The sequence below is a fragment of the Sciurus vulgaris genome (assembly GCF_902686455.1).
Source record: "Sciurus vulgaris genome assembly, chromosome: 3".
In the NCBI taxonomy this organism is placed as follows: domain Eukaryota; kingdom Metazoa; phylum Chordata; class Mammalia; order Rodentia; family Sciuridae; genus Sciurus; species Sciurus vulgaris.
Window position 1 is genome coordinate 61446519 of NC_136463.1, and position 576716 is coordinate 62023234.

At 41.4% G+C, this 576716-nt stretch overlaps 4 protein-coding genes, 2 long non-coding RNA genes and 9 pseudogenes across 15 annotated transcripts; 5 read left to right on the top strand and 10 right to left on the bottom strand.

Moving 5' to 3' along the window:
* Positions 1–2646: 2646 nt before the first annotated feature.
* LOC306656057 (olfactory receptor 1D2-like) lies at positions 2647–385531 on the bottom strand. Its single transcript, XM_079130929.1, is given in 4 exon segments — positions 2647–3557; positions 3560–3577; positions 3580–3682; positions 385423–385531. Coding segments are annotated over 4 exon segments (1044 nt in total). The 5' UTR covers positions 385456–385531; the 3' UTR covers positions 2647–2667.
* Positions 13662–14614, bottom strand: LOC306656062 (olfactory receptor 1P1-like; annotated as a pseudogene). Its single transcript has one exon. The product of its transcript is annotated as an olfactory receptor 1P1-like (transcript).
* Positions 40414–41343, top strand: LOC306656075 (olfactory receptor 1A1-like; annotated as a pseudogene). Its single transcript has one exon. The product of its transcript is annotated as an olfactory receptor 1A1-like (transcript).
* Positions 48468–49088, bottom strand: LOC306656096 (CCR4-NOT transcription complex subunit 7-like; annotated as a pseudogene). Its single transcript has one exon. The product of its transcript is annotated as a CCR4-NOT transcription complex subunit 7-like (transcript).
* LOC306656130 lies at positions 87336–92062 on the top strand. Its single transcript, XR_013762419.1, has 3 exons — positions 87336–87976; positions 88993–89087; positions 91848–92062. It is a non-coding gene; the product is annotated as an uncharacterized lncRNA (long non-coding RNA).
* On the top strand, positions 102054–102992 carry LOC306656072 (olfactory receptor 1468-like; the record flags this gene model as incomplete). Its single annotated transcript, XM_079130949.1, has 1 exon — positions 102054–102992. The coding sequence occupies one exon, from the start codon at positions 102054–102056 to the stop codon at positions 102990–102992; it is 939 nt and encodes a 312-aa protein (XP_078987075.1).
* LOC306657792 (olfactory receptor 1468-like) lies at positions 113593–118562 on the bottom strand (annotated as a pseudogene). Its single transcript has 2 exons — positions 118466–118562; positions 113593–114419 (listed from the first exon to the last, which is right to left on the bottom strand). The product of its transcript is annotated as an olfactory receptor 1468-like (transcript).
* Positions 167886–169231, bottom strand: LOC306656061 (activating signal cointegrator 1 complex subunit 1-like; annotated as a pseudogene). Its single transcript has one exon. The product of its transcript is annotated as an activating signal cointegrator 1 complex subunit 1-like (transcript).
* LOC306657912 (olfactory receptor 1L4-like) lies at positions 170330–182959 on the bottom strand (annotated as a pseudogene). The gene is made up of 2 exons: positions 182025–182959; positions 170330–170437 (listed from the first exon to the last, which is right to left on the bottom strand). The product of its transcript is annotated as an olfactory receptor 1L4-like (transcript).
* Positions 220559–226266, bottom strand: LOC306657956 (olfactory receptor 3A10-like; annotated as a pseudogene). The gene is made up of 2 exons: positions 225484–226266; positions 220559–221527 (listed from the first exon to the last, which is right to left on the bottom strand). The product of its transcript is annotated as an olfactory receptor 3A10-like (transcript).
* LOC306656066 (olfactory receptor 3A2-like) lies at positions 237458–238405 on the top strand (the record flags this gene model as incomplete). Its single annotated transcript, XM_079130943.1, is given in 2 exon segments — positions 237458–237886; positions 237890–238405. Coding segments are annotated over 2 exon segments (945 nt in total).
* LOC306656068 (olfactory receptor 3A2-like) lies at positions 262465–263411 on the top strand (annotated as a pseudogene). Its single transcript has one exon. The product of its transcript is annotated as an olfactory receptor 3A2-like (transcript).
* A 17418-nt stretch (positions 385532–402949) lies between the features above and the next one.
* On the bottom strand, positions 402950–409840 carry LOC306656132. Its single transcript, XR_013762422.1, has 3 exons — positions 409770–409840; positions 406994–407103; positions 402950–403242 (listed from the first exon to the last, which is right to left on the bottom strand). It is a non-coding gene; the product is annotated as an uncharacterized lncRNA (long non-coding RNA).
* Positions 409841–437898: 28058 nt separating this feature from the next.
* Positions 437899–455805, bottom strand: LOC306657960 (myomesin-2-like; the record flags this gene model as incomplete). Its single annotated transcript, XM_079134528.1, has 5 exons — positions 455656–455805; positions 450098–450255; positions 449092–449184; positions 439316–439390; positions 437899–438040 (listed from the first exon to the last, which is right to left on the bottom strand). Exons 2-5 carry the CDS (start codon positions 450208–450210, stop codon positions 437899–437901), a joined length of 423 nt encoding a protein of 140 aa, XP_078990654.1. The 5' UTR covers positions 450211–450255; positions 455656–455805.
* Positions 455806–514551: 58746 nt separating this feature from the next.
* Positions 514552–519767, bottom strand: LOC306657965 (olfactory receptor 1E16-like; annotated as a pseudogene). The gene is made up of 2 exons: positions 519461–519767; positions 514552–515429 (listed from the first exon to the last, which is right to left on the bottom strand). The product of its transcript is annotated as an olfactory receptor 1E16-like (transcript).
* Positions 519768–576716: the final 56949 nt, after the last annotated feature.

Sequence of the window (576716 nt, forward strand, 5' to 3'; positions counted from 1 at the left end):
GGTGAATTTCCAAGTAGAAATGTTTTATTTGGGAATAACATAAAATTAGGATTGCAATCTGGGACATGCACACATAGACAAGGACAGTCTTCAGTGCATCAAATGACAAAGGAAATCTAGGGGTTTCATTAGGAAAGAAGAAAACTATATGCTTTTTTGAGAGAAAGTTTATTGGCAATTGGAGTATTTTGCAGAAGCTGGTTGGCTGCAATTGGCAAGTGGGGGCAGCTACTAAGTAAAACAAGTTTTAAAATCATAGCAGGAAGTTTCATCTTAAGTTACTAGTAAAACTAGTCAAAGTCATAGCTGGTTGTTTCTTGGGAATGGCCTTGTGGAGTAGTTCTTAGAATTGGTGCTGGCAATCTGAATGTTTTCCCCAATGGTCTCTTATCTCTATTGTTGGGTATGACTAATAACTGTATTTGTATAATCAATTTTTATATTTTCTTTTTTAATTAATTCCTTCCGTTCTGAAAGCATCACTGATCAACCATCCTGTAGATTTTGATTATCCCTCAGTGCTGGGGATGGACCTGTTCTGGTTATTGATCTGTTCCTATGTGGAGTTAGAGGGGTCAATGTCAGGGACTCAGGCCACATGTGAAGAACAAAGTGGCCAGAAGGAAATTTTCTCAGGGCAAGTCTATCTGGAGTTCAGTGCTGAGTTCCACTTTATTGGTCCTCTGTTATCAATCATCTCAAAGACTTAGGCTAACATTATCCTGTGAGAAGAGCTAAATTTACTAAGATTTTACAGAACACAAAAATAGAGTTTAAATATCATAATGCAAAGTAAAATCAGCAACAATAGAGCAAACCCAGTATGAACACTAGTTCTGAACCTAGTCTTTAAGGCATACATGCTACTGGAAATTGAATATATAGAGTTAACAAAACGTGCACAATAACAATTGAGAAAAAAAATTTCAAATCACTGATACCAGGAATAATTCAACATTACTACATCAGATAAATTCTAGTGAGAATAATAATAGAATAGAATTTGTACCCATAGAATAAATAAAACTGTTAAAATGACAACGTATAGTGTTACTTAGGGCGTGGGGAAGTGGTTACTACGCCAGACATGGAAAACCCAGCAGACTTTCTTTGTCTCTACCCGCCTTCCCCATGTCAGCTTCAGACAGAGATCCTCTTCTATAAACTACTAGAGCACGCTGGAGAGGGAGGTATGATGACAGGATGCACACTGGTCACTTGCTTTCAACTGACCTGCAGTCAATTGTGGGCTTTTATTCCCTAGGACCAAAGTTGAGCCCTCAGAAATTTTAACTAGCTTATGGAGGAAATGTCTAAATGCACTGTAGCCACAAGAGATTATCACAATCTGCCACAGCTGAAAAGGTCAGACATAGCACTATTAACGCTAAGAATTTTAAAGAAAAGATGTATTTATTGGAGTGCAAAAGACAAAAAAGAACTCACGGGCATCAGCTGCTACGAAGCCTGGTTCCTTTGGGACCCCACATTCCACCAGGAAGTGAGCGGCATTCCTTCAGCAACCCCCTAGCCTCGGTCAAGTCCCACCCAACACAAGCAAGTTCTTCCTCCTTCCCCTGATGTGATCATTGACGGGAGATATTTCTCACTTGCACAGCTAGCCCCAGGTTATGGATTAGAAGCTGAACCATGCTTTTCATTGGTTGTCTGCTTAATAATTTAGAAATAACAGAAACCAGTAACACAAAGCCCCACCCACTTTTTAGCATAATGTTAACTAGCACAGTGTGGCCAGCGGAGCACAACAAGGTTACTTTAGCTTTTGCTTGCAATGCATAGAAGTTCCCAAAGCTTCCTCTACTTCTCATGTATCAAAAGGCAAGGAAACACAAAAGAAAACAAACGTTCCTATTCACACTTGGAGAAAGTGTAGACTGGTACAAACTTTGTGGAGGCCAATTGGGGAACTGTATCAAAGGCCAGAAAATTAATAACAGAAAAAAAAATACAGAAAAAAAAAAGAAATTTTGACCCAAATACCCCACTTCTCCAATATCTCCTAAGGAAATCAGAGATAAGTGAACGAAGATGGACCACAGAACCATTTATTGTTATGTTGCAAACAATAAGAAAAACTGAGTTATTACATATGGAATAATAGGAAGTATGTTTAATGAATTATTACATATTCATTAAATTGAACATTGATATACTGTGCAGGCATTAAGTAATAATATAACTGAATATTTACTATCATAGGAAATTTCAAAATAATTTGAATTCATTCTAGGGAAAAAGTGTATTTAGCAAAGGCCAAAGTTGAGAATTTATACCAAAGGAAAGCAAGAGTTGTCTTTGGATGGTAAAAATACAAATTATTTTTGACTCATTTTTATTTCTAATATTTCTAAACTAGAGTCAATTTTTTATTTAAAAAACAAAATGTTTTCTGCTTGCTGCTTTTGCCCAGCTGCCCCTAATTAAAAGCAACAGTGATCATTATGAGCCAAGCACCCTGCTAGGCACTTCTGTACATTATCTTATTTAATCCTCACTGATGTGCATGGATCTCAATTTACAGGATTAGCCTGACCATATTTATTGCTGAGGCTGGTGCAGGGGAGGACATCAGGTTACATAGAGAGGGCCTGTCTTCACCATAAACTGATAAACAAATCCTGAGCAGGGTCTATGTTCTAGTTACTTCTATATCCCTCTACAAGTCTTATATAGGGTAGAGGATGCTCCCAGTTTCCACTTCAGGTTACCCTCGTGTTGACCTCTGAAGGCTTTCTCTAGGAGGATTCTTCCCAGAGACCCATGCGTGTCCTTGTTCCTCAGGCTGTAGATGAAAGGGTTCATCATGGGGGTCACCACAGCATACATCACTGTGGCTACTGCATCCTTCATGGAGTAGGTATGCAGAGGCTGCAGATACACCATACAAAGTGTCCCACAGAAGAGAGAGACAACAGCCAAATGGGAGGCACAGGTGGAGAAGGCTTTGTACTTTCCAGTGACTAAGGGCATTCTGAGGATGGCTCTTACAATGTGGATGTTTGACATGATCATGACCCCTACTGGGGTGAGGAAGATGAAGCAGCCTGTGGTGATCAGCACGGTGTAATTGATCTGGGTGTTGGAACACGGGAGCCTCAGCAGGACATAAAGCTCACAGAAGATGTAATGGATTTTCCTGGATCCATGGAAAGTCACCCTGGTCATGAGGAGAGTGTGGATGAGGCCATAGAGGATAGATAGGGCCCAACACAAGATTAGTAGCAAGATACAAAGCTTAGAGTTCATGGCTATGACATAGTGGAGAGGGTGGCAGATGGCCACATAACAGTCATATGCCATCACTGCCAGGATGAGATTGTCCAGGGCCACCAAGGAGACCAGGAAGAAGAGCTGTGTCAGACACCCTGTGTAGGAGATGGCTTTGTTCTGGGACTGAAGGTTCACCAGCATCTTGGGAATCGTGTTGGTGACAAAGAAGAGGTCAGTGAGGGAGAGGTTGGCCAGGAAGAAGTACATGGGGGTGTGCAGGTGGGAGTCAGAGCCAATGGCCAGAATGATGAGCACATTTCCCACACAGTGACCAGGCACATGGACAGAAAGTCCAGAACAGGATCTGCTGCTGCTCGGGAATCTCTGAGATCCCCATGAGCAGGAACTCAGAGTCCCCACTCTGGTTGCCTCCATCCATTCTCCCAACTTGCTGCAACATGAGCACAAACAAATGCTTACCAAATGACCTCAGATGGATACAGGCACAAACATAAACAAAACCCAATGTTTCCTCAGCATTAACAATTTTGTGATATTTTTAGATTGGCAGCAAATTAATAATAGACACAAATGGGAAAATCTTTATGGGACATAATCATTCCTAATCTGTCACACATGATATTCTAGAACTAATATGTACTTCTTATTTTAATTCTTATCCTACAATACGATACCCTTAAAGTGTTTAAAGATTAGTATGCTATGTTATGATATTGAATTGTCTTTCAAGTTATATTTAAAAATCAATGTATGCATTACAAGCAATGGATATTGTATAAATGGACAAAGGAGAAAGAAGAAAAATATAGGAAAAGGAAATATTATCATTGTTTGCTGATATGATGATCTCTCTGAGAAAGTTAAGACTATCAACTGAAATGTCATTAGAAATAAAGAAGGATGTCAGTGAAGTGACCAGTCGCAAGAGGAATAGACTCAAAACTAATGGTGCTCCCAGGAAGTCCTGTACCACAGTGACCGTGCTGACAGAATGCTGGAATTCAAGTCTCAGCACTGCTGCTGACTAGCTGTGGAGCCTCAGGCAGGTTGCTTGAGCACTTTAAGTCTCACTCAGTTCCTTCAAACCAGCTGAGGTGTCTGTCAACAAGTGAATCAGAAAAATGGCTTATACACACAATTGCATTTTGTTCAGCCATGAAGCAGAATGAAATTAAGTCATTTGTAGGAAAGTAGAACTGGAGAGCATTATGTTAAGAGAAATAAGGCAAACTCAGAAAGACAAGGATCATATGCTTTCCCTTATATGTGGAAGCTAGAGAGAAAAGGCAGAGGGGGGATGGGAGTCCCATGAAAACAGAAGAAAGACCAACAAGACATTGCGGGGGTCAGGGAAGGAAAGATAGGAGAGCAAGGCGAGGCACTGAGGAGTGAAACTGATCAAATTCTGTTACAGGCATGTACAACTCTGCCACAGTGAAATACCCTACTCTGTATAATTAATATGCACCAATAAAAAAGAATAATTAAAAAAACTCAATTCATTTAAGTGCAAACTGTACTATAGCAAAAAAAATGTATTGTAGCAATGATGAAATTAAATAACAAAATATTTGGCATGCAGCAAGCACTTAATAAATATTGCCTATTATATGTGTGTATAAGATTATGTATATTGGATATGTATGACATACACGCACACAATAGGTTACAGTACAATGTAAAGCAACCCCATCCACAATATCAGCAAAATAACATATTATGATGCTCATGAGGATTAGGCAGTACCTTTAAATTCTCCAGAAATACCTAAAACAATAATTTTAAAATGGAATAGTTAATAGAGAGATTCTAGAAATGAGTAGTTTCTTAAGGTCTATGATTCTAGTTAACAGGATGAAATGTGTTCATATTCAAAGGTTTATATTTATTTGAATTAATCTAAAACTTCACTGATTTGAAGTCAAAATCAAAATAGAATCTTTGAAAAATAAAATTCAATTTTGTCTAGAAGCAAGCATGAAAAGCAACTTAGGCCCTCAGCAACTTAGCAAGACCTGTCTCCAAATGAAAAACCTCTAAATGCAAAGCTGTGCTGGGGATGCTGCTTGGGTTCAATCCCCAGAACCAACGCAAGAAAGAAACCAGTCTTAGTTTTTTGAGATTGGCTTATCTCACTTAGCATGATATCCTCCAATTTCATTCATTTGCCTGCAAATGATATAATTTTATCATTCTTCATGGTGGAGTAATATTCCATTGTATATATATATATATGCCAGTTTCTTTATCCATTCATCAATTGAAGGACATCTAGGTTGGTTCCACAATCTGGCTATGGTGAATTGAGCAGCAATGAACATTGATGTGGCTGTATCTCTGTGGTATGTTGATTTTAAGTCCTTTGGGTATAGGCCAAGGAGTGGGATAGCTGGGGCAAATGGTGGTTCCATTCCAATCTTTCTGAGGAATCTCCACACTGCTTTCCAGAGTGGCTGCACTAATTTGTAACCCTACCAGCAATGTATGAGTGTACTTTTCCCCACATCCTCGCCAACACCTATTGTTGCTTGTGTTCTTGATAATCGCCATTCTAATTGGGGTGAGATGGAATCTTAGTGTAGTTTTGATTTGCATTTCTCTTATTACTAGAGATGTTGAACATTTTTCCATATATCTGTTGATTGCCTGTACATCTTCTTCTGTGAAGTGTCTGTTCATTTCCTTAGCCCATTTGTTGATTGGATTATTTGTATTATTGGTGTAGAGTTTTTTGAGTTCTTTATAGATTCTGGAAATTAGCACTCTATCTGAAGTATGAGTGGTCTGTGAGTACTTTTTACATTTCTAGATATAATCAAAGGGAAGCATGGGAAATGTCAGTCTCTTTTATCATTGCCAATTTGATTAGCAACATAAATAATAAGTAGTTTTAAAATGAACTCATTGAGATGATTAATTTGTTTCACCAAAGTAATCATGTTACTACCCATATGTATCATATGGCATCATGTTGTAAAAAACAAATACAATAAAACTTATTGTAAAAAAAAAGATGGATGCAAAAACTTTAATGTCAAAATTATAATGCTGCAAAGAAATTAGAAAATAAAATTTGGGAGCTAAATCAAAATTATTGGGGCAGGCACCTCTCAAAGAATCCAGGAGAGTAGTCGCTGCTACACTTGACAATAATGGAAGATACTTGAGATCCATTAACTTCTTGCTTTTAGGCAAAAAGTTATGAGAGCTGGACACTGAAGCAAATGTCAGACTGCTTATTCTTGGTCCTTCGGTTTTTAGAAAGTTTAATTTTATTTCTTGAAGATCAAGAAATATGCTAAAAAATCCACTTACAAACACACTGTTATCCTTGAAAAATATTTTCTCCAACATCAATTATTGAGTATTTTTCCACACATACAAAAAAGGAGAAAAATGTACACTCAGTAATGTCATTCTGTGACTTTGGAAACAAACAATAAAAGACATGTTTTTGATCAAGCCTATTCTAGTTTCAGATTTATTCAAGATTTATCATAATGTGACCAGACAAAATGTAAGAGATGAATATATTTGATGATTATCAGAGACTTGTGAATAACACTACACATGTAGAAATATCTTAAAATTTAACACAACTGATCTGGTTTAAAGGATTACAAAAGAAGCATGTTCACAGAGACAGAAAGTGGACTAATGTCTGCCAGCACCTGAGGGGAGGGAGAAGAGGGGAGTGACTGCTAATGGGAGGAGAGTTTCTTTTGGGAAGGAAGAAAATGTTCAAAAATGAGACTCTGGATGATAACTGCAAAATGACATGATACATTAATTACAATCTTTACCTGAGTAAAGTGAAGTTTACATTATTACTTATATCTCTATAGGACTGTTTCAGCATTACATAATCCATTAACTCAATGAAACACTCTGGAACTATCAAAAATGTTGATGTTAACTTTTTCATTTGTGTAAGGAAATGTGTTCACAATAACTGTTATGTTAGAACTCCAGGTTACTCTCACACACACACACATGAACACACACACACACACACACACACACACACACACACACATATACACCCACACACACAATAGAAAACATGCAGCTTGCCCTTGTTTGAAGCTGATGAAACCTGCCATGTGTCACTGTGAACATGAAAGCAAGACACACAAGGCGCTCGTCATTCATGCCACACCTGATGTGTTTGCAAATAACAAATCTGTCATGTATCTGCCATGGTAGCCAAGTTCTCCATTTCCTCCAGGAGACCGCTGGTTACTGGGCAGGTGGTCAAGGGTCAAGGGTGGTCAAGAGCAGAAACAGCATCATTCTCATGACTGTCTCCTCAGGCCCCCACACAGGGACAGGACAGCATCAGGATCAATGAGTGAGGGCTGAACTGGGCTGCATAGAATATTAGGCATTCCCTGCATGTGGGGAGGACTCAAGAGCCCAAGAGCCTAAATCAATTAATGACCAGACAGATAAAAATACAGGCACAGTGTCAGGAAAGTGTGTTGCTGCTCTGCAAATTCCATCTGAATATCACTCATCTAAAGTAACAGAATAAGCAAATGTAGATGTGGGAACTGCAAGCTACCTTTGATCCTGAACTGGTTTGGAACTTCAGTTTGGGAGACAGGATGCGGAAAGACCCAATATTAGACAAATGAATAGATTTATTACTTCATTTACTGAGTTGAATTCCTAGATACAAGCATCAATGGAAGGAGATTCTGAGTCAGAACACTGGATCCCAACTTTAGCTTAACATATGTAACTATTTTTAGAGCAAACCACTATCCTTTACTGAACATATCACTGCACAATGTGTTAAATACTTTACACATATTAAGATCTTACATTGATAGAAACACTGTCTGGTTCTGTTGTCCTATTTTATAGATGATGGACTGAGACTTAGAAGGTTCATGAGTTTCCTAAAGTCATTAAACTAGTAAGTGATAGAGCCCAAAATTGTTTCCCATATTGTGCTGCCAAATCCACTCCCCAACTAGTACAGTGCCTTGAATTTGGGGCCCTCGAGAACCACTACCTGAAATGAGGAGGTTAGGATGTGGGAGGGTGAGGAAAAGTCAGGGAATTTCCAAAGGAATCCTGCTTCCTGGATTACAAAGCAAGGCAAGCACCCCCCCACACACACACACTTTAATGTGCATCAGAATCATCAGTGGGTTCCCTTCCTTGAGACATGGTCAGTACATCTCTTCTCAAATCCAAGTGCTTGTTACCAAGTACCTGGTGCTTCTGATCTTACGCTTTGGGAAATGTGCTCTCAGTTTTTAAGAGTTAGTTGACCTAAACACTGGGGTGATCATATGGCCTGGGATACACAAACCCCTCTTCTATGGATGAGGGGAGAAAAGAGGGGAGACAATGTTGGAGTGATACAAAAAAGGGCTCCAAGCTTGGTGTCAGAAAACCGGACTTTGTTCTTTCTCTGTTGCTCCGTAGCTGTGTGACCTTGAAGAAATATACAACCTCTCTGAGCTGCCTCCCTGCACCCATTATGCTTTATGGGTGGGGTTGAGAACCACAAGCAACAGGGTACATGACTGCACTATGGAAACTGTAGAATGTTAAAATGATCAGAGATCAATATATGACCTCTGAACACCAATGTATCAGATTATAAGGAGATGTTTTAAAGTATGTGAGTAGTTTGTGGAAGACCAGAGACAAAAGAAGATAAAAAGGGGAAGAGAGAGTGGACACCTGAGACCCCCGGGCCTTACCTGTGGCACTGCGCTGCCCTCAGATAGATCCCCCTGGTTCTAATGTCTACATTTTCCTCCTCCATTGAGTGAAGGTCACAGTCAGCACATAGAAAACCGGAAGCAGTTCTGGGGGACTCAGGGCTTCCTAGGGTGAAGGTGAAAAGAAGGGACACTGGCACCTGGACATTTGGTCCCCATATAGGAGGAGAAACAAGGCAGACTGTGGGTGTCCCTGCAGGGCCAGGGACCTGAGAGCTGAGGCTTGAGCTCTGGTTCAGAATGGAAGGGGCTGAGTCAGGGCTGTGCCAGGCCTATTTATCACTTTTGAAGAGGCCTCAGGGAAGCAAGCAATCCCAAGACTTCTTCTTCAAATGAATGTAATTTCCTCAGTGTTAATTTCTGGGAGAAAGGGCCTTGGGAAATGAACCTTGTTTATAAGGAGTCATCAGATTCTCTCTCCTCCTCATTCTTTGTAACCTTCCCTTCCCTTTTTCTGGTAGAAAGTTTGGGCTTAAATCTCCCACACCATAGAGCCCTCAGCCCACCCTATCTCTGCCCTAACCACTGCCTCAGAGTTGAAAGGATTCTAGATTCAAACCATGCACCCCATACCCTCACCATAGAGGAACTGGCCTCAGCATTACTGTCCAGACAATGCCTGTCATCTGTTCTTTCTATCTCCTCATTGATGGGAGTCACTACCTTCAAGCAGATCTCAAGCAAAGAGCCTCCAGTCTCATATGTGGTAGCTGTCAAGCAACATCTCAGTTGCTTCATGCTGCAGGGGAGGGTGAATGGTCTCAGGCTGGTCCTAGGTCCACTAGTAGATGGGCCATGATTATTGCTAAAGATCTGGGTTTCTCCCACTTTTCAGTGCTAGCAATAACAAACCTTCTGCTGGCCAAATTATGAGATGGGCAGAGTTGTCATTGGTGCCACCACCCAGACATCCTACAGAGTTGTTTGCATACAGTAGTCACCCCTCACCCACAGGGGATAGGTTGCAAGACCTCCAGCGAGTGCCTGAAACTGCAGGAGTTCCAACCTATGCATGCTGTGCTTTTTCCTATACATGCATGCTTATGATAAAAATTAAAAATGTAAGTCATTTAAAACTTATGAATTGTTTATTTCTGGAATTTTCCATTTAATATTTTTGGACCCTAGTTGGCTATGGCTTACAAGCACAGAAGGCAAGGCTGTGGCCAAGTGGATGTCACAGCACTTGGCCTCCCTCCTGCTCCTGAGGTTCTTGGATTTGGTCTTCACCACAAGCACCCCCTTTCTGGGGGTACCCCTGACTCCAAACACATCTCACCAAAATGGTCTCAGTTCTACTCTTGCCTGAGAGTCTCCTCCATCCTGATTTATTTGTATATTGTTTGTTGATGACAGATGTGGGACTAAGCACTGGAGATACCACCATGAAGATGATGGACATGGTGCCTCCCCTCATGGAGCTTGCAGACCAGTATGAGAGAGGCCTTCTGAAAGCAAACAGATGAGAAACTAAAATACTTACAAATTGACGAGGGCCCCAAGGAAAAAGTAACCTGGGATACAGAGCAATGGGGGACAGGAGCATGCAAGTCCTTGGGTTGATGCATCAAAAAGGCTCTCTGAGAGGGGCTGGGGGTGGCTCAATGGTGGTTTAGCATGCCAGAGCCCTGGGTTCACTCCCAGCACCAAACAAACAAATACAGAGATCTCTGAGAAAGAGACATTTAATCTGGGAGAAGATCCATCTAGGGAGGGGAAATAACATTTGTAAAGTCACTAAAGTGGGAAATGAACTTAGTGTGTGGAGGGCTGGTGGGAAGGCAGCCTGGTTTTTGTAGGCGAAGCTGTGAGTGATGCAAAGTAGAGAAAGATGAAGCCAGGGGAGTGGCTCTGTTTTTATTCAATTACAATGTGAAGTCACTGAAGTACTTTAAGTTGAGAAGTGGACTGTGTATTCAGAGATCAGGCAAAGTCTAAAAATTTTGGCAGGAAACTCCATCAGGAGCAGTGGATGTGGATTTTCAACTGCTCTGTATTGAAGCTTTTCTGGTGGGATTCAATTATTCTTTGCATTTTGTGTTCTTTGCCTTCTTTTACCTTTGTTACTAATCATCATTTTTATTATTATTTTTCCTTCAATAAGAAAAATGAATGATAGAATATCACCATTAGGCTATCTCCAGTGAATGAATGAACCCAGACAGTGGGCAATGGTACTGCAAACATCACAAAAGGAGAGCTGATCAGATATCATTTTCCTCATGTTAGAAGAAAACACACCCTCCCACAGTCTCACAGATGGGTTGGAACTGGAGGTTGAGCAAGCCTCTGGCCAGGAGGTCTGCAGCAGCCACCATCTGGGAACCCTTAACTCTAGCCATTGTCCTCCAGGACAAATCACCCCCACAGTGAAGAGGAAGTACTGAGAATAGACCCTGAATAGAGTAAACAGGAGTAAAAAGACAAGCAAAGACACTCTCCAGGTGAAACTGAGAGAAAACACGAGGAGAGATCAGAAAATGTGTCCGCATATTTGAACACTCCATCAAAATAACAGGGAACTCTTAGATGGCAAAGTTAGGGGAACTATCACTAATATGTGCCTTCTGAGAAGTCAGGAAAAATAGCTGCTCTTGAAGCTGAATTATACAAGAGATTGAGTTCTCGAAAGAAGGTAGAAAAATGGGCACTCATCAATTCTAGAGAAAATTACTATTGGTATAAGCTTATTAGCAAATTAACACATCTATAAAAATTTAAATATTCATTCTGTTAAGGAGAAATACACTACCAGAAATACTCTATCACAAGTATAAAGAGTAAAAGGATGTATTAATAAATGTATGACAATATTGATTATAACTATAAAAACTTGCCATTAATCAAATATTCAATAGATGATTGAATAAAATAAATTATTGTACATGCATACAACAAATTCTATGTCATTGTAAAAACATGGAATGAGGTATATTGTAAGACAGTGATGTGAAAATTTTTTCCATGATGAAGTTCCAAATAAAAATATACAAATTTGTGTGAACTTATTTGTAAAATTAATATATGTGCATTTGTATATTATTAGAAAAACCTGCAATTGTATCTATCAAACCACCAAAATTTTAAACTAATTTTATTATTTAAAACCTAAGATATTAAAAATCATATTATGTTTATAATTTGACTATCATTTATAATTCTAGGGCAGATAATGTAATAAATAATCCAGAATTTAATTAGGTTTATAACTGAAGGTGTCTATCACAGAATTATTTGCAATTTTTTTGTTAATGAAGTGACCAAATGCTCACCAATGGGGAAATGCTTGAGCCTCTAGATGGTACCTACAACAGGTGAGATGCACGTTTGGGCATAGGAAATTTCTTATGAGATGTTGACAAGAAGCAAAACTTTCTTCAGGGATAGGAAAATTTTGAAAGTAAATATGCCAAAATATTGCATGCAATGATCTCTGTTGTAGGGATTAGACATTATTTTTATTTATGTCTGTTTCCCACTGAACCAAGATCTGGAAATTCTCTTGGGAAAGACCCTTTCATTTCTTCCAATGTCCCCAGGGCTCAGCCCAGGACTTGGGACCCTGCAGACATTAGTCTATGTATTGAGAGATACATTGGTTAAGATTCCAGCAAGGGTTTCCTCCTCTATGCTGCTCAGCTCCAAAGTTAATCAAAAAGAAACTACATGCAGTCCAAGGAATTTTGCTCAATAAGTATATTTGGGTTCTGGAGATTCTTGAAGAGTGTCTGAGAAGAGACCCTAAAGGCCCTCAGAGCTGCATGTCGTTGAATAGAGCTGACATGCTCTCCCCGCCATACGAGCATCCCAGTTACCAGGACTCTAAAGGCTAGACAGAGAAACAAAAGAACCAACATAAGTTACAAAATAACAAATACATTTGACAAATACATTTGAGGACTAAGTCATATGCTTCTGTGGACACTTAAAAGAGAAAGTCAGGGAAATCTCACAGTCCTTGTCCTCAACAAGCACTGAAGCAATTGCTTTTAATCCACAGACTTTTACTGACACCTCACAGAGGTTTATCCTTGCTTTGTGGGTTGGAAGCACAGAGCTTTAATCAGACATGGTAGAAACTTGGTTTCCAGGTCTAATGGGACTGGGACATAAACTTGAGCAAGACATCTCAGGACCGGGTTCCATGGAATCATCCAGGGAAAGAAAAAATTGGGCTGAGATGTTGCATTGGGAATATCCACCACCACCAGTCATCAGCCTGCCTCGGTGCTCCTATCTGTTTCTTCCATAATGAGGCTCCAGGGAGGTTCTGCTTCCTTCAGGTTCCTTGAATCAGATGCTGAATTATTCCCTAGGGAAAGTCTCTCCAATCCTGTAAATCCCACTTAGTGACTAAAAGTCTGGATGATTTTAAAAGTCTTGTAACCTTATGGGGACAATGTCATGCATGCAGCCTATTATTGACTGACAAATCATTCTGTGGTGCATGACTATAAAATAAATGAGCAAATGAGCAAGTCATAAAAGATTAACATTAAAGTACAAATCCAAATCTTGATTTTCCACAATACCAAACTCATCGTGGGGAATCAGGGAGGGGAACAGCAACATCCATGAGGGACTCAGTAATGAGGCCCCTGAGGTAGAAACCTCTGGAGGGCTCTCCATGGAGGGTGTAGAGGAACACCTTCAGTTTCCTTGAAGAAATCACTGGCCCCTCAGGAAGGAGACTTTGACCCTGAGAAGTCTGACCAGTGCTGCCTCCATGTTCTTGTTCCTCAGGCTATAACTGAAGGGGTTCAGCATGGAAGTCACTACTGTGTATGTGACCGCAGCTGCTGTGTCCTCCACCAGGGGGTTAGTGGAAGAGGATGAGGGGCACACATAAGCCCTGATCACTGTCCCAAAGAGCAGGGCAACCACAGAGAGGTATGAACCACAGGCAGAGAAAGCCTTGAGCCTTCCCTGGGCAGAGGAAAATCTAAGGATACTGACACAATCTGGATATAAGAGACAGGATGAGCAAGAAGGGGATTAAAATAACTGCAACCCCCACAAGAAGAGAAGTACAAGTTTATTGACCTAAGTATCAGAGCAAGTGATCTTTATCAAGTGTCCTAGGTCATGGAAGAAATCAGGAATAGTCTTCTTAGAGCAGAAGGAAAGCCAGAATATAAGGAAGGTGTGGGTCATAGCCACAAAATTAGTGAAGGTCCAGCAGGCAATCACCATGAACATGTAGTACTAGAAGTTCATGATCACTGCATAGGGGAGAGTGTAGAAAATAGCCATGAAGTGGCCATAGGCCACTATGGCCAGGAGAAAGATGTCCATGTTCCCCAAAACTAAGAAGAAGTAGAGCTGGGTTAGGCATCCTGCATAGGATATGGACTTCCTCTTGGTGTGGATGTTCACCAGGGCCTTGGACACAGTGATGGAGATGAACAGGATGTCTGCACATGAGAGGCTGGCAAGGAAGAAGTACATAGGGGTGTGGATTTGTGTGTCAGCACCAATGGCCAAGACAATGAGCAGGTTCCCAGTCACAGTGATCATGTACAGCCACAGGAAAATCAGGAAGAGATGTGCTGGTGCTCTGGCCACTCTGAGAGTCCCCAGAGGAGGAACTCAGAGCTGTTGGTTTGATTTCCTCCTGCCATGATCCCATAGGTCAGAGAAAAAGATCTTCAATAAACTGTATTAAAATTCTGTAAAAATATTTCACTTTAGATGATTACTGAGCATGCCATCCTCTGAACTCTAGAGAAGAAGGAAAAATAACAACATATTTGACAATGTATTAACCACCTACTATGCATGCAGTAAAATTTTATTAAAGCCTACTAAATACTCTGTGCTAGAAAGTATGGGGAACACAATTTAAGATACTTGAAATAGATTTCTTCTTTGATTTCTCTGCATTCTTATCTGTTCCAATTATATTTGGGTGTACTTTCTCTTTAGTGGTACTCTCAGAAGGGTCAAAAAACTGTTCATGCATTCATTCATTCATTCCACAGATACAGAGTACCAACTATGAATGTGACATAGTGTCAGATAAATAACATAGTGACAATCCTTTACCTCAGAGGACTTTTTATTCTAATGGGAAGGACATTACACTCACAAATTCTCAAAGAAATTAAAGCAAAATCTAACAGAACATTTAAAAAATACTACATCTTCACCACAGAGGGGATGATTCCAGGAATGCTGAGCTGGTTAAATATAGAAAAAATAATATTCTTTCTTTGGGAATGTTGAAAAGACATTTAGCACCATTCAACACCCATTTATGTCTTGGAGGACAGGGGGAGTCTAAATGTTGCTTTTATTATTAGGGTTTCAAGCAGGCTTCAGTCACTTCCCTTTTTAAATTTTTTATTTTTAATTTTTAATATTTTTATTAGTGCATTATTGTTATATATAATATTGGATTATTTTGACATAATCCTACATGCATGAAATATAATTTGCTCCACTTTGATCCCTCAAACTTCCCCTTTCCTGCGCTACCCTTCCTCCCCCTCAACACTTTCCTCTACTTTATTGATCTTCCTTCTATTTATTTATTTATTTTTAATTCATTCATTATAGTTATACATAAAAATGGAATGCATTGTGTACAAAGTTATCGAACTATGTATGTGCACATATGAATATATCACAATGCAACCCACTTAATGTTTTTTATAAATCAGTGAATATTTCCTTAACATGATAAAAATATGCCTATCCTTGTTAAAAAGTCAACTTCATTTATTTTTAAAAGTTTTTTAATATTTAACATTTTTTGAGTATCCTACATTTTTGAGAGTATTTAAAATACTTCATATATACTAATTCACTTAATCTTTTTAAAAATTCTTGGTGAAAAAGTCAAATTCTCAGTGGTGAAACAAAGGAGATATTTATAGTAAAGTCAAGAATAAGATGATAAAACTAAATTAAAATTCCTATTTCACTTCCGATTGGAGGACTTACAACAATCAGAGATGAAAAATCAATTAAAATGACAAAAATGGAAAGGAGGAGACAGGCACATGCCTTTAATCCCAGTGACTGGACAGAATGAGACAAGAGGATTGCAAATTTGAAGACAGCCTATGCAGCTTAGCAAGGGTAAGCTGTCTCAAAATAAAAAGGGTTGTAGCTCAGTGGTAAAGAGCCCCTGGGTTCAATCCCTAGTACTGAAAAATAAAAATTTTTAAAAAGGAAAGGAAGAGGTACAATTACCGGTATTTACAGATGAAAAGATTTTCTAGATAACACAGAAAAGCTAAATAACAATAAGAATATTGAGAACAGTAACAAGTTATAGAATTGACATATAGAAATCAATCATCTTCCTATATATGAACATCACCCAAATAGAAGATGTGATGAAATAGAAGAACTCATTTCAAATAAGAACCAAAAGGGAGAGGGGGCAAAATACCTAGGTGGAATATCTGCAAAACCGCTATTCAAGACCTATGAGAGAAAACTTTCAAATTCCTATTAAAGCATCAGTTCAAGAAAGATAAATAGGATTATAAAATGATGCTAACTGTACTCAGTGAATGACTGATGGAGATGCAGTGATTTGTAGGATACCAAACTAACATCACACTGAGTACCACCTGGTCACTGAGGGGAAACAGAGAGTTTATTCCCGAAATCCAGTAGGAGTTCTTAGCTTTGGTCAATCAGGGCACACAACATCGTATGATGTACTTTAGCCAAAAGTGTTTAACTTAAATGTAATCAGACTGCTAGCAATAAAGTCCTGGTTACAAGAATACAGTATCCCAAGGAGCAAACTATTTCCACTAGGAGGAAATGATCAGAAGGATCCAAGGTGGAGCAGTACATCTCACCATAGGCACAGGGGTCAATATGGCTTTGTGTTGAGTGGTCTGGGCTGGGACCTGAAAATTTGAGGAAACAAGTTCCAGATGATACTGAAGCTGTAGTCAGTGAACTTGACTGGGAGAAAGAGGAGACAGGGTCCATCACTTCATGCAGTCACTGCTGTGAAAAATGAATTGTCACAGACTCAAAAATCTACAAGGTGAATCTTAACAACCAGTTCCAATGCATGGTCCTGGATAGGATTCCTATTTTGACAAATCAACTGGAAAGGACAGTTTGGGGGAAAACTGGAGAAAGTGAATATGGACCAGTGATAGACAATAGTAAAGAGTTATTAATTGAATTGGAGTAAAAATATTATTTGGAATATAAAAAGTTTGAAAGTTTTTTTCTAGTTTTTTGAAGATGCAGGATAAATGTTTAGGGAACTAACACCACAATAAATATTATTTATTTTAAAATATTTTAGCATAACAATGTGAATTTTGCTATCTGTAAGGACACTCCAGAAAGGACCATCTATTTTGTAAAAAGAAATGGAAGTCTCCTCCCAAAAATTCAGATGAAGGAGACAAAGAAATTAAAATAACAAACCATAGTTAAAGGGATTAGAAATCCAAGATCCAATCTGAGACTTTGAGAAACCCCAAAGGAAGAATGAAGAAAAATATTAGAGCTCGAAGCACTTTTTACTAAAATGGAAGAATCACACATTGTAAACCTAAATGGTTATATAAAATATGCACATACTTTTTGAAGTATAAAAAGATTCATACATTTACACATCCTGGGATTTTTTGATTTCAAAGATAAACAGTCATCAAACCCTGTTAAATACTCTGAAGATTTTTTTTTAAGCCACCACATTGTTTTCCGAGGTGCTGGGAAACTCTATTAAATACTAATCAGCATGTATTGAGAGCTTAATGTCAGGATGCTTCCCAAAGTGCTCTACCTATCTTATCTTGTTTAACCTTCATTTTGTATCAGGAAAAAAATAGGATTTGAATCTTGATGTTACTACTAAAAAGCTCTGTGAATTATGCAAGATCTTTGAACATCAATTTCCTCACCTGTAAATGGAGACAATAAATGATTATAAATTATTTCATCTTGATACAAAATGAAGCTTAAACAAGGTAAGACAGGTAGAGCACTTTGGGAAACATCACGTCACAACATAGACATCCCAAAGGAGGCTTGTGGACCCTCTGCACCTTGCTGGGTATTCTGACATAACTCTTTACTGCCTCCATTTTTAACACCACTATAATTTACAATACCACCACTATAATTGATAAGTCCAGCTTTGCCATCAGATGCAAGCTTCTATAAGTCATGCCCCTGTGTGTCTCATTGACCCAGTATCTAAGGCAATGACTGGCACAAATGAGATCATCAAGATACATGTGATGCCCCGAATAATGGAATGCATGAACACTGGACATGCACCACGGAGCTCCTCCATTATGCCTTCAGATGGAGGCACATGGAAGTGAAAGGAAAGCTGGTTTCCCTGAGTTTGTGTGGAGGGTGTCAGGGAAGGTGCTGCACACTACCCCTATGTTCCAAGAAGTATAAAATTCTGTGCTATCTGCAATCAGGTATGATGAATCAATGATAGGATTACCTTAATGCAGAGCAAGAGATTAAAAGACATTCTCTGCTCCCTCTCACACCTATAGAATATGATCAGTCCCATAGAAGGAGCTTCTCAGCCAAAACACAGGTCCCCTTTCCTGGAAGTGCCCACTTTTCTGAGTGCTCCATCTGGGATGACAGTAGGAAATCCAAAGACTTCACCACTTGGTCCTCCAGCACATGGGGCTGGCTTGTTTGAGAAGCCTTCCCAGGATACACCAGCCTGCAGGGATCCTCCTCCATCTGCTCTCTCCCTCATCTGTTTTCTGTACCCCCTCACCCAAAAATCTGCTGACTCCATAGACTGCCTCTTTGGGCTGGAAGACTTTCAAGCTTACATCAACTTTCCTCCCAAACAGTGCAAATGTCAAGATTTCACTGCACTTTTGTTATCAAATGATGAGATCTTGTCTTCTCTGTTTGACTTGGACTCATTAGAGATGAAGAGCAAGCCTTATTTACATATTCCTCAGAGGACCTAGGACACACTAGCTTGACGGTAGTGAACAGGGGCTCTCTGGTGTCACACCCTCATTGTGAGCCTCACTACACTGCCTGTGGGCATCTCAGTCACCATCACAATGACCTGGTGCCTTTTCTTCAGTCTTCTAAGTCATTGGGACTTAACATGAAAAAGCTGTCAGCACTCTGAGACTGTCTCTTTCTGGAGCAAAGAGTATGATAACAAGCTTGCTTGCCTCCTCTGGTGCAACAGGGCTAGGCTGCAGGTGGGAGAGGTCCTTTCATTAACATCAGTACCTCTGGAATAGCCTGAGTGTCAGCCCGGGTCTATGAGAGGATTTATCAACCTATTTACATACCAGATAGTATCAGTGCAAGTTCTCAAGTGTCCTCTGGCAGGCTGGAGCTTCATGATTGTCCCATGCCCCACATAGTCCCTGAAGAGTGATTTCTTTAGAATTTCCAGTGGAGTTGGGTTTCCTTAAATTAAAAACTACAAAAAACAGACAGAAGTATATCTCTTGTACAGAACTAAAGAGCCAATTCCATCTATTAAAAAGAAAAAAATCTCCTTCGGTCCACAACATTTGAAATTATTTTCTTTAAATGAATTCAGAAATGTGCTCTCTTAAAAGTATTTCATTGTGTGGAATTCTTGTACAAAGGGAAAAACTACCTAAGATATTGAAAATTTTATGAAGTAATTTTTATTCTCTTTTCAGCATGGATATTTTCTCACAGTCTTTATAAAAGGTCATCCTATCATGGTTGGGTATTGGGGAGGGGACCAAGAGTGAGACACAAGGATTGATGTAAACTTGCCAAGACACAGAGAAGCCAACTTGAAGGGCTCTTGTCGGCCATGTTTTGGAAAATAAAGTAACAAAATAAATGACTAATGAATTATGATCAAAATAATAAAATAGATTTTATCGTACTGACATAAATAGATAAATGAATGGATGGATGGATGAATGAATGAATAAATAAACAAACATATAAGCAAAGCAATAAGAAAGAAACATTCTTCCTTGGGATAGAATTTCAGCTCATAAATTTTGAAGGTAGGATGGCATTACGAAAAAAAGCAGTATTGGGCAAAAATCACAGTAATAGTTGTTGCAAGATATTTATTCATAACTAAGGAAAATTAGTGTCTGTTCAGCACACAATCCTGTCTATATCACCTGTTTTAAGAGATCAGAGTCAACATTCCCATACTGGAACAAATCATGGGCCTTTGGATAGAATGCATTGAGGACAAAATATCACTTCTGTGGTATTCCAGGCAAAACGCACAAGAAAATTGCAGACAAAATCTCTACAAGCCTTACTGGAGCTATGTCAGCTAAATGGCAGTCTAGGAGGTCCCAGCCCTGTTTCCCAACAAAAACAAGGATGTAACAACAACTCACTAATGAAAATAGTTCCAAAACCTGTTCCCACTGAAATAAATTGAACACCCACTGCCTCCCCACCTGAGTGTGTTGAAAACCAACACAATGGACCAGATGTAATGAGGAATGGCAGAACTGGATTGTGATGAGATTCACTATTGGCCTGGGAGCACTTGACACTGGTGCTGTCACTGGAATACTTTTCTTCAGAGAAGATTGATTCTTTCCAACTGTGAGAATCAGATTCCCTCAGATAGCCAGGAAGTGTCAAGGGAATTGAGGAAATGCAGGGGTTACACAGTCCTCAGCACTGAACGCCAGTGCCCACACACCCCACTCCTCACTGCAGAGTCCCTCTTCCTTCCTGTCAGTGCCCTTACCTGAGCATGGCTTCTGGCAGGATTGAGCACTGGAAGGCAGCTGCAACTTTAAATCCTCACCATCAGAACCTGGATTTTTCCCCTCAAAGAAAAGGCACTATTAACAAAAGTCAAATTGTAAATTAAAATATTGGCTTTTGTAGTTACAGAGGGAAGACACATTTCTGAGCTGGGAATCAGCTTTGAGATGTGGTTCAGTGGATCCACTGGAATCAAATGTTAATCTCAGAAAAGAAATAAAATAGTCCCCTCTCTAGGATAAAGACTTAAGAGACAGTTTTCAGCTGTAAGCATCCTGTTCATGTGTCTGATAATCATCTTCTTGGGGGAAAAAAGTGTCTTCACAATACTTGGATTTCAAAGATTACATTTATGTCCTATGGAATGTAACTTATTTTATTTGCTAGCTTTGTTTTTAACTGATACATAGTCATTGTGTATATTTATGGGGAAATGTGTGATGTATTGATATCAGCATACATTTTGTAATGATCAAACCAGGGTATATGGTATAATCTTTCATCTCAGGTGAAAATGAAAGAAAAATTAAGGTGAACACAGCATCTTAAACAACATTCTTTCTCTAAGTGGACAGAACTAATGCAGGGCTCAAGCTGCTGCCAGGAACGTGAACTTTGGTCCTCTTCACCCTTCCACTGCAGGCATCTGGAATGACAGGTTACATCACAGTGCATATCAAGAGGTTTTTGGACCATTCTTTTATGAACCTTTTCATTCTGTTAATACATTCTTCTCATTATCTTCTCTTAGTCATTCATCTTTCAATAGAAGTTTCAAGTCCTCCCAGTCTTCAAATGCATGGTCTTTGTTAAATTATTGAGATGTAAAATATACATTATTTAAAGATATATCAAGAAAATACTATTAAGAACATTTTCACTTAATTTTGCAAACTTATGTGCAAAAGAAGTAATCTGGTTGGGTATAGAATGTTGAGTTGTGAAATTTTCTTCTGGTATTGGTGTTTTTGGAAAGAATCTGAAGCCAGTTTGAACTCTTTTCTTCTTAAATAATATATTATTCTTTGGCATTGATATTTTTCTGGGGAAAAAGTCATTCCTATCACTAAAATACAAAAGTATTTGTTGTGCATGGTGGCACCTGTAACCCCAGCAACCCAGGAGTCTGAGGAAGGAGGATAAAAACTCTGAGGCCAGCCTAGGCAACTTAGCAAAACCACGTCTCAACATAAAACGATCTGAGGATGTAGCTCAGTCATACAGCATTCCAGGCTTCAATTCCCAATACGTCATAACAAGGACAATGGCTTTTAATTCATCTTTTAAGTCACCCTATTTAATATAAGCTCTACCTGACAATTTACATCTTGTAAGGATATTTTTGTTTTTGCTTTTGTCAAGTGTTGAAATTCTGAAGAAAATCACCATTGAATGACAGATACTAATTACTGGACTCAACTATTTCAGGAAAAAGATGTAAATATTGGTTCCAAGATCACCTCATCAGTAATATTCCTTTAGTTTTTCAGAGTCTGGGACAATTGATGGTCTTCACATAATAAGAGTATGAGGCAAGGACTTTCTAATTCTGTACTATTATTATAAGTGGAATACTATTTAACATGCAAGGATTAATGTGTCTATCCAAAGAAATTCTAGAGATGGCTTATGAGATGAAAGTTAATTGTTATCCTGGGGGTATTCTGGAAGAAGATAAAAGAAACACAGCCCCTGGATGACAAAGATTCCTGTACATAGTCCCACTCACCTCCCTTCCTCCCTATGAATGTTCTTTCAAGTACCTGAGTTTCAAGTACCTGAGGGTGTTTGAGGATGATAGCATCCTCCATCTTCGCAGGAATGGTCCTTGAATGAAACTGATTTCCTGCAATTTAACTTACATATCCTGAGTATTGGTTTTTTAGAAGTGAGCAAAAAGACTAAAGGCTTGTAAGAGTTTTAACATCTACCATGTTAAAAGTATATATACTTTATATAATTTTTTCTCTCACTTATCTGTTTCCCTTGATTCTCTTTCTTTCTTTCACTCTGTGAACAGCCAATGTCTATGTTCTCTTTTTTACTGTTCCTTTAATTTTTTAGATTTATCTTCTCTATTCCTCCCTCATAATCATCACATTCTACATCACTTTTGTTCTCTCCCTATTCATCATTTGAACTTATAAACCCTTCTGTAAACATTGTTTTTATTGTATGCAATAGCTAATCATATCATTTCTGTTTATTGCAATAATTAACACTGTAAATGTCATAGCAGGAACTATTTGGTTTAATGCTATATATTGCTTGCATTGGTTGTTATTTGTCTTCCCCTAAACTGTGAGGTACTGGAAAACTTCAGGGACACTATAAGTTCACAGGATAGAAACTCTACTGTCTCAGATCCATACTGTTAAATGAGAAGACACACAAACAACATGAAAAAGCAAGAGAACAAATTGCTCCAAACAAACCAATAGAATCCATCAACACCACAGAGAAAGAAATGTCAGAGATTTCAGAATGTACATAATTAAACTGATCTGAAAAGAAAAGGACAATGTAAGGAGTGAAATCAGAGAAAAAATAAAGAAAGGGAAAGACCACCTCAATAAATAGAGATTCTGAAAAGAAATGAAGGCAAAATTCTTGAAATGAAGAAATCAATACACCAAATAAAAATTCAATGGACAGCATCACAACACACTAGTCCACTTGGAAGACAAAGTTCCAGGTAATGAAGACAAAATATACAGTATTGAAAATAAAGTTGACCGCGGAAAAAAGATTTTAAGAGACCATGAACCGAATTTCCAGGAAATATGGGATAAAATGAAAAATCCAAATTTAAAATTTATTGGGATAGACGAAGAGTCAGAGATAGAAAACAAAGGAATGCACAATATTTTTGATGAAATAATATCTGAAAATTTCCCAAACCTAAATAATGAAATGGAGAATCAAATACAGGCGGCTTATAGGATCCCAAATATGCAAAATTACAACAGACCCACACCAAAGCACATTACTATGAAAATTATTTATATACAAAATAAGGATAAAATGTTAAAGGCTGCCAAAGAAAATGACGGGTCATATTTAGAGGGGAACTAATCCAAATCCCAGTCAATTTCTTAACCCATATTCTCAAAGAAAGGAGGTCTTAGAATAATAGATACCAAGCTCTGAAAGAAAATGGATATCAGTCAAGAATACTATACTCAAGAAATTAAGCTTCATAAATCATGATGAAACAAAAACTTTGAATGATTAACACAAGTTAAAAAAGAATTCACAACTAGAAAACCTGCACTACCAAACATACTCAATAAAAACTTTCATGAACAAGAAATGAAAAATAAAAGTGAAGACCAGCAAGGAGAAAAACTATACTAGAAGAAAGCCAATCAGAGAAGAAACTATTTCCAATTAAAAAACAAAAATAAATCAAAATGACAGGGAATAAAAATCATTTCTCAATAATAACATTGAATGTAAATGGCCAAAACTCATCAATTAGAGGACATGGACTGGCAGATTGGATTAAAAACAATACTCAACAATGTCTCCATGAGACTCACCTCATAGGCAAATACAACCATAGACTGAGGTAAAAAGAATAGGGAAAAAAACATAGCATTCGCATGGATCCTGAAAATAAGCTGGAGCTTCTATACACATATCAGATAAACTGGACTTCAATCCAAAGTTAATCAGAAGTGACAAAGACAGATATTTCATACTGCTTACAGGAATTATACATCAACATGACAATTATAAATATTTATGCCACAGACAATGTAGTATCTGTGTACATCAAACAAATCCTTCTCAATTTCAAGAATCAAATAGATCACAACACAATAATACAGGGTGATTTTAACACAACACAACTCTCTCATCATTCAATAGATCTTCCAAACAAAACTAAATAAAGAAGCTATTGAACTAAAAAAAAAAAAATACAATTAATTTAGGCTTAACAGACACATATCGAATATTTCTTCCATCGATGACTGAATCCACTTTCTTCTCAGCAGCACATAGATCCTTCTCTAAGATAGATATTAGACCACAAAGCAAATTGGCAAATTTTTAAAAGTACAGATAATACCTTGCATTCTATCAGACCATAATGGAAGGAAATTAGAAATCAATGATAAAATAAAAAATAGAAGATACTCTAATACCTAGAGACTAAATGATATATTATTAAATGATCACTCACTAGCAGAAGAAATCAAGGATAAACTTTTTTAAAAATTTAGAGTTAAATGAGAATAGTGATACAACATATCAAAATATTTAGGAAACTATGAAGGCAGTTCTAGGAGGAAATTTTATTGTATTGAGCTCCTTTATTAAAAGAACAGAAAATCACCTAATAAATAACCTCACATTATATCTCAATGTCCTAGCAATTGATAAACACTTAGCCAAAAAAGAGAGAGAGAAAACCCAAATTACTAAAATTCATGATGAAAAAGAAAATATCATGTTGGACATTACTGCAATACAGATGATACTCAGAACCTATTTTGAAAATTTACAATCTAATAAAATAGAAAATTTTGAAGATATCAACACATTTATAGAGACACATGACCTTCTCAAATTAAATTAGAAAGACACAGAAATTTTAAGTAGATCAATTTTTCAAACAATGAAATTGAAGATGCCATCAAAAGCCTAACAACAAAAAAAGTCAAAGTAAAGACAGATTCTCAGCCAAGGTCTACCAAACCTTCAAAGAAAAACACTAATAATCCTCAAATTATTCCATGAAATATAAAAGGAGGGAAACTTTCAAAATTCATTCTATAAAGCTACTATCACTCTGATACCAAAATCAGACAGACACATCAAGGGAAAAAAAACTTCATACCGGTATCCCTGATGAACATAGATGCAAAAATTCTTAATAAAACACTGTCAAATTACATACAAAAACATTTAAAAGATAGTGCACCATGATCAAGTGGGGTTCATCCCAGGGATGCAAGTTTGGTTCAACATATAGAAATCAAAATGTAATTCATCACATCAAAAGACTTAAAGACACGAATCACATGATTATCTCAATAGATGCAGAAAAAGCATTTGGAAAAATATAGCATCCATTCATAGTCAAAACACTAGAAAATTTAGGGATACTGGGAATATACCTCAAATTGAGAAAGCTCTATATGCTGAACCCAAGGCCAAAATCATTCTAAATGGAGAAAAATTAAAACCCTCACAAAACATTCCCTCTAAAAACTGGAACAGGACAAGAATGATCTCTTCCACCACTTCTATTCAACATATTCCTTGAAACTCTAGCAAGAGCAATTAGACAGAACAAAGAAATTAGAGGGATATGAATAGGAAAAGAAGAACTCAAACTATTACTATTTGCAGATGACATGATTTTATACTTAGAAGATCCAAAAAGACCTACCAGAAAACTTGTAGAACTCAAATTAATTCAGCAAAGTAGCAGGATATAAAATCAACATATATAAATCAATTGTGTTCCTATGTATCAGGGATGAATCAATTCAAAAAGAAATTAAGAAAACTATCCCATTCACAATAGCCTAAAAAATAAAAAATTTCGGTATCAATCTTACAAAAGGGATGGAAGACCTCTATAATAAAAACTACAGAACACTAAAGACAGAAATTGAAGAAGACCTTAGAAGATGGAAAGGGCTCTCTCATGTTCTTGGATAGGGAGAATTCATATTGTCAAAATGGCCACACTACTAAAAGCACTATTAGGATTTAATACAATTTCCATTAAAATTCCAATTAGGTTCTTCATAGAAATAGAAAAAGCAGTCATGAAATTTATTTGGAAAACTAAAAGGCCCAGAATACCGAAAGCAATCCTCAGTGAGAAAAGAGAAGTAGAAGTAATCACAATACCAGACCTTAAACTACTCTAAAGAGCTAGAGTGACAAAAATGGCATGGTATTGGCACAAAAGAGATCTAAAAACCAGTGGGACAGAATAGAAGGCATAGAGACAAACCTATATAAAAACAGTTATCTCATACTAGACAAGGCACCATAAACATACATTGGAGAAAAGACAACCTCTTCAACAAATGGTGCTGGGAAAACTGGAAATTGATATGTAGCAAAATGAAATTAAACCTCTCACAAAACTCAAGGTGGATCAAGGGTCTAAGAATAGACCAGAGACCCTGCACCTACTAGAAGAAAAAGAATGCCCAACTCTCATCATGTTGGCTTAGGAACCAAATTCCTCAACAAGCCTACTAAAGCACAAGAAGTGAAATCAAGAATCAATAAGTGGTATGGTATCAAACTAAAAACTTCTTCACAACAGCAACAAAAAACCAAGAACATAAAGACAGAGCCTACAGAATGGGAGAAAATCTTTGTTACCTGGACCTTAAATAGAGCATTAAGCTCCAGGATATATAAAGAATTCAAAAAAATAACACTGAAAAAAACCAAATAGGCCAACCCGCCAACCCCCACGCGGAGGTTGGATGCCATTGCTGAGCCTGCCTGCCCCCTCTACTGCTAAGGGACACTGCACTTGCCTCTGTGCTGACACAATGCACCCTAGCTGGGGCTCCCCAGCTTCTTTGGAGGCTGGTGCAGGCATTTTGAATTATTCCTGAGGGCATGGCCATCATCATCGGAAGGGCAGCTCCCTTCTTGAGACACCTACAGGAGACTGGAGGCCCTTTGACAGGACTCAGGATTCAAGAAGAGGAGGTATTAAAAGACTCAGGACCAACTCAGAGCAGTAGGGTGAGTCTCTCCCACTGGGATGGCTCCCTGGATGGGTCAGGAGTCCTGGAATGCAGGGAACTTCATGGAATAGATTGGCCCAGTGAGACTCCCACACTGGAGCCATGAACCCAGTCAACCAGGAGCATTGTAGAGGAGGGATGGACAGCTAGATGGTTTGATGCAGAGTGAGGGTCCCAGGCCTGGGCAGTAGGTCCAGTCCCCAGGGAACATTGAAGAGGAGGGCCACTCAAAGAGAGAGTGCCTCACAGGGCCAGGCCCCCCGAAACCAGGTGGTAGTTCCGGGCACCAGGGAACATCACAGAGGAGGGCTGCCCAGAAAGAGTCTCAATCACAGGGTGAGGCTCCCTGGCCCAGGAGGTAAGTCCAGACCCCTGGGAATTTTGCAGAGGAGAACTGCCCACCCAGGTGGTAGTTCTGGACTGAAGGGAATTTCTCTGAGGAGAGCTGCCCAGTGAGATGTCCCACCTGGGTGAGTCTTCCCTGCTGGGTGAGGCTTTACCTCCAGGGTAGTAGAATCAGAGACACGGGCCCAGACCAGCCAGGCCCTAGCCCACAAACTAGTCCCCCTTTTGACTGACCATCAGTCAAGAAGTGGAGGCACCTCTTCGCACCAGCAAGAAATATACCCCACCTGAAGGCCACTACCCCTAGAGAGGCAGCTTCCTTGTTTATCACTGCATTATCAAGTTCCTCAAAGACTTCAGATTACTGAAGGCGAGGAGGCAAGTTATTGGACATCTACAGGGACACTATAAGTCAATAGAATTTCACTACTAGAGGGGTAGATACCTGAACAATATGAGAAAACAAGGGAAGAAAATGTCCCAAACAAACCTAGATGCTACATCGAATAAATCCAATGACAGCATGGCAGAAGAAATGATGAAAGGGAGTTCAGAATGTACATAATTAAAATGATCAGAGAAAAAAATGATAAGATGAAAGAGCAAATGCAGGCTTTGAATGATCACATCACTCAACAGTTAAAAAACCAAATGCAGGAAGCAAAAGATCATTTCAATAAAGAGTTAGAGATACGGAAAAAAAAAAAAAACAGACAGAAATCCTTGAAATGAAGGAAACAATAAACCAAGAACTCCATAGAAACCATAACCAATGGGATAGAACACCTTTAAGACAGAACCTCAGACATTAAAGACAAAATATTTCATCTTGAAAACAAAATTGACCAAACAGAGAAGATGGTAAGAAATCATGAACAGAATCTACAAGAAATATGGGATATCATGAAAAGGCCAAATTTAAGAATTATTGGGATTGAGGAAGGCTTGGAGAAACAAACCAAAGGAATGAACAATCTATTCAATGAAATAATATCAGATTATTTCCCACATCTGAAGAATGAAATGGAAAATCAAGTACAAGAGTCTTATAGGACTCCAAATATACGAAATTACAATAGACCCACACCAAGGCACATTATTATGAAAAAACCTAACATACAAAATAAAGACAGAATTTTAAAAGCTGTGAGAGAAAAGAATCAAATTACATTCAGGGGGAAATCAATACGGATATCAGCAGATTTTTCGATCCAGACACTAAAACCTAGAAGGGCCTGGAACAACATTTCTCAAGCTGTGAAAGAAAATGGATGCCAACCAAGAATCTTATACCCATCAACTTCATATTTGATGATGAAATAAAATCCTTCCATGATAAACAAAAGCTAAAAGAATTTACAAATAGAAAGCTGGCACTACATAACATTCAGGGCAAAATATTCAATGAGGAAGAGATGAAATACAATGATGTAAGTCAGCAAAGGGAGGAATTACCCTAAAGGAATAGACAAATAAAGGAGAAACCAAGTCGTGTCAAAAAACAAAAATGAGCCAAATGACTGGGAATACAAATCATATCTCAAAAACCCTGAATCTTAATGGCCTGAACTCATCAATCAAAAGACACAGACTGTCAGATTAGATTTAAAAAAAGATCCAACGATATGCTGCCTGCAAGAGATTCATCTCATAGAAAGAGATACCCACAGACTAAAGGTGAAAGGATGGGAAAAAACATACCATGCACATGGACTCAGCAAAAACACGGGAGTATCCATCCTCACATCAGATAATGTGGACTTCAAGCCAAAGTTAGTCAGAAGGGATAAAGAAGGACATTTCATTCTGCTTAATGGAAGCATAAATCAGCAAGACATAACACTCATAAATATCTATGCCCCAAACAGTGGCTCATCCATGTATGTCAAACAAATCCTTCTCAATTTCAGAAGCCAAATAGACCACAACACAATAATACTGGTGATTTTAACACGCCTCTCTCACCACTGGACAGATCTTCAAAACAAAAATTGAACAAAGAATCCATAGATCTCAATAACACAATCAATAATTTAGACTTAACAGACATTTATAGAATATACCATCCAACCAAGAGTGAATACATTTTCTTCTCAGCAGCACATGGATCCTTCTCTAAAACAGACCATATTCCATGCCACAAAGCTAATGTTAGCAAATACAAGAAGATAGAGATACTACCTTGTATTCTATCAGATCACAATAGATTGAAATTAGAAATAAATGACAGAATAAAAAACAGAATCTACTCCAACACTTGGGATTAGATAATATGCTATCATATGATGAATGGATAACAGAAGACATCAGGATAGAAATAAAAAAATTCTTAGAAATAAATGAGAACAAAATATATGATATCAAAATCTCTGGGACACTACAAAAGCAGTACTTAGAGAATAATTTATTTCATGGAGTGCATTCAATAAAAGAAGAAACAATCAACAAATAAATGACCTAACACTACAGATCAAAATCCTAGAAAAAGAAGAATGAAGCAACACCAAAATTAGTAGAAGATAGGAAATAGTTAAAATCAGAGCTGAAATCAATGACATTGAAACAAAAGAAACAATTGAAAAATTAACAAAATAAATAGTTGGTTCATTGAAAAAATAAACAAAATTGATAAACCCTTAGCCACACTACAAAGAGAAGGAGAGAGAAAACTCAAATTACTAAAATTCAGAATGAATAAGGAAATATCACAACATACACGAGTGAAATACAAAACATAATTAGAAACTATTTTGAAAATCTAAACTCCAACAAAATAGAAAATCTTGACGATATCAACAGGTTTCTAGAGACATATGAATTACTTAAACTGAACCAGAAGGACATACACAATTTAAATAACATCATTTTCAAGTAATGAAATAGAAGATGTCATCAAAAGCCTACCAACAAAGAAAAGTCTGGGACCAGATGGGTTCTCAGCCGAGTTCTACAAAACCTTTAAATAAGAGCTAATTCCAATACTCCTCAAAGTATTCCATGAAATAGAAGAGGCGGGAACCCTCCCAAACTCATTCTATGAAGCCAATATCACCTAATACTGAAACCAGACAGAGACACACTGAGGAAAGAAAATTTAAGACTAATATCCTTAATGAACATTGATGCAAAAATTCTCAACAAAATTTTAGCAAATCACATACAAAAATGTATTAAAAAGATAGTGCACCATGATCAAGTGGGTTTTATTCCAGGGATGTAAAGTTGGTTCAACATCTGGAAGTCAATAAATGTAATTCACCCTATCAATAGACTGAAAGTCAAGAATCACATGATTATTTCAATAGATGGAGAAAAAGCATTTGATAAAATACAGCATCCCTTCATGCTCAAAATACCAGAAAAATTAGGGATAATGGGAACATTCCTTAACATTGTAAAGGCCACCTATGCTAAGCCCATGGCCAGTATCATCCTAAATGGTGAAAAACTGAAAGCATTCCCCATAAATACTGGAAAAAGTTAGGGATGCCCCCTTTCACCACTTCTATTCAACATTGTCCTTGCAACTCTAGCCAGAGTAATTAGACATACCAAAGAAATTAAAGGGATACAAATAGGAAAAGAAGAACTCAATTTTCCCTATTTGCTAAAGACATGATTATATATTAAGAGGAACCAGAAAATTCCACCAGAAAACTCTTAGAACTCATAAGTGAATTCAGTAAAGTAGCAGGTTACAAGATCAATGCTCATAAATCCAATGCATTTTTATACATAAGTGATGAATCTTCAGAAAGAGAAATTAGGAAAACTAGCCCATTCACAATAGCATCGAAAAAAAGTACTTGGGAATCAATCTCACAAAAGAGGTGAAAGACCTCTACAATGAGAACTACAGAACACTAAAGAAAGAAATTAAAGAAAACCTTAGAAGATGGAAAAATCTCCCATGTTCTTGGATAGTCAGAATTAATATCATCAAAATGGCCATACTACCAAATGTGCTATACAGATTCAATGCAATTCCAATTAAAATCCCAATGATGTACCTTACAAAAATAGAGCAAGCAATTATGAAATTCATCTGGAAGAATAAGGAACTCAGAATAGCTAAAGCAATCCTCAGTAGAAAGAGCGAAGCAGGGGGTATCACAATACGAGATCTTCAACTCTATTACAAAGCAACAGTAACAAAAACAGCATGGTATTGGTACCAAAATAGACAGGTAGATCAATGGTACAGAATAGAGGACATGGAAACATACCCAAATAAATACAATTTTCTTATACTAGACAAAGGTGCCAAAAATATGCAATGGAGAAAAGAGCCTCTTCAACAAATGGTGCTGGAAAAACTGGAAAACCATATGCAAACAGAATGAAATTAAACCCCTATCTCTCACCCTGCACAAAACTCAACTCAAAATGGATCAAGGACCTCAGAATCAGACCAGTGACCCTGCATCTTATAGAAGAAAATGTAGGTCCAAATCTTCAACTTGTTGGCTTAGGATCAGACTTCCTTAACATGACTCCCAGGGCACAAGAAATAAAAGGAAGAATCAACAACTGGGATAGATTCAAACTAAAAAGCTTTCTCTCAGCAAAGGAAACTATCAGTAATGTCAAGAGAGAGCCTACAGAGTGGTAGAATACAGATAGAGCACTAATTTCCAGAATATATAAAGAACTCAAAAAACTCTACACCAAGAATACAAATAATCCAATCAACAAATGGCCTAAGGAAATGAACAGATACTTCCCAGAAGAAGATCTGCAAGCAATCAACAGATATATGAAAAAATGTTCAATATCTCTAGTAATAAGACAAATGCAAATCAAAAATACCTTAAGATTTCATCTCACCCCAATTAGAATGGTGATTATCAAGAATACAAGCAACAATAGGTGTTGTTGAGGATGTGGGGAAAAAGGTACACTCATACATTGCTGGTGGGGTTGAAAATTAGTGCAGCCACTCTGGAAAGCAGTATGGAGTTTCCTCAGAAAGCTTGGAATGGAACCACCATTTGACCCAGCTATCCCACTCCTTGGCCAATACTCAAAGGACTTAAAATCAGCATTTTATAGAGATACAGCCACATCAATGTTCATACCTGCTCTGTTCACAATAGCCAGATTGTGGAACCAACCTAGATGTCCTTCAGTTGATGAATGGATAAAGAAAAGAAAAAAAAAAGAACTAAAAATCAGCACAACCACATCAATATTTATAGCAACTCAATTCACAATAGCTAAACTATGGAACCAACCTAGGTGCCCTACAATAGATGAATGGATAAAGAAAATGTTGTATCTATACACAATGGAATATTGCTTGGCCATAAAGATGGATGAAATTATAGCATTTGGCAGTAAATCGATGGAACTGGAGATTATCATGCTAAGTAAAATAATTCAATCCCAAAAAACATAGACTGAATGTTCTCTCTGATATGTGGATGTTAAAACACAATGAAGTGGTGGGGATAGAAGTTCATTGGATTAAACAAAGATGAATCAAGGGAAGGGAGGAAGATGGGCATAGGAAAGGCGGTAGAATGAATCAGACATAAACATTCTTATGTTCATATATGAATACACAACCAGTATAACTTCACATTGTATACAACCACAAGATGGGAAGTTATTCTCTATGAATATATAATATATCAAAATATATTCTAGTGTTATGTATATCTAAAAAGAAGAAATTAAAAAAAAGAAACTGACAGAAGTTTCAGCTTAATGGTGAAGTTGTGAATTAGATAATTGTACAAGGTTTCTTGTAACTAGAACATTCTAAGAACAAATACTAAGACTCATTATTCTCAAGATTTATGGTCTTTGGCTTTTCAACAATTTTACTCATCTGAAATATGTGCCTATATTGTATATATTGGATAACTTCATATTCTAAATACAAAACTTTTTTAAAATCTAGGAAAAAAATTTCCAGCTACTAATTCATTCAGTCTTTATTACTTTATGAGAATGTTGTTCTTACTATCATTATTATTTCCATTTTAGTAGTGTGTAAGTAAGTTAAATAATAGTTTGAGGTCAGTTATATTCAGTATGTGACAGAGTCAGTAATTGATCAAGCAGTCAGGGCTCATGGTCTTTGCCATTATCCTCTACAGTAGTTATTGGCTCACTGCCACAGGAGGTGCTAAATCATGGGACAATGACCATTATTCAGACTATTTTAAAGGTGACACATACATACAATGGACTAGATAACATCTAGGTCCTTTCCTTCTCTAAGAATCTAGGAAATGTGGAGACCAACTATCAGCCTGCCATATTAAAGAGATCACACATTGCCCCCTAAAACGTTCCATGTCAAATTCAATGGAAAAGATGAGGTACAAGTATTTTCCTTTGTTACACATAACAAAATAAGAGGGCAGAAACACCAGCAGCTCAACTGAACCATAGCCCTTGTGACTCCCAAGAAGTAGCTTCAAGTTTAAGCTGAACAGCAAAGGAGAGAAGACCACAATGAAGTTGGAATAGGTTAGCCCACAGTCAAACCCTGGAGACAGACAGTCTCCAAGAAATCTTCTCCATCCTGCCTTCTGGAGAAGATTACTATCGGGAGCCACTATATCCCTTCAGGGCCCCACTGGCGAAGCATCAATGAGTCCCAACAATTACTCTGACTTTGATCTGAATGAAGACACAAGAGAGTCGTGTTTCAGGAGATTTATAACCTGGTGACTGATTTCCAACCATCTTTATGCTAAGGCCTACCCAGCTTCCTTGAAATGGAAACCAGATTTCTCATTCTCAGGCTCCATCTTGAACAGTTCTTTTCATCACTTCTATTCCTTAGATCAACTAAGAGTGCCGCTTTCCAAACCATCCTGGACCTGTCTTCTCCACCTCACTCACAGAGGACCAGGCTTGCTTGAACTCCATAAGGAATGATAGCAGATACTAGACCAGCTGCCTACACACTTCCCACTTGGAAGGGTAGTGAAGGTCACCTGGCCAGGACACTTCTTGACAATATCTGAGCTGACAGCAGAGGTGAGGGCTATGCACAATGTAGATGGTTTATAGTACCATCATCAAGCAAGAGATCACCAGCATCCACACCACATGAATTCCTTTCCTTGAACCTCACAAAGATCCCACAAGGTAAGTAGAATTATTATGCCATTTTACAAAATATCATTTATCAGGTGAAATAAATGGCCAAAAGTCACACTGAGGGGTAGTGGTTAAAGCAGGACACAAACGTCAATCTGACTCCAGAACTCAAGTTCCTAAGATGTGATATACATAAGAGATGGTATCCTTCCCATTGACCTCACCTCACCAGGCCTCCTGTCCATGAACACAGGATTAGGATGGGGTAGTTAAGACTGGTTTTCTCAGTCATAGGTCCTATCTATTTCCTGAAATCATACTCTGTGTGTGGCTTGGGCTGTGCATATGCACACTCACACACTCCATGGCCTTATAGAGGAGACACCGTCTACGCCATCCTCAGTGGCACCTGGGAATCAGCCCTTCACAAGATGGCGGTGTCTCCTTGTCAAAGTACTGCTGAGGATATAAAGCATTTGAAGGGTGCCTCCTCGGCTATGGCTGTTGTCCCCCAAAGATGAGGGGAAGCATTTGGCCTCCTCTGTCCATGAAAAATTGTTCACAGCACAATCACACTCATGTGACTGATTTCTCAGAACACAACCATGTCCCAGATAGTGGATATTGGTGGTCGGCAGTGTTTGAGACTCTGATTTCCCTCCAGTGAACTCAAGGCTCTGATTTTGCCTCTAGTATTCATGTGGATGCACCTCCCGCTCCTCTTTCTGGTAGCAAGAAGGTCTTTTCACCTCTTTCTCCTGGTTTCCACAGAAATCCTCTCTCCCTGTAACCACACTCTAATATCATACCCTTCAGTTCTCCATCCCGAAGACCATCCCTGTGCTCAGATCCTCTGGTTCCTGTTGCTTTAGTTCCTGCATTGACTGTACCAACCATTTCTCCTACTCTGGTGCCTCTCATTATTAACACACACACACACACACACACACACACACACACACACATTTTCTTCTCTCTTTTAGGTTGTCCTTACACTGGATTGTCAGTCAAAATATTTTCAACTCATTGATCAATTAATATATACATTTACACACATGTGTTTACACTGAACAAACAAAAAATGGTTAGTGGAAACCTCAACCACTCTATCAATTCTCAGTACCTATTGAATAAATCATAAAGACCTTGCATGAGATGAAAATCCTCCACAAAACAAAATCACAACTTGTATTCCTGGCTGACTTCTTCCATTCCCTGTCCTGGCCTGTTCTCTATGTTTTGATAAAGACATACAACACATTTTTTTTCCTGGAGTCATCCTCTACTGTCTGAATTTTTGGTACTTGTGGTTATTTCCATGATAAGGAGTTTGGATTTCATCCATGTATTGGTGCACAGAAATGTGATGTTAAAGAAATGGACACAATCATATCTGCATATTATATTTTTCATTCCAACAGACAGACATCTCTGTAGGCAAGACCAATTCAGAAAGGAAGAACAGAGATAAGAAAAGGAGTGATAGGTAGAGTTACAGGATTGTGAACAATTCATTGAATGACTAAAGGGGCTACAATATGTTTGCCAGTTAATGGGAAAGAGCTGGTATTAAGGAAGATTCTGAAAATACTGCTGAGTTTTCTCCCTCACACAGCTTGATATATGGCCCCCAGATCTGTCTCCCAGTGTAGCCCCCTTTTGTTCTCAGCTTACTCACAGGGAAACTTCTCTCCATCTCCTGCCTTCAGTGAATCATGGGCTTAAACCAGGCATGGTAGCAATCCCAGTGACTCTGGAGACTGAGGCCAGAGATTGCAAGTTTCAGTCTGAACTTAGCAAATGAATGAGACCCTATCTCAAAATTTTAAAACATTAAAAGGGCTGGGAATGTAGCTCAGTGGGTGACTGACCCTTGGTTCAATCTCTAGTACTGGGAAAAAAAAATGGACTTGATCCACTAGAACCACGGCCACAACCTGAACCAAGTATATTATGATATTGCTGCTAAAAAAAAAAAAAAAAAAAAACCAAGTAGCACAGAGAATAACATAACAGAAACTTATGTAGAATTAATAAAGAGAACATTTCATTTTTCATATTTACTTCAATTTTTTAAATAAATATTACAGATATACTTGAAATGTCCTTGTTCCCACCCAATATCTTCTTTCTGATTCCCACTCCAGAGATAACCACTCTTCTCTTGTTGGTAAGTTGCTTCCATGCAGGACTTACACTTCTGCTACATTTCAGGTCTATATTACTGTAGGTTAAAATTTACATGTACTTTCTGATGTCCCATATATCTTCCAGCAACTTGCTTTTTCTCACCACATTATTTGTGTCTAACTTAACTATGCAAATTCATTTTTGAAACCATTGAAAAGATGGGCTGGGGTTGTGGATTAGTAGCAAAGTGCTTGCCTAGCAGGTGTGAGGCACTGGGTTCAAGTCTCAGCACCACATATAAATAAGCAAAATAAAGGTTCACTGGCAACTTAAAAAATGAAAGAACAAAAAACATTGAAAGGAATTCATTGATCAGAATGTAGCACAATTTCCTTATTCATTCCTCACTGTGTGGGCCATTTCTAACTTTCCTATATGACAATACACATCCCTTGCATGTCTTCTTGAGGTCATATGCTGGGGTTTCTCTGGAGCTAGTTAGGAGGAGGAATTGCTGGGTTGAAGGTATATGGATTTTAGCTTCCCTACATATGAGCTCATTTTTTTTTGCCAATTCCTTCTTGCTTATAGTCCTTTCACAAATTTAGTTTGGATCAGTTTGCTAAATTTTATGTTTTAAAAGGGTCCTGTGGTATTTGGATTGGGATTTCAATGAATTCAGAGATTAATTGGAAAAGAACTGAGGTTTCTGTAGTGAAATTTTCCATGAACATTCTCTATACTCTCCACTTTCCTTTATTTTTTTGTCCTTCACTAAAGTTTATTTAAACTTATTGATATTGGAAAACCGTTTTGTATCTCTTTAGTTAAAATTATTTCTAGATGCCTCAAAATTTCCTCCAACTATTTTTAATGAGGATTCTTTTTGAAATTATATTTTCTAATTTATTTAAATATAGCATCAATCTTTCTACATAATGGTTTATAACTAACAAAATGTTTTAAATCTCACTGTTCATCCAGAGATTCCATGGATTTATTTGTAGATGATCACATTTTCCATGAATAATGTCTTTTGTTTATAATCATTACTTAGCAAATTCTTTCTAGTGCTCTTTCACAAAGAGGCTAATACTTCAAGCACTTTACAGACTACTGATCTCCATGCTTTATGTGACTCTGTGGCCACATCTACTCTACCAAATGGCACAGACACCCCAAGCCCCAGCCCTGAGGACCTAATTCCTGATACAAACCCCAAGGGGCCACCAAAGCATTGACTATGGCTTATATTTCTTGTTCTGAGTTTGTTTTTGCTCCTCCGTCAGGTATATCCATCTGTTTCTTTTAAGTTTGGCTGTTTTCGGTGGGGGGGTTATGTTTACATTTTTCTAAACTTTCTATGTATTTTATTAAAAATGGGACTTGTCAACATCAGCTTCATGTGCCATGTTTCTTAGAGCCCAACCTCTGAAACCCTACATTTCTATATCATATGAGATCAACATAGTTTCCAAGCCTCCAGGTTTAGAGAACCCTTTGAAATCAGAGGTGTAGAAATTCTAACTGAAGATAAGAAAAGACATCTTAACAGACAAACTCAAACTGCTTTAGATGTAGAGATGAGAATGCACATCCTGATTAGATATGACCCCATCCTCCTGCCTAACATATAATTCACATATTACTATAGAAAACACTGAGAATCAGTGATTGAATTCCTTACAGATTTAGTTTTTAAGTAGAAGCCTCTTCAGAAAAATTGGTAAGTTATTTATGAAAACTCAGATTACTGCAACTACTCAATCACACCATATAAAACAGGCTTTAAGAAAATAATAGGTTACATGTTACATAAGTAACAGTCCATGTGGGTATTCTTGATGGTGGGTGTCTCTACTGGATGTGGAGAATTTGGGATAGAATCTCATCAATCCCCTTGTGATTCCATCATCCCATTCAGCACTTGAATACATTTGGCAAAAGACAGTAGAGGAAGTCCGGCACTGGATCATATAAGTCAATTGGATAGAACTCACTCATACAACCAAACCTCAACACAAGGGAGCCTGGGAAGTGTAGTCTAGTTGAATGTCCAAGAAGAAGAGAATAGCATGGATTTGGACAAGCAGCTAGTAGTCTGTCATATTTAATATGTCTTGCATTGCAAAATGGGTAAAAGAGGAACATACAGTGGAGCAGTCAAGGAGAATTAATGAGATTTCAGTTAGAAGAGTAAAATGGTGTGAACAAAAGCACTGAGATATGAAGTATAAGGTGGATGTGTATATATTAAAATAAGAATCAGAATAACCAAGGCATTGATGAGAAATAAAATGGGAGATTTTTCTTGTGAGCATCCTATACTTAGGTAATGCCATGAACCAGGATTTCACACAAGCAATATTGAGGGAAAGCATGTTGATGTGTGCAATGAAGAACACTTCACCATTATTAATCTGGAGAAGCTAAAAATAAACAATGTATGATATTCCACTTCCAAAAGTCTCACAGTCTTCTTAGGCTACATATATGCTGAGTGGGGTTGGCCAGAAATATTGACCAGAGGACTCGATGTGGAAATATGGGAAGGTCTGCCAAAATAGACCTGAGAGTTTATGGAATGGTAGTTGTAGATACTGTGGAGTTCCATGAGTTACAACATGAAATAACCAAGGACAGAAAGAAGACTGGAGAGAAAAGCATGGTGATTATGTATACTTGAGGACCTGTCAGATATAAAAACCTCTTAAAGAAGGTAGTAAAAGTCTACTTTCAAAATGGGACAGTAGGGGAGAAAATTCACTGGGTTTATTTTGGTGGAACCTAAACCCAGTGACCCTTGTGACTTACAATCTCCCAATACCAGTGTACCCATTCAATATCTTATGGGTCTTGTGACCATTCTTTGGTCAATGGAACAATTCCACACTTCCAGGTTAATCTTTCCACTAACAAATCCTTTGCCCTTTAGAACTTAGTCAAAAGCCCCAAAATTCTCTCTATTCCTTATCATCTATAATAAAATTAGTCTGTGATGCTGGCTTCTCCATTAAATTATCAGGCACTTGAGAGCAGTGACTATGCCTTAAATGGTGAACAAATGAATGAATAAACTGTATTAGTCATGTATTTATGATTTTTCCTAAGGTCTAACAAAGACTCTAGACCATGGAATATGAGATTTAATTATGAAATGCCTGAGTCCTGGGTGTTTATGGTGTGCTGATAGGGAAGATGAGCACTTCTGATTCACACATTGCTCACTTCTCACACATGAGTGTCTGACTGAGTGTTAGTTAGTTCCAGAGACCAACAGGAATATTTCCCCAAACTTTGAGCATATCTGGGTTTTATAAAGGAAGGCATTAAGAAAGCTGATCACTTGAGTCACAAGTGTTGCATAGGGAAGATCATAATGCACCATAATGGCACTAATAATTCTGGACTCTTCTATCTTTCATGTTGAAGGAGTCATGAGACAAGAAAACCAGTCTTCTACCAGGGAGTTCATCCTCTTGGGAGTCATGGGTCAGCAGGAGCAGGAGGATTTCTTCTTCATCCTCTTCCTGTTCATTTACCCCATCACTGTGATGGGAAACTTACTCATCATCCTTGCCATTCTCTCTGACAGTTGCCTCCACAATCCCATGTATTTCCTCCTTGCCAATCTCTCCCCTGTTGACATCTTCTTCTCCTCTGTAACCATCCCTAAGATGCTGGCCAACCATCTCCTGGGCAGCAAAGTCATCTCCTTTGTGGGATGCCTGACACAGATGTATTTCATGATAGCCTTGGCCAACACGGACAGCTACATGCTGGCAGCAATGACATATGATTGAGCCATAGCCATCAGCCGCCCTCTTCATTATACAACCATCATGAGCCTGTGGTCTTACATCCTGCTGGTGGTTGCATCGTGGGTGATTAGAAATGCCAATGCCCTTCCTCACACTCTGCTCACAGCTAGTCTGTCCTTCTGTGGCAGCAAGGAAGTGGCCAACTTCTACTGTGACATTTTCCCCTTGCTCAAGCTGTCCTGTTCTGACATACACTTGAACGTGAAGATGATGTACCTAGTGGTTGGTGTTTTCTCAGTGCCATTACTATGCATCATTGTCTCCTATGTTCATGTCTTTTCCACAGTCCTCCACATTCCATCCACTAAGGGTGTACACAAAGCCTTCTCCACCTGTGGCTCTCACCTCACAGTTGTTTCTCTGTACTATGGGACAGTTATGGGCATGTATTTCCGACCTCTGACCAGTTACAGCCTAAAGGATGCTGTGATTGGTGTGATGTACATGGCAGTGACCCCAACGTTAAATCCCTTCATCTACAGTCTGAGAAACTGAGACATGAAGGCTGCTCTGAAGAAACTCTTCTACAGTAGAAGTTCTTCATAAGCAATGTGAGGTCATACACTAGATACTGTGCTCACCACTGGGAGGAACTTGGAATTCCAGCTCCACTGTCCTACCCTACAAGAAGCTGCCTCTGAGCTTTACAGCCCCAAATTCCTAGTCTCCAAAATCTTATAACCATTTAGTGAAAAAATTTATGGAATTTATTGCTTGGCAACATTACTGTTCCTGTTGGCAGATCAACAAGACAAGGTATAGGGTTCATGTACTCACTAGCAGAGTAAAGTTGGGAAAATATTTGAACCTTGGCTTCTACATCTACATTTTGAAACAATAATATCTGCCTTGAAGGCATCACAAAGTGTGTTCAGAATAGCTCATTCTTTGAAGACTGGAAGTCAGCATTTTTATTTGACAGTTATGCTTCATCCTGCCTACTAGGCTTTCTAAACTCTGAGGGCAGGAGCTGTGTTCACACGTGACTATCCTCACAATATTGGTCATATAAAGTACATCCAGTAAACCCTGGCAGAGGTGGAATAGGTGAATGACAATAATGTCTCCAATATGCAATCTGATAATGATTAGAGATAACCAGAGTAGACATGATTTATCCATCCTTAAAATATTTAAGAAATCTAGGAATATATTTTTTTGCTTCCTTCATATTGATTAAAATAGACTGTCTCTTAAGATCATTGGACTCTCTAAAATTTTACTAAAATGACAGTAATGTAGGTTTTTGATGGTTTAAAGTAATAATGATTCTGACTTAATAAACAAAATCAAACACTAATACAATTTATTCTGACATGAAATAAAGTTACAATGATCAATATCTTAGGTACTATATAATAAATGAAGGAAAAGAGCACTGTCAATAATGACATGACTGGTTTTCTCCTGAGTGGCCCAGGGAAGGTGAGGCCATGATTCTGGCCACTAAGTCTGATTATATTTATAGCTCCAAAACAGATAAACCAGCACATCACTAAGTACGCACTAAGGAACCTCACAGTCTATGACTTGTTTTACTTATGAGAAAATCATAAAACTTTCTCAAATCATTAATGACTTATAAATGATTCTTACTGCCAGGTAAAACATAAAATTATTATCTTCTATAGATTATTCATATTGTCAAGAATTTGTCCATGAATGTTCAAAGATGATGGTATTCACATTTTAGTGTCTCCAGTGACCCTAAAACACCAAGATGGGAACTATCACAATTATCTTCTTTGAAACCAAAAAGGATTTGATTATGACTTAATATAAAGTTGTGTGAATGAATGATGACAGGATGCAGTAAATAAAGGTATTTTATTTAGGGTATTTTCAAGGTGAAGCAATAAATATGTCACATAAACATATTGTCTATCTCTCCCTGCCTAAATGTGGAGGTTTGGGGTCTGTCTTGTTCCTTGCTCTTTAATGACTTAGAACGGATGTCTTTAATGACTTAGAACAGTGTGACACATGGTAACTTCTTAATAAAAATGTGCTAAATGAATGAGTGAATCATTCACTATTACGTTTAAATAATGAACATAAGGTTAATTTTTCTGCCATAGGTATAACTCATTAAGGTCAAATGGAATATCTCAAATATTTAACATAGAGAAATACTAAGTTCCCAAAGAACACTACAAAAGAAAAGCTGAGAAAATGTATATTCTTAGAAGTCCAAACACCTAACTGCTGAAATCAAATTCACATTATTCCTGTCTTAAGTTAGATGAGGGAACTGACCTTCCCTACTTTATTTCCTACAATAATCCTAAGAATCTATGTGTATATTTATACCTTTAATTGCAAATAAAATCTATTGTCCTACTCTGTCAAGTTATTGTCCTAGCCATCTCCCTTCAATTCTGTCAAGAATGCTGTCCTGAAGTAATATTGACACAGTAATTTAAATTACTTCATGTAAACCCAAGGATTGACTAAGTTTGGAAAAGACTCTATAGCTGATATGTGCATGAAGCTTACTTAGGATGGTTCAGGAAATAGAAATCACAACTGGTGTATTTAAATCAAGAACACTGAATACAAAGAATCCAATAAAAACGTGTATTCTGAAAGAGACTAACGGAAGGAAAAAGAATGCTGAGCTCGCCCAGCGATTATTGAGTGTGGAAGAAGTTGCTTCCTCTAGGACCAGGGGAATGAAAGGGGAAAGGTGGTGGTGGTCATCAGAACCTAGGGACATGGAGGAGGGATGACCACATATCTGACACTCTAACTCTGAGAGCTACTCAGCTGCCCCGCAGTCTTCACATGGACAGGTGATTTAGAGTTTTCAGGGATCTAAACCCTCAACAGCACTTTTTTAGGGCAAGAGGAGCTGATAGAGTTGCTACTAATTTCATCTGTTGGGCATGGAAATACTAAGAGGCATCCCACAGATAGTTCCAGGCAGTCCTCATTGTACTCCATCATATGACAGCAATGTGATGTCCTTGGTCATTGGAGTCAATCACCCTCATCAACAAATAAATCTCTTTTTTTTTTCTGAGTGGTCAACAGAGACATAATACAATTTGGTTGAATCTTGGCAACAAAATATTAAATTTTAAAACTGCAAATTCCCAAGGATTATTGTTGATACCCTTTTATAAGTCTGTAAGCAATGAAAACAACCAAAAATGTATTCTTTTCAAGAGTATACATATATGACATAAAAGTGCATTAAAAACAAATGTCCACAGAGCACAGCTGAGAGGCAGTTCGAGAGAGTCAGGGAAATGAAACTTGGGGTACCATATGGTTAGATGAAGGATACGACCACAGTCCTAATTTTCAGGTTTGGTGGTGAGTTCCAGAGTATTTATCCAATTATGATAGATAGAAAGATGACAGAGAGATAAAAGCTCTGCATGAAACAATGATACTTGTCTTACATCAAGGATTGGGTGAGACAGAAAAGTAAGGGAAGATGGAGAAGTGATGAGAGAGGAGTTTAATTGGACATCTCTAAAAGCATTCTGCAGGATTTCAAAGTAGTTCTGTGGAATAAATGAAATAACTCTCCTTTACAGATAAGAGTCATATCTTTGAAATATGAAATGAATTAGTCCACGTCTTTCAATAAAAAAGATGGAGGATGTAGAATTGACCATGCCATTTGGTCATACACAGAATGACATCTTGTCATTTTCAAGAGCATGGATGCACCTAAAGAACATTTTGGGAAGTGAAATAAATCAGGCACAAAAAGACAAACACCACATGATCTCACACATATATGGAAGGAAAATATAAACCAATGATCTAGATGCAGAGATAATGTGGAAATAGAAACAATTGAATGTAGTCATTTTTGTGATAGCAGCAAGTACACCAGTGTTCAGGGATTTGAGGTTGAGCCACTGACAGGAAATGGGTGTCTTTAATGACAATAGTAAACAAGACAGGAATTTAAGACATATTAGTTCCATCTGGGGTGTGTTTTAAGAATTCCTGTGACTCTTGTGGAGCTGTTGCATTAAATAGAAAGAACAGTTGAAGATTTGGAGCAAAAATTTAAAAAGCATGAATTAGAGTGGAGTTGACAAATTATAGAAATATATGCGGGATGGAGAGAGGCTGGTTAATGGGGACTAAGCTGCAGTTAGATGGAGCAAGAACTCTGGGTGAGCTATTGCACATGAGGGTGATAGAGATCACAATTATTACTGTACATTTCAAAAAGCTAGTAGAATTTTGAACTTTTATGATAAAGAAATGATAAACATCTACAACTTTACTAAGTGTATTTGTTTGTCACTGCTCTTTGCGGTACAAAATCCTTGGATATTTGTCACCGCTTGCAGCAACAACTTGCACGGGTCTTATGGGTGGTGGACTGGAAACTGAGCTACTTCTATATTTCTCTTTAGTGCACTGCTTTCTTGCTTGTTTGTTTATAGAGGATAGAGGAAATGAGGTTTACTTGCTTTGAGGGAGAGAGAGACTTTGCTTAAGAGAGACTTTGAGAGAAGGACAGGCTTTGCTTAGAGCTTAGAGGAAGAGAGATTTACTACGCCTCACTTAAAGTCTGCTGCTTCTTACTGGTGCGTCCTGCATCCTGTGAACTAAGGGTAGTCTACCTAAGGTGCTTTAGTGATGCATCTCAGTTCTCCGTTCTGCAATCTGCCTTCCGCCACTGCCCCTACTCGCTGCTTCTATTGGCTAGCCACTTCCTTTCTTCTGGCTGCTGCCGCGCGTGTTTTCTAGCTGCTGCCACTTTTCCCTACTAGCTTCTGCCATGCATGTTGCGCTGTCTTGCTCCACCTACGCTTATATCACCTCCAGGAGGAGGAGAGCAGGGCCACGCCTCTTACGCAGATTAGGCCAGATGCTGGGAGCAGGCACGATTAGGAGTGCTCAAGAACACATGCGTATACACTGTGTGCGTGGACGATAAATCACCTGAGTGTGCTTATGTCAATTAACCTCCTCGCTGCCGATGTGATCAACATGGCACAGCCCCCAACATTTGTTGGTTCCAAGAGTTTTTTGGTGGAATCTTCAGATTATGTCATCTGCAAATAGGGACAATTTAACTTCTTTTCCTGTTTGGATGGTCTTAACTCCTTTCTCTTGCCTAACTCTGGCCAAGGATTTCAGTACTATGTTCAATGAGAGTAGTGAAAGAGGACCTCTTGTCTCTATTTCAGACTTAGAAGATACTCTTTCAGCATCTCCACATTAAGCACAATGTTCTACAAACCTTTATTGTGATAAGGCATTTCCCTTCTATACCTAATTTGTTGAGAGTTTAAATCCTGACAGGATGTTGAATTTTATCAAATTTATCAATCTATTAGAGTGTAGTTTTCTTTCTATTACTATAATCATTAGCACATTTAATTGTTCAAGATAATGGGTTTCGTTGTGTTTTCATACATATATATAATGTGCTTGTAACATCCTCTGATCATATCCAGTCCCCCTTCTACTTTGTTTTCAATTTTTTATTTGTTCTTTTTACATATACATGACAGTAAGTATACTTTGACATATTATACATACATGGATTATAACTTATTCTAACTAGGATCCCATTCTCATGGTGGTTATACATGATGTGGAGTTACACTGGTCATGTATTCATATATGAACATAGGAAGGTTATGTTCTGTTCATTCTACTGTCTTTCCTATTCCCATCCACCCTCCCTTCCCTTCATTCCCCTTTCTCTAATCCAATGAACTTCTATTCTCCCCCCCACACACCTTATTGTGTGTCAGGATCCACATATCTGAGAGAATATTCAGCCTTTGATTTGAAGGATTGGCTTATTTCTCTAAGCATGATAGTCTCCAGTTACATCCATTTACTGGCAAATGTGATAATTTTATTCTTCGTTATGGTTAATTTCCATTGTGTATATACACCAAATTTCCTTATTCATTCATCTGTTGTAACCCCTTCTACTTTCCCATGGCCTTTTTCTCCTCTAGATTCCACATATGACCAAAAATATGCAATATTTATCTTAGTCTAGTTTGTTTAACATGATGATCTCAGTTCCAATTGTTTTCCTGCAAATGACATGATTTAGTTTTTCTTTATGACTGAATAATTGTCTGTTGTGTATATATGCCATATTTCCTTTATTCAGTCATCCACTGAAGGACACCTGGGCAGATACCATGGCTTGGTTTGTGTGTGTAGTGCCATGATAAACACGGGTAGGGATCCTACTGGATGCTGACTGACTCCTTTTTTTTTTTTTTTTTAACATTTCTGAAGCCTTTATTTACAAAAGTTTTTTAAAAAAAATACCCTCTGTTTTGCAAATAATGTTTTGTTTAAAAAAGACTACCCAGTTATAGCACTGTAATATCATGAATAAAGAATGTACAAGGGAAACGAATTAATGTTTCTAACATTTGGAAATTTGCTAATATTACTGATCAAAGTGTAGATAACACAGTATAACTTTAGGGTAGAGTTAATGATTACCAAAAGATCTTCCTAGCATGCTTTGGTCTGGTCACATATTCTGCATGGCTAAATATTTCACAGTCTCTTCTGTCATTGTATTAAAATAGGCTGCAAAGATATACAAACAAAATAAGCATTATACTCCTCACATAATTTTATTAGCAATATATATGTTTGTGTGTGTGTATATATATATATTTTGTATTTTGTTGTTTTGCACCACATCTCTCCAGTATTTCTTTGTAGCAACTATGAAAGCACAATTTTTGTCTTTCAATTTGATATAAAATATACCTAAAGACTTGTTATCTTTGAAATGTAATGAAATTGATTTGTATAATCAACAAATCAAGAGCATCATCAAGTATGGCTATAAAATAAAAATGGTTAACAGTAATGGAATAAAAAGCAGATCAAGGGAAGTGTGCTACAATAAAACAAGTGTAGCTTCAATCTCTTGAATGCCAATTTCCTGGCAGATACTAAATATCCAATCATAAGTGGTTCCCCCCACCCGAAGGGTATAAAGCTGGTTTGAAAATTCTTCAGTCACAAAGACTACATATGCCAGTTAGAAACTGCCAGACACTAGATATGCTTGGAAGATTAAATACTACATACAGAAACAGTAGTTATTAAGCTCCTCAGTAGTTTGTTGTTATTAATCTTCCTGAATCAACAATTTGCACAACACCTGTGCAATTATATTCTGTAGGTCAAAAAAATACTATAGAAAGTTTGCAGATGGACATTTTTCTAGCTAAGAGCAAGAAAAATCACAAGTTCTGATAAAATAGGATTGCAATCACTCTCTAAAGTACACAATTAATGGTGATGGTTCACGATCTCATATAGTTAAAACTCCTGCAGAATGGAAGGGAGAGACATGAAACAGGGAAATAAATTACAGTCAGTGCTAGTTAATTTAGGAAAGGGGCTGGGGGGACAAGCTCAAGCAGGTAAAATTCATCAAATCATTCAATGTGATGTAGGCTTCCCCACTGTGTCATACATGCTAAAATATATTTCAAATTAAGATCAAATTTAACCTGAATATACTTGTATTTATTAAGATCTGAGATAGGAATGGTCATACTTAGTACCGAAAGGCAAAAAACAAATGTACTACAAAAGGGGGGAAAAGGTACTGTCTACTGTTCAAAGGATTCAACCAGAGATAAAACCTGTATACAAGCATGTGTGCAGGTCAAATAAAAAAAAAGACTATTTCATGTCATGATTGCTTGTTGGCTTCCTCTTCATAAGCATTCCCTGCGCCATTCTGTACATAGGATGAATCAGAAACAAGGCCGTACAAATGACCATAATATTTGACATCATCAATATGATCTTCAAAGAACATTTCTCTCATTTTGAAAAAGGTCATTCCTGTAAGCAATTCATCAGATTCTGCCTGATGTTTTGGTCCTATCTGTTCCAGCTCTAATTATTCAGCAACTTCCTGTAATCCACCTTGAGGATTTTTGCAGCTTTTCATGAGGCACTTCACATCATAAGTGACAGGAAAGAACAATCAAAAGATCTCAGAGAAGTCAAGTTTTTCCTTGGGCAAATTACAATTGGCAGGATTTTGATTAAATAGCCAAAGTCACAACCACTGTAAAGTGATAACCATTTAGCTCCTTCACAGAGGAACACTCCTGAAATCATAAGAAGTTCTTCAAAGCACTAGATCTCAAGTCCTTCCTCCTCATGTTTTTTTTTTTTTTAATTGGATACCAGATTGTTCATAGCTTTATAGATTCCTGGGCAAATATTTTTTCCATCAAATTAAATTTAAAATTAAACTGCCAGGTCGAAGTTCCTGGAGGGTGTTCTCCTTGTTCCTTCATAAACGTCAGTCCTAGCTGAATTGTCTTCAAAAAATCTATATTACATCTCAATTGTCAGCATTGCTCCGGAATTCTCCAATGAGTCTCAAAACCACACCTGGAAATTCGGTGTCCTTAGCAACGTAATTATATTTCCCAATAACTTGAATTTTCTTCATCTCTTCATCCAGGTTACAAGCCCAAACTTCAAAAATTCTTTGGTTCTTATCTACAGTTGCTGCTGGATAAGAGAGGGCACAAGGGACTCTAGATGCCAAGCATCAAAATGTTATATTGGATTGAAGATCTGTTTCATAGAATATTTTGTCCTTTATTTTGTGTATTTGTGTCTTTGAACTCACGCTCCTCCTCCTCGTTCTCCCCTCGCCACAGAAGCAGCACCAGGCGGCGGCGGTGGTGGTGGCTGGTATCCATGCCAGCAGCAGGTGCCTCACAGACACCGCTCGCCCAGGAAGTGGGAATGGGGAACTGAAGCTGCGTGGCACTGTGCTGCTCCCTAGCTCCTCCCATGTCCTAGAGGGGACCCTGCCTGAGTCCTTCTGGTATGTACTCAGGAGTAGGATAGCTGGGTCACGTGGTAGTTCTATTTTTAGCTTTTAGAAGCACCTCCATACTGTTTTCCAGACTACTCATACCCATCTACATTCCTACCACCAGTGTATAAGTGTTCTTTTTTTCCCTGAATCATCACTAGCATTTCTTATTATTTTATTTATTATAAAAAGTCATTCTGACAGGTGGGATAGAATCTCAGTGTAGTTTTAATGGTCATTTCCCTGGTGGCTAAAGGTGCTGAGCATTTTTTAATGTGTCTATTTGACATCATACACTTCTTCTTTTGAGAAGTGTCTTCTTAACTCATCTGCCCATTCATTGACTGGATTACTTGTTCCCTGGTATTTCATTATCTGAGTTTTTTGTATATTCTGGATATTTGTCCTCTGACAGATGCATAGCTGGCAAAGATCTCCCATTCTGTAGGCTGCCTATTTAATTGTTAATTGTTTTCCTGTGCTGTGCAGAATTTTATCCATTTCTTCTAGGTTTTCCAAGTTGTTCTCATATAATTGTTCTTAATATTTCTAATGATCCTTTTTATTTTTATGGTATGAGTACAAGCTATAATGTTTCCTTATTTATTTCTTATTTAATTTCTACTTTTCCCCTGGGTAGCCTGGGTAGAGCTTTGTCAATTTCATCTTTAAAAACAAAAACAAAGACAAAAAACAAAAACAAAAAAAACTCTCATTGATATTTTGTATTATTTAATTCTCCATTTTCTCCATTTTGTTTCTTTAAACTCTTATTTTTTTATTTCTTTCCTTCTCTTAACAGGGGGTTTGATTTGTTATTTTCTAATTCTTCAGCAATGAATTATTTTTATCTGTGTAGAGCAGTTATGAATGTGAACCATATTGGTGATATGAACAGTGTTATATTTTTAGGAGAGATAATAGCTAGTGATTATTTCCTTAAGAAATGTATAAATATATACCTGTTTCCTTAAGAATTTCTATTTTTATAGATACATACAGGAATTTACCAATGAAACAATATGATATACAGAATTTGCTTCAAAATAATCTAAAGGGATACAGGATGAGGAAGAAACTGTAGGTAAAACAAGCAAGTCTGGACATGAGACAGTGACTGTTAAGAGTTGACAGATACTTAAACTGACTTTTTATTGGTTCACATTTTTTTTATTTAGCTAAAAATAATCATGAAATCATGGGTTTTATGTGCTAGTTTGGAGGATGTGTTTCAAATATATAAACTTCAAAATAAAATGTAATGCATACATTATAAAATATAACAGACATAAAATATAACAATTGTTAAAGAATAGAATATGTATGCAATATCAAATTAATAAGAACAGATATTACATGACAATGAAACATCACTTCATACCTATTGGAATAACCATTATCAAAGAAATAAAAGACAAAAGTGTTGGTGAGAACAAAAGAAGCAATTCAAAAAATTGACAAAACAAAAAGTTGGTTCTTTGAAAGAGTAAACAAACAGATAAACCCTTAGCCACACTAACAAAGAGAAGGAGAGAGAAACTCAAATTACTAAAATTTGTGATGGAAAGGAAATATTATGACAAACACCACTGAGATACATAACATAGTGAGAAGCTACTTTGAAAATGTGTATTCCAACAAAATAGAAACTACCAAAGACATTGACAAAATTCTAGAGACATATGCTCCTCCCAAGCTGAAGGAGGACATACACAATTTAAACAGATCAATATCAATCAACCAAATAAAAGAAGACATTAGAAACCTATAATCCAAGAAAAGCCCAGGACCAGATGGATTCTCAGCCAAGTTCCACAAGACCTTCAAAGAAGAACTCATTCCAATACTTCTCAAAGTATTCCAGGAAATAGAAAAGGAGGGTACCCTACAGAACACATTCTATGAAGCTAGTATCACCCTCATACCCAAACCAGGCAAAGACACATCAAGGAAAGAAAACTTTAGAACAATATCCTTCATAAATATAGATGCAAAGATCCTTAAGAAAATACTGGCAAACCATATCCAAAAACATATTAAGAAAATTGTGCACCATGATCAAGTGGGGTTCATCCCTGGAATGCAAGGATGGTTTAACATCCATAAATCCATAACCATAAACCATCAAGTCAATAGACTTAAGGATAAGAATCATATGGTTATTTCAATTGACAAACAAAAACCGTTTGACAAAATACAACACCCCTTCATGCTCAAAACACTAGAAAAAATAGGGATAGTAGGAACATACCTGAACATTGTAAATGCTATTTATGGAAGCCAATGGCCAACATCATTCCTAATGGAGAAAATCTGAAAGCATTCCCTTTAAAAATGGGAACAAGACAGGGAGTCCTCTTTCACCACTTCTATTCAACATTGTCCTTGAAACTCTAGCCAGAGCAATTAGGCAGACTAAAGAAATTGAAGGGATATGAAAAGGAAAAGAGGAACTTAAGCTGTCACTATTACCTGATGACATGATTCTATATTTAGAGGATCCAAAAACTCCTCCAGAAAATTTCTAGACCTCATCAATGAATTCAGCAAAACAGCAGGCTATAAAATCAATATGCATAAATCTAAAGCATTCTTATACACAAGCAATGAAACATCTGAAAGGGAAAGGAGGAAAACAACTACTTTTGCAATAGTCTCAAAAAAAGAAAATACTTGGTAATCAATCTAACCAAAGAGGCAAAAGATCTCTACAATGAAAACTACAAAACACTGAAGAAAGAAATTGAGGAAGACCTTAGAAGATGGAAAGACCTCCCATGTTCTTGGATAGGCAGAATTAATATCGTCAAAATGGCCATACTACCAAAAGTGCTATACAGATTCAATGCAATTCCAATTAAAATACCAATGATGTACCTTACAGAAGTAGAGAAAGCAATCATGAAATTCATCTGGAAGAATAAGAAACCCAGGATAGCTAAAGAAATCCTTAGCAGGAAGAGTGAAAAAGGAGGTATCATAATACCAGACTTCAACTATAATACAAAGCAATAATAACAAAAATGGCATGGTATTGGTACCAAAATAGACAGGTACATCAATGATACAGAATAGAGGACATGGACACAAACCCAAATAAATACAATTTTCTCATACTAGACAAAGGTGCCAAAAAATACAATGGAGAAAAGATAGCCTCTTGAACAAATGGGACTGGGGAAACTGGAAATCCATATGCAACAAAATGAAACTAAAACCCTATCTCTCACCCTGCACAAAAATCAACTCAAAATTGATCAAGGACCTCAGAATCAGACCAGAGACCCTGCATCTTATAGAAGAAAAAGTATGTCCAAATCTTCAACATGTCAGCTTAGGATGAGACTTACTTAACAGGATTCCCATAGCACAAGAAATAAAAGCAATAATCAATAACTTGGATAGATTCAAACTAAAAAGCTTTCTCTCAGCAAAGGAAACTATCAGCAATGCAAAAAGAGAACATACAGAGTGGGAGAAAATCTTTGCCACTCATACTTCAGATAGAGCACTAATATCCGGAATATATAAAGAACTCAAAAAACTCTACACCAAGAATACAAATAACCCAATCAACAAATGGGCTAAGGAAATGAACAGACACTTCACAGAAGAAGATCTACAAGCAATCAACAGATATATGAAAACATGTTCAACATCTCTAGTAATAAGAGAAATGCAAATCAAAACTACTCTAAGATTCCATCTCACTCCAATTAGATTGGTGATTATCAAGAACACAAGAAACAATAGGTGTTGCTGAGGATGTGGGGAAAAACGCACACTCATACATTGCTTGTGGGGTTACAAATTAGTGCAGACACTCTGGAAAGCAGTGGAGATTCCTCTGAAGTTTGGAATGGAACCACCATTTGACCTAGCTATCTCACTCCTTGGTTTATACCCAAAGGACTTAAAATCAGTACGCTACAGAGATATAGTCACATCAATATTCATAGCAGCTCAATTCGCAGATTGTGGAACCAATCTATATGTCCTTCAATTGGTGAATGGATAAAGAAACTGTGGTATACATATACAATGGAGTATTACTCAGCTATAAAGAATATTAAAATTATGGCATTTGCAGGCAAATGGATGAAATTGGAGAATATCATGTTAAGTGAGATAAGCCAATCTCAAAAAACCAAAGGATGAATGATCTCGCTGATAAGTGGATGATGACTCATAATGGGGGGTGGGAGGGGAGCAAGAATGGAGGAAGGAGGGACTGTATAGAAGGATAAGAAGAGTGGGAGGGGTGGAGGGAAGGAAAAAATAACAGAATGAATCAAACCCCATTACCCTATGTAGATGTATGATTACACAAATGGTATGCCTTTACTTCATGTACAAACAGAGACAACATGGATCACTTTTGTTTATAATAAAAATTTAAAAAATAAATAGAAGTGTTGGTGAGGATAGCAAGGGGGTGATGTGAATGGATATGAAGCTACCCTTGCAGAAACAGTGACTAGAGGAAATGCAGATTAACTTCTAGAATGCAAACAGTGTGTCCTTCTTCCAAGCAGCCATGACTGTATGGATTTTTAAAATTCCTCCTTCACTTTCAAGCTTCATTTTATTACTTAAAACATAAGCATCATTGTTGTTCACTCTGTCTGATAATTACAATATCTGGAGTCCCTACATGCGTTCCATTTTTTGGTTCTTGCTTTTGGAAGCTTATTTTCTCATATGTCTACTTATCCTTGTTTATGTGTTGGACATTATGATTAATAACATTGAAAGAAATGATTTGAGGTCTAAGGGACATTGTTTACCTCCAAACACAATTTTTTTCAGTTGTTTTTACTTAATATTTGAAATCCATCTTGAACCAAGATGAGTGCCTGGGACTTTCCAGATCTCTTCTAATGACTTAAAGATGGTTTCAGAATGTTGGATTCTTCTTTATTTTTCATTTACCCTTATTCCTAGGGCAACTTTCAGGACTGCTGCACAGTAATGATTTGTTTACTTCTTGTAAACAAGACTCATTTCCCAAGGTCTTTGCCCCTTGATATCAACATTGGGGCAATTACCCTTGTTCATCTCAAGAAAGTCCCTTGGGATTGCCTCCCCAAAGCCTCTCCAATACTGGTAAAGGGCCTTGTTCAGCCTCTTCTTCATCAAACTGTTATCCAAGCATCAGTTCTCAGATACCCCAGACCAATTAGGGCATGAAGAGTCTTAAATTCTGTCTCCCTTTTCATAGGGACCAAAGACCCAGGGAACAAGTTCCTACTCTTCATCTAGATTCAAAATCACAAGTCATTATGCCCTATTCAGGAAATTATGCATTATAGTCACTTATACTCTGACTTTTAATCCTTTATAAGAGACAAGTGGAGGCAACTGAACCAGAGAATACCGAGAACCTCACAGAGCAGTGGGTAAGGTCAGTGCATAAGTTCTCAGGTTTGAGTTCTCCCTCTACTTCTCCCTCTCCCTCTCCCTCTCCCTCTCCTTTTCTTTTCCTCTCCCTCTCCATCTCCTCTTCCTCTCCCTCCCTTCTCTTTCTCTCCCTCTCACCTCTATTTGTCTTTCACACATTGTATAATCCAACGTCTTGGTGTTTCAAGGTAATATAACAATCCTTTAAATCTTTTAAGTGCTCTATGGTTTTCAAATCACCACCTGCCCTGCTGCCTGTGATTACGACTGCCTGCGGGAACGGTTCCGCAGGTGAGGTGAGGGAGTTCAGGAGGCTGTGTTCCAGTAAAGGTCACGCAGCTAGAGAGTGGAGGCGCGCCAGCGCCTGCTGCAAGCTTTGAGCCCTTTTCCATATCGCCCCTGCAATCTCTCCCCTCACACCTGAGCCACATAATAGAGGGGTTTGTGCCTCCAAGGACCATCTGAACACACCAAGTTGTAGTAGTTGGCTGAGTCCCTTTTATACACCAAGGCCTGCTCTTGGATTGGGGCTCAGAGGTAAATAACATGGTGGATGTTCCTGCTCTCAGGAGGTTCATATTTTAGTGCAGAGAAATGGATAATAAACAAGTAAACAAACCACTAAGATTCCAGGGAGTTATAAATGGCAAGAATGAAATTTAATAAGTAGTGACTGGGATGGGCAGTGGCATGGCATTTTCAAGGACCACCTTTCTATGGAGGTGACATTGTGACATTTAAGTGGAGATTTGAACAAGGCAGAAGGGTCAGTCCAGCAACCCATTGAGAGGTGAATGTGAGAATGCAACCAAATGTAGGTTTGTTTGTTTGTTTGTTTGTTTTTCACACACAAAAAAAGCCCTGCTTTTGATGATGGAAGAGTATGAATCATGTGCCCAATTTCTTTCTAAAGTCCCTTGCACTTAAAGTCATATGATCCAGTTCTAAGTAGTACAATGTACACGGAAGTGGATTTCTGTGAAAGTGTTTCTTCCTTATTACAGATCTGACCTCTTTTTTCTTTGCCCTTCCCTATCTGTAACCCAGACCCAAGGACTGGAGATGGAGCAGCCACCTACTAACAATGTGGGGGACCAACAGGGTGACAAAGAGTGCATGCTTATCAGTGATCATTCATCCTTTGTTTTTTGAGATTGGCTTATCTCACTTAGCATGATATTCTCCAATTTCATCCATTTGCCTGCAAATGCCATAATTTTATCATTCTTTATGGCAGAGTAATATTTCATTATATATATATATATATATAAAATCACAGTTTCTTTATCCATTCACAAATGGAACGCCTCTACTCCATGTATAAACAGAGAAACAACATTTATCCCATTTGTTTAAAATTAAAAAAAACAAGTGCATGCTAAGGACAGTGAGGTGGGGAAATGAAGAGAGCCTGGTTCACTGGTGGCATCACTGTGCTCCTGGACTGCACTACCTCCAGGCTTCACATGTGTGCAAAAATAATGTAGAAAGAAGGTAAAATTATGACTTTTTTTACAAATAAAAGTTAGCATGTATTAAAGGTTTTATTTAATGCAAAATGAGGAAACTGCCAGGGTATTATCATCCAAAGAATGGATACACTTATTAATAAAATATTTAAATTAATGTATAAACAGAGGCTAACTGTGTAACAGTGAGGGAGAGCTGACTGTCCTGCTACATAATTCGCTTGCATATGAATAGACTAGAAATATTTTGCATCACAGTTATCTAAAACTTATTATTAAAAATAAATAAATAAGCTCCCATATAATCAGAATCAGACAACCCAGAAAGGTGGGCTCCAGACAATGCAATTTACCAATGAAGAACAAATTCTTACCTGTATTTGGCTTGAAACAAATATTCTCCTCTCTGTTAAAAAGTCATCATGTGCTGTTTTTTGTTTTCTGTAGCTGAACATCTTCCTTGCTGATGCAACTGATAGATTTGGCTCTAACATTTTTTTAAAACTTTATAAGAATTAAAAAATGCAAGACTTCAACAAACCAAAGGAACAGTCTCAACATGACAAAAAGATAATTCCCTTAATAGTACATATCAAACCAGTTAAGAAGACTAAGAACACAATAGAAAATGACAAAGAGCATTATTGATTCCACAGGAAAAGAAATGCAAATGCCCTTTAAACACAGAGAAGGTGTTCAACCATCCCAATGAGTTTTGAAAAGTGAAATTATGTTTCACCGGTTAGACAAGAATTTTAAAGTTCATTGAGGGTAAAGACTCTCACACATTGTTCAGAGGGATAAATTAATACAACTAGTTTGAAGGACAAGTTGACAAAAACCTTAAAATATTCAAAGGACACAGTCCTCTGTCACAGTAGTACCACTTCTAGGCATTTTTCTTATGGATATACTTGCCCAAGGGAACAAAGACATTATGTAGGGGAATGTTGTTTGTAGAACTGCTTGCCATTACAAAAGACTGGATGAAACTGGTTAAATAACCTCTCATGCATCCATGCAACTATGGAACAAAATGGAGCAACTGGGCACAGTGTTACGTGCCTGTAATCCCAGTGACTCAGTGTGTGGCAGGAAAATCACAAGTTCAAGGCCAGCCTGGGCAACTTAGCAAGACCTTGTCTCTAAATTTTAAAAAATGTTAAAAAGTGTGTGTGGGGGGGAGGCATGGAATATAGTTCAGTGGTAGAGTGGCCCTGCATTTAATCTCTGCTACTGAAAAATAAAAAAGGAAAAAGAAAGTCATTAGGAAAGACAGTAATCAGTAGGAGGCTTTACCATGAGTATTACTTCAGCACCACTACTAATGTTTCCATATTCATTAAACAGTCAGGTAATTTTACATTATATACATAAATTGGTTTCCTATATGCCCTTTTATATTTAATGAAAATGATTCTGTAGTAGACACCTCCTGAGATCCCGCTTCAATGACCTTTTAGCTGCCCCATCACCCACCAGGTTATTTCTAGCAGCCACATGTCCCAATGGTCTGGGCACAGTTAACCTTCTTGGGTCAAATTCCCATGTACTGGACTCTGGAATAGAACCAAGTGCTGGTCCTGGATGGAGTCTTCAAAGTGGAAGATGTGGACTTGTATGTTTCAAAGAGACTTCTTACCAGAGACACTGAGAAAACTGGACTGTCTTTGTGGCCATTCAGAAGAGAGAAACCATACTATAACTTGAACAGAAGTTTTAATATAAAGAATTATTAAAAGGGGGATAAAGTAGCAAGGTGTTTTAGTCAGTTTTTTCGCTACTGTGACTGAAAGGCCTGACAAGAACAATCTTAGGGGAGAAAAAGTTTATTTGAGGGCTCAGGGTTTCAGAGACCTGTCTAAGGACAACTTCAATCCTCAGGACTCAAGGTGAGGCAGGGCATCAAGGCAGAAGAGTTCGGTGGTGGGAAGCAACTCACATGATGATCAGGAAGCAGACAGAGATTTCACTTGCCAGATTCAAAATATATACCCTAAAATCACGCCACTCCTCCAGCCACACCCTGCCCACCTTCAGTTACCACTCAGTTAATCCCACCAGCGGATTAATTCACTGATTGGGCTAAGGCTCTAATACCCCAATCATTTCTCCTCTAAACCTTCTTATGTGTCTCACACTTGAGTTTTTGGGGGACAACTCACATCCAAACCATAACACAAGGGATTGGCTACTAATAAGTGAAGAGAACACTAAAGAATAGAGGAATAGCAAAAAAAAAAGAAATAGCCACTACCTCTAGGGCTGTGATACAGTACCCACAGAAGAGCTGCCCCCAACCCAAGACTAAGATCCAGCCCTGATGGGCCTCAGTCCACTGGAGGGGATGTCACTGTGGCAACACACCAGTGGAATTATCTGGAAATCCACCTTCTATTCATAGGTAGATGTCTCACTGGAGGCATGCCACTATAAGACCACCTGGGAATTGACAGGGTGGGGGCAAGGAAGTGCTATTGGCAGGAGGAATCATTGGCCTTTCAGTGCTGCTGGCTTCTGTGTGCAGCAGGACTGCATGCAGGAGGAACTGTGCACACTGTCAGAACATGGTACTGGAGAAGGTGCCCAAGAGGCAGGAGCCAGACCTTAGATGCAGCATGCACTGCAGGAGCCTGCCAATGGAGCATAAAGAGCATGCCAAGCAAGCACAAAAGAACCAGGGAAGCAAGCCTTTCCCTCCTGCAGGGCCTCTCTTGTACCCTATTGACAAAGTTTAATATCCTGCTGCCTGGCTAAGGGAACACACTGAAAGGCAGTGAAGGGAAAATTTAGGGAAGAGAATAAACCTAAACAAAAAGCCATCAGGAATCCATAAAAGACCAGCAACCCAATAGAAAGAAAAAAAAAAAAGGGGGGGAGATGCACAGAGAAAAACTGAAAACAGAGACAGGAGATAAGAAAGAGGGGTTGGGATGTGGATCAGTTGGTAGAGCACATGCCCAGAATGTGCAAGGCCCTGGATCAATCCCTAGTACTACCAAAAGCAAACAAAAAGACACACAGAGAGACTGGCAAGAGAGCTGACAGCTTGTGCTGTCCTTTGTGTGTTCTTTGACTCTGAAATACAGACCCCTGTAGCTTTTTAATAAATGCCCCCTTTTTTGGCTTAAACTAGTTTTATCTGGTTTCATGCCCTATAGCAAAACCACACCTCTCAGTACTGACTGGCAATAACAAAGTTCTTGAGTTAAAATGTAGGATAATAATTTTATCATTGCTGGATCCTTGTAATAAGTTATTGCTGTTTATATCTGCTGGAGTTTTGACCTTTCCAGGTTTTGTAAACACTTTTCCTTAGTGTAAAATACTACTATTCAGAAAGTTAAAAATATATTTCCATTATATTACACTATTACAAAGTGGCACAGGTGGGTTTCACCTGGTCCCCCACTGTCCATTTTCCCTGAACTGTTTCCTCAGATTCCTTATTAGTGATAAATTCTTGTAAAACTAAGCAATCGGTATTTTCAAACAAGATCATAAAGACTCCTTTGATAGTCTTATTTTTTTTTCCCTAATGTAATGTCTTCCAGGGGTACTCAGTAAAATTCCCTCAATCCAATCATTGGAACATGCTTTCTAGACCATCTTTCTTTTTTTTTTTTTATTTGACTAACGTTATACGTTTATTAAAAAGCATTACTTCTACATTTGGTTCTTTTGGAAATCACTCTTGTTAATTTTTAAAGCTGAGTTGAGATAACTGGTCACTCCTTTGTTACAAATGCTTTTTTTTTTCCTTTTTTTTTTTTTTACCATCTTTCTAATGAATCACCTGTGATTTTCCTAAGATGGTCTCAATTGTGTCTGTCTGCTCAGCAGGTGTGACTGGTGTACTCCTCAGCAGAGCAAGCTCATGGCTTCACCTGCAATCTCTCAGCATAGGAAAAGCTGAGGATTTCTTGGCATTGGCCTGATACTTCCCCTCAGAAAGTCATCAGCGGGCTAAGCCGCCACACTGACCTGGTTCCTTCCTGCTGGTGGTGCTGAATAAGCAAGCAGTTCAAGCTACACTGCATTCATTGCCTTTCATTGGTGAGATACCTTGCCAGAGGCATTGGGAAGAAAGAGAGGCATGTTTAATGTCAGCCTCATGGAACAGCCAAACTTTGGAAGGGTCTAACATGGCAGCCTTGCCAACTCTCAAGGTCTAGGGACGTTCGGAGGTGAGGTAGGTCCCCAGTGTTGAGCTGTTCTCCAACAAAGGAGCCCTCCCTCAAACATGACTCAAGGACTGCCATGTGGAGAAAACAGCATACTGACTGTGCCTCAGGGCACCCATGCCTGGGCTGCAGCCCTGCTCACATGGAAAACCCTGGGCCCAGGTAAGGCCTGCTGATAAGGATGGCTACACCTGGAGTGACTGTGTCTCCCCAGTAGGGTACCCTGTGCTTCTCAGGAGCCTGCAGAGGGCAATGGGGCGGTGCAGGGGAGGCCACGGGCTGATGCTGAGGAAGGGAACAGAGGAAGGGAACAATCACTTCTGAGTTCAGAGCACATGGCTTCACAAAGGGAACTCATTCTCTGGCTCCAACATGATCAGAGCTGGTCACCATGCCTTGAGCCTTGGTGTCTTCACTTGCAAAAGGAGGAATGTCATGTGTCATACATGCATGTTAAGCATATGTTGATACACGTTATGTATTACCGGTTACCTGTTAGGTGCAATTGCATGTTGAGTCTGTCACACGTCATGTTATAGATGTGTGTGTGATACCTACATTGTGTGTGTGCCTACATTGTGCCTGGTACATCCTGATTTTTGGTTTTCTTTCCACAAATGGATTCAGTGCCCTGACCCTGAGCCAGGGTGTGAGTTAGATGCACGAGGACACTGCCTGACCCAGAGCTTCAGGAATTCCTGGTCACTGTGCCAGGATCATCCTAAATATTAGTGCAGCTGCAGCTGGGGTCATGGAAACAGCAGTGCTGTCCTCTTACGGCCTCTGTGGGCTGGCGGAGAGGCAGGGGCCTGATGGGCCTCCCCAGGCTTTACATGCTTCTCTCTCCTCTAATCTAACTCTGAGGGTCCCTTCACACTCTGGTGATGGCAGGGGTCAGGGAGGCCATGCCTGTTTGTTCTGACTCATCTGGCCTCCTCATCTCTGGGCGGTGCTTGCCTTGTCTGGGGGAGGTCTGTGAGGACAATGGCCATCCTCCACCCTCCTGCAGCCTGCTGGTCCCTTCCTCACTGTGGGGCCTCCTACTGCAGGCTCAGGCTGTGAGCCAGCATACCTCTGACAAACAGGAAGGCGATGTGGTCACTGACTTCACCCAGGGACACAATTTTCAGGGTTTACAGGAACTCATTGTCCTTGTTCAGGTGGTTGAAGGACAGTGAGGCCTGGCCTTCTCCAAAGAATATCTTGGTCCACTTTGACCCTTTCATCAGCACATCTGAAAGAGCATCCAAGTTGGGGTTTGCTCAGAAATCATCCAACAACTCACAGAAACAGCAAGTGGTTGGTGGAGACATCTCCCAGAGACAGGAGAGTCCAGGCAGCAAGGAACAAAGCCATCACATGCAAAGCACAGGCACAGAGCAAGGCCAGCCGGTGAGATATGCGGAAAGGGCAGAGGCTCTGCTGTGGTGGAGTGCTCTCTGCCTCCAGGCCCACTCACAGTGGGTCCCTGCTTCTCAGCACACAGCCTGATCCAGCTGCATTCTCTGCTACCTGCAAGGATTCCAGGAACACCTGCCAGATGGTGCTCTGAGGAGCACATGCCCACCCAGGGCAGGTCCTCACCATTGTGGCCATGAAAGGACAAAATGCCAATCAATCCACTCATCAAAAGGCAATGATAGGGGCTAGGCTGTGGCTCAGGGGTGGAGCACTTGCCTGGCATAGGTGAGGCACTGGGTTCAATTCTCAGCAACACATATAAATCAATAAAATAAAGGTCCATCCACATCTAAAAACATTTTTAAAAAAGCAATGACATGAAAAGGCTGTTTTCTCTGATATACAGATGCTAGTTCACAATAAGGGTGGAGACACAGGGAGGAATAGAGTTGCTTTAGATAAGGTAGAGGGGAGTGAAGGGAGGGGAGGGGTATGGGGTAGGAAGGACAGTAGAGTGGAACAGACATTGTTACTTCACGTACATGTATGACTGCATGACCCATGTGATCCTGCAACATGTACCATCATAAAAAGGAAAAATTGTACCCCATTTATATCTCATATACCAAAGTAGATAAATGCATTCTACGGTCATGTGTACTAATTAGAAGAAATAAAAAATTTTAAAGGCAGAGTGCCAAAGAAGAATGCAGATGACATAAGCTTGTGGGGAAATGGGCAATGCTTGAAATCAGGGAGACAAAATAAAATGAGAAATTGCTCCACACCCACAGAATTTGGCCACCACAAGAGCAACATCTGCCCTTGAAAAGAGCAAACAGGTGCCTTTCTCTCACAGTGGGAACAAGGAAGCATTTGTCAAAAACCCTAACATGGGTGCAGTTTTCAACACCAAACACAGACCTCAGGGTTTGTCCAAGGAGTGTGTGGTAAGAGTGGCAAGATTTTATCCTGCAAAGACTTACAGCAGAAAACCACAACCCAGCTCAGACGTTCAGAGGGGCGAGCAGGTAAGCAGTTATGATGCGCCCAGTCACCCAGTCAATGACAAAAAGGACCCCTCAGGGAGAGCTCTCCCTGAGCAATGGTCTCCTCAATGAGTCCACGTGGGCAGGACACACATCACACATAACACTGATCAGAGTCAGATTGTAGGTGGAGAAATTATAATTTGGGGGATGATTTTTTACAACAAATTTGTATTGCATTTTTGCAAGAAAAAAGTTTTATATATTTTTCAATTTTCAAAAACTGGATGTATAAACCTTGAGTGGAGAGCTCAGGATACCTGATCCATGGGGAACAGAGTCTAGCTTTTGCTTCATGGTATTTAAGAGGCCAACGCCTCTGAATCACAAGGGCAAATGTGTAATAAAAATGAACATGCTAGTTGCATTATCCATTTTTATTTTCCTGTGTGGCTAATGCTGTCAAAGAATAATTTTTGTGGTGCTAATTAGGAATCGGACCAACAGCTGACATACCGTCCATAGGGTAACCATGCATAGGGACTATGGAAACAGCCTAACATGCAGGAAAGTAACACGTGACGAAGAGATGCCCCTGCACCCTGCTCCCATCACAGAGTGGCTGGGCATTGAGCTCCTCAGCAGACACCTGCCCATGCAACCAGGTGAGGGCAGCCACAAAGACAAAGCACTGCTGCTCAGAAGGTGTTCCTGGGGCACTAATGACATGTACCACATGGCCAAGGGTCAGGTTCCCAGAGCACCTGGCTGGAGCCCTGAGAGCACATCACCCTCAACAGGGACGGACAGGAAAGAGGCTTGCAGGACTAATGCAGCAGTTCCCATCTTGTTATGATTAGCACAGGCCTTCCTGTGGTGATGTCACCGCCAGCATCAGACCCTCCTTCCTGCGGGCTCTATCTTGGCCTTGACGGGATGGTGCACTTTCATTGGCATCTTGTATGAACATCCTCACAGGGTCCAACCTGAGCCATGCAAAAATCTTCTCAGTCCCCCACATCTGCACAGTCTGGGGAGCCTTATCCTGTCCTGCCCGGGCATACTTTCTATGGCAGTGACCCCACACACAACCCTTGATCTCCCCAAGCATCATCTGGTATCTCCCGTGCCCAAACCTCTCCTGGGGACCCACTGGGCAACTCTGCATCAACCTGCCTGTCACTGAGCTCCAGCTGCCCTAACTTCACAGTGGAGCAGTCCCCAGTCTCCCCGACCTCCAGTAGGGACCCAAGTCCACAGCCCTCTCCTCTCCCACCCCCATGCATCAGCAAGCCTGCAGGTCAGCACAGATCCTGATCCCCACACCCCACTACCCCACACCAAGCCTCCACAGCTGCAGTCGCCTCCTGGAGCCCCTGCTCCCAGCACAACTCACCTCTCCACTCAGCAGCCAGGGACCCCTCTTCACAGGATGTCGAGTTACCCAGCTGTAACAATCTCCTGTCCACCTTCGCCTGGGGTCTTCTAACTCCAGGACTCTGTGTCCCTCTTCCTCCTCACAGGCTGCCCCAGCACACCTCTCTCAGATCCAGGAGAATGGAGACCGTGTCTTCCCAGGCTGCTCCCTGCCTGGAGAGCTCTCCTGAATCTTTACAGTGGCACCCTGGCTTCAATAGATGTCCTCCCTGGCCAACCCTCTCCTCCCTGACCAGCTCCTTCTCTTTGCAGCCTGTTATGAACTCAGTACCACATCAGGGTTCCTCTCTGGTCTGCCCTTTGCCTTTCTCCACACCACATGTAAGAGCCATGAGCCAGGCCTTGGTGCTTTCCATTTGCTACTACAGACAGGGGCGCAGTGCAGAGCTGGCTGCCTAGAAGACACTTATAGAGTCAGAGGGGAGGATGGGGGTATGTGAGCCTGGCAGAAGGCTAACTCCAGCCTGGTGTGCACGGCTTCAGAACACCCTTGGCCCACCTTACATCCACCTCACCTTGCCTGGGCAGACCTGGGGGCTGCAGGAGGCTGACTGGCATGGCCTCACAGTCACCAGGGAGTGTCCACCAAACTGCTAGACATAGCAGGAAGGGGTGCCAATGTCTGAGAGAACCCAGGCCGCCTGGCCAGTGGCCCAGGAGGGCCCTACTAAACCTACAATTCCATTGTTCAAGTGGTGATTCCTTCTAAGGCCATGAGCAGTGGCCATGTGTCTCCAATGGAGGATAGGCCAGAAAACACCATCGAGAAACCAGTTTTGCAGAGACTTGTTTGGGAAGCCCTAGGATGGCGGCTGGCATTGGGCCAAGAGGTGGCACATAATTAGTGTTAACATGGCGTGACCTACTTTTGCCTGATTAGTTAATGTCTCCTTTGTGCTAGTGATCAACAGATGTTCGTCATTCTTAATTGGTACCATGTTGCATGCTCCAAACATGCTACTAAATCCTAAGCTGATTGGCTGCCTTAGGTATATAAGACACACACCTATAGGAAGCACCTCTGATAGATCGCAAGATGGAGGACTAAAGCCACACCTCTAGGTCGCAGGTTGCAGACAGCAGATCGCACCACTAAGAAGCACCTCTGATGGAAAGCACCTCTGATAGTATGCACCTCTAGCACACACCTTTAGGACACAGGATGTAGGAAGCACCTCTAAGAAGAAGCAGCAGACCTCTAAGAAATAGCTCCTCTAAAACTTCCTCTAAAATTAAGCAAAGTCTCTCTTCCTCTATAAACTAGCAAACAAGCAAGTAAGCAAAGAGTAGCCCAGATAAAGACAATAGAACTAGTTCAGTTCCAGTCCACCTCCGATAAATTATCGCGGGATTGTTGCTGCAGGTGGTGACACAGTTTTGACATGAATTTCTGAAATAAGACTGGGTTTAGGGCATCAATGTTTGTAGTAACTCAATTGACAATAGGTACGCTATGGAACCAATCTAGGTGTCCTTCAACTGATGAATGGATAAAGAAATTGTGTACATATATACAATAGAATATTACTCAGCCATAAAGAAGAATGAACTTTTGGCATTTGCTGGTAAATGGATGGTACTGGAGACTATCAGGCTAAATGAAATGAGCCAATCCCAAAAAACCAAAAGCCAAATTGGGGGTTGGGGATGAAGGCTCAACAGAATGGACAGAAGATAATGGGAGATGTGAATGGGAAAGACAGTAGAATGAATTAGACATAACCTTCCATGTTCATATATGAATAGATGACCAGTGAAACTCCACATCATGTACAGGCACAAGAATGGAAAGTTATAGTCCATGTTTGTACATGTCAAAAGACATTCTACTGTCATGTGTAGATAAAAGGAACAAATAAAAAATAATTTTTTAAAAGACTGGGTTTAGGGAACAACTATGTCCTCCCAAAGTAGTGGTGTTAGGAGCTGACCTTTGGGTGATTACATTGGGTGAGGCCATTTGGTGGGATCTGTGACAGAGTCCCCAAGATAAGAGCCAAAGCACCCATGAGGGCTCAGAGAGAAGGCACCATCTAGTCAGGGCAAGGGACAGCCAGACAGAAACTACGCAGGTGGGGTCCTGACACCAGCCTCCCAGACGGCCTGAAAGGACTCCAAGAGCTGACAGATCCTTGACAGCACCCAGTGGGCTCCTATCCTGAGGGTCTCCTAAAACCTGCTTCTCCTCTGGGGAGTTCTCACATACTGAGGAAAGCCTGGCTTCGTCACCAAGCACGCCCCAACTTTGAGCACCTGAGCAGGCCCTCGGCAGACCTGGCTGGAACACGGTACATGAGTGAGGCTGTTCCACCTTGGTTCACTGGTGTCTCTGTGGATCGCCACAGTAGCCAGGCAAGTCACACCAGATGGTCTTGGGTGTCTCACCAGCAAGGAAGCTGGACTCAGCACTGCAGCCTGAGGTTCTGATCCACTCAACCTGTGTCTGTTCCTCACTCCTGCCACCCCCACCAGGCTGGGCCAGCTACTTATGTCCACTGCCCTGCTGCCTCTTCCCAGCCTGGGCCACCTACTCTGTCCTCCACCTGCCTCTTAGGGCCCTGCTGCCTCCATTTGCCCGGGGCTGGTCAGCCTCCCAGTGCTTGCAGCTCATCAACTTTAAAGAACAATATAATTTCCTTCACTAAAATAAGCCAGAGAGGGATGTGCCTGGTTTCCTCCTGAATAACGAAGCCCACAGGATGACCTGGCTGCTCACCTGGAGCTCCATTAGCTACTACAGCCCAGCCAATGTCACAGGGGTGACCCAAACACAGACTAGTCACCATGTCTCTGAGACATCACATGCACCCTGGTCAAGAAGAGGAATCCCAGTGCCAGAATCAAACACCATAAAATGTCTGAAGTTGACATCAGCATGCTTTGGGGACACCATGAGGACGTTGCCCAAATCAATGTCATTCCTTGTCAGAAAGAGCAAGGTAGAAAACCACTCTGACAACACAGAGGGTTGTTCTGTAACTGTGTCTCCCTGTCTGTTCTCTCCCCATCTCGCTTTCTCTTCTTCTATATACCCATCTCTCCCTCTCTCTGCCCTCCCTCCCTCCTCCTCTCTGCCCCTGTCTCTCCCCATCCTGTGAAGGTCTGCTCCACACTCCCAGCCCTGTCTCACACAGGAGGACAGGACCTGTGGCCAGCACTGCATCTGGCCATGTGTCACACTGGTCTGCAGTGGCTCCTGTACTTTAAACTGGTGCCACTTTGAACATCTCACATCCCCAACTAGGACACAGTCATCCAGCCCAGGATGGGCTCCTGCCTCCTCCTGAGTTTAGGCATTCCCTGAGGCCTCAGCAGCAGAAGCACACACAGTGGGATCCCCCAAAGCAGAGCCCAGAGGAGGCTGCATCACCAGGAAAGTGCAGACCTGGGAAGAGGACCACAGTCACAGTGGGGGACGATGCCAGAGCCAGTCAGTGGTCAGATCCTGACTCCCCCATACCCCTGAGAGCCAGAGCAGGGCCAGGGTCACCACAGCACCTCCTCTGCAACAGAGCCACCTGGCAGTCCCTCTTCTGTGTCATAGGAAAGTGACCACTCAGAACCACAGCTCACAGTACCACAGCTGGGACAGGGTATGTGCTGAACAGCTCCTCTCTGTTCAGTGTAGGAGCCCTTGCAGGGGCTGTGGACACCACAGGTGACATTCCTGGATTCAGGAATCTCCTGCCATCCTCTCAGGATTTAAGATCAGTGTTAGCCCCAGTCCCTGTTGGCTTTGCCACCGCCCCAAGCACAGCAGCAGAGGAGAGCGTCAGTGCTTGCAAACACAAGGATGGTCCCTGCCCATAGGCTCTGAGCTGCATGCGGCACTCACCATCCTGGTACCACTTGGCACAGGGCTGGACCATCTTCAAGTCTGGCATCACCAGTATCATGCACTTGAGTGTGAGTGTCTCACCTTCTCTTCTGAAGGTGACTCCAAGTTTCTCCAAGAACTGAACATCAAAGTGTGTATAGGGGATCATGGAGGACAGGGGCACTGCAGGACATGAGGACAGTTAGTGCCCTGGTGTGCAGCTTCAGCAGAGCGGTGCCCTGCCCCAGCAGAGTGATCCACCTTGCCTGCACCCCTCTGGAGCTCTGCTGGCCCAACACATATCCGCCAAATTCACACGCTGCAGCCCCAGCACCTGGGGTTAGCAGGCAGGGCCTTTGGAGGTGAGCAGGGCTGAGTGAGTCGTGAGAACCCGTCCCCACCAGGCGTGGCCAGAGAAGGAGGTGGCCCCCAGAAGAACCCACCCTGCCAGCGCCCTGGCCTTGGGCTTGCCACCTCCAGAACCCTCAGAAATTAACATCCCTTGTTTAGTTTCAGAAACCGCAGGATTCTTTACAGCAGCCAGAGCTGACACAGCCATGCTGAGGAGGCAGACAAGCATCCCCAGAGTCAGAGCTGGTCACTGAAGGGCGCAGCCTAGACCTGAGCCTTGTGCTTAAGCAAAGGGCCTACTCCCTACCTCAGCCCAAACTGAGGCTGCAGAAGTGGCAGGGACTGTGAGGTCATGGCTCCTTGGTTTCAAATTGAAGGTTGTGTGTTCATCAGTAGTGCCATTTGTAGTGCACCAAAGGGATTAGTGGCCCAGCAGGGTCAGCAGATCAAATCTCAAATGTATAATGCTTTGGGAAGGGCAAAGGGGGCAGTTCAGAAGAAAATCAACAGTATTTAAATATTTATGTGTGTGTGTGCACGCGTGCACATGTGTGTGATCTACAAATATCTGCATATGGTATAAGTTTAAAAAAAAAACATTTAAAAAGTTCATCAGGCTTCAAACGATAATGGTGACTTCCCTCTGGAGGAAAGTGTGGGTGGAACATGTCTGGAACATCCCTAGCTCTGTAACAGCCCTCCATCCTTAAGAATGACCAGAGCACCCCTGAAGTGTGCAGTTTAAGGGGTGGTCCTGGGACTTTGAAATTATTTAAAGAGAAAAGTGAAGGGACAAAGGGCAGAACATTTACATTTGCTCCAAATGAGTGAGCACAGGAGCAGAACCTAAAGTGTCCTGAAGCATGCTGCCACCATTGCAAAGACTTCAGGTTCGTATTTACAAAGACAGAATTCCAAAGACCAGGAGCAGCCTGGGGGACAAGGCAGGAGAGCAGGAAGAGGCAGTCAACAGTGCATGTGGTTTCTGAGCCTCCTGCCCTCAGACTCCACAGTGCACAGCATATGCCAGAGGCCTCTAATCTCCATGCCCACCTGGACCCTGCCCAGGTGCCTATGACAAGCCTTAGATGCCTATACAGTGCTAAATGGAGCCCCTCCAATAAAATTCACATAGAAATGGCCACAAGTAAACATAGCCATAATATTCAATGGAAGAACAGACACAGGCATTTGCCAACCCTTCAATTTATTCTGGAAAAGTCTCTTCAATTCTTGTCCTATCTTTCTTCTTCTAGAGTATTCATGGCTCCTGTGAACTCCACCTCCAGCAGAATCACTAGGGCAGGGACAATAAAGGGGCAAGCCTGGGGGACGTGCACCGGCTCTGTTGAGAGCAAGGACTCATCACAGGGAAAGCCAGGTCCCAGGTCAGCACAGCCCAAGGCCACCTGCCTGGAAGGCATGCAGAAGAGGCTCCGGGGTGGCCTAGGAACCTGCACAGGGAGCCTGCTCCAGGTTGTCCTGATGATCCCAACCATGACAGACGGAGCCTGCACCTGGCATTGTCCCCTAACATCTCTAGGACAACAGCCTCGTGTAGGTGGTTAAGAACTCACAGAGGCCCAGACAGGCACCAGAGCTTGCATCTGGTACACTTGAGGGGGTGCCAACGTGTGTGCAGAGACCCACTAACATCCCAAGTGAGATAAACCTGCTAGAGGGCAAAACAGATTCCGCAGCCCAACCTAAATACTCACCAGGATTTCTAGATCACAGGTTATGCCCAGGACCTCCAACAATATGACAACCCAAATGCAAATCCCTCCATTAGGACATGAAAAACCTGGGCTGCACCCCACCCGGGACATGGATACATGTCCATCCTTGGGAAGCCCATGACCCAAAAACCACAGAGAACCCAATGCCTTGTGGCACAGCACTTCCATACCATCCCATCCATCCTGCAGAAGCCGAGCTCACTCCTGCTGAGACTGTCCCCATCCACATGCCCAGAAGATCAGCAAGGGGGATGTGAGTAAGCAGTTGCTGGTCCTGACTGGGGTTTTCCAGTGTCAGGCTCTCTGCTAGTGACCTCACAGTGACTATCCATGTTACACTCTCAAGGACCCTGGAAAACAGGTGTTCCTCTTCCCTTCTTGTGTGATAACATCAACACTTTTGAGGGATTTGTGAAATCGGGTCTGTAAGGTATAAAGCTGCCCATCTCTCCTGTTACAGGAATTTCCTGCCTCCCAACCATTTGTCAACCTGCGCTCCCCCCGCCTCTTCCATTACAGGAATTTCTGGCCTTCCTACCACCTGTCAATCTGCGCTCTGCCTGCCTCTTATGTTACAGGAATTTCCTGATTACACTGCCACCATCTTCCTGCCTCCGATGTTAAGTCCTAACATGCTATTGGTCGATCAGTCAGCCTGCAAGAATTCTCCTCTGTGATAGGTTCCTCCCAGCTCGTGAGATTCCAATATCTGGGAAAAGCCATACGCGATTTTTTTCTCTTTTTTTTCTTTTTTTCCACCCTGAGCGGACACCTTAGCCATCTGCATAAATAAAGTCTTTTGCATGAGATCTCGTGTCTGTGGAGCATTTTTTCTGGGAGCTGTCAGCGGACCACAACCAAGCCAGTGACCCCTAACAGGGTCCACAGACCCCAAACATTGCATTCTTGGAGCAGGAATCCTCCCAGAAGTGGACCCATGAGTAAGGTCTTAATCTAGGAAAGAAACAACCCTCCAAAAGTTTCACTGTTGAAAAAAGAAAAAGTTTACCAGGGTCTTATATTAAAGCACATTAAGAAGCCAATGCCCTCATGACAAACTGATCTGTGGAATCATTAGTAATATCATTTTCTTTTCTCTTCCTCTAGAAGCTAGAACTGTTTTCTTTGAGCAGAAAATATCCCCTCTCCAATGAAGGGGAGGAGAAGTTTCAGAGACCTGACCACCTTCCAGTATTCCTTCCCTTCCTCCGAAGCTCTGTTTCAGTCTGCCCGCACCATCTAGCACCTTTAAGCCCCATTGCTCAAGGGAGAGATGGAGATTTGCAGAGATATGCAGATTGAGTGCATCATCTCTGGCTCACCTTGTGGGAACATGCAGCTGCAGAGCTGGTCACAACCAAGGTTCAGGTGTGAGCTGGTCAGGAACCGCTCTGCCCACCCACCTCCAAACATGCTTCAGGTGCATCTGTCTGCCCAGCATATGGCAAGTCCCATCATAGGGATGCCTTCCCCACATCCTGGCTGGCTGTACCTGGGCAGTACACACACACACATGCACACACACACACACATTCCCATGCGGATCCCCAAGCACACCTGGGCAGGGTGGGAGTCACCACTCTCTTTGTTCTTACTCATTCACTGATGTGTCACTTCTTTCAAATGACACCATTGTGATTTCCTAAGTGCATTCTCCAAATAGAAACACACACTTCTGTGATAAGCCCTAAACCTTTCTCCAATCCTGGCCCTGCTAGCAACAACGTGACAGATGAGAGAAATAAGCACAGAGCCGCCCACAAGCCTGGCTGGCAGTGTTGGGGGTCAGAGCACCAGGAGAAGAGGCAAAGCCTCCTGCACCAATGGCCCAGGCAAAACCTCCTGACCTGGATCCCATGTGGGGATCACACAGGGACAGACCAAGTGCAATGCATCTGCCTAACACACAGCACAGCTAAAGGAACAGCCCTGTATGTGCCCAGGAATGGCTGGCCAACAGGATGAACGCTGGTTCTTGAGTGCTGAGTGAGGAGAGGTGTTGTAAGGACTACCACGCATCCTCAGGGAGCACAGGCAAATGATGACTTTGATGAATCAGTCGCCAGAAATCTCACCAGCCTCTAACTGTCAACACACTTGGGTAATATTCAGTATGGTGGTTTCCAAATTGTGCTCCAGAGTTTTCAAAGTGAATCTTGTTCTGAAAATGTTCTGTTCATTATGTATTTTAGTAACTTTTAACCCTGCAGTAAAAGCATGTGCTCAGTAAAAGCATATTCTCGTACACATCAAAGAGCAATCCTGCAAATTTTGAATAGTAGCCAAATTTGATGTGCTCAGGCCTTGGGCGAAGCTTCCACTACCTGCATTCAGTGGAATCATGTCCTGAGATTTCCAGGAGAACCTTGCTTCCCTTGGCCACTCCCCATCCTTGTGAGTCAGATTTTTTTCAATATTGGGCAATCAGAACTCACTGGAAGGTAGAGGGTAAGATTTGAGGACTGCAGCCATCAGCCACGAGTTCTGTGCTTCCATCACACTGACTGATGATTGTCATCTGTCGACTTTATAATGAAAAATTGTGTATATTTTAAAATCTTAAAATGTATTTATCACGTACTTATACTTCACTAGGGTAACTCTGATGAATAAACAAAATAATGTCTTTGGAAAACATCTTGTGATTTTGTAATACAATACTGCCTTCTATATTATCAATTAAAATGTATTAGCTGAGTGGGCTGGGAATGTAGCTCACCTGGTAGAGGACTTACCGAGCATGCACAAGGTCCTGGGTTCAAACCCCAACACCACCAAAATATAAATATATATATATATACACATATATACATATATATATGTGTATATATATATATATTTTAGCTGAACTCCAGGACCAAAAGTTTAGAGAAGACTCCCTGTGCTCTAATCTCCACAGGGCCCCTCCTGATCCTCATGTCCTACAGAACAGCCCAGCTTTTCCATGTTCTGAGACTGGCTGATAGCGGTCCCCAGTTCCTGAGCAGGAAAGAGATGGAGGAACAGGAAGGAACCGAGTGTGTCATAGGATGCACAATCCAATGCTGGGCCTGTGGGAAGGAGGGAAGCAGCAGGGTGAGTCCAAGAAGCCAAGGTGGGCATCCTCTCTCTGGGCTCCCAGCTTGTCCTCCAAGAGACTAGAGGCATGAGGTGGTCAGAGCCACCTACCACATTAGCACCAATTAGCTGTCAAATAACCCTTTAGCACTTCATGCTCAGACCCAGGGCAGGACACAGGAAGCAAAGAGAGCCCTATGCCGGGACCTTCCACCTTTCAGACTGGGGCACTTCCACGCATTCAGGAGTGGATCCATGGACTTCCATTTGATTTTTAGGGGAGCCTGTGACCTGTAAAGTTTCTAAGACCTACTTTCGTATGGCAGTAGCCCCCAGAGTTGGGGACTCCCAGCTGACCTGTGGGAAGGGCTGGGGGATAGGTTGTGTCTCTCACTCTTTCTACACCTCTCTCATGAACATTCACAATGTAGAGAACATACTAAGGTAGGAGTATACATATCACTGACAAGCACATGCATGTTCTAGGAGAGGGCAAAAAAGGGTCTGTCCACAGCTGGATGATGGGAGGCCTCGAAGGGACACTGCCAGCTAGATTTTGCATCTAAGTTGAACAGGCAAGAACTGACCCCCACCCATCATCTCAGTCCTGTAGGACCTGCCTTCTGTTCCTTCTCAAGGCCACACCAGAGAAAGTCCTCCGCCAGCCTAGGGTCTAATTCCAGCCTCTACTTTATAATGTAAGAACTTGCAAGGGTTTTATTTTCTATTTGGACAGAGTCCCAGAATAGAGTTTTCTTTGGTCTTAACTTTTAGAAACTTCCACAGGGCATCTTGCCCCTCCAGGTCTCAGTGCAAGTGTCCCCAAGACAACAACATGCAAGAAACTACAGCTACTTCATGTTTCCTAAACTAAATGCCAAAGTCTAAAAATCAAGTACAAGAAAAATTTGGGACCTAAAAGTGTTCTGCAAGGAGTGGACAAAACTGGTATTACTAATGGAAATGCAGGTTCTCCTAAACGCCCCATCAAAATATGAGAACCACATATGCCCCTGTGAAGGAATGGGAGCCTGGTGTTGGTCTTAGAGAAAACCCACAAGCAAATAAAATAGTGTCACTTACAAGTTTAGATCCGAATAGTACCAACGGGTGAGCTTGTTTTTCGGTGTTTTAAAAATACAGTCACAGTAGCCAAAGAATATTCATAGGAGCAAATGTGACCCTCTGCAGATGGGGAGCTCAGTGTCCAGCCCAGGAGGGGTAGGGAACATGTCAACACCCTGGAGTCACTCAGATCAGATGGTGTGCACTCAGCACTTTGGTTGAACAACTGAGATGAGCTATCATTTGTGGGCTTCCCTGTTGCTCTTTTCCTAAAGAACATTAGTATTTCATCCACTAAAACACCCCAATAGAGATAAGAAAAATGAGAGACAAGTCAGTCTTAGAAATTCCCTTTTCCCAAATTTCCCAAATATTTGCAGGCTTGTTCAATATGCAGGGCTGTGGAGGAGGCCGGGGCTTGTGGATCACTGAGCTGTGGTCTCCGAGTCCCATTGGCCAGCTTTGTCTGAGCTCTACATCCACTCTGTTCAAAGTGCAAGCTATTCCCAGAGTCAAGTATGAATGATGCAAAAACCCTGTGTGACTTTCCTCCTGCCCAAGAAGGGAAATCACTTTTCTGGTCAAATATTAAAATACAGCTTGGTAACAAGTAGAGTTTTCACATTGAGCTCTCTGCCCGCACTTGTCACAGACCACCCAGACCACCAGAACCCCTAAAAGTCAGTGCTCCCCAGAAAAAGGCACATGTTCTCTTCCTAGACATTAGCCTGCACCTATTAACGTTTCCAGAGAGTTTGGAGATGGAAGAAAACCTGCTGTCTGAAGAGTAGCAAGGGCCACGGGACTCTGCTGACTTTCCCAGCCCACCAGGGAAAATACCCTGCACTAGAACTTGTGCCTGAGCCTTACCCACAGAGCGGCTCTCAGCTGGGGCCTACAACTCTGGGGATAGCTGCCCCGTGAGTCCTACAGCTCTGCCTGCAACCCTTCTGGGGCACTTTGGCCAGCCCCATGCTCCCTATCTGCTCCACTCCCCTTCCTTTTTCTCAAAACTTCAGGAAGCCCTCCTCACTGGTCCACCTCTGGTCCCAATCTATCAGTAATGTGAGGGACCCTTTTGAGATGAAAGCCAGATGTCACCCTCCCTTCTCAGAGTCTGAAGCCCCCTTCCCTCCAGCAAAACCAACATCCTTGCCATGGCACAGGGACCAGTCAGGGTGACATGCCCACCCTCCAGCCCCAGTAGCCTCATGCGCCCATGGGAATTTCCTCACCTGAAGGCTCCCACCCACTCCACACTCCTCTCTAGCACCTCCCTGGACTTCCGACTCACTCAGACAACCTTCCTGGGAACACCAGCCCTCCCCTGAGTTCCTGCCACAACAGTGCATCCCAGGCCCAGCCCCAGGCCTCCTCCCCTCTCTGACTGTGGGAATCCCTTGTGTGCTGTGCTCAGGCACCTTCTCAGGCTGGAGGATGGGGAGCTCAGCTTTGGTGGCCAGCCTACTCCAGCATCTAGAAGAGCACAGGGCACACAGTAGGTTCCCAATGAACAGCAGAATCAGTAATACAAGCTGTGAGGCTTTTCTAGAGAATCAAAGCATGACCCTCACACATTTCAACCTGAGCCAACTCTCTCTGCAGGGGAGCCCTATGCTAGGAGCAGGAGGCAGGAAGGTTGCCCCAGTGGGCAAGAGAAACCCAGCTCCCACAGCCAGGGCCTGCAGAGTCCCAACTGAGCCCTGCAGTGGCCTCAGGGTGGGCAGCACTATGGAATGCCAACCTTGGACCACCAGGAGCCTAGGGAAGGAGCTGGTCCCAGCCTGTGTGAGAAGGCAGGAGTTAGCAGAGACAGGAAGCAAGAAGAGCTGGTGAGAGGGAGGCAAGGGGGTGCTGCACAGAAGAAAACTACCTGACTGGCCTCTGCAGCATAGAGAAGGACTGTCAGAAAAGCTCCTAAACTCAGCTCCAGTCAGACTCCTCCAGTTTCAGCCTCCAACAGGTCCCCAAGAACAAGACCTGACATCATGCTTAGCTCTGGCATCTACCTCCATACCTGGTCTCCCTCTATCCCTGATACCCTCATTCCTGATCACCTCATTCCTCATCTCATTCCATACCTGATCTCCTCAATCTCTGATTCCCCCATGCCCTATCCGCTCCATATCTGTCCTTCCTTCATACCTGGTCTGGCTCCTCACTGCTCACCCCCAAGTGGAACCTAGTCTCACTGGCATGCCTCAGCAAGAGCCCTGCTAGGTAGCTCAGTCAGGGTCCCCTCACCTAATCTCTCCTGAGCCTTCCTTACTCCTGCTTGGTTTCTACCCCATCCTGTTTCCCACCTGCCTGGCTCTGCACTGTCCTGGCAGTGCTTGCACTGAGCCCACCCTCTCCCTCGGCAGGCTCTGCTGGGCTAGTATCTTGAGTTATTTTCACACAGTTTTAACAAGTGTCACAACAACTGACTCCAACAGAACCCAATATATGCACTTTTTCATTAAAAGCAGTCGAAAATACTTTGGCTATAAGCATGCATCTAGGCAAGGACACACGAAGCTGTGTGCCCTCTGTGATTCTTCCCAGGCCTCTGGGCATCATAGAGGAAGTCTCATCACGATGCTGCTGACAGTTCAGTCATAGTCTCAACACCACCTTGTATTCTGAAGTCTCACTCATGCTTTCCACTGTTAAGACCACTCTCCTCTCTCCCCACATGGATTAGGCATAAATCACTAAGCACACAATCACATACACTCCAGAGATCATGCACGTGTGTGAACTCTCTTACACATGGAACGTGGGACCTCGAACCTGATTCCCTCAGTCACTGCTGGGCAGATGGGGAAGTTCAAAGCTTTGCTACCTCCTGGCAATCATTTTCAGAAGAGAATGGTGCCCAGGAAGGTTAAGGACTCATCCAAGTCACAGGGAACCTGAGGTCTTTCACCTCCAGGCAAGTGTGCACTATTACTGCAATAATGAAGCACTCACATTTGTTTAGAGTGACAGTTGTGCCACCAGCAGGTGTCCTGGGGGGCTGTGGGTGTAAGAGGAGGCACATAGTCTCTGATGCTGTGTGAAAGGTCAAGCCCGTCATGCAGAGGCAGGACAGCACGAGCTCACCACTGGAACAACAAAGCTGTCACCAGCTTCTGTGTGCACATGCAGGTGCGTGGCTGTGTGTGTGTCTGTGTGTGTCACATGAGAAAAGACACAGCCAGATGCACAGCAAATCACTGACACTGAATGCTGGCCATGTGCACAGTTGTAACATAACCATCTACATCTTCTACAGTTGTTCAGTTTATTACAAGAGAAAGTGACCAAGGCCAGTCCTCTCTGCAGGCTCTGAGCTGAGATCATGGCTCAGGCCCAGCAGTGAGGCAGTTTGCTGAAGAGGTATCCTCAGGATGGCCTTGCAGATTGGTACAGCTAGGATTCTAGGTTCTGCTGGTTTTCCATAAGCTACTTCCCATCTTTGCTCCCTGGATCTGTGTCCTCGGGCCTGGCACCAGACGAGGGTGAAGCCCTACCTTCTTTTGAGTTTGAACAGCAGTTCCAGGATGCAGTCCCAGCGCACACTTCCCAACGGTCCTTACCTGTTCATCTCCAGCGCGTGCACGCCGTATTTGCTCTCCATCGGGTACTTTCCTGGCTCACTGGCCTGGTAGATCACACTGCCATCTTTGTACCTGGTCAAGGAAACCTCTATTTTAGTTTAAAGCAGACCTGTAGGCAACCTTGACCCAACTCCACACTGCACTCTAACACCTCCTCTGCCAATGCCTGGCCCCTTTCTCAGCACCACACAGGGGATCCCATAGGCATTAAATCTGTTTTGAGTTTGTTTTCCAGATTTTTTTCATATTTTTAGTTTTTTGCACTATTGGAGTTGAACCCAGGTGTACTCTACCACTGAGTTACCCCAGAACTTTTTATTCTTAACTTTGAGACAGCGTCTCACTATGTTGCACAGCCTATCCTCAAACTTAACAATCCTCCTGCCTCAGCCTCTCAAGTAGCTGGAACACAGGCGTGTACAACTGAGACCGGCTGTTTTGGTTTTCTTACAGGCTGTGTTATTAGGGTTATCCAGACAACCTTTGGCCTACAGTAGGCCACCTCCAAACATCTGCTTGAAACTTGTCAGGAATTATAATTGTCCTGAAGGGCAGGACTCCCACAGCTGTGTTGAGGGTGGGAGCCTGGCCCCCTGCCTGCTTCCTGACAGCATGGATCCACAAGGGAACGTATACACAGATATTGATTTTGCAGCAGATGCTGAAGCAAGCAGGGCCCACGGGGTGTGAAGATCTACTTCTTCAGCTCCCACACTGCTTCCCAAAGTGAGTCCTACCACAACTAAAGACTTGGTGCACAGAACCAGCAGTGGTGCTGAGGCCGCTGGGTGAGACTGAGCATGCACACACAGGTTGCTGCAGGGACCTGCCCTCCAATGCTCTGGAAGATCAGCTGAATCAACATTACTATTACTAAATGGACATTTTGTGAGTTCCTATTAGCCTATCTCCACCTGGTGTTCCTCCAGGAATCCTTGTTAGGAGGCAGTGGGACCTTGTCCCCGCAAAGCAGAGTCACTTACCATTGTACCACAGGCGTCGGGAACCCCTGCATGATGAAGCAGAGTTTCATGGACATCCTCTCCCAGGCAGTGTGGGACCTCAGGTGCACCAGGAACACAGGGGCCCTGCTCATGCACTCCTCAAATACATGTCTCTCCCATGCCAGCTTGTCCTCCACCTGCCCCAGAGGAGCAAGAGTGGTTGGGTGTGGTGACGCATGGGTGGCAGCCAGGCACTCAGGCACCTGCAAGGGGACCAACTGTGTCCACTACTGGCCCCCCACTGGGCAGCGCAGACCCAGACGCCTCCTACCATCTCCTATAGGGCATTTTGTCTAGTTTGTCACGTGCCTAAGACAGTGCCAGGTGCAAGTTCTCCTCCAGCTGGGCCAGCTCATTGAAGAACCACTCCCACTTGGGCTCTCCATAGGAAGCCACCAGGGACTGGTTCCTATAGGGCCAAGGGGCTGTGCTACATCAGGGTGTAGACGAGCTGGTGGGCTGACAGGCCATGACCCTCTTGCACATCCCTGAGCAGGTGCAAGAGGGCAAGAAGATGTGAGAGATGCCACCTCCACTTATTTTACCTTTATTTTTAGACTATATTTTAGGAAAGATATTGTGAAGAAGAGCATGTGTATGATTTGTGAACAGAGCAAGGTAGGAGGTGGAAGCTCAGGTGTGCTCACTCCTCTTGGGCATCGACAGGCTCCACTGCAACAGTTGACCATCATTCAGAGCCAGGGAGTGGCCATGGGCAAACGCCCCACTCGCACCAGCCACCTGCGGCACTCTAGGGGAGCCTGGGTGTGTGAGGCTGGAGACACGCATAGAACAAGCACCACTGCACAGCCAGAAGGTTGGTGTGACTTTACTGAAGTGCAGAGCGAGCTCCTTGCTCCTCATGTACATGCAACTCATGCGCAGAGACTCATGCAACTCATGCGCAGTTGGGATCACAGGTGTAAGCCACCACCCAGGCAAGTTGCCCTGATTCACCTTTGTTCAGGTTGGTGGAATATTACCTGCATGCAGGTAAGGAATCTTAATAAAGATGGTGCCACTGGAGAGAGGCAGAGCAGGGAGCACGTGCTTTCCAGGTGTAGTGAGCCCCTAATGACAGTGACAGAGCAGAAGGTCTTGTGTCTGCTTCCCACAGTCAAAACAGCTGGGGCCAGGTGCGGGGTGAGCCCTTGCCACCTGCTCTCGAGACCTAAACCTCAGAGCCCAGGCTTGTTCTTCTTCGAGGGCACCACCCTGACACTCTATGGTTCAGAATGAACATTGATCTGGAGCTTCCTTCCCTCTGCCCATGATCAGCATGTAGGGAAATGTCTCTACCCCTCTGCCACCAGCTGAGGAGGACTCTGGGCTGTGGGAAGAATTAGTAGGAGGTTGCCTGTGTGTTCACTCTAGACGGTGAGCCCCAGGACAGCCAGAATTCAGGGCAGCCATCCTTCATTAGCATGGAATTGAGAGTGTCAGAGGGCACTTCTGATCCACTGCATCCTCCAGGACCACTTGAGCTCCACAGTGCACAATGCCCCTTCAACATCTGGTTTGGTTTGGTTGTATTTGGGAGAACCCAGGGACTCACACCCACTAGGCTGGTACCCTACCACTGGGCTACTTCCCCAATCCTTTTCTAATTTTTATGACAGCATTTTGCTAAGTCTCTGAGGCTGGCCTCAAAATTAGGATCTTCCTGCCTCAGTTGGGATCACAGGTGTAAGCCACCACCCAGGCAAGTTGCCCTGATTCACCTTTGTTCAGGTTGGTGGAATATTACCTGCATGCAGGTAAGGAATCCAGTGACGTGATAACACTTGGGGCTGGTGTGCAAGGTGAAGCGTGAAGACAGGGCACAATGTACTTCACCTCTCAGCCTCCTCACAAGGGAGCACAGCAGTCTCCCAGGAGAAACTCACAGGTCCTGGAAGCTCATCAAACCCCAATCGGCACTTATCTCCAAGGAGGGAAGATCACTCTCCAGGTGCCTCTGAGAGTGGCAGGCTGTAAGGCAAGGAAGGACCCAACTCCACAGCAGGGCGGGAGTCAACACTGGCCAGCTCCACCATGTCCACATGGTTGGTATCCATGGCCACACGCTCACCAATGGCATTTATGGTGTTAAGCCACAGCTGGGAATGCAATCAGCCACTGGCAGCTCACATCTGGTCTTCAGCCAGACCAACTACCAAGCCCCAGTGTTTCAGGAAGATGTGCAACATCCAGGACCATCAAAAAAGCCATTTTTGCTGAAAGTGACCACAGTGACCAGCTCCCAGTTTCTTTGCATTAAAGACCTTTACTCTCCCCTGCCTACCAGTGGGGACACTGAGGGACAGGAGCTCATGCACTATATCCAAGATACACTGATGTGCAACTGATAAAAATAACATGGTACAGCTCGAGTCTTCTCTGTCCAGTTCCCAGAACTTAAATACAGAGAAAAGAACCCTTTTAAAAAACAACCCAACAAATTTTAAGTTTTAAAGACTTAAAAGAGCAGATTGTTTTAGTGTCTACATTTTGAAGTGATTCTTTAGCAAAAGAAATTTTCATTGAGCAATAAAATCAATATATGTGGCAAAATTTGCTGAAGGCACTTGAAAGGTAATTCAGAGTTAGTCTTATCAGCTATACATTGGATTGATTAAACAGGTTACTCCATTATAAAACAATTCTCAAAAAGAGCCACATTTGTAGCTCAGTGACACACCACTTGCCTAGCATGTGTGAGGCAACAGGTTTGAGCCTCAGCACCACATACAAATGATTAAAATAAAAGTGTGTCCACCCACAAATAAAAGTATTTAAAAAAGAAAGAGCCACATTATCCCAAGTCTCATTTTTCCTTCAGGTTTAGCCCACTGTCTACAGATGTAGAGAAAATTTTTAGAAACAGTAGGAGAGCTGGAGAGAAATATAAAGTATCAATCTGTTCATTTTTTTCTTTAAAATAAAGAAAGCGATACCACCAGCTGTTTTCCCACCACCTGGGAATAATTTTAGGACTGACATTGCTACTCTCACTCCTATGACACTTTGCCCTCTGAGTCATCTCCACTGAATGCAAAGTATGACGATTTATGGAGCCCCTCATGGCCCTTCAGTTTCCACTGGGACAACTGCTTAAGCCCTGGCTCCCTCTTTGGAAGATGACTTTGCTGGGATCAACAGCCCTCTGCCACTGTTCCTTAATAGCCAAAGAGGCTGTAAGTGCAAATCCAAACTCCATCTCTGGTGGTGGCTTGGATGCCCTCAAGTGTGCAGAAAAGTCCTGAAGAGGTTGGGAGCCAGGGCCCCCCCAACCCCAAGTGAGCTGCAGCCCCCAGGTGGCAGAACATGAGACTCACTCCAAATGTCCCTGCTGGGATTCACTGGGTTCACACAGTGAAGGCTCAGTATGTGCAGAGAAAGGGCAGGGTCCTTGCCCCTCCCAGGCCAACCTGCAGCTGCGCCCTCTCTAGGATCTGAGTAATTACACTAGACCATCCAAGACCTGGAGGCAGTCCCAACCCCACTCCCCACACCAGCCTCACTGCTTTGTTCATTTAGATATCTGTCTTCCCATAAAATAGGGCTGGAAGGGACGGGGAGGAGGCACTGGCTAGCCAGAGTGGGATTCCTGAATAAACACTCTCCCGGGAGGCCCAGGGGTCAGAAGGCTTCCTGCAACCTGTTGGGCTTCAGAGTGGACAAGTCAGACGTCCCGAGGTTCTTATTTAAAAGCTTCTGAGAGGGCCTTCCAGCCACACACACAAGAGGCTGGACCACACTCAGGGCTGGACCCTGGCCTGAACCCATTTTCAATCCCTCTGTTGATTTCATGAAAACAAGAGGAACTCCGGAGGACTGCTGAGAACTGGTGAGAAGACCTCACCAGGGCCTGGTCAAATGGGCTGGTAAAATGGGACTCCACGCCCACCTGCCCTGTTGTGCACACGACGCTGGGGACTTCCTCCACCCAGTAGTCCCCAGCTACTGGGGGCTACCAGCTTGTGCCCTAGGTGGGCTGGTTGCCAGTCCTACTTACCAATGGCATCCTGTGCCTGGACAGGGGCGTTATTTCCAACGGATAGCTCAGGTCATGCTTATTGGCTGACAAAACGCAGAACACACACACTTCCGATCTAAACGTCAAAGATGGCATATCGAGGGGCATCTGGGCATTAACACGCTGCCAGCTGCCACTCCCAACCATGGACTGTAGAGGAAAGGGTGGGATCAAACCAGAGACCCCAAGAGGACAAGGAAGACAGCGTCCACACCATGGCCCTCTGCACGAGGACACCAAGACACCCTGTCTTCCACAGAGGACAACAGGATCCTGTGTCCTGCATGGAGGATAGCAAGTCACCCTTGTACTGCACAGAGGATGTCTGGATCCTGGGTCCTCCATGGGGGACAGTAAGACACCCCTGTCCTGCTCAGAGTACAACAGGATTGCTTTGCTGAATTATATAAAAGTGATTCCAATTTGGAGAAGTGAGTAAGAAATTGCCCAGCATTGGAAATTTTACTAATAAATTTTTTTCTGTTAAAGTGAAGGAACTTTAGGAGCATGAAGGAATCAATACACAGATTGTGACTTTCAGAATATGGAAAGGACTGTAAATAATTAAAGTTAAAGTAGGAGAATATCTACAGAAATCTGTTGCCACTTGGTGGCTCACACTGCAGATAAAATTCTCACTATGATGCAGTTAAGTAGAGAGTGATGTGAGGGCTATGTGTGCAGAGCTGAGGGACACCATGAGGTGTCTGTATATCACAGTGCCTGTGGCGACCTGCATGGTGCTGTGAAGATCTCTAAACGATGACATGGTCGAGTCACCTTGCTAACCACAGCACAAGATGCACACGGGTAATGTGTCACAGGAGAGACCTGTGAGGTAGGCTGCAAACACGACCCTCGTGTTGACCCCTATTCCATCTGTTGGAATCATGGGTGAGGTGGAATTCATGCCCAGAGCTTCCCTGGTCTCCACATTTTCTATACTGCATAGCTCATGTGTCCTTCATGATCTCTACTAAATGTTTCTCAGTTTTCCCCTCCAGGTAAGCTGCGTGTCTGAAGGCATGTTGTACAGGGGACGTGGGTGCATGTGGGCCTGCTGAAGTCTGCAGGAAGACTGGCATGTGTGGGGTTGCAGGCGCAGCTCTAGGGAGGAGATTCAGGTGTAAACAGGAAACTGTCTCATTTTGGCAGAAGTTAGTACTGAGGATATGACCCAGGGATGCTCTACCACTCAGCTCTACCTGCAGTCCTTTTTTATTTTGAGACAGGGTCTTACTAAATTGACCAGGCTGGCCTTGAACCTGCAATCTTCCTGCCTCAGCCTTTAAGTCACTGGGATTACAGGTGTGACTGATACACCTGGCAAAAAGTTACTTTTTAGGAAGTTTGTGTGGAACCAGCTGCTTGAGAAAGGGCCCATAGGTGTCCAGGACTGTTCCCCTGGAGGCTCCACCTTAATAATGGTGGAGGGAGCCACGGAGGATGCTTGCCTGGGCATTTCCTGTGAGAGGAGGTGACACTGAGGGAGTAGCCAGTGGGGAGCTTCCCTGCCTCTGCCAGCAAGTACTGAGGCCCAACTCCCTGGACCCTCCTCCTAACGTGTGTCCACAAGTACTTGGTACCTCAGTGCGCAGGGGAGCAGGGAGGTGAGGGAGGAGGCACCTCTGCCCAGGGACAGGCCGCAGTTGCCACACATGCGTCTGTGGTGCCAACAACACGTGCTCCTGCAGAGTAGTCCACACCACCCCCATGACTGGGGTGGTGGTGAGTGGGGGCCTGGATGCCAGGCACTGATCTGAAACATCTCTATCTCCACTCCGCCTCCTCACAGAGCCACACGGTGCCCCAGGAGCAACTGGGAGTCATGCTATTCTGATCCCAACAGTCAGATGTGACTCAGAAATGCATCCAGACCAACAACACACTTAAGCTTTGGTTTTGTGGCCTTGGGAGTCGTTCCCTTCTAGACACAGACAAGATTGCCACCAGATCTTGCAAACTGAAGTCTAGAATCTTAAGAGATGACCAGGGGGTGCGGAAAGAAGGAGCCCCAATTCTCCCATGCAGTTGGGGCAGAGGGTGACTGGATTGAACATGACTCTGCCTCTCCAGTGATCAGAACAGGCTCCTTCCCTGTCTGGGGCAAAGTGCTGAAAAAGTAGGTAGGGCCATCCCCTTACAGTGTGAAAATACAAAGAGGCAATTTAACGCCTACCTTCCAGTAGTCCTCAGAGGCAAGAATGCCAGACGCCCCGCACCATTGCACAGGCTGCCAGGTCAAGCGCGCCTGCGTGGATCCTTTGCGCCTGCGCAGAGTCCACTTCCTGTGCTTTTCAGAGGCTTGACTGTTGCCAGAAGCTGACAGGAGTTTCTCGAAGGCGGTTGACCAAAGCTAGGGAACTGGAGGGTTCAAGGTGTGTGTCCTGTTGTGATGGGGGTGGCGGGGGGGGGGGGGGGGGGGGGGGGGGGAGTCCCTGTGTTGACCCTAGTTACAAATTGCCGGCTGTTCCCTGGGTGAGTCAGGAAGGGTTTTTTGGAACATAAATAAGGACGTAAACACTAATAGGAACCTCGCCTCCTCCCCCGGGATGAGAGGCCCAAATGGGCCCTTCCGGCTTCCACCGAGGCAACGTGCCTGGGGGACGGGACGTGTTTACAAGTTGAACAAAATTTTTACACTCCTGTACCACACAACCACGTCACTAAGCCACTCTGGTCCGACTGGAAGTAGTATTTGGTTGACGTAGGGGTCCAGGGGAGGGTTTTTCACTTTAAAAATTGGTCTCTCTGGATTGTGGGTAGCCAAAGATGTAATGGCCCTCGTAAGCACCCGTATATTTAAGGTTTACGTTGCACTGGTATTTGTGTGTTGAGAAAAAATGGTATAACCTCTGTTTTGGTTCTAAAATAGAACCAGGAATATTTTCAAAAGGGCCTATTATATCTAGTTTCAAATCAAGATAAACAACAGAGGCAGTCCCTCACCCCATGTTTCTCTGGTGCAGTTTTTTTAGTGATTTGGAAGTTGATGTTTACCTAAGTCTGATTTGCATCATTTCTTACTTGTGTTTATGTGTGTATTTTGGGGTAGGCAATTTGGAGCAGAAATGATCTTAATTAAGCTTCTATCTTTTCCTTTTCACACATGCACTGGGCGAGTATGCTGAATTGAAATTGAAATATATTATGAGGCTTTAGGTGTTGAAATCACTACAGCCAATATTTGTAAAAGAAAAAAAAATGGAAAAGCCTTTATTTTACTTGTTGTTATTGTGAAAACTTAATAGAAATTTATCATTGTATTTGTTTTGAATATTAAATGAGAACTTAGTCTTTGGTAGTCTCAAATTAATGGCCAAAACAGGTCGTTTGTATAGTGTCATGAAGTGGGCATAGACCATGTCTCTTATGGCTGGCCAGTGTTTGTATTTCCTACCTATGAGTTTACCAGTGCTGTAGTCCATTTCCCTCTCAATAGTTCTGATTGAGTATTCTCATGGTGCAAATAAAGGGGTTTGTGTTCTCCTGCATGTATTAGGAAGCAAGTTTATAGTCAGCCCAGTCATAACTTCTTTTGAACAGAGATGGAAAAATAAGTTTTATTGTAAATAGTGTCTCAGAAGCAAAGGACTCCTTACAATGTATACATTATCAGATTTCAGTGTAGTTTTCGAACATAATTTCTGTAGCGTGCTGCGAGTTCATTTTGTTGTTGATAACAATATGAGTTACAAGGCTCTTTGCAGGTTTGGTCAAACAGCTTCATTTTGTGACTTTAGAGTACAGTAGAAAAATTAATTGATAAAGAAGAAAATGAAGAGAAATTTAAATGAAAATTCAAGTTGAAATATAGCAGGTATTGAACAACTTTATTTTTTTCTTTATTTAATATATGCCATATAAAGCTTGTATATTTTGTAGGTGAACCATTTTGGAAGGAACTTTAAGAAAGATGAAACAGTGAGTCTTGCTTCTCCTTTTAAGTCCAAGGAGGTAAAATAAAACATAACCAAAATTATTTAGTGGCAAAGGTGGGAGTGAAAAAACCTTAGATTCACTCTGGTGTTCTTCTGCAGGATCCTGTGTGCTTGAATTTTTCTATGCCTTTAAGATGAAAACAAATTAATAGATCTATTTTAATTGTATTTGTGATTGATTTGTTAAAAAATATTTCCAGAAATACATGTTTCCTAAGAGCTATCTTTCCTGTTTTCCTAACTTATTAGGTAATATAAAGATAGGGCAAGAATGATGAGAACCAGGGGATGAGTATGATACACAATAAAGATAATAATAACTATTATTATGTGAACATTTTTAGACAATTAATGAGGTATTAACTCATTTAATTCTCCACCAGCACTCTTAAGATCGGTTATTCTTATTGTCCCTGTTTTTCCTGTAAGAAACCAAGACACAAAGTGGTAAACAAGAAATCTATTAAGTGATAGAAGGAGAATGTAAAACTAGGAATCTGACTCTAGAGTTCATATTCTTAATAATTACATTATTCTGCCTCTCATTTTGTGTCATATTGGCACAAAGAGTTTAAGGAAATAGCCCATGTTCATATCTGAAGTTGTAATGGAAATACATAATTTTTAGCCAAGTAGTCTGATTCAAGAGTTCACGTAACTTACTATTTTATCAGAAAATTTGTAGAGTCAGTGCTCTCCTGTAGTGCAGTGATGGCAGATCAGATAGTGGTATACTGGTCTGATATCTAAACTAAAATTTAGGAAGCTTGGGTCCCCAGTGACTTTCTTTGAAGACATAAACAAACATTTTAGATTTCTTTTCCTCTGAGTTTCCTTATAGGTTTAATTTCTATACATTGTGACTTTTGGCCTGACTTGAGAGCGTAGTTCTGCCATCTGGAGTAAGTAGAGGTAGTTTTTTTTCTTTCTTATTTGGATTAGATATTGTCTCTCTCTAGGGCATTTTTTAAAATTACCCATAAAATATCATTACAACACTGGGGATGCTTGTTGAAATTGCAGAGTTTGGGTTGCAGACCAAATCTATTGAAATAAAATTTTCTAAGAATGGGTTTATGGTCTTAGAACTTACATGTTAAGCACAATTCTAGATTAAATCTAAGTCAAACTAAATTTGAAGAACCATGACCCTAAAAGATGTGCTGGTATTATTCAGAGTGTGGTGGGGGTTTTGGAAAGCATGGTTCAAATTTTGATTTTTCCTCACCTCTGTTGTGCACCATAGAGTCTCTACAGTTGAAACTGTAATAGGTAAGCATAAGAGAGAAATAAGAAACACAAAATGGGGGATGAGAGAAGAAATGGAAATGAATTCCAAACAGGAGGAGTTAAAGAAATGTTAAGGTAGAACAAAAAGTACTCTTTAGAGAGGTACATCATAAGTGTCTGTTACAGGTTATGATTTATTTCTTGCTATAGAGTAGCATAAAAAAATTGGGATAGACTGCATTTATGTTACAAAGTATAAGATACAATATTAGAATTTTTATGTTACAATGTATAAGATTCTGTATTAGAATTTATTATCTTTGCTTAAAATACAAAGGGCAAGAAACAGCTGTGAAAATAGGGCAGGCTATGGCAAATTCAATGGTAAAGTGCTATTAAAGATGATTCCTTTATCTGCAAGGTTTTACACTTCCCAAGTTAAATAAATTTTAAACAGTTTTTAGAATAGTGTCATGTATTTTCCTTTTGTGTATGTTCATATTCTTTTGAGATGGAGCTTGGGAAGATATGAATCCAAAGGTGGGTGTTTTAATGGAAACAATGAACACAGGGTATGTGGAAAAAATATAAGCCAATAAATGTGTGTCTGGTGCCATTTTTTTGTGTATATTTCATGTTTATTGATTTGAAAACAAATTATATTAAACAGGAAATATTTTCTTGAAAGGGTAATACAGCTTTACTTTCTCATCCCTGGAGAAGTGAAGATTCTGTCTCTCAATCAATTCAGTCAAATAATGCAAGAAGGCAAAGTGGGTGGAGGTGAGTCCACTTAAAATTTGTCTGTTCTTGAATTTTCCCTCTCTGCCACTTTGCCTATCCCCCTCCTTTATCTTTTCCTCCTGTTTTTAGATAGAATTGCATTTAGGAAATTCCTCTACTAATAACTATGATATTTGCATATAACCTAAGGACATTCTCATACTTTTAAATCATCACTAGATTATGTACAATTGCTAATACAATATAAATTCTGTGTAAATAGTTGTCATTTTATATTGTTTAAGAAAAAATGACAAGGAAAAAGTCTGTATTTGTTCAGTACAGACACTATTTTTTTCCAAATATTTTTGACCTGTGGTTGGTTGAATGTGTCGATGTGGAAACCTATGAATACAGATGGCTGACTGTTCTGTTTTAAGCTTTATATTTACCTTTGCCAATGAGTTTCATATGTATAATATCATGTTACTCTTTATCATCTTCCTGTTTCAACTTAAGAACTCTAGCATTTCTTATAATATATACCTTGTTGAGATCTTTAAGTTTCTTAGCAATTGCTGGTAGTTTAACCTTAGCTTAAATATTTGTGAACCAGATGTCTCCATGTCCTTACAGGCATTTTGTGAAGGGAGAACAGAATTTCTTTCTCTTAAAATTAACATGTTGTCTTTTCCTTCATATCTCTCTGCTTCTCCCCTGCAATTGCTCTCCTTCCTTTAGATGATTTTGACTTTGAACCTAAGTTCTAATTTCTCTCTGAAGTGTTTCTAGTCTCACTTCTCCAATAATTATGTCCAACAATTTCCAGGGACACCATGATTTTTAAATGTTAGACAGTTTCTTTCTTTCTTATTTATTTATTTTTTTGTGGTGCTAGGGATTGAACCCAGGGCCTTGTGCATGTGAGGTAAGCACTCTACCAACTGAGCTTTTTCCCCAGCCTTAGACATGTTCTCTTAAAGAGTATTAATCCCAACAGCTCTGGATGTTGAGGCAGGAATATCAGCATTTCAAAGCCAGCCTCAACAATTTAGTGAGGCCCTTAGCAACTCAGGGAGACCCTGTCTCTAAATAAAATATAAAAACTGGCTTGGGATGTGGCTCAGTTAAATGCCTCTGGGTTCAATTCCCAGCACATACAAAAAGGAATGTTAGAACAATATATATTATAAAATTTACAGTATAAGTTTTAGAAAATGTTGAAATAATATGTATGAATTTTTAATTGATTTTCATGATGTTTTATGGCAGTTTAAGGAGCTTTTATTTCTTTTCCTGCTGCTGTGAACTGTGAGTGAGTCAGTATAACTAAGTAGGTTATTCAGAACATAGAGGTTTATTTAGAATAGCAGTCTTCAAAAACATGAATAATAATAAATGCTGGCAAGAATATAGGGGAAAAGAGACACTTATACAGTATTGGGAGGATTGTAAATTAGTATAGATCACAATGGAAATCAGTATGGAATCTCCAGAGAAGACTGGGAATGAACCATCATATTACCCAACTCTAGCACTCCTCAGTATTTATCCAAAAGAACTAGATTCAGCATGGTGTAGTGTTACATGCATACCTACATTGATAGCAGTGCAAGTTATGGAACTAGCCTAGGTCTCTGTCAGCAGATGAATGAATAAAGAAAATGTGGGATATGTACACAGTGGAGTTTTCCTCAACCATAAAGAATAAAATTATATCAGTTACAAGAAAATGGATTGAACTTGGGATATGAAACCCTGAACTATATATTGGAAAGGGAATATCCCGAGCAGCTTCAGTCAATCACAGGTCACTGCTCTATCTTGGGGTGTATGCATAGCTCATCCAAATCCAAGAATGAATAGGTTTGGTTTCCAGTAGAGGTTGTCTAAAGGAAAATCTTGATCTTATTAGGGTAAGTGTAAGTAGACCTCTAAATATCAAATGCCCACTACCAGTACTCAGCAAATGGTTATTGAAGCAATATATAATGTAATTTAATTAAAATTTCTGAAGCTAAGTATGGATTAAGAGTTGCGTTTTATAGATAAACAACTTTGTAAAGAGGCTGAACAGTTTGTTCAAGGGGAAGGAAATAGGGAGAGATAGGTAAAAGGGTACAAACTTTCAGTGTTGTGGGATGAATAAGCCTAGAGATCTAATTAATGTATTGTTGGAGAACTGTAGTTAATGTATTGTGTGTTGAAAAATTACATAGAATAGATCTTAGGTGCTCTTACTACATTCAAAAGAGTAAATATGGAAGGTGATGGATATATTAATTTGCTTATCTGTACTAATTATTTCACATATTTAATACCATAATATGTATGTCTTGTTTATACTCAAAATACACACAAAAGAAATAAATATAAAAACCAATTTTCTTGAAGTTACAAAATATTAATATGTCAACAAACTTGGACTAGAATGCATGATTATTTATTATAATTCAAAGTTTTTATAATAAATTGTCATGTTTGTTATAATAATATACTTATTATTATAGTGCAGTAGAGTGGTCTGGGCATTTAACCACTGTAGAGAATATAGCCTATGGAAAAAATTTCAGATGGCCCACCATTGTCAATTGTATGAACTTGACATATAATCTGTTTCTAAGTAAGAAAGGGCTCAAATTTTTTCTTTAGTATAAAGTTGTTTCAGAAATATAATTCCTTTTAAAAATGTCTTCTCTATTACTGTATGTAGAACTATAAGACGTTAATGTGGAATGTTATTTAAGTATCAACCTCTTTGTTAACATTTTATTTGCATATCTAACATTGATTTTTTCCCCTTATTTCAATGTGGGTTAGCTGTCCTTGATTCTGCTGTTACACCTGGTCCATTAAAGCCAAAGGATTTTCTTAGGAGTGATGGGAAAAATACTCTGCCTTGCGTATTTTATGAAATCGTGAGTATTTTTTAGCATATTCTTCACAAAGTCTATACCAGCAAAACAAAAATACAGCCTATAATTTCATTGCAATGGGAATCCAAGTGTTTAGTACTTTAAACATTTTGTTTGCTTTTAGTTCAGATAGTAAATTTGTTCATTTGTTTAACTAACCTGGAGAACCTCCTGTGTGCCAAGCACAGCACTGGGTGCAAGGGATATAATGGGAAATGTAAGTGGTAAATGGCTCCTTCTCTCAAAGAATTTGTAATCTCACATAGAAAGATGGGTACACAAATGTTACACTGTGGTATGATAGAAGTATAAGCAGGGTGCTTCACATGTAGACAAGAAGGGTGGGCCAGATCAGACATAGACTTTCGAAGGAAATCATCACCTACATTATCTTAGATATTTAAGAATCCAAAAGAGCCAACTAAGGCCAAATATTGGTAGGGTAAGAGGTAGCAAAGATGCATTTTAAGGTGAGGGGGCAGTATATACAAAGACATGAAGCTAAGAGAAAGTCAGACTTGTTCAAGGAGCTGCAAGTGTGTATAATTACCACAGTGGGGAGTTAATAAGTGAAGAAGTTGGGGGCAGGGATTCTAAAGTTAAGTCAGGAGTGGCCTGGGATAGCAAGAAGCTTGGTGACAAAGAATGCTGGAGATACCAAAGGAGACCTTATGAGACCTACATGTTTTATAAAAGGATTTGATGTTAATTCTGAAATTGGCCTCAATTCTGAAATCACACTTGGATTCCTATATTTAGTACATTTCACCATTTACCAGCCTTATGACATAAGTAGGCTACTCAAACTATTTGAGCTTCAGGTTTTTAAAAATCTGCAAGTGGGGAGATGACTTCCTACTTTGAAATGTTGTGGAGATAAAATGATAAATGCACAGTGCCTAACACACAGTAGGTGGTCAAGAAATAGTAATTGTCATGTTAATAATTTTAAGATCTTGAATGTTTATTTTTTCCAGTTTGTTTTCTAAAGCCTTGTTATTGAAGTATAACAGGCACAAAAGTACACAAATCCTAACTCTAGTTCTATGAAGCATCAAAGTGAACACTTCCTCTGTTATGTAAAATGTCATCACATCTGAAGCCCCATTGTACTGCTTCCTACCTAAAAGTAATTACTATCCTGACTTTTCATGGCATAAATTAATTATGTCTTCTTTTGAACGTCATATGCATAGTATGTGGTATATCTTTTTATAAATGTATGGTTGTTATCATGCAACACAATGTAGTATCCATCTGTTATTGCATGTAGCTATAGTTATTCATTTATTTGGCTATGTAAATATCCCACAGTTTAGAATTTCATTTTATTGTTGATGAGTGTTTGGCTAGTTGAAGAGTTTTTGCCTTTATGAATAATAAGCATAATGAATATAAACATTCTTGTGAATATTTCTTGTGCATATGCATGCATTTCTGTTTGGTGTATCTGTAGATGTAAAATTACCACATTATAGAGCTAAGATAGTGGTTAGTGCCAAAAAATATTCCATGGATTATACGAGATCACACATCAACAAGGAATGTAGGAGAGTCGTGGTTTCTCTGCACTCTTATCAACACTTAGTATTGTCTTTTTATTGTAGCCTTCCTTGGTAAGTTTAGCATTATCTCATTTCTCTGCCTGGCAGCCATTGTTGTTAAGCACCATTTTCATATGTTTCTTGGCCACTTAGATATCTTCTTTTGTAAAGTCTGTTTAGGTGTCTTGCTGTTTTTCCTACTCAGTTATTGGTCTTTTTCTTATTGATTTGTGGGAATTTTTTGACAAAACTCTATATGTACAAGTTCTTTCTTAACATTTACTGCAAATATTCTCCTATTCCATGCTTTGCTTTTTCACTTTTTTTTTTTTTTTTTTTTTTTTTTTTTTTTTTTTTTTTTTTTGCAGTACCGTGGATTTGAACCCTGGGCCTTGTGCTTGCGAGACAAGCACAAAATCAACTGAGCTATATCCCCAGCCCGCTTTTTCACTTTTAATGGATTTTGATGAAGGGAAATTCATTTTATTGTAGTCCTTGTTTAAAATCATCAGTCTTTCTCTTTCTTTTATGTTCTTTTTTTAACTTTTTAGTGAACGCAATTTCAGAATACTTCAGTTTTATTCATGATTGAGGGGATTTGAAGATTTCTGGTCTTTTATTATGATTAACTAGTCCCTATAAACATGTAGCTTTGTTTTGGTTCCAACCCTTAACCTGGGGTAGGGTGACTTGAGTGATTGGTAGAATCTCTTTCCTGGAGGTCATCAGACTCCATTGTTTTGTTTTCCCAGCTCCAAGACTGTTAAAATCTCTTCTCAGTTCTTAGATTGTAATTTTCCTCTCTTAATTGACAGACACCTTAAGGGAGAAGACACCCCCAAATCAGGCTTCATCCTGAACTTCATACTCTCCCAGATGAGGTTTATGTAACTCCTCACTGCTTTGAAACATCTCTGATGCCTTATGCAAGGGATTCTAATTCTTTTTTAAAATCCAGCTATTCTGCTTCTCAGCTGGGAGTTAGTTGATCTGAACTACCTATTCTGCCATGTACTGAAAGTGGAACTCTGGCACTCTGACAGAAGATTGAATAATTTGTGTGCCCTTACATTAGGAATTAAGTCTTTTAAGAAGCAGCATCTTGCTATCGTGTAAGAAACCCTATCCAATTAGGATCTTTGCTCTGTGACAGGGTATCCATACATGACTAACCGTTATAGTCTTTGTCAGCAGTGGGGCCCTGACTCAGGTGAGGAAATTTATAGCATTATCATGATTCCTATTGAGCTGTTACATTATTTGTTAAAAATTAAAATTTAGGTGAAGTAATGTTTTAGAAATATTTGTATTTTGAAAAACAAGATTGTGAACTTCTAAGACTGAACTTCCAGTACATAGTTTCCATAAGTGTATTAGAAATTATGACTAGAATAAGTATGTTTTCAAATGTGTTCATGTCAGACCAGCATCTGTTTCTGAACAAAACACTTTCCAGACGTTTGTTAAAATTGTAGGAGCTGAGATGAGTTATTATACTAAAGAAATGAATAAAATTTAAATAGTATAAATTAAAGCATTTTCTCCTATTTATCATTTGTGTAGTTATGAAACTACTGTTTTTCTGTATTTCAGTTACTGAATTAAAATATTTAAATCCTTTTAAATATATGAAAATAATTTTTGAAAAATGGGCACCTGCTAAAATTCAGTGACCATATCAGATAAGAAAGCTCATTGTAATAGAAATAAATGATTCTTTAACATGGGACAATAATATATCTGAGAGAATCCAAAAGCCAGTGTCTCACTTAAGGTGGAATCACTAAAGGCATTCTCACTATCAGTACCATTCCTCTTCAGTAGTATTATTAAGCATTGTTTTGGGACTACTGGTGTGCATAGTTCATCTAATTACTGCATCATTTTTTTTAATTTCAAGAACAGCTTTTTATTCTATTCCTGTGGTATATAAGATACTAGGAAAAAGATAAATCAAGAATTTAAAATATGCTTAATATAGTTTTTTTAAAATTGTAAACAAATGGGGTACAACTTGTTTCTCTGGGTGTACATCAAATAGAGGCATTCCATTTCTGTAATCATACATTTACATAGGGTAATGGATGCTTGATTCATTCTGTTATTTTTCCTTCTCCCTATGACTCTCACCCCTCTTTTCCGTCTATACAGTCCCTCCTTCTTCCATTCTTGCCTACCTCCCATCCCCCATTATGTATCATTATCCGTTAATCAGTGAGATCATTCATCCTTTGTTTTTTGGGGATTGACTTATCTCACGTACCATGATATTCTCCAATTTCATCCATTTGCATACAAATGCCATAATTGTATTCTTCATTATGATCAAGTAATATTCCATTGTGTATATATATATATATACATATATACACATATATATATGGGGGTGTGTGTATATATATATACACAACAGTATCTTTATCCATTCATCCATTGAAGGACATCTAGGTTGGTTCCACAATCTGGCTATTATGAATTGAGGAGCTATGAACATTGATGTGTCTGTATCTCTGTAGTATGCTGATTTTAAGTCCTTTGGGTATAGGCCAAGGAGTGGGAGAGCTGGATCAAATGGTGGTTCCATTCCAAGATTTCTGAGGAATCTCCACACTGCTTTCCAGAGTGGCTGCACTAATTTGCAACCCACCAGCAATGTATGAGTGTACCTTTTTCCCCACAGCCTCCCCAACAATTATTGTTGCTTGTGTTCTTGATAATCGCCATTCTAATTGGGGCGAGATGGAATCTTAGGGTACTTTTGATTTGCATTTCTCTTATTACTAGAGATGTTGAACGTTTTTTCATATATCTGTTGATTGCTTGTACATCTTCTTCTGTGAAGTATCTGTTCATATCCTTAGACCATTTGTTGATTGTATTATTTGTATTCTTGGTGTAGAGATTTTTTAGTTCTTTATATATTCCAGAGATTAGTGCTCTATCTGAAATATGAGTGGCAAAGATATACTCCCACTCTGTAGGGTCTCTCTTCACATTGCTGAAAGTTTCCATTGCTGAGAGGAAGCTTTTTAGTTTGAATCTATCCCAGTTATTGATTCTTGATTTTATTTCTTGTGCTATGGGAGTCCTGTTAAGGAAGTCTCATCCTAGGCTGCCATGTTGAAGATTTGGACCTACTTTTTCTTCTATAAGATGAAGGGTCTCTGGTCTGATTCCAGGGTCCTTGATCTATTTTGAGTTGAGTTTTGTGCAGGGAGAGAGAGAGGGGTGTAGTTTCATTGGGCTGCATATGGATTTCCAGTTTTCCCAGCACCATTTGTTGAAGAGGTTATTTTTTTCTCCATTGCATATTTTTGGCACATTTGTCTACTCTGAGAATGTTGTGTCCTCTATTATGTACCATTTATCTACTGTCTGTTTTGGTACCAATACTATGCCATTTTTGTTACTATTGCGTTGTATTATTGTTGAAGATCTGGTATTGCAATATGCCCTGCTTCACTCTTCCTGCTAAGGATTGCTTTAGCTATTCTGGGTTTCTTATTCTTCCAGATCAATTTCATAATTGCTTGCTCTATTTCTGTAAGGTACATCATTGGGATTTTAATTGGAATTGCACTGAATCTGTATATAGTACGTTATGGAGCGACAAGGAATGCAGCCTCCCTCTACTCCGCCATCTTGGATCTCCATTTCTCATTCTTAAAAGCTTCTTCATTTCTTTCTAAAACCACAGACCTATTTTTTATATTTTAATGGCATGGTTGTTTCTTAAGAAAACTGTGCAATACTTCATGCATTTGTGTTTTATCCTGGTGCAGAGGCTGTGTTCATCTTCTCAGTATCATTTGGGTTTTAGTACATTTACCAGAGAGAAAGCACTCCTTCAAATATTTAGGGAGAATGTACTCTATGTCAATCATTTTTTTGAAGTGCTGAAAACAAAGTACTAAATGGAATAACAAAAATTACGAGTTCCAGAAAAGTCACTGTTGTGTCTTATAGAATATGACATCCACTTTGAACCAGAAACCTATTTTAGTGCTGTTTTTCCCACAGACACAAATCACAAATTTAGGACACAAAGGATGGTAGCAGAGTGTGTCTCATTATTAATCCACGTAACCCACAGAATTTTTGTTTCTGACCTCTACAATTTTGGGCTTGCTGGTTTAGAGATTAGACATCTTACATTCTGTCATAACCCGTGATAAAAACAAAAGCAGAGGCTGAGAAGAAATCTTATTTGCAAGTAGTTAGAGAATTGTATCTCATTGTGAGAAGTGAGGAATAGAGAGATATTAAATAGGGATGAAGGTATACCCAATACTAGGGTATCGACTTAATGACTTTACTTTCTTAGGAGTGACTACGGCATAGGTTCATCAGCATTCAGCACTTGTAAGAATTGACTCATTGCCATTAACTCCCTTGCACTTACCAGTTCTGCATGTGTGAGTGTTGAGCTGGTTTTCCATGATATTCCCTCCATGGAATCAGAGAGACCCAATGACAGGACACAAGGAACATGTAGAACTGTCTGAGGAAACACTGTCATTTTAACTACATGAGACTGGTAGTTGAAGTGTATAAAACTGCTTACTGCAGCCATGTCTGAAGTAAAAGATGATGGCTGAGAGAATTTGAAGTGGCACACAAGAAGTGTCTCATTTGATTCCCAAGAAAGGAATGCTTCCACCAAGAATGCTTCAGTGGTTTCTTTCTTCCAGTGGCAATTTAAGGTTCTTTATGTCACTGAACAACAGCCAAACAAGGTGGTTGCTATATTACCTGAGGCAAGTCAATTCCAGTTAATAGTGGAAAATTGCCTTTCTCTACAAAATGAGGAAGAGACCCATTCTGATATCTAGGAGATTTAGGTGGGGTGTCATAAGATGGGAAATCATTACAGTAACCCAGTAAAGAGAAAAATACTGAGGATTCAGATTGCTTAGGAATTAAGGGTTAATCTAGCTTAAGTAATGAAGAAGGAAACATGGAAGAGGTGTCGAAAGAATTATAAATATCAATTAGAGATCCATGGTGAATTGAGGGGTAAGGAAAAGCTGGCTGCAATGTAATCTGACATAGAGACTAGTTAGAAGGATGGTGGTGATTGGTGCTATTAAACTTTTCCTAAAGAGGTAAGGAGCTAGAATTAACTTGCTGGGATATAAATATGGATGTTCTTTTCTATTTTGGCCTGAGGAAAAAATGGAACATGACTTGGCAGAGTTCAACTTTTATCCCTGAACTTCTATATATCTGCATATCTTTGGATTGTTGAATTCTGATCCCTGTAAATATGGAAGGCTTATTTCTCTCATGGAATATGTTTATGAGGAGTTCAATTGTAGTTAGAGATTCTTCCACTCTTGGAAAATTTCCAAAATATGTATCTTTCATGGTGGTACTGAACTCAGAGATTACTGATAGCTTCTAGTCCACAAGGTAAAGCATAACTCTTCTACTCTTGAGATAGTCACATTCTGGTTTTTGCTTAATTTATCGATTCTCCAAATACTGTTTTTCACCTCCCAAAATGTAGGCTCTAGTTACACAGGACTATTCCATTCCATAGGCAGTTAGTAAGCATGCATCACGAAGTTTTTCTCCATCCCCGTCTTTCCCAAGAGTGTAGTCAGGAGAGATCAGTGGCTATAATCAGTCAAAATAACAGGACTCTGAGAGAAATTGTCCTAGGAGATACTGGGTAATTATTTTGTTTTTAAGGAGCTCCTCCAGGATGTGGACTCCTCTGGGACACAGATCCCCTTAGACCCAGGGATGAGTAGAATGAGGAATGTGAGCAGGGGTTGTACAGAGGTGGCTGCTGACTATAGAGGCTGTGACTTCATAGCCCATAATGAATAAAGGGGACTAGGATCTTGGATATGGGCCCTAGAGTCACCCTCAGACACTGGGTAAGTAGTCAGGAGGGGGAATGACTGGTGTCTTTTTGTCTATCTGTCTGAGGATCTTGATTCCACAAATTGTATGATCATCTTCAGGATACTTTCTTTTGTTAAGCATCAAAGAAGTTGGTTTATTTGGGGGAGGGTGTGTAGCAGGGTCTCCACCCTCACTCTCTGCAGCTCCCTTCAATCTTTCCTAGTTGTGTATACACAATGAGATTACAACAACCAGGGCCCAGAATTTTTTTTTTATTTGATTTAGAACAAGTGTGCACTTGTACTTTCAAACTAAGACCCTTGAAGTCAGATACATACCACTCATTTCTCAGGAAAGCAGCATTCTGAGGAATTGCATGTATACAAATTAATCCCTTTCCTATCTGCAATACCAGTGTATTGTGGTAGATGTAAAAACCATTAATGTGACTATATTAGACATCATCAGCAGGGTGAAAAGTTCAGCAATTGGATTCAGTTTTCTGTTTAGGGGAGGAACTATCCATGGGCCTTAATGTCCCCCTTCATTTTCCTTGGTTCTGAGGCACTCTTGAGTGTGGATATCTGAAAAAAAATGGAGTGAGATCTCAAAGGTACAAAATATCTTTATTAGTTTAATTCTCTGTAAATTACTAAATCTGTCTATTGGATCAACATTTTTCCTGAATTTTAACTCTCCCTAAACTACTAAACTTTGCTCTTGGATTAACATTTTTCATACTGATATCAAAAAGTCATGTGAATATCAACACAAGAACCAAAATATCACTGTAGTCACATATACCAGAATATGTAGTTGTCTGTTTAGGATAAATCTAGTGTGTTTGAGTTATCTAATAATCTCCATTGATTTGAAGCCATGTATTCTGTAATCAAGGGTCAAAATCTAGTGTACACAGTTCAAGCTAGTGGGTTCCTCTGGGAAGATTTAGTAGGAGTAGTGATTCTAACTTCAAAGGGAATATGCTGCCTTCGAAATTTTTTCTGATTTTATTATTTATTTTAAACCTACAATCAAAGTCATATTTTAATGGTTTTTTTATAGTTATATTAGGATTTATTTTTGACACAATCACAAAAGCATGGATTTTACTTTGCTGTAATTCAGTTCCCAGTACTTCCCTTTTCCCTCCCCACTCCCTTCCCTCTGATCGAATGATTTTTGTTTTTACCTATAATTAGTGCCTTCTGGATATACAAAATGGGTAATTCATAGTATATTCACATATATACATAGGAAAGTAAGGTCAGATTCATTCCAGAGCTTCTGTCTCTGAATTTTGCTGCATGTATACCTCAACCTGAAGGATAGCCAATAGATATTCAAGAAACACTGGCCATATTCTGGTACCATGCCTGGTACTGGCTCTGTTGCAGTCATAAAGGGTGACATGGCCTTTCCAGCATGGAATTTATATTCTCGTGGAAAGTCAGCTACAAATAAGAAACCAACTCAATTGAGTGCCGTGTGATGAGTGTAAGACGCAGGTAGTCTAAGGAAGTAGGCAAGGTATATCTAAGCAAGTCACAAATAAAGATCTTGAAAAATAAGTGGGGTATGCCAAGTGAAGTAGAAAGAGGGAAGACAAGGCTAGGCAAGAGGAACAGCAACTCTGAAAGGCTGGAATCAAGAAATTAAGACCTTTAAGTACACAATGTTGTAAGAGAAGGGATGTAAGACTCATTGTGGGGTCATTCTGAACTGTGGAGGTAGGTGAGGGCCACAATGTGAAATACCTTTTTCTTCTGTGTCTTTAAAAGGATTTTGATCCTAAAAATAATGATCGTCCATGAAATTTTCATCACAATGATGATTGGATTTTAATGTCAGATGCCAGAGTGGGATGAATTTGAAGGAGAGAGAGCATGGAAGCAGGGAGATGAAGCAATAGGCTGTTCTAAAGTCCAGACAAGGTATGTTGTCAGCCTGGTCCATATTGTGGCAGTTGGGATAAAGAGTGGAAGAAGTAGAGAATGAAGTGGCAGAATCTAGAGGGCTTGCTAGGTGAGCTGTTAATGTGAGGAAAATGAACAGATGAAATGCAGCTCTCAGGTTGCTGACTTCAGCCTGGAGTCCTTTTACTGAGGTAAAAGAGAATGGAGGAGTGAATTTGGAGAGGGTAGAGTGAGACATGGGTTTTTTTTGGGATCTGTTGAGCTGCACATGGTTGTAGTATACCAATGAGGAGCTTATGAGTGATTCAGAACTGAAAGTGGTAGAGCTATTTATCACAGGTTTAGATCACTTATCAATGCCATTGGATTAGGTGATCACTTACAAACCTATAGAATTGTAGGGGAAATGTTCAGGGAAAAACTCAGGAAAGAGTGACATGTATGACACTATCAGAGAAGTAAGCAATCATAATTATTGATAATAAATGTCCATGGAAGTATCAAAGAACCAGTGTGATAACACAGAATCTAGAAGATAAGAGTATTTCAGAAGGGAGAAAAGAGTCAGCATAGTTACATTCAGTGATAAGTGAGGAAACTAACTTGGAGAGATGGCTTGGATTGAGTGATATGTCACAATCTCATTGTAGATGAGATTTTGAATGCTGAGTGTGAGATCAATGTGGTCAATTATTGAAGAGCTCCTAAGGGACAGCACATCATACAAATGTGTTTGGCTTTTTAATTTATGTTTTTAAAAATCCTATTATCTTCTCTTAAAGACACTGGAGATAGAGCATGACAGGAAGAAACCAATCTACCATCTCAGAGTTCCTCCTCCTGGGCCTTCCCATCCAGCCAGAACACCACAACCTGTTCTATGCTTTATTCCTGACCACGTATCTTACTACTGTCCTGGGGAACCTCATCATCATTGTCCTCATTCACCTGGACTCCCATCTCCACACTCCCATGTATTTGTTTCTCAGCAATTTGTCCTTCTCTGACCTCTGCTTTTCCTCTGTGACCATTCCTAAATTGCTGCAAACCATGCAGAGCCAAATTCCAACCATCCCCTATGCAGGTTGCCTGACCCAAATGTACTTCTTCCTGTTTTTTGGAGACCTGGAGAGCTTCCTTCTAGTGGCCATGGCCTATGACCGCTATGTGGCCATCTGCTTCCCCCTGCACTACCCCACCATCATGAGCCCCAAACTCTGTCTCTCCCTGGTGGTGCTGTCCTGGGTGTTGACCGTGTTCCATGCCATGCTCCACACCCTACTTATGGCCAGATTGTGTTTCTGTGCAGAGAACGTGATCCCCCACTTTTTCTGTGATATGTCTGCTCTTCTGAAGCTGTCCTGCTCCGACACTCATGTCAATGAATTGGTGATATTCATCACAGCAGGCCTCATTCTTGTCATTCCCTTTGTCCTCATTGTTGTTTCCTATGGGCACATCGTGTCCTCCATTCTCAAGGTCCCTTCTGTTCAAGGTATCCGTAAGGCCTTCTCCACCTGTGGCTCCCACCTCTCTGTTGTGTCACTCTTCTATGGGACAGTCATTGGACTCTACTTATGTCCATCAGCTAATAATTCTACTGTGAAAGATACTGTCATGGCTCTGATGTACACGGTGGTCACTCCCATGCTGAACCCCTTCATCTATAGCTTGAGGAACAGAGACATGAAGGAAGCAATAGGAAGAATCCTTAAGAAAATTCCCTTTAGCCTGTGATGGTAATGCTTGAGAACATTGCATCACTTTCTGCTGCAAATGATGGTATTGATATGTTGATATTAATATTTGAATGCTATTCTCTAGTCCTTTCTTCCTATCATAGAAATTACTATTCAAATGATACATAATTATCCATTAAATAATAGAACTATAATCAATATGTGTGTTTGATATAAAAGGTGTTCTCAGTAATCTTCTATTAAGACTTCCCTGTTTGTTAAATCCACTCAAGGGTGAGGAGACATGAGATAAAATATTTCAATTGAAATTTTTGTCTGTAGTTGTTGAGTCACTGATTCAACTTGTGTTGTTTTTATAATCAGTGTCTTAAAAGGCCATATTGTGTTATAAGGCATATTTGCTTCAAATGATATTCTTTCCTTTCATGCTAATACTAAATCCCAATCTGTGTACTGTTCCTTATTCTAAACTTGACTTTCATTATTGAATAAAATTTTTTTCTTTCTTAGAAGTGTTCACATCCTTCTGTCTCTTAACCTATTTGTTAAAGCTACTTACTTCCATGCCTTCATTCTGTTTTTTAACCGGCCTTAACCTCAAGTGAACTTTCAGTTTGCTGTGTTATACTAGTTTTGTTTGAATTTATCTGAGAACTCAGTCATGTCTGGGACCCTGAATGTCATTCCTTCAAGCTTGGTTATGGAAGTCAGAGTTTGTTTATCAACCTCACTCTTTAATGATCTCTTTTTCCTCCTTGGTATTTTAAAATCTATCAGTAAACTTTGCATCTGTAATGTTATTTTAATCCTGTGAAGATTTAATTTAAACATGGAGAGGAAATTTTAGTACCCTGTTGAAGACTGAAAAATGTGGAATTTGAACTTGCCAAGATTCCAGCATGGCAATGAATTATTATCCAGTTTTAATTTATTTTTTAATGCTAAGATTACTGACTTATTTTAACATTCTCCATGTGTTTCTAATGGTACACTAGTTTCTATAATGCATAGGCTCTCAGAATGCAGTTAGCACTGGGGTGTGGGAGGTACACGTTTCATGCTATGCAGCTGATGAAGTCACTGTCTTTTTTAGCTTGCGGTTTCCAGAGTCACCTCAAGTTCTGCTATCCAGTTGGAGAAAAGATAATGGGTAGAAGATTCCATAAATGAGTTTTATAGGCCAGGCCTGGAAGTGGAATATATCAATCTGATCTACATTTATCTCTCCAGAATTCAGCCCTTTTCCTCAATGGAGATTCGATTTGGGGAGGTAGTGAGAAAATTTTTTTTCACCCAAATTCTATACAGAGATGCAGAAATTTTTATGGTCCATGTTTTTCCATTGAAAGATAATAATTATACAGAATAGTGTGATTCTCTGTGAAACATTTGTACAAGCACATAACAAAATTTGATCAGTTTCATTTCCCAGTACAGCCTCTACACTTCCCTTTTTCCCTCTCTTTGATCTTTTCCTCTACCCTAGTGATGCCCCTTCTATTTTCATGTTATCCCTTCTCTTTTCATGATGTCGTCCTTTTCCCCCTTTTACTCTATCTTCTGCATATGAGAGAAAACATATGATCCTTGACTCTTTGAGTCTGACTTAATTCACTTAACATGCTTTCATTCTCCTGCCACTGTAGGACCATGAACTTTTGCTCTATACATAGCTGTCTTTATATATTAATTCAGGAAAGTTATATGAAATAACTGTAAAATCCAGAAAGGGAGACTAGGAGTCACAAAACTATGTACATCTGGCTAATGATACCATAAGATTTATTGTCAAGATCCACATATTTCTAAAATTTTTATATCATAGAATCACAGTTTTAAGATAAAACCCCAAAAGTTTATTTGTACCTCCCCTAGATTCCTCTCATGGTATAATTTTATATACTAGAATACCCTATCAAAACAAATTGTTGGTGCAAGGTAATTAACTGGAGCACAGAATGTACTTGGATTCCATCAGTATTTCCGCGCATCATTTTACTATGTGCCTTCGGTGCAGTTTATATTTATCTCATGCATGGATTCATGTAACTCTTATCACAACCAGAAGCTTGGGATATGACAGTTGATCATTATATAAATGGACATGAGGGTAAATTCGTTACTGATATTACATGTCAGAATAAGGAACTTGAGGATAGTGGGCACAAAATAAAAAGGCATATTTAAGTTTGGTATAGATTTATTAGAATTCTTAAAATGAAATGTTTTAAAATTGTGTATGTTTAGCTTAAATGTTTAACTGATACCTTAAAGCATAAAAATTGTATATATTAGCCTGGTGTGGTGATGCATGCTTGTCATCCCAGCTGCTTGGGAGCCTGAGGAAGAAGGAGCACAAATTAGAAGCCAGGCTTAGAAATTTAGTAAGACTGTGTCAAAATTAAAAAACAAAAACAAAAAACAAAAAAAAAACAAGAAGTGTCTGGGGATGTACCTCAGTGGTTAAATGCCCCTGGTTCAAACAGCTGTGCCAAAAAGAAAGTCCATATTTATGGTGTATCATGTGATGTTTGGGTACATATATTTATTGTGTAATATTTAAATAATGTCATGCTGAATCTTCATTCATCATTTTTTATGGTGAAAATGTTCAGAATTATTTTTCTGTTGTTGGTTTTCTTTTTCTTTTTTCTTTTTTTTTTTTTTTGAAATTTCCACCACATTATTGTTATCTGTAGTCACCCAAACATCTTACTTATAACTATAATTTGGTACCTATTGATCAATCTCCTCATCTATCACTATCTATTCCTGTCACTAACTTCTATTGATAAATAATTTTATATGTCATGGGTTACAGCGTGAAGCTTAGAAACACAGTCATGCTGCATATGATGACATTTCAGTCAATGATGGACTACATGTACGAGTTGGTCCCATAAGACTATTATTGCGTGGCATCATAGCTGTATTAGTATAAGTATACTCAATGATGTTTGCATGATAAAACAAATTCCTAAGAACACAGTACAAAGAGCCAAACCCAGCAAACCTGTGTTTAAGAATTCAGAATTTATGGGAAAATGACAAACTTTACTTAGTAAACAAACACTAGACCTGCCCTATAGGAAATACTAAGGAAAATTCACTAAATGGAAACAAAAGTCTTCCAGTTACTAGAATAAAACTTACAAGAGGTTTAAACCCAATGGGATAATTAATACTGTGCAGTATTCAGAATACTCTGAGATTGTAAGACAGTTGAGTAATTTTATACCTAGTACAAAGGGCAAATAACAAGTTATAAGTTGGAACGATCATTGAAATAAACTATCAACAGATATATATTACAAAATGATGTGAATTTGGACATTAAAAACTCAAAATGTAAGAGTTTCAGTGTAAAGTTGTTATTTTCAGTTCAAATGAAGTTACTATCCATTTGGAATCAACTATTACAAATTTAAGATCTTCTGTATACCTCCGAGGGAAACAATAAGGGAAAAATCTGAATGAGACACATAAAAGAAAAATAAAAATCATTCAAAACACACGACTACAGAAAACCACCAGATCACTAAGGAAGACAACAAGAGTGGAAAAACCATATCTACAAAAGAACTAAGCACAAAGCAAAACAGTAGTAGTGAGTCCATACCCATCAATAATAACATTGAATGAAGAAAATAGATTAAATTCTTCAATAAGAATGTACAAAACATTGAGTGAATGTACAAAACATGCAAGAAATCAAGCCCACCTCTAAGCTGCCTACATTTCACTTTTGAAAACACACTGAGGTTGAAAGTGAAAGGATAAAAATGAATTTAAAAAAAGAAAGTGAAAGGATAGAAAAAGATATTCTATACAAATAGAATATTCTATGCAAAAAAAGAGTAGAGGGAGCAATATGTTTTTCTGGCAAAATAGATATTAAATAAAAATTATCAAAAAAGGAATTTATATACTAATGAAATGATCAACTAGTGAAAAAGATATAAAAATGTTAAATATATATGGAATCAACAATGGGACAATTAATAATATGAAACAAATATGAAAGAACTCAGCACAGCCCTTTCAGTATTGGACAGATCATGCATAGAATCAATAATGAACACTGGACTTCAGCAACATTTTAGACAAAATGGAGCTACCAGGCATATAGAAAGCATTTCATTCAACACCAGCAAAAGGGATGTTCTTTGCAAATGCACATGGGGAACAGTGTCCATATCATATGTTAGGCCAAGACACATCTTAGCAAATTTAAGATTGAAATCCTACCAAATGCCTCTTTTGAATACAATGGTATGAAACTGGAACTTAATTATGAGCAATTTCAGAAAATACACAAATACACAGAAATTAAGCAACATGATCCTGTGCAACTATTGGGTCAGTGAAGAAATTAAAAGGGAAATTTAAAAATATCTGTAGCAAATGAAAACAGAAACAAATCCTACAAAAAATTATGGGATGCAGCAAGGGCAGCTGTAAGACAATAGTTTATTGCAAGAAACACCTATATCCGAGAAGGAAAATAAACAGCTTCACCTTATACTTCAGGAAAATAGGAAAAGAACAACAAACCTTAGTTTGTTAGCAAAGGAAAAGATATCATAAATATCAGATCAAAATCGATGAATACAAGCCAGGAAAACAATATGATTGAAATAATATCTATGAAGCAAAGAGTTTGGTTTTTGAAAAAATAAAATTAACAGACCAATAGCAGTCTAAACTGATGGAGAGAAAAAAGAAAGAAATCAAATAAAATCAGCAATGAAAAAGGAAACATTACAACTGCCTCCACAGAACTACAAAGTGTTGTGAGACAGTTGTGAACAATTATATGCCCCAAATTGGATACTCCAGAGGAAGTAGACAAATTGCTAGACACAAAGAAACTACTAAGATCAATTCACAAAGAAACAAAAAATCTGAAAGGACAAATAATTGAGAGAGGAGATAGAGTTGGTTTAAAAAATGAAAGAAAAACTGTTTCCCATCAAAGGCAGGCCCAGGACCTCAGGGTCCCACAGTTGAATTCTATAAGACATTTTAAGACTTAATATAAATTATTCACAACTCTTCAGAAAATTGGAAGAGCAAGGAATATTTCCAAATTCTTTTTACAAGACCAGAGTTACCATGAAATTATATATAGCCTGACAAGGACTTCCTGACAGAAGAAAACTACAGGCTCATGTGCTCGATGAACAGGGATGCAAAATACTCAAGTGATTTCCACAGCACATTAAAAGGATCGTTCCTCATGATAACTTTGCATTTGTTCCTGAGATGCAAGGATGGCTCAACATTTGCAAATCAATAAAATTAATATACTTCATTGATAAAACAAAGGACAAAAATCATGTGATCATCTCATTAGATGTAGGGAAAACATGAGAAAAATTCAACATCTTTTCATGATAAAAATCACAACTAATTAGGTATAGGAGGAATGTACCTCAGCACAATAAAGGTACAATATGAGAAATCCATAGTGAGCATCACATTGAATAAGGAAAAGTTCAGAGTGTTTCTCCTAAGATCTAGAATAAGACAAAGATGTCCACTTTTACCACTCTTGCTCAAGAGAGTACTGGACCATGCAAATGATAGGAGAAGGAAGAGGCATCCATATTGGGAAGGAGGAAGTAAAATTATCCCCATTTGAATATGATATGGTCTTTTGCATTATATGCTAAGTATATAGGAAAATGGGTTTCAATTTAGAATATCTGTATATGCGTATAACACTTGATTTTTTCTGTTGCTCTCCCTTCATTCCCCTGATCCCTTCCTCTTTTCTAATAGTCTCTCTTATCCTTTCATGCCATAATTTTTTCTTTTTCTAGATTCCACATATGAGAGAAAGCATGTGATACTTACCCTTTCTTAGTCTGGATTATTTTGCTTAATCTGATGCTCTCCAGTTCCACTACTTTCCTGCAAATAATGTGATTTCATTTCTCTTTATGGCTGAATAATACTCCATTGTATATGTTTACTACATTTTCTTTACCGCTTCATCCTAGAGTAGGCACCTAGACTTATTCCAAAACTTGGCTATTGTGAATTGTATTACAATACCCATGGTTATGTGTGTATCCCTCAAGTTCTGACTTTTAACTCTTTTGATAAATGCTAAGGAGTGGTATAGCTGAATCAGATAGTATGTTTCCTTTGCTGTGTGTTTTAATTTGATGCTGTCCCATTTATTAACTCTTGGCATTATTTCCTGAGCTCTTAGGGGTTTTCTTGAGGAAGTCATTGCTTGTGCTTAAAAGCCTGAGTGTTGACCCTGTGTTTTCTTCTAGGAGTTGCATAGTTTGTGGTCTAAGTCCTACATCTTTGGTCCATTTTGAGTTGATTTTTGTACCAGATGAGAGATAAGGGTCTCATTTTCTTCTGTTATGTATGCATAATTACTTGTTTAAAAAGCTGTCTTTTCTCCAGTGTGTATTTTTGGCACCTTTGTCAAGGATCAAATGGACTGTATCTGTGTGGGTTTGTCTCTGTGCCTTCTATTCTGCACCACAGGTCCATATGTCTATTTTTAGGCCAGTACCATGCAGTTTTTGTTTACTATAGCTTTGTATTCTAATATGAGATCAGGTATGTGATGCCTCCAGCATTGATTTTTTTTGTCTGAAAATTGCTTTGACTATTCTGGGTATTTTTTTCTTCCAAATGAACTGTAGGACTATTGTTTTCTATTTTTGTGAAGAATGTCGTTGGTATTTTTATGCATGTTGCGTTGAATCTGTAAATTGCTTTTGGGTATGTGGCCATTTTAACAATATTAATTCTCCTTATCCAAGAAAATGGGAGATCTTCCCGTCATTCGAGGTCTTCTTCAATGTCTTTCTTCACTGTTTTGTAGTTTTCATTGTATGGGTCTTTCACCTTCTCCATTAGATTCATTCCTAAGTGTCTTATTCTATTTTTTAGGCTATTATGAATGGAATTAGAGAAACATTCTGTTGATGATGAGCCTGGAGATATTGGTTCACTGTGTAGTGTTGACTTTAACTCCAAATGAACTTTATAGTGTCTTTTTCCTATGCCTCCCTTGGCTGAGATTCATGCAATTGATGCTGGGTATACTGTGTTGGAACCTAAGGGTTCTGATTTCTCTGTAGGTTTTGCAATAGTGGGATCCTTCTGGTAGTTTAGGCAGGTATATTGTAGAATGTGCACTCTGAAAAGATGTGGGAGTGACCTGTGATGAGGTTCCTCATAGGTGCTATGTTCTTAACTGCTATGTTACTTCTTTCTGCCATTGCTAATGACATGAATGTCCAGGAGTGGAACTTCATGCCTCTCTAGTTTTGCCCACTTGGAACTGGGCCATCAGTGGGAGTTATCTCCTCTACTCTTTAAGTTGAATTATCCACCAAGGTTCAGTTAGGGTTAGGTTTGGCTGGAATAAGCCACATTTTCTCTCAACTGAGCTCAGAGAGAAAGCAAACAACCACACAATATGCTTGAAATCCTGGGATTTATCCCCTGTAGCACTCAAAAAAAAAAAAAAAAAAAAGCAACAGTAGCAACAACATAAAAACAAATACTATAAAAGCCAATGAATAGCAACAATAAGTACACCACAAATAACTGCAGAAATGAAAGGGGCAAAAATAATCCAGAACATAATCACTAAGTACTAAGGAATTGCAAATCAAAACCACAATAAGACATTGAAATAAAGTAAATTATGTTATATGCATTCATGAGTATGTCAAAATGAATCTCACAGTTATCTAAAACTATACTGCACCAATAACAACATAAAAATAATCTCACCTCATCCAAGGAAGAATGAATACCATCAAAAAAGTTGAAATATTACAAGTGTTGACAAAGATGTGGAGAAAGGGATACATTTGCACACTGTTGGTGGGACTATAACTTAGTTCAGCCATATGGAAAACAGTATGGAGGTTCCTCAAAACATTAAAAATTGAATGACCAAGTAATATAGCAATCCCACTACTGAGTAAATTTCCACAGGAAATAAATTCAATATGTTGAAGGTACATCCTTATCCCCATGTTCATTTGAGCATTATAGTAGCCAAGAAATGGAATTCAACTGATGAATAAAGAAAGAAAATACTGTACAGATATACATGGAAATAAAATCCTGTGATTTATGAGAATGTAGATAAAACAGGAGTTTGTTATGGAAAGTAAGATGGCCAGGCAGAGAGAGAGAGAGTGTGTTACATGAGCTTACTCTTACGTTGAATCTAAAGAGATCAATTTCATAGAAACTGAGAGTAGAATGGACCAGAGGCTGGTAAGAGCCAGGAATGAAGGAAGGGTGAGGTAGGGTTGATCTGTGGGCACTAAGACACAGTTACACAGGATCAAGGAATTCTAGTGTGCTATTGTATATTAGGGTAATAGATTACAATATGCACAGTACATTTCAAGAAGATAGAAGAAAGACTTTTGAATGTTTTCATCGAAAGAAATAGGTGTTTGAGGAGATGTTGTGTTTAACCTGATTTAAGCATTATACAAGGTGCACATGTATCAAAACATTAATTGGTACCCTAGTTACATGTATAATATTTATACTTTTGTTTCAGTTTAAAATGAATAAAAACTTTAAAAAATGTTAAGAGACATGGCTTATGGGGTCATTTTTACATTCTTAATACTGTACTGTTTTTGATATCTCTCAGTGGAAGTTGATTTCCTTCCTTCAGTTCCTGAATCTCATTTTCACTCCTATTTATCACAGAATATATTCTTCATGCCCTTTTTATTACATTTTTGTTTTCAAATAGTATAATTAAAATATTAATCATCTATCTTGTCACTGATAATTCTGTCTTATGAGATGTCAGAGTTTAAGATAAAAACTGGTATTACCTTAACAGCAACATGGAAAATGACAAAATATTTCAGAATAATATTCAATGGAAAAAGCATAATGCAAATAATGTAGGAAGCATAATCTACTTTTATGAATATACATATGCACATAGAAAAGGTAACTAAGTGGGAGGTTGTGTTGTAATTTTAGATATGACAAAATGGATGAAGAGAGAGTTGAAGGAAACCTAGAGTTCTAGGTTCTTCACACTGAGATAATTGAACTGTCCACAGATTCTTAAATGGAAATTTCCACTGGGCAAATGAAAATAACCTTCATGTCCTTCAACAGATAAATAGATAAAGAAAATGAGATTTACACATGATGGTATATAATTTGGTTACAAAAGAGTAAGACATTTGCCAGTAAATGAATGGATATGGATTGCTAAGTAAAATAAGCCAATCCTGAAAAACCAGAAATCAAATGTTCTTTCTGATATGTGGATGCTAACACACAAAAATGGGGCAGGGGAGAAAAGAAGCTCAGTGGATTAGAAAAAGTAGAATGAAGGGAAGGGAGAAGGAATAGAAATAGGAAAGACAGAGGAATCAATTGGACATAACTTTCCCATGTTCACCACCAGTGAAACTCCACGGTCATATAAAACCACAAGAAAGGGATCCAAATTAGAATAAGGTATACTCCATGTATTTATACTATGTCAAAGTACACTCTACTGTAATGTATACCTAAAAAGAATAAATTTAAAAAATAAAATATAAATATAGAATTAAAGCTTAAAAAAGGAGAGCTGAGTGCTCTGGACAAAGATCTGGCATTCAGATAAAGAATTGAGATCAGGAGACTATATGAAAGAAATGGGTTTGAATATCATCACTTAGAGGGGACAACTAAGGAAATGAATGGACCAAGGCAAGAAACCATGCATGCCATGGGGGTGCTACACTTTTAAAAAAGGATGGTTGCTAACCTTCATTTGGAAGTGGGAAAAAATTAAAAGAATCTTCAGTCTCTGATCTTGCACAGCCTTAACAACTGACCCATTGGGTGGCATGGAAAGTTGCTGATAGATTTTGGTCTTCAAATAAATCATAATGTCTTCTCTACTTCCTTTGAATTTTCATGGGGTATAATAAAATACAGGAGAAGCTTCAGCAAAATCAAAATAAAAGAAGAAGAGCAACCTATAAAACTAAAATTTTCCTGTAGCCTCTAACTTTTCGACCCAATCTGGGTCAGTAAATTCTAGAGATTGTGGATTAGTTAATTACAGGTAAACACAAAATTGTTTACTAACAGGATTGTAAAGGAGTTAGAAAAATGTTGATAGGACAGGAAATAAAAGCCAATGTAAACATGAAAATAAGGTGTATAGGAAAGTTAGGAGAGAGAATGATGACAATTTGTGTAGGAATATTATGTAGGAGACTCTTGGTGTTTGCTGGGAGATTGATATACTGGGAGGTTATTGAGTATCAATCTGAGATTTTGGAGCACTATCTTAAAAAGATATCATAGTCAAAACATATTTGAGAAAATATTGAAAGGCCTGAGAATAATTAAATAATGTAAGAACTGGAGAACACATAAAATGTAGCTTTCACATCGGCTTCTCCAGCATAACCTAGGAAAGACAAAGTGGAGGGCAAAGAGAGGTCCCCAAGACCATTTTTCCTAGTTCACTACTCAGCCAAACCTCATTTCTTTTGCCTGTTGAACAATTATGTAGTATGCTACTTCAACCGAAGTTCCCATCATGAGGGAAAAGTGTGGGCAAATATTCCAATATTAATATCACTAATAATAATGTGAAAATTATGTTAAAAGCCCTTCTCACACAAGGGAATTTTGTTCCTACAAAGGTCCCTTCCTAGGGATCCTGCTATATGTCTGTATCTCAGGCTGTAGATGAAGAAGTTGAACATGGGAGCCATGACTGTGTACTTCAGAGACACAACAATATCATTCACAGTTGAATCATTAGCTTATGGACATAAGTACCGACCATTGACTGTACCATAGAACAGCACCACCACACAGAGGTGAGAACCACAGGTGGAGAAGACCTTACAGATACCTCAAGCAGAAGGGACCTTGAGAATGGAGGATACAGTCCTTGTGTAGGACACAAGAATGAGTAAGAATGGGATGACAACAATCCTCCTATAATAAATATCATCAACACATTAACATGAGAGTCAGAGCAGGCAAGCTTCACAAGGGCAGATATTTCACAGAAAAAGTGTGGGATCACATTGTCTGCCCAGAAGGACTATCTGGGAACAGCAGAGTGTGCAACAAGGAAAAGAATGTGGTCAGCACCCAGGACAGCGCCACCAGAGAGAGACAGAGGTTGGGACATATGATGGTGGAGGAGTGCAGAGGAAAGCAGATGGCTCATATTGATCATAGGCCCTGACCATGAGGTTGAAGTTCCCAAGGCCTCCAAAAAATAGAAAGAAGTGAATTTGGGTCAGACAACCTGCATAGGGGATGGATGGAAGTTGATTCTGCATGTTCTGTAGCAATTTGGGCATTGTGAAAGAGGAGAACCAGAGATCAGAGAAAGACAAAGATGTTGAGAAACAAATACATGGGTTTGTGGAGATGGGAGCCAGATGAATGAGGATGATGATGAAGAGTTCCCCTCATGATGTGGCAAGCTACATGGCAGGAATAAAGCATAGAACAGGTTTTAGTGTTCTGACTGGATGGTCAGGCCCAGGAGGAAGAATTATGAGATGAAAATTTGGATTTATCCCATTATTATCTGTCTCAAATGACAAGAAAAGAAGAATAAATATAGTACAATCATATTTAGGGACACAGGGAAGAAGAGAGATAGATGTCTAAGACAATTTTATTACAGTATGTTGTTTTAATAGTTCTGTTTTATGATTAGATATTGTTGCTAGTCTTTTCCTATGCCTAATTTACTATTGGTTTAATGTTGACTAACCCCCTCACCGACAAGGTCCATATGTAAAGGCCTAGACTCAGGATTGCTGTATTCAGAGTTGCTGTAGTTTAGTGGCAGGACCTTGTGGAAGTCTGCAGGTCATCGTGGATGACATTGAAAAGGGTCATGGAACTCTCCATTCCAGTTGGAGATGCACTCCTTCCTCTCCATGTGCTTTGCCATCCCTGTCCTCCCACATGAGGGGATATTACAAAGGCTGACCTGGCCATGGCAGCCATTTGGCATCTGAACCCCTCACTGTTAGCTTAAATGAACCGGTTTATAATTTGACTGTACTAGATATTTCATTGTATTGGTAGAAAGCTAGTATAATCATCTCTTTAATAAATGGTGATGGAAAATTGGACTTCCATATTCAAATTTTGTAATTTTAATCCACACTTCCATTCTGTACGAAAGTTCAGAGAAAATGGATCCCCAATCTTAATGTTTGTATGAGTGATGAGGAGATTACCTGTGACATCCTACTCTGTGGAGGCTGAGATGTCCCAAAACAAAAGCCAAGGTGCAGATGGAGCAGATATGCAGTGCTTTCAAGTTGTAGCCACTTAAGTCGGTTGTGATCATTGCAACATGGATTGAAATAAGAGGCTGAGAAAACTAGAATAGTACACCAGAAGTGTGTAATTCTTAAGAGCATGCTCTTCTGCCAAGGGACATAAAAATCCTTTAGACTATTATTTGATCACTTTCTGATTCATGTGCAAGCTAATGTGCAAACAGCAGAGTTGCTCATGTGCATGGGGTAGTTGCTATTGATCAGCAAGGGGAAACTTTGTTACTCTGCACAACTGGAATAGAGAAGGTGACATCTGAAATCCTTGGAACAGTTTGGGTGGCACTTTGTATTTTTGAGTCCATTAACAAACATTAATGAAAACTACAAAACCCAATAGAGGCAACACCAATAAGGATGCAGGTACCAAGGAAGCAAATTTGCAATGTGCCATTATGTGAAGATCCTCCAGCTCATGATGGCCAATGAGGAGTGGATATTGAGAAAGTGAATTATATGTGCCAAATTTGGCTTCCCAATCAAATGCCAAGAAACAAATATCTTGGCTTTAGGAAGTGGCATGACATAGATGGAGGAAGGGATAAAGATTGTGCTGGATGCTCTTAAGGAGTTCCATAGAAAATGAGCCAAATGTAGTGTAAAGTCAAATAATTTTTCAACCCTATGTGAGGAAGGATTTATTGGACTTGGTCTCAGAAGTTTATTTTTTCTTATTTTTCTGATTTCTTCATATCTGCATCTGTTTTAATCGTAGGAGTCTGATGCTTGTTGAATTCATTTCTTTCTCTCTTAGAAACTGTGGACAGCAAGATAGGAAGTAATAATAGGTTCTTCCATCCTTGCAATGTTCCTGAAACAAGAGTTACATGGTGGCATTCTACTGAAATTCACTGGTGGTTCCCTGTGTTCCAAAGGATAAAGCCTAAACTCTTAAATTCCTGAGACATTTTGGGACATTCACAGTGTCATCCTGATTATCTTGCTGTCTCTGAAGCCATCCTCCTTCATCCTTCCTCCTGAAATGTAGGTTGCAGCCACACAGGTCTCCTGCTTCTTCCCTACACAGGGAATAAGAAAGCATCTGTCCTGAACAGCTCATCATCTTCACCTTCCCGCAAAGGATGGGGGAACAGGTATGAACAGAGGCTGTCATAAGTCACCACTACAGGACTCTGGGATAATTTGCCTTTGAGAGGTCCTGACGAATGATTTTGTCTCTGATTAATTCCTCCAGCATCCTCTGGGATGCAGAGCCCCTTGGGCTCTTTTGAGTTGAAGGGGAAGAATGAGAAGGGATGGTGCAGTTAGGTGAAGACTACAGAGGCCATTACTTCCTCTAATAATAAACAAGATCCAGGATCAGTGTCCTGGAGTCATAATCAACCACCCTGGGTGAGTTAGTAGGGGAGTGAATGAGTTCTTGTCGTCATTTGAATGTGATTGTCTTGAATTCCCAGGTTCTACAATGTTCTGCAGAATAATTCAAGTTTGTTAAGTTTCCTCTTTTCCATCTTCTTTCCTTCCAAGATTTTTCTCACATGCTTAACTAATTCAATATTTTCATGCTTTATTAATAATAATGTTCATTACTCTAACATTGTGCAGTGTACTTGCAATGATTGTATCATGTACACATAAAAATAGTCTTATGAATAAGGGTTCAGTGCTATAATGATTCATGAAAATTCTTTAGTTTACATTCATCTATGGAGTTTTGAAAAGCTTTACATAGTCCTCCTGTCACAGATTATGATTAAATTTATCTGAAGGGACTCACTAACCTGTATCTTTAATAACAATGAGTGTGTTTGCTACTCAAGTGCAGTTCAGTGACAACAGTACTGACATCACCTTGGTGTTCATTTAAAATTCTGAAGTTGAGCTACAGAACAAGATTAGGTGTTCAACAGAATCCCCAGGTGACTTGCATGTATATTAAATTTTAGAAGCAATACTTCCCTAGGTGATTCTTATGTACAAATCAGTTTGAGAACTATAGATTTAACAGCTAGGTCTTCAGTGACAACATCAGCAGGTGATTCTGGGCTTTGTGCTCCCTGAATGTACTGCTTATACATGAGAGCATTCCACTCACTCACCAGGGAATTCAAAATTGTGACACCAGGTGCATGATCTACGTTTCTTTCTACTGTAATACTAACACCTAATATTCAAGGACACATATTGTTAATGTGGCAGTGTTGGACACCATCAGCAGGGTGAAGTTACCATCAGTTGTACTCATTCATTTCATCTTAACAAAATGAGCATCCCACATCTGTTAAAGCTCCTCCTCTGCTTTCTTTTATCATCTATTTGATATACTGGAGTTTATTAGGGCCAACTAGAATTATGATCTGTGTGTGTATGATCGTGTGTGCAAATTTATTTAAGAACCTAGTTCATATGATGTTGAATATTTCTAAGTTCACAATCTGCAGTGAAACACAGCAGACTGTAGACCAGGAAAGAATGGATTAACCTTTTGAATGCAGAGCATTCTTCTTCAGGGGAGGAGTGTTCTTTGGGGACCAAGTTTTTTTTTTTTTCAGGAACCTGGTATTTGTTATCAAAGTCATATTCTATGTCAACAAGATGTCACAACTACAAAAAAAAAAAGTGTGCACATTGCAATCTCAATTCAGTCAATGGAACCCCAGTCATTAAAAAAGTAATTCACATTACCCCAAAACCAATTGAATTTTTTAAAGATCTTTATATATGCAGCCAACAAGTTAAAATGGTTACCGAGAAAAAATACAAATCCAGAGGTCTAGTTTTGATGTTTTAAAAAGGCAACTGCTTAAGCATTTCTATGGATTTGAACATCAGTCTCTCAACCACTGAGCTTCACACCATTCATCATCCAGCAGGCTCTTTTGGCAAACTCGGGTGACTCCAGTTTAACCACACTTGGACATCTTGTTTTCCATTTGATATTGTCATAGGGCACAGGGCCACATTGGTTGAATTTGTCCATTTTTTCTTTTTTTTTTTTTTTGGTTTTTTTTTTTTTTTTTTTTTTTTTTTGGAGTGCTGGGGATAGACAGGGTCTTATGCTTGAGAGGCAAGCACTCTACCAACTGATGTATATCCCCAGCCTTGAATTTGTCCTTCAGCATATTCCATGTAAAATCAAATGGGAGATTTCTCACAAGTATCTGGCAGGCCTTTTTGGCCACCCCAGGAGCATGACCTCCAGCTCTGCTGGAGGTCAAAGGAATCTGTGAAACTTCCTCCAAAGTTGCCATGTTCCATCTAAATGGTGTGGCCAAAGCTGGCACCACCGCCATCCCCCATGAGTAGATCCATGCACTCAATGCCAGCACTCAGGGCTTGGCCCATGGTTTGGCCCATGTGCCCCAGGATATTTTTGCCCATTCTTTCCAGGCCCATGTGCTCAAGACTCTTGGCTCCCATGCACTCCAGGCCCATACACTCTAGGTTGTTGACTCCCATTCACTGCAGGCTGGTGGCCATGCAATACATCACAAGGCCCATGCCCTCCAGACGGGCCCCCATGCCAACAGACATCATGCACTCCATGCTCAGGCCCGTGTGCTCAGTTGTTTGGCCCATATGGTCAGGGGGCTCAGCCATGCACTGCAGGCCAAAACACATGTTGGCACCTGTGTGCTCAACACCAGAGCCAGCACACTCCATGATCTGTCCCATTGCTCGATGCTGGGTGCCAAGTGGTCAATGCCCACTGGGCCCATATACTCGATGCTGGAACCCATTCATTCTATGGAGCCCATACAGTACATGACCAGGCCCATGCACTCGATCTCAGAGCCCTCTCAATCCATGCCATGGCCCAGGCCTATGCCCATGAGCTACATGCCAGCACCCTCAATGCCGTCAGTGTTCCTTTTCATCCTAGGGATGCTGCCTCCACCTCCCCCTCCTCCCTGCTTTCCAGTGATTCCCTCCTGTCTTCAGTGTATTATTTAGGATTTCACTTATTGGGCCCATGTTCATCCCAGATCCAAATAGCCTCATGTTTTCCATACAGCCACCAAGGGGCCCTCAATGCCTGCAGGCCCTGTTTCCCATTCCAAGGCCTTTGTTCAGGTGATTGGCATGAATAGGCTGCCCTCCTGTTCCTAACCCTATGCCAGTACCAACAAGTCCATGGGGAAGTTGCTGTGGGTGTTCAGGAGGGAAAAAGTCTCCCTTTGGTAAGGCCCTCTCATCCATTTTGATGTGCATTGGTCTATCAAATAGTGATTGGCCTTTAAACATAGATATCGCTTGCACAGGGATGAATTCTTGATCAGGAGAATAAAGTCTGTCTTTCCTCTGAGGTTTTTGAACTGGTGATACAAGGCTCATCACAAATAGAGGGTAATCTGCCTTTGTTAAAGTCTACTGATTTAAATGTTAATCACATTACAAAATATCTTCATGGCAATGTAAAAGTCATATTTAATGAAAACGTGGCCTCAGGACCTAGCAAAATTGACACATAAAATTAGCTCTTACATATGATATAGGTATCTGAGGAGGACTCGAGAGAGAGCTTTAAAAACTGTTTCTGTCCTCTTTTACAGTAATTTGCATAATGTTCTCATTTATTTTAATCACATTGAGTTGATGGAATCCTGTGTATTAAAGCATAAGAATGTTCCATTGGCGTCAGTATTGCTGAAAAGGGCAGGACATCTGAGGTACCCTAATATTTTCCATGAGTAAAAAGGCTACATCTGAGAAGTTGGTAATGCAGTTACAAAATGTGCTATGTGGTAATGTCTAAAGAGTTTGTATTCTGGGAGGATGAAAGTAGCAGTTATTCTACTTAAGGGGAATTGATTTCTTTAAAGTCGAAGGGATATGTCTCATTCTGAAGGATGAGCCAACAAATATTGATGAAACATTGGCCACATCTGGTACCATTTACCAGGTCCTGCCCTGCTGTAGATGTGATGTTGATATGACCTTTCCTGCTTGAAGTTCACAACCTATTGAGGAGTCAGCTATCAATCTCTAGTCTGGACATGAGTGGTATTACATGAGAATAGATACTGTAGAAACTTCTGAGGACTCACCTAGTATGTGGACACAGGAAGTTTTAGCTTAGCAAGTGTCATTTAATGCCTGAAAGTAAGTGTAGGTAAGCTAGGTGAAGAGGGAGCAGATGGACAAAGTGATAGGAGGAACAGCGAGTATGCAATTCTATTAAGTTCAGCATTGTTGCAGAGTGGATTACAAGAGTCACTGTGGAGACAGGTGAGAAAGTGGAGGTAGATGCAGGTCAGATAATAAAGCAACATTTGTGCTCTCAAAAGGAATGTTATCTTAAGAGCAATGCCAGTCCTCTGAAGCACTAATCAGGAGAGGGTTGATCAGATTTATACTTAGAATGCTACTACATATATGAAGCATATTGAAGGTAAATGGTATTGAGGCATATAAACAGGGACATGACTTGAGAGATTGATTCAATAGTTCAGGTGAGATAAGATGCCATCTTGGACTAGAAATGTGTGGTCTTGTGATAAGGAGTGGATGAAGTAGCAAGAGAACCAAGTGTAGAATATACATGACGTGGTACATTGGACTTGATGGCAAGAGAAAACAATGAATGAAACAATTCACAGACTTCAAAATGATGCATTTTGAAAGAAGTTCTCTGTTTAACAAGAAGAAGTTTGAGGCTGGGCACAGTGGTCCACACCTATAATCCCAGCTACTCAGGAGGCTGAGGCAGGAGGATCAAGTTTGAAGCCACCCTGGGCAACTTAAACCATGTCTCAAAATAAAAATCAAAGGGGTCTGGGGTGTAGCTCAGTAGTAGAACACCCTTGGGTCTGAACTCCATTGCCCCTCCCCACCCTGACAAAGGAGATAGGCAGAAGGGGAGAGGGACTCAGGGCAGGGTCCAAAGCAGGGTGGACCAGGGCTGAGGGGAGCTCCCAAGCTAGGCTCTGAGGCTGTCCCTGTGATGTGAGCACACCATTATATTTGTCCCTTGACGGTTTGGGGTTTGGAAACACTGCCCTTTAATCATTGCCAGAACATCTGAGGGAGAAAGAAGAGCAAAGTGGAGGAGGAGAAAACACTTTGGCCATTCAGCGCCCAGGTACCCCCCAGATAGTGCTGCTGTCTTGCAGCCAAACCACTGTCATTTTCTGTCCCCATGGAGCCCAGACATCTCAGACCTTTCCTAAAACCACAGCCCCTGGTGCAGTCTGTGGTGGGAGGAAGTTGGTAATAAGGACATGCCCCACCTCTATAGCACTGGGGACACTGAGGCAAGCCTGTGGGGGAGGGGCAGGCCTGCCTAGTCATAAGTACCACTGGCTGAGGAGCCCTGGGTCTTCGACAGATTCTGGGCCTGTGGTGGGACTTCCTTCCCACCTTCAGAGAGCACCACACAGGAGCCTGTGGAACTCCTGTCAGGGTCAGAAGAAAAGGTACAGCATGATTGGGTGGGGTTCCCACAAGGGCCAGACACCAAGTGGTCTGCACATGCCTGGTAAGGGCTGGAGAAATGGAGGAAGGAAAAGGGAGACCCATGGGTCCCAGGGTTAAGCACAGAGAAAACAAGGTTTACACACCAGGCCTGGGGTCCCTATTGAGAAAGCAGGGGCTATATGGGAAACTGAGGCTCTCATCTTCAAACTTCATAGTCATATTGTGACCTTAAATCCCTGAGGCCCAGGACAGCACTCCCAGGGAATTTTTCATAGAACACAAGGGACAAGAGAGTCAGAAACAGAATCTAACCAAGGCTCTTCAGGTCTCTGACTCAAAACAGTGGAGGTAGACGTCATTGGGTCCAAGGAAAGGTTAGACTGGGGACAAGTCAATCATGAAGGCACTAACACCCTCTCCAAGCAGCTGTGCCTTCCCCTCCCCCAGCCCATTATGACATCACAAACTTCCTGGATACAAAGAGGAGGGTGGGCAGAGCCCCAGCCCACTACCTGGAGAAACTCTTCCCAGTCTGCCATGGGAAGAAACACAGGGACAGGACACAATGCACCATTTGATGAACACTGAAGAACACATGAGACCTACAGATCAGCAAAATTATCACATCAGAACTTGAGACATCTCCGAGGAGTGAATACTACATTTATGTGAGTACTATAGACATTAAATGTCCTACAAAGTAGGGACACTCACCCAGCAGAGCTCATGATGCTCAGTATGTTTCAGATGCATGTCACATTCCCACGAGTGTCCAGTTTCCTCAAGGTCCTACATGTGAGAGGTCCCTAATCCATTCCTGTTCATTCTACACTGGGGCCTGATGGTGAGAACATCTCTCTCACCAATGCTCACTTTTTCTGGTCCTACAGAAAAGCATAAATCTCACCAATTGATCAGTCTTCTGTGCATCCTAAGAGAAAACCCACCTGAAACACCATTCCAGAGTGCTCTAGGACCTACAGGAGATGCCCACTAACCACCAATATTCATCTTCCAAAGTTTCCTGTGCATGGCATCTGAACCCACCAGTATTCCTGTCCTTGGGATCCTGTCAGTAGGAGCCTCATGAAAAAGTTCTCAGTCTCCTCAGGGTCCCAAAGTGTTCGGCCACTTTAGAAGATGTGGGAGGGGCAACTCATTCAACAATGGACCAAATGGGCAAGGTTACCTCAAGAATGATTTCCCAAAATAATGGTTCCTGTGGGTAAGCACAATTTGCTCAACGGGCCACTCCCCACAATTCCTATGAGTGAGCATCCTTCACCCAATCTCAATCGGTACACTCTAGTTATTGCAGGTGAGTGTTCCTCACCCACAAACACACAGATAACCCTTAATGTTGACACTGAGGACCCCCAGATATGTCCCCCTTCACTTTACCCTTTGATGTGAGTGAGTGACCCAACACTGGTACGTAGGAATCTCCCCAAATTCCTAGGAATGGGAGAACATCACCGTCCATTTCCCACTATCCTCTGTGTCCTGCAGGTGAGCAGCACTCATACAAAACTGAACAGGGTTCTGTGGTTCATGTGTGTGAACAACCCTAGACCAGCAGTGCCCAGGGTCCAGTGATTGCTGTGGGTGAGCACCCCTCCCACTTGAGAGTTCTATCTCCATTGTTGCTCTGGGTGAGCACCTTTCATTCCCCAACAGGTCAGAATTCACTGGGTCCTGTGGGTGAGTGCCCCTCTCTCACCAGTGTTGTCTTTCCCTGGTTCCTGTGGCAGAGCAACCTTCCTCCCCCAGTGGTCAGTCCTCTATGGGTTCTATGGGTGAGCGCCCCTCGCCAACAAGGGCCCAGTGCAGGCAGATCCTGTGGGTGAGTGCCCCTGGCCTTCTCTTGATCAGTGTCCTTCATGGCCTGCAGGTGAGCACCCTCAACCAGTAGTCCTCAGGGTCCTTGGGGGGAGGCTCCCGAGGGTGTGTGTCTCTGGCTCTCCGGTGTTCCCTGCCTTCTGGGTCCTCTTGGTGAGCGCCCCTCACCCAGCAGTGCTCAGTCTCCTTGGAGGTCTACGGGTGGTGCCCCTCCCTGAGAAGTGCTCAGTCTCATCTGGACCCTGTGGATGAGCGCCCCTCACGCAGCAGTACTCAGTGTCATTGGGTATGTGCCCCACTCCACTACTCTTGGCTTTCCTCAAGGTCCTGTTTCTGAGGGGGCCCTGGCCCACTATTCCTCCTTCTGCACTGGGGCCTGCTAGTGAGTGCCTCTCGCCCAGCAGTGCCCAGTGTCCTCAGGGACCTGTGGGTGGCATCAGTGGCCCATCAGCATTCAATCTGTTCTGGGTCCTATGGGTGAGCACCCCTCGCCCAGCAGTGCCCAGGGTCCAGTGGTACCTGTGGGTGAGCGCCCCTGGCCTTCTCTTGATCAGTGTCCTTCGGGGCCTGTGGGCGATTGCCACTCTCCGAGCACTTTTCAGGGTCCTCTGGGGGTGGCTACCAAGGGTGTGCGCCCCTGGCTCTCCAGTGTTCCCTGTCTTCTGGGTCCTCTGGGTGAGCGTCCCTCACCCACCAGTGCTCAGTCTCCTCTGGGGTCTGCGGGTAGTGCCCCTCCATGAGCAGACTTCAGTCTCCTCTGGGCCCTGTGAGTGAGCGCACCTCGCCCAACAGTGCTCAGTCTCCTCTGGGTCCTCTCGCTCAGCACCCCTGGCCCACCACTGATCTGAAATCTCTGAGGCCTGTGGGTGAACGCCCCTTAGCCCCAGGCCTCAGAGTCTCTGGGTTTGGTGGGTGAGCTTCCCCTGGCCCTCCCGATCATCCTCTGAGTCATAGGTCACCTATCTTCTGTAATGACCTGAGAGGGTGGTGAGGGCCTCTCCATCCAAGGCAAGGACACCTTCTTGAAACTCATAAGACTGTCCCAGTCAACTCTGGAGGAATGTTGGGGAGCCCTGGATTTTCCTCCTCCTTCCAGGAACCTTGCTTGCCCTTTGGTGCAGCTACTGGGACAGGCTTCTCCTCAGAGCCTGCGACCACCAGACCAGTGTTACTGGATCTCAACTCAAAGGGCACCGAGGACCTGCGCCCATCACTCCTTCACCACCATTGCACACCATTGGGCTCCTTGGACTGTGCCCCTAGGGATGCTTGAAACACGTCCAGTGTAGCTAAGGTCCCTGGGACCAGTGGATGAAGGCCAGATTTCCAACTCTTGTCACCATATTCTGTGACTTGCCCCTGACCACTGCCTCTGCCCCAGGCGAAAACCCTCTGGGGTCCTGGAATTAGGAAACACTCCCACATGGACAGGACAGTGGGACATCAGGCCCAGGACAGTTTTGCCCCATCGGGGCGAACTAGCTAACCCCTGTGAACAAGCACCACTCGGCACCTCACAGGCAGGGTACTAAGATCTTGGGCTAAGGGAGCCTGTCCTCGAGGTACCAGGAGTCTGGGTCCTGGGGGTGAGCGCCCCTCTCCCACCAGTGCTCTATCTCCCTGGTTCCTGAGGGTGAGCACCCTTCCTCCCCCAGTGATCAGTCTTCTCTGAGCCCTGTGGATGAGAGCCCCTCACCCACCAGTGCTCAGACACCCCTGAGTTTTGTGGGTAAGCACCCCCCTCCCTTCTTTGCTCTGTTGTTTCCAGTTGCTGTGAGTGAGTGCCCCTCCCCCAGCAGTGTGAGTCCAGTCTTGCCACCCACCCTGGTTCCTGGGGGTGGGCGCCCCTCACTCTCCATTCCCCAGTGTCCTCTGGGTCCTGTGTGTGAGTGCCCCTCACCCAGCAGTACTCAGTGTCATTGTCCCTGGGGTACGTGCCCCACTCCACTACTCTTGGCTTTTCTCAAGATCCTGTTTGTCAGGGGGCCCTGGCCCACTATTCCTCCTTCTGCACTGGGGCCTGCTACTGAGTGCCTCATGCCCAGCAGTGCCCAGTGTCCTCAGGGTCCTGTGGGTGGCATCAGTGGCCCACCAGCATTCAGTCTGTTCTGGGTCCTATGGGTGAGCACCCCTCGCCCAGCAGTGCCCAGGGTCCAGTGGTTCCCGTGGGTGAGCACCCCGGCCTTCTTTTGATCAATGTCCTTTGGGGCCTGTGGGTGATTGCCCCTCTCCCAGCACTATTCAGGGTCCTCTGGGGGTAGCTGCCAAGGGTGTGCGCCCCTGGCTCTCCGGTGTTCCCTGTCTTCTGGGTCCTCTGTGTGAGCGCCCCTCACCCAGCAGTGCTCAGTCTCCTCTGGGGTCTGTGGGTATTGCCCATCCCCGAGCAGTGTTCAGTACCTCTGGGCACTGTGGGTGAGTGCCCATCGCCGAACAGTGCTCAGTCTCCTCTGAGTCCTCTCGCTCAGAACCCCTGGCCCACCACTGCTCTGAAATCTCTGAGGCCTGTGGGTGAGCACCCCTCAGCTCCAGTCCTCAGAGTCTCTGGGTTCGGTGGGTGAGCTTCCCCTGGCCCTCCCAAGCATCCTGTCCTCAGAGTCATGGGCTGCCTGGCTTCTGTAATGACCTGAGGGGGTGGTGAGGGCCTCTCCATCCAGGGCAAGGACACCTTTGTGGGCCTCACAAGACTGTCCCAGTCAACTGTGGAGGAATCTTGGGGAGTCCTGGATTCCTCCTCCTTTCAGGAACATTGCTTGCCCTTTGGTGCAGCCATCGGACAGGCTTCTCCTCAGAGCCTGCCAACACCAGACCAGTGTTACTGGGTCTCAACTCAAAGAGCACCGAGGACCCCCACCCATCATCCTTAGCCACCATCTGCAGACCATTCGGCTCCTTGGACTGTGCCCCTAGGGATGCTTGAAACATGCCCAGAGTAGCTAAAGTCCCTGGGACCAGTGGATGAAGGCCAGTTTTCCAACTCTTGTCAGCATCTTCTGTGGCCACTGTCTCTGCCCCAGGCGAAAACCCTCTGGGATCCTGGAATAAGGAACCACTCCCACATGGACAGTGCAGTGGGACATCAGGCCCAGGACAGTTTTGCCCCCATCGGGGAGGACTAGCTAAGACCTGTGAACAAGCACCACTCCATCTCCCTCACAGGGAGGGATCTGAGACTTTGGGTTGAGGGATCCTGTCCTCCAGGCTGCCAGGAGTCTGGGTCCTGTGGGTGAGCGCCCCTCTCCCACCAGTGCTCTGTCTCCTTGGTTTCTGAGGGTGAGCACCCTTCCTCCCCCAGTGGTCAGTCTTCTCTGGGCCCTGTGGATGTGCGCCCCTCACCCACCAGTGTTCAGACACCCCTGAGTGTTGAGGGTAGCACCCCCCACCCTTTTTTGCTCTGTCTTTCCCAGTTTAGTCACTCACTGTTGCTGCGAGTGAGCGCCCCTCACCCAGCAGTCCTCAGGGTCCTAGGGGGCATTTCCAAGGTTGTGCAACCCTGTCTCTCGGGTGTTCCCTGTCTTCTGGATCCTTTGGGTGAGCACCCCTCACCCAGCAGTGCTCAGTCTCCTCTGGGGTCTGTGGGTGTGCCCCTCCCTGAGCAGTGCTCAGTCTCTGGGCCCTGTGGGTGTGTACCCCACACCTACCAGTGCTCAGTCTCCTCTGGATCCTCTGCTCATCACCCCTTTCCCACCACTGCTCTGAAATCTCTGTGGCCTCTTGGTGAGCATCCCTCATTCTCAGTCCTCAGAATCTCTGGGTCCAGTGGGTGAGCTTCCCCTAGCCCTCCCAAGCTGCTTCGCATCCTCTGAGCAATAGGTTGCCTGCTCCTGTGATGACATGAGGGAGGTGGTGAGGACCTTTCACTCCAAGGCAAGGACACCTTCTTGGGCCTCACAAGACTGTCCCAGTCAACACTGCAGAGGAATCTTGGGGAGCCCTGGATTCCTCCTCCTTCCAGGAACCTTTCTTGCCCTTTGGTGCAGCCACTCGGACAGGCTTCTCCTCAGAGCCTGCCACCACGAGACCAGTGTTACTGGGTCTCAACTCAAAGGGCACCGAGGACCTCACCCATCACTCCTTTGCCTCCATCTGCACACCACTTAGCTCCTGGGGCTGTGCCCCTAGGGATGCTTGAAACACACCCAGTGTGGATGAGGTCCCTGGGACCAGTGGATGAAGGCCAGATTTTCAACTCTTGTCAGCATCTTCTGTGACTTGCCCCTGGCCACTGCCTCTGCCCCAGGCGAAAACCCTCTGGGATCCTGGGATCCTGGAATAAGGAACCACTCCCACATGGATAAGACTGTGGGACATCAGGCCCAGGACAGTTTCACCCCCATCAGGGAGGACTAGCTAAGCATTGTGAACAAGCACCACTCTGTCACCCTGGTATGGAGGTTACTGATTCCTTGTACTCAGGGATCCTGTCATTCAGATTGGCAGAAATCTGTGTCCTGTGGGTAAGCATACCTCGTTTTTATTGTTCTGTCTCTCATGATTCCTGTCTTTTTTCTCCTCTCCTTTCACTCCTAGGTAGTGTGCAGTAGAACTTGCATTGTTTGTAGCTGCAGGGCCTGCTTTTTTTTTTTTTTTTTTTTTTTTTTTTTAAGCCCAACTGCAGGTGTTTTTCACCCCTCACTGGGTCCCTTGCTCCTCTGCAGTCTCCAGGTCTGCTCTTCCTCCTGGCACTCCCCTCTACATTGTTTTACCCTGGAGCCTCCCTCTCTGCATGCCTCTTGAGGATCTCAAACCTATGTTCAGAGTTGGACTTAGGCTCTGCACAGCTCCTCTGAGCCTGAAGTCATAGTTTAAGGACATCATACTTACCTTCATGCAGAACATTCAACAGGGACTTTCAGGAGATAAGGAACCCACCAAACTGAGGTTGGACAAAAGCATCCACCTTGTGAGGGTTTATGTCCTGGCACTCAGAAACATAAATAAAAGCCATGCTGGAAGGTCAGATCTCTCTTTCCTGATTGGCAAAGAACTTTCATAAAATGAAAATATCTAGTGCCATTGAGGACGAGTTAAATGGACATTTCCAAATATACTCTAAGTCCAGCAAACTGGTAGGAAGTATTTGAGAAGCTAGATGGTAACTGGACAAGCATAAAACCACCTCAAGGTTGAATCCCTTGGGTTCAATAAAGCAGATGGAGCAATCACTTGCCCACTTCCAGAAATTGTAAAACATTTGAACTTGGGAGAGGAGAGTGTTTATCCACTCAGGCAAGATGTGCCCATGAGATGTTGGGTGCAATGTGACATGGGAGTTTTTTATCAGATGAATGGAAGAAACTCTTGTTCGATGGAGTGAATGCAAAGAAGTGGAGAAGCTGGATTGTCACTGTCTAGCGGGACATAAAGACAGGTACACCTCAGATTGTCATGAAGGAGCTTTTTCTTTATTCGGATCCCAACAACAACAACCCCCAAAAAACAGTCTCACCCTCAATATATATAAGCAGTCTCATGCATAAGCAATTTCGATCAGATATGTCCACCCAATCCTGTTAAAGGTCAAGCATTCACAAGCTCAAGCATACAAGTTGCCAATTGTAATAGCTTCCTGTTTTTCTCCAGGCATATCACGCACGCCCTTTGGCTCCCTGCCAGCCCACACTGGATAAAGTGTGCAGGGCTGCAGTGCAGCTGCAGCAAAGGTCACAGGGAGCTGGACCAGACCTGCTCATTGGATGGACTCAAGCCAAGGCACCCCAGCTTCAGCACCTTTCTGGTTTTGAAGTTTCGACCATGGAGTTGTGTGCATTTGTTCACAGGTACTTGCTCATGGAACACTATGTGCACTCATTAGCTGGATTTTAGGGGAACCTCTGTCTGCTAGATGCTAGAGAGTGGTCCTTCCCACAGGGGTCTTTGCTCTAGCCCTTGACCTCTGCCTGGAGAGCCTTGCACTGCTGCCTGCCACTCTCCCAGCACTCTCCCATCAGCTGTGTAGCATTCTTCTGTAAAGCAACATCCTTCTGCAATGCCCTGACCAGGCCTGTGTGCCAACCTCAAGCAGGGCATGGCCACAGAGCTGGCATCAACAACTCCTGGCCAGGATGGGCCCTCCCTGAGCTGCCATATTGGCCTCTGCCCCAGCACCTAGCCCAAGGATTGGGACTAAACCTCCTTTTGGGGGTTCTGCAGGGTACAGGGGAAGCCAGGCAATGGATATTTTAGTAGGGGAGAGAAAATGTGAGCAAAGAGCAAGTGAGGGGTGTGGGGGCATGAACTGTGGGGTGCTAAGAGAGGAGACTCCCAATGTGAGAGGGCAGGAGGGGCTCCAGGCTCCATCCTGATGTTACGGCCAGGGAGGGCAGAGCTTTCATTTGTTGAGGGCACATTCCCTGCCCTGAAGCTGGCAGTATGGAAGACACACCAGATGTCATGGACCATCAGCCTCAAGAGTGTAAGGGAACAGTGATCACCTCAGTTTCCAAATGGCACAGGATGCTCAGGGGGTTGATACAACTCTGCCAGTGGTACCCAAACTACCAGTGGCAGAGCAGGTACAAGAACCCAGGTCCATCTGTCCCAGGGACCATACTTTTTGTTGTACTACCAGCACCCTCCAGGTTAGAATGCTGGCAGGAACAGGTCAAGGAGGAGCCAGGTCCTGTCCTGTTGCCTGCAAGGCTATTCTGTCTGCATGTTCCAGTGAAATGACAGGCACCATCTACCAAGCAGTTGTCCATGAGGGAGCCCCATGTGTTGGTGGGCTCATTCAGAGACTCGGACATACCTAGATTTAAGTTAAATCTAGGAGCACACAAAAACCTGTGTGTATACAGCAGGATAGGACACAAGGCCTAGGATCTATTGAAGACTAAAACCAAAGACCACACCAAGTCTAGGGCTGAGGTGAGCCAAGATAAGACAAGGTCAAATGCCAAGATAAAGACCAGGGCAACCCTGTCCTAGACACACTGGTACCAAGCTTAGTTGATAGATGTGACAGGCAGCAGGGCCAGGTCTGCTGAGGCAGGACCAGGCATAGTGGTACTGGGTACTTGCTTTCTCCACAGGCAGGTCTGAGATCATCTTCAGCCCTGATGCTGACTGCACATCAGTGTATGGATGTTTAAAAAGCATACATGTATCTGTTGATTTGTGGTACTGGGTATGGAACCCAGGGGTGCTCTTCCAGACTTTGTTTGTTTCAACACAGGATCTCACTAAGTCAAATGGGGTGGCTTCAAATGTATGATCCTCTTGCCTCGGCTTCCCATTTGTGGGCATTACAATGTGGCCATTGCACCAGGCTCTATGGATGTTTTAACTCAGTGATCACCCTCAGTGGAAGACTCATGCACACTGTGGGGTAAGTTCCAAGATCTCTTCTGGAGTGACCTTCTGGCAGCTTCTGGGAGTCTCCTGAGCCTTTAGAGGACAGTGCAGTCTGGGGAAGTTTTTGTCTTTAACTGGGAATGTGGATGCAGATTGTGGTCCTGACCAGGCCAGACATGATGTGTCTAGTCCTTCAATGAAAGGGACCGAATGATGGGGACCATCACTAGAAAAGAGGATCTGACCCATATGGTTTAGGGAATGACACTGACCTGAGAGGCACTTCTGCCCCTGCAGGGAAGAAGTGGTTGTAGTGAAAGGTAAATAAAAATATATGTCATCCTCCAGATGCAAAGGCAGCATTGGCTCTTTTGGAGAATCCAGACTACAGATGTCCCCAGCCCTCCATAATGATGGTCTTGCTCAGTTGGTAGAGTAGTTGAGAGGGGTCAAGTGGCATGTCCAGCCCTGGTCAGATGTGGAGTGCAGGCATCTACCAAGAGCCTTCTAGGTTGACTTTGGCAGCAGAATGCACAAGGTTTCGCTGCTTCTGCTGACTTTCCTTTCCCTGCTTCCAGATCCCAGATCCCAGAGAATCAGGCTCCAGATTGCTTTGTGCTCAGTCCCTGGCATTTCCTGTCAGTGTACCAGCTACCAGTAGGCAACTGTCCCATGCTCAGAATGGAAACTTTGACCAGGCCAAAGCCAGTGCCAGGAAGGAATGCAAAGTTGGAGGATATTGGGCTCCCTAACATCCCCCTCACTTTACATATCTTTGTCTCCCAGATTCCTTCCTGTGGATGGCAGTACATCTGTGGGACAGCAGAAACAACTCAGCTTCTCTGTCCTATCTCGTGGCTTCATCACTGTAGATTGCAGTGCTTCTGTGGGACAGGCTGGGGCAGATCAGCTGCTTCTTCCATTTTGGTCAAATTGCGATTAAATTCATTTTACTTTTTATATTATCTTCTCTTTTTTCTGATACTGGAGAACTCTCTAATCCTCGCAGAAGTGACTCCAAGAGTCTTGGGCCCTAGGAGTACATAAGGTCCTCACCCATGCCTGCTTCCCTACTGGGACTCCCAATGGTCCCCAAGCTGTTGACCCTGGGTCCCTCACTGAGCCACTATCCATGTTCCCTGCACAGCCTTTGGCCATAAGCAGCCTGGGCCATGCATGTCCCAGCTCCCAGGGTCTCCTCAGTCCCCTTCTGGACTCCCCACTTTTCCTCCCTATCTCACTGTGTCTGAACCCCCACAGCAAGTCCCCGTAAGGGCATGGGATACCCACCTGCCCAGACCACCCCAAGCTAATCCTGGGCTTCAAGAGTAGGTCTCTGGGGCACAGTCATGACTGGATGGAGAGTCCAGAGAGGAGGGGCTTTGAGCCCCACTCTGGAGGCCCACCCCATGGTTAATATCCCCCTCTCCAGTTCTGCATTCTGGGAGGAAACAGCTGGAGTCCAGCCCACTGAAGTAATGTGAAGGACTTGGGGCAATTCCTTGGGCAGGAAGCCCCTGGCATCTGGACCAGCAGATGAAAGGGCCTCATGGGTGAGTGGTGGAGGGAGCCCTCAGTTCTAGGAGTGGGGACTATTGGATAGAGGAAAGGAAAAAACCCCAAGAGCTTGTGGCCTGTGAAAGCCATACATTGATATCTTTCCTCTCAAGATAAATCCACTTCAGATGCTGGCCACTGGTTGGGAGAAAGTGTGTCATCAAACCTAGAATGATAGTCTCTAGGAAACACTAATCACTTCCAAGGTAACTCCTCTCCAGGTGCTGGCCACTGACCCCCAACCCAACTCAGTTTCCTGAGTGCCCATTCTGACAGGCTCACTAAATCAACTCTCAGTATAAACCTATATAAACCTCATCCCATTCTTTGTTCAGTGGCTCATTTTCCACCAGGAAAGTGGGTCCATCAGAACCATGACTCCATTCCTGAATAAGAGAGCTGAGCTGATTTGCAAAATTTTTCTTGGATCCCCTTTTTTTCTGCTAACAGGAACGCTGAGTTGTGTGGTGTGGTTGGTGTTCTGTGGGTGCCCAGATGTGTCCTGGGCTGATGGGCAGCAGGAAGGGTGGGGGGTCTGAAGAGCTCTTTAGTTTGGGCAGGAGTTGTGGTGTGGGCTGTGCAGTTGCAGCTTCAGGGCCTTCGGTAGTCTGGTGGCTGCTCTCACCTTATGCCTCATCCACAGGGAGAGGGGGGATTTCCCCTAGCCACATGGATAAACCCACTGTCTGATGTTTCCTGGACAGACACGGCTGTCCTGATCTCCAATGGCATTGCCAGGGTCCAGAGTCCTCTGGATGTGTGCTCACAGTGGGGGTGGGAAAAATTGCCAGAAGCCAGAGAAACAGGGAAGATACCTGGGGGCTGCTAACCTGGAGTTCTTACTCTGGAGCTATGAAAAGGCCATGACTCTTTGGACCTTTGGAGTGACTTGGAGGACCAAGGCTGTTCCTGGTCATCACAACCATGGAAACTTTGATGCTGCTTGGCATGCAGGTGGTCAGACTGTAGTGTAGCATGCTGCAGGCATTCCCCCACACCACTGTAGAGGACAGTGCTGGGCCTGGAGCCTCAGGTGGGCCAGTCCAGAGTCTGTGTTTATCACAGTGCTCTATTCCAGGTGTCAGAGCCACAGGAGAGCATCTGGCCTATACAGCCTGGACATTAGGAAGTCCAGGAAGCCCCTCCCACCCCTATTAAGAGGGTCTATTGGCAGCCAACAGACAAAACTTGGGAGGTGAGTATGGTGTGAACTGTGTTGGAACTATAGACATTTTCTAGGGAGCACCAGGGCACAGTTATACCTTAAGAGGATTTGTGCGTATCACTCCTACTCCCCCAAATCTTAGGAAGTAGGTACGGTCATGGGACCCAATTCATATATAAGTCAAATGACATAAAGATACATTAATTAACTAACCTGAGTTCACACAGGTAGTAAGTGGCATAGCAGAGCTGGGTTAGAACCAGGCACACTGGATTTGGGTTTCCATCGTTTCATCATGACCAAAGAATGACCTCAAAGCACACAGAATGAAAGGGGTTGATCCCATGCCCTGGAATGGGGCAGAGGGAGGCTCTGAGCCAGCATGGCTTAGGGCATATGTCTGCAGTAGAGAAGTGTGTGGTGGCACAGAGACAGAAGCAGGAGGGGTCACCCTGCCAGGCAAGAGCCACTGTAAGGCAAACCTGGCAGCAACAGTGTAGAGATGTGATTCTGGGTGGGAAGAAATTTGGGACCAATTAGATATAGGGAGAGGGAGGCACAAGAATGTCTAGCATGTGTGGGCTTTCCTGTCTTCTCATGGTATGTGTACATAGGTTTGGGAGGACAGTCTTGGTCAAGAACAGCCGCTAAGTGGTCATATATGCAAGGTGTGGAGGGGTCTTTAGAAAGAGTGGGCAAAGGTGAGCATATTGGATGGAACATTTCTGATCTTCACCATCTTTTGGGGCAGAGTGTATTAACCTGTGGCAATCTGCACTGGGTTCCCTGAAGTCACACAGAAGGCAGGGATCAGAGTTACATAAAGCTGCCTCTACTCTGTGACACAAGAGAGTTTATTTATTTGTTTATGAAATAAATTTTATTTGAAAGTGTAGGTGATTGAACCCAGTGCTTTGCACATTCAAAGCAATTGTTTTACATTTGGGCTCACCCCCAGCCCAAGAAAGTGTATTTACAGGGCAAATGGAGGGTTGGTTATGGTGAGGTCACCAGAGCTGAACAGAGTCAGAAATAAATGAAAATCTGGAGACATTAGAGTCAGTAGGACTGGCAGTCTTGGATAGTGTTGTAAACGCATAATCTTGGGGAAGGCATTCATGCCATTCCTGGGTTAAGTTCATTGTACTTATTTCATTTACCCTCCAGTCACCTTAGGTGGGTCCCATGACCCCACCCCACTGAGTAAGTAAGTGAGACAGACTGAGATGACTAACATGGTTATGAGCATCCTAAGAATAAGAGTTGGATCTAGGGTTCACGTTCAAGTGTTAAGGATCTTGAAGATTGGGCTTTAACCACTACCTAGCATTGACTCATGCCAACTGCTGCTGAAACCATAACATGCTCCTGTACCTCCTTCATCACCCCACCACTGCTGTTAGTAAAATCACCATGACTGCCTTTGTCCCCACCATGCTCATCATCCACATCATCCCCACTATCTCCACCACCGTTAATATCATACCACTACTACTACCTCCAACACCATAATCATCACCTTTATTAATAATACCAGCACTACAACCTTCACTACCATCACCATCACATCAACTACCATCACCAACACCATCACTATCACCACCTCCATCTCCATCAGCAACACCAACTGCACTACTGTCACCATCATCACCATCATCTCCTTAATACAATTACCATTAGAACAAACTCTGTCATTATTACCATCACCATCACTATCATCATCACCATTAACACCATTGGCACCATCACCACCAACATCATTACCACCGCCACCTCCACCTCAAAAGAATCTGTTCTACCACCATCACCACCAACACCATTACCATTCTCTGGCAGAGAGCAACACTCACCACTTCACAGTGTTGTTATCAACAACTGGATAAGGTACTATATCTAAGGTCCTTAGATACAGTTTGCTCGAGAGGGGGCATGATGGGTCTGGCTATACTAATTCTGGCCTCTAATAACAACAACTCAGAGTAGCCCAACTCTATTTTATTTGTAGATAGGTAAAGGGGTCAAGATTCTTCGGTGATGGACTGGATAGGGTAGAGTTAGGGGAGCCATTCTGTCAGAGAAACTAGACAGGAAACTGCCTGATTCTGCTAGGTTAGGATGACTTCCCACATCTCCCCATTTTTAATATTATTTAAAATGCAAATTATGAGCAGTTATTTTCAGGTTCTGGATCTTGGTTTTGAGAGCTTCTTCATGGTCCTGACTCTTGATTCTGAGGGTATGGAAACCTGGGAGCTCAACAGAGCTAACATGGCTACAAACATTGAGATTGGAGATTTAAATTCTAGTTGTTCGGTCACATTTTTAGCCTGTCAAATCAGATTCCTCATTTATCCCCACAAAGGTACATGGAGTGTTTGGTTCACTTGATTCTTCTTTCTCCTTCTTCTCATTGAATTCTGGCTCTCCTGGAAGAACAGGGATGATGTCTCTGGCTAGATCTTCAACCACTTAAAACTTGGCTCCAAGTCCTCCATGCTTGATGGCATGTTTATGTACCCAAATAGGGCAGAGTGCTCCTTCTGAAAAGACACAAGCATAACCTCCACTCCACATTATTACTGGATATGGTCCTTTCCACTATTCTCTTTGTAAATCTTTCCACCAAACTAGACCCAATGGACCTGTCATGGCAGAAGACATGTCTCTTGGCTGCTGTGTGACTTTCTGAATCACAATTTTAAAAGTTAAAACAAACAATATATGATTAAGCTTTTTTGTGGGGTCTTATCTACCCCTTTTTGTTTTTATAATTGTATCTTACTAGATAAATGAGCTCATTCTACAATGGCTTGGCCTTGAGTTTATAAGGAATACCAGTTCCATGTGCATTATAAAATTGGGGGCAAAACTGTTGAAAAGAACTAGTAAAAGTTGGAGAATTATCAGTTTTGATCTGTAAATGGACAGTCTAATACTGCAAAAGCAGCTAGACAATGAGAAGTAACATGTTGAGTATGCTTTTTTTGGTAGCCTCCAGTCTTTACTTATTCTAGGGGGCTAACACAAGTGTACGTCTTAAGTTACATTTAACTATTGTTTCTTTTTCAAATGCCGAAGAATGGCTATGTTTTGGTTTTAACTGTTTTGCTAGGTGGTTAAGACCAAGCTGGTCGAATTGAACTATTCCTGTTTCTTAAGAGTCAGCTGAGTTCCCACAGGAGTCATTTGTGGGGAACTTGAGAGCAGCTTCTTAGCTCCTTTAATGCCATTCACGAGGTAGGGTCTCCTTGAAGAGGTGGCATCCCTTGGAAGCATCGGGATATCTCCCTTTTCCATTGACCCTCCTCTGCAACAGGTGCACCAATTGGATTTTCTTCATCTAGTGGTCTCAACAATCTCCCTGATGGGGAGGTCATGTGGTCAAGAATTGCAAAGCTCCTTGAAGAAGTTCTCTTGTTCCCCAAATTCAAGCTGACTCTGAGGGCAAGAGCAAATATTGGTGTTCTTGGCCCCTTTATTTTAGTCTTGATATCTAATCTGGATCTTAAACATCCAGCAAGCTAGTCTTACCAGTCATAAAGTCAGAGTACTGGGCTTTAACTTCAATGTCTATAACTTTACAGTTATTTACCCCCTTTTATTTTATAGGGGTCTATATTATCTTCTCTATCCTATAGGTGATGCCTTATTATCTCAACTTAATTTAGGTGACTTGTTCATGAAGTTGTACTTTGCAGAACATTAATCAGGCAACAGGCATAGAGCGTACAAGGAAAATACAAAATGGAACTAACAACAGTAAAATCATATTTAATTTGTGCAATAGCTATCTTGAGTTTTGTCTCCCCTGTTTGAGATCACAGTAACTTTACAAAAACAACAATAAGATGAAAAAAAATAAAACAGTCTTTTGAATGTAACTTTAAATGAGCTAAAGTTGAGCTTATTTTGGAGTCATTCTAACATGCAATAACATGGGAGGCAGAGCCATATTTCAGGTAATGTGGGGCTCTTCACAAATCCTAAGCACTGTTCTGAAGTTGATCATTGCCTCCTCTTTAAACATCATTTTACAAAGGTTACATACAATCTTTCTCGAGTCTACATGAACATCAGTCAACATAGTGTAACATTACATTTAAAACATGAATCATGGAGAGAATGAGAGAGCTTTTAACTTTCATTTTGTGTAGCATAGTGGCAAATGCTTTCATGTTTCACAATATTAACATTTAAACAAATCAGGCTCTCACTTATAGAAATACATTTACATATTTATCCCAGTATAGAAGGTAACATAAAATTTTACATATATCCTTTTGATAGCAGGTCCTGTTACCAACATTAAATGATATAGATAAATCCCCAATAAAATGTAATATTCTTATAAGTTTAAAGTTACCATACAGACAAGTTTAATTTGGAGAGCAGCAGCTTGATAAATTTTCTGCTTATAAGACTTGTATACATGGAAGATGTGAACATATTTAATATACAAAGAAGAGTAACCACTCCAAATTTCCTTGATATATTTATATTAATATAGTTTATTTTTTAAACAAATTTAAACTCTGTAATATGGTATAATATTCTAAATATTATTGTTTAACCACAATTGTACAAACCAAAATTCTTAAGACTAATAATTCTAAAGAATAAAACTGAACAGACACAATGCTGAGAATAAATTAGTGTTTTAAAGAAATTACTGTCATTTTAGCATATGGAATCTTTGGTTTATATTAGTACATTAATATTTGACATTAGGAAAAACCTTAAATAGCTTTAACTGATTATATCACATATATATAACCAACTTAGTTACACACAAACTTGTTAAAATTTGCCCTTTATTTACACACAGCATTTCTTAGCACTTACTTAAACCCTCATGTATTTCATCACAGAAGGACATTCCTACCCAGAAACATTTTTTCCTTCTACTAAATATATTTCCACACCTAGAACATTTCATTTTTCTCTTTTATGTCTGTTGACCCCTATTTTGTTCACATTTTGGAACAACTCTTATGAAATTTCTGAATTTAGATAAATTTCTCCATTTTAATAAGATAAAATAATTTATGGTATTTATAGTACTCTAACTGAAACACAGTTGAAACTTTTGGATCCTTTAGTATATAGAATTGTACCTGTTAGGCCTTAACTCTTAGTAACCTTGTTTTTAGTGATGACATAAAGAAATTTTAAAATCTTTTTATTTGCCCATCTATGAAAACACCAATAATTATGAAGTATGTTACCCCCAGGAATTTAAGGAGTTGAGAATATTTGGTGTTATTAAACAGTTAACATTTTAACTTTTGTAAATTAATCAACTGTCCCTAACAAAAACATTTGAGTAATCCCATACATGTCAAATCTAATATACTAATTTTACTGTAAAAAACAAGATATCAGACAAATGTATAGAACAGGGTTTGTCATCAATTTCCTGTTGAAGAAAAGTTCTAGAAACAATTAATATTAGACAATTTATGGACAGCAACATTTTATTAGTTTGACCATGAAGAGACTTTCATGTTAAGTAATTTTAAAGACATTTTACTTTCATTTGTTCACCCAATTTAAATTGAACATTTTAAAATCATGTGAATTAAAGCTATTTGGATCCATTTTTTTAAATTTTATTCATGGATACTCATTATTTATGTCGATTTTGAAATCATGTACATGATATTTAGTCATACACACATAAACATCAAGATATATACATAACACAAAAGCAAAGGCCTTGCAGCTTTTCATAGGTGAATCTCCATTGCAATGTAACAGATGTTCAAAAACCCTAGTTGAATAAAAACAGGACTGATTGAGAAAAATCAGAGCTCAAAAAATAAAGAATGTAAGGGAAAAAAGATGCATCCTGGAGAAATGACATAGCCATTAATTATTTTAATAAAACACCATACAATTTATTTTTTAGTTTAGATTAGTTGGAGTTCAGGTAAAAGACACTCTTTCCTTTTTTTATTTTTTTCTTAGGTTTGAGACTGGCCTCCTACTGAGCCTGCAGACTTCTCCATTTACATTTCAATGTAAGCCTTCACAGAGATCTGTAAAGAGCTAAGACAGAGAGATTAGTGGTTCCAGCAAAAACTTGATGTCAAAGGCATTTTAACCATTTCATATTTTAGGACAGGTTTGGATGTCAAAGAAAATTATGACAACTTATTTTCCATTACATTTCAGAGTGACGCTACTATGCTAAGCTCCTTACTGAGATATGCCATTGTCTATTGACCTGGTTTGTCCATGGCTGCCTATCCAGCAGTTTGGGGTGAATATTTATAGGGTTACTTTCCTCTCAGTGACAAACAGGTTAAATCTTGTTTCTTAGGTAAGCTGAGAATAGGACCTTGAAGTAAGACCCCTTTTTGATATTTTAAAAGTCTTTAGTTTGTTTTGGTTCCCACATCAGGGCAGTTGTCCCTTGGTGTAAAGTATTTCAAGGAGGATTAGATAGTTCCCTATACCCAGGTATCCAAATCCTGCAGTATCCAGTTATCCCTAGGAGGCCACTGTAATGGCTTTGATATTTCTCTTATGTGGTAGCACACAAAAGATGTCATCTATGTAATGTTTTATCTCTAAATTTTGTTAAGTCCGTAACTTGGGTTTGTCCAAACATGTGAGGGCTATCTTCAAATCCTTGAGGCAACACTGTCCACGGGGTGAGTCTCCCCGACCTGGTGAAGCTTGGCCTGGGTTACAGGCCCGGATTCGGGAGGCTTATTAGAATAGGGCAGTGGCTCCACTCACACGGCCAGCTTCTCGGAGCAGGCTCCCCAGTGACAGCCTTTCCACACAGAGCCAGCTCCAAGCCCTGGAAACAGTAGTGGGCTAGGGTCAGCTTTCTTTGGAAGCACTGCATTATCAAGTTACTCCAAGATTTCAGGGTACTGAACGCTGGGAGATGATACACTGGAAATCTACAGGGACACTATGAGACAATAGAGGAAATCTGCAATATCACAGAGTCCCACTGACATCTGACCAACATGAGAAAACAAGGGAAGAAAATGTCCCAAACAAACCTAGATACTATATCAATAAAACCCAATGACAGCACAGAAGAAGAAATGTCAGAAAGGAAGTTCAGAATGTACATAATTAAAACAATTAGGGAAGCAAACGAGGAGATGAAAGAGCAAATGCAGGCACTGAAGGAAGAGATGAAAGAGCAAATGCAGGCATTAAATGATTGCACCAATCAACAGTTAAAAGAGCAAATACAGGAAGCTAGAGTTAGAGATACTGAAAGAAACCAAACAGAAATCCTTGAAATGAAGGAAACAATAAACCAAGTTAAAAACTCCATAGAAAGCATAACCCATAGGATGGAATACCTGGAAGACAGAACCTCAGATATTGAAGACAAAATATTTAATCTTGAAAACAAAGTTGAACAAACAGAAAAGATGTTAAGAAATCATGAACAGAATCTACAAGAATTATGGGATATCATGAAAAGGCCAAATTTAGGAATTACTGGGATTGAGGAAGGATTAGAGAAACAAACCTAAGGAATGAAAAATATATTCAATGAAATAATATCAGAAAATTTCCCAAATCTGAAGAATGAAATGGAAAACCACGTACAAGAGGCTTATAGGACTCCAAATATACAAGATTACAACAGACCCACACCAAGGCACATTATTATGAAAATAACTAACACACAAAATAAAGACAGAATTTTAAAGGCCGCAAGACAAAAGAATCAAATTACATTCAGGGGGAAACCAATAAGAATATCAGCAGATTTTTCAATCCAGACCCTAAAAGCTAGAAGGGCCTGGAACAACATTTACCAAGCCCTGAAAGAAAATGGATGCCAACCAAGAATCTTATACCCTTAAGGAACTACTTTCAGAATTGACGATGAAATAAGAGCCTTCCATGATAAACAAAAGCTGAAGGAAATTAAAAAAAGAAAGCCAGCAATACAGAACATTTTCAACAAAATATTCCATGAGGAAGAGATGAAAAACAACAATGCAAATCAGCAACTGGAAGAACTAGCCTAAAGGAATAGCCAAATAAAGGAAAAACCAAATGATGTAAAAAAAAAAAAAAAAAATGAGTGAAAAGACTGGCAGTACAAATCATATCAAAATAATAACCCTGAATGTTAATGGCCTGAACTCATCAATCAAAAGACATAGACTGGCAGATTGGATTAAAAAGAAAAATCGAACAATGTGCTGCCTGCAAGAGACTCATCTCATAGAAGGAGATACCCATAGACTAAAGGTGAAAGGATGGGAAAAAACATACCATGTACACAGACACAGCAAAAAAGCTGAGGTATCCAACCTCATTTCAGATAATGTGGACTTCAATACAAAATTAGTCAGAAGGGATAAAGAAGGACATTACATACTGCTTAAGGGAAGAATAAATCAGCAAGACATAACAATCATAAATATCTATGCTCCGAACATTGGCTCATCCATGTACGTCTAACAAATCCTTGTCAATTCCAGAAATCAAATAGACCACAACACAATAATACTAGGCAATTTTAACACACCTCTCTCACCGCTGGATAGATCTTCCAAAAAAAATTGAATAAAGAAACCATAGATCTCAATAACACAATCAACACTTTAGACTTAACTGACTTATATAGAATATACCATCCAACAAAGAATGAATACACTTTCTTCTCAGCAGCACATGGATCCTTCTCTAAAATAGACCATATATTATGCCACAAAGCTACTGTTAGCAAATACAAGAAGATAGAGATACTACTTTGTACTCTACCAGATCATAATGGACTGAAATTAGAAATAAATGACAGAATAAAAAACAGAAACTTCTCCAATACCTGGAGATTAAATAATACACTATTTTATGATGAATGGATAACAGAAGACATCAGGAAGGAAATAAAAAAAAATCTTAGAAGTAAACGAAAACAAAGACACATCATATCAAAATCTCTGGGACAGTATGAAAGCAGTACTTAAAGGAAGATTTATTTCATGGGGTACATTCAACAAATGAGTAGAAATCAACAAATAAACAACACTACAGCTTAAAGCCCTAGAAAAAGAAGAGGAGACCAACACAATAAATAGTAGAAGACAGGAAATAGTTAAAATCAGAGCTGAAACCAATGAAATTGAAACAAAAGAAGCAATCAGAAAAATTAACAAAATAATTGGTTCTTTGAAAAAATAAACAAAATTGATAAACCCTTAGCCACACTAACAAAGACAAAGAGGGAGAAAACTCAAATTACTAAAATTCGGAATGAACAAGGAAATATCACAACAGACATGAGTGAAATACAAAACATAATTAGAAGCTATTTTGAAAATCTATACTGCAACAAAACAGAAAACCTCAAAGACATCAACAAGTGTCTAGAGACAAATGAATTACCTAAACTGAACGAAGAGGACATACACAACTTAAATAAATCAATGTCAAGCAATGAAATATAAGAGCTCATCAAAGGCCTACCAACAAAGAAAAGTACCGGACCAGATGGGTTCTCAGCCGAGTTCTACAAAACCTTTAAAGAAGAGCTCATTCCAATTCTTCTCAAAGTATTCCATAAAACAGAAGAGGAGGGAACCCTCCCAAACTCATTCTATGAAGCCAATATCACCCTGATACCTAAACCAGACATAGACACATCGAGGAAAGAAAATTTCAGACCAATATTCTTAATGAACATTGACGCAAAAATTCTCAACAAAATTTTAGCAAATCACATACAAAAATATATTAAAAAGATAGTGCACCACGATCAAGTGGGTTTTATTTCAAGGATTCAAGGTTGGTTCAACATCCGGAAATCAACAAATGTCATTCACCATATCAACAGACTAAAAGTTAAGAATCACAGGATTATTTCAATAGATGCAGTAAAAGCATTTGATAAAATACAGCATCCCTTCATGCTCAAAACACTAGAAAAAATAGGGATAGTGGGAACATTCCTTAACATTGTAAAGGCCATCTACGCTAAGCCCATGGCCAGTATCATTCTAAAAGGTGAAAAACTGAAATCATTCCCCCTAAAAACTGGAACAAGGCAGGGATACCCTCTTTCCCCACTTCTATTCAACATCTTTCTTGAGATTCAAGCCAGAGCAATTAGACAAATCAAAGAAATTAAAGGGATATGAATTGGAAAAGAAGAACTCAAACTATCCCTGTTCTCTGGTGACATGATTATATATTGAGAGGAACCTGGAAATTCCACCAAAAAACTCTTAGAACTCATAAGTGAATTCAGTAAAGTAGCAGGTTACAAGATCAATGCTCATAAATCCAATGGATTTTTTTTATTTTTTTATTTTTATTGTAAATAAATGGGATACATGTTGTTTCTGTTTTTACATGGAGTAACAGCATACCATTTGCATATTCATACATTTAAATAGAGTAATGATGTTTGATTCATTCTATTATTTTTTTCTTCTCCCCCACCTCTCCCGCCCCATTTTCCTCTATAACATTCCTCCTTCCTCCATTCTTGGCCCCCTTACACCCCTCATTATGTGTGATCATCCGCTTATCAGTGAGATCATTCGTCTTTTTGATTTTTGAGATTGGCTTCTCTCAATTAGCATGATATTGTCCATTTTCATCCAATTGCCTGCAAATGCCATAAGTTTATTATTCTTTATGGCTGAGTAATATTCCATTCTATATATATACCACAGTTTCTTTATCCATTCATCAGTTGAAGGGCATCTTGGTTGGTTTCATAGTCTGGCTATTGTGAATTGAGCAGCTATGAACATTGATGTGGCTGTATCTCCTTAATATGCTGATTTTAAGACCTTTGGGTATAGGCCAAGGAGTGGGATAGCTGGGTCAAATGGTAGGTCCATTCCAAGTTTTCTCTAAGGAATCTCTACACTGCTTTCCAGAGTGGCTGCACTAATTTGCAACCCCACCAGCAATATATGAGTGTACCTTTTCCCCTCATCCTTGTCAACACATATTGTTGCTTGTGTTCTTGATAATCGCCATTCTAATTGGGGTGAGATGGAATCTTAGTGTAGTTTTTATTTGCATTTCTTTTATTACTAAAGATGGTGAACATTTTTTTTATATGTTTGTTGATTGCTTCTAGATCTTCTTCGGTGAACTGTCCATTTCCTTAGCCCATTTGTTGATTGGATTATTTGTATTCTTAGTGTAGAGTTTTTTGAGTTCTATATAGAAATAGCACTCTAACTGAAGTATGAGTGGCAAAGATATTCTCCCACTCTGTAGGCTCTCTCTTCGCATTGCTGATAGTTTCCCTTGCTGAAACAAAGCTATTTAGTTTGAATCTATCCCAGTTATTGATTCTTGTTTTTATTTCTTGTGCTATGAGAGTCCTGTTAAGGAAGTCTCATCCTAAGCCAACAAGGTGAAGATTTGGATCTATTTCTTCTTCTATAAGATGCAGGGTCTCTGGTCTGATTCCGAGGTCCTTGATCCATTGTGAGTTGAGTTTTCTGCAGGATGAGAGATAGGGGTTTAATTTCATTCTGTTGCATATGGTTTTCCAGTTTTCCCAGCACCATTTGTTGAAGAGGCTATCTTTTCTCCATTGCATATTTTTGACACCTTTGTCTAGTATTAGAAAATTGTATTTATTTGGGTTTGTGTCCATGTCCTATATTCTGTACCAATGATCTACCTGTCTATTTTGGTACCAATACCATGCTGTTTTTGTTACTATTTCTTTGTAGTATAGTTGAAGTTCTGGTATTGCGTTACCTCCTGTTTCATTCTTCCTGCTAAGGATTGCTTTATCTATTCTGGGTTTCTTATTCTTCCAGAAGAATTTCATGATTGCTTGATCTATTTCTGAAAGGTATGTCATTGGGATTTTAATTGGAATTGCATTGCATTTGTATAGCACTTTTGATAGTATGGCCATTTTGACAATATTAATTCTGCCTGTCCAGGAACATGGGAGATCTTTCCATCTTCTAAGGTCTTCCATAATTTCTTTCTTCAATGTTTTGTAGTTTTCATCGTAGAGATCTTTTACCTCTTTGGTTAGATGGATGCCCAAGTATTTTATTTTTTTTGAGGCTATTGCAAATGGAGTTGTTTTCCTCATTTCTCTTTCAGCTGTTTTGTCGCCTGCATATAAAAATGCTTTAGATTTATGCGTGTTGATTTTATACCCTGCTATTTTGCTGAATTCATTGATGAGGTCTAGAAGTTTTCTGGAGGAGGTTTTTGGACCCTCTAAATATAGAATCATGTCATCCGCAAATAGTGACAGCTTAAGTTCCTCTTTTCCTATTCGTATCCCTTTAATTTCTTTAGTCTGCCTAATTGCTCTGGCTAGAGTTTCGAGGACAGTGTTGAATAGAAGTGGTGAAAGAGGACATCCCTGCCTTGTTCCCATTTTTAAAGGGAATAGTTTCAGTTTTTCTCCATTAAGAATGATGTTGGTCATGGACTTAGCATAAATATCCTTTACAATGTTCAGGTATGTTCCTACTATTCCTATTTTTTCTAGCATTTTTAGCATGAAAATGTGGTGTATTTTGTCGAACGCTTTTTCTGTGTCAATTGAAATAACCATATGATTCTTATCCTTAAGTCTATTGACATGATGGATTACGTTTATTGATTTACGAATGTTGAACCATCATTGCATTCCAGGGATGAACACCACTTGATCGTGGTGCACAATTTTCTTAATATGTTTTTGGATACGGTTTGCCAATATTTTGTTAAGGATCTTTGCATCTATATTCATCAATGATATTCGTCTAAATTTTCTTTCCTTGATGTGTCTTTTCCTGGTTTGGGTATGAGGGTGATATTAGCTTCATAGAATGAGTTTGGTAGGGTACACCCCTTTTGTATTTCCTGGAAGACTTTGAGAAGTATTGGAATGAGTTCTTCTTTGAAGGTCTTGTAGAACTTGGCTGAGAATCCATCTGGTCCTGGGATTTTCTTGAATGGTTGATTTTTAATTGCTTCTTTTATTTCATTGTTTGTTATTGATCTGTTTATATCATGAATGTCCTCCTGGTTCAGTTTGAGAGGAGCATACGCCTCTAGAAATTTGTCAATGTCTTCAGTACTTTCTATTTTGTTTGAATACAGATTTTCAAAGTAGCTTCTCATTATTGTCTGTATCTCAGTGGTGTCTGTCGTGACATTTCCTTTTTCATCCCAAAGATTAGTAATTTGTGTCTTCTCTCTCCTTCTCTTTGTTGTGTGGATACGGGTTTGTCTATTTTGTTTACTTTCTCAAAGAACAAACTTTTTTTTGTCAATTTTTTGAATAGTTTCTTTTGTTTTAATTTCATTGATTTCAGCTCTGATTTTAATTATTTCCTGTCTTCTACTACTTTTGCTGTTATACTGTTCTTCTTTTCCTAGGGCTTTGAGCTGTAATGTTAGGTCATTTTGTTGTTGACTTTCATTCTTTTCTGGAATGCGCTCCATGCAATGAATATTCCTCTTAGTACCACTTTCATAGTGTCCCAGAGATGTTGTATCATCATTCTCATTGACCTCTAAGAATTTTTTAATCTCCTCCCTAATGTTTTTTGTTATCCATGTTTCATTCAATAGCATATTACTTAGTCTCCAAGTGTTGGAGTAATTTCCCTTTTTTATTTTTGTCATTGATTTCTACTCTCAGTCCATTATAATCTGATAGAACACAAGGCAGTATCTCTATTTTTTTGCATTTCCTAAGGGCTGCTTTGTGGCATAACATATGGTATATTTTTGAGAAGGTTCCATGTGCTGCTGAGGAGAAAGTGAATCCACTCATTGATGGATAGAATATTTGATATACATCTATTAAGTCTAGGTTATTGTGTTATTGAGTTCTATGGTTTCTTTGGTTGGATTTTGTTGGGAAGATCTATCTAGTGATGAGAGTGTTGCATTAATGTCACCCAGAATTATTGTGTTGTGGTCTATGTGATTCTTGAAATTGAGAAAGATTTGTTTGATGTACAGGGATGCACCATTGTTTGGGGCATAAATATTTACTTTCGTTATGTCTTCCTGATTTATGGTTCCCTTAAGCAGTATGAAATGTCCTTCTTTATCCCTTCTGACTAAATTTGGCTTGAAGTCCACTTTATCTGATATAAGGATGGAAACCTTTGCTTTTTTACTGAGTCCATGTGCATGGTAGGTTTTTTCCCATCCTTTCCCCTTTAGTCTGTGGATGTCTTTTTCTATGAGATGAGTCTCTCTTGCAGGCAGCACATTGTTGGGTCTTTCTTTTTAATCCATTCTGTCGGTCTATGTCTTTTGATTGATGAGTTTACGCCATTAATGTTCAGGTTTATTATTGAGAAATAATTTGTATTCCCAGTCAGTTGGCTTATTTTTGGTTTTTAAGTTGGCTTGGTTTCTCCTTTGAGTGCTTTTTCTCTAATTTAGTTCCTCCCTTTGCTGAACTCCATTGTTGTTTTTCATTTGCTCCTCATGGAATATTTTGTTGAGAACATTCTGTAGTGCAGGCTTTCTATATGTAATTTTTTAAATTTTGTTTATCATGGAAGGATTTTATTTCATCTTCACATCTGAAGGTTAGTTTTGCTGGGTATAAGAATCTTGGTTGGCAACCATGTTCTTTCAGAGCTTGAAATATGTTGTTCCAGGCCATTCTAGCTTTTAGAGTCTGGGTTGAGAAGTCTGCTGCTCTCCATAGTGGTCTCCCCCTATATGTAATCTCATGCTTTTCTCTCACAGCCTTCAGAATCCTATCTTTATTTAGAATGTTAGGCATTTTCATTATACTGTGTCTTGGTGTAGATCTGTTGTGATTCTGTGCATTTGGTGTTCTGTAAGCCTCTTGTATTTGATTTTCCATTTCATTCTTCAGGTTTGGGAAATTTTCTGATATTATTTCATTGAATAGGTTGTTCATTCCTTTGGTTTTTATCTCTGTACCTTTCTCAATCCTAATAATTCTTAAATTTGGTCTTTTCATGATGTCCCATAGTTCTTGGAGATTCTGTTCCTGATTTCTTACTATCTTTTCTGTTTGGGCATCTTTATTTTCAAGATTAAATATTTTGTCTTCATTGTCTGAGGTTCTGTCTTCCAAGTGGTCTAGTCTGTCGGTGATGATTTCCATTGGGTTTTTTATTGGGTTTATTGTCTCCTTCATTTCAAGGATTTCCATTTGTTTTTTTTTTTTTTTTTTTTTTTTTTTTTTTAATCTCTAACTCTTTGTTGAAATGATCTGTTGCTTCCTGGAAGTGCTCTTTCAGCTTATTGGTATTATCATTCATTGCCTGCATTTGCTCTCTTATGTCATCCTTTGCTTCATAAATCATCTTAATCATGTATAATCTGAAGTCCTTTTCTGACATTTCTTCTAACATACTGACATTGGATTCTATTACTATAGAATCTAGATTTGTTTGGATGATTTTCTTCCCTTGTTTTATCATGTTGTTCATGTATCTTCCCATCTAGCAGTGCAGATCTGGGGTATTGTAGATTTCCCCCTATAGGCTTATAGTGGCCCTATAGGTTTCCAAAACCCTTTCTTTAAGGGGAGATCAATATTAGCATTGCCCAAATCAGACACTATGCAATCCTACACCAAATACCCCCTATGGGGACAATAACAAAATAGTCACAAAAAACAATGTGAGTTTAAATATTATCTTTTAAAACAAACAGGTTTGTAATAAGGTCTGCAGTTTCTAATGGAGGACAAAGTGGGATGTAGAATGTGGCTGTTAATGGGATCAGAAAGGTATATACAGAAGTTCTAGAAAATAGAAAGGGTGAAAGTGTAATCAAAAGAAATCGGATGTTAGCATGCAAAAAAAGGAGAAAGAGACTCTGAGGGAACAGGTAAACAAAAGGAAAAGAGAGCAAAAAAAGTAAAGAAATAAAAACAACTTTTTTAAAAAAGGAGAAAAAAGAAAATCTGTATAGCAGTCATATACTAATTAAACCTCCCAGTGTTCAGTAGCCTGATACATGAGAAGTACCTGACAATGAGCTTCAAGCCTCCAGCAGGTGTGTCAAGATGGGATTTGCCCCACTTAAAGATCTAGCTACGGCTTCCAGGATTATCCAAGATGGCTGCTCTGGCTTCCAAATGTGTTGGAAAATGGGGAGCTGCAGCTCAGGGGTGGACGTGGTGAGCTGGAGGTCCTGAAGACGGGATGCAGTTGGTCCAGCAGGGTTCCTGGAGGTCGGGTGTGTTTGGTGTGGTTGTGGGATCCTGGAGGCCGGGTGCAATCAGTCGGTTTGGGGTCCCGGTGATAGGGCGCAGTCCATTGGCCCCAGAGGCAGGGAGTGATTGGTCAGGCTGAGAGATCCTGGAGATGGGGCTTCGTCTATCCATCCAGGGGTCCTACAGGGTCTGGCTGTTGTCTCAAAATCGCAGCAGCCACATGTAATCAAACCTGCAGGTACTATGACTGTGAACTTCCAGGCAGCAGCAAGCAGCTGATGCTCCACTGTCGGTTGGCGATCAGTTTGCTGACTGTTGTCGGATAAGTGGGAGGTGAACCTTGAGCGTTGGGTGATGGATAGAGTAAGGCAGGCGATGGACAGGCAAAAGGCAGGCAAATGGTGGATGATAGATGTCTGACAGTGAGCAATCTGCTCTCAAAAAAGGCGTCGATATGCTGGCAGACTGCAGGTCATCACAGCAGACAAATGGGTAAACACCAGGGACCAATAAGCAGCAAAAACTGCCTCACTGAGAAAGACATATCCTCTGCTTAAATCCGGTGATATGGAGCGACAAGGAATGCAGCCTCCCTCTTGTCCGCCATCTTGGATCTCCCCCCAATGCATTTTTATACATAAGTGATGAATCTTCACAAAGAGAAATTAGGAAAACTACCCCATTCACAATAGCATCAAAAAATAAAATAAAATACTTGGGACTCAATCTCACAAAAGAGGTGAAAGACCTCTACAATGAGAACCACAGAACACTAAAGAAAGAAGTTAAAGAAAACCTTAGAAGATGGAAAGATCTCCCATGTGCTTGTATAGGCAGAATTAATATTGTCAAAATGACCATACTACCAAAAGTACTATACAGATTCAATGCAATTCCAATTAAAATCCCAATGACGTACCTTACAGAAGTAGAGCAAGCAATTATGAAATTCATCTGGAAGAATAAAAAACCCAGAATAGCTAAAGCAATCCTCAGTAGAAAGAGTGAGGCAGGGGGTATTGCAATACCAGATCTTCAACTTTATTACAAAGCAATAGTAACAAAAATGGCATGGTATTGGTACCAAAATAGACAGGTAGATCAATGGTACAGAATAGAGGACATGGACACAAACTCAAGTAAATACAATTTTCTCATACTAGACAAAGGTGCCAAAAATATGCAATGGAGAAAAGATAGCCTCTTCAACAAATGGTGCTGGGAAAACTGGAAAACCATATGCAACAGAATGAAATTAAACCCCTATCTCTCACCCTGCACAAAACTCAAATCAAAATAGATCAAGGAACTCAGAATCAGGCCAGAGACCCTGCATCTTATAGAAGAAAAAGTAGGTCCAAACCTTCAACTTGTTGGCTTGGGATAGGACTTCCTTAACAGGACTCCCATAGCCCAAGAAATAAAAGCAAGAATCAACAACTGGGATACATTCAAACTAAAAAGCTTTCTCTCAGCAAAGGAAACTATCAGTAATGTGAAGAGAGAGCCTATAGTGTGGGAGAATATCTTTGCCACTGATACTTCAGATAGAGTGCTAATTTCCAGAATCTATAAAGAACTCAAAAAACTCTACACCAAGAATACAAATAATCCAATCAACAAATGGGCTAAAGAAATGAACAGACACTCCACAGAAGATGTGCAAGCAATCAACAGATATATGAATAAATGTTCAACATCTCTAGTAATAAGATAAATGCAAATCAAAACTACCCTAAGATTTCATCTCACTCCAATTAGAATGGCGATTATCAAGAACACAAACAACAATAGGTGTTGACGAGAATGTGGGGAAAAAGGTACACTCATAATTGCCGGTGGGGTTGCAAATTAGTGCAGCCGCTCTGGAAAGCAGTGTGGAGATTCCTCAGAAAGCTTGGAATGGAGCCACCATTTGACCCAGCTATCCCACTCCTTGGCCTATACCCAAAGGACTTAAAATCAGCATACTACAGAGATACAAGCACATCAATGTTCATAGCTGCTCAATTCACCATAGCCAGATTGTGGAACCAACCTAGATGTCCTTCAGTTGATGACTGGATAAAGAAACTGTGGCATATATATACAATGGAATGTTACTCTGTCATGAAGAATGATAAAATTATGGTATTTGCAGGCAAATGGATGAAATTGGAGAATGTCATGCTAAGTGAGATATGCCAATCTCAAAAAACTAAAGGACAAATGATCTCGCTGACAGCAGATGAGGACATATAATCTGGGGTAGGAGGGGTTAGCATTATGGTTAGGGTTAGTTTTAGGGTTAGGGATAAGGAGGGTGGTAAGAATGGAGGAAGGAAGGACTGTATAGTGGAAAAAGAGTGGTGGGAGGGGTGGGGGGAAGGGAAAATATAATAGAATGAAACAAACAACATTGCCCTATGTATATTTATGATTTTTAATTAAAAAAAGAACTACAGGGTGGAGGGGAATTGCATTATTAATTATTACAATGTTTTGGAATAGGCAGTTGACTTTTGAACTCCTAAAATGGTAAATTTCATTGGCTATTGCAAGGCATTAAAAGTTTCTTTTATTTGTAAGCTTTATTAACATTTAGAAAAGCCAATAATCTAACGTCTCAAAGGTACTTGAAAAATTTTTCTCTTGCCCCTGCCAACCTAAGTTGGGGTCTAGAGCTTTGTCTCCTTGGGGAGGTAACTCTCTTCATGCTGTTTGTGCACGTGCACTTCCTTGAGCATAAGTTTTCTAATAATAAGTCAATTTTTGTCATAAATCAGCAATCTGTTCTGAGCTGGTAAACATAGCCAAGGTAATCTGTACTCCATTAAATTTATTAATTTCTGCCTGATCTGAACAAGAACAATGCTTTATCCAACTGGATTTTCATGTTAAATTGTCACCTTCAGAAAGGTAGGAGATAGCTAGCAGAAGTCAATCATTTGGTGGTAGGACCTCATTTCTTATAGATTGTAAGAGGCTTAGTACGTATGGCATGTTTCCTCCATACAGAAATTATGCAGATTTTAACTTCCTTAGTGTTGTAAAAGGATTAGACACATGAGTTCTTTTTTGGTCCCTCAGAACTTTGAGAATCATTTTGCTCAAAATTAGAATATAACCAGAATTTTGTTAATTCCTACTCTGCCACATTAACAGAGGTAGGAATTCTTGGTCTTGTGACTTTAAGTTCTTTCCTAGGAGCAATGTGAGGCACTGGAGCAAGACCTTTCAAATGTAAATAACAGAGATCCCATGCTAGCTCATCTTCCTCTACATCTGAATGCCTTCCAGTCTTCTGAATAGTAACTTGCACCCTCCTTTCAGTATCTCTTTGTCCATAGGAAATTGCTTAAGGCTAATTACTAAAACCTTTTAAAACATGTTTGCAGAAGACAAAGAGGTCCTGGAGGATGAATATTTCTGACTCTTACTTTTAAAGTTCTTAATAGCATGATTAAATCTGCTGATTAAATCTTCCAAAGTCCATAAGTCAACATCTTGGTCTAATAAAAGCAAATTTCTATTACAGTCCAAACTAAATTTCCATAGCCTGCCATTGTGCTTCCAATTCTCATGTTATTTCTTCTCTCATACAGAGGCTTGACCCTCAGGGGCTCGGCCTGAGCAGGGAGTAGCCATGTCTGGGCAGGGAGCAGCCATGTTTTTAGTAGGCCTTTCCAGTCTGTTCTTTCCCATCCTCCCCACCCGGTCACAGAAACCATGCTGTTTCTGGAGGGTTGGAAATCATGGCAGGAACACACATATTTAAACAAGGAAACTCAGATTAATTTCCCCCTCTTAAGTTAGAGATTTCCCCTAAATTCCTGATTAGAATATTTTTTTCCCTCAGGATCATATACTTTTGCACCTATCTAATGCAAATTAGGTCTCAGTCTCATGCAGGTTACATAGAAGCAGGCAGTCCTGCCTGATGGAGTCTGCAGTATTTAAAGCAATCATTTCTCCATATACATTTCAAGAACTGTAGGAGTTGTGTTCTCTTCACTGAATTTTTACTCTGGCTAAGTATTGAATATAGCTGAATAAATTTTATTTCTCTCTTTGTAGAGAGCAAATTCCCCAGTTTTGCCATCACACAATTAAATTTCCTTTCCTTTCTTTTTTTTTTTTTAACTTGGAAAGTGCATTTATTCACAAATGACCTGGGCAATCCCAGTGATAAATCCTTCATGGTGGTTAGATGCAGTCCTCACAATGTAACTACCCTGACACACAGGGTTGAGAAGCAGGCTCAAAGAACAGAATATAAGAATCAAGATAATATTAAGGAATGAAGGAAGCAGTAAGGTGAGGACATGGAGGGACAAAGAATGTGATGAGGGAGGAGCGATACCGCCATTTAATGGTGACGAGTTCTGCTCCCTTTATTGTTGAAGATTGAACACTAGAGAAGCACACCAAAGCAAGCATATTAAGCAGGTTTTATTTAAAGGTAATAATACAGACTTCTCCCGGCAGGAAGAAGGGGGCCATGGCTGATGTTCTAAAGTCCCAAGAAGTGAGCACACCCTACATCTTTTATAGGTTAAAGTCTCTTTTGCTCTCCAGTTTTCTCCCCCCTTATTTCTCCATCCTGCCTACGTGACTAGGCCTGGTTTTTCATTAAGTGAGAAACCATGGGCAGGGGGAGAGCCAGGGTGATTCAGGCAGATAAAGGCCCAGGGGGCACCAATTAGCAGCCCCTTGTTTGCAGTCCTTGATAAAGGCAAGTAAATTTGGTAATCAATGGCCTCGGGACATCCTTGATATTCCATTCTTCCAGGGGCAGTCTCCAACTTCCAGAGGCAGGTGGCTTTATGGCCTCCATTTCCTCGATTTGACCAGATCCCCTATTTCTACACTAACTTCCTGTTCTTAATTCTGGCTTAATCCCCCCCCCTTTTGCTTTAGGAACCCCTAACTGCTGTAAGGCAAAAAAAGGGGGCGCCGATCGTTCTGGCTGCTTTGAAGCTGAAAGGGGGCAGTGAGGGGCAAGCAGTTTAGAGTTCCTTTTTTAAAAAATCAGGTCAATTGAGGGGTCCAAGGTAGAAGTCTGGTTGGGGAAGAGCAGGTTGTAAAATCATCTGGGGGTGGGTGCTTCTATGATACAAAAACAAAAAGACATAAGTACTGAAATGAGATTAGTACAAAGTAAATGTTGCAGCATCTGAAACATGCCACTGAATATCATGAAAATGACAGAAGTCAATCTCTCACCAGGAGGTGGAAGAACTGAGAAATTGTTCCCATAACACGACCTAACAAAGGCTGGAGAGGACAAGGTCTTTATTCAGGGACTTTAACATTGTCCAGGTTATCAGGAATGTAAACACAACATTTAACTCTTAATGTCATAGATGTCCCCAGAAAATATTAATAAACTACTTAATGTCATCTGATTGTTGCAAAATATCCCTTTATTGATATAACCTGTGTTTAGTAGAGATCTCTATACTTCTGTTACTTAGGGCTAGATAATCATACTAGCAAACAGAGATTAAGTCTACCTGTGTCGCTTAGGAAGGTCTGCAGGCCTTAAACTGACTAAAAAACTGCTGACTCTGGCAATTTCTCTTGAGGGTTATCAGGCACATTTTCCAAAGACTCTTTCATTTGTAGCTTCTAGTCTTTATTCTAATGGACTAACACAAATGTATATCTTAAGTTACATTTAACTGATTACATTTACATTATTTCTTTTAAATGCCCAAGACTGGCTATATTTCGGTTTTAACTATTTTGCATTGTTTCTAAGATCAAGCTGGTCAAATTTACCTTGTTCCTGTCTTGTTAAAGAGTCAGCTGAGTTCCCACAGGGGTCACTCAAAGAGAACATAAGAGCAGCTTCTTAGCTCAACCAGTGCAATTGGTTAGGTAGGGTCTCCTTGATGAGGTGGTTTCCCTTGGAAGCATCAAGGGATGGCTCCCTTTTTCCATGACCCTCCTCTGCAGCAGATGCACTGAGTGATTTTTCATCCTCTAGTCTCAACAATCTCCTTGATCAGGAGGCTGTGTGATTCAGAGTTGCAAAGCTCCTTAGAGAAGTTCTGTTGTTCCCTGGGTTCAGGCTGACTTTGAGGGCAAGATACGGTATTTTTCTTGGAATCTATATTTAATTCCAATTTCTAAGTTTGATCTTAATCATCCAGCAAGCCAGTCTCACCAGTCATAAAGTAAGAGTACTGGACTTTAACTTCAATGTCCATAACTTTACAGTTATTTACCCTTTTATCTAACTGGAGTCTGTATTAGTACTGGAAGTTACCACTATCTGTTCTATAGGTGATGGCTTATTATCACAAGTTACCTAGGTTGTGTGTTCTTGAAGCAGCTAATTCTGCAAAACATTAACAGGTAACAGTTTTACAAAATGAAATTAGCAAGATTAAAAATATATTCAGCTTGTATAATAGCTATCTTGAATTTTGACTAAGAACCACATTATATCCCCTATTTGAGATCACAGTACTTTTACAAGAACCAATCTTTTGACTATAACTTTAAATAAGCTGAAGTCTGACTTATTTTGGAGTCACTCTAACATGCAGTAAGGTGGGAGGCAAAGCCTTATCTCAGGTAAGGCACGGGTCTTTACAGATCTTAAGTGTTCTAATTCTGATGTTGATCTTTGCTTCTTTCTTAAATATCATTTTAAGAAGTTTACATATATTGATTCCTGGGTCTATATGAACATTAGTTAACACAATTTAACATTATATCTAAAACATGATTTAATGAAAGGCTGAGAGAGCTTTTTACTTTCCTTGTGTGACAAAGTGGCAAAATGCTTTTTTATGTTTCACAATATTAATTTTTAAACAAATCAGACTCTAACTTTTAGAAATACATTTACATTTAAAATTCTTTATCTCAGTGTAAAAAGTAACAAATTTTACACATACCCCATTGATAACAGGTCCTATAATAGAACATTAAATGATAGAAATTAATCCCCAATAAAATTTACTCTTTATAAGTTTAAAATTACCATTACAGACACGTTTAATCTGTAGAATAGCAGGTTGATAAATTCCCTGCTTTAAAAACTTGCATACCTGGAAAATATGAACACCTTAAATATACAAAGAGTGATCATTTCACAATTACCTTGACACTTTTATATTACCAAATTTAGCTTTTAAAGAAAAATGTAGTCTCTGTAACATAGTACATTACTCTAACAGTTGTTTAACCATAATTGTATACACCCCAATTTTTAAGACTAATTGTTCTAAAGAATAAAACTTAATAGACACAAAGTTAAGAATAAATTAGTGTTTCAAATCCTTCTCATTTTACCACATCATCTTACCATATAGATTAAACTTTGGTTTATATCAGAACATTAGTATTTCACCTTAGGAAAAACCTTAACTAGCTTTAGCTGTCTCACATACATACAACCAACTTAGTCTCATGCAAACTTGTTGAAACTTGCCCTTTACTTACACACAGACTTTCTTAGCACTTACTTAGACCCTCATGTATTTCATCACACAAGCACTTTCTTACCCAGAAACATTTCCTTTTCCCTTTTACTAAATATATTTCCATATCCAGAACCTTTTATTTTCTCTTTCCTATTTGTTGACCCCTTTTTGTTCACATTCTGAAAAAACTCTTATGAAATTTCTGAATTTAGATAAATTACTCTATTTTAAAAATAAATATTTTGTTGTTTATAGTACTCTAATTGAAACACAGTTGAAATTTTGGGACCCTTTGTATATAGAATTGCACTTGTTAGGACATAACTCTTATTAACCTTGTTTTTATTTTAGTGATGACACAAAGAAAGTTTAAACCCTTTTATTTACTAACCTATGAAAACACTAATAATGTTTAAGTATGATACCCCATGGAATTTAAGGATTTAAAAGTACTTGATGTTATTTAACAATTAGCATTTTAACTTTGTAAATTAATCAGATGTCTCTACAAACACACTTGAGTAATCCCATACATGTTAACTCTAATTCACTTATTCTGTAAAAGCTAAGATATCAGACAAGTGTCCTGAACAGTATTTGCTATCTCTTTCCTGTTGAAGAAAAGTCCTAGAAAGAATTGATATTAGACATTTTATTAACATCAATATTTTATTAGCTTGACCAGCTAGAGACTTGCGAGTTATTTTCAAAGACACTTTACTTTTATTGGTTTACCCAATTTGAATTGAACCTTTAAATCACGTGAATTAAAAGTATCTGGATCCATTTTTAAATTTTAATTTTAGGAGCTCTCAGTTTTGATACAGACAAAACATGACATCAGACAGCACGACATACAAATAACACAAAAGCAAAGGCCTTGTAACTTTATAGGTGAATCTCCATTGCAATGTAACAGATGTTCAAAAACTCTAGTTGAATAAAAAATAGAACTGCTCAAAAAAATCATGAGCTCGAAAAAATATAGAATTAAAAAAAAAAACAAGAGTCCTGGAAAAATGATATGGCTGTTAATTACTTCAGTAAAGCACCATATAATTTACTTTTGCTGGAGTTTAGGTAAGGCTCTTTTTTACCTTTTTTTTCCTTGGGTTTGAGACCGGTCTACTGAGCCTTTAGGCTTCTTTTATTTATATTTCAATGTAAGCTGTGACTGAGATCTGGAAGGATCTAACAGGTTTTAACAGAAACTTTGTGCCTACGGCATTTTAGCCATCTCATCAGGACAGGTTGGATGTTAAAGAAAATTATGAGACCTTATTTTCCATTACTTTTGAGAATAAAGCTACTTTGCTAAGTTCCTCACTGAGATATCCCATTGGTTATTGAGCTGCCTATGGCTGCTTATCCAGGATTTATTTTCCCCTTTGTGACAAACAGGTTAAATCTTGTTTCATACGTAAGCTGAGGACAGGAGCTTGAAGTAAGGCCCCTTCTTGATATTCCTGGGGCAGAATATTGTCCTATAGTGGCTATTTTCTGTAGTATTGAACCTGTTGATGACATAATTAAGCTTTATCTTTTGAGATATTTTAATTCTTATTAGCTAAGGAGTTTAGGAGTTCTGCAATGGCCTTTTGATATTCCTCCTGGGTGGTGGCACATAAAAGATATACTTTACTTACTGGAGAACAATCACAGATGTTTTATCTCTGTATTTCATTAAGTCCTTAGCTAAGATTTGTCTGGAACAAGTGAGGGCCATCTAAATCCTGAGGCAATGTAAGACCCCCAAAAAGGAGACCCTAACTCTGTCCCACAGAATGATGGCAACCCCAATCAACTGCAGGAGGCATTACTTGATGCAAACCACAAGAGGCTTTTATTCCTGCATGCTGGGACCCAACTCGTGACTCACACAGGAGTTGAGGATTTGAGTCCCTAGCAGAAAATCTTACAAGTTTATAAAGGCAGAAACCACACACCGGGAGGGGTCACACATGGAAGGGGAAAAGGGGAACAAAGCCACCAGGAAATTCCAAAGGGGGTCTGGGTTTGCTGATAACATACAACATGTTTCACAATGTTTTACAACAGGGTGTAGATTCTGGTCAACAGTTTCTGGTAATCTTATATCCTGGAACAGCTTTAAGGGCTTTGTTTCCATCACTGGGAGGGAGACCTTAGGGAGTTGAGATAAAACAGACAGCTTAAAAAAAAAAAAAAAAAAAAAAAGTCCATTCTTTCATTCCCCCATTTGCTTTTTGGTAAGTTCTAATCATGGAATTTCTGTCTCTATATACTCTTCTCCGAAGCTATTTCCTTGGCAGAGGGACTGGTATTGTTGCCTGAGCATTAGTACTTGTACAGCACTTATTAGGTCCCCAGGCTTGTAGGCCTAGGCCAACCGATTCCACACCTCTCTCTGCACAGTCTCAAGGGCTTTTAATCTGGTGTACAGAGATTGAGAGGGGTAAGATTCTGGGGAAGGAAGGTGTTGTATGGTAATGAGTGGAGGGTGAGTCCCATAAAGGATTTCAAAAGGAGTTAGCTTGAGGGAGCCAGGGTTATTGTGCACCCGAAACAAAGCAGTCTCTAAGGATAATTTAGTCATGACCTCTTTTAAAGTTCTATTCATTCTTTCTACCTGTCCTGAGCTTTGGGGCCTATAAGCACAATGTAATTTCCAATTAAGCCCCAGGATTTTGGCCAGTCCCTGACCTACCTGGGCTACAAACGCAGGGCCGTTGTTTGACCTGATTACCTTGGGCTCTCTGAACCTTGGGAAGATGTCTTCTAGTATTGTTTTGGCCACCACCTGAGCAGTCTCCTTCTTGGTAGGAAAGGCTTCAACCCATCCTGAAAATGTATCTATGAATACTAATAAGTATCTTTATCCATACCTGGCTGGTTTTACCTCAGTAAAGTCCACTTCCCAGTAACTCCCAGGACAGTCTCCTTGGAGCCGTTTGCTGTGAGGTAGCTTGCTGGGCTGGGCATTCACCACCTGGCAAGACTTGCATTCTTTTACAGTTGTATCTGCAAGCTCCCTGAGCTTCATGATGTAATACAGTGAAGACTGGACAAGAGTTTTCAAATGTTTTGGGCCCAGATGAGTTAACTTGTGAAGGTGTCTGAGAAAAATGATCGCCTGTTTTTCAGGGAGAATTCTTTTTCCTTCTGAGGTTTCCCGGATCCCCTCTGGAGTCTCCAGGCAAAATCCTAATCTGTCCATTTCCTCAAGGTCTAGTTCTGAATATTCAAAGTTCCTAATTGAGCGGTATACCACTTCCTTAGGGTGAGACCTCGGTTTTTCCCCCCCGACAAGGATAGGAGCCACTCGCTTGGCTTCCCTGTCAGCCCTTTGGTTCCCTCTGGCAACTTTTGACCCCCCTTTTTGGTGTCCGGGGCAGTGAATAATTGCTACTTTCTTAGGAGGGTGAACGGCCTCTAACAGGCTTAGAATTTCTTCTTTATTTTTGACTTCCTTCCCTGCCGAGGTCAGCAGCCCCCGCTGCTGGTAGGTGGCCCCGTGGACATGGCCAGTATCAAAGGCATACCTGCTCTCAGTGTAGATGTTAATTTTTTTTCCTTCTGCCAACTGCAGAGCCTGAGTCAGAGCTAGTAACTCGGCCTTCTGAGCCTATGTCCCCTCGGGTAGGCTGCTTGCCCAGATAATTTGTTCATCATCCACTACCACTGCCCAGGCTACCCTTTTACCTTCTATTATGTAGCTGCTTCCATCAGTGAACCAGGTCAGCTGAGCGTCTGGTAAGGAATGGTCTTGGAGGTCCCTTCGGGTCCCCGTTTCTTCTGCTAGTATCTCTTGACAGGTATGCAGCACACTTTCCTGGGTGGACGTGTCAGGTAGTAGGGTAGCTGGGTTGAGGATGGCAGGTGCCCGAACTGGATCCTGTCTCCATTCAGTAGGAGACTCTGGTAATGTGTCATATGGGCATTGGACAGCCACTGGTCAGGGGGCTGTCTGATGATGCTCTCCAAGGAGTGAGGGGCAATGACCGTTAGCTTTTGTCCCATAGTTAATTTGTCAGTATCTTTCACAAATACTGCCACTGCTTCCACGGACCTCAGACAGGCAGGCCAGCCACTAGCAACAGGGTCTAGCTTCTTGGAGAGGTAGACTACCGGCCTCTTCCATGGCCCTACAGGCTGGGTCAGTACCCCTTGGGCTACTCCCTTCCTCTCATCCACAAATAGGACGAAGGGCTTTGCTATGTCCGGCAATGCCAGGGCTCGGGCAGACAGTAATGCCTTCTTTATGTCATCAAAGGCCTGATGCTGGTCATTACCCCACTCAAATGAGGCACCCTCTCTAGTCAGAGGATAGAGGGGAACTGCCAGGGTAGTGAACCCGAGGATCCACAGGTGGCAAAAGTCCACAGTCCCTAAAAATTCTCGCACCTCCATTTGGCAGATCTGGGCCTTCTTGGTGGAGGCCTGATATCCTAAGTGGGCAAGTTCTTCTAGCAGTAGTCCCGTGCCCCGTTGGCATTCCTCCTCTGTGGCCCCGGCCAGTAGTAAGTCATCTACATATTGCGGAAGTGTTACCTGGGCATGGCTGGCATGGAAGTGGGTTAAATCTTGGTGGAGAGCTTCATCAAAGAGGGTCGGGGAATTCTTGAACCCCTGGGGTAATTGGGTCCAAGTCAATTGTCCTGTTGTCCCAGAGTCAGAGTCCCTCCACTCGAATGCAAAGATGTTTTGGCTGGAAGGGTGTAGTCGCAGGCAGAGGAAAGCATCCTTTAAGTCCAAGACAGTATACCAAATATGATCCGGGGGAAGAGAGCTCAGCAAGTTGTAAGGGTTAGGTACAGTGGAATGGATGTCCTGTACTCGCTTATTTACTTCTCTTAAGTGCTGTACCGGGTGATAGTCTCCTGTGCCAGGCTTTTTAACAGGTAACAGGGGAGTGTTCCATGGTGACTGACACTTCACTAGGATACCTTGCTGAAGGAGGCGCTGGATATGGGGCCTAATTCCTTCCCAGGCCTCTTTAGTCATAGGGTATTGACGTACAGCCACAGGAGTAGATGTGGCCTTAAGCTCTAAAACTATGGGTGGTCTTTCTGTGGCTAGTCCTGTTCCAGCCATTTTGGCCCATGCCCCTGGATACCTGTTCAACCATTTATTTATGTGACATATTTTTGCTCCCTGTCTCTCAAAAAGTCTATGTTCATCATCCAGGCACATAGTCATGGCAGTAGTTTTTCACTTGCTTTGGGTCACCTCTGGGCTATCAGGGGTGAAGGTAATCTGAGCTCCCATTTTGGTTAGGAGATCTCTCCCACGTAGAGGCACAGGGCACTCGGGGATGACTAGAAATGAGTGGATTACCCATCCTGTTCCTAAGTCTACCATTCTTTGGGTAGTCCATGAGTACTGCTGGTGCCCTGTAGCTCCTATGACCCATGATTTCTTGTGGGAGATGGGCCCAGATGGCTCGAGTAGGACCGAGTGTTGAGCCCCAGTATCTACTAAGAACTCAACTGGCTTCCCCTCCACCTCTAGTGTTACCCTAGGCTCAGGGAGGGGTTCCGAGCCCCATCCCCACTAATCTTCTTCTTCTTCTAGGGCTAATACTTTCTTGGAGGGCCCAGTCTTCTTAGGACACTCTCTAGCCCAGTGATCTCTCTCCTTGCAGTAGGCACACTGATCCTTGTCTAATGGAGTGTGGTTGCCCAGGTTACCTGACCCTTTTTTTTAGCCCTGCCTTGTGTTTGTTCCTGGCCTTTCTCACCTACTACTGTGGCCAAAATCCGTGTTAGGTTCTTCTCCTGCTTATGATCCCTTCTGTTTTCTCTTTCCTCTCTCTCCTTTTCTTTCCTTTGCTCCTTCTCTTCCTCAGTTTCCCTCTTATGATACACTTTCTCTGCCTCCTTAACTAAATCCTGTAGGGTATAATCTTGTAACCCTTCTATTCTCTGCAACTTTCTCTTAATATCTATTGCTGACTGCCCTATAAAAGCCATGGTCATGGAAACCCTTTGTCCCTCAGAGGTAGGGTCAAATGGGGTGTAGCGCCAGAAAGCTTCCATTAAGCACTTGAGAAATACTGACGGGGGTTCCGTGGCCCCCTGGATAACCTCTCTTACCTTAGCCAAATTAGTGTGGCATCTCACTGCCCCGCGGAGGCCGGCCACTAGAGTCTGGCGATAGACTGTCAGTCTCTTCCTACCTTCTGCCGTGTTGAAATCCCAGTCAGGCTTGGAGAGGGGGAAGGCAGTCTCAATGATGTTGGGGAGCTGGGTGGGTCGTCCATCTGCTCCTGGTACATTCTTCCTTGCCTCCAATAAAATCCTCTCCCTCTCCTCAGTAGTGAAAAGGGTCTGCAGTAGCTGCTGGCAATCATCCCATGTGGGCTGATGAGAGAACATTAAAGACTCCACCAGCCCGGTTAAGCACTGGGGGTCCTCTGAAAAGAGAGGATGATTAGTTTTCCAGTTATACAAGTCTGCGGAGGAGAAAGGCCAGTACTGGAGGGGCTGAAGAGGAGCCGGTCCACCATCCATTGCCACCGGTGGGGGACCATAAGCCCTTAGGGGAAGGGCAACGGTTGTGTCAGGAGTTATTCTGTGTCAGCTCCTGGTACCCCATGCAGGCCCCATGGTGCCCTGCGTGGGCCCCGGCAGAAACTCATTAGGGGAATCAGAGGGGGCAACTGCAGGGGCCAGTGGTTCTCCTGGCTCTTCCTGACTCCCTACAGGGACCGAGGCGGGAGGGTATGTGGTAGGTGAGTCAAGGAGAAGGTGGTCAGCCTGGGTTTCAGGATAAATCTTCTTGGGGGGGTCTGAGTGACTGGATTTTCCCCCAGAACTGGGAGATTAGGAGGCTAGGATTTCTGCAGCTGGCCGGGGCTTGGGTTTTGCAACCCAAGGTCGAATCCAGGGGGTGGATTTTGCACCAGATCCTGCCAGACCACGATGTAGGGTTGCTGATTTGGATGGGCTCCAGGTTCCTTCTGAAAAACAATCACTTTAACAGCAAGAATGATAGATAGATTAAAGGTCCCTTCTGCTGGCCATCTTACATTAAAAGCAGGCCATTCTGAGAAGCAGAAGGTCCGCCATGGGCCTTTCTTCATCTCAACTGATAGGTCATGACCTCTTCCCTTAACTTCAGCCCAATGATCTAATGTCAGACTAACAGGGGTTGTCACAGTCTGTCCCATCGTCAGTTCATACGGCGTTGGAAACACAAACAACAAAAATGCTACAGACACGAGGACCCACTTACCCCACCTTGTCCACCACAAACATGCAACAGACTCAGACGGGTGCGATCTTGACAATCTCTGACCCAACAATTGAACCCAATCAGCGCCCTTACCGTAGGAGACTACCAGGTGTCCCTGGCTCTCCTCCATCCTTGGGGCGTCCCCCAGGGCTGCAACCTGTGGCCCTCCAGGAACATCTACTGACCACTGTTCAGCCACTCTCACAAGTCACTGAACAGCTGCGAAACTGAAAGCACACTCACAGGACCAGACCAACTAACAAAACACAAGACAAAGACAGACAACCTCGGGGTACCCCTTCTTACCTCCAAGGTCAACTCTGCAGATGGGGGGGCATCAGATCCCGGACGAGCCCCCAAATGTAAGATCCCCAAAGAGGAGACCCTAACTCTGTCCCATGGATCGACGGCAACCCCAATCAACCGCAGGAGGCATTACTTGATGCAAACCGCAAGAGGCTTTTATTCCAGCGCGCTGGGACCCAATTCGTGACTCATGCAGGAGTCAAGGAGTTGAGTCCCTAGCAGAAAATTTTACAAGTTTATACAGGCAGAAACCACACACCGGGAGGGGTCACACATGGAAGGGGAAAAGGGTAACAAAGCCGCCAGGAAATTCCAAAGGGGGTCTGGGTTTTCTGATAACATACAACATGTTTCACAATGTTTTACAACAGGGCATAGATTCTGGTCAACAGTTTCTGGTAATCTTATATCCTGGAACAGCTTTAAGGGCTTTGTTCCCATCAATGGGAGGAGACCTTAGGGAGTTGAGATAAAACAGACAGCTTAAAAAAATGTCCATTCTTTCAGCAACACTGTCTAGGTTAGTTGAGATACAGTATCTGGTTCCTCAAAGGCAAACAGAAATTGCCATTCAGAGTCTAGCATAGACAGGAAAAGTCATCTTTTAAATCTAACTTAGTAAACCAAGCAGCAGTTGGGATTCAAGATAAAAGTGAATGGATTAAGAACTACAGGGTGGGGGAAATTACTGCTTCATTATTCTAAGGTTTTTGGACTAGGCAGTTTGCTTTTTAACTCCTAAAATGGGTGAGTTGCAAGGCATTAAAAGTTTCTATCAGTTTGAATGATCTTTAATAAGTCCTTTTTCTTGCCTATATGTTCCCCCTTTTCTTTCTTTTCAGTGTCTATTAAAAAATGGAAGATGCAAGCTGGAGAAGATCATCTGAGGATTGATCAGGGCCACGTGCCAATTTTTGTAATTTCCTCTAAATATTTGGGGCTGACTAAATGATAAATTTATACTTTAAAAGTAGGTGGCCCTTTATGGATTCAGGATTCAGAGTGGTGCGTTTTCTTATTGCTTTCCTAAGTCTCTCCATGAACATAGCCGGACTTTCCTGAAGGCTGCATAATAATGTCACCTGGAAAACCAAGAGGTGAACACAAAAGACAGCCACTCTTGTCCCTGGAGCTTCTCTGATAGTTTGGCTTTGCAGTGGCTTGCTTGTGACTTCTTGGTGAATCATGGTAGGATTTGGGGCTGAATTGATGTGAGCCTCTATTGGTAGCATTCAGGAGCATCATGGGGGATATACAACCTACTCTCCCAATACCATTGTTTTTTTAGGCATCCTACTCATTATTCGAATCCCAGTTAGGATGGTTTCTGTGAACTGCCTGTTCTCTAGATGGTTAATAGCATAATTTTCCAGGTGAACTCATACCTGGCATAAGTTTTGAAACGTCTCAATATTTATTAGGATCCTCCAAAAGCCTCCTTAAATTTATTTTTGTCTGTCTTAAGTTAGGAGCGTTCCTCCCTTAGTAGGCGATTCCTGAAGTCTTTCACCTCTCATGGTAGAGATTATTGATGTCAAGCATGGTAACATATGAAAGGCACTTTTCATTTGCAATTTAGCAGTATGCAGGCTAGTGGTGAACCTCGCAATACTGTTGAGAGAGAAGCTCCCTTTTGAGTTAGAAGTATTAGGGATTTCTCCCTAACTTTGAGCTTCCTTATGGTCCAGAAAAACCGATCTCTCACTACCTGGCTTTGCCAAAGTTATTTCTGGCCTTCTTCAGAAAAGTGCTAGGGTCCTAGTTTGCCCTGTGCTAGAGACCCTGGGAGGATTCAGACTTAAGGGCATTACTGCTTTCCTCCTGCCACTATAAACTCCTAATTATGAAAAATGATGACATAAGTAAAAAGTGTGCCTTTTGCCTATCTTCTTGCCCTGTAGACTAAAGGAATATCTGGAGGGTGAGGGGACATCTATTAGTTGTTAGCATATATCGAACGCCCTTTGCTTGGAGGGTCTCACAGGAGGGGTTTTTAAATGTGTCCCTCTTGCAGCTTAAAGAGAACACTGTGAGCACATTTAAGCACAGGAACAGTAATGGGGAGACTCTAGTGTCTAGACTAGTGAAGGCTAACTATGTGAACAAAGGGAACCTGGGCATTTTCATACTAATCATCCCAGGCCTTAATCCTACAGCTTGAATTCCTAATGTCTGACCAGCAAGGAACGGGGAGCATCCCGGAGGTGCAGGAGTGTTGTGCACTGTATGGCCCATACGGAGGCAAAGGTAATTGACACTTTCCCTCAGTGCCACTCATCTACCGATCACTCTGGATACCCCTCAGGGCTGTCAGGAGGGGGAGTCCAGAGAAGGAACCTTTGGGGTCCACCCGAGAGTAGCCCGGGCCAAGAACCCTGTAGTTGTTCCAACCCTTCCCCCACCTCCACACATCCTGGGCAGATCAGGACTAGGGACACTGCGTACTGGCGGCAATTGTGCTCCGGGTCTGGACAGAAAAGTAGGAAACAGCTTCAGCACAGTCTAACATACCCACAGAGCAGGTGATTGGAAACTTGCCTGGGCCGGAAAACCTTTCACCGGAGTCTTAAGAATGGTGGCTGCACTAACTGCATTTAAGTAGCCAACGGGTGCCCATTTTGCCCTCCAAAAATAAAGAGACAGAAAGATGCACCTCAAACAGATGTGGGGTGCATGGAGAGAGAAGCTTACATACCTTGGCGTAAATCTCAGGGTGACCTCCAAATCTGATACCGCCGTTTAATGGTGATGAGTTCTGCTCCTTCTAATGTTGAAAATTGAACACTAGAGAAGCACGCCAAGACAAGCATATTAAGCAGGTTTTATTTAAAGGTAATAATACAGACTTCTCCCGGCAGGAAGAAGGGGGTCATGGCTGATGTTCTAAAGTCCCAAGAAGTGTGCTCACCCTACATCTTTTATAGGTTAAAGTCTCTTTTGTTCTCCAGTTTTCTCCCCCCTTATTTCTCCATCCTGCCTACATGACTAGGCCTGGTTTTTCATTAAGTGAGAAACCATGGGCAGGGGGAGAGCCAGGGTGATTCAGGCAGATAAGGGCCCAGGGGGCACCAATTAGCAGCGCCTTCCTTGCAGTCCTTGATAAAGGCAGGTAAATTTGGTAATCAATGGCCTCCAGAGATCCTTGATATTCCATTCTTCCAGGGGCAGTCTCCAACTTCCAGAGGCAGATGGCTTTATGGCCTTCATTTCCTCAATTTGACCTGATCCCCTATTTCTACACTAACTACCTGTTCTTAATTCTTTCTTCAGGAGGACTGGAGCTCCCCAGCAGAGCACCTGGGAGGACTGAAGGGACAGCTGGCAAAGCCATGCTGGTAGCACTCCTCCCTCTGTTGCTCTGCCTTGGGCAGACATTCTTCACGCATACTGTGCAGTGTGCTGATATTGCTGTTTTCTTGCTTTTGCCCTCATGAGATGTTCAGTTTCCACAGCTTTCCATGGTCCACCTCAGGAGAAGTCAATTTGTCCACAGGAGGCAATTTCCAAAGCCATCTACTGTAACCCTCTGAGAGATGTGAATGGAACTGAGCTTTAGGGAACCAAAGTAGAAGTTCTCAAACAACTTTAAAATGTTTCAGCCATAAAATGAATCTTTTTCCTTGAAGATATATTTGCCATCTGCTGTGAAGAGATTGTAACCTGCCTTCAGCTTTGGGGTCTTTCCTGAATAGTGTATTCATGACTGTAGCATGCAGTTTCACACTATTCCACTCTTTCACTATTATTCCAGATGCCTGAAAGCATTCCAGCACTCTATCAACCAATTCCTGCAGCCTGTTCTAGTCCTCTTTCATATGAACTTTAGCATAAAGAACATCCACTATACCAGGATCATCATTCATGTACTCTATTCCTGCCAACTCTACTTCCAAGGGTTTGCCCTCAGAAATGTCAGTACTAAACTCCTCTTTACAGCATTGTACCATCTCACATGCCTGCTGGATCTCTTGCTCACTCAAAAGCACCAACATCCCAATAGTTAGGTGAGGTTTTTTTGGAATTCTGGAAAATGGAGCTATCAACCTGATTCATGGAGGACTTTTCCAGCACTTCTTCCTGGAAATTCATAAATTCTTCTTGAACTTTAGTTTCATTGAGGAAAAAGGCAATAAAGTGAGTGAAGGGTTGTTTTCTTCTAAAAGTGTCCAAGAGAACATCAATCTGAGTTTGGGCTAGAATTACACCATTCCGATGCTGACCAGTGATCACAATTTCCCCATCTTGTCCAGGTTTAGAAATGCTAATAGAAGTTTTGGTCTCCATTTCTACTTTCTTCCTATTGTCTCCTCTCTTTCCAACTATATTCTTGTAGAGCAGGTTGGGAGCACTCACAGTAGATGGGAATCCTTGCAGGGTCTTCTCCACCTCATAGGCATCACAGGGCTCATCAGCATACTTCATTGAGTCTTGATAGACATCCCCATTGTCTTCCTCATGTTGGTAAGTCTTCTCTTGGATAGTGTTCTTTCTGTAATTTTTTCCATCAATTGTTATATGCTGTGGGCACAGAACTTCCATGACACCTTCTCCAAATAATATTTTATTGAAATCCTGCATGGACTAGAAAAATGGAGGAGACAGGAGACTGCCACAGCAAGCATGGAAAAACTCCCTTTCCTTTCTTACTACTAAACTTATTCACATGCAAATACTTCCCATGGAAAAGGGGCCAACTCAAATTCGAATGGCATTTGAGTTTTTATTATGTTCACAGAATTAAAAACTTCATGGGTTAAAGGGTCTTTCCAACTTGCAACACCATGGAAAATAAAATATTAGTGCCAAGCTTAGTCTTCTGCCAATATTCACCCCTCTTCTAACCAAGAGCTGGTGGGTTTTCTGGTCTTAAGGGCAAATCAGTGGGACATATCAGGTGTCCAACACTCACTGTCACATGAGTTAAGTGTGTGTGCATGGGCAGTGGAAACAGAAAGCATCCCCTAGCATAGCTGTCCTGTAAATACCAGTTACTGGAAGTTCAGGTCCCTGACTTCAGCCTCCAGGGCCCAGTTTGATGGTGGGGAGGTGTGGGTTCACCTCTGTGCAGGGAGTCTTCTGAACTCACCTCCAAAGAACCAGGGCTCCTCAGCCAGTTGACAGCAGATTCCTCCAGGATGGCTTCCCATTGCACCCAGCAAGGGACACAGTCCCCCCAATTGTCTAGCTCCTGCAGGGAGGCAGAAGCTGTCCCTAGTCTCTGACACAGCCCATAGTGGCAACATCCTTGGCTCTGAGTCTGGAGTGGCCCTTGTTGAGCCTCTTTCCATGCTGCAGAGTCCCTGCAGCCTGTGCCCCAGCACCTAGCTCTGTGCAGGAGTCAGCAAGCAAAGGAGAGTGGTATGGGCTCATTTATTGGAAGTAGGTTGGCACATAGGGAGGGTTCAGGGCTTGTGAGGACAAGCAGTGGAGTCATGATCTCACCTTAGATCAGCTTATATCTCTCTAGGGGACTGAAACTGACACTGTCGCAGGATTTCTGCACACCGTTCTTCAGGGAGTTTAGTTTTGGGGTAAATACAGGAGCTGGACAAGGAGAATCTGGCACTGATCCTGCTTTAGACCAGATGGTCTGGCTGCAAGGTCAGGGGATGTGACCTTCTCAAAAGCACACTGCCTGCTGAGAAGGTTCTACCTTGTCCAGTCTAACCGAGAAGCCTCAGGGCCATGTTTGCTGGATACAGGCAGCTGGAGCCAAAGTCAGGCATTGCCCTGGAGGTCTGGTGGCCCTGGCACTTTTCCCAGTTCCAGGTAGCCTGCAGCAGCCCCAATCAGGTCCACAGTGCCTAGAGACTTGGTTACCATCCACTGGACAAACAGTGATAAAAATCATCTCACTCATCCTGTGTTTACACAAAAACTTAATGATGTGCTACAACAGATTGTGAGGTGGGGCCTGGGGGCTGTCCTAAACCCTGTGTCCCCTTCTCACTCCCCCCACCCCTCACAGAGGTGTAATTGTCGAAAGCAATTACAAGAGGAGCATCAACTTCAAAACCTTTTGTTTGAGTGTGGTACTGGAGACTGGATCTAGGAGTGTTCTACCACTGAGTCACACTCCAGCCTTTATTTTGAAACAGAGTCTCAGTAACTTGCTAAGATTATAGGCGGGTGCCATCACACTTGATTTCAGTGCCCTTTAATACTTTCTTGAGACTGACTGGTTGAGAGGTCTGGTCCACTCACTATAATCCAGGACTGCTGGCACATGATACTAGAGTTCACTACAGGAGTGACTGCATCTACCCTAAGAGAGCATGGTGGACTCTACACAACACCTGGCCTCTGTTTGTTGCAAAAGAAATGCTGGAAAGCATCACACATTTTTTTTAAAAACAGGGAGAAATATGTCTAAGAGGTGAAAATCCATGCTAAGGTCCTCTCCTCTGCTAAAGGTGGTGGCTGAGACTCTTACTCATGAAGGACCAGACAGAGCTGGGGACCAACTCCAAACCATTCCTTCCATGTGCATCACACATGTTCTTCCACCCATGCATCTTTAGTCATTGGAGCTCAGGGGGTAGCTTTGGGTTTAGAAGCTAAAGTGATTTTTAGATTCTCATGTTGACAACTATAGATATAGCAAATTTCTTTACATTTCAGGAGCCCCACTGTAAGCAGTCCCTTTGATGGCAACCTTTCAGATACTTCTGATTTTCTGTAATCCCAGCTTGTTCATCTCCTATGCAGGTCTTTGTGCTCAAATTAGATTATTTCTGTTGAATACATTCCTAAAAGTAGAATTCCGAAAAATAAATGTTGCACATTTAAAATATTGGATATTCCTGCTAAACTGCCCTTCTAGAAGGTTGCACCATGCTAGCCGATGGTCTGGCCTTGGTGGAGGCTAGAAGAATACTGAGGTTCACAGCTATGGTTTTCATGGTTCTGATGGGCAACCTCTAGCAGCTGGACTTTCCCCCCATGCTTTGCTGACATATTGTCAGAGCATGGAACTTATGCCAAGACTTGGCATTCATAGAGTGCCCTCATTCCATTCTGAGTATTTCCTATGTGATTCCTATAAAATGGCACCTAATCTCAGTCTAGTTGCAAAGTTACCAAATTAGTTTCATAACCTCCCTTCTCTACATGGGATGCAGATGCAGGTGGGCCTAAGTGACCTGTGAGAGATCAACTCACTGGAGAATAGGAAAGGCCTGCCTCTGACCCTGGGCCCACCTCTGGCTCATCTGTCCCACCAGGCACCAAACTCCTGTACCAGATAATAACCTTAGACCCTCAGGATATTGGGACAAGGAAGGCTGTCACTGAAGTCAGTCATGAGATTAGGTGAGTAGGTAAGTAAGGGCAGCAGAATGAGCTGGCATTTTTCAGATGAGTAGGAGGGTTGAGGGAGCCTGGAGCCTGGTCCATTGCTGTGCTTGTGTCTTTGTTGTTGTGAGGCATGATACCTGTAGAATGGACATGAGCTCACTGTTGGACAGTAAAGTTTGGAGCTGAAGCTTGGACTGCAGGCTCCTCTATGTGGTCTCGGCACAGGGATACTGAATTCCAGTGGAGGCGGGGCATCCAGAATAGTGTCAGGAGCTGGGTGTGGGTGCCTAAGTCTTTCAACAATGGAAAAAGAGCCCAGGACATCATCTCTGACAAGGTCATCTTCTGGGGCACATGCACAGAAACCTTTCCAGAGAATGGCAGCCACTCCCAGGCCTCTGCTTATAGTGTTGATTGAAACAAAGTCCATCAGGGTTTTGGGAATCCCACACATATGTGGAAGACACTGGCCCACTCAAAGAGCCTTGCTAGAGGGCTTTCTGTAGAAGAACCTGGTACCAGGTCCAATTTTCTAAAACACCCTCTTTCTGGTTTCCCATACCTGCCTGGTCTGCTGAGCTCTCTAAGGAGGGTACTGGGAACACTGTTGCTCAGGTCTGTGCAGTTGGACAGGGCCTTAATACCCATGACAAATCAGTTTGACCATCTCAGAGTCACTCTGCCTGGACTGAATACAATCACTGACTTTCATCTCAGGTGTTGTGCACTGGAAGCCTGTGCCCTGAGCCAGCATCAGAAAGGCAGGTGCTAGCTGGAGCATGTAGGCAGAGGCTGCTGACACAATTATCCTGTGGGACTTCCTAGGAGGTTTGCTACTGTAGGTTCCAAAATCCTGAGAGATCCTTTTGTCTGCTGTCCCCAGTGTGGCTCTCAGGGTCTGGGGATGTTCACTCAAGTCCATTGCTCTCCACTTAGGGAACCAGGATGTCTCCACATTAGAGCTAAACTTCATGGCTTTCTGAAGCAAGCAAAGACTCAGAATGCCTGCTGGAAGTTAAAGAGGGTGGGCCCTACTTTCCAGCTCTCTCAGCTCAAGGTCACCTTCTCAGAGATGCATTGGCCAACCATTTTGATGAGTCAGCTGCTCTTCTGAATATTTTGTTTCATCTTTGTCTTCCCCGCATGAATTCTGATAATCTGGGTACCTCACAGACACACCTGCTAGCACATGTGTTCAGCAAGAACTCTACTGAATGACTGTCTTCTCAACCACCCGCTCATATACCCTGCCCATTCTCTCAGCACCCTTACAATGAATTCATCATCTACATTAGCTTTCTTTTATTCCCTCCTTGTGTAGAAGCACCATTCAGATCTTGTTGAGGACAGAGATGTAGAATTTTCTCTACAGTGTGGGGTCCCTAGTTGAGCTGGATCTTCCTACTGCAACCTGGGAAGTTCCCTAGTCTCCTTTCTGAGAAAAGGAGATAAATGACCTGCCTGTCTCTCAAGGGCCTGGGATGATCAGTCAGTGCCTGCAAAGTGCTCACAGAATGAGCTGCCTACCTATTAATTCAGGAACTAAATAGAAAGCAATTTTTCACCTAGGGAAGACAGTCTCCATGCAAATACCCAGTGTGGAGACTGGGAGATAATAGGAGAAAGAGGAAGACCACATTTCCAGTTGCTCTGTGGCTCAGGGCTCAAGCAGTGGGTGTACCATTCCTCAGAAAGGTGGATGAAAGAGGGATTTCACTAAAATTCAACATTGGACAGTTGGAGTGTCTTAGAGACTCAGAAATTATGGTTCACTGAACAAAGAAGAAAGAGTATATTGGAACCAAGTCAGTTGCATCAGCCATGCTGGTTCACCCAGTGGAGAGGGAGAACAGAGACAGAAACGCAATGGACAAATTTGGCATAGAAAATTCGGGGGCTCAGAAAGGCATCCAAATTTAGCTAATCCAGAACCTGCTCAGCCATCTGGTGTTGGAAAAGTGCACTGTTTTTCAACTGGTCATGGACAGCTGAGGCGGAAGCCATCTCAAGGAGGCCACACTTCAGCTTGTTGCTGTGGAGCTGGGAGACCATAGCAAACACTGTTCTGGCAAGTGCCCAATGTGTGACCCAGGGTTTACCTAGCAGAACGTTAGTGAAACAGGCACATAGGAGGTTGTACCTAGAGGGTTTCAAATAATGGATACAGAAGGGAGCTCATTTTGCTTTCCCTTTGTGTCTGATGGCTAATGTGACCAGCACAAGTGGGTTGGAAATTTGAAGAGGTGGTTGTTAGTGCACACAGGGACTCATCCCAGGAAGGCTGTGTTTCAGGGCAGCAGAGTATGTGGAGTATTTCCCACCATCACCACCACCACACCCTCAAACCCCGAACCCTGTTAGCAGAATTCCTCAGAGACTCCTAAGACCCAGACTCCCAGCAGAGATTGGCAGCTGCCAGGTGCTTGGGGTGAAACCATCCATTCTTGTTAATTATTATTTTGACCACCTCAGTGGAGACCGTTTCTTCATTGTTCACTAAAAATGTTTTTTCCTGTGTGTGTGTGTGTGTGTGTGTGTGTGTGTGTGTGTGCGTGTGTGTGCTATTGCTGTGCTGCTTGGTTTGTGGACATATATACATACTCATATTTCTTTCTTATTTCACTTTTAGCATTTTTAAATGTCATTATTTTTTCTTGCCTTGTCTTTTGAGGGTTAAGCATTTTGTTTTATTTTGTTTTTTTTTTTCTTTCTCTCCTTTCTTCTCCCACTAACAGGAAATTCTCTTGTTCTTTATCCCTTTACCTTGTTTTTCCTCCTCATTTCTTATAATCATAACCTTCTACATCCCTTTTGCAATCTCTCTGTTCACATTGTAAACATTGTAAACTCTCTTCTATCTTCCTATTAAATTTTCTTTTCTCTTCATGAACTGTATTCTGACCACCTTTTAGATCTAGTTCATTTATAAAACTTCTGACCTCACCATTCAAGTTGCAATTATTGCTTCTGTGGATGACACAATTGACACCCTGCTGTTTGCCTTAATGCCAGATCTAGCTCACAGTTGATTTTGCTCTTGGCAATTTCTGACTTCCCCCGAATCTTCCAGGGTGACTAGGTGAGCTGTAGTCACATCACTGTGGCAAGGTTCAAGTCATTATCCTGCATCTCATTAGGTGTTTCCTGTATCATCTCAAAGATATATTTTTTTTGTACTTATGAATATGTTTTATTAGAATGGAAGTATATAAACCAAGAGCATCATGAAAAGATATGTATCAGGGGGAATCCAGAGAAGCTGAGCACAGGTTTTTTACCATTTCTCTATCTAGGGCCATACAGGACTTGCTTTCTCTTTAACAGTAAACCATTTGGACATGTGCAAAATGTCTCTGCACAGAAAAAATTGTTCAAATTTTGGTGTACGAGGCTTTTACTGAGAGTCAGTCACATATAAATGTCATGCTATATGACAGTCACAGTGGCTGAAACTTAGGATCCCAGTCAGGAAATCAAATGCATATCAAGTATGGTGATGTATATGCAAAGCACTCCTGACAGGCTGAAATGACATGGTTCATCGCCCCAGGTATACAAAACATATTTATCAACCATTAACATAAGACCATTCTGAGGGCCACTTTCCCAGGGGTTGGCCAAAGGTCAGACATGGTTCTAGGTTTCCTTGAAGATATGTAAGGACATAACAGCAAGACCTACCCAGGAAACACTTTCCTCACACTCCACATGCCCTACTCAAAACTCAACATTGCCCCATTATATTGGTGAAATGTATGTGTAAACTGACATATAACAAGATCACATCTAGTCATTGGTTGAACTGAGATTGGAAGCTATGTTTCAAAGAGCTATGGTTCACTTAGGCTGTGCCTTCTTGCTACCAGCTGCTAGTGTGCTGAGTATTTATAGATCACCCAATCCACTGGGATGAGCAAAATCCCTACTTACTATAAATTAGTCTGAGCCATCTTCCCTCTCTGCTTGGGGCACACAAAGATGTCTTATGCTCATTCATATCTGACCTCCCCAGGGATTCTGTCTTTGTACAGGATGTCTCCCCAGGTGTGTATCTATAAGGTCATCATAATTTATAGGTGGTACAATGTTGCTGCTTATGCGTAATTGTCCTAAGAGATAGTATATGCATTCAAAAGTTGGGAAGCATTGTGTGCCAAGCATGGTAGCATACACCTCTGAAACAAGCTACTCAGAAGGCTGAAGAATGAGAATCACAAATTTGAGGCCAGTCTAGGCCACTTTGTGAGACCCTGTTTCAAATTAAAAAATATTCTGAGTAGCAGTCACTGGGAGAGGCTTGCCAAGGTTTTGCAAGCCCGTGGGTTCCATCCCGCATCCCCAAAAAAGCATTGTGGGAGCTATAGTCTTGAATTTCCTACTGATATTACCTATTTTAAAAAGAAAATGGAAAAGGAATAAGTTGCAAATTATTTGGGTTAGAAAAGATCAATCTTTAAAAAATGCACAAATAAAAGCAAAAGTTGTCATAAAATTTTAAATTATCATGACAAAATTTTAAATATGCAAATGTAGGGCAAGTAATACACTGAACTCCCACATAATCATTACTCAGATTAAACAATTATCAGTACATGGCCAATCTTGTTTCAATTAGACTTATCCATTATCCATTTGTATCCTAAAGGATAATAACTTTTTAAAGTGAACAAACACTCCAGGGGCAGTGGTGCATGCCTGTAATGACAGCTCCTTGGAAGGCTGAGGCAGGAGAATCCCAAGTTCAAAGCCAGTCTCAGCAAGAAGAAAAAAAAAAAAAAAAGCAAGGCACTAAGCAAATCAGTGAGACCCTGTCTCTAAATAAAATACAAAATAGGGCTAGGGATGTGACTCAGTGGTCAAGTGCCCCTGCATTCAATCCCTGCATTCAATCCCTGCTACCAACCCCCAAAATGCACAAACACTACCATTATTTCATTTGCAAAATAATGATAATACCTTATGTTTTACTTAGATTTTCATCAATGTCACTAGAAGATCTGACAGGGACACCTTATAGGAATAAAAGTTTATTTTGATTCATGTTTGCAGAGGTTAGTTCTCTAACCAGTTGACTTCATTGCTCTGGGCCCACAGTGAGGCAGAACATCATGGCAGAAGGGTGAGGCAGAGGAAAGCAGCTCTAACATAGCAATCAGAAGAGAGGGGGCTCCTTTCAAAAGAGAAAAAGTATGAACCTCAAATCCATTCCCCCAGGGACCTACATCATCCAGGGAATCCTACCTGCCTCCAGTTACTGCCCAGTTAATCCATATAAGTGGACTGATTCACTGATTGGATCACAACTCTCACCATCTGATCACTTAATCTCTGAAAATGCTTGCATTGTCTTATACTAATGCTTTTAGGGGACATCTCATATCTAAACCACAACATTCTGCCCTCGTCTTCAAAAGCTCATGCTAAAATCACAATACGAAAGATATTCAGTCCATTTCCAAGAATTCCCACAGTCTAAATAGTTCCAGCATTGCCCAAAATTCCAAGTCCTACACCTCTTTTGAGATTCAAGGCAAAACTTTTCCCTCCAAATATGTACATCTTTCAGAAGCATATCTCTAAAGTGGATGCATCAGGGCATTTATCAACAGCCCTGCACTTTAGGGAACCCCCCTTGCTGGTGGACAAAGAAGTAACCTCCAAGAGGCATACTGATGAACACTACGGTGACCATGCTGTCAGCTGACACACCAGAAGAGGTGGTATTATGTGGCACAGGTTCTGACAATTGAAGCAGGAGGAAGTTAGTGTTTACAGCTATTTATGGAGTTGGCCCAATGAAAGTGCCAGCCAGTGGTCTGTGAATCATAGCCATCTCCATGAGCTTTCTACAATACCTAGGATATCTTTGGAAACTGTGAAGAGGTCCTTGGTAGTTAAGAAGTGGGTAGCTTTCACAAGTAATCCCCCTGCTTGGGCCATATCCCTGGGGTCTACACAGTACCCAGCCAGTGTCTTCTGGCCCTCAGAGCAGTGACTGTAGGCTCCCCAGCTCAAGTGCAGGATACCCAGAAGGGCCTGTGGCCATAAGCTGGGGCCAGGAGAGGGAGCCTGAGAGTCTCAGCAGAGACAGGGGAGCAATGGTGGGTGGAGACAAGGCAAAGGGAAGTGTGGGAAGCCTTAAGAGATTTCCCTGTGTCCTGAGAGGAGCATCTGCAGAATCCAGCTCCATATATGGTTTCTTATGGAAAGTGGATAAAACTTAATTTTAGTCATTAAAGGAAGCCTTGCTGGGAGGAGGCAATAGGGCTGTGGTTGGGGAACCCAGCTCAGAGACCCTGTCTGCCTTGCTTGGCAGCTGCATCAGGTTTGAAAATTGGCAGCATCCTTGGAAAGGACTCCTCAGAGAGGGTGTCATAAAGACATGTGCCACAGTCACCCTTATTCTGCCAGAAAGATACTGCATCTTACCATTATATTGGCTGAAACCTGCATGTGGGGTAAGCTTGGCCCTCTCCGAGGTTGGTGGCCCATAATGGTGTCCACCTTTGGGCAAGCAGTAGTCCTGTTAGTGACTTCCCATTTGCTAAGCTCTCAGAGGCCTGCATACCTCTCCTGTCAGCCACTCTGCAGTGTCCACATATGGTGACAGAACTGAATGGCACTGCCATTCTAACTTGAGCTTCATCCCAGGCTCTGTTCATTAGTAGTTTCTTGCTGAGGCCTGTGCAGCTTTGCCAAGGCATGCTGCAGGTTTTCTCCTGTGAGTGCACAGGACCTGCCCCCCTTAAGCCCAACCACGTGACTCGACCTTGACCAACTCAGGTCTGAAAGGTGGAGGACTCCTCAGACTCCTGGGCCAAAGGGGGTTGCAAGCCAGTGGCCACAAGGAAGCCAGTGAGTTCCAGAATGCATCCTAACCACTGTTCACTTGTGGACACTCTGCAGGGCTGGTGCTCAGCACACTGACACATATCCTAATAGTATGGCAGTGACCATCCCCCCACCAGGAGTTTGGGATGAGGGCAGAGAGGAGGGCTCTGAGCCCCATGGCACCACTTCTTAGCTCTGTATCCTTGGGCAATAGTCCTCATTTCTCTAGGCCTCCACTTGCTTATTAATAAAATGGGAAAGACAGTGGTTCTATCACATGATTGTTCTTCCACAGTCATGTGTCTTATTGGCATATGATTTATCTTTCAAATATTTATTTATTTTTGGTACTGGGGATTGAGCCCAGGGAACTCTACCACTGAGCTACACTTCCTGCCCTTTTGATTATATTTTGAGACAGTCTCTCTAAGTGCTGAGGTTGGCCTAGAACTTGCATCCATCCAATTCAACCTCCTGGATTACAAGCACCCAGCAAGCTGACACAGTTTTCACAAAGTGAGACTTGACTTTGTCAATGATGAAGTTGCTACAAACATTCAAAGCAACCTGTCCACCAAGACAGTCATGGAGACTCTGCTTCAGAAGCTCCAGCAAGTGTATCAGATTCTAGCAAAACTGTGAAAGTTGCAATCCTGAAAATCCCTGTGCTTCTAGCAATTAACCATATGCAACTGCATCTCTGGGCTGACCACAAGGACAGGACATCTCCAGGATCCAGGAAGGAGGGAACTGGTTGAGGGATGGGTGGGCTCAGAAGCCAACACTGCAGCCTTGGGCATGCCTGCCACTTGGAAGACCCTGGCAGCCTGAGTTTTACAGGGCAGAGAACATGAACTAATAAGATATATAAGATTGGAAGCATCCATGGAATCTGAATTTCCAAGACTGTAACTTCAATGAGAATGTTCTCCTAACACTGCCTACCTAGCAGCAAGAGATGAGAAGAAAGCTTCCCTGTTTGGAATGAAGGGGAAGGAAATACTTTCTCCTGAGAATCAGGGTGGATGACATCACGTTGGTTCAGGATTTATGGTATCTACACCTTAGAGGCATTCCAAGACAAGTAGTTATATAGAAAATAAAACTACTAGTCCAGTAGAATCAGCAGGACCAGTGAGATCCAAGATGGCTTTCAGCTCCATCCCCAAAAGAATAGCCCTGGATTGTTGATGCTAACAGATGTCAGGTTCCAAAAACAGTGGGCATCAGTAGAGACACCCCTTTCCTAAAATCAAGATGATACATAAACCTCAAGAATCTAGAAAAAGTACCACAACTGAAGAAAATAAGAGGAAGGGATAAGTGTGAAAATCCAAAGAATCAATGGTGCTGAAAACCAAAACACAATAGAATTAGCATCAGTTAAGCTAAATATTCTGTTTGGAAAGATGAACCTACCAGGTAAAACAAGACAAAGCAGAGAAAAGGCATGAATAAAGAACACTAAAAATAGAAAAGGAACCAAGTGAAGAGCAAATGAGGGAGTTTAATAATTAAGAGTGGGAAGCGAGTGGACTCGGTGCATACTGTATGCATGCATTGAAACATCACACTAAACCCCATGAATATGTAATGTTAATGCATGCTGCTCAAAACTTTTAAAGAGAAAAAAAATAAACAGGAACAATTAAAATGAATAAAATGAAATTAAAAGAAAAAAAATAGGTGGCCATAATTACACTTCAAGAATTTATATATTATTAAAAGTTTCTCAATGTGATGTAAAAGATCAAATAGACTAGAAATCATTGTAGGAGATGAATAACTCAGACTTACAAATTTGGGATAGTTACTTGGTTTCTCTCAGTCTGTTTTCACTCTTGTACTATGGGGAAAAAAGTGTGTCTTCCTCTTGGACAGAAATATATGCACAAAACACTTAGGACTGTGTTTGTCACAATCAGTTCCTCACTAACTGTTGACTTTTATTTATGCTTTTGCAAGAACAGCCATTACATCCTTACAATACTGAAAAATTAGGAAAACATTTTAAAATATTTACTAAAATACTTAATAATAAAGAATGATTAAATAAGCCTTAGAAGATCTATAGGATCTAGGAGTCTGTACCTAAAATTAAAATGAAATGCATTCTATTTGTAGCAACAGGATCTCCTAGACCCCTTAATTTAGGCATGAAAAAGGGAAATTGCACAATAGTATATAGTGGATGACGTTATTTATGTTTCAAAATAAGAAAGAGGGAGAGAGATTGAAGGGACAACTGGGATGGAAGTAGAGGTTGATTTGGGTGGGTAACTTTTGAATTTTACTTTTCAATTTTCACAATGAAAATGGTTGGCATACTATATATGGGGTAAAATTTAAAAATTTTTAAACCACTCTAAAAATAACTAGATCTTTACTGAATTTTCCTGGGGAGGAGTCTGCAGGGCTGTAGAGGTCATTACAGCACATGCAACAAAACCTCCTTAAAACCCTTCACAGAGAAAATTCACTGTAGCCAAACTATGGAACCAGCCTAGATGACCATCAACAGATAAAAGGGTAAAGAAAATGGGGTATATACACACAATGGAGTTTTATCCAGCGATAAAGAAAAATTAAATTATTATGCGCAGGAAAATGAATGTAACTAGAGACCATCATGTTAAGAGAAATAAGACAAACTCAGAAGGTCAAGGGCCATATGTTTTCTCTCATTTCTGGGAAGTTAGAAAAAAATCAAGAGAAATTAGGATGGGGTGGGAACCTCATGAACATCAAAGTGAGATCAATAAAGGAAAGGGACTAGGTCTGGGAGGTGAGGAGGGAGGGGAGAAGTGCTGGGGAGTGATAGTGGCCAGATCACGCTGTTCCATTGTGTGCATGTATGACTATGTAACAGCAAATCCCATCATTATGCACAGCTCTAATGCACCAGTAAAAAATGTGGAAAAACTCCTCCTCAGACCTCCCCTGCTTCTCCAGGCTCCTCCTTCTCCACCCCCCCTTTGCTAGGAGTCACACTGTTCTTGCCCTTTTCCAGAAACAGGCAAAACTTCCTTGCCTTACCTTCATTTGTTCCCCCCAATTTTTTAAAGTAGGTTCTAATTCAAGCACCCAGACAACACTGACTGGATCTAACTTTCAGCTATGTACCCACCACAATAATCAACACATCCTTTTTGCTTTGTCTAATTTTTTATCTAACAAAAAATAAGATGTCATAGAGTCAAAACTGAAAAAAATGAGAAAGTTAAAAGAAATGTTTGTGTAATTGTAATTATTACTAAAATGCTAGTGAACACAGACCTGTCCTTACCTCTTGGGGTGCAGCTCTCCATCTGAGCCCCTGTGTTAGAGTGCCTTTGACCTCTTTGTTGAGAAGGCTGTAGATGAAGGGGTTCAAGGTCAGTGTGACCACCGCACATGCCACGCTAGCCAGGCGGTCGTATTGCGCTCAGTAAGCAGATGATGGCCAGAAATATACTGGGAGGACAGAGCCGAAGAAAAGTGACACCACCACCATGTGGGCCCCGCAGGTGGGGAAGGTGTGTCGTGGCCTCCTTTGGACTGCACTCTAAGCATCACAAAAAGGATGTGCCCATAGGAGAGGGACACAAGAAGCAGCGGGGTCAGCACCACCTCCAGGACTTCGGAGATGATAGGAGTCTGCAGAGGATATGTCCCACCAACATTGCCAAGCTCAACATCACCACCACATCACAAAAAAGTGGTGCACAGGACTGAAGCACGTGTAGGAGAGTGCAGAGATGAACAGCTTGTGGAGCAGCGAGTGCAGGTGGGTCACAGCCCAGGACTCACACAACACAGCCGCACTGTGCCAGGGTGTCATGATCTCAGTGTAGTGCAGTGGTCAGCAGACTGAGACCATGTGGTCTTAGAACATGGCAGCCAGGAGGTAGCTCTCTGTGATGCCCAGAGCCATGAAGAAGTACACCTGACAAAGCGTGCTTAGAAGGCTGTGGTCTGGCCAGGGTGGGGCAGGCTGGCCAGCAGTCAGGGACAGTGACCATGGTAAAGCAGGCATCCACAAGGTTCAGGTGACCCAAGAAGTAATACATAGGGGAGTTCAGAGCCCCATCAGACCTCACCAGTACCACATGCCAGGTTGCCCAGGGCATTGAGCAGATAGATGCTGAGAAAGAGCAGGAACAACATCGTGTGAGTGACGGTGTCATTCATCAGGCCAAGGAGGAGGAACACTGGGCCCCACGTGAGGTTGACCAGAGCCATTGAGGACCCAGTCAATCAGGAATGCTGAGGAGTGAAGAAGGCAGCAGGTCTAAGTTCTGAGGAATTCCAGGTGGACTTCCTGCATGTTGAGGTTCCATGCGTAAATTTTGAAACACATCCCACATATACAATATTTACAAAAATTTTGATAATACAGATTTCTGTTTCCTAAAACAGGTTGAAAACCAGATTGCTCATTGAATGGTTCTAATCTTATGAAGAAACTGCTTTTCACAGGGATGTTCTAAGGTAATGGTTAAGTCTCTAGTCTTGTTGTAAGTCACACCTAATTTTGAGGTAGTATGTCCTCTCTGAATCCAGTTTCTTCTTTTTTAATGAGGAAAATACTAGTTTCTATCCTTGGACTTGGTTTTGAGGATAAAGTGAGTAATAAAGTTTAAATTGTTAGCACAGTGCCTGACACATAATAAGTCTTATAAGTTTTATCTGTCTACTCATCATTAGTCTATCATTATCATCATCATCCTCCTCATCATCATCATATAGTCAATGAGTTAGGACCCAGGCCTTCTAACTACCAGTCTAAATCTCTTCACAAAACACCTCACTGCATTTGCTATTCATTTTTACCACTCATTGTGCGCTAATTCAAAACTCATTAAACCTTCTCTGTAAAGGATCCTATAGTAAATATTTTAGGTTTGAGGGTCATACCATTTCTCTTGCAGCCACACCACTCTGCCTTCATAGTGCAAAAGCAGTGGCCACAAGAAGTAAATGAGTGACCATGTCCATGTTGCAATAAAATTTTACTTACAAAACAGGTGGATGACTGGATTTTCCCTGTGGGACATGATTTGTTGACCCCTGTATAGGATACTGGGGGAGACAGGGAGATGAAATAACCTTAGCTTCAATCCTCAAACAGTTTGATCTGTAGCAACATGAAGAGGGTCTTCATAGGTTTCTAATTTTATGAACAATGTGGAAATAAATTATTCTTCTTGGAGGAGTTTGGAAAGAATTCAAAAAAGGTGTGGAAATTGAATCAGGCCTTGAAGAATGAATTGGAGTTCACCAAATAGATGTACTCTGGTGTAGGAGGAGAGGGTATTCCTGACAGTGGGAAGAGATTGTGTGGGGTTGTTGGTAAATGAGGCATGGATTGAAAAAGGCTATGCATCCACAAGGCCCTGGGCAAAGCTTATTCTTCCTCTTATTTCAGTGAATAAAATCAGTTGTACCAAAAACTCTTACATTTCTCAGTTAGCCATGACTTCAATGATTTCAGAAATAATGCCCTCATTTTGTCTCCCATTCTGTCTCTTCCTTAAAAGAACACACTCTTCTCCTGTTGCTCCAAAGTCTCTACAAGTATTCTGCTACTAAGCTAATCTGTCAAACCTTTGCCAGGAACACTGTTCAGGCTTTGATGAGATCCCAGAGAATGGACCAAGTTAGTTCCTACCAAGGACAACCTTGCAGGAAGAAGCTGCATCTCCCTGCCTTGTCTGGTGAACTGTATAATATAAATTTATACAAAAATACCTATTAAATGAAGCTTTTTTTGAAAAGCAATGAGTGAAAAACAAATGACAAAGGGTGAAGAAGAGAGAATGATGGGAAAAGTCCAATAGCCATACCTGACCTGTCAACTTCCAGGACAAGTCCCAGATGTATCCTGCTTTCATTTTTCTGCTTCTCTGTCATTGTCACCCATTAACTGTACCAGAGAAATCACCTCCTTAGTTCCTGCAAACCCCACTCCTTAGCCCATCATAGAAGAGGAGCATGTGAGAACTGGACCTCGGCACCCCTCAAAGCCATCCTTGTCTTTTTCAGTGCACTATTCTCCTTTACAGAGCCCTTGACCTTCACTTCCCAACCTCTCCTTAGACAGCTGCATGATGCAGCAGAAAGAGCAATAGCTGTCAATTCACAGCCATGTGGGCTTTCATCCTAACAACTATGCAAACACTTAATCCCAGTCACCTTATCTATAAAATGAGGATATTGATTCCTGCTTTGCATGTCTGATGTCAAGATTAAGTGAGGTAATATATGTGCAAGGAGTAGCACAGAACGGATACGGATAGATCTTGGTTCCCTTTTCCCCATATATAAATCCACTGGCTTTTTTCTATGGTTTCTTGAAATTGTTCATTCCAGTACTGGATGGCTGCAGTTATTTAGTTGTTTTTCTTAATCTCAATTAAAACCTATGTTTCTGCAACAAATGTCACCAATTTTGCCCTCTAGGGGCAACACATGCCAACTCTACTTTCTCTGTGCTTTTGAGGTTTTTTGTTTGTTTTTAAGTAGGAATCAAAGAAATCTGTTCTAGGTGTACAGATGTTTTCTTCAACCTGAAGATCACTGGAGCATTAGATCCTTTCTCACAGAACCTAATTTCCAGGTCCTTTTCATTCATTCTTTGCTTTGTCAATGTTTTCTTAATAGGAATTGGGCACAGTGTTCAAGCTGGGGTTGGTCTGTGTGGAGTTCCCTGGGGCAATAAGATGGCTAAAGCTAACCATTCATGCCTGATTATTGAGTGCTTGCTGGGGGAAGGCATTGTGGGCTCTGGGGCTGCAGAGGTAAGGCAGCCATTGTCCTTGACCTCCAGCTATGCACTGTGTAATAAACACTACACTAACTGTATGAACAAAGTGAGGGTGATTTCCTCTCCTGGCTGATATGGGGAAGATTCCAAAGAAGAGGTGAGGCTCAAATTAAGTTGGGAAGAATGAGTAGAAGATCATTTTGGAATGGGAAGGGCAGGACTTGGGGAAAGAGAATGTGAAAGCAAAAGATTTTTTGTGTGTGTGGGGAGAAAGTTGGCACTAAAATGTGGCTTCCTCCTCCTTAATACTTAATGCAGAGTGGATGGAGATGGGGTGGGGAAGAAGACAGGACACAAAGTAAGACGATAGTTGAGAAATGTTGGATTCTCTCACCTGAAGGGCAGCATTCCAGACCTCAGCCCATTCTGCAGAGTCTGTGGGCTGGTATCTCTCCTGGTCAGAGGTCCCTAGTCTTGGGGCAGATGTATGATCCTCCTCCTCAGCCCAGGGGCTTCAGGATGTTTCCTGTGGACTGGGACAACAGTACTATTAGAGAGAGGCAGACAGACAGAATTGCAAGGGCCCTGGGAATTCCTAGCTATGCTCTTCCCACTCATCTTACTGCCCAGCCAGTCTCCATGCTGCCTGTTGGATACAGAGCAGACTGCTCAGCCTGGTGTCCAAGTCTTTCCAACATGGCTCCCAGCATTCTCTTTATCCTTCCCTGCAGGTGTTTCCATAGGCTTCTGCTTCCCCTGACCCCAACCAGGCTGCCATTTCACTGCATCATACAACTTTCTCACCCGCCCCAGCCCTTCCCTCTTGATCCCACCTGGAATGCTTTTTCTAGCCTATCCCAATATCCAACATTGGTTCCAGTTCCTACAGGAAGCCCTGTGCCCTTTCTAAACTCTGCAGCCCCCACATTTGCCTCTCTCCTCTATTTCTTGTAACTCTCATTTGGAACTTAGTCCTCATGTGCTGACACAAAAGTGATTTCTCCTGTGCTGCTCATCTTCCCCACTAGAGGATGAGGTGTCTGAGGACACATATCTAGTTATCTCTTTCCATCTGACACTTGAGCTTGCACAGGGCTTTGCCCTAACCCACTTGACAAGGAAGGCTCCAGAGAAGAAGTGGCTTTTGAGCAGGGCCAGCTTGAAGGTGTTCACTGGACAGACAAGAGTGGAAGATGATTTTAGAGTGAAGGAATAGCACATACAAAGGAAATTACAAGGGAAGATTTAGGGAAGTTACTTAATATCTTTGAGCTGCATTTTTCCTCTAAAAATGGATCATTTTACCCTCCTCATGGTATAATATTTAAAGCAAAACCCAGGAAATAGTATGTGCTTTGTAAATGTCAACCCTCCACTTACTAACTACTTTCAGTGATGGGAAGATAGGTTCACTGGATTTGTGTCACATTCCCCTGAGATGTTTGGCACCTGACAGTATTTCTTGGCTACTGAACTGCTGCTGTTGATGCAGGGTCCTTTCCTGAGGCCCAGATATTAGGAAGGACTCACTTTAAATAGAAAAATGAAGCAGGTATGTATCAGACCAGTACTGTATCTCCCACAGTAGTTGTTGCCCTAAACTCTTCTGCAGACAATGTCACTCAGATAAACCAAAATACAGAAGTACACAGGGCACACACCTGCACAATGACACAGGCATATCTTCATACATCCAGACACATTGGCATGTCAAACATGCACTCACACTCACTAGGACAGGAACAGCACTGTCCATGTAGCACACATGGACAGTCATAGTCACTAACAAATAGACAACAGAAACATGCATGATCCATGCACTACAGAAAACATAGCACACATGCCACTTGCAAATAAAGACTTACACACAGACCCCCACACACAAATGACAGAGACATAGAGACCTCAGTGTGTTATCCCAGACACATTGGGACTCCACACAGGTTCACACATAAATGCCTGTTCACTGCTGCCTCCACTATCATTCTCTTGCTCAGGTCTGTCTGCCTTAATAGAGGGGTAGTTGGCAATGGTACACAGGAAAAACCATCACTGAACCCTGCACTCTCAGTCCTGGGGCCTCCATCTAATACCATGTATCCAGTCTCTTCCTACAATCTAGATTCTTCTCTTAATGGATGCAAAATAGCTTTCTCTTTGATGACAGTTTTAATCCAAAATGGGCACTTTCTATTCAAAAGATCTCCTTCCCTCCTCTTCTTCTCTCTGCTAACATCTAACTGATTTTTCTTCAATAATCTATTCAACAATCTTACCTGTTTTGTCTACTCCATGTCAGGCAGGGAAGGCATTCAGAGATGAGCAAGACATATTCAAGGGGTTCTTCTTACTGTCTTGATATCAGGCAACTGGTAATGATTCTCAGATAGAATCTCACCCAACACCATATCACAAGCAGGGGAAGCAACACTAGGAGAACACTGTACTTGACATCATTCAGCAATCAGGGGATGAGCCGGGATTGCAATTCCAGGATCTGGATCCCACCTGTCATTCAGCCACTTCACAGACTCAGGGTCTGGTCTGCTTGCAGCAGGGGGAGAGTTATGGCAGATGTACCCTGGAGAGAAAGACTTGCCTCCACAGTCAAAGGCAGGAGGGGTGACATGCAGGCCAGAGCAGAGGGGGTCACCCACTAATTAATTAATCAGGAAACTCCATGGGGAGCTACAGAAGTCTCTAAATCCCTGGTCCCATAAGGACCTCTCAGCCCTCAGCCAGCCTGGCTTTTCCTTGCCTACCCTGCTAAAAAGATTGAGTGGGAGAGTAGAAAAGTAGGTGTCTGGGATGCTGGAACTGAGATAGATAGTCTGCAGGATGGTGGCTGGCTGTGCTGACCCACAGGCTCAGAGTATAAAACTGTCAATCCTCAGCTTCCTACTCAGGGAAATGAACTGAGAGGGATGGTTAAAGACAAATGGTCAGGAGACCCTGTCCTCTTCTCCCTGGCTTTCTCCATTCAGAACTTTGACCATAAGGCCTATTGTTGCAACATCAGCATGACTTCTCCTCCTAATCCCCATATGAAAAGAGCATTGTTCGGAGCTGGGACCTGGAAGACCATCTCCCAGCGTGTACCCAGCAGCCATTCCCTGAGTCTCAGGCCCACCTTGACCTAGAAATCCAGCCTAACCCAGATATCAAGGGAGAGGAAGAGGAGCCACAGGTACTGGCACTCACTCCAGGACAGCAGGACTGAGATTGGGGCAGCTGAAAGTCATGTCCCAGGTGAAACTGCTCTTAATGGACTTGTGAAGTACTGTCTTCACTTGGTGGCCAGATTGGTGATGGCAGTTCTCTGTTCTGTCCACCTTGTTCCAGAACAAGATGATTTCTGCTCTTCATTTCAAAGCCTCTGAACTGTCCTGACTTCCTCACTGACTTCAGCAGAGCATCCTCCTGAATCTAGAGGTGTACACTCAATTTCCCAGGCTGAACCAATTTCTCCCAAGCTCACTGTCTCTGTCTCTGTCTGGCTGCCTTGTAATGTTTATGGAGCTGACAGTTCCATCTCATGGGATGAATTTCTCCAGTTTGACCATTCATTTAGCAACATTTATTCTCTACCTTTGGGGTGCCCAGTCCTGTTGATCTCCCAGGAATGTCAGAGAAGTCTTGGTGTGAGTGAGACACCCATGTTCTGACTGCAGATAGACTCTGGGCAAGTTACTTCTTCCCTCTGGATCTGTTTCATCTTTGGCAAATCAAGAAGGATGAAGGAATAGCATGCAATAATCCCTTCATTTTTGAGGATGTAAAGTAGTGGAGATGTGCCCTCGATAGTAAGCATTCAGTTTGGGGAGAGAGGACATGGGCACCAATAGTTGCTTTGCTGAGCAGTAACCCTAGGTAATACTGAGCATCCATCTCTCTCTCTCTCTCTGTCTCTGTCTCTGTCTCTCTCTGTCTCTGTCTCTGTCTCTCTCTCTCTCTGTCTCTCTCTCTCTCTCTCTCTCTCTCTCTCTCTCTCTCTCTCTCTCTCTCCCTCCCCCCCCGACCCCACAGTGCTGGGAATTTCTCCCAGTGCCTTGTGCTTGACAGGCCTCTAAGAACAAGCTATATCCCCAGACCTCTCTTTTCATTAGTGACCACAGACCTTAACTTAAAAAAAATAGTGACAAGATGGCATTCACATAATGATTACGACATTCCATGAGGTGGATATACCACAAGTTATTTAATCATTATTGTAATGTTGAACAAAATGCTAAAAAAGGTGTGTCAACTGAGGCCTATTTTTTCTTTGAAGTTTTCCTAAGACTCCAGAGAAAAAAGCCAGCATCAAATAGATGACCACTTCTATGACACCTGACAGATGTGGAGGAGTTCATCAAGCAAACTTTTTACTAATAGCACTGCTAGCAGCAATGGGTCTAATTATCTCCTTGACACTGTGAAATATTTGTATTATTACTTAATATTAATTATCTTTGGTCCTATGGAAAATCTTGTTTTAATTTCCTTGGATCATGAAGTGCATCTCCCTACAACAACATGAAGTGTACCTGTACTCCCCTGTCTTTACCTGCCTGTTCTCTGAACTGTACAGCCATCTCTTAGCCAGGGGCTGATCATGTCTTGTTTACTTTAAAGTAAACCATTTTAAATAAATTCTATTTTATATCAACCTAGTAATAATTCTCAGGAAAATGAATAAATAAATAAATATATTCAAGTTTCACATGGCTTGAACTGACTTGTGGAGTAATTTCCGAAGATGTTCTATATCGTGACACCCCTGTAACCCAAGTGCCATGGGAGGCTGAGGCAGGAGGATTGCAAGTTCAAGGTCAGCCTCAACAACCTTGCCAGGCCCTGTCTCAAAATAAAAAATGAAATGAAAGAGCTGTGGCTGTGACTCAGTGTTTTAGTGTCCCTTGGTTGAGTCCCCTGTACAAAATATAAATAAATAAATAAACACATAAATAAGATAACAGCATACCACTCCACTTTTCCCTCTATATAGTCCCTCCTTCCTCCAATCTAGACCCCCTCCAATCCCCCATTATGTGTCATCATCTGCGTATTCAATGAGATCATTCATCCTTTGGTTTTTTGAGATTGGCTTATCTCACTTAGCATGATATTCTCCAATTTCATCCATTTGCCTGCAAATGCCACACTGTTTATTCTTTATAGCTGAGTAATATTCCATTGTTTATATATACCACAGTTTCTTTATCCATTCATCAATTGAAGGACATCTAGGTTGGTTCCACTATCTGGCTATGGTGAAATGAGCAGCTATGAACATTGATGTGGCTGTATCTCTGTAGTATGCTGATTTTAAGTCCTTTGGGTATAGGCCAAGGAGTGGGATAGCTGGGTCAAATAGTGGTTCCATTCCAAGCTTTCTGAGGAATCTGCATACTGCTTTCCAGAGTGGCTGCAGTAATTTGCAACCCCACCAGTAATGTATGAGTGTATGTTTTTGCCCACATCGTTGCAAACACCTATTGTTGCTTGTGTTCTTGATAATCCCCATTCTAATTGGGGTGAGATGGAATCTTAGGATAGTTTTGATTTGCATTTCTCTTATTACTAGAGATGTTGAACATTTTTTCATATATCTGCTGATTGCTTGTAGATCTTCTTCTGTGAAGTGTCTGTTCATTTCCATAGCCCATTTGTTGATTGGATTATTTGCATTCTTGGTGTAGAGTTTTTTGAGTTCTTTATACATTCTGGAAATTAGCACTCTATCTGCAGTATGAGTGACAAAGATTTTCTCCCACTCTGTAGTCTCTCTCTTCACATTAATGATAGTTTCCTTTGCTGAGAGAAAGCTTTTTAGTTCAAATCAATCCCAGTTATTGATTCTTGCTTTTATTTCTTATGCTATGGGTGTCCTGTAAAGGAAGTCTGATCCTAAGCCGACATGTTGAAGATTTGGACCTACTTTTTCTTCTATAAGATGCAGGGTCTCTGGTCTGATTTCAAGGTCCTTGATCCATTCTGTGTTGAGTTTTGTGAAGGGTCAGAGATAGGGGTTCAATTTCAATCTGTTGCATATGGATTTCCAGTTTTCCCAGCACCATTTGTTGAAGAGGCTATCTTTTCTCCATTGCATATTTTGGCACCTTTGTCTAGTATTAGAAAATTTTATTTATTTGAGTTTGTGTCTGTGTCCTCGATTCTGTACCATTGATCTACCTGTCTGTTTTGGTACCAATACCATGCCGTTTTTGTTACTAGTGCTTTGTGGTACACTTGAATTTCTGGTATTGCGATACCCCCTGTTTCTTTCTTCCTGCTAAGTATTGCTTTAGCTATTCTGGGTTTCTTATTCTTCCAGAAGAATTTCATGATTGCTTGATCTATTTCTGTAAGGTATGTCATTGGGATTTTAATTGGAATTGCATTGCATTTGTATAGCACTTTTGGTAGTATGGCCACTTAGACAATATTAATTCTGCCTATCCCAGAACATGGGCGATCTTTCCGTCTTCTAAGGTCTTCCTCAATTTCTTTCTTCAATGATTTGTAGTTTGGATGGTAGAGATATTTTACCTCTTTAGTTAGATTGATTATCAAGTATTTTTTTTTTGAGGATATTGCAAATGGAGTTGTTTTTCTCATTTCCCTTTCAGCTGTTTTATCGCTTGCAGAGAAAAATGCTTTAGATTTATGTGTGTTGATTTTATACCCTGCTATTTTGCTGAATTCATTGATGAGGTCTAGAAGTTTTCTGGAGGAGGTTTTTGGACCCTCTAAATATAGAATCATGTCATCCGCAAATAGTGACAGCTTAAGTTCCTCTTTTCCTATTCGTATCCCTTTAAAGCCTTTGGTCTGCCTAATTGCTCTGGCTAGAGTTTCGAGGACAATGTTGAATAGAAGTGGTGAAAGAGGACATCCCTGACTTGTTCCAGTTTTTAAGGGGAATGGTTTCAGTTTTTCTCCATTAAGAATGATGTTGGCCATGGACTTACCATAAATAGCCTTTACAATGTTGAGGTATGCTCCTACTATCCCTTTTTTTCTGGTGTTTTGAGTATGAAGGTGTGTTTTATTTTGTTGAACACTTTTTCTGCATCAATTGAAATAACCATATGATTCTTATCCTTAAGTCTATTGACATGATGGATTACATTTATTGATTTATGGATGTTAAAACATCCTTGCTTTCCAGGGATGAACCGCACTTGATTGTGTTGCACCATTTTCTTAATATGTTTTTGAATATGATTTGCCTTATTTTGTTAAGGATTTTTGCATCTATATTCATCAAGGATATTGGTCTAAAAATTTCTTTCATTGATGTGTCTCTGCCTGGTTTGGGTATGAGGGTGATATTAACTTCATAGAATAAGTTTGGTAGGGTACCCTCCTTTTCTATTTTCTGGAATATTTTGAGAAGTATTGGAATGAGTTCTTCTTTGAAGGTTTTGAAGAACTCGGCTGAGAATCTGTTTGTTCCTGGGCTTTTCTTGGATGGTAGGTTTTTAATGGCTTCTTTTATTTCATTGCTTGATATTGATCTGTTTAAATTGTGTATGTCCTCCTGGTTCAGTTTGGGAGGAGCACACGTCTCTAGAAATTTGTCAAAGTCTTTGGAAGTTTCTCTTTTGTTCTAATATATGTTTTAGAAGTAGCTTCTCATTATGTTCTGTATCTCAGTGGTGTCTGTCATGATATTTCCTTTTTCATCACGAATTTTAGTAATTTGAGTTTTCTCTCTCCTTCTGTTTGTTAGCGTGGCTAAGGGTTTGTCTATTTTGTTTAGTTTTTCAAAGAACCAACTTTTTGCTTTGTCAATTTTTTGAATTTTTTCTTTTGTTTCAATTTCATTGATTTCAGCTCTGATTTTAATTATTTCCTGTCCTCTGCTACTTTTGCTGTTATTTTGTTCTTCTTTTCCTAGGGCTTTGCGCTGTAATGTTAGGTCATTTAGTTGTTGACTTTTCATTCTTTTCTGGAATGTGCTCCATGCAATGAATTTTCCTCTTAGTAGTGCTTTCATAGTGTCCCAGAGATTTTGATATGCTCTATCATTGTTCTCATTGACCTCTAAGAATTTTTTAATCTCCTCCCAGATGTTTTCTGTTATCCATGTATCGTTCAATAGCATATTATTTAGTCTCCAGGTGTTGGAGTAATTTCCGTTTTTTATTTTGTCATTGATTTCTACTCTCAGTCCATTATGATCTGATAGAACAGACGGCAGTATCTCTATTTTTTTTTTGTATTTCCTAAGGGCTGCTTTGTGGCATAACATATGGTCTATTTTCAAGAAGGTTCCATGTGCTGCTGAGAAGAAAGTGAATCCGCTCATTGATGGATGGAATATTCTATGTATGTCTATTAAGTCTAGGTTATTGATTGTGTTATTTTGTTCTATGGTTTCTTTGTTTGGATTTTGTTTGGAAGATCTATCTAGTGGTGACAGCGGTGTGTTATAGTCACCCAGAATTTTTGTGTTTTGGGCTATGTGATTCCTGAAATTGAGAAGGATTTGTTTGATATACAGGGATGCACCATTGTTGGGGGCATAAATATTTACTATCTTTATGTCTTCCTGATTTATGGTTCCCTTAAGCAGTATGAAATGTCCTTCTTTATCCCTTCTGAGTACCTTTGGCTTGAAATCCACTTTATCTGATATAAGGATAGAAACCTCCATATTTTACTGAGTCCATGTGCGTGGTAGGTTTTTTCCCATCCTTTCACTTTTAGACTGTGGATGTCTTTTTCTATGAGATGAGTCTCTTGCAGGCAGCATATTGTTGGGTCTTTCTTTTTAATCCATTCTGCCAGTCTATGTCTTTTGATTGATGAATTTAGGCCATTAACATTCAGGGATATTAATGAGATATGATTTCTATTCCCAGTCATTTGGCGTATTTTTGGTTTATAACTCAGTTTGGTTTCTCCTTTGAGTGGATGTTTCTCTAAGGAAGTGCTTCCCTTTGCTGACCTCCATTGTCATTTTTCATTTCCTCCACATGGAATATTTTGTTGAGAACATTCTTTAGTGCAGGCTTTCTCTTTGTAAATTCTTTTAACTTTTGTTTATCATGGAAGGCTTTTATTTCATCTTCAAATCTGATGGTTAGTTTTGCTGGGTATAGGATTCTTGGTTGGCAACCATGTTCTTGCAGAGCTTGAAATATGTTGGTCCAGACCCTTCTAGTTTTTAGAGTCTGGGTTGAGAAGTCTGCTGCTGTCTGTATTGGTTTCCCCCTATATGTAATCTGATGCTTTTCTCTCGTGACCTTCAACATCCTATCTTTATTTTGAATGTTAGGCATTTTTATTATAATGTGCCTTGGTGTGGATCTGTTGTGATTCTGTGCATTTGGTGTTGTGTAAGCCTCTTGTATTTGATTTTCCATTTCATTCTTCTGTTTTGGGAAATTTTGTGCTATTATTTCATTGAATAGATTGTTCATTCCTTTGGTTTGTATCTCTGTGCCTTCCTCAATCACAATAATTCTTAAATTTGGTCTTTCTATGATGTCCCACAGTTCTTGGAGATTCTGTTCATGATTTCTTACCATCTTCTCTGTTTGGGCTAGTTTATTTTCAAGATTATATATTTTGTCTTCATTGTCTGAGGTTCTGTCTCCGAGGTTGTCTAGTCTTTTTTTTATGCTTTCCATTGAGTTTTTTTATTTGGTTTATTGACTCCTTCATTTCAAGGATTTCTGGATTTCCATTTGTTTTTTTTTTGTTTTTTTTTTTTTTTTTTTTTTTTTTTTTTTTTTTTAGAATCTGTCTCTTTGTTGAAATGATCTTTTGCTTCCTGCAGTTGCTCTTTCAGCTTATCGATATTGAGCTTCATTGCCTGTATTTGGTCTCTTATCCCATTCTTTGCTTCCTGAATCATCTTAATCATGTATAATCTGATGTCAATTTCTGACATTTCTTCTAACATACTGTCATTGGATTCTATTAATATAGAATCTAGATTTGTTTGGATCATTTTCTTCTCATGCTTTTTCATGTTGTTCATGTATCTTCCCCTTTAGCAGTGCAGATATGGGATATTGGAGATTTCCCCCTATAAGCTTATAGTGGCCCTATAGGATTCCAAAACCTTTTATTTAAGGGGAGATCAATATTAGCAGTGCCCAATTCAAACACTATGCAATCCTAGACCAAATAACCGCCATGATGACATTAACAATATTGTCAGAATAAACAGAATGAGTTAAAATATTATCTTCAGTAACACAGATTTGCAATAAGGTCTGCAGTTTCAAATGGAGGAGAAAGAGGATGCAGAGGGATGTAGAATGTACCTGTTAGTGGGATAAGAAAAGAATATACAGAAGTTCTAGATAATAAAAAGTTTGAGAGTATAATCAAAAGAAATTGGAAACTGGATGTTAGTGTGCAAATCAGGGAGAAAGAGACTCTGAGGGAACAGGTAAACAAAAGGAAAAGAGAGCAAGAAAAGTAAAGAAATAAAATCTTAAAATTTTTCAATAAGGAGAAAAAAGAAAATCTACAGTATAACAGTCATATATTAATGAAACCTCCCAGTCTTCAGTAGCCTGATGCATGAGAGGTACTTGACAATGAGCTTCAAGTCTCCAGCAGGTGTCTCAGGATGTGGTTTGCCCCACTTAAAGATCGAGCTACGGCTTCCAGGATTATCCAAGATGGCTGCTCTGGCTTCCAAATGTGTTGGCAAATGGGGAGCTGCAGCTCAGCATGTGGATGTGGTTAGCTGGAGTTCCTGGAGTTGAGGTGCTGTGGTGTGGTCAGGCAGGGGTCCTGGAGTTCGGGTGTGTTTGGTGTGGTTGCGGGATCCTGGAGGCCGGGTGTAATCAGTCAGTCTGGGGTCCCAGTGATAGGGCACAGTCAGTTGGTCTGGGGGTCCTGGCAGCAGGGAGCAGTCAGTCAATGTGAGGGCCCCAGAGGCCACAGAGGCAGGGAGTGATTGGTAGTGCTGAGGGATCCTGGAGACGGGGCTCAGTCAGTCTGGCTAGGGGTCCTCTGGGGTCTGGCTGTTGTTGCAAAATGGTGGCAGCCACGTGTACTCAAATCTCCAGGTAATTTAACAGTGAACTTCCAGGCAACAGGAGGCACCTGGTGTTCCACTGGTGGTCAGCGATCAGTTTGCTGACTGTTGTCAGATGATAGGGAAGTGAACCTCATGTGTTGGTTGATGGATAGGTGTAAGGCAGGTGATGGACAGGTAAGAGGGAGGCAAATGGTGGATGATAGGCACTTGACAGTGAGCAATCTGCACTCAAAAAAGGTGTTGATATGCTGGGAGACTGCAGGTGATCACAGCAGACAAATGGGGTAAACAGCAGGGGATCGATAAGCAGCCAAAACTACCTCACCAAGAAACAGATATCCTCTGCTTTAAACTGGGGTTACAGAGTGACAAGGAACACAGCCTACCTCTAGTTTGCCAACTTGGATCTCTCTACTCTATTTCTTTCTGATATATATTTGTTAGCATCACTATTTGGTAAAAAGCTTATCACGTGAGTTTTAATAAATTCTTTTTAGGTATCTTCTACTGCAGAAGATGTTTAATCAATTAAAGGCAATATTTTAAATTATGTAGGTGTGCTTTCTAAACTGCAATCTTCAATAAAAATTGTATAAGAGTCACCGGTGATCATATAGTAAGAAACACACATAAGTATCTCTGAAATTCACAGCATAAGGCATACCATTAAATGTAGAAAACATTGGAATATAGAAATCAAGACTTCTCAGTAAATAATCTACAATGAAATATCAATTTGTCAAAAAATTGTGAGAGTGTTTTTAATGGGAATAAATTTTGGGGTTTTTGTTGCTAGTAAAGATAATTACAAATATAATCTCAGAAGAAAAGAAGTAAAGTGAGGGTCTTCTTGAAGAGACATAGGAAGAAAGAGTACAGCTGATAGAGTCAGACTTGGTATTAAGAACTCATATCAGCTAAAATTCAAAGATGATGAAATATGCAAACTAGAATAAAATAAAATCTTGTATGTGAACAATGTCAGGTTCTCATAAACATGCTTAGAATCAGGGAATCTTCCACATAACATACAATATGCAGCTCAGAGAGAAGTGCATGTTTGAAACAAGTACTGAATGTGTAAAGTGGAGAGAGAAAACTTGCTCTTCAGGAAGAAAGAAGATATCTAAAAGAAATTGGAATTCAACCCAAAGAATTTGACAAGATGCAGATGTGAAGCATATATAGGGATGTAAGTAGATGAGTACAAAGACAAAGTTTATGAGATGATTGCAGACATCTGAAGGAGGAGAAGTTGGGCTGAATTCTGTCTCTAGGCATTGTTTGGGAAGTCAGTCCAATTTGATCGGCTATATCACTATTTTATTCAATCAACCGAAAACACTGCCTTTCTGTGGATGGACATGGTCACTGTGGCTATGGACATTGCTCACTGTCCTGCCATTAGTGCCAACCCATGTCTTTACACCTGAATATACTTCTTTCTCTACATAAGGTTCCATGTATACATACTTTTCACCTCCACCACCATGCATGAAGCCTTGTTGGACTTAGACCTAGAGCAGATCCAGGACAACTCAGGATACTCAGCTCAGTTCTACTTCTTCCAGATCTTTGGGCACATGGATATCTTTCTCCTGATCGTAGGAGCCTGCAACCTCTATGTGACTATCTGCTCATGAGGGATTAATTATGTTAACACTTTTCTTATTTTTCTTTCCTTAGATATAACTAACATACAGTAAATTGCACAGATTAGTAAGTTCAGTTCAATAAAGTTTGACAAATGTACACACCTGTATTATCATCAGTCAAGTCAAAATATAGGACATATCTATTATCTTAGAAAGTTCCTCATGCCATTTTAGAGTCATTCCCCACCCTGAGACAACCACTGATATGATGTCTCTTATCACCAACATGTTCATAAACTTCATCTGAATGAAATAAGACAGAGTATACTCTTTGGGGTTTGAATTCTTGTCTCTATCTGCATTTTCTCAGCTGTCTTGAGTCATCTTTTCCCAAGAGAAGCACCTATGATCCTCACTTTGCTATTGTCTCCCAGGTCTATGACCCAGTATTCACTGTGCAGTTCACTGTAGTAATGCCAAGGATCAACCCTTTCACTTAAAGTCCCAGGAAAAAGGTATAAAGTATGAAGAATTTGGGATGGTTGGGGTGCTGTGGATTGAACCCAGGGGTGCTTAACCACTGAGATACCTCCCTAGGCCTTTTTTATTTTGAAGCAGATTTTTGCCAAGTTGCTGAGGGCCTCACTAAGTTGCTGAGGCTTACATTGAACTTGCAATCCTCCTGCCTCAGCCTCCTGAGACACTCAGATTCCAGGTGTATACCACCATGACTGACATGAAGGATTCTCTTCAGAAACATTTCAGAGCCCAAATCTCTTTATGGTCTCAGTGAGTCAGGAAAAAAAATGGGCTTAGGAGGAAAACACAGGGAGAATAAACTAATTACTTGAATAACAATGATAATAGTAGCAGCTACACATTATTATTAGGTATTATATTTCTCATAAATATATTATCATTTAAAACTTCTAAGAATTACATGATGTAGAGCATTATTATATTCATTTTTTAGATGATTAAACTAAGGCTGAGCTGTGAGTTCCTAAAAGTTATGTAACATGTAGATGCAAAAGCCAGGAGTCATACCAGGTACACAGGTGTGGCCCTCAGAGGCCATTATTTCCTGAAGACCCTCTTTGAGGAGCAGAAATATTGGTATTAAAATTTTCTAGAGCCTTAACAACTTGCTGAGTTGTGAAAGAACCAGATGAAATGGCTGGAGAAGAATATCTTTCCTGAGGATTATGTTAGTTTAAGAAGAACCAGCGAGCTTTTGAAAGAGCCAAATATTCAACCAAACAGAATGGAATACAAATTACTAAACTTAGCTGGGAACCCACTGCATGGCAGGTTCTATGTTGGGTGCTGGGATGTAAACTCAGCCTGACCTGTTCCTACCTGAACAGTGTGCTGTTTTCTGGAGAGAAAGGATCAAATTAGAGAATGACCAGTGCTTAGAACCACAGTTCTCAGACTGTGGTTCCCAGACCAGCAGCAGCGGTGTCACCCGGGAAATTACTAGAAATGCAAATTCTTAGTCCTGTTCTAGACCCAGTGAATCAGAAGAAGCATTTGAGCAAATGCTGCAATAACTTTTAAATGTGATTATGTGCTCAGCAGGTGAGATAATTGTGGGAGTTAAGGACACAACATTATAACTGCCTATTAGTGTATGGGGAGGTAGTGAGGAGGAGATAGCCAGGCACTGAAAGCAAGTTTGGAGGACAGGAAACATGGGGGAGCCTGGGGGATGGTTTAAGAACATTCAAAGTCACTCTTCATGGCCCACCAATGACTGTTTCTCTCCTCAGCTCTCTTGTTTTCTCACTAATGGAACCACACTTTATTAGACTGCAGGTGGAGATACTTTGATCTCAGGGAGAGGGATTCCCCATACTCACGACAGGGACTTATGTGTCCACGTCAGACTCAGAGTAACTTCATTCCTTGGAATGTGATTTGTCTCACTCTTCTTGGCATAAGGCTTGTCCTGGATAATGAGATGACAAAGAACATTGCCTGGGAAAGTCTGCTCTCCCAATCAAAGCACAAGACTGTATGCCTCTAGAGGGATGAACTGGAGAGGGGACAGTTTGCAATATTCAGCTGAGCTGGTTGTTCTCTTTGACCTGGAATCTCCCTCTGTACATTATGGAGTACAGAACTCAGAACAGTGACCAGATTTTCTTTACTCACAGATTTAATACCTACCAAGACTGTTTTAGAGCTTGTATGTATATGCACACACATGCAAAAACTTAGACAATGTGAAATAGGTAGAAATTTGTTAATCCTCATAATGAAGTTAAGGTAGAGTGTTATAATTCTTGGGGGTGGTTAATAGTACTTCCTTTTCTCTTGTACTATTTTCTGAGGAAGCTTTTCACAGAAACTGTAACAATTTTTAAATCTTTCTTTTTGCTCTTTCCAAGCTCTTGTTGCATGAGGGAAGTGTAATGTGATAAACTATAATCTGAGTTTTCTGAAATATATTCTGACTGTGAGAAACATCTCATTTTAAAATCTCAACTAAATATTTCCTACTTCCCTATTATTCTTTCCTGAAACTAAAGGACAGGTCCCTGTAACAATTTCCCTGAAATTCTGGGCTTAGCTAAATTAAAACCACAAAGATCAAGATGAAGATGAGAATATCAACATCACGACCAGTCTACATCCATTCTCCATTTCTAATCATTCTGCTTTTTGCTTTGTGGAAACTACTTCCTTTACCTGGTTCACATGATGGGGGTTCAGGACAATAAAACTGTGTGCCTTGCCTTTGCAGGATATTAAATTGAAGGGATTGTTGAAGGATCGATCTTTCCATCACATCTTTTCTGTATATATTTAGTCCCTGGGATTTTGACCCTTGAATGGAAATACACAGGACTAACAAAGGACTAGAGGCCATTTATTTCAGGGGTGCTGCTCAAGACAGTTACTCAAGGACTTCCTATTCTCCAGAACCTCTGAGTTTTCCCACCTTCTCTCCATTCAAAGCTGGCTCTTCTGTCTTCTATTTGATGCTTTGATCTCCTTTATATTTTTACAATTTTTTGTCTGTTAAGAACCTAGTTGATTATTGTTGCTTACAATTAAAGAAACTATGGAAGAGACACTTGCATCTCTCAGCCTTTCCTGCACAGACATTTGAGCCATAAGCTTGAGTGATCTATGGTCAGATTCAGTCATTTCTCTCCACAGCAGTGACCTTAGAGTGTTGGAATCTAGTCCAAGGTGGGAGATTATCTGTCAATTTTCTGTTATTACAGTCCTAGACTAGGTGGAGCACAGTACTCTTGCCAGATAGAGATATAGCATAATTGAGAAATGAACTTTGTTGAGTTCATCTACTAAGATTTTGAAGTTAATTGTTACCTCAGCATACCCAACAGAGCTGTAACTGAAACACTAATTGATAGGGACAAAATGTGACAAATTCAGTGGTGTGGCTTCTTACATACTACACACCTGAGATCTTTTGTCTTTGTCTCACTTTCTCTCATCCAGTTTAAAAACAAAACAAAACAAAACAAAACAAAAAAAAAATATATATATATATATATAGCTTTCCCTAGGAAGACATGGATCCTAATCCAGATTATGTTTTCTTAGTTTAAACCTGTGAGTTGTTCCAGTCTATTGCAATAATTGCACAGGAAAGCATTTCATCAATTTTTTTTCTTTCTTTTTTATTGGATTATTTAGTTATAAGTGACAAAAGAATTTACCATTACATAATTGTAAAAGCATGAGATATCATTTGTTCTAAGATACCCCTACATAGCTAACCTACAATTTGAAACAATAAAGTTTTATAGGATAAACTTTCACTTTCCAGATTTCTAAAGGACTCTTAACACTTTCCTTTAATGACGTGGTGAATGGTAGTGACACCAGCTAGAGTTTGTCATAACTGAAGGAGCACTTGTCTCCATGACAGAGATTATAAAACCCAGGGAAGATACTTATTTAGTTATCATTTTTGCTGCAACTTTAAAAAGTTGACTTTCTAGATGTTGGGGGATAGTAGTTCAGTGGTAGAATGCTGGCCTCGAATGCACATGGCCCTAGATTCTATTCCTTGAACATGCACCTGCACACACACACATGAGCACAAATAGTCTAGGAATGATAGTGCACTGTAATATTGCCAGGCTCATGAGCCTGGTTGAGGAAGTCAGGTCCTAAGCTGACATTATGAAGATTTGGGCCTGTTTTATCTTCTATTAGGCGCAGTGTCTCTGGTCTAATTCCTAGGTCGATCCACTTTGAGATGAGTTTTGTGCAGGGTGAGAGATAGGGATTTAATTTCATTTTGCTGCATATAAATTTCCAGTACCATTTGTTGAAGAGGCTATCTTTTCTCCAATGTATGTTTTTGGCATCTTTGTCTAATATGGGATAACTGTATTTATAGGGGTTTGTCCCTTTGTCTTCTATTCTGTACCATTGGTCTACCTGTCTATTTTGGTGCCAATATCATGCTGTTTTTGTTGCTATAGCTGTGTAGTATAATTTAAGTTCTGCTATTGTAATGCCTCCCACTTCACTCTTCTTGCTAAGTATTGTTTTAGTTATTCTGAGTCTCTTATTTTTTTCAAATGAATTTCATAATTGCTTTCTCTATTTCCCTGAGGAAAGACATTTTAATTGAAATTGCATTAACTCTGTAGAACACTTGTGGTAGTATGGCCATTTTGACAATCTTAATTCTGTCTCTCCAAGAGCATGGGAGATCTTTCCACCTTCTAAAGTGTTCTTTAATTTCTTTCTTTATTGTTTTGTAACTTTTATTAAAAAGGTCTTTCACTTCTTTTGTTAGATTGATTCCCAAGTATTTTATTTTTTTGAGACTATTGTAAATCAGGTAGTTTTCCTAATTTCTCTTTCAGAGGATTCATCACTGATGTATAGAAATGCATTAGATTTATAGGTGTTGATTTTATATCCTGCTACTTTTCTGAATTCATTTATTAGTTGTAGAAGTTTTCTGGTGCAGTTTTTTGGATCCTCTAAATATAGAATTATGTTGTCAGCAAATACTGATAGTTTGAGTTCTTCTTTTCCTAGTTTTAACCCTTTAATTTCTTTCATCTGTCTAATTGCTTTGGTTAGACATTCAAGGACTATGTTGAGTAGAAGTGAAGAAAGAGGGCATCCCTGTCTTGTTCTAGTTTTCAGAGGGGAAGATTTCAATTTTTCTCCATTTAGAATTATGTTGGTCTTGGGCTTAGCATTGATAGCTTTTACAATGTGGAGGTATGTTCGTAGTAGCCCCATTTTTCTAGTGTTTTGAACATGAAGGGTACTGTATTCCATCTAATGCTTTTTCTGATCTATCGAGATGATTATATGATTCTTATATTTAAGTCTATTGATGCGATGTATTACACTTATTGATTTCTGTATGTTGAACCAAGCTTGCATCCCTGGGATGAACCCCACTTGATCATGGTGTACTGTTTTTGATAAGTGTTTGTATGTGATTTGCCAGAATTTTATCAAGAATTTTTACATCAATGTTCATCAGAGATATTGATCTAAAGATTTCTTTCCTTGATGTGCCTTTGTCTGGTTTTGGCATCAGAGTGATACTAATTTCATAGAATGAGTTTGGAAGGGTTCCCTCCTTTTCTATTTCATGGAATACTTTGAGGAGAATTGGTATTAGTCCTTTTTTGAAGATCTTGTAGAATTCAGCCGAGAATCCATCTGGTCCTGGGCTTTTCTTGGGTGATAGTCTTTTGATGACATAGTCTATTTCATTGCTTGAAATAAACCTGTTTAAATTGTGTTTATCCTCCTGATTCAGGTTGGGTAGCTCATAAGTCTCTAGAAATTTTTTGATGTCTTTGAGATTTTCTATTTTGTTGGAGTACAAAATTTTCAAATAGATGCTAATTATCTTCTGTATTTCAATAGTGTCTTTTGTGACACTATTTCTTTTCATCCTAAATTTTAGTAAATTGAGTTTTCTCTCTCCTTCTCTTCATTAGTATGGTTAGGGGATTATTAATTTTATTTATTTTTCAAAGAACCAACTTTTTATTTTGTCAATATTTGTAATTGTTTCTTTTCCTTTAATTTTACTAATTTCAATCCTTATTTTAATTATTTCCTGTCTTCTACTACTGCTTTTGGTGTTGATATGCTCTTCTTTTTCTAGGGCTTTGAGATATAATGTTAAGTAATTTATTTGTTGACTTTTCATTCTTTTTATGAATGAGTTCAATGCAATGAATTTTGCTCTTAGCACTGGCTTCATGGCATCTCAGAGATTTTGATAAGTTGTATCAGTATTCTCATTTACCTGTAAGAATATTTTAATCTACCCCCATTGTCTTCTGTTATCCTTGGGTTATTCAGTAGTGTGTTATTTAGTCTCCAGGTATTGGGGTAGCTTCTAATTTTTATTTTATCATTGATTTCTAGTTTCATTCCATTATGATCTGATATAATTCAGGGTATTATCTCTATTTTTTGTATTTGCTAAGAGTTGCTTTGTGGTAGAACACGTGGTGTATTTCAGAGAAGGATCCAGGTGCTGCTGAGAAAAAAGTGTATTTTCTCATTGTTGGATGGAATATTATACATATATAATATATATATATATTATATATATATATAAAATCTGTTAAGTCTAAGTTATTGATTGTATTATTGAGTTCTATAGTCCTTTTTTTACTTTTTGTTTGCTAGATCTATCCAATGGTGAGAGAGTTGTGTTAAAGTCACCCAGTATTATTGTGCTGTGGTCTCTTTAGTTCCTAAAATCAAGAAAGTTCATATTTTTTAATTTTATTTTTACAAACTCTTTGCTAGAATCTTTCCTTTCTTAGTCTCTTGTTCTTCTTTTATGGATTCAACATCATCTTTGTTTTCTAAGGATGCTTGTTATACTTTTGTTTTTCTTCTTTCTGTTTTTTCTTGTTTTGTTCTCTTGCTCTCTTTCCCTTCCGGCCTGTCTCTTGATCTTGCACTTCCTTCCTCTTATGATCTGGGCACCCATCATTATTTAAGACTTAGGTTTAAAGATATGCCTGGAAGTTTTGTGGAGGGGGGAGGCTGTGGGCCCGTAGACATGACTGGATTGTTTAATTGGCTGGCCTTGAACTATTTAGTATATGGATGACTTTTCTCTTGTCCTTGGTAGCTTCCTGAGGGGTAACCTTCTCTGACTTGCCTATGCTTGCATTAATTATCTCCTATGGAATACAGAATAAAATCTAAAGTGTGAAGTAACTGACTTTTCTGAGAAGATGACTTGGGAGGTTAGGTTAAGGCTAAGAAGGGATGAAGCATTTGTTCATTCAGAAAATATTTAGTGATAGATACCACATGTGCTGAGTTCTAGGGACATGTCAAGAAATAATACAGAAGTTCTTTTTTCAAACTCAGGATCTCTCACATGCTGGGTAAGTACTCTCTACTGAACTACAACCCCAGCCCCTAGAGAAATTCTTGATATCATGAAAAACTGTTTAGTTTAAAAGGGGAAGTATGAAGAACACAACTCAGGTTTAGGCACTGCTAACCTGAGGTGTCTGGAATGCCTAATATTTGGATACATCTTCCAAATTATATGATTCTTACATTTTTTCAAATATTATTTATGGTGGTATATCAAATAGATTTTAAATTAATAATAACTGTAGAGCTCCCTCTGGTGTGTGCTATTAATGAATTTAACACTTGTATAGAACATACCATTTCAACTTATTTAAAATTTTCATTAATTTTACTTTCCCCACTATTTGTGTTTCTGGACATCACTAATTATGCTACGAAGGGACAGAAAACATTTATGTGAATATAGTTTTAAAGTTTTGTCCAAATATATGTTAAGATTATTGTTTTCCTGACTTTTATACCAGCAAATGGGATTATATTTGTTCTCTCTTCAGTTTTCTTTTCCGAATCTCCAAACCAGATAGGTTTTTAAGATATAGATTAAAGTGTTTAAAATTGAGGCAATAGAAGAATATGAATTATTATCTCTAAAAATGACTATACTATATATAAGTTGTTTAGTTTTAGAATTTTAGCCTATATCACCTGCTGTATTGAAGTGACACATAACCTGGTTGAAGTCAGGAATAGTGACTTTTTTTTTTAACATCCACCACAATATGTTGAATGAATATAAGTCATTCTCCCAGTGTTGGTCAGTAGAATTCTTAATTTTCCCACTGGATTGCTCTGTGCATTTGGTCAGGAATGGACAGAGGGGTTATATTTTTGAGGCATAAAATAAATTACACAAAGAAATCCACATCATGCTTTGAGTCCTTGGGTGCTTAAAATAAATTTGGGGGACGGAGAGACACTGAATAGTTTACCTTCAAACAAATTGCAAAACAATAAAGACAACGTTAGACTGTGTCCTCTTGTCAGAATTTCCCATTCCCCAATCCAAAGCTGTTTTTATCTCTAAGTAAAACTTGTAACATTTGTCAAATAGAAGTTTGGTTACAAGGATTAAATGAGATGGTATGTATAAAGTTTAGTTTTTAGCTGATGATATGAAAGGAAATTAATGAGAGTGGTTGTTGTTACTGTGCAACAATAAAGCCATACTGATTTAGGAATAGACAATTGATAGAATGGAAGTCAGACTATACACATACTTCTGGAGTTATAATAATTTAATATGTGAATAAATTAAACATCACAAATTAGTTGGGAGTGAAGTAAGGAGTGAAATATGCAGTAAGTTGTGTCAAGGGAATTGACTGTTTTCTTGGGGAAAAATTCTGTTACATACATATGTTATAAAATGTGTCAAAATAAATGCAGGTTGGATTAACATTATAGGTACATATCAACAGAAAGCACATAGGGAAAAGATCAAGAAATCTGACTACATAAACACCTAAAAACATTTTTTAAAGCTATGGAAAATCATCCAAGTTAAAAGGCAAACAATAAACTTAGGGAAATATTTGTAGAAAATATGAAAATGTTTATTTACCCTATAAAGATCTAATAGAATTACAAAGAAAATACAGATCTTGGAAGATAAATATGTTAAGAATAAACCAGGTGTGGGCCTTTCCAGGCTACCTTCTTGGAGCAGACCACTCAGTGAGAGCCTTTCTACACAGAGCCAGCCACAAGTCCCCAAGCCAGTGGTGACCTCCAGCACACAAGCAGCCTCTGGGACCAGGGCAAGGCAGCAAGAGGCCTCTCCAGGTGGACCTGCCTCCCGGCCACCCTGACCACAGGCTTTTTCCATGGAGCGATCCAAGATGGTGGACTAGAGGGTGACTGCATCTCCAGTCGCTCCAGAATCCAGGATTCAAGAAGGGGAGGCATTGAGAGACTCGGACTAAAATAGAGCCACGGGGTGAGTCTCCCCCACCCGGTGAAGCCTGCCCGGGTGGCAAGCCTGGATTCGGGTGACTTATTAGAGTAGGGCAGGGCAGCTAGAGTCTTCCCCAGGCAGCTCTGCGCACTCCAGTGGTGGGCTCCTCCCACAGGGTCAGATTCTCCAGATTCTCGGAGCAGGCCCCCCGGTGAGAGCCTCTCTGCACAGAACCAAGCTTCAAGTCCCTGAACCAGGGCGGCGAGTTCCTGCCCGCAGATTGCTTAGGGAACAGGACAGGGCAGCCAGGGACTTCCCCAAGCAACCCGCAGCCCAGCCCCCTCTGGCAGGAAGCACCTTTCCAGGCTAGGTTCTCAGAGCAGGCCCCCCAGTGAGAGCCTTTCCACACAGAGCCAGCCATAAGTCCCCAAGCCAGCAGAGACCTCTGGCCCACAAGCAGCCTCTGGGACCAGGACAAGGCAGCCAGAAACCTCTCCAGACGGACCTTCCCCCCCGCCCCCCTGGCCGCAGGTTTTTTCCATGGGGTGATCCAAGATGGCGGACTAGAGGGTGACTGCATCTCCAGTTGCTCCAGAACCCAGGATACAAGAAGGGGAGGCATTGAGAGACTCGGACTAAAATAGAGCCACAGGGTGAGTCTCCCCCACCCGGCAAAGCGCTGCCCGGCAGCAGGCCCGGATTTGGATGGCTTATTAGAGTAAGGTAGGGCAGCTAGAGTCTTTCCCAGACAGCTCTGTGCACTCTGGAGGTGGACCCCTCCCACAGGGCCAGATTCTCCAGCATCTCGGAGCAGGCCCCGTAATGAGAGCCATTCTACACAGAACCAAGCTTCAAGTCCCTGAACCAGGGTGGCGAGTTCCTGCCCGAGGTTGCTTCAGGGACCAGGACAGGGCAGCCAGGGACTTTTCCAAGCAACCCACAACCTGGCCCCCTCTGGCAGGAAGCACCTTTCCAGGCTAGCTTCTCGGAGCAGGCCCCCCAGTGAGAGCCTTTCTACACAGAGCCAGCAGAAATTCCTGGAACCAGTAGTGGCTAGGGGCAGCTTTCCTTGGAAACACTGCATTATCAAGATACTCCAAGACATTAGGCTACTGAAGGCAGGAAGGTGATACACTGGAAAACTACAGGGACACTATAAGTCAATAGAAGAATTCTGCAATATCACAAAGTCCCACTGACATTTAACTAATAAGAGGAAACAAAGGAAGAAAAGGTCCCAAACAAACCTAGATACTATATCAATAAAACCCAATGACAGCACATCAGAAGAAATGTCAGAAAGGAGTTCAGAATGTACATAATTAAAACAATCAGGGAAGCAAATGAGGAGATGAAAGAGCAAATGCAGACATTAAATGATTGCACAAATCAATAGTTAAAGGAGCAAATATGGGAAGCAAGAGATCATTTCAATGAAGAGTTAGAGATATTGAAAAAAAAAAAAACAAACAAACAGAAAACCTTGAAATGAAGGAAACAATAAACCAAGTTAAAAACTCCATAGAAAGCATAACCAATAGGATAGAATACCTGGAAGAAAGAACCTCAGATATTGAAGACAAAATATTTAATCTTGAAAACAAAGTTGACAAAACAGAAAAGATGGTAAGAAATCATGAACGGAATCTACAAGAATTATGGGATATCATGAAAGGGCCAAATTTAAGAATTATTGGGATTGAGGAAGGCTTAGAGAAACAATCCAAAGGAATGAACAATCTATTCAATGAACTAATATCAGAAAATTTCCTAAATCTGAAGAATGAAATGGAAAACCACGTACAAGAGTCTTATAGGATTCCAAATATACAAAATTACAACAGACCCACACCAAGGCACATTACTATGAAAACACCTAACATACAAAATAAAGACAGAATTTTAAAGGCCACAAGAGAAAAGAATCAAATCACATGCAGGGGGAAACCAATAAGAATATCAGCAGATTTTTCAATCCAGACCCTAAAAGCTAGAAGGGCATGGAACAACATTTACCAAGCCCTTAAAGAAAATGGATGACAACCAAGAATCTTATACCCAGCAAAACTTACATTCAGATTTGATGATGAAATAAGATCCTTTCATGATAAACAAAAGCTAAAGAAAGTTTAAAAAAGAAAGCCAGCATTGTAGAGCATTCCCAGCAAAATATTCCATGAGGAAGAGATGAAAACCAACGATGCAAACCAGAAACGGGAGGAACTAGCCTAAAGGAATAGACAAATAAAGGGGAAACCAAACCATGTCAAAAAACAAAAATGAGTCAAATGACTGGGAATACAAATCATATCACAATAATAACCCTGAATTTTAATGGCCTGAACTCATCAATCAAAAGACATAGACTGGCAGAATGGATTAAAAAGAAAAATCCAACCATTTGCTGCCTGCAAGAGACTCATCTCATAGAAAGAGATACCCATAGACTAAAGGTGAAAGGATGGGAAAAAACATACCATGCACACGGATACAGCAAAAAAGCTGAAGTATCCATCCTCATTTCAGATAATGTGGACTTCAAGTCAAAACTAGTCAGAAGGGATAAAGTAGGACATTACATACTGCTTAAGGGAAGCATAAATCAGAAAGACATAACAATCATAAATATCTATGCCCCAAACATTGGCTTATCCATGTATGTCAAACAAATCCTTCTCAATTGCAGAAATGAAATAGATCACAACACAATAATACTAGGTGATTTTAACACACCTCTCTCACCACTGGATAGATCATCCAAACAAAAATTGAATAAAGAAACCATAGATCTCAATAACACAATCAACAATTTAGACTTAACTGACTTATATAGAATATACCATCCAACAAAGAACGAATGCACTTTCTTCTCAGCAGCTCATGGATCCTTCTCTAAAATAGATCATGTCTTATGCCACAAAGCTACTGTTAGCAAATACAAGAAGACAGAGACACTCCTTGTACTATATCAGATCATAATGGATTGAAATTAGATATAAATGACAGAATAAAAAACAGAAACTTCTCCAATACCTAGAGATTAAATAATACACTATTTTATGATGAATGGATAACAGAACTCATTAGGAGGGATATAAAAAAAATTCTTAGACGTAAACGAGAACAAAGACACATCATATCAAAATCTCTGGGACACTATGAAAGCAGTACTTAGAGGAAGATTTATTTCATGGGGTGCATTCAACAAAAGAAGTAGAAATCAACAAATAAACGACTTAACACTACAGCTCAAAGCCCTCAAAAAAGAAGAGCAGACCAACACCAAAAGGAATAGAAGACAGGAAATAGTTAAAATCAGAGCCGAAATCAACCAAATTGAAACAAAAGAAACAATTGGAAAAATTAACAAAATAAACAGTTGGTTCTTTGAAAAAATAAACAAAATTGATAAACCCTTAGCCACACTAACAAAGAGAAAGAGGGAGAAAACCCAAATTACTAAAATTTGGAATGAACAAGGAAATATCACAACAGATACGAGTTAAATAAAAAACATAATTAGAAGCTATTTTGAAAATCTATACTCCAACAAAACAGAAAACCTCGAAGACATCAACAAGTTTCTAGAGACATATGAATTACCTAAACTGAACCAGGAGGACATACACAATGTAAATAAATCAATTTCAAGCAATGAAACAGAAGAGGTCATCAAAAGCCTACCAACAAACAAAAGTCCGGGACCAACTCGATGGGTTCTCAGCCAAGTTCTACAAAACCTTTAAAGAAGAGCTCATTCCAATACTTCTCACAGTATTCCATAAAAGAGAAGAGGAGGGAACCCTCACAAACTCATTCTATGAAGCCAATATCACCCTGATACCTAAACCAGACAAAGACACATTAAAGAAAGAAAATTTCAGACCAATATTCTTAATGACCATCGATGCAAAAATTCTCAACAAAATTTTACCAAATTGCATAAAAAATATATTAAAAAGATAGTGCACCACAATCAGGTGGGTTTTATCCAAGGGATGCAAGGTTGATTCAACATCCGGAAATCAATAAATGTCATTTACCATATCAACAGACGAAAAGTTAAGATTCACAGGATTATTTCAATAGATGCAGAAAAAGCATTTGATAAAATAGAGCATCGCTTCATGCTCAAAACACTAGAGAAAATTGGGGTAGTGCGAACGTTAATTAACATTGTAAAGGCCATCTACGCTAAGCCCATGGCCAATATCATTCTAAATGGTGAAAAACTGGAAGCATTCCCCCTAAAAACTGGAACAAGGCAGGAAAGCCCTCTTTCACCACTTCTATTCAACATCATTCTTGAGACTCTAACCAGAGCAATTAGACAAACCAAAGAAATTAAAGGGATATGAATTGGAAAAGAGGAACTCAAACTATCCCGGTTCGCTGATGACATGATTATATATTTAAACGGACCTGGAAATTCCACCAGAAACCTCTTAGAACTCATAAGTGAATTCAGTAAAGTATCAGGTTACAAGATCAATGCTCATAAATCCAATGCATTCTTATGCATAAGTGATCAATCTTCAGAAAGAGAAGTTAGGAAAACTACCCCATTCGCAATAGCATCGAAAAAAATAAAATACTTGGCAATCAGTCTCACAAAAGAGGTGAAAGACCTCTACAATGAGAACTACAGAACACTAAAGAAAGAAATTAAAGAAAACCTTAGAAGATGGAAAGATCTCCCATGTTCTAGGATAGGCAGAATTAATATTGTCAAAATGGCCATACTACCAAAAGTGCTATACAGATTCAATGCAATTCCAATTAAAATCCCAATGATGTACCTTACAGAAATAGAGCAAGCAATTATGAAATTCATCTGGAAGAGTAAAAAACCCAGAATAGCTACAGCGATCCTCAGTAGAAAGAGTGAAGCAAGGGGTATCGCAATACCAGATCCTCAACTCTATTACAAAGCAATAATAACAAAAACGGCATTGTGTTGGTACCAAAATAGACAGGTAGATCAATGGTACAGAATAGAGGACATGGACACAAACTCAGATAAATACAATTTTCTCATACTAGACAAAGGTGACAAAAATATGCAATGGAGAAAAGATAGCCTCTTCAACAAATTGTGCTGGGAAAACTGGAAATCCATATGCAACAGAATGAAGCTAAATCCCTATCTCTCACCCTGCACAAAACTCAACTCAAAATGGATCAAGGATCTCATAATCAGACCAGACACACTGCATCTTATAGAAGAAAAAGTAGGTCCAAACCTTCAACTTGTTGGCTTGGGATAGGACTTCCTTAACAGGACTCCCATAGCACAAGAAATAAAAGCAAGAATTAACCACTGGGATAGAGTCAAACTAAAACGCTTTCTCTCAGCAAAGGAAACTATCAGTAATGTCAAGAGAGAGCCTACAGAGTGGGAGAATATCTTTGCCACTGATACTTCAGATAGAGTGCTAATTTCCAGAATCTATAAAGAACTAAAAAAACTCTACACCAAGAATACAAATAATCCAATCAACAAATGGGCTAAAGAAATGAACAGACACTCCACAGAAGATGTGCAAGCAATCAACAGATATATGAAAAAATGTGCAACATCTCTAGTAATAAGAGAAATGCAAATCAAACCCCCCTAAGATTTCATCTCACCCCAATTAGAATGGCGATTTTCAAGCACAGAAGCAACAATAGGTGTTGGCGAGCATGTGGGGAAAAACATACACTCATACATTGAGTACACTCATACATTGTACTCATACATTGTTGTTGGGGTTGCAAATTAGTGCAGCCACTCTGGAAAGCAGTATGAAGATTCCTCAGAAAGCTTGGAATGGAACCAACATTTGACCCAGCTATCCAACTCCTTGGCCTATACCCAAAGGACTTAAAATCAGCATATTACAGAGATACAGCCACATTAATGTTCATAGGAGCTCAATTCACTCTAGCCAGATAGTGGAACCAACCTAGATGCCCTTCAGTTGAAGAATGGATAAAGAAACTGTGGCATATATATACAATGGAATATTACTCCGCCATGAAGAATGATAAAATTATGGCATTTGCAGGCGAATGAATGAAAATGGAGGATATCATGCTAAGTGAGATAAGCCAATCTCAAAAAACTAAAGGATGAATGATGTCACTGATAAGCGGATGAGGACATATAAGGGGGAGTATGAGGGGTTAGTGTTAGGGTTAGGGTTAGGTTTAGGGTTAGGGATAAGGAGGGTCTTAAGAATGGAGTAAGGAAGGACTGTATAGAGGGAAAAGTGGGTGGGAGGGGTGGGGGGGAAGGGAAAAAATAAGAGAAAGAATCCAACAATATTGCCCTATGTAAATTTATGATTTTTAATTAAAATAAATAAATAAATAATTAAAAACAGAATAAGCCAGGTGTGGCAATGCACACCTGTAATCCCAGTGACTTGGGAGTCTGAGGCAGGAGGATTGCAAGTTCAGCCTGAGAAACTTAGTGAGGCCTACCCTAAGCAACTTAGCAAGACTCTGTCTCAAAATCAAAACTAAAAAGTACTGAGGATATGACTCAGCGGTTAAGTGCTCCTGAGTTCAATTCTGTACAAAAATAAATAAATGCATAAATAAATATATGTAAAAATGAGCCAAGATCATAATGGCAAGTTATAAGGGGCAAAAATGCAAACAAGGTAAACAGGAAAAAACACTCAGCTTCAGCAATAAGCAGAAAAAGCAAAGCAAAATTGTCATGTTTTGCCTCTCAAATTAGCATATGATTTAACATAATAAATACTTGAGGTGGTATGTTGAAATGGACACTGATTGTTTCCAAATGGAGACAAAGATGTCAACTTTCTGATGATGATAGATAAAATTAGCAAAATCCTAAAATATTCATATCTAAAGGTAACATGTTCACTTCACAATTAGTAAAAAACGTTACGTATTGAGAAATAAACTTTATAAAAAGGGAAAATCTCTGGGTTTTAGAAGTCTACAAAACTCTTCTCTAGAAATAATACTTACTACACATTCCTATCAGGAAAGATTCAATATTGTGAAGCTATCAGTTCTCCCCAGATCAAATTATAAGTTTAACATAGAACTAAGTAATATCTCCATGGGAGAAAATCCCACTTGGCAAAATGCTGCTATCTTTATTTGAACTGGAAGAGAAAACATGTGTGACTAATCAAGAAGGTTTGAGAGTAGAATCAGAGCTCCTTCCCAGAAAACCAAGCAAATCCAACTTTAAGAAGCTGAGGCTGCAGTGCTGGCAACACCATAGCACCAACACAGAATGGTGGAACAGAATATAAAAATGTGAGAATATGAGACACTGAGTAACGTTTGTGTTATGGTTTGGATCTGGAATGTCTCCAAAGGCTCTTGTGTTGAAGGCTTGGTTCCCCCAAGAAACAGTGTTCAGAGGTGAGGCTTTGGGGAAGTGATTGAATCATGAGGGTTCTGACCCCATTAGTGGATTAATCCACTGAAGGCTGAATGGACTACTGTAAGGAGAATCCTAGCTGGAGGAAGTACGTAACTGGGTTATGCCCTTGGGGACTATATCTTGTCCCTGTCCCCCCTTCCTGGATGCCATGAGATGAGCAAGTTTAATCAGTCACACCCTTCCACCATCATGTTCTGCTTCACATAAGGCTCAAAACAATGGAATCAACTGACCATGGAATAAAACTTCTGAAACTGTGAACCAAAATAAATCTACAAATCATTCTTCCTTTAAGTCTTTCCTATATTTTAGTCACAGCAACAAAAATCTGACTACACAGTGTCTATGAGTGTGGTGTATGTGTGTGTTTGTGTATAATTTGTTAAAAGGTAACAGTTCAAATTATTGAGAACAATTTTGGGACACAAGCTATAGAGTTAAAAGATATATAAAGGTGTATTCCTATATCACATCATGTATTAAAATGAATTTGGAGAGAAAAATTATAAAATATGAAGTATATAAAATAAAGTCATAAGAGAAGTAGGAGAAAATAAGTGATCATTTTTATAAACTTAAAAATAAGGAAAATAATTTCAAAGGTGACAGGAAAAACAGAAGTCATAAAGTAAATATTTATATATCCTACTACATAAACTATCAAAACACCATTAGCAATAAAGAGATAAAACTATCATAGGAAACATTTGGTGCATTTATGACAAATATCAATATTTGCATTAATATCAGAGAGAAATCTCAGCCTCATTCACAAAGAAGTGCAAACTAAAATAGTAAGGGAAATAGTGATTCAAGTATCACATTAAAAAGATTTTTGAATGATAATATGTAGGGTTGGTTAGGATTACGGAAGTGGCCTTCTCACACTGAGTTGGTAGGAAAGTCAAATGATGCAATCTGTCTAGTTGAAGTCAAATTTATAAAAGTGTTGAAAATTCCAGGAAATTGTGCAAAGGCCTATCAAAGAATGGCTCTTGATAATGGAAAACTGGAAACCACCTAAAGGATTAAGATAGGGTTTTGATCAAAGAAATCAGGATGTGGTTATAAAAGGACAGTCATTGCAAACTATGAAGCAGATGTATTTATTAATATGGAATCAAAAAAACAAAGAGCTTGTGATAGAAAGAAAAGCTGGAGAATAGGAAAGCTGTGGGGCATGCAGAGAGAACAAGAATGAAAATACCAACAACCAGAGAGAAAAAGAAGGAATAGTTGACTCCTGTTTGCAGGAGGATGGCTCAACCCCAGGTCTTCTCTTTTTGAACACCTTTTCCTTCCCCTCCTGACATGGCTATAAGCCTTGATAATGACACTACTGATACCACCCACTGTTAATTGGCCTCCTCCACTCTCCAAGGTCCCAGTTCCTTTCAGCCTAAGTACCAAAAGGAAAGTAACCCTTTCCTAGGGCCTCCCCCAGGTCTTATTAGCAGAAAACAATCTGTAAATCCATGGGCTTCCCTCAGCCCTTAGGTTGCTTTATTCTAAACTCTCATTTGGGAGCTAATTAGAGGATTCTGTTTATGGAACTCACAAGAACTTCAGTCTCCAGTCCTGGTCTTGGCTGTCTCAATGGAAATAGTTGCTGGAGGAGAGCCTCCTGAGGCCCTGTGGAGCTGGGGAAGTTAAAAAGTTTATTAATTAGTTTCTTCTTGTCTGATACACCAAAATATACTGAAGAGTCTGGGGACTCAAGATTAATCCCAGTGTGTGGGGGAGTTTCTACAGGTCTAAGCCCGTCACTAGTTCTTTCATGAAAGTGCAGTCAAGTATGGTACAAGGCCCATAGCACTGGCCAGAGGATTGGAGTGGTTATTATTTAGTGGACTTGGGTGGGTGAATCCATGCTCTGCCCCTTATTTGAGAGAGAGTGAGCACAGGTTCTAGGAATATGTTAACTCCTTCAACTAAAAATCCAACGGAATTTCAAAAGCTACACTATACCTAACATCAATTCAATAATTCTGAAGCTCAAGTCACTTAATCCTCAGAATATTTATTTCATAGATAAAAAAACAGGATCTGGCAGAGCCAACTGGCCTGATGTCACATGGTGATGTTATCCTGGGACCCAACACTAACTACTCGTCACCCAGTGATGTCTTCACTGGGTGACTTGATGCAGCAAAGGTCTCAGCCTCCCATCTTGCTCTCTGCCATACAGAAGATGTGGGAATCATATTTGCCCTTCATGATATTCTGGCCTGGACAAACACTCTTAACTACCAAATAAATGTCTGAGCCCTGTTAGGGCCCTGCTTTCTTTATTTCTCCAGATTCCACAAACACAAACTCTAACAACAAAGTTAAATATTTTCTGGCTCATATTCCCAAGCTCCTTCTCAAGCTCACTTCCTTCCATTTTCATATATTGCTGCCTCTCAGGTCTTCATATCTCTTCTTGGCCCACTGCCACCACATCCAGTTTAGGCATCTGTTCAGTTGCTGATGCCCAAGAAGCAGGTCTATCCATCAGAGATGTATGGTGGTGATTTGTTGATGGGTTTATGTACCTGTTCTCAATTTTGTTGGTGAGAACTATCCACTTACTTGCACATAGTCACTTATTTCTCTTTATCCCTTGGCATCCTGTGTGAGTCTGAGCATTTACCATGTAGTAGGTGAATTGAAAAAAAATAAGTCTGAAATTCATGGAAGAGACTAATTTTACAGATAGAGCAATTGAGTCTTCAAGAACTCACATAGGCTAAGGTGCTTTAGACCTGCATTAGAACTGGTGTCTCCATGTGTCCTGTTTATGACTTTCTTCATTCAGCTTTACTAACTTTTGTCTATCTGAAACTAGTTCCACCAAGAATTATATTACTCTGTGAATCTTGTTATTCAGTTATTTTCTAAAGACAGGGAGAAGGTAAAAACACTGGTGTAGAAGCCACAACTTGGAGTTTGCTCTACTTTCTAACTTCACACACTCTAGCAAATTAACTAGCCTGTCTGCATCTTTTTATCTGTGAAATGAGGATTTTTTTTAAAAAACTGACTTTATGACTCTCTAATCCTGGTCCTGGTTGATGTTGTGGATGACATTCAACTGTGCTGTTGCAAAATACAAATGGGAATGTAGATTTTAAAGTGCTTTGTTAACAACTGTTATGTGCTATTAGAATAGTAATAGTAAATGTCCTAGTGCTAGGGTTCTCCTGAGTCCCAGAAGTGCTTTTCTCTCTGCTGGACACAAGGTAAGGCTCTGGGTATAGGCTGGAAGGCGGATGTAGGATGTTGGAGGTAGAATGGTTGTGATGCGTGGACACATCTCCAGGTAGACATATGTGAATGCTTAATTTCACAGGGGGGTCACAGGTGTGTTGAGGAATTATAAGAGATGGAATGTATTCCTCTGGATAGGAATCATCTGAAGTTAGGGCTGGTGTACTAAAACACTGTTTTTAGTTTCAGCAATCTGTGAACATATGTTTACAAAGGGCACAAATGCATCTCAACCAAGGTTGGTCACTATCTTCAACTGGACTTATAGATAAAGACTCAAAACACGGCAGTAGGGCAGGGGTGCTAGAATGAATAGATGTTGAGGATGGTGCCAGATGAGGTTTGGTGTGGTGTGGAGCATGAGATTTCAGTTTTTAGGGCCAGGACATAGGGAGAGGCCAGAAGGTCCACTTGGTGTATTCTCTTAAGGTCAGGGACAGTGGTTTAGCTCTTAATTCAGAAGTGGAGAGATGGACAAAATAACTACTTTATGTCTTTTCCAGACCACTGAATTTTGGGAAACTAGACAAAATTGCCTTGTAAAGGATGGAGAGGCCAATGTACTAGTTTTCTCAAAAGTGAGGATGACAGCAGACACTTCGAAGACTAGAAAAAACACCACCTGTCAACTCACTCTACTCCTTCCCACACCTTGACCATTCGCAACTTATATGTGTGTGTGTGTGTGTGTGTGTGTGTGTGTGTGTGTGTGTGTGTTTTAGTTGTAGGTGGACACAATACCTTTTATTTTATTTTACTGTGGTGCTGAGAATCAAACCCAGGGCCTCACACATGCTAGGCGAGCCCTCTACCACTGAGTCACAACCCCAGCCCCACCATTAACACTTCTAAAAATTTAACTTCTTTTTTTAAATTATAGAATTTTGTGAAAAACTTCAAATAATATCAGAGTAAATGGGATAAAATTTAATAGTCCTTCTCCATTTCCCAGTGCCTTCCAGATCTATTTCCCTCCATAGAAGGAACCACCACCAGCAAATGGATGCAATTCACCAGGATGTTCTTCTCCACATTCAGATGCCACATCATCATCATTTCCTAAATTTATCAATATCTGCTATGTATCTTTTCAGGTCAATAATGAAGTTCTTCTTTTTTAAACAAAATTATGCTTTTTATTTCAATTTATTTCATGAAACACAAATTACTCATATATGCATAGCAGAGTTAGACACCATTCACTTTAGAACAAGAATTAAAGAAAAATAAATACTTTTGCTTAGCTTATGATCACTTATTTATTATCACTATCCCACTTCTGTAATATATTCCCCCAGACTTTGGATGCAATAAGATGCTCTGTGCTCAGATTTTGCCAACTAAGTGCTGTTTTTCTGTTGTTTGCAAGGAGATATTTTTCAGCTTTAGCTTCAGGCAGTTTTTCTTAATTTTAAGAACTGATAATGAAGTTTATGCAGTCAGAAAAACTACCTATTATTCCAAATACAATGATTGTTTTGCTGCATCACAAGAAAACTTGTTTTTTTAAAAAATTTTCCTTTATATCTTTATATTGTCTCAGTATTGGGTCTTTTAGGGTGTTGTGAAAACATCTAGAAGTTTCACTGACCTCTAACAGATGATAAGTTTCTTCTTATAGGTCATGTTTCCTACTATCAGTTAATCCACACGACTGCTGGAATATGGACTATCTATCTACTTGACTCTCTGTTGGGTGTTTGGGGGACATGGTATAATATAAGACATGGAATCTGCCCTGAAGGAGATTGTGATCCAGATGAGGAGAGCAAAAGAAGCTGCAAGAAATACAGAAATTATTTTGACATTGTCCTGCTGTGTGAGTCACAGAGAAGATTAAGAGCAGTGACTCCAATCAAAGGGTCACATGAGTCACCTGAAAGAGGCTGTGGTTGGGAGATGAAAATTGAGTTGGAGGTCCAGGAAAGAAAGATGGAGGGCCTTACACACCTGACATAATGAAACGTTCTCTTGCTTTTGGAGGAGGGTCTTGAGAATCAGTTCATACACTGGCATTTAAGTGTGTTCTGACTACTGATGAGTTAGGAAGGGACACCTGGTTTTGGAAATAGGAGTCTGATGATCCTGTCCTGAAGGTATTGGCAGGATGCTTGTACAGGTACCAACACTCTGCTCCTAGAGAATAGGTCAAACCCCAATTTAACATCACAATCCTAGAGTTATTTCTTAACAACAGATCTTTTAAATAGACCAAATAATATTTATAAAAAATGGGGGCAAGCATTTTTATTTTTATTAACATTTTAATATGTCAGTTGAGCAGGCATTTAATTTTTTTAAAAAAACACACACAAATAGTTCATCTTCCATTTCCTAGCCCACATGATAATTTTCTCTCATTAGTCCATTTTCTATCTGAAACTTAGATACTCCTTTACCTAAGCTCTTTAGCCTTTATCCTCAACCCAAGTCAACGCTGACCCATTAGACTCAATGCTGAAGATTTCCCCTGCCCACACCCAGGTCTTCAGTATACACAAGTTAGGTGGGTGCTCAAGGAGGGAGGGATATTCTGATATCCTTGTCTGCTCATGCCTGGGGCCTGTTCTCCACCAGCACAGTCTTCAGGGTGCCCTGCATTTCAGTGTTCAGGAGGCTCTCGATGACCAGGTTCAACATGGGACTGAGAATAGTATTGAGGATGCAAATCCCCTTGTCCTTATCTGAGGCTGAGATGGAACCCAGGTGTGTGTAACTGAAGAAGCCAGTTCAGTAAATGATACAGACCATAGTGAGGTGGGTCCACACATGAAGAATGCCTTCCTTCTCCCCTCAGCTGAGCAGATCCAAAGTGCTGCAGCAGCAATGTGGGCATAGTATACTGAGATAAGGAACATGAGTATCACCCCCATAAAGGTGGCTCCCACAAATAGTAGCTCCTCATTGTGGTAGATGCTGAAGAAGGCAAACTTTAAAGGGAATGGAGGTGACAGTAGAAGTGGTTGACCACATTAGGACCAAAGAAATCAAGCACAGGCAAAACCACTGTTGAGGGAGCATAGATGAAGGGGACTGTACAGCAAATGCCCACTAGAGCACCCTGGACTTCACAGCTCATGCAGGTGCTGTAGGTGAGGGGACAGCAGATGGCCAGGTGGTGGTCATAGACCATGGCTGTCAAGAGGTGACAGTCCACACCAGCCAGAAGGTGGAAAAAGAAGAGTTGTGAAATGCAGGCACTAGGGAGCTATAAGACACACCAGCATTGCAGGAAGAGTGACAGTGACGCACCCAATGTCCAGGAGAGACAGATTCCCCAGGAAGTAGTACATGGGGGTGTGCATTTGGGCTCCACAAGCATGGCAGCCAGGATGCTAAAGTTACCCCCAAATGTGACTACATGGGCAAAGGTAAAACATGACAAAAAGCATGGGCTGCAGTTCTCTATTTTCTTTTCGTCCAAGAAGGATGAACGCAGTGACAGCACTCCTGTTCCCCCAGGCACCACACTCCCTAGTCCACTGCTGAGAGTTGTACTGAGGAGGAGACTCAGACCTGCTAAGGGTGGAGAATGGCACAACCTAGGCATATGTTCTATGCATATTAGATGGTGGAGTGCTGTGGCTAGAACATCTAATATCAGAATGGATACCAACTTAGACAGTGACCAGGTTCCCAAAGGCCCCACTCTGCCAGACTTTTGCCCTTTAGTTACTGGTTCAGGGAGAGATCTAGGGATTCCCATGGAAGGTCCTGGGGTAAAGGGAACCATTCCAGGGAGCCAAGACTGTGGCCATTTACCAACGCATTATGGTAAAGTTTCAGTATTTGAACAGCTATTGAGACCACATCAGTGTCTGGTGACTGAATGTCACCTATGATGAGAGAAAAAAAATAATAAATAAATGAGGTTATAGAAAGCACATACCTTAGGGAGAATAGCAACATAAAGTAGAATGGAAGGAGGACAGGACCCAATGAAATCAAGAGACATGAAAAAGATTAAGGAAAAAGAGAAGAGGGAACAGGGGGATTTAGGAAAATATTAACATTTTTAGGTGTATACACTGAGTATAAACACTTCATTTTTAAAATTCTCATAAAACTTTATAGAGTAACTACTAAGATTTCTATGTAACTAGGACACTGAGATTTAGAGAGGTTTAATAAGGATGCTAAAGTCATCAAACTAGAGAACTGTTTCTCAAACCTGGCACTATCTGACTCCTAGCCTATACTTCAATGATATATCGCTCAAATGTTGTTATTGAGGGTTTATTAATGACATTGCGTATCTTAAAGAAAATAATGGAACTTCTGAAGTTTTAGGTATAAGGATGTGTACAATATTCACAGAGGTCAAGACCCTACTCTTTCATCCTTTCATTTGATACTTATTTGTTCAATATCATAGTATTCTGGGTATATTTTGATGATAAACCTAAAAACTGGGCATGAGGTGTGAGAGGAAGAGAAGGTACAAAAATTATTTCAAAGTTCTTGGGCTGAGAAACTGGAAAGATGTATTGCTAATAAATGTCACCAGGAATACAGATGATTTTGTGCATGCATGTTAGGGAGGAGGAATCAGGAACTTCTCCAAGGGAATAGAGAAGAACTGAAGTCCCAGAGAGTATTGGGGTGGTTTCCACTCCATCACATGTGTCTGGGCACCTGAATTGTTGAGGAGTGATCCCAGGTATGACTGGGGAAGTGTCTTCGAGGCCTCCTTCTTTTGGATTCTTGCATATGCTGGGCCACCCTTGCTCCATTGCTAGTTTTTTGTTTTGTTTTGTTTTGTTTTTGTTTTTTTCAAGAACAGTGATCCCCTCCATACATCAAAATTTCAACTCTTGATTCTCAACCCCATCTCATCATGCCAACTTCTCAATGTGGTTTTCCTTATGCAGTCCAATCTTTACTGGAGCTTGCCCTCCTGTTACACCATAGATAATAGTAACCTGAATCATTCCAGTATTTTCATATATGGAAAGGAACAAGAAACATTAAGATGAGTAGTTTGTCCTGAATCATGAGAGAGCCATTCAGAATCAGTAGCACAAAACACAGAGCATAGATTATGCTAATAGGTTACCATTGGAGAGCCTCTGCACTCCCAACACATCCATCTGTCCTTTTCTACAAAAACTATTGGCTATCTATTGCCAGATGGATGAGAAAAGTCAAGTTCAAAAAATTAATTTGACTATGGTCACATATGTCAAAGTTTGTTCTGGAAAGAGGGCTTATTCTTCTTCAGCCAATTCCTGCTGTGTGCCAGGGCCCTTGCCATGTTATGAATATGTAGTTTAGGTATATACTTTCATTTTCTCTTCCCTTTCAGTGACTCAGAGTGAAAATCTCATCATTATAGCTCAATACCAACTCTGGAATTTGATATCACTCAGTCATTTATTCTTCTATAGGCCGGGAAGAGGTCACATGCTGCTGGAATGGCCTCCCTATCAACTTGGCAAATACCCAACCCATGGTTTCATCTTCATCTCCTCATTCCTTAGTTACGAGCACTTGCCATTTTATTTTTTAAAAAATTAGAAATATAGACATATAACATCTTTATATGATTTTTCTCCTAGAATTTCACTATATAGACACACACATTTAACTGAGCACTGAGATATAATATTTGCCATATCATATTGACAAGGACAGAAGTAATCAGTCATTGGAAATGTCAATTTTTCAACCTCTTCTGAATGCCAATCTGGCCAAATATTGTCATGTGCCTTGGAGAACTGGAAACTCCACTCAAAGATTTCATCCTTAGCCATTAGAAGAGTTTACCCAGGTAAATGTACAGGAACACTTGTTTCAGCATTCCAGATTATTTTTACCAACCCAGGTTCACTAATACAAGGTAATTAAATCCATTTTACTCCATCCATTCAAAGGAATACTAAAAACCACAGAAAAAGATGAAGAAGGCCTATATTTAATGTCAAGTATTCAACTACATTATTATTTACAGTTTTAGATGTAGATCAATTTTTCTTTGTAAATATATATTATGAATTAAAAATTTTAACACATGTATGCTAAATATTCATAATGATTATTTATGAATGGTCAACCTGTGGGTAAATTTTATTTTGTTCTTTGGGTGTATGGTTTTGTTGGTGCTAGTGGTGGTCATACTGGGGATTTAACCCAGGGGTGCTTTGCCACTGAACCACAGCTCCAGTCCTTTTTGTGGTTTTTTTGTTTGTTTTGTTTTTCTTTATTTTGATACATGATCTCATTAAATTGCTTAAGGCCTTGCCTGCTAAGTTGCTGAGGTTGGTTTTGTGATCCTCCTTTGTGATCTGAGGGACTGGATTTACAGGCACATGCAACCACACTCAGCTCTTTTTGTATTTTCTAACTTTTCAATAAGTACACATTTTTATGCATTATGAAAACAGTTGTTTAAAACTACAAAATCAATAAATAAAGTCTTCCTCCTCATAGCAATGTGCAGAGAGGGGCTGGTTTCAAGTTTAAGTCAGGGGTAACAAAGATCTCCATTCAGTCAAGGAGATTTTTCCATGTTAGCCAAATGCCTTTCTCTAATGAACTGTATCAGATTTACTTTTTGTTGTCAATGGTCCAGTATGAAGATATTTGACCTCCTCCTTGTGGTTTTCCTAAACAGTGTCTGTTCTTTCAGAATTGGGTTTTTAATTTTCTTTCTTCTTATAGGTTTATTTCTTAAAACTGATAATCTATAATTTCTCAACCTGAACCAGTTGCTTTGGAACAAATCAAATTTTTTAAGGAAATAAAAACTTCCTAATCACATTTTCAGGGTTCTTTTCATAATTTTTTACTCTATAGTGTCCATCCAACCTCTTCACTTTAAGATACCCTTTCTCCTACAAATAGTTTATTACTTTTTTATTGTTTATTATATTTAGTTAGACATGGCAGCGGAATGCATTTTGATTCATTGTACACAAATGGAGTACAACTTTTTATTTCTCTTGTTGGACACAATGTTGACAGGCGATAATTACAGGGGTAGCTCACACCTGGGCTCAAATCCGAGCTATGACATTCATTAGCTTTGTAACTTTTAGCAAATTATTCAAACCTACTGAGATTCAGTTTTATAATACACAATTTGTACATTTTTATCTAACTCAAAAGGTTATGGGAACTGAATGCGCTAACAGAGGCCACTCCCTTGGAACAGTGGCAGGCACGTGGCAGTTGAGGTGTAAGTGACGACTCATCATTTTTACTGCACCTTCCTCCTGAGCTGGTCTCTGACCCCATTCCATCATACCCACACTCTACTTCCAGTAATCACAAAGCTTCTCAGAAGCTTAAGTAGAGCCATGACATTTGGTAAGTCCAGAGGCAGGTGATGTCACTTGGGGAGCAATATCCCTGTGAGTACCCTCTGCAGGGCACCCTTCACATCAGGGTTCCTGAAGCTGTAGATGAGTCAGTTGAGTCTGGGACTGACAATAGTGTTGAGGATGCCAATGCCCTTGTCTTTGTCTGAAGCCTACAAAAAACCAAGTCTCATGTAGCTGAAGACACCTGTTCCATAAAAGATGCCCACTACAGTGAGGTGGGAGCCACATGTGGAAGAGGCTTCCTGCCCTCAGCAATGCAGATTCATAGCACTGTAGCCACCTTGTGGGCATAGGACACCATGATGAGGACCAAGGGGGCCACACCCATGAAGGCTGCTGCTGTAAAAGGCAACTGCCCATTGTTGGGTGCTGGAGCAGGAGAGTTGGAAGACCTGGAGGAGGTCACAGAAGAAGTGATTGATCACGTTGGGGCCACAGAATTTAAGAGTAGACAAGGCAACAGTTTGCATCAGTGCATTGGTGAAGGAAAAGACACATAAAGGTGGTGCCTGCCTCCTTTCTACATTCCCAACCCATATGGGTGTTGTAGGTCAGAGGTTGGCAAATGGCCAGATAGTAGTCATAGGCTGTGACAGTCAGCAGAAAGCAGTCCATCCCAGGGAGGAGATGGAAGAAGAGTTGTGAAAGGCATGCTCTACAATGAATGGTTTTTTTATGGGACACAAAATGCCTCAATGTGGCAGGGACAGTGACATTGATGCTCCTGACATCTATGAAGAAAGATGAGTTTCCCAGGAATGCATTTGAAGTCTGGGTTCCATAAAGATGATGGCAAGGATATAAAATTACCATGAATAGTAGCTACATAAGGAAGAAGGAAGATGCAAAGAGGAGCTGTGGAGCTGGAGTCTCTGTTAAGCCCAGCAGGACAAACTTGGTCACAAGTGAATCATTTCCTGAGGCTCCCAGATCCATGACTCTTCCACCTGCAGTAGTTGGAGCAAAGTTGGAGGGTGCCAATGGTGGTAAAAGGAGAATGAGATCTTTATCACCAAGTGTGGCAATGTCCAGGAGAGTAAGGACACACAGTTTAAGGAGGAGAAAGTTAAAGACTGAGAAGTAATAAGAAAAGTCTTCATAAATCTGACTCTCAATGGGCAAGAACAGAGGCATTGAACCTACACAAACAGAGACAGATGAACTGATCAAAAGAGGAACAAAGGTGACATTTGAAATTTAGAGGAAGAGACAATTTTCCTGAGACCAAAGTTCCAGTAAAGAAACCACAAGTCTGAAGGTGGTGGCATGATATTAGTTGGGGGTGCACAAGAGCCCAGAGGATGAAAGGGAAGCTTTGGGAGAAGGGGGTAGAGATGTTCCCCATAACCTGCATCCCCACAAACTCCACATATGCATGTCATCATATAGTCATCCGATGGTAACCTCAAGAGTTGGTTCCAGGACTCCAAAACTGGCAGATGATGCTCAAGACCCATAGATAAAGTAGGATAGTTTTGCATGTAATCTATGCACATTCTCCCACATACTTAAATCATCTCTAGATTTTATATATATATATATGTGTGTGTGTGTGTGTGCATGTGTGTGTGTGTGTGTTATATATAACCTAATACAGTGTAAAAGTTATGTAAATAATTATAATACTGTATCATTTAGATAATAACTAGGAAACAATTTTGTACATGTTGAGCACAGATGCAATTTTTTTCCAAATTATTTTCCATGAGTTGACTCCATGGATATGGAACTTGTGGAGACAGAGGACTGACTGTGAGTGATGGCAGTAGTGAGACAATTACTGTGGCCCAGACTATTAAAAGAGTAACTTGTGAAACCTTGAGACTTCACCTGAACTTGTCAGAAAAAGGTAAAAATGCAATGACAATCAGTCAAACTGCATGAAGACACATCATTGAAGATATTTCCCGCTCCAAATTGAAGCCTTTTAGATTTCCGAAGTTGTAAGATTGTTTTGTATTTCTTCATATAGAACCTAGGAAATTTGGGGTCCAAAGTAGTGACATTTTACTAAATATGAAGACAATAAAATAAGCTTTAAGAAGACTGAGAGTTCTGAGGTTTAAGTCCCTAGGTGGCTGAGTGGATGCACAGTAGTACAGTTACCTCAATGGATATCTAGCTGATATCTCCCAGACGGAGTCTTGAGTAAGCAGAGAACTAGACCCCGAATTCCACTCTGCTTCCAGTTCTACCACCGCTTGGCTTCTTGCTCTTCTTTCTGTTGGATCTAATTACTTATCATGTAACCCATGTAGTATCATGGGCCTGATGACTAGAAAAATCAGTTGCAGAGTCATGAATGATAATCATGTGTGGGGGCCACTGCTTAGCCCCAAAGTGGTCACCCCAACAAAATACATGGTGATCCATCTTGACCTCTGCCAGAGTGGTAGATATTTAATTAACTCACATGGAACCTAATTCACATAGAAAATGGGTTGAGTCAAAGATTCCCCCAGGGAAAAAGGGAATCGTCTCTAGATTATATATATATGTGTGTGTGTGTGTGTGTGTGTGTGTGTGTGTGTGTGTGTGTTATATATAACCTAAAACAATGTAAAAGTTATGTAAATAGTTATAATACTGTATCATTTAGATAATAACTAGAAAACAATTTTGTATGTGTTGAGCACAGATGCGATTTTTTTCCAAATATTTTTCCATGATGAGTTGACTCCATGGATATGGAACTTGCAGAGACAGAGGACTGACTGTGAGAGATGAATAGTGCCCTGATGAATAGTGCCCTCTGGTCCATAAAGGGTCAACTGCCATCTATGGGTCTGGCCTTTCTGCATGGACATGTTCTTACCATTACCTCTGATTCAGACTCTACAAAGTTAACTGTCCTCTTTCCACTCCATCTGCTCTTCATTGAGCTATTTTGGTTAAAGCTTGCCATCCTCCCAGTTAGTGTGGCTCAAAAACATAGTCTTCCCTAACTCTGCCTCTCTCTGCTCCCTCAAAACTACCCAAGTCCCTCTGTAGCTCTTTTAAGGGAAGGAAAAGCCATTCCAGAGTCCAGAGAACTTTGCTTTCATAGCAATCTAGTTGTGAGTGTGCAGCTAGGGGTCTGGGAAGGCACTCACCTTGTTAAGAAGAATTTAACAGGCCCATCATGGGCAAAGAAGAGAAACAGTCATGCTAGCCCAGTGGACTCCACAGAAGCAGAACTTGTCAGAAACAAAGGACTTATGGACATAGGGACAAACAACTTTGCTCACATCATTTCCACATTGGTATTTTTCTCCTCCACATTGTTACCCCTTGGGAGGCTTCAGAAATTAGTGCCTTCTAGGGGGACCCAGAGTCAGGTAAACAACTGCCTTTTCCAAACAGATAATGATCTCCAGTACCTTTAAGTTGTTTTGAACTTTCTCATTGTTTCCAGTTACAACCTTCATGAATACAGAAAAAATTATTCATTTATTTTACATATGGGTTTTAGAACACTTATTAAGAATCAGCAATCTTATTCTCAGCATTTTATAGAGTTAAAATTATTCTTAAAACTCTTACAGTCTAGGAAGTCATGCAGTGTTGGAAACAGAGATGAGATTTAGGGTTTCTGGTTTAGTCCAGGCTGGCATTTTAAAAGAGGAAGTGACTTGAGACCCTTTAGCATTGCCTACAACAGGGGAAGAAGAGGAAGGTGGAGTCTTGGGTGAGATATGCTCCTAGTTCATCCTTGGAGTAGTGTCCTTGCCAACATCTCTCAAGGTCACCTCACATCACATTACCATCCTCAAATCCAGCTTCTGTTCTTATCTCAAACAAATGTCTTCCCTTTTTCTCTGCTCTCATGGTACAATGTGAACCATGGTACAACTGTACCATCTGGTTCTAGATGTTTTCCAGCCTCATGCCTCCAACATCATAAAGGTTTAGAGCATCTTCTAGACCAGGTCCACCGTACTTTTACTAAATCCTGAAAGTGAGTTTAGGCAGCAAAATAAATTTTAACAACTCCTTGTTCATTAATAAATATTTCCCACTGGCTTAAAGCTGTCACAGGCCAAGAGGGGTTGGTAGAGAATTAGGATGAGTTGAGATTCCTGTTGACAGCTGTCTGTGGAAGTACCTCTAGGTTACAGGAACCAAACAGAACCCGTCATATGTATTTCCTTCCAATGGCTTAACAAAGGCTTGTTTTCTTCCTAGAGGTTTCCATTTGTCACAAACTGGTAACCTGGGAAGCTCAATCTGGGAAGACCAATTTCAGGTCTTATGTTTTCTTGGAAATCCTCCATAAGCTCTGGGGTCTGGGACAGGTGACCTTCCTTTATACTCTCACAGCAATCGGAAGGAAAATGCATGCTGGTGACCCTCAATTATCTCCATCCCAGACACTGTTGGCTCTCATTCCTGTGTTTGCATATTTCTATGTGAAGAACCCACAGGAATCTCAAGAAGTACAAGTGTATTGTGTCCCCCTTTTATACAAAACTGTATGTGTGTTCATGTGCACACACACAAACTAACAGAACCACATGACTTATGGTGGAAACATTTACAAATCAAAGGTAACAGAAAACAGTGATCCCCTGTACCTCCCTGTCCCACACAGAATGAAGTCCAGGGTGAGCCTCACTAGACTGGACACACAATGGCAAGCTTTTCAGTAGAGAGGCACTCCACCCCCACAAACACTGTTCATATTTATAAGAACTGGGAGTGGGAGTGGGAGTGGGAGCAGTAGGCATGTGGCATAACAGCTGGTGCTTCCTGGATGAGGGTATAACTGTTTAAACAGGACAGGCTCCAGTGAAGCTCAGCCACCATTAGTCCATTCTTCCACTGAGCTGCTGAGTCAACTTCTTAGCTACTAAGAAAGGAGATGCTACTCCTCACTCTCTAATGGAGATGGGAATGTGCCATTCAGTTATTGAGCAACCATTAATTCAGTCAGGCAATGTGATAGTCAAGACATGACCCAAAACAGACATGGTCCCTGCACACATGGAGTTTACTGCCCCATGAAGAAGTCAGTGTGTTAACCAATTATCCCCTGATCACTGTGTCTCTGGATGCCATGACTGTTTGCAAATGTACACACATTCACACACATGCATTTTAATATTTTATTTTTTCCATGAAAATACAAGGGTTTGAGTAAAATTTTATTTTCAGCTTTCTTAATAACCAATCTTTATATTGAGCATCATTTAATATGACATTCTTCAAAATGTTATGATTTTCTGATCTGCTATAATTTGCATGTGTTAAAATTCACTTAAGCAATGGACATTTAATTCCCAATATTTCACTATTATCAATAATGCAACCATCTCTTTGCATCTCTGATTATTGTCCTACATCCTGAGAAGTTTTTACCCTCTAATTTGTGTCTCATCCATTAATAGTCCACATTCACAAGATTAGATTCCTGTTATCTCATGACAAAACAAAATGACTGAATTACTTATATTTTATATAAGAGAAAGAGAAACACATAGTCTTCATATCTCCTACATGATTTTCTGTATCTTTGTTGTAAGGGAGTTCTGACTAGCAACTTGATTTTTTATTATTTTATTGTTTCTTTGTAATTATACATGAGTATAGAATTCATTTTAATATAATTATACAAGCATGGAATATATCTTATTCTTATTAGAAATCTATTCTTTTGTATGTACACTGTTGTGGAATTCACTATGATGTAGTCATATAAGAACATAGGTAAATCATTTCTGGTTCATTCCACTGACTTTCTTTTTCCTATTCCCTCTCCCATCCCTTCATTCCCTTTTATCTAATCTACTGAACTTTTATTCTCCCTCTCATCCCCCTTATTGTGCATTAGGTTCCATACATCAGCAAAAATATTCAACCTTTGGTTTTAGGGGACTGGCTTTTTCACTTAGCATGATAGTCTCTAGATTCATTCATTTACTTGCAAAAGTTATAAAGTCATTCTTTATGGTTGAGTAATGTTCCATTTGGTATAAAATACCACATTTTCTGTTTGAAGGACACCTGACTTTGTTCCAAAGCTTACTATTGTGAACTTGGTTTCTATAAACATTAATTTGACTGCACCACTGTCACAATATCCTTTGGATACTATTTTTGGAAGCTTTTTCACTGCTGTGACTAAATGATCTGACCAGCACAATTATAGAGGAGGAAGGTTTAATTTGTTTTAGAGAACTTAGTTCATAGAAGCCTGGTTCCATTCCTTGGGGCTTGAGGTAAGGCAGAAGATCATGGTGGAAGAGCATAGCAAGGAAAAACATCTTGCATCATCAGGAAGCAGAGAGAGAGAGAGACACTTCATTCTCCAGATACAAAATATATACCCCACAGTCATGCCTCAATTCCCACCTCTTCCAGTCACACACTACCACTTCAATTAATCCCATATGGGATTAATTCATTGATTGGGTTAAGACCCTTACTACCCAATCATTTCGCCTCTGAACCTTCCTGTATTGTCTCTCATGTGAGCTTTTGGGGGACACCTCAAACCATAACATCCAAACCATAACAATTATATACCAAGAAGGATTACTGGGTCAAATGGTGGTTCCTTTCCTATTTTTCTGAGGAATCTCCATACTGCTCTCCAGAGTGGTTGCACCAATTTGCAGTCCCACCAGCAATGGATGAGTGTGCCTTTTTCCCCATATTCTTGCCAACATTTATTATTACTTGTATTCTTAATAATTGCCATTCTGACTCAAAAAACTTAGTACAAACCCAAAAAAACCTAATCAATGAATTACCAAAAACTGACCAGATAATTCTCAGAGGAAGAAATATAAATAGTCCAAAATATATGAAAAATGTTCAGCATCTCTACCAATTAGAGAAGTGCAAATTCAAACTACTCTGAGGTTTTAAATCACTCCAGTCAGAGTGGCAGTTCTCAAGAATACAAGTGACAATAAATGGTGGTTTGTTTGTCAACAGAGGTATTTAATGTAGTTAACTATGAAAGAAAAGGAAAAAGGCATTTATTTGGTAAACATGGCAAGTTCAGAGACCTCATGTAATAAAGATCATGTGGTGAAGGGAAGCAAATTTCTTTGTATTTTTAGACAATTTAATCCATATCAGTACTTTTGAGGATGATAAGGATAACAATGATGATGATGATGATGATGATGATGATGATGATGGTGATGATGGTGATGATGGTGATATTTACATATAGTTGATAGGGATGTGGATTTTATTCAAGAGCATGAGGTTGCAACAATCCCCACACTTTAGGTCCCCATAGTGCTAAAAGATTCTATGTCTGTTTTTCTGATTATTTTTCTATTTGACTAATAATACTTTGCCCATGCATTTTATTTAATTCATTTCATAAACACAACATTAATAGAGGTATAATACATTACACATGCAGTGGTGCTCTTAGCTTTAGAATCAGAATTACTTTATCTTGGAATTCAGACAAACCTGTCAGCACTGTATCCCACCAGAGTCAATATGCATGGGGATGATAGAGCTTCTTGGGAGAGGGCAGACCAAGCTTTTATGCCCGTGTTCAGTGACAATGGGTAGAACATTAGAAAAATCTTGTTTTCTAGTGCCATTCCTCTTTGGCCCACCTCCCAATATGCTAGATTCAAGGAAAAGAGCTTCGGTAACAAATTCTGTATAAAAGGTATGTATAAGAGGGATAAGCCACTAGTCATTTGCTTTTGGAGTGCTTATTTCACTCAGTATTTTTTGTGTGGTTCTCTACGCCAGTTCCTATAGCTGTTATTCATTTATATCCATGGCTGCATTGTGTTGTAAGGCATCAGTGTTCCATGATGTATCATTTCTTTTCTGTTTGATGACATTCTGCTTCTGTAAATACTCTTGCACACTTTCCTGATGCACACATTCAAGAATTTCTCTAAGGTCTCTAAGTAGGAATGGAATTAATGCAACTCAGATTTAAAGAAAATAAATTATTTTCTAATGTGCCTCTCACATATGTTGAACTTCCTGGGACCCTCCCAGTGCCACCACGTTTATCTGAGTTCCAAGGGAAAGTAATTTAATTCTCAAGTTGAGAGTACTACTGCCTATGCAATATTGTTACACCTGTATTAGTTTTTATTTATAAAATGCAATAAAAATGAATGGGAAAAAGTATATTCAATCAAACAAAAATAATCAGATAGAGAGACATCAGCGTACAATTTGATGGTATCAACTGCAGTGTGTAAGAGTTTTTCTTGTTCTTTGTTCTTATTAAAACTTGATATTATATCATTTCTTCATTCAGTTCAACATAGTAAGTATAAAATGGTATTTACTTTGTGATTTTACCCTGCATTTGCTAGATTACCAATAATTCTGTATTTTTTTTGTATGTTCATTGACCATTGTTGTTTCCTCTTCTGTGAGATTTCTGTTTATATGCTTTGCCTGTTTTCTCTTGAGTCTTTGTCTTTTTCTTATTGGTTACAAAAGTTTTCAATATGTTTAGACATTTCAGAATAGCTATATGTTACAAAATAATTTTAATACATGACTTGTGGTTTTACTTATTAAATAGTTTGAAATTTTAGTTAAAGCTAATTTCTTAGTTTTTTAAAAATGATATTAGTGCTTTGGGGGCTTCATAAGAAGTATTTACCTCCTAAAAATTTAAGAATACTCCATAGAATATATTTAAGAACATATTATATTTTAGAATTTAATATGTTAGAATATATTTAAGATTTTACATTGTTACTCTGCAATGTAAGCATCTCATCTACCTGAAACTGGACTTTGTGCTCTGAGCATGCAATGAGAAAGAGAGTATCATCTTTTCCTCCATGGATCCTCGATTGTCCCAGGGCTATTTACCAAGGCACCTGTTTCCTACTGCTCTGCAGTCTACCCATGCCATGTGTCAAATTTCCACATTTTATTGATAGGCCCTCTATTGTGTTGTTTTGGTTCATTACTCTAATTTTGCTCAAACATGGCCTGTCTTGATTACCATGCCTTTAACATATGCTATAATGGGCAGGAGCTGCTTAGTAAACAGAAAGTTACACCATGGGTGATGGCAGTTTTTAACTGGGCTTGGGATCCAGAGCTGAGGTCTGGGCTTGCCAGAGTGAGCATGCCTCGAATGTGGCCCCAGGCTGGTTCATGCCTAATAGGTACCAGGCAATTTGACAAGTCTAATGGCAAGCATCTGAAGGTGGCCACTAACTCTTTCCCAACTGAACAGCATCCTGTATGTGAAGATGTCCAGGACTACATCATGAAGGAGCTGCAGAGGGTGACACCACCCTCAGAGTTTTGAGGACAGAGACAGAACCCCAGTGGTGGGATGATGTTCCTCAATTGCTTTTGAAGCATTTGAAAGAAGAGGGAAGGGAAAATCTTGTGGAAAAGTTGTTGAAATCATGTTTTGGGGTTTGAGTTCCAGCTCTGCCACTTCCTGGCTGTATAATATCAAGTAAGTTAATAACTGTCTTGAGTCCCAGTTTCCTCTGTTGTAAAGTATAGCAAATAATCAAGCTTCATCAAAAACTTGTCAGGAAGATTAGGTGAGAATATGCACAAAAATAAAGTAACTATTAGTGATAGGCTATTTGATCATTACTATTAATATTTATAAGTACATTACATATGTTATTTTTTATAATTCTCAGAACAATGCAGGTGGTTGGAAATATTATTCTGTTTTCACAGATGAAGAAACTGATGACCAAGAAGTTCAGCAGCTGGTCCTAAGTAAGCTAAGTCATGATTAACAAATGGAAAAAACTAGTTTGACTATAGACCAACCGCACCAGTGTACTTCATATTGCCCCAGGCTGCCCTGGGTAAATATCAAGAGCTGGGGTCCTATAGCAAGGGAAATGCAAACTCTCCATCTGGAGAGAAATTAGGGTTTAAATGGATCAGGACACTGAAGAAGAGTCAACCTTTCTACAATATCTGCCCATTAATCTCATTACCGGGACCCTCAACTTCTAATTAGACCTAGAAAATCATAGTATGCAGCAACATCCCTGGGGATCCTAGAACCCACTAAACTCAATTCAGCTCTTCTACTATCACCTCCAAATTCATTATGGGATTCCCCCCTCAAGATGCAATTCCAGCAGCCCCCACTAACAAGGTGGAAACAATTTCATTCCTGAGGACTCATTATGAAACCACATTTGGAGAAAGCATCTCCCTTTTGTCTCTTTCTTCCACCTCCTTCTCACCTCCAGGTCAAGGCAAACCTAGGGGTTGGCTAAGAGCTTTCGCTCTGGCCAGAAATAAACCATTTGGTCTGGGGATGCTGGTCTGGCTTTTGCACTACCATTAACTCCATGGGTGACTTTGGAAACATGCATAAACTCTCTGGGCTTCCTTATCCTTGTTTGAAAAATGAGATGAATAACCCTTTATTTACTCCATAGAACCAAGATTAGGGGTGAAGTAGGGAATTGTGTAAAATCTTTTTAAGAAATATCAAAAGTGTCACAAAGCCACAAAGCACCATTACTGGATTCATTAGACACTTAGATTGTTTATAGGTTTGAGGCTCCCCAGACTCCCTCTACTCCCTGGGAGAGCTAATTTCTGAGGTCCCCATGGCATAACATTGCAGTGGATGGAGCTCCAGGACAGGATGATCTCATCTACCTTTCATTTTCTTATATATTGTCCTTCCTTGTTCTCTGGGACTAGGGCCTGAACAGTGCCTCAAATTCTTTCTTTCCCTTCTACAGAAACCATGCTGGTTATTTTACCTGCAACAAGGTGAGTAGTCTCCAGCAACTTGAGGCACCAAGTTGTTACTGAGTGAATCAAATCGTTCATTTCACAGGGGTTTCTGTAGGGAGAGTCTTGCTCAGGGAAACACATCGGAAGAGAGAAAAGGCTAGAACTCTTCTATCTCAGGGCACTATATCAGGCAGTCACATCAGATGGTAAAGGGTTTAGCTGGAATGTCAAAGCAGGGGGCCATGAATGCTCTATAACGGTGGCCTGAAGCTCATGCTGGACACCTAGAAATTTTAATCTAAGAGAACCTCTTCACTCAAGGTCATCATCATAATCTTAGGTGCATAGATGGTGCTTGTTCCTAGAATCTTGGTAAAGACAAATTCACCTCTACAGAGTAAGGGTTATAGAGCTGCTTTCTGATGTGTGATTTTCTTGCCTATTCTTTTTTATTCATAGAGCCTACCCTTTCTGTTTGCCAAATGTTTGGGACTGCTTTGTGAAAAGGAAAATATGAATGGATAAATTTAACTGTTCCCAAATGATTCTTTAGATATTCCCCCCATCTAGACAAAGAGGGCTGAATTTCCTACAGCTGTACATCTATGCCTGAGCACATACAATTCTCTTACCATCATGCATAAACTCCAGCTTATTCAGAAAAACTTTTCCAATTTCTAAAGCCCTCAATCTAATGCCCTCTTTCACTGATCTTGTTAATCTTATGGTCTTAGTTTCAAAGTTCACTCACTCATTTATTTCAGAAATACCCAATTTCTACTGTATATAACCTACTATGGCAGGCATTGAGAATGCAAAGCCAAATCACACATAAATTCCTCTGCAACCCAGAGTGGAGGGAAGGTGTGTTCCATAGAGAAATGACAATGCAAGAGGTTAACAGAGATGAGAGCTGTGATGTGTACAATTCAAGAGTGATGGGAATTTAGTAAAAGGAGTTTGGAATGGGGAAGAACCATAATAATTTTATTTATCTTTGGGTTTTTTCTTCCTTAGATTTGCTAAAGATTTATTTTATTTTATTTCTAACAGATCTATAATGATTTATGATCTATTTTTGTGTTCTGTTCTTTTTTTATTTTTAGCATTATTTTTTTCCCAGATCTCAAATAGTTCCTTGCGGGTGGGACTTCATTTGTTGACCTCAGGGAACAAAGTGAGAAAGGACCTAAATACATTTTGAGGAGAAGGAAGTCCAAGGCAGTGGTGGCTTCCAGCAATGCACATAGGAGTCAGGTAAGGTTACTGAGGTGAAGGCAGGAACAGAACCAATAAGTGAGGTGTGGCCTGAGGAATGACAGAAAAAACCCACTAAAGAACTTGGGGATATGCCATGGAGCAGCAAATGAAAATAGGTCAACATATTTTTTTTATTGAATAATTAAATAATCAAGGCTGATCCCTTCCACTCTGGAATGTCTTATTATAGAAACTCATGGAGCCAGAGCCTGGGGCCAACAGAACTGCAGTTACTGAGTTTATTCTATTGGGCTTGGTGGAGACACCTGAGCTGCGAACAGTTGTCTTTGTATTCTTCCTCTTTGCCTACCTGGTCACAGTTGGGGGCAACTTCAGCATCCTGGCAGCCATCTTGGTGGAGCCCAAACTCCACACACCAATGTACTTCTTCCTGGGGAACCTATCAGTGCTGGACATTGGGTGCATCACCGTCACTATTCCTTCAATGTTGGATCGTCTCTTGTCCCACAAGCAAACAGTTCCATATGCAGCCTGCCTCACACAGCTCTTCTTCTTCCATCTGTTGGCGGGAGTGGACTGCTTCCTATTGACAGCCATGGCCTATGACCGATTCCTGGCCATCTGCCAGCCCCTCACCTACAGTACCCGCATGAGGCAGACTGTCTAGGTACTACTGTTGGCTGCATCCTGGGCTTGTGCCTTTACCAATGCACTGACTCATACTGTGGCCATGTCCACACTCAACTTCTGTGGCCCCAGTGAGATCAATCACTTCTACTGTGACCTCCCCCACCTTTTCCAGCTCTCCTGTTCCAGCACCCAGCTCAATGAGCTGCTACTATTTGGACTGGGCATTCTTCTGGCAGGTGCACCTGTGATTCTCATTGTCACCTCCTACATCCATGTGGCAGCTGCAGTCCTGCAAATCCACTCTGCTGAGGGCAGGAAGAAGGCCTTCTCCACATGTGGCTCCCACCTTATTGTGGTAGGCCTCTTCTATGGGACAGGCATCTTCAGCTACATGAGGCTGGGTTCAGTGGAGGCTTCAGACGAGGACAAGGGTATTGGCATCCTCAACACTGTTGTCAGCCCCATGCTGAACCCACTCATCTACAGTCTCAGGAACCCAGATGTGCAGGGTGCTCTATGGAGGGTGGTCACTGGAAAGCAAGCACTGACATGAAGGGGTCTCAAGAAGGTAGAGACCATGACAGTAGTCCTCCCTAAAGCCTTGAACATGACCACTTTTGTTAGGAAGTAACAATCTTGTTTCCCAAGGATGCTTTACCTGATAATAGTATACAGTCCTGGACCAGAACCCTGGGTACTTGCCATTTGGGCCTCTAAACCCTTCCCAGTCCAGATGAAAGTGGAACCCAAGATGTTTTGTATCCTGGAGGTTCTTGGTCCTGCAGAAAGGACCTTCTGTTTACTTACTTAACCAGCGTCCCCAAAAGCACCAGTGAAGAGTCTCTCCAAAGTATAATGTAGCAAGTCACAACCTAGTGCCAGAATTTAGCATACCCTTCTCTCAAGCTTCCCCTAAAGCAGCTCCCACCACCTGTTTTCACACAAGATCCCACACAGTGACCCAGCTCTAGTACAGAAAATTTGAGAAATTAATTTCCAGTGTCCTCTTGACATTGCAAGATTCTGGGCTACTTAACTGTGAAGAGCATATATTTCCTTTGGGATTTCTCCTTCATTTTTCCAAAATGGAAATGTTCATTTATTTAAAAATTTTTCTTTAGGAATTGTACTTATGAAATTGAAAATAAAACAAAATTTTAAGAGTAGAAAATTAAAATCAAAACCTTTGCTTTCTCTGCCTCCGCTCTTCATGATTCTTATGAAATAACTACTGTTAAAAATTTGGTGCTGTTTCTTTTAATTTTTAAATATATATATATATATATAAACATGTTTATGTATCTTTATATCAATAGAAATATGTTCTGTATATTTCATATCAATAGGGGAATGTTATGTCATGGTTGCTATTCACATGGTATGTGGTAGGTAGCTTCTCTTACCTATCCAGTATCTACAAATTTACCTTTTCCATTTTAATGATTGACAAGCAGTATTTTATGAGTGAACAATAATTTACATAGCAATATGCCTTTTGATAGATTTTTACATTGTTTATAGATTTTCTGCATTTACAATTGATAACATATAGAATATTCTTTAGAAGGGTGTTTTCATTTATTTTTTTTATTTTTACTTTTGGTAGCAAGGGTTGAACTCAGGGGCACTGAGCCATATCCCCAGTCTTCTTTTTTTTTTTTTTTTGACTTTTTATTTTAATACAGGGTCTCATTAATTTGCTTAGAGACTCACTAAGTTGCTGAGACTGGCCTCCAACTTGAGATCCTCCTGCCTTAGCCTTCCAAACCACCAGGGTGTTCTAACTATTTGTGAACATTTCTGTAAGTTCTGTTGTGCAAAATTCCTGAGTTCAATGAAATAAAGTTTTAGATTTCTATATATAGCTTCCTCTTATCCTACAAAACTTTCACACTACTTTATTATTCCAATGATGAATGAAAATGATTGTTCTCCAAACTTTTGATAACTGTGACTGTTATAAATAAATTCTCCTAATTTTTGATAATACAATGATTGAAAATTTCTATTTATTATTTGATATGTATTTTTGATGTTCATATAAGGATAAAAGTATTTCCAAATATTAATTGTTCATGGGTAAGGACTGAATTGTGTTTCTCTCAAATTTTGCATGTAGAAGCACTGAGCCCAGTGTGATTTATTGGGAGATACAATCTTTAGAAAGTAATTATGGTTGAATGAGGTTATAAGGGTGGGGCCCTAATAGAATAGAGCTATGGCCTCATAAGAAGAAGACAGCTCTCTCTCCCCCCCCCCCCCCCTTTCCTTGTCATGTGAGGATGTAGTAAAAAGGGCTGTCTACAAGGCAGGAGGACAATCTTCATCTGAATCTGACCATGCTGACACACTGTACTTGGACTTCCAGCTTCCAGAATTGTGAGAAAATACATTTCTGTTATTTAAGCTATCCAATCTTTTTCATATTTTGTTAAGGCAACATGAGTGGACTAATATAATCCATTTCTATGTCTTCATTGGTAATTGTCTTTTCATGTCCTTTATCTCTTTTTTTAATGGATCATTAACTTTTTTATTAATTTGCAGGAACTCTATATAGTGTAAATATTAATCCTCTGCAACATATTTTGCAAATAATTCCACATAGTCTTTCAGTTGGCTAACTTTCTTTCATCTTTGTTTTTAAAAATCTTCCAACAATTAGAAGTTTTATGTTTTTGATGTCAGCTTCTCACACAACCAGTTATAGTTTCTTTCCTTGAGAGTAAGTAGCAGATATAATGGAAGAGCAAAAGAGTTACATTGGTGGTATCTGTTATTCAGATTTAGTGCTATAGATGGCTGTTATGAATGGAGCACATGTTGTTATTACTGAAATAGAGATGTCCTAGTTTCATCCTGGAACATATCCCATGGTTTATTTGGCAGCAGTGGTCGCCACAATCAGAAGTAAAGTTACAGTGGTCAAAAGGAGCTAATGGAAGGATGTAGACAGTAGGTCACTTGGAATCAAGAAAATGCTAGCTTGAAACACTACTCCTCAAATTCCTATGTGTCCTCAAGCAAATTACTGAATCAGTTTGAACTTCAATTTATTTATTTGTAAGATGGAAATAATAAAGGCACCCACTTTGTGGAATTGTTGAAATGTTTGATTGAGATTTAACATAATTAAAGCTCATGGTATAGTGCCATGTGCATAAAAGCATGTGATAAATTCTTCCAGGTGTTATGCTAATAACATTATTGGTGGTTCTGTACTGGGGATGTTGTGTGTGTTACTTTATTTAATTCTCCTACCAACCCTACCAACCCTAAGAGGGGATATTAAGTACATTTCACAGGTAAGAAAACTGAGGCTTCAAAGTGGTCAGCAGTTGCTAGTAAATGGAAGACAGATTTATCCATCTGCAAAGCCCACTAGTTATCCAAGAGGCCATGTTACCTCCTGGGGTTGGGTGGATTAATAGGTGTTTGAGGAGGGACTGAGAGTCTACCGCAATTTCTTCTGTTTCATCATCTTTACCATTAGACCCTAAATTTCCAAGGACCTGGCCTGGAAAATCATAGTAGGGGACACCTTCACATCCATCCCCTCCCCCCACCCCCTGCCACCAGCTTCTCCTAGCATAGCACAATGCTTCCACCAGCTCTCCCAGGATCATTGTGGCTCCCAAGACACAGTCCCTAATAGGGACTCACAAATAGGCCCTGGGTGGGAATGCACTTTGTTCCTGGGGATTTCTTAAGAGTTTGAATTTGGAAAGGACCTATCCCACTTTTCTCTTTTTTCTTGGATTTTCCCCTTATTCCCAGATTCTTATGAAGGCTATAACTTAATAATAATCAATTATTCTTTTAAATATACTGATTTTTAAATTCCCTGTGATTACCATTTTGTTTCTGCAGTCCTGACTAGCATTGTTCTCTAATATTTTTCTTCATAAGATTTTTAATTTTTATTGTCAGATGTATGCTAACCTCATAAAAATATTTGTATTATTAAATCTTCTCCTGTACTACAAGGTTTATATGGCATAAGAATATTATATTAATTAATTTTTTTAAATTTTATTTTTACACACTGCATTTTCATTCATTGTACACAAATGAGGTACAACTTTTCATTTCTATAGTTGGACATGACGTAGATTCACACCATTCGTGTAATAATACATGTACGTAGGGTAATGACGTCTGTCCCATTCCACTTTCCTTCCCCCACCCCCTTGCCTCCTCATTTCCTGCTACACAATTCAAAGTTCCTCCATTCTTCTCTTACCCCTGATCTGCTATTATGTATCATAGTTATCAACATCTTCATGAGCATAAAGATTGCTACTAGAATATTTATTTCTTTATTTTATTTTTAATTGCCAAATAATAATTATATATACTTTAAGATATAAAATGTGATATTTTGGATATGTTTGCACTCTAAAATAATTAAATTCATTTTGAGTTGAATTTTGTACAAGGTGAGAGATAGGGGTTTAGTTTCATTCTGCTGCATATGGATTTCCAGTTTTCCCAGGATCATTTGTTGAAGAGGCTATCTTTTCTCCATTATATATTTTTGGAACCTTTGTCTAGTATGAGAAAACTGTATTTATTTGGGTTTGTCTGTATCCTAAACTTGGTGCCATTGGTCTACCTGTCTATTTTGGTGCTAATACCAAGCCATTTTTGTTACTGTTCCTCTGTAGTATAGTTGAAGGTCTGGTATTGTGATACCACCTGCTTCACTCTTTCTGCTAAGGATTGCTTTAGGTATTCTGGGTCTATTATTCTTCCAGATGAATTTCATGATTACTTGCTTTAATTCTATGAGATACATCATTGGGATTTTAATTGAAATTGCATTGAATCTGTATAGCACTTTTGGTAGTATGGCCATTTTGACAATATTAATTCTGTCTATCAAGGAACATGGGAGATCTTTCCATCTTCTAAGATTTTCTTTAATTTATTTCTTTAGTGTTCTATAGTTTTCAGTGTAGAAGTCACACTTCAGATAGAACACTACTCTCCAAAATCTACAAAGAACTCAAAAAACTTTACACCAAGAATACAAATAACCCAATAAATAAATGAGCTAAGAAAATGAACAGATACTTCACAGAAGAATATTTACAAGCAATCAACAGATATATGAAAAAAATATTCAACATTTCTAGTAATAAGAGAAATACAAATCAAAACTACCCTAAGATTTCATCTCACCCCAGTTAGAATGTCTATTATCAACAATACAAGCAACAATAGGTGTTTACAAGGATGTGGAGAAAAAAGTCCACTCATACAATGCTGGTGGGATTGCAAATTGGTGCAGCCACTCTGAAAAGCAGTAAGGAGATTCCTTAGAAAACTTGGAATGGAACCACCATTTGACCCACCTAAATCACTCTTGACCTATACCCAAAGGACTTAAAATCAGCGTACTACAATGGCACAGCTACATCAGTGTTTATAGCAGTTCAATTCACAATAACTAGATTGTGGAACCAACCTAGATGCCCTTCAATAGATGAATGAATAAAGACACTATGGTATATATACACAATGGAATATTATTCAGCCACAAAGAAGAATAAAATTATGGCATTTTCAGTTGGAGAATATCATGCTAAGTGAAATAAGCCAATACCAAAAAAAAAAAGGCCAAATGATTTTGCTGATAAGTGAATGATGACACATACCGGGGAGGGGGGAGGAGGTAAGGGAAGAATGAAGGAAGGATGGATTGTGTAGAGGGAAATGAGGGGTGGGGAGGGGGTGGGGGAAGGAAAGATAATAGAATGAGGCAAACATCATTACCCTATGTACATGTATGATTATGCAAATGGTATGACTCTACTTCATGTACCACCATGAATAGTTGTTTTCCATTTGTATACAATGAATCAAAATTTTAAAAAGAAAAAAAATAGTAAAATAAAATAATTAAATCAATCTAATTGGCAAATTCATTACTTCAAGTACTTTTTACAGTGAAAACAAAATCTATCCTTTCAATAATTTTGAAATATACAATGCATTATTATTTATTGTCATCACTGTTTGGTGCAATAGATCACTGACATTTATTCCTCCTGTATAATTGGATCATATCCTGTTTGAGCAGCATCTTCCCCTTCCCCCAACTTCTGGTATCCACCATCTTATTCTCTATTCTTGGAGTTCAATGTTTTTAGATTGCCAGTGAGATGATAACCAAGAGTACATTTCTCTCTGTGCCCAGATTCTTTCACTTAGCATAATATCCTCTAGATTTACCTAGTTTGCCAAAAATGACAGAATTATGTGCTTTTTAAGTCTGAATAATATTTCATTATTTATATGCAACTCCTCTTTGTCCATTTATCTGGTGTTGGACACCTAAGTTGGTTTCATATCTTAGTTTTTATGAATAATGCTTCAGTGAACATAGGAGTGAAGATATCTCTTCAACATTGTGATTTTTAATAAATTGTAGAAGATTGCTAGATAATATGGTATTTATATTTTGGGTTTTTGAAACCATGTTCATTTTCATAATAGCTGTACTAATTTCTATTTTCACCAACAGTGTACTGAGTTATCTTTTCTTTATAATCTCACCAATGCTTGGTATCTTTGATCTTTTTTATAATAACCATTATACACTTGCAAATAAATACTTCAGAGTGGTTTTAATTTGCATTTCCATGACTGTTACTGATAATGAGCATTTTTCATATATCTATTGGACATTTATATGTCTTCTTTTATGAAATGTCTATTGAGGTCTATGTTAGTCTGTTTTCCATCACTATAACAAAATATCTGAGATAATCAACTTATAATTTTGTTTCACTGTCTTTGAGGTTCCAATTGATAATCAGTTGACCCTATTGCTTCGGTCTGTGGTAAGGCAGCACACATGGCAGGAGATCATGGTGGAGCACAATTACTTAGCTCATCAAGGGACAAAGAGCAAAAGAGAAAGAAAAATGTTGCAACAAATAACCTTCCAATATGTCATCTCTTATATGTGACCATATAACTATTGGATAAATTCCAAAAGATAAAAAAAATATATAGGTAAAAGGTAAAAATTTCATAATTTTAAAAAAGATTACCAGATTGCCCTTTTTCCTTTGAACTTATGCCCATTTATATTCTATTGATCACTACTGAGAGACTACTGAGAGGGCCTGTTTTCTCACATCTTTTCAAACAAATCAGGGAGAGTAGATGGATAATATAAACACCAGACCTGCTGGGACAACATTTATTGGGAAAAAATTCATAGAAATAGAAACATTATCAGGAACTCAGATCCCCCACACCCATCGTGTTCTGGGATACCAACTCGCTTTCCTAGGCTACTTTAGTGGGAAATCTCCAGCCCTTCCCTGGCATAACCAGGAGGCTGAGGTTCAAACCTGGCAGCTGCAGCTCTAGGATATAGCAGAACCTGTGACATGAGCTCTACTTCAACCCTGAATCAGGACCAACCTTGTTTATGGATGATTTCTGCAGAAGGCCAGTCTCTAGGGAACTATTCTTAGATAAATTAGCTTATGATTTTAGCCTTTTCCAATCTGACAAGAGAAAATTTTTATTGTAGTTTAAATTTGCATTCCTCTAATTAAAAGCAAACTCAATCTATTTTCCTGTTTTAAGAGATTTTTGTACATTTTATCTATGGAATGTTAATATTATTTGTCCATTTTTCTATGGAGTTATTTGTCTGTATATATATATAAGATGTAGCTCTTTATCTATTAGGGAAGTTGCCCACTGTGTCTGCTGTCAGTTACAAATTTTTCCAAGTTTTTTGCCTTTTGATTATGTCTATATCGATTCAGTCATCAATCCATAAAGCAGAAGCACTAGGAATATTTGGAACAGTGCTGAGAATGTAATCCAGAGCTTCAAGCATACTAGGCAAGCACATGACCACTGAGCTACGTCCCATACTGAGGTTTTTTGATAGTCTCAATTCATTCTGCCGACTTAATTCTGTATGGATTGCAGGCCACTGAAATATACTCACTGTTATCCTGTTTCTGGCTTTTTTTCCTTGAACTTCCTTTATGTATCAGTACTACCCATTTGATTTGCAGCATTGATTTTTATAGCTATTATATCTTTTTTCACCATTTATTTCAAAGTGCTCTTCTGTTTTCCCATTTATGGCCTCTTTTCAAATTCAAATTTATCTTATGTTAACATCATGATCCCTCCTTTATTTTTTATTTCAATCAACTGGTATTCCTTTAACTTCAACATCTTTAGTTAGCTTTGCTTTGGAAAGATACTTTGGCATCAGCCTCAACTTGCATGTTTTTAGATGCAATCTGAAATCCACTTCTTTCACTAGATGAGTTTAGTCCATTCAGCTTTATGGGTTTTGGGAGGGTGGTTTGGTACCAGGAGTTGAACATAGTGTTACTTGACCACTGAGCCACATCCCAGTCCTGTTTATTTTTTATTTTTGAGACAGGGCCTCACTAAGTTGCTAAGGCTGATTTAGAAATTGCAATTCTCCAGCCTCAGCCTCCCAAGTCGCTGGAATTACAGGTGTGTGCCATTGCACTCAGCTCAGCTTTACTGTTTAAGTATGTATAATCCTAATTCTGTTCTGTTTTTTCAAGTCACCCTGTTTGCTTTTATAGTGTTTTGAAAATCCTTTCACTGTAAGGGCTTTGTTTGTTTTACTTTGCTTTCTAGGAATGTTTCTTCCCATAATTTGGAAGATTTGTTTTAGGGTTACCTTTATAAATTTAAGTGTAGTTCTAAAATTCCAGGTAATATCCACTAGTTTCCTAGCATATGCAATGATCGAATTAATATATTGTCTTTTATTCCTCCTTTTCTCTTTCTGCAGTTACCATGTGATTTATTTGATTATATTATTAACCTGTTCCAATATTTTTTTTTTATTGCAAACAACTGGGATACATGTTGTTTCTCTGTTTATACATGGCGTAAAGGCATACCATTTGTGTAATCATAAATTTACATAGAGTAATATTGTTTGATTCATTCTGTTATTTTTTTCCCTTCCCCCCACCCCTCCCACCCCTCTTTACCCTCTATACAGTACTTCCTTCCTCCATACTTGCTCCCCTTCCTAACCCTAACACTAACCCTTCCCTCCCCCCCATTATGTGTCATCCTCCACTTATTAACGATATCATTCGTCCTTTGGCTTTTTGAGATTGGCTTATCTCACTTAGCATGATATTCTCCAATTTCATCCATTTGCCTGCAAATGCCATAATTTTATCATTCTTTATGGCTGAGTAATATTCCATTGTATATATATACCACAGTTTCTTTATCCACTTATCAATTGAAGGGCATCTAGGTTGGTTCCACAGTCTGGCTATTGTGAATTGAGCAGCTATGAACATTGATGTGGCTGTATCTCTGTAGTATGCTGATTTTAAGTCCTTTGGGTATAGGCCAAGGAGTGGGATAGCTGGGTCAAATGGAGGGTCCATTCCAAGATTTTCTAAGGAATCTCCACACTGCTTTCCAGAGTGGCTGCACTAATTTGCAGCCCCACCAGCAATGTATGAGTGTACCTTTCTCCCCACATCCTCGCCAACACCTGTTGTTGCTCGTATTCTTGATAATCGCCATTCTAATTGGGGTGAGATGGAATCTTAGGGTGGTTTTGATTTGCATTTCTCTTATTACTAGAGATGTTGAACATTTTTCCATATGTTTGTTGATTGCTTGTAGATCTTCTTCTGTGAAGTGTCTATTCATTTCCTTAGCCCATTTGTCGACTGGATTATTTGAATTCTTGGAGTAGAGTTTTTTGAGTTCTTTATAGATTCTGGAGATTAGTGCTCTATCTGAAGTATGATTGGCAAAGATATTCTCCCACTCTGTAGGCTCTTTCTTCGCATTGCTGATAGTTTCCTTTGCTGAGAGAAAGCTTTTTAGTTTGAATCTATCCCAGTGGTTGATTCTAGCTTTTATTTCTTGTGCTATGGGAGTCCTGTTAAGGAAGTCTGATCCTAGACCAACAAGGTGAAGATTTGGACCTACTTTTTCTTCTATAATCTGCAGGGATCTCTGGTCTGATTCCAAGGTCCTTAATCCATTTTGAGTTTAGTTTCGTGCATGGTGAGAGATATGGGTTTAGTTTCATTCTGTTGCATATGGATTTCCAATTCTCCCAGCACCATTTGTTGAAGAGGCTATCTTTTCTCCATTGCATATTTTTGGCCCCTTTGTCTAGTATGAGAAAATTGTATTTATTTGGTTTGTGTCCGTGTCCTCTATTCTGTACCATTGATCTACCTTTCTATTTTGATACCAATACCATGCCGTTTTTGTTACTATTGCTTTGTAGTAGAGTTGAAGATCTGGTATTGCAATACCCCCTGTTTCACTCTTCCTGCTAAGGATTGCTTTAGCTATTCTGGGTTTCTTATTCTTCCAGATGAATTTCATAATTGCTTGCTCTATTTCTGTAAGGTACGTCATTGGGATTTTAATTGGAATTGCATTGAATTTGTATAGCACTTTAGGTAGTATGGCCATTTTGACAATATTAATTCTTCCTATCCAAGAACATGGAAGATCTTTCCATCTTCTAAGGTGTTCTTTAATTTCTTTCTTTAGTGTTGTATAGTTCTCATTGTAGAGGTCTTTCACCTCTTTTGTGAGATTGATTCCCAAGTATTTTATTTTTTTCGAGGCTATTGTGAATGGGGTAGTTTTCCTAATTTCTCTTTCTGAAGATTCATCACTTATGTATAAAATGCGTTGGATTTATGGGCATTGATCTTGTAACCTGCTACTTTACTGAATTCACTTATGAGTTCTAAGAGTTTTCTGGTGGAATTTCCAGGTTCCTCTAAATATATAATCATGTCATCAGCGAACAGGGATAGTTTGAGTTCTTCTTTTCCAATTCGTATCCCTTTAATTTCTTTGGTTTGTCTAATTGCTCTGGCCAGAGTCTCAAGAACGATGTTGAATAGAAGTGGATAAAGAGGGCATCCCTGCCTTGTTCCCGTTTTTAGGGGGAATGCTTTCAGTTTTTCACCATTTAGAATGATATTAGCCATGGGCTTAGCATAAATGGCCTTTACAATGTTAAGGAATGTTCCCACTATCCCTATTTTTTCTAGTGTTTTGAGCATGAAGGGGTGCTGTATTTTATCAAATGCTTTTTCTGCATCTATTGAAATAATCATGTGATTCTTGACTTTAAGTCTATTAATATGGTGAATTACGTTTATTGATTTCCTGATGTTGAACCAACCTTGCATTTCGTGGGATGAAACACACTTGATCAGGGTGCACTATCTTTTTAATATGTTTTTGTATGCGATTTGCTAAAATTTTGTTGAGAATTTTTGCGTCGATGTTCATTAAGGATATTGGTCTGATATTTTCTTTCCTTGATGAGTCTCTGTCTGGTTTAGGTATCAGTGTGATATTGGCTTCATAGAATGAGTTTGGCAGGGTTCCCTCCTCTTCTATTTTATGGAATACTTTGAGAATATTGGAATGAGCTCTTCTTTAAAGGTTTTGTAGAACTCGGCTGAGAACCCATCTGGTCCCGGACTTTTCTTTGTTGGTAGGCTTTTGATGACTTCGTTCTATTTCAGTACTTGAAATTGGTCTATTTAAATTGTGTATGTCCTCCTCGTTCAGTTTAGGCAATTCATATGTCTCTAGAAACCTGTTGATGTCCTTCGAAATTTTCTATTTTGTTGGAGTATAGATTTTCAAAATAGCTTCTAATTATGTTTTGTATTTCAATCCTGTCTGTTGTGATATTTCCTTGTTCATTCCGAATTTTAGTGATTTGGGTTTTCTCTCGTCTTCTCTTTGTTAGTGTGGCTAAAGGTTTATCAATTTTGTTTATTTTTTCGAAGAACCAACTATTTATTTTGTCAATTTTTTGTATTGTTTCTTTTGTTTCATTTCATTGATTTCAGCTCTGAGTTTAACTATTTCCTGTCTTCTACTACTTTTGGTGCTGGTCTGTTCTTCTTTTTCTAGGGCTTTGAGCTGTAGTGTTAGGTCGTTTATTTGTTGAGTTTTACTTCTTTTATTAAATGCGCTCCATGAAATAAATTTCCCTCTAAGTACTGCTTTCATAGTGTCCCAGAGATTTTGATATGATGTTTCTTTGTTCTCATTTACCTCTAAGAATTATTTAATTTCCTTCCTAATATCTTCTGTTATCCATTCATCATATAATAGCATATTGTTTAATCTCCAGGTGTTGGAATAGTTTCTGTGTTTTACTCTTTCATTTATTTCTAACTTCAATCCATTATGATCTGATAGAATACATGCTAGTGTCTCTATCTTCTTGTATTTGCTAACATTAGCTTTGTGGCATAATATATGGTCTATTTTAGAGAAGGATCCATGTGCTGCTGAGAAGAAAGTGTATTCACTCTTGGTTGGATGGTATATTCTATAAATGTCCTTTAAGTCTAAATTATTGATCATGTTATTGAGATCCATGGTTTCTTTGTTCAATTTTTGTCTGGAAGATCTGTCCAGTGGTGAGAGAGGCGTGTTAACATCACCTAGTATTATTGTGTTATGGTCTATTCGGTTTCTGAAATTGAGAAGGATTTGTTTGACATACATGGATGAGCCACTGTTTGGGGCATAGATGTTTATGATTGTTATATCTTGCTGATTTATGCTTCCCTTAAGAAGTATGAAATGTCCTTCTTTATCCCTTCTGACTAACTTTGGCTTGAAGTCCACATTATCGGAAATGAGGATGGATACTCCAGCTTTTTTGCTGAGTCAATGTGCATGGTATGTTTTTCCCCATCCTTTCACCGTTAGTCTATGGGTATCTTTTTCTATGAGGTGAGTCTCTTGCAGGTAACATATTGTTGGATCTTTCTTTTTAATCCAGTCTGCTAGTCTATGTCTTTTGATTGATGAATTCAGGCCATTAACATTCAGGCTTATTATAGAGAAATGACTTGGTTTCTTGGTCATTTGGTTCATGTTTTAAATTTTGTTTATTTCTTTGTTTGACACAACTTGTTTCCTCCTTTATTTGACAATTCCTTTAGGATAATTCCTCCCTTTGCTGATTTGCTTCTTTGTTTTTCATCTCTTCCTCATGGAATATTTTGCTGAGAATGTTCTGTAATGCTGGCTTTCTTTTTGTAAATTCTTTAGCTTTTGATTTATCATGGAAGGATTTTATTTCATCGTCAAATTTGAAGGTAAGTTTTGCTGGGTATAAGATTCTTGGTTGGCATCCATTTTCTTTCAGGGCTTGAAAAATGTTGTTCCAGGCCCTTCTAGCTTTTAGGGTCTGGATTGAAAAATCTGCTGATATCCGTATTGGTTTCCCCCTGAATGTAATTTGGTTCTTTTCTCTCACAGCCTTTAAAATTCTGTCTTTATTTTGTATGTTAGGTATTTTCATTATAATGTGCCTTGGTGTGGGTCTGTTGTAATTTTGTGTATTTGGAGTCCTATAAGCCTCTTGAACTTGATTTTCCATTTCATTCTTCAGATTTGGGAAATTTTCTGATATTATTTCATTGAATAAATTGTTCATTCCTTTGGCTTGTTTCTCTAGGACCTTCCTCAATCCCAATAATTCTTAAATTTGGCCTTTTCATGATATCCCATAGTTCTTGTAGATTCTGTTCATGATTTCTTACCATCTTCTCTGTTTGTTCAACTTTGTTTTCAAGGTTCAATATTTTGTCTTCAATGTCTGAGGTTCTGTCTTCCAGGTGTTCTATCCTATTGGATATGCTTTCTATGGAGTTCTTAATTTGGTTTATTGTTTCCTTCATGTCAAGGATTTCTGTTTGGTTTTTTTTCAATATCTCTAACTCTTATTGAAATGATCTTTTGCTTTCCTGTATTTGCTCTTTTAACTGTCGATTGGTGCAATCATTCAATGCTGCATTTGCTCTTTCATCTCATCGTTTGCTTCTCTGATCATTTTAATTATGTACATTCTGAACTCCTTTTCTGTCATTTCTTCTGCCATGCTGTCATTGGGTTTTATTGTTGTAACATCTAGATTTGTTTGCAGCATTTTCTTTCCTTGTTTTCTCATATTGTTCAGGTATCAGTGGACCGCTGAGATATTGCAGATTTCCTCTATTGACTTACAATGTCCCTGAAGATTTCTATATATATCCCCCCTTAGCCTTCAGTAGGCTGAAGTCTTGGAGGAAGTTGATAATGCAGTGCTCCACAAGGAAGCTGCCTCTCTAGGAGTGGTGTCCTTCAGGTGGGGTATAATCCCTGCTAGTGGGCAGAGGTGCTCCTACTTGTTGACCAATGGTCATCCAAAGGGTACCTAGGCTGCGGGCTGAGGCAAGGCCTGTTTGGGCCTGAGTCTCTGGTTTTACCGTCCTTGTGGGCAAACCTCACCCAGCAGGGAAGACTCACCCGGTGGGGTGGTCTCGCTGGTCAGTTCCCTCCTAGAGGTTCCCCTCAATTTACAGCTACCACCTGGGCTGGGCTGCCTTCCTCTGCAAAGTTCCAGGGGCCCGGCCCTGCCTCCTGGGCCTGGGAGCCTCACCCTTCGCAGATGAATCTCCTTAGGCTGCCCCTCCTCAGAGAATCTGCCCGCAGGCCTGGAACCTTCGCTCCGCCCTAAGCCTGTCTCTGTGCGGCTCTTCCACCCAGAAGCCTCCTAGATCCTGGGACCCTGCTCTGCACCTAATCGCCTGGCTATGCGGCCCCTCCTCTGAGCAGCCACCTGGGGCCCCGAACAATCGCTCTGAGTCCCAGAGACCCGCCACAGGCCTCTTCCTCCAGACAGCCGCCCAGTATTCTGGTGTGGTCACTAGGAGTCCAAGAAACTCACTTCGTGCCTCCTCCTCCCACCAACCACCCGTAGCCCTGGGCAATCAATCACTCCGAGTCGAAGTGACCCTCCCCGTTCCTCCTCCTTCTCCAGATAACCCCCCGGGTGTTCAGGAGCGGTCACTCTGAGTGGCTCTGAATCCACGTGACCGCTGCACGGGTCCTCTGGGCAACCGCCCGGAGCTCTGCGGCCACTCAAGACCAAGCAACCCACCACGCTTATCCTCCAGGCAGCCCCCCTGTGTTCAGGCGCTGTCACTTTAAGTCCAAACAACTCACCACTCACCTTCTCTTCTGAGCAGCAGCCTGGAGTGCTAATGCAGTCACTGAGAGTCCAAACGACCCGCCGCGCTCCTCCTCCTCCTCCTCCTACTTCTCCGGGCAGGCCCCGGGGTTCAGAAGTGGTCTGAGTTCAAACAGCTCGCCACGCAGCCCCTTCTCTGGCTACCGCCTGTAGCTCTGGTGTAGTCACCCCGAATCCAAGCGGCCGCTCTCCTCTTCCTCCTCCTCGTCCTCAGGGCAGGCCCCGGTGTTCAGAAGCGGTCGCTTAGAGTCCAAACAGCTCGCCGCGCAGCTTCTCCTCTGGCAACCACCTGTAGCTCTGGTGCAGTCACTCCGAATCCAAGTGGCCACGTTCCTCCTCCTCCTCCTCAGGGCAGGCCCCGGTGTTCTGAGTCCACATCTCCCCTGGGCTCTCCTCGCCACTCCTCCCCTGGGCAGCCGCCGGAGCCCCAGTGGTTGCTCCGAGTCCCAGCGCTGTGCCCAACCTGTTCCATTATGATGATTTGTGTACTTTTACCTCTGTTTTGTGACCTATCAGATTTCAGGAATACCTTTAAGGATTCAAGTATAGAAGAGGGAAATCAGTACATTTGACTGCCTGCCATCTCCTCTCTCCCTTCCTGTTATTTATAACCACATTACCATTTCAGTTTTTAAATCCATTTACATTTTATTCCATACTTGCAATTTCTACAAATGTTTTCAACTTAGTCCCATAAAGAAATCTAAAACTAATCGCCAGTTCATATGCTATAGATTTTTTATTTTTCTCTGGTGACCAAAGTTTGTTCTTTCAAAGTTTTTGGTTTGAAATCTCTAATGTCTGCCTTTTTTGACAAAACAGGGATCCTAACTAAGAATATATATACTCCTTATTTGTATAAATATGTCAAAATATACTCTACTGTCATGTAAAACAAAAAAGAACAAATTTAATAAAAAAAGCAGAATAAACTTTAAAAAATGCCTAATGTAATAGTTCTGTATGCAAAATTAACTGATGTTTGAATGATAAATGATAGCTAAATGGTGTGATACTTTTATCACTTTTGTTTTCCTTTTTGGAAAAATGCATTGTAAGCATTTTTTTCCATTATATTTTGTTTTGAATGCTATTTTGGAGCAATGAGAAATTACCTTAATTTTTTTTTCCTTATAAATTGTTCTGAGACTTTTTGGTTTTGGGTTTTTTTTTTTTTTTTTTTTTTTGCGGGGAGGGGGTACCAGGGATTGAATTTAGGGACACTGAACCATGGAGCCACATGCCCGGCCCTATTTTGTATTTTTATAGAAACACGGGTCTCACTAAGTTGCTTAGCACCTGTTTTTTCTGAGGCTGGCTTTGAACTTGTGATCTTCCTACCAAGTTGCTGGAATTACGGCATGCACCAGGCAACTAGCAGCAAAATAAATTTAACAACTCCTTGTTCTAAATATTTCCCACTGGCTTAAAGCTGTCACAGGCCAAGAGGGGTTGGTAGAGAATTAGGATGAGTTGAGATTCCTGTTGACAGCTGTCTGTGGAAGTACCTCTAGGTTACAGGAACCAAACAGAACCCGTCATATGTATTTCCTTCCAATGGCTTAACAAAGGCTTGTTTCTTCCTAGAGGTTTCCATTTGTCACAAACTGGTAACCTGGGAAGCTCAATCTGGGAAGACCAATTTCAGGTCTTATGTTTTCTTTGAAATCCTCCATAAGCTCTGGGGTCTGGGACAGGTGACCTTCCTTTATACTCTCACAGCAATCGGAAGGAAAATGCATGCTGGTGACCCTCAATTATCTCCATCCCAGACACTGTTGGCTCTCATTCCTGTGTTTGCATATTTCTATGTGAAGAACCCACAGGAATCTCAAGAAGTACAAGTGTATTGTGTCCCCCTTTTATACAAAACTGTATGTGTGTTCATGTGCACACACACAAACTAATAGAACCACATGACTTATGGTGGAAACATTTACAAATCAAAGGTAACAGAAAACAGTGATCCCCTGCACCTCCCTGTCCCACACAGAATGAAGTCCAGGGTGAGCCTCACTAGACTGGACACACAATGGCAAGCTTTTCAGTAGAGAGGCACTCCACCCCCACAAACACTGTTCATATTTATAAGAACTGGGAGTGGGAGTGGGAGTGGGAGCAGTAGGCATGTGGCATAACAGCTGGTGCTTCCTGGATGAGGGTATAACTGTTTAAACAGGACAGGCTCCAGTGAAGCTCAGCCACCATTAGTCCATTCTTCCACTGAGCTGCTGAGTCAACTTCTTAGCTACTAAGAAAGGAGATGCTACTCCTCACTCTAATGGAGATGGGAATGTGCCATTCAGTTATTGAGCAACCATTAATTCAGTCAGGCAATGTGATAGTCAAGACATGACCCAAAACAGACATGGTCCCTGCACACATGGAGTTTACTGCCCCATGAAGAAGTCAGTGTGTTAACCAATTATCCCCTGATCACTGTGTCTCTGGATGCCATGACTGTTTGCAAATGTACACACATTCACACACATGCATTTTAATATTTTTTTTTCCATGAAAATACAAGGGATTGAGTAAAATTTTATTTTCAGCTTTCTTAACAACCAATCTTTATATTGAGCATCATTTAATATAACATTCTTCAAAATGTTATGATTTTCTGATCTGCTATAATTTGCATGTGTTAAAATTCACTTAAGCAATGGACATTTAATTCCCAATATTTCACTATTATCAATAATGCAACCATCTCTTTGCATCTCTGATTATTGTCCTACATCCTGAGAAGTTTTTACCCTCTAATTTGTGTCTCATCCATTAATAGTCCACATTCACAAGATTAGATTCCTGTTATCTCATGACAAAACAAAATGACTGAATTACTTATATTTTATATAAGAGAAAGAGAAACACATAGTCTTCATATCTCCTACATGATTTTCTGTATCTTGTTGTAAGGGAGTTCTGACTAGCAACTTGATTTTTTATTATTATTGTTTCTTTGTAATTATACATGAGTATAGAATTCATTTTAATATAATTATACAAGCATGGAATATATCTTATTCTATTAGAAATCTATTCTTTTGTATGTACACTGTTGTGGAATTCACTATGATGTAGTCATATAAGAACATAGGTAAATCATTTCTGGTTCATTCCACTGATTCTTTTTCCTATTCCCTCTCCCATCCCTTCATTCCCTTTTATCTAATCTACTGAACTTTTATTCTCCCTCTCATCCCCCTTATTGTGCATTAGGTTCCATACATCAGCAAAAATATTCAACCTTTGGTTTTAGGGGACTGGCTTTTTCACTTAGCATGATAGTCTCTAGATTCATTCATTTACTTGCAAAAGTTATAAAGTCATTCTTTATGGTTGAGTAATGTTCCATTTGGTATAAAATACCACATTTTCTGTTTGAAGGACACCTGACTTTGTTCCAAAGCTTACTATTGTGAACTTGGTTTCTATAAACATTAATTTGACTGCACCACTGTCACAATATCCTTTGGATACTATTTTTGGAAGCTTTTTCACTGCTGTGACTAAGTGATCTGACCAGCACAATTATAGAGGAGGAAGGTTTAATTTGTTTTAGAGAACTTAGTTCATAGAAGCCTGGTTCCATTCCTTGGGGCTTGAGGTAAGGCAGAAGATCATGGTGGAAGAGCATAGCAAGAAAAAACATCTTGCATCATCAGGAAGCAGAGAGAGAGAGAGACACTTCATTCTCCAGATACAAAATATATACCCCACAGTCATGCCTCAATTCCCACCTCTTCCAGTCACACACTACCACTTCAATTAATCCCATATGGGATTAATTCATTGATTGGGTTAAGACCCTTACTACCCAATCATTTCTCCTCTGAACCTTCCTGTATTGTCTCTCATGTGAGCTTTTGGGGGACACCTCAAACCATAACATCCAAACATAACAATTATATACCAAGAAGGATTACTGGGTCAATGGTGGTTCCATTCCTTATTTTTCTGAGGAATCTCCATACTGCTCTCCAGAGTGGTTGCACCAATTTGCAGTCCCACCAGCAATGGATGAGTGTGCCTTTTTCCCCATATTCTTGCCAACATTTATTATTACTTGTATTCTTAATAATTGCCATTCTGACTCAAAAAACTTAGCACAAACCCAAAAAAACCTAATCAATGAATTACCAAAAACTGACCAGATAATTCTCAGAGGAAGAAATATAAATAGTCCAAAATATATGAAAATGTTCAGCATCTCTACCAATTAGAGAAGTGCAAATTCAAACTACTCTGAGGTTTTTAAATCACTCCAGTCAGAGTGGCAGTTCTCAAGAATACAAGTGACAATAAATGGTGGTTTGTTTGTCAACAGAGGTATTTAATGTAGTTAACTATGAAAGAAAAGGAAAAAGGCATTATTTGGTAAACATGGCAAGTTCAGAGACCTCATGTAATAAAGATCATGTGGTGAAGGGAAGCAAATTTATTTGTATTTTTAGGACAATTTAATCCATATCAGTACTTTTGAGGATGATAAGGATAACAATGATGATGATGATGATGATGATGATGATGGTGATGATGGTGATGATGGGTGATATTTACATATAGTTGATAGGGATGTGGATTTTATTCAAGAGCATGAGGTTGCAACAATCCCCACACTTTAGGTCCCCATAGTGCTAAAGTTCTATGTCTGTTTTTCTGATTTATTTTCTATTTGACTAATAATACTTTGCCCATGCATTTTATTTAATTCATTTCATAAACACAACATTAATAGAGGTATAGTATATACATTACACATGCAGTGGTGCTCTTAGCTTTAGAATCAGAATTACTTATCTTGGAATTCAGACAAACCTGTCAGCACTGTATCCCACCAGAGTCAATATGCATGGGGATGATAGAGCTTCTTGGAGAGGGCAGACCAAGCTTTTATGCCCGTGTTCAGTGACAATGGGTAGAACATTAGAAAAATCTTGTTTTCTGGTGCCATTTCCTCTTTGGCCCACCTCCCAATATGCTAGATTCAGGAAAAGAGCTTTGGTAACAAATTCTGTATAAAAGGGTATGTATAAGAGGGATAAGCCACTAGTCATTTGCTTTGGAGTGCTTATTTCACTCAGTATTTTTTGTGTGGTTCTCTACGCCAGTTCCTATAGCTGTTATTCATTTATATCCATGGCTGCATTGTGTTGTAAGGCATCAGTGTTCCATGATGTATCATTTCTTTTCTGTTTGATGACATTCTGCTTCTGTAAATACTCTTGCACACTTTCCTGATGCACACATTCAAGAATTTCTCTAAGGTCTCTAAGTAGGAATGGAATTAATGCAACTCAGACTTAAAGAAAAGAAATTATTTTCTAATGTGCCTCTCACATATGTTGAACTTCCTGGGACCCTCCCAGTGCCACCACGTTTATCTGAGTTCCAAGGGAAAGTAATTTAATTCTCAAGTTGAGAGTACCACTGCCTATGCAATATTGTTACACCTGTATTAGTTTTTATTTATAAAATGCAATAAAAATGAATGGGAAAAAGTATATTCAATCAAACAAAAATAATCAGATAGAGAGACATCAGCGTACAATTTGATGGTATCAACTGCAGTGTGTAAGAGTTTTTCTTGTTCTTTGTTCTTATTAAAACTTGATATTATATCATTTCTTCATTCAGTTCAACATAGTAAGTATAAAATGGTATTTACTTTGTGATTTTACCCTGCATTGCTAAGATTACCAATAATTCTGTATTTTTTTTGTATGTTCATTGACCATTGTTGTTTCCTCTTCTGTGAGATTTCTGTTTATATGCTTTGCCTGTTTTCTCTTGAGTCTTTGTCTTTTTCTTATTGGTTACAAAAGTTTTCAATATGTTTAGACATTTCAGAATAGCTATATGTTACAAAATAATTTTTAATACATGACTTGTGGTTTTACTTATTAAATAGTTTGAAATTTTAGTTAAAGCTAATTTCTTAGTTTTTTAAAATGATATTAGTGCTTTGGGGGCTTCATAAGAAGTATTTACCTCCTAAAAATTTAAGAATACTCCATAGAATATATTTAAGAACATATTATATTTTAGAATTTAATATGTTAGAATATATTTAAGATTTTACATTGTTACTCTGCAATGTAAGCATCTCATCTACCTGAAACTGGACTTTGTGCTCTGAGCATGCAATGAGAAAGAGAGTATCATCTTTTCCTCCATGGATCCTCGATTGTCCCAGGGCTATTTACCAAGGCACCTGTTTCCTACTGCTCTGCAGTCTACCCATGCCATGTGTCAAATTTCCACATTTTATTGATAGGCCCTCTATTGTGTTGTTTTGGTTCATTACTCTAATTTTGCTCAAACATGGCCTGTCTTGATTACCATGCCTTTAACATATGCTATAATGGGCAGGAGCTGCTTAGTAAACAGAAAGTTACACCATGGGTGATGGCAGTTTTTAACTGGGCTTGGGATCCAGAGCTGAGGTCTGGGCTTGCCAGAGTGAGCATGCCTCGAATGTGGCCCCAGGCTGGTTCATGCCTAATAGGTACCAGGCAATTTGACAAGTCTAATGGCAAGCATCTGAAGGTGGCCACTAACTCTTTCCCAACTGAACAGCATCCTGTATGTGAAGATGTCCAGGACTACATCATGAAGGAGCTGCAGAGGGTGACACCACCCTCAGAGTTTTGAGGACAGAGACAGAACCCCAGTGGTGGGATGATGTTCCTCAATTGCTTTTGAAGCATTTGAAAGAAGAGGGAAGGGAAAATCTTGTGGAAAAGTTGTTGAAATCATGTTTTGGGGTTTGGGTTCCAGCTCTGCCACTTCCTGGCTGTATAATATCAAGTAAGTTAATAACTGTCTTGAGTCCCAGTTTCCTCTGTTGTAAAGTATAGCAAATAATCAAGCTTCATCAAAAACTTGTCAGGAAGATTAGGTGAGAATATGCACAAAAATAAAGTAACTATTAGTGATAGGCTATTTGATCATTACTATTAATATTTATAAGTACATTACATATGTTATTTTTTATAATTCTCAGAACAATGCAGGTGGTTGGAAATATTATTCTGTTTCACAGATGAAGAAACTGATGACCAAGAAGTTCAGCAGCTGGTCCTAAGTAAGCTAAGTCATGATTAACAAATGGAAAAAACTAGTTTGACTATAGACCAACCGCACCAGTGTACTTCATATTGCCCCAGGCTGCCCTGGGTAAATATCAAGAGCTGGGGTCCTATAGCAAGGGAAATGCAAACTCTCCATCTGGAGAGAAATTAGGGTTTAAATGGATCAGGACACTGAAGAAGAGTCAACCTTTCTACAATATCTGCCCATTAATCTCATTACCGGGACCCTCAACTTCTAATTAGACCTAGAAAATCATAGTATGCAGCAACATCCCTGGGGATCCTAGAACCCACTAAACTCAATTCAGCTCTTCTACTATCACCTCCAAATTCATTATGGGATTCCCCCCTCAAGATGCAATTCCAGCAGCCCCCACTAACAAGGTGGAAACAATTTCATTCCTGAGGACTCATTATGAAACCACATTTGGAGAAAGCATCTCCCTTTTGTCTCTTTCTTCCACCTCCTTCTCACCTCCAGGTCAAGGCAAACCTAGGGGTTGGCTAAGAGCTTTCGCTCTGGCCAGAAATAAACCATTTGGTCTGGGGATGCTGGTCTGGCTTTTGCACTACCATTAACTCCATGGGTGACTTTGGAAACATGCATAAACTCTCTGGGCTTCCTTATCCTTGTTTGAAAAATGAGATGAATAACCCTTTATTTACTCCATAGAACCAAGATTAGGGGTGAAGTAGGGAATTGTGTAAAATCTTTTTAAGAAATATCAAAAGTGTCACAAAGCCACAAAGCACCATTACTGGATTCATTAGACACTTAGATTGTTTATAGGTTTGAGGCTCCCCAGACTCCCTCTACTCCCTGGGAGAGCTAATTTCTGAGGTCCCCATGGCATAACATTGCAGTGGATGGAGCTCCAGGACAGGATGATCTCATCTACCTTTCATTTTCTTATATATTGTCCTTCCTTGTTCTCTGGGACTAGGGCCTGAACAGTGCCTCAAATTCTTTCTTTCCCTTCTACAGAAACCATGCTGGTTATTTTACCTGCAACAAGGTGAGTAGTCTCCAGCAACTTGAGGCACCAAGTTGTTACTGAGTGAATCAAATCGTTCATTTCACAGGGGTTTCTGTAGGGAGAGTCTTGCTCAGGGAAACACATCAGAAGAGAGAAAAGGCTAGAACTCTTCTATCTCAGGGCACTATATCAGGCAGTCACATCAGATGGTAAAGGGTTTAGCTGGAATGTCAAAGCAGGGGGCCATGAATGCTCTATAACGGTGGCCTGAAGCTCATGCTGGACACCTAGAAATTTTAATCTAAGAGAACCTCTTCACTCAAGGTCATCATCATAATCTTAGGTGCATAGATGGTGCTTGTTCCTAGAATCTTGGTAAAGACAAATTCACCTCTACAGAGTAAGGGTTATAGAGCTGCTTTCTGATGTGTGATTTTCTTGCCTATTCTTTTTTATTCATAGAGCCTACCCTTTCTGTTTGCCAAATGTTTGGGACTGCTTTGTGAAAAGGAAAATATGAATGGATAAATTTAACTGTTCCCAAATGATTCTTTAGATATTCCCCCCATCTAGACAAAGAGGGCTGAATTTCTTACAGCTGTACATCTATGCCTGAGCACATACAATTCTCTTACCATCATGCATAAACTCCAGCTTATTCAGAAAAACTTTTCCAATTTCTAAAGCCCTCAATCTAATGCCCTCTTTCACTGATCTTGTTAATCTTATGGTCTTAGTTTCAAAGTTCACTCACTCATTTATTTCAGAAATACCCAATTTCTACTGTATATAACCTACTATGGCAGGCATTGAGAATGCAAAGCCAAATCACACATAAATTCCTCTGCAACCCAGAGTGGAGGGAAGGTGTGTTCCATAGAGAAATGACAATGCAAGAGGTTAACAGAGATGAGAGCTGTGATGTGTACAATTCAAGAGTGATGGGAATTTAGTAAAAGGAGTTTGGAATGGGGAAGAACCATAATAATTTTATTTATCTTTGGGTTTTTTCTTCCTTAGATTTGCTAAAGATTTATTTTATTTTATTTCTAACAGATCTATAATGATTTATGATCTATTTTTGTGTTCTGTTCTTTTTTTATTTTTAGCATTATTTTTTTCCCAGATCTCAAATAGTTCCTTGCGGGTGGGACTTCATTTGTTGACCTCAGGGAACAAAGTGAGAAAGGACCTAAATACATTTTGAGGAGAAGGAAGTCCAAGGCAGTGGTGGCTTCCAGCAATGCACATAGGAGTCAGGTAAGGTTACTGAGGTGAAGGCAGGAACAGAACCAATAAGTGAGGTGTGGCCTGAGGAATGACAGAAAAAACCCACTAAAGAACTTGGGGATATGCCATGGAGCAGCAAATGAAAATAGGTCAACATATTTTTTTTATTGAATAATTAAATAATCAAGGCTGATCCCTTCCACTCTGGAATGTCTTATTATAGAAACTCATGGAGCCAGAGCCTGGGGCCAACAGAACTGCAGTTACTGAGTTTATTCTATTGGGCTTGGTGGAGACACCTGAGCTGCGAACAGTTGTCTTTGTATTCTTCTTCTTTGCCTACCTGGTCACAGTTGGGGGCAACTTCAGCATCCTGGCAGCCATCTTGGTGGAGCCCAAACTCCACACACCAATGTACTTCTTCCTGGGGAACCTATCAGTGCTGGACATTGGGTGCATCACCGTCACTATTCCTTCAATGTTGGATCGTCTCTTGTCCCACAAGCAAACAGTTCCATATGCAGCCTGCCTCACACAGCTCTTCTTCTTCCATCTGTTGGCGGGAGTGGACTGCTTCCTATTGACAGCCATGGCCTATGACCGATTCCTGGCCATCTGCCAGCCCCTCACCTACAGTACCCGCATGAGGCAGACTGTCTAGGTACTACTGTTGGCTGCATCCTGGGCTTGTGCCTTTACCAATGCACTGACTCATACTGTGGCCATGTCCACACTCAACTTCTGTTGCCCCAGTGAGATCAATCACTTCTACTGTGACCTCCCCCACCTTTTCCAGCTCTCCTGTTCCAGCACCCAGCTCAATGAGCTGCTACTATTTGGACTGGGCATTCTTCTGGCAGGTGCACCTGTGATTCTCATTGTCACCTCCTACATCCATGTGGCAGCTGCAGTCCTGCAAATCCACTCTGCGAGGGCAGGAAGAAGGCCTTCTCCACATGTGGCTCCCACCTTATTGTGGTAGGCCTCTTCTATGGGACAGGCATCTTCAGCTACATGAGGCTGGGTTCAGTGGAGGCTTCAGACAAGGACAAGGGTATTGGCATCCTCAACACTGTTGTCAGCCCCATGCTGAACCCACTCATCTACAGTCTCAGGAACCCAGATGTGCAGGGTGCTCTATGGAGGGTGGTCACTGGAAAGCAAGCACTGACATGAAGGGGTCTCAAGAAGGTAGAGACCATGGCAGTAGTCCTCCCTAAAGCCTTGAACATGACCACTTTTGTTAGGAAGTAACAATCTTGTTTCCCAAGGATGCTTTACCTGATAATAGTATACAGTCCTGGACCAGAACCCTGGGTACTTGCCATTTGGGCCTCTAAACCCTTCCCAGTCCAGATGAAAGTGGAACCCAAGATGTTTTGTATCCTGGAGGTTCTTGGTCCTGCAGAAAGGACCTTCTGTTTACTTACTTAACCAGCGTCCCCAAAAGCACCAGTAAAGAGTCTCTCCAAAGTATAATGTAGCAAGTCACAACCTAGTGCCAGAATTTAGCATACCCTTCTCTCAAGCTCCCCCTAAAGCAGCTCCCACCACCTGTTTTCACACAAGATCCCACACAGTGACCCAGCTCTAGTACAGAAAATTTGAGAAATTAATTTCCAGTGTCCTCTTGACATTGCAAGATTCTGGGCTACTTAACTGTGAAGAGCATATATTTCCTTTGGGATTTCTCCTTCATTTTTCCAAAATGGAAATGTTCATTTATTTAAAAATTTTTCTTTAGGAATTGTACTTATGAAAATGAAAATAAAACAAAATTTTAAGAGTAGAAAATTAAAATCAAAACCTTTGCTTTCTCTGCCTCCGCTCTTCATGATTCTTATGAAATAACTACTGTTAAAAATTTGGTGCTGTTTCTTTTAATTTTTAAATATATATATATATAAACATGTTTATGTATCTTTATATCAATAGAAATATGTTCTGTATATTTCATATCAATAGGGGAATGTTATGTCATGGTTGCTATTCACATGGTATGTGGTAGGTAGCTTCTCTTACCTATCCAGTATCTACAAATTTACCTTTTCCATTTTAATGATTGACAAGCATTATTTTATGAGTAAACAATAATTTACATAGCGATATGCCTTTTGATAGATTTTTACATTGTTTATAGATTTTCTGCATTTACAATTGATAACATATAGAATATTCTTTAGAAGGGTGTTTTCATTTATTTTTTTTATTTTTACTTTTGGTAGCAAGGGTTGAACTCAGGGGCACTGAGCCATACCCCAGTCTTCTTTTTTTTTTTTTTTTTTGACTTTTTATTTTACTACAGGGTCTCATTAATTTGCTTAGAGACTCACTAAGTTGCTGAGACTGGCCTCCAACTTGAGATCCTCCTGCCTTAGCCTTCCAAACCACCAGGGTGTTTTTACTATTTGTGAACATTTCTGTAAGTTCTGTTGTGTAAAATTCCTGAGTTCAATGAAATAAAGTTTTAGATTTCTATATATAGCTTCCTCTTATCCTACAAAACTTTCACACTACTTTATTATTCCAATGAAGAATGAAAATGATTGTTCTCCAAACTTTTGATAACTGTGACTGTTATAAATAAATTCTCCTAATTTTTGATAATACAATGATTGAAAATTTCTATTTATTATTTGATATGTATTTTTGATGTTCATATAAGGATAAAAGTATTTCCAAATATTAATTGTTCATGGGTAAGGACTGAATTGTGTTTCTCTCAAATTTTGCATGTAGAAGCACTGAGCCCAGTGTGATTTATTGGGAGATACAATCTTTAGAAAGTAATTATGGTTGAATGAGGTTATAAGGGTGGGGCCTTAATAGAATAGAGCTATGGCCTCATAAGAAGAAGACAGCGCTCTCTCTCCCCCCCCCCCCCTTTCCTTGTCATGTGAGGATGTAGTAAAAAGGGCTGTCTACAAGGCAGGAGGACAATCTTCATCTGAATCTGACCATGCTGACACACTGTACTTGGACTTCCAGCTTCCAGAATTGTGAGAAAATACATTTCTGTTATTTAAGCTATCCAATCTTTTTCATATTTTGTTAAGGCAACATGAGTGGACTAATATAATCCATTTCTATGTCTTCATTGGTAATTGTCTTTTCATGTCCTTTATCTCTTTTTTTAATGGATCATTAACTTTTTTATTAATTTGCAGGAACTCTATATAGTGTAAATATTAATCCTCTGCAACATATTTTGCAAATAATTCCACATAGTCTTTCAGTTGGCTAACTTTCTTTCATCTTTGTTTTTAAAAATCTTCCAACAATTAGAAGTTTTATGTTTTTGATGTCAGCTTCTCACACAACCAGTTATAGTTTCTTTCCTTGAGAGTAAGTAGCAGATATAATGGAAGAGCAAAAGAGTTACATTGGTGGTATCTGTTATTCAGATTTAGAGCTATAGATGGCTGTTATGAATGGAGCACATGTTGTTATTACTGAAATAGAGATGTCCTAGTTTCATCCTGGAACATATCCCATGGTTTATTTGGCAGCAGTGGTCGCCACAATCAGAAGTAAAGTTACAGTGGTCAAAAGGAGCTAATGGAAGGATGTAGACAGTAGGTCACTTGGAATCAAGAAAATGCTAGCTTGAAACACTACTCCTCAAATTCCTATGTGTCCTCAAGCAAATTACTGAATCAGTTTGAACTTCAATTTATTTATTTGTAAGATGGAAATAATAAAGGCACCCACTTTGTGGAATTGTTGAAATGTTTGATTGAGATTTAACATAATTAAAGCTCATGGTATAGTGCCATGTGCATAAAAGCATGTGATAAATTCTTCCAGGTGTTATGCTAATAACATTATTGGTGGTTCTGTACTGGGGATGTTGTGTGTGTTACTTTATTTAATTCTCCTACCAACCCTACCAACCCTAAGAGGGGATATTAAGTACATTTCACAGGTAAGAAAACTGAGGCTTCAAAGTGGTCAGCAGTTGCTAGTAAATGGAAGACAGATTTATCCATCTGCAAAGCCCACTAGTTATCCAAGAGGCCATGTTACCTCCTGGGGTTGGGTGGATTAATAGGTGTTTGAGGAGGGACTGAGAGTCTACCGCAATTTCTTCTGTTTCATCATCTTTACCATTAGACCCTAAATTTCCAAGGACCTGGCCTGGAAAATCATAGTAGGGGACACCTTCACATCCATCCCCTCCCCCCACCCCCTGCCACCAGCTTCTCCTAGCATAGCACAATGCTTCCACCAGCTCTCCCAGGATCATTGTGGCTCCCAAGACACAGTCCCTAATAGGGACTCACAAATAGGCCCTGGGTGGGAATGCACTTTGTTCCTGGGGATTTCTTAAGAGTTTGAATTTGGAAAGGACCTATCCCACTTTTCTCTTTTTTCTTGGATTTTCCCCTTATTCCCAGATTCTTATGAAGGCTATAACTTAATAATAATCAATTATTCTTTTAAATATACTGATTTTTAAATTCCCTGTGATTACCATTTTGTTTCTGCAGTCCTGACTAGCATTGTTCTCTAATATTTTTCTTCATAAGATTTTTAATTTTTATTGTCAGATGTATGCTAACCTCATAAAAATATTTGTATTATTAAATCTTCTCCTGTACTACAAGGTTTATATGGCATAAGAATATTATATTAATTAATTTTTTTAAATTTTATTTTTACAAACTGCATTTTCATTCATTGTACACAAATGAGGTACAACTTTTCATTTCTATAGTTGGACATGACGTAGATTCACACCATTCGTGTAATAATACATGTACGTAGGGTAATGACGTCTGTCCCATTCCACTTTCCTTCCCCCACCCCCTTGCCTCCTCATTTCCTGCTATACAATTCAAAGTTCCTCCATTCTTCTCTTACCCCTGATCTGCTATTATGTATCATAGTTATCAACATCTTCATGAGCATAAAGATTGCTACTAGAATATTTATTTCTTTATTTTATTTTTAATTGCCAAATAATAATTATATATACTTTAAGATATAAAATGTGATATTTTGGATATGTTTGCACTCTAAAATAATTAAATTCATTTTGAGTTGAATTTTGTACAAGGTGAGAGATAGGGGTTTAGTTTCATTCTGCTGCATATGGATTTCCAGTTTTCCCAGGATCATTTGTTGAAGAGGCTATCTTTTCTCCATTATATATTTTTGGAACCTTTGTCTAGTATGAGAAAACTGTATTTATTTGGGTTTGTCTGTATCCTAAACTTGGTGCCATTGGTCTACCTGTCTATTTTGGTGCTAATACCAAGCCATTTTTGTTACTGTTCCTCTGTAGTATAGTTGAAGGTCTGGTATTGTGATACCACCTGCTTCACTCTTTCTGCTAAGGATTGCTTTAGGTATTCTGGGTCTATTATTCTTCCAGATGAATTTCATGATTACTTGCTTTAATTCTATGAGATACATCATTGGGATTTTAATTGGAATTGCATTGAATCTGTATAGCACTTTTGGTAGTATGGCCATTTTGACAATATTAATTCTGTCTATCAAGGAACATGGGAGATCTTTCCATCTTCTAAGATTTTCTTTAATTTATTTCTTTAGTGTTCTATAGTTTTCAGTGTAGAAGTCACACTTCAGATAGAACACTACTCTCCAAAATCTACAAAGAACTCAAAAAACTTTACACCAAGAATACAAATAACCCAATAAATAAATGAGCTAAGAAAATGAACAGATACTTCACAGAAGAATATTTACAAGCAATCAACAGATATATGAAAAAAATATTCAACATTTCTAGTAATAAGAGAAATACAAATCAAAACTACCCTAAGATTTCATCTCACCCCAGTTAGAATGTCTATTATCAACAATACAAGCAACAATAGGTGTTTACAAGGATGTGGAGAAAAAAGTCCACTCATACAATGCTGGTGGGATTGCAAATTGGTGCAGCCACTCTGAAAAGCAGTAAGGAGATTCCTTAGAAAACTTGGAATGGAACCACCATTTGACCCACCTAAATCACTCTTGACCTATACCCAAAGGACTTAAAATCAGCGTACTACAATGGCACAGCTACATCAGTGTTTATAGCAGTTCAATTCACAATAACTAGATTGTGGAACCAACCTAGATGCCCTTCAATAGATGAATGAATAAAGACACTATGGTATATATACACAATGGAATATTATTCAGCCACAAAGAAGAATAAAATTATGGCATTTTCAGTTGGAGAATATCATGCTAAGTGAAATAAGCCAATACCAAAAAACCAAAGGCCAAATGATTTTGCTGATAAGTGAATGATGACACATACCGGGGAGGGGGGAGGAGGTAAGGGAAGAATGAAGGAAGGATGGATTGTGTAGAGGGAAATGAGGGGTGGGGAGGGGGTGGGGGAAGGAAAGATAATAGAATGAGGCAAACATCATTACCCTATGTACATGTATGATTATGCAAATGGTATGACTCTACTTCATGTACCACCATGAATAGTTGTTTTCCATTTGTATACAATGAATCAAAATTTTAAAAAGAAAAAAAATAGTAAAATAAAATAATTAAATCAATCTAATTGGCAAATTCATTACTTCAAGTACTTTTTACAGTGAAAACAAAATCTATCCTTTCAATAATTTTGAAATATACAATGCATTATTATTTATTGTCATCACTATTTGGTGCAATAGATCACTGACATTTATTCCTCCTGTATAATTGGATCATATCCTGTTTGAGCAGCATCTTCCCCTTCCCCCAACTTCTGGTATCCACCATCTTATTCTCTATTCTTGGAGTTCAATGTTTTTAGATTGCCAGTGAGATGATAACCAAGAGTACATTTCTCTCTGTGCCCAGATTCTTTCACTTAGCATAATATCCTCTAGATTTACCTAGTTTGCCAAAAATGACAGAATTATGTGCTTTTTAAGTCTGAATAATATTTCATTATTTATATGCAACTCCTCTTTGTCCATTTATCTGGTGTTGGACACCTAAGTTGGTTTCATATCTTAGTTTTTATGAATAATGCTTCAGTGAACATAGGAGTGAAGATATCTCTTCAACATTGTGATTTTTAATAAATTGTAGAAGATTGCTAGATAATATGGTATTTATATTTTGGGTTTTTGAAACCATGTTCATTTTCATAATAGCTGTACTAATTTCTATTTTCACCAACAGTGTACTGAGTTATCTTTTCTTTATAATCTCACCAATGCTTGGTATCTTTGATCTTTTTTATAATAACCATTATACACTTGCAAATAAATACTTCAGAGTGGTTTTAATTTGCATTTCCATGACTGTTACTGATAATGAGCATTTTTCATATATCTATTGGACATTTATATGTCTTCTTTTATGAAATGTCTATTGAGGTCTATGTTAGTCTGTTTTCCATCACTATAACAAAATATCTGAGATAATCAACTTATAATTTTGTTTCACTGTCTTTGAGGTTCCAATTGATAATCAGTTGACCCTATTGCTTCGGTCTGTGGTAAGGCAGCACACATGGCAGGAGATCATGGTGGAGCACAATTACTTAGCTCATCAAGGGACAAAGAGCAAAAGAGAAAGAAAAATGTTGCAACAAATAACCTTCCAATATGTCATCTCTTATATGTGACCATATAGCTATTGGATAAATTCCAAAAGATAAAAAAAAATATATAGGTAAAAGGTAAAAATTTCATAATTTTAAAAAAGATTACCAGATTGCCCTTTTTCCTTTGAACTTATGCCCATTTATATTCTATTGATCACTACTGAGAGACTACTGAGAGGGCCTGTTTTCTCACATCTTTTCAAACAAATCAGGGAGAGTAGATGGATAATATAAACACCAGACCTGCTGGGACAACATTTATTGGGAAAAAATTCATAGAAATAGAAACATTATCAGGAACTCAGATCCCCCACACCCATCGTGTTCTGGGATACCAACTCGCTTTCCTAGGCTACTTTAGTGGGAAATCTCCAGCCCTTCCCTGGCATAACCAGGAGGCTGAGGTTCAAACCTGGCAGCTGCAGCTCTAGGATATAGCAGAACCTGTGACATGAGCTCTACTTCAACCCTGAATCAGGACCAACCTTGTTTATGGATGATTTCTGCAGAAGGCCAGTCTCTAGGGAACTATTCTTAGATAAATTAGCTTATGATTTTAGCCTTTTCCAATCTGACAAGAGAAAATTTTTATTGTAGTTTAAATTTGCATTTCTCTAATTAAAAGCAAACTCAATCTATTTTCCTGTTTTAAGAGATTTTTGTACATTTTATCTATGGAATGTTAATATTATTTGTCCATTTTTCTATGGAGTTATTTGTCTGTATATATATATATAAGATGTAGCTCTTTATCTATTAGGGAAGTTGCCCACTGTGTCTGCTGTCAGTTACAAATTTTTCCAAGTTTTTTGCCTTTTGATTATGTCTATATCGATTCAGTCATCAATCCATAAAGCAGAAGCACTAGGAATATTTGGAACAGTGCTGAGAATGTAATCCAGAGCTTCAAGCATACTAGGCAAGCACATGACCACTGAGCTACAGTCCCATACTGAGGTTTTTTGATAGTCTCAATTCATTCTGCCGACTTAATTCTGTATGGATTGCAGGCCACTGAAATATACTCACTGTTATCCTGTTTCTGGCTTTTTTTCCTTGAACTTCCTTTATGTATCAGTACTACCCATTTGATTTGCAGCATTGATTTTTATAGCTATTATATCTTTTTTCACCATTTATTTCAAAGTGCTCTTCTGTTTTCCCATTTATGGCCTCTTTTCAAATTCAAATTTATCTTATGTTAACATCATGATCCCTCCTTTATTTTTTATTTCAATCAACTGGTATTCCTTTAACTTCAACATCTTTAGTTAGCTTTGCTTTGGAAAGATACTTTGGCATCAGCCTCAACTTGCATGTTTTTAGATGCAATCTGAAATCCACTTCTTTCACTAGATGAGTTTAGTCCATTCAGCTTTATGGGTTTTGGGAGGGTGGTTTGGTACCAGGAGTTGAACATAGTGTTACTTGACCACTGAGCCACATCCCAGTCCTGTTTATTTTTTATTTTTGAGACAGGGCCTCACTAAGTTGCTAAGGCTGATTTAGAAATTGCAATTCTCCAGCCTCAGCCTCCCAAGTCGCTGGAATTACAGGTGTGTGCCATTGCACTCAGCTCAGCTTTACTGTTTAAGTATGTATAATCCTAATTCTGTTCTGTTTTTTCAAGTCACCCTGTTTGCTTTTATAGTGTTTTGAAAATCCTTTCACTGTAAGGGCTTTGTTTGTTTTACTTTGCTTTCTAGGAATGTTTCTTCCCATAATTTGGAAGATTTGTTTTAGGGTTACCTTTATAAATTTAAGTGTAGTTCTAAAATTCCAGGTAATATCCACTAGTTTCCTAGCATATGCAATGATCGAATTAATATATTGTCTTTTATTCCTCCTTTTCTCTTTCTGCAGTTACCATGTGATTTATTTGATTATATTATTAACCTGTTCCAATATTTTTTTTTTTATTGCAAACAACTGGGATACATGTTGTTTCTCTGTTTATACATGGCATAAAGGCATACCATTTGTGTAATCATAAATTTACATAGAGTAATATTGTTTGATTCATTCTGTTATTTTTTTCCCTTCCCCCCACCCCTCCCACCCCTCTTTACCCTCTATACAGTACTTCCTTCCTCCATACTTGCCCCCCTTCCTAACCCTAACTCTAACCCTAACACTAACCCTTCCCTCCCCCCCATTATGTGTCATCCTCCACTTATTAACGATATCATTCGTCCTTTGGCTTTTTGAGATTGGCTTATCTCACTTAGCATGATATTCTCCAATTTCATCCATTTGCCTGCAAATGCCATAATTTTATCATTCTTTATGGCTGAGTAATATTCCATTGTATATATATACCACAGTTTCTTTATCCACTTATCAATTGAAGGGCATCTAGGTTGGTTCCACAGTCTGGCTATTGTGAATTGAGCAGCTATGAACATTGATGTGGCTGTATCTCTGTAGTATGCTGATTTTAAGTCCTTTGGGTATAGGCCAAGGAGTGGGATAGCTGGGTCAAATGGTAGGGTCCATTCCAAGATTTCTAAGGAATCTCCACACTGCTTTCCAGAGTGGCTGCACTAATTTGCAGCCCCACCAGCAATGTATGAGTGTACCTTTCTCCCCACATCCTCGCCAACACCTGTTGTTGCTCGTATTCTTGATAATCGCCATTCTAATTGGGGTGAGATGGAATCTTAGGGTGGTTTTGATTTGCATTTCTCTTATTACTAGAGATGTTGAGCATTTTTCCATATGTTTGTTGATTGCTTGTAGATCTTCTTCTGTGAAGTGTCTCTTCATTTCCTTAACCCATTTATCAAATGGATTATTTGAATTCTTGGAGTAGAGTTTTTTGATTTCTTTATAGATTCTGGAGATTAGTGCTCTATCTGAAGAATGATTGGCAAAGATATTCTCCCACTCTGTAGGCTCTTTCTTCGCATTGCTGATAGTTTCCTTTGCTGAGAGAAAGCTTTTTAGTTTGAATCTATCCCAGTGGTTGATTCTAGCTTTTATTTCTTGTGCTATGGGAGTCCTGTTAAGGAAGTCTGATCCTAGACCAACAAGGGGAAGATTTGGACCTACTTTTTCTTCTATAATCTGCAGGATCTCTGGTCTGATTCCAAGGTCCTTAATCCATTTTGAGTTTAGTTTCGTGCATGGTGAGAGATATGGGTTTAGTTTCATTCTGTTGCATATGGATTTCCAATTCTCCCAGCACCATTTGTTGAAGAGGCTATCTTTTCTCCATTGCATATTTTTGGCCCCTTTGTCTAGTATGAGAAAATTGTACTTATTTATGTTTGTGTCCGTGTCATCTATTCTGTACCATTGATCTACCTTTCTATTTTGATACCAATACCATGCCGTTTTTGTTACTATTGCTTTGTAGTAGAGTTGAAGATCTGGTATTGCAATACCCCCTGTTTCACTCTTCCTGCTAAGGATTGCTTTACGTATTCTGGGTTTCTTATTCTTCCAGATGAATTTCATAATTGCTTGCTCTATTTCTGTAAGGTACGTCATTGGGATTTTAATTGGAATTGTATTGAATTTGTATGGCACTTTAGGTAGTATGGCCATTTTGACAATATTAATTCTTCCTATCCAAGAACATGGAAGATCTTTCCATCTTCTAAGGTGTTCTTTAATTTCTTTCTTTAGTGTTGTATAGTTCTCATTGTAGAGGTCTTTCACCTCTTTTGTGAGATTGATTCCCAAGTATTTTATTTTTTTCGAGGCTATTGTGAATGGGGTAGTTTTCCTAATTTCTCTTTCTGAAGATTCATCACTTATGTATCAAAATCCGTTGGATTTATGGGCATTGATCTTGTAACCTGCTACTTTACTGAATTCACTTATGAGTTCTAAGAGTTTTCTGGTGGAATTTCCAGGTTCCTCAAAATATATAATCATGTCATCAGCGAACAGGGATAGTTTGAGTTCTTCTTTTCCAATTCGTATCCCTTTAATTTCTTTGGTTTGTCTAATTGCTCTGGCCAAAGTCTCAAGAACGATGTTGAATAGAAGTGGAGAAAGAGGGCATCCCTGCCTTGTTCCCGTTTTTAGGGGGAATGCTTTCAGTTTTTCACCATTTAGAATGATATTAGCCATGGGCTTAACATAAATGGCCTTTACAATGTTAAGGAATGTTCCCACTATCCCTATTTTTTCTAGTGTTTTGAGCATGAAGGGGTGCTGTATTTTATCAAATGCTTTTTCTGCCTCTATTGAAATAATCATGTGATTCTTGACTTTAAGTCTATTAATATGGTGAATTACGTTTATTGATTTCCTGATGTTGAACCAACCTTGCATTTCTGGGATGAAACACACTTGATCAGGGTGCACTATCTTTTTAATACGTTTTTGTATGCGATTTGCTAAAATTTTGTTGAGAATTTTTGCGTCGATGTTCATTAAGGATATTGGTCTGATATTTTCTTTCCTTGATGAGTCTCTGTCTGGTTTAGGTATCAGTGTGATATTGGCTTCATAGAATGAGTTTGGCAGGGTTCCCTCCTCTTCTATTTTATGGAATAATTTGAGAAATATTGGAATGAGCTCTTCTTTAAAGGTTTTGTAGAACTCGGCTGAGAACCCATCTGGTCCCGGACTTTTCTTTGTTGGTAGGCTTTTGATGACTTCGTCTATTTCAGTACTTGAAATTGGTCTATTTAAATTGTGTATGTCCTCCTCGTTCAGTTAAGGCAATTCATATGTCTCTAGAAACCTGTTGATGTCTGCGAAACTTTCTATTTTGTTGGAGTATAGATTTTCAAAATAGCTTCTAATTATGTTTTGTATTTCAATCCTGTCTGTTGTGATATTTCCTTGTTCATTCCGAATATTAGTGATTTGGGTTTTCTCTCGTCTTCTCTTTGTTAGTGTGGCTAAAGGTTTATCAATTTTGTTTATTTTTTCGAAGAACCAACTATTTATTTTGTCAATTTTTTGTATTGTTTCTTTTGTTTCAGTTTCATTGATTTCAGCTCTGAGTTTAACTATTTCCTGTCTTCTACTACTTTTGGTGCTGGTCTGTTCTTCTTTTTCTAGGGCTTTGAGCTGTAGTGTTAGGTGGTTTATTTGTTGAGTTTTACTTCTTTTGTTAAATGCGCTCCATGAAATAAATTTCCCTCTAAGTACTGCTTTCATAGTGTCCCAGAGATTTTGATATGATGTTTCTTTGTTCTCATTTACCTCTAAGAATTATTTAATTTCCTTCCTAGTATCTTCTGTTATCCATTCATCATATAATAGCATATTGTTTAATCTCCAGGTGTTGGAATAGTTTCTGTGTTTTACTCTTTCATTTATTTCTAACTTCAATCCATTATGATCTGATAGAATACATGCTAGTGTCTCTATCTTCTTGTATTTGCTAACATTAGCTTTGTGGCATAATATATGATCTATTTTAGAGAAGGATCCATGTGCTGCTGAGAAGAAAGTGTATTCGCTCTTGGTTGGATGGTATATTCTATAAATGTCCTTTAAGTCTAAATTATTGATCATGTTATTGAGATCCATGGTTTCTTTGTTCAATTTTTGTCTGGAAGATCTGTCCAGTGGTGAGAGAGGCGTGTTAACATCACCTAGTATTATTGTGTTATGGTCTATTTGGTTTCTGAAATTGAGAAGGATTTGTTTGACATACATGGATGAGCCACTGTTTGGGGCATAGATGTTTATGATTGTTATATCTTGCTGATTTATGCTTCCCTTAAGAAGTATGAAATGTCCTTCTTTATCCCTTCTGACTAACTTTGGCTTGAAGTCCACATTATCGGAAATGAGGATGGATACTCCAGCTTTTTTGCTGAGTCAATGTGCATGGTATGTTTTTCCCCATCCTTTCACCGTTAGTCTATGGGTATCTTTTTCTATGAGGTGAGTCTCTTGCAGGCAACATATAGTTGGATCTTTCTTTTTAATCCAGTCTGCCAGTCTATGTCTTTTGATTGTTGAATTCAGGCCATTAACATTAAGGGTTATTATAGAGAAATGACTTGTTTCCCGGTCATTTGGTTCATTTTTTAAATTTTGTTTATTTATTTGTTTGACACAACTTGTTTCCTCCTTTGACAATTCCTTTAGGATAATTCCTCCCTTTGCTGATTTGCTTCTTTGTTTTTCATCTCTTCCTCATGGAATATTTTGTTGAGAATGTTCTGTAATGCTGGCTTTCTTTTTGTAAATTCTTTTAGATTTTATTTATCAGGGAAGGATTTTATTTATTTCATCGTCAAATTTGAAGGTAAGTTTTGCTGGGTATAAGATTCTTTGTTGGCATCCATTTTCTTTCAGGGCTTGAAAAATGTTGTTCCAGGCCCTTCTAGCTTTTAGGGTCTGGATTGAAAAATCTGCTGATATCCGTATTGGTTTCCCCCTGGATGTAATTTGGTTCTTTTCTCTCACAGCCTTTAAAATTCTGTCTTTATTTTGTATGTTAGGCATTTTCATTATAATGTGCCTTGGTGTGGGTCTGTTGTAATTTTGTGTATTTGGAGTCCTATAAGCCTCTTGAACTTGATTTTCCATTTCATTCTTCAGATTTGGGAAATTTTCTGATATTACTTCATTGAATAAATTGTTCATTCCTTTGGCTTGTTTCTCTAGACCTTCCTCAATCCCGATAATTCTTAAATTTGGCCTTTTCATGATATCCTATAGTTCTTGTAGATTCTGTTCATGATTTCTTACCATCTTCTCTGTTTGTTCAACTTTGTTTTCAAGGTTCAATATTTTGTCTTCAATGTCTGAGGTTCTGTCTTCCAGGTGTTCTATCCTATTGGATATGCTTTCTATGGAGTTCTTAATTTGGTTTATTGTTTCCTTCATGTCAAGGATTTCTGTTTGGTTTTTTTTTCAATATCTCTAACTCTTTATTGAAATGATCTTTTGTTTCCTGTATTTGCTCTTTTAACTATCGATTGGTGCGATCATTCAATGCTTGCATTTGCTCTTTCATCTCATCGTTTGCTTCTCTGATCATTTTAATTATGTACATTCTGAAATCCTTTTCTGTCATTTCTTCTGCCATGCTGTCATTGGGTTTTATTGTTGTAACATCTAGATTTGTTTGCAGCATTTTCTTTCCTTGTTTTCTCATATTGTTCAGGTATCAGTGGACCGCTGAGATATTGCAGATTTCCTCTATTGACTTCAATGTCCCTGAAGATTTCTATATATATCCCCCCTTAGCCTTCAGTAGGCTGAAGTCTTGGAGGAAGTTGATAATGCAGTGCTCCACAAGGAAGCTGCCTCTCTAGGAGTGGTGTCCTTCAGGTGGGGTATAATCCCTGCTAGTGGGCAGAGGTATCTCCACTTGTTGACCAATGGTCATCCAAAGGGTAACTAGGCTGCGGGCTGAGGCAAGGCCTGTTTGGGCCTGAGTCTCTGGTTTTACCGTCCTTGTGGGCAAACCTCACCCAGCAGGGAAGACTCACCCGGTGGGGTGGTCTCGCTGGTCAGTTCCCTCCTAGAGGTTCCCCTCAATTTACAGCTACCACCTGGGCTGGGCTGCCTTCCTCTGCAAAGTTTCCAGGGGCCCGGCCCTGCCTCCTGGGCCTGGGAGCCTCACCCTTCGCAGATGAATCTCCTTAGGCTGCCCCTCCTCAGAGAATCTGCCCGCAGGCCTGGAACCTTCGCTCTACCCTAAGCCTGTCTCTGTGCGGCTCTTCCACCCAGAAGCCTCCTAGATCCTGGGACCCTGCTCTGCACCTAATCGCCTGGCTATGCGGCCCCTCCTCCGAGCAGCCACCTGGGGCCCCGAACAATCGCTCTGAGTCCCAGAGACCCGCCATAGGCCTCTTCCTCCAGACAGCCGCCCAGTATTCTGGTGTGGTCACTAGGAGTCCAAGAAACTCACTTCGTGCCTCCTCCTCCCACCAACCACCCGTAGCCTTGGGCAATCACTCACTCCAAGTCGAAGTGACCCTCCCCGTTCCTCCTCCTTCTCCAGATAACCCCCCGGGTGTTCAGGAGCGGTCACTGTGAGTAGCTCTCTATCCATGTGACCCGCTGCACGGGTCCTCTGGGCAACCGCCCGGAGCTCTGCGGCCACTCAAGACCAAGCAACCCACCACGCTTATCCTCCAGGCAGCCCCCCTGTGTTCAGGCGCTGTCACTTTAAGTCCAAACAACTCACCACTCACCTTCTCCTCTGAGCAGCAGCCTGGAGTGCTAATGCAGTCACTGCGAGTCCAAATGACGCGCCGCGCTCCTCCTCCTCCTCCTCTTCCTCCTCCGGGCAGGCCCCGGGGTTCAGAAGTGGTCTGAGTTCAAACAGCTCGCCATGCAGCCCCTTCTCTGGCTACCGCCTGTAGCTCTGGTGTAGTCACCCCGAATCCAAGCGGCCGCTCTCCTCTTCCTCCTCCTCGTCCTCAGGGCAGGCCCCGGTGTTCAGAAGCGGTCGCTTAGAGTCCAAACAGCTCGCCGCGCAGCTTCTCCTCTGGCAACCACCTGTAGCTCTGGTGCAGTCACTCCAAATCCAAGTGACCACGTTCCTCCTCCTCCTTCTCAGGGCAGGCCCCGGTGTTCTGAGTCCACACCTCCCCTGGGCTCTCCTCGCCACTCCTCCCCTGGGCAGCCGCCGGAGCCCCAGTGGTTGCTCCGAGTCCCAGCGCTGTGCCCAACCTGTTCCATTATGATGATTTGTGTACTTTTACCTCTTTTACCTCTGTTTTGTGACCTATCAGATTTCAGGAATACCTTTAAGGATTCAAGTATAGAAGAGGGAAATCAGTACATTTGACTGCCTGCCATCTCCTCTCTCCCTTCCTGTTATTTATAACCACATTACCATTTCAGTTTTTAAATCCATTTACATTTTATTCCATACTTGCAATTTCTACAAATGTTTTCAACTTAGTCCCATAAAGAAATCTAAAACTAATCGCCAGTTCATATGCTATAGATTTTTTATTTTTCTCTGGTGACCAAAGTTTGTTCTTTCAAAGTTTTTAGTTTGAAATCTCTAATGTCTGCCTTTTTTGACAAAACAGGGATCCTAACTAAGAAAATATATACTCCTTATTTGTATAAATATGTCAAAATATACTCTACTGTCATGTAAAACAAAAAAGAACAAATTTAATAAAAAAAGCAGAATAAACTTTAAAAAATGCCTAATGTTAATAGTTCTTGTATGGCAAAATTAACTTGATGTTTGAATGATAAATGATAGCTAAATGGTTGTGATACTTTTATCACTTTTGTTTTCCTTTTTGGAAAAATGCATTGTAAGCATTTTTTTCCATTATATTTTGTTTTGAATGCTATTTTGGAGCAATGAGAAATTACCTTAATTTTTTTTTTCCTTTATAATTGTTCTGAGATTTTTGGTTTGGGTTTTTTTTTTTTTTTTTTTTTTTGCGGGGAGGGGTACCAGGGATTGAATTAGGGACACTGAACCATGGAGCCACATGCCCGGCCCTATTTTGTATTTTTATTAGAAACAGGGTCTCACTAAGTTGCTTAGCACCTTGTTTTTTCTGAGGTTGGCTTTGAACTTGTGATCTTCCTACCAAGTTGCTGGAATTACAGGCATGCACCAAGGCAACTAGCTGTTTTTTCATTTTGGCTACATTTTTTTTCTTAGATATTATACTCATATAGCTCTTGATGGCCATGGATTCCCTCTCTCTGTGCTTCTTGTTACTCTCCTATTTGATCTCCACTATTCTCAAAGCCTTCCATTCTGTTTTATGGATAGGAGTTTCAGATATTTAATTGTTTCTCTGAAGACAAAATCTATATGCTTGGTTTGGTAAGGGATGAGGACTCAGAAGAGAAAGTGCTGAATTTAATCTGTTGCATTCAAATCAGATGTATACTTTTTGCTCATTTGTTTTTCCCAATGGTTTTGTCCCTCATAGTCCTAGAAGTAGATTATTACAGGTGGTGGAGGGAAGGAATTCCAAAGTGGTAATGTCACTTGCTCTGGTAATTCAGAATAAGTAAAGGTATTGGAGTAAATGAGGTAGGGGAGTTAGGTATAGTACATCCTGGGGAATAGAAAGGTCTTTTCTTGTACAGAAGGAATTTAGCAGAGGCCTGGACATGCAAAAAGCTTATTTTGGTTAGGTAAGCCAATTGACAGAACTGATTTTTTTTCCTCCTTAGGTGTTTCCCTGCAGGAAGTCATGCAACTATAATCTGGGGCCAATGGAACACCAGTTACCAAATTCATCCTGTTGGGTTTGGTGGAGACACCAGAGCTATGGCCAGTGGTCTTTTTACTTTTTCCCCTTGTTTAGATGGTCACAGTGGGGAGCAACATCAGCATCCTGACAGCCATCTTGGTAGAGCGCAAACTCTACACCCCAATATACTCCTTCTTGGGGAATCTTAAGAAGATCATGGATAATGATGGGCATTGGGTGCATCACTGTCACTATTTCCTCAATGTTTGGTTGTCTGTGTCCCACAAGCACACAGTTCGATATGGAGCCTGCCTCACACAGCTCTTCTTCTATCTGCTGGTTGGGGTGGACTGCTTCCTCTTGATAGCCATGGTCTATGACCTATTGCTGGCCATTGGCCAACCTTTCACCTACAGCATCCAAATGAGCCAGGCAGTCCAGAGGATACTGGTGGTTGTATCCTGGGCTGTGCCTTCACCAATGCACTGACCCATACTGTGTCCTTAACTATCCTCAACTTTTGGGGATCCAAGTGAATCACTTCTACTGTGACCTCACCCAGCTCTTTCAGCTCTTCTGCTCCAGCACCCAACTCAATGAACTGCTGCTCTTTGCTGTGGATTTAATAATGTCAGGTACCCTTGTAGTTCTCATCATCAGCTTCTACATCTATGTGGTACTGCAGTCCTGTGAATCCACTCTGCTGAGGGAAGGAAGAAGGCCTTCTCCATGTGCAGCTCTCCCCTCAGTGTGGTTGTCATATTCTGTGGTTCTGGTGTTTTTAACTATATGTGACTATGTTCAGCCAAACTGTCAGATAAGGATAAAGCTGTTGGAATTTTTAATAGTCATCAACCCCGAGCTGAACCCAATAATCTACAGCCTCAGGAACCCTGATGTGCAGGCTGCCCTCTGAAGGGTACTCCCCAGGGGAAGTGGTCATTGGTTTGAGAAAGTCTCAAGTGTAACTTCCTCCCTGTGTCTTTTGGACTAAAGTGAAAAATCCCCTAGAGCCAACAACTAGCACAAATAGTCCACACAACTTCTATCTCCCTTAACTTGAGGACCATTTGTAGGGAATAATTAATACTTCCCAAAGAAGCCCTTCCCACTCACAGGGTGAAGGGTTTGTAGATTGCACGAGGCCAGCCCCTTTCACAAATTATAACTTCAGTTACTGTGACTTCCCTTTACTGATTAAAGGTGAAATGTAAGATTATGCAAATGCTTATAGATTAATGTCCCAAGAGGAATGAGTAAATTCAGTTATAGCTTCAGTTCCCAGAGCACCTCAGAAAATTTCCCCCACCCAGAGATCATCTTTTCCCCTCAGGTTCAGGTATGCCTGTGCATTTATGAAATATACCTAGAGAGAAAAGCATAACAGAAAAATGTAGCTTTTTCCTGTGACACAAAGATCCCATAAGATACAGGAGGGCAAAAGGAAAGCTATGCAGCTATATATTGTGCAATAATTCTGAATAACATGAAGCTTGGTGCAGCCACAGACACATTTCCAATTCCTTATCCATCCTTCCCCATATGCTTCAAATCTTTGGAAGAGAATTTATAATCTAAACATTTTTTAAAATATTTCAACAATCCCAGACTACTCAATATGAATTTTTCCCTAAATTCTCACACTTAGTCACCACCCCTACCAGCTGATACAATCTATAACTGTAAATGCAAGTCACATGGTTATTCTTTTCCCTAAATTTCCCATTATCTGCAGGGGAGTATGACTCTGATCTAGAACATTGTCTCATCCTGCTCTCTGTTTACCAGCCATTAGTGGTACACAGAACTGTATCTTCCTTCTAGCATCCTTTTAAGGACTGATTGTCCCTTCCTGGATACTCTTGTATACTATTGGTATTTCTTTATTCACTTCTTGAAATATTTTCTTTGATTTGCACCTGCGATTTGGTTTCTCCATGATATTCAATATAGGTGAAGGGATTTGAAGATGAAAAAGAGAGGAAGGGAAAAGATATGAAAGAGGAAAGAAAAACAAGATTAGAGGTAGAGAGATTTTGATAAAATAAAATATAAAATGTGGAATAGGGAGAAACAGGATAGAGTTGTAAGCAAAGGAGGCTGAGAAGAAAATAAGTGTTGGAGAAGAACAATGCAGTAGAGATAGAGAGGGAGATGAGAAAGAATTGGGAACTGGATAAGATGACTTGAGACTGTTAAAATATCAAAGGAGATGGAAAATTAGTGGGTCAGAAATGAATGGAAGATGTGGGTTTCCCACACTGCATTAACTAACAATAACTAGTTCTGGCAGTCTTGAATTCATCATTGTAGTCCATGTTTTTACTACAAAGAAAATAAAAATTTCTGTTTTGCCAAATGTGCTAAAGAATGCACAGGGGCATATTCACTTCTCTAGATAGAGATGCTCCCAGAAAGTCAGGAAGATTTATAAGATGAGAAAAGAGAATTTCCTCCTGAGTATTTTACCCAACTTTATATCTAAAATATCCAAGTTTGTGACTACCTGACCAACTTACATTCCCTGCCTGCCAACAGTGTCAAAAGACAGGGAAAACATGGTATGCCTGTGCTGTTTGATTCTGAGTCATCAGATAAACTTCAAGGATACAAAAGTGTGAGCTTCCTTCAATGGTCAAGAAGAGTGCTGGACCAGACCTATGACATGACATGGTTCCCACATCATCACCTCTATCATCGCCAATGTCCATGTCCTCAAGTAAGTTCTTTCCCTTCTCTGGGCCTGTATCTGTTAAAAGGCACAAGGTTCTCTGGTTTACTGATGTCCTCGTTTCCACTATCTTGAATGAACAGAAAGGCTGACACAGTCTGTTAACACTGAGAGTTGCCACATCTTCCACCATCACCTCTGCACACCAGTATTTGGCACTGCAGGGAAAGGGAATATATTCTCTGCCTCCAAGACCCTCGTGCCTCTGGCATTTCTTTCATCTGGCCATTCATATCAGGCCTCAAGGGATGACTTTCTCCACCATCATCATTGAAGCCTAGTGGAGTAACTGGGTTCATCATTACAAAGAAGAACCCAAGAATTAGATTCCAGCAATCTGTTCACCTTCCAGGATCACAGGGTTTCTTTAACAATTTAGGAGTTTTTATTTTCCTCTGTAATTTTGTCTTGTTTTTAAATTCCAAAGTAGAAATATCTCAAGACTTAAGTTTTTCATTAAATACGAAATACATCATGGTGGAAAAACTCAAATGGTGCAGTTTGTCATCACCACCTTCCTACATATAGCCACAACAAAAAAGTAACTACTGCTAAAATTTCATTTTAAATTTTCCAGAACTCGCACATGCACAAATGTGCACACACACACACACACGCACACATATAAAGTAGCTATTATAACTCCCCTAATTAAGCCAATCTCAAAAAACTAAAGGACAAATGATCTCACTGATAAGCGGATGAGGACATATAAGGGGGGGTAGGAGGAGTTAGTGTTAGGGTTAGGGTTAGGTTTAGGGTTAGGGATAAGGAGGGTGGTAAGAATGGAGGAAGGACTGTATAGAGGGAAAAGAGGGGTGGGAGGGGTGGGGGGGAAGGGAAAAATAACAGAATGAATCAAACAACATTGCCCTATGTAAATTTATGATTTTTAATTAAAATAAAAGAAAAAAAAAACAACATTGCCCTATGTAAATTTATGATTTTAATTAAAATAAAAAAACATTGCTCTATGTAAATTTATGATTTTTAATAAATTTAAAAAGATGAAAAAAAATTTTTTTTAAACTTTTGTCAATGAACACAAATCTCAACATAAAAATAGATATAATAAAATGGAAATTCTAAAGCTGAAAAATATAGTTTCCAAAATAAAAACTTACTGAACAATTTAGCAGCCAAATGGATATGACAGAAAAGAGAGTAAGTCAACTAACTGGAAGTTCAAGTTATCCAAGGTGAAGAACAGGGAGAAAGTTTTGTTAAGGGACAGATAAGATAATATTTTTAAAGTTCAGCATATGAGGAATTAGAATACCAGGAGAGGAGAGAGAAAATGAGGCAGAAAAACTATTTGAGAAAATAATGGCCAGCAACTTTCCAAACTTGATGAAAGATATTTGTGTTATGAGAAACTAAACAAATACAAAACAAAACAAACACAAAGAAGTGCTCACTAACATTGAACATATAACTCAGTACTAGAGCTCTTGCCTAGCAGGTGCAAGGCCCTGGCTTCAATCCCCAGTGCTGCAAAAGCAAAAAGTTAACAAAAAATCAAAACAAAGAAGTCCACACTAAGCCACATTATTGTCAAATGGTTGAAATACTAACATAAAGATAAAGTGTTCAAAACCTAATAAAGACATATTGCATACTAGAGAACAATTACCTAATTCACAGCTCACTGCTCATGAAAAATCATGGGATAGAGAAGAGTGATGTATTATCTTCAAAATGCTTAATAGAAAACACTGCTGGTCATGGTGGCACACACCTGTAATTCCAGCAACTCAGTAGGCTGAAGCAGGAGAATCGCTGGTTCAAAACCAGCTTCAGCAACTTAGCGAGGCCCAAGTACAAAGGAAGATATACAATGACCAGTAAGTATGCAAAAGAAGATCAACATCTTTAGTAAACAGAGAAATGCAAATTAAACTGTAAGACATCTAAAACTGAGCTTCTCAGAGTCTCTTTTCACCGCACCAGTGCATTTTTCCATGCCTTCCCTGGGAACTTAATCAGGCAGTAGTTCCTCTGATCCTATATAAGGTCCCTACTCCCCTGAGCCTTCTAGTTCCCTCCTTAGTCTTCTTCAAAGACAATGCTGACATTTGCACCATCATCTTTCCAAGCTTCAGGGAGACTTCTCAGCAGTTTATTAGGACCATTCCCTGGCATTCTTACCAGGTGGTTAAATCTTGAGCCATGAAACATGTTCCTATGTCAATCAGTTCTCCTTATGTATCTTTACATTCAACCCCACTCCCTTGGTCCTCGTGATCTACTCTTACAATTGCTCCTTCATAAATGAGAGAACTTGTGGCAGGATGCATTGGTCAGTGAATTATCTCCCTACTGCTGCTATAACAAATCATCACCAACTTAATAGCTTAAAACAACAGGAACTTTTCTTTCATGATTCTGGAAGCCAAAAGTCTGAAGTGACTCCTATAAAGCTCATTTAAAGTGTTAGCAAGACCAACTCTTCCTGGAGTCTTCAGGGAGAATCTATTTCTTGCCTCCTTCAGTTTCTAGTGGCTGCTGACATTCATTGACTTGTGGCCACATCACTCCAATTTCTACTTCTAACACCACATTGCCTTCTCCTCATCTGTGGTCAAATACCACTGCTTCTTTCTTCTGAGAAAACATGTGATTACCCAGGTACTACCTGGCTAATCCAGATAATATCTCCATCTCAAGATCTCTAACTGAAAAATCTCCCTCTTAACTCTTATCAAGTAGAGTCCAGGGATTAGGTTGGATATCATTTTGGTCCATTATCCAGCCTACCACAGCAAGGGAGGGAATTCTTTGCAGACAGTAAATTGTTTTCTCTTGATTTATCGAATGGAATTTCCTATCTCAGAGTATGCTGGGACCAGATCCAAATTATTTTGGAGGCAGAGGGAAGTGGATGAAATTCTTGAGGAAGACAAGTATAACCTTGTGAGAGATCTTCTCCATAGAAGACATTTACCTGGTCTTCAGAGAAAAGGAACTTGCTCTCCTCTAGCAAGGGGGAAGGTGCTTTGACTTCAGGAAGTGAGTTTGGGGAGTCTGAGAATGCTAAATTCTCATGATTATTCACTCAGAATGCCTATCCCAGGACTCAGAGTCTCTCTTCTTCACTACCAGGGCATAGGAGATCAGCCTAAGCTATACACTCAACCTCCCTTGTAACACTGTTGTCTTATAACTAAATCCTAGTCCTGAATTTCAGCATCATGTGCATATGGCTGCAGAACAGTCATATCTCACCAAATGTTACATTGGAAGGTTTCTGGATTTTAGTACATACAGTTGATGTTAACTAGCCTCTTCCAATTATTCCATTTCTTCCCATCTTCCGTCCCTATTCTTAAAGTTCCACAGTTTTGATTTTTGCTGTGGTTAATACACTAGAGCTTATATTACAGCATTTCACCATCCACCTGTACCTCTCCTCTACCTGACACCAGTGAGTCTTGGTGATTATGATGTTACCTATTGCATGCTGAGGATTGTCACCAACTCCACCTACTCCAAGCCATGGTGAATATGTTCTGGAATTCCATCTCAAGGATACACTTTCTAGGGTTACTCCCAGTACTCCCTTAATTGGCTTCCTGCCACAGCAGAACTTACAACAAGATTGTCAAGAGAGAGTGTGTGTATGTGTGTGTGTGTGTGTGTGCGTGTGTGCATGCGTGCATGTGTGTGTGTGTGTTTTACTCAGGACATCACCTCAGGGAGTAAGGCTGGGGTTCCAGAGTATAAGACTGAATTATGAAGACAAGAAGACAGAGAAAGAAGACCAATGCCTTACTGAGGGACACATTCCAAAATTCCTGCTATGTTCAGCAGGGACTTAATTGTGCAAGAACATACCGCTTGTCTCCTGGAATTGTGTGAGTAAGTAAGCAGAATTTATCTTTCTCTCCCTTGTCCCACTGTCAAGTTGACTCTGCATTTCTGAGCCCATGTGCTCAGGTGGAATAAACTCCTCCATTGTTCATGACATCGGAGGATCCCAGGGAAGAGGGTAACTGTGGGCTTGCAATGACCAGAAGCTCACAGGGAAGTGTCCATCCATCATGGCTGAAATAAGAAGACAGGCTAAGCATATGTCACCCAATGTGACATATACATCATAAAATTTTGAGGATTGAAAGAGATGTCAGAACTGCAAAGTTCTTAGTTATGTAACCATGTACATAACAGGTTCTAATTCATATTATCAATTCATGGTCGCTGCATTGTCAAATCTCTACTAGCAGCTTAATAAATCTTACTTCATTTAGTGCTCACAGCAATGCTCCAAGCAGAGATAAGTCCATGTCATAGATAAGAAACTGAGGCCCAAATGTTCACCAGCTTACCCCAAATCAAACTAATAATTACCAGAAGAGCCTGTCTGTCTATAATATTGTCCATGCTACACCACACTTCCCTGGTGGAAGAGAGAATACTCTCTCAGAGAATGGGGGAGGGATAAGTAATTTTTATGGCAATAGGAGCTGCAGGAACACCCTTCAACCTTCCCACATCTTCAGTTCATTGTGACCTTCACCGGGGCTCTCAATTTCTAAGGACCTGACTTAGAGAATTATATTGGTAGACAGAATCCCAGGGGTCCTAACTTGAGATAGCTTCTAAGCTACCTCCTCCAGAGTCATTATAGTATTCTCAAGCCATAGGCCCAGGGGCCCCTGCTAACAAGGACCTCAGAGAAAGAGTTTAAGTACCACATTCCTAAGGGCTCCTTAGGAAGCTGGGTTTGAAGAAGCTTCTACTCCTTCCTACCTTTTTTCTGGGGCCTCCTCCTCCTCCCCAAGTCCAAGGAAGCTCTGGAAATTGGTTTGTCTCTGTTCAAAAACCCTGGCCTGACGCCTGGGGAAGGAAACTCTCCTTTAGGAAACTCATGTCTAGTCCCAGCCACACCTCTCACTTCTTGGGGGGGGGGGGCTGTGAGGATGTGGACAAGGCCTTCAGGCCTTAGTGATGGTACCATTACACAGAGCTGCATCATCTGCCCTCACTCCCTGCCCACAAAGCCAGAGCTAGAGGTAACCTAAATTCTAGAAAGTGTGAGATGTTTCCATCTGTATGAGGGACTTGAAATAATCCCTTTGTTGTCTCTCACTCCCCATCCTTGTCCTCTTTCCTGGGAGGGCTACTGACTGTCTCCTGTGCTAAAGAGAGTCCTGCAACAGAGGCGACATCTGTTGCTCTTCCCTCAGCTGCACTCCTGACATGGAGCCCCTCGCTTTCTTCTGGGTGGGTAACTGGGTCTGCAGTTCTTTTCTGGAAGAAACCTTGCTGGCTTCTATTCCTGTTCCAAGTGAGTGTTCTCACAAGTCCTTCCTCTGCTCTTACAAAACACAGAAGGGGCTTCTGTTGCCATCAACTCAAACCTGATATTATCCAAGGTGCAATGATGCCCCAGAAATGGAAAAAAAGAAGTAGGGGAAGAGTGAGGACAATGGTCCAGAGATCCAGGTTCCTTATCCGTTCACCTTTGCCCAGAACTCCCTCTCTTAAGTGTGCTCTCTGTTACTTTTAGGAGTGAGTATGAGAGGATTTTCTGAGTCCAGTTCACTGTCTAGGGTCTTCTGCATCAAGAATCCTAGGAACTTCCTTCCATTGAATATCTGGTTGAACTTTTCACCACTGGGAGCATGTAGGGATGGCTGGAGTTCCAGAGCAAGGACTATTGCTGCTCAGTGAAGAGAGCAGCCAGTGTGGTCATGCAGGAGAGCTTCTCAATGGGCCACACGTGAGCTTCTCAGACTCTCTGGTTAACCTGAGGCATCATAATCCCATGGGTACTAAGCAAGTTCATGTCAGGTAACCTGAGGGTTGGCACCAGCTGTCTCTGGCTCTTCTCTCAGGCTCTGATTCATCTCTCTATAAGGTGGAACCCTCAAAATAATAAGGACCTTATTTGGGGGAAGATCATGTGAGGAGGAATGTGTCAGCAGGTGAAATGCTGCAGGACCAGTTTACCGCATCAACACAAAGGCAGGCCTGCAACTACCTTGCACCCTGCCCTCACCTTTCACCTCCCTTAAGTCATACTAATCCATGAAAGTCTAGCCTAATTCCAGTGTGTCCACACAGTCTTCCATGGCAACTCCAGATCATACTGATGCACTTTTTTGTTAGAATCATATGGACACTTGAATCATCCACTTGTTTATTTAAGACACATTGGATACCTACTATGATAAAATCTTGTGATGAGTCTTTCTATTGAAAGAGTGAATTAGACATCTGTTCTCTCTTCTAGTCACAGAGGAAGACAGATGTGCAGTCTTGACAAATGATTCTGTCAAACGGTAAACAGAAATAAGTTCCAAGAAATCGTGTGTACTGGGAGTTTAGAAGACAGGTGGGAGGAGATATAATTCCCGGTTAGGAAAGTTCCAAGGAAAGATGAATTCAGTAGCCAGCATTTGAATCTAGTCTTGAAAAACATGGGCTTGTGCAGTTGAGGGAAAGTCATTGCAGGTGGGAAAAACAACATGAGAAAGAAGGTAAAAATCACAGAGAAATAATCAGCTGCTTAAAATGAATCCAAGAGAGAAAACAGGAAGCAGTTAACCATTCTTTAGTGCATATATAAAAAATCTGTTATCATTCCTTCATTTGTCCATTTCTAAAGTTTTATCAGTTACCAATTTCATCAATGATAATCAGGCCTGAGAATGATTTCCACCTTCCCCAAATCATGTGATCTTAGAATTTTAAGGACCTCTTGGAGATGCCACATCACATTCTCATTCTTGTGGTATCCCTACCACATGTCCTGAACACACAGGATGGAGACTTCACTGGGAAGACTGGTCACTAAAATACCCTCACACTGGAGTTGGCTTATTCCTATAATAAAGTGTCAAATGAGATGGAATTGAAAAATATATCAGAGGGATCCAAGATGGCGGTCTAGAGGGAGGCTGCGTTCCTTGTCAGTACTCAACAGCAGATTTAAGCAGAGGATATCTGTTTCTCGGTGAGGCAGTTTTTGCTGCTTAACGATCCCCTGCTCTTTACCCCATTTCTTTGCTGTGATGACTTGCAGTCTGCCAGCATTTCGACACCTTTTTTGAGAGCAGATTGCTCACTGTCAGGCGTCCATCATCCACCATTTGCCTGCCTCTCACCTGTCCATCGCTTGCCTTAACCCTATCCATCACCCAACGCTCAAGGTTCACCTCCCGATCATCCGACAGCTGCCAGCAGATTGACCGCAGACTGCCAGTGGAGAACCAGCTGCCTGCTGCTGCCTGGAAGTTCACTGTCACAGTACCTGCAGGTTTGATTACACGTGGCTGTCGCCATTTTGAGACAACAGCCAGGCCTTGTAGGACCCCTGGCCGGACTGACCGAGTCCCGTCTCCAGGATCCCTCAGCCCGACCAATCACTCCCTGCCTCTGGGGCCCTCACATCAACTGAATGTTCCCTGCTGCCAGGACCCCCAGACTGTGCCCTATCACCGGGACCCCAGACCGACTGATTGCACCCGGCCTCCAGGATCCCACAACCACACCAAACACACCGGACCTCCAGGACCCCTGACGGACCAACTGCATCCTGTCTCCAGGACCTCCAGATGACCACGTCCACCCCTGAGCTGCAGCTCCCCATTTGCCAACACATTTGGAAGCAAGAGCAGCCATCTTGGATAATCCTGGAAGCCATAGCTCTGATCTTTAGGTGGGGCAAATCCCATTCTGCGACGCCTGCTGGAGGCTTGAAGCTCATTCTCAGGTACCTCTCATACATCGGGCTACTGAACACTGGGAGGTTTCATTACAATATGACTATTATACAGTAGATTTTCTTTTTTCTCCTTTTTTAAAAAAATATTTAAGTTTTTATTTCTTCATGTTTCTTGCTTTCTTTTCCTTCTGTTTACCTGTTGCCTCAGAGTCGCTTTCTCCCTTATTTACATGATGTTATTGTCCCCATAGGGGCTATTTGGTCTAGGGTTGCATAGTGTCTGAATTGGGCACTGCTAATATTGATCTCCCCTTAAAGAAAGGGTTTTGGAAACCTATAGGGCCACTATAAGCCTATAGGGGGAAATCTGCAATACCGCAGATCTGCAGCACTAGAGGGGAAGATACATGAACAACATGAAAAAACAAGGGAAGAAAATGATCCAAACAAATCTAGATTCAATAGTAATAGAATCCAATGACAGTACGTTAGAAGAAATGTCAGAAAAGGACTTCAGATTATACATGATTAAGATGATTCACGAAGCAAAGGATGAGATAAGAGAGCAAATGCAGGCAATGAATGATAATACCAATAAGCTGAAAGAGCACCTGTAGAAAGCAAAAGATCACTTCAACAAAGAGATAGAAATTCTCAAAAAAAAAACAAAAAACAAAAAAAAAAACAAACGGAAGTCCTTGAAATTAAGGAGACAATAAACCAAATAAAAAATTCAATGGAAACCATCACCAACAGACTAGACCACTTGGAAGACAGAACCTCAGACAATGAAGACAAAATATTTAATCTTGAAAATAAAGTCACCCAAACAGAGAAGATGGTAAGAAATCATGAACAGAATCTCCAAGAACTATGGGATATCATGAAAAGACCAAATTTAAGAATTATTGGGATTGAGGAAGGCACAGAGATACAAACCAAAGGAATGAACAACCTATTCAATGAAATAATATCAGAAAATTTCCCAAAACAGAAGAATGAAATGGAAAATCAAATACAAGAGGCTTACAGAACACCAAATGCACAGAATCACAACAGATCCACACCAAGGCACATTATAATGAAAATGCCTAACATTCAAAATAAAGATAGGATTTTGAAGGCCACGAGAGAAAAGCATCATATTACATATAGGGGGAGACCACTACGGAGAGCAGCAGACTTCTCAATCCAGACTCTAAAAGCTAGAATGGCCTGGAACAACATATTTCAAGCTCTGAAAGAACATGGTTGCCAACCAAGAATCCTATACCCAGCAAAACTAACCTTCAGATGTGAAGATGAAATAAAATCCTTCCATGATAAACAAAAGTTAAAAGAATTTACAAAGAGAGCCTGTGCTATAGAATGTTCTCAACAAAATATTCCATGAGGAGGAAATGAAAAATGACAATGGAGGTCAGCAAAGGGAGGAACTACCTTAGAGAAAAAGCACTCAAAGGAGAAACCAAGCCAAGTTATAAACCAAAAATAAGCCAAATGACTGGGAATACAAATTATATCTCAATAATAACCCTAAATGTTAATGGCCTAAACTCATCAATCAAAAGACATAGACTGGCAGAATGGATTACAAAGAAAGACCCAACAATATGCTGCCTGCAAGAGACTCATCTCATAGAAAGAGACATCCACAGACTAAAGGTGAAAGGATGAGAAAAAAACTACCACACACATGGACCCAGTAAAAAAGCGGGGGTTTCCATCCTTATATCAGATAAAGTGGACTTCAAGCCAAAGTTAGTCAGAAGGGATAAAGAAGGACATTTCTTACTGCTTAAGGGAACCATAAATCAGGAAGACATAACGATAGTAAATATTTATGCCCCAAACAATGGTGCATCCCTGTACATCAAACAAATCCTTCTCAATTTCAAGAATCACATAGACCACAACACAATAATTCTGGGTGACTTTAATGCACCACTGTCACCACTAGATAGATCTTCCAAACAAAATCCAAACAAAGAAACCACAGAACTCAATAACACAATCAACAATCTAGACTTACTAGACATACATAGAATATTTCATCCATCAACGAGCAAATTCACTTTTTTCTCAGCAGGACATTCTTGAAAATAGACCATATGTTATGCCACAAAGAAGCCCTTAGGAAATGCAAAAAAATAGATATACTGCCTTGTGTTCTATCAGATCATAATGGACTGAGAGTAGAAATCAATGACAAAGTAAAAAAAGGAAATTACTCCAACACTTGGAGACTAAATAATATGCTATTGAATGAAACATGGATAACAAAAAACATCAGGGAGGAGATTAAAAAATTCTTAGAGGTCAATGAGAATGATGATACAACATATCAAAATCTGTGGGACACTATGAAAGCGGTACTAAGAGGAAAATTCATTGCATGGAGCGCATTCCAGAAAAGAATGAAAAGTCAACAATTAAATGACCTAACATTACAGCTCAAAGCCCTAGAAAAAGAAGAATAGAATAACAGCAAAAGTAGTAGAAGACAGGAAATAATTAAAATCAGAGCTGAAATCAATGAAATGGAAACAAAAGAAACTATTCAAAAAATTGACATAACAAAAAGGTGGTTCTTTGAGAAAGTAAACAAAATAGATAAACCCTTAGCCACACTAACAAAGAGAAGGAGAGAGAAGACTCAAATTACTAAAATACATGATGCAAAAGGAAATATCACAACAGACACCATTGAGATACAGAACATAATGAGAAGCTACTTTGAAAATCTGCACTCCAAAAAAATAGAAAGTACCGAAGATATTGACAAATTTCTAGAGACATATGCTCCTCCCAAACTGAACCACGAGGACATACACAATTTAAACAGATCAATATCAAGCAATGAAATAGAAGAAGCCATTAAAAATCTACCATCCAAGAAAAGCCCAGGACCAGATAGATTCTCAGCGGAGTTCTACAAGACCGTCAAAGAAGAACTCATTCCAATACTTCTCAAAGTATTCCAGGATATAGAAAAGGAGGATACCGTACTGAACTCGTTCTATGAAGCTAATATCACCCTTATACCCAAACCAGGAAAAGACACATCAACAAAAGAAAATTTTAGACCAATATCCTTGATGAATATAGATGCAAAAATCCTTAACAAAATATTGGCACACCGTATCCAAAAACATATTAAGAAAATTTTGCACCATGATCAAGTGGGGTTCATTCCTGGAATGCAAGGATGGTTTAACATCCGGAACTCAATAAAGGTAATCCGACATGTCAATAGACTTAAGGATAAGAATCATATGGTTATTTCAATTGAAGCAGAAAAAGCATTTGACAATATACAAAACCCCTTCATGCTGAAAACACTAGAAAAAATAGGGATAGTAAGAACATACCTGAACATTGTAAAGGCTATTTATGCTAAGCCCATGGCCAACATCATTCTAAATGGAGAAAAACTGAAACCATTCCCTTTAAAAATGGGAACAAGAAAGGGATGTTCTCTTTCACCACTTCTATTCAACATTGTCTTCAAAACTCTAGCCAGAGCAATTAGGCAGACTAAAGAAATTAAAGGGATATGAATAGGAAAAGAGGAACTTAAGCTGTCACTATTTGTGGATGACATGATTCTATATTTAGAGGATCCAAAAACCTCCTCCAGAAAACTCTGAGACCTCATCAATGATTTCAGCAAAATAGCAGGCTATAAAATCAACATGCATAAATCTACAGCATTTTTATATGCAAGCGATGAAACAGCTGAAAGGGAAATGAGGAAAACAACTCCATTTGCAATAGCCTCAAAAAAAAAAATACATGGGTATCAATCTAACCAAGGAGGTAAAAGATCTCTACAATGAAAACTACAAAACACTGAAGAAGGAAATTAAGGAAGACCTTAGAAGATGGAAAGATCTCCCATGTTCTTGGATAGGCAGAATTAATATTGTCAAAATGGCCATACTACCAAAAGTGCTATACAGATCCAATGCAATTTCAATTAAAATCCCAATGTTGTACCTTAGAGAAATAGATCAAGCAATCCTGAAATTCATCTGGAAGAATAAGAAACCCAGAATAGCTAAAGCAATCCTTAGCAGGAAGAATGAAACAGGGTGTATCACAATACCAGAACTTCAACTATAATACAAAGCAATAGTAACAAAAACAGCATGGTATTGGCACCAAAATAGACAGGTAGATCAATGGTACAGAATCGAGGACATGGACACGAACCCAAATAAATACAATTTTCTCATACTAGACAAAGGTGCCAAAAATATGCAATGGAGAAAAGATAGCATCTTCAACAAATGGTGCTGGGAAAACTGGAAATCCATATGCAACAGAATGAAACTAAACCCCTATCTCTCACCATGCACAAAAATCAACTCACAATGGATCAAGGACCTTGAAATCAGACCAGAGACCCTGCATCTTATAGAAGAAAAAGTAGGTCCAAATCTTCACCTTGTTGGCTTAGGATCAGACTTCCTTAACAGGACTCCCATACCACAAGAAATAAAAGCAAGAATCAATAACTGGGATAGATTCAAACTAAATAGCTTTCTCTCAGCAAAGGAAACTATCAGCAAAGCGAAGAGAGAGCCTACAGAGTGGGAGAATATCTTTGCCACTCATACTTCAGATAGAGCACTAATTTCCAGAATATGTAAAGAACTCAAAAAACTCTACACCAAGAATACAAGTAACCCAATCAACAAATGGGCTAAGGAAATGAACAGACACTTCACCGAAGAAGATGTACAAGCAATCAACAGATATATGAAAAAATGTTCAACATCTTTAGTAATAAGAGAAATGCAAATCAAAACTACACTAAGATTCCATCTCACCCCAATTAGAATGGTGATTATCAAGAATACGAGCAACAACAGGTGTTGGCGAGGATGTGGGGAGAAAGGTACACTCATACATTGCTGGTGGGACTGCAAATTAGTGCAGCCACTCTGGAAAGCAGTGTGGAGATTCCTTAGAAAACTTGGAATGGACCTACCATTTGACCCAGCTATCCCACTCCTCAGCCTATACCCAAAGGACTTAAAATCAGCACACTACAGAGATACAGCCACATCAATGTTCATAGCTGCTCAATTCACAATAGCCAGATTGTGGAATCAACCTAGATGTCCTTCAATTGATGAATGGATAAAGAAACTGTGGTATATATAGACAATGGATTATTACTCAGCTATAAAGAAGAATAAAATTATGGCATTTGCAGGCAAATGGATGAAATTGGAGAATATCATGTTAAGTGAGATAAGCCAGTCTCAAAAATCCAAAAGAGGAATGTTCTCACTGATAAGCGGATGATGACACTTAATGGAGGGTGGGAGTGGGACAAGAATGGAGGAAGGAGGGACTGCATAGAGGGAAAAGAGAGGTGGGAGGGGTGGGGGGGAAGGAAAAAATAACGGAATGAATCAAACATCATTACTCTATGTAAATTTGTGAATATGCAAATGGTATGTTGTTACTCCATGTACAAACAGAAACAACATGTATCCCATTTGTTTACAATAACAATAAATTTAAAAAAAAAGAAAAATATATCAACCTCTAGTTCACTGCAAGCCTAGGTGCAGTGTTCTTTGCAGAATGTGTATATAACCTGGAAGAGCTATTGGCTTTCCATACCCTATAAAGAGAGAAGCAAGGAAGGTGGGAGCAAGTCACACATCCCATACTGCAAATATATCAGAGGTTCTCTATCCTGGCGGGGCACTTGAACCACCTGAGACACACATGTACCCATACTACATGCTATGGCTCTAATACAGTGACACACAAATCCTCAGGCCACCAAATGACATGATGTTGGTGCCATCCTCATGGGCAAGTGGAAGGTCCTTTGCAGAAGAAGGTGGTCTATATAGCCTGGAAGGGCTGGTGGCCCCAGTCATTTGCTGACCCCTCACCATCAAACCCTGTGAGAGCCAGAATGTCCACAGGATATTGGTGGCTGCATGCTGGGCTTGTATCTTCACCAATGCATTGCCACCACTTAACTTATTAGATTGAAATTCCAGGTGAATGGCCTGGGAATCAGTAGTTTCTTCTTAAAAAATTCCAAATAATTCCAATAATCATGGGGACTGGGAATTACATCTAACAGAGAGTTAGGAATCCTAGCTGGAAATATTGATCATCAAAACTTTGTAATTTCTGTAACTTTTCTGTGTGTAAGGTTTTAAACTATTGTTTCTTCCTTCAGGACTATCAAAGTAAAATAAGACAGGACTATGTGCTTAAACTTAAGAAAATGGCAAGAAAGAACTGCTGATTGGAAATACTCATTTAGTGGAATTCCAAGACAGCTATGATCAGAAGTGAGCTTTGAGAGATGCTAATGCCCTTGTCTCACCTTCAGAGATTTTGATTTAAGCACCCTGGATGTGGAGCCTGGATATTAAGGTTTTTTTTAAAGTTCCCACATAACTCTAATGCACAGCCAAGCTTACAACTCCTACAAATGCTTCATTCATGATTGCTTATGTGTATGTCTTATCTTTACTTTTCTATGGTCAATGCTGATAGGCAGCCATGCAACTGATGACCATGCAGTCTTTTTGTATTTCCAGTCTCCCTTGAAGACTGTACAGTCAGTCTCCTGGGAGGGCTTTTCATTCATTCCTGCCTCCTATGCATCTCAAATCTAAACCAAGACCAGTGAAGTCCATGCCATCAACCTGTGTGTTCATTTGTCATTTTTATGAACAAGAGTGTTTAAGAACCTTTCCTGGGACCATATATGCAGACAGTCATATCAGTCATCAATTATAGCATCTCTATTTCTGAGATGTCCTTAACCACTCCTGCCCTGAATTTCACTGCCTCCCTGATTACCCATTCCCTTCTCTGAGTTACCAGACTCCAGATGCTTCCCAGCCTCTGATTTTGCTCTATTCTGTGCAAGGGAATGGCAATACATTTTTTCTCATTATTTTATTGGTGCATCAGAATTGTACATCATATTGAATAGGAGTCTTTGTTACTAATACATGAACACAATTTAACTATATAATTTGGTCAATATCACTCCCTAGTACTTTCCCCCTCACTGCCTCCCACCCCTATTCCCTTTTGCTTCTTGATCTCCCTTTGATTTTTAGGAGATCCACCCCCACCTCTCTTTCCCTTTTCCTCTCTGCCTTCTGCATAATGACATTACTTTTCATGAAACTGTGGTTTTGCTTATTACATGGGCATTAAAGACAATTGTATTTTTGATCCAGAGTTTGATGTATGTAAAAGAAAATTCAATATGACTTTCTGTGAACTTTTCTGCTTCACTGGAGTATATCCCCTTATACTGATATCTCATTGGTCAATCTACCATGCCTGACTAGGATCAGAACAAGAGGAAAGCAATTCACTATGCAACACAAAATCCTAACTGTATCAAGAAGCAATCAACATTTGGGACCTGCTTACAGCTTTGATTTTGGAGGGGATTAGCTGACCATATTAACAGAATAAATAACCTTAAATTAAGCTGCCCTCCAAAGCCAACATAAGGGTTAAGTAATAACAAGAACACTAGAAGTTCATTGAACTAGAGATTTTGAACACTTCAGAGTATGGCCCCTGACTTTGGGGAAATGTACTCCAAGGGTCTGACATTCACAATCACAGGCATCATCTGAATCATGCTATATTTTCACTTGTCTTTTTTAAAAAAGTGGTTTTTGATAAGGAAAAAATTCTTGTGAACAAAATCTGGTCATCCCCACCCACCCTTTCTTCTGTGGTCCTGGCAAGTTTCTGATCATGCTTGTCTCATTTCCTCTTGTACAAGGGAGTAGAACAAGACTGTCTATTCACAGTTTTCACATGTAGTAACAGCTGGTTATAATCATCTGACTGAACTGTTCCCCAGACTGTACACATAAAAAAAAAAAAAAAAAACATTTTGAGGGCATTACCCAGCACCCTTTACATCATTCTTTGCACTCCAGTAGCCTTTAACACAGCCCCTGCAAATCTTACTTATGATCCCAAAAGATCCCCAGGTCTCAGCAGTGGCTACTTCTGAAAGGTCACTCCTTGCCCATCTCCTGCCCATCCTCCAATACCAAAGGGTTTCCTGACAAGTACAGGAGTTCTATTTCCTTTGAGATTTTTCTTTTGATGTGCCCAAATGTAAATATACTTATTTTAAGATTATTCAGAAATGTTATATCTGATTGTGGAAACATTCACTTGATAGCATTTGTCAATTAGAAAATAAAAATCAGTAGAATAGAAGAAAGTAACTGGGGGTTGGGGGAGGGGAGGGATGGGAGAGAGCCTGGGAGTGGTATTGGTCATATTATATTGTTATATTGTGTACATGTACAATATGTAATAACAAATTCCATTACTATGTACAACTCTAATGGAAAATTAAAAGGTGTGTGAAGGGAATCACACAAAAAAGAAAGCACCAATAAAAATAAATAAAGATTGAAAGGAACCAGGTGTGGTGGTACACCCTGTAATCGCAGTGGCTTGGAAGGCTGAGACAGGAGGATAATGAGTTTAAAGCCACATTCAGCAAAATCAAAGTGCTAAGCAACTCAATGAGACCCTCTCTCTAAATAAAATATAAGATAGGACTGAGTATGTAATCAGTGGTTTAGTACTCCTGAGTTCCATCCCTGGTACCACCCCCAAAAAGAAGATCAGTAGATTAGAGGAAGAAGAAAAGGGGGAGGAAAAAGGGGAGGGATAGGAGAAGAAACAGAGGCTGAAATGCAGTAAATCAAATTCCATGCATATATGATTTCGTCAAAATAAACTTAACTACTATTCATAATTATAATGCTCTAACAAAAACATTTCACAAAAAAAGTGTTCCTTCACTGTGCCAAAAATCTATTCAGAGTTAACTCTTCTTAAGAAGTTTGTATTTATTTCTCCAGAGACTTTATTCATAAGAATTGTGTATGTATTGAAAGCACCCAGAAACCTCTCCAGATGTGAAAATTCATGCAAGAGATTTTATTAAGCAAACAGGCAGGGAAAGAGAGAGAAAATGAGAGGAAAAGAGAGAGAGAGAGCAAGCATGTGCACATGAGAGAGAGAGTGAAAGTCAGGAGGAGAGAGCATGAAAGTGAGAAGAGAGACAATGGCAGGGGAGCTATTCTTAAGTAGTTCACAGGCTAAAAACAGACCAATGACTGATGAGAATGTTCACAGGCTGATGAGTGGACCAATAACTGGCTGGGATGTTCATAGACTGACAATCTGGGTTGTAAAATGGTGTGGGGGAGGGAGAATAATAGCAGATCTGATGCCAACATATATGATATATGAATTTCACATCAATAGAATTAGACATTTCTGTGATTTTTCATTTTCTCATATATTATGCAATGAAATATTTTATATAACAAAAACTAAAATCCTGCTATGCCTGTGCTAATGATGGCACAGGATACCATTAAACCCATAAAGCAAAATTTACTTAATCAAATTTTTGGTATTTGGATTGTTTCTGCTTGTCTTGCAATAACAAATAATGTTCTGATGAATATAGTTACAGAGCTGTCTTTCTAAATTTTTGTAATATTTATCCAGTATTAATTCATATTTATACTTTTATTGGATTAAAGGAAGTGCACACACACACACACACCTCTTGATTTCAAAAATATTTGTACGAATTATAATGTAATAGAGTCTGAGTTATAATAGAGTATGTTTACCCAAAAACCTTCACCATTTTTATTGATTTTTTTCTAATATTATGCAGATATAACAGATGAATAAAAATAAAATCAATTTATAGCATATGGTGTGATGTTTTGATGAATGCATACAATATGAAATGATAACCACAATCAAGCTAATTAACATATCCATCACCTCATATAGTTTTCTTGTGGGAGGGGGAGTATTCCAGTTCTGCCCTTTTAGCAGTTTTTAAGTACATAATACACCATCACTAACTTCAGTGACCAAGCTGTACAATAGCATTCTACAACTGATTCCTCCTATCTGAAACTTTGTCCCCTCAGATGAACATTTTCCTTATCCTTTTTCCTCTGTAGATGAGATCTTTTCTCCTCTAGCTTCTTTCAAGATCTTCTCTTTGTTTTTCATTTTCTGCAGTTCTCTGTGAAGATTGTTTGGTATTTTTCCTGTTCAGGGTTCTCTGACTTTCCTAGATCTGTGGTTTCGTGTCTATCATTAATTCTGTAAAACACTCAGCCACTATTACTTCATACAGTTCCTCTCTTTCTTTCTCTCTTTCTTCTTCTTGATATTGCCATTGTGATATGTGACATATTTTGTACTTATGCCATAATTCTTGTATATTCTGTTCCACATTTCCCATTCTTTTTTTTCCTCTTTGTTTTTCAATTTGAGAAGATCCTATTGATGCATCTTTAAGTCATGCTTTTTTCTCTCATCTTCATTCAATCTACTGATGATCCTATTAGCCTTAGTCCATCCTGGCTGCTATAAAAGAATACCATAAACTGGTGACTAGAAAACCCAAAATCAAGGTATCAGTAGATTTGGTGTCTAGTGAGAACCCACTTCTGATTTCAGAGATGACTGTCTTTCAACTGCATCCTCAAATAGAACAAAGGATGACAGAGCTCTTGGGGTCCCGTTTATAAGAACACTAATCTCATTGATGAGGGCTGTACTCTGTTATTTTCTCTGTTACTGCCTTTGGGAATCTAAGAGACATCAAAGAGCTATGAAATATCATTTTATGGGCCAAAACCAGGACAGAAAGGAATCCCAAATGGATGCCATTAGCAATTAGATTGCTTTCCCTTGAACAGAAATTGCCAACATAGGATTGAGAGTACAGAAGGAAGAACTGAGAGCAAAAGAAGTGAATAGAGGTTTCAGCAGGATTATGGATCTAGAGACACAAAACTCAGAGTTAGGAGCTGGAAAAATTAAAAAATACAGTACCACCACTCTAGACTGTCATTCAAGATTTTTAACATGCTGTATCTTAGAAATAAGTCATAACAGGAACTAGTCCAATCCTCACCTAGACTTAATAGACATCTATAGAGTAATCCATTCATTAACAAGCAGATTCACTTTCTTCTCAGCAGCACATGGAACCTTCTTGAAAATAGACCATACATTATGCCACAAAGCAGCCCTTAGGAAATGCAAAAAAAATAGAGATACTGCCATGTGTTCTATCAGATCATAATGGACTGATAGTAGAAATCAATGACAAAATAAAAAACAGAAATTACTCCGATACCTGGAGACTAAATAATATCCTATTGAATGAAACATAGATAACAGAAAACATCAGGGAGGAGACAAAAAACTTCTTAGAGGTAAATGAGAATGACGATACAACATATCAAAATCTCTGGGGCACTATGAAAGAGGTACTAAGAGGAAAATTCGTTGCACGCAGTGCATTCCAGAAATGAATGAAAAGTCAACAACTAAATGACCTAATATTACAGCTCTAAGCCCTAGAAAAAGAAGAACAGAATAACAGCAAAAGTAGTAGAAGGCAGGAAATAATTAAAATCAGAGCTCAAATCAATGAAATTGAGACAAAAGAAACAATTCAAAGAATTGACAAAACAAAAAGGTGATTCTTTGAGAAAGTAGACAAAATAGACAAACCCTTGGCCACACTAACAAAGAGAAGGAGAAACAATACTCAAATTACTAAACTTCATGATGAAAAAGGAAATAGCACGACAGACACCACTGAGATACATAACATAATTAGAAGCTACTTTGAAAATCTGTATTCTGACAAAATAGAATCTACTGAAAACATTGACAAATTGCTAGAGACATGCTTCTCCCAATCTTATCCAGGAGAACATACACAATATAAACATATCAATATCAAGCAATGAAATAGAAGAAGCCATTAAAAATCTACCATCCAAGAAAAGTCAAGGACCAGACAAATTCTCAGCCAAGTTCTACCAGACCTTCAAAGAAGATCTCATTCCAATACTTCTCAAAGTATTCCAGGAAATAGAAAAAGAGGGTACACTACAAACTCATTCTATGAAGCTAATATCACCCTTATACCCAAACCAGGAAAAGACACATCAAGGAAAGAAAATTTTAGGCCAATATCCTTGGTGAATATAGAAGCAAGGATCCTTAACAAAATATTGGCAAACCATATCCAAAAGAATATTAAGAAAATCATGCACCACGATCAAGTAGGGTTCATCCCTGGATGATTACCACTTGTGTAATCATACATTTACATAGGGTAATGGTGTTTGATTCATTCTGTTATGCTTTCCTTTCCCCAACCCATCCCACCCCTCTTTTCCCTCTATACATTCCCTCCTTCCTCCATTCTTGCCCCACCCCCATTATGTGTCATCATCCGCTTCTCAGTGAGATCATTCATCCTTTGGTTTTTTTAAGATTGGTTTATCTCACTTAGCATGATATTCTCCAATTTTATCCATTTGCCTGCAAATGCCATAATTTTACTATTCTTTATGGCTGAGTAATATTCCATTGTATATATATATATACCACAGTTTCTTTATTCATTCAATTCAAGGACATCTAGATTGATTCCACAATCTAACTACTGTGAATTGAGCAGCTATGAACATTGATGTGACTATATCTCTGTAGTATACTGATTTTAAATCCTTTGGGTATAGGCCAAGGAGTGGGATACCTGGGTCAAATGGTGGGTCCATTTCAAGCTTTCTGAGGAATCTCCATACTGCTTTCCAGAGTGGCTGCACTAATTTGCAACTCCACCAGCAATGTATCAGTGTACCCTTTTCCCGACATCCTCACCAACACCTATTGTTGCTTGTATTATTGATAATTGCCATTCTAATTGGGGTGAGATGGAATCTTAGGGTACTTTTGATTTGCAATTCTCTTATTACTAGAGATGTTGAACATTTTTTCATATATCTGTTGATTGCTTGTAGATCTTCTTCTGTGAAGTGTTCGTTCATATCCTTAACCCATTTGTTGATTGGGTTATTTGTATTCTTTGTGTAGAGTTTTTTGAGTTCTTTATAGATTCTGGAAATAAGTGTTCTATCTGAAGTACGAGTGGCAAAGATTTTCTTCCACTCTGTAGGCTCTAGCTTCACATTGCTTATAGTTTCCTTTGCAGAGAGAAAGTTTTTTAGTTTGAATCTATCCCAGTTATTGATTCTTGCTTTTATTTCTTGTGCTATGGGAGTCTTGTTAAGGAAGTATGATCCTAGGCCACCATGCTGAAGTTTTGGACCTACTTTTTCTTCTATAAGATGCAGGGTCTCTGGTCTGATTCCGAGGTCCTTGATCCATTTTGAGTTGAGTTTTGTGCAGGGTGACAGATAGGGGTTTAGTTTCATTCTGTTGCATATGGATTTCCAGTATTCCCAGCACCATTTGTTGAAGAGGCTATCTTTCCTCCATTGCATATTTTTGATACCTTTATCTAGTATGAGAAAATTGTATTTATTTGGGTTTGTGTCCATGTCCTCTATTCTGTACCATTGATCTACCTGTCTATTTTGGTACCAATACCATGCCGTTTTTTTTTTTTTTTTTTTTTGAAGTGTAATAAATATTAAAGAGACAGCTTTGTCATTATAACACAAAAAGATCAGTATAACTAACAACTCAGACCTATGTGAATGAAGACCAAAGACATTATGCCAGATCTGCCAAACTGACAGCCTAAGTAAGGGAAATTTAGAATGGGCAGTGGGAGTGGAGAAGATGACTTTCAATTATATCCTTGGGACAATCTACAGTATTGGAGGCTGTATCTTGTTTCACTACATTTCTACTCAAATATGTTCAACTCATAACTGGTCACCACCTTGAGGGAATTCTTAATTATGGGATGTATGCACACCCTATATGGAAAGGACTGAGGCTGAATTCATTTTAACAACAATAATAACAAATATAGGCCCCATATTATAGTAGGAAAGCTGGATAAAATTGGAAACTACAATCTGAACGTCAGAATGCATGGATTGTATTGACAGAATGCATTGAATTGCAACTTTGCGCACCTCCCCAGATAGTCTCCTTCTTTCTGAAGGCATCACCTGACCCCTGAACCATGACACTACCACTGATTGCCTCACCCCTATTGGTGGTAGCAGGAGTTGCTACTTAGCATAGAGAAGAACAAATGTGTGTGTGCTACATGAACATCTGTGCCAAATTTCCTGAGATGGCTGGAATCCCAATTGAAGTCTCAGACATGCTTGGACTATAATCAGACAAACTCATATAACATTCATAATCAGTCATGATGTAGTAGAGAATGACTACATGTCAATTCCCCAAATAGTGAAAGTAATTTTATTGTATCTTCTCATAAATATTTTTACTAAAATGTGCATAGATCACTTCTGTTATTGTTGCAAGCTTTGCATTGATAGCTGCAATTTTTTGATGGTTCATAACCTTGAGGCAATATTTTTATAATTTCATATTTTGTAGGAAAAAATACATTCATTCACTTAAAGTTTAAACACTTTGCCATCTGCTATTGACCTTACTTGTTAATGGTTTTATCACTGTCTATCACCTTTTTATGATAAAACTTTGATGAATTAGCATGAAAGGCTGCACAGACGTTTAGAATTACATATTCATAATTTCATCTTCCTTCTGAAAAGTAACTAATACGTACAGCCATTCATGTCTTAATGACAGGGACACATTTCAAGGAATATATACTTAGGTAACTTCATCATTGTGTGAACAAATCTAGGTGGTGCAGCTCAATCAATCAACATGGTTTTTTTTGTTGTTGTACTAGGAAATTTTTGTTGCTGGTACCACTGAGCAACATCACACTCCTTTTATACATTTAATTTGAGACAGGGTCATGCTAAATTGCAGAGGTTGGCCTAAACTTGGGATCCTCCTGCTTCAGTTCCTGATTACTGAAATTACAGGCATGTGCCACCACACCCAACTTCAACATGGCCCCTTAATGAGAAATTCAGTAAGCAAGACAAGCAAGGCTGCTGCCAGCACAACACTGCATATGGTTTTATAGTAAACTTTATTTTATAAGTAGAAAAAATTACAAAACTATAATAAATACATTAACAGTGGCCTAGTCTTTCATTGTCACTATTAAGTTGTTACACTCTTATATGTCTGCAGTGCACTAGGAATGCACTGTGTTCTGACGTTAGGACACAAGGACACTAGGCAAAGGGAATTTTTCAGCTCTCTTGTAACCTTATGGGTCCAATGTCATGCATGCAGCCTATTATTGACTGACAAATCATTCTGTGGTGCATGACCATAAAATAAATGAGCAAATGAGCAAGTCATAAAGATTAACTTTAAAGTACAAATCCAAATCTTGATTTTCCACAATACCAAACTCATAGTGGGGAATCAGGGAGGGGAACAGTTAGGTCCATGAGGGCCTCAGTATGAGACCCCTGAGGTAGAAACTTCTGGAGGGCACTCCATGGAGGGTGTAGAGGAACACCTTCAGGTTCCCCACAGAAGTCACTGGCCCCTGAAGAAGGAGACTTTGACCCTGAGAAGTCTGACCAGTGCTGCCTCCATGTTCTTGTTCCTCAGGCTATAACTGAAGGGGTTCAGCATGGAAGTCACTACTCTGTATGTGACCGCAGCTGCTGTGTCCTCCACCAGGGGGTTAGAGGAAGAGGATGAGGGGCTCAGATAAGCCCTGATCACTCTCCCAAAGAGCAGGGCAACCACAGAGAGGTGTGAGTCACAGGCAGAGAAAGCCTTGAGCCTTCCCTGGGCAGAGGGAAATCTAAGGATACTGACACAATCTGGATATAAGAGACCTGGATGAGCAAGAAAGGGATTAAAATAACTGCAAAACCCCACAAGAAGAGAAGTACAAGTTTATTGACCTGAGTATCAGAGCAAGAGATCTTTATCAAGTGTCCTAGGTCATGGAAGAAATCAGGAATAGTCTTCTTAGAGCAGAAGGAAAGCCAGAATATGAGGAAGGTGTGGGCCATAGCCACATAACTAGTGAAGGTCCAGCAGGCAATCACCATGAACATGCAGTGCTGGAAGTTCATGATCACTGCATAGGGGAGAGGATGGCAAATAACAATGAAGTGGCCATAGACCACTGTGGCCAGGAGAAAGATGTCCATGTCCCCCAAAACTAAGAAGAAGTAGAGCTGGGCCAGGCATCCTGCATAGGAGATGGACTTCCTCTTGGTGTGGATGTTCACCAGGGCCTTGGACACAGTGATGGAGATGAACAGGATGTCTACACATGAGAGGCTGGCAAAGAAGAAGTACACAGGGGTGTGTATTTGTGTGTCAGCACCAATGGCCAAGACAACAAGCAGGTTCCCAGCCACAGAGATCATGTACAGTCACAGGAAAATCAGGAAGAGGATGTGCTTCTGCTCTGGCCACTCTGAGAGTCCCCAGAGGAAGAACTTAGAGCTGTAGGTTTATTTCCCTCCTGCCATGATTCCATAGTTCAGAGAAAAAGATCTTCAATAAACTGTATTAAAATTCTATAAAAATATTTCACTTTAGATAATCACTTAGGAAGCCATCCTCTGAAATCTAGAGAAGAAGGAAAAATAACAATGTATTTGACAATGTATTGACAACCTACTATGCATGCAGTGATGTTTTACTAAAGCCTACTAAATGCTCTATGCTAGAAAGTATGGGGAACACAATTTAAGATACTTAAAATAGATTTCTTCTTTGATTTTTCTGCATTCTTTTCTGTTCCAATTATATTTGGATGTACTTTCTCTTTAGTGGTACTCTCAGAAGGTTCAAAAAACTGTTCATGCATTCATTCATTCATTCCACAGATATAGTGTCAGATAAATACCATAGTGACAATCCTTTACCTCAGAGGACTTTTTACTCTAATGGATGGATATAACTACCTATATTAATGTCTTATAAAATTTTGATTCAGAATCCCCTAACCATTCAAACAGCTCTTGGACCACAGATTGGAACTGTTCTGCCTCTAGCATGTCCAAAGTCAATATTCTGAAGACAAATTTCCTATTCTTTCAGAAAAAAATTCTATTCTTCCAGAAACCAGCATTCAACAATCAAACTGTTCAGTAAAGACACTAAATACTCCAAGGTGTCAGTGAAACAGTAAAGAAGAAATCAGAATCTCTCTTCTCCAGGATCTTAAATCTGTTTGGTTACACATGCATGCAAACTCACACAATTTGTGATACAAAAGACCAAGGCAGAATCAGGAGACTTCTGGGACAAAATGTAGTTGAGAGTTTTACAAGAATGTCGTGGACAGCATAGTGAAACAAACCCTTGAACAAAGGCCAGGAGGAAGGAAGCACTGAACAGGCCCAGCACAGGAAGCAGGTGATTTGAGCATGAGTTGGAGAGATAACTGAACAGGTAAAGTGGGAAGAGATCATCTTTGGAAAAGCTCTGAACTGAAAGCAAAGAATATGGAATCTTAGAGGTTATAAAAAAAGTCCCTTAAATTATTTGAGCAGATAAAGACATCAGGGCTAATGCAGGAAAATTCTGTTCCCCTCCCATGTATGGAACTGACAGAGATATGGAGTTGAACAATCAGACTGAGACAAAAAAAATTCCTTTGTTACTAAAAAAGAGTGGGTTGGGGAATGTGTCTTAGTTGTGAAAGCTTTAGTACTCGCTGAAAACAAATGTATTTTCTCTTTCATGAGATCAACAAGTTGCTAAAATAAAGTAGTTTTCAATAGCACAGGAGGCCAATATAAACTAAAGAACATGATCCCTATATTGAGCATGGCAGAACTCAGGACAAAAAGGATTAAACAGTATGAAGGCTGCCTCGTAAAAGTGAAACGTACATTCACAATTACTAAAAATACAATATCTAGGATATCTGAGCACCAAATAAAACAGCAAAATTTTCTTGAAATAGAAACTACAGAGATGCAGGAAAACATGTAAACATATCAATATAAAGAGACTTAAGCAAACATTTGTCATTTAAAGTCAGAATAATGATTAAAAAGTAAGGATAAAGAATACTAAGCAAAATAATAAAATATGTGTATGAATGTGTGTGAGGGTATACATATCACTGATCCAAAAATAGTAGTGAACACACTTCACTTTGAAGTTCCTGTTGAACATGTAGAAAAAGGACAGATATAAGGTCACAGAGAAAAACTCAAATAACTTCCAAAAAGTAGCAATAATTAAACTAATGCTCTCTGATGAAATTGCAATGAAAATTAGATATAGTAATTAATAACAGAATAAAATAATAAAAATGACCTTTTAACCTGAAAAAGTGTTTAAATACCTTTATTAAATAACTCTTGGATTCAAAGGAAATAGATATTTTAAAAATCTAAATTACATAAATATATAACTGGTTGTTGCCAACTACAGTCACCGGAACTCATTCCTCCTATTTGACCGTATTTTGGCTCCTGTTATCCAACCTACCTTCACTCACATCACCCCTACACAGCCAATCTCTGGTTATCACAATTCTACATGTGTTGAAATATCACATGGCACCCAGTAAATTCATACATTTATGTGCCAATGAAAAATAAAATAATATTTAAAGATATAAATGGCAGAAATTTTAGAAAATAATGACAATAATAATGGCAAATATCAGAGGCTATGGTATATTATTAACATGGTAATTGTGATGGGCTGACAGATCTGACTCCATGAGAATGTTATAGGCCAGACTCTAAGGGAAATGACAAAACAGACTCCATTTTGCTCTGAGACTCCATGTTATGTAGGAAATGAGCTTCTCCCATGGGAACACCCTGCCTCTGTACCCATCATCAGTTACTTAGTGTGACATGTTTAACAATACAGAATGATAATTCCTATGTAAAGAAAAATTGCTCTCTTTTGATTCCTATTGCTCCTAAACAATGTACCATGTGAGCAGTTATCATGTGGATCTTAGTAACCATTCTTTAGTTTGTACCTAGGTAAGGTCATTTTGACCCACTTCTCCCTCTGTTGATGATCTCCTGATGTTAGTTTGTAATTTTGAATCATAGCAACAGACGCTTATGATTGATGTGATTTTTAGTATAAGAACCCCTACAACCCTATGTTTGGGGCTGTTCTCCCAATAGCCATTTTTGGGGGCATTATGTGAGACAGTCAGTCGGCCAGCTTAATAAAGTCTCTCAAATTTGGACTTCTCAGTGGTGATTAGTCTTTTCTTAAATTTCACCCCATAACAATAATCAAATGAAAACTCACTTCCTTAAATATTTACATGAGTAAATGTAAAGAATAATCTACATGAATTAAGCATCTAATGCAAAAAAGGGACAACAAAAATAAACTGAAAGAAAGCAAGGAGAAAAAAATTTTAAGTCAAAATTGTATTAGAAATCAGAAAATAAAGTAACAAAATTAACTTTTAGGTCTTTTCAACAAATGGTCTTAGAAGACAACTAAGTTCACCCCTAGACCACCATTGCAACCAAACAACAAATGGTTTTGGGATAAGAGAATATCCAGTTTCAAAAGAACAGATTTGAAGTCCTACCTCAGATCACATACAAAATTAATTAAAAATGGATCAAAGTCCTAGGTGTAAGGACTGAAACTGTGAAAGTAATAGGAGAAAGTACGAGCATAGATCTTCATGACCTCAAATAAGGCAATGGTATCTTAGCTATGACACGAAAACACACACCACAAAATAAAAAGTAGCTAAATTTCACATCATCAATTTTAAAATACTTGTGCTTCAATGGACACTCTCAAGAAGGGGGAAAAAACAGCTCATAGAATGTGGGAGAAAATATAGGCCAATCATCTATCTGATGAGGAATTTTAATCTAGGCCACACAAACAGCTATTGCAATTCAATAATAAATAGGCAACATGTATAGTCAGAAGGATAATTAGGTTGGATAACAGGAGCCAAAATATAGTCAAATAGGAAGAATGAGATCCAGTGTTTGATGGCACAGTAGGTGAACATAGTTGGCATAGATTTATGAAATTTAGATTTTTAAAATATCTAATTCCTTTGAATCTGAGTTATTTATAAAGGTATTTAAACATTTTTCCAGGTTGAAAGATCATCAGAAAAGTGACATTACAGTCCATTTATGATCTATCAAAATGTATAAATTCATTCTACTGCCAAGTAAAACTAATTAGGACAAAAATACTTTAAAAATAATTTAAAAAGAAAAAAGCAACTAACAATGATATACATAAGAAACTGGTCCACATACAAGTTCTTCCAAGCAAACTCTCTGATCCCATATAATGGGGTGCATTTTTCTTTAAGTGAACCTATACAATCATCTTCTATGTGTACCTGAACTAATGTTTTAGTATGAAGAAAATAGTGTCTGTGGTTTTGAAGACAACTATGAAGTATAATGGTTTCACGTGCAAACAAAAAAGAAAGAAGGGAAAAAAGCCAGACATATCCATAGTGGGATACCAGTCCACACTCTCTAGGATGACTAGAGTCAAATAAAAAGTTTTACCAAGGGTGTGGAGAAAACGGAACCCTCATACACTGCTGGTAGGACTATGAAACAGCTCAATCTCTTTGAAAAATAGTTTGGCAGTTCCTCAAAAGGCTATGTGTAGAGTTACCCTGTGACCCATCAATTCTATCTGACAGTGTATTCAAGAGGCACGAAATGTACATTCACACAAAAACTTGCCATAAATGTTATTAACCCCATTATTCATAATAGACAAAACTGAAGACAACCAAACATTTATAAACTGTTGAATGGATGAAAAAATGTGTCATAATCACCAGTGGAATAATATTTGGTAACAGAAAGGAATGATACATGTTACAACATGTGTGGACCTTGAAAACATTATGCTATGTGAAAGAAGCCAGTCACAAAGGGCCATACTGTATGACTGCATTTACATGAGTGTTCAGAACATGTAAATCTACAGACAGAAAGTAGAATAGTGATTGCCAGGGGCTGGGAAAGTAGGCAAGTGAGGAAAATGGCCAAAGAGTGAGGGATTTCTTTAGGGTGATGAACACTCTTTGCATCCAGTTGTATTGGTTGCTCTGCTACTCTATGAATACACTAAAAGCCATTAGCTATATACATGGAAAGGGGGAATTTTATGATATGGGGATTACATCTCAATAAAACTTTTAAATTTTTCATCAATTTTTTAGTTTCATTTCATTTTAAGAGATAAATAATAATTGTATATATTTAAGGGGTGCAATGTGACGTTTCCATACATGCATACATCACAAAACAAAAGTCAAAGGTAGAAGGAATAAAGTCTGGAGATCTATTGCACAGCAAGAAAATATAGTTAATAATGCACTGTACATTTTATAATAGCTGAAAAAAGGGATTTGGTAAATGGGGAGGGAGGAAGGGCATGAAAAGAGAGGAACTGTGGAATGAAATTGACCAAATAATGCTACGTGCATGTACAAATATAACATGGTGAATTTCACCTATGATATCTGTAATGTACCAATTAAAAAATAATAGGTTTACAGCTGGAAGACCAGTAGAGTAGAGGAAGGATAACCAGGGAGGTAGGAGGGGAGAGAAGAGGAAGGACTGGGGATTGAGGGAGAGCAAATTAAATTTCATACATATATGATTATGTCAAAATGAACACCACTGTTATGTATAACTGAAATGCACTAATAAAAACATTTTTAAAGAGAGGATTTTTAAATGTTCTTACCACAGAGAAATGATAAATATTTGCAGTGATGGATATGCTAATTTTACTGAAAATTTTTATCTGAAAATATTTTCTTTGAAGAAAATCAATAAAAGAGAGAAGCTACTTGTTAAAGGAAGAGAGAAAGAGAGAGAACACAAGAAGGCACAATAAGAAATGACCGGGGGGTTGTCTGTTTCTCCCTCTGAAGATGGTCCACATTCTCTCTTGAATGTCCCTCTACTTTGCTAAATAAACTTGTATGGGTCTCTTAAAAACAGAAGAAAAAAAGAAAGGGCAGGGAGATATAAATGTATTTGCTTAAGTCTATGAAAATAAATGTATAATACCAGATGAAATAAACAATCTATGAAAAAGGCAGTACATCAAAAATAACCCTGCAAGGGTTGGAAAGTCTCAGCTAACTACATTTCACAATAGAAAACAAGTGATTGTATTAATCATTTTTCTCTTATTAAAACTGTGATAGAAAACACCCAAAATCTCAGGAGCTTAAAAAGAGAAAGATTTGTTTGCTCACTTACATTACATATGAGCTCAAGTTGTGTGTATCTTGTTTCATGTGCCCACTTCATTCAGGGATCCAAGCTGAAGAATCAGCCCTTCTTTGGGACAAGCCTTTCTTAGGTAAAAGAAGAACAGAGCAAGAGAACTTAATAGAAACACAGTAAGTCTTGATGCTTTTGCCTGGAAAGGGCACACATCACGTTCAGGCCAAGAATGGGAAGGCATAATCCTCTTTCAGGAGAGCAAGAAAAAACTAATGACAAAAATACAGTCTGGCCATTCATGATGGCACACAACAGTAACCCCAGCAGCTCAGGAGGCTGAGGCAGGAAGATCACAAGTTTGAGGCCAGCCTCAGTAACTTAGCAAGGCCCTAAGTAACTTAGTAAGACCCTGTCTCAAAATTAAAAATAGAAAGGAGTGGCGATGTGGCTCAGTAATTAAATGCCCTTGGGTTCATTTTCCAGCACCTCCCCAAAAATTAATAAAGAAAGCATGATATCTATAATAATTATAACAAAAAAATACTACAGAAGAATCTTACTTTTGAGTATACAAACACACACTCACAAACTACCCCCCCCCAAAAAAAGCAAAATCCAACAGAACATTTAAAAACTACTACATCTGCACCACAGAGGGGGAAATTCCAAAAATGCTGAACTGGTTAAACATAGAAAAAATAATATTCTTTCCTTAGGAATGCTGAAAAGACATTTAACACCTTTTAACACCCATTTATGCCTTGAAGGACAGGGGGAGTCTAAAAGTTGCTTTTATTATTAGGGTTTCAGGCAGGCTTCAGTCACTTCCCTTTTTAAGTTTTTTCATTTTTAATTATATATATATATATATATAATTTTTTTTTTTTTTTTTTTTTGTGGTACTGAGGATTGAACTCAGGGCCTTGTGCTTGCAAGGCAAGCACCCTACCAGCTGAGCTATCTCCCCAGCCCTATTTTTTATTGTAATCAAATGGGATACATGTTGTTTCTCTGTTTGTACATGGAGTAAAGGCATACCATTTGTGTAATCATAAATTTACATAGGGTAATGTTGTTTGATTCATTCTGTTATTTTTTCCCTTCCCCCCACACCTCCCACCCCTCTTTTCCCTCTATATAGTCCTTCCTTCCTCCATTCTTGCCACCCACCCTAACCCTAACCCTAAATCTAACCCTAACCCTAAACCTAACCCTAACACTAACACTAACTCCTCCCGCCCCCCATTATGTGTCATCATCCGCTTATCAGCGAGATCATTCATTCTTTGGTTTTTTGAGATGGCTTATCTCACTTAGCATGATATTCTCCAGTTTCATCCATTTGCCTGAAAATGCCATAATTTTATCATTCTTTATGGCTGAGTAATATTCCATTGTGTGTGTGTGTGTGTGTGTGTGTGTGTATATATATATATATATATATATCACAGTTTCTTTATCCATTCATCAATTGAAGGACATCTAGGTTGATTCCACAATCTGGCTATGGTGAATTGAGCAGCAATGAACAATGATGTGGCTGTATCTCTGTAGTAGGCTGATATTAAGTCCTTTGGGTATAGGCCAAGGAGTGGGATACCTGGGTCAAATGGTGGGTCTATTCCAAGTTTTCTGAGGAATCTCCATACTGCTTTCCAGAGTGGCTGCACTAATTTTCAACCTCACCAGCAAAGTATGAGTGTTCCTTTTTCCCCACATCCTCGCCAACACTTATTGTTGCTTGTGTTCTTGATAATTGCCATTCTAATTGGGGTGAGATGGAATCTTAGTGTAGTTTTGATTTGCATTTCTCTTATTACTAGAGATGTTGAACATTTTTTCATATATCTGTTGATTGCTTGTAGATCTTCTGTGAAGTGTCTGTTCATATCCTTAGCCCATTTGTTGATTGGATTATTTGTATTCTTGGTGTAGAGTTTTTTAGTTCTTTATATATTCTGAAAATTAGTGCTCTATCTGAAGTATGAGTGGCAAAGATTTTCTCCCACTCTGTAGGCTCTCTTCACGTTGCTGATAGTTTCCTTTGCTGAGAGAAAGCTTTTTAGTTTGAATCTATCCCAGTTGTAGATTTTTAATTTTTAATATTTTTATTAGTGCATTATAGTTATATATAATATTGGGAATTATTTTGACATAATCCTACATGCATGGAATATAATTCTGTCCACTTGGGTTCCCCAATCTTCCCCTTCCCTGTGCTAAACTTCCTCCCCTTCAACACTTTCCTCTACTTTATTGATCTTCCTTCTATTTATTTAGTTATTTATTTTTTATTCATGCATTATAGTTATACATAAAAGTGGAATGCATTGTATATGAAGTTGATCAAACTATTCTATGTGCATATATGAATATATCACAATGCAACCCACTTTCTATTTTTTATAAATCAGTGAATATTTCCGTAACATGATAAAAATATGCCCATCCTTGTTAAAAAGTCTACTTCTTTTATTTTTAATATTCACCAATTATTGAGTATGCTACATTTTTGAGACCATTTAAAATACTTCATATATACTAGTTCATTTCATTTTTTAAAATAATTCTTGGTGAGAAATCAAGCTCTCAGTGGTGAAACAAAGGAGATATTTATAGTAAAGTCAAGTATAAGATGATAAAATTAAGTTAAAATTTCTATTTCTCATCCCATTGAAGGACTTATAACACAATCAGACAGGAAAAATCAATTAAAATGATAAAAATGGAAAGGAAGAGATAGGCAATGCCTTTAATCCCAGTGACTGGACAGAATGAGACAAGAGGATCACAAATTTGAAGCCAGCCTATGCAGCTTAGCAAGGCCCTGTCTCAAAATAAAAAGGGACACGTGATTATGAAGAATCAGGGAGTAGTGACAACTACAAAAGAAACTAATATTCAATAATGAACCCTAAAGAAATAAAGATCTACAAAATAACTGACAGTGAATTCAGAATAATTCTCTAACAGAAGTTTAATAAATTATGAAAACATATGGATAGAATATTAAATGAAATTTAGAAAACAGTGCATAAACAAAATGAGAAAGGGTTTCTCCAGTAGGAGAAACTGGTGTTCTCCAGTAAGAACACAGAAGTGAAAAATACAATAAACTGAGAAATGCAATAGAAGGTTTCAACAGCTGGCTCAACTGATAAGAAAGAGTCAGTAAGCTCCAAAACAGAACACTTGAAATTATCCAGTTAAAGTGTCAAAAGACAAAAAGAATGAAAAAATAAATAAAAAGAAAGCCTCCAAGAATTATGGTACACCATCAAGAGACCTTCAGGAGTCCCTTGAGGAGAATTTCAGGAGAAAAAAAGAAGAAAAGAGCCACATGTATATTTAAAGAAATAAGGGAGTTGAGGGTGAATGGATAAAGAAAATGTGGTACATATACATAATGGAATATTACACAGTCTTAAAGAAGAATGAAATTATGGCATTTGCAGGTAAATGGATGGAACTGGAGAGTATCATGCTATTTGAAATAAGCCAATACCAAAAATCCAAAGGTCAAATATTTTCTCTGATAAGCAGATGCTGATCCATGGTGGGGGGTGAGTAGGAAAGAGGAAAGGAACTTTGGATTGTACAGAGGGGAGTGAGGGGAGTGGTGGGGTGGGTTGGGGGGGTTAGATTTTAGATTGTGATACAGACATTATTACCCTATATACATGTATGGAAAAGCAATATATTTAAAAGATTTTTTAACTTTTTTTTCATTTTTATAGATTGCATTTTGATTCATTGTACACAAATGGGGCACATCTTTTCATTTCTATGGTTTTGTACAATGTAGATTCATATCATTCGTGTAATCATACATGCACCTAGAGTAATGATGTCTATCTCATTCCACCATTTTTCATACTCACCTCATTTCCTCTATGTAATTTAAAGTTCCTCCATTCTTCTCTCATCCCCCACCCCATCAACTCCATTATATATCATCATTAACTTATTAGGGAAAACATTCAGCCTTCGGTTTGGGGGGATTGGCTTATTTCACTTAGCATGATATTCTCCAATTCCATCCATTTACATGCAAATGCCATATTATTCTTCTTTATGGCTGAATAATATTCCATTGTGTATATATACCAGTTTCTTTACCCATTCATCTGTTAAGGGACATTTTGATTGGTTCCACAATCTAGCTATTGTGAATTGAGCTGCTGTAAACATTGATGTGGCTGTGTTACTGTACTATGCTAATTTTAAGTCTTTGGGGTATTAACTGAGGAGTGGGATAACTGGGTCAAGGTGGGTCCATTCTAAGTTTTCTGAGGAATCACCACACTGCTTTTCATAGTGACTGCACCAATTTGCAACTCCACCAGAAATGTAAAATTGTGTCTTCTTCCCCATATCCATGCCAACATAAATTATTGTTTCATTCTTGATAACAGTCATTCTAATTGGCATAAGATGAAATCTTATAGTTGTTTTAATTTGCATTTATCTAATTATTAGAGATGTTGAACACTTAAAAAATATTTATCACTGTCAAAAAATCTTAATGTAAATAAAGTTAAAAAAAGAAATAATGGGGTTGAGTGTAGTATTTTGATATATGTACATGATTTGTAGCAATCAAATCAGGGTAATTATCATGTATACTCTTTATCATTACTTTGTGTTTGGAACTTTTGGGCTCCTTCCTTCTAATTTTTCATGAAAATGTTAACTACCCTGATTTGATCATTACATACTCCATACATGTATCTAATTATCACAGCATACCCCATAATTTTGTGTAACTAAAATAATACATTCTAAAATTAAAAGTAATGGATAAAAATCTCCTAAATCTAGGGAGATGCCAATCCAGGGACAGGAAACCCAGAGATCTCCAATCAAATTCACACCACAGAGGAGTTCACCAAGACATACCCTCAAATTGTCAAAAATCAAAGACAAAGAATACTGAAAGCAACAAGAGAAACAAGACATATCACATTCAAGGGAGCTCCAAGTATGGTTTCCAACAGATTTCTCAGCAAAACCCTGCAGGCCAGGGGAGATTGTGCTAAAGAAAAAAAGCCTGCTAACCAGGAATATTTTACCCAGCAAAGCTGTCATTCAGAAATGAGGAAGAAATAAAAACTTCCCCAAACAAAAGCTAAGGGGGTTCATCACCCCTAGGCCTGCCTTACAGGAATTGCCAAAGGGAATTCTTTAAGCTGAAACAAAGGCTGTTAATTAATAACAAATACATGAAACTGAAAACCTCAATGGATTGAGTAATACATACTCATTCTTCCCTAATACTAAAGAGCTACAACTACTTATTAAGAGATATGAATTATGAAAACATACATAAATTTTGACATCAAAAGATATAGAGTAGCTAAATAGATAAGAGGGTTGTAGAGCCAACCATATTCTTTATACAAGAAACTCACTTTAATGTTAGGGAGATACACAGACTGAAAGCAAAGGGATTTAAGAAAAAGATATTACAGGCCGATGAAAACTGAAAGAGAACAAGGGTATATGTTAGACAAAACAGGCCTTAAGTCAAAAACTATAAAAACAGACTTTATATAATGATAAAAGGATTAATTCACCAATTATAAATGTCTGTGTACCAAACATCATCATTAATTGATCTTCGAGGATAGATTTCAATGTTATGACATTATGGGGCCTCAGTGCCTCCCTTTCAACAATGAACAGGTCAGCTAGACATAATGTTAATGTAAGCACTGACTTGAGTTACACTTTAGACAAAATGGACTTAACAGACATGTACAGAACATAATCTCAGGTACAATTGCAGGCAAGCATAAAAAAGCCTCGGCCAACTTTCTTAGCCCATTTTGTGCTGCTATCACAGATTTCCCGAGACTGGGTAATTTATTACAAATAGAATTTTATTTCTCACTCTTTTGGAGACTGGGAAGTCCAAAAGGAAGGATCATCTCAGAAGGACTGGATTTGGGTTTCCAGCATAGTGCCTTACTGCTGCATCTTTCAGGAGGAAATGCTGCGCCCCCACCTGGCAAAAAGTGGAAGGGCAAAGGAGATGAAAGAACCTGAAGCCTCATTTATAAGGGCCTTAATTCCAATCACAAATGAGAAACCTCAAGGCCTAATCACCTCTTAAAAACCCTACTCTTAATATTATCACATTAGCCATTAAGTTTCAACACACGAATTTTGGAAGGAATACATTCAAACCATGGCAGCAACCCAACAGGAAGGTTTGGAGTGAATACTGACCATAAGAGTTAGACCAAAATGGACAGTCTTTACACCCCTGCCTCGCTCAGTCAGCATTTATGGGCTACTTTGGGAAAAGTGTGGCCTTGGGACAGGAGGCTTTCTGAAGCTAAGGCACATCCTGACAAAGCTGATGGCTAGGCCATTGCTGACCACACTCCCTGCAACTGAATGGAAAGTCTGTTGTTGAAGGGAGAACTGTCCTTAAATTTCATCTTCATGTTTCAAGGCCGCATGTCACTGAAGTTCTGTGTATACAAAAACTAGTAAGGTAGTTTGTCCATAGCAACTGAAGTCTTTTAGAGAGTCACCAACCAAAAATGTTTACTCTGGAGTGTAGCTGCCTTTAAATCTGCTTGATCTTTTAAAATATCTTATTGTTTAATATAATGATATATGGCACACTCCTGTAAGCCCAGCAGCTCAGAAGGCTGAGGCAGGAGGATTGTGAGTTCAAAGCCAGTCTCAGCAACTTAGCGAGGCACTTAACAACTCAGAGAGACCCTGTCTCTAATAATTTTTAAAGGGCAGGGGATGTGGCTCAGGGGTTGAGCACCCCTGTGTTCAACCCCAGTAACCAAAAAATACAGATAGATGACAGATAGATAAATATCACTATGAATAGCAGAGCTTGATCTATCCTATCCCCGCCCCCACCGCCGCACTTTTCTGTCTTCCACCGATGAGAAAAAGCATAGGATCATTGTCAGAGTTGTTTATTCCGCATAACATGATGTCCTCCAGTTCCATCCGTGTTTGGATTAGGTCTCCAACAGTGAGCTCCTAAGAGGCCTCTGCTCTGGCTGGGGCTGACTCCCGCCGGCCTCGTCTGGGACATAAGGCACTGAACTGTCCACAGTGGCCTTCTCCCTCCCCATCCGGGACTCTACCCCAGCCTCCTGCTTGGTCAGCCTCACAGCATCTTAGAGTCCTTTTGCAACCCCTTCTCCATCTGTGTTCCACAGGAGGCGGTGTGCTCACTCCCCCTGCCCGGTCCAGTTCCAGCGATCTCCCTGGGACGTTCTCAACCTCGTCCAGTCCTGTTTGCCGCAGGTCTGAAGCAAACAGCCAGCGGTGGAGAAGATGAGTCTTCAGCAGTGAACCTGAGCCACAAAAACCGGCTCAAGAGCTACTGAGAACCCGGGCGGCAGGTGAACGCGGACCTCTGGGTCCACTACAAGACCCTTTGCAAGTTCCCTGGGGGACGGACCAAAGAGGCCCACCCACCCTAGGCGGATAGCCAATGAGGAGATGGGAGGGCGGACCTGCTGAAGGACCTGCTAATGAAATCCGGGAGAGGTAGGCGCTCAAATTACCCTTCAGCCCCGCCGCGCGCCTGGGTCCTCTAGTTCCGCAGGTTGCGCGCGCCATCCAGTGGCTGTGGGTCGGGATCAAGAATCTTAGAAGCAAAACAGACCCTGCAATGTCTAATAGCGCTCCCCTGTTTCAGAAGAAAACAGGACCCTGTCTGCCCGCCCACTAGGGAGAGAAAGTCCTGGACCTCGGCCCTTCCTGAAAATTAAGTCGTTCTTTCCCATGAATGATCACCAGGCGCCCGCGCCCCGTCCTCTGCACCCTCGGCTCTCATCTATAAAAGCGTTTTGGCAGAAAGATTCTAAATAAAATAATAGGAGCTGAATTCCAGGAGTACGTTACAAGAACAATACATAACGTCAATGGTCTATCGGTCGTTAGAGGACCTGTCATTTGATAAAATGCAACATTGTTACTGATTTTAAAAACGAAAATGAATTTTTCAGTGAATTAGAAATTAAAATAGGAAAGACTCAGAAACCGTGTCGAATCTCGAACTATACGCGAGAACCATTCCTCTTCAAGTCAAGACAGGAACAAATAACCCCTGTGCTCACGGGTTTTATTTGATGTTTTGGAGAGCGTGGGCAAGATACAAGACCGTAAAGAGGTGGAGCAGTTAAAAAGGGGGAGTTAGCGGGGTTGGGGGGGACGACAAAATCCATTGCAAGGGTAATGATTTATACTTGGAAATCAAGACGGCTTAAAACCTAGAGACTTCAGTAAGTTATCTGGAAAAAATATTTATATCTGAAACGTGTAAGTATACAGAAAGAGAAAAGGAAAGTAGGCTATAGCTTTCATATATGCTAACATCAAAGACAAACGATTTTGGAAGAAAAGATCCTAGTCACTGGAGGAAGGCAGGCAATTTTTTTTTTTATATGTAGATGATATGATTGTATTATTTGAAGCATAGAGTCAATTGAAAATTATAACAGAAGTAGAATAATTTGACTAAGTGCAAAATCAATATACTAAAGTTAATAGCATATATGTACACAAAGAACCAGGTAGAAAATAAAACTAGGGTGAAAAAGGATCTCATGTTTAACAGCAGAAAAAAAAAACTAGGAATAAATCTACAAAACCTTTTTCATCTATTGGCTACTGGAGTATTTTTTTAACTTCAAGTAATGTAAAAATATACCCAGTGTGTAGATAGGAAGGCTCAATATCATTAAAATATCCACTTTCCTTAAATTAAAACTTTAATTTGACCTTCATAAAAATTCCAAAAAAGGCTTTGGGGAATTAGAAAAGCAGTTCTTAAGTTTATATAAAAGTATAAATTTACAGTAAAATCAAAGAAATGACAATTTTTCCCTAACCTAGAAGTAAAAAAAAATGGCAAGATTCAAAACAATGAAACCATTTTTTATTTCACACCAAAACATACCATTAAGAAATTTCAGATCAACTGTGTAATCAGATCCTAACTACTTCCAGAAGAGAAACATGATCAACTACAAAATTCAAGAATCCAAATGGTTATTCCATATGATAGAACAGTGGAGCAATACTTTCATAATTTTGTGGAAATAAATATTTTCACCAAGAATTTTCAGCCAAATTAGCAATCTAGAGTAAAAGCCAAATAGACACATTTTCAGATGTGAAAGAACTTAAAGTGACTTTCTTAAGAAGCCATTGGCAGATCAGCTCTGGAGAAACACAAGAAGTCAAGAACAAGGAGTTCCTGGGATTCCCCCAGTGGGCTCAGTGCCAGGAAAACGGAACCTCAGACTGAGATTATGTAAATGGGAGGTTGGCCAGGTAAAATGAGGTGATTATTCACTCTGAGGAAAACAAAACGCAGTACACGAAAGAAAATGGAATTCTACTTAACTTCATAGGGAACAATATGTCCTCATAATGACTGGTATACCTTCATTGCCCTAATAACTAAAAAATACTGTATTTAGGGTAGATGACGGGAGGGAGGAGGGTTAAAAGAACTAATTCCATGTCTTCCAAGGAGGAAGAAAAAAATATGACTAAAATTGACCAACCAAGTAGTAGCAGTATAAACACATTTTCAAACAATACTGCAATCATAAATAGGGCCGGGAGGTATCCCTGGGGAGCAAAACAGAATGGGAAAGAGTGAACCCAGGTGACTAATTTTTATTCTAAACCTACTGATATCTAAATTATTCAACTATGAATAATTTATTTTAATAGTCATATGGAGAATAACCAGGGGGAAATCTGGATAATCAAAGAACTAGAGAGGAGGGGAGTTCAGCCCTACAAGAGATTTTTAAAATCTTATCAAGTTACAGTAAATTAAATAACTGGTACTAATACAGAATAAGGCAAGTGAGTGCAGATAGGTATGCAAGACAAGGATGGCATTTCTAGTCAATGGGAAAACATTGCGACATTCAGTAAACAGTGCTGGGAAAACTGAATAGCCATCTAGGAAAAAGAGGAATCTTCACTTCTTCCTGTATACCTAATTCCAAATGAAACAAAGATTTAATTTGTTTAATGAAGCCATGAAAGTTTAAGAAAAATACATGAGGGGGAAGAAAAGAAGATTTTACAGTCTTAAGGACAAATTAGATTAGCCATTAAATCATGGAACCATTAAAAACAATTGATTTGATGCACACTGCTTGTTCCCTCCCTTATCCATTTTCCTCTTTCCTTACTAAAAAGCCCTGTTTTTTTATATATGTATATATATTACTTTATATTATATGTATTATATATAATTTATATACATATAAACCATATCCATATTAAACACGAAGTCATTGAACATACAGTAGTTGACTGAGTCCCTTTTGTGTGTGAAGCCCTGCTCTTGGATTGAGGCTCAGAGGTAAATAAGATGGTGGATGTTCCTGCTCTCAGGAGGTTCATATTTTAGTGCAAAGAAATGGATAATAAACAAGTAAACAAATCACTAAAGTTTCAGGTAGTTATAAATGCCAAGAATGAAATTTAGTAGGTAGTGACTGGGATGGGCAGTGGCATGGCATTTTCAAGGACCACCTTTCTATGGAGGTGACATTGTCACATTAAGTGGAGATTTGAACAAGGCAGAAGGGTCAGTCCAGCAACCCATTGAGAGGTGAATGTGAGAATGCAACCAAATGTAGGTTTGTTTGTTTGTTAAAAAAAAAAAAAAAAGTCCTGCTTTTGATGGTGGAAGAATGTGAATCATGTGCCCAATTTCTTTCAAAAGTCCCTTGCACTCGGGGGGTAGACACTTTATCCAGTTCCAAGTAGTAAGATGTACACAGAAGTGGATTTCTGTGAAAGTTTTTCTTCCCTATTACATATCCAACCTCTTTATTCTTTGCCCTTTCCTACCTGGAACCCAAACCCAAGAACTGGAGGTGCAGCAGCCACCTACTAACCACATGGGGGGCCAACAGAGTAACAAAGAATGCATGTTAAGGACACTGAAGTGGGGAAGTGAAGAGAGTCTGGTTCGCTAGTGGCCTCACTGTGCCCCTGGACAGCCTTACCTCCAGGTTCACATTTGTGCAAAAATAATGTAGAAAGAAGGTAAAATTATGACTTTATTACAAATAAAAGTGAACGCATATTAACGTTTTCATTTAATGCAAAATGAAGAAACTGCCAGGGTGTTATAATCCAAAGAAGGGATACACTTACTAATAGAAGTATTTAAATGAATGTATAAACAGAGGCTAACTGTGTAACAGTGAGGGAGAGCTGTCTGTCCTGTTACACAATTCACTTGCATATTAATAGACTAGAACTAGTTTGTGTTGCTATCAGTTATCTAAAACTTATTTAAAAAAAAAAAAAAAAGCTCCCACATAATCAGAATCAGATAACCCAGAAAGGTGTGCTCCGGACAATGCAGTTTTCCAAAGAAAAAATTCTTACCTGAATGTGTTTTGGAACTAATATTCTCCCCTCTGTTAAAAAGACATCATGAAATGTTTTTCTTTCTTTCTTTTTTATATATTTCCTGTAGCTGAACATCTTCCTTGCTGATGCAACTGATAGATTTGGCTATATACATTATTTAAACTTTATAAGAATTTAAAAATCCAAAAAAATTCAACAAACCACAGGAATAGTCTCAATATAAATGACAAAAAGATAATTCCCTTAATATTACAAATCAAACCAGTTAAGACTAACAACCCAATAGAAAATGACAAAAAGCATTATCGATTCCACAGGAAAAGAAATGTAAATATCCTTTAAACACAGAGAAGATATTTAACCATCCCCATGAGTTTTGAAAAGTGAAATTATAAATTATAAAGTTCATTGATGGTAAATAAATAAGGACTTTCACACATTGTTTAGAGTGATAAACTAATACAACTAGTTTGAAGGACAAGTTGAAAAAACTGAAAATATTCAAAGGACACAAGTCCTCTGTCACAGTAGTACCACTTCTAGGCATTTTTCTTATGGAAATACTTGCCCAAGTGAACAAAGACATTATGAATGGGAATGTTCTTTGTAGCACTGCTTGCCATTACAAAAGACTGGATGAAACTGGTCAAATAACCTCGTATACATCCATACAACTATGGAACATAATGGGGCAACTGGGAAGAGTGTTGCATACCTGTAATCCCATTGACTCAGTGTGCAGCAGGAAAATCACAAGTTAAAGGCCAGCCTGGGCAATTTAGCAAGATCCTGTCTCTAAATTTTAAAAAATGTAAAAAAGGAGGGGAGGCGTAGAATATAGTTCAGTGGTAGAGTGCCCCTGCATTTAATCTCCACTACTGAAAAAAAAAAAAAAGTAAAAAAAACTCATTAGGAAAAACAGTAATTGGTAGGAGGCTTTACCATCAGTATTTACTTCATCACCATTACTAATGTTTCCATATTCATTAAACAGTTAGGTATTTTTACATTATATACATAAATTGGTTTCCTATATGCCCTTTTATATTTAATGAAAAGGATTCTGTAGTAGACACCTCCTGAGATCCTGCTTCGATGACCCTTTAGCTACGCCATTGCCCACCAGGTTATTTATAGCAGTCACATGTCCCAATGGCCTGGCACAGTTAACCTTCTTGGGTCAAATTTCCATCTATTGGACTCTGGAATAGAACTAAATGCTGGTCCTGGATGGATTCTTCAAAGTGGAAGATGTGGACTTGTATGTTTCAAAGAGACTTCTTACCAGAGACACTGAGAAACCTGGATTGTCTTTGTGGCAAATCAGAAGAGAGAAACCATACTATAACTTAAATAGAAGTTTTAATATAAAGAATTATTAACAGGGAAATAGTGTAACAGTTTTAGTCAGCTTTTTCACTATTGTTACTGAAAGGCCTGACAAGAACAATCTTAGGGGAGAAAAAGTTTATTTGAGGGCTCAGGTTTTCAGAGCTCTGTCTAAGGACAACTTCAATCCTCAGGGCTCAAGGTGAGACAGGGCATCAAGGCAGAAGGGTGTGGTGGAGGGAAGTGACTCACATGATGATCAGGAAGCAGACAGAGATTTCACTTGCCAGATAAAATATATACCCTAATGGCATGCACCCAATGCCCACCTCCTCCAACCATACCCTGCCCACCTTCAGTTACCACTCAGTTAATCCCACCAGGAGATTAATTCACTGATTGGGCTAAGGCTGTAGTAACCAAATCATTTCTCCTCTAAACCTTCTTATGTTGTCTCACACTTAAGTTTTTGGGGGACAACTCACATCTAAACCATAACACAAGGAATTGGCTACTAATAAGTGAAGAGAACATTAAAGAATAGAGGAATAGCAAAAATAAGGAATAGCCACTACCCCTAGGGCCGTGATACAGTACCCACAGAAGAGCTGCCCCAACCCAAGATTAAGACACAACCCTGATGGGCCTCAGTCCACTGGATGGGGAAGTCACTGTGGCAACACACCAGTGGAATTGTCTGGAAATCCACCCTCTATTCATAGGTAGAGGTCTCTCTGCAGGCATGCCACTATAAGACCACCTGGGCACTGAGAGGGTGGGGACAAGGAAGGGCTGTTAGCAGGACGAATCACTGGCCTTTCAGTGCTGCTGGCTTCTGTGTGCAGCAGGACTGCATGCAGGAGGAGCTGTGCACACTGTCAGAACCTGGTGCTGGGGAAGGTGCCCAAGAGGCAGGAGCCAAACCTTGAGATGCAGCATGCACTGCAGGAGCCTGACAAGGGAGCATAAAGAACTTGCCAAGCAAGTACAAAACAACCAGAGAAGCAAGTCTTTCCCTCCTGCAGGGCCTCTCTTGCACCCTCTACTGACAAAGCTTAACATCCTGCCTACTGGCTAAGGGAACATACTGAAAGGGCCCAGATCCATTTTCACAGTCTGGGCAGTGATGGGAAAATTTATGGAAGAAAATAAAGCTAAACAAAAAGCCATCTGGAATCTATAAAGAAAAAGACCCAATAGAAAGAAAAGAAAGAGAGATGCACAGAGAAAAACTGAAAGAAGAGGCAGGAGATAAGAGAGGGGTTGGGATGTGGATCAGTTGGTAGAGCACTTGCCTAGAATGTGCAAGGCCCTGGCTCAATCCCTAGTACTACCAAAAACAAACAAAAAGACACAGAGAGACCAGCAAGAGAGATGACAGTTTGTGCAGTCCTTTGTGTGTTCTTTGACTCTAAAATAGACACCCCTGTAGCTTTTTAACAAATGTCCCCTTTTTTTTCTTAAACTACTTTGGTCTGGTTTCAAGCCCTTCAGCAAAACCATACCTCTTAGTACTGACTGGCAATAACAAAGTTCTTGAGTTAAAATCTAAGATAATAATTTTATCACTGCTGGGTCCTTGTAATAAGTTATTGCTGTTTGTATCTGCTAGAGTTTTGACCATTCCAGGTTTTGTGAACACTTTTCCTTAGTGTAAAATACTTCAATTGAAAAATTTAAAAATATTTTCCACCATATTACACTATTACACAGGTGGCACAGGTGGGTTTCACCTGGACCCCCACTGTCCATTTTCCCTGGACTGTTTCCTCAGATTCCTTATTAACAATAAAATTCTTATAAAACCAAGCAATCAGTATTTTAGAACAAGGTCATAAAGATTCCTTTGATAGTCTTGTTTTTTTTTTTTTCCCCTAATGTAATGTCTTCCAGGGGTCTCCATAAAATTCCCTCAATCCAATCATTGGAGCATGCTTTCTAGACCATCTTTCTAATGAAGCACCTGTGATTTTCCTAAGATGGTCTCACTTGTGTCTGTCTAATCGTTTGTATGTTTTCATGTGAAACTGAAAACATACAAATGTATGCAGTTTGTTTATATTAGTTCTTCCAAATGGGTTGTTTGGTGTTATTATTCCACTGGAAGGAGTCAATTTGTCAATGCACTCTTTAGTCTATACTGGAGTTACTAGTTTATTCTGCCTTTAACATCATTAGCAGTAGGGAACATTTCACCCATAGGTGGGAGCATCAGCTCCTTCCAGCAGCTTTTTTGTTCCAAGGTTGCTGATAGGATTCCACAATCTCATATCACACTTTTCACCTGATAGTTTGTTTTGGTTTAAAGAAAGCTGCTGTAGTTATATTTTAATTTTAATTTAATTTTATTCTTTAAGTATCTGGTTTTCTTTCTAACCAGATTCCTTCTGTTTCCCGGGTGATGCTGATCTTTACTCTGGATGTTCCTTATTATGAGATGCTCCTGTTGTTCATGCAGACATCATCCACTTTATTTCAAGCTACTTCTTTCAAGCTTCTTGTTTTATGTATACTTGTCTATTCTGTTCCCTCTACTGATTCCCTTTCATTTTCCTGTAAGATCCTGTGTCTTTCTGGGGCAGATATTTTTCCCACATCTATGATAATGGTGATAAGGATCCCCTTTGGTAGAGGGACAGACATCTCTCTATCCCCAGGACCCTCACTGAGCCCCACCCCTCTCTCACTGGCCCTGAGTCTCTTATGATAGGAGATACTTAAATAGACACTGTGACCTGGGTCAGTGAAAGATTGCAGCAGAATCCCCCACATGCTTGTTTAAAATACAGATTCCTGAGTCCCACCCAGACAAGGTGAATTATAAACTCTAGAGCAGTGCCTGAAATCTGCATTTGTAATGATATCTCTGGGTAATATTTATGCACCCCACAGATGAACTGCTAGAGAAGAAGGCTTCCTGCATGGTGCTCATGCAGGGAACAGTTTCAGTTCTGAGAATGGCTCAGCACTGGGTCTGGTCTAAAACTTAAGACAGTCTTCTACAAATTTCTCCAGACCCTGATGCTCCGAGGAGGCTTCATCTCTACTGAAAGTCCCTTTCTCTGGGTCATTGCTCTTAGTTTCTATCATTGTCTTGTATTTTCTCTCTGGAACTTAACTCTGGTTCCCATAAACAGTGTCTGTCAAGGTCCACCATTAAAATATTGAGGGGAGATATAAAACCACAACAATGACCAACCAAATTCACATTCTAAATTCAGAGAAACATCAGAGTCTCTGTAACCAGACACAGAGCCCAGCAGATGTGCAGAGAGACACCTCTGCATCAGAACCAGCAACAAAGCCAACACTCCCACCTCATCCTCCATGCAATACAGAGGAGGACAGGCTCCATGAAGGAGGGGTTTCAGCTGCCTTGTGTGATGGTTAGTTTTATGTGCCAACTTAACTGAGTTAAGGAGTGCCAAAGGTGTTGGATAAGCATTATTTCTGAGTGAGGGTGCTTCCATGAGAGACTAGCATTTGAATCAATGAGTAATAACCACCCTCACCAATGCAAGTGGACATCGGCAATCTCTTGAGGGCCTGAAAGGAAAAAAAGGGAGAGAAAGGGAATTTGCTGACACTTCAAGATGCATAGATGCCCATCTTCTCTTGCTCTCAAATGGAACTCCTGGTTCTCAGGGTTTCAGACTCAAACCATGACTTACACCATTAGCCTTCCAGTTCTTGGGCCTTGGGTTTGGACTGGAACCCCACCAAAGTCAGGCTTCCTCTGTCCCCACCCAATGACTGAGTGTGGCAGGGATAATAGTTTTAGGTTCCTTTGAGAAATATTTGGGAATCCTCAGGTGGAAAATCCTAGGGGACTCCACAGTGACCTTGCTCATCTTAGAACTCAACACGACTAAGCACACACTTCCATCCTCCATCTCTCCTTTGCTGGAGGTCAGACCTGCCTCACAGGTGATAGATTTCCATCTTCCTCAGCTTCTTCCTCACTCTCTCACAAATCTTTCCCCTAATAAATGTGTCACTCCTGTCTTGTGGCTTCTCAGAGTACTCAGACAAACCTTGCCTTTTTCAGGGGAAGTCCCAAAATAAGGGGTCTCTTTGCCCCTCTCCTCTCTAGTGTGGAAGTGCAGAAGAGTCAGAGGGCATCGGCAGGAGGGCAGACCAGCTGCTTAGCAAAGGAATGTTGCACCAAAGTTAAACAGACAAGGAAGACTTTATTCAAAACTACTGAGATAGCGGTGAAAGATTAAACCCAAACTTGAACAGGACAGGGACAAGTGAGGATTTATAATCAATGAACTGGGTAATTTTCTAAGGTGGAAAATTATCAAGAGGAACTTGGTTAGGTATCAGGAGTGAAGGATGGGCATCTGGTTTGGATATCTAGGCTAGGGAATTCTCAAACTGGTTTAGCAGGAGTCTTAGCTAAAACTGGGCTTAAGGGAAGACAGAGCCAAAAATAGGAGTCAAAGGAGCCCGAGTAAATTTCAGTCTACAAGGGAGTCCCATAGCAAAAGACTGGTCTTACTGGACCAGCTTACCCCAAGGGATTGGTGGGAACAATTCTGAATTGAATGTGATGTTTAAAACAAACAAGACTTTATCCATCATCTATTGAAAGGCATATAGTTTCATTCTGCAGTTTGGCAATTGTGAACTGAACTGCTATAAACCTGGATATGGCTGCATCACTGGAATATGCTGATTTTAAGTTCTTTGGATATAGAATGAAGAGTGGTATAGCTGGTATATATACACAATGGAATATTACTCAGTCTTAAATAAAGATGAAATTATGACTCTGCAGATATTAATGGAATTGCAGAATACCATGCTAAGGGAAATAAGACAACTCCAGAAAACCAAAGACCAAATGCTTTCTATGATATGTGGATGCTGATTCATAAAGTGGTCGGGGGTCAAGGGAAGAATGGAGGAACTTTAGATTGGACAGAGGGAAGTGAGGGTAGAGGACAGGATGTGATGAATGAAAAGATGGTGGAATTAGACAGACATTTTTACCTTATGTACACATAAGATTACATGAATGGTGTGAGTCTGTATTGTGTTTAACCAGGGAAATGAAAAATTGTGTTCCATTGTGTACAATGAGTTGAAAGGCATTCTGCTATCATGTACCACTAATTGGAACAGATCAAAATTAAAAACAAAAAGCAAACAAGACTGAGCCTGAATTAAATGGGATTGTTTTAATGACTGATAATGCAACATTATAGAATTAGACTGTGATGTCATTATTGGACCCAAAAGAAAGGCAGATAAGTGCACCTCTGGTCAGTAGAATTATTGGACAGTAGGCACTCAAAAATTAAGACTCAGGGGAAACCTGAGCCCAGCCTGACCATACTCCTCAGCAAAGCTTTCCCCTGTGTAGTAGGCAGGAAAATTGCCCCTCCACCCACACACACCAACACACACAAGTTGTACAATGACTACTGCAAGCTATTGGATCCTGAGGTCAGTGAACAGATTCCTAGCATCCTCAACCTGAGCCCTCAACCTGGAGAAGTGCCCACCTGATGAGAGAAAAACATCTAAACACAGATACCTAGACTAGCAGGTGAGCTATCAGAGCACTAGCAGGGTCTGAAGGTGTGGAGGTACAGTCATTGGCCCAGATAAATAGCATCCATGCCCCTACAGAACTTTCCCAGACAGACAGGAAGTGTTCAGCCCCACAAGCTTCCAGCCATAAGTGACAACTCAGTTTGTGGAAAGAAAGGCTGAATCCAGGAAGCAACCAAACCCAAGAGGTACTAGTTAACATGGGTGTTTTTTAAAAGATGTAGCTTCACTTGCCACCATGGAAACAGAACAGAAGAAATCTAAAATGCTGAGAAATAGGAAGACTTAAACCACAGGCTCAGAGGAGGTGCTTTTTAACATGAGTGAGATGGCCCCAGCCTGGTATGCTGCAGACATGTGCTCCAGGACAGGGATTGCCAACTGGTCAGGGAAATGAAAGAAATCTGGGATGCAGTTTTTTTTTTTTTTTTTTTTTCAAATTATCGCAAGTTTTTTTTTTTCTTTTCTCAGTGTTTCATAATTTTTAGCATATAAATTCTATACATATTTTGATAGCCATGTAGATTAATACTTTATTTGTGGCACTATGGCAAGTAGCATGGTTTTTTTTTTAATTGTAAACAAATGGGATACATGTTGTTTCTCTGTTTGTACATGGCATAAAGGCATACCATTTGTGTAATCATAAATTTACATAGAGTAATGTTGTTTGATTCATTCTGTTATTTTTTCCCTTCCCCCCACCCCTCCCACCCCTCTTTTCCTTCTATACAGAGCTTCCTTCCTCCATACTTGCCCCCCTCCCTAACCCTAACTCTAACCCTAACACTAACCCTTCCCTCCCCCCATTATGTGTCATCATCCACTTATTAGCGATATCATTCGTCCTTTGGCTTTTTGAGATTGGCGTATAGGCCAAGGAGTGGGATAGCTGGGTCAAATGGAGGGTCCATTTCAAGTTTTCTAAAGAATCTCCACACTGCTTTCCAGAGTGGCTGCACTAATTTGCAGTCCAACCAGCAATGTATGGAGTGTACCTTTCTCCCCACATCCTTGCCAACACCAGTTGTTGCTCATATTCTTGATAATTGCCATTCTAATTGGGGTGAGATGGAATCTTGGGGTGGTTTTGATTTGCATTTCTTTTATTACTAGAGATGTTGAGCATTTTTCCATATGTTTGTTGATTGCTTGTAGATCTTCTTCTGTGAAGTGTCTATTCATTTCCTTAGCCCATTTGTCGACTGGATTATTTGAATTCTTGGAGTCGAGTTTTTTGAGTTCTTTATAGATTCCGAAGATTTGTGCTCTATCTGAAGTATGATTGGCAAAGATATTCTCCCACCCTGTAGGCTCTTTCTTCCCATTGCTGGTAGTTTCCTTTGCTGAGAGAACGCTTTTTAGTTTGAATCTATCCCAGTTATTGATTCTTGCTTTTATTTCTTGTGCTATGGGAGTCCTGTTAAGGAAGTCTGGTCCTAAGCCGACATGTTGAAGATCTGGACCTACTTTTTATTCTATAATCTGCAGGGTCTCTGGTCTGATTCCGAGGTCCTTAATCCATTTTGAGTTTAGTTTCGTGCATGATGAGAGATATGGGTTTAGTTTCATTCTGTTGCATATGGATTTCCAATTCTCCCAGCACCATTTGTTGAAGAGGCTATCTTTTCTCCATTGCATATTCTTGGCCCCTTTGTCTAGTATGAGAAAATTGTATTTATTTGGGTTTGTGTCCGTGTCCTCTATTCTGTACCATTGATCTACCTTTCTATTTTGATACCAATACCATGCTGTTTTTGTTACTATTGCTTTGTAGTAGAGTTGAAGATCTGGTATTGCAATACCCCCTGTTTCACTCTTCCTGCTAAGGATTGCTTTAGCTATTCTGGGTTTCTTATTCTTCCAGATGAATTTCATAATTGTTTGCTCTATTTGTGTAAGATACGTCATTGGGATTTTAATTGGAATTGCATTGAATTTGTATGGCACTTTAGGTAGTATGGCCATTTTGACAATATTAATTCTTCCTATCCAAGAACATGGGAGATCTTTCCATCTTCTAAGGTGTTCTTTAATTTCTTTCTTTAGTGTTCTGTAGTTCTCATTGTAGAGGTCTTTCACCTCTTTTGTGAGATTGATTCCCAAGTATTTTATTTTTTTTGAGGCTATTGTGAACGGGGAAGTTTTACTAATTTCTATTTCTGAAGATTTATCACTTACGTATAAAAATGCATTGGATTTATGAGCATTGATCTTGTAACCTGCTACTTTACTGAATTCACTTATGAGTTCTAAGAGTTTTCTGGTGGAATTTCCAGGTTCCTCTAAATATATAATCATGTCATCAGCGAACAGGGACAGTTTGAGTTCTTCTTTTCCAATTCGTATCCCTTTAATTTCTTTGCTTTGTCTAATTGCTCTGGCTAGAGTCTCAAGAATGATGTTGAATAGAAGTGGTGAAAGAGGGCATCCCTGCCTTGTTCCCGTTTTTAAGGGGAATGCTTTCAGTTTTTCACCATTTAGAATGATATTAGCCATGGGCTTAGCATAAATGGCCTTTACAATGTTAAGCAATGTTCCCACTATCCCTATTTTTTCTAGTGTTTTGAGCATGAAGGGGTGCTGTATTTTATCAAATGCTTTTTCTGCATCTATCAAAAAAATCATGTGATTCTTGACTTTAAGTCTATTGATATGGTGAATGACATTTATTGATTTCCTGATGTTGAACCAACCTTGCATCCCTGGGATGAAACCCACTTGATCATGGTGCACTATCTTTTTAATATGTTTTTGTATGCGATTTGCTAAAATTTTGTTGAGAATTTTTGCATCAATGTTCATTAAGGATATTGGTCTGAAATTTTCTTTCCTTGATGAGTCTCTGTCTTGTTTAGGTATCAGTGTGATACTGCCTTTGTAGAATGAGTTTGGGAGGATTCCCTCCTCTTCTATTTTATGGAATACTTTGAGAAGTATTGGAATGAGCTCTTCTTTAAAGGTTTTGTAGAACTTGGCTGAGAACCCATCTGGTCCCGGACTTTTCTTTGTTGGTAGGCTTTTGATGACTTCTTCTATTCCAGTACTTGAAATTGGTCTATTTACATTGTGTATGTCCTCCTCATTCAGTTTAGGCAATTCATATGTCTCTAGAAACCTGTTGATGCCTTCAAAATTTTCTATTTTGTTGGAGTATAGATTTTCAAAATAGCTTCTAATTATGTTTTGTATTTCAATCCTGTCTGTTGTGATATTTCCTTGTTCATTCCGAATTTTAGTGATTTGGGTTTTCTCTCGTCTTCTCTTTGTTAGTGTGGCTAAAGGTTTATCAATTTTGTTTATTTTTTCGAAGAACCAGCTATTTATTTTGTCAATTTTTTGTATTGTTTCTTTTGTTTCAATTTCATTGATTTCAGCTCTGAGTTTAACTATTCCCTGTCTTCTACTACTTTTGGTGCTGGTCTGTTCTTCTTTTTCTAGGGCTTTGAGCAGTAGTGTTAGGTCGTTTATTTGTTGAGTTTTACTTCTTTTATTAAATGCGCTCCATGAAATAAATTTCCCTCTAAGTACTGCTTTCATAGTGTCCCAGAGATTTTGATATGATGTTTCTTTGTTCTCATTTACCTCTAAGAATTTTTTAATCTCCCTCCTAATATCTTCTGTTACCCATTCATCATATAATAGTATATTGTTTAATCTCCAGATGTTGAAATATTTTCTGTGTTTTACTCTTTCATTTATTTCTAACTTGAATCCATTATGATCTGATAGAATACATGCTAGTGTCTCTATCTTCTTCTATTTGCTAACATTAGCTTTGTGTCATAATATATGGTCTATTTTAGAGAAGGATCCATGTGCTGCTGAGAAGAAAGTGCATTCACTCTTGGTTGGATGGTATATTCTATAAATGTCCATTAAGTCTAAATTGTTGACTGTGTTATGGAGATCGATGGTTTCTTTGTTCAATTTTTGTCTGGAAGATCTGTCCAGTGGTGAGAGAGGCGTGTTAAAATCACCTAATATTATTGTGTTATGGTCTATTTGGTTTCTGAAATTGAGAAGGATTTGTTTGACATACATGGATGAGCCACTGTTTGGGGCATAGATGTTTATGATTGTTATATCTTGCTGATTTATGCTTCCCTTAAGCAGTATGAAATGACCTTCTTTATCCCTTCTCACTAACTTTGGCTTGAAGTCCACATTATCGGAAATGAGGATGGATACTCCAGCTTTTTTGCTGAGTCCATGTGCATGGTATGCTTTTCCCCATCCTTTCACCTTTAGTCTATGGGTATCTTTTTCTATGAGGTGAGTCTCTTGCAGGCAACATATTGTTGGATCTTTTTTTTTAATCCAATCTGCCAGTCTATGAATTTTGTTTGATGAATTCAGGCCATTAACATTCAGGGTTATTATTGAGATATGATTTGGTTTCCCAGTCATTTGGTTCACTTTTTAAATTTTATTTATTCATTTATTTATTTATTTATTTGACATGAATTGGCTTCTCCTTTATTTGACAATTCCTTTAGGATAATTCCTCCCTTTGCTGATTTCCTTCTTTGTTTTTCATCTCTTCCTCATGGAATATTTTGCTGACAATGTTCTGTAATGCTGGCTTTCTTTTTGTAAATTCTTTTAGCTTTTGTTTATCATGGAAGGATTTTATTTCATCATCAAATTTGAAGGTAAGTTTTGCTGGGTATAAGATTCTTGGTTGGCATCCATTTTCTTTCAGGGCTTGAAAAATGTTGTTCCAGGCCCTTCTAGCTTTTAGGGTCTGGATTGAAAAATCTGCTGATATCCGTATTGGTTTCCCCCTGAATGTAATTTGGTTCTTTTCTCTCACAGCCTTTAAAATTCTGTCTTTATTTTGTATGTTAGGTATTTTCATTATAATGTGCCTTGGTTTGGGTCTGTTGTAATTTTGTGTATTTGGTGTCCTATAAGCCTCTCGAACTTGATTTTCCATTTCATTCTTCAGATTTGGGAAATTTTCTGATATTATTTCATTGAATAGATTGTTCATTCCTTTGGTTTGTCTCTCTAAGCCTTCCTCAATCCCAATAATTCTTAAATTTGGCCTTTTCATGATATCCCGTAGTTCTTGTAGATTCTGTTCATGATTTCTTACCATCTTCTCTGTTTGTTCAACTTTGTTCTCAAGGTTAAATATTTTGTCTTCAATGTCTGAGGTTCTGTCTTCCAGGTGTTCTATCCTACTGGATATGCTTTCTATGGAATTGTTAATTTGGTTTATTGTTTCCTTCATGTCAAGGATTTCTGTTTGTTTTTTTTTCAATATCTCTAACTCTTTATTGAAATGGTCTTTTGCTTCCTGTATTTGCTCTTTTAACTGTCGATTGGTGCGATCATTCAATGCCTGCATTTGCTCTTTCATCTCATCGTTTGCTCCCCTGATCATTTTAATTATGTACAATCTGAACTCCTTTCTGTCATTTCTTCTGCCATGCTGTCATTGGGTTTTATTGTTGTAACATATAGATTTGTTTGCAGCATTTTCTTTCCTTGTTTTCTCATATTGTTCAGGTATCAGTGGACCGCTGAGATATTGCAGATTTCCTCTATTGACTTACAATGTCCCTGAAGATTTATATCCCCTCTTAGCCTTCAGTAGGCTGAAGTCTTGGAGGAAGTTGATAATGCGGTGCTCCGCAAGGAATCTGCCTCTCTAGGAGTGGTGGCCTTCAGGTGGGGTATATTCCCTGCTAGTGGGAGAGGTGCCTCCACTTGTTGACCAATGGTCATCCAAAGGGGATCTAGGCTGTGGGCTGAGGCAAGGCCTGTTTGGGCCTGTGTCTCTGGTTTTACCGTCCTCGTGGGGAAACCTCACCCATCAGGGAAGACTCACCCAGTGGGGAGGTCTCGCTGGTCAGTTCCCTCCTAGAGGTTCCCCTCAATTTACAGCTACCGCCTGGGCTGGGCTGCCTTACTCTGCAGATTTCCCAGGGCCCGGCCCTACCTCCTGTGCCTGGGAGCCTCACCCTTCGCAGATGAATCTCCTTAGGCTGTCCCTCCTCAGAGAATCTGCCCGCAGTCCTGGAACCTTCGCTCCGCCCTAAGCCTGTCTCTGTGCGGCTCTTCCACCAAGAAGCCTCCTTGATCCTGGGACCCTGCTCTGCACCTAATCGCCTGGCTATGTGGCCCCTCCTCTGAGCAGCCACCTGGGGCCCTGTACAATCGCTCTGAGTCCCAGAGACCCGCCACACGCCTCTTCCTCCAGACAGCCGCCCAGTATACCAGTGCAGTCACTAGGAGTCCAAGCAACTCACTGCGTGCCTCCTCCTCCCACCGACCACCCGTAGCCCGGGGCAATCAATCACTCCAAGTCAAAATGACCCTCCCTGTTCTTCCTCCTCCTCCAGGTAACCCTCCGGGTGTTCAGGAGCTGTCACTCTGAGTGGCTCTGAATCCACGTGAACTGCTGCACGCGTCCTCTTGGCAGCCGCCCGGAGCTGTGGTGCGGCCACTGGAGACCAAGCGACCCACCGTGCTTCTCCTCCAGGCAGCCCCCCCTGTGTTCAGGAGTGGTCGCTTTAAGTCCAAACAACTCACCACTCGCCTTCTCCTCTGAGCAGCTGCCTGGAGATCCAATGCAGTCACTGCGAGTCCAAACGCCCTGCCGCGCTCCTCCTCCTCCTACTACTACTCCTCCCAGCAGGCCCCGGTGTTCAGAAGTGGTCTGAGTCCAAACAGCTCGCCACACAGCCCCTCCTCTGGCAACCGCCTGTAGCTCTGGTGCAGTCACTCCGAATCCAAGCGGCCCGCTCCTCCTCCTCCTCGTCCTCAGGGCAGGCCCCGGTGTTCAGAAGCGTCACTCTGAGTCCAAACAGCTCGCCGTGCAGCTTCTCCTCTGGCAACCACCTGCAGCTCCTGTACAGTCACTCCGAATCCAAGTGGCCACGCTCCTCCTCCTCCTCCTCAGGGCAGGCCCCGGTGACCTGAGTCCACACAGCTCTCCTCGCCGCTCCTCCCCAAAGGCAGCCTCCGGAGCCCCAGTGGTGTCTCTGAGTCCCAGCACTGTGCTGAGCGACCTCCTCTCTGATGCTCCCAGTTGTCCGAGTTCACTGCTCCAGCCTGGGATGAAGTTTTTCTGGAGCATTTCTGTGCATTCAGAATACCCAACAGTCTGGAACTTACCTTCATTTTGACATTAGCCTACTAGATTTAGGTCTCAAACTGAACTGGTTCTGAGCTCTTACATTTAATGGAAATAATAACATGTCTTATTGGGTTGTTTGTATAACTGAATAAGAATAGTCAGTTCTGTTATGACAATTGTTTTAAGAAGGGATTTCCCTGAATGTGATAGTGCACACCTGTAATCCCAACTATTCAGGAAACTGAGGCAGAAGGATCAAGTCCAGCCTGGTAAACATAGTGAGATCTTACCTCAAAATAAAAGTGGTTTGGGAGGTGGTTCAGTAGTAAAGTATCTTGGAGTTTAACATCTAGTACCATACAAACAAACAATAAATAATTAAATGAATTAATAAGTAAATAAACAAATGGGAATTGATTCCAAGACCATTGATATAATAGGGAATGTCTTGAGTGTAATGCAAAATGTGCTTTTGATTTCACAATTCATTTATGAGAAATGTGTGAAAGTAGAAAACTGAACTCAGCTAAACTGAGCTGCAAAGGCATACACACAAAACATACATGCACCTCAAACATCTACCACCAACCTCTACATACCATGTGTGGTACAGCCACACCCATCCTTATCTGGAATTATCATCATTCATCCAATTTCAGGAAAACATCTCTTTATGTATTCATAATAATTCATAAGTAGCAACCCTTCCAACACCCACTTCAACAAACTTCAGGACTTTTTCAAGTTCAAATACCTTTTGAATTGTAATATTGATGTATTTCTTAATTATCAACATGTATATAATTATTATCATTTTTATTGTGTATGGTATAAACATGACCTTTTTATGTTTATGTGTCACTAATAAAGTTTTTGAGTGTTATGCACCTACCCCCATTTTTCCCATAAGCCCTGTGGTTGCATGATTTCACACAGTGTTGTTTTTAGGAACTGGTATGTCATAACAAAACTGACTATGTATGTAAAACAATTACTACATGATGAACTTGCAATAAATATCCTCTGCTACCATTATCATCATTATTAAACTTCTGATGATTAAATAATACTCACCATTTTTTAAAGCTCTTCCCCAATTATAAATTCATTTTTATTCTCATACTTTGTATGTGGGTTAGATTCCTGATAACACATAAAAGAAAATGCAATTCATGGGAATTAATTTGCCTAGGATCACAAAACCAGCCCCTGTCTGACATCCAAAGATTTGTTCCTTGTCTTCAAACTTCTGATGAAAAAAATACATTTACAGGAATTATTCTAAATCTAGACCCAAACAATGTAAAGCAAAGTATATAAAAGAGTGTGGCCATTGGGGAGTAAAGAAGGATAGGAACAGAAGGTTGTTGATTATGAATCATTAAAAAAGTGAATCAGTAGACTGGGGATATAGTTCAGTTGTTAGATTGCTAGCCTTGCAAGCACAAGGCCCTGGGTTCAATCCCCAGCACCAAAAAAAAAAAAAAAAAAAAATCAGTAATTTGAGGGTGGAAAGAAGGAAGACATTTGCAGAACGGAAACAAATCAGTGAATATCATGGGCCTAACTCATGCTCATAGATGCAGACAAATAATGGGAAAGAGTAAAATACTCCAGAGGTGGACAATAAGGAGTAGTGAAGACTGTTATACTCTGGTTTTCCACCCCAAAAGACAGACTCCAGTGAGCTCTGATGAATTCATGCCTGAGAAGTGGATTCAGCATGACTTTTTTTTAAGAGAAACAGAAATTTGAGTTTTTTATGTGAAATTTCTAGGTGTATTTTTGAAAGTTATGGTTGGTTTTAAAACATTGATGACTCATTTTTTAAAAATTTAGATACTTTTCAAGTCAAAGTTAACACATCTATAGGCCAGTTAATATGCAACCTCCAGTGAACTGAAAGGTGATACCCAGGCCTGGGGCTACACACAAAGTTTGAACAGTGATGGACATAAAACATGTTATTTATTGTCAATTTCTGCAAAGACATATTTAAGTAACATAATATACATCTATCAGTATTTTAGAATTTGTTTTATCCATTAAATATACAATATGCTATCATAGCAATAAATTAAATTTACACTATTTACATTACATAGGCAGTCAGGGTCTACAAATCACTCCTAAGAGGAAAGAAAGAAAAGTAATCTCCACATGGGTCAATTCCAAGCTTCACTTCTTGGGTTCTATCATACAGAAATCTCTTCACATGAAGATGGCAGCACTCCCTGAGCTGGAGTGTCAAAGGAGAGTTGGAATAAGTGTTAAAGAGCAGAAATGTGGATTTCACCCTTCCAAACAGAAACATCACAAAATCAAAGAAAATTGCAATTAAATTCCAGTCTTTCAACCAAACATCCTCTCTCCATGGCTGATAAGGCATAGGACAGAACCCTGTCCCAACAGCCTCTCAGTAGGCAGGACACCTACTCCATTGCCTCTGTCCTTCCAAAGGGGCACATGGCCCAGCTGACAGGAGAGTGATGGGAGGTAGGGGTGGGGCAGAGTTTGGTGGTAAAACAGATACTGGAACTAGGTAGAAACCTTCCCCCAGGCCTCCACCTGGGTGCAGGGCACCCATGGCAAACTTCATTGTCTTGTTCTTGCCTTTGATAAGGAGTATCTGGAGTTGGGGGAGGAGGCACAACATCCTGAGGATGGCTGACTGGCCTGGTTCCTTACATCCCCTGGAGCTGTAAGATCTACTTGAATCCCCTCACCACTTCCCACCACAGAGCTGTGTCTATAGACTAAGAAATAAATGAATAAGGTAATGTTTGAGTTGGCATCTTCAAGGGTCAATATAAGGAAAGTGAAACAGTATGTGTCCTGCCTCATTTCTTGAAACAAGATTTCATAACCACTTTTTTTAAGAATCAGAGAGAAATGAGAGAGAGTTTTTTCTTACCACTTTCTGTCTTCATTTGCAGCAAGAAAGCTGAGGGTGGTGAGCTGCATCTCTGCCCTGGCCTCTGCCACATTACAGACTGGAGTTGCAGAACAGAGGTCACTGAGGAGCAGTTCCCTGGAATCCCTTTCCCTCTCCATTTTCTTTGCTCAAGCTTCATCTCAAATCTCAGAATCCTCACTGATCAATCCAAGAGAAGAGCCCTCCCAACAGAAACTAGCAGAAACCAAGGCCTCACCTGCTGACTTGACTGCAGGCACTTTCCAGCCAGTGGCAAGGCCCAGCCACCTGGCTTTCCCCAATTCTGGGCCCCAGGAAGTCCAACCACTTTCTTTATCAATCACACCCAGTTCAGAGGACAGAATCCTGGACTGTGAGTTCTATTCTCAACTTTGCCACTAGGTAGCTGTGGGTTCACTGGGGCAAGGTTTCACATTTAGGTCATTATATGGTTGAATGAAATGCTACAAAGGACAGAGGCTTTATCATTAAGACTATGCCCAAAAAACTGAACCATATAATCTTTTCTAAGAAACACCTCTGACATTCATTAGCATAGACAGAACTCTGCCTAAGTCCTTCTATCTCATGTTTTACTGCAGCTGTTTTCAAGCATCAGTGGAGCTATAGTCATCTGAGTGCCCAACAGCACCTTCAAAGTATAGTTTCTTCTGTGAGTCAAGTGGTCCCCAGAGCCAGAGGTGGAACTGGGAGACTTTATGACATTTGTCATAAATGAATAGATCTGGAGATTATCATGCTAAGTGAAATAAGCCAATTCCCAAGAACTGTAAGTCAAAAATTCTGTCTGATATGTGGATGCTAATGCAAGAAAAAGAGAGAAGAGTAACAGTTTAGTGAGTTAGAGAAAGGGGAATGAAGGGAAGTGAGTTGGAATAGAAATAGGAAAGACAGTGGAATAAATTGAACAAAACTTTCCTTTTTTCATATATGAATACATAACTAGTGAAACTCCACATCATATACAAGCATAAGAGTGGGATCCAGATTAGAATAAGATACACTCCATGTATGTGTAATATGTCAAAATACACACTAATGTCATGCATATGAAAAAAGAACAAATTAAAAAATAAATAAAAATATAGCACTAAAATCTTCTTAAAAAGGGATGGCTGAGAGTTTTGGAGAAAAATCTGGTCTTCAGATAAAGTTGTGAGGTCAGGAGACTATCTGAAAAGAATGGATTTGAATATCATTGCTTAGAGGGGACAACTAAGAAAATGAATGAGTCAAGACCAGAAACAGCCCTCCAGTGGGAAGCGCCTCTCTAGGCTAGCTTCTTGGGGCAGATCGCCCACTGAGAGCCTCTCGAAGAAGAGCCTGCCACAAGTCCCCAAGCAGGCGGAGACCTCCGACCCACAAGCAGCTTCTGGGACCAGGGCTGGGCAGCCAGAGACCTCTCCAGGCAGCTTTGCCCCACTCCAGCTGCAGGCTTTCTCAATGGGGTGATCCAAGATGGCAGACTAGAGGGTGACTGCATCTCCAGTCGCTCCAGAACCCAGGATTCAAGAAGGGGAGGCACTGAGAGACTCGGACTAAAATAGAACCATGGTGTGAATCTCCCCCACCCAGTGAAGCTCAGCTGGGTGGCAGGCCTGGAATCGAGCAGCTTATTAGAGTAGGACAGGGCAGATAGAGTCTCCCCCAGGCAGCTCTGTGCACTCTGGCAGTGGGCTCCTCCCACAGGGACAGATTCTCCAGCCTCGCGGAGCAGGCCCCCCAGTGAGAGCATCTCTGCACAGAAGCAGCGTGGCCAGCTCTGGCCCACCCCGCTGCCAGCTGCGGCCCACCCACAGGTTGCTTCAGAGACCAGCACAGGGCGCCAGGGACTTCCCCAAGCAGCTCAGCCCCTTCCAGCATGAAGCGTCTCTCTAGAATAGCTTCTCAGGGCAGACCGCCCAGTGAGAACCTGTCTACACAGAGCCAGCCACAAGTCCCCAGGCCAAGGAGACCTCTGACCTGCAAGCAGCCTCTGGGACCAGGGCTGGGCAGCAAGAGACCTCTCCAGGTCTCTCTCCCTGGGACCAGTAGCGGGCTAGGGGCAGCGTTCTTCGGTAGCACTACATTATTAAGTTAATCCAAGACTTCAGGCTACTGAAGGCTGGTAGGTGATACACTGGAAATCTGCAGGGACACCATAAGCCAAAAGAGGAAATCTACAATATCACAGAGTCCCACAGACATCTGACCAATATGAGAAAAAAAGGGAAGAAAATGTCCGAAACAAACCTAGATACTATATCAATAAAACCCAATGACAGCACAGCAGAAGAAATGTCAGAAAGGGAGTTCAGAATGTACATAATTAAAACAATCAGGGAAGCAAAGGAGGAGATGAAAGAAATTGCAGGCATTAAATGAACGCACCAATCAACAGTTAAAAGAGCAAATAAGAGAAGCAAAAGAGCATTTCAATAAAGAGTTAGAGATACTGAAAAAAAAAAAACAAACAGAAATCCTTGAAATGCAGGAAACAATAAACCAAGTTAAAAACTCCATAGAAAGCATAACCAATAGGACATATCACCTGGAAGACAGAACCTCAGATATTGAAGACAAAATATTTAATCTTGAAAACAAAGTTGACCAAACAGAAAAGATGGTAAGAAATCATGAACAGAATCTACAAGAATTATGGGATATCATGAAGAGGCCAAACTTAAGAATTATTGGGATTGAGGAAGGCTTATAGAAACAAACCAAAGAAATGAACAATCTATTCAATGAAATAATATCAGAAAATTTTCCAAATCTGAAGAATGAAATGGAGATCCAAGTACAAGAGGCTTATAGGACTCCAAATATACAAAATTACAACAGACCTACACCAAGGCACATTATTAAGAAAATACCTAAAATACAAAATGAAGACAGAATTTTAAAGGCCACGAGAAAAAAGAATCAGATTACATTCAGGGGGAAACCAATAAGAATATCAGCAGATTTTTCAATCCAGATCCTAAAAGCTAGAAGGGCCGCCAACAACATTTACCAAGCCCTGAAAGAAAATGGATGACAACCAAGAATTTTATACCCAGCAAAACTTACTTTCAGATTTGACGATGAGATAAGATTCTTCCATGATAAACAAAAGCAAAAGGAATTTACAAAAAGAAAGCCAGCATTACAGAACATTCTCAGCAAAATATTCCATGAGGAAGAGATGAAAAACAATGATGTAAATCAGCAACGGGAGGAACTAGCCTAAAGAAATAGCCAAATAAAGGAGAAACCAAATCATGTCAAAAAACAAAAATGAGTCCAATGACTAGAAATACAAATCATATCACAATAATAACCATGAATGTAAATGGCCTGAACTCATCAAACAGAAGACATAGACTGGCAGATTGGATTAAAAAGAAAAATCCAACAATATGCTGGCTGCAAGAGACTCATCTCATAGAAATAGATACCTATAGACTAAAGGTGAAAGGATGGGAAAAAACATACCATGCACAGGGACACAGCAAAAAAACTGGAGTATCCATCCTCATTTCAGATAATGTGGACTTCAAGCCAAAACTAGTCAGAAGGGATAAAGAAGGACATTACATACTGCTTAAGGGAAGCATAAATCAGCAATACATAAAATCATAAATATCTATGCCCCGATACATTGGCTCATCCATGTACATCAAACAAATCCTTCTCAATTCCAGAAATCTAACAGACCACAACACAATAATACTAGGTGATTTTAACACACCTCTCTCACCACTGGATAGATCGTCCAAACAAAAATTGAGTAAAGAAACCATAGATCTCAACAACACAATCAACAATTTAGAAATAACCAACTTATATAGAATATACCATCCAACAAAGAACGAATACATTTTCTTATCAGCAGCACATGGGTCCTTCTCTAAAATAGACCATGTTTTATGCCACAAAGCTACTGTTAGCAAATACAAGAAGATAGAGATACTACCTTGTACTCTATCAGATCATAATGGACTGAAATTAGAAATAAATGACAGAATAAAAAACAGAAACTTCTCCAGTACTTGGAGATTAAATAATACATTATTATACGATGAATGGATAACAGAAGACATCAGGAGGGAAATTAAAAAATTCTTAGAAGTAAATGAGAACAAAGAAACATCATATCAAAATCTCTGGGACACTATGAAAGCAGTACCTAGAGGAAGATTTATTTCATGGGGCGCATTCAACAAAAGAAGTAGAAATCAACAAATAAACAACTTAACATTACAGCTCAAAGCCCTAGAAAAAGAAGAGCAGACCAACACCAAAAGTAGTAGAAGTCAGGAAATAGTTAAAATCAGAGCCGAAATCAACCAAATTGAAACAAAAGAAACAATCGGAAAAATTAATAAAATAAATAGTTGGTTCTTTGAAAAAATAAACAAAATTGATAAACCCTTAGCCACACTAACAAAGAGAAAGAGGGAGAAAACTCAAATTACTAAAATGCGGAATGAACAAGGAAATATCACAACAGACACGAGTTAAATACAAAACATAATTAGAAGCTATTTTGAAAATCTATACTCCAACAAAACAGAAAACCTCGAAGACATCAACAAGATTCTAGAGACATATGAATTACATAAACTGAACCAGGAGGATATACACAACTTAAATAAATCAATTTCAAGCAATGAAATAGAAAAGTTCATCAAAAGCCTACCAACAAAGAAAAGTCTGGGACCAGATGGGTTCTCAGCCGAGTTCTACAAAACCTTTAAAGAAGAGCTCATTCCAATACTTCTCAAAGTATTCCATAAAATTGAAGAGGAGGGAACCCTCCCAAACTCATTCTATGAAGCCAATATCACCCTGATACCTAAACCAGACAAAGACACATCCAGGAAAGAAAATTTCAGACCAATATACTTAATGAACATCGACGCAAAAATTCTCAACAAAATTTTAGCAAATCGCATACAAAAACATATTAAAAAGATAGTGCACCATGATCAATTGGGTTTTATCCCAGGGATGCAAGGTTGGTTCAACATCCGGAAATTAATAAATGTCATTCACCATATCAACAGATTAAAGTCAAGAATCACATGATTATTTCAATAGATGCAGCAGTAGCATTCGATAAAATACAGCATCCCTTCATGCTCAAAACTCCAGAGAAAATTGGGGTAGTGGGAACAATCCTTTCATTGTGAAGGCCATCTATGCTAAGCCCATGGCCAATATCATTCTAAATGGTGAAAAACTGATAGCATTCCCCCTAAAAACTGGAACAAGGCAGGGATGCCCTCTTTCACCACTGCTATTCAACATTGTTCTTGAGACTCTAGCCAGAACAAAAAGACAAACCAAAGAAATTAAACGGATACGAATTGGAAAAGAGGAACTCAAACAATCCCTGTTCGCTGATGACATGATTATATATTTAGAGGAACCTGGAAATTCCACCAGAAACTTTCAGAATTCATAAGTGAATTCAGTAAAATATCAGGTTACAAGATCAATGCTCATAAATCCAATGCATTTTTATACGTAAGTGATAAATCTTCAGAAATAGAAATTAGGAAAACTACCCCATTCACAATAGCTTCAAAAAAAATAAAATACTTGAGAATCAATCTCACAAAAGAGGTGAAAGACCTCTACATTGAGAACTACAGAACACTAAAGAAAGAATTTAAAGAGAACCTTAGAAGATGGAGAGATCTCCCATGTTCATGGATAGGAAGAATGAATATTGTCAAAATGGCCATACTACGAAAAGTGCTATATAGATTCAATGCAATTCCAAAAAGTTTGTCAAGAACCTGTGCACAAAACCAGAGATATCACCTGCAATTGTTTTCATTGATGTTCCACTGAGCTTCCTATCTTCTTCAGCCATTAAATTCTATATACTCAATCTAAACTGCACATAAAAATTATGTAGGACAGTGTTTGTAATTGTAATATACATGCAAATTACCTATGATTAAGACATTCATTCTGTATCTGTAGCTCAGATCCTTCATTTTAAATGAACACCTAAGTAATGGATTCAATACTATGATCACTAGACTGCACTTGAATAGCAAATACAAACATTGCCATGAAATACAGATTACTGAGACCCTTCAGATAATTCAACTGGAATCTCTGAGAAGTGGCAAGCTTCAGTGCAAAGCTTTTTAAAGTTCCTTATGTGAATTTAAAATAAAGAAAGGAAAAGTACTGTTATTGCACTGAACCCTAATTTACAGGCCTGTTATGTCAAAATGCTATAATCTTTGAGGATTCACTGAGTAGTAAGTAATATTAATGAACACTATTATTAATAAAAAGAATTATAAGTGATTAATATTACTCAAAATATTTCTATACTGTAGCAAAGTCTTGGAAGGCAGTGAGAAGGAAAAGAGGAAAGTTATCATACCTGAAAATTTTCCTGGCAAATCAAGACACTCATGTTGGAAAGACACCAGATTATTTTCTATCTTGATGACTTACCCAGGGTATCTGAGGGTGACTGTGTGTCCCTGACCCAAGGTCCTACTTCCCTTTATTCATTATAAGCATATGAAGTAATATCCTCTGTAGTCATCACATACCTATGCCATCTCTTCTCATGTCTTGCCTTCTAGCCATCTATGGACCTGAGAAGCTCTGCATCCCAGGGGAGTCCAGATTCAGGTTAACTCCTTAAGCACAAAGTAATTATCTAGGACCTCTTTAAACCAAATTCTTAGAATCTCAGGGCCCTGTATGGTGACTGATTACAGCCACTGACCACAACTAACTATACTTTAGGAAAAGGTGGGGATGGAGAGCTGAGAGATGAATGATCAGTCATTGTGCATTTAGGGAATGGACAGGAATCCTGAGCTGGTGGAGCCTACATTGGGGACTTGAAGAAAAATGGTAGAACAGTCCATAAAAATAAATCAAGTACTAGACTGTGAATGATTTAATATATCTTAGGAGTACAACAGTTTACACAAATGGCAATATATTGCAGGCTTTTGCATTGCTGCGCAATAAGTAAACCTTACACAATGAAGCTTATTTGGTAAGGTTCAAGTGAACCTTCAAGTGAGGGTTGAAGTATATTAGTATATTAGGTACTTAATGTTCCATAACAAAGCCTATAATATTCACCTCACTTCATCTCACCATGTAGGCATTTTATTATGATACGGTGTGATAGGAGGAAGAAAAATGGATAGAGTACAGTAAGATTTTAGGGAGAGAGGCATAGAGAGAGAGAGATGACTAAGATAACTTTTATTACAGTATATTGTTTTAATTTTTCTGTTTTATGATTATATATTGTTGTTAATCTTTTCTTGTGCCTAAATGACTACTGTTTTAATTTTAAATGTCCACCAAGGGCCTATATGTAAAGGCCTAGTTTCAGGATTGCAGTATTAGGAGTTGCTATCATTAAGTGGCAGGGCCTTGTGGAATGTCCTCAGGTCATTTTGGATGACTTTGGAAAGGACAATTCTCTAAGAGAAGTGATCTTTCCTCTATATGTGTTCTGCCATCCCTATCCCCCACCATAAGGTCATAATGCAAGGTTGACCTTGCCAAGGCTATGCTAGACATTTGGCATTTGAACTCCTCAAACTGTGAGTTAAATGAGCCTGTTAATAAGTTGACTGTGCCAGATATTTCATTGTCCTGGTGGAAAGCTAGTACAATCGTCACTTTAATACATGGTGCTGGAAAAATTGTACTTCAATATTCAAAAAGTTTGAACTTTAATCCACACCTCCATTCTAACAGTTCATATAAAATGGATCATAGGTCCTAATGTCTGTATGAGTTCTGAGGAGATTACCCATGACATCCTACCCTGTGGAACCAGAGATGTCCCAAAGCAAAAGCCAAGATGCAGAAGGAGCATATGTGCAGTGCTTTCAAGTTGTAGCCACTAATGTCAGTTGAGGTCACTGCAACATTGATTGAACTAAGAGGCTAAGGAAACTTAGAATGGTGCACTGGAAGTGTGTAGTTCTTAAGGAACATGCCTTCTGCCAAGGGAAATAGCAGTTATTTAGATTACCATTTGGCCATTTTCTGATTCATATGCCAGCTAATGTGCTCCTGAGCATGTGGTAGTTTATATTGGTCACCAAGGGAAAACTTGGTTACTCTCAACAACTGAAATAGAAAAGGTGTCATCCGAAATCTTGGTGAATTTTTACAGTGCCACTTTATAATTCAAAGACCATTGACAAAGATTAATGAAACTATAAAACCCAATTAAGGTGACACCAATAAGAATGCAGGTCCCTAGGAAGGAAATTCACAACATGTCACTATATGAAGATCCTCCAACTGATGATAGTCAAAGAAGAATGGTGGGTGAGAAAATGAATTATATATGCCAAGCCTGGCTTCACTATCAAATGCAGGGCCAGAATAATCTTGGCATTAGGAAGCGCAAATGTCAATTTTTCAAATCTAGGAGGAGGAAGGACTGAAGATGGTGTGGGAAGTTAATTTTTTCTTATTCCTATAACTTCTTTATATCTGCAGGTGTTTTAATCATAGGAGTCTGATTCTTGTTAAATGCATTTCTTCCTCTCCTAGAGACTGTGGCAGCAAGGTGGGGCATACTGACAGATTCTGCCATCCTTGCAGTGTTTCTGAAACATGAGTTTCAGGATGGTACTGTACTCAAAGACCACTGTTGGCTGCCTGTTTTTCACAGGATAAACCATAAACTCTTAAACTCCTAAGATATGCTGGAGCATTCACACTGTTTCCCCAGATGATCTTCATGGTTTCTGCAGACATTCACCTTCACCTCCTGAAATGTAGGCTACTGCCACAAAGGTTTTCTGCCCCTTCCCTACATAGGCAATGAGACAGCATCCATCCTGAGCTGCTCAGCATCTTCATTTTCACCCAAAGGATGTGAAAAGGGGCTGTCTTCGGTCACCACTACAGGACTCTGGGAGAATTTTTCTCTGAGAGATTCCAGCTAATTTCTTTGTCTTTAAATAGTTCCTCCAGCATTGGCATTTTCTAGGATGTGGAGCTCCTCAGGCTCCTTTGTGCAAAAGGCTAAGAATGAGGAGGGATGGTGCAGTTAGGTGAAGATTCCAGAGGTCATTACTTCCTGTGTCTCTAATGAATAAATGGGAGAAGGATGTTGGGTCAGGGCCCTGGGATCTCCCTCAACCACCCTGGAAGAGTTGTCAGGAGGTGAATGAGTTCTTCTTTGTCTTTCCAACTTAATTGTCTTAAATTCCCAGGTTGTATTATGTTCTGCAGAATTATTTCTGGTTTGTTAAATTTCCTCTTTTCCATCTTTCTTCCTCCCAAGGCTTTCCACATGGCTTAAGTATTTTGATTAATATTAACCATTATAATATTTAAATGAAACTGCATATTACCATAACTTATTGTTTCATATAATATCAATGATTCTATCCATTCAAAATAGTAATATGTCTTTGATGTTGGTTTGAGTACTTTAATTTTTAATTCTCCTTTTCTCTTCCTCCTCCTCCTCCTTTTATCCAGTTCCTTCGGAGATTTTGAAATCATTGCACAAACCTCTCTTAGAGATTATAATTCAATTTATCTGAAGGTGGTCAGTTATACGTATTTTGATGGCAATATATGTACTTGCTATTTACATGCAGTGTATTGACCACAGTACTGCCATCACCTGAGCATTCATTTAAAATGTAGAAGTTGAGTTCCAGAACCAGAATGAGTGTTTTAACAGAATCCCCAGGTATTTTTTGTGAATATTAAATTTTATAATCACCATTGGTGATTCTTATGTGCGCTGCACAGTGAGAATTATGGATTTTACCACAGAAGATAGGAGTTCATTGTGTCAGCAGTGACAATAGCAGGTGATGTTTCCAGTTTTTGATCCATGCATATACTCCTGACACAAAAGATAATTCTGCTCATTCAGAAGTGACACAGGATTCTGAGAAACTGGGTGCACAATTTTCCCTACAATAGACATGACTTGAAAGACTGCTTCAATAATCCCAGTGAGATGAGATGCCATTGTGGATGAGGAACATGGTCTTGTAATAAGGAGTGGATAAAGTAGCAGGAGCATAATATGTAGAATGTACATGACCTGGTACACCAGAGTTAATGGTAAGAGGAAAGAATGAATGAAACAATTCATAGACTTGTGATCTAATGCTGAATTCCTGTTTTGAAATATGTGTGAGTAGAAGAGGAAGAGTGATACAGAGGCCACGCAATCTGATAAGTTTCATTAGGAGCCTATTGAGCTTAGGATGCCTATGCTATATACATATATTGAGGGAAGATAATTTTTATGGAGTATAGTGATTTATAGGTTACAGAGACATCTATAACCGAGTTTTATTTACTGATTTTTATTTTTATTTATTTTATTATTTTTGTGGTGCTGGGGAAGGCATGACAGCTCTGTGCATGTTCAATGAGCACTCTATCACTGTAACTACATCCCCACCTTCCAATTGAGTTTTAAATGATGACCATAAGTCCTTGGAGCATATCGGGTTTAATAGGAGAGTTACATGTAGCATTATAATAGGACAGGGTGTAGAAAAATGCATTAGGAACATCAACATACAAGATACCCATAGAACAAGAGCCAATTATGTTTCCCTAGGATTACCAGCCAGGCAAGTATGAAAAAAATAATGCATTTTGTCTCAGACACAATTAGGTAAGTGTTTAGGAAAAGATGGAATATTCAAAAATGTTACAAAGAAGTTAATAAAAAGACATTAGTGGCATAGAAGTGATGAAGAATGGATTTTAAAGATAAAAGTTATTGTAATCAGAGTAAGATCAGTTATTATAGAATGATTACCAAGTCATGTATGAGAGAAAAATGTTCATGTATTTGAGTTGCTAAGGGATTCAACTTTTTTTTTCTTAAAGATACTGGAGACAGACAATCATAGGAAGGTACCAAACCCTCATCTCAGAGTTCCTCCTCCTGGGCCTACCCATCTAGCCAGAACACCAGTACCTTTTCTTTGCCTTATTCCTGACCATGCTTCTCACTACTGTCCTGGGGAAACTCCTCCTCATCACTCTCATTGATCTGGACTCAGCTCCACACATCCACGCATTTGTTTCTTAGCAACCTGTCTTGCTCTACCCTCTACATTTCTTCTATGATCATTCCTAAACTCTTGAAAAACATGCTGAGTCAAGCCCCATTTATTCCCTATGCAGACTGCCTTACCCAAATGTAATTCATCCTGTGTGTTTGGAGACCTGGAGAGTTTCCTTCTGTGGCCTTGGCCTATGCCCATTATGTGACCATCTGCTTCCCTATGCACTACTTTACTGAAGCTGACCTGCTCCAACATTCATGTCACTGAGTTGGTGATATTTGTCATGGGAGTAATCATTATCACCCATTCCTACTCATCCTTGTGTCCTATGTATAATTTTTTCCTACTTTCTCAAGTTTCCTTCTTCTTGTGGCATCCGCAAGGTCTTCTCCACCTGTGACTCCCACCTATCTGTGGTGTCACTGTTTTATGGAATAATTAGTGGTCTCTATATATGTCCTTTGGCTAATAATTCTACTGTGAAAGATACTCTCATGACTCCCATGCTGAACCCCTTCATCTACAGTCTGGGGAACAGAGAAATGAAGGGAGCCCTGAGAAGAGTCTTGTCAGAAGAAAAATATATTCTTTGTATTATGGTAACCCTTGCAATATGCACACAGTTTTGTCCAGTATAAATATTGTGATGGACATTTGAATATTATTGTGACCTTCCTTCCCACCATACTTTTTTCTGTTCAAATGAAATATCATGTAATTTCCCAACATTAAAAAGCTGAAGTGGAGATGGGTAGTTCATGAAAAGGGTGTTCTCAGTAACCTGCTGGGAAGGTTTCCTTTTTGTTATTTCTAGCTGACCCTGAAGTCATAATTTAAATTTTTTAATTGAAATTTCTGTCTGAAGCTGTTAAACCATGAATTTATCACGTATTTCTCTTTTTTTAAAAAAATATAACTTTTTTAAGTGATAGTCTGCTCTCCCAGGTCAATGCCAAGATTCAAACAACTCAGGTCAACACTTGGTCTTCTAAACCAAACTTTTCATTCCTGAACTGAATGTCTTCACTTATCTCTTTGAGAAAGTGCTCACATCATTTCCCTAAACTTTATTGCTTCTTCTTTCTTTCCATGTCTACATTATTCTTTATTACCAAATCTGTACTTAAAATGGACTTTCCATTTACTTTCTTATAGCAGTTTAGTTTGTATTTGTTGGAAACTAAGTCCTCTTGGGGCTCTAAGTGTTGTTTCCTCAAGCATGGTCAAGGAGGCCAGTGTCTGCTTTTAAGCTCACTCTTTAACAATTCCCTATTCCTCATGATTTTTCAAGTTATCAATATCCATTACATCCATGATCTTATTTAACTTTTGTGATGATTCCATAAAGGAAAGGGGAACTTAATATCATGTGAAGGTTGAAGAATGTGGAATTTGAACACACCAGTGCTTCACTGTGTGTCAGTACTAAACCTGTTTAAAACTGCAGACCATTTGATTGTAGGGGTGATTCTCAAATCTCCCCACCTCAGAAATAGAATGTGCAGCCTCGCATTTTTCAATGTGATCTGTATGTGTCATTCTCTAGGTTTTTATCATTGGCTCATGAGATTCCTTGTCCCCTGTAAGTGATGACAGTCAAATCGGTCATTTCGACTTCTCTTAAATGGCACTGATTTCCACATCTCTGCAGCACAAACTTTCTCCACATCAAAACATAATAGGTTTTACCCTCATTTTTCAATGGACATCTTCACTTGATGATTTATGACTCACACAAATTTGAACTCTGTTATCTACCCACATATGCTCTTTGTCCTACATTCTGTTTCTTGATTCACATAACTTCCATACAGTTATCCAGAAATAAAATGGAATATTGATACACACTGTTATATCAATGTACCTTTGAATGGGGAACAAAACTGACCAGATTGTGTTATTCACTCATAACAATGAATCTATAATTAAATATAATTAATATAATTAAATATAATCAATGAATATATAATTAAAATACACCTTTAAAACGAGTCAGAAAACATACATCTACCTTTAAACAGTATGCTAATTGAAATAAGTCAGCTGTAAAAGCCATATGTTGTATAATTCTATTCATATGAAATATTAACTGTAGGAAAATCATAGAGATAGACTTCTGTTGACAATTCCTGAGTGGCATTGTATCTGGGCAATGAACAGACATTATCAATGGGCACAGACATGCCATTGGGGTAATGATTAGGTTCTAAAATTGTGGTGAAGTTTGCATCATTCCAGGAAAGTACCCAAAATAACTATTTAATTATACACTTTAAGTAAGTGAATGCAATGGTATGTACAGTATATGTTAAAAATCTGTGAATAATATGTCTTTATAGTTCAGAACAGTTGTATATAAGTTGTATATTAATTATGTATTAGTTATTTTTTCATTAATGTTAAATTTGGGGTCTAATAATTATACAGTGATAGTGTACAAGATTGGTCTTGTTCGTAGGGGATTCTGAAAGTTGGGCTACTCAGTGGTAAGTGTCTTTATGTCAAGGATTATCAGCAACTGAAAAAAGGGTAAGAGAGATGTGGATAAAAAGGAGAGAGAAAAGGACAGACAAAAGAATGAATTGAGGCAAAGAGATAGACATATGATTTGAACAAACGAAAATGGCCTGATTTGAGGAATGCATAGAGTATTAGAAATAAAATTAATTTGACATTGAACTAGTAACCTTTTATTTAAATATATAGATTTAAGTTCTGTCATACATCTCATGCCATCAGTGATAATGTTTATAGAAACATAATATTTTAAAATCTGTTTTTCACTTGTGTTAATAAAAAGATAATTATCATCTTAGTTTTTATCACTTGGGGTGTAAAAGTTTAAAACCTGCTGCAAAAATTATTGGTCTAGAAAATGGTCTTGAAATGAAGGAAAATATAGATTTTCAAACACAGTTTGAAGTGATTGAACTTGAGGTTTTGAGGAATAACTCTATAAGCATCAAGAGGGAGATGCTATATGAGACGGATGGAGGAAACATGGAGTAGAAAAGCTTAACAAATGTTATTCCACTGGTGATTTGGAAAATGAGATTTCTGTGCCAAAACATATTTACAAAATTGCTTATCTACTTACTTACCTTTTATGAGTAAACACATATACAAAATAACTATCTAAAATGTGAAAATATAGTATATACAGAATTCATGAACCATTCCTTTTTTTTAATAGAATAGATACAATCTACCAAGAATATAATCAAAATAAAAACTCAAAACTCAAAAGACATAATATTAGAGGAATGATAGGAAGAATTCTATTTAACATGAGTAATAATGTAAAAGTATGGTATTTCAAGAAATGCATGTATAACAAAGTTGAATTTTAAGATTAATAGCAGTAAAGACCAAAGTATGTTGTACATGAAAGTTGGTCTCATAGAATAGAAGTTGAGTAACAGAAATAATTTCTAATATTCTGTAACACAGTAGGATAACTATTGATGAAAACAATTAATTGTATATATTTTTAAATGGCCAGTACAGCAAATATTGAATGGTCTGAAACAAAGAAATGATACATATTTGAGGTGAAGGATATGTCAATTTTCCTGATCTGTTCATTGCACTGTCAATACATGTACTGAAACATCACAATGTCATGTACTCTATATGTATGAACAATGATCATGCAACAATTTAAAAATCATTGTGAGCAAGCCAAGTTACAGAAGACAATGTACATATGAGACATCATTGGAAAGAATAATGTGAATGCTGAGAACTTTTGGGTGGGAATAGGTAAATAGGTGACACATAGATCAATGGAAGAAAGCAGTCTCAATTGACTTTAGAAAGAGTACCTGGCCACTTCTGTGGAGGAAGGAAAATTCAATTTGTCATTGATTACACATTACAAGATCTTATATATAGGAGACTCCAAAAACTACACTCAAAAAAACCCTAGTAGTACTGGTAAGTAAATTCAGCAAGTTACAGGGTACAGAAACATGACACAAACATCAGTAACATTGTTGTATGCGAATTGAAAAATTTTTATGTGAAGTAGAAATCAAGAAAACAATGCCATTTGCAATAGCTCTAAAAATTAAGGGAGGTTTCAAGATGGCGGACTAGAGGGCGGCTGCATTTCAGGTTGTTCCAGGACTCAGAATTCAAAAGAGGAGATATTGAGAGACTTGGGACCAACTCAAAGCAGCCAGGTGAGTCTCTCCCATTGGGGAGGCATCCTGGATGGGGCGGTAGTCCCAGAACACAGGGAACTTTGTGAAGTAGAGCTGCCCGGTGACACACCCCTCCCCCTGCTGGAGCAGTGAACTCGGACAACTGGGAGCATCGTAGAGGAGGCCGCTCAGCACAGCGCTGGGACTCGGAGCAACCACTGGGGCACTGGGTGGCGGCCCAGAGGAGGGGCTGCGAAGAGAGCTGTTTGGACTCAGAGCAACCACTCCTGAACGCCAGGGCCTGCCCTGAGGAGGAGGAGGAGGAAAGTGGCCACTTGGATTCGGAGTGACTATACCAGAGCTACGGGTGGGTACCAGAGGAGGAGCTGCGTGGTGAGCTGTTTGGACTCAAAGCGACCGTTCCTGAACACTGGGGCCTGCCCAGAGGAGGAGGAGGAGGAGGAAGAGGAGTGCGGCGGGTCACTTGGACTCACAGTGACTGCGTTGGAGGTCCAGGTGGATACTCAGAGGAGAAGGTGAGAGGTGAGTTGTTTGGACTCAAAGCAACTGCTCCTGAACACTGGGGGCCTGCCTGGAGGAGGAGCGCAGTGGGTCGCTTGGTCTCGAGGGGCCACACCAGAGCTCTGGGCGGCTGCCAGGAGGAGGCATGCAGTGGGTCACGTGGACTCAGAGCAACTCAGAGTGACTGCTCCTGAACACCTGGGGGGCTACCTGGAGGAGGAGGAGGAAAGGGGCTGGTCACTTGGACTCAGAGTGACTGCCCAGGGCTACGGGTGGTTGGCGGGAGGAGGAGGCCCACAGTGAGTTGCTTGGACACCTGGTGACGGCACCAGAACACCAGGCGGTTGTCTGGAGGAAGAGGCGTGCGGAGGTTCTCTGGGACACGGAGTGATTGTACAGGGCTCCAGGTGGCTGGTCAGAAGAGGGGCCGCATAGTCAGGCAATTAGGTGCAGAGCGGGGTACCAGGACCTAGGAGGCTTCTTGGTGGAAGAGCCCCACAGACACACTTAGGGGCAGAGAAAAGGTTCCAGGACTGCAGGCAGATTCTCTGAGGAGAGGCAACCTAAGGAGACTCGTCTGCGAAGGGTGAGGCTCCCAGGCCCAGGAGGTAGGGCCAGGCCCCTGGGAATGTTGCAGAGGAAGGCAGCCCAGCCCAGGTGGTAGCGGTAGATTGAGGGGAACCTCTAGGAGGGGAAGTGACCGGTGAGACCTCCCCACTGGGTGAGTCTTCCCTGCCGGGTGAGGATTTCCCACAAGGACGGTAAAATCAGAGACACAGACCCAAACAGGCCTTGCCTCAGCCTGCAGCCTAGTTCCCCTTTGGATGACCATTGGTCAACAAGTGGAGGTACCTCTGCCCACTAGCAGGGAATATACCCCACCTGAAGGCCACCACGCCTAGAGAGGCAGATTCCTTGTGGAGCACTGCACTATCAACTTCCTCCAAGACTTCAGCCTACTGAAGGCTAAGAGGGGATATACTAGAAATCTTCAGGAACATTATAAGTCAATAGAGGAAATCTGCAATATCTCAGTGGTCCACTGATACCTAAACAATATGAGAAAACAAGGGAAGAAAATGCCCCAAACAAATCTAGATGTTACATCAATAAAACCCAATGACAGCATGGCAGAAGAAATGAGAGAAAAGGAGTTCAGAATGTACATAATTAAAATGATCAGGGAAGCAAACAATGAGATGAAAGAGCAAATGCAGGTACTGAATGATGAGATGAAAGAGCAAGTGCAGGCATTGAATGATCGCACCAATCGACAGTTAAAAGAGTAAATACAGGAAGCAAAATATCATTTCAATAAAGAGTTAGAGATATTGAAAAAAAAAAAAAACAAATCCTTGAAATGAAGGAAACAATAAACCAAATTAAGAACTACATAGAAAGCATATCCAGTAGGATAGAACACCTGGAAGACAGAACCTCAGACATGGAAGACAAAATATTTAACCTTGAAAACAAAGTTGAACAAACAGAGAAGATGGTAAGAAATCATGAACAGAATCTACAAGAACAATGGGATATCATGAAAAGGCCAAATTTAAGAATTATCGGGATTGAGGAAGGCTTAGAGAAACAAACCAAAGGAAAGAACAATCTATTCAATGAAATAATATCAGAAAATTTCCCAAATCTGAAGAATGAAATGGAAAATCAAGTTCAAGAGGCTTATAGGACTCCAAATACACAAAATTGCAACAGACCCACACCAAGGCACATTATAATGAAAATGCCTAACATACAAAATAAACACAGAATTTTAAAGGCTGTGAGAGAAAAGAACCAAATTACATCCAGGGGGAAACCAATACGGATATCAGCAGATTTTTCAATCCAGACCCTAAAACCTAGAAGGGCCTGGAACAACATTTTTCAAGCTCTGAATGAAAATGGATGCCAATCAAGAATCTTATACCCAATAAAACTTACCTTCAAATTTGACGATGAAATAAAATCCTTCCATGACAAACAAAAGCTAAAAGAATTTACAAAAAGAAAGCCAGCATTATAGAACATTCTCAGCAAAATATTCCATGAGGAAGAGATGAAAGACAAAGAAGGAAATCAGCAAAGGGAGGAATTATCCTAAAGGAATTGTCAAATAAAGGAGGAGCCAATTCATGTCAAATAAATAAATAAATAAATGAATAAATAAAATTTAAAAAATGAACCAAATGACTGGGAAACCAAATCATATCTCAATAATAACCCTAAATATTAATGGCCTGAATTCATCAATCAAAACACACAGACTGCAGATTGGATTAAAAAGAAAGATCCAACAATATGTTGCCTGCAAGAGACTCACCTCGAGAAAAAGATACTCATAGACTAAAGGTGAAAGGATGGGAAAAAACATACCATGCACATGGACTCAGCAAAAAAGCTGGAGTATCCATCCTCATTTCCGATAATGTGGACTTCAAGACAAAGTTAGTCAGAAGGGATAAAGAAGGACATTTCATAATGCTTAAGGGAAGCATAAATCAGCAAGATATAACAATCATAAACATCTATGCCCCAAACAGTGGCTCATCCATGTATGTCAAACAAATCCTTCTCAATTTCAGAAACCAAATAGACCATAACACAATAATATTAGGTGATTTTAACACACCTCTCTCACCACTGGACAGATCTTCCAAACAAAAATTGAACAAAGAAACCATAGATCTCAATAACACAATCAATAATTTAGGCTTAATGGACATTTATAGAATATACCATCCAACCAAGAGCGAATACACTTTCTTCTCAGCAGCACATGGATCCTTCTCTAAAATAGACCATATATTATGACACAAAGGTAATGTTAGCAAATACAAGAAGTTAGAGACACTACCTTGTATTCTATCAGATCATAATGGATTGAAGTTAGAAATAAATGAAAGAGGAAAAAACAGAAACTATTCCAACACCTGGAGATTAAACAATATTCTACTATATGATGAATGGATAACAGAAGATACTAGGAGGGAAATAAAAAATTCTTAGAGGTAAATGAGAACAAAGAAACATCATATCAAAATCTCTGGGACACTATGAAAGCAGTAATTAGAGGAAAATTTATTTCATGGAGCACATTTAATAAAAGAAGTAAAACTCAACAAATAAATGACCTAACACTACAGCTCAAAGCCCTAGAAAAAGAAGAACAGACCAGCACCAAAATTTGTAGAAGACAGGAAATAGTTAAACTCAGAGCTGAAATCAATGAAATTGAAACAAAAGAAACAATACAAAAAATTGACAAAATAAAGAGTTGGTTCTTTGAAAAAATAAACAAAATTGATAAACCTTTAGCCACACTAACAAAGAGAAAACGAGAGAAAACCCAAATCACTAAAATGCGGAATGAACAAGGAAATATCACAACAGACACGACAGGAATAGAAAACATAATTAGAAGCTATTTTGAAAACCTATACTCCAACAAAATAGAAAATTTCGAAGACATCAACAGGTTTATAGAGACATATGAATTGCCTAAACTGAACCAGGAGGACATACACAATTTAAATAGACCAATTTCAAGTAATGAAATAGAAGAGGTCATCAAAAGCCTACCAACAAAGAAAAGTCCAGGACCAGATGGGTTCTCAGCCGAATTCCACAAAACCTTTAAAGAAGACCTCACTCCAATACTTCTCCAAGTAGTTCATAAAATAGAAGAGGAGGGAACCCTCCCAAACTCATTCTATGAAGCCAACATCACACTGATACCTAAACCAGACAGAGACACATCAAGGAAAGAAAATTTCAGACCAATATCCTTAATGAACATCGATGCAAAAATTCTCAACAAATTTTAGCAAATAGCATACAAAAGTATATTAAAAAGATAGTGCACCATGATCAAGAGGGTTTCATCCCAGAGATGCAAGGTTGGTTCAACATCAGGAAATCAATAAATGTCATTCACCATATCAATAAACTTAAAGTCAAAAATCACATGATTATTTCAATTGATTCAGAAAAAGCATTTGATAAAATACAGCACCCCTTCATGCTCAGAACACTAGAAAAAGTAGGGATAGTGGGAACATTCCTTACCATTGTAAAGGCCATTTATGCTATGCCCATGGCTAATATCATTCTAAATGGTGAAAAACTGAAAGCATTCCCCCTAAAAACTGGAACAAGGCAGGGATGCCCTCTTTCACCACTTCTATTCAATATCGTCCTTGAAACTCTAGCCAGAGCAATTAGACAGACCAAAGACATTAAAGGATACGAATTGGAAAAGAAGAACTCAAACTATCCCTATTTGCTGATGATATGATTATATACTTAGACGAACCAGGAAATTCCACCAGAAAACTTTTAGAACTCATAGGTGAATTCAGTAAAGTAGTGGGATATAAAATCAATGCACATAAATCTAATGCATTTTTTACATAAGTGATGAATCTTTGGAAAGAATAATCAGGAAAACTACTCCATTCACAATAGCCTCAAAAAAAATAAAATACTTGGAAATCAATCTCACAAAAGAGGTGAAAGAACTCTACAATGAGAACTACAGTACACTAAAGAAAGAAATTAAAGAAAACCTTAGAAGATGGAAAGATCTCCCATGTTCTTGGATAGGAAGAATTAATATTGTCAAAATGGCCATACTACCTAAAGTGCTATCCAGATTCAATGCAATTCCAATTAAAATTCCAATGATGTACCTTACAGAAATAGAGCAAGCAATGATGAAATTCATCTGGAAGAATAAGAAACCCAGATTAGCTAAAGCAAACCTTGGCAGGAAGAGTGAAACAAGGAGTATGGCAATACCAGATCTTCAACTCTACTACAAAGCAATAGTAACAAAAATGGCATTGTACTGGTACCAAAATAGAAATGTAGATCAATGGTACAGAATAGAGGACATGGACACAAACCCAAATAAATACAATTTTCTCATATTAGATAAAGGGGCCAAAAATATGCAATGGAGAAAAGATAGCCTCTTCAACAAATGGTGCTGGGAAAACTGGACAACCATATGCAACAGAATGAAACTAAACTCATATCTCTCACCATGCATGAACCTAAATTCAAAATGAATTAAGGACCTCAGATTCAGACCAGAGACCCTGCAAATTACAGAAGAAAAAGTAGGTCCAGATCTTCAACATGTCAGCTTAGGACCAGACTTCCTTAACAGGACTCCCATAGCACAAGAAATAAAAGCAAGAATCAATAACTGGTCCTAGATTCAAACTAAAAAGCGTTCTCTCAGCAAAGGAAACTACCAGAAATGGGAAGAAAGAGCCTACAGAGTGGGAGAAAATCTTTGCCAATCGTACTTCAGATAGAGCACTAATCTCCAGAATCTATAAAGAACTCAAAAAACTCTACACCAAGAATGCAAATAATCCAGTCGAAAAATTCGCTAAGGAAATGAATAGACACTTCACAGAAGAAGATCCACAAGCAATCAATAATCATATGAAAAAAATGTTCAACATCTCTAGTAATAAGAGAAATGCAAATCAAAACCACCCTAGGATTCCATCTCACCCCAATTAGAATGGCGATTATCAAGAATACGAGCAACAACAGGTGTTGGCGAGGATGTGGGGAGAAAGGTACACTCATACATTGCTGGTGGGGCTGCAAATTAGTGCAGCCACTCTGGAAAGCAGTGTGGAGATTCCTTAGAAAACTTGGAATGGAACCACCATTTGACCCAACTATCCGACTCCTTGGCCTATACCCAAAGGTCTTAAAATCAGCATACTACAGAGATACAGCCACATCAATGTTCATAGCTGCTCAATTCACAATAGCCAGATTGTGGAACCAACCTAAATGTCCTTCAATTGATGAATGGATAAACAAACTGTGGTATATATATAAATATACAATGGAATATTACTCAGCCATAAAGATGATTAAATTATGGCATTTGCAGGCAAATGGATGAAATTGGAGAATATCATGCTAAGTGAGATAAGCCAATCTCAAAAAACCAAAGGTTGAATGATATCGCTAATAAGTGGATGAGGACACATAATGGGGGGAGGGACGGGTTAGTGTGAGGGTTAGAGTTAGTTTTAGGGAGGGGGGCAAGAATGGAGGAAGGAAGACTGTACAGAGGGAAAAGAGGGGTGGGAGGGTTGGGGGGAAGGGAAAAAATAGCAGAACGAATCAAACAACATTACCCTATGTAAATTTATGATTACACAAATGGTATGCCTTTATGCCATGTACAAACAGAGAAACAGCATGTATCCCATTTGTTTACAATTAAAAAAAAAAAACTCATTGACCTCAAATGTAAAAGTGTGTAGTAAAATAAGAATAATTAATACATGAACCAATAGCAAGACTCTGCAGAGATTCACAGGTCGCATGCTGAGAGAACATCAGGGCACAGGAACGTCAGTTTCTGGCAACTAGCAGCACAGGGTTAGCTGACAGGTCCAAGGGCAAGCCCAGCCTATGGCCACACATGGCTCTACACATACATTGCTATGCACAAGGACATGTGCACATGGCATAGAGGGAGGGTGCAGCAGAGCTGGCAGGGTATAAGGCCACAGGGTCAGCCCTGTCCTCTAGCCCAATTGCAAAGGCTTGTCCCACCTTGCTTCTCTCTAGCATCCAGGCCTTCTCTCCCTTCCCAGAATCCTCCTGGTCCTCTGTCCTCTCCACATGGTTCTTCTCCTGGAGCCTTCACCATGCCTCTTGAAAAATACAGACCCAAAGTCACAGCTAAACTTGGGCCCTGCGTGGCTCCACTGAACCTGAAGTGAGAGTTTAAGAAAATCATACTAACCTCATTCAGAGCAAAAAACAGGGACTTTCAGGGGGGAAAAAAGGCACTTAAAGCTAAGAGGCTAGACAAATGCATATACCTTTGTGAGTCTTCAGGACCTGGCACTGGCAAACATAAATAAAAAACATACTGGGAGGTCAGATCTCACCTTTCTGAACATCAAAGATTTTTCCTAAAATGAAAATATCAAGTGCCAGTAAGGATGAGTTATAATGGAGATTTCATAGTACAAGCCCAAAAAGCCAGGAGGAAGTATTTGGAAAGCAAGTTGGTAACTGGACAAGAACACAACAAAGCCTCAAGCTTCCATTCTTTGTCTCAACAAAGCAGACTGAGCAATCAGAAGAAACTGCTCACTTGACAACTTCTAGACATTGTAAAGCAGTTGAAAGGGTCAGGAGGAGGGCATTTATCTAGTAATGCAGAGTATGTCCATGAAACGTGTGGTGCAACATGACCTGGAAATTTTCTTTCAGACCATGGGTGGAAACACTTGTTTAATGAAGAGTGAAGGTAAAGGAGTTGAGAAGCTTAACAAAGTGCACAGGGCCATGGTGCAGCTGCTCAAATTGCCACCAGGAGAAGGAACAAACTTGCCTGACAGATGGACTCAGGCTGAGACAGTCCTAGCTGTGCACATTTCTGGTTCTAAAGTTTTGATGATGGGTATATGAGCATTTTTCCATAGGTATGTACTAATGGAACACTTGTGTGCATTATTACCTGAGTCTTCAGGGAAGGACTGTGTCTGCTCGATACTAGACAGTGGTCCTTTACACAGGGGCCTCTGTTCTGGCCAAGTGCCCGGAACCTGGAGAGCCCTGCACTGCTGCCTGCCAGTCCCTGCAGCACTCTCCCAGCAAACTGTAGCATTCTTCTGCAGGGCTCCACCCCTCAGCAGTGCCCTGGCCAAGCCTGCAAGACAACCTCAAGCAGGGCAGTCAAAGAGCTGGCACCATGACTGTCCCAGCCATGCTGGGCCTGCCTAAGCTGCAGGACTGGCCTCTGCCCCAGCACCCAGCCCAAGGAGTGGGGCAGCCTCCTTTTGGTTGTTATGAAAGATACAGGGGAGCCAGGCAGTGAAATTTGGAAGGGAAGAGAGAGAATAAGTACAGAGAAAGACCAGGGTGCTAGGGGAGGAAATGCAGGGCACTGGGAGGGGAGGCTCCCAGTGTGGGCACTGACATGAAGGCACAAGGGCAGGAGGAACTCCCTGCTCCATCCTGCTGATAAAACTGGGGAGGGCAGAGCTTTCATTCATTCAGAGTTCCTTTTCTTCCCTGAGTCCAGCAGAATGCATGACATATCTGATGTCATGGAACATCTTCCCCAAGTCTGTATGGCAACAGTAAACACCTCAATTTGCAAATGGCATAGAATCCTCAAGGGGTTGATGACATTTTGCCAGTGGTACCTACGCAACAAGGAGCAGAGCATGTACCACAACCCAGGCCCATCTGCTCCCGGGCCCATGCTCTGTGTGGTACTAGCAGCACCCTGGAGGGGAGGATGTACACAAGAGCAGGTCATGGAGGGTCTGGGTTCTGTTCTGTTTCCTGTGAGGCTTTTCTGCCTCGGTATCCCAGTGAGATGACAGGCATGATCTACCAAGAATTTGTTCCTGAGGGAGCCTCACAAGTTTGAGGGCTCATTCAGAGACTTGGACATATCTAGATTTAAATTAAATCTAGGAGAACATATAAGCCTGTGTGTACAGATCAGAATAAGCCACAAGACCAACGGTCTGCACAAGATGTAAACCAAAGCCCAGACCAAGTTCAGGTCACAATAAGACCAAATGCCCAGATAAAGACCAGGGAAACCTGGTTCTAAACACACCCCAGATAACACCAACTGACAGCTGTGACAAGCAGCAGGGCTAGGTGTGCTGAGGCAGGGTCAGGCATGGTAGTGCTGGGTACTCACTTCTTCTACAGGCAGGTCTGGTATCATACTGGTGGCTGATGCTGGTTTGGGTCCATCAGTTTATGGATGTTTAAAAAGCGTGCATGTATTTGTTGATTTATGGTACTTGGTATGGAATCCAGGGAAACTCTGCCAGAACTTTTTCTTTTTAATTTCAACACATAATCTCATGAAGTCATCCAGTATTGCCTCAGATGTGTGATCAACTTGCCTCAGCCTGCAGGTAGCTAGTGCACAGATGTGACCACTGAACTAGGCTGTATGGTACTTTAACCTAGTGACAAAATTCAGTGGGAGACATGTGCACACTGCAGGGTGAGTTCCCAGTCCTCTTCTGGAGTGACCTTCTGGCAGATTCTGGGAATATTTAGAGGAAAGTGAGGGCTGGGGTAGTTTTTGGTCTTTGGCTGGGAATGTGCCTGCAGATTGGGCTCCTGATCAGACCTGAGACAATATGCCCAGTCCATAGATAAAAAGGACAGATGATGGGGACCTTAACTAGATATAATGATCTGACCCATGTGGTTTGACAGGTTATTCTGAGCAACCACACAGTCAGTGAGATGTGGGTACCCCCTATGAATTTCAGTGCCACATTGTTTTCTCTCTTGTCCTGGGGCCAGATTAGGGGAGCCCCAGGCCAAGATGACACAATATCTCACATGTTTTGTGCCTGAGTGTTTCTGCATGGTGATGTACCCAAGCATAAACTGAATGTCTGACCCTCAGGGCCTGAAGCCTCTCATGAGCACAGGTGTTCCAGAATGGTTTCTCCAGGCCCAGAATCAGTGGGCTGCTGCCTCCCAATTATGAAGGGGCCCCAACCTATTGATTGGGTTGCCACTCTGAGTCATGTCCCTCACAAAGAGTGTGGCTTCATGGGACTCTTTTCTGTCTTGGGCAATGTGACTGAGGAATTTATGGTTGATCTGGGACCTTGGGGAAGACTGACTGAAGACATGATGTGGTCTGAGATCAAGGTCAGGACTCACGTTCTTTACTTCCAGGGGTCAGATCCAGAGGCCTAAGCCTGCTCCTCAGCTTTTGAGTCTGGGAGGGGATGGTTGCTCTCAGGAGGTTGCAGGGTAGGTAGTGACTTTGAGCAATCACTGCTGGGCACACCCCTCCCTAGTCAGTTGCCCTGAGGACTTTGGGTTGTGCTCTAGTGGTCAGGGCTGGGGACCACAAGAGATTTTTATTCTCCTATTGGGGGAGTAGTAGATGGGAATGGCTTCATCAGAGGAGGAATTGTGTGCCTACCTCCCCCTTTTCCTACCCACGCCCTTGGTCATAGCCTGCTGGGGACTTTGAGAGTCAGAAGGTCATTGCAGATTTAGCTTCCTCCCAGGGTGTCATGACTGCATTCCACTATGGCAGAGGCTCTCCCTGCCACTCCAGCTCAGGGAGGAGTTTTCCTGCCAAGGCCAGTCTGCAGGAGGCACCTACAACCCTCTCAACTCCTTCTTTCCTGGATGCTGCCCATGGAAGCCACTCTTAGGGAATGGAGGGCACAGCAACTATTACAAAGTAGACACTGCCCTTTAGGATTTTATAGGCTGTGTATGTTGAGGAAACCCAGTCCTAGGAGTCTCTGCCTGAGCTGTGGAGACCTGGTTACCATAAGAGATGGCAAGGGAATGCTACTGGGTTGTGCAAGATTCATGCTGTGACACCTCCTACCCTGATAGGCACCTCCTACTATGACATGGGCTTATGACCCAGGAAGCCCTGGTCCCCAGCCTTGAATAACCTAGGGCTCAGCCTTCAGGAAGTAGTGAGCTGGTGATGACCTTCCATTCAGGTCTTCCATTCAGTCTCCTGGTTCTACCCTCCCACACTGAAATCTGAGTTTCAGTAGTTCATGATGATTTGGGAGTTTGAAAAATCCCCCTAGAGACTGTAACATGCAGCAGAGGATCACTGACCCAACAGGCCTCTCCATAAAGACTGGCATCTAGTGTCACTCTTGTCTGGCCAGAGTGGTGAGCCTGAGTTTGAGTGAGGGTGGAATGAGAAAATGGACATCAACTTCTAGCTTCTTCTCACATCCAGGACAATTGGAAATTGTTACCAAAAATGTTCAATTCTGGCAGGGCATGGTGGTGCATGTCTGTAATCCCAGCAGCTTGAGGGGCCGAGGCAAGTCATTTCCCTTCCTGTCCCCAGATCCTGAAGTATATCCTCAGTCATAAAATCAAGGGGAAGCCACTCCAGAGCCTGTCAAGGAACTTACCAACTGAGCCTATGACCCTGTGTCATCCTACTGTATGACCTCACCAACATGGACACAAAAGACAATTCTGTGCTAAAAATAATCATTGACAACACCAACATCCATGTGCATCTCCTAGGCAGTTGGGAGGGACAGGGAGCTGGGACAGGACCTCAGTCTGCCACTGGGAATACCCAGACCACTAGCTCTACCATGGATGCAGTCCCCAGTGCTTTCTCTCAGCAGCAGAATTAGGCACAGAAGCAGTGATTGGGGACTGGGAAGACACTGAGCTCAACTTCTCCTGGTCAGCATCAGATTGCAGACCATAATGGTGAAGGGTGAGGAAGGCAGGGGCAGAACCTTCCATTCCCTCTATTGCTCTCTATGGAGATGGGGTTCCAGGTTGGCCTCTGGTTCAGCTTGAGGGTCTGGCATGTGCATGTGTCATGATCTCTGGAACTGGTGCTGCCCACCCTCCTCACTTTGTCCCTCCCCCCTTTCCTCCACCCCCGCATAGGCCCTCTCACACCCCTTGGCACTGACACAAAAGATGGGGTGGCTGCAGCTGTTGGGAAGGATATTCATGCTCATGTGGGCCACAGGCATCTCTGTAAAAGAGGTGAGTGAGCTTCTAAGCCTTTCCAGACTCCTCTGTGAGGCAGGTACAGTGAGAGCAGGCCTGCTGCCTTCCCACCCTGCTTTTCTCTAACTGATGAGCTTGTGGGGAGGAGTTTCCCTCCCAAGCTTTAGATTCCTCAGTTAAAATATAAGAACAAATGAATAAGGCAGGCCTAGCCCACCTACTTCACTCCCTTTGTCCACCTGTCCAACTATCCACCCTTTATCCCTTTCTAGCCACTCAGTGAGCATCCACCTCTCCCAGTCCTCACCCATGATCCACAACCAACCTGCTCTCATCCACCAGCCACTCATTCTTGCATAAAAGTGCCCATGCTACCTTACCACCATCCTTCAATCCTCTATCTAACCATCCTTTCATCTGTATTTTCATGCATGCATCTATTCATCCATCCATCCATTCATCCATCCATCCATCCACCCAAGCAGTGAATCAACAGGTATATTCTGAGCACCTTATACATGTGAAGACTTGGGTGGTAAGGATGGAGTTTACCCTCTTTGGGTTCACAGTTTGGTAGGAGATAGATCATAGGCACAAACATCCAGATTTTCAGGTAGACTTGGAAACATGCCCTAAGTTGAGCTCTGACCTGTGCTTAAAAGAAGGGGCTTTCATGTAGGGGCACATGAAGGGAAGAAAACTTGAAGACAATGATAGTACTTAGACTAGTAGAATAGGACGGGACACAAGGACATCAGGGACAAGATCATTACAGGGTAGGTGTGTGGAATAGCTCAGAGGCTGGAAATCTAGGCCATTTTTGGAGAATTGTAGTTGTCTTGATTGTGTAGCTTTGCAGGTTCTGGGGTGAGAATGAGGTCATGAGTTAGGTAAGAAGATCTGAAGGTGCATCCCCCCTTGTTGTGGGGTTCCTTACACCATCCAGACACAGGACTTCTTCCACATCACTCCCCTGGGTTCTGACTGGACCATGGCACACTCACCCCTCATGGAGTCTCAGTCCTGGGCATGGACTCCCTCCCCTGAGATCCTCCAGTGAGCAGCATGCAGAGGACAAAGTTATCTTTTCTTTTGTCCCTAGGGTATCATGATCTTCCTGCTGAGACCCTCAGATCTGCACTCCATCCTCTCAGATGCCTGGTTTCACCTTGTCTTAGAAGTATGTCCCTCTGGAGTAGCCACTCCACCATTTCACCATGTCCAGGGATCCTGCCATACCTACATGCCAGGGCTCTCCTCTCGTGGATCTAGTAAGAAGGGTACATACATGTGCCATGTAACTGTGGAGGGAATTAGAGACCCCTATGACAGCACCTATTATCTGGTAAGAGTGACGACTTACTGTATCTACTCTGTCACAGAGGTTCAGGTGGCAGGCAGCATAGACAATGCATGAAAAGGCATAGCAATTCTGTTGTCTTTTTTACAAAGTGATATTCCAGGACAGCCCTTCCTAGTTGCATGGGACCTCAAAGCTGCCATCTGGGACTTTAGCATATCAGGACTAGAGGGCACCTGAGAGATCACTGAGTCTTATGTACAGATCCCCTGAAGCTCCCAGAGCAAGGAAGTGAGTCACCTGCAGTCACATGGCACTTCAGTGACACTTCAGTAGAAGTCCCAGCCCACTAATCATTTTACTCTCAGCTAATGAAGACTTGGTGACCACAGGGCCCCAGTCAGAAAGCCCAGCTCAGCAGCCTTTCTGAATGAGGTCATATGCAGCTTAATGTCAAAGGCTCATGTGACCTCTGTCACTAAATAAACAGAGGTTGATTCAGCTTTACTTCCATGGAAGTGGGATAGAATCTGCAGCTTGGAATGAAGAATGCTGGGCTTCACAGAATGGAGAGTCTCTTCTGAGGGTTTAAGAGGCTGGGTATATGGGACCTTGAATCTGGGCCTTATGCTTCCAAATTTCTAGGTGTTTTATTAAGGCAGTATGTACCTGCCTTCCAGAGACCTGAATCCAGTTCTTCATCCCTGTGGGTAAATGGTGGTACTCAGATACTGCAGTACATGGATGGGCCAGGTGCAATTGCTGGGGTCCAGCCCTAGCAGGAGTCCATTGGTTCCACACTGGTAAACGGGGTATGAGGAGACACCGTCGGCGATGGATGGAGAATGAAAGACACAGACTCTAGTTCTGGTGCAATCAATCCCACTTTATTCTGGGGAAGGCTGGGTTTATATACACTTTTCTTCAGGCTATGATGACAGGCTTACGATTGATAAAATCAAAGAAGTTTCCAAAGCATAGGCAGAAATTATTTTTACCAAAATCAGTAACCGTACAGATTACAAGTATTTAATTAAGTCAATGAGCTAATGTAATGTTTATATCCTTAATATCTAAACTCTATGTGACCTAAGACTATTATTATTCTTGCAGTTAGAGCGATAGACAAAAAATCTCACATGACCATTTCTACTAGGTCCATCTGATTAATATCTAAATTGCTAAGTTACAGGAGGGCAACAGTCCCAATGGTTCCCATGGCTAAGTTTTTATACTAAATAGATTACATTGTCTTATGTAGCTCTTTTTCTCAGAACAGGACATTGTGTACCAATGTTTATTATAGGAGTGACCTATTTTTTGTAGGAAGGAAGGAATGTTGTGAAGCCTTATTCTTTTACCTTACCACCACACATAAACAAAACCATCATCTGGATTAAACCACCCTGTAAGAGACAGGGGGAAATCTATATCTACCTTCTCTAAGGGCTTGCCTTTAGGGGGATAGCAAGGCTTGCCATTAATAAAATAAGGTAGTCCATATCTAGTAGCTACTGTGGGAGGTGCTTTTTGCATACTCATGGTTGGAAAGACAGATGGTTCCGTGGCCAAATTTATGTACTGCGTTACATGTTCATAACAAGCACCCCAGGAAGAAGACACATCACACAGTGGTAAAAGATTTTTTACTACTTGTGGCTGAGAAGGAGTTAGAGTCCCTAATATTTTATTAATATTCTTGGGAAATTCTGTAGTATTCCCTTCATCCTCAGTGATTAGTACCAAGGAATAGTATGAGTAATATAATATTAGAAACATAATGCAGAAAAAGAACCAGAGCCCGGAGGCAAGCATCTGGCATCTCCCAGGATGATGAGTCCTTGCAAACATCATTCCCCCAGTGGATCCTTGTCAAGCACTGGTTGGGTTGCCAGGCACCCCCGCATGCAATACTGCCACATGTGCAATTTGCATACACATCTGTCATCTTCAAGGAAGCATGATGATTCCAGAGAAAAACATATTTATACAACTACTGGTTTCAGTGCATTGTCCTGTTCTGCTTCTTCATTGTTTTGATAGCACAGAGTAAGGTGGAGACATTCTTCCTCATTTCATTCTCAAATGCAGTTGATCAATCAGGCATTTCTTCTCCATTGTGTCAGAAAACCATACTTGCTGTGTCCTGATTTTAGTTAGATATTTTATAATTGTGGAAACAGTTAGATGTTAGAAGCAAGAGAGTTTATTTAATCTGATGTTGGTGAAGGGTATGCACTGTTTGTAAGTGCATTTTTATCTCATGTGTGGTACATGCTGTAATTCAAAAATATAATTTTGCTAAAGTACACATAAAATAAAAACATCTTGATCATTTTAACTGCTCAGTTCAAAGGTGTCAAGTATATTCGCCTGGTTCTGCAACCAATCTTACAAAACTGAAACTCTGTACCTAGTAAATAATTCTCCTTTTCCCCAAAAAATACCTCAAAAACATAGGTATTTGTAAAATGTAGCAAAATAATCAGGGAGTTATCAGTTTTGAAAATATATTCTCTTGTTTTTACTGTAACTTAATGATAAGGTTATATCATATGATGCAATAAAGTTGATTTCTTTCTCCTCTGCTTTTTTGAGATACAGTTGAAAAATAAAACTGATATTTAAGGGTATACAGTGTGAGAATTGAATAGTGTGGAGATGTCACCAGGACAGGACTTCTCAGGAGTCCTGAGAAGGTGAACCTCAACTCAGGCCATGAAGGTCCTTGACATCATCGCATAAAGGAATTGAAGGATGGGTCAAAGTGAGGCACAGATGGAATTTACTGGGAAAAAGAAGGAAGTAGACATTCTGAGAGACAGAGTGAAGGTGGGCATTAGAGAGAAGCACACTGACCACATCTTAGGGATGCTTATACATGAAAAATATGCAGAGAAGAGATTTGCTCTAAGAGGCCATTTTTAGTTCTTTGTGTCAGTGACTTGACATGGTTAACCATTACCTGCCAGGTTTCATTTTCTTTTGTTTTTGAGGGAAAATCACTAATAATTTCCTTATCCAGGAGTTTTATTGATCTGCTTTATGAATTTATAACATGGTACTATATTGGGGTAACACTGAAGGCTTGATCAAGAATATGAAATGTAGATGAAGAAATCACATTCCAAAAATATAAGTCACAAGAATATCTACTTGTTGAAGAAAGACATTCTCAGGCTTGTTTTTCCTTTAGGTCCAGGTCAGACTGGGGGATGAAGTCTAATGATTTATTTAATTATTTTGTGATCAAATTTTGTGAAACTGACCTTTAAATCTGGACTTTTAATTCACATGAAAGTGGACTTTAAATCATGGTGACTCTTGGTATAGTCCCACTATGTCTCCTTTATATCTAACCTTGTATTTCCTACCTCAAAATAATTACCAAATTCAAGTTTGTTAACACATCCATTACCTTGTGCAATTACTCTGGGTGTGTGTGTGTCGGGGAGGGTATGGTGTGTTAAGAACATTTTAAAATCTCCTTTTGGCACATTTTGAATATATGAATTGGTACTACTAACTACCAATTGAAGCTGTACATTAGATACTCAGAACTTAATCATCTTATAGTCGAAAGTTTAATTTAGTTCTTTAAAATGACTGTGCTTAACAAACAGCTCACAAAATTCATGAAAATTCTACATTCAACACTTCAAGCTGGTATGAGCTGGCTCCAGCTTGCCACTGCCTCCAGGAAGGCTGAGGACTCCAGGTAGGAGGCCCTATGGGGAGAGGTAGAGGGTGAACCAGGGACTGAGTTCAGGAGGTGGAGGAGGAGAGAACAGGGGCAGATGTAGGACCAGAAGGCTTCCTGGAGGAGGAGACAGAGCTGAGCCTGGAACATTAGGAGGGCTCTGCTGGGGGAAGGGAGAATGGCATAAGTGAAGGCAAGCTTAGGGCAGAGGGCTGGAAGAGGACAGGAAAAAGCAAGGAGATCAGTGGGCATTGAAAATGTGCTCACGCCATACACATGAATCATGTTTCTTTTTAGGTCATTTTGCATGATGTCCTGACGTTCTTGTCTGTATACATCATGTTTTTACTTGGATTTAGAGTATGTAATTGATTCATAAATAATAGTACCATTCAAAAAGCATTTTATGTAGATGTCAAAACAGCAGCCTTGGCAAAATTACATCAGCTCCTGATTAATGGGGCACCTGCCATGCTTAATGCTTTCCAAGCAGCATCTTTTTTTTCTCTCAACAACATGATCCAGTGGAAATTGTATCCCAATCCTCTAAGCCTCAAGTAACCGAGGCTTAGAGATCTGTCACTCTTTCCAATCCACATTAAGGTTCTACCTCCTTCTTCCCCATCCTTCATCTCCATTGGCCCTCACAACCCAAGATTGGCTTGGCAGTCTTACAGATGGGGAAACTAGAGTTCACAGAAATTTGATTGATGATTTTCAAAAATCAGGAGCAAAGTAGGGCAATGAAGTGACTTCCTTCAGCCCTCTACATTTCATTATACTCACAGTGTGCTTCAGATACTCTGTGAGAACCTCTGGTCTGCAGGGGACCCGGAATGGGGAGCCTTCTCTTAAAAATCTCTTTACAACAGAAGGAACAGCAGAATCCAATTTTCTTTTTAACCTCTGCACAGACAGGGATGGTTCCCCCTCCACCCCTATCCCAGGACAACAGTTTCTCTCTTTCTTTCTCTCTCTCTCTCTCTCTCTCTCTCTCTCTAGTGATCATCGGTATTTGAAATTAGGCAGCCATTTCCATCAGCCTCCTACATTTTCTGAGTAAAATCTTGCTTCTTTATGTTCCTAGGTGTTCAATCACAGCTTAGTTGACCCATTCACTTATCCAGCCAGGAGCCACACTTGGTGTCAGAGAGAAAAGAAGAGGAATCCCAGGTCTTGCTCGTGGGGAGTCATTTCAAACCTGTCATTCTTGACCCCATCATTTTTCTTTTAATGCCTGTATGTGGTTTAATCTACTAAGAAGTGAAAATAGAAGCCATTAGATGGAAACAACTTCAACTTTTGACACAAAACCTACAAATTTATCTGTATTCATACTCACAGCATTGAAACATCCTGTCAAGGAATGCCCTCTACTTCCTTGAGATTTCTTATGCTATTTCATGATGGTGAAATTTATTTATCCACTTAATAGATCTTTTTTCTAAAATGAACTTTTATGACATTTAGGGCCTTACCTAGCCTGTGTCACACTAAATATCATAAAATATTATATTTAGCTAATGTGGTTCTAGTATTTTCTTTCTAAATTTTACTTTGTAATAATTATGTGTTAATTATAGCAATCTCCTATAGATCAGTTTTTTGAAGGGGGTTGACATTACTTATTGAGTCCCTGTTCCTTTCCTTTTCCTATTGAGAAGAAATATCAATCATCTTTTTCAGTTTGATGGGTGTGAAATTCTGTTCTGCACCATTCACTCTGTGGTTCATGTGAAGCAGCCCTGCTCCCCTGCAGTTGTATATTGTGACCCAGGAAATCTTATGTGGCCACCTTGTGTGAAACACTCTACAAAGAGCCTCTGAGTCATTGATTAGATGTGTTAAGGAACTACTATCTGCCCTACACTGGACTTTGTATATCTATGTTGGGGTGGGGATTACAAAGAAGGTCCCTACAGGTAGGTTATGAGTCTCTTGAAGGCAACATATGTGAAAATGTAGAGATATTTAAAGGTTTGGAGAGTCCCTAAGCAGTCACTTCCCTTCAATGTCTTCATGGGGTAGAAAATGCAAACCTTGCAGATGTGCCCTGGTCCAGTTGTCCTGGTGTACCTGTTACTTGTAGGCTCCTCTCCCAGCACCATGGCCTTGGTCATTTCAGTCTTCATTTTCCCCACTGCCCCTTCCCACTTGCTCTTCCTCTTGGAGCAGTAACTGTATATGGTTCACCATTCCTGTCCCAGTGGCACCTCGGTGGTCTCCAGGGACATCTTCTGTGGTGTCAGCATCAATCTGCTCTACTTAAGAAGCCATTGGGGATGGTTTCACACTCATCAGATAAGTCTAATGTATCTAATAAAGACTTACTGACTTCTATGTGTTAAGCATTATAGTCAAAGTTATGTTACTTCAAAGAGCAAGACACTCCCTGTTGCCTTAGAGCTTTTGTAGTTTAAGAGACAGACATTTAACTGTCCCACCACAATTTCATAAATTAGTGCTTTTGCAGTTGTGATAAGTGCTAGTCTGATATAAAAGTTAGTGTGTTTGTATAACAGAGGGGACTAACCTAGGCTGCATCACACTGAGAAAAAGTGTCATCTGGGTCAAGGGATCTGAAGGTGGAACAGACTTTCAGGAAGTGAAAACACATGGGCAAAGACCCCAAGGTTGTAGGGAGCATGCTGCATTGAGGTCTGAAGAACCAAGCCTGTGTGGCCCAACTGCTGGAGCAAGGGCCATATGATATGAGATGATGCTGGAGGGGTAGCCACGGCCAGAGCATGTAGGGCTTGTCCCATCAAGGTGAGGCTTTGACACTTCATATCAAGGGCAAGGAGAAGCCACCAAAATGTCTCATGTGGGCAAAATACTGAGTGGGTACATTTCCCTGTTTAAGTCTATGGGGTTGTAGACTTAAAAGGGTGTTTTATTATTTTTTTTCCTCCTACATCTTTGAAATATAGTAACAGTCTAAAGAGTGTAGAATGGACTGAGTTTCAGTCAGTAGAGGTGGTGAGAAGATGCAGAAATTTGACTAAGAGAGAAGAAAAAAAGAAGGCAGGGATATTGGTGGGATGTGGAGATGCTTAGGTAGAGAAGGATATTTGGGCACACTCATTTATTCAACTGACCTTTATTAGGCACTTAATAGATTGCAGACCTTGAAAAACATACTGTTAATGTCCTTGAGATGGCATAGATGGAAGGAAGGGCAAAGGGGCAACTAAGTCAGATAGAGACAGAGAAGTCTTCAAATATAAAAAGAGAGTTGAGTTGCACTTTGAAGGAAACACAAAGCCTGGGGTGGGTGTGTTGGGGGGATATATAGGAAGGTGGGAGAAAATGTTAGGGGGAAGAATCAGCACAGGTGAAGATTTTTAGGAATAAAACAATATGAAGGGCATAGGAACAGAGAGAATGAGAATGGAGGTGGGTCTAGAGAGGTTGTGGGGGAAGGAGAAGTTTGTGCTAGGTTTGAACTAAGAGCTAAGTGCTCACAGGCATTGACTTGCTTCATCCTCACAAAAACCCCATGACAGAAGCATTATTATTATGATCACCCCCATTTTATACATGAGAAAACAGAGTTGGCAGAGTTAGAAATAATACAAATAAAACTGAAAATGACTAAAACGACACAGCCATGTGTTGTAGATTAAGAAAAAAAAATCACACCTAATTAGAAACATTGAAAACTATAACAATTGACTCAGAAAATATTAGACTGAATAGAAATAATAAATCCCCAAACAGAAACCATGGTGACCTAAATGGCACATTATAAATTTTACAAATAATGAAAACTCAATGGAAAGATAAAGTTTCCTTGGCAAAATTTACATCTGGAAAAACTGACCCTGGGGATTTGGATGCAAGATAAAACACAGCAGAACAATTATAATGGGAGGACACTTTGTAAAACTTACATGCTAAAGAAGATTGACACAATTTTACTGAAACATTCAGAGGGAAGTTTATTCCAATAAAATAATTTAGGCAAAGTACACAATAATTTTTCTAGTGCAAAATTTAGAAATTATTTAATTGTGTTCTATAAAACAATGAATATGAAATGAAATTGGCTTAATGGAGTTTGCCTTGAAATAATGAATATATTATATATATAATACCTATTTTATATATATTCCAAATAATGTTAGTATCTTTCATAATATATTATATGTTATATACATTCAAATAATGTTAGTATCTTTGGTAAAACATTTGAAGCCATAAACATGTTTCCTTGGGTTTCAAGTCATAGGATTGAAGATGGGGCAGAGGGGGAGGGAGGCAGTGACAGAGGGCCTTTGAAGACAAGAAACATGGGAGGTGAGGGATTTCAGTATTAAAAAATGGGATAATTTCTTGAAAGGCTGTTTGCAAACCAGAGACATGGGTTAGGGTCACATTTACACTAGTGTCAGCTGTCCTGTTAATGGCCTTAATCACTTAGGCTGGCAGCCACTGGAGTCCAAAGATGTCCTCACAGTTTGGCTAAGAATAAGAGTGAGTGTTCATCCAAAATGAGAAGTGGCAGTTGCAAGTAATTTGCCTCTTCCCAATTATTCCTGTTGAGAAGTACTGGTAGCTTCCCAAGATGAGTGTAAGACATCAGTGCTTCTAGATATATTTGTCACCTTTATAATCAGCCCTTGTTTCTCTTTAACATGTCATCTGAAGAAGAGAAGCTAAAAATCTACTAGGGATATCACAACTATTGCTAGTTTATGGACTGAATACTTAACAGTGTCAGTAACTCAATCATGAAAAATGTAAAAATAGTCTGCATGTTTAGTTTCTAGTAGCACTTAAACATTACTTGAAAACATATATTTCATGTCATGTTCAAGTTAATAACTTTGCACATAGTATTTGTATCTTTTATACTTTGAAAGTGAAGGCTATTTTTTATTTATCTTTTAATTTTTTGAAGGCTATTTTTAAGAATGTTATCAAAGTGTGAATGTATAAAAGTTATGCAGAAATAGGAAGTACATTTATTTGAATAAGCAATATACTTAAAATATGATAACATTAAAAGGCATTCATTAATTTATTCTTTTATATAAGACACTGGTGTGGAGTGGATGCCTACTGCTTGGGGGACTGTGTCATGTGCTGTGAACATGAACTTGAACAAGGCACAACTGTGTTCTTAAAGTGCTTAACTGGTCTTTTTTCAAGATGCCCCACAAGAAGTGAGCTCGCACTGATTTCTGGTGGAAAGAGGAGCAAATGCTTTTTGCATTCAGAGTTAGTTTCATTATCTTTGTGAAAACTTCTTTCTTTTTGTAATATGCAGCCACCTTCACAAAAATCAGGTACATGGTACAGTCTCCACCCAACAGAATGGTCTTTCCATCAGGGGTTCCAAATGTGGCATCCCCAGGGTGCAGTGGTTTCCAGTCTTGATCCTCTCAGAAGGCAATTAAAGTAATAATTACAAAAAATTTTGTGTCAGACTCTAAATAATTAACCAATACCATTCCATTCTTTAAAAAGTGATACTTGAAGGATGCATCGAGAGGCATGCGAGTGACCTGACTCCACTGAAACCATGTTATTATAATTGGAAGCAGTTTCAAGAGTTTCCCTTTTAATTTTTATAGTTGACATGTGTAATTAGAGTTAGATCTAATGCCATGTTTGCTCAAATGTGGCCAAAGAGGTTTATTATATTGAGTAAAAATTAATGTCATATCCACCTAGGCACATATTCTACTTTTTGCCATCTGAAGTTAAATTTTGTTCAACAAAATTTAGGAAATATTCTTTCAGAGCCTTCTGTGTACAAGACATTCTACTGTTGGGGACATAAAAATGAGTCACATTGTACTTGCACACAGGGAGACTTTATTCTGATAAGGATTGGTGAATGGTCTTTGGAAAAGTCCAAGACAAGGTGGATGTACTCCAGGTGAGTCACATGTTATATTAACACCTGAATTATCTGAAATGTCCTGCCCCATTGAGCTGGACCATTAATCCTTCAAGCACCAATGTTGTCAGATCATAGGAATTATATAACAGTTCTTCTCCAACTTGGATGTGCTTACAAATCATGTGGGGATTTGGCAAATTGCAGATTTTGATGCTAAAGATCAGGGGTGGTGCCCTGAGATTCTGCATTTCCTGTATTGTCCAGCAGCATCAGCATCACCCAAGAACTTTGTTAGAAATGCAGATTTTTTGTTCCTCTCTACAGACTTACTAAATCAAAATCTTCATGCTAGCAAATTGTCAGAAGTTTACATATGGAATATTAATATAAGTACACAAAGCACTGCATGCATCTCAGTGATTTTCTCAACTCTAGGCATACAAAAGAATCACTTGGGATATTAATATACATTTACATGGATACAGGGGCTGGCCCCATCTCAGATACAACAAATCAGAATCTATAGAGTGACTTTATTTTTAATAAATACATTTTTATTAAAATTTTATTTACTAAATTTATATATAGTAAAATTCATTAATTTTGTGTGCAGTTGAGAATTTTGGCATATACATAGCATACAGTCCTATAACCTATAGCTATATAATCAGTACATCAGTTATGATCCACCTCCTCCAATCCCTCATGCTTCTCATTTTTTATATTTCACTCTTCTCTTTTCCATCCTTTCTTTCTTTCTTCCTATATTTTCCTCCCTTCCTTTCTTTAAGTCCCAGATGGTTTTACAGGGTGGCATGGTTGAGAAAACTGCTCTGAAAAAGTGCTTTTCAGTCAGAGATATGCCCAGAATCCCACATTGCCCAGAATCCAAACACATTGGTTAGTGGCATTAACAGAGGTTCCCATGTAGTGCAGTGCTACCCACACCTGAGTCATATGAAATCATCTGGTGAAGTCATTTGATTCCCTGTTTCCACCTTGGTAAATTAAATCAGAACCTCTGGGGATGGGACCTGGGAACCTGGAGTTTTGAAAGGCTCCTCAGCTGGTTCTTACAGGACCTGAGTTTGAGAAGCACTGGTTTGGCAGTTTGAGATGGGTTCCATTCATTTGGGAAGAAAATCACCTGGGTAATTCTGAGAAGTATTCCCATTTAAGAACCATCACTCTTGGAATATAGACAGGCAACCAGGTCCCTGCCAGTGTCTCTGGCTCCAGGGCCAGCATTCTCTATGCTCATGCTTACATTCTGCTGACAGTGCTCTTCCTGCTGTTCATCAAACCCTCCAAGTTTGTTCCAGCCCAAGGGCCTTTGCACTTGTTTTCCATATGTCTGGCTTCTCATCTTTCAGGTTCCTGCTTCAGTGCCGTTTTAGAGATAACTCATCCGGAATATTCCAACTAACTGGAACACTTTGTTTTCCCCTATTACATTATTATTCATTTCATTCATAGTACTTACTACAGTTTGAAATGACCTGTTTTATGTATTGCTTATTCAATTAATATGGAAGTTCCATGAGGATTCTGCCTATCTTAAATCTCAGGGCCCAAAACAGGCTTAGTAGTCATTCAAAAATATTTACTGAGATAACTAACCAATCAATCCCTCCTTGTAGAACACTGAGTCATTCCTTATTGACTATCAGATCCAAACTATTTTCCAGATTTTTGGGACCTACCTCTAATGCTGTTAGCTGCTGATCTCAATGTCACTTCTCAATCCCCCAAGATTGCTTTTTTTTTTTTTTCTCAAGGGTATTAAACGTTGTGTCATAATCATCTTGACCTGTGTGTCCAGTGCTGGGTATTTTTGTCACTTGCAAGGCTTTCTTCTTGCTTTCCTTGAGTCCTTACCTTTCCTTTAAAACACTGCTGAAGGTTCCTTGCTTTGGTTTCTACCTGGATCCCATCAAGTCACAAAGCAGGGTTTGCCCAGTGGTCTGTATTTGGGGCAGGATGATTTATTCAGTTGCAAGTCAAGATGACTATTGGGATCATTAAATGGGGATTTGAATTGGACCAGAGGTTTTCAGTCATGATCAACCAAGTCAGTAAGATCATACTATCTCAGAGTGGAGTAACTGTTATTTTTAGAAAAGTTCAAGGTAGTGTACAGTTAGGGCTGAAAGTCCTACAGTACGTAACCGCTCATCTCAGCTCTGAGAACGTATAGGGCACTCCATGGGAAATGGACCTCTCAACATATTGGAATCATGGCTCCTGTCTTTTTCTTTGCCTTTTCCATGCATGAACTTCCTGAGTTGCCCTTTTCTTTTTTCCTCAATAGGCCATCATGGATCAGTGTAGGCAAGTGATTCAGATACCAGGGTTCTAAGGAGGGTCAGCGAATGGTGGCAGCAATGACCCAGAGAAACAGTTTCTATCTTGCTCTAACTTTGTTGTGACCACAGGGAGGTGACAATTACCTGGTCATCTGCAAGGACATTAGTTCTGAGTTTTCATTGATAGCTGTGGCTATGGATTGGCTCTAATTTCTAAGTATCCATTTTCCTTTTTTGCAAGAGGTATAATAGTTCCTCCCCATTGCACTTGGAGAGGAATTTCACTTTTGTGAGAAGCCTTGGTTGACCACCCCTCTCCCACATCATTAGTCTGTTACAACATCTGGTTATTATCATTTCTAGACTGTAATTTAGACTTTTTAATATCTAGACTATAAATTTCATGAGGCAATAGACAATGCTCACTAGTATATCCCCTGAGTCAGCACAGGTTATACTCAATAAGTATTTATCCAGAGAAGTTTCAAATATCTTCCTTTCTAGGTTGACTATACATAGTGTCTCACAAAAGTTCAACTGTTAAAGGTTTGATTCCAAGGCTGGCACTCCTGGGATGTGCTGGACCTTTAGGAGGTGGGACCTTGTGGGAGGCCCTTAGGTCATTAAGGGTGTGCTCTTGAAGGAGGTTTGTAGGACTCAGTCTCTTTGCTGCTCTCTGCTTCCTGAACTCAGATGTGAGCAGTTTGCTCTAACACATATTCCCGACTATTGCCCTTCTGTACACCGACAAGAGGCCCAAAGCAACAGAGTCACCCAATAAATCTTGGACCCAGACTAAATAAAACTTTTCCCTTTAAAAATTAATTGCCTCAGGTATATCATTTTAGTGATGGAAAGCTAACTAATACACTTCTCTACGCTGCCATGGTTTTGTGACCATCAATTAAGCTAGTGTACACACAATGTTATATGAACTGTGAAGTTCTACTCAAAGGTACAGCATTATTAGAATATTTTCAATATTTTTTAAAGAAACAGCAAAAATCACCTGCAGATTAGGATGGATAATAGCAGCTATTTCTCCACTTTCATTCCTGGGATAATCAACCTTCTCCATTATTTTATAGATCTCAATAGCACAGGAAAGAAATTCTTTTCCTACAACAAAAATAATACATAATATGGCTACTAAAAAAATCTTTAAAAAAGGGAAGTTGATACTTTAAGGAAGAAAGGAAGGAAGAACAACAATAAAATGAAGACAGTTACAAGGAGAATATGTTAAGTTTAGCTAAAGATGTTCATAAATGATATAAAGTCAAAACGTTCTGCAATTATTCCTATCAGTACACTGATGAACAGAAGTAGAAAATAGAACTTAAAAAGCCTGTGTGGGAGAACAAGAGCCTGGGACTGCAAGTCAGGACCCTGGACTCTGTTCTGCTGACTGTGTCATCTTTTTGTTTGCCTAGCTCTATAATTTTGAGCAAGATGCTTAACTTCTAGAGGTTCACTTTCACTACTTGTCAAAAGAGGGTTTTGGATTAGCCTATCTTGGAGGACCCTTCCAGCTCTGACTTTCAGGGATTGCATATTCTCAGGGGGACTTTCAGTAAGTTAGGGTTCTTCAGCCTAGGGGCTCTTCCTCTTAACCAAGTTCATTAAACACTTAGATAGTTCTTGAGCAGTGTAATCTTGGGATGCAGGCAGTCTACCAGCAATGGAGTTCAGCTTCCAAACATATGACAGTGCTTCCTTCCTCCATACTTGCCCCCCTCCCTAACCCTAACTCTAACCCTAACACTAACCCTTCCCTCTCCCCATTATGAGTCATCATCCACTTATTAGCGATATCATTCGTCCTTTGGCTTTTTGAGATTGGCTTATCTCACTTAGCATGATATTCTCCAATTTCATCCATTTGCCTGCAAATGCCATAATTTTATCATTCTTTATGGCTCTATGTAAATGTATGATTACACAAATGGTATGCCTTTACACCATGTACAGAGAAACAACATGTATCCCATTTGTTTACAATAAAAAAAAAAAACATATGACAACATCAAATGGCTGAATGCCCAGAAACTTGGAAAAGGGAGTAGTTTACGTAAATACCATGCGACTTTTGAGCAAACAGGAACATGTGTTCACAGAATGCTATGGTTTTATCTCAAAGGAAAAATCTTCCTTTGCCTTTAAAGTGGAGTAGTGAAGGGAAGACACTGTGATCAATCCTGCTTCAGCTAACTTTTGCTTAGTAGCGCACTTTCCCAGAACTTAGTGACCTAAAGCAACAACCTTTTTAATTTAGCTCGTGGTTCTGTGGGCTGATTAGGCAGTTCCTCTAGTCTGGACTGTCTTTACCGGTTTCTGATTGCCTTGCTCATGTACCTGGGGTGAGCTGGCAGATCAGCTCATGACTGGATGATCTGGGCTGGTCTCAATCTAATATCTGGCAGTTGACAGGCTAAAGGCTCGAGCTGCATGATTATTGGTTAGGGTGTCTGAGGATGACCTTTTATTATCCATCAGATTATTGTGGACCAATTCACATAATAGCCATACAGAGTTCCCAAAAACCACAAGAGGGCAAATCCAAATGTGTAAGTCCCTTTCAAGTCTCCTTTGTGACAAAAAAACAAGCCACTAGGCAATCCAGATTCAAGAGATGGGTGACTGATGAATGCAAACAAGGAGAATGGAGTGTCCCCGTACCTGTGGTAGGGATATAGGGACCATGATTTGTAAACTTCGCTTTCCACTCAGGTTTGTGGCATTCTCCCTGGGTATATCATTTCTTAACATATTAGAGTTCCACACTTACTATTTGAGAATTTCTTGTGAATATGTTGTGACCTCCCTAATTACAGTTCTATTAGACAATATAGAACCTGCCCACATACAAAGATGGTGAACAGCTCACTTTTAGTTTTCATGATTATGGAGTCAAGGATTCCCAAACACAGAAGTTTCTGTGGTCACAGAGGGCTGCACAATATGAGGCTAAGGAATTACCTTCCCCATAGGCACTGAACTGTGAAGTTGCTATGTCATTATAATTACATCTTTGTCAACAATTTCATACTTATATGCATTCTAGCAAGTGATTATTACTATTTTAAAGTAAATTTGTATATCATATATTGGTCTACAATTTTTTTCTTTTAATCAATAATGTGTGTTGAAGTTTCTTTCATTATTTTTTTAACTGTTCACCAACTGATGCACATTTGAGTCAGTTCCATTGCAAACCAAGCTATAATAACCATCTTTGAAAACAGGAACTGGGAGTTTTTGAGCTTGTGTTTCTTTGAAATGTGGAACTGCTAGGTCATAAGACTTGTACAGTTTAATAAGTAGATACAGTAGATATTATAAAATTACCCTTTAAAGTGTCTTAACCAATCCAAATATTTGTCAGCAAGAAATGAGAGTATCTACCTTTTCTATACCAACACTTTATATCATCAGATTCTACTTTTTCCAATCTAGTGAAGAAAAATGTTTTCTCACACTGATTTGCATTTCTCTTATTACTTGTGATATTGAACACATTTTCTACCTTTATTGAACATTTGCATTTCCTACTCTGTCTTTGGTTTTTAAAATGGAGATTAATAGGATTTGCATTGTTTATTTGCCAACTGGTTTTCTTGTATGTGTATCTTCTGGTCATTGAAAAACAGCTGAGGTGAAAAAAAATTGAAAAAGCATCTAAGATTATAAGCAAAACAAATTTGACCTAGATTACAATTACTATTTCATTGTTTAGTGGTTAAGTTTTACACAAACACACACACACACAGAGTAAGTGATGCACACATATGTAATATATGTTTGGTATTGTTATGGTTTGGATATGAGGTATCCCCTAAAACTCCTATGTTAATATAGAAATATTCACAAGTGAAATGATTTGATTATGATAGTTAAAATCTAATCAGTTCATCCTAGTTTGAATGGACTAAGTGGTAACTATAGGCAGGTGGGGAGTGACTGGAAGACATGGGTCACTGGGAGTGTTCCTGGAAGGGTTCACCTTCTCTGAGGCCCCCTCCCTCTCTGCTTTCTAGCTGCCACATACCGAGCAGCTTCCCTCTGCTATGCTTTTCTGCCATGATGTCTGCCTTGCCTTGGCCCAGAGCAATGGATCCAGCCAACCGTGTACTAAGTCTTTAAGAATGTGATCCAAAATTAAGTTTTCCTTCTAAGTTGTCCTTGTCAGATATTTTGGTCATAATGACTAACACACACCTATATATGCAAATAACCACAATTAAGGAAACAACTCTTACCCACTACTTACCTTCATTGAACTGATATATAAAATCAAGAACATGTTTTATCATTTTTCTTATTTGATCCAAAATATCAGCTTGCAGAACACATTGGAGTTGTTGACCAACTTCTATACCGAGGAACAGAAGGGAAGATAGTAATATTACATAAATATTAGAAGATATTTTGAAATTAAGCATTTTTATAACTAGAATCCCATTATTATAAACTATTTAAAAGTTAGACCAGTTAGCATCATGGAAAGTATTTGAGACAGAATGTTCAGCAAAAACTAAAGCAGAATATTTACATGTTTAAATATGCATAGTGATAAATGTATAGTGAATAAAGACTGAAAGACAACATAGAAAAAATCACAGACTTGTGTTTGAGTATTTAGAACTCAGCATTATTTTCCTTTAAATTTACTTCAATAAGATTCAAATATTTAAGTAGCATAACATAGCAAAAGAAGTAGACAAACCTGTAATGACAAAATAATAGATGGTCACAAAGAGAAACTGTCATAGACCTAATATTCAGCTCTAACAGGGAGACAGACATCAAGTTAGTCAGTGAAATCTAGCAAGATGAAGTATAAATTTAAGTTAACATGCAGTCTATGTGGTTTTGGGACACCATTGTTATACTTAATGTTAATCCATTCTGACAAGATGGATGCTTATTTTCTGTAGAAAAATGTGTATTTCCTCTAACCTCAATAAAATTATGCTTGTACTACCAGATCTATTGCCTATAGCTGTCAAGCATCCATCCTTATATATACATAGTACTCCTTCTCCACCTGTCCAGGTCTCCCACAAAGTCATCACTCCAATCATTGCTTTCTCCTTTTATCAAACTGTTTACTAAGTGTATCACCCACATGCATTCTCTTCTACTCAACACAAATATATTCTTTAACCCATCCTATTTTCACCCATTTCTATTATTTTCCAGTTCTAAATATCTCATTATATTGCACTGTGTTTAACCTTCTTGGATATACATATAGGCATTTATTTAAGTATATGGTATCATAAGTGTGGCTAAGGTATGCCTCTGCATAAATGATTTGTACAAACGAATGACCATCGTGTTCTGGATATGTCTGTGTGTATATTGTAGAAGACACTGTTGTTTGCCTACCCGAAATGTATTCCATTTTCCTCTCTTCTTACACAATCATAATTTTGGCTGAGTACCCAATCTTTCAGGTAAATGAACTTTTCTTTGGCTTAAGAGTAAATATTCAATAGTTTAATTCATTTATAGTAATCCAATTATCCTGATGATTTAAGAATGGAAATTTGATTCAGTTTGACAAAGAGGGAATAAGGAAAGATAGGTAGGGGAGTTCCTGAGGGTTCCTTCCTCCATTAGATACTGTCAGGTTGGCATATGATACTTGGAACTACAGTGGACTCTTTATGACCTGGGGTCAGCTAACAACATACTAAAACCAGGTAGATAAAAAGAGCCTGGTCCTTCATGACATTAGTTGTTATGTAAAATAATATGCTAATATTATTGTTCAAGGCATTTTAGGTTACCTGCAGCCAAAAGCATTCTACATATTCTTATTTTGGAAGGGGATGAAGGTATGATTCAGGTAGTCCTATATAGGACAGGGAGAAGCTATGGACTAACTGGAAGGAGTGCATACTTCCCTGAGAAGGGCCAGTTATTGAAAGTTTATTTTGGTTTTTGGCTTGTTTGTTTTTGTTTCTGTTTCTTGTTTTCCTCATTGTGGGTACAGAATAATAGGTTGACTGGCCCTATTTTCCAAACCCCAGAGCAGCATACTTGAATTTGTGGGACATGACTGTGGCATCTTCAGGAGTGGAGCTGAAGGAATAATGATCAAGAATAACCTGTCTGAATCTCAGGTGAGACCATAGTCAGCCTAGACAAGTTAGGAGAAGATGTGTGTGTGTGTGTGTGTGTGTGTGTGTGTGTGGTGTGTGTGTAGAGAGAGAGAGAGAGAGAGAGAGAGAGAGAGAGAGAGAGAGAGAGAGAGAGAGAGAGAGAGATTGAGAAGGAAAGAGTATAGAGAGTGTTGGGTGTTGGAGATGATCCTGAGGCTGGTGACAGCAAACAACTTCTTTCTGGGATAAAATTTATGGAGAACAGTCATGTTATATTTAGTTACCTTGGCAATAGAACAAGGTGGTCTTTGTAGATAGTTTGTAGAAGTTAAAAGAAGTTAATGGGTAATATTCTTATTATAAATTGTTGACTCAGAAAGAATGCCTCTTGTGATCTTAAGTGCTTTTTTCCAATATGTAAATGACATAATATATGTCAAATATAAAAGAGCAAAGTTGGAATGAGAACATACTAATATTTCCAATTATTTATTATGTGCTTAATACTCCCTCATATTGAAATGTTTTGAAGATTTGGCTCTATTTGTAAGGGCCAAACTTATCAGCAGATATTTGTTCTAGCTAGAATAGCATTGTCCTCAAATAGCATAATCTAAGGCTAATCTTTCAAAGTTTGAAAGTCTTAAACTTTTATTTGGTATCAAAGGGAAACATAATCTCTATTATTCTTATTATTATTTGTAGATCCAAGGATGGAACCCTGGATCTTTTTCTTTCTTTTTTTTTGTGTCTCTTTTTTTTTTTTTTTTTTTTTTTTTGTAAACAAATGGGATACATGCTGTTTCTCTGTTTGTACATGGAGTAAAGGCATGCCATTTCTGTAATCATACATTTACATAGAGTAATGATGTTTGATTCATTCTGTTATGTTTTCCCTTCCCTCACCCCTCTGACCCCTCTTTTTCCTCTATACAGTCTTTCCTTCCTCCATTCTTGCCCCCTCAACCCTCATTATGTGTCATCCTCCGCTTATCAGTTAGATCACTCATCCTTTGCTTTTTTGAGATTGGCTTATCTCACTTAGCATGATATTCTCCAATTTCAACCATTTGCCTGAAAATGCCATAATTTTACTATTCTTTATGGCTGAGTAATCTTCCATTTCATATATATGTATATATATACCAGTTTCTTTATCCATTCATCAATTGAAGGGCATCTAGATTGGTTCCACAAACTGGCTATTGTGAATTGAGCAGCTATCAACATTGATGTGGCTGCATCTCTGTTACTATGCTGATTTTAAGTCCTTTGGGTATAGGCCAAGGAGTGGGATAGCTGGGTCAAATGGTGGTTCCATTCCAAGCTTTCTGAGGAATCTCCATACTGCTTTCCAGAGTGGCTGCACTAATTTGCAGCCCCACCAGCAATGTATGAGTGTACCTTTCTACCCACATGCTCGCCAGCACATATTGTTGCTTGCATTCTTGATAATCGCCATTCTAATTGGGGTGAGATAGAATCTTAGGATAGTTTTGATTTGCGTTTCTCATTACTAGAGATGTTGAACATTTTTTCATATATCTATTGATTGCTTGTGGATCTTCTGTGAAGTGTCTGTTCATTTCCTTAGCCCATTTGTTGATTGGATTATTTGTATTCTAGGTGTAGAGTTCTTTGAGTTCTTTATATATTCTAGAAATCAGTGCTCTACCTGAAGTATGAGGGCAAAGATTTTCTCCCACTCTGTAGGCTCTCTCTTCACTTTGCTGATAGTTTCCTTGGCTGAGAGAAAGCTTTTTAGTTTGAATCCATCCCAGTTGTTGATTCATCCTTTTATTTCTTGTGCTATGGGATTCCTGTTAAGAAATTATGGATCCTAGGCAGACATGTTGAAGATTTGGACCTACTTTTTCTTCAGTAAGATGAAGGGTCTCTGGTCTGATTCCAAGGTCCTTGATCCATTGTGAGTTGAGATTTGTGCAGGGTGACAGATAGGGGTTTAGTTTCATTCTGTTGCATTAGGATTTCCAGTTTTCCCAGCACCATTTGTGGAAGAGGCTATATTTTCTCCATTACATATTTCTGGCCCCTTTGTCTAGAGATGAAAATTGTATTTATTTGGGTTTGTGTCCATGGCTTCTGTTCTGTACCATTGATCTACCTGTCTATTTTGGTACTAATACCATGCCATTTTTGTTACTATTGCTTTGTAGTATAGTTGAAATTCTGGTATTTAAATACCTCCTGATTCACTCTTCCTGCTAAGGATTGCTTTAGCTATTCTGGGTTTCTTATTCTTCCAGATGAATTTCATGATTGCGTGCTATTTCTGTAAGGTACGTCATTGGGATTTTAATTGGAATTGAATTGCAATCTGTATAGCACTTTTGGTAGTATGGCCATTTTGACAATATTAATTCTGCCTGTCCAAGAACATGGGAGATCTTTCCATCTTCTAAGGATTTCTTTAATTTCTTTCTTTAGTGTTCTGTACTTATTGTAGAGGTCTTTCACCTCTTTTGTGAGATTGATTCCCAAGTATTTTTATTTATTTTTTGAAGCTATTGTGAATGGGGTAGTTTTCCTAACTTCTCTTTCTGAAGATTCATCACTTATGTATAAAAATGCATTGGATTTATGAGCATTAATCTTATATCCTGCTACTTTACTGAATTCACTTATGAGTTCTAAAAGTTTTCTGGTGGAATTTTCTGGTTACTCTAAATATATAATCATGTCATCAGCAATAGGGATAGTTGGAGTTTCTTTCCTATTCATGTCCCTTTAATTTCTTTGGTCTGTCTAATTGCTCTGGCTAGAGTCTCAAGAACAATGTTGAATAGATGTGGTGAAAGAGGGCATCCCTGCCTTGTTCCAGTTTTTAGGGGAATGCTTTCAGTTTTTTCACCATTCAGAATGATATTATCCATGGGCTTAGTATAGATGTCCTTTACAATGTTAAGAAATGTTCCCACTATCCCTATTTTCTCTAGTGTTTGAGCATTAAGGGATGATGTATTTTATCAAATGCTTTTTCTGCATCTATCGCAAAATCATGTGATTTTTTCTTTAAGTCTGTGATATGGTGAATGACATTTATTGATTGTCCTGATGTGAACCAACCTTGCATCCCTGGGATAAAACCCACTGATCGTGGGTGCACTCATTTTATAATTTTTGTATGCGATTACTAAATTTTGTTGAGAATTTTTGCGTCGATGTTCATTAAGGACATTGGTCTGAAATTTTCTTTCCTCAATGTGTCTCTGTGTTTAGGTATCAGGGTGACTGCAGGTAGCTAGTGCACAGATGTGACCACTGAACTAGGCTGTATGGTACTTTAACCTAGTGACAAAATTCAGTGGAGACATGTGCACACTGCAGGGTGAGTTCCCAGTCCTCTTCTGGAGTGACCTTCTGGCAGATTCTGGGAATATTTAGAGGAAAGTGAGGGCTGGGGTAGTTTTTGGTCTTTGGCTGGGAATGTGCCTGCAGATTGGGCTCCTGATCAGACCTGAGACAATATGCCCAGTCCATAGATAAAAAGGACAGATGATGGGGACCTTAACTAGATATAATGATCTGACCCATGTGGTTTGACAGGTTATTCTGAGCAACCACACAGTCAGTGAGATGTGGGTACCCCCTATGAATTTCAGTGCCACATTGTTTTCTCTCTTGTCCTGGGGCCAGATTAGGGGAGCCCCAGGCCAAGATGACACAATATCTCACATGTTTTGTGCCTGAGTGTTTCTGCATGGTGATGTACCCAAGCATAAACTGAATGTCTGACCCTCAGGGCCTGAAGCCTCTCATGAGCACAGGTGTTCCAGAATGGTTTCTCCAGGCCCAGAATCAGTGGGCTGCTGCCTCCCAATTATGAAGGGGCCCCAACCTATTGATTGGGTTGCCACTCTGAGTCATGTCCCTCACAAAGAGTGTGGCTTCATGGGACTCTTTTCTGTCTTGGGCAATGTGACTGAGGAATTTATGGTTGATCTGGGACCTTGGGGAAGACTGACTGAAGACATGATGTGGTCTGAGATCAAGGTCAGGACTCACGTTCTTTACTTCCAGGGGTCAGATCCAGAGGCCTAAGCCTGCTCCTCAGCTTTTGAGTCTGGGAGGGGATGGTTGCTCTCAGGAGGTTGCAGGGTAGGTAGTGACTTTGAGCAATCACTGCTGGGCACACCCCTCCCTAGTCAGTTGCCCTGAGGACTTTGGGTTGTGCTCTAGTGGTCAGGGCTGGGGACCACAAGAGATTTTTATTCTCCTATTGGGGGAGTAGTAGATGGGAATGGCTTCATCAGAGGAGGAATTGTGTGCCTACCTCCCCCTTTTCCTACCCACGCCCTTGGTCATAGCCTGCTGGGGACTTTGAGAGTCAGAAGGTCATTGCAGATTTAGCTTCCTCCCAGGGTGTCATGACTGCATTCCACTATGGCAGAGGCTCTCCCTGCCACTCCAGCTCAGGGAGGAGTTTTCCTGCCAAGGCCAGTCTGCAGGAGGCACCTACAACCCTCTCAACTCCTTCTTTCCTGGATGCTGCCCATGAAAGCCACTCTTAGGGAATGGAGGGCACAGCAACTATTACAAAGTAGACACTGCCCTTTAGGATTTTATAGGCTGTGTATGTTGAGGAAACCCAGTCCTAGGAGTCTCTGCCTGAGCTGTGGAGACCTGGTTACCATAAGAGATGGCAAGGGAATGCTACTGGGTTGTGCAAGATTCATGCTGTGACACCTCCTACCCTGAGAGGCACCTCCTACTATGACATGGGCTTATGACCCAGGAAGCCCTGGTCCCCAGCCTTGAATAACCTAGGGCTCAGCCTTCAGGAAGTAGTGAGCTGGTGATGACCTTCCATTCAGGTCTTCCATTCAGTCTCCTGGTTCTACCCTCCCACACTGAAATCTGAGTTTCAGTAGTTCATGATGATTTGGGAGTTTGAAAAATCCCCCTAGAGACTGTAACATGCAGCAGAGGATCACTGACCCAACAGGCCTCTCCATAAAGACTGGCATCTAGTGTCACTCTTGTCTGGCCAGAGTGGTGAGCCTGAGTTTGAGTGAGGGTGGAATGAGAAAATGGACATCAACTTCTAGCTTCTTCTCACATCCAGGACAATTGGAAATTGTTACCAAAAATGTTCAATTCTGGCAGGGCATGGTGGTGCATGTCTGTAATCCCAGCAGCTTGAGGGGCCGAGGCAAGTCATTTCCCTTCCTGTCCCCAGATCCTGAAGTATATCCTCAGTCATAAAATCAAGGGGAAGCCACTCCAGAGCCTGTCAAGGAACTTACCAACTGAGCCTATGACCCTGTGTCATCCTACTGTTGACCTCACCAACATGGACACAAAAGACAATTCTGTGCTAAAAATAATCATTGACAACACCAACATCCATGTGCATCTCCTAGGCAGTTGGGAGGGACAGGGAGCTGGGACAGGACCTCAGTCTGCCACTGGGAATACCCAGACCACTAGCTCTACCATGGATGCAGTCCCCAGTGCTTTCTCTCAGCAGCAGAATTAGGCACAGAAGCAGTGATTGGGGACTGGGAAGACACTGAGCTCAACTTCTCCTGGTCAGCATCAGATTGCAGACCATAATGGTGAAGGGTGAGGAAGGCAGGGGCAGAACCTTCCATTCCCTCTATTGCTCTCTATGGAGATGGGGTTCCAGGTTGGCCTCTGGTTCAGCTTGAGGGTCTGGCATGTGCATGTGTCATGATCTCTGGAACTGGTGCTGCCCACCCTCCTCACTTTGTCCCTCCCCCCTTTCCTCCACCCCCCCATAGGCCCTCTCACACCCCTTGGCACTGACACAAAAGATGGGGTGGCTGCAGCTGTTGGGAAGGATATTCATGCTCATGTGGGCCACAGGCATCTCTGTAAAAGAGGTGAGTGAGCTTCTAAGCCTTTCCAGACTCCTCTGTGAGGCAGGTACAGTGAGAGCAGGCCTGCTGCCTTCCCACCCTGCTTTTCTCTAACTGATGAGCTTGTGGGGAGGAGTTTCCCTCCCAAGCTTTAGATTCCTCAGTTAAAATATAAGAACAAATGAATAAGGCAGGCCTAGCCCACCTACTTCACTCCCTTTGTCCACCTGTCCAACTATCCACCCTTTATCCCTTTCTAGCCACTCAGTGAGCATCCACCTCTCCCAGTCCTCACCCATGATCCACAACCAACCTGCTCTCATCCACCAGCCACTCATTCTTGCATAAAAGTGCCCATGCTACCTTACCACCATCCTTCAATCCTCTATCTAACCATCCTTTCATCTGTATTTTCATGCATGCATCTATTCATCCATCCATCCATTCATCCATCCATCCATCCACCCAAGCAGTGAATCAACAGGTATATTCTGAGCACCTTATACATGTGAAGACTTGGGTGGTAAGGATGGAGTTTACCCTCTTTGGGTTCACAGTTTGGTAGGAGATAGATCATAGGCACAAACATCTAGATTTTCAAGTAGACTTGGAAACATGCCCTAAGTTGAGCTCTGACCTGTGCTTAAAAGAAGGGGCTTTCATGTAGAGGCACATGAAGGGAAGAAAACTTGAAGACAATGATAGTACTTAGACTAGTAGAATAGGGCGGGACACAAGGACATCAGGGACAAGATCATTACAGGGTAGGTGTGTGGAATAGCTCAGAGGCTGGAAATCTAGGCCATTTTTGGAGAATTGTAGTTGTCTTGATTGTGTAGCTTTGCAGGTTCTGGGGTGAGGATGAGGCCATGAGTTAGGTAAGAAGATCTGAAGGGGCATCCCCCCTTGTTGTGGGGTTGCTTACACCATCCAGACATAGAACTTCTTCTACATCACTCCCCTGGGTTCTGACTGGACCATGGCACACTCACCCCTCATGGAGTCTCAGTCCTGGGCATGGACTCCCTCCCCTGAGGTCCTCCAGTGAGCAGCATGCAGAGGACAAAGTTATCTTTTCTTTTGTCCCTAGGGTATCATGATCTTCCTGCTGAGACCCTCAGATCTGCACTCCATCCTCTCAGATGCCTGGTTTCACCTTGTCTTAGAAGTATGTCCCTCTGGAGTAGCCACTCCACCATTTCACCATGTCCAGGGATCCTGCCATACCTACATGCCAGGGCTCTCCTCTCGTGGATCTAGTAAGAAGGGTACATACATGTGCCATGTAACTGTGGAGGGAATTAGAGACCCCTATGACAGCACCTATTATCTGGTAAGAGTGACGACTTACTGTATCTACTCTGTCACAGAGGTTCAGGTGGCAGGCAGCATAGACAATGCATGAAAAGGCATAGCAATTCTGTTGTCTTTTTTACAAAGTGATATTCCAGGACAGCCCTTCCTAGTTGCATGGGACCTCAAAGCTGCCATCTGGGACTTTAGCATATCAGGACTAGAGGGCACCTGAGAGATCACTGAGTCTTATGTACAGATCCCCTGAAGCTCCCAGAGCAAGGAAGTGAGTCACCTGCAGTCACATGGCACTTCAGTGACACTTCAGTAGAAGTCCCAGCCCACTAATCATTTTACTCTCAGCTAATGAAGACTTGGTGACCACAGGGCCCCAGTCAGAAAGCCCAGCTCAGCAGCCTTTCTGAATGAGGTCATATGCAGCTTAATGTCAAAGGCTCATGTGACCTCTGTCACTAAATAAACAGAGGTTGATTCAGCTTTACTTCCATGGAAGTGGGATAGAATCTGCAGCTTGGAATGAAGAATGCTGGGCTTCACAGAATGGAGAGTCTCTTCTGAGGGTTTAAGAGGCTGGGTATATGGGACCTTGAATCTGGGCCTTATGCTTCCAAATTTCTAGGTGTTTTATTAAGGCAGTATGTACCTGCCTTCCAGAGACCTGAATCCAGTTCTTCATCCCTGTGGGTAAATGGTGGTACTCAGATACTGCAGTACATGGATGGGCCAGGTGCAATTGCTGGGGTCCAGCCCTAGCAGGAGTCCATTGGTTCCACACTGGTAAACGGGGTATGAGGAGACACCGTCGGCGATGGATGGAGAATGAAAGACACAGACTCTAGTTCTGGTGCAATCAATCCCACTTTATTCTGGGGAAGGCTGGGTTTATATACACTTTTCTTCAGGCTATGATGACAGGCTTACGATTGATAAAATCAAAGAAGTTTCCAAAGCATAGGCAGAAATTATTTTTACCAAAATCAGTAACCGTACAGATTACAAGTATTTAATTAAGTCAATGAGCTAATGTAATGTTTATATCCTTAATATCTAAACTCTATGTGACCTAAGACTATTATTATTCTTGCAGTTAGAGCGATAGACAAAAAATCTCACATGACCATTTCTACTAGGTCCATCTGATTAATATCTAAATTGCTAAGTTACAGGAGGGCAACAGTCCCAATGGTTCCCATGGCTAAGTTTTTATACTAAATAGATTACATTGTCTTATGTAGCTCTTTTTCTCAGAACAGGACATTGTGTACCAATGTTTATTATAGGAGTGACCTATTTTTTGTAGGAAGGAAGGAATGTTGTGAAGCCTTATTCTTTTACCTTACCACCACACATAAACAAAACCATCATCTGGATTAAACCACCCTGTAAGAGACAGGGGGAAATCTATATCTACCTTCTCTAAGGGCTTGCCTTTAGGGGGATAGCAAGGCTTGCCATTAATAAAATAAGGTAGTCCATATCTAGTAGCTACTGTGGGAGGTGCTTTTTGCATACTCATGGTTGGAAAGACAGATGGTTCCGTGGCCAAATTTATGTACTGCGTTACATGTTCATAACAAGCACCCCAGGAAGAAGACACATCACACAGTGGTAAAAGATTTTTTACTACTTGTGGCTGAGAAGGAGTTAGAGTCCCTAATATTTTATTAATATTCTTGGGAAATTCTGTAGTATTCCCTTCATCCTCAGTGATTAGTACCAAGGAATAGTATGAGTAATATAATATTAGAAACATAATGCAGAAAAAGAACCAGAGCCCGGAGGCAAGCATCTGGCATCTCCCAGGATGATGAGTCCTTGCAAACATCATTCCCCCAGTGGATCCTTGTCAAGCACTGGTTGGGTTGCCAGGCACCCCCGCATGCAATACTGCCACATGTGCAATTTGCATACACATCTGTCATCTTCAAGGAAGCATGATGATTCCAGAGAAAAACATATTTATACAACTACTGGTTTCAGTGCATTGTCCTGTTCTGCTTCTTCATTGTTTTGATAGCACAGAGTAAGGTGGAGACATTCTTCCTCATTTCATTCTCAAATGCAGTTGATCAATCAGGCATTTCTTCTCCATTGTGTCAGAAAACCATACTTGCTGTGTCCTGATTTTAGTTAGATATTTTATAATTGTGGAAACAGTTAGATGTTAGAAGCAAGAGAGTTTATTTAATCTGATGTTGGTGAAGGGTATGCACTGTTTGTAAGTGCATTTTTATCTCATGTGTGGTACATGCTGTAATTCAAAAATATAATTTTGCTAAAGTACACATAAAATAAAAACATCTTGATCATTTTAACTGCTCAGTTCAAAGGTGTCAAGTATATTCGCCTGGTTCTGCAACCAATCTTACAAAACTGAAACTCTGTACCTAGTAAATAATTCTCCTTTTCCCCAAAAAATACCTCAAAAACATAGGTATTTGTAAAATGTAGCAAAATAATCAGGGAGTTATCAGTTTTGAAAATATATTCTCTTGTTTTTACTGTAACTTAATGATAAGGTTATATCATATGATGCAATAAAGTTGATTTCTTTCTCCTCTGCTTTTTTGAGATACAGTTGAAAAATAAAACTGATATTTAAGGGTGTACAGTGTGAGAATTGAATAGTGTGGAGATGTCACCAGGACAGGACTTCTCAGGAGTCCTGAGAAGGTGAACCTCAACTCAGGCCATGAAGGTCCTTGACATCATCGCATAAAGGAATTGAAGGATGGGTCAAAGTGAGGCACAGATGGAATTTACTGGGAAAAAGAAGGAAGTAGACATTCTGAGAGACAGAGTGAAGGTGGGCATTAGAGAGAAGCACACTGACCACATCTTAATCATGCTTATACATGAAAAATATGCAGAGAAGAGATTTGCTCTAAGAGGCCATTTTTAGTTCTTTGTGTCAGTGACTTGACATGGTTAACCATTACCTGCCAGGTTTCATTTTCTTTTGTTTTTGAGGGAAAATCACTAATAATTTCCTTATCAGGAGTTTTATTGACCTGCTTTATGAACTTATAAACAGTACTATATTGGGGTAACACTGAAGGCTTGATCAAGAATATGAAATGTAGATGAAGAAATCACATTCCAAAAATATAAGTCACAAGAATATCTACTTGTTGAAGAAAGACATTCTCAGGCTTGTTTTTCCTTTAGGTCCAGGTCAGACTGGGGGATAAAGTCTAATGATTTATTTAATTATTTTGTGATCAAAGTTTGTGAAACTGATCTTTAAATCTGGACTTTTAATTCACATGAAAGTGGACTTTAAATCATGGTGACTCTTGGTATATCCCACGTGTCTCCTTTATATCTAACCTTGTATTTCCTACCTCAAAATAATTACCAAATTCAAGTTTGCTAACACATCCATTACCTTGTGCAATTACTCTGGGTGTGTGTGTGTCGGGGAGGGTATGGTGTGTTAAGAACATTTTAAAATCTCCTTTTGGCACATTTTGAATATATGAATTGGTACTACTAACTACCAATTGAAGCTGTACATTAGATACTCAGAACTTAATCATCTTATAGTCGAAAGTTTAATTTAGTTCTTTAAAATGACTGTGTTTAACAAATAGCTCAAAAATTCATGAAAATTCAACATTCAACACTTCAAGCTGGTATGAGCTGGCTCCAGCTTGCCACTGCCTCCAGGAAGGCTGAGGACTCCAGGTAGGAGGCCCTATGGGGAGAGGTAGAGGGTGAACCAGGGACTGAGTTCAGGAGGTGGAGAGAACAGGGGCAGATGTAGGACCAGAAGACTTCCTGGAGGAGGCAGGAGGCAGAGCTGAGACTGGAACATTAGGAGGGCTCTGCTGGGGGAAGGAAGAATGGCATGAGTGAAGGCAGGCTTAGGGCAGAGGGCTGGAAGAGGACAGGAAAAAGCAAGGAGATCAGTGGGCAGTGAAAATGTGCTCACACCTTACACATGAATTGTGTTTCTTTTTAGGTCATTTTGCATGATGTCCTGACATTCTTGTCTGTATACATCATGATTTTACTTGTATTTGGAGTACGTAATTGATTCATAAATAATAGTAGCATCCGTAAAGCATTTTATGTAGATGTCAAAACAGCAGCCTTGGCAAAATTACATCAGCTCCTGATTAATGGGGCACCTGCCATGCTTAATGCTTTCCAAGCAGCATCTTTTTTTTTCTCTCAACAAAATGATCCAGTGGAAATTGTATCCCAATCCTCTAAGCCTCAAGTAACCGAGGCTTGGAGATCTGTCACTCTTTCCAATCCACATTAAAGCATCTACCTCCCTCTTCCCCATCCTTCATCTCCGTTGGCCCTCACAACCGAAGATTGACTTGGCAGTCTTACAGATGGGGAAACTAGAGTTCACAGAAATTTGATTGATGATTTTCAAAAATCAGGAGCAAAGTAGGGCAATGAAGTGACTTCCTTCAGCCCTCTACATTTCATTATACTCACAGTGTGCTTCAGATACTCTGTGAGAACCTCTGGTCTGCAGGGATCTGGAATGGGGAGCCTTCTCTTAAAAATCTCTTTACAACAGAAGGAACAGCAGAATCCAATTTTCTTTTTAACTTCTGCACAGAGAGGTACGGTTCCCCCTCCACCACTATCCCAGGACAGTTTCTTCCTCTCTCTCTCTCTCTCTCTCTCTCTCTCTCTCTCTCTCTCTCTCTCTCTCTCTCTCTCTTTCTCCAGTGATCATTGGTATTTGAAATTAGGCAGCCATTTCCATCAGCCTCCTACATAAACCTACAAATTTATCTGTATTCATACTCACAGCATTGAAACATCCCGTCAAGGAATGCCCTCTACTTCCTTGAGATTTCTTATGCTATTTCATGATGGTGAAATTTATTTATCCACTTAATAGATCTTTTTTCTAAAATGAACTTTTACGACATTTAGGGCCTTACCTAGCCTGTGTCACACTAAATATCATAAAATATTCTTATTATATTTAGATAATGTGGTTCTAGTATTTTCTTTCTAAATTTTACTTTGTAATAATTATGTGTTAATTATAGCAATCTCCTATAGTCCAGTTTTTTGAAGGGGGTTGACATTACTAATTGAGTCCCTGTTCCTTTTCTCTGGCAAGAAAAGAAATATCAATCATCTTTTTCAGTTTGATGGGTGTGAAATTCTGTTCTGCACCATTCGCTTTGTGGTTCATGTGAAGCAGCTCTGCTCCCCTGCAGTTGTATATTGTGACCCAGGAAATCTTATGTGGCCGCCTTGGGTGAAATACTCTACAAAGAACCTCTGAATCATTGATTCAATGTGTTAAGGAACTACCCAACTATCTGCCCAACACTGGACTTTGTATATCTATGTTGGGGTGGGGATTACAAAGAAGGTCCCTACAGGTAGGTTATGAGGCTCTTGAAGGCAACATATGTGAAAATGTAGAGATATTGAAAGGTTTGGGGAGTCCCTAAGCAGTCACTTCCCTTCAATGTCTTCATGGGGTAGAAAATGCAAACCTTGCAGAAGTGCCCTGGTCCAGTTGTCCTGGTGCACCTGTGGCTTGTAGGCTCCTCTCCCAGCACCATGGCCTTGGTCATTTCAGTCTTCATTTTCCCCACTGCCCCTTCCCACTTGCTCTTCCTCTTGGAGCAGTAACTGTATGTGGTTCACCATTCCTGTTTCAGTGGCACCTCTGTGGTCTCCAGGGACATCTTCTGCGGTGTCAGCATCAATCTGCTCTACTTAAGAAGCCATTGGGGATGGTTTCACCCTCATCAGATAAGTCTAATGTATCTAATAAAGACTTACTGACTTCTATGTGTTAAGCATTATTGTCAAAGTTATGTTACTTCAAAGAGCAAGACACTCCCTGTTGCCTTAGAGCTTTTGTAGTTTAAGAGACAGACATTTAACTGTCCCACCACAATTTCATAAATTAGTGCTTTTGCAGTTGTGATAAGTGCTAGTCTGATATAAAAGTTAGTGTGTTTGTATAACAGAGGGGACTAACCTAGGCTGCATCACACTGAGAAAAAGTGTCATCTGGGTCAAGGGATCTGAAGGTGGAACAGACTTTCAGGAAGTAAAAACACATGGGCAAAGACCCCAAGGTTGTAGGGAGCTTACTGCATTGAGGTCTGGAGAACCAAGCCTGTGTGGCCCAACTTCTGGAGCAAGGGCCATATGATTCGAGATGATGCTGGAGGGGTGGCCACGGCCAGAGCATGTAGGGCTTGTCCCATCAAGGTGAGGCTTTGACACTTCATATCAAGGGTAAGGAGAAGCCACCAAAATGTCTCATGTGGGTGAAATACTGAGTGGGTACATTTCCCTGTTTAAGTCTATGGAGTTGTAGACTTAAAAGGGGGTTTTATTATTTTTTTCCTCCTACATCTTTGAAATATAGTAACAGTCTAAAGAGTGTAGAATGGACTGAGATTCACTCAGTAGAGGTGGTAAGAAGATGCAGAAATTTGACTAAGAAAGAAGGAAAAAAGAAGGCAGGGAGATTGGTGGGATGTGGAGGTGCTTAGGTAGAGAAGGATATTTGGGCACACTCATTTATTCAACTGACCTTTATTAGGCACTTAATAGATTGCAGACCTTGAAAAACATACTGTTAATGTCCTTGAGATGGCATAGATGGAAGGAAGGGCAAAGGGGCAACTAAGTCAGATAGAGACAGAGAAGTCTTCAAATATAAAAAGAGAGTTGAGTTGCACCTTGAAGGAAACAAAAAGCCTGGGGTGGGTGTGTTGGGGGGATATATAGGAAGGTGGGAGAAAATTTTAGGGGGAAGAATCAGCACAGGTGAAGATTTTTAGGAATAAAACAATATGAAGGGCATAGGAACAGAGAGAATGAGAATGGAGGTGGGTCTAGAGAGGTTGAGGGGGAAGGAGAAGTTTGTGCTAGGTTTGAACTAAGAGCTAAGTGCTCACAGGCATTGACTTGCTTCATCCTCACAAAAACCCCATGACAGAAGCATTATTATTATGATCACCCCCATTTTATACATGAGAAAACAGAGTTGGCAGAGTTAGAAATAATACAAATAAAACTGAAAATGACTAAAACGACACAGCCATGTGTTGTAGATTAAGAAAAAAAAATCACACCTAATTAGAAACATTGAAAACTATAACAATTAACTCAGAAAATATTAGACCGAATAGAAATAATAAATCCCCAAACACAAACCATGGTGACCTAAATGGCACATTATAAATTTTGTAAATAATGAAAACTCAATGGAAAGATAAAGTTTCCTTGGCAAAATTTACATCTGGAAAAACTGACCCTGGGGATTTGGATGCAACATAAAACACAGCAGAACAATCATAATGGGAGGACACTTTGTAAAACTTACATGCTAAAGAAGATTGACACAATTTTACTGCAACATTCAGAGGGAAGTTTATTCCAATAAAATAATTTAGGCAAAGTACACAATAATTTTTCTAGTGCAAAATTTAGAAATTATTTAATTGTGTTCTATAAAAAATGAATATGAAATGAAATTGGCTTAATGGAGTTTTCCTTGAAATAATGAATATATTATATATATAATATCTATTATATATATTCCAAATAATGTTAGTATCTTTCATAATATATTATATATTATATACATTCAAATAATGTTAGTATCTTTGGTAAAACATTTGAAGCCATAAACATGCTTCCTTGGGTTTCAAGTCATAGGATTAAAGATGGGGCAGAGGGGGAGGGAGGCAGTGACAGAGGGCCTTTGAAGACAAGAAACATGGGAGGTGAGGGATTTCAGTATTAAAAAATGGGATAATTTCTTGAAAGGCTGTTTGCAAACCAGAGACATGGGTTAGGGTCACATTTACACTAGTGTCAGCTGTCCTGTTAATGGCCTTAATCACTTAGGCTGGCAGCCACTGGAGTCCAAAGATGTCCTCACAGTTTGGCTAAGAATAAGAGTGAGTGTTCATCCAAAATGAGAAGTGGCAGTTGCAAGTAATTTGCCTCTTCGAAATTATCCTTGTTGAGAAGTACTGGTAGCTTCCCAAGATGAGTGTAAGACATCAGTGTTTCTAGATGTATTTGTCACCTTTATAATCAGCTCTTGTTTCTCTTTAACATGTCATCTGAAGAAGAGAAGCTAAAAATCTACTAGGGATATCATAACTATTGCTAGTTTATGGACTGAATACTTAGTGTCATTAACTCAATCGTGAAAAATGTAAAAATAGTCTGCATGTTTAGTTTCTAGTAGCACTTAAACATTACTTGAAAATATATATTTCATGCCATGTTCAAGTTAATAACTTTGCACACAGTATTTGTACCTTTTATACTTTGAAAGTGAAGGCTATTTTTTATTTATCTTTTAATTTTTGAAGGCTATTTTTAAGAATGTTATCAAAGTGTGAATGTATAGAAGTCATGCAGAAATAGGAAGTACATTTATTTGAATAAGCAATATACATAAAATATGATAACATTAAAAGGCATTCATTAATTTAGTCTTTTATATAAGACACTGGTGTGGAGTGGATGCCTACTGCTTGGGGTACTGTGTCAGGTGCTGTGAACATGAACTTGAACAAGGCACAACTGTGTTCTTAAAGTGCTTATCAACTGGTCTTTTTTCAAGATGCCCCACAAGAAGTGAGCTCGCACTGATTTCTGGTGGGAAGAGAAGCAAATACTTTTTGCATTCAGAGTTAGTTTCATTGTCTTTGTGAAAACTTCTTTCTTTTTGTAATATGCAGCCACCTTCACAAAAATCAGGTACATGGTACAGTCTCCACCCAACAGAATGGTCTTTCCATCAGGAGTTCCAAATGTGGCATCCCCAGGGTGCAGTGGTTTCCAGTTTTGATCCTCTCAGAAGGCAATTAAAGTAATAATTACAAAAAATTTTGTGTCAGACTCTAAATAATTAACCAATACCATTCCATTCTTTAAAAAGTGATACTTGAAGGATGCATTGAGAGGCATGCGAGTGACCTGACTCCACTGAAACCATGTTATTATAATTGGAAGCAGTTTCAAGAATTTCCTTTTAATTTTTATAGTTGACATGTGTAATTAGAGTTTGCTCTAATGCCATGTTTGCTCAAAAGAGATTTATAATATTGAGTAAAAATTAATGTCATATCCACCTAAGCACATATTCTACTTTTTGCCATCTGAAGTTAAATTTTGTTCAACAAAATTTAGGAAATATTCTTTCAGAACCTTCTGTGTACAAGACATTCTACTGTTGGGGACATAAAAATGAGTCACATTGTACTTGCACACAGGGAGACTTTATTCTGATGAGGATTGGTGAATGGTCTTTGGAAAAGTCCAAGACAAGGTGGATGTACTCCAGGTGAGTTACATGTTAGATTAACACCTGAAGTATCTGAAATGTCCTGCCCCATTGAGCAGGACCATTAATCCTTCAAGCACCAATGTTCTCAGATCATAGGAATTATATAACAGTTCTTCTCCAACTTGGATGTGCTTACAAATCATGTGGGGATTTGGCAAATTGCAGATTTTGATGCTAAAGATCAGGGGTGGTGCCCTGAGATTCTGCATTTCCTATATTGTCCAGCAGCATCAGCATCACCCAAGAACTTTGTTAGAAATGCAGTTTTTTGTTCCTCTCTACAGACTTACTAAATCAAAATCTTCATGCTAGCAAATTGTCAGAAGTTTACATATGGAATATTAATATAAGTACACAAAGCACTGCATGCATCTCAGTGATTTTCTCAACTCTAGGCATACAAAAGAATCACTTGGGATATTAATATACATTTACATGGATGCAGGGGCTGGCCCCATCTCAGATACAACAAATCAGAATCTATAGAGTGACTTTATTTTTACTAAATACAATTTTATTAAAATTTTATTTACTAAATTTATATATAGTAAAATTCATTAATTTTGTGTGCAGTTGAGAATCTTGGCATATACATAGCATACAGTCATATAACCTATAGCTATATAATCAGTACATCAGTTATGATCCACCTCCTCCAATCCCTCATGCTTCTCATTTTTATATTTCACTCTTCTCTTTTCTTTTCCATTCTTTCTTTCTTCCTATATTTTTCTTCCTTCCTTTCTTTAAGTCCAGATGGTTTTACAGGGTGGCATGGTTGAGAAAACTGCTCTGAAAAAGTACTTTTCAGTCAGAGATATGCCCAGAATCCCGCATTGCCCAGAATCCAAACACATTGGTTAGTGGCATTAACAGAGGTTCCCATGTAGTGCAGTGCTACCCACACCTGAGTCATATGAAATCATCTGGTGAAGTCATTTGATTCCCTGTTTCCACCTTGGTAAATTAAATCAGAACCTCTGGGGATGGGACCTGGGAACCTGGAGTTTTGAAAAGCTCCTCAGCTGGTTCTTACATGACCTGAGTTTGAGAAGCACTGGTTTGGCAGTTTGAGATGGGTTCCATTCATTTGGGAAGAAAATCACCTGGGTAATTCTGAGAAGTATTCCCATTTAAGAACCATCACTCTTAGAATATAGACAGGCAACCGGGTCCCTGCCAGTGTCTCTGGCTCCAGGGCCAGCATTCTCTATGCTCATGCTTACATTCTGCTGACAGTGCTCTTCCTGCTGTTCATCAAACCCTCCAAGTTTGTTCCAGCCCCAGGGCCTTTGCATTTGTTTTCCGTATGTCTGGCTTCTCATCTTTCAGTTTCCTGCTTCAGTGCCATTTTAGAGATAACTCATCCTGAATATTCCAACTAATTGGAACCCTTTGTTTTCCTCTATTACATTATTATTCATTTCATTCATAGTACTTACGACAGTTTGAAATGACCTGTTTTATGTATTGCTTATTCAATTAATATGGAAGTTCCAAGAGGATTCTGCCTATCTTAAATCTCAGGGCCCAAAACAGGCTTAGTAGTCATTCAAAAATATTTCCTGAGATAACTAACCAATCAGTCCCTCCTTATAGAACACTGAGTCATTCCTTATTGACTATCAGATCCAAACTATTTTCCAGATTTTTCGGACCTACCCCTAATGCTGTTAGCTGCTGATCTCAATGCCACTTCTCAATCCCCCAAGATTGCTTTTTTTTTTCTCATGGGTATTAAATGTTGTGTCATCATCATCTCAACCTGTGTGTCCAGTGCTGGGTATTTTTGTCACTTGCAAGGCTTTCTTCCTTGATTTCCTTCAAGCCTTACCTTTCCTTTAAAACAGTGCTGAAGGTTCCTTGCTCTGGTTTCTACCTGGATCCCATCAAGTCACAAAGCAGGGTTTGCCCCAGTGGTCTGTATTTGGGGCAGGATGATTTATTCAGTTGCAAGTCAAGATGACTATTGGGATCATTACATGGGGATTTGAATTGGACCAGTGGTTTTCATTCATGATCAACCAAGTCAGTAAGATCATACTATCTCAGAGTGGAGTAACTGTTATTTTTAGAAAAGTTCCCTAGGTAGTGTACAGTTAGGGCTGAAAGTCCTATAGTACGTAACCGCTCATCTCAGCTCTGAGAATGTATAGGGCACTCCATGGGAAATGGACCTCTCAACATATTGGAATCATGGCTCCTGTCTTTTTCTTTGCCATTTCCATGCATGAACTTCCTGAGTTTCCCTTTTCTTTTTTCCTCAATATGCCATCATGGATCGGCAGGCAAGGGATTCAGATACCAGGGTTCTAAGGAGGGTTAGTGAATGGTGGCAGCAATGACCCAGAGAAACAGTTTCTATCTTGCTCTAACTTTGTTGTGACCACAGGGAGGTGACAATTCCCTGGTCATCTGCAAGGACATTAGTTCTGAGTTTTCATTGATAGCTGTGGCTATGGATTGGCTCTAATTTCTAAGTCTCCATTTTCCTTTATTGCAAGAGGTATAATAGTTTCTCCCCATTGCACTTGGAGAGGAATTTTGCTTTTGTGAGAAGCCTTGGTTGACCACCCCCTCCCACCTCATTATTCTGTTATTATCATTTCTAGACTGTAATTTAGACTTTTTAATATCTAGACTATAAATTTCATAAGGCAATAGACAATGCTCACTAGTGTATCCCCTGAGTCAGCACAGGTTATACTCAATAAGTATTTATCCAGAGAAGTTTCAAATATCTTCCTTTCTAGGTTGACTATACATAGTGTCTCACAAAAGTTCAACTGTTAAAGGTTTGGTTCCCAGGCTGGCACTCCTGGGATGTGCTGGACCTTTAGGAGGTGGGGCCTTGTGGGAGGCCCTTAGGTCATTAAGGGTGTGCTCTTGAAGGAGGTTTGTAGGACCCATTCTCTTTGCTGCTCTCTGCTTCCTAAACTCAGATGTGAGCAGTTTGCTCTAATACATATTCCCGACTATTGCCCTTCTGTACACTGATAAGAGGCCCAAAGCAACAGAGTCACCCAATAAATCTTGGACCCAGACTAAATAAAACTTTTCCCTTTAAAAATTAATTGCCTCAGGTATATCATTTAGTGATGGAAAGCTAACTAATACACTTCTCTATGCTGCCATGGTTTTGTGACCATCAATTAAGCTAGTGTACACACAATGTTATATGAACTGTGAAGTTCTACTCAAAGGTACAGCATTATTAGAATATTTTCAATATTTTAAAGAAACAGCAAAAATCACCTGCAGATTAGGATGGATAATAGCAGCTATTTCTCCACTTTCATTCCTGGGATAATCAACCTTCTCCATTATTTTATAGATCTCAATAGCACAGGAAAGAAATTCTTTTCCTACCAAAAAAAAAAATAATACATATTATGGCAACTAAAAAAATCTTTAAAAAAGGGAAGTTGATACTTTAAGGAAGAAAGGAAGGAAGAACAACAATAAAATGAAGACAGTTACAAGGAGAATATGTTAAGTTTAGCTAAAGATGTTCATAAATGATATAAAGTCAAAATGTTCTGCAATTATTCCTATCAGTACACTGACAATCAGAAGTAGAAAATAGAACTTAAAAAGCCTGTGTGGGAGAACAAGAGCCTGGGACTGCAAGTCAGGACCCTGGACTCTGTTCTGCTGACTGTGTCATCTTTTTGTTTGCCTAGCTCTATAATTTTGAGCAAGATGCTTAACTTCTAGAGGTTCACTTTCACTACTTGTCAAAAGAGGGTTTTGATTGAGTCTATCTTGTAGGACCCTTCCAGCTCTGACTTTCAGGGATTGCATATTTTCAGGGGGACTATCAGCAAGTTAGGGTGCTTCAGCCTAGGGGCTCTTCCTCTTAACCAAGATCATTAAACACTTAGATGGTTCTTGAGCAGTATAATCTTGGGATGCAGGCAGTCTACCAGCAGTGGAGTTCAGCTTCCAAACATATGACAACATCAATTGGCTGAATGCCCAGAAACTTGGAAAAGGGAGTAGTTTACATAAATACCATGCGACTTTTGAGCAAACAGGAACATGTGTCCAATGGTATGTCCACAGTATGCTATGGTTTCATCTCAAAGGAAAAATCTTCCTTTGCCTTTAAAGTGGAGTTGTGAAGGGGAGACACTGTGATCAATCCTGCTTCAGCTAACTTTTGCTTAGTAGTGTACTTTCCCAGAACTTAGTGACCTAAAGCAACAACCTTTTTAATTTAGCTCGTAGTTCTGTGGGGTGATTAGGCAGTTCCTCTAGTCTGGACTGTCTTTACTGGTTTCTGATTGCCTTGCTCATGCATCTGGGGTGAGCTGGCAGATCAGCTCATGACTGGATGATCTGGGATGGTCTCAATCTAATATCTGGCAGTTGACAGGCTAAAGGCTCGAGCTGCCTGATTATTGGTAAGGGTGTCTGAGGATGACCTTTTATTATCCATCAGATTAGTGTGGACCAATTCACATAATAGCCATACAGAGTTCCCAAAAGCCACAAGAGGGCAAATCCAAATGTGTAAGTCCCTTTCAAGTCTCCTTTGTGACAAAAAAAAGAAAAAAACCGCCACCTAGGCAAACCAGATTCAAGAGATGGGTGACTGATGAATGCAAAAAAGGAGAATGGAGTGTCCCCATACCTGTGGTAGGGATATAGGGACCATAATTTGTAAACTTTGCTTTCCACTCAGATTTGTGGCATTCTCTCTGGATATATCATTTATTAATATATTAGAGTTCCACACTTACTATTTGAGAATTTCTTGTGAATATGTTGTGACCTCCCCAATAACAGTTCTATTAGACAATATAGAACCTGCTCACATACAAAGATGGTGAACAGCTCATTTTTAGTTTTCATGACTATGGAGTCAAGGATTCCCAAACACAGAAGTTTCTGTGGTCACAGAGGGCTGCACAATATAAGACTAAGGAATTACCTTCCTCATAGGCACTGAACTGCACAGTTGCTATGTCATTATAATTACATCTTTGTCAAAAATTTCATACTTATATGTGTTTCTTTGAAATGTGGAACTGCTAGGTCATAAGACTTGCACAGTTTAATAAGTAGATACAGTAGATATTATAAAATTACCCTTTAAAGTGTCTTAACCAATCCAAATATTTGTCAGCAAGAAATGAGAGTATCTACTTTTTCTATACCAATACTTTATAACATCAGATTCTACTTTTTCCAATCTAATGAAGAAAAATGTTTTCTCACACTGATTTGCATTTCTCTTATTTGCATTTCTCTTATTACTTGTGATATTGAACACATTTTCTACCTTTATTGAACATTTGCATTTCCTACTCTGTCTTTGGTTTTTAAAATGGAGATTAATAGGATTTGCATTGTTTATTTGCCAACTGGTTTTCTTGTATGTGTATCTTCTGGTCATTGAAAAACAGCTGAGGTGAAAAAAAATTGAAAAAGCATCTAAGATTATAAGCAAAACAAATTTGACCTAGATTACAATTACTATTTCAATGTTTAGTGGTTAAGTTTTACACAAACACACACACACACACACACAGAGTAAGTGATGCACACATATGTAATATATGTATAGTATTGTTATGGTTTGGATATGAACCTAAAACTCCTATGTTAATATAGGAATATTCACAAGTGAAATGATTTGATTATGATAGTTAAAATCTAATCAGTTTATCCTAGTTTGAATGGACTAAGTGGTAACTATAGGCAGGTGGGGAGTGACTGGAAGACATGGGTCACTGGGAGTGTTCCTGGAAGGGTTCACCTTCTCTGAGGCCCCCTCCCTCTCTGCTTTCTAGCTGCCACATACTGAGCAGCTTCCCTCTGCTATGCTTTTCTGTCATGATGTCTGCCTTGCCTTGGCCCAGAGCAATGGATCCAGCCGACCGTGTACTAAGTCTTTAAGAATGTGATCCAAAATTAAGTTTTCCTTCTAAGTTGTCCTTGTCAGATATTTTGGTCATAATGACTAACACACACCTATATGTGCAAATAACCACAATTAAGGAAACAACTCTTACCCACTACTCACCTTCATTGAACTGATATATAAAATCAAGAACATGTTTTATGATTTTTCTTATTTGATCCAAAATATCAGCTTGCAGAACACATTGGAGTTGTTGACCAACTTCTACACTAAGGAACAGAAGAGGAGATAGTAATATTACATAAATATTAGAACATATTTTGAAATTAAGCATTTTTATAACTAGAATCCCATTATTATAAACTATTTAAAAGTTAGACAGTTAGCATCATGAAAAGCATTTGAGACAGAATGTTCAGCAAAATATAAAGCAGAATATTTACATGTTTAAATATGCATAGAGAGAAATGCATAGTGAATAAAAACTGAAAGAGAACATGGAAAAATTCACAGACTTTTGCTTGAGTATTTAGAACTCAGCGTTATTTTTCCTTTAAATTTACTTCAATAAGATTCAAATATTTAAGTAGCATAACATAGCAAAAGAAGTAGACAAACCTGTAATGACAAAATAATAGATGGTCACAAAGAGAAACTGTCACAGACCTAATATTCAGCTCTAACAGGGAGACAGACATCAAGTTAGTCAGTGAAATCTAGCAAGATGAAGTCTAAATTTAAATTAACATGCAGTCTATGTGGTTTGGGGACAACATTGTTATACTTAATATTAATCCATTCTGACAAGATGGATTCTTATTTTCTGTAGAAAAATGTGTATTTCCTCTAACCTCAATAAAATTATGATTGTACTACCAGATCTATTGCCTATAGCTGTCAAGCATCCATCCTTATATATACATAGTAATCCTTCTCCACCTGTCCAGGTCTCCCACAAAGTCATCACTCCAATCATTGCTTTCTCCTTTTATCAAACTGTTTACTAAGTATATCACCCACATGCATTCTCTTCTACTCAACTCAAATATATTCTTTAACCCATCCTATTTTCACTCATTTCTATTATTTTCCAGTTCTAAAAATCTCATTATATTGCATTGTGTTTAACCTTCTTGGATATATATATAGGCATTTATTTAAGTATATGGTATCATAAGTGTGGCTAAGGTATGCCTCTGCATAAATGATTTGTACAAACGAATGACCATTGTGTTCATGGATATGTCTGTGTGTATATTGTAGAAGACACTGTTGTTTGCCTACCCGAAATGTATTCCATTTTCCTCTCTTCTTACACAATCATAATTTTGGCTGAGTACCCAATCTTTCAGGTAAATGAACTTTTCTTTGGCTTAAGACTAAATATCCAATAGTTTAATTCATTCATAGTAATCCAATTTTCCTAATGATTTAAGAATGGAAATGTGATTCAGTTCTGATAAAGAGGGAATATGGAAAGATAAGTAGGGGAGTTCCTGAGGGTTCCTTCCTCCATTAGATACTGTCATGTTGGCATATGATACTTGGAACTACAGTGGACTCTTTATGGCCTGGGGTCAGCTAACAACTTACTAAAACCAGGTAGATAAAAAGAGCCTGGTCCCTCATGACATCGTTAAGTTGTTATGTAAAATAATATGCTAATATTATTGTTTAAGGCATTTTAGGTTACCTGCAGCCAAAAGCATTCTACATATTCTTGTTTTGGAAGGGGATGAAGGTGTGATTCAGGTAGTCCTATATAGGACAGGGAGAAGCTATGGACTAACTGGAAGGAGTGCAGACTTCCCTGAGAAGGGCCAGTTATTGAAAGTTTATTTTGGTTTTTGGCTTCTTTGTTTTTGTATCTGTTTCTTGTTTGTCTCCTTGTGGGTGCAGAATAATAGTTTGGCTGGCCCTATTTTCCAAACCCCAGAGCAGCATACTTGAATTTGTAGGACATGACTGTGGCATCTTCAGGAGTGGAGCTGAAGGAATAATGATCAAAAATAACCTGTCTGAATCTCAGGTGAGACCATAGTCAGCCTAGACAAGTTAGGAGAAGGTGTGTGTGTGTGTGTGTGTGTGTGTGAGAGAGAGAGAGAGAGAGAGAGAGAGAGAGAGAGACAGAGACAGAGAGATCAGAGAAGGAAAGAATATAGAGAGTGTTGGGTGTTGGAGATGATCCTTAGGCTGGCGGCAGCAAACAACTTCTTTCTGAGATAAAAGTTATGAAGAACGGTCATGTTATATTTTAGTCACCTTGACAATAGAACGAAGGTGGTCTTTGTAGGTAGCTTATAGAAGTTAAAAGAAGTTATATGGGTAATATTCTTATTATAAATTGTTGACTCAGAAAGAATGCCTCGTGATCTTAAGCGCTTTTTTCCAATATGTAAATGACATAATATATGTCAAATATAAAAGAGCAAAGTTGGAATGAGAACATACTAATATTTCCAATTATTTATTATGTGCTTAATACTCCCTCATATTGAAATGTTTTGAAGATTTGGCTCTATTTGTAAGGGCCAAACTTATCAGCAGATATTTGTTCTAGCTAGAATAGCATTGTCCTCAAATAGCATAATCTAAGGCTAATCTTTCAAAGTTTGAAAGTCTTAAACTTTTATTTGGTATCAAAGGGAAACATAATCTCTATTATTCTTATTATTATTTTGTAGATCCAAGGATGGAACCCTGGATCTTTTTCTTTTCTTTTTTTTTTGTCTTTTTTTTTTTTTTTTTTTTTTTTTTTGTAAACAAATGGGATACATGCTGTTTCTCTGTTTGTACATGGAGTAAAGGCATGCCATTTCTGTAATCATACATTTACATAGAGTAATGATGTTTGATTCATTCTGTTATGTTTTCCCTTCCCTCACCCCTCTGACCCCTCTTTTTCCTCTATACAGTCTTTCCTTCCTCCATTCTTGCCCCCTCAACCCTCATTATGTGTCATCCTCCGCTTATCAGTTAGATCACTCATCCTTTGCTTTTTTGAGATTGGCTTATCTCACTTAGCATGATATTCTCCAATTTCAACCATTTGCCTGAAAATGCCATAATTTTACTATTCTTTATGGCTGAGTAATCTTCCATTTCATATATATGTATATATATGCCAGTTTCTTTATCCATTCATCAATTGAAGGGCATCTAGATTGGTTCCACAAACTGGCTATTGTGAATTGAGCAGCTATCAACATTGATGTGGCTGCATCTCTGTTACTATGCTGATTTTAAGTCCTTTGGGTATAGGCCAAGGAGTGGGATAGCTGGGTCAAATGGTGGTTCCATTCCAAGCTTTCTGAGGAATCTGCATACTGCTTTCCAGAGTGGCTGCACTAATTTGCAGCCCCACCAGCAATGTATGAGTGTACCTTTCTACCCACATGCTCGCCAGCACATATTGTTGCTTGCATTCTTGATAATCGCCATTCTAATTGGGGTGAGATAGAATCTTAGGATAGTTTTGATTTGCGTTTCTCTTATTACTAGAGATGTTGAACATTTTTTCATATATCTATTGATTGCTTGTGGATCTTCTGTGAAGTGTCTGTTCATTTCCTTAGCCCAATTGTTGATTGGATTATTTGTATTCTAGGTGTAGAGTTCTTTGAGTTCTTTATATATTCTAGAAATCAGTGCTCTACCTGAAGTATGAGGGGCAAAGATTTTCTCCCACTCTGTAGGCTCTCTCTTCACTTTGCTGATAGTTTCCTTGGCTGAGAGAAAGCTTTTTAGTTTGAATCCATCCCAGTTGTTGATTCATCCTTTTATTTCTTGTGCTATGGGATTCCTGTTAAGAAATTATGGATCCTAGGCAGACATGTTGAAGATTTGGACCTACTTTTTCTTCAGTAAGATGAAGGGTCTCTGGTCTGATTCCAAGGTCCTTGATCCATTGTGAGTTGAGATTTGTGCAGGGTGACAGATAGGGGTTTAGTTTCATTCTGTTGCATTAGGATTTCCAGTTTTCCCAGCACCATTTGTGGAAGAGGCTATATTTTCTCCATTACATATTTCTGGCCCCTTTGTCTAGAATGAGAAAATTGTATTTATTTGGGTTTGTGTCCATGGCTTCTGTTCTGTACCATTGATCTACCTGTCTATTTTGGTACTAATACCATGCCATTTTTGTTACTATTGCTTTGTAGTATAGTTGAAATTCTGGTATTTAAATACCTCCTGATTCACTCTTCCTGCTAAGGATTGCTTTAGCTATTCTGGGTTTCTTATTCTTCCAGATGAATTTCATGATTGCGTGCTCTATTTCTGTAAGGTACGTCATTGGGATTTTAATTGGAATTGCATTGAATCTGTATAGCACTTTTGGTAGTATGGCCATTTTGACAATATTAATTCTGCCTGTCCAAGAACATGGGAGATCTTTCCATCTTCTAAGGATTTCTTTAATTTCTTTCTTTAGTGTTCTGTACTTATTGTAGAGGTCTTTCACCTCTTTTGTGAGATTGATTCCCAAGTATTTTATTTATTTATTTTTTGAAGCTATTGTGAATGGGGTAGTTTTCCTAACTTCTCTTTCTGAAGATTCATCACTTATGTATAAAAATGCATTGGATTTATGAGCATTAATCTTATATCCTGCTACTTTACTGAATTCACTTATGAGTTCTAAAAGTTTTCTGGTGGAATTTTCTGGTTACTCTAAATATATAATCATGTCATCAGCAAATAGGGATAGTTGGAGTTCTTCTTTTCCTATTCATGTCCCTTTAATTTCTTTGGTCTGTCTAATTGCTCTGGCTAGAGTCTCAAGAACAATGTTGAATAGATGTGGTGAAAGAGGGCATCCCTGCCTTGTTCCAGTTTTTAGGGGGAATGCTTTCAGTTTTTCACCATTCAGAATGATATTATCCATGGGCTTAGTATAGATGTCCTTTACAATGTTAAGAAATGTTCCCACTATCCCTATTTTCTCTAGTGTTTTGAGCATTAAGGGATGATGTATTTTATCAAATGCTTTTTCTGCATCTATCGCAATAATCATGTGATTCTTTTCTTTAAGTCTGTTGATATGGTGAATGACATTTATTGATTTCCTGATGTTGAACCAACCTTGCATCCCTGGGATAAAACCCACTTGATCGTGGTGCACTATCATTTTAATATATTTTTGTATGCGATTTACTAAATTTTGTTGAGAATTTTTGCGTCGATGTTCATTAAGGACATTGGTCTGAAATTTTCTTTCCTCAATGTGTCTCTGTCTGGTTTAGGTATCAGGGTGATGTTGGCTTCATACAATGAGTTTGGGAGAGTACCCTTCTCTTCTATTTCATGGAAACTTTGAGAAGTATTGAAATGAGCTCTTCTTTAAAGGTTTTGTAGAATTCAACTGAGAACCCATCTGGTCCCAGAATTTTCTTGGTTGATAGGCTTTTGATGACTTCTTCTATTTCATTACTTGAAATTGATTTATTTAAGTTGTGTATGTCTTCCTGGTTCAGTTTAGGTAATTCACGTGTCTCTGAAAATGTGTTGATGTCCTCGAGGTTTTCTGTTTTGTTGGCGTATAGATTTTCAAAATAGCTTCTAATTATGTTTTGTATTTCACTTGTGTCTGTAGTGATATTTCCTTGTTCATTCCGAATTTTAGTAATTTGAGTTTTCTCTCTCTTTCTCTTTGTTAGTGTGGCTAAGGGTTTATCAGTTTTGTTTATTTTTTCAAAGAACCAACTATTTATTTTGTTAATTTTTTGATTGTTTCTTTTGTTTCAATTTCATTGATTTCAGCTCTCATTTTAACTATTTCTTGTCTTCTACTACTTTTGGTGTTGGCCTGTTCTTTTTCGAGGGCTTTGAGCTGTAGTGTTAAGTCATTTATTTGTTGATTTTTTTTCTTCTTTTGTTGAATGCACTCCATGAAATAATTCTTCCTCTAAGTACTGCTTTCATAGTGTCCCAGAGATTTTGATATGATGTGTCTTTGTTCTCGTTTGCTTCTAAGAATATTTTATTTCCCTCCTGATGTCTGCTATTGTCCATTCATCACATAATTGCATATTATTTAGTCTCCAGATGTTGAAGAAGTTTTTTATTCTGTCATTTATTTCTAATTTCAATCCATTATTGTCTGATAGAATACAAGGTAGTATCTCTATCTTCTTGTATTTGCTGACAGTAGCTTTGTGTCATAAAATATGGTCTGTTTTAGAGAAGGATCCATGTGCTGCTGAGAAAAAAGTGTATTCACTTTTTGTTGGATGGTATATTCTATATATATCCATTAAGTCTAAATTGTTGATTGTGTTATTGAGATCTATGGTTTCTTTATTCAATTTTTGTTTGGAGGATATGTCCAGTGGTGAGAGACTTGTGTTAAAATCACCTAGTATTATTGTGTTGTGGTCTATTTGATCTGGAATTGAGAAGGATTTGTTTGACGTACATGGATGAGCCAATGTTTGGGGCATAGATATTTATGATTGTTATGTCTTGCTGATTTATGATTCTCTTAAGCAGTATGAAATGTTCTTCATTATCCCTTCTGACTAACTTTGGCTTAAAGTCCCAATTATCTGAAATGAGGATGGATATTCCAGCTTTTTTGCTGTGTCCATGTGCATGGGATGTTTTTTCCCATCCTTTCACCTTTAGTCAGTGAGTATCTCTTTCTATGAGATGAATCTCTTGCAGGCAGCATATTGTTGGATTTTTCTTTTAATCCCATCTGCTAGTCTATGTTTTTTGATTGAAAAGTTCAGGCCATTAACATTCAGGGTTATTTTTGTAACATGATTTGTATTCCCAGTCATTTGACTCATTTTTGGTTTTTGACATGACTTGGTTTGTCCTTTATTTGACTATTTCTTTAGGCTAGTTCCTCCCTTTGCTGATTTGCATAATTGTATTTCATCTCTTCCTCATGGAAAATTTTGCTGAGAATGTTCTGTAATGGTGGCTTTCTTTTTGTAAATTCTTTTAGTTTTTGTTTTTCATGGAAGTATTTTATTTTGTCGTCAAATCTGAAAGTAAGTTTTGCTGGGTATAAGATTCATGGTTGGCATCCATTTTCTTTCAGGGCTTGGTAAATGTTGTTCCAGGTCCTTCTAACTTTTAGGGTCTGGATTGAAAAATATGCTGATATTCTTATTGGTTTCCTCCTGAATGTAATTTGATTCTTTTTCTCACTGTCTTTAAAATTCTGTCTTTATTTTGTATGTTAGGTATTTTCATAATAATGTGCCTTGGTGTGGGTCTGTTCTAATTTTGTATATTTGGAGTCCTATAAGCCTCTTGTACTTGGTTTTTCATTTCATTTTTCAGCTTTGGAAATTTTCTGATATTATTTCATTGAATAGATTGTTCATTCCTTTGGTTTCTTTCTCTGTGCCTTCCTCAATACCAATAATTCTTAAATTTGGCCTTTTCATGATATTCCATAATTCTTGTAGATTCTGATCATGATTTCTTACTGTCTTCTCTGTTTGGTCAACTTTGGTTTCAAGATTAAATATTTTTTCTTCAATGTCTGAGGTTCTGTCTTCCAGGTGTTCTATCCTATTGGTTATGCTTTCTATGGAGTTTTTAATTTAGTTTATTGTTTCCTTCATTTCAAGGATTTCTGTTTGTTTTTTTTTTTCAATATCTCTAACTCTTTATTGAAATGATCTTTTACTTCCTGTATTTTCTCTTTTAACCTTGAATGGTGTGATCATTCAATGCCTGCATTGCTCTTTCAACTCTTCCTTCAATACCTGCATTTGCTCTTTCATCTCCTCATTTGCTTCCCTGATTGTTTTAATTATGTAATTTCTGAACTCCCTTTCTGACATTTTTCTACCATGCACTCATTGGGTTTTATTGATATAGCATCTAGGTTTGTTTGGGTCATTTTCTTCCCTTGTTTCCTCATATTGACCAGATATCAGTGGGACTCTGAGATATTGCAGATTTCCTCTATGGTCTTATAGTGTCCCTGTAGATTTCCAGTATATCACCTCCTAGCTTTCAGTAGCCTGAAGTCTTGGCGGAACTTGATAATGCAGTGCTTGCAAAGAAAGCTGCCCCTAGCCTGCTGCTGGGTCCTGGGCTGGGGGCCGGCTCTGCGTGGAAAACGTCTCACTGGGTGGCCTGCTCTGAGAAGCTGGCTGTTAACCGGGCCTGCAGCCGGAGGGAGCAGAGCTGCTCGGGAAAGCCTTTCACTGCCCTTCCCTGGTGGAAAAATCCACCTGTGGACCGGGGCCTGCCGCTGGGTCCAGGGCTGGGGGCTAGCTCTGCCCAGGGACAACCTCTCACTGGGCGGGTCTGCTCCCAGAAGCTAATTGTGGACCAGGCCTGCCACTGGAGGGAGCCAGGCTGCTCAGGGAAGTCACTTGCTGCCCTGTCCTGCTCCAAGAAGTTACCCACTGTCCCAGTCTGCCGCCCATTTGGAGCTTCATCCAGTGGGAGAGACTCACCAGCGGCACTGTGTTTTTCAGAGTCTCTCAATACCTCCCCTTCTTGAATCCTGAGTTCTGGAGCCATGGGAGATGCAGTCACCCACTAGTCCACCATCTTGGATCCCTTGGAACCCTGGATCTTACACATGGTAGGAAAGCACTGTTCCACTGAGCTCTGCACCTAACCCTATCTTGTATATTAAGGTTTTAGTTTATTACATTTATTACAACTCTGTGTCTATATTTGGATATTTAGCTTTCTCCAATTATAATTAATAATTAACTTCTTTCCTTAATTATGTACCCAAAGTATCAATACATGAATAACCAGGATAATTTCATTTGTTTATATTATTTGCCACCTTTCTCTTAAATTAACTCTTGGTTAAAGCATCCAAGATCTAATAAAAAGTACCTTAAGTTGAAATAGAAATTTTAATTATACCATAATTAGCAAATTGTTAATCATGCTAGTAGGTCTCACAGGAAAGAGAATGAATTGTTCCTACTATGTCCATTTATCCCTCTGTGCAGTAATTACCTCCTTAATTTCTGTCTTTTCATAAGGTACTAAGCTCTTTGAGGGAATCTGTGTGCCTTGTTCATTACTCTTTCCCCAGAACCTAGCACAGTGCTGGTCTCTAGTAGACACACAATAATTATCTGTTGAAAGTACTAATTTTTAGAGTAATTCTATGGAGTGGAGTTAGAAGTTTCTATAGAAGGTGACATTTCACTTAAGTCTTGGGAATGAGAAGAATGTGTCAGACTCATTTGAAAGGCCAAACATAACAGCAAAGGAAATAATATGAATGGAACCAGAAAGATACTCAGAAATATTGAGGAAATTAAGTACAGTGTCTGCCTGGGGTTAATTTGCTTATTATCTGATCATTATAAATCTTAATGATGTGCAAGGTAGCTATAAATATTCTTTAATTTTTCTGGAGTTTCAGGTAGGACATACTTTATTCATTTATGCCAATAGACTTGCCAACAGGATACTTGCCTATAGAGCGAGTGGTTGCATATTTGAGGGAAGGATGCTCAATAAGATAAACATAGCAGGGTAAGGGAGCCAAAGAAGTCTGATAAGAAAGTTTAAAATGTCTTTCTTTTATGTAAAGACCATATGTTTTGTTCTCTTTGCTGCTATGGAGTCAGTGATGCCTTCATATTCTTTACTTCATCAACCAAGATTACTAAGAAAACTGTAGGAAACACTCTAAATCTCAATGTTATAGCTTTGAAAACACACAAATAAATTGCATATGAAATTGAATTCCATGCAGCTTTGTGGGTAAAATGTACATTAAAAAATTCTCCAGAGCCATGACCAAACAAGAGGAAATAAATTTTCTTTCTGAATGGATGTGGTTATTTTTGTTTTCATCACTGGTTACCCTTACTATTTAGCTTTTTTATTCTCTTAAGAACTCTGTTTCTACCTCTGTAATTTAGGTTCTACAGATGTCAGGTGATTCCCCTTCATCCTGCTTATTTGAATGAAAATTTGAGTCACCTCTCTTGGTTTGAGAACCAGGAATCAACCTTGTGGCTTCCATGTCTGGCCACCAAAGCACTCAGCTCTCTTCAATGAGCAACCCAGAACTGCTGCACAAGGATCTCCCAACTGAACCCTGACCTCCTGATTGTCCACAACTCAAGGGAAACAAAAATAATAGTTAACCTCACACAGGGAAGACATTATTCTAAATGCTTTGAATACATTTTCTCATTTAAACCTTTTAACAGTCATATAGGGTATTATTATGGAAATTTTATAAAAAGTCTTTTTGAGAGTTGAACTTCTTGTTTAAGGTTAGTGAAGGAGAAAGTCAAGATTTAAGCCCAGCTTCTGGCTACATGGGTCAAACTTTTCCCACTAAACCATTTTAGCTCTCAGGAAGGAAGAACATCTATTACATAAAATCAAACCCAAAATCCATTATTTGTGTTTTTTGCTTGTTCGGTATTTTGTAGCATTGTTTTTTTTTTTTTTTTTTTTTTTTGGGTGCTGGGGATCGAACCCAGGGCCTTGTGCTTGCAAGGCAAGCCCTCTACCGACTGAGCTATCTCCCCAGCCCTTGTTTATTTAGTTAAAGGCACTATAATGTTCAATTTTTAATCTCACAGATTCCTGAGTCTTAAAATGATTAGCCATATGAAGTATATGACAAAAGTTTGGATGTGTGTTAGGTAATCCCAATCAAATGTTGAGAAGGGCAGGACTAAAGGGAAACAGTCTTCACCACTGGAAATAACAATTATTAGAGCTTCCTAAAACCCTATAATTTTGATATTTCAACTCTACCATATAAAATTCTGATATTCATTTTACTTATCTTTTTGTCAAATATGAATTAGTGGCTTTGGGAATAAAATTTATAAGTTTATAGGCACAAGAATCATCTTGTTATTTTGTTCATCATATTGCTCTTTTACTTGTTTCTCCTTTTCTCCTGCCTGTCACCACCACCTCTGTGTCTGGGTATAGCCTCCCATCCATCCTCCCAGCTGACTCTGGAATAGATCCATTTCTCTTGAACCTTCCTTACTGACCCTGTTCTGGTTGTTTCACATCTATAATTGACTTATATAAACTTATAAATTAATAACATTGACATTACCTTAAAATAATGAAACACCTGAATTAAAAAGTCAGTCCTGGAATCTTCAAGAACAAGGGTACACCCCAAATGAGAGGTTGTGTTGTGAAGGTCATAAATGATGTCATAGGAATCGTCACTATTTTTTGGACCAAATAAATGATTTCTTTCTTGAGTTCTTTTCACTTCATATGGCAAGTCCTCTGACATCTTTTTGACATGCTATTATTAGCAGAAAGGAAAAGATTAACATTATTTGTGGCTAAGAAAACATAAATAATAAGATTTTATAGAGGGAAATGAGGGGTGGGGTGGGGATAGGGGAAAGAAAGATAATGGAGTGAGACAAACATCATTACCCTATATATATGTATGATTACACAAATGGTGTGACTCTACATCATATACAACCAGAGAAATGAAAAGTGCCCCATTTGTGTATAATGAATAAAAAATACAAGTAAAATAAAAGTCAATAAGAATACACTGTACAAAGAACCAGTTGCCAAACTTTTAACATGGAAAATCTTGTGAGAGGAGTAAGAACATCTAAAACTTTTATATACAAAAAATCTTTTTCTCTCCATTTTATTCCACACAACTGATATTACATTGGTATTCATGAAAAATAATATGTTAATTATGTGGCTAGTCACAGGTAGGACATTTCAAACAGAATTTACCATTTGACTTCAAACTTGAACAAAACTTTTCCATTAATCTTATATATAATTTCTTTGTAGTTATGGTGCACTTATTATTTATAATGGAGATGAATCATTAAATGTATCTTCCCCCCAATCTTCACTCTGGCTAGTTCAAGTTCTCAAAACATAATCAAACTCAGGTGTTCACATCATCTTAATGCTATGTAATTTTAACTGAGGCCCAACAGTCATTAATGGTCCAGGGACAAGGTTTACAGATTAGAGTCCCCAGACATACAAAAATGTACAGGTGCATGTGCATATATTTTTGTGGGACAAGTGTTAATAGCGATTATTATATTCTTACAAGATTCTCAATCTAATTTCTCCTCACTTCCTGAAATGGTTAGGATAAATTTTTTCTTGCTGTATGCGACAATGGTTTAGATTTCTTTTTTCTCATTAAATCATTCAACCACATTTTCATGTAGTTCCATCTCTTTTTATTTACTGGTTATTTTTACTAGTATCTCAAGGGACCTCCACTTTGTACCTGTGTGTTTCCAGTCTGGAATGCAGTCAAGGAGGTGGATTAGTCTTTTTGCAGTTATGAAGCAAAAGCCATGAGTACAAAAAGGTTCGTGTGAAGAAGAGCACAGTGGGAAGAGAGAAGCAACCTGTGGCACTGATGATATCATGAAGTCACCCCACCAGCCCTGGACTGCCAACCTTTGGACTTGCTATTTGTGAATAAGAAACCCTTCTTTCCTTAAGCTACTATGTTTAAGTTTCTATTATAAGCAACCAAACACAATTCCTAAAGGATTATTGTATATGTATTATACACATACATATTATATGCATGTGTGCACACACATGTAACTGTTTTTAAAGTTAATTCATGATAACCCCATGAGGCTACCCCTACCTTATTTGCTTCTATATCTTTCTACCCCATTTAGTAAATGGTACCACTGCCCAACCAGCTACTAAGAGTTTAGGCTGGAAGTTTTGAAAGATGATGGACATTTTGAGTTCCCATGCCTGGAGTACAGGTACCACTGGAACAGTTCCAAGGGATGAGGCTGAAAGAATAGACAGAGGCAAGACCCCAAAGAGCACTATCATCTATACTAGGCAGCTTAGATCTATTCTGAGGAGGAGAGTTTTAAAAAATTGACAGGGGAAAGGCATAAGATTTTCATGTTAGGATGACCTCTATAACATAAGGGAAGGCAATAAGGACTGGAAAAGTCTCAATCTAGAGAGTGTGTTAAGAGGTTAATGTAACTCTACAGGATAAATAAACTAAGAGAGTAAAACAGGAGAGCAAGACTACATTTGTCAAGTTCTTGCAAAGAATATTTGGAAAAACTTGCCCACAAGACAAGGGGGATGAAGAATTGGCATTTCTATGGAGGATTTTCTATGGTGGGTGATAGCGCCCTTATTGAGATGAGGAATATATGAAAAGAAATTTGAGGTGGATGGGAAAAGATAATTGCTTTATATATCTCATAAATTTTCATAGCTGCTGTAAGAGAGAACTGCTTGACCTCTGAAAAGTGTTATTACTACAAAGCAGAATGTGAATTCAATTTAAAAGACTTCTCTCACTGAAAGGCACACTTAAAGAATAAGTGGTCATAATAAGAAAACTCACCCAAGTTCATTTTAGAGTCATGTGTGAACTTAATATGCTGACAAAGTTATTCTTCAACAAATTATTATTTGCAACATAATATGTATATGCATAATACTCATTTTAGGTTAATAAATTTTTGTATTGAAAGAACCTCAATCATAAAGATAAAGCATTTCAAAAATTTAAATTTAATTCATCTTTCATTCCATAGTGACACTAAACCTAAGGACTTCTCTAACTCAAATTACTGTATCAGAAAATAGGTACACAAAGCATGTACCTGTGCATGTCTTATATCTTGGCTAGCAGTCTAACAATTCCTTGGGGGGAAAAAATCTTGTACACAGTGTTGTACTCCCACACTACTTGGCACAATAATAAAAGATGTGTAATGATATTTTTGGTAAATGAAAGAAAAAAAAATTTAAAAAGGCAAAACACTTAGAGGCATAAACAGTGATAGCTATCAGGACATTAACAAAGGCAACAATAATTAGTCAGGATACATCTAGAATATTAGGATTAAATATATTATATGCAATGTGTTTTAAATCAGCTACAACTCAAATTCAGAAAGTTTAGGGTAAGTGGCTCTCATTATTTAATCCACACTTGAAGGTAAATACTATTCCTCAGGTTGCAGAGTGGCCTGATATTTTCAGAAAATGGGTATGTATTCCCTCTTTACTCAACAAATATTAATCGGAACACCATATTTTTCTTAACTAGAACTTTATGTGCTACCATAAACAGTTGCAAGAAAACATCATAGTGAATTTCCACATAGTTAAAAAGTATGTATGTAGGGGATTTCAAGATGGTGGACTTAGAGGTTGACTGAATCTCCTGTCACTCCAGAACTCAGGATTCAAGAATGGGAGGTATAGAGAGACTCATACCAACTCAGAGACGCTGGGTGAGTTGCTCCCACTGGGTGAAGCTCAGCCCAGGCGGCAGGCCAGAACAGTGGACAAATTCTCAGAGCAGTGTAGGACAGCAAGAAGCTTTTCCAAGCAGCCCGGCTCCATCCCGTGGCAGCCCCAGTTCACAGCCAGCATCTCGGAGCACACCCATCCAGGGACAGGCTTTCGGAACACACCCAGTTCTCAACCCCACATCCAGCAGCGGGCCAGGGGTAGCCCTCTTCGGAAGCATTGCATTATCAAGTTCCTCCAAGACTTCAGCCTACTGAAGGCTAGGAAGTAATATACTGGAAATTTATAGGGACACTATAAGAAGATAGAGGAAATCTGCAATATCTCAGAGTCCCACTGATATCTGGCCAATAAGAGAAAACAAGGGAATAAAATGTCCAAAACAAACCTAGATGTCATATCAATAAAACCCAATGATAGCATGGCAGAAAAAAATGTCAGAAAGGGAGTTCAGAATGTACATAATTAAAACAATCAGGGAAGCAAACGAGGAGATGAAAGAGCAAATGCAGGCATTAAATGATCGCACCAAACAACAGTTAAAAGAGCAAATACAGAAGCATAAGATCATTTCAATATAGAGTTAGAGATATTGAAAAAAAGCCAACAGAAAACCTTGAAATGAAGGAAACAATAAACAAAATTAAAAACTCCATAAAAGCATACTAATAAGATAGAACACCTGGAACACAGAACCTCAGACACTGAAGACAAAATATTTAATCGTAAAAACAAAGTTGACCAAACAGAGAAGATGGTAAGAAATCAAGAACAGAATCTACATGAAATATGGAATATCATGAAAAGGACAAATATAAGAATTATTGATTTGAGGAAGGATTAGAGAAACACACCAAAGGAATGAACAACCTATTCAATGACATAATATCAGAAAATTTCCAAAGCTGAAGAATAAAATGAAAAATCAAATACAAGAGGCTTATAGGACTCCAAATATACAAAAACAACAGACCCACACCAAGGCACATTATAATAAAAATACCTAACATACAAAATAAAGACAGAATTTTAAAGGCTGCAGAAGAAACGAATCAAATTACATTCAGGGGGAAAGCAAGAAGAATATCACCAGATATTTCAATGCAGACCCTAAAACATAGAAGGGCCTGGAACAATATTTATGTAGCCCTGAAAGAAAATGGATGCCAACCAAGAATCTTATACCCAACAAAACTTTCCTTCAGATTTGATGATGAAATAAAATCCTTCCATGAAAAACAAAAACTAAAAGAATTCACAAAAAGAAAGCCACCATTACAGAACATTCTCAGCAAAATATTCTATGAGGAAGAGATGAAAAACAATGATGCATTACAGCAAGGGGGGGGGGGGGAACTACCCTAAAGGAAGAGCCAAATAAAGGAGAAACCATGACATGTCAAAAACCAAAAATGAGTCAAATGACTGGGAATACAAATCATATCTCAATAATAACTCTGAATGTTAATGGCCTGAACTCATCAATCAAAAAACACAGGCTAGCAGAGTGGATTTAAAAGAAAAATCCAACAATATGCTGCCTGCAAGAGACTCATCTCATAGAAAGAGATACCCACAGACTAAAGGTGAAAGGATGGGGAAAAACATACCATGCACATGGACTCAGCAAAAAAGCTGGAGTATCCATCCTCATTTCAGATAATGTGGACTTCAAGCCAAAGTTAGTCAGGAGGGATGAAGAAGGACATTACATACTGCTTAAGGAAAGCATAAGTCACCAAGACATAACAATCATAAATATCTATGCCCCGAACATTGGCTCATCGATGTATGTCAAACAAATCATTCTCAATTCCAGAAATCAAACAGACCACAACACAATAATACTAGGCGATTTTAACACACCTCTCTAACTACTGGATAGATCTTCAAACAAAAATTGAGTAAAGAAACCATAGATCTCAATAACACAATCAACAATTTAGACTTAACCAACATATATAGAATATACCATCCAACAAAGAACAAATACACTTTCTTCTCAGCAGCACATGGATCCTTCTCTAAAATAGACCATATTTTATGCCACAAAGCTACTGTTAGCAAATGCAAAAAGATAGAGATACTACCTTGTACTATATCAGATCATAATGGATTGAAATTAGAAATAAATGACAGAATAAAAAACAGAAACTTCTCCAATACGTGGAGATTAAACAATACACTATTATATGATGAATGGACAACAGAAGACATCAGGAGGTAAATAAAAAAATTCTTAGAAGTAAACGAGAACAAAGACATCATATCAAAATCTCTGGGACACTATGGAAGCAGTACTTAGAGGAAGATTTACTTCATGGGGCACATTCAACAAAAGAAGTAGAAATCAACAAATAAACAACTTAACACTACAACTCAAATCCCGAGAAAAAGAAGAGCAGACCAACACCAAAAGTACTCAAAGACAGGAAATATTTAAAATCAGAGCCGAAATCAACGAAATTGAAACAAAAGAAATAATTGGAAAAATTAACAAAATAAATAGTTGATTCCTTGAAAAAATAAGCAAAATTGATAAACCCTTAGCCACACTAACAAAGAGAAAGAGGGAGAACCTCAAATTACTAAAATCCAGAATGAACAAGGAAATATCACAACAGACACGAGTGAAATACAAAACAAAATTAGAAGCTATTTTGAAAATCTATATGTCAACAAAACAGAAAAACTCGAAGACATCAACAAGTTTGTAGAGACATATGAATTACCTAATCTGAACGAGGAGGACATACACAACTTAAATAAATCAATTTCAAGCAATGAAATACAAGAGGTCATCAAAAGCCTACCAACAAAGAAAAGTCCAGGACCAGATGGGTTGTCAGCAGAGTTTTACAGAACTTTTAAAGAAGAGCTCATTCCAATACTCCTCAAAGTATTTCATGAAATAGAAGAAGAGGGAACCCTCCCAAATTTATTCTATGAAACCCATATCACCCTGATACCTAAACCAGACAGAGACACATCAAGGAAAGAAAATTTCAGACCAATATCCTTAATGAACATTGATGCAAAATTTCTCAACAAAATTTTATCAAATTGCATACAAAAATATATTAAAAAGATAGTGCACCATGATCAAGTGGGTTTCATCCGAGGGATGCAGGATGGTTCAACATCCGGAAATCAATAAATGTCATTCACCATATCAACAGACTAAAAGTTAAGAATCACATGATTATTCCAATAGATGCAGAAAAAGTCTTCGATAAAATACAGCATCGCTTCATGCTCAAAACACTAGAACAAATAGGGATAGTGGGAACATTTCTTAACATTGTAAAGGCCATCTACGCTAAGCCCATGGCCAATATCATTCTAAATGGTGAAAAACTGAAAGCATTCCCCCTAAAAACTGGAACAAGGCAGGGATGCCCTCTTTCACCACTTCTATTCAACATCATTCTTGAGACTCTAGCCAGAGCAATTAGACAAACCAAAGAAATTGAAGGGATATGAATTGGAAAAGAAGAACTCAAACTATCCCTGTTCATGGATGACATGATTATATATTTAGAGGAACCTGGAAATTCCAACAGAAAACTTTTAGAACTCATAAGTGAATTCAGTAAAGTAGCAGGTTACAAGATCAATGCTCATAAATCCAATGCATTTTTATACATATGTGATGAATCTTTGGAAAGAGAAATTAGGAAAACTACCCCATTCACAATAGCATCAAAAAAAATAAAATACTAGGGAATCGATCTCACAAAAGAGGTGAAAGACCTCTACAATAAGAACTACAGAACACTAAAGAAAGAAATTGAAGAAAACCTGAGAAGATGGAAAGATCCCACATGTTCTTGGATAGGCAGAATTAATATTGTCAAAATGGCCATACTTCCTAAAGTGCTATGCAGATTTAATGCAATTTGGATTAAAATCCCAATGATGTACCTTACAGAAATAGAGCAAGCAATGATGAAATTCATCTGGAAGAATAAAAAACCCAGAATAGCTAAAGCAATCCTCAGTAGAAAGAGCGAAGCAGGAGGTATCGCAATACCAGATCTTCAACTCTATTAAAAAGCAATAGTAACAAAAACGGCATGGGTTTTTGTAGCAAAATAGACAGATAGATCAATGGTACAGAATAGAGGACATGGACACAAACCCAAATAAATACATTTTCTCATTCTAGACAAAGGTGTCAAAATTATGCAATGGAGAAAAGATATCCTCTTCAACAAATGGTGCTGGGAAAACTGGAAAACCATATGCAACAGAATGAAATTAAACCCCTATCTCTCACCCTGCACAAAACTCAACTCAAAATGAATCAAGGACCTTGGAATCAGACCAGAGACCCTGCATCTTATAGAAGAAAAAGTAGGTCCAAACCTTCAACTTGTTGGCTTAGGATCAGACATCCTTAACAGGATTCCCATAGCACAGGAAATAAAAGCAAGAATCAATAACTGGGATAGATTCAAACTGAAAGGCTTTCTCTCAGCAAAGGAAACTATCAGTACTGTGAAGAGAGAGCCTACAGAGTGGGAGAATATCTTTGCCACTCATATTTCAGATAGAGCACTAATTTCCAGAATATAAAAAGAACTCAAAAAACTCTATATGAAGAATACAAATAATCCAATCAACAAATGGGCTAAGGAAATGAACAGATACTTCACTAAAGAAGATGTACAAGCAATCAACAGATAGATGAAAAAATGTTCAACATCTCTAGTAATAATAGAAATGCAAATCAAAACTACCCTAAGATTCCATCTCACTCAATTAGAATGATGATTATCAAGAACACATACAGCAATAGGTGTTAGAGAGGATGTGGGGAAAAAGGTACACTCATACATTGCTGGTGGGATTGCAAATTAGTGCAGCCACTCTGGAAAGCAGAACGGAGATTCCTCAGAAAAATTGGAATGGAACCACCATTTGACACAGCTATCCCACTCCTTGGCCTATACCCAAAGGACTTAAAATCAGCATACTACAGAGATGCAGCCACATCAATGTTGATAGGTGCTCAATTCACAATACCCAGATTTTGCAACCAACCTAGATGTCCTTCAATTGATAAATGGATAAAGAAACTGTGGTATATTTGTACAATGGAATATTACTCAGTCCTAAAGAAGAATAAAATTATGGCATTTGCAGGCAAATGGATGAAATTGGAGAATATCATGCTAAGTGAGATAAGCCAATCCCAAAAAACCAAAGGAAGAATGATCTCGCTGATAAGCTGATGATGACACATAATGGGGGTGGGAGGGGGCAAGAATGGAGGAAGAAGGGTCTGTATAGAGGGAAAAGAGGGGTGGGAGGGGTGGGTTAAGGGGAAAAATAGCAGAATGAATCAAGAAACATTACCCTATGTAAATGTATGATTACCCAAATGGTATGCCTTTACTCCATATACAGTGAAACAACATGTATCCCATTTGTTTACAATGCAAATAAATTGTAAAAAGTAATAAAAAATAAAATAAAGTATGTATGTAAACAGTGGTCAAACACTATCTTAATGCAAAGGATTATTAAATCTGTCTTTCCAGATATGATTTAAGAATAAAACCTTTCTTATATATTTTTGTAATCTGCATAGGATATATTTGTAAAGAAAAATCAAATAATGTGGTACTTAAAAAAGTATTTAAAAGAGCATATGAATGCCCAGTTTCCACAACTGTGTGATTTACAAGGCAGCATGACTTGAACTGAAAGACATGTACATATTACAGGCACTATATGTACAAACATGAATATTCATCGTACACATACATATACATATTCTCTCTCACACATACATTTTACACATGCATATATGCACACTATACAAAACATGTTATTACCTAACATTTTCAAGATCAAAAACATGATTCAGATCACAGTCAATATATGTGGTACACTTACTCACCACTCTTGGATTGGTAATAAGTGGTTTACTTCCAGCCCTGTTCTCTGAATCTCAGCGTCATTCTCTAGCCCTTGCTTAACAAGAAATACTCCCGTTAGTTCATTCTTGTGAGTTTCTCCAAAGACAGCCATCTTTTTTATAGGTTCTTCAGTAATGTGATGAGAGGTCATTTTACCAATAGTTTTACCTGATTTCTGCAAAATCAAAAGAGAGGAGATCAAAGGAAGCTTAACATTCTAGGAAAAGTTTAGAAGTTTAAATTTAAGTAGAATCTAAACAAAGTCAGAGCCAGAGCATAATGCACCACTAGAGAGAGTCCAGTTACTTTTGTTTCTAATATAAGCCAGTTTATAAAAGTGTCATCCACAAGTCTTCCAGTTTCTGCCAGAAGGGAAAAGGATTTGCCCAGAAGGTATCAGTGTTTTCCCCCTACAAAGATCCCACTGCACCAGGAATGTGCACAGGAAGTATCAGCAACCTGCATCTGCACCAGGCAGCCCTTTAAATGCTGCCAGAGCTAACAACCCTCCCTGGCTGCTTTCCCCATCATGTGCCCTCAAGGCACTTGAATCACAAGTCAGCTCCTAACACTCCTTCTTCCTCTACCAGATGTTCTGTGCAGGTTTGCAAGTACCATGAGCTATGCCAATGTACTTGAGCTTCTGCAGTAGCATTAACAAGCAGAAACCGTGACAGAGTATTTGCAACCAGAGACATCTGGCATGCCTCTCCTCTGATCTCACCTTCCTAAAAATGAGGTGAGGTGTTAGACATCTATATTGGAATTTATGGGAGAGTTTCGAAGGGTGGCGGCTTTCCAGACCTGTGGCCCCTTTAATAGTGAAATGAAATCTTGTGAGCTTCCAGATAGATTAGAACATAATTAGAATGGTTGAACCATCCCCAGGACCTCTCCGTACCCTTCACAATATTCAATTGCTCCCCCATGACTCAGCTGCAGGCGAGGAATTGAACAGTCACATGGAAACAGCACAAAACAAGACTGGGTTTCATTTCATGAGCAAACGGCACACTTTAGATGGAATGCAGGTCTGATCTAGGATCATCCTGGCAAGTGGGTTGAATTTCAAATAGGAGTCAGTACGTCCCTGGTAAGTGCAGTGGCAGAGGCAAAGGAGCAGAGTGGGGGCAGCCCAAGACCCTGGCCAGCCTCCCTCAACCCACAGGAGTCCACACCTAGAGGTTTCAGCAAGGACACTAAAGAAGGGAGACATGGGAAACCATGCCAAGTTCCCAAAGTTGAATCTGGGGAGTCCCAGCAGCTCCCAAGGACAGAAGGCAAGACACAGCTGAGGAGCAGTGTGAGGGCAGAGGCGGAGTCTGGGCCCAGAGAAAGGGGAATAGAAATGCTTATTTGACTCCAAGGCAAGAAAAAGAACCCAGTATTTGTGAGCAGGAAGCCCCCTGGAGTGAGACTTTTGAGTCTGGAGGACTTTCTGCATCACCCTGGGGAGGCGACCACAGATGCTCAGGGAGTTGCCAAATGCTTGCTCTGGGGCACTTTCCACAGTGGGACCCAGAAACCACTTAGTGGTGCTACCCTTGGCCTCCACTTCCTCTGAGAAGGCCTCCCTGGATCCCCGGCCTGTGGGTCAGGGCAAGACGGATGAGAACGGGAGAAGACAGCATTGCATAACTACTCCCATAATTAGGATGGTGCTTTCAGGAAAAAGCAGTCTTGCTAACTAAAAAAAATAATAATTATATAGAAACATACATATGTTTACACATGCACATATATCACTATGTGCATATGACTACACATGTATGTGTACATACACTATATGTGTGTATGTACATTATATGTGTGTATGCACATGCTTTTCATTCAGGTATCGTGCCTCCAAGGTCATTATCTTAGGTATGGAGCAAGATGACAGTAAATTTCAAACAGGAGTAGACGTGTTCAACATCAAAATGCAGAAATGGAGCCCAGATCTTTCTGGACCACACAACCACCCTAGGTGAACTGGACTCCAAGTCTAGGTCTTCATATTCCAAATCCTGAGCCTTGTTCCACCAACCTGAGCTCACCATGACCACCCCAGGAGACCTCTCTCCATCAAGGAAACCTGAGGTTGGGATGGAATCTGTAGAACTGGATGTGGAGTGCTGTGAGAGGAGCACAGGAGAGGCTGCCCTGCAGCTTTGCTCCAGGTGCACAGGGTCACGGTGAGCTGGCCGTCATGCACACCCAGCCTGCGATCTGGGATTTCCCAGCACAGACAGTCTACATGTAAAAGCTTGCTCCACCAAGAGGCAAGGTTGGAAAGGCCCCTGCCTGGGAAGACTCGTCAGCCTGTGTTGCTCATGCCTCTTCTGCTCATCACAATGACCTTTATGCATCTAGGGTTTCATCGGCTGAGTGACATGTGTGAAGTGAGTCGCACCTTCTCCCTGTGGTCAGTTTCTGTCTGAATTCCTAGGTGTCTGCCCTGGGTGGACAGACTGCATCTCTCCACCATCACCATCTCCCATGAGGTAGAAAAACTGCCCTTCCTCAGCACACCAGAAACTCTTGTCTTGTAAGGCTGACCTGCAGCAAAGAATCTCTCCAGTATCACCTGGAGTCATTTCTCCATCATGCAAGCCTCTATATTCTAACCCTTAAAGCAAGGTAGAGTGTGGACTTGGCACTGGTCATGGTGCTGGCTGAGGGAGAGAGACAGTGACTGGGGAGTCAGGAGTCAACCTGCCCAGGACACGGCCTTCTGTTCCTATTTATGGAGCATCCCTGCCGGTGTCTAAGGTCTCCTGGGGGTAGAGGTGTTCCAAGGACTTGGGTGCTACCTCAGAGAGCTGTGCAGAGCCCTTGAGGACAGTCCTCAGTACATGATTTCCCTCATAGAAAGCCTTTAGACACCTGTCCACTCTGAGGCCCTAGAGAGGAGACTTTCCAGGGAAGAAGAAACAAAGCATGCACACCATTGGGAACCACACAAGTCAAACACAGAAGCAAATCACAAACTCCAGACAGACAACTGTCTCAGGAAGAAACTCTTCTGGCACAGCACTGGTAAAGAAGAGATAAGAAGTGCCTCTCTGGGCCAGCAGCTCCAGACTGATCTAGAATCTCACCTCTTTAAGTTTTCACTCCCCATACTCTGTGCTATGATCAAAAACACTGGAATCTCCTTAGCAAGAATCTATCTAGCTGCCTCTGAGAAGGATATCAATGAGAAGTATTCACAATACTAAATATAAAGAAAGGAGATAGGAATTTTCCAACCAGAATATCATTTGACAGGAAAGAATCAATCCATTTTGGTTTAAAGGTTAGGAATGAAATTTTTGCTTAAAAAAAAGGTAAATAAAATACTCTTCCACTAACTGAGTTCTAAGAAAGGATCCAGCACCTGCAAGTGACATCACACCCTGGGTTCAGTGTGTTTCCCTTCTGTGGTCCTAGAGCATATTTCTGAGAGCCCAGCTGGAGAGCTGGGTAGTTGGCTGGCCTCCTTCTCCCTCCTCCTGCCTCACTCACCTGTCCTAATGTCTGTGCTGCTGATGCCTATAGGCTCAACCTGCAGCTTCCTTCTCACGTAGAAAGACTGTGGCTATTTGTCCTCTTGCATCTCTAAGTAGCATCCTAAACCCCTCCAGTAGGCACAGCTGAAACCAGGTGACCCAGAGGCACTCACTTTCAAGTTTGTCTTGGTAGATCATGATCTCTTTCTCTCCCTCCAGGTGAATTGCTGCAGAGAGAAAAGGTGATACTGAGCTGGTGCCCGAGGGTGCCTACAGGAGTGAGCAGCCCCATCCCAGGCAAGGTCTAAGCCACTGTGCATCTGCCTGCAACACAGCCGTCTGCAGGAATAGGCAGAGAGGGTGTTCTGGAAGGTTCCTGGCCATAGTTAGCACCTCTCAGCTCCTCACAGTGGACTCAAAGAACCTGGCAGGTAAGGATAGTACACTGGTTCCATTAATGCCATAATTAAGGGTCCAACCCCATTAAGGAAAGAAACCTGTGTCTCATGAAATGAAGACTCAGAATCAGAGCAGCTTGGTTTCAAGGTCCCTTGTTCTTATCTTGTGCTGTAATTATATCATCCATGGACTAAGAAGGGTTTGATTCTGGGCCCACTGAATAGGATTCCAGGGCAGAGCTCCGTGAACACAGCACTGGTTGGAAAGTGCAGATGGCAGCCTGGCTGTTCCCATCCTGCAGGACCTGATGAGGATCTGGGGGAACAGAACACCCCTTTGGGTGTTCTACTCAGCTCTCAATGGCATCCTGGAGGATCACACACAGTGGCTTCAATGGAAAAAGCAAATCACCCAAACAGCTCCAGTGCCCAGCCATCTTTTAACTTACATGCCCACAGCCTACCTTGTAACCTTCTGAGGTCAGCGGGGTCAAGGGCAGCCACAGCGTCAGAGACCCAGGAAGGTCTGCTGACTCCCACGCAGAAAACCACAACCCAGCTCAGATGTTCAGAGGGGCGAGCAGGCAAGCAGTCATGATGCACCCAGTCGCCCACAGTCGGTGATGAAAAGGACCCGTCAGGGAGAGCTCTCCCTGAGCAAGGGTCCCCTCAGTGAGTCCACATGGGCAGGACGCAACTCACACAGCACACTGATCACAAGCTTGTGGGTGGAGAAATTACAATTTGGGGGATGATTTTTTTACAATAAATATATATTGCATTTTTTGCAAGAAAAAAAGTTTTTCTATATTTTTTAATTTTCAAAAACTGAATGGGGCTGGGGATATAGCTCAGTTGATAAGAGTGCTTGCCTTGCAAGCACAAGGCCCTGGGTTCAATCCCCAGCACCACTAAAAAAAAAAACAAAACAAAAAAAAAAAAAAACACTGAATGTATCAACCTTGAATGGAGAGCTCGGGATACCTGATCCGTGGAGACCAGAGTCTAGCTTTTGCTTCATGGTATTTAAGAAGCCGATGCCTCTGAATCACAATGGCAAATGTGTAATTAAAATGCACATGCTAAGTTGCATTATCCATTTTTATTTTCCTATGTGGCTAATGCTGTCAAAGAATAATTGTGGTGCTAATTAGGGATCATCCCAGCAGCTGACACATGGTAGATATGGTAACCATGCATAGGGACTGTAGAAACAGGCTAACATGCAGGAAAGGAACACGTGACAGAGAGAGATGGCCCCTGTGCTCTCCTCCCATCACAGAGTGGCTGGGAAATGAGCTCCTCAGCAGACACCTACCCATGCAACCAGGTGACAGCAGCCACAGTCAAAGACAAAGCACCACTGCTCAGGAGGTGTGCTTGGGGCCCTAGTGACATGCACCACACAGCCAAGGGTCAGGTTTCCAGAGCACCCGGCTGGGGCCCTGAGAGCACGTCACACTCAACAGGGATGGAGGGGAAAGAGGCTCGCAGGACTAATGCAGCAGCTCCCATCTTGTTATAATTAGCACAGGCCTTCCTGTGGTGACATCACCGCCAGCATCAGACCCTCCTTCCTGCGGGCTCTTTCGTGGCCTTGACAGGATGGTGCACTTGCATTGGCATCTTGCATGAACATCCTCACAGGGTCCGACCTGGGCCATGCAGGAGCACAGTCTGGGGGGGCCTCACCCTGTCCTGCCTGCATACTTTCTATGGCAGTGACCCCACACACGACCCTTGACCCCCAAAGCATCAACTGGTACCCCCCCCCCCGCCCACAACCTCTCCTGGAGACCCACTGGGCAACTCTGAATCCACCTGCCTGTCACTGAGCTCTGGTTGCCCTAACTTCACAGCGGGGCAATCCCCAGCCACCCCCGCCTCCAGCAGGGACCCGAGTCCACAGCCCACTCCTCTGCCACCCCCATGCATCAGCAAGCCTGCAGGTCAGCACAGATCCTGATCCCCACACCCCGCTACCCCACACCCAGCCTCCTCAGCTGCAGTCGCCTCCTGGAGCCCCTGCTCCCAGCACACCTCACCTCTCCACTCAGCGGCCAGGGACCCCTCACCACGGGATGTCGAGTTACCCAGCTGTAACAACCTCCTGTCCACCTTCCCCTTGGGTCTTCTGACTCCAGGACTCTGTGTCCCTCCTCCTCACAGGCTGCCCCAGCACAGCTCTCTCAGTTCCAGGAGAATGGAGACCTTGTCCCCCAAGGTTGCTCCCTGCCTGGAAAGTTCTCCTGGACCTTTACAGTGGCACAATGGCTTCAATAGATGTCCTCCCTGGCCAACCCTCCCCTCCCTGACAGGCTCCATTTCCTTTGCAGCCTCTGTTATGAACTCAGTACCACATCAGGGTTCATCCCTTTGCCTGTCTCCACACCACACATAAGAGCCACGAGCCAGGCCTTGGTGCTTTCCATTTGCCGCTAGAGTTGGGATGCAGTGCAGAGCTGGCTGCCTGGAGGACACTTGTGGTGTCAGAGTGGAGGATGGGGCCATGTGAACCTGGCAGATGGCTAACCCCAGCCTGGTGTGCAGAGTTTCAGAACACTCTTGGCCCACCTTATGTCCACATCACCTTGCCTGGGCAGAACTGGGGGCTGCAGACAGCTGGGTGGCATGGCCTCACAATCACCAGGGAGTGTCCACCAAACTGCTAGACTTATCAGGAAGGGGTGTCAATGCTGGAGAGAACCCAGGCCACCTGGCCAGCAGCCCAGGAGGGCCCTACTAAGCCCAGTATCCCACTGTCCAAGTGATGATTCCTTCTAAGGCCATGAGCAGTGGCTGTGTGTCTGCAATGGAGGACAGGCCAGAAAATACCATTGAGAAACCAGCCTTGATATGAATTTCTGAAATAAAACTGGGTTTAGGGCATCAATGTTTGTAATAGCTCAATTGACAATAGCTATTGTCAATTGAAGGAACCAGCCTAGGTATCCTTCAACCAATGAATGGATAAAGAAATTGTGGTACATATATACAATGGAATATTACTCAGTCATAAAGAAGAGAGAACTTATGGCATTTGCTGGTAAATGGACGGAACTGGAGGCTATCAGGCTAAGTGAAATGAGCCAATCCAAAAATACAAAGGTAAAGTTGGAGTTGGGGGTGAAGTTTTACTGAATGGACAGAAGATAATGGGGGATGTGAATGGGAAAGACAGTAGAATGAATTAGACATAACTTTCCTATGTTCATATATGAATATATAACTCCACATCATGTACAGCCACAAGGATGGAAAGTTATACTCCATGTTTGTATATGTCAAAATACATTCTACTGTCATGTGTAGCTAAAAGGGACAAATAAAAAATAAACAGTGTTTTTTAAAAAGACTGGGTTTAGGGAACAACTATGTGCTCCCAAAGTGGTGTTAGGAGCTGGCCTTTGGATGGTTACATTGGGTGAGGCCATTCGGTGGAACCTGTGACAGTGTCCCCAAGATAAGAGCCAAAGCGCCCATGAGGGCTCGAAGGGAAGGCGCCATCTAGTCAGGGCAAGGGACTGCCAGACACCTGCCTTGTGGGCAGGGTCCTGACACCAGTCTCCCAGACAGCCTGAAAGGACTCCAAGAGCTGACAGACCCTCGACAGCACCCAATGGCCTTCTGCCCTCAGGGTCTCCTAGAACCTGCTTCTCCTCTGGGGAGTTCTCACATACTGAGGAAAGCCTGGCTTCGTCACCAAGCACGCCCCAACTTTGAGCACCTGAGCAGGCCCTCGGCAGACCTGGCTGGAACACGGTACTTGAGTGAGGCTGTTCCACCTTGGTTCCCTGGCGTCTCTGTGGATCGCCACAGTAGCCAGGCAGGTCACACCGGATGGTCTTGGGTGTCTCACCAGCAAGGAAGCTGGACTCAGCACCGCAGCCTGGGGTTCTGATCCACTCAACCTGCATCTGTTCCTCACCCCTGCCACCCCTACCAGGCTGGGCCAGCTACTGTGTCCACTGCCCTGCTGCCTCTCCCCAGCCTGGGCCACCTACTCTGTCCTCCACCCGCCTCTTAGGGCCCTGCTGCCCCCACATTGCCCAGGGCTGGCCAGCCTCCCAGTGCTTGCAGCTCATCAACTTTAAAGAACAAAATAATTTCCTTCACTAAAGTAATCCAGAGAGGGATCTGCCTGGTTTCCTCCTGAATAACGAAGCCCACAGGACGACCTGGCTGCTCACCTGGAGCTCCATTAGTTACTACGGCCCAGCCGCTGTCACAGGGTGACTCAAACACAGACTAGTCAGCATGTCTCTGAGACATCACATGCACCCTGGTCAAGAAGAGGAATCCCAGTGCCAGAATCAAACACCATAAAAGGTCTGAAGTTGGCATCAGCATGCTCTGGGGACACCATGAGCACGTTGCCCAAACTAATGTCATTCCTTGTCAGAAAGAGCAAGGTAGAAAACCACTCTGACAACACAGAGGGCTGCTCTGTACCTCAGTCTCTCTGTTCTCTCCCTGTCTCCCTTTCTCCCCTTCTCTCTACCCACCCATCTCTCCCTCTCTCTGTCCCTCCTCCCTCCTCCTCTCTGCCCCTGTCTGTCTCTCCCCCATCTCTTCCCCCTCCTCTGTCTCTGTCTCTGTCCCTCCTCCCTCCCCACTGCAGCATGACTGAGGCCCTGGCTGTGACCCTCCTCTTTCCACAGGAGCCAGCAGGTCCCAGTGCCCCAACAGACCTAACAGGGCTTCACCCCTTGTCTTCCATGTCCTCATGGAAACTCTCTCCCTGAAGAGAGTTCAGCCCCCAGCCTTTGTCACTCAGGAATTCCTGGTCTAGGCCCCAGAAAGCCCTGGCCCTTCAGTGACCCTCCAGTCCCATCCTGTGAAGGTCTGCTCCACACTCCCAGCCCTGTCTTGGCTCTGCACAGCAGGACAGGACCTGACCAGCACTGCATCTGGCCATGTGTCACACTGGTCTGCAGTGGCTCCTGTACTTTAAACTGAACATCCCACATCCCCAGCTAGGCCACAGTCATCCGGCACGGGATGGACTCCTGCCTCCTCGTGAGTTCAGGTATTCCCTGAGGCCTCAGCAGCAGGAGCACACACAGTGGGATCCCCCAAAGCACAGCCCAGAGGAGGTTGCATCACCAGGAAGTGCAGACCTGGCAAGAGGACCACAGTCGCAATGGGGGACAATGCCAGAGCCAGTCTGTGGTCAGATCCTGGCTCCCCCGTACCCCTGAGAGCCACAGCGAGGCCAGGTCACCGCAGCCCCTCCTCTGCAACACAGCCACCTGGACATCCCTCTTCTGAGTCATAGGGAAGTGACCACTCAGAACCACAGCTCACAGTATGCCATGCAGTGGCCAGCCACGGTTGGGGCAGGGTGTGTGCTGGCCAGCTCCTCTCTGTTCAGTGTGGGAGCCCTTGCAGGGGCTGTGGACCCACAGGTGATATGCCTGGATTCAGGGACCTCCTGCCATCCTCTCAGGATCCCAGGTTAGTTTCAGCCCCAGTCCCTGTTTGCTTTGCCACCACCCCAAAAACAGTGGCAGAAGGGAGGGCCAGTGCTTGCAAACAGAAGGATGGTCCCTGCCCACAGGCTCCATGCTGTGCCAGGCACTCACCATCCCTGTACGACTCAGCGCAGGGCTGCACCATCTTCAGGTCTGGCATCACCAGCTGCATGCACTTAAGCATGAGCATCTCACCTTCTCTTCTGACTCCAGATTTCTCCAAGAACTGAATACCGAAGTGTGTGTAAGGGATCACGGAGGACAGGGGCACTGCAGGACAAGAGGACAGTTAGTGCCCTGGTGTGCAGCTTCAGCAGAGCGGTGCCCTGTCCCAGCAGAGTGATCCACCTTGCCTGCACCCCTCTGGAGCTCTGCCGGCCCATCACATGTCCGCCAAATTCACACGCTGCAGCCCCAGCACCTGGGGTTAGCAGGCAGGACCTTTGGAGGTGAGCAGGGCTGAGAGAGGGATGAGAACTGGTCCCCACCAGGCGTGGACACAGGAGGAAGTGGCCCCGGGCAGAACCCACCCTGCCAGCACCCTGGCCTTGGGCTTGCCACCTCCAGAACCCTCAGAAATTAACATCCCTTGTTTAGCTGCACAAACCACAGGATTCTTTACAGCAGCCAGAGCTAAGACAGCCACTCTGAGGAGGCAGACAAGCATCCCCAGAGTCAGAGCTGCTCACTGAAGGGTGCAGCCTGGACCTGAGCCTTGTGCTTAAGCAAAGGGCCTACTCCCTACCTCAGCCCAAACTGAGGCTGCAGAAGTGGCAGGGACTATGAGGTCATGGCTCCCTGGTTTCAAACTGAAGGTGGTGTGTTCATCAGTAATGTAATTTGTGGTGCACCAAAGGGATTACTGGCCCAGCAGGGTCAGCAGATCAAATCTCAAATGTATAATCCTTTGGCAAGGGCAAGGGGGGCAGTTCAGAAGATAATCAACAGTATTTAAATATTTATGTGTGCGTGTGCACGCATGCATGCGTGTGTGATCTACAAACATCTGCATGTGGTATAAGTTTAAAAAAAAAACATTTAAAAGTTCATCAGGCTTCAAACAATAATGGTGACTTCCCTCTGGAGGAAAGTGTGGGTGGAACATACCTGGAACGTCCGTAGCTCTGTAACAGGCCTCCATCCTTAAGAATGACCAGAGCACCCCTGAAGTGTGCAGTTTAAGGGGTGGTCCTGGGACTTTGGCTTGATTTAAAGAGAAAAGTGAAGGGACAAAGGGCAGAACATTTACATTTGCTCCAAATGAGTGAGCACAGGAGCAGTACCTAAAGTGTCCTGAAGCATGCTGCCACCATTGCAAAGACTTCAGGTTCGTATTTACAAAGACAGAATTCCAAAGACCAGGAGCAGCCTGGGGGACAAGGCAGGAGAGCAGGAAGAGGTACACAGTCAACGGTGCATGTGGTTTCTGAGCCTCCTGCCCTCAGTCTCCACAGTGCACAGCATATGCCAGAGGCCTCTAATCTCCATGCCCACCTGGACCCTGCCCAGGTGCCTATGACAAGCCTTAGATGCCTATCCAGTGCTAAATGGGGCCCCTCCCAAAAAATTCACGTAGAAATGGCCACAAGTAAACATAGCCAAAATAATCAGTGGAAGAACAGACACAGGCATTTGCCAACCCTTCAATTTATTCTGGAAAAGTCTCTTCAATTCTGGTCCTATCTTTCTTCCTCTAGAGTATTCATGGCTCCTGTGAACTCCACCTCCAGCAGAATCACTAGGGCAGGGACAATAAAGGGGCAAGCCTGGGGGACGTGCACCGGCACTGTTGAGAGCAAGGATTCAAAACAGGGAAAGCCAGGTCCCAGGTCAGCACGGTCCAAGGCCACCTGCCTGGAAGGCATGCAGAAGAGGCTCCGGGGTGGCCTAGGAACCTGCACAGGTAGCTGCTCCAGGTTGTCCTGATGATCCCCACCATGACAAACAGAGCCTGCACCTGGCATTGTCCCCTAACATATCTAGGACAACAGCCTGGCGTAGGTGGTTAAGAACTCACAGAGACCCAGACAGGGACCAGAGCTTGCATCTGGTGCACTTGAGGGGGTGCCAAAGTGTGTGCAGAGACCCACTAACTTCCCAAGTGAGATATAACTGCTAGAGAGCAAAACAGATTCCGCAGCACAACCTCAATACTCACCAGGATTTCCAAGATCACAGGTTATGCCCAGGACCTCCAACAATATGACAACCCAAATGCAAATCCCTCCATTAGGACATATTGAAAAACCTGGGCTGCACCCCACCCAGGACATGGATACATGTCCATCCTTGGGAAGCCCATGACCCAAAAACCGCAGAGAACCCAATGCCTTGGGGCACAGCCCTTCCATACAACCCCATCCATCCTGCAGAAGCCGAGCTCACTCCTGCTGAGACTGTCCCCATCCACATGCCCAGAAGATCAGCAAGGGGGATGTGAGTAAGCAGTTGCTGGTCCTGACTGGGGATTTCCAGTGTCAGGCTCTCTGCTAGTGACCTCACAGTGACTATCCATGTTACACTCTCAAGGACCCTGGAAAACAGGTGTTCCTCTCCCCTTCTTGTGTGATAACATCAACACTTTTGAGGGATTTGTGAAACCGGGTCTGTAAGGTATAAAGCTGCCCGTCTCTCCCGTTACAGGAATTTCCTGCCTCCCAACCATTTGTCAATCTGTGCTCCACCCACCTCTTCCATTACAGGAATTTCCGGTCTCCCGACCACCTGTCAATCTGCGCTCTGCCTGCCTCTTATGTTACAGGAATTTCCGGATTACGCTGCCGCCATCTTCCTGCCTCCGATGTTACATCCTAACATGCTGTTGGTCAATCAGTCAGCCTGCAAGAATTCTCTTCTGTGATTGGTTCCTCCCACCTTGAGAGATTCCAATATCTGGGAAAAGCTGTACGCAATTTTTTTCTCTTTTTTTTTTCTTTTTTCCTCCCTGAGCAGACACCTTAGCCATCTGCATAAATAAAGTCTTTTGCATGAGATCTCGTGTCTGTGGAGCAATTTTTCTGGGAGCTATCAGCGAGCCACAACTGAGCCAACGACCCCTAACAGGGTCCACAGACCCCAAACATTGCATTCTTTGAGCAGGATCCCTCCCAGAAGTGGACCCAAGAGTAAGGTCTTAATCTAGGAAAGAAACAACCCTCCAAAAGTTTCACTGTTGAAAAAAGAAAAAGTTTACCAGGGTCTTATATTAAAGCACATTAAGAAGCCAATGCCCTCATGACAAACTGATCTGTGGAATCATTAGTAATATCATTTTCTTTTCTCTTCCTCTAGAAGCTAGAAATGTTTTCTTTGAGCAGAAAATATCCCCTCTCCAATGAAGGGGAGGAGAAGTTTCAGAGACCTGACCACCTTCCAGTATTCCTTCCCTTCCTCCAAAGCTCTGTTTCAGTCTGCCCGCACCATCTAGCACCTTTAAGCCCCATTGCTCAAGGGAGAGATGGAGATTTGCAGAGATATGCAGACTGAGTGCATCATCTCTGGCTCACCTTGTGGGAACTCGCCCAGCTGCAGAGCTGGTCACAACCAAGGTTCAGGTGTGAGCTGGTCAGGAACCACTCTGCCCACCCACCTCCAAACATGCTTCAGGTGCACCTATCTGCCCAGCATATGGCAAGTCCCATCATAGGGATGACTTCCCCACATCCTGGCTGGCTGTACCTGGGCAGTACACACAAACACACACACACACACACATGCCCATGGGGATGCCCAAGCACACCTGGTCAGGGTGGGAGTCACCATTCTCTTTGTTCTTACTCATTCACTGATGTGTCACTTCTTTCAAATGATACCATTGTGATTTCCTAAGTGCATTCTCCAAATAGAAACACACCCTTCTGGGATAAGCCCTAAACCTTTCTCCAATCCTGGCCCTGCTAGCAACAACGTGACAGATGAGAGAAATAAGCACAGAGCCACCCACAAGCCTGGCTGGCAGTGTTGGGGGTCAGAGCACCAGGAGAAGAGGCAAAGCCTCCTGCACCAATGGCCCAGGCAAAACCTCCTGACCTGGATCCCATGTGGGGATCACACAGGGACAGACCAAGTGCAATGCATCCGCCTAGCACACAGCACAGCTAAAGGAACAGCCCTGTATGTGCCCAGGAATGGCTGGCCAACAGGATGAACCCTGGTTCCTGAGTGCTGAGTGAGGAGAGGTGTTGTCAGGACTATCACACATCCTCAGGGAGCACAGGTAAATGGTGACTTTGATGAATCAGTCGCCAGAAATCTCACCAGCCTCTAACTGTCAACACACTTGGGTAATATTCAGTATGGTGGTTTCCAAATTGTGCTAAAGAGCTTTCAAAGTGAATCTTGTTCTGAAAATGTTCTGTTCATTATGTATTCTAGTAACTTTTAACCCTGCAGTAAAAGCATGTGCTCAGTAAAAGCATGTTCTCAGTACACATCAAAGAGCAATCCTGCAAATTTTGAATAGTAGCCAAATTTGATGTGCTCGGGCCTTGGGCGAAGCTTCTACTACCTGCATTCAGTGGAATCATGTCCCGAGATTTCCAGGAGAACCTTGCTTCCCTTGGCCACTCCCCATCCTTGTGAGTCAGATTTTTTTCAATATTGGGCAATCAGAACTCACAGGAAGGTAGAGGGTGAGATTTGAGGACTGCAGCCATCAGCCACGAGTTCTGTGCTTCCATCACACTGACTGATGATTGTCATCTGTCGACTTTATAATGAAAAATTGTGTTTACTTTAAAATCTTAAAATGTATTTATCACGTACTTATACTTCACTAGGGTAACTCTGATGAATAAACAAAATAATGTCTTTGGAAAACATCTTGTGATTTTCTAATACAATACTGCCTTCTATATTATCAATTAAAATGTATTAGCTGAGTGGGCTGGGAATGTAGCTCACCTGGTAGAGGACTTCCCTAGCATGCACAAGGTCCTGGGTTCAAACCCCAACACCACCAAAATATAAATAAATAAATATATATATATATATATATATATATATATATATACATATATCTATATATTTTAGCTGAACTCCAGGACCAAAAGTTTAGAGAAGATTCCCTGTGCTCTAATCTCCACAGGACCCTCCTGATCCTCATGTCCTACAGAACAGCCCAGCTTTTCCATGTTCTGAGACTGGCTGATAGCAGTCCCCAGTTCCTGAGCAGGAAAGAGATGGAGGAACAGGAAGGAACAGAGTATGTCATAGGATGCACAATCCAATGCTGGGCCTGTGGGAAGGAGGGAAGCAGCAGGGTGAGTCCAAGAAGCCAAGGTGGGCATCCTCTCTCTGAGCTCCCAGCTTGTCCTCCCAGAGACTAGAGGCATGGAGGTGGTCAGAGCCACCTAGCACATTAGCACCAATTAGCTGTCAAATAACCCTTTAGCACTTCATGCTCAGACCCAGGGCAGGACACAGGAAGCAAAGAGAGCCCTATGCCGGGACCTTCCACCTTTCAGACTGGGGCACTTCCACGCATTCAGGAGTGGATCCATGGACTTCCATTTGATTTTTAGGGGAGCCTGTGACCTGTAAAGTTTCTAAGACCTACTTTCGTATGGCAGTAGCCCCCAGAGTTGGGGACTCCCAGCTGACCTGTGGGAAGGGCTGGGGGATAGGTTGTGTCTCTCACTCTTTCTACACCTCTCTCATGAACATTCGCAATGTAGAGAACATACTAAGGTAGGAGTATACATATCACTGACAAGCACATGCATGTTCTAGGAGAGGGCAATAAAGGGTCTGTCCAAGCTGGATGATGGGAGGCCTTGAAGGGACACTGCCAGCTAGATTTTGCATCTAAGTTGAATAGGCAAGAACTGACCCCCACCCATCACCTCAGTCCTGTAGGACCTGCCTTCTGTTCCTTCTCAAGGCCACAACAGATAAAGTCCTCCGCCAGCCTAGGGTCTAATTCCAGCCTCTACTTTATGATGTAAGAACTTGCAAGGGTTTTATTTTCTATTTGGACAGAGTCCCAGAATAGAGTTTTCTTTGGTCTTAACTTTTAGAAACTTCCACAGGGCACCTTGCCCCTCCAGGTCTCAGTGCAAGTGTCCCCAACATAACAGCATGCAAGAAACTACAGCTACTTCATGTTTCCAGATAAGTAGTAAATCCCTCATGGGTAGACAAGGTCCAGTGCCCTCAGGGGCTAAGGGACATTGACATAGGACTTAAAATTTAACTCAAAACACAACTTAAGTGCCAAAGTCTAAAAATCAAGTACAAAAAAAATTTGGGTCCTAAAAATGTTCTGCAAGGAGTGGACAAAACTGGTATTACTAATGGAAATGCAGGTTCTCCTAAACGCCCCATCAAAATATGAGAACCACATATGCCCCTGTGAAGGAATGGGAGCCTGGTGTTGGTCTTAGAGAAAACCCACAAGCAAATAAAATAGTGTCACTTACAAGTTTAGATCCGAATAGTACCAAAGGGTGAGCTTGTTTTTTGGTGTTTTAAAAATACAGTCACAGTAGCCAAAGAATATTCATAGGAGCAAATGTGACCCTCTGCAGATGGGGAGCTCAGTGTCCAGCCCAGGAGGGGCAGGGAACATGTCCACACCCTGGAGTCACTCAGACCAGATGGTGTGCACTCAGCACTTTGGTTGAACAACTGAGATGAGTTATCATTTGTGGGCTTCCCTGTTGCTCTTTTCCTAAAGAACATTAATATTTCATCCCCTAAAACACCCCAATAGAGATAAGAAAAATGAGAGACAAGTCAGTCTTAGAAATTCCCTTTTCCCAAATTTCCCAAATATTTGCAGGCTTATTCAAAATGCAGGGCTGTGGAGGAGGCCGGGGCTTGTGGATCACTGAGCTGTGGTCTCCGAGTCCCATTGGCCAGCTTTGTCTGAGCTCTACATCCACTCTGTTCAAAGTGCAAGCTATTCCCAGAGTCAAGTATGAATGATGCAAAAACCCTGTGTGACTTTCCTCCTGCCCAAGAAGGGAAATCACTTTTCTGGTCAAATATTAAAATACAGCTTGGTAACAAGTAGAGTTTTCACATTGAGCTCTCTGCCTGCACTAGTCACAGACCACTCAGGCCAGCAGAACCCCTAAAAGTCAGTGCTCCCCAGACAAAGGCACACGTTCTCTTCCTAGACATTAGCCTGCACCTATTAACGTTTCCAGAGAGTTTGGAGATGGAAGAAAACCTGCTGTCTGAAGAGTAGCAAGGGCCACGGGACTCTGCTGACTTTCCCAGCCCACCAGGGAGGAGACCCTCCACTAGAGCTTATGCCTGAGCCTTACCCACAGAGCGGCTCTCAGCTGGGGCCTACAACTCTGGGGATAGCTGGCCTGTGAGTCCTACAGCTCTGCCTGCAACCCACCTGGGGCACTTTGGCCAGCCCCATGCTCCCTATCTGCTCCACTCCCCTTCCTTTTTCTCTAAATTTCAGGAAGCCCTCCTCACTGGTCCACCTCTGGTCCCAATCTATCAGTAATCTGAGGGATCCTTTTGAGATGAAAGCCAGATGTCACCCTCCCTTCTCAGAGTCTGAATCCCCCTTCCCTCCAGCAAAACCAACATCCTTGCCATGGCACAGGGACCAGTCAGGGTGACATGCCCACCCTCCAGCCCCAGTAGCCTCATGTGCCCATGGGAATTTCCTCACCTGAAGGCTCCCACCCACCCCACACTCCTCTCTAGCACCTCCCTGGACTTCCGACTCACTCAGACAACCTTCCTGGGAACACCAGCCCTCCCCTGAGTTCCTGCCACAACAGTGCATCCCAGGCCCAGCCCCAGGCCTCCTCCCCTCTCTGACTGTGGGAATCCCTTGTGTGCTGTGCTCAGGCACCTTCTCAGGCTGGAGGATGGGGAGCTCAGCTTTGGTGGCCAGCCTACTCCAGCATCTAGAAGAGCACAGGGCACACAGTAGGTTCCCAATGAACAGCAGAAGCAGTAATACTAGCTGTGAGGCTTTTCTAGAGAATCAAAGCATGACCCTCACACATTTCAACCTGAGCCAACTCTCTCTGCAGGGGAGCCCTACTCCAGGAGCAGGAGGCAGGAAGTTTGCCCCAGTGGGCAAGAGAAACCCAGCTCCCATAGCCAGGGCCTGCAGAGTCCCAACTGAGTCCTGCAATGGCCTCAGGGTAGGCAGCACTATGGAATGCCAAACTTGGACCACCAGGAGCCTAGGGAAGGAGCTGATCCCAGCCTGTGTGAGAAGGCAGGAGTTAGCAGAGACAGGAAGCAAGAAGAGCTGGTGAGAGGGAGGCAAGGGGGTGCTGCACAGAAGAAAACTACGTGACTGGCCTCTGCAGCATAGAGAAGGACTGGCAAAAAAGCTCCTAAACTCAGCTCCAGTCAGACTCCTCCAGTCTCAGCCCCCAACAGGTCCCCAAGAACAAGACCTGACATCATGCTTAGCTCTGGCGTCTACCTCCATACCTGGTCTCCCTACATCCCTGATCCCCTCATTCCTGATCACCCCATTCCTCATCTCATTCCATACCTGATCTCCTCCATCTCTGATTCCCCCATGCCCTATCCCCTCCATATCTGTCCTTCCTTCATACCTGGTCTGGCTCCTCACTGCTCAACCCCCATGTGGAACCTAGTCTCACTGGCATGCCCCAGCAAGAGCCCTGCTAGGTAGCTCAGTCAGGGTCCCCTCACCTAATCTCTCCTGAGCCTTCCTTACTCCTGCTTGGTTTCTGCCCCATCCTGTTTCCCACCTGCCTGGCTCTGCACTGTCCTGGCAGTGCTTGCCCTGAGCCCACCCTCTCCCTCGGCAGGCTCTGCTGGACTAGTATCTTGAGTTATTTCCACACGGTTTTAACAAGTGTCACAACAACTGACTCCAACAGAACCCAATATATGCACTTTTTCATTAAAAGCAGTAGGAAATACTTTGGCTATAAGCATGCATCTAGGCAAGGACACAGAAGCTGTGTGCTCTCTGTGATTCTTCCAAGGCCTCTGGGCATCACAGAGGAAGTCTCATCATGATGTTGCTTACGGTTCAGTCATAGTCTCAACACCACCTTGTATTCTGAAGTCTCACTCATGCTATCCACTGTTAAGACCACTCTCCTCTCTCCCCACAGGGATTAGGCATAAATCACTAAGCACACAATCACATGCACTCCACAGATCATGCACGTGTGTGAACTCTCTTACACACGGAACGTGGGACCTCAAACCTGATTCCCTCAGTCACTGCTGGGCAGATGGGGAAGTTCAAAGCTTCACTACCTCCTGGCAATCATTTTCAGAAGAGAATGGTGCCCAGGAAGGTTAAGGACTCATCCAATTCACAGGGAACCTGAGGTCTTTCACCTCCAGGCAAGTGTGCACTATTACTGCAATAATGAAGCACTCACATTTGTTTAGAGTGACAGTTGTGCCACCAGCTGGTGACCTGGGGGGCTGTGGGTGTAAGAGGAAGCACATGGTCTCTGATGCTATGTGAAAGCTCAAGCCCGTCATGCAGAGACAGGACAGCACGAGCTCACCACTGGAACAACAAAGCTGTCACCAGCTTCTGTGTGCACATGCAGGTGCGTGGCTGTGTGTGTGTCTGTGTGTGTCTGTGTGTGTCACATGAGAAAAGACACGGCCAGATACAACGCAAATCACTGACACTGAATGCTGGCCATGTGCACAGTTGTAACATAACCATCTGCATCTTCTACAGTTGTTCAGTTTATTACAAGAGAAAGCGACCAAGGCCAGTACTCTCTGCAGGCTCTGAGCTGAGGTCATGGCTCAGGCCCAGCAGTGAGGCAGTTTGCTGAAGAGGTATCCTCAGGATGGCCTTGCAGATTGTTACAGCTAGGAGTCTAGGTTCTGCTGGTTTTCCTTAAGCTACTTCCCATCTTTGCTCCCAGGATCTGTGTCCTCAGGCCTGGCACCAGGCGAGGGTGAAGTCTTACCTTCTTTTGAGTTTGAACAGCAGTTCCAGGATGCAGTCCCAGCGCACACTGCCCAACGGTCCTTACCTGTTCATCTCCAGCGCATGCATGCCATATTTGCTCTCGATCGGGTACTTCCCTGGCTCACTGGCCTGGCAGATCACACTGCCATCTTTGTACCTGGTCAAGGAAACCTCTATTTTAATTTAAAGCAGACCTGTAGGCAACCTTGACCCAACTCCACACTGCCCTCTAACATACCTTCTCTGCCAATGCCTGGCCCCTTTCTCAGCACCACACAGGGGATCCCATAGGCATTAAATCTGTTTTGAGTTTGTTTTCCAGATTTTTTTCATATTTTTAGTTTTTTGCACTATTGGAACTGAATCCAGGTGCACTCTACCACTGAGTTACCCCAGAACTTTTTATTCTTAACTTTGAGACAGCGTCTCACTACGTTGCACAGCCTATCCTCAAACTTAACAATCCTCCTGCCTCAGTCTCTCAAGTAGCTGGAACACAGGCGTGTACAACTGAGACCGGCTGTTCTGGGTTTTTTACAGGCTGTGTTATTAGGGTTATCCAGACAACCTTTGGCCTACAGTAGGCCACCTCCAAACATCTGCTTGAACCTTGTCAGGAATTATCATTGTCCTGAAGGGGAGGACTCCCACAGTTATGTTGAGGGTGGGAGCCTGGCCCCCTGCCTGCCTCCTGACAGCATGGATCCACAAGGGAACGTATACACAAATATTGATTTTGCAGCAGATGCTGAAGCAAGCAGGGCCCACGGGGTGTGAAGATCTACTTCTTCAGCTCCCACACTGCTTCCCAAAGTGAGTCCTACCACAACTAAAGGCTTGGTGCACAGAACCAGCAGTGGTGTTGAGGTCGCCGGGTAGGACTGAGCATGCACACACAGGTTGCTGCAGGGACCTGCCCTCCAATGCTCTGGAAGATCAGCTGAATCAACATTACTATTAATAAATGGACATTTTGTGAGTTCCTATTAGCCTATCTCCACCTGGTGTTCCTCCAGGAATCCTTGTTAGGAGGCAGTGGGACCTTGTCCCCGCAAAACAGAGTCACTTACCATTGTACCACAGGCGTCAGGAACCCCTGCATGATGAAGCAGAGCTTCTTGGACATCCTGTCCCAGGCAGTGTGGGACCTCAGGTGCACCAGGAACACAGGGGCCCTGCTCATGCACTCCTCAAATACATGTCTCTCCCATGCCAGCTTGTCCTCCACCTGCCCCAGAGGAGCAAGAGTGGTTAGGTGTGGTGAGGCATGGCTGGCAGCCAGGCACTCAGGCACCTGCAAGGGGACCAACCGTGTCCACTCCTGGCCCCCCACTGGGCAGCACAGACCCAGACACCTCCTACCATCTGCTATAGGGCATTTTGTCTAGTTTGTCACGTGCCTAAGACAGTGCCAGGTGCAAGTTCTCCTCCAGCTGGGCCAGCTCACTGAAGAACCGCTCCCACTTGGCCTCTCCATAGGAAGCCACCAGGGACTGGTACCTGTAGGGCCAAGGGGCTGTGCTACATCAGGGTTCAGACAACCCGGTGGGCTGACAGGCCATGGCCCTCTTGCACATCCCTGAGCAGGTGCAAGAGGGCAAGAAGATGTAAGAGATGCCACCTCCACTTATTTTACCTTTATTTTTAGACTATATTTTAGGAAAGATATTGTGAAGAAGAGCATGTGTATGATTTGTGAACAGAGCAAGGTAGGAGGTGCAAGCTCAGGTGTGCTCACTCCTCTTGGGCTTGGACAGGCTCCACTGCAACAGTTGACCATGCTTCAGAGCCAGGGAGTGGCCATGGGCAAACGCCCCACTCAAACCAGCCACCTGCGGCACTCTAGGGGAGCCTGGGTGTGTGAGGCTGGAGACACACATAGAACAAGCACCACTGCACAGCCAGAAGGTTGGTGTGACTTTACTGAAGTGCAGGGCGAGCTCCTTGCTCCTCATGTACATGCAACTCATGCGCAGTAGGTTCTGAATAAAGATGGTGCCACTGGAGTGAGGCAGTTGACCTCTTCAGTTTATAAAATAGAGGGCCTGGCTGTCCTCCAGGGTCAGACCAATGGTTAGGAGCTCCTGTAACTGGCTCTGACCTGATGTGACAACTGAAGGTGCTAAGCCAGGTGAGTCCACTGGCACACAGCACCCAGAACCAGGTCTCCTGTGGGGGCCGTGGTTTCTGAGCAAATGTGAGACTGAACAAAGCCTTTAAACACACAGTTCAGAAAAGAAGCCTGTGTTCTAGAAAGGTAGACAGGATAAAAGAAAAGACGTGGTGTCTTCAATCCATGAGGATGGAGAACAGGCTGGCTCCTTGCAACCCGCCTTGGTGAGCCCCTCCACTCCACCCAACTCCACAGCGCCATGGCTGCCTCCAAACCAGGAGTGTTCTCAGAACCAGGCCCCACATGCCAACCTCTTCTCCCCTCTTCGTCATGCATCCCCGAGGGCCCGCCACAATGGGACTTTTCTTGTTACCCCTGAGGATTCCACCCCACTGGTGGAAAAGACTCCCTACTGTCCCTTTCTCTTGAAACTCTATTCCTCCCCACAAAGCCCTTTCTCCTCCCAGCTCTACCCTTGAACCACAGAGCTCCATCTATTTCTTCTATGGGCTTTATAATGATAACCTGTATCCTTTGTCCTCCCCAGGAGGGAAAGGGCCAGACCACTGTACTCAGTGCCTAATAAATGCCCATAGTCCACTATAGGACTCGGGAGGTAATCTGGTGAGCAGTGAGGTGGGTCAGGCTGTGTGGGAGGCTTGGGAAGGAGGAGCTACCTTGGGAACTCAGAGCTGATGCAGCCTTGAGCTTAGCCACCAGGCCCCAAAGTCAGGACATCAGAGTTGGGGGAGCCTTGTGCCCAGGGTGTTGGGAAAGTCATCCAGATCAGAGGTGACCATGGGTGTCCTGCAACCAGGTACAGGGCTCCTGTCCAAGGCCCTTCCCACAACCCCACAGGTTTGACTACAGGTTGGCAGCTGCCCAAACCCCAAATAAAACTCAGACTTGGTGTTACATGCTTGGGAAGTTTGAGATCAGAATTCCAGAAAATTCTGCAGCTTCTTCACAGGAAGCATGAATGGAAGAACCATAAGCTCCAGACACGAAGCCAACATCACTCTACCATGTCGACAGGCTCTCCTTATCACTTCTGACACGTGGCCCCGAATCCCTGCTCTCGATTCTATTTCACCCAGATGTGCTGGCTCCCTCTAAGTCAGTCAGGGGTCATTTCACCCCCTGGGCTTTCCACACGCCTCTGCCTGGTGGGCTTCTCCTGGATCCTAAATGCTAACTCCTGCTTATCCTTTGGCTTCCACACAGAGTCAGCCCCTGTGGCATCGCCTGGATGCATGGCTGCCCTGTTCCTTCCTTGCCCTCACTCTCCCTGCAGAGCATGTCCGTGCTCCTAAGCATTCATGGGGGAAGGCTGGTGGCACTTGCTTCACATTTGACTGAGTCGCCACCAGGCAAGAAGATGCTCCTGCTTCCTCCCTCCCTGGTGCGAACTCTAGAATTGTGTGTCTGTAGAGCAGGGAGCACGTGCTTCCCAGGTGTAGTGAGCCCCTAATGACAGTGACAGAGCAGAAGGTCTTGTGTCTGCCTCCTACAGTCAAAGCAGCTGGGGCCAGGTGCGGGGTGAGCCCTTGCCACCCACTCTTGAGACCTAAATCACAAAGCCCAGGCTTGTTCTTCATGGAGGGCACCACCCTGACACTCTATGGTTCAGAATGAACATTGATCTGGCGCTTCCTCCCCTCTGCCCATGATCAGCATGCAGAGAAATGTCTCTACCCCTCTGCCACCAGCTGAGGAGGACTCTGGGCTGTGGGAAGAATTAGTCGGAGGTTGCCTGTGTGTTCACTCTAGAGGGCGAGCCCCAAGACAGCCAGAACTCAGGGCAGCCATCCTTCATTAGCATGGAATTGAGGGTGTCAGAGGGCACTTCTGATCCACTGCATCCTCCAGGACCACTGAGCTCCACAGTGCACAATGCCCCTTCAACATCTGGTTTGGTTTGGTTGTATTTGGGAGAACCCAGGGACTCACACCCACTAGGCTGGTACCCTACCACTGGGCTACTTCCCCAATCCTTTTCTAATTTTTATGACAGCATTTTGCTAAGTCTCTGAGGCTGGCCTCAAAATTAGGATCTTCCTGCCTCAGTTGGGACCACAGTTGTACACCACCACCCAGCCAAGGTGCCCTGATTCACCTTTGTTCAGGTTGGTGGACTATTACCTGCATGCATGTAAGGAACTCAGCGATGTGATAACGCTTGGGGCTGGTGTGCAAGGTGAAGCATGAAGACAGGGCACAATGTACTTCACCTCTCAGCCTCCTCACAAGGGAGCACAGCAGCCTCCCAAGGGAAACTCACTGGTCCTGGAAGCTCATCAAACCTCAACCAGCACTTATCTCCACGGAGGGAGGATCACTCTTCAGGTGTCTCTGAGAGTGGCAGGCGGTAAGGCCAGGGAGGACCCAGCTCCACAGCAGGGTGGGGGTCAACACTGGCCAGCTCCACCATGTCCACATGGTTGGTATCCATGGCCACATGCTCACCAATGGCATTTATGGTGTTAAGCCACAGCTGGGAATGCATTCAGCCACTGGCAGCTCACATCTGGTCTTCAGCCAGACCAACTACCAAGCCCCAGTGTTTCAGGAAGATGTGCAACATCCAGGACCATCAAAAAAGCCATTTTTGCTGAAACTGTGGAATCACAGTGACCAGCTCCCAGTTTCTTTGCATTAAAGACCTTTACTCTCCCCTGCCTACCAGTGGGGACACAGAGGGACAGGAGCTCATGCACTATATTCAAGATACACTGACGTGCCACTGATAAAAATAACACGGTATAGCTCGAGTCTTCTCTGTCCAGTTCCCAGAACTTAAATACAGAGAGAAGAACCCTTTTAAAAACAACCCAACAAATTTTAAGTTTTAAATACTTAAAAAAGCAGATTGTTTTAGTGCCTACATTTTGAAGTGATTCTTTAGCAAAAGAAATTTTCATTGAGCAATAAAATCAATTTATGTGGCAAAATTTGCTGAAGGCACTTGAAAGGTAATTCAGAGTTAGTCTTATCAGCTATACATTGATTTGATTAAACAGGTTACTCCATTATAAAACAATTCTCAAAAAGAGCCACATTTGTAGCTCAGTGGCACACCACTTGCCTAGCATTTGTGAGGCAACAGGTTTGAGCCTCAGCACCATATACCTATGATTAAAATAATAGTGTGTCCATCCACAAATAAAAGTATTTAAAAAACAAAGAGCCATATTATCCCAAGTCTCATTTTTCCTTCAGGTTTAGCCCACTGTCTACAGATGTAGAGAAAATCTTTTAGAAACAGTAGGAGAGCTGGATAGAAATATAAAGTATCAATCTGTTCATTTTGTTCTTTAAAATAAACAAAGCCATATCTGGGAAAAATTTTAGGACTGACATTGCTACTCTCTTTCCTATGACACTTTCCCCTCTGAGCCATCTCCACTGAATGCAAAGTATGACGATTTATGGAGCCCCTCATGGCCCTTCAGTTTCCACTGGAACAATTGCTTAAGCCCTGGCTCCCTCTTTGGACGATGACCTTGCTGGGATCAACAGCCCTCTGCCACTGTTCCTTAATAGCCAAAGAGGCTGTAAGTGCAAATCCAAACTACATCTCCGGAGGTTGGCTTAGACACCCTCGAATGTGCAGAAAACTCCTGAAGAGGTCGGGAGCCAGGGCCCCTCCATTCCCAAGTGCCTGAGCTACAGTCCCCAGGTGGCAGAGCATGAGACTCACTCCAAATGTCCCTGCTGGGATTCACAAGGTTCACACAGCAAAGGCTCAGTATGTGCAGAAAAAGGGCAGGGTCCATGCCACTCCCAGGCCAACCTGCAGCTGCGCCCTCTCTGCCACCCTGCCCTGGGCTCTCCCAGCCTACAAGCCACTAAGTCTGCTGCTGAGCAACTGGGGGGCTCCTGGGTAGTTACTTTCTTTCATTCTCATGCTCCTCCTCCAACACACTCAGCCGCTTCGCACAGAGCCAGCAGGTTGTCACCCCTCAAGGTCTGGCTAGAAGCTCTCTGTGCAGATAACTGCTGCATAAGAGACCTCTGGGCAGAAGACTGGGAGGATGCTCTCCTGGACAGACACTAGTAAATTAGATGTCCCAGAAAACCAATGACAAGCATCCTAGCAGACATCACTTGCTTTATACACACAACCATCCTGGCAATACACACGTGCACATAGCACACACCCACATATATTTGCACACAATGTGTTCATAGACATGCGCATGCACACTTAGATGTGAACTTATGCACATGTACACACGTGCCCACACAGCACACATGCGTATATATATGCTCACAAATATTCGTCCTCACAGGCACATGCACATGTCCATGCACATACTCACACACATGTGCACACCTGGTGCTCACCTACATGCACACACACATTCCTGCATATAAGCATTTGCACACATGCACAATCCCTAACCTGCATCTGTGCCACGTCCTCTCTCCCTCTGCGCCCCACCCCAGTCAGGTTCCCATCCTCCCTGGGTGCAGGGCCATCACTGCCACCCATGCACACCCTAACACACTCACCTGAGCCCCTCTGAGTCTGGGGCCATTCCCTCCATGCAAGACACTGCCTCCCAGGGTCCCTCCTGGATCAAAGTCCTGATTATACAGACCTCAAGGGTCTGAATCTCCCTGAGGCCATGAGGAGGGGTGCAAATGTTTGGCTTCTTTTGTTACAGGGGATGGCAACAAAATAGGAGTTCCACAGTGATCCAAATATAGGGTGTTGGTGACATGTGGCATGACCCACAGCTAAACTCCAGGCCAGAGGGCTCTCCTTACTGACCAGCCCATTCAAATTGCAGAAACGCTGCCACTCAAGCAGCATGGGACAGGCGTGTGCCAAGGCCTAGAGATGTCTTCCAGAGATGCAGGGAAGACATGACTGGAAGCAGCTGCATCTGCAGGAAGTAGTCCCATGTGACAGGGCCACTACTGATATAGCAAAATCAATGATGTTGATTCCTTTTATCTTTCTCTGCAGGAGATTCCACCCTGCCAATGTTCTTGCCATTGCTTTCAGTCTCTCTGCTCTCTATTTAGGTGATTTTTTAGAGCCTACTTCTAGAAGACACAGAAGAAGAGTAAAATCAATGAGCTTGTGCCAAGAAGTCACTGGGGTCAAGGTCTCCACCAGGGACTTGGCACCAAGGCCACAGAATCTGCAGGACACCATGTGGAGCTCCACCCTGTGCAGCCATGCAGTGGCTCAGCCTCTGGATAGGTTGTGCATCAGGGGACACTGCCATTCCTGATCTCCCAAAAAGCAGACATCACTGGGGTGTGGGAGAAAGGCTTCCTGCTCTGCCACATGGGGCCCTGTGGTCAGAGTCAGGCAAGTTCAGTGGCTGCTGACTCACCTTTTGGACACATACTCATCCAGCAGGTGCCTGGTTTGGATGTTATGGTAGGACTGGTCAAAGTGCCTGTGTCTCTTCTGGTGGAAGGGCAGTGCCACCAGCAACACTGTGTTTGCTCCTGGGGAGAAGAACACAGTCAGCCGAGTTCTTCTGTGCTCATGTTGTGCACCGTGCCAAGGGGAACATGTAAGAACTCTCTCACTGTCACACACGTGCACCCCAAAGACAGGAGGAGCCTTTCCTCAAAGGGCAGGTTCTGATGGAGCCCATGGTGCAGGACTATTGAGAGACGGAGACCCCCAGGGAACTGAGACCTGAACCCTCTCTCACTCTGGGGCCTCCACTCCTTTCCCTGTAAAGCCAGAGGGCTGCACTAGGTGGCAACAAGATTCCTAACCCACCAACAACGCATGCTTCCTTGGCCATGATAAATAACATGGGCGGGAATGCTGCCCCAGATGAACACAACTCACCCAGATCTCTGGAGAGTCACTGTAGAGGCCAGGGACCAGCCAGTCTTCTGACCACTCCCAGCCACTATCTGACTCAGTCTAACTCTGGGTCCATACCCAAGACTCCCCACACTATTGGGGATTTTGACACCACCATGAAAACCCAAGCCTGGGACAACAGGTCTATGGTGTGCCTGGTCCTACGCCCTTCCTGGGAAATCACTGGGAACTCCTCTGTCATGCAGCCAGGCACCATTTCAATCTGCAGAGACATTTCAATTTCAAAGCCTTTTACTTCCATTTGATGAAAGAAAGTATTGATTATACAGCTAAAGATGTGGAAGACCAGACACACAGAATGAATGCAACTCAGTGGGGAGAAAGGGAAGGGTTGGCACACAGAGTGGCCCCAAGGACTAAGCCCTGGGGTCGCAAGGCAGTGCTCTTCACCAGGGATTTTTCCAAAGTGGTTATCAAAAATTACAACTGAGCACATACGTCCTTAAGAACATAAGTGATCTAATATGTCTTGACAACTAATCTCTGGCAGCTAAATTATCCAGTCCACTTCCATGAGATTGCCAGAGTAGGACATGAGCTCAAGGAGTCCAGCCTTGGAGCTACAGAGTCCTCCTGCCTCCTGGGAAGCCTGACTAATCTCATCCTAATGCTGTAATATGGCAGAATCAAGGAAACTGATTCCACGATGCCTCCTGCACCAGTAGGCTCTCTAGCAACCAGGGAGCCACTGTGTTGTCACACTTGTGAGAATTAAATCAGCCGTTGTCAAAATGCCTTACTTCCACTTGCATACCCCCCTAGTTCTGATCAAGAATGGCATGTGCATTACACACACATCCACTGCCAACCTGCTGAGAGGGACGTTCTAACACCCCTGCAGGGCACCTGGCATCTACCAGTCTTTGCTCAGTCTGCCATTCTTGCAGCCAAAGAGGTCAAAGTCTGGGAGCACATGGACTGAAGGCCACTCCAGAGGGAGGAAGAGGCCAGTTGGTGCAGGGAGTTGGCATCAACCAGTGACTCAGCTCTGGGCTCCCGAGAGTTTTTATCTGAGGACCCTGTTTATCAAGACCACCTTTGAAGCATCTGTGCTCCACATGCTCTGGGCTCCCATCTTCCTTCTACTCAGTAAGAAAGGAATGTGAACCACGGAGATAGTGAACATCAGGTGCCTGAGAGTGCAGAGCCAGCCCCCTCCTTTCCTGTAATCATAGCTACCAACATCCTGAAGAACACAGAGCTCCACAGGGGGCTGAGCTGGCAGCAAGATGATCCAGAAAAAGTCATCATCTGGAGCCAGTCTCACGAGTCCCTTGGGAGCTGCTGATCCTGGGTCTAAATCAATAGACCCTCCTCTCCCATCTTCCTAGGTCACTTCCCCTTGTCTCACACCTTCTGCAATCTGCCCTCTCCTCCCTTTCATTCCTGAGACCCTTGTCAGCCAAGGCATTGATCAATGAGGGACATCCATTCAATACTGTGGAATGCAGGGAGACCCTGTTTCTCTGCGTGTGTGAGAACAGTGTGGCAACATGGACCAGCACTGGGGAGTGCAGAGGATGTTAGCTGAGCACAAAGCCTTGCCAAAAACACAGACCCGATAGGGCTGCATGTTCTACTTCCCTGGGGTGAAATGAGTCTCTGATAGGCCGGCCTGGGAGATCTCACCCAGGACAGGGTCCACCCTCAGCCTGGTTCTTCCCCCAAAGCCACAGACAAGAAAAGGTGAGAAGACAAAACACTTGCATGACTGCACGAGTGGCAGAGGAGAGAAGTGTGGCCACCCAGTCACCAAGCTCCCTAGGCTCTGGCCTGGCCAGCAGAGCTCAGTTTTCCCTCTGGAGCCCTGTCCTTCCTCCCATTTATGGCCTGAGGAGGTGCTATGTTTAGGCACATGGGACTGCCTCTCCCAAATGATAGCTGCATCATAAATCATGGCCTGATCTCAAGAGTGAAAACGTCAGGCTCCATGGGGGGATTAAATAGAAGTACACAGTGCCCATCCCATCCCAGCATGCACTCTCATCCCCAGGAAGCAGAGGGGCACTCCAGCTGCTGACCAGAAAGGAGGGCAGCCACTGACTTCCCTCCTGATGGCCTGCTGCACTTGTCTTTCTCAGATATAAGTGCTCAGTCCTCTTGTGCTGGGTTCCCTGGCACCTGCACCGTGACCCAGGATAGGTCTGTAAAAGCTCTACAGCTGTCGAATTCTTCCACTGTCTGCTGGCACCTCACCACAGTGTTCTGTTGACCATGGACGAGGGAAGCTTGCAACCCTTGTGCACTGTGTGTGTGTGTGTGTGTGTGTGTGTGTGTGTGTTTTACGTAAGTGTGCATGTTTTAATTTCAGACACTACTTAGGTTTGCATCAGGTTTACCTCAGGCTGATACAGCAGGAGCTGCCTTGCCATGCCACGAAAGGGGCAGGATGTAGCATATGGGTCATCACCTGACAAGGGCTCCTGGACACAGGATGTCAACACTTGACTGTTTGCGGTGCTGAGCCCGGTTAGACTGCAGCATGGCCAGGGAGGGTCACAGGGTACCCACCAACCACCTCCCAGGCACTTCCCACCTCTGTTAGATGCTTCTGCACTGGTTCTGCAGACCGCAGAAGTGAATGTCCCTCTTTGCACACTCTAGAAGGGTCACGCCCAAGCCAGCCCAACAAGTTCCCAAGTGAGCATGAAGCAAGTCACTTTCAGGTAAAAGGAAACAATGAATGAATGAATCACCTTCAAATAATGAGTTGGAGTTGCCAACTCATTCACTGTCTTCCATTCTCCACAATCTTCTTCCTTAAAATCCACAAAGTACCCAGACATAGGACTGCTGCCTGCACACACTGGGGCCTTCCACAGCATGACCAATGATGTGTTCGAGACCTCACAGAATGTCAGGTCATAGGCAGGACCTGCAAAGGCAAATTGAACCTGTGCTCAGTCAGCTCAGCACACCCTGACCTGAGCCCAGGGACCTGCCGCAGGCAGAGGCCCCAGGACATTACCATGTCCTCATCATCACCTTCAGGCCTCACTCTTCCTGGAAGATCTGTCCTGACGCTAGCGAGAGCCCAGCTCAGTCATACAGCACCCCTTGGCCTCAGGGTGGTCATGGGTGTGTGTAATCACAGACCCACATTGCTCTCCCATTCTGCAAGTGGCATCAGTGAGGGGAGGTGCAGAAATGGGAAGGTGTGTGCTGCAGCCACTGGCATGGAAACTTCTAGCTGGTTAGTACACAGCCCCCACTCTGCTCTCTACCACACCAGTTAAGTCTAAAGCTGTCAGTTGCTCATTTCCAGCTTCAGATGAACTGTAGACAGGAAGGGAATCTGCCCAGCAGCTCCATCTTAATTAGTTCACACTGGGTCCTGTGCATGCCACTAAGCCCGTCTACAAGGAGCACAGCCCCCACAAAGGCCCTGGAAAGAACCGCGTCTTCTCCTGTGGACTTCCCTCAAGGCCTAATAGCTTCATTAGAATAAGTAGGAAAAAGAGAAGGAAGAAGGAAGGGAGTGAGAGAGAGAGAGGAAGGGGAAGGAAGTGAGATGCCTGCTCTGCCTCAACTCCAGGGGGCTTGGCAATCTCCCTCCTGACTGCCCCTTTCTTCTGCCTGGGCTCCTCTCTGCTTCCATGGAGCAGAAGGCTGGAGCCACACCCTGGACACATGGACGCTGGAATGCTGATCCCCTTCGCTGGCCTGGGTCAACCATGCCATCCCTCCCCCTGGGTTCTTCCTCCCTCTGTGCCCTGCTAGCTCCTGAGCACTCTTCCTGGACTGCAACGCCATCAGCCACATGGCCACCCAAGGCATGGCACCGCAGGTACAGGCATCTTCCCTGCATCTGCTCACTGGGAGAGGTGGGTATCCATCAGACTTACCAACAACATGCCATTCTGGAAAGCCCCTCTGGCCAGCCCAGATCTGGGTGGCATGTTCAGGGACATGTCTCACCAGGTTCTGGCAGTGTCCACACCTCACACCTGAAGACTTGGCTGTCAGATCCCGCCAGGTTGACAGCAGCGGTTTAGAAACCATATACTGAGCCTTCCACCAAGCCCTCCACCTGTGTAGATTTTGCATCAGATACTGTGGGAAATAAAGATGCATTCAGTCCTCATGGAAAGGAGCAGTTATGGGTTTGTCAAATGAAGCCTGAGTGGAAGGGACCTTGTGGGCAACTTAGACTAAATCACCTAAAGAAGGCTGTCTACCACCCAGCAAGTGGCAGTCACAGGTTGAACCCATTCGTCCCCTGACACTCCCACAGGGATGACAGGACATACACTTGGGTGGCAAGGAAACAGCCTGAGGAGTTCCCACAAAGAGAACATGTATGTGAGCAGAGGTAAGGGGCTCCTGAACCCTGTGGTCCCTGCAGACCCCAGCCCTAGTCCTGGCACTGGTGGAATGGAGCTGCAGAACCAGCAGGAAGCCCATCTCAGGCCTGGCTGAGTGCCATGGGGCAGCCCCGCCACCTGGCCCCTGCTGCCTGAACTGCAAAGCAAAGGACTGGCAGTTCCTACGGCACTATGGGTCCACGTCCACATGGAACCTGCAGAACTCTGCCAGCCATGGCAACACCCAGGGAGGCCTCAGCCAGCACCTGAGCCTTTGCCCAGCAGGTGGTACAATACCAGTGACATCCACCATGTGCTCTCTGGAAAACAGATGTGGCAGTTAAGCTGCCACTGAAAAGCAGTCCCATCCTCATTTAGGCTATGTGCACCCAGAAAAGAGGAGGGTGTTTTCTCAGGAACAGGGGACCCAATAAGAATATCTAGAGGCTGTGGCTGAACACAGCAATTACAAGCAGGGTCACATCAAGCCTTGGCTTTAGCCACACACATCATAACACGCACATATGACATGCTACCATAAAGGCAAAACATCTCACAGCAGAATTTTCTGTAAAACAGAGGGTAGACTTTGCCCCCAAATCCTCATCTCCCAGCATATGTGACCCCTGTTAGACGGGTCAGTCCAAGGATATAAGGACGGCTCCAGTCACTTGTCCCATGACCCAGGAGGAGCCACAGGCTCAGAAGTGGGAGTCCAGTGCTCAGAGGCTGCCAGGTGCTGCCTGTGCATTTGGCTGTGACACTCCCTCACTCCCTCACTCTGCACCCCAGCATACACTGTGCACTGTGGCAGGGGTCTGGACATGGGACTTCTTGGGAAAGGGTGTGTGTAGCACATTCTTGTACAAGCTCTGCTCAGCACCACCTGTCCCAGGCACTGGACTCTGCACCAATGCTGAGCACCTGAGAATGCACCTGCCTCCAGGGGCTAGTCATCCACTGGTTGCAGATCCACTCAATTACTGCCGCTGCTCCGTCACTGCTTCTCAAAAGTACATAAGTAAATAAATGTTGCCTAAGCTCTCTCCAGATTCCAAACTCCATGGACTCATGACACTCAGATTCTTTACATGCACTTCTCTTTCCTAATCAAACTACCAGAGGTTGTCGAGCTCTGGAACAGTGAACGAAGGAACCTGCCAAGAGTGCTGACGTCCCCCAGGACAAAATAGAAGAAAAGGGGAAAACCCACCATTAAGATCCTCTGCTGCCAGTTCTTGTGGTGAGCTTTGTGCTTGTCCATGAAATAACCCAAGATGGCTGAGCCACCGCTGAACTTGGGCACGTTCCAGCCCAGGGTCATGGTGTGGCTGTCACAGTTCAGAAGTGTGACCCCATATGGTTGGACGGGATGGCTGCAGGAAAGCACAGTGTATAAGTGACCAGCCTGGGCTCCACACCCTCATCTGTGGGCATGGGGCAAGGATGGTCCTATGCAGTTCCAGCTCCCCCTCCTGCCTTTCAGCACTGGTCCTTTAAAGCTGAGTGGACATTCCTCTCCTGGATGCCGCTGCTCTTCCCAAGTGCATCTACCAGTGTTTGCAAGATATAAGGCACCAACCTGTTCCAATCTGATCTGGACAACAGAGACCACAGAAGGTTCTCTTCGCAGCCCCTTAAGGAAACTCAGAAGGAGCTTTCCCACGTGCAGCTGGGAAGAGCAAATGCTGGGCGTGGCCCTCGGACCAGCATTGAGCCCAGTGCCTTTTGACTTCCTGCAGTTGTGGAGTCCTCAATCCATGCAGGTGCTCATAAGTATACATTTCCAGTGGTGGCAAAGGGGCATCTCATCCTAGGAGGTTGGCAAGAATGTGACAGCTTCCCTGACTGAGCAAACTGGAGTTTCAACACCCAGCACTGAGGGACAGTGACCAGAAATAAGCCATTCCCATTGCTAAATGAGAGCAACGGCTCGCATAACCCAGGGATGAGGTGAGAGGGCCAGCAGGAGTGCCTGGAAGTCCCTCCAGGGCGAGCTGAGCTTAGAACCAGGACCATAAGCAGAAGCTTGGTCGACTTCTTCCCTGGAGCCCACCTGCACATGACCAGACTTGACATCCCTTGGAAATCCCAGGAGGGAAATCTTAACTCATGAAAATGTTTGTAGATTAAATTGAAGATGGAAAACAATAAAAAGCCAGACCTTTCTCTCAGAAGTGAAAAGAAAACACTTGATTCAAAATGTGTGACGTGTGACCTTTGTGTTTTGAATGTCACTATATGTGTCCAGCAATATCGTGTGTTTGATAGGAAAGAACTACAGTCAGCAGCGATGTCAAAATGCTGTGCTTTAGATCAGTTTTTCCTGGGTTGCCATCAAGAGCTCTCATCTGATCTAAGTCATAACATTTCTAAACATCACTATTCATGACTAAAGTCACAAAGTGACATAAACGTGAAGTTTTTCGACATGATTTGCTGAAGTCCCTGGAGCTCATGGAGCTGAAAGGCCGGTGCAGGGGTGCACAGCTGTCATCGCAGAGGATCAGGAGGCTGAGGCAGGAAGATTTCAGGTTCAAAGCCAGCCTCAGCAACTTAACGAGACCCTAAGCAACTTAGCAAGACCCTATCACAACATAAAAAGTAAAAAGGGCTGGGGATGTGGCTCAGTGGTTAAGCACCCCTGGGTTCAGTCCCTGGTACCAAAAACATGAATAAAATAATGGCTGCAAGGACACTGGTGGTTCTGTTTCCACACACTTTGAAGAGAAAGTCCTGCCCCCACCTGCCTTTAGTGTGAGAGCAGGTGAGGGAGTCCAGCCAGCTGCAGCACATCTCCATTTCCACTGGGGTTTGACTGGCACACTCTCGCTTCGCACACTGGCCTCCCACACATGCAGCCAGCTGACCAGAGGCCTCAGCAGAACGCATGTGCCCCACTGGCCAACCTCCACCCCTTTCCTCCAGTCACTCTGCAGTGGCATCCCTAAGTACATGGTCATAGAGACCTCATGGCACCCTCGAGGACTACCTGCAAGTTACTCACTGAGGGCCGCCTGGACCTTGATGGCCTTGGACTCCTGGGAGTTCTCCCTCATGCCCACAGCGTTGACAGCTGTGATGCAGAAGACGTACTGCTCGCCCGTGGTCAGGCTGTGCACCACGAACCTGAGGAAAGAAAACCAGTCATGGCACGGCTCGTGGAGGTGCTGCTCCAGGCAGGATCGTTTTCAGCTCTTTCTACAAAGTTCCCTCAGAGGAAGACGTGATCCACTTTCCCTACACCCTGCTCAGGCACCACACCAGCCTCACTCTCAGTTCTGGTCACTGATTCAAAACAAGGCAAAACAACATCCAGACACATGGGACAAGCCACACTTGAGTCAAAGCCACTTATTCTGAGCCTCTGCCTTTACTTCTGCATTGTCTGGGTCCTTTTAGAAAATAATATCCAACTCCTGTCATTCAGGAACCACATGCTTCTAAAACTGAAAGAGAAGCAACTGCACTGCAGGCAGGAGAGGCTGGACACCGCCTTGACCCTAGGCAGATGGTGCGTCCTCAAGCAGACCCTGCCCGCAAGTCTCTGTGCTCCCATCTGTAGAGCCTGCATGACAAGACCTGCTCCCAGAGGTGTTGAGAGCTTCAGAGGGAGAATGGCAAGCGAGCATGCAGCTGGCCCTCCTGTGCTAGGTGAGTGCCCAGAGAACCCCGGCAATTGCTAGTCAGCTCGAGCAGTGGATGCCAACTTGCTAGACCTACAAGACAACACTAGTGATGCTCCTGCTCCGCTGGGCCTTTCTCCATTTGTGGCCAAGGACTGTGGCTACCCTGCTCTGTTCTCGTCTGTTTCCTCCCTCCTGTGCTACTCACGGCTTTGTACAGTGGACTTTTAAAACGATTTTATAATGAAAACTGCCACCCCATCATTACTACCCACCCCAGTTCTGCCCGTATCTCCCCACGCAGATGCCCACCAACCTCAGGCCCCTGCACTCAGCATGACCCGAGTGGATGAGTTCCAGGAGTAAAGGTGCCATCTCTGCCCTGCACTGCCCACCACAGACAGGCATGCCTGTTCATCCATCGGGGCTGAGGGCAGCGCTCTCCATTATGTGAACAAAGCAGGGCTGCCTGAGGTGTGCATGCACAGAAGTCACAGCAGAGCCAGAAATATGACTACTGCACATGCACCTGTCATCGCACACTTTGGATGCAGCCCACATCACCACACTGCACCCCCTAAATGTGTACAATTAAAATAATAGTTGAAAAATAGGGGAAAAGTTCAAAATATCAGTGTGGAAAAATAAAGCTACTTGCACATCAGTTACCTTCTTAACCCTCCTACTTAGAGCAAAGTCCTACAGGCCAGTAACAAAGGACACAGACCGGGACAGTTTGATGGACAGACATCACTCAGTGGAGATCCACTAGAGCAGTGGCCAGCTCACCTGAGTGGGCAGCGCTTCAAAGCTACCAGCCCCTGTCCATAACAGACTACATCTAAGGTGTGGCCCAGCAGGGCCCCCGTGTCCTGTAGTGTTCTGGGAGCTGGGGCTGTATGCTCTGTCTTACCCTGTGAGGCAGCGTGTTGCTCGGGGGCAGCAGGTGAGGGCACCTATTATATTCAATGGGCTTGTGGTTGCACGGCTTCCACAGGTTAGTCCCTGCCACACAGTAGTCCATGTAGTAGCCCAGCAGAAGCTCCTCGTGCTTCAGCCTGCCCCACTGCACTACAACAGATGTTTTCCTGTTCCAGGAAACAAAGACCCGGCCAGGGCACAAGAGACCACTGCAGGGGAGAGAGAGGGTGGGGACATGGGTCAGAGCTGGGAACAGCAGCAGACAGCTGTGCTTCTCCACTGGGTTTGGAAGCAGAAGAGGGCTGTGGATGAGATGTGGACAAGGAGCAACGGAGCCAGGGTTACAGTGCTCTCTGCCCCTTCCCACATCCCCACATGACCCCCCAGGAAAGGAACTGCCATCACAAGTGTACAGAAAGATCTGGTGCAGGCAAGATTCGCCTGCCTGGGCAAGGCCTGCTTTCCAAATGCAAATTACACATGTGGAATGTGGAGTGGGAATCCTGAATGGGACCCAGAATCAGATCATGAGATGACCCTCTGCTTGGCTCACCTTCCGCAAGCTCCAGTGGGCTGTGGCCACTGATGTTTCAGCCCATGGTGTCACCAAGACCCCTAGAACCAGCTGCCTCACCACCTCAGCCACACCCGCCTGTGGTTGCTAGTTACTGTTACTTGCCACATGTGCCCAGCAGTGAAACAAGACGGGGCCTCTTCTGCAAGGTGGCAGGAGTGTGGTGCCTGTGGTTCTGGACTTGAGTCCTAGGATCTGAGTAATTACACTAGACCATCCAAGACCTGGAGGCAGTCCCAACCCCACTCCCCACACCAGCCTCACTGCTTTGTTCATTTAGATATCTGTCTTCCCATAAAATAGGGCTGGAAGGGACGGGGAGGAGGCACTGGCTAGCCAGAGTGGGAATCCTGAATCAACACTCTCCTGGGAGGCCCAGGGGTCAGAAGGCTTCCTGCAACCTGTTGGGCTTCAGAGTGCACAAGTCAGACGTCCCGAGGTTCTTATTTAAAAGCTTCTGAGAGGGCCTTCCAGCCACACACACAAGAGGCTAGACCACACTCGGGGCTGGACCGTGGCCTGAACCCATTGTCAATCCCTCTGTTGATTTCATGAAAACAAGAGGAACTCCGGAGGACTGCTGAGAACTGACCAGACCCTGGTGAGAAGACCTCCCTGCTGGTAAAATGGGACTCCACGGCCACTGTTGTGCACACGACACTGGTGACTTCCTCCACCCAGTAGTCCCCAAGGCCACCTTACTACCAGCTTGTGCCCTAGGCTGGCTGGTTGCCAGTCCTAGTTACCAATGGCATCCTGTGCCTGGATGGGGGCGTTATTTCCAACAGATAGCTCAGGTCACACTTATTGGCTGACAAAACACAACACATACGACTTCCCATCTGCAAGGTCAAAGATGGCATAACGAGGGGACCTCACAGCCATCTGGGCATTGACACGCTGCCACTCCCAACCATGGACTGTAGAGGAAAGGGTGGGATCAAACCAGAGACCCCAGGAGGGCAAGGAAGACAGTGTCCACACCATAGCACTCTGCACGCGGACAGCAAGACACCCTGTCCTCCACAGAGGACAACAGGATCCTGTGTCCTGCATGGAGGACAGCAAGTCACCCTTGTACTGCACAAAGGATGTCTGGATCCTGGGTCCTCCATAGAGGACAGTAAGACACCCCTGTGCTGCACAGAGGACAACAGGTCTGCTTTGCTGAATTATATAAAAGTGATTCCAATTTGGAGAAGTGGGTAAGAAATTGCCCAGCATTGGAAATTTTACTAATAAATTTTTTTCTGTTAAAGTGAAGGAACTTTAGGAGCATGAAGGAATCAATACACAGGTTGTGACTTTCAGAATATGGAAAGGACTGTAAATAATTAAAGTTAAAGTAGGAGAATATCTACAGAAATCTGTTGCCTCTTGGTGGCTCACACTGCAGATAAAATTCTCACCATGATGCAGCTAAGTAGAGAGTGATGTGAGGGCTATGTGTCCAGATCTGAGGGATGTCATGACTTGTCTGTATGTCACAGTGCCTGTGGCGACTTGCATGGTGCTGTGAAGATCTCTAAACGATGACATGGTCGAGTCACCTCGCTAACCACAGCACAAGATGCACACAGGAGGTGTGCCACAGGAGAATCCTGTGAGGTAGGCTGCAAATGTGACCCTCGTGTTGACCCCTATTCCATCTCTTAGAATCATGGGTGAGGTGGAATTCATGCCTGGAGCTTCCCTGGTCTCCACATCTTCTATACTGCATAGCTCACGTGTCCTTCATGATCTCTACTAAATGCTTCTCACTTTTCCCTCCGGGTACGCTGTGTGTCTGAAGGCAGGTTGTACAGGGGAAGTGGGTGCGTGCGGGCCTGCTGAAGTCTGTAGAAAGACTGGCATGTGTGGGGTTGCAGGTGCAGCTCTAGGGAGGAGATTCAGGTGTAAGGAGGAAACTGTCTCATTTTGGCAGAAATCAGTACTGAGGATATGACTCAAAGATGCTCTACCACTCAGCTCTACTTGCAGTCCTTTTTTATTTTGAGACAGGGTCTCACTAAATTGACCAGGCTGGCCTTGAACCTGCAATCTTCCTGCCTCAGCCTTTAAGTCACCAGGATTACAGGCATGACTGATACACCTGGCAAAAAGTTACTTTTTAGGACGTTTGTGTGGAACCAGCTGCTTGAGGGAGGGCCCATAGGTGTCCAGGACTGCTCCCCTGGAGGCTCCACCTCAATGGTGGAGGGAGCCATGGAGGATACTTGCCTGGGCATTTCCTGTGAGAAGAGGTGACACTGAGGGAATAGGCAGTGGGGAGCTTCCCTGCCTCTGCCAGTAAGTACTGAGGCCCGACTCCCTGGACCCTCCTCCTAATGTGTGTCCACAAGTACTTGGTACCTCAGTGCGCAGGGGAGCAGGGAGGTTAGGGATGAGGCACCTCTGCCCAGGGACAGGCCGCAGTTGCCACACGTGCGTCTGTGGTGCCAACAACACGTGCTCCTGCAGAGTAGGCCACACTGCCTCCGTGACTGGGGTGGTGGTGAGTGGGGGCTGGGGTGCCAGGCACTGATCTGAAACCTCGCTGTCTCCTCTCTGCCTCCTCACAGAGCCACGTGGTGCCGCGGGAGCAACTGGGAGTCATGCTATTCTGACCCCAACAGACAGATGTGACTCAGAAATGCATCCAGACCAACAACACAGGTAAACGCTATGGTTTTGTGGTCTTGGGAGTCGTTCCCTTCTAGACACAGGCAAGATTGGCACCAGATCTTGCAAACTGAAGTCTAGAATCTAAGAGATGACCAGGGGGTGCGGAAAGTGGGAGCCACAATTCTCCCGTGCAGCTGGGGCAGAGGGTGACTGGATTGAACATGACTCTGCCTCTCCAGTGATCAGAACAGGCTCCTTCCCTGTCTGGGCAAAGTGCTGAAGAGGTAGAGCCATCCCCTTACAGTGTGAAAATGCAAAGAGGCAATTTAATGCCGCCGACCTTCCAGTAGTCCTCAGAGGCAAGAATGCCAGATGCCCCGCACCATTGCACAGGCCGCCAGTCAACTGCGCCTGCGCGGGTCCTTTGAGCCTGTGCAGAGTCCACTTCCTGCGCTTTTTCAGAGGCTGACTGTTGCCAGAAGCTGACAGGAGTTTCTCGAAGGCGGTTGACCAAAGCTAGGGAACTGGAGGATTCAAGGTGTGTGTCCTGATGTGGTGGGGGTTGCGGGGGAAAGTCCCTGTGTTGACTGACCCTAGTTACAAATTTCCGTGCATCCCTGGGTGGGTCAGGAAGGGTTTTTGGAACATAAATAAGGACGTAAACACTAATAGGAACCTCGCCTCCTCCCCCGGGATGAGAGGCCCAAATGGGCCCTTCCGGCTTCCACCCGAGGCAACGTGCTTGGGGGACGGGACGTGTTTAGAAGTTGAACAAAATTTTTACACTCCTGTACCACACAACCACGTCACTAAGCCACTCTGGTCCGACTGGAAGTAGGAGTTGGTTGACGTAGGGGTCCAGGGGAGGATTTTTCACTTTAAAAATTGGTCTCTCTGGATTGTGGGTAGCCAAAGATGTAATGGCCCTCGTAAGCACCCGTATATTTAAGGTTTACGTTTCACTGGTATTTGTGTGTTGAGAAAAAAATGGTATAACCTCTGTTTTGGTTCCAAAATAGAACCCAAGAATATTTTCAAAAGGGCCTACTATATCTAGATTCAAGTCAAGATAAACAACAGAGGCAGTCCCTCACCCCATGTTTCTCTGGTGCATTTTTTTTAATGATTTGGAAGTTGATGTTTACCTAAGTCTGATTTGCATCATTTCTTACTTGTGTTTGTGTATGTATTATTGGGTAGGCAATTTGGAGCAGAAATGATCTTAATTAAGCTTCTATTTTTCCTTTTCACACATGCACTGGGCGAGTATTTGCTGAATTGAAATTGAAATATATTATGAGGCTTTAGGTGTTGAAATCATTACAGCCAATATGTTGTAAAAGAAAAAAAGTGGAAAAAGCCTTTATTTTACTTGTTGAAATTGTGAAAACTTAGAAGAAATTTATCATTATATTTGTTTTGAATATTGAGAATTGTAGTCTCAAATTAATGGCCAAAACAGGTAGTTTCTATAGCATCATGAAGTGGACATAGACCATGTCTCTTATGGCTGGTTCAGTACTTGTATTTCCTACTTGTGAGTTTGCCAGTGCTGTGTACATTTCCCTATCTATAGTTCTGATTGAGAATTCTCATGGTGCAAATAAAGGGGTTTGTGTTCTCCTGCATGTATTAGGAAGCAAGTTTATAGTCACCCCACTCATAACTTCTTTTCAACAGAGCTGCAAAAATAAGTTTTATTATTGTAAGTAGTGTCTCAGAAGCAAAGGACTCCCTACAATGTGTACATTATCAGATTTCAGTGTAGTTTTCGAACATAATTTCTGTAGTGTCCTGGGAGTTCATTTTGTTGTTGATACAATCTGAGTTACAAGACTCTTTCTTTGCAGGTTTGGTCAAACAGCTTCATTTTGTGACTTTAGAATGCATTAGAAAAATTAATAGACTGATATAGAAGAAAATGAAGAGAAATTTAAATGAAAATTCAAGTTGAAGTATAGCAGGTATTGAACAACTTTTTTCTTTCTTTATTTAGTATATGCCATATAAAGCTTGTATATTTTGTAGGTGAACCATTTTGGAAGGAACTTTAAGAAAAGATGAAACATAGAGTCTTGCTTCTCCATTTAAGTGTAAGGAGATAAAATAAAACTTAACCAAAATTATTTAGTGGCAAAGGTGGGAGTGAAAAAACCTTAGGTTCACTCTGGTGTTCTTCTGCAAATCCTGTGTGCTTGAATTTTTCTATGCTTTTAAGATGAAAACAAATTAATAGATCTATTTTAATAGTATTTGTGATTGCTTTGTTAACAATATTTCCAGAAATACATGTTTCCTAAGAGCTATCTTTCCTGTTTTCCTAACTTATTAGGTAATATAAAGATAGGGCAAGAATGATGAAAACCAGGGAATAAGTATGATACACAATAAAGATAATGACTATTATTAATGTGAACATTTCTAGACATTTTTAAAATTTATTTTTATTATAAACAAATGGGATACATGTTGTTTGTACATGGAGTAACGGAATATCATTTGTGTAATCATACATTTACATAGGGTAATGGTATTTGATTCATTCTGCTATTTTCTCCTTCCCCCCATGACCCTCCCACCCCTCTTTTCCCTCTGTACAGTTCTGCCTTCCTCCATTCTTGCACCCCTCCCACTCCCATTATGTGTCATCATCCACTTATCAGCAAATCATTCGTCCTTCGTTTTTTTGGGATCAGCTTATCTCACTTAGCATGATATTCTCCAGTTTCATCCATTCGCCTGCAAATGCCATAATTTTATTCTTCTTTATAGCTCAGTACTATTACATTGTATATATACCACAGTTTCTTTATCCATTCATCAACTGAAGGGCATTTAGGTTGGTTCCACAATCTGGCTATGGTGAATTGAGCAGCTATGAACATTGATGTGGCTGTATCTCTGTAGTATGCTGATTTTAAGTCCTTTGGGTATAGGCCCAGGAGTGGGATACCTGGGTCAAATGGTAGGTCCATTCTGAGTTTTCTAAGGAATCTCCATACTGCTTTCCAGAGTGGCTGCACTAATTTGCAACCCCACCAGCAATGTATGAGTGTACATTTTCCCCACATCCTCTCCAACACCTTTTCTTTCTTATGTTCTTGATACTCGCCATTCTAATTGGGGTGAGATGGAATCTTAGGGTACTTTTGATTTGCATTTCTCTTATTACTAGAGATGTTGAACATTTTTCATATGTTTGTTGATTGCTTGTAGGTCTTCTTCTGTGAAGTGTCTGTTCATTTCCTTAGCCCATTTGTTGATTGGGTTATGTGTATTCTTGCTGTAGAGTTTTTTGAGTTCTTTATATATTCTGGAAATTAGTGCTCTATCTGAAGTATGAGTGGCAAAGATTTTCTCCCACTCTATAGGTTCTCTGTTCATATTGCTGAAAGTTTCCTTGCTGAGAGAAAGCTTTTTAGTTTGAATCTATCCCTCTTACTGATTCATGCTTTTATTCCTTGTTCTATGGGAGTCCTGTTAAGGAAGTCTGGTCCTAATCCTACATGTTGAAGATTTGGACCTACTTTTTCTTCTATAAGATGCAGGGTCTCTGGTCTGATTCCGAGGTCCATGGTCAATTTTGAGTTGAGCTCTGTGCACGGTGAGAGATAGGGGTTTAGTTTTATTCTGCTGCATATGGATTTCCAGTTTTCCCAGCACCATTTGTTGAAGAGGCTATCTTTTCTCCATTACATGTTTTTGGCACCTTTGTCTAGTATTAAAAAATTGTATTAATTTGGGTTTGTGTCTGTGTCCTCTATTCTGTACCATTGATCTACCTGTCTGTTTTGGTGCCAGTATCATGCCGTTTTTGTTACTGTTGCTTTGTAGTATAGTTGAAGTTCTGGTATTGCGACCCCCTGCTTCACACTTCCTGCTAAGGACTGCTTTAGCTATTCTGAGTTTCTTATTCTACCAGATGAATTTCAAGATTACTTGCTGTATTTCTGTAAGGTACATCATTGGGATTTTAATTGGAATTGCGTTGAACCCTATAGCCCTTTGGTAGTATGGCTATTTTGACAATGTTAATTCTTCCTATCCAAGAACATGGGAGATCTTTCCATCTTCTAAGGTCTTCCTCAATTTCTTTCTTCAATGTTTTATAATATTCATTGTACAGGTATTTTACCTCTTTGGTTAGATTGATTCCCAAGTATTTTATTTCTTTTGAGGTTATTGCAAATGGAGTTGTTTTCTTCATTTCCCTTTCAGATGTTTCATCACTTGTGTATAAAAATGCTTTAGATTTATGCACATTGATTTTATAGCCTGCTATTTTGCTAAATTCTCGGATGAGGTCTAGGAAGTTTTCTGGAGGAGTTTTTGGATCCTCTAAATATAGAATCATGTCATCAGCTAATAGTGACAGCTTAAGATCCTCTTTTACTATTCAAATCCCTTTAATTTCTTTAGTCTAATTGCTCTGGCTAGTACTTCAAGACCGATGTTTCAATAGAAGTGGTGAAAGAGGTCATCCCTGTCTTGTTCCTGTTTTTAAAGGGAATGCTTTCAGTTTTTCTCCATTAAGAATGATGTTGGCCGTGAACTTAGCATAAATAGCCTGTACAGTGTTCAGGTATGTTCCTACTATCCCTATTTTTTCTAGAGTTTTGAGCATGAAGGGGTGTTGTATTTTGTTGAATGCTTTTTCTGTGTCAGTTGAAATAACCATATGATTCTTATCCTTAAGTCTATTGACATGATGGATTATGTTTATTGATTTACAAATGTTAAACCATGCTTGCATTCTAGAGATGAACCCCACATGATCGTGGTGCACAATTTTTTAATATGTTTTTGGATACGGTTTGCCAATATTTTGTTAAGGATCTTTGCATCTATATTCATCAAGGATATTGGTCTAAAGTTTCCTTTCCTTGATGTGTCTTTTCTGTGTTTGGGTATATGGGTGATATTATCTTCATAGAATGAGTTTGGTAGGTTACCCTCCTTTTCTATTTCCTGGAATACTTTGAGAAGTATTGGAATGAGTTCTTCTTTGAAGGTCCTCTAGTACTCAGCTGAGAATTTGTCTGGTCCTGGGCTTTTCTTGGATGTTAGGTTGTTTTTAATGGCTTCTTCTGTTTCATTGCTTGATATTGATCTGTTTAAATTGTGTATGACCTCCTGGTTCAGTTTGGGAGGAGCATATGTCTCTAGAAATTTGTCAATGTCTTTGGTAGTTTCTATTTTGTTGGAATACAGATTTTCAAAGTAGCTTCTCATTATGTTATGTATCTCGGTGGTGTCTATCATGATATTTCCTTTTTCATCACAAATTTTAGTAATTTGAGTTTTCTCTCTCCTTTGTCAGTGTGGCTAAGGGTTTGTCTATTTTGTTCACATTTTCAAAGAACCAACTTTTTGTTTTGTCAATTTTTGAATTGTTTGTTTTGTTTCAATTTCATTGATTTCAGCTCTGATTTTAATTATTTCCTATCTTCCACTATTTTTGTTGTTATTCTGTTCTTTTTCTAGGGCTTTGCGCTGTAATGTTAGGTCATTTAGTTGTTGACTTTTCATTCTTTTCTGGAATGCGTTCCATGCAAGGAAAATTCTCTTAGTACCCCTTTCATAGTGTCCCAGAGATTTTGATATGTTGTATCGTCATTCTAAGGAAAATTGTCTTAGTACCCCTTTCATAGTGTCCCAGAGATTTTGATATGTTGTATCGTCGTTCTTATTGACCTCTAAGAATGTTTTTATCTCCTCCCTAATGTTCTCTGTTATCCATGTTTCATTCAATAGCACATTATTTAGTCTCCAGGTATTGGTGTAATATCTGGGTTTTTTTTTTTTTTTGTCATGATTTCTACTCTCAGTCTATTATGATCTCATAGAACACAAGGCACTATCTCTATTTTTTTGCATTTCCTAAGGGCTTCTTTGTGGCATAACATATGGTCTATTTTCAAGAATGTCCTGCTGAGAAAAAAGTGAATTTGCTCATTGATGGATGAAATATTCTATGTATGTCTAGTAAGTCTAGATTTTTGATTGTGTTATTGAGTTCTGTGGTTTCTTTATTTGGTTTTTGTTTGGAAGATCTATCCAGTGGTGACAGCGGTGTGTTAAAGTCACCCAAAATTATTGTGATGTGGTCTTTTTGATTCCTGAAATTAAGTAGGATTTGTTTGATGTACAAGGATGCACCATTGTTTGGGGCATAAATATTTACTATCATTATGACTTCCTGATTTATGGGTCCCTTAAGCAGTGAATTGACCTTCTTTATCCCTTCTGACTAACTTTGGCTTGAAGTCCACTTTATCTGATATAAGGATGGAAACTCCCACTTTTTTACTGTGTCCATGTGAGTGTTAGGTTTTTTCCCGTCCTTTCACCTTTAGTCTGTGGACGTCTCTTTTGATGAGATGAGTTTCTTGAAGGCAGCATATTGTTGGTCTTTCTTTTTAATCCATTCTGCCAGTCTATGTCTTTTGATTGAGGAGTTTAGTTCATTAACGTTCAGGGTTTTTATTGAGATATGATTTGTAATTCCCAGTCATTTGGGCTTATTTTTGGTTTTTTAACTTGGCTTGGTTTCTCCTTTGAGTGGATGTTTCTCTAAGGTAGTGCCTCCCTTTGCTGACCTCCATTGTTATTTTTCATTTGCTCTTCATGGGATATTTTGTTGAGAACATTTTGTAGTGCAGGCTTTCTCTTTGTAAATTCTTCTAACTTTTGTTTATCATGGAAGGATTTTATTTCATCTTCAAATCTGAAGGTTAGTTTTGCTGTGTATAGGAGTCTTGGTTGGCAACCATGTTCTTGCAGAGCTTGAAATATGTCGTTCCAGGCCCTTCTAGCTTTTAGAGTCTGGGTTGAGAAGTCGGCTGCTATCCATATTGGTTTCCCCATATATGTAATCTGATGCATTTCTCTTGTGGCCTTCAAAATCCTATCTTTGATTTGAATGTTAGGCATTTTCATTATAATGTACCTTGATGTGGATCTGTTGTGATTTTGTGCATTTGGTGTTCTATAAGCCTCTTGTATTTGATTTTCCATTTCATTCTTCAGGTTTGGGAAATTTTCCGATATTATTTCATTGAATAGGTTGTTCATTCCTTTGGTTTGTATCTCTGTGCCTTCCTCAATCCCAGTAATTCTTAAATTTGGTCGTTTCATGATGTCCCATACTTCTTGGAGATTCTGTTCATGATTTCTTACCATCTTCTCTGCTTGGGCAACTTTATTTTCAAGATTAAATATTTTGTCTTCATTGTCTGAGGTTCTGTCTTCCAAGTGGTTTAGTCTTTTGGTGATGCTTTCCATTGAGTTTTTTATTTGGTTTATTGTTTCCTTCATTTCAAGGATTTCCATTGAATTTTTTTTTTGAGAATCTCTATCTCTTTGTTGAAATGATCTTTTGCTTCCTGCAGTTGCTCTTTCAACTGCTTATTGGTATTATCATTCATTGCCTGCATTTGCTCTCTTATCTCATCCTTTGCTTTGCAAATCATCTTAATCATGTATAATCTGAAGTCCTTTTCTGACATTTCTTCTACCATACTGTCATTGGATTTTATTAATATAGAATCTAGATTTATTTGGATCATTTTCTTCCCTTGTTTTTTCATGTTGTTCATGTATCTTCCCCTCTAGCAGTACAGATCTTGGGTATTGTAGATTTCCCCCTATAGGATTATAGTGGCCCTATAGTTTTCCAAAACCCTTTCTTTAAGGGGATATCAATATTAGCAGTGCCTAAGTCAGGCACTATGCAATCCTAGACCAAATAGTCCCTATGAGGAAAATAACAAAATTATCATAATAGACAGAATGAGTTCAAATATTATCTTCAGTATAACAAACAGATTTGCAATAAGGTTTGCAGTTTCTAATGGAGGACAAAGAGGATGCAGAGGGATGTAGGATGTAGCTGTTAATGGATAAGAAAAGAATATACAGAAGTTCTAGCTAATAGAAAAGTTGAGAATATAATCAAAAGAAATTGGATGTTAGCATGTAAAAAGGGAGTAAGAGACTCTGAGGGAACAGGTTAACAAAAGGAAAAGAGAGCCAAAAAAAGTAATTAAAACTCAAAATTGTTCAATAAAGAGAAGAAAGAAAATCTACACTATAATAGTCATATAGTATTCAAACCTCTCAGTCTTTAGTAGCCTGATGCATGAGAAGTACCTGACAATGAGCTTCAAGACTCCAGCCCCATCTACAGATCGCAGTTACGACTTCCAGGATTATCCAAGATGGCTGCTCCAGTTTCCAAATTTGTTGGCAAATGTAGAGCTGCAGCTCAGGGTGTGGACGTGGTCGGCTGGAGGTCCTGGAGGTAGGGTGGGTTTGGTCAGGCAGAGGTCCCAGAGGTCTGGTATGTTTGGTGTGGTTGTGGGATCCTGGAGGCCAGGTGCAATTAGTCGGTCTGGGATCCCTGTGAAAGGGTGCTGTCAGTTGGTCTGGGGAATCCTGGTGGCAGGGAGCAGTCAGTTGATGTGAGGGCCCTGGAGGCAGGGAGTGATCAGTTGAGCTGAGGGATGGGATTCAGGGCTCAGTCAGTCCGGCCAGGGATCCTATGGGCCCTGGCTGTTGTCTCAAAATGGTGGCAGCCACGTGCAATCAAACCTGCAGGTACTGTGACAGAGAATTTCCAGGCAACAACAGGCAGCTGGCGCTCCACTCATGGTCGGCGATCAGTTTGCTGACTGTTATCGGACAATTGGTAGGTGAACCTCGGGTGGTGGGTGATGGGTAGGTGTAAGGCAGGCAGTGGACAGGTGAGTGGCAGGCAAATGGTGGCTGATAGCACCTATTGCTTTAAGTTTTTCACCATTTAGCATGATATTCGCCATGGGATTAGCATTGGTGGCCTTTACAATGTTAAGGAATGTTCCCACTATCCCTATTCTAGTGTTTTGAGCATGAAAGGATGCTGTATTTTATCAAATGCTTTCTCTGCATCTATCGTAATAATCATGTGATTCTTGACTCTAAGTCTATTGATACGGTGAATTACATTTATTGATTTTCGGATGTTGAACCAACCTTGCATCCCTGGGATAAAACCCACTTGATCGTGGTGCACTATATTTTTAATATATTTTTGCATGTGATTTAACAAAATTTTGTTGAGAATTTTTGCATCAATGTTCATTAAGGATATTGGTCTGAAATTTTTTTTCCTCGATGTGTCTCTGTCTGGTTTAGGTATCTGGGTGATATTGGCTTCATAGAATGAGTTTGGAAGGGTTCTCTCCTCTTCTACTTCATAGAATACTTTGAGGAATATTGGAGTGAGCTCTTCTCTGAAGGTGTTGTGGAACTCGACTGAGAATCCATCTGGTCCCAGACTTTTCTTTGTTGATAGACTTTTGATGACTTCTATTTTATTGCTTGAAGTTGATTTATTTAAATTGTATATCCTCCTGATTCAGTTTGGGTGAATCATATATCTGTAGAAACTTGTTGATGTCTTCGAGATTTTCTATTTTGTTGGAGTACAGACTTTCAAAATAGCTACTACTTATATTTTGTATTTCATTCGTGTCTGTCGCGACACTTCCTTGTTCATCCGGAATTTCAGATATCTGAGTTTTCTCTCTCCTTCTGTTAGTGTGGCTAAAGGTTTTTCAATTTTATTTTTTCAAAGAACCAACTTTTTCTTTTTTCAGTTTTTTGATTGTTTCTTTTGCTTCAATTTCATTCATTTCAGGTCTGATTTTAACTACTCCCTGTCTTCTACTATTGTTGGTGTTGATCTGTTCTTCTTTTTCTAGAACTTTGAGCTGTAGTGTTAGGTCGTTTATTTTTTGATTTTTTTTCTTCTTTTATTGAATGTGCTTGATGAAATAAATTTTCTTCTAAGTACTGCTTTCATTGTGTCCCAGAGATTTTGATATGTTGTATCTTTCTTCTCATTTACCTCTAAGAATTTTTTTATTTCCCCCCAGATGTCTTCTGTTATCCATTCATCATTCAATAGCGATTATTTAATCTCCAGTTATTGGAGTAATTTTTGTTTTTTATTGTCATTTATTTCTAAATTCAGTCCATTATGATCTGATAGAATACAAGGTAGTATCTCTATCTTCTTGTATTTGCTATCAGCAGCTTTGTGGCATAGTATATTATCTATTTTAGAGAAGAATCCATGCACTGCTGAGAAGAAAGTATATTCACTCTTTGTTGGTTGGAATATTCTATTTATGTCTGTTAAGTCTAAATTATTGATTGTGTTATTGAGATCTATGGTTTCTTTGTTCAATATTTGTTTGGAAGATCTGTCCAGTGGTGAGAGAGATCTGTTAATGTCACCTAGTAGTATTTTGTTGTGGTCTACTTGATTCCTGGAATTAAGAAGGATTTGTTTGATGTACATAAATGAGCCAATGTTTCAGGCATAGCTTTTTATGATTGTTATGTCTTGCTGATTTATGCTTTCCTTAAGCAGTATGAAATGTCCTTCTTTATTCCTTCTGACTAACTTTGGCTTGAAGTCCACATTGTTTGATATGAGTATGGATACTCTGGCTTTTTTTGCTGAGTCCATGTGCATGGTATGTTTTTTCCCCTCCTTTCACCTTTAGTCTGTGGGTATCTCTTTCTATGAGATGAGTCTCTTGCAGGCAGCATATTGTTGGATCTTTCTTTTTAATCTGATCTGGCAGTCTGTGTCTTTTGATTGATGAGTTCAGGCTATTAACATTCAGGGTTATTATTGAGATATGTTTTGTATTCCCAATCATTTGGCTCATATTTGCTTTTTAACCTGACTTTGTTTGTCCTTTATTTGGCTATTCCTTTGGGGTAGTTCCTCCCTTTGTTGATTTGCATCGTTGTTTTTCATCTCTTCCTCGTGGAATATTTTGCTGAGAATGTTCTGTAGTGCCTGCTTTCTTTTTTTTTTTTTTCCTCTTTTTAGATTCTTAGTAATTTCATTTATTCAAAAATTGTTGAAGACCAATCATATGCAAAATGTATCTTGTGGAATATAGAAAAATATAAACATTGCAGAGGTTAAAAATGATCATGCAGATGATAATGATTACTCACCAATGTATCCAATATATTTTGTTTTAGGTAATGATAAGTACAAGAGTTATGTAGACCCCTGTGGTAGTTTTAGATTAAGTATATATTATTTCTAATAGAAAAGATATGAAAGTGTCACTTGAACCAAGTTTTAAGGAGAAGTTGGAATTTTAATATGCAAATATTCATTGAGAGGTTGGAAAAGACAAGAGAAAAATCTAAGAACAACCATGGAAGCTAGAATTTAAAGGTAGGCTAAGAATATTGAAATGAATCTACATGTCTTATAGTAGATGATGTGTGAAGAAAATAATGTGTAGCACATTTAGAAGTGAAGATCTGTTCCATATAATTAAGGGTTTTTTATTTTAATTAAAAATCATAAATTTACATAGGACAATGTTGTTTGATTCATTCTGTTATTTTTCCCCTTCACCCCCACCCCTCCCAAGCCTCTTTTCCCTCTATACAATCCTTCCTTCCTCCATTCTTATCCCTAACCCTAAACCTAACCCTAACCCTAACACTAACCCCTCCTACACCCCCTTATATGTCCTCATTCGCTTATCAGCGAGATCATTCGTTCTTTAGTTTTTTGAGATTGGCTTATGGTATTAGTACCAAAAGAGACAGGTAGATCATTGGTACAGAATAGAGGACATGGACACAAACCCAAATAAATACAATTATCTAATACTAGACAAAGGGGCCAAAAATATGCAATGGAGAAAAGATAGCCTCTTCAACAAATGGTGCTGGGAAAACTGGAAATCCATATGCAACAGAAAGAAACTAAATCCCTATCTCTCACCCTGCACAAAACTCAACTCACAATGGATGAAGGACCTCGGAATCAGACCAGAGACCCTGCAGATTATAGAAGAAAAAGTAGGTCCAAACCTTCAACTTGTTGGCTTAGGATCAGACTTCCTTAAAGGACTCCCATAGCACAAGAAATAAAAGCAAGAATCAACCACTGGGATAGATTCAAACTAAAAAGCTTTCTCTCAGCAAAGGAAACTATCAGTAATGTGAAGAGAGAGCCTACAGAGTGGGAGAATATCTTTGCCAATCATACTTCAGATAGAGCGCTAATATTCCGAATGTATAAAGAACTCAAAAAACTCTACACCAAGAATACAAATAATCCAATCAACAAATGGGCTAAGGAAATGAACAGACACTTCACAGAAGAAGATGTACAAGCAATCAACAGATATATGAAAAAATGTTCAACATCTCTAGTAATAAGAGAAATGCAAATCAAAACTACCCTAAGATTTCATCTCACCCCAATTAGAATGGCGATTTTCAAGAACACAAGCAACAATAGGTGTTGGCGAGGATGTGGGGAAAAAGGTACACTCATACATTGCTAGTAGGGTTGCAAATTAGTGCAGCCACTCTGGAAAGCAGTATGGAGATTTCTCAGAAAGCTTGGAATGGAACCACCATTTGACCCAGCTATCCCACTCCTTGGCCTATACCCAAAGGACTTAAAATCAGCATGCTACAGAGATACAGCCACATCAATGTTCATAGCTGCTCAATTCACCATAGCCTGATTGTGAAACCAACCTAGATGCCCTTCAGTTGATGAATGGATAAAGAAACTGTGGCATATATATATACAATGGAATCTTACTCCGCCATGAAGAATGATAAAATTATGGCATTCTCAGGCAAATGGATGAAATTGGAGGATATCATGTAGTGTCTGCTTTCTATTTGTAAATTCTTTTAGCTTTTGTTTATCATGGAAGGATTTTATTTCATCATCACAGCTGAAGGTAAGTTTTGCTGGGTATAAGATTCTTGGTTGGCATCAGTTTTCTTTCAGAGCTTGAAAAATGTTGTTCCAGGCCCTTCTAGCTTTCAGGGTCTGGGTTCAAAAATCTGCTGATATGCATATTGGTTTTCCCGGAATGTAATTTGATTCTTTTCTCTCGCAGCCTTTAAAATTCTGTCTTAATTTTTTTTGTTAGGTATTTCATTATAATGTGCCTTGGTGTGGGTCTGTTGTATTTTTGTGTATTTGGAGTCCTATAAGCCTCTTCATTCTTCAGCTTTGGGAAATTTTTTGATATTATTTCATTCAATAGATTGTTCATTCCTTTGGTTTGTTTCTCCAAGCCTTCCTCAATCCCAATAATTCTTAAATTTGGCCTTTTCATGATATCCCATAATTCTTTTTTTTTTCTTTTTTAAATTTAATTTTATTTATTTATGTTTCTTGTGTTGCTCAGGATTGAACCAAGTTCCTCACTTGTGCTAGGCAAGTGCTCTAACAGTAAGCCACAAACACAGCATCAAAGGACAGTTTTTCTATAAGTTTAAGAGGTCACATATTCCATATTATTTAAATCTGAAATGACTCAGAGAAACTTATTAATTTTGGATGTAAAATGATTGATAATATGTTGGATTCAGTTTCCCTACCAGGCCTACTGTCATTTGAAACAAACTATCAATGACATTGGATAGGAGTCCTTTACTAGATATTCTCTAATGACCTAATATTACTGGAACTGCTTGATACTCCAAAAACAAAGTTTTCCCTTTATCTGTCTTCAAATCCAGAGAGAAATGCCTGAGCCAGGTAATAAGCTTGAGTGACTGTTTTGAGAACAATTAAGGTTGACTAAAATCTCAGTGGTGAATTGGAGTTCTTAAAGAAAGCAGCTGTCTTTGGTTTATTTTCCATAGAATGTTCGGAATAATTAATCCTGAATTCCTTTAATATCCTTTAACTATATCTTCACCCAGTCTTCTCAATGTCGATGTCATAGTTGAATGCTGTGTTCCACCATCTTGTGCCATAGAGACCAATATATAAATTTTACAAAAGGCTCAGGAAGTGGGCATTCACAAATGGCATCCTGTAGCTGCTCTGTAATCATAGGCAAAAGCTGTTTTTTTTTTTTTAAGTTATCATTCAATTCTTTCAATGCATCAGAAGGATCTCAGTCTCTTGCTTTCATTATTCCTTTTCTTAAGAATTTCAGTTAAGTGTTCAACTTCTGCATCATGTTGCTCCTTTAGAATTTGAAATCTTGTAAGAACGTCTTCTTCAACACCTTTAATTTTTACTCAAGGCATTTTCATGTCTGAAAAGCAGTGGTTCTCTTTCAACTAAAAAATGTTCTCACTTTTGAAGTTCTTCAGCAAAACTCTGTTGTGCTGCAGTTTCACACTGATTTACCTGATGTGGAAGTAAAGTCTGCTTGTTTGACACTTTGGATTTTGGACAGCTGGCACTTTTCAAAGAAGAGTCACTGACATCACAACATTCAGTGCCGAGGTCTTGATGAGGCCCTATCTGTTGGCAGGTAAACAATTCACATTTAAGTGCTTGAATGAACTGCAAAAAGGTGTTGTACAAAGTTTCCTTTCATCAGGATAACATTTCAAGGAACCAACTTTATCTCCAGAGGAGTGGATATACAAATCACTTCAGGACCAAAGGCCAAATCCCCAGAATTACTGAAAGCCAAATCTGCAAATGACAGTCCTCTGCCACTTCCAAATCCAAATGAAACTGTTTTACTTTCCACTTGGCTTGTAGATTCTGTATCAGTTTCATTTCTAGTAGACAAATCTACAGGTTTGTCCATAGTTCCAGAGAAAACAGATGATGAACTAATAGGTTTGGTAATAGAATCAGGTTCTTCAGATTTACAGAAAAATGCTGCAGTCACTTCAGTCCCACCTGTGTACACATTGTCAGTTGTGCTAGGTATTTCCTCACTCTGGGATTTTGAGCTTCCTGCACTTTTTGAAGCTCTGACTGAAAGTCTTCTCCATTTCCATTGTCCTCATCAGTATCACTGCAGACCCCACAAAAAATGTAGGTGGGAGCTTTACTGAATCTGGTTTTGCTTTCTCTTCAACTGTAGGCTTCTTTTCCCAAACAGTAACACATTCTTTCTCATTATCTGCTAGATTTTCTTCTATTGGCCTGGTTTTCTGAGTCATCCAGAGAGATTTTTCCATTAAGTTTCTTGACGGCCATTTCAAAATCTTCATCTTGCGCCAGCGACCAGAACTGATAAGGCTGGAGCTCTAGCAGCACTCAACATCCCCAATCCCCTGGGCCCAACTTTGCCGCCTGCCACCTCATGCTGGTGCCCAGGTTCTCCAGCACCTAGCAGGCACTAGGGATTTGGTGCCTGGGTAGCCGCAGCATCTGCCTGTAGCTGCCCAGTGCCCACCGGTTCAGGGGGCGCCACGCAGCAGCTGAGCAAGGAGAGCCAAGTGCCGTGGATGCTCGCTCGATTGGGCAGGAATGACCTGGGGCAGCCGGGAGAGGCGCAGGGCTGACGGGTGGCATCCCAAGCCAGAGAAAGGCCTGGGGAAGTTGTCAGGGACAAACCCTTAGCACGCCATCCTCACCACTTGTGACCAAGGACTGAGCTGAAAACAAAGAGCGCCCGCGCCTGTGCAGGTTCTGGCCCATAACACCGCAGCCGCTATGCACAGTCAGGTCGCTCGGCGATATCCCATAATTCTTGTAGATTCTGTTCATGATTTCTTACCATGTTCTCTGTTTGGTCAACTTAGTTTTCAAGAATAAATATTTTGTTTTCAATGTCTGAGGTTCTGTCTTCCAGGTGTTTTATCCTATTGGTTATGTTTTCTATGGAGTTCTTAATTTAGTTTATTGTTTCCTTCACTTCAAGGATTTCTGTTTGTTTGTTTTTCAGAATCTCTTAACTCTATTATTTTATTTTAATTAAAAATCATAAATTTACATAGGGCAATGTTGTTTGATTCATTCTGTTATTTTTGTCCCTTCCCCCCACCACTCCCACCCCTCTTTTCCCTCTATACATTCCTTTCTTCCTCTATTCTTACCACCATCTTTATCCCTAACCCTAAACCTAACCCTAACCCTAACACTAACCCCTCCTACCCCCCCATATGTCCTAATATACTTATCAGTGAGATCATTCGTCCTTTAGTTTTTTGAGATTGGCTTCTCTCACTTAGCATGATATCCTCCAATTTCATCCATTTGCCTGCATATGCCATAATTTTGTCATTCCTCATGGCGGAGTAATATTCCATTGTATATATATGCCACAGTTTCTTTATCCATTCATCGACTGAAGGGCATCCGGGTTGGGTCCACATTCTGGCTATAGTGAATTGAGCAGCTATGAACATTGATGTGGCTGTATCTCTGTAGTATGCTGATTTTAAATCCTTTGGGTATAGGACAAGGAGTGGGATAGCTGGGTCAAATGATGGTTCCATTCCAAGCTTTCTGAGAAATCTCCATACTGCTTTCCAGAGTGGCTGCACTAATTTGCAGCCCCACCAGCAATGTATGAGTGTACCTTTCTCCCCACATCCTCGCCAACACCTATTGTTGCTTAAGTTTTTGATAATCGCCATTCTAATTGGGGTGAGATGAAATCTTAGGGTAGTTTTGATTTGCATTTCTCTTATTACTAGAGATGTTGAACATTTTTTCATATATCTGTTGATTGCTTGTACATCTTCTTCTGTGAAGTGTCTGTTCATTTCCTTAGCCCATTTGTTGATTGGATTATTTGTATTCTTGGTGTAGAGTTTTTTGAGTTCTTTATACATTCGGAATATTAGCGCTCTATCTGAAGTATGATTGGCAAAGATATTCTCCCACTCTGTAGGCTCTCTCTTCACATTACTGATAGTTTCCTTTGCTGAGAGAATGCTTTTTAGTTTGAATCTATCCCAGTGGTTGATTCTTGCTTTTATTTCTTGTGCCATGGGAGTCCTTTAAGGAAGTCTGATCCTAAGCCAACAAGTTGAAGGTTTGGACCTACTTTTTCTTCTATAATCTGCAGGGTCTCTGGTCTGATTCCAAGGTCCTTCATCCATTGTGAGTTGAGTTTTGTGCAGGGTGAGAGATAGGGGTATAATTTCATTCTGTTGCATATGGTTTTCCAGTTTTCCCAGCACCGTTTGTTGAAGAGGCTATCTTTTCTCCATTGCATATTTTTGGCCCCTTTGTCTAGTATGAGATAATTGTATTTATTTGGGTTTGTGTCTGTGTCCTCTATTCTGTACCATTGATCTACCTTTCTATTTTGGTACCAACACCGTGCCGTTTTTTTTACTATTGCTTTGTAATAGAGTTGAAGATCTGGTATTGCGATACCCCCTGCTTCACTCTTTCTACTGAGGATTGCTTGAGCTATTCTGGTTTTCTTAATCTTCCAGATGAATTTCATAATTGCTTGCTCTATTTCTGTAAGGTACGTCATTGGGATTTTAATTGGAAGTGCATTGAATCTATATAGCACTTTTGGTAGTATGGCCATTTTGACAATATTAATTCTTCCTATCCATGAACATGGGAGATCTTTCCATCTTCTAAGGTGTTCTTTAATTTCTTTCTTTAGTGTTCTGTAGTTCTCATTGTAGAGTTCTTTCACCTCTTTTGTGAGATTGATTCCCAAGTATTTTATTTTTTTCGAGTCTATTGTGAATGGGGTAGTTTTCCTAATTTCTCTTTCTGAAGATTCATCACTTATGTATAGAAATGCATCGGATTTATGAGCATTGATCTTGTAACCTGCTACTTTACTGAATTCACTTATGAGTTCTAAGAGTTTTCTGGTGGAATTTCCAGGTTCTTCTAAATATATAATCATGTCATCAGCGAACAGGGATAGTTTGAGTTCCTTTTTTCCAATTCATATCCCTTTAATTTCTTTGGTTTGTCTAATTGCTCTGGCTAGAGTCTCAAGAACAATGTTGAATAGAAGTGGTGAAAGAGGGCATCCCTGCATTGTTCCAGGTTTTAGGGGGAATGCTTTCAGTTTTTCACCATTTAGAATGATATTAGCCATGGGCTTAGCATAGATGGCCTTCACAATGTTAAGGAATGATCCCACTATCCCAATTTTTTGTAGTGTTTTGAGCATGAAGGGATGCTGTATTTTATCGAATGCTTTTTCTGCATCTATGGATATACTCATGTGATTCTTGACTTTAAGTCTGTTGATATGGTGAATGACATTTATTGATTTCCGGATGTTGTACCAACCTTGCATCCCTGGGATAAAACCCACTTGATCGTGGTGCACTATATTTTAATATATTTTTGTATGCGATTTGCTAAAATTTTGTTGAGAATTTTTGCGTCGATGTTCATTAAGTATACTGGTCTGAAATTTTCTTTCCTCGATGTGTCTCTGTCTGATGTAGGTATCAGTGTGATATTAGCTTCATAGAATGAGTTTGGGAGGGTTCCCTCCTCTTCTATTTTATGGAATACTTTGAGAAGTATTGGAATGAGCTCTTCTTTAAAGGTTTTGTAGAACTCGGCTGAGAACCCATCTGGTCCCAGACTTTTCTTTGTTGGTAGGCTTTTAATGACCTTTTCTATTTCATTGCTTGAAATTAATTTATTTAAGTTGTGTATGTCTTCCTCATTCAGTTTAGGTAATTCATATGTCTCTAGAAACTTGTTGATGTCTTCGAGGTTTTCTGTTTTGTTGGAGTATAGATTTTCAAAATAGCTTCTAATTATGTTTTGTATTTCACTCCTGTCTGTTGTGATATTTCCTTGTTCATTCCGCATTTTAGTAATTTGAGTTTTCTCCCTCTTTCTCTTTGTTAGCGTGGCTAAGGCTTTATCAATTTTGTTTATTTTTTCAAAGAACCAACTATTTATTTTGTTAATTTTTCTGATTGTTTCTTTTGTTTCAATTTCGTTGATTTCAGCTCTGATTTTAACTATTTCCTGTCTTCTACTACTTTTGGTGTTGGTCTGCTCTTCTTTTTCTAGGGCTTTGAGCTGTAATGTTAAATCGTTTATTTGTTGATTTCTACTTCTTTTGTTGAATGCACCCCATGAAATAAATCTTCATCTCTGTACTGCTTTTATAGTGTCCCAGAGATTTTGATATGATGTGTCTTTGTTCTCATTTACTTATAAGAATTTTTTAATTTTCCTCCAGATGTCTTCTGTTATCCATTCATCGTATAATAGTGTATTATTTAATCTCCTAGTATTGGAGAAGTTTCTGTTTTTTATTCTGTCATTTATTTCTAATTTCAGTCCATTATGATCTGATAGAGTACAAGGTAGTATCTCTATCTTCTTGTATTTGCTAACAATAGCTTTGTGGCATAAAACATGGTCTATTTTAGAGAAGGATCCATGTGCTGCTGAGAAGAAAGTGTATTCCTTCTTTGTTGGATGGTATATTCTATATAAGTCGGTTAAGTCTAAATTGTTGATTGTGTTATTGAGATCTATGGTTTCTTTATTCAATTTTTGTTTGGACGATCTATCCAGCGGTGATAGAGGTGTGTTAAAATCACCTAGTATTATTGTGTTGTGGTCTATTTGATTTCTGGTATTGAGAAGGATTTGTTTGACGTACATTGATGAGCCAAATTTTGGGGCATAGATATTTATGATTGTTATGTCTTGCTGATTTATGCTTCCCTTAAGCAGTATGTAATGTCCTTCTTTATCCCTTCTAACTAGTTTTGGCTTGAAGTCCACATTATCTGTAATGAGAATGGATACTCCAGCTTTTTTGCTGTGTCCGTGTGCATGGTATGTTTTTTCACATCCTTTCACCTTTAGTCTATGGGTATCTCTTTCTAAGAGATGGGTCTCTTGCAGGCAGCATATTGTTGGATTTTTCTTTTTAATCCAATCTGCCAGTCTATGTCTTTTGATTGATGAGTTCAGGCCATTAACATTCACAGTTATTATTGTGATATGATTTGTATTCCTAGTCATTGGACTCCTTTTTTTTTATTGTAAACAAATGGGATACATATTGTTTCTCTGTTTGTACATGGCGTAAAGGCATACCATTTGTGTAATCATAAATTTACATAGAGTAATGTTGTTTCATTCATTCTGTTATTTTTTCCCTTCCCCTCACCCCTCCCACCCCTCTTTACCCTCTATACAGTTCTTCCTTCCTCCATACTTGCCCCACTCCCTAACCCTAACTGTAGCCCTAACACTAACCATTCCTCCCCCCCATTATGTGTCATCCTCCACTTATTAGCAATATCATTAGTCCTTTGGCTTTTTGAGATTGGCTTATCTCACTTAGCATGATATTCTCCAATTTCATCTATTTGCCTGCAAATGCCATAATTTTATCATTCTTTATGGCTGAGTAATATTCCATTGTATATATATACCACAGTTTCTTTATCCACTCATCAATTGAAGGGCATCTAGGTTGGTTCCACAGTCTGGCTATTGTGAATTGAGCGGCTATGAACATTGATGTGGCTGTATCTCTGTAATATGCTGATTTTAAGTCCTTTGGGTATAGGCCAAGGAGTGGGATAGCTGGGTCAAATGGAGGGTCCATTCCAAGTATTCTAAGGAAACTCCACACTGCTTTCCAGAGTGGCTGCACTAATTTGCAGCCCCACCAGCAATGTATGAGTGTACCTTTCTCCCCACATCCTCGCCAACACCTGTTGTTGCTCGTATTCTTGATAATTGCCATTCTAATTGGGGCGCGATGGAATCTTAGGGTGGTTTTGATTTGCATTTCTCTTATTACTAGAGATGTGAACATTTTTCCATATGTTTGTTAATTGCTTGTAGATCTTCTGTGAAGTGTCTATTCATTTCCTTAGCCCATTTGTCGACTGGATTATTTGTATTCTTGGAGTAGAGTTTTTTGAGTTCTTTATAGATTCTGGAGATTAGTGCTCTATCTGAAGTATGATTGGCAATGATATTCTCGCACTCTGTAGGCTCTTTCTTTGCATTGCTGACAGTTTCCTTTGCTGAGAGAAAGCTTTTTAGTTTGAATCTATCCCAGTGGTTGATTCTAGCTTTTATTTCTTGTGCTATGGGAGTCCTGTTAAGGAAGTCTGATCCTAGACCAACAAGGTGAAGATTTGGACCTACTGTTTCTTCTATAATCTGCAGGGTCTCTGGTCTGATTCTGACGTCCTTAATCCATTTTGAGTTTAGTTTCGTGCATGGTGAGAGATATGGGTTTAGTTTCATTCTGTTGCATATGGATTTCCAATTCTCCCAGCACCATTTGTTGAAGAGGCTATCTTTTCTCGATTGCATATTTTTGGCCCCTTTGTCTAGTATGAGAAAATTGTATTCTTTTGGGTTTTTGTCCGTGTCCTCTGTTCTGTACCATTGATCTACCTTTCTATTTTGGTACCAAAACCATGCCGTTTTTGTTACTATTGCTTTGTAGTAGAGTTGAAGATCTGGTATTGCAATACCCCCTGTTTCACTCTTCCTGCTAAGGATTGCTTTAGCTATTCTGGGTTTCTTATTCTTCCAGATGAATTTCATAATTGCTTGCTCTATTTCTGTAAGGTACATCATTGGGATTTTAATTGGAATTGCATTGAATTTGTATAGCACTAGGTAGTATGGCCATTTTGACAATATTAATTCTTCCTATCCAAGAACATGGAAGATCTTTCCATCTTCTAAGGTGTTCTTTAATTTCTTTCTTTAGTGTTGTATAGTTCTCATTGTAGAGGTCTTTCACCTCTTTTGTGAGATTGATTCTCAAGTATTTTATTTTTTTCGAGGCTATTGTGAATGGGGTAGTTTTCCTAATTTCTCTTTCTGAAGATTCATCACTTATGTATAAAAATGTGTTGGATTTATGGGCATTGATCTTGTAACCTGCTACTTCACTGAATTCACTTATGAGTTCTAAGAGTTTTCTGGTGGAATTTCCAGGTTCTTCTAAATATATAATCATGTCATCAGCGAACAGGGATAGTTTGAGTTCTTCTTTTCCAATTCGTATCCCTTTAATTTCTTTGGTTTGTCTAATTGCTCTGGCCAGAGTCTCAAGAACGATGTTGAATAGAAGTGGTGAAAGAGGGCATTCCTGCCTTGTTCCAGTTTTTAGGGGGAATGCTTTCAGTTTTTCACCATTTAGAATGATATTAGCCATGGGCTTAGCATAAATGGCCTTTACAATGTTAAGGAATGTTCCCACTATCCCTATTTTTTCTAGTGTTTTGAGCATGAAGGGGTGCTGTATTTTATCAAATGCTTTTTCTGCATCTATTGAAATAATCATGTGATTCTTGACTTTAAGTCTTTTAATATAGTGAATTACGTTTATTGATTTCCTGATGTTGAACCAACCTTGCATCCGTGGGCTGAAACCCACTTGATCATGGTCCACTATCTGTTTAATACATTTTTGTATGCCATTTGCTAATATTTTGTTGAGAATTTTTGCGTCAATGTTCATTAAGGATATTGGTCTGAAATTTTCTTTCCTTGATGAGTCTCTGTCTGGTTTAGGTATCAGTGTGATATTGGCTTCATAGAATGAGTTTGGGAGGGTTCCCTCCTCTTCTATTTTATGGAATACTTTGAGAAGTATTGGAATGAACTCTTCTTTAAAGGTTTTGTAGAACTCGGCTGAGAACCCATCTGGTCCCGGACTTTTCTTTGTTGGTAGGCTTTTGATGACTTCTTCTATTTCAGTACTTGAAATTGGTCTATTTAAATTGTGTATGTCCTCCTCGTTCAGTTTAGGCAATTCATATGTCTCTATAAACCTGTTGATGTCTTCGAAATTTTCTATTTTATTGGAGTACAGATTTTCAAAATAGCTTCTAATTATGTTTTGTATTTCAATCCTGTCTGTTGTGATATTTCCTTGTTCATTCCGAATTTTAGTGATTTGGATTTTCTCTCGTCTTCTCTTTGTTAGTGTGGCTAAAGGTTTATCAATTTGGTTTATTTTTTTCGAAGAACCAACTATTTTGTCAATTTTTTGTATTGTTTCTTTTGTTTCAATTTCATTGATTTCAGCTCTGAGTTTAAGTATTTGCTGTCTTCTACTACTTTTGGTGCTGTTGTGTTCTTCTTTTTCTAGGGCTTTGAGCTGTAGTATTACATCGTTTATTTGTTGAGTTTTACTTCTTTTATTAAATGCGCTCCATGAAATAAATTTCCCTCTAACTACTGCTTTTATAGTGTCCCAGAGATTTTGATATTTCTTTTTTCTCATTTACCTCTAAGAATTTTTTAATTTCCTTCTTAATATCTTCTGTTATCCATTCATCATATAATAGCATATTGTTTAATCTCCAGATGTTGGAATAGTTTCTGTGTTTTACTCTTTCATTTATTTCTAACTTCAATCCATTATGATCTGATAGAATACATGGTAGTGTCTCTATCTTCTTGTATTTGCTAACATTAGCTTTGTGGCATAATATATGGTCTATTTTAGAGAAGGATCCATGTGCTGCTGAGAAGAAAGTGTTTTCACTCTTGGTTGGATGGTATATTCTATAAATGTCCGATAAGTCTAAATTATTGATTGTGTTATTGAGATCTATGAGATCTATGGTTTCTTTGTTCAATTTTTGTCTGGAAGATCTGTTCAGTGGTGAGAGGGGCGTGTTAAAATCACCTAGTATTATTGTGTTATGGTCTATTTGGTTTCTGAAATTGAGAAGGAGTTGTTTGACATACATGGATGAGCCACTGTTTGGGGCATAGATGTTTATGATTGTTATATCTTGCTGATTTGTGCTTCCCTTAAGCAGTATGAAATGACCTTCTTTATCCCTTCTGACTAACTTTGGCTTGAAGTCCACATTATCTGAAATGAGGATGGATACTCCAACTTTTTTGCTGAGTCCATGTGCATGGTATGTTTTTCCCCATCCTTTCACCTTTAGTTTATGGGTATCTTTTTCTATGAGGTGAGTCTCTTGCAGGCAACATATTGTTGGATCTTTCTTTTTAATCCAATCTGCCAGTCTATGTCTTTTGATTGATGAATTCAGGCCATTAACATTCAGGGTTATTATAGAGTTATGATTTGGTTTCCCGGTCATTTGGTTCATTTTTTTAATTTTATTTATTTATTTGTTTGACACAACTTTTTTCCTACTTTATTTGACAATTCCTTTAGGATAATTCCTCCCTTTGCTGATTTGCTTCTTTGTTTTTCATCTCTTCCTCATGGAATATTTTGCTGAGAATGTTCTGTAATGCTGGCTTTTCTGGATTGAAAAATCTGCTGATATCTGTATTGGTTTCCCCCTGAATGTAATTTGTTTCTTTTCTCTCACAGCCTTTAAAATTCTGTCTTTATTTTGTATGTTAGGTATTTTCATTATAATGTGCCTTGGTGTGGGTCTATTGTAATTTTGTGTATTTGGAGTCCTATAAGCCACTTGAACTTGATTTTCCATTTCATTCTTGAGATTTGGGAAATTTTTTGATATTATTTCATTGAATAAATTGTTCATTCCTTTGGCTTGTTTCTCTAGGCCTTCCTCAATCCCAATAATTCTTAAATTTGGCCTTTTCATGATATCCCGTAGTTCTTATAGATTCTGTTCGTGATTTCTTACCATCTTCTCTGTTTGTTCAACTTTGTTTTCAAGGTAAATATTTTGTCTTCAATGTCTGAGGTTCTGTCTTCCAGGTGTTCTATCCTATTGGATATGCTTTCTATGGAGTTCTTAATTTGGTTTATTGTTTCCTTCATGTGAGGGATTTCTATTTGGTTTTTTTTCAATATCTCTATCTCTTTATTGAATGCTCTTTTGCTTCCTGTATTTGCTCTTTTAACTGTCGATTGGTGCGATCATTCAATGCTTGCATTTGCTCTTTCATCTCATCATTCAGTGCATGCATTTGCTCTTTCATCTCATCGTTTGCTTCTCTGATCATTTTAATTATGTACGTTCTGAACTCCTTTTCTGTCATTTCTTCTGCCATGCTGTCATTGGGTTTTATTGATGTAACATCTAGATTTGTTTGCAGCATTTTCTTTCCTTGTTTTCTCATATTGTTCAGGTATCAGTGGACCGCTGAGCTATTGCAGATTTCCTCTATTGACTTATAATGTTCCTGAAGATTTCTATATATATATCCCCTCTTAGCCTTCAGTAGGCTGAAGTCTTGGAGGAAGTTGATAATGCCGTGCTCCACAAGGAAGCTGCCTCTCTAGAAGTGGTGGCCTTCAGGTGGGGTATAATCCCTGCTAGTGGGCAGAGGTGCCTCCACTTGTTGACCAATGGTCATCCAATGGGGACCTAGGCTGCGGGCTGAGGCAAGGCCTGTTTGGGCCTGAGTCTCTGGTTTTACCGTCCTTGGGGGGAAATCTCACCCGGCAGGGAAGTCTCACCCGGGGGAAGGTCTCGCTGGTCAGTTCCCTCCTAGAGGTTCCCCTCATCTTACAGCTACCGCCTTGCCTCGGCTGCCTTCCTCTGCAAAGTTCCCAGGGGCCCGGCCCTACCTCCTGGGCCTGGGAGCCTCACCCTTCGCCGATGAATCTCCTTGGCTGCCCCTCCTCAGAGGATCTGCCCGCAGGCCTGGAACCTTCGCTCCGCCCTAAGCCTGTCTCTGTGCGGCTCTTCCACCAAGAAGCCTCCTTGATCCTGGGACCCTGCTCTGCACCTAATCGCCTGGCTATGTGGCCCCTCCTCTGAGCAGCCACCTGGGGCCCCGTACAATCGCTCTGAGTCCCAGAGACCCGCCACACGCCTCTTCCTCCAGACAGCCGCCCAGTATTCCGGTGCGGTCACTAGGACTCCAAGAAACTCACTGCGTGCCTCCACCTCCCACCAACCACCCGTAGCCCTGGGCAATCAATCACTCCGAGTAGAAGTGACCCTCCTCGTTCCTCTTCCTTCTCCAGATAACCCCCTGGGTGTTCAGGAGTGGTCGCTCTGATTCGCTCTGAATCCACGTGACCCGCTGCACGGGTCCTCTGGGCAACCACCCGGAGCTCTGGTGCGGCCACTCAAGACCAAGCAACCCACCACGTTTCTCTTCCAGGCAGCCCCCCTGTGTTCAGGAGCTGTCACTTTAAGTCCAAACAACTCACCACTCGCCTTCTCCTCTGAGCAGCCACCTGGAGCGCTAATGCAGTCACTGCGAGTCCAAACGACCCGCCGCGCTCCTCCTCCTCCTCCTCCTACTCCTCCGGGCTGGCCCCAGTGTTCAGAAGTGGTCTGAGTCCAAACAGCTCACCATGCAGCCCCTCCTCTGGCAACCGACTGTAGCTCTGGTGTAGTCACTCTGAATCCAACTGGCCGTACTCCTCTTCCTCCTCCTCGTCCTCAGGGCAGGCCCTGGTGTTCAGAGGCAGTCGTTCTGAGTCCAAATAGCTCACCGCGGAGCTTCTCCTCTGGCAACCACCTGTAGTTCTGGTGCAGTCACTCCGAATCCAAGCGGCCACGTTCCTCCTCCTCCTCCTCAGGGCAGGCCCCAGTGTTCTGAGTCCACACAGCTCTCCTTGCCACTCCTCCCCTGGGCAGCCGCCGGAGCCCCAGTGGTTGCTCCGAGTCCCAGCACTGTGCCGAGCGGCCTCCTTTATGGCGCTCCCAGTTGTCCGAGTTCACTGCTCCAGCGGGGGGAGGGGTGTCTCGCTGGCAGCTCTACTTCACAAAGTTTCCTGCGTTCCGGGACCACCGTCCCATCCGGGACGCCTTCCCAACAGGTGAGAGTCACCTGGCTGCTTTGAGTTGGTCCCAAGTGTCTCAATATCTCCTCTTTTGAATCCTGAGTCCTGGAGCAACATGAAATGAAGCCACTCTCTAGGCCGCCATCTTGAAACCTACCTGGACTCATTTTTGTTTTTTGACTGAAATGATCTTTTGCTTCCCGCATTTGCTTTTTAACTGTTGAGTGGTGTGGTCATTCAAAGTCTGCATTTTCTCTTTCATCTCATTGTTTGCTTCTCTGATCATTTTAATTTTGTACATTCTGAGCTCCCTTTCTGGCATTTTTCTGCCATGCTGTCATTGGATTTTTTTGATGTAGCATCTAGGTTTGTTTGGGACATTTTCTTCCCTTGTTTTCTCATGTTGCTCCGGTACCTTCCCCTAGTAGTGAAACTCTGAAATATTGCACATTTCCCCCTTTTGACTTACAGTGTCCCTGTAGGTTTCCAATAACTCACCTCCTAGCCTTCAGTAGCCTTAAGTCTTGTAGAAACTTGATAATGCAGTGATCCACAAAGGAAGCTTCCCCTCTAGGGGTGGTGGCCTCCAGGTGGGGTATATTTCCTGCTAGTGGGCAGAGGTGCCTCCACATGTTGACCTACATTCAGTCAAAGGGGCACTAGACTGCCAACTTGGGCACAGCAGGTCTGGGCCTGGTTCTCTGCTTCTACTGCTCAGCTGGGAAAGCCTCACCAGGTGGGGAAGACTCACCCAGTTGGGAAGTCTCCCTGGGTAGCTCTCCTCTGAGAAGTGCCCTGGGGTCCAGAACTACCACCCAGGCTGGGGAGCCTTGCCCTGCAGGGAAGTCTCTCTCTGGGCAGCCCTCCTCTGTGATGTTCATGGCCATCCAAGTTCATTGCTCCAGTGGGGAAGTCTCTTGCTGAGCAGCTCTCTTCTGAGAAGATCCCTGTGTTCCTGGACTTCCACCCCAGCCAGGAAGCCTTGCCCAATGGGGAAAACTCACCTGGAGGCTCTCAGTTGGTCCCAAGACTCTCAACACCTCCTCTTCTTGAATCCTGAGTCCTGGAGTGACATGGAATGCAGTCATGCTCTAGCCTGCCATCTTGAAACCTCCAATAGTGAAGATTCTGTATGTGATTTAGGATTCAGTTGACCTTGTGTTTATCTATGACTGTGAATTGTGTTATCCTTTTTCTCAATACTGGAATGTTCAGTCAATGTGTGTGGCAGGCAGAACCCGGGGCCCAGGGTTATGCCACATGCATCCGAAGATGGCGACTGGCAGAGAGCGAACGGCATTCTGAATATGCATGGAGAAAGGCAGAACGCATTTACAGTTGGCTGTATTATAATCAGTTCAGCTGCCTAGCGCGTGGACAGATACACTTTACATGTATGCTCGAGTGAGTGACTGCTTGACCTTTAACAGGATTGGATGGACATATCTGGTTACAATTGCTTATGCATGAGACTGCTTATATATTGAGGGTGTTATTTGAATAAATGGGAAGCTGCTTCATGAACTTCTAAAGAGTACGTGTCTTCTGTCCTGCTGGTCGGGCCGAAAGCGCAAGAAGCAGCTTTCCGTAAGCAGAGCCGCTTGGAGCCGCTGGGCAAAGAAGCCGTGGTCTTTCGTAAGAGCGTTGCAAGCCACTTGAAGCAGCCCGTCTACAAGCAGCAGTGGCATTCCGCAAATGTGTTTCATACAAATTCAGGGTCAGGCAGCAGAATTCTACCCTGCTTAGTGAGTCTGTTTTCTGGAAGCTCCTGTCATGCCCTGCCTCACCTCCCCCTCTATCTTAATATAGGTTTTTTAAAAAGGCAGTTATTTTCTTGGAGACAGCTAGTCTTACATAGCTTCAATCATAGTTCAACAGATATATCTAGAAACACATCCTGTGTCCCTTTTCCTGGATATCAGTTTATTTCATTTCATTCTATTCCTTTTAATCTGTATCTTATGTCACTTTCCTTCCTTCTTTCCCATCCTTTTTTTGCTTTTTGGACAGGTTACTGCAGTCATATCCCAATTGGTCTCTTTCCTTGGTCTACAGGATAGTAGATAGATGAAGAGATATGTACTAGTGATGTCTCCTAAAATGTTTTAACAATGTACAAACTCTAGTGCTAGGCATTTGGGGTCTTTCGCACTAGTCACAATCTTCAGCCATACTAACCTGCCTGCCATTTCTCATTCTTAAATGAGAAATTTAAGAATTTTCTCATTCTTCATTTTCTTTCTAAAACCACAAATCTGTTTTTTTATATTTTAATGGCATGATTGTCTCTTAAGAAAACTGTGCAATACTTCATGCATTTGTGTTTTTTCCCAGTGCAGAGGCTGTATTCATCTTCTCAGTGTCATTTGGGTTTTAGTACATTTACCAGAGAGAAAGCACTCCTTAAAATATTTAGTGAGAATATACTCTATGTCAAGCGTTTTTTCAAGTGCTAAAAACAAAGTACTAAACAGAATAACAAAAATTAGGAGTCCCAGAAAAGTCACTGTTGTGTCTTATAGAATATGACATGTACATTGAACCAGAAACCTATTTTGGTGCTGTTTTTCCCACAGACACGATTCACAAATCTAGGAATCAAAGGGATGGTAGCAGGATGTCTCTCATTATTAATCCAAATAACCCACAGAATTGTTGTTTCTCACCACTGCAATTTTGGGTTTTGCTGATTTAGAGATTAGAGATCTTCCTTTCTGTCATAACCTGTGATAAAAACAAAAGCAGAGGCAGAGAAGAAATCTTATTTGCAAGTAGTTTGAGAATTGTATATCATTGTGAGAAGTGAGGAATAGAGGGATATTAAATAGTGATGAAGGTATACCCAATACTAGGGTATCAACTTAATGACTTTACTTTGTTAGGAGTGACTGCAGCATATGTTCATCAGCATTCAGCACTTGTAAGAATTGACTCATTGCCATTAACTCCCTTGCACTTACCAGTTCTGCATGTGTGAGTGTTGAGAGGGTTTTCCATGATATTCCCTCCACGGAATCAGAGAGACCCAATGACAGGACACAAGGAAACATGTGGAACATGTCTGAGGTAATGCTGTCAGATTAACTACGAGGCTGGTGGTTGAAGTGTATAAAACTGCTTACTGCAGCCATGTCTGAAGTAAAAGATGATGGCTGAGAGAATTTGAAGTGGCACACAAGAAGTTCTCATTTGATTCCCAAGAAAGGAATGCTTCCACCAAGAATGCTTCAGTGGTTTCTTTCTACCAGTGGCAATTTAAGGTTCTTTATGTCACTGAACAACAGCCAAACAAGGTGTTTGCTATATTACCTGAGGCAAGTCAATTCCAGTTAATAGTGGAAAATTGCCTTTCTCTACAAATTGAGGAAGTAAGAGACCCATTCTGATATCCAGGAGATTTGGGTGGTGTGTCATAAGACGGGAAATCATTACAGTAACCCAATAAAGAGCAAAATACTGAGGATTCAGATTGCTTAGGAATGAAGGGTTAATCTAGCTTAAGTCATGAAGAAGGAAACATGGAAGAGGTGTGGAAAGAATTACAAATATCAATTAGAGATCCATGGTGAATTGAGGGGTAAGGAAAAGCTGGCTGCAATGTAATCTGACATAGAGACTAGTTAGAAGGATGGTGGTGATGGGTGCTATTAAACTTTTCCTAAAGAGGTAAGGAGCTAGAATTAACTTGGTGGGATGTACATATGGTTGTTCTTTTCTATTTTGGCCTGAGAAAAATGGAACATGACTTGGGAGAGTTCATATTTTCTCCCTGAACTTCCTATATATCTGCATATCTTTGGGTTGTTGAATTCTGATCCCTGTAAATATGGAAGGCTTATTTCCCTCATGGAGTATGTTTATGAGGAGTTCAATTATAGTTAGAGATTCTTCCACCCTTGGAAAATTTCCAAAAGTGTATCTTTCATGGTGGTACTGAACTCAGAGATTACTGATAGCTTCCAGTCCACAAGGTAAAGCATAACTCTTCTACTCTTGAGATATTCACATTTTTGTTTTGCTTAATTTATTGTTTCTCCAAACACTGTTCTTCATCTCCCAAAATGTAGGCTCCAGTTACACAAGACTATTCCATTCCATAGGCAGTTAGTAAGCATGCATCACAAAGTTTTTCTCCATCCCCGTCTTTCCCCAGAGTGTAGTCAGGAGAGATCAGTGGCTATAATCAGTCAAAATGACAGGACTCTGAGAGAACTTGTCCTAGGAGGTACTGGGTAATTATTTTGTTTTTAACAAGCTCCTCCAGGATGTGGACTCCTCTGGGACACAGAGCCCCTTAGACCCAGGGATGAGTAGAATGAGGAATGTGAGCAGGGGTGGTGCAAAGGTGGCTGCTGACTATAGAGGCTGTGACTTCATAGACCATAATGAATAAAGGGGACTAGAATCTTGGATATGGGCCCTAGAGTCACCCTCAGACACTGGGTAAGTAGTCAGGAGGGGGAATGAACTGGTGTCTTAGTATCTATCTGTCTGAGGATCTTGATTCCCCAAATTGTATGATCATTCAGGATACTTTCCTTTTGTAAGCATCAAAGAAGTTGGTTTATTTAGGGGAGGGTGTGTGGCAGGATCTCCACCCTCACTCTCTGCAGTTCCCTTGAATCATTCCTAGTTTGTGTATACACAATGGGATTACAAGTAGCAGGGCACAGGCCTTTTTTTTAAAATTTGATTTAGAACAGCTGTGCACTTGTGCTGTTTCAAACTAAGATCCTTGAAGTCAGAGATACATACCACTCATTTCTCAGGAAAGCAACATTCTAAGAAATTGCATGTATACAAATTAATTGATCCCTATTCTATCTGCAATACCAGTGTATTATGGTAGATGTAAAAACCATTAATGTGACTATATTAGACATCATCAGCAGGGTGAAAAGTTCAGCAATTGGATTCAGTTTTCTGTTTAGGGGAGGAACTACCCATGGGCCTTAATGTCCCCCTTCATTTTCCTTGGCTCTGGGCACTCTTGAGTGTGGATATGTGAAGAAAAATGGAGTGAGATCTCAAAGGTACCAAATATCTTTATTAGTTTAATTCTCTGTAAATTACTAAATCTCTCTATTGGATCAACATTTTTTCCTGAATTTTAACTCTCCCTAAACTACTGAACTTGCCCTTGGATTAACATTTTTCATACTGATATCAATGAGTCATGTGAATATCAACAGAAGAACCAAAATATCACTGTAGTCACATATACCAGAATATGTAGTTGTCTGTTTAGGATAAATCTAGTGTGTTTGAGTTATCTAATATTCTCCATTGATTTGAAACCATGTATTCTGTAATCAAGGGTGAAAATCTAGTATACACAGTTCAAGCTAGTGAGTTCCTCTGGGAGGATTTAGTAGGAGTACTGATTCTAACTTAAATGGGAATATGCTGCCTTCAAAATTTATTCTGATTTTATTATTTATATAAACCTGCAAAGTCCATACCCATCAATAATAACATTGAATGAAGAAAATAGATTAAATTCTTCAATAAGAATGTACAAAACATTGAGTGAATGTACAAAACAAACAAGAAACAAAGCCCTCCTCTAAGCTACCTACATTTCACTTTTGAAAACACACTGAGGTTGAAAGTGAAAGGATAAGAATAAATTTTTAAAAAGTGAAAGGATAGAAAAAGATATTCTTTACAAATAGAATATTCTATGCAAAATAAAGAGGAGAGGGAACAATATGTTTATCTGACAAAATAGATATTAAATAAAAATTATCAAAAAGATGAATATTAATGAAATGACCAACTAGTGAAAAAGATATGAAAATTTTAAGTATATATGGAACCACCAATGGGACAATTAACAATATGAAACAAATATCAAAGTGTCTCTCCTTTCAGGCCCTTTAGTAGGGGACCTCAGCACAGCCCTTTCAGTATTGGATAGATCATGCAAAGAATCAATAAGGAACACTGAACTTCAGCAACATTTTAGACAAAATGGAGTTACCAGACATATAGAGAGCATTTCATTCAACACCAACAAAAGGGATGTTCTTTGCAAATGCACCTGGGGAACAGTGTCCATATCATATGTTAGGCCAAGACACATCTTAGCAAATTTAAGATTGAAATCCTACCAAATGCCTCTTTTGAATACAATGGTATGAAACTGGAACTTAATAATGAGCAATTTCAAAAAATACACAAATACACAGAAATTAAGCACCATGATCCTGTGCAACTATTGGGTCAGTGAAGAAATTAAAAGGGAAATTTAAAAATATCTTGCAGCAAATGAAAACAGAAACAAATCCTACAAAAAATTATGGGATGCAGCAAGGGCAGCTGTAAGATAATAGTTTATTGCAAGAAACACCTATGTCAGAGAAGGAAAATAAACAGTATACTTCAGGGAAATAGGAAAAGAACAACAAACCTTAGTTTGTTAGCAAAGGAAAAGATATAATAAATATCAGATCAACATCAATGAAATACAAGCCAGGAAAACAATACGATTGAAATAATATCTATGAAGCAAAGAGTTTGTTTTTTGAAAAAATAAAATTAAGAGACCAATAGCAGTCTAGACTGATGGAGAGAAAAAGAAAGAAAATCGGCAATGAAAAAAGAAACATTACAACTGCCTCCACAGAACTACAAAGTGTTGTGAGACAGTTGTGAACAATTATATGCCCCAAATTGGATACTCCAGAGGAAGGGGACAAATTGCTAGACACAAAGAACCTACTAAGATCAATTCACAAAGAAACAAAAAATCTGAAAAGACAAATAATTGAGAGAATAGATGGAGTTGGTTTAAAAAATAAAAACAGTTTCCCATCAAAGGCAGGCCCAGGACCTCAGGGTCCCACAGTTGAATTCTATAAAACATTTTAAGACCTAATATAAATTATTCACAACACTTCAGAAAATTGGAAGAGCAAGAAATATTTCCAAATTCCTTTTACAAGAGCAGTTACATGAAATTATATATAGCCTGACAAGGACTTCCTGACAAAACTATAGGCTCATATGCTTGATGAACAGGGATGCAAAATACTCAAGTGATTTCCACAGCACATTAAAAGGATCATTCATCATGATCAAGTTGCATTTATTCCTGAGATGCAAGGATGGCTCAACATTTGCAAATCAATAAAAGGGATACACTTCATTAACAAAACAACAAAAATCATGTGACCATTTCATTAGATGTAGGGAAAACATGAGAAAAATTCAACATCTTTTCATGATAAAAATCATAACTAAATAGGTATAGGAGGAATGTACCTCAGCACAATAAAGGTACAAATATGAGAAACCCATAGTGAGCATCACATTGAACAAGGAAAAGTTCAGAGTGTTTCTTCTAAGATCTAGAATAAGACAAAGATGTCCACTTTCACCACTCTTGCTCAAGATAGTACTGGACCATGCAAATGATAGGAGAAGGAAGAGGCATCCATATTGGGAAGGAGGAAGTAAAATTATCCCCATTTGTATATGATCTGGTCTTTTGCATTAGCACATACTAATTATATAGGAAAATGGGTTTCAATTTAGAATATTTGTATATGTGTATAACACTTGATTTTTTCTGTTGCTCTCCCTTCATTCCCCTGATCCCCTTCCTCTTTTCTAATAGTCTCTCTTATCGGGATAACTTCATGCCATAATTTTTCCTTTTTCTAGATTCCACATATGAGAGAAAGCATGTGATACCCTTTCTTAGTCTGGCTTATTTTGCTTAATGTGATGCTCTCCAGTTCCCCTATTTTCCTGCAAATAACATGATTTCCTTTCTCTTTATGGCTGAATAATACTCTATTGTATAAGTTTACTACATTTTCTTTACCTCTTCATCCTAGACTAGGCACCTAGACTTATTCCAAAACTTGGCTATTGTGAATTGTATTACAATACCCATGGTTATGTGTGTATCCCTCAAGTTCTGACTTTAACTCTTTTGGTAAAGGCTAAGGAGTGGTACAGCTGAATCAGATAGTATGTTTCCTTTGCTGTGTGTTTTAATTTGATGCTGTCCCATTTATTAACTCTTGGCATTATTTACTGAGCTCTTAGGGGTTCTCTTGAGGAAGTCATTGCTTGTGCTTAAAAGGCCGAGTGTTGACCCTGTGTTTTCTTCTAGGAGTTGCATAGTTTGTGGTCTAAATCCTACATTGTTGGTCCATTTTGAGTTGATTTTTGTGCAGGATAGGAGATAAGGGTCTCATTTTCTTCTGTTATGTATGCATAATCATTTCTTTAAAAAGCTGTCTTTTCTCCAGTGTGTATTTTTGGCACCTTTGTCAAGGATCAAATGACTGTATCTGTGTGGGTTTGTCTCTGTGCCTTTTATTCTGCACCACAGGTCTATATGTTTTTAGGCCAGTACCATGCAGTTTTTGTTTACTATAGCTTTGTTTTCTAATATGAGATCAGGTATATGATGCCTCCAGGATTGATTTTTTTTTGTCTGAAAATTGCTTTGACTATTCTGGGTATTTTTTTCTTCCAAATGAACTTTAGGACTATTTTTTTCTGTTTCTGTGAAAAACGTCATTGGTATTTTTATGCATGTTGCATTGAATCTGTAAATTGCTTTTGGTTGTGTGGCCATTTTAACAATATTAATTCTCCTTATCCAAGAAAATGGGAGATCTTCCCGTCATTTGAGGTCTTCTTCAATGTCTTTCTTCACTGTTTTGTAGTTTTCATTGTAGAGGTCTTTTACTTCCTCCATTAAATTCATTCCTAAGTGTCTTATTCTATTTTTTAGGCTAGTATGAATGGAATTAGAGAAACATTCTGTTGATGATGAGCCTGGAGATATTGGTTCATTGTGTGCTGACTTTAACTCCAAATGGACTTCATAGCATCTTTTCCCTTTGCCTCCCTTGGCTGAGATTCATGCAATTGATGCTGGGCATACTGTGTTGGAGCCTAAGGGTTATGATTTCTCTGTAGGCTTTGCAAGAGTGGGATCCTTCTGGTAGTTTAGGCAGGTATGTTGTAGGGAGTGAAGTATTTGGGGTGTGTTTTCTGTGGTTACTCCTCCAGTCTTGGCAGCAGTCTACACTCTGAAAAGGTGTTGGAGTGGCCTGTGATGAGGTTCCTCATAGGTGCTATGTTCTTAAATGCTATGTTACTTCTTTCTGCCATTGCTAATGGCATGAATGTCCAGGAGTGGAACTTCAGGCCCCTCTAGCTTTGCCCACTTGAAACTGGGCCATCAGTTGGGGGTTATCTCCTCTACTCTTTAATTTTAATTATCCACCAAGGTTCAGTTAGGGTTAGGTGTGACTGGAATAAGGTGAGCTCAGAGAGAAAGCAAACAACCACACAATATGCTTGAAATTCTGGGATTTATCCCCTGTAGCACTCGACAAAAAAAACAAGCAACAGTAACAACAACATAAAAACAAATACCACAAAAGCCAATGAATAGCAACAATAAGTACACCACCAATAACTGCAGAAATGAAAGGGGCAAAAATAATCCAGAACAAAATCAGTAAGTACTAAGGAATTGCAAATCAAAACCACAATAAGACATTGAAATAAAATAAATTATGTTATATACATTCATGAATATGTCAAAATGAATCTCACATTTACCTAAAACTACATTGCACCAATAACAACACAAAAATAATCTCACCTCATCCCAGCAAGAATGAATACCATCAAGAAAGGTGAAAGACTACAAGTGTTGACAAAGAAGTGGAGAAATGGAAACATTTGCACACTGTCAGTGGTACTATAACTTAGTTCAGCCATATGGAAAACAGTATGGAGGTTCCTCAAAACATTAAAAATTGAATGACCATGTACTACAGCAATACCACTACTGAGTAAATTTCCACAGGAAATAAATTCAATATGTTGAAGGTACATCCTTATCCCCGTGTTCATTTGAGCACTATAATAGCCAAGAAATGGAATTCAACTGATGAATGAAGAAAGAAAATAGTGTACAGATATACATGGAAATAAAATCCTGTGATTTATGAGAGCATAGATAGAACAGGAGTTCATTATGGAAGGTAAAATGGCCAGAGAGAGAGTGTGTTACATGAGCTCACACTTACATTGAATCTAAAGAGATCAGTTTCATAGAAACTGAGAGTAGAATGGAACAGAGGCTGGTAAGAGCCAGGAATGCAGGAAGGGTGAGGAGGTAGGGTTGATCTGTGGGCACTAAGACACAGTTACACAGGAGCAAGTATTTCTAGTGTTCTATTGTATATTAGGGTAATAGATTACAATATGCACAGTAAATTTCAAGAAGACAGAAGAAAGGCTTTTGAAAGTTTTCATCAAAAGAAATAGATGTTTGAGAAGATGTTGTGTTTAAACTGATTTAAGCATTATACAAGGTGCACATGTATCAAAACATTAATTGGTACCCTAGTTATATGTATAATATTTATACTTTTGTTTCAGTTTAAAATTAATAAAAACTTTTAAAATGTTGAGACATGGCTTATGGGGTCATTTTTACATTCTTAATACTGTAGTTTTTGATATCTCTCAGTGGAAGTTGATTTCCTTCCTTCAGTTCCTGAATCTCATTTTCAGTCCTATTTATCATAGGAAATATTCTTCATGCCCTTTTCATTGCATTTTTGTTTTCAAAGAATATAATTTAAATATTAATCACCTATCTTGTCATTGATAATTCTTTCTTATGAGATGTCAGAGTTTATTTAAGATAAGAACTGGTATTACCTTAACAACCACATGGAAAATGACAAAATATTTCAGAATAATATTCAATGGAAAAAGCATAATGCAAATAATATAGGAAGCATAATCTACTTTTATGAATATACATATGCACATAGAAAAGGTAACTTAAGTGGGAGATTGCATTGTCATTTTAGATATGAAAAAAGGGATGAAGAAAAAGTTGAAGGAAACCTAGAGTTCTAGGTTCATCATGCTGAGATTGAACTGTCCACATTCTTTTTTTTAATTGTAAACAAATGGGATACATGTTTTTTCTGTTTGTACATGGCATAAAGGCATACCTTTTGTGTAATCATAAATTTACATAGAGTAATGTTGTTTGCTTCATTCTGTTATTTTTTCCCTTCCCCCCACCCCTCCCACCCCTCTTTTCCCTCTATACAGGCCTTCCTTCCTCCATTCTTGCCCCCCTCCCTAACCCTAACTCTAAACCTAACACTAACCCTTCCCTCCCCCCATTATGTGTCATCACCAACTAATTAGCGATATCATTCGTCCTTTGGCTTTTTGAGATTGGCTTATCTCACTTAGCATGATATTCTCCAATTTCATCCATTTGCCTGCAAATGCCATAATTTTATCTTTCTTTATGGCTGAGTAATATTCCATTGTATATATATACCACAGTTTGTTTATCCATTCATCAATTGAAGGACATCTAGCTTGGTTCCACAATCTGGCTATTGTGAATTGAGCAGCTGTGAACATTGATGTGGCTGTATCTCTGTAGTATGCAGATTTTAAGTCCTTTGGGTATAGGCCAAGGAGTGGGATAGCTGGGTCAAATGGTGGTTCCATTCCAAGTTTTCTAAGGAATCTCCACACTGCTTTCCAGAGTGGCTGCACTAATTTGCAGCCCCACCAGCAATGTATGAGTGTACCTTTCTCCCCACATCGTCGCCAACACCTGTTCTTGCTTCTATTATTGATAATCACCATTCTAATTGGGGTGAGATGGAATCTTAGGGTGGTTTTGATTTGTATTTCTCTTATTACTAAAGATGGTGAACATTTTTCCATATGTTTGTTGATTGCTTGTAGATCTTCTGTGAAGTGTCTGTTCATTTCCTTAGCCCATTTGTTGATTGGATTATTTGTATTCTTGGTGTAGAGTTTTTTGAGTTCTTTATAGATTCTGGAGATTAGCACTCTATCTGAAGTATGAGTGACAAAGATTTTCTCCCACTTTGTAGGCTCTTTCTTCACATTGCTGATAGTTTCCTTTGCTGAGAGAAAGCTTTTTAGTTTGATTCTTGCTTTTATGTCTTGTGCTATGGGAGTCCTGTTAAGGAAGTCTGGTCCTAAGCCGACATGTTGAAGATCTGGACCTACTTTTTATTCTATAATCTGCAGGCTCTCTCGTCTGATTCTGAGGTCCTTAATCTATTTTGAGTTTAGTTTCGTGCATGGTGAGAGATATGGGTTTAGTTTCATTCTGTTGCATACGGATTTCTAATTCTCCCAGCACCATTTGTTGAAGAGGCTATCTTTTCTCCATTGCATATTTTTGGCACCTTTGTCTAGTATGAGAAAATTGTATTTATTTGGGTTTGTGTCCGTGTCCTCTTTTCTGTACCATTGATCTACCTTTCTATTTTGGTATCAATACCAAGCTGTTTTTGTTACTATTGCTTTGTAGTAGAGTTGAAGACCTGGTATTGCAGTACCCCCTGTTTCACTCTTCCTGCTAAGGATTGCTTTAGTTATTCTGGGTTTCTTATTCTTCCAGATGAATTTCATAATTGCTTGCTCTATTTCTGTGAGGTGCATCATTGGGATTTTAATTGGAATTGCATTGAATATGTATAGCACTTTAGGTAGTATGGCCATTTTCACAATATTAGTTCTTCCTATCCATGAACATGGGAGATATTTCCATCTTCTAAGGTTTTCTTTAATTTCTTTCTTTAGTGTTCTGTAGTTCTCATTGTAAAGTTCTTTCACCTCTTTTGTGAGATTGATTGCCAAGTATTTTATTTTTTTCGAGGCTATTGTGAATGGGGTAGTTTTCCTAATTTCTCTTTCCAAAGATTCATCACTTATGTATAAAAATGCATTGGATTTATGAGCATTGATCTTGTAACCTGCTACTTTACTGAATTCACTTATGAGTTCTAAGAGTTTTCTGCTGGAATTTCCAGGTTCCTCTAAATATATAATCATGTCATCAGCGAACAGGGATAGTTTGAGTACTTCTTTTCCAATTTGTATCGCTTTAATTTCTTTGGTTTGTCTAATAGCTCTTGCTAGAGTCTCATGAACGATGTTGAATAGAAGTGATGAAAGAGGGCATCCCTGCCTTGTTCCAGTTTTTAGGGGGAATGCTTTCAGTTTTTCACCATTTAGAATGATATTACCTGTGGGCTTAGCATAAATGGCCTTCACAATGTTAAAGAATGTTCCCACTATCCCTATTTTTTCTAGTATTCTGAGCATGTTGGGGTGCTGTATTTTATCAAATGCTTTTTCTGCATCTATTGAAATAATCATGTTATTCTTGACTTTAAGTCTGTTGATATGGTGAATTACATTTATTGATTTCGTGATGTTGAAAAAACCTTACATCCATGGGATGAAACCCACTTGATCATGGTGCACTATCTTTTTAATATATTTTTGTATGCGATTTGCTAAAATTTTGTTGAGAGCTTTTGCGTCGATATTCATTAAGGATATTGGTCTGAAATTTTCTTTCCTTGATAAGTCTCTGTCTTGTTTAGGTATCAGTGTGATATTGCCTTTGTAGAATGAGTTTGGGAGCGTTCCCTCCTCTTCTATTTTATGGAATACTTTGAGAAGTATTGGAATGAACTCTTCTTTAAAGGTTTTGTGGAACTTGGCTGAGAACCCATCTGGTCCCGGACTTTTCTTTGTTGGTTGCCTTTGATGACTTCTTCTATTTCAGTACTTGAAATTGGTCTATTTAAATTGTGTATGTCCTCCTCATTCAGTTTAGGCAATTCATATGTCTCTAGAAACCTGTTGATATCTTCAAAATTTTCTATTTTGTTGGAGTATAGATTTTCAAAATAGCTTCTAATTATGTTTTGTATTTCAATCCTGTCTGTTGTGATATTTCCTTGTTCATTCCGAATTTTAGTGATTTGGATTTTCTCTCGTCTTCTCTTTGTTAGTGTGGGTAAAGGTTTATTAAGTTTGTTTATTTTTTCGAAGAACCAACTATTTATATTGTCAATTTTTTGTATTGTTTCTTTTGTTCAATTTCATTGATTTCAGCTCTGAGTTTAACTGTTTGCTGTCTTCTACTACTTTTGGTGCTGGTCTGTTCTTCTTCTTCTAGGGCTTTGAGCTGTAGTGTTAGGTCATTTATTTGTTGAGTTTTACTTCTCTTATTAAATGCGCTCCATGAAATAAATTTCCCTCTAAGTACTGCTTTCATAGTGTCCCAGAGATTTTGATATGATGTTTCTTTGTTCTCATTTACCTCTAAGAATTTTTTAAATTTCCTTCTTAATATCTTCTGTTACCCATTCTTCATATAATAGCATATTGTTTAATCTCCAGATGTTGGAATAGTCTCTGTTTTTTACTCTTTCATTTATTTCTAACTTCAATCCATTATGATCTGATAGAATACAAGGTAGTGTCTCTATCTTCTTGTATTTGCTAACATTAGCTTTGTGACATAATATATCATCTATTTTAAAGGAGGATCCATGTGCTGCTGAGAAGAAAGTGTATTCACTCTTGGTTGGATGGTATATTGTATATATGTCAGTTAAGTGTAAATTATTGATTGTGTTATTGAGATCTATGGTTTCTTTGTTCAATTTTTGTTTGGAAGATCTGTCCAGTGGTGAGAGAGGCGTGTTAAAATCACCTAGTATTATTGTGTTATGGTCTATTTGGTTTCTGAAATTGAGAAGGATTTGTTTGACATACATGGATGAGCCACTGTTTGGGGCATAGATGTTTATGATTGTTATATCTTGCTGATTTATGCTTCCCTTAAGCAGTATGAAATGTCCTTCTTTATCCTTTCTGACTAACTTTGGCTTGAAGTCCACATTATCTGAAATGAGGATGGATACTCCAGCTTTTTACTGAGTCCATATGCATGGTATGTTTTTCCCCATCCTTTTACCTTTAGTCTATGGGTATCTTTTTCTATGAGGTGAGTCTCTTGTAGGCAACATATTGTTGGATCTTTCTTTTCAATCCATTCTGCCAGTCTATGTCTTTTGATTGATGAATTCAGGCCATTAACATTCAGGATTTTTATTGAGATATGATTTGGTTTCCCGGTCATTTGGTTCATTTTTTAAATTTTATTTATTTATTTATTTATTTGACACGACTTTGTTCCTCCTTTATTTGACAATTTCTTTAGTATAATTCCTCCCTTTGCTGATTTGCTTCTTTGTTTTTCATCTCTTCCTCATGGAATATCTTACTGAGAATGTTCTGTAGTGATGGCCCTCTTTTTGTAAATTCTTTTAGCTTTTGTTTATCATGGAAGGATTTTATTTCATCGTCAAATTTGAAGGTACGTTTTGCTGGGTATAAGATTCTTGGTTGGCATCCATTTTCTTTCAGGGCTTGAAAAATGTTGTTCCAGGCCCTTCTAGCTTTTAGGGTCTGGATTGAAAAATCTGCTGATATCCATATTGGTTTCCCCCTGAATGTAATTTGGTTCTTTTCTCTCACAGCCTTTAAATTCTGTCTTTACTTTGTATGTTAGGTATTTTCATTATAATGTGCCTTGGTGTGGGTCTGTTGTAATTTTGTGTATTTGGAGTCCTATAAGCCTCTTGAACTTGATCTTCCATTTCATTCTTCAGATTTGGGAAATTTTCTGATATTATTTCATTGAATAGATTGTTCATTCCTTTGGTTTGTTTCTCTAAGCCTTCCTCAATCACAATATTTCTTAAATTTTGCCATTTCATGATATCCCATAGTTCTTGTAGATTCTGTTCATGATTTCTTACCATCTTCTCTGTTTGTTCAACTTTGTTTTCAAGGTTAAATGTTTTGGCTTCAGTGTCTGAGGTTCTGTCTTCCAGGTGTTCTATCCTACTGGATATGGTTTCTAGGGAGTTCTTAATTTGGTGTATTGTTTCCTTCATGTGAAGGATTTCTATTTGTTTTTTTTTCAATATCTCTAACTCTTTATTGAATGATCTTTTGCTTCCTGTATTTGCTCTTTTAACTGTCGATTGGTGCAATCATTCAATGCCTGCATTTGCTCTTTCATCTCATCATTCAGTGCGTGCATTTGCTCTTTCATTTCATCGTTTACTTCCCTGATCATTTTAATTATGTACATTCTGAACTCCTGTTCTGCCATTTCTTCTGCCATGCTGTCATTGGGTTTTATTGATGTAATATCTAGATTTGTTTGCGGCATTTTCTTTCCTTGTTTTCTCATATTGTTCAGTATCAGTAGACCACTGAGATTTTGCAGATTTCCTCCACCGACTTACAATGTCCCTGAAGATTTCGATATATCCCCTCTTAGCCTTCAGTAGGCTGAAGTCTAGGAGGAAGTTGATAATGCGGTGCTCCGCAAGGAATCTGCCTCTCTAGGAGTGGAGGCCTTCAGGTGGGGTATATTCCCTGCTAGTGGGCAGAGGTGCCTCCACTTGTTGACCAATGGTCATCCAAAGGGGAACTAGGCTGTGGGCTGAGGCAAGGCCTGTTTGGGCCTGTGTCTCTGGTTTTACCGTCCTTGTGGGGAAACCTCACCCGGCAGGGAAGACTCACCTGGTGGGGAGGTCTCGCTGGTCAGTTCCCCTCCTAGAGGTTCCCCTCAATTTACAGCTACCGCCTGGGCTAGGCTGCCTTCCTCTGCAAAGTTCCCAGGGGCCTGGACCTACCTATTGGGCCTGGGAGCCTCAACCTTTGCAGACCAGTCTCCTTAGACTTCCCCTCCTCAGAGAATCTGCCCGCAGTCCTGGAAACTTTGCTCCGCCCCTAAGCGCGTCTCTGTGCGGCTCTTCCACCAAGAAGCCTCCTAGGTCCTGGGACCCTGCTCTGCACTTAATTGCCTGGCTATGCGGCCCCTCCTGTAAGCAGCCACCTGGATCCCCGTACAATTGCTCTGAGTCCCAGTGACCCGCCGCACACCTCTACCTCCAGACAGCTGCCCGGTGTTCCGGTGCGGTCACCAGGAGTCCAAGCAACTCACTGCATGCCTCCTCCTCCTGCCAACCACTCGCAGCCCTGGGCAGTCACTCCGAGTCCAAGTGACACGCCCCGTTCCTCCTCCTCCTCCAGGTAACCCCCCGGGTGTTCAGGAGTGGTCGCTCTGAGTCGCTCTGAATCCACGTGACCTGCTGCACGCCTCCTCCAGGCAACCGCCCGGAGCTCTGGTGCGGCCACTCGAGACCAAGCAACCCACCGCGCTTCTCCTCCAGTCAGCCCCGCGGTGTTCAGGAGAGGTCGCTTTGAGTCCAAACAACTAACCAATCGCCTCCTACTCTGAGCAGCCGCCTGGAGCTCTAATGCAGTCACTGCGAGACCAAACAACCCGATGCGCTCCTCCTCCTCCTCCTCCGATTCCTCCGGGCAGGCCCTGGTGTTCAGTAGCAGTCGCTCTGAGTCCAAACAGCTCGCCACACAGCTCCTCCTCTGGCAACCGCCTGTAGCTCTGGTGCAGTCACTCTGAATCCAAGTGGCCACACTCCTCCTCCTCCTCCTCCTCCTCCTCAGGGCAGGCCCCGGTGTTCAGAAGCAGTCGCTCTGAGTCCAAACAGCTCGCCGCGCCGCTCCTCCTCTGTGCAGCCGCCGTAGTCCCAGCACTGTGTTGAACTGCCTCCTCTACGATGCTCCCAGTTGTCCGAGTTGACTGCTCCAGCGAGGGGCTGTCCACATTCTTAAATGGAAATGTCCCGTGGGCAAATGAAAATAACCTCCATATCCTTCAACAGATAAATGGATAAAGAAAATGAGATGTATACATAATGGTATATTACTCAGCTACAAAAGAGCAAGACATTTGCCAGTAAATGAATGGATATGGAGATTATCATGCTAAGTAAAATAAGCCAGTCCTGAGAAACCAGAAATCAAATGCTCTTTCTGATATGTGGATGCTAATACACAAAAGTGGGGCAGGGGAGAATAGAAGTTCAGTGGATTAGACAAAGTAGAATGAAGGGAAGGGAAAAGGAATAGAAATAGGAAAGACAGAGGAATCAACTGGACATAAATTTCCCATGTTCACCATCAGTGACACTCCATGTCATGTACAACCACAAGAAAGGGATCCGAATTAGAATAAGGTATACTCCATGTATGTATACTATGTCAAAATATACTCTACTGTCACATATACCTAAAAAGAACAAATTTTAAAAATAAAATATAAATATAGAATTAAAGCTTAAAAAAGGAGAGCTGAGAGCTCTGGAGAAAGATATGGCATTCAGATAAAGTAGTGAGGTCAGGAGACTATATGAAAGGAATGGATTTGAATATCATCACTTAGAGGGGACAACTAAGGAAATGAGTGGACCAAGGCAAGAAACCATGCATGCCATGGGGGTGCTACACTTTTAAAAAAGGATGGTTGCTAACCTTCATTTGGAAGTGGGAAAAAAATTAAAAGAATCTTCAGTCTCTGATCTTGCACAGCCTTAACAACTGACCCATTGGGTGGCATGGAAAGTTGATGATAGATTTTAGTCTTCAAATAAATTATAATGTTTTCTCTACTTCCTTTGAATTTTCATGGGGTATAATAAAACACAGGAGAAGCTTCTGCAAAATCAAAATAAAAGAAGAAGGGCAACCTAAAAAACTAAAATTTTCCTATAGGCTCTAACTTTTCAACCCATTCTGGGTCAATAAATTCTAGAGACTGTGGATTAGTTAATTATAGGTGAGCACAAAATTGTTTACTAACAGGATTGTACAAGGAGTTAGAAAACTGTTGATAGGACAGGAAATAAAAGGCAATGTAAACATGAAAATAAATAAGGTGTATAGGAAAGTTAGGAGAGAGAATGATGACAAATTGTGTAGGAATATTATGTAGGAGACTCTAGGTGTTTGCTGGGAGATTGAGATACTGGGCAGTTATTGAGTATCAATCTGAGATTATGGAGAACTATTTTAAAATGACATCATAGTCAAAACAGATTTGAGAAAAAATTGAAAGGCCTAGGAATAATTTAATCATGTAAGAACTGGAGAACACATAAAATGTAGCTTTCACATAGGCTTCTCCAGCATAACCTGGGAAAGACAAAGAGGAGGGCAAAGCCAGGTCCCCAAGACCACTTTCCCTAGTTCATTACTCAGCCAAATCTTTCTTTTGCCTGTTGAACAATTATGTAGTATGCTACTTCAACCGAAGTTTCCATCGTGAGGGAAAAGTGTGGGCAAATATTCCAATAGTAATGTGAAAATCATGTTAAAAGCCCTTCTCACACAAGGGAATTTTCTTCCTACAAAGGTCTCTTCCTAGGGATCCTGCTGTATGTCTGTTTCTCAGGCTGTAGATGAAGAGGTTCAACATGGGAGCCATGACTGTGTACTTCAGAGACACAACAGTATCTTTTGCAGTTGAATTATTAGCTGATGGGTATAAGTACCGACCAATGATTGTCCCATAGAACAGCACCACCAAGAGAGGTGAGAACCACAGGTGGAGAAGACCTTACAGATACCTCAAGCAGAAGGGACCTTGAGAATGGAGGATACAATCCTTGTGTAGGACACAAGAATGAGTAAGAATGGGATGACAACAGTCCTCCTATAATAAATATCACCCACACATTAACGTGAGCGTCAGAGCAGGCAACCTTCACAAGGGCAGATAGTTCACAGAAAAAGTGTGGGATCACATTGTCTGCCCAGAAGGACTATCTGGGAATTAGCAGAGTGTGCAACAAGGAACAGAATGTGGTCAGCACCCAGGACAGCGCCACCAGAGAGAGACAGAGTTTGGGACTTATGATGGTGGAGGAGTGCAGAGGAAAGCAGATGGCCCATACTGGTCATAGGCCCTGGCCATGAGGTTAAGTTCCCAAGGCCTCCAAAAAATAGAAAGAAGTAAATTTGGGTCAGGCAACCTGCATAGGGGATGGATGGAAATTGATTCTGCATGTTCTGTAGCAATTTGGGCATTGTGAAAGAGGAGAACCAGAGGTTAGAGATAGACAAAGATGTTGAGAAACTAATACATGGGTGTGTGGAGATGGGAGTGTAGATGAACAAGGGCGATGATGAAGAGTTCCCCTTATGATGTGGCAAGCTACATGGTCAGGAATAAGGCATAGAACAGGTTTTAGGGTTCTGACTGGATGGTCAGGCCCAGGAGGAAGAATTATGAGATGAAAGTTTGGATTTTTCCCATTATTATGTATCTCCAATGACAAGAGAAGAAAAATGAATATAGTACAATAATATTTAGGGAGACAGGGAAAAAGAGAGATAGATGTCTAAGACAATTTTATTACAATATGTTGTTTTAATAGTTCTATTTTATGATTAGATATTGTTGCTTGTCTTTTCCTATGCCTAATTTACTATTGGTTTAATGTTGACTAATCCCCTCCTGACAAGGGTTCATATGTAAAGGCCTAGACTCAGGATTGCAGTATTCAGAGTTGCTGTAGTTTAATGGCAGGACCTTGTGGAAGTCCTCAGGTCATCGTGGGTGACTTTGAAAAGGACTGTGGAACTCTCCATTCCAGTTGGAGATGCACTCCTTCCTCTCCATTTGCTCTGCCATCCCTATTCTGCAATATGAGGGGATAATACAAGGGCTGGTCTGGCCATGGCAGCCATTTGGCATCTGAACCCGTCACTGTTAGCTTAAATGAACCTGTTTATAAGTTGACTATACTAGAAATTTCATTGTACTGGTAGAAAGTTAGTGTAATGGTCTCTTTAATAAATGGTGATGGAAAAATTGAACTTCCATATTCAGATTTTTAAATTTTAATCCACACTTCCATTCTGTACAAAAGTTCAGAGAAAATGGATCCTCAATCTTAATGTTTGTATGAGTGATGAGGAGATTACCTGTGACATCCTATTCTGTGGAGGCTGAGATGTCCCAAAACAAAAGCCAAGGTGCAGATGGAGCAGATATGCAGTGCTTTCAAGTTGTAGCCACTAAAGTCGGTTGTGATCATTGCAACATGGATTGAAATAAGAGGCTGAGAAAACTAGAATAGTACACCAGAAGTGTGTAGTACTTAAGGGACATGCTCTTCTGCCTAGGGACATAAAAATCCTTTACACTATTATTTGATCACTTTCTGATTCATGTGCAAGCTAATGTGCAAACAGCAGAGTTGCTCCTGTGCATGGGGTAGTTGCTATTGATCAGCAAGGGGAAACTTTGTTACTCTGCACAACTGGAATAGAGAAGGTGGCATCTGAAATCCTGGGAACAGTTTGGGTGGTACTTCGTATTTTCAAGTCCATTAACAAACATTAATGAAAACTACAAAACCCAATAGAGGCAACACCAATAAGGATGCAGGTTCCAAGGAAGCAAATTTGCAATGTGCCATTATGTGAAGATCCTCCAGCTCATGATGGCCAATGAGGAGTGGATATTGAGAAAGTGAATTATATATGCCAAATTTGGCTTCCCAATCAAATGCCAAGAAACAAATATCTTGGCTTTAGGAAGTGGCATGACATAGATGGAGGAAGGGATAAAGATTGTGCTGGATGCTCTTAAGGAGTTCCATAGAAAATGAGCCAAATGTAGTGCAAAGTCAATTAATTTTTCAACCCTATGTGAGGAAGGATTTATTGTACTTGGTCTCAGAAGTTTATTTTTTCTTATTTTTATGATTTCTTCGTATCTGCATGTGTTTTAATCGTAGGAGTCTGATGCTTGTTAAACGCATTTCTTTCTCTCTTAGGAACTGTGGACAGCAAGATGGGGAGTAGTAACAGGTTCTTCCATCCTTGCAATGTTCCTGAAACAAGAGTTACATGGTGGCATTCTACTGAAATTCACTGATGGTTACCTGTGTTCCAAAGGATAAAGCCTAAATTCTTAAACTCCTAAGGCATTTGGGACATTCACAGTGTCATTCCTGATTATCTTGCTGTCTCTGAAGCCATCTTCCTTCATCCTTCCTCCTGAAATGTAGGCTGCAGCCACACAGAACTCCTGCTTCTTCCCTACACAGGGAATAAGAATGCATCTGTCCTGAACAGCTCATCATCTTCACCCTCCCGCAAAGGATGGGGGAACAGGTATGAACAGAGGTTGTCATAAGTCACCACTCCAGGACTCTGGGATAATTTGTCTCTGATGAATTCCTCCAGCATCCTCTGGGATGCAGAGCTCCTTGGGCTCTTTTGAGTTGAAGGGGAAGAATGAGAAGGTATGGTGCCGTTAGTTGAAGACTACAGAGGCCGTTACTTCCTGGACCTCTAATGAATAAACAGGATACAGGATCAGTGTCCTGGAGTCATAATTAACCACCCTGGGTGAGTTAGTAGGGGAGTGAATGAGTTCTTGTCGTCATTTGAATGTGATTGTCTTGAATTCCCAGGTTGTACAATGTTCTGCAGAATAATTCAGGCTTGTTAAGTTTCCTCTTTTCCATCTTTTTTCCTTCCAAGATTTTCTCACATGGCTTAAGCAATTCAATATTTTCATGATTTATTAATAATAATGTTCATTACTATAACATTGTGCAGTGTACTTGCAATGATTGTATCATTTGCACATAAAAATATTCTTATGAATAAGGGTTCAGTGCTACAATGATTCACGAAAATTCTTTAGTTTACATACATCTATGGAATTTTAAAAAGCTTTACATAGTCCTCCTGTCACAGATTATGATTAAATTTATCTGAAGGGGCTCACTAACCTGTATTTTTAATGACAATGTGTGTGTTTGCAACTCAAGTGCAATTCAGTGACAACAGTACTGACATCACCTTGGTGTTCATTTAAAATTCTGAAGTTGAGCTACAGAACAAGATTAGGTGTTCAACAGAATCTCCAGGTGAATTGCATGTTTATTAAATTTTAGAAACAATACTTCCCTAGGTGATTCTTATGTACAAATCAGTTTGAGAACTATAGATTTAACAGCTAGGTCTTCAGTGACAACATCAGCAGGTGATCTCTGGGCTTTGTGGTCCCTGTATGTAGTGGTTATCCATGAAATCATTCCACTCACTCACCAGGAATTCAAAATTGTGACACCAGGTGCATGATCTACATGTTTTTTTTCTACTGTAATACTAACACCTAGTATTCAAGGGCACATATTGTTAATGTGGCAGTGTTGGACGCCAACAGCAGGGTGAAGTTACCAGCAGTTGTACTCATTCATTTCATCTTAGCAAAATGAGCTTCCCACATCTGTTAAAGCTCCTTCTCTGCTTTCTTTTAACAGCTTTTTGACATACTGGGGTTTATTAGAGCCAACTAGAATTGTGATCTGTGTGTGTATGATTGTGTGTGCAAATTTATTTAAGAGCCTAGTTCATACGATGTTGAATATTTCTAAGTTCACAATCTGCAGTGAAAGACAGCAGACTGTAGACCAGGAAAGAATGGATTAACCTTTTGAATACAGAACATTCTTCTTCAGGGGAGGAGTGTTCTTTGGGGACCAAGTTTTTATTTTCAGGAACCTGGTATTTGTTATCAAAGTCATATTCTATGTCAACAAGATGCCACAACTACAAAAAAATAAGTGTGCACATTGCAATCTCAATTCAGTCAAATGGAACCCCAGTCATTAAAAAAGTAATTCACATTACCCCAAAAGCAATTGAATTTTTTAAAGATCTTTATATATGCAGCCAACAAATTAGAATGGTTAACAAGAAAAAATAGAAATCCAGAGGTCTAGTTTTGATGTTTTAAAAAGGCAACTGCTTAAGCATTTCTATGGATTTGAACATCAGTCTCTTTACCACTGAACTTTACGCCATTCATCATCCTACAGGCTCTTTAAGCAACCTCTGGCGACTCCAACTTAACCACAGTACACCCCTTGGACATCCTGTTTTGTTTTCCATTTGATATTGTCATAGAGCATGGGGCCACATTGGTTGAATTTGTCTATTTTTTCTTTGTTTTATTGTTCTTTTTTTTTTTTTTTTTTTTTTTTTGGAATGCTGGGGATAGACAGGATCTTCTGCTTGAGAGGCAAGCACTCTACCAACTGATCTATATTCCTAGCCCTTGAATTTGTCCTTCAGCACATTCCATGTAAAATCAAATGGGAGATTTCTCACAAGTATCTGATAGGCCTTTCTGGCCACCCCAGGAGCATGGCCTCCAGCTCTGCCAAAGGAACCTGTGAAATTTCCTCCAAAGTTACCATGTTCCATCTTAATGGTGTGGTCAAAGCTGGCACCACTGCCATCCCCCATGAGCAGATCCATGCACTCAATGCCAGTGCTTAGGGCTAGGCCCATTGTTAAACCCATGTGCCCCAGGATATTGCTGCCCATTCTCTCCAGGTCCATGTGCTCAAGACTCTTGGCTCCCATGCACTCCAGGCCCATGCACTCCAGACTGGCCCCCATACCAACGGGCATCATGCACTCCATGCTCAGGCCCATGTGCTCAGTTGTTTGGCCCATATGGTCAGTGGGCACAGCCATGCACTGCAGGCCAAAAGCCATGTTGGCACCTGCCCCTCTGCTCAACACCAGAGCCAGCACACTCTGTGATCTGTCCCATTGCTCGATGCTAGGGGCCAAGTGGTCAAGGCTCACTGGGCCCATACACTTGATGCTGGAACCCATTCACTCTACGGAGCCCATGCACTCGATCTCAGAGCCCACTCAATCCATGCCATGGCCCAGGCATATGCCCATGGGCTACATGCCAGCACCCTCAATGCAGTCAGTGTCCCTCTCCATCCCAGGGATGCTGCCTCCACCTCTCCCTCCTCCCTGCTTTGCAGTGATTCCCTCCTGTCTTCAGTGCACTATTTAGGATTTCACTTACCGGGCCGTATTCATCCCAGATCCAAATAGCCACATGTTTTCCATACAACCACCAAAGGGCCCTCCATGCCTGCTGGCCCTGTTTCCCATTCCAAGGTTTTTGTTCAGGTGATTGGCATGAATAGGCTGCCCTCCTGCTCCTAACCCCATGCTAGTACCACCAAGTCCATGGGGAAGTTGCTGTGGGTGTTCAGGAGGGAATATGTCTCCCGTTGGTAAGGCCCTTTCATCCATTTTGATGTGCATTGATCTATCAAATTGTGATTGGCCTTTAAACATAGATACAGCTTGCACAGGGATGAACTCTTGATCAGGAGAATAAAGTCTGTCTTTCCTCTGAGGTTTTTGAACTGGTGATACAAGGCTCATCATAAATAGAGGGTAATCTGCTTTTGTTAAAGTCTACTGATTTAAATGTTAATCACATTACAAAATACCTTCATGGCAATGTAAAAGTCAATGAAAACTTGGCCTCAGGACCTAGCAAAATTGACCACATAAAATTAGCTCTCACATATGATATAGATATCTGAGAAGGGACTCAAGGGAGAGTTTTAAAAACTGTTTCTGTCCTCTTTTACAGTAATTTACATAATGTTCTCATTTATTTTAATCACATTGATTTGATGGCATCCTGTGTATTAAAGCATAAGAATGTTTCATTGGCATCAGTATTGCTGAAAAGGGCAGGGCATCTGATGTACCCTAATATTTTCCATGAATAAAAAGGCTACATCTGAGAAGTTGGTAATGCAGTGACAAAATGTGCTGTGGTAATGTCTAGATTTTGTATTCTGGGAGGATGAAAGTAGCAGTTATTCTACTTAAGGGGAATTGACTTCCTTAAAGTCGAAGGGATATGTCTCATCCTGAAGGATGAGCCAACAAAATATTGATGAAACATTGGCCACATCAGGTACCATTTACCAGGTCCTGCCCTGCTGTAGATGTGATGTTGATATGAGCTTTCCTGCTTGAAGTCCACAACCTATTGAGGAGTCAGCTATCAATCTCTAGTCAGGACATGAGTGGTATTACATGAGAATAGATACTGTAGAAACTTCTGAGGACTCACCTAGTATGTGGACAAAGGAAGTTTCAGCTTAGCAAGTGTCATATAATGCCTGAAAGTAAGTATAGGTAAGCTAGATGAAGAGGGAGCAGATGGACAAAGTGATAGGAGGAACAGCGAGTATGCAATTCTATTAAGTTCAGCATTGTTGCAGAGTGGATTACAAGAGTCACTGTGGAGACAGGTGAGAAAGTGGAGGTAGATGCAGGTCAGATAATAAAGCAACATTTGTGCCCGCAAAAGGAATGTTATCTTAGGAGCAATGCCAGTCCTCTGAAGCACTAATCAGGAGAGGGTTGATCAGATTTCTACTTAGAATGCTACTGCATATATGAAGCATATTGAAGGTAAAGTGTATTGAGGCATATAAACAGGGACGTGACTTGGTTAAATGGCACTGACCACATCTCTGTAGCATGTTCTAGTTTTTATCCACATTTTTAGTGGACATCTTCACTTGTTTTCTGACACAAAGTTGAACCCTCTATTAACTACCCACATATGCTCTTGTCCTGAATTCCATCTTGTCCTCTGGGTGAGCATCTATCATTCAGCATGCTCAGTGTCTTTTGGTTCCTGTGGGTGAGCACCCTTCACCCATTAGTGCTGGGTCCCCTGGGTGTGTGGCCCTTTTCCAAGCAGTGCTTAGTCTTCTCTGTGTGCTGTGGCCTCCCCCCAGTCTGTATTCTTTGCAGTTGATCCTTGGTGGTCTACTGGTGAGCACCACCATCCCTTTTGTGTTACTTCTTCATGAGACTATGGTGGGTGTTTTTCCTCCAGTTCCCTGTGTGCCCTAGATTTTGTCGTTCAGTTAGTATTTCCTTTCTCACCTATCCCTTGTAGAACTTCTTGTGTGGTTTATTTTGGGCTCTTAAGATGTTAGAGGTTTGAATTTCTTGGCTGCCTCTCATGTGTGAGTACTCTAAACCTGTGGTGGGCCTTCATCTCCCCAGCTTATGATCATTCATGGAGATATTTGTCCTGGCTGGGTTGTTATTTATGTTCATGCAGTGAGTAGATCTGTGGCTGCTGACAACTTTCTGCAGGGTGTCTTTCTGTACTGAGCCAGAGCTGGCCGTCCTGAGGTTAGAAGCCCTGAGGCAGAGATTTCCTGAACCCACCTCTGAGCCTCTTTCTGCACATGCTGCCTCCTTCCTAGGGCCCTTCCTTGGAAAGACTGATATCAGGTGCTCTGTCCTCCTCCCAGGCACTCTTCTTGTCGTTCCTCAGCTCTCATTCACTCTGATAATAACCAATGTCAGCCTTATGGTCTTCCTCTTCTGTCACCTGGACTCTTTCCCAGGTTGGGAATTGAGTGTGGCTTCTTCCCCATTTTTAATCCCAGCATTTTGAGGTCATACTAATCATGTTCTGCTCTGTACCCAGTGGGAGGAGCATCATTGAGGAGAGGAACAAAAGCTCCAGGCATAGCTTGTGTGAGGGAAAAGGATCTGAGTGGGATGGGCCAGCCAGTGGTGCACCATACCCTGTAGCCCTCTGGGATTTCAGAGGCCCTCAGTGGCCCTGGCCCTGCAACCTACATGGGGTGCCAGCAGAAGTCAATCAGCAGACTTTCTGAAGAGTGCTTGTGTACTCATTATCTTCATGGGTACAGAGGATGTGTGACATGTGCTTTAAAATGGTCTTCAAATGCACCTCTGTCATTTGTGGATTCCACACATCAAGTGCCTCTGCATGCTTCAATTTCGGCAGGACTCTTGTATCTGTAGCCAGCTGACAGTTGCCATAGAGCCACCATGGACAAGATCAGGCTCTTAGTAAATGTTTCACTGCTATCTGACTCAACAGAGAATTTGCTGACAGTGTTCACTGACTGATAGTTGGTATAGTTTTGACAAGAAAGTTGGATGATAATTTCATTTATAAATAAGACAAAAACAAAGCAAGCAGAACATTCATGTGTAGTGTACCACTTTGTTCAGGACAAGTGAATGTTCTTGGTGGAATGGATGCTAGTGTTGAGTACTGGAAGCTTAGTTTTGTAGCTATTCACAATGGAATAGCTACATATATAAACATTCTTGCATTATTAACCTTTCTTCATTCCTTCATTACATTGAGACAATGCACAAAACAACAAACCAGTCCACCAATGGGGAGGCTACCCATTTCCATTTTGTTGGTGCTTCATACAACTGGATCTGTGCATGGCCAGGAATGGATTTGGAGTAAAGCACTGTGTTTGCATCTAAACGTGACTCAGGTGTGTCCTGAGCCTGGGTGATAGCAAGACTTGATGGAGAGATCTGCAGAACAGGGCACAGGAGCCACATATTCTGGCTCCTAGTAACTCAGGAAAGGCTGACAGGTTGAAGAGCAAGCCATACTCATGGCCACACATGGCTTATACACACACATTCCAATGCACATGGACGTGTGCATGTGCAGAAGATCAGGGAGGATTTGGGGCCCACAGGGTCATCTGTCCTGTAGCCCAACTGTCGAAGGTCATCCCACATAGCTGTGGCCCTTGCTCCCCTCCAGTGTCCAGGCCTACTCTCCTCCCCAGACTCCTGCTGGTCCTCTGTTCTCTGCACATTACTCTTCTAGAGCCTCCCTCACTGCATTCCTCTTGAGTAAACCAAACCTGTTGTGTGAGCTGGGCTTGGGCTCTGCAAAGCTCTTCAGAACCTGAAGTCAGAACAATCAGTGGGACTTTCAGGAGAAAAATACACTGAAAGCTAAGATCTTGGGTAAACCTGTCCACCTTTGTGATGCCTTAGGACTGGACACTTGGAAACACAAATAAAAGTCAAATGGGGAGGTCAGACCTCAGCCTCCTGATTGCAGACCTTTCTTAAAATGAAAATATCAAGTGCCAATGAGAATTAGTTGAAGTGGACATTTCCAAATATACGACACACCCAACAAGCCAGTAGGAAGTATTTTGAAAGCAAAACCCAGCTCTCATTCCTTGGCTCAGTGATGCAGATGGTGCAATCAGGAGAAACTCTGCTCACTTAACCACTTTTAGAAATTGTAAAGCACTTCAAAGGATCAGGAGGAGGGTGTTTATCCAGTAAGGCAGAGTATGCCCAAGAAATGTGTGGTTCATTATAATATGGAAATTTTTTTTCAAGAGAAGAAACACCTGTGTGATTAATAGTGAAGGTGAAAGAGAGAGAAGCTGGACAGAGTGTGCAGGCCTGTGGTGCGCCTGCAAAGAAGGCCACAGGGAGCAGGAACAGACCTGGATTCAGGCTGAGGCACCCCCACCTCTGTACATTTTAGTTCTGAAGTTTTGACCATGGTGTTGTGTACATTTATCCATGGGTATGTGTTCGTGGAATGCTCTGTGTGCATTCATTAGCTGGGTCTTCAGGGAATGTCTCTTTGTCTTCTAGATGCTAGATTGTAGTCCTTCCCACAGGGGGCTTCCCACTGGCCGCTTGCCCTGTGTCTGGAGAGCCCTGCACTGCTGCCTGCCACTCCCTGCACCACTCTCCCAGCAGCCCTGTAGCATTCCTTTTTGTTTGTTTGTTTCTTTGTTTATTTACTTTTATTGTAAAAAAGTGGGATACATGTTGTTTCTGTTTCTACATGGAGTAATAGCATACCATTTGCATATTCATACATTTACATAGAGTAATGATGTTTGATTCATTCCGTTATATTTTCCTTCCCCCCCACCCCTCCCACCTCTCTTTTCCCTCTATACAGTCCCTCCTTCCTCCATTCTTGCTCCCCCCCAACCCCCATTATGTGTCATCATCCGCTTATCAGTGAGATCATTCGCCTATTAGATTTTTGAGATTGGCTTATCTCACTTAGCATGATATTCTCCAATTTCATCCATTTGCCTGCAAATACCATAATTTTATTCTTTATAGCTGAGTAATATTCCATTGTATATATCACAGCTTCTTTATCCATTCATCAACTGAAGGGCATCTAGGTTCATTCCACAGTCTGGCTATTATGAATTGAGCAGCTGTGAACATTGATGTGACTGTATCTCTGTAGTATGCTGATTTTAAGTCCTTTGGGTATAGGCCGAGGAGTGGGATAGCTGGGTCAAATGGTAGATCCATTCCGAGTTTTCTAAGGAATCTCCACACTGCTTTCCAGAGTGGCTGCACTAATTTGAAGTCCCTCCAGCAATGTATGAGTGTACCTTTTTCCCCACATCCTCTCGAACACCCGTTTTTGCTTGTATTCTTGATACTCGCCATTCTAATTGGGGTGAGATGGAATCAGTGTAGTTTTGATTTGCATTTATCTTATTACTAAAGATGTTGAACATTTTTTTCACGTTTGTTGATTGCTTGTAGATCTTCTGTGAAGTGTCTGTTTATTTCCTTAGCCCATTTGTTGATTGGGTTGTTTGTATTCCTGGTGTAGAGTTTTTTGTGTTCTTTATATATTCTGGAAATTAGTGCTGTATCTGAAGTATGAGTGGCAAAGATATTCTCCCACTCTGTGGGCTCTCTCTTCGCATTGCTGATAGTTTCCTTTGCTGAGAGAAAGCTATTTAGTTTGAATCTATCCCAGTTATTGATTCTTGCTTTTATTTCTTGTACTATCGGAATCCTGTTAAGGAAGTCTGATCCTAAGCCAAAAAGGTGAAGATTTGGACCTACTTTTTCTTCTATAAGATGCAGGGTCTCTGGTCTGATTTCAAGGTCCTTCATCCATTGTGAATTGAATTTTGTGCAGGGTGAGAGACAGGGGTTTAGTTTCATTCTGTTGCATATGAATTTCCAGTTTTCCCAGCACCATTTGTTGAAGATGCTATCTTTTCTCCATTGCATATTTTTGGCACCTTTGTGTAGTATTAGAAAATTGTATTTATTTGGGTTTGTGTCTGTATCCTCTATTCTGTACCATTGATCTACCTGTCTGTTTTGGTGCCAATACCATGCTATTTTTGTTACTATTGCTTTGTAGTATAGTTGAAGTTCTGGTATTACCATACCCCCCGTTTCATTCTTCCTGCTAAGGAGTGCTTTAGCTATTCTGGGTTTCTTATTCTTCCAGATGGATTTGATGGTTGCTTACTCTATTTCTGTAAGGTGCATCATTGGGATTTTAATTGGAATTGCATTGAATCTGTATAGCACTTTTGGTAGTATGACCATTTTGACAATATTAATTCTGCCTATCCAAGAACATGGGAGATCTTTCCATCTTCTAAGGTCTTCCTTAATTTATTTCTTCAATGTTTTGTAGTTTTCATTGTACAGATATTTTACCTCTTTGGTTAGATTGATTCCCAAGTTTTTTTTTTTTTTTTTTTTTTGAGGCTATTGCAAATGGGGTTGTTTTCTTCATTTCCCTTTCAGCTGTTTCATCGCTTGCATATAAAAATGCTTTAGATTTATGTGTGTTGCTTTTATAGCCTTCTATTTTGCTGAATTCATTGATGAGATCTAGAAGTTTTCTGGAGGAGGTTTTTGGATCCTCTAAATATTGAATCATATCATCCGCAATATAGAATCATGTCATCTGCACTGTAGCATTCTTCTGCAAGTGTTCATCCCTCGGCAGTGCCCTGGTCAGGCCTGCGTGCCAGCCTCAAGCAGGGCACCACTACAGAGCTGGCACCATCATCCTCCTGACCAGGCTGGGCCCTCCCTGAGCTATAGAACTGGCATCCTGCCCAAGGACCCAGCCCAGGAGGTGGAACTGAGCCTCTTTTGGGGGGTTCTCGAATCTGTGAACCAAGCTGTGGAATTAGAAGGGGGGAGAAAGAGAATATGAGCAAAGAGCAAGTGATGGGTGTAGAGACAGGAACCATGGGGCACTGGGAGGGGAGGCAACCAGAGTGGGTGCCAACTTGAGGGCACCCACAATGAAGGAGAGCAAGAAGAGCTCCCAGCTCTATCCAGGTGCTAAGTCCAGGGAGGGCAGTGCTTTCATTCACTGAGGGCACCTTTTCTGCCCTGAGGCAGTCAGGATGCTTGATACTCCTGATGTCATGGACCATCTGCCTCAAAACTGTAAAGGAGCAGTGATTGCCTCAGTGTCCAAATGGCACAGGATGCTCAGGGCGTTGATGTGACTTTGCCAGTGTTACCCAAGCCACCAGGGGCAGAGCAGTTACCAGAGCCCAGGCCCATCTGCCCCTGGACTATGCTCTGTGTGGTGCTACCAGCACCCTCCAGGTGAGAATGCAGACAGGAGCAGGTGGAGGAGGAGCCAGGTCCTGTCCTGTTGCCTGCAAGGCTATTCTGCCTGGGTTTTCCAGTGAAATGACAGGCACCATCTAAAAACCAGTTGTCCATGAGGGAGCCCCATGTGTTTGTGGGCTCATTCAGAGACTCGGACATACCTAGATTTAAGTTAAATCTAGGAGCACATAGAAACCTGTGTGTATAGAGCAGGATAGGACACAAGGCCTAGGGTCAATTCAAGACTAAAACCAAAGACCAGACCAAGTCTAGGACTGAGGACAAGCCAAGGTCAAATGCCAAGATAAAGACCAGGGCAACGCTCTCCTAGACACACTAGAGGTGAGCTCAGCTGACAGCTGTAGCAGGCAGGACAGTCAGGCATGGTGGTGCTGGGTACTTGCTTCCTCCACAGGCAGATCTGGGATCAACCTGGGCCATGATGCTCGCTCTTGGCACATCAGTGTATGGATGTTTAAAAAGCATACACGTATTTGTTGATTTGTGATACTGGGTGTGGATCCCAGGGGCACTCTTCCAGACATTTTTTTTTTTTTTTTTAATTTCAATACAGGATGTTACTAAGTTGCCCAGGCTGGCCTCAAACATGTGATCCTCCTGACTCATCCTCCCATAGCTGGCATTACAGGCATGGCCGCTACACCAGACTGTATGGATGTTTTAACCCAGTGATCACACTCAGTGGAAGACTCGTGCACACTGAGATACAACCTGGGATGAGTTCCCAGGTCTCTTCTGGAGTGACCTTCTGGCAGGTTCTGGGAGCCTCCTGAGTTTATAGGATGGTAGTGCTGGGGTAGTCTTTTTCTTTGACTGAGAATGTGACTGAAGATTGTGGTCCTTTCCAGGCTGGACATGATGGGTCTAGTCCACAGACGAAATGGACAGAGTGATGGGGACTGTAACTAGAAAACAAAGGATCTGTGGTTTGAGAAATGACACTGACCTGAGAGGTGCTTGTGGCCCTTCAGGGAAGAAGTGGTTGTAATGAAAGGTAAATAAAAATGCATACCATCCTCCAGATGCAAAGGCAGCGTTACTCTCATGGAAAATCCAGACCACAGATGTCCCTGGCCTCCACCCACTTGGCCTGGCTCCACCCTGCCAAGTGGAGTGGATGTGAGGGCCACGTCCAGCCCTGGTCAGGTGCAGTGGAGGCACCTACTAAGTGCCTTCCAGGTGAGCTTAGGCAGTGGAATGAGCAAGAATTTACTGCTTCTGCTGGCTTCCATCTGCCACTTCACAGACACAGAGATGCCCGCATGGCTTGGGGCTAAGGTCTCCAGTTCACCACCAAGCAGCCCATCAATTCCTCCTGCTCTCAACTTCTCCATCTTCCCCGAGGTTTGCACAGAATGTGTGCTGTTTTGTAACAGAGTAAAGAAAGAATTTAATTGCAGATACAATGTTTTCCCTAAGACCCTGAGTTTTAGGGTCACCTGGTCACTGTGCTGATGCCTCATTTATTCCACTGTTGGATCCTCTGGGAGCCTGCACCTGAGCACAGATGGAATCCCACCTAGAACTGCAGGATCCACACATTTGAAGGGGGAGGGGAAAGCAGAGCAGATGCCAGAGCACTTAGCTCTACCATTGGAGAATATGTCCAGGTTTGGGAACAGCATTGAGGTGCATGTAGTCCAAGGGTGAAAGAGGAGAGTGTGGGGACTCAGACAACAAAGTTCTCCATGCACACATGGGAGGCAGGATGGGGAATGAGGTGGGGGGTAGGTCTGAGCCCCAAATCTGAGCCCCAAGTTCTCATAGTAATCCTCAGTGACCTTCATAGTGGATAGAGCCCTGGAGAGAAGTGGAAGCCCATGAGGTGAAAGGGGGTCCTGGGAATTAGCAGCCAGGGAACCTGGCCGGGTATGGGGAGGAAGGCTGATGCTGCCCATGGCCACTCCACCACTGCAAGTCCACCCAGTTGTGCACCTGGTGGACCCCAGGCAGGTGCTTCAGGACTCAAGGTAAAACCATAGCCTATGACCCACTCTAAGTCTGTTTTGTTGCTCAGATTTGTCTTTTGGCCCTGACTCAACAGTCTGTCACTTCCCCTCTGACAAGAGACCGGATCAGAACAAAGGACAGGACAAGTCCATCCCTGCCACATGGGCCCAGACCGGTTAGTGGACAATCAGTGATGTCTTCAGAAAAAGTTATTCGCAGACAGGGGAATTGCCAGAATTAACCTGGCCAAGTGCCAAATTACCCAAAGTAGCCCTTGCCCAGGCTTGGGAACAGGGTGTCCATGTCCTCCACTAGTTGAAGTGTGGGCATCTTTGCAGGTTGGCTCTTTTCACTGAGAAGCCCTGATGCCCTCGAGGGGATCACAGCACCAACCCGTCAATAAATGACAAGATGACAGGGAGCCCCATATCCCTCAATCCTGCAGGAAGGACAAGGTACAGGACTGTGATGGTGCCCAATTAAACTCGGGAAATTTCCAAGAAGCTCCAAATTGCTTTGTTCTCAGTCCCTGGCATTTACTTCCAATGTCCTTGCAGGTAAACTTCCCATGCTCAGGATGGAAGCTTTGGACTGGCCAAAGCCCTGTCCCAGGAAGGAAGGCAGGGCTAGAGGAAACTGATCATGCTCCCTAGCAGTTCTACATATCTGTGTCTCTAGGCTTGTATCCTTTAAATGTCAGTGTTCCTATGGGAGGGCTGTGGCAGATGAGCTTCTTCCTCTGATTGAGACAAATTGTGATTAGATTCATTTTTCCTTTGCATATTGTCTTATTTCTGATGCTGGCAAACTCTCCGAACTAGTCAGCAGAGACTCCTGATTCTTGGGCCCCAGGAATACAAAAGGTCCTCCCCCATATCTGCTCCCCTACTGGGACTCCCAAGAATCCTGCTGACCTTGGGCCCCTCACTGAGGCCGTGTCCATGTCATCTGCACACTGGTGGTCATGAGCAGCCTGAACCTACAAGTGTCCAAACATCCAGGGTCTCAGTCCCCTCTTGGACTCCTCATTTTCTTCCCTTCTCCCACTGTGCTAGACCACCACAGCAAGTCCTCCTAAGGGCATGGGGAACCCACCTACCCAGACCACCCTAAGCTGATCCTGAGCTTCAAGGTAGGTTGCTGGGGCACAGTCAGGGCTGGAGGGAGAGTCCAGAGAAGAGGGCCTCTGAGCCACACTCTAAAGCCCCAGCCTATGGTTAATATCCCCCTCCCCAGATCTGTATTCCAGGAGGCAGCAACCAGAGTCCAGCTCCCTGAAGAAACGTGAAGGACACAGGGCAAAGTCCTTGAGTTGGAGGCCCCTGGCATCGGGCTAGCAGAAGGAAAGGCTCATGGGTGAGGGGAAGCCCACAGCTCTAGGGCCTGGGGATTCTGAGTTGTGTGGTGGGGCTGCTGTCTTGTGGGCGCCCAGGTGTGGCCTGAGCTGACTGACAGTAGAAGGCCTGGGCCCTGATCCCTCAGTGTATCACCAGTGGCAACTGGGACAGCAGGGGCTCAGCAGGGTCCAGAAGGGTGATTACCAGGACAGTGCAAGCCCCACTTCTATGTCCTAAGGGCCCCCATGCCCCCCAACATGGCACAGGAACCATGACCTCAGCCACAGGACACAAGGACACATGTTCATAGATGTTTCCAAACAGTGACCATATAATGCACCACAACAAAGCCTCAATAGGTTGAAAGTATGGTGTGGGTATGCAGTGTGATGTGCATGTGTGTGGTGTGTGTGGTGTGTGTATGTCTTGTTCGTGCTGTGTTTGTGTGTGAATTTTGGGTGCTGTACGTGCCATGTGTTTTTTGAACAATGATTTATAAAGGATGGTGTATTTCATGGTACTTGAACTGTAGTATTGTGTTGAGTGCGTGTGTTGGGTTGTGTGTGTGTGCACATGGTGTACGGGGGCGTGTTTTGTCCACCAAATCCAGGGTGACTGTGGCTTCACAGAACCAGGCCCTCAGGATCACAGGGAGCAGAGCTGGTGCCACCCTGCCCTCTGGTGGCGAATGGCAGATATGCCAATGACAATAATCCCTGTGTTCACAGGACAGGACAGCCTGTGGCAGAAAAGGAACATCCCTGAGACTGACATATAAGTCAAGTCCTAGTGTCCATCAGAGAATTTTAGTGTCAAGATGGCAGTCAGCTGGTGGGGCCGGTGCTCAGAAGGAACATGGCTTCCAGTCATCTCATGGTGGACAGGTCAAAAGCCCCCCTGCACTCCCTCTGTCAGCCCCAGGAATGCCTCCCACAGGCACACACATGCTCATGTTCATGGACCCCAGGAACAGACTCATGTGCTGCTGGGAAGGCCACAGGTACAAAATCCACTGAAACCAAGAAGTGTATTCAGTGGCCATGTTTTTAATGAATCTGATTCTGCAGCTGCAGCCGCAAGTGCTCACAGAGTAGAGAAGGGTGGAAGTGAAAAACCAGGGCATGCTCGCCACTGGCCAGTGGCTCTGAAGAAGGCCCTGGACAAATGAGGGGCCATTCTCCACACCCTCCCCACTCTTATTACACCACTCAAAGCTTCAAGCCTGAGATAGGGGGAGCCCCTTGTCAAGGTCACAGCAGGGTATTCCTGGGAGCACCTTCCAGCCTGGGAGCTTCCCTCCTCGGCATCTGGGGTGATACCTGCTCAAGAGAAGGCTCTTGATCAGGATGGATCTGGAGGGTTCCTTCTCTGGGGCTCCTGGACCAGGGTGCTCTCAAATGAAAGGAATGCCATCTTTCTGGATGTTTACTTTTGGTGTCCCCCTGTATACACACTCCAAAAGTACCTCCAGTACTGTGGTTGCCCAGGTGGCTTTGTAGAACATACATGGGTTCCACACTTCTACTGCTAGCACCCCTGACAGCACCCAACCCCCCACCCCCTCTCTGAATCATTCTCTGTGCCCTTTCCTGCTGTTTCCAAGGCCTGGAGTCATCCTGTGGCCTTGGCCTGGAGGGTAACATGGCTGAGGGAGGAAGGCCATGCCACTGCCCAGAGGAGAGTTTAAGCTCCCATCAAGGTGGCAGGGCAGGCTGTGGCTGAGACAGCAGGGCATCAGCCACTGGGGTAGCCATGGGGATGTCAAATGAAGCAGGAGAAGTCAGAGGCCCTGGCCACATCTCAGATGCTTCTGTCCTGCCCCTTGGGTCGAACTCACCCCTGAAGAGGTGGACCTCATGCTTTCCCCACAAGATGAAGTCACGGAACCCGACAGTCCCTGGACCTGCCTCTGCAGACAGCACTGGTTGGATCTGAGTTTGAGAGAAACATGAATTTAGTATAGGTTTTAGTATAGGTTTATCTCATGCAGCATGAGGAGTGAATCCCAGCAGGACTGGCTGGAGGATGGAGTGCCCCCCAGGCCCACTTGTTGAAGGCCAGTCCCTGGATGGTGCACCTGAGAGGTGCTAAATAATAATAAAACCAAGCCATGTCTCCCCACTCAGGCCAGGGCACAGAGTGCATGGTGAGGGTTGGGGCAGCTGATATTCAAATGCACCTGCAGCCAGTAGGTCAAGAGTCAGCTTGGAAGGCTCTGGGTCCCCTCAGTCACCCAGTGTCTCCACCTCATGTTCCATCTCCCTGCAGTGCCTGCCTTGCAGCTGCATTGGACCTTCAGGAGGGTTAGTCCCTTTGTTGGAAATACCCCATGCAGCAAGAAATCAGGCACAGCTCAAGTTACTCAGCAAGGCAAATATTACTTCTGAAGAAGGATGTGCTATGGAACAGTCCAGAGAGCAAGCACCCCTACACAGGCAGGCTGCCTCTTTTTATCCCTAAGGCAACACTGCACCTTCCTCTGAAAAGAAGCACTTGAGAGCTACAATCTATGTGATTGGCTCACTTTAAAACAGAGGCAGAAAAAGGGAAGGGCTGTAGTTAAAATGGCTGCAATTGGCTCTTACAGGATGCTAACTAAATACTAGATTCTGAAAATGGACCACCAGACTTTGTGTTTCTCACAGCTTCACACTCATCCTACCTGCCTATGAACCCTTGCATGGTCTCAGTGTCCCTTTAAAGTGTAGTGCAACTTAGCAACCACTGGTCAGGTGGCTGTCCTCATAGGCATTGCCCTCACTTTCCAAGTTTTTGAACCTCTACATGGGCAAAGGTGACCCCCTTGGGAACCCTTGCTGGGGTCACTGCCAATGATAACCTAGCAACTGCCACTGCCTCCTGAGGGGACAGACCCTGTCCCCATTCCTCACTGCTGCAGTCTCCCTTGCCTAGCACTGGGGACTGGCCAATCTCAAATCCCATTCGCCCCTGGTTTTCTTACATCCCCCACTGTTGGCCATGGGAAAGGCCTGTTCCTGGATGGAAATGGGCTGGTCCAGTGTGCCAAGGAGGCATGGAGAGCATCCCCCTACAGGGGTGCCCTACCACGGAGCTGCACCCCAGCCCTTTTTATTTTGAAGCAGGATCTCCATAAATTGCACAGGCTGCCCTGACCTTGAGATCCTCCTGCCGCAGCCTCCCAGATGGCTGGGATCAGAGGCATGGCCAGGAGGAAGAGGCTCCAGAGCAGCAGGCACTTCCTCAAGCTAAATCCCTTGCTGGGTCAGAAGCCTGGGGGAGGGAGCTGCATCCCTTGCTGGGAGCACCAGGCTTTTTGCACCCCAGCCTAGTTGTGAAGCCTGCATGGCCCCCACCCACAGACAGCCTGCCACTGCCCCCTGAGGGGAACAGGGAAGTGGGCAGTCCGTGCCTCTGCGTGCTCCCCTGAGGGGGCCTGCGCGTGCAGCCAAAGGTTCCAGAAGGAAACCTCGTGTGCGCCATCAACTGTTCAAGAAAGAAACATCGCAGGCCAGAGGATGGCTGAAGGAGATTTGGCAGCCAGAAGATGGTTCTAGGAAACATCGAGGGCCAGGTAAGCGATGCCAAGGCAAGTTGTGGGTTTATCTTTGCTAATATTTATTTACTATAACTTGAAATGGAAAATAAGAGAATTTTAAGAGATCTTCAAGTTTTTTTATTTTAAAAAAATATATTTTTTATTTGTCCTAATTAGTTATATGACAGTAGAATGCATTTTGGTACATCATACATAGATGGAGTATAATTTCTCATCCTTCTGGTTGTACATGATGTAGAATCCCTCCAGTCATATAGTTACATATGTTCATAGGGTGATACTGTCTGATTCATTCTACTATAGTTCCTGCCCCCATTCCCCACCCCTCCTCATTTTTCACAAACCTTTGAGCTAGAAGTCAGAGCAAGATGCTGAGGATTCTATAAAAAGCCACCTACAGGCGCGGTGGCACAGGACTGTAACTCTCTCACCCACGGAGGCTGAGGTAGGAGGGTCACAAGTTTGAGGGTAGCTTGGGCAACTTCAAGACCCTGACTCAAAGTAAAATAAAAGTAGGTCTGTAATTCAGGAGTCAGTGCACTTGGGTTCAATTCTCTGTACTAATAAATGAATTAATGAAATAAATAAAAACAAATAAAGGGAAAAATCTTCTGGTGCTGAGTCGGTGGCAGTGCTGGCAGAACAAAGAGCATATTGAGTCCCACAGTGGCTACAGGATGCTGGTGGGCCCAGAAGAGCCTCAGGGACAACTTTGACACTATAGGCAGGAAGCCCAGGCCTTTGAGGAGGCTGGGTGGACACAGGTCCAGCTTCAGAAGCCTCATCAGAGCCTGGCAATGTAAAGGGGTTACCATGGGCTCGAGGACAGAGGCTGCCTGTGCCCCTGTTTCAGGGTTCTGGGCTGAAAGTAGCAGCCCCTGAGATGCCCACTCAGGGGCTGTCCCCAATCCCTGCCTGCTAGCAGAAGTACCAGACCACTTACACCAAAGTGTGGTCTTGTGCTAGGGATGCTCCTGGGGTGCCAGGAGGAAGAAGGTGAGAAAGGGATTTGGGAGATGAGGAATCCCTGGGGTGACAGAAGACTCTTTCCTGGCTGCTTGTCAGGAAGCAGGGAGCGAGATGTGAGAGGCATAGAATAGCAGTGCTGGCCCACAGGACTGGGTTAGAGTGCTGGAGAGGAATGACCTATGGACAGCCTTGGGAATCTGAAAACATAAAAGAAACAGCTGAAAGCAAGCTGCCCTAACAAAGGTTCCCGGGTATAATGATAGGGCAGTTCCTGTGTCAGTGCTGCAAATCCATGAAGGTAGTTCTCTGGGAACTCAGGGGTGGTTCTCAGGGAGAGTTATTATAGAGTCCAGAGCCCACCTGACACCCTTCGAGATGTGATGCTTGCTCCAACACACCCCTGCTGTTCTGGTCCCTGTCACCATCACCATGGCGCCCTCACCAGAACTAGAATGAGGCTGGTGCCATGGTTTTGCAATTCCCAACCTGAGTTAAATGGGCCTCTTCTCTTCATAAAGTTAGCTGCTTCAGGCATTTTGTTGCAGTGATGCAAGACTGACTATCATGCAGCTGACATTCATGTTCAGTTCTACAGGGGCATAGTCCAGGATCATGGCACTGGCAGACTTGGAGTCTGGAGAGGGCCACTTGTTGGCTTGCAGAAACCCCTCTGACTGTGTTTTCATGTGGCAGAAACTGTGCTCCTTGGCCTCTTTTTGGAGAGCACTAATACCACCCTTAGGGACAGTGCACTCCTGACCTAATCCCCTCTCCAGTGCTCCATGAATTTCAACATTAAACTTGGGGGATGGAGTCAGCAATGATTAAGGCCAAGCAGTTCCTCACAAAATACACATCATTCTCTAACATGTAGATACATTTGTTCCCTTCCAGGAGTCCCCAAAGTCCAACTTGGTATGACTAAGTCCAAAGTCTCAGGTGAACATGTCCATCACAGCTGGGTGAGGCTCAGGCACAATTCATCCTGAATCAAACTGCTCTCATTGTGTTGCTGGAGGGTCCCACAAGGTATATGCCTCCAAAACTAATTGGGGGCAGGCATAGGCAGTCAATCCCTTTCCAGAGGGAGAACCATCCTTTTGCTGGGCATGGTGGCGCACACCTGCAATCCCAGTGAGTTGGGAGGCAGAGGCAGAAAGATTGGAAGTTTGAGGCCAGCTTTGGCAATTTATTGAGACCCTGTCTCAAAATCAGTACATTAAAAGGGCTGGGGATGTAGCTCAGTGGCAAGGTGTCTTGAGTTTAAGCCCCAGTAAGAACAGGCAACAATAACAACAAACCAACAAAACCCCACAACTTTTTGGCTTGATGCTCTGTCCATAAGCCTTTAGAGATGCACCCACTTTCCAGACTTGGTGTGTGTCAGTGTTCTTTTCATGGGTGGCAGAGGTGGCAGCCCTGCCCCTATTGCTCTGTGTCTGGGCCATGTCCTGTGCATGTTCTGCAGTGGCTCTGTGCCTGAGTTATGAACAGTCCCACTCCAGGCTATAATTATATGCCAGTGTCCACACGGTTTGGGGAGTTGGGGACGGCTCTGCCTCCATGGCTCAGCTCGTGGGACTCTGTGGTGGCCTTGCCCACAGTGGATCTCTGCCTGGGCCTCATAGCTTGCAGTTCAGGTAGGGGTGGCCATGTGCACACAGAGCTGAGGGAGGAGTGTGAGGATGGAGCTGAGGAGGATGAGCTGAGGAAGGATGAGGGGGACCTGGCAGCATCCTGTGTTTGGGGCTCATCTGTCCTCCAGGCCTGTGATGGAAGGGACAGCCCACATCTCTCCTGTGCCCTTCTCAGTGTGGATCTGTCCTAATCTCCTTGAGTAATGATTGAGCACCACACTCTCCACTTCTGCTGTGCCCAGTTTTGTGCTTCCTTTAGAGTCTGGTTTGAGCAAGGGCTCTGCTAAGACAGTTTAGAAGAACCCCTCCACCCTCAATATCTGATCACCCTAGTTATTGGATGCAGTCCATTCCCCCCAGGACACCCAGGTGACATCTGGTCACCCTGTCCTGCCTTCAGTATGACTCCTGTTAGGTTAGTTCAGCCAGCATCCCCCATTCCTGGTGTTTCCTGGTCATTGTGCTAGTCAGTTTCTCATTACTCTGACCAAAATGGCTGACAAGAACAATTTTGAGAAGGAAAGGTTTATTTCATCTCACTTTTTAAGAGGTTCAGTCCATAGTTGGCTGAGCCCATTGCTCTGGGCCCAAGGTGAGAACAATCGTAGCAGAACCACATGGCAGAGGAAAACTGCTCAGCTCATGGCAGCCAGGAAGGAGAGAGATGGGGAGAGGGGGCAGACCAAGGGGACAAGATGTAGTCCCCAAAGGCACACTTCCAGTGATCTCCTTCCTCAAGCCACACCATTGCCTACAGTGACCACCTAGTAGCCCATTCACATTACTAATCCATCCAGTGGATTAATGCACTCATTAGGTCACATCTCTCATGATCTAATCACCACCTCTGGAGGTTATATCTCTCATGATCTCATAACCACGTCTGAAGGTCCCTGCACTGTCTCATACATGAGCTTCAGTGGACACCTCATGTCCACACCATGGCAGTCATTTTCCATCCATTGACTGCACCTGCCCCTTGGCTATAAATTCCTCTTGTCCACACCATCTTGAGGGTTGAGCCCAATCTCTTTTGCCCACTGCAAACCCTGGTGGCCATTCCCAGTACCTGTCATACCCTCAGTAGTATGCCTTGTGACACTTAAGTATCATTGACTCTTTGCTTTCCCCTCTATTCCCCCATTTCTCTTAGTACTGGAGTCTGAATCCAGAGTTGCTCAACCACTAAGCCACATCCCCAGCCTTGTTTATTTTTATTTTGAACCAGGGCCTTTCTGAGTTGCTAAGGTTGGCCTTGAAGTTGCAACCTCCTGCCTCAGCCTCCAGAGTCACAGTGCTGTTGCACTTGGCTTTTCGTTTAGCACAGGTCTGTGTGTGGCAACGTGGGCTTTCTCCAGCACATACTTTGGACCTCCTCAGGGCTCTACTCTTCACTCAGCTCCAAAAACACCTCCACATTTTACATATTTGTTACAGCCTATCTGCTCCCAGTACCAGTTGTCTTAGTTCATTCAGGCTTTCACGACCAAAACCAAACCCAGCAACTCATAAGGAACAGAAATTTATGTTCAGGTTTCTGGAGGCTGGCAGTCTAAGATCAAGGCACAGATTTGGAGTCTGGTCTTCCCACTGTACCTCACCTGGTGGATGGAGCAGGAAACTCACTGGGCCCCATGTCTAAGGGACTTTTGAAGGAACTCATTCTCCTGACCTAATCACCTCCCAAATGCCCCCCTCCTGATGGCATTGTATTGGGGTTAAGGAGTCAATGTGAATTTGGGGGCATGCAAACATTCAGGCTATAAAAAGTCAGGGGTTCAGTTGGTGTGACACCACCCCAGGCCATCACAGCTCAGTTTGTGCTGGGAACTTTGTCTAACCTTAGGATAATTGACCCTGTGATCCAGGTCAGAGACCAGTGCCTGCCCAGCACATCCATAAACCACAACTGAGCCCCTGCCTCTGGAGGCTATTGCACCCTGCTGTGGTCTAGGTAAGTGTTCACCAGAGGTCCATGTGTTGAAGGTTGGTCCCCAGCTGGTGGCACTACAGGGAGGCAGTGGAATCCTCAGGAGCTGGAGCCTGGTTTCAGGAAGCCAGGTCTTTAGGGACCTGGCCCTTGCTCTGTCTCTTTGTATCCCAGCTTCCATGACGTGCACAGGCCTCCTCTTCCACACATTTCCCCCATGATGTGCTGTGCTGCCACAGGACAGAGGAGCAGGGTCACATGAACTTGGAAACCTTTCCTCCTTGTGAGTTGTTTATCTCAGGTTATTTTGTCACAGCAATGGAAAGCTGACTGTCATCTCCTTAATCTGCAATAGGCTGAGTCCTAGCAAGTGTATTTTTGAACTTTTTTTTAACTAAAATACACTGGAAGGAATGTAGTTTGCATCACGACTAGTGCAATAAATCCTGCCTGTATGTGGTTTGCTCCATCTTTCTATCCTGTTCAGCATTACTTCTTTTGTTCCATTTCTCATTCAAAAAATCTATCTATCCAAGAGTCACTATCTTTTCCAAATCCAGTTATGAAAGTAATGCAAAAGCCCCAGTGTGTGATGTTTATTTACAAGATGACTGTCAGACCTTTCTGCAAGGAGTCAGGTCACATCTCTAATTTAAAAAAAAAAAAAAATCATGCTGGAGAATTAAATGATTAATTGAAGTGAACTTGGTGTGGGCCATAGCAAAAAGGGTCCTGCCACCCACGGGCCTTGAAGACCCAAGTTCTCCATTGTGCATTCAGGCTGTACAGGTGGGCACATATGTCCATGTGTGGCCTGATGGTGTACCTGTGTATCCATGTGTGTGAGTGAGGAGCATAGCCTCTGGGGGTCCCCTGGGGTCCACTGAGGAGATCCTGTAGGGAGCACTGAGTCACATCCCTCCTGAAGAGATCATACCCAGGAGGACTGAGGCCTGGTGCCCACTTGGGGATGGCAAGTGCTGTGTGAGCCCAGGCTGGGAACAAGGCTGTGCATGGGGAGTGGGTGCAGCTGTGGAGGCTACATCGAGGTGGAGAGCACATCAAGGATGGGAGAGGAGCAGGTGTGAGTGCCACCTGGGGCCCAGGGCACAAGGGCAGCAGGCATCTGCCAGGTGAGCGGACAGCCAAGCAAGCAATATGCACACAGCTGTAAGGACTGAAGGGGTGGCCAGATGGTTTGTGTGGACCCATCCCACACCATTGTGTTTGGTCAGTCCTAAGTCACTACTTGCTATTCATTCATTAATTTCTCAGACTCTTGCTCATGCCAAGGAGAAATCAGACAGACCAGCCCAGAGACTGGAGCAAGGGGCACCCATTCTGGGTGACTGCACATGCGGTATCCCTCCCTGTTCCACTCTGGGCTTCCCCTGGTCCTAGTCCATGTGGTGCTGCTGTGACAAAATTCCAGAAACTGGCTGACTTATAAAGAACAGAAATTATTCTCACAGTTCTGTAATCTGAAGTCCAAGACCATGCAGCAGGTCCAGCTTTGGTTCTGAGGTATCCTCTGGATTCTGTGGTAGACAGCTGAGGAGAAGAGGTCATCCACTCCAGGGACCCTTTAATAGCAGCTTCTATCCTTCCCAAAGGCCCACCGGCCAACTATACCCTCATCTACTGATTCAGCATTCGGTGGAAGGAGAGAGGGACCTGGGGCAGCTGAGACCTAGCTGCCTTGTGGTCAGGGTCCCCCAGGCCTTGGAACATCCTTAACTCCAAGGCTTTTTCCTGAGTTTGAAGGGAGTGACAGACTGAAATCCAACCTCCTTCTAAACACAGGCCAACAAGTGGAGGCTCTGGGGAGATGCCAGAAAACCATAGCTGCTTCTTTTCTACACCTGGCTTGAGATGCAAGGACATGTGCCTCCCTCCTTGACTGACACCAACACCCCCAGGAGCCCTGCATGCCTGAAGGCTGCCTTGCCAACTGTCCACCCCTCACATCCACCAGGGGGGCCAGTGGAAGGCCCTCATTCTGCCTTTCTAGCTTCTGTGTCTTTCCAGCAAGGCCTTCCTGGCAGCCTCTTGGTGGAAAAACCCTGGCCAAGTCTGCCTTGTCAGTTTTCCCCAGAGCATGTCCAAGAGTTACTCTGCTGTGGGGAGGCACAGCTCCCAGGACTCTCATGGTGTCCTGGGATCATTGGGGTCCCACAGGGTCCTACCCCAGAGATCCACCTAAGGCGTCATAATCTCTGCCTGCCCTAGGGCCAGATGATCTAAGGTGGTATTCAAGTCCTTTGGTGATAAAACCGCTCTCAAGTGTCCATAGCAGATGGGGTCCTCTTCCTATGTTTCCTAAAAGAGTTTGCTTACAACCAAGATGACCTTGTCCTTAAATGACAGTGGAACCTATGCACAAAGCCACCTGGGCCTGGAGCTTTCTTTAATAGCTATTTCAACTTCAACTAATTTTTCAGATACAGGCTTACTTAGAGTTTCTTCCCTTTTTTTTTTTTTTTTTTTTTTTTTGGAAGGTCTTCTTAAGTCATATGTTTTCAAGGGTGTTGTCCTTTCCATCTAAGTTACTGAAATTGTTGACTTGTGTTTTGGGGACTATTGGGAGCTCAGCTGAGAAGGAAGAACTGAGCTGGTGTTGGAGGTCAGTGTAGGTGACTGGCTCCCAAACGAGAGCACTGCTGAAGTCCCAACCAAGAAGCAGCCTGAGCAAAGCCTCCTGCAGGCTTATGGTACTGGGGCTCCCCTGGAAAGGCCCGCCTGGGAGACTCAAGGCCCCTCCCCTGTTTTGTAGGACCAAAGGCAGCTGGCCCAAGATGCCAGGTGTGCACGGAGCACTTGCTCTGCATTTAATTTTGCTTTTTTCTTTCATCTGCTGAAGAAGCAGATTCTTACCATGGGTAGGGTATGCTTTATTTCTATATTTTTTTCCCAATTGGAACTTAAATGATCTATTTGCCTCTAAATGACTCTTTCTTTCTTTCTCTCTTTCTTTTATTTATTTATTTATTTATTTATTTATTTATTTATTTATTTATTTATTTGGTACAAGGTATTGAACCCAGGGGTGTTCAATAACTGAGCCACATCCCCAGCCCTTTTTACATTTTATTTAGAGACAGGGTCTTGCTGAGTTTCATAGGGTCTCACTAAGTTGCTGAGGCTGGCTTTGAACTTGCTATTCTCCTGCCTCAGCCTCCTGAGGTGCAGGGATTATAGGTCTGCCCACTGTGCATGGGTGCATGGCTTAAGTGCCACTTTTGATGCTTCCTACATGTTTTGATACATTGGGCCTTTGTGTCACTCAGCTACACACTGTCTGGTTTTCTTGTGGACTCTTCTCTGAACCACAGGAATTTGAGGTGTACATTATCTTAGACATTCGGGTGTTTTCCAGGTCTGAGCTCTATAGTATGCCTGGCCACGTGTGACTGTTGGGCACCTGATATGTGCTTAGTACAGATTTAGGTACTGTTTGAGTACAAAATATCCCTGGTTTTGAAAATCATTCAGAATAAAGTACACAAGATATCTCAGGGCTCCAGCATAGTTCAGCAATCCAGCACTTGCCTAGCATGTGTGAGACCCTGGGTTTGATCGCCAGCACTTTAAAAAAAAAAAAAAGGAGAATATTCATTACAGGTTGAAACAACTGTATTTTGGATGTACTGGTTTAAATAAAGCATGTTACTAGTACTACTTTCACTTGTTTCTTTTTTCTCTTTAACTGATAAATTTAAAATGGTATTTGTGACTTGTATTATATTTCAACTGGACAGTTTTTTCTATATATCTTACTTTACCTGCAGCAAATCTACTTCTGTCTTCGTCTTATTCTGAAGCAATGCCATCTTTTGAGAGGTATTGATGCATTTTTTATGGGTGGGATGGGGCTGTCTGGTGATAGTTTGGTGAATTTGAGAAGAGTGTTCATATTACAGTTACCTCACTTCATGTGTTGTAGGTATGGGGTATGGCAAGTGGCTAATCATGTCCTTCAGGTCTCTTGTATTCTTAGTGAATCTTTAATCCTCTTGTTCTACTGCTGAGAGAGAAGGTAGAACCTCCAGCCATGATTGGGTTTATACTTTTCCCTTTACTTTAGGCCTTATTTCTTCACATACTTTTTTGTCACAGGAGAGCAGGGAGCTGACGCTCCAAACCTTGGTTCTTGTGTTCTGTGAAAGAAAGTTCCAGGTCAGACACAGGAAGTCATGCAAGAGAACTTTGTTATGAGTGAAGGTAGAGTGGAGGACCAGTGGGAGCAGGGTGGGAGCAGAGAGCCCTGTGGGGGGTAGGGAGTGAGCGGGCTCCCAGCAGGGGACCATGGGCAGTGCCATCCAGTTTTGTCACTATGGACACTGATCTCAGGAACTGAGGTCCTTCAGCAATTAGCACCACTCAGCTCAGCTGAGAGGAGCTCTGGACCCAGTTGGTCCTCTGTGGAACTGGCACATTGCTCCCCTCTTCTGTGGTCTTCATCTTCAAGTCAGTTCTGTGCTAATTTGGGCACTGAGGTCAGAAGTTATGTTAGTGCTCCTGTGCTACCAAGGAAGTCTCCCTTCTGAAATGCATGGAGACCCCTCTAGCCTGCTTCTAGCTTCTGCTGGCCTCAGAGGACCTGCCAGGAGTCAACACGTAAATCCTTCTTTGAATCCTTCTTTCTTGCCACATCTCCCCACTCGGCCTCCAGGGAGCTCCCTGTTCCTCTATGCTCATTCTCAAGTCCTGTGCCTCTGATGTTTCTTACACTGTCTGCTACAAGTTACTTACTCATCTGCACTGGCAGTGACTTCAAGGAACTTTAAGAGGTAAATTGGTGACTTTGCTGTACATTCCCCACACTCATCACTAACCCCATGTTTTGAAGATGTCCCTGAGGGGCAGGCATCCTAAGGGCTGCTGCATCCTACTGCTCTGTAACCTCTGGCTGCATCCTGGCTGTGCTCTGCTCTGAAGGCCACTCTCTCTTGCATGAGCAGCACTCTATGCTGGCAGCTGGTCTGTGCCTATGCATGCCCACTCTCTCTCAGACCTGTGATTGCATTCTGTCCAGGGTGGGCGCACTTTCAATTCAGTTCTGATTCCAACCTCCCAGTATCAGTGTCAGCTGCTGGGCAGGTACAGTTAGGGACAAACTCCTATATTTTCAAGGGAAAGGAAAAGCTGCTGACCCTGTAAATGACTTAATGCTTCATCAGAGGTATTTTTTTCTGACCAAATTCTCCAGGGCAACTGAAAAGGAACCAGACCAAGCTACTGATGACTGGCTCAGTGTTTTGAGGTGACCTAGAGTGAACTGTGCTTATTATAATACTGAATTTTCTGCCCAGAAGAATCCCCAGCTGCCTTTTTTTTTTTTTTGAACATGTGCTGTGTGACTTCAAACTGAGCATGCCCAGAAGTGTGCCCACCTCTGCATCTGACCATGAGTTTCCTAGGGGGATATATTCACATTTCTCCAGTAAAAGCCCCTTGCTTGTTTTTCAGGACACACTGCTTTGAAAATTATCTCCAGGGCTTTCCTAACTGACTGAGTAATAAGCCTCTCTTCACTCTTATCTCCTGGTCATGCTTAGTACTCACATCAGCATCAGACCCATAGGGTAAAGGACAAGGACCCCAAGAAAACAGCCCTTCTTTCAGGCTGCCCATACTTAAGTCCAATTTGGATACAGATTTGGGGCTTCCATGACTCCCCCTATCCCCCAGGATCAATAGTTCACTACAAAGGTGTACAGGTGTATCATAAAGGGTCAGCTCAAGAAGAGCCAAATGGAAGAGATGACCATGCAAGGCACAGGGGGCACAGAGCTCCTCTGTTCTCCTGTGGAAGGGGTGCTTTGTCCCCAAATATTGCTAGGGCCCAGGCTGGACCCTGAGTCTGAGTCCCATCCACCTACATGAGAATAAGAGAAAATTATAGAAAAAGGAAAAATGAAACTAATTGCAGCTTGGTCACCCTGGGAAGACAGCTAACCTGCCTTTTCCCAACCTACAGAGAATAGAAATTTGTGGGAGGTATCACTCATGTAGCGGAAAAGCTCAGAAACACACAAATGTAGAATCTGCCAAACTGGGACCCCACATGGAAGCCCACAGACCAATGTGTTGCCCGTCAGTTCTCTGAGTTGTGCTGCATCTTTCTGAAGCCCAGACCAGGGCTGTGAGAAAGTTTCAGTTTTCCTTTTCCACCTGGCTTCTTGCCTGTAGGAAGCTGGGTAGGAAGAAATGAACAGGTTAGCAGGAAATGATTGGAGACTGAAAAAAAAATATTTTGGGGTTTTCTTAGAAATTTTATAACTTTAAGTGGACCCCATTACAGTGCTCCTCTCATGTTGTGTCTGTTCCTCATTCTTGAGAGCTTTGGAGTGCTGTGTATCTGGCTGGCAATTTGCTCCTGAACTGCTATGTGGACTCTGTCAAGACACCTGGGGCAGACCAGATGCTTGTCCCTGAATACAGTACTCTGTCACAAACTGCAGAGCAGGAGGCAAGAAGGAGCCCAGGTGCAAAGGTGCCCGGAAAGCCCAGTGACTGCACCTGGTGGAGGATGCCTCACATACTCTGGGCTGACACCAGTGACTCCATTTGACTCTGACAACTTCCTCCTCTGGAACGACTTTCTCTGAAGATGTTGCTAATCTTTCACCAGGTGGTGTGGTTCCTCATTGCCAAGGTGGACTTGCCCTATCCTTGGTCTGATCTGGTCCTGCATCAGAGGGGAAGTCAGTGTGGAAAGGCTCTTTGTGTCACAATCGAGTGACTGAGAGGTTAGAAGAAGTGGTTCTTAGGCCGAGCCTACCTGGAACCTGCCATCATGTTTAGCTCCACATCCTGTGGGCAATGCCCATGCTGTTACTCAGAGTTTTGTTCCTGTGACAAAACACCTTTTAAAACTTAAAAGAGGAAGGGTTCTTTTGGCTCATGGTTCCAGAGTTTCAGTCCATGGTCACTGGCTCTGTTGATTCTGTGCCTGAGGCAGAGCATCATGACTGGGAGCTCATGGCAGAGGAAAGCTGCTGACTTAATAAGGCTTGGAAGGAGGGGAAAACCTAGGGATGAGATCACCCTTCCTCTGCCTAGGCCCCTCCACCTCCCCCACCTTCCAGTATTCCCCTCCAAGATGACCCAGTAAAGGACTAATCCATCTGGGAGGTCAGAGATTTCTTGATCCAATCACTTCCCCCTAGTCCCACCTCTGAGCACTGCTGCATTGAGGACCAAGACTTTAACACAAGACTTTGAGGGGACAGTGCAGATTCAGACCCTCTAATGCCACCACGTGCACACTCAAGATGGACCACTGCCATGTGCATGTATAAATGCTGATCACCCGCCATCACCAGCAACAACACACAATAGATTTGGTGTGTGAAAAGTTCAGGATTTTTGTTGGTCCTGAAGATTGAATCCAGGGTCACTCTACCACTGAGCTGCATCCCCAGCCCTCTGTATTTTTCTTTTGAGACAGGGTCTCACTAAGTTATTGTGGCTGCCCTCAAACTTGCCATCCTCCTGCCTCAGCCTCTTAATCTGCTGAGATTACAGGCATGTGTCACCATGCACAGTCACCAAATTCATTTTTAAGTTATTTCTAGATTACCTATTCATGAAATTTGAGATTCCAGAGAAGCATAGTCAAAAACCTAAAACACTACAATTACTGTAATAATTCTGAAGGGTAGATAATACCAGTCCCAAACAAACAAAAACTAAACTAAATAAACATGTGTAACGGTTTTGAAGACAATGTTAGTTTCTCTAACAAATCTAAATTAACCCATTTGTTAGAGATTCTGCTATGTTAAAATTTTAGCTATGAGACAAAGCATCAAGTAACTGATAAAGTAAATATCATGTCTATACAGAGACAGATCTGAGTCATGCTATGACCTGCTGAAACAAGCTGAGGTCACTTGGTCATATGACTTAACTTGATGATCCTGTATGCAAGTCTTTCTAAAAGTCTTCAATGCCTGTCTGAGAGTTAATTTTCTTTCTTTCTTTATTTGAGAGAGGTGATTTATTTTGATTCACATTCAAGGGTGCAGACAAGTTAACTTGCAGATTGGTGGACAGTCCCCTAAGAAACCTTGAATAAGCTTACCAGCTTACCAGCCAAGGAGCAGAGAAGGCTCCAGAGCCAAAAGTCTCCTTTCAGGCAAAACAGATATTTAATTTAAGTGTGCAAAACCAAAGAGTGAGTTGACCAGTAAACACCCCCAACCTATAAGCATAAAAGAACAAAAACGAGGTAGCCCTGGACATTCTAGCTGAAGTTGCTCTGGGAGTTCCAGGCAGTCTGCTCAGGTGGGTTCTGATTCAGCGCTGTGGTATCTGGCAGAGGCTAGTCTGGTCGCAGAGCTGTGGTCCCAGCTGTTGCAGAGCTTGAGGCAGTGAGTGTGCTGCTGAACCAGGTGCAGGGTGGGTCATGGCCATCTTGTTTCCCCTGAGGAACTTCAGGTTTACCCTATCTAGTTGATATGCAGTAGCTGGACCAAACCCACATCATGGGTCTTGAACAATCTCTCTCCATGCTTCCTTTAATCAGTCTAAAAATACTTTCTTCAAAGTAACAGAGTTTGTAGGCATTAATTACCTGGGCTTACAAGATTCTAAGACTTATAGGACCGTTAAAGAACCCAGGCTTGGGGGGAAACAGGCTTAGAGGGGTGAGGGTGATCTTTTTGGTATAGAGTAGCAGTTCATCTTTCCTTCCCTATTTGTCTCCTTCCTCCAGGTCCTTATTTCTTCTATGCTACCTCACTGTGAGACCACCATGCATCACAGTCCATTGCACTGCTGTAGCACTGTGGAGGGATCATGTGTCTCTTCTCTTTAGAGTTCCAGTGAATAAGTTTTCAGCAGGAATGTTGCCACCAGTCATCAATTCTCCTGGCCTCTGTCAGCCCAGCAGCCAAGGTAAGAGCACACATAACTAGGCACAGGTGACCAGGATGAGCATTCAGATATGCAGCACCGAGGCTGCAACAACCAAGCCATGTTTTCCTGAGTCACATGGACCAAGGACAACTCTCTGGGGAGCTGAGGCATGGAGTGGGTTTTCCACCTTCCTGCAGATGTTTGCAGATTCCAGAACACATAGGTTGCTCTGCCTCTGTCCTCTCTTCCTGCAAATGGTGGCACAGTCACAAACACACACTCAAGTGGCCCTTTCAGAATAAAAGTTTCAAGAAGAAGTGTTTAAGAACCCCTCATAGACTCAAAAGAGAGGCCCCAAATGGGCTCAAGGAGAGACCCAAAGGCCAGGAACAGGGAGGAGGAGGGCCCCTGTCCTCACTGAGAAGGATTTACTATGGTTGGATTCTGGGACCACAGTCATAGAATTCATCTTTCTATCATTTCAGAAGGGGTGATGGAATCAACATTGGCTCTAAAGGACAGAAAGTCAGGAGGCAAGACTCTCTTTTATAACTGCAGGGACCCTCTTTACCTGTTTCCCATCCTGGGCCAGCAGCCTTGGGTGAAGCCCTGGGGGCTGCATCCAGTGATTCCAGCAGAGGGCTATAGCCCTGCCAGCATGGCCAAATTCTGTCATGGGGCCCAGGTCAGAGGCCTGAATCTGGGGTTCCCACTTGGTGGCCTGCCTACATCAGGAAGGAGAGAAAAACAACATGAAAAGGAAAAACAAATTGAATACCAGCTTGCTCTTCCTTGGAAGACAGTGAATCTGCCCCCTCAACCTTATAGGAGGGATCATTTAAGGTTGAGGATGTTGGGTGGGGGGAGGCAAAGAGGCAGAGCACAGGCTGGGGTTGCAGTCCTCTGGCTTCTGTTGCTTCCTCCTGGCCTCAGGGCCAGGGTTTTGGGGACAGTGATGGCTCCCATTCTCAGCAGGTGAGCATAGCCTGTGGGAAGCCCTGGTGGAGACAATAAGGAATAGGTCGTAGGATAATGGTTACTGTTGCAAAAAAGCAATTTGAGGATTTCTGAACATTCCATTTTAAGGGAGCCTGTTACAAGAGGAGCCTGGACAAAATTTGGTCACAGACAGAATTCTTGACAGATATGACCTGTAAAAGCAAGTCTATGGGCAAGGCCCCTAGGTGCTCAGGCTTCCCTCTGAGCTGTCAGGGTCAAAAGCAGGAGTTCTCTGAGCAGTGCAGGCACCTGGCAACTGAGCCCTCCCAGCAGAACCCTGAGCTTTGCTGTGCAGAGCTTGTGTGTGAGAGTTCTTTAGAGTAACACTGCCAATAAGACCTCTCTGTCCCTCTAGTAAATGTTGGAGGTGAAACTTCTAGAGTGGGGGAGCCTCTGAGCTTTAAGTTTCCAGACTCCAGAAGGGGACTGGCTCTGGGAGGGAAGGAACCAGACCACAGATATGACCTTCTTCATTACCAGCACCTGCCTCTGCTGTGGGGCCTCCTCTAAACAGCCACCTCCAGGGGACCTAACATGAAGGGGCCCATGGAGGTTCCTGGGTGGGCTCCTGGAGAAGGCCCAGAGAGGAAAGAGCTCCTGCTAACCATTCTGAAGGACAACATGAAATCCATTAAGTTGGCAGAGCTGGGCAGAGTCCTCAGGAGTGAGTATGCCAGTCCTGCTGGGAGACTCCATCTGGGGTACCTGATGCCAGAAGCCTAGTTGGTGATGTGTGTTAGGACAGAAAGAAATGTGATGGCCGAGAACCCAGACAGGAAAGCATTTATCTATCAAAGTTCCCCACCTGCAGATAGGAAATGCCAGTGGGAGATGCTGTGGGAAGCCCACATCAGGGGGAATCCCTCACGTGGACACACTGGGCCTTCCTCCTTTCTGGGGACCAGAGAGCACTGCAGGGAGTTCGGTGTGACCAACCTGGAGCTTCCTGAGGCTGGTGGCTGGAAGGTAGGGTGGCAGCCACATGAGCATCTGGAGCCTGCAAGGTGTGGGTAGCCTTTTCAGGGACTCTGTGCTTGGCCCTACTCAATGTGGGGACAACCAAGCTTCAGTCTCATGCACACATGTGAGCACAAGTGTGTGTGTGTGTGTGTGTGTGTGTGTGTGTGTGTGTGTGTGTGTGTGTGTGTGAATTTATAGAAACTGTGCTTCCTGGCTGGCATTAGCATATGTCTGATTCTTACAGCTTGCCACCACACAAGGCCATTTTGAAGGAAGTTCTCTGTTTAACAAGAAGAAGTTTGAGGCTGGGCACAGTGGTCCACACCTATAATCCCAGCTACTCAGGAGGCTGACGCAGGAGGATCAAGTTTGAAACCACCCTGGGCAACTTAAACCCTGTCTCAAAATAAAAATCGAAGGGGGCTAGGTTGTAGCTCAGTAGTAGAACACCCTTGGGTCTGAACTCCAGTGCCCCTCCCCACCCTGACAAAGGAGATGGGCAGAATGGGACAGGGACTCAGGGCAGGGTCCAGGGCAGGGACCAAAGCAGGGTGGACCAGGGCTGAGGGGAGCTCCCAAGCTAGGCTCTGAGGCTGTCCCTGTGATGTGAGCACACCATTATATGTGTCCCTCGATGGTTTGGGGTTTGGAAACACTGCCCTCTAAATCATTGCCAGAACATCTGAGGGAGAAAGTAGAGCAAAGTGGGCGAAGAGAAAGCACCTTGGCCCTTCAGTACCCAGGTACCCCCCAGATGGTGCTGCTATCCTGCAGCCAAACCACTGTCATTTTCTGTCCCCAGGGAGCCCAGACATCTCAGCCCTTTCTTAAAACCACAGCCCCTGGGGTAGTCTGTGGTGGGAGGAAGTTGGTAATAAGGACATGACCCAGCACTATTCATTCTATAGCACTGGGGACACTGAGGCAAGCCTGTGGGGGAGGGGCAGGCCTGCCTAGTCATAAGTACCACTGACTGAGGAGCCCTGGGAACTATGACAGATCCTGGGCCTATGGTGGGACTTCCTTCCCACCTTCAAAGAGAACCACACAGGAGCCTGTGGAACTCCTGTCAGGGTCATAAGAAAAGGTCCAGCATGATTGGGTGGGGTTCCCACAAGGACCAGACACCAAGTGGTCTGCACATGCCTGGTAAGGGTTGGAGAAGTGGAGGAAAGAAAAGGGACACCCAGGGGTCCCAGGGCTAAGCACAGAGGAAACAAGGTTTACAGACTAGGTCCGGGGTCCCTGTTGAAAAAGCACTGGCTAGATGGGAAACTGAGGCTCTCATCCTCAAACTCCATAGTCACATTGTGACCCCAAGTCCCTAAGGCCCAGGACAGCACCCCCAGGGAATTTTTCATAGAACACAAGGGACAAGAGAGTCAGAAACAGAATCTAACCAAGGCTCTTCAGGTCTCTGACTCAAAACAGTGGAGGTAGAAGTCATTGGGTCCAAGGAAAGGTTAGACTGGGGACAAGTCAATCATGAGGGCACCAACACCCTCACCAACCAACTGTGTCTGCCCCTCCCCCAGCCCATTATGACATTACAAACTTCCTGGATACAAAGAGGAGGGTGGGCAGAGCCCCAGCCCACTACCTGGAGAGACTCTTCCCAGTCTGCCAGGGGAAGAAACAAAGGGACAGAACACTATGCACCTTTTCGATGAACACTGAAGAACACATGAGACCTACAGATCAGCAAAAATATCACATCAGAACTTGAGACATGTCAGAGGAGTGAATACTACATTCATGTGAGTACTATAGACATTAAATGTCCTACAAAGTAGGGACACTCACCCAGCAGAGCTCATGATGCTCAGTGTGATTCAGATGCATGTCACACTCCCACCAGTGTCCAGTTTCCTCAAGGTCCTACATGTGAGAGGTCCCTAATCCATTCCTGTTCCTTCTACACTGGGGCCTGATGGTGAGAGCATCTCTCACCAAGGCTCACTTTTCCTGGTCCTGCAGGAAAGCATAATTCTCACCAATTGATCAGTCTTCTGTGCGTCCTAAGAGAAAACCCACCTGAAACACCATTCCAGAGTGTGCTCTAGGACCTACAGGAGATGCCCACTAACCACCAATATTCATCCTCCAAAGGTTCCTGTGCATGACATCTGAACCCACCAGTATTCCTGTCCTTGGGATCCTGTCAGTAGGGGCCTCATGAAAAAGTTCTCGGTCTCCTCAGGGTCCCAAAGTTTTCAGCCACTTTAGAGAGTGTGGGAGGGGCAACTCATTCACAATGGACCAAATGGGTAAGGTTACCTAAAAAATGACTCCACAAATAATGGTTCCTGTGGGTAAGCACAATTTGCTCAACAGACCACTCCCCACATTTCCTATGAGTGAGTATCCTTCACTCAATCAGTACACACTAGTTATTGCAGGTGAGTGCTCCTCACCCACAAACACACAGACAGATACCCCTGAATGTTGACATTGAGAACCCCCAGATATGTCCTCCTTCACTCTACCCTTTGAAATGAGTGAGTAATCCAACACTGATAGGCTGGATTCTCCCCAAATTCCTAGGGATGGGCAAACATCACCCTCCATTTCCCAATATCCTCTGTGTCCTACAGGTGAGTGACACTCACACAAGACTGACGAGGGTCCTGTGATTCATGTGTGTGAACGCCCTTAGACCAGCAGTACACAGGGTCCAGTGATTGCTGTGGGTGAGCGCCTCCCACATGAGAGCTCTATCTCCATGGTTCCTCGGGGTGAGCACCTTTTCTACCCAAATGGTCAGAATTCACTGGGTCCTGTGGGTGAGTGCCCCTCTCTCAAAAGTATTCTGTCTCCCGGGTCCTGTGGGTGAGCACCCTTCCTCCCCCAGTTGACAGTCCTCTATGGGTTCTGAGGGTGAGCACCCCTTGCTGAAAACTACAAACTGCAGGCAACTCCTGGGGATAAGCATCCCTGGCTCACGCTTTATCAGTGTCCTTGGGACCTGCGGGTGAGCCCCATCATCCAGCAGTCCTCAGGGTCCATGGGGACGGGTTCCAGAGGGTTCCAGAGGGTTCCAGAGGGGTAAGCACCCCTCCCCCATTTTTTGCTCTGCCTTTCCATTGCTGTGAATGAGCGCCCCTCCCTCAGCACTGTGGGTCCAGTATACACACCCACCCTGGTTCCTAGGGGTGGGTGCCCCTGACCCTCCATTCCCCAGTGTTCCCTGGGTCCTGTGGGTGAGCGCCCATCACCCAACAGTACTCAGTGTCCTCATTGTCCCTGGGGTACATGCCCCTCGCCCAGGAGGGCGCGGTACAGGCAGCTCCCATGGGTGAGCGCCCATGGCCTTCTCTTGATCAGTGTACTTTGGGGCCTGCTGGTGATTGCCCCTCTCCAAGCACTCTTCAGGGTCCTATGGGGGTGGGTACTGTGGGTGTGTGCCCGTCGCTCTCTGGCGTTACCTGTCTTCTGGGTCCTCTGAGTGAGCGCCCCTCACCCAGCAGTGCTCAGTCTTCTCTGAGGTCTGTGGGTGGTACCCCTCCCTAAGCAGTGCTCAGTCTCCTCTGGGCCCTGTGGGTGAGCGCCCCTCACCCAGCAGTGCTCAGTCTCCACTGGGTCCTCTCACTCAGTGCCCTTGGCCCACCACTGCTCTGGAATCTCTGAGGCCTCTGGGTGAGCACCCCTCAGCTCCAGTCCTCATAGTCTCTGGGTTCGGTGGGTGAGCTTCCCCTGGCCCTCCCAAGCATCCTGTCCTCAGAGTCATGGGCTGCCTGGCTTCTGTAATGACCTGAGTGGTTGGTGAGGGCCTCTCCATCCAAGGCAAGGACACCATCTTGGGACTCGCAAGACTGTCCCACTCAACTCTGGAGGAATCTTGGGGAGCCCTGGATTTTCCTCCTCTTTCCAGGAACCTTGCTTGCCTTTTGGTGCAGCCACTGGGACAGGCTTCTCCTCAGAGCATGCCACCACCAGACCAGTGTTACTGGGTCTCAACTCAAAGGGCACGGAGGATGTGCGCCCATCACTCTTTTGCCACCATCTGCACACCATTCAGCTCCTTGGACTGTGACCCTAGGGATGCTTGAAACATGTCCAGGGTGGCTGAGATCCCTGGGACCAGAAGATGAAGGCCAGATCTCCAATACTTGTCAGCATCTTCTGTGACTTGCCCGTGGCAACTGCCTCTACCCCAGGCGAAATCCCTCTGGGATCCTGCAATAAGGAACCACTCCCCCATGGACAGGACCATGGGACATCAGATCAAGGACAGTTTTGCCCCCATCAGAGAGGACTACCTAAGCCCTGTGAACAAGCACCACTCTGTCACCCTCACAGGGAGGGAACTGGGCTGAGGGATCCTGTCCTCCAGGTAGCCAGGGTTCAGGGTCCTGTGCGTGAGTGCCCCTCTCCACCAGTGCTCTGTCTCCCTGGTTCCTGTGGGTGAACACCCTTCCTACCCCAGTGGTCAGTCTACTCTGGGCACTGTGGATGAGTGCCCCTCACCCACCAGTGCTCAGACACCCCTGAGTGTTGAGGGTAAGCACCCCCCTCCTATCATTTCTCTGTCTTTTCAGTTGCTGTGAAGGAGCGCCCCTCCCAAAGCAGTGTGAGTCCAGACTGCGGACCCACCCTGGTTCCTGGGGGTGGGCGCCCCTGACCCTCCGTTCCCCAGTGTCCTCTGGGTCCTGTGGGTGAGCGCCCCTCACCCAGCAGAACTCAGTGTCCTCTTTGTTCCTGGGGTATGTGCCCAACTCCACTACTCTTGGCTTTCCTCAAGGTCCCTTTTTTAAGGGGGCCGTGGCACACTATTCTTCCTTTGCACTGGGGCCTGCTAGTGAGCGCCTTTCACCCAGCAGTGCCCAGTGTCCTCAAGGGCCTGTGGGTGGCACTGGTGGCCCACCAGTGTTGACCCTTCTCTGGGTCCTATGGGTGAGCACACCTCGCCCAGTAGTGCCCAGGGTCCTGTGGTTCCTGTGGGTGAGCGCCCCTCACCCAGAAGGGCAGGGTGCAGGCAGCTCCCATGGGTGAGCGCCCATGGCCTTCTCTTGATCAGCGTCCTTCTCGGAGCCTGCGGGTGATTGCCCCTCTCCCAGCACTCTTCAGGGTCCTCTTGGGGTGGGTACTGTGGGTGTGCGCCCTTCGCTCTTTGGCGTTACCTGTCTTCTGGATCCTCTGGGTGAGCGCCCCTTCACACAGCAGTGCTCAGTCTCCTCTGGGTTCTGTTGGTGGTACCCCTTCCTGAGCAGTGCTCAGTCTCCTCTGGGCCCTGTGGGTGAGCGCCCCTCACCCAGCAGTGCTCAGTCTCCACTGGGTCCTCTCACTCAGCGCCCCTGGCCCACCACTGCTCTGGAATCTCTGAGGCCTCTGGGTGAGCACCCCTCACCTCCAGTCCTCAGAGTCTCTGGGTTCAGTGGGTGAGCTGCCCGTGGCCCTCCCAAGCATCCTGTCCTCAGAGTCATGGGCACCCTGGCTTCTGTAATGACCTGAGTGGGTGGTGAGGGCCTCTCCATCCAAGGCAAGGACAACTTCTTGGGCCTCCCAAGACTGTCCCAGTGAACTCTGGAGGAATCTTGGGGAGCCCTGCATTTTCCTCCTCTTTCCAGGAACTCTGTTTACCTTTTGGTGCAGCCACTGGGACGAGCTTGTCCTCACAGCCTGCCACCACCAGACCAGTGTTACTGGGTCTCAACTCAAAGGGCACAGAGGATTTGCGCCCATCAGTCCTTCGCCACCATCTGCACACCATTCGGCTCCTTGGACTGTGCCCATAGGGATGCTTGAAATACATCCAGGGTGGCTGATGTCCCTGGGACCAGAAGATGAAGGCCAGATTTCAATTCTTGTCAGCATATTCTGTGACTTCCTTCTGGCCACTGCCACTGCCCCAGGCGAAAAACCTCTGGGATCCTGAGTGGGTGGTGAGGGCCTCTCATTCCAAGGCAAGTACACCTTCTTGGGCCTTGCAAGACAGTCCCGGTGAACTCTGGAGGAATCTTGGGGAGCCCTGGATTTTCCTCCTCTTTCCAGGAACCTTGCTTGACTTTTGGTGCAGCCACTGGGACAGGCTTCTCCTCAGATCCGGCCACCACCAGACCAGTGTTACTGGGTCTCAACTCAAAGGGCAGCGAGGTTGTGCGCCCATCACTCCTTCGCCACCATCTGCACACCATTCGGCTCCTTGGACTGTGCCCCTAGGGATGCTTGAAAAAAGTCCAGGGTGGCTTTGGTCCCTGGGACCAGGAGATGAAAGCCAGATTTCCAATTCTTGTCAGCATCTTCTGTGACTTCCCCGTGGCCACTGCCTCTGCCCCAGGCTAGAACTCTCTGGGATCCTGGAATTAGGAAACACTCCCACATGGACAGGACCATGGGACATCAGGTCAAGAACAGTTTTGCACCCATCAGGGAGGACTAGCTAAGCCCTGTGAACAAGCACCACTCTGTCACACTCACAGGGAGGGAACTGAGACCTTGGACTGAGGGATCCTGTCCTCCAGGTTGCCAGGGGTCAGGGACCTGTGGGTGAGAGACCCTCTCCCAACAGTGCTTTGTCTCCCTGGTTCCTGTGGGTGAGTACCCTTCTCCACCGGTGGTCAGTCTTCTCTGTGTCCTGTGGATGAGCGCACCTCACCCACCAGTGCACAGACACCCCTGAGTGTCGAGGGCAAGCACCCCCTACCCTTCATTGCTCTGTCTTTCCAGCTGCTGTGAGTGATCGCCCCTCACCCAGAAGTCCTCAGGGTCCTGGGGGGTTCCCAAGGTTGTGCGCCCCTGCCTCTCAGGTGTTCCCTGTCTTCTCGGTCCTGTGGGTGAGCGCCCCTCACCCAGATGTGCTCAGTCTTCTCTGGGGTCTGTGGGTGGTGCCCCTCCCTGAGCAGTGCTCAGTCTCCTCTGGGCCCTGTGGGTGTGCACCCCACGCCTACCAGTGCTCAGTCTCCTCTGGGTCCTCTTGCTCATCACCCCTTTCCCACCACTGTTCAGAATCTCTGTGTCCTCTGGGTGAGCACCCCTCATTCTCAGTCCTCAGAGTCTCTGGGTCCAGTGGGTGAGCTTCCCCCAGCCCTCCCGAGCTGCTTCACATCCTCTGAGCAATAGGCTGCCTGCTACTGTGATGACATGACGAGGGTGTTGAGGGCCTTTCACTCCCCGGCCACGACACCTTCTTGGGCCTCGCAATACTGTCCCAGTCAACACTGCAGAGGAATCTTGGGGAGCCCTGGACTTCTCCTCCTTCCAGTAACCTTGCTTGCCTTTTGTTGCAACCACTCGGACAGGCTTCTCCTCAGAGCCTGCCACCACCAGACCAGTGTTACTGGGTCTCAACCCAAAGGGCATCGAGGATCTGCGCCCATCACTCCTTCCTCACCATCTGCACACCATTCGGCTGCTTGGACTGTGCCCTTAGGGATGCTTGAAACATGCCCAGGGTCGCTAAGGTCAATGGGACCAGTGAAAGAAGTCCAGATTTCCAACTCCTATCAGCATCTTCTCTGACTTCCTTCTGGCCACTGCCTCTGCCCCAGGCGAAAACCCTCTGGGATCCTGCAATAAGGAACCACTCCCACATGGACAGGACCATGGAACATCAGGTCAAGAACAGTTTTGCACCCATCAGGGAGGACTAGCTAAGCCCTGTGAACAAGCACCACTCTGTCACCCTCACAGGGATGGAACTGGGTTGAGGGATCCTGTCCTCCATGTTGCCAGGGGTCAGGGTCCTGTGGGTGAGTGCCCCTCTCCACCAGTGCTCTGTGTCCCTGGTTCCTGTGGGTGAACACCCTTCCTACCCCAGTGGTCAGTCTTCTCTGTGCCCTGGGGATGAGCACCCCTCACCCACCAGGGCTCAGACACCCCTGAGTGTTGAGGGTAAGCACCCCCCTCCCTTCCTTGCTCTGTCTTTTCAGTTGCTGTGAGTGACCGCCCCTCCCCCAGCAGTGTGAGTCCAGTGCCCACCCACCCTGGTTCCTGGGGGTGGACGCCCCTGACCCTCCGTTCCCCAGTGTCCTCTGGGTCCTGTGGGTGAGCGCCCCTCACCCAGCAGTACTCAGTGTCCTCATTGTCCCTGGGGTACATGCCCCACTGCACTACTCTTGGCTTTCCTCAAGGTCCCTTTTTTAAGAGGGCCCTGGCCCACTATTCTTCCTTCTGCTCTGGGGCCTGGTAGAGAGCGGCTCTCACCCAGCTGTGCCCAGTGTCCTCAGGGTCCTGTGGGTGGCACTGGTGGCCCACTAGCTTTCAGCCTGCTCTGGGTCCTATGGGTGAGCACCCCTGGCCCAGCAGTGCCCTGGGTCCAGTGCTTCCCATGGGTGAGCGCCCCTCGCCCATAAGGGCGCGGTGCAGGCTCCTCCCTTGTGTGAGTGCCCATGGCCTTCTCTTAATCAGTATCCTTCGGGGCCTGCGGGTGATTGCCCCTGTCCCAGCACTCTTCAGGGTTCTATGGGGGTGGGTACTGTGGGTGTGCGCCCGTTGCTCTCTGGCGTTACCTGTCTTCTGGGTCCTCTGTGTGAGCGCCCCTCACTCAGCAGTGCTCAGTCTCTTCTGGGGTCTGTGGGTGGTGCCCCTCCCTGAGCAGTTCTCAGTCTCCTCTGGGTCCTGTGGGTGAGCGACCCTCACCCAGCAGTGCTCAGTCTCCACTGGGTCCTCTCACTCAGCGCCCCGGCCCCACCACTGCTCTGGAATCTCTGAGGCCTCTGGGTGAGCACCCCTCAGCTCCAGTCCTCAGAGTCTCTGGGTTCAGTGGGTGAGCTTCCCCTGGCCCTCCCGAGCATCCTGTCCTCAGAGTCATGGGCTGCCTGGCTTCTGTAATTATTTGAGTGGGTGGTGAGGACCTCCCCATCCAAGGCAAGGACATCTTCTTGGGCCTCGCAAGACTGTCCCAGTGAACTCTGGAGGAATCTTGGGGAGCCTTGGATTTTCCTCCTCCTTCCAGGAACCTTGCTTGCCCTTTGGTGCAGCCATCGGACAGGCTTCTCCTCAGAGCGTGCCACCACCAGACCAGTGTTACTAGGTCTCAACTCAAATGGTACTGAGGTCCTGCGCCCATCACTTTTTTGCCTCCATCTGCACACCATCCTGCTCCTGGGGCTTTGCCCCTCACGATGCTTGAAGCATGCCCAGGGTGGCTTAGGTCCCTGGGACCAGAGGATGAAGACCAGATCCAACTCTTGTCAGCATCTTCTGTGATTTGCCCCTGGCCACTTCCTCTGCCCCAGGTAAAAACCCTTTGGGATCCTGGAATAAGGAACCGCTCCCACATGTACAGGACAGTGTGACATCATGCCAAGGACAGTTTTGCCCCCGTAAAGGAGGACTATCTGATCCCCGTGAACAAGCATTACTCTGCCACCCTCACAGGGAGTGAACTGAGACCTTGGGCTGATGGATCCTGTCCTCCAGGTTGCCAGGAGTCTGCGTCCTGTGGGTGAGCACCCCTCACCCATCTATCCTCAGTGTCCTCTTTGTTCCTTGGTATGTGCCCCACTCACTACTCTTGGCTTTCCTCAATGTCCTGTTTCTGAGGGGGCCCTTGCTCACTCTTTTTCCTTCTACACTGCAGCTATGTGTGAACGCCCCTCACACAGCAGTGCCCAGTGTCCACAGTTTCCTGTGGGTGGCATCAGTGCCCCACCAGGTTTTAGTCTCTTCTGGGTCCTGTGGGTGAGCTTCACTTGCCCAGAAGTTCCCAGGCTCCAGTGGTTCCTGTGTGTGAGTGTACCTTGCCCACAAGGGCCCATTGTAAGAAGCTGCTGTGGGTGAGCATCCCTGGCCCATTTTTGATCATTTCCTTTGGGGCCTGTGGGTGAGCACCCCTCATTCAGCAGTCCTCAGGGTACTAGGTGGGTCCTAGTGTGTGCACCCCTGTCTCTCAGGTGTTCCCTGTCTTCTGGGTCTTCAGGGGAGTGCCAGTCACCCAGCAGTGCTCAGTCTCCTCTGGGCCATGTGGGTGAGTATCCCTCACCTACCAGTGCTCAGTCTCCTCTGGGACCTCTTGCTCAGCACCCCCATCCACCACTATTCTGGAATCTCTGAGGCCTCTGGGCAAGTGCCCCCCCTTACCCAGCAGTCTTTGGGGTCCTATGTTGGTCGCACGGGTGTGTGCCCATAGTTCCCAGGTGTTCCCTGACTTCTGAGTCCTCAGGGTGAGCACCCCTGGCCTACCAGTGCTCAGTCTCCTCTGGGTCCTCTCGCTCAGCTCTTCTGGCCCAGCATTGCTCTGGAATCTCTGAGGCCTGTGGGTAAGTGCCCCTCATTCCCAGTTTTCAGAGTCTCTGGGTTTGGTGGCTGAGCTTCCCCTGGCCCTCCTGAGCTTCCTGTCCTCTGAGTCATAGGCTGCCTGGCTTCTGTAATGACCTTAGAGGGTGGTGAGGGCCTCTCCATCCAAGGCAAGGACAGCTTGTCCCTTACGAGACTGTCCCAGTCAACACTGCAGAGGAATCTTGGGGAGCCCTAAATTCCTCCTCCTTCCAGGAACTTTGCTTGCCCTTTGGTGCAGCCACATGGACAGACTTCTCCTCAGAGCCTTCCACCACCAGACCCGTGTTACTGGGTCTGAACTCAAAGGGCACCGAGGACCTGTGCCCATCACTCCTTCGCCTCCATCTGCACACCATTCGGCTCCTTGGACTGTGCCCCTAGGGATGCTTGAAACTTGCCCAGGGTAGCTAAGGTCCCTGGGACCAGTGGATGAAGGCCAGATTTCCAACTCTTGTCAACATCTTCTGTGACTTGCCTGTGGCCACTGCCTCTGCCCCAGGCAAAAACCCTCTGGGATACTCGAATAAGGAACCACTCCCACATGGACAAGACTGTGGGACATCAGGCCCAGGACAGTTTCGCCCCCATCAGGGAGGACTAGCTAAGCCTTGTGAACAAGTACCACTCTGCCACCCTGGTATGGAGGTTACTGATTCCTTGTACTCAGGGATCCTGTCATTCTGATTGGCAGAAATCTGTGTCCGGTGGGTAAGCATACCTCATTTTTATTGTTCTGTCTCTCATGATTCCTGTCTCTTTTTTCTCTTCTTTCACTCCTAGGTAGTGTGCAGCAGAACTTGCAGTGTTTGTAGCTGCATGGTCTGCTCTTTTTTTTTTTTTTTTTTTTAGCCCAACTGCAGGTGTTTTTCATCCCTCATTGTGTCCCTTGCTCCTGTGCAGTCTCCAGGCCTCCTCTTCCTTCTGGCACTCCAACCCATCTACATTGTTTTTCCCCTGGAGCCTCTCTCCCTGCATGCCTCTTGAGGCTGTCAAACCTATGTTCAGAGTTGGACTTAGGCTCTTCACAGCTCCTCTGAGCCTGAAGTCATAGTTTAAGGACATCATACTTACCATCATGCAGAACATTCAACAGGGACTTTCAGGAGAATAGGGAACCCACCAAACTGAGGTTGGACAAAAGCATCCACCCTTGTGAGGGTTTATGTCCTGGCACACAGAAACATAAATAAAAGCCATGCTGGAAGGTCAGATCTCTCTTTCCCAATTGGCAAAGAACTTTCACAAAATGAAAATATCTAGTGCCAGTGAGGATGAGTTAAATGGACATTTCCAAATATACTCTATGTCCAGCAAACTGGTAGGAAGTATTTGAGAAACTAGATGGTAACTGGACAAGCATAAAACCACCTCAAGTGTGAATCCCTTGGGTTCAATAAAGCAGATGCAGCAATCACTTGCCCACTTCTAGAAATTGTAAAACACTTGAACTTGGGAGAGGAGGGTGTTTATCCACTAAGGCAGGATGTGCCCATGAGATGTTGGGTGCAATGTGACATGGGAGATTTTTATCAGATGAAAGGAAGAAACACTTGTTTGACAGAGTGAAGGTGAAGAAGTGGAAAAGCTGGATGAAGTGTGCAGGGCTGCAGTGCAGCTGCAGCAAAGGTCAGAGGGAGCAGGACCAGACCTGCCCATTGGATGGACTCAGGCCAAGGCACCCCAGCTTCAGCACATTTCTGGTTTTGAAGTTTTGACCATGGAGTTGTGTGCATTTGTTCACAGGTACTTGCTCATGGAACACTATGTGTGTTTATTAGGTGGGTTTTAGGGGAACCTCTGTCTGCTAGATGCTAGACAGTTGTCCTTCCCACAGGGATCTTTGCTCTAGCACTTGCCCTCTGCTTGGAGAGCCCTGCACTGCTGCCTGCCACTCTCCCAGCACTCTCCCAGCAGCCATGCAGCATTCTCCTGTAAAGTTCCATCCTTCTGCAGTGCCCTCACAAGGCCTGTGTGCCAACCTCAAGCAGGGCATGGCTACAGAGCTGGCACCAACACCTCCTGGCCAGGTTGGGCCCACCCTTAGCTGCCAGATTGGCCTCTGCCCCAGGACATAGCCCAAGGATTGGGACTAAACCTCCTTTTGAGGGTTCTGCAGGGTACAGGGGAAGCCAGGCAATGGATATTTTAGGGGGCAGAGAAAATGTGAACAAAGAGCAAGTGAGGGGTGTGGGGACAGGAACTGTGGGGAGCTAAGGAGGAGACTCCCTGTGCGAGAGAGCAGGAGGGACTCCAGGCTCCATCCTGCTGGTACATCCAGGAAGGGCAGAGCTTTCATTTATTGAGGGCACCTTTTCTGCCCTGAAGTTGGAAGTATGCAAGAAACACCTGATGTCATGGACCATCTGCCTCAATAATGTAAGGGAGCAGTGATCACCTGTTTCCGAATGGCACAGGATGCTCCAGGGGTTGATGCAACTCTGCCAGTGGTATCCAAACAACCAGTGGCAGAGCAGGTACAAGAACTCAGGTCCATCTATCCCAGGGATCATGCTTTTTGTGGTACTACTAGCACCCTCCAGGTTAGAATGCTGGTGGGAAGAGGTCAAAGAGGAGCCAGGTCCTGTCCTGTTGCCTGCAAGGTTGTTCTGCCTGGGTGTTCTAGTGAAATGACAGGCACCATCTACCAAGCAGTTGTCCATGAGGGAGCCCCATGTGTTGGTGGGCTCATTCAGAGATTCGGACATACCTAGATTTAAGTTAAATCTAGGAGCACATAGAAACCTGTGTGTATACAGCAGGATAGGACACAAGGCCTAGGGTCTATTGAAGACTAAAACCAAAGACCAGACCAAGTCTAGGGCTGAGGTGAGCCAAGATCAGACAAGTCCAAATGCCAAGAGAAAGACCAGGGCAACATTGTCCTAGACACACTTGTGTTGAGCTTAGTTGACAGCTGTGACAGACAGCTGGGCTAGGCATGGTGGTGCTGGGTACTTGCTTTCTCCACAGGCAGGTCTGAGATCATCTTCAGCCCTGATGCTGACTCAGCACATCAGTGTATGGATATTTAAAAAGCATATGTGTATCTGTTGATTTGTGGTACTGGGTACAGAACCCAGGGGTGCTCTTCCAGACTTTGTTTGTTTCAACACAGGATCTCACTAAGTCAAATGGGGTGGCTTCAAATGTGTGATCCTCTTGCCTTGGCTTCCCATTCGTTGGCATTACAAGTGTGGCCATTGTACCAGGGTCTATGGATGTTTTAACCCAGTGGAAGACTCATGCACACTGTGGGGTAAGTTTTAAGATCTCTTCTGGAGTGACCTTCTGGCAGTTTCTGGGAGTCTTCTGAGCCTTTAGAGGACAGTGCGGGCTGGGGTAGTTTTTGTCTTTAGCTGGGAATGTGGATGCAGATTGTGGTCCTGACCAGGCCAGACATGATGGGTCTAGTCCTTCAGTTAAAGGGACAGAATCATGGGGACCATCACTAGAAAAGAGGATCTGACCCACATGGCTTAGGGAATGACACTGACCTGAGAGGCACTTCTGTCCCTGCAGGGAAGAAGTGGTTGTAGTGAAACGTAAATAAAAATATGTCATCCTCCAGATGCAAAGGCAGCATTGGCTCTTTTGGAGAATCCAGACTGCACATCTCCCCAGCCCTCCATGATGATGGTCTTTCTCAGTTGTGCAGAGTAGTCGAGAGGGGTCGATTGCCATGTCCAGCCCTGGTCAGATGTGGAGTGCAGGCATCTACCAAGTGCCTTCTGGGTTGGCTTTGGCAGCAGAATGCACAAAGCTTCGCTGCTTCTGCTGACTTTCCTTTCCCTGCTCTCAGATTCCAGATCCCAGAGAATTGGGCTCCAGATTGCTTTGTTCTCAGTCCCTGGCATGCACTGTCAATGTACCAGCTACCCGTAGGCAACTGTCCCATGCCCAGGATGGAAACTTTGGCCAGGCCAAAGCACTGTTCCAGGAAGGAATGCAAAGTTGGAGAATATTGGTCTCCCTAACATCCACCCTCTGTTTACATATCTTTGTCTCCCAGATTCCTTCCTGTGGATGGCAGTACATTTGTGGGACAGCAGAGACAACTCAGCTTCTCTGTCCTATCTCCTGGCCTTGTCGCTGTAGATTGCAGTGCTTTTGTGGGACAGGCTTGGGCAGATCAGCTTCTTCCTCCATTTTGGCCAAATTGCAATTAAAATTATTTCTCCTTTATATATTGTCTTCTCTTTTTTCTGATGCTGGTGAACTTTCTAATCCTGGCAGAACGGACTTCAAGAGTCTTGGGACCCAGGAGTACAAAAGGTCCTCACCCATGCCTGCCCCCTACTGGGACTCCCAATGGTCCCAAACCTGTCGACCCTGGGTCCCTCACTAAGGCACTGTCCATGTTTCCTGCACAGCCTTTGGCCATAAACAGCCTGGGCCTTGTGTGTCCCAGCTCCCAGGGTCTCCTCAGTCCCCTTCTGGACTCCCCACCTTTCCTCCCTCTCTCCCTGTGCTTGACCCCCCACAGCAAGTCCCCCTAAAGGCATGGGGCACCCACCTGCCCAGACCACCCCAAGCTAATCCTGTGCTTCAAGAGTAGGTCTCTGGGGGAACAGTCATGACTGGAGGGAGAGTCCAGAGAGGATGACCTTTGAGTCCTACCCTGGAGGCCCACCCCATGGTTAATATCCCCCTCTCCAGTTCTGCATTCTGGGAGGCAGCAGCTGGAGTCCAGCCCACTGGAGAAATGTGAAGGACTTGAGGCAATTCCTTGGACAGGAAGCCCCTAGCATCTGGACCAGCAGATGAAACGGCCTCATGGGTGAGTGGTGGAGGGAGCCCTCAGTTCTAGGGGGTGAAGACTATTGGGTAGGGGAAAGAAAAAACCCCAAGAGTGTGTGGCCTGGGAAAGACAATGAGAAAGAAAGCCACACGTTGATATCTTTCCTCTCAAGATAAATCCTCTTCAGACGCTGACCACTGGTTGGGAGAAAGTGTGTCATCAAACCTAGAATGATAGTCTCTAGGAAACACTAATCTCTTCCAAGGTAACTCCTCTCCAGGTGCTGGCCACTGACCTCCAACCCAACTCAGTTTCCTGAGTGCCCATTCTGACAGGCTCACTAAATCACCTCTCAGTATAAACCTATATAAACCTCATCCCTTTCTTTGTTCAGTGGCTCATTTTCCACCAGGAAAGTGGGTCCATCAGAACCATGACTGCTTTCCTGAATAAGAGAGCTGAGCTGATTTGCAAAATTTTTCTTGGATCCCGTTTTTTTCTGCTAACAGGAACGCTGAGTTGTGTGGTGTGGCTGCTGTCTTGTGGGTGCCCAGATGTGTCCTAGGCTATGGGCAGCAGGAAGGCTAGGCCCTGATCCCTCAGTGTACCACCAGAGGCAGCTGGGGTGGGAAGGACTCAGCAGGGCCCAGGAAAGTGAGCCCTAGGGAAGCATGAGCCCCTCCTCTAGGGCTAAAGTTTCTCCACAGCTATCCCACATGGCACAGGAACCATGATCTGCAGTCACACAAGACAGGCACACATATGGACAGACCTTTCAAAACACTGACCCATATTATGAGCCACAATAAAGCATCAGTAGTGTTCACAGAATGGTGTGGATGAGTAGTGTAATGTGTATGTATGTGGTAGGTGTGAAGTGTGTGTGTGATGTGTGCATGTCCTGAGTGCCATTTATGTGGATAGTTGAGTGCTGTGCATGTCATGTGTTGTTTGTACACACATGACCCAGTTTGTACAGTATGATGCATTTCACAGCCTGTGAGTTGTAGTACTGTGTTGAGTGTGTTGGGTTCTGTGTGTGTGTGTGTGTGTGTGTGTGTGTGTGTGTGTGTTGTGTTATGTGTAAGGTGGTGTGTGTGTAATGGTGTGTACACGTGTGTATTATCTATCATTTCCAGGGTGACTGACTTGGCAGAACCAGGCCCTCAGATTCAAGGCCAGCAGTACTGGTGCCAGCAGCTGGCAAATGGCAGTCATAGCAATGATAAAGATCCCTGGCAGGACAGCCTCTGGCAGAAAAGGAACACCCCTGAGACTGACATATAAGTCAAGACCCTAGTGTCCACTAGAGAATTTTAATGTCAAGATGGCAGTCAACTGGTGGGGCTGGTGCTCAGCTGGAGCATGGCTTCCAGTCACCTCATGGTGGACAGGTTAAAAGGCCCCCTGTCCTCCCTGTGGCAGCCCTAGGAAAGCCTCCCACAACTGTGCTCATGCTCATGACCACAGACCCCATGAGTGGACTCATGTGCTTTAGAAAGGCCACAGGGATAAAAATTCACTGAATCCAAGACCTGTGTTCAGTGACCATGTTTATAATGAATGAGATTCTGCAGCTGAAGCCTCCAGTGCTCACACACAGTAGAGGAAGGTGGAAGCATGCTCACCACACTCCATAGCTCTGACAAAGGCCCTAGACAGATAAGGGAATGCTCCTTACACCCTCCCCACTCTTATTTCACTACTCAAAGCTTCAAGTCTGAAATGGGTGGATGGCCACTGGTTGAGGTCAGAGGAGGGTATTCCCAGGGGCATCTTCCAGCCTGGGAGCTTCCTCCTCAGCATCCAGGGTGATACCTACTTAAGGGAAGGGTCTTATTTAGGACAGGAATGGAGTGTCTCTTCTCTGAGAATCCTGGACCAGGGTGCTCTCTAAAGAGGGGAATGCCATCTTTCTTGATATTTATTTTCGGTGTCCCCCTGAACAAACTCCAACAAAAACTACCGGGCTATGATTGCTCACTTTACTTTGTAGAAAACACATGGGGGGTCTAGATTCTGCAATAATACCCCTAACAGCACCCCATTTTTCTGTTTCCAAAGCCTAGAGTCATCCTGCAGCCTTGGCTGGGAGGGTGACATGACTAAGGGAGGAAGACCATGTGACTGCCCAGAGGAAGATGGAAGTTAAGCCCCCATTGAGGTGGCAGGGGAGTCTCTGGCTGAGATAGCTAGGCATCAGCCATTGGGGCAGCCTTGGGAATGGCAAGTGAAGCAGGAGAAGTCAGAGGCCTGGGCCACATCCCAGATGCCTCTGTCCTGCCCCTTAAATCCAACTCATCCCTGAAGAGGCTGTCCTCCTGCTTTCCCCACAGGATGAAGACAGGGCAACCTGACAGTCCCTGGTCCTGCCTTGGCAGACAAGGCACTTGTGAGATCTGGGCTCCAGAGAAACATGAATAATTATTTTAGTATAGCTGTGTCTCATGCAGCATGAGGAGTGAATGCCAGCAGGACTGCCTGGAGGACAGAGTGCCCCCCAGGCCCATATGTTAAAGGTCAATCACCAGATGGTGCTCCTGAGAGGTGGTGGAACTTAGGAGGTGGGGCCTAGTGGGAGGTGTGAGGTCATGTTATGTGTCCTTGAAGAGATATGGTCTCCTCCTAGTTTCTCTCTTGCATCCAGACATGAGTTGTGAACTTTGCTCTGTCACATGTTTCTCCATCGTGTGCTTCCTCACCACAGGCCCCAAAGCAGCTGTGGACTTAAACCTCTAAAACTGTGAGCCAAAATAAACTGTTCCTCCTTGTGGGTCTCAGATATGTTGTTACAGCAATGGAAAGCTGACTCTGCCATTCCACATCAGCCTCTCTGTACCCCAGCACATGCTTTCCCAGCCACATCCCCAGGAGGCATAAAGTAAACATCCTCAGGGACGTGTATGTGTTCATTCCCAGTCTGTCCATCCACAGAAGAAAGGAGCCACTGTGACTCACTCATCAACAGCACATCATTCAGCAGCACAGAGCAGAGTGTGGACAGGCCCATGGCACACGTGCCCAACACTGAGTAAATGCCAAGTTCAGAGCAGCACCCTCCACACCCTGCCTGATTCATCTTATAATGGAAGTTTCCAGAATAGAGAAGATGCAGAGCTAGCAATAGAAGTCAGAACAGTGGTTACTGGGTAGGAGCAGCACAGGGACTTCAGGAGAGTGGTCGCAGGGATCTATCACTGTGTAAAATTTTATGGGGTGCCTATAAAGAGAGAACTTTTGTGTGTTTCCCTGTTTGTGGTTATTCTTTGTCCTCATTGGTGAGACTCAAAAACATCAGCGGCAGCAAAGCATTCAGAAAAACATTCAAAGATGAAGTGAAGTGGGTCTTGTGTCTCAGAGGGTCTCAGAGCTTCAATGGGGACCCAGGAGTTTGGTTTTTTTCTGGTGGGAGGGAGGAGCACTCCCTGTGGGAAGAGCCCCTGTAGCAGAGTAGGGCCCTCACCTGGTCAGATGTGGAATGAAGCTGCCCTACAACCAGGACAGGAGGGCAGAACACAAGAGAAGAGGCTGGAAACTTGGCCAGGGCAGCTGGGATGGAGGGTCAGACAGGTGGGAGGCCATGGGGTGGGTTTGACAGCTTGTGTGACTGGGGCACCAGAGGGCATCTGCAAATGGCAGGTGCATAGTTAAATGACTAGGTTTTGGAGGGGGTGGGAAAAAGCAAGCTTGGAACAGGAGAATATCATGACCATTTGGTAGGGCAGTATCCAGTATGGGCTGATCCCAGGACAGAGTTTAGGAAGGAAAGTAGGGGACAAGAGGGAAGAAGGAAGGGGCAAGGTGGGATGAAGAGAGAGCAGGTACTCTGTTGGGGTCTCTGTAGAGCCATGTCCAGCTAAGACCCTGGAAAGACAGAGGTAGAGGTGGTGGGGAGGGAGGAGACAGAGCAGGAAGGTGGGAGAAGGGAAGAGAGGGAGAGTCTACTTAGGCAGCTCTTTGCATCCAGGAAATAACAACAGCAAGAACAGCACACATGGCAGAGCTTCAGCCAGCCACTCTTCATACATTACTCTATGTTTCTCAAGCTACCTGGCCTTATAGATGTTGCTGTTACCTCCAGTTTGCAGAGAAGATAAAGGCATCAATCAGGGGAACAGGTTTCTGGCCAGGATGGGCACACTGATTGTCAGAGTTTGTTTTCACAGGTTCTGAGCTATTCTCCTATCTCCAGGCAGTGGGGCTGGACTGTGGAGGGGTGGGCAGAGAACCAGGGTAGGGGGCCTGAAGGGCTCTTCAGTTTGGGCAGGTGTTGTGGTGTGGGCTGTGCAGTTGCAGCTTCAGGGCCTTTGGTAGTCTGGTGGCTGCTCTCACCTTATGCCTCGTCCACGGGGAGAGGGGGGATTTCCCCCCTGCCACATGGATAACCCCACTGTATGGAGTTTCCTGGGCAACACAGCTGTCCTGATCTCCTATGGCATTACCAGAGTCCTCTGGATGTGTGCTCACACAGTGGGGGTGAGAAAAATTGCCAGGAGCCAGAGAAATAGGGAGGGTGCCTGGGGGCTGCTGACCTGGAGTTCTGACTCTGGAGCTATGGAAAGGCCATGACTCATTGGACCTTTGGAGTGACTTGGAGGACCAACACTGCTCCTGATCATCACAACCATCGAAACTTTGATGCTGCTTGGCATGCAGGTGGGCAGGCTATAGTGTAGCATGCTGCAGGCATTCCCCCACACCCCTGTAGAGGGCAGTGCTGGGCCTGGAGCCTCAGGTTGGCCAGTCCAGAGTCTGTGTTCATCACAGTGCTCTAATCCAGGTGTCAGAGCCACAGCAGAGCATCTGGCCTGCACAGTCTGGATAGCAGAAAGTCCAGGAAGCCCCTCCCACGCCTATTAAGAGGGTCTATTGGCAGCCAACAGACAAAACTTGGGAGGTGAGTATGGTGTGAACTGTGTTGGAACTATGGACCTTTTCTAGGGAGCACCAGGGCACAGTTATACCTTAAGAGGATTTGTGTGTATCACTCCTACTCCCCCAAATCTTAGGAAGTAGGTACTGTCATGGGACCCAATTCATATATAAGTCAAATGACATAAAGATAATTAACTAACCTGAGTTCACACAGAGAGTAAGTAACCCAGCATAGCAGAGCTGGGTTAGAACCGGGCACACTGGATTTGGGTTTCCATCTTTTCATCATGACCAAAGAATGACCTCAAAGCACACAGAACAAAGGAGATTGATCCCATGCCCTGGAATGGGGCAGAGGGAGGCTCTGAGCCAGCATGGCTTAGGGCATGTGTCTGCAGTAGAGAAGTGTGTGGTGGCACAGAGACAGAAGCAGGAGGGGTCACTCTGCCAGACAAGAGCTGCTGTAAGGCAAACCTGGCAGCAACAGTGTAGAGGTGTGATTCTGCGTGGGAAGAAATTTGGGACCAATTAGATATAGGAAGAGGGAGGCACAAGAATGTCTGGCTTGTGTGGGCTTTCCTGTCTTCACGTGGTGTGTGTACACAGATTTGGGAGGACAGTCTTGGTCAAGAACAGCAGCTAAGTGGTCACATATGCAAGGTATGGAGGGGCCTTTAGAAAGAGTGGGCAAATGTGCGCATATTGGATGGAACATTTCTGATCTTCACCATCCTTTGGGGCAGAGTATAGGAACCTCTGGCAAACTTCACTGAGTTCCCTGAAGTTACACAGAGGCAGGGATCAGAGTTACATATAGCTGCCTCTACACTGGGGCAGAAGAGGGTTTATTTATTTTTTTATGAAATAAACAAATTTCATTGAAATAAACAAATTTTATTTGAAAGGTTAGGTGATTGAACCCAGGGCTTTGCACATTCAAAGCAATTGTTTTACCTCTGGGCTCACCCCCAGCCCAAGAAAGTGTATTTATGGGGCAAATGGGGGATGGGTTATGGTGAAGTCACCAGAGCTGAACAGAGTCAGAAATAAATGAAAATCTGGAGACATTAGAGCCAGTAGGACTGGCAGTCTTGGATGGTCTTTGTAAACACATAATCTTGGGGAAGGCATTCATGCCATTCCTGAGCTAAGTTCATTGTGATATTTATTTCATTTACCCTCCAGTCACCTTAGGTGAATCCCATGACCCCACCACACTGAGTAAGTAAGTGAGACAGACTGAGATTACTAACATGGTTATGAGCATGCTGAGAATAAGAGTTGGATCCGGGGTTCAAGTTCAAGTGTTAAGGATCCTGAAGATTGGGCTTTAACCACTACTTAGCATTGACTTATGCCAACTGCTGCTGAAATCATAACATGCTCCTTTACCTCTTTCACCACCACTGCTGTTATTAAAATCACCATGAGTGCCTTTGTCCCCACCATGCTCATCATCCACATCATCCCCACTATCTCCAACACCATTAATATCATACCACTACTACTACCTCCAACACCATAATCATCACCTTCATTAATAACACCAGCACTACAACCTTCACTACTATCACCAACACCATCACTATCAGCAGCACCATCAGCATCTCCATCAGCAACACCAACTGCACTACCGTCACCATCATCATCACCATCATCTCCTTAATACAATTACCATTAGAACAATCTCTGTCATTATCACCATCACCATCACTATCATCACCACCATTAACACCATCGCCACCATCACCACCAACATCACTACCACTCTAATACAAAGCTGCTCCCCTGCCCTTTGCATCACAACCTAGCTTGTCAGTCTGAAAGCTGCTCTCCCCACCCTTTCTGCTGCAGCCATTTCTCCCACCTCCCAACTACTTGTCAGTCTGTGAACATCCTAGCTAGCTATTGGTTCATCAGTCAGCTTGCAAGTATCATTCTCCATTATTGGTCCCCTGTTAGCCCAGCAGATTCAACTGCTTCACAGTAGCTACCCCGCCATCGTTTCTCTTGCTTTTCTCTCCTACTCACTTGCTTTCTTTCTCCTCCTCACTTTTCCACTCTTTCTTGCATGCTCCTCTTCTCTTTCCCTTTCTTCTCCTCTCATTTTCTCTCTTACCCTCCAGAGAGACACTCTGTTTGCTTAATAAACCCTCTTATGTGATTTCCCTTGTCCGGCGTGGTTTTCATGGGATTCCTTACAACCACCACAACCTCAACCTCAAAAGAATGAGTTCTACCACCATCACCACCAACACCATTACCATTCTCTGGCACACAGCAACAACCACCACTTCACAGTGTTGTTATCAGATCTGGATAAGGTACTATATCTAAGGTCCTTAGATACAGTTTGCTCCCATGGTTATGTCTGTGGCTGCATCCAAACTGAAGTGGCTCCCCTTACCTGGAGGTTCTTCCCCTCTCCTTTCCATTCTCCTGAATTCCAGTCATTCTTCCAACTTTTAATGCTCGTCCTAGTAAGATGGAAAATAGAAAGCACCAGAAGTTTGACCCTTCACAAAACAACAGGCACAGTGGTAATATCTAACATAAATATTTTGGAATTCAGCTTTTCCAGAGGAAGGTTTATTACATTAATTTTGGTCCGTTTCAGTTCCTAGCATGGGAATAGCTACCCATCACCAACTCCAACCTCTGAAGCAGACAATCATGCATATCTTCCCATGGCACCTTGCACAAAGCTTGTGGGGGACAGAATGCACAAGAATAGCCATTTTCTCTATAAATTGGGAGTCTGCATTCTGATTTGATAACCACTGCTTTTGGTCTTTGAGGTGAAAATATAGGTGGACCACAACTGCTTTATCCCTCTTCAGAATTATGAAACCACAGCATCAGTTGAAAGAACTTTCTAGTGTAAGGCCCCCAAAAAGGAAACCCCAACTCTGTCCCATGGATGGACGGCAACCTCAATCAACCGCAGGAGGCGTCACTTGATGCAAACCGCAAGAGGTGTTTATTCCAGCGCGCTGGGAACCAACTCGAGGAGTCGAGTCCCTAGCAGAAAATCTTGTAGGTTTATAAAGGCAGAAACCACACATCGGGAGGGGTCACATATGAAAGGGGGAAAAGGGGGAACAAAGCTGCCAGGAAATTTCAAAGGGGGTCTGGGTTTGCTGACAACATGTTTCACAATGTTTTACAACAGGTGTAGATTCTGGTCAATAGTTTCTGGTAATCCTACTCTTTGAGCACTATCTAGCTATCTGGCTCAATTTACTCTTTTATTCTCTGTTTGGGGCTGTTTCCTGGAACAGCTTTAAGGGCTTTGTTCCCATTACTGGGAGGGAAACCTTAGGGAGTTGAGATAAAACAGACAGCTTAAAAAAATGTCCATTGTTTCATTTTCCCATTTTCTTTTCTGGTAAGTTCTAATCATGGAACTTCTGTCTCTATATACTCTTCTCCAAAGCTATTTATTGGCGGAGGGACTGGTATTGTTGCCTGAGCACTAGTACCTGTACAGCACTTACTCTTTCCCTGATGAAGGTGACTAGGTGATTTCAGGCAGGCAAGAGCTCAGGGGGCGGGCCACCAATTAGCAGCCCCTTATTTGCAGTCCTTGATAAAGGCAGGTAAATTTGGTAATCAATGGGCTCCGGAGATCCTTGACATTCCATTCTTCCAGGGGCAGTCTCCAACTTCCAGAGGCAGATGATTTTATGGCCATTTCCTAGATTTGACCGGATCCCCTATTTCTACACTAACTACCTGTTCCCAATTCTGGCTTCATTCCCCCCTCTAATCGTAGGAACTCCATGCTGCTGGGGAAGGAGGTCCATGACCGCTCTAGCTTCTTCGAGCTGGAAGTGGGTGGTGTGGGGCAAGCAGCTTGGAGTTCCTTTTCTAAAAGTCAGGTCAATCAAGGGGTCCCAGGAAGAAGCCTGGTTGGGGTAGAGCAGGTTGTAAAGACATCTGGGGGTGGGCGCTTCTATGATAGAAGAACAAAAAGACATGAGTACTGAAATGAGATTAGTACAAAGTAAATGTTGCAGCATCTGAAACATGCCACTGAGTATCATGAAAATGACAGAAGTTAATCTCTCACCAGGAGGTGGAAGAACTGAGAAATTGTTCCCATAACTAGGCCTAGCAAAGGCTGGAGAGGACAAGGCCATAGATGGGGACTTGAACATTGCCATAGATGTCCCCAAAAAATATAGTTAAGCTACTTAATGTCATCTGATTTTGTAAAATATCCCTTTATTGGTATAACCTGTGTTTACTAGAGATCTCTATACTTCTGTTACTTAGGAATAGATAATCATACTAGCAAACATAGATTAAGTCTACCTGTGTAGCTTAGGAAGGTCTGCAGGCCTTAAACTGACTAAAAACTTCTGACTCTGGCAGTTTCTCTTGATAGTTATCAGGCACATTTGCTGAAGAATCTTTCTTTCATTTGTAGCTTCCAGCCTTTATTCTAGTGGGCTAATACAAGTGTACATCTTAAGTTACATTTAATTATTATTTCCTTTAAATGCTCAAGAATGGCTATATTTTGGTTTTAACTGTTTTGCTGGGTATCTAAGATCAAGCTGGTCAAATTGACCTGGTTCCTGTCTTGTTAAAGAGTCAGCTGAGTTCCCACAGGGGTCACTCATACAGAACTCAAGAGTGGCTCCTTAGCTCCACCAGTGACTTTGATTAGGCAGGGTCTCTTGATGAGGTGACTTCCTTTAGAAGCATCAAGGGATATTTCCCCTTTTCCATGACCCTCCTCTGCAGCAGATGCACTGGTTGATTTTTCATCCTCTAGTCTCAACAGTCTCCTTGATCAGGAGGTTGTGTGACCCAGAGTTGCAACGCTCCTTAGAGAAGTCCTCTTATTCCCTGGGTTCAGGCTAACGTTGAGGGCAAGATCCAAATATGGGCTTTTCTTGACCTCTGTATTTAACTCCAATCTCTAAGTTTGATCTTAATCATCCAGCAAGCCAGTCTCATCAGTCATAAATTAAGAGTACTGGGCTTTAACTTTAATGTCCATAACTTTACAGTTATTTACCCTTTTATCTAACTGGAGTATGCATTAGTACTGGAAGTTACCACTATCTATTCTATAGGTGATGGCTTATTATCACAAGTTACCTAGGTTGTTTGTCCTTGGAGCAGCTACTTCTGCAAAACATTAACAGGTAACAGTTTTACAAAATGAAATTAGCAAGAGTAAAAATATATTCAGCTTGTATAATAGCTATCTTGAATTTTGATTGAGAACTACATTCTATCCCCTATTTGAGATCACAGTACTTTTACAACAAGAACCAATCTTTTGACTATAACATTAAATAAGCTGAAGTCTGGCTTATTTTGGAGCTATTCTACACACAGTGAGGTGGAAGGCAGAGCCTTATCGCAGGTAAGGCGTGGCTCTTTACAGATCTTAAGTGTTCTAATTCTGATGTTGATCTTTGCTTCTTTTCCTTAAATACCATTAACTAGTTTACATATACTGTTTCCTGAGTCTATATAAACTTTATAATTAACACAATTTAACCTAGTATCTAAAACATGAATCAAAGAAAGACTGAGAGAGCTTTTAACTTTCCTTTTGTGTGATTAAGTGGCAAAATGTTTTCATGTTTCTTTCATATTTCACAATATTAACCTTTAAACAAATCAGACTCTAATGTTTAGAAACACTTTTACATTTGAAATTCTTTATCTCAGTGTAAAAAGTAACAAATTTTACACATACCCTATTGATAGCAGGTCCTATAATAGAACATTAAATGATAGAAATAAATCCCCAATAAAATTTACTCTTTATAAGTTTAAGATTACCATTACAGACAAGTTTAATCTGGAGGATAGCAGAACTTAATAAATTCCTTGCTTTAAAAACTTGTGGTCCTGAAAAATATGAACACATTTAATATACAACTAGTGACCATTTCACAAATACCTTGACACTTTTATCTTACCAAATTGAGTTTTTAAAGAAAAATGTAGACTCTGTAACAAAGTACAGTACTCTATAATAGTTGTTTAACCATAATTGTATACACCCCAATTTTTAAGACTAATTGTTCTAAAGAATAAAACTTAATAGACACAAAGTTAAGAGTAAATTAGTGTTTCAAATCCTTGTCATTTACCATGTCATTCTACCATATAGATTAATCTTTGGTTTATATTAGAACATTAGTATTTCACCTTAGGAAAAACCTTCAATAGTTTTAGCTGTCTCACATACATATAACCAACTTAGTTAAACACAAACTTGTTGAAACTTGCCCTTTACTTACACAGACTTTCTTAGCACTTACTTAGACCCTCATGTATTTCATCACACAAGCACTTTCTTACCCAGAAACATTTCCTTTTTCCTTTTACTAAATATATTTTCATACCCAGAACCTTTTATTTTCTCTTTCCTATTCGTTGTCCCCTTTTTGTTCACATTCTGAAATAACTCTTCTGAAATTTCTGAATTTAGATAAATTACTCTATTTTAATAAGATTAAATATTCTGTTGTTTATAGTACTCTAATTGAAACACAGTTGAAACTTTTGGGACCCTTTGTATATAGAATTGTACTTGTTAGGACATAACTCTTAGTAACCTCGTTTTTAGTTTAGTGATGACACAAAGCAAGTTTAAACCCTTTTATTTACCAACCTATGAAAACACCAATAATGTTTAAGTATGATACCCCATGGAATTTTAGGAGTTAAAAGTACTCGATGTTATTTAACAATTAGCATTTTAACTTTGTAAATTAATCAGATGTCTCTACAAACACATTAGAGTAATCCCATACATGGTAACTCTAATTCACTTATTCTGTAAAAAACCAAGATATCAGACAAGTGTCCTGAGCAGTATTTCCTGTCTCTTCCTTGTTGAAGAAAAATCCTAGAAACAATTGATATTAGACATTTTATTAACATCAATATTTTATTAGCCTGACCACCTAGAGACTTGCAAGTTATTTTCAAAGATATTTTACTCTTATTAGTTTACCCAATTTGAACCTTTTTTTAAATCACGTCAATTAAAAGTATCTGGATCCATTTTTAAATTTTAATTTTAGGAGCGCTCAGTTTTGATACAGACAAAACATGACATCAGACAGCACGACATACAAATAACACAAAATCAAGCCCTTGTAACTTTATAGGTGAATCTCCATTGCAGTGCAACAGATGTTCAAAAACTCTAGTTGAATAAAAAATAGAACTGATCAAAAAATCATGAGCTCAAAAAAACACAATTAAAAATATAGCATTTACTTTGCTGGAGTTTTAAAGACTCTTTTTACCTTTTCTTTCCCTGGGTTTGAGACGGGTCTCCTACTGAGCCTTTAGGCTTCTTTTATTTATATTTCAATGTAAGCCTTGACTGAGATCTGGAA